Source organism: Vipera berus (genome assembly GCF_964194415.1).
Source record: "Vipera berus genome assembly, chromosome: 5".
NCBI classification, from domain to species: domain Eukaryota; kingdom Metazoa; phylum Chordata; class Lepidosauria; order Squamata; family Viperidae; genus Vipera; species Vipera berus.
In genome coordinates this window covers 31266198-31810669 of record NC_138207.1, presented here as the reverse complement: position 1 = coordinate 31810669, position 544472 = coordinate 31266198, and the positions used below count along the sequence as shown (strand labels likewise).

The 544472-nt window shown below is 38.4% G+C and overlaps 6 protein-coding genes across 9 annotated transcripts in view; 2 read left to right on the top strand and 4 right to left on the bottom strand.

Annotated features, from left to right (window-relative positions):
- The first annotated feature begins 2405 nt into the window (after window positions 1-2405).
- Window positions 2406-36459, top strand: AGFG1 (ArfGAP with FG repeats 1). 3 transcript variants are annotated; one of them, XM_081328642.1, is made up of 14 exons: window positions 2406-3221; window positions 6185-6278; window positions 7257-7372; window positions 8623-8785; window positions 9898-10051; window positions 15333-15452; window positions 15981-16055; window positions 20058-20258; window positions 25853-26033; window positions 27403-27482; window positions 29733-29825; window positions 31881-32036; window positions 33259-33350; window positions 33925-36459. In XM_081328642.1, the coding sequence occupies exons 1-14, from the start codon at window positions 3055-3057 to the stop codon at window positions 33982-33984; spliced, it is 1752 nt and encodes a 583-aa protein (XP_081184768.1). In that variant the 5' UTR covers window positions 2406-3054; the 3' UTR covers window positions 33985-36459. The 3 variants fall into 3 exon arrangements, with proteins under 3 accessions (XP_081184768.1, XP_081184769.1, XP_081184770.1); XM_081328643.1 differs by lacking the exon at window positions 20058-20258; XM_081328644.1 differs by lacking the exons at window positions 15981-16055; window positions 20058-20258.
- Window positions 36460-40050: 3591 nt separating this feature from the next.
- Window positions 40051-48446, bottom strand: SLC19A3 (solute carrier family 19 member 3). Its single transcript, XM_081328256.1, has 5 exons — window positions 48288-48446; window positions 44868-45687; window positions 43033-43225; window positions 42156-42297; window positions 40051-40651 (listed from the first exon to the last, which is right to left on the bottom strand). The coding sequence occupies exons 1-5, from the start codon at window positions 48435-48437 to the stop codon at window positions 40490-40492; spliced, it is 1467 nt and encodes a 488-aa protein (XP_081184382.1). The 5' UTR covers window positions 48438-48446; the 3' UTR covers window positions 40051-40489.
- Window positions 48447-85645: 37199 nt separating this feature from the next.
- On the top strand, window positions 85646-106444 carry DAW1 (dynein assembly factor with WD repeats 1; the record flags this gene model as incomplete). Its single annotated transcript, XM_081328286.1, has 13 exons — window positions 85646-85685; window positions 87748-87820; window positions 90007-90151; window positions 93808-93866; window positions 96413-96535; window positions 96790-96889; window positions 99625-99732; window positions 100476-100582; window positions 101206-101308; window positions 102110-102224; window positions 103104-103180; window positions 104364-104526; window positions 106037-106444. 13 exons carry the CDS (start codon window positions 85646-85648, stop codon window positions 106069-106071), a joined length of 1248 nt encoding a protein of 415 aa, XP_081184412.1. The 3' UTR covers window positions 106072-106444.
- Window positions 106445-109527: 3083 nt separating this feature from the next.
- On the bottom strand, window positions 109528-354172 carry SPHKAP (SPHK1 interactor, AKAP domain containing; the record flags this gene model as incomplete). The annotated part of the gene is made up of 12 exons (XM_081328536.1): window positions 109528-109671; window positions 110863-111047; window positions 111135-111184; window positions 118675-118761; window positions 120514-120687; window positions 130120-133840; window positions 134377-134626; window positions 136164-136298; window positions 139453-139512; window positions 162362-162472; window positions 169538-169625; window positions 354048-354172. 12 exons carry the CDS (start codon window positions 354170-354172, stop codon window positions 109528-109530), a joined length of 5130 nt encoding a protein of 1709 aa, XP_081184662.1.
- Window positions 354173-379883: 25711 nt separating this feature from the next.
- PID1 (phosphotyrosine interaction domain containing 1) lies at window positions 379884-463149 on the bottom strand. Its single transcript, XM_081330010.1, has 3 exons — window positions 462929-463149; window positions 432757-432903; window positions 379884-381624 (listed from the first exon to the last, which is right to left on the bottom strand). Exons 1-3 carry the CDS (start codon window positions 462956-462958, stop codon window positions 381148-381150), a joined length of 654 nt encoding a protein of 217 aa, XP_081186136.1. The 5' UTR covers window positions 462959-463149; the 3' UTR covers window positions 379884-381147.
- A 17922-nt stretch (window positions 463150-481071) lies between these two features.
- Window positions 481072-544472, bottom strand: part of DNER (delta/notch like EGF repeat containing) — a gene marked incomplete at both ends in the record, with an annotated part of 134172 nt that continues 70771 nt past the window's right edge. For both annotated transcript variants that reach the window (XM_081330008.1, XM_081330009.1), the window contains 10 exons: window positions 481072-481183; window positions 482554-482800; window positions 486635-486766; window positions 489730-489843; window positions 491020-491142; window positions 513413-513637; window positions 524193-524306; window positions 528972-529125; window positions 540448-540593; window positions 543494-543660. In XM_081330008.1, the coding sequence (XP_081186134.1) occupies window positions 481072-481183; window positions 482554-482800; window positions 486635-486766; window positions 489730-489843; window positions 491020-491142; window positions 513413-513637; window positions 524193-524306; window positions 528972-529125; window positions 540448-540593; window positions 543494-543660 (1534 nt within the window). The remainder of the gene's footprint in view (window positions 481184-482553; window positions 482801-486634; window positions 486767-489729; window positions 489844-491019; window positions 491143-513412; window positions 513638-524192; window positions 524307-528971; window positions 529126-540447; window positions 540594-543493; window positions 543661-544472) is intronic.

Below are 544472 nucleotides of genomic sequence, written 5' to 3'. Positions count from 1 at the left end.
TTTGCATGTAGAGAAGATTACAGCAAACAAGATGTAGTAGAGGATGAATGGACGGTATTTCAAGGTCAAAAGACAGTAATGGTCCTACCATGAGACTGCATGTAGAGACCACCGCATGTGAGATGGTGGCAGGAAGTGATAGAACATTCAGGGTTAAGAAGGAGGAAGTACGTCACAAATGGGAGGGGTTGGCTGAACAAATTAACATAAATGTAGTTTCCAAAACAACCACATGGTGGCAGCACAATATGCACTGCATATTACTTTATGGCTGATGTAACAGCACAGATTATATATTTCACTTCTTGATGGAGAGCTAAAATTAAATTTGTACCATCTTTATGATCACCAAATTGCATTTGTGGCTGGGTATGTTTCTTTACCCAGGTTCAACTTCATGTATTTGTGTCTCAGTAATTTGCAATATTCATCTAATTTCCATCAAAGTTTTTAATCTGTTAAATACATTTGCAAGGAGCATCTACTAGGAATTTCTCATGTGTAATCTCACTTGAACAAATAGTGATTGTACAATATCACATCTTCCAATTATGCATTCAAAGACACCCCCACACATATTTAGAACCAAAGAAGATCACTGATACGGCTTTAAAAACATTCACCTATGTTTGAATACCGGTATATTTCTATTTCAGTTTTTATTACAATGGAATCCATATGGAGTCTTCAAACCTCTTGAATTTCCTCCTTAAACGACCTGAATGCTGACATCAACATCTATTAGCTATAGAATAATCTCATACCAATTAGATGGGACTGAGGGACAAAAAGATAGATGCTGTGCTGTTACCAGCCTAATGATTCTACTACACCTGCTCTTTGTCAAGATATGGGAACTCTGCTGGAAGGAAATATGACTTTCTAAGTTCTCCTGAGACATGCTACGTATACATATTCACATACTGAAAATGAGATTTAATAGAAATTCACACATATTAGACTATGAATATATTTACAGAGATAAGAATATTGTATTTCAAGCAATTTAGAAAGTAATTATTTGATGTTCTGGATATATACTTTGTATGATAAAACATACAATATTCCTTGCTGTACACATTGCTTATAATTCTGAAACTTAAAGCCCCAGCACATTGAGAATGAGGCTGGACAATTTACAATCATTACATGTTTGGAAAGAATCACAACATAGTGATAAAACAGAGCTTTGCCTGTGAAAGACTACTTGTATGTTTAAAGGATTTTAATACATAGTAAAACAAAAATGAAACCAGCTAGCTAGTTTAATAATATCAGATAAAATGGTCTAACTAGGAAGGAATTCAAAGGATGTTTCAACTGCTATTTAATCAGCAACATATATACAACTCATCCTCCAGATCCAGATGTTTACTTGAGAATATATAAAATACAACTTTGCTTTTGCAGAAACCAGAAGTTAAAACTAAGGGTTGTTATGTATCCAGGTGCAGGTCACCTGTATAACAGCGGCCACTAGGGCCTGGACGGTTTGGCAGGAAACCTAGCTTCGGTGGGAAACCTAGGGCCAACCCCTTTGGCTAGCTACCTACCTGGCCGGGTATATAAGGCCAGGTAGCCCTTGTTTGCCAGTACGGAAACTCCCCCCCCAATAAAGAGCTGAACCCGTACTCCGGCTGGCGTCTCTTCCTTGCGTCGGACCCACTACATTACAGTTTAATTTTAGGTTAACAAAGTATGGGAAAAAGTTGAAGTGGCAGTACAGCCAAAATAAAGTTGTGTCTATGAGCCACAATCCAACCAAGCAATAATGGTCATAAAAATAATTATATCTATTGGCCTGCAATCTCACTGCTTCTGCAAATTGCTGGCCCCTGAGACGTTAATATAAATCCAAGCAATAGTACTAGTTGCTTAGCAGATTGTGCAAAGTCACTTTATGGCATTTCCATGTTTTTTTATAATTGTAAATCACTCAAAATCAGATGGGCAGTGTCTAAATTTGATTAATAAATTGCTGAAGCATTGTTCACTGGATAAATTACACATTGGATTCATGTAGTAGTATAGTAAATCATAAAAATAGGGATAAAGGTAAAATATCTCAGGAGGACACAAGCAAAATTGGGAAGGCCACTTTTTCCCCCCTGGATTTTTTAAGCAGGGGGTGTTTTGCAAGTCTTCTTGGTTTGTAGAGCAATACTTGCTTTCTGTACTTCGAAAGAAGCATGTCACAATATTCGCTAACGGATTAGTGGGAAGTCGAGTGGAGCAGCAGGGATTCAGAGGCTCATCCAGCGACAGGTCGACTTTTAGAAATCTCACTGTCGGAGCTCATCAGCTATGACAAATCAAAGTGACACAGATGCCTCCACGTACAAGAGCCTCAGGCTCCTGAAAATTATTTGTCGGGAAAAAACACAAGGACTCCAAGTAGTGCCAGAATGACCCTTTAATCCCATTCATTGAGATCACGCGATTGCAGGTTAATTCAAATTCAGGAAGTTCTTCGTGTGTTCTTGGAACACACGGTGTTCGTCACGGACTTTGGACCGTCAGTTCATCGGCCCGGCTCGGTACACCGATTCTTCCCCTTTCGCCGGCACATTTTCTTTTAAACCCCCTTTCCTTACGTCATAAGTCCCAACTTCAGCTTGCGTCTCGCCCCCTCCCCTGATTTGCAGGGTCACGCCAGGTAACCGGCTCCCGAGAGGAAAAGAGACGGCACGGGGAATCCTCCCGGGCGGAAGGGGGCGCTTTTCGCCTTATGTCAGAGCGTCCGCGGCGCTCCTCTCCTCGTTTCTGGAAGAAGTGTCGGGCAGGTTCCGCCTGGGCTCGTCATTCAGCCGCCCCGGGCCCGGCTCGAGTTCGCCGCTCCTGCTCCTCCTCCTCTTCCCCCTCGCCTCTTCTGTTCTCCCGTTGGGCTGTGCGAGTGGGAGCGACTCTCGCTCTTCTGTTGGCTGACCCCACCCCCTCGCCGCCGCCGCCGCCGCCACCGCTCGAACGGGACGGTGCCTGCCTCTCCTCTGCCGCCTTCCTCTTGGTTCTCGAGCGGACCGGGGATCGGCTCCCCACCCGCCCCCGGCGGAGACCATGGCGGCGAGCGCCAAGCGGAAGCAGGAGGAGAAGCACCTGAAGCTGCTGAGGGAGATGAGCAGCCTCCCGCCCAACCGCAAGTGCTTCGACTGCGACCAGCGCGGCCCCACCTATACCGACATGACGGTGGGCAGCTTCGTTTGTACTTCCTGCTCCGGCATCCTGTGAGTTGAGGAGAAGAAAGGGCCGACCGCTTGGCGGGAGGAAACGGTCGAGCGTTCTGAGTAGGCAGCGAGCGCAAGAGAGGAGGAGGGAGAAAGCCCGGTTAGGCGGGGAAGGGGTTTTGTGAGGAAACCCCCCCCCCCGTTGGGATAGAGCAGGGGGTCTTCAAACTTGGCCCTTTTATGACTTGTGGACTTCAACTCCCAGAATTCCTCAGCCAGCGTGTCTGGCTGAGGAATTCTGGGAGTTGAAGTCCACAAGTCATAAAAGGGCCAAGTTTGAAGACCCCTGGGATAGAGGACTTCGGCCTGCGTGAAGAGCGCAACAAAAGTGGAAGTGGGGATTTTTCCCCTCTCCCCGAAATATTAAGTCGTGGCGGGAAGAGAAGTAAGGCAATTACAGTATCTGCAGAAAGAAATGTATGAGATTGAGGATTTTGGACTGTTACTTTGGTCACCAGTAGGAATTTGCCTGATATTGTAGGCAGTTTGAAAGACACGGCCTACTGGAGAGACCACCAGAAAGCAAAAAGCTGATAAAGTGAAATTACCAGAGAAAAGTACAGGATTAGAGGTTGGGAAATAACCTAATGTGGCCATGTTCCACAAGTGTACGTAGCACTGCTTAAAATGAGAGTTTGTTCCTAGTGTATGTAATAAACTATGGATTGTAGCAATGCAAAATGAATGGTATTTACGGAGGCAAGTATGTGAAGTTAATGTGCTAATTTTCTGATGGGGAAGAATCAGTTACATTCTAAAGATATATAAAATGGAAGCAGAGAAACTTGTTGAATGCATTTTCAAAATGTAATAACTTGCTTATGCCTTTTTAAATATCTAACAGGGGTATCAAACTGCACATGATGCAAACGGGTTGCATCCTGTGGAGGCCGCGCCCACCCCAGCTCAGGCAATGCAAAAAAAGTTGTGATATGTGACAACACGTCACATGACGCAACAAGTTTGACACCCGTGATCTAACAGAACATATTTTGAGGAAGTAAAAACAATAATTAATTAAACATATTAAGGGTTACTTTAAGGGCTTATTCCAGGAAACAGTTTAAAGCTTTTGTTAATCTCTAAATTTGAGAGGTTAATATATTTTTATCACATGATCTACATAATTGCCAAACCGTGCACATAATTTTGAAAGAATATGAATTAGTTTTCATAGTCTGTGAAATTTAGATAGCTGTCCAGTATATGTAATCTTCAGTACTTTTACATTTTTTTCAATATATCATGTTACAATAGACAGATTTAGTTTGATCATCTATGACATTATTTACCAAAGTTACACCAAAACACAGAATAATTATGTTCCAGGTTTAGATGAAGATTTATTATCTGTACTGGTGTAAATTGATCAGAATCTTGTTTATATAAAATTGTTTATATATGGGGAAAAATGGGAGAATTGTGATTTCAAATTTATGAATTTTTCAAAGTGAACAATATGCTTTATTTTGCATTGAAAAAGTAATCAATTTTGTGAAGTTGGTATTATGAAATGATAGAATAATAGTGGATTATCTGTTAAAGCAAAGCTAAAATTTAGAAATATTTAGTACAACAATTGATAATTTTTAATTAGCAATAGTTAAGCTGTTAAGAATCCCACTAATTAATTCTGAATTGAATTTTACAAGCAATCCTTTACCAATTCAAACAAACATAGTTAAACTACTGCTGCCATGAAGTCACGAATACCTCCCAGTACAATATATTAATTTTATATAATGGTGGTGTTTCTCTTAGTGGTAGATCCTCAGATTGCATGTGCTGTCCTACTGTGATATTTGTTTATGAGTTTCATAATTGAGATTCATCTTCCCTTGTCAGATTCTATTAAAAATAATGATTAAAATTCCCAATATCTTCAGCCAGCATCATTAATAGTGGTAGTGGTGGGTGTTTTAGAGTTGAGAGATGTCAGGAGAGAATGAAGGCACCACATAAAGCTGACCCATTCTCAAATTTCTTTATTGAAATCACAATATTTGGGGGAAGGCATGAGCTTCCTGATTGGAATCCTCAAGCTATGTTAAGCAGAATATTGTAATGCTATGTACATGTAGTATCTTGTTGTTAGCTGCGCAGTCGTGTCTGACCCATCGCGACCCTATGGACAACGTTCCTCCAGGCCTTCCTGTCCTCTACCATCTTCTGGAGTCCATTTAAGCTCACACCTACTGCTTCAGTGACTCCATCCAGCCACCTCATTCTCTGACATGTAGTATCTACATGTAGAGAATTATGACATTTGTTTCTAGAACCTTTATATTTCTAGAATACTTTTTAATAGTTGTCTGTATGCTATATATACCAAAATCATTTTCAAACACAGGTTCATAGTGTCTTAGTGAAGGTTATGTCACTCACAATTAAATGAAATAAATTTATTAGTTTTTGGCATTTCTAGAATTTGTAATATATATTGCAAGATAGTAAAATTCATAATATTTCTACCAAAATTTAATGTTGGGTTTCTCCATAATCTAACTGATTTTTGAGTTCTCTGGCATTTTTATGTCTCTGATCCCATACCATTAGTCAAAATTTAACAGATGAACACTTTAAAAGAAAAGTTCAAATAAACTCTTAAGAAAGCAGACTAAAAGAATTCCATAGGAATTCTAAAAACCTGTATTATGCTTATATTTGTAAAAAAGCAAATATCTTAAAAGAGCTAATTAGTGGTTTCTGAACTAACATTTTAATTGATAGCTATAGCCAAGTTCTTAGAACTGTTAATTCATTTAGAAATATTAGGCCCAATTTTTCTACAATATTTGAATCAAAACTTATTTCAAAATTAAGAAACTTTTATATTTGTTATACCTCTTATGATTTATTAACTGTAATACTATTTTTATCACTAGTAACATTAAACTGTAGTTAAAAGTTCTTTCAACTTTTGAAAAATTTCTACAATCACTTTTTTAAAAAATATTTTATAGGAGAGGTTTAAATCCACCTCACAGAGTGAAGTCCATTTCAATGACCACATTCACACAGCAAGAAATAGAATTTCTTCAGAAGCATGGGAATGAAGTAAGTATTCAGTATGGAATACATAAGTAAATTGATGGAGAATACAATTTTAATGAGTGTATTATATTAGTCAAAAAGATAAGACAACTTCTGAAATAAGAACATGAAATTTTCTTGGGTTGTATGTACTGTAAGTACACTGGTACTTGTGAGCTGAAGTTGAACTCTAAATAACCCATGTAGTGTGAATCATTTGTTTAAGTTTCATTGATGCATTTCAGCTTTTTCTCTGCCCTCTTTATTATTCAGCATGCTGTTGGAATGAATTTTTCAGCATGGGTGGAACTTCCTAGAAATATGGGTGGTATTTCCTGAGATGTCTATTCCTGTTAATATTGCAACACAGTGCTGCTGAAGCGTTTATGGCTATGTTTTATGGGATATAGAAAACAAGAAATTGCTTAATCATCTTAAAATTATCAGAATGTGTAAGACTGAATTTAAAGCCTTTTTCTAGACATTAGCAAGATATCCCAATTACATGAATTCCAAGAAGCTTAGTCATAACTAGCTTAAGTTACATAGTTATGTTAACTAAAAATAATGGTAAGAAATGACTAATAAATCTGGAACTTTGAATCAACCATTATTTTTTAATTTGATCAGAGTTATCTTTTAGCAAATGTGAATATTTGGCATCCTGGAGGGAAAGGGAGGAGCAGGGAAAGGGGTGTGCACGCCCTTGCGTGCACATGCACAAATGGGCACACGCATGGCGGTGGTGCTAGTGCCCACGTGCTTACACAAATGGGCCATGTGCACCTGCAGCAGCGCTGGCACCAGCGCCTCTGCGCATGCGGAAACAGGGTTGCTAGTGCCTGTGGGACGGTGCAAGTGGGGAGTGTGCACACTCGCCAGCCATTCCTCTGGACAGGTGGCCATGGCGTGGTACCGGGCCATGCCCCACAGGTGGGGGACCCCTGCATTAAGTGATCAGATGGAAGTACATTTAATTTAATATTGTTTCTCTTTGAAAAGGTATGCAAACAGATTTGGCTAGGATTATTTGATGATAGATCATCAGCAATTCCAGACTTCCGGGATCCTCAAAAAGTCAAAGAATTTCTACAAGAAAAATATGAGAAAAAAAGATGGTTGGTACAAATGTTACTATAATAATATTATAAAATTTTTTATAATAAAAGAATTTGTATTATAACATATAGAACATTTCCTATTTCCAGTGGAATGCCTAAACATATACTTGTTTTATTTGTATCAATACTTACCTTGTTGGGGTATTACTGGAAAATTTCTTACCAAAGTCAAATTAAAAATCATTGAATCTCCTTTGTCGTACATATTATAGTACCCCTACTAATTTTTACAACTGTAAGTACTACAATTACTACTTTCTACTAGTAATCACCAATTAGCTTGCCTTTTTTTCCCCTAAGGTTAAAAGGCATTGTGAGCAAAAGTACTAAATATTAAACTAATTGACCAAATCCAATGTTTGACTTTTATTCATTTCTTGACCTAATTATTGTTCATTCTCCAGAACATGACAGTGTCCAGTTGAATTAATTTTCTGGTGCTGTTTCCCCAGATTACCTCTTAATAACCCCCACTCATTAATTATTATGGTGGAGTTTTCTCAGGCTTAGGCCAGAAAGGCTTTGTTTTGTTTTTATAAATTAACTAACGCCCCCACCCCCCATCATGTCTTATTTGATTGCTTCTGCTTTAAGGAGATTTAACACATAAAATAAAATTAGGTAAATATTTTTGACTTAACATTTAAAGAGAGTGTGTATTTGCATTTATGCTTTACAAATATTCACAATATGTGTTTTTTTTCTTTAAACAGTTATTGGTATAGTAAAATAGTAGAACTCTTGGCTGAAGCAATTCTTAGGGCTATTTTTAACAGGCTGAAAATTTTCTTTTCTAGTATTTTTTAGGCTGATACTTGTTGCTAATACCTATTTTTTCAGCTTTGTACAATAATGTATTTTGCTCAGCTTGTAATAGTATATCTTATTAGGTATTACAAATAAATACACATGGTTCCAGTTGTAGAAGTTGAACTTCAACCATTTAGATTATATTAACTCTATTTACGTTCACTATTTACCTTGCACATTTGTGATTTGTTTAAACCAGTTACATCTTAATAATTATTCAGTGCATTTAAATTATTTGCCAGTTTAATCTTTTAAATCTTTGATCTTACTGTTTTTCTTACATTACAGCTATTATATCAAAGTGGGTTTATAATTTCTTAAGCCATATTGTTAATTCCAGCTCTCGAAAGCCTAGAATAGGATTGTTGCATCATCCTTTATTAATGATGGATTTGGGAATGCTGTGGTAAATACAAATGTTTTAATTTGCATTTTAGGTATGTTCCTCCAGAACAAGCAAAAGTTGTGGCTTCTGTCCATGCATCTATATCTGGATCTTCTGCTAGTAGTACAAGCAGTACTCCAGAAGTTAAACCACTTAAATCTCTCTTGGGAGAGTCTGCACCAGCACTGCACTTAAATAAAGACACACCTACCCAAGTAAGTAATGTATTTTTAAAAAGTGTGTGAACCCATTACTAATTATTGTTTAAAATCTTTCTTCAGACCCATATTTTCAGTTTATACTATGTAGCTGTTCTGTATCATTTAATTTTGCCCTGATGGCTTTCAGGGAATCTATCTCCTCAACAATTCAATCCAATTCTACTTTATCTTTCTATTGAAAATGTTAATAGAACAAACTTGAGTTTTCCATAATGGCAATATCACTCATATTTTCTCTACTTCTTCATCCTTCAATAATCTGTTCCTTCGGGGGGGGGGGTGTCTTTTTGTCCACCTATATTTTGTTGAGTTTTTACATAAAAGTTGCTCCTTGTAGTTTTAGGAGATCTACCTTGCATTCTCCCAATATCTAAGCTTCTATAGTACTGACATTTTTTCAAGACTGAAAACCTGGCAGCTATGTGCCTTATTGTTTTCATCTTGTAATTAGAGTAAGGGAGAGGATACGAGCTTTGTATGGGTTAGTTGGAGAAACAAAAACTCTCCAGTTCTGCAGATGTTTGTTGAGAAAAAGATGTACAGAAACTTTTCAAGGACTTTCTGACTGCTGTGAAGAAGATAGTTCTCAAAACAATAAGAATGTGTTTACATGAACTGCGTGGACATCTGGGAGATTTGGCTGGGAATGTCATTGTTATATGCTTTGGTTAGATGTCTTGGGATTTTAGAGTTAGTTTTCCTTAATCTAGACATGTCATGTATTCAATAAACCTGTAAGATTTTCAGAAATGAAAGAAATCCTGGACTTTATTTGGATATTCGACCTGGAGGTTGTCACATATTTTCTCAACTTCCTAGTCTTTGATCTCAATTTTTTCACACATTTCTGTTTCCTTAATTAGAGTCCGGGAGTGAATTATATTGTGTGTCTCACACGTGTGTTTGAATTTTTCATGCTATTTTGTATTAGTCTACTGATGAAGTGCCAGATCTATAGCATATTACAATGTAGAAATTAAATTGTTTCATCTGGATGAAAAGTAAGTTCATTTATAAAACTGATATTTTCTATATTAGGAATGATACTCTGGTTTGCTCTAGTTACTCCACTCATGCTTGTTTAACCCACTGCAATTTGTTTATAGTCTCCTGTTACAATTCGGTCTCAAGGGCAGTCACAAGAAAAGAAACAGTTTGATCTTCTCAGTGATCTTGGTTCAGACATATTTGCTGCTCCTGCTCCACACACCACAGCTACTGCAAATTTTGCTAATTTTGCACACTTCAACAGTCATACAGGTAATTTTATTTACTATCTTGGGTTTGATCATGATAAATACTGAGATTGAGCTCACACTTTGTGTGTGTGTGTGTGTGTGTGTGTGTGTGAGAGAGAGAGAGAGAGAGAGAGAGAGAGAGAGAGAGAGAGAAACCTAAAAATAAAATAGGAAACAAAGCCATGAAAACCAAATTTGCTGGCTTCTATAATATTGGCAATGATTTGAGAAAGAAGAAGAGATAGTCAAATTTGTTTCAGTCGAGGCCAAATAAAACAACATTTAAAATTATGAGATTATGAATCCTCCTAGATATAATAATCTAAGTATACAAAATTTAAGCAAAATAGCTAAAAGATAAAATGTACAGTACATAATTATCATAGGAACAAAATGGACAAATTGTGAATAATTTATGATTAAAATTATTAAAACTACATATGGTAATGTATTACAATTAATCTATAAAACAATAGCTATATGCTATTAGGTAATTAATATGAAAATATTCAGTGTTATCTATAGAAATAATGAAAATAATGAACTATGCTAATAGGTTAAAATTAAGACTGCTAAACAAGGTTATTAGAAGTTTAAACCTAGTAGATAGAAATACAATCATGCAGTTTAATAAGGAAGTAGTTTATTAGTTTTACTTAACTCTTACCAGCAATCAGTTTCCTGCCAATTTTATGTTGGGCAAAATTACAATCAGAAATGATTACAAATGCAGAATTAATATGGCCAAGAAGCTGTGTCTGTATTGAGGTACGAAATTTTCAGTCTATAAAATGAGCAATACAGAAGTGCTTTTTAGATATTAAGAGTTACTAACTCACAAGGTCATACAAGATCCAAGAAACAAGCTCTCCTCTATCTATGACATGCTTCTGGTAAAGGTCTTTCTGTCTTCAAGAACTAGTAGCTAGCCAGGACAAATGCCAAGGGTTATTCTGTCCTTTGATTATTGGTAAAAGGAAGATTGGGACTCCTCTTTAAATCAGTTTGATGATTGTCTTTTATTGATCTAGATTACTCATAATCAAAGGGAAGCAGTTGGGAAGGATAGAACCCTAATAGTCGTAATAGTAGTCACACATTTAATATATTTGAGGATATTAACAATATTAACCAAGAATGCAATGGGAGGAAAAGCAATAAACAATAATGGGAGAACTCTCATGATTTGTACTCTGTAGCTTTATATGACTCATGTATAGGCATATATTTCTTTTAAAATAACTGAGGAAGAGCTCATGTTCTATAAAAGATCTGATGCCAGAGCTGTCAAAAAATCTTAATATTCAGCATGTCAAATGCTTATTTTTCTTTTTTTGATTCTGAAATTCTTTAAATCATCTGTAGGACTGGAATAAAGACTTCGTTGTATGTTTCTGTGTGTGTTGGAATGGGTGGGAGGACTCGTAACATGCTTTTTAAAAAGCATTTTCAGCACAGAGTTCTGATGTCTGAATCTCACAAGTGCTTGAATGGCAGGAGAAGATTTTCCCCCCTCTTTTTTAAGTTGGAGCTATTCAGCTATGGAGATAAATAAAATAATGTGGGCTTTTTAGCACCCTCCCATTCTTTTCTTAAAGCACTTTAATGTGCAAGTTAACCTTGAAGATATGGATAATTTTCTGTTGGTGGTACTGGATCCTTGTAAATCCTCTCTTCCATTTCCCCCATTCACAGGGAATCTGTTACTTGATTGGATAATGACTTGTCGGTGCCATTATACCTTTAAAAAAATTAGAGAAAGAAGATGTTTCCCATAGGCATTATCTATAGTTTGCAAACTGATCTAAGTCATTTTTGTAGTTAACTAATAATAGTTAATAATTATAATTATTAGGTAATTGATTGTTTTAACTTGTTGTAAGCTGTTCTATGAGATGGATAGTTATATAAATTAGATAACTAAATTAACACAAATGAATATTCTGTGCATGCTGTTTATTAGTTTCATTTTGCTTAAACGTTTTAACTTTTCTGTACTATTATGTAAAATAGTTTTTCTAAATCTGTTGCTGTATAGAAATGAAGGTCAGCCTTGAGTTATATATTTAAAAAGGATAAAAATGTAATAAACATAATATTCCTAACACTTACAAGAGTTCTGGAAGGCAGATCTTTACTTTGGCGATGAGGAGTTAACAGTACAGCTATCACTTACATAGTGATCATAGTTGGCACTAGCAGCTTGGTCATTAAATCAAGTGGTCTCTAAGTCAAACTGTGACTGTTCTATGGTCTTAGCTCTGCTTTGCTTAGTGGCTCAGTTGCAGATCCCAATTAGGGTTGTTAAGCGGAGACTGCCTTCTTCCTATTTTCTGATACCCTGTAACTATGAAAAGTAGTTTGATGGAAATGTAAAAAAGACTTTTTAGAGGCTGCTGCTAGAATTTGAAAGCCCCTGCAAAGAGTACCAAACTTGTTTTCCTCTCATTAATCTTTCCATTGGCATCTGTTTTTATTCAGACATGTGGTTGATAGGTTAATATGATGGGTTTTTAGCACTGTTTTTGATGGTAGATACTTATTAATGTGTTTTATGTTTTAATTTTTAAAGCTATTAATCTGCTTATATTTTAATTTTTAAATGTTACATTAACAATCTCATTTTTACAATTAAAGCAATATGTTAATACAATACACTACATTACATACTTATACTCTTAGATACTATATAGTAATTAGCTGACAGTAACTGTTCAGTAATGAGAGGCTGTTTTTCATCTAGATTGAACAATCCAGTAAACACTCAAGTTTATATAAACATTTACTTATGTAAATGATTGTAATATATCTTTATTAAGAAAGCATTTTGGTTTTCATTTATTTCATTATGTGATATATTAAAGGTAAATTTATTGTAGTCATAAGTAATATTTATTTATGCAGTGTTCCCAAATTTGAAAATGATTTACCTCTTAAAAACATTACTTTCTTCATGCAATTATATACATGGTTTGCTTTATTGTCATATGCCTTTAATGTTTTATATTGGTTATTAAAACAGTAAATTCTCAGAAATCAGTAGAATTATGCTTGGTAAGCTCAATAATATGTAAATTCTAGTGGTTTATCAGTTTCATGCATCTTGGAAAGAAGTATTATAGAATTTCTCATTTTTAATGCTTTTGGTCATATACATGGGGAATTGCAAAAGTTGCACACTGCTTTGGATTTTGCCAAAAAGTTTTGAAATTATAAAATTACTTTTTAGAGAAAAATTAAAATAAAAGTCATAAAAACACGAAGAGATAGTTTTCTATTACCTCCCTGACAGTGATACGACATGACAGAGCTCAGGAGGGAAACCATGTCCTCCTTTGCTAGACTACAACTCCTAAGGGCACAGGCTAACATGACCAATAGAAAGAGATTTTGGAAGTGGCAGTTCGGCAATATCTGTAAAACCATTTATTCTCACATCTCTATCATAATATACTTCAAATCAAAGTGCCTCAGCTAAAATATGTGGCTTGGATCTCACACATAATTCTGAACTATAAACTCTTTTTTTATGACCCTGTAATCCCTATACTACATACATACATACATACATACATACATATATCTGTGTGTGTGTGTGTGTGTGTGTGTGTGTGTGTGTGTGTGTAAATTTTTTTTGGGTTGCTAACAAAGAATAAAGGGAGACCAATATGATCATTTCAAACTTATTTGTTCTCATCAGTGAGCCATCTGACTGATGAGAACAAATTAGTTTGAAATGATCATATTGGTCTCCCTTTATTCTTTGTTAGCAACCCAAAAAAAATTTACACAAATATGAGCTGCCACTGCTGTGGCTACTGCCTGTAGATGGCCTTGGGCTAGGCTGAAACAGGAAATAAGATTTGTCCTGCGTCTGGGACTAAGCAAGTGTATTCTGAATGCTTAACAAAACATTTAACACACATCTTCCTTGCTTCTCAGCTAACACAGAGAGAGAAAGAGCCTGTGGCCTAGGGGTTAAAACAACTGCTTAAGATGCAGTCGGCCCAGGTTCGAATCTCAGAAGGGTATGGCTGACTGATGAGAACAAATAAGTTTGAAATGATCATATTGGTCTCCCTTTATTCTTTGTTAGCAACCCAAAAAAATTTACACAAATATGAGCTGCCACTGCAGCTCATACACACACACACACACGCACACACACACACACATATATATAAATTTTTAATTTTTAATTTTATTTTAATCCCATTTATATCCTGCCCTTCTCCGAAGACTCAGGGCAGCTTACAATTTAAGCACAAACCAATGTGCTTAGCAATAGCCTTCATTCTATGTATATGCCTGCTTATTAGGGCTTTTGCCCCCCCCCCCCCAAGCGGCATTATTACAAAGTCAGCTTATTGCCCCCAACAATCTGGGTCCTCATTTTACCTACCTCGGAAGGATGGAAGGCTGAGTCAACCTTGAGCCTGGTGGGATGCGAACCTGTACTAATTGCAGGCAGCTGGTGTTACTTAAGGAGGCATTAGCCCACTGCTCCACCAAGGCTCTCACACACACACGTGTGTGTGTGTGTTTGTGTGTGTATATAAGTCCTAGTGGTGCAGTGGTTAGAATGCAGTATTGCAGGCTAACTCTGCCCACAGCCTGGAGTTCAATCCTAACAGGGTCAAGGTTGGCTCAGCCTTCCATCCTTCTGAAGTCAGTAAAATGAGGTCCCAGATTGTTGAGGGCAATAGGCTGACTCTGTAAATCGCATAGAGAGGGCTGTAAAGCATTATGGAGCAGTATATTGTTACTGCTATTGCTGTTACTATATTCTGGGTAGGTGTCAGGAACAGCATCTGGCCAGGATGCACCTCTACCCTGAATGTTGAACTATAATGTTATTTTATTTTGGATAAGAACAATATGTGAATTCATCTTATATAATAGATTTATGGTTTGCAAAGCACACCTAATTCCATTTTAGTAAGCTAAAAAATAACACTATTATGGCTTAGCAATATGTATAATTTATTTTTCTTAAAATTAATTTGTGGGGTTTCAGAAAGAAAATTAGTAATAACCAGGGTATAGTATAATAATGGGATCACAGAATGGTATTTTCATTTCTGTTGTCATATTAGATCTAAAATATTTTATATATAAATAGAATTAAAAGAACAGCCATTTCCATATAGGGTAGGTTTGCAAAATATATATAAGAAAATGTTTGTCCTGTACATTGTATTTTCAAATAGTATAGTTATCCTAAAGTATAGTTATCGTGTTCTGTTCAGTTTATCTTTTGTTTTCATATCATTAACATATTTTTGTTCATTTGCACTTTACAGCGCAGAACTCTGCAAACGCAGGTTTTGCAAACTTTGATGCATTTGGACAGTCTAATGCTTCGAGTAATTTTGGTGGTTTCCCCACAGCAAGTCAGTCTGCTTTTCAGCACCAAAATACAGGTAGAAATGCTCTAATGTTGTTAATTCTCTTAATATAAACTAATCTGGACATTATAGTTGGAATATTTCTTAGATCTCCTTGTATCTACTTGTCTTAACGCACATAATCTGAAGCTCTGGGGAAACCTGAAAAATGGATGTTTCTTTTCTTTTGCTATATTTGGTGTGGGTTGTGTTCATGCATGAAGATTTTATATTATAGCTTTTGAATTACTCCTACACATGATGTAAATACTATTTATTGGAAAAATATTGGATCATATCTAAGTTAAAAATCTTTTTTTTTTCTGAACCAGGATACATTGGTTTGGCTAAAATACCTCATGTGTAAGGACTATTGTTTTCTTCCTCTTTATTTGTTTTATGCTGTGATAATTTTTCCTGGAATGTTAATTGGTATGTCTTGATCGGTGGTTGATCACTTTTCTGTTTCATTTTCCTTGTTTAAAAACGCTTAAGATTTCTTTTAAATTTTTTGTTTTTCCTTTCTGTTAACTTTAACCCCTCACACAATTTCTGGCTGTCCAGCGTTCAGAACGCTTTCATCTAGCTGCAGTTTTGGTGACTTTACTACTTCTGCTTTCCCTGGCCAGTCTATGCGCAGTAAGTTCCACCAAGGTGGGAAACTCAGCTCATTTAATTTATAGTGACATTTTATCTCATTTCCACTGTATCATGTTCAAGTTTTCTTACTTGTTCTTCTTCAAAAGATGCTACCTAATAATACATGCTTGCTATTAGTACATTGGCTTACTTGCACTTGAGAATGTATCCCACCAAATGTAGAGAGTAAAAGTCATAGTTACAATGGTTTTCTTTATGCAAATAAGTGGAAAATGTAATACAATTTTTAGCATTCACAGAAATCTCAAGCATTTCAGGTTATTGTATAATATAGTTCAATTTTAATATATCATTGGTTCCACATTCCAGCCTCCTGTCCTGGTTCCTATGCCTGTCTTTGGACCTTTATTGGCCCAGGCTTTTTGCAGCTGCTGCCAAATGCCAGATCAGCCTTTAATAATACTAGTTCCCATCCTCCACAATCTGATAATGGATGAGAGGACCAGCCTAGAATATATCACCAAAACATTCCTGCACACTATGGGAGGTGTTCCCCTCTTAGAAATGTTCCCACCAGTCATGACTCAGGGCAAGGGCAGTGGAGTTATCATAATTAACCAAGAGACTTGGTAGCTTTTAGCAGCACTGCTCTGCAGATAACAGGGTATGAAAACGGTTGATAATGATAGTTGACTCTAGAGATCAAATAGGATTTCTGCTACTGTTCATCAGCCCTGCTATGAACTGTTTGATGCTATGGTCAGGTTGCTAGTAGAATTTCCAAAATTTAGTACTTGGGTGGTGAGGGGCTTTAATTTGCCTTTCCCTGGGACAAGGTGAGATTGGCTTGGGAGTTCATAGTCACCACGCGTTTCCTGCAGATTACTGAAGGATCAGTTCATGGTAGCAGTTATGGTTATAGAACTGTTCTTTATCTCAGGCGCAGACAATATGATCTGTAGTTGAGAGATGTTATTGTCCGTTCTTGTGGGCAGATCACTCCCAGGTAGCCTTGGGAGTTATCTGTAGCTGGTCTGTACTACAGAATGGAAGAATCCATCTGATTGGTCTGTCCCAGGTGCCTGATGGATTCCTTTGGGTTTCAGAGGAATTTAGAGTCTTCTCTGAAGCTCTGTGCAGCTCAGCTGAGGCTTTATTCATTGCTTGGAACAGCCTTGTAACATATGTGCCTATAGGATTCTGCTGTGGATTCTGAAAAGTTCCTAGTTTTTAGAGTAACCCTGGCAGTTGAAATGGGAGAAGAGGATCCTGGGGAGAAACAGAAAACATTTATTAAGGATTACCTCATGATGATAAGAGCAGCTCTTTATTTTTCTGCTCTTTATCATGTCCACAAACAGGGCTGGTAGCCCTGTTCAAGGTGATCTGGTCCCTCCTGGGTAAAGGAGGTTCTGAGGAACATCTGCAAGGCTCTGAAGACTATTTAGTACATGTGTTGGATAAAGTCACTTGGATCCACTCTGAATTGGATCAGCTATTCGGGTCCTTTGGGATTGACTGTGATATGTTTTTGTGATATTTCTGATAAGATGAACAGGGGCCTTGAGGTGGGAAAGCAGCCACCTGAATATTAGATCTACAACCCTCATGGTTGGTCAAGAGTTCCTAGGAGATGATGTGTAGTTATATCCACAAAGTAGTGAATGCATCCTTTAGGGAGGAGATGATTATGACTGGAGAAGTTCCTGTGAAGGTAGTTGTGTTTCAGATCGGGATATAGTGCTGAAAACATTGATATATAAGTATACGACTTTTGGTGGGATCAGTAAGGAGGCAGCACATCCATCCTGGCCTTCCTTGATCTTTCAATGGTTTTCAACAGCACTGAACATAGTGTCCTTCTGGATTGACTTCAGAAAGTTAAGGTTAGGGGAAAGTTAGTTGTCTTTTTTTCTGGGACCAGTTCCAGTTGATGCTAGTGCGGGAAAAGATTCGGCCCTACACCCCTGCTTTGCAGCATCTACAGGGCTTTACACTCTCATCTCCTATTCAGCATTTATATGAAGCTGCTTGGTAAGGTCATCCATAGCCACAGGATTAATATCAATTAGATGAGGATACACAGCTATCTATCTGTGACCAGGGCTGGTCAAATGGTGCTATCAGTTTTCCCCAGTGTTTGGAGGCTAAGGGGGTATGGATGGGGATACATGTGCTTCAGATCAGCTATGGTAAGTGGCTGTGGTTTTGGGGATACCTGAAGCTGGAGGTTTTCTGTCTTTAGTTCTGAATGGAGTCCCACTCTCCCATACAGAACTGGCATGTACTTTGAAGGTTGTCTTGTACCCGTGGTTCTTGTTTGAAGAACAGGTGACTACTATGGCAAAAGGGACATTTGCACAACTCCATCCTATGCAGGACAGTTGGTTGGCTGAAAATCCTGCAGCATAGGTAGTGGTGGGTGCACCTTGGTTTGTACATGTAATATCATGAACTACACTGGTTTGGGGTTGTAATTTGTGATACTGATTATCGCTTACAAAGCCTTTCATAGCACAAGTCCAAGTTGGGATTGCCTATCACTGTCTATGTCTGCCAATCCCATGAGATCCAAGAGAGTGGACATACTTAGGTTTCCTCTATGAACTAGTGTCATCTGTCTCTGTCACAGCACCTGCCCATTGGAATAATATGACCCTTGAGTTTCAAATGAGCCCAATTGTGTTAGTGTTCTATAAAGTTTGAAAAACCTGTTTTTTTTCTCCAGCATTAGGCCAGGATGTTGGATGAACCAGTCTAGTAAATGTTTTTGATCTCTGTAAGTGTTTTATGCTGAGTTTTTCAATTTTTATTTTTATTGTTTACCTTCTTTTATGTTTCAATCCCATGTTAGTCACTCAGAATCACAGTTTCCTAATTGGGTGGCCTTATAAATTATGTAAATAAATTAAAAAGTGATATTCTGGGGTTTGAGAACCAATGTGATACAGTGTTAAAGACCTGAACAGGGTGGAAACATGCAAGTTCTAGCCTAGCCCTTCCTTAAGCATAGAAATTGGCTGGTAGCCTTTGGGACCAGTTACTCTCTCTCAGCCCTTCAGTGGGTAAATGAAAACATATCTAGCAACCTGCACTGGACTAGAGTAATAGATTTTTTACCCTGACCTTTAATGAAAAGGCTTCTATCCAGCAGTGAATTGTTTTTGGATGATGTTATTGTTGCTATTTATTCTAGTTTGTTATAATACAGAGTATTTGTTTTGATGTAGAACCCAGTCTGGCCTTTCAAATATCTTATAATTTCCTTACCCAATCCACAGCCAGCAAAATAATCACTAAATTACAACTTCCAGTGGCTCAAACCATTGTGACTAGTAGTGAAGATGTTAGGAGTTATAGTTTAGTAGCATCTGAATGTCACAGTTTTTCATCTCTTATTTTTGTGGAAGAAGACTGCGTGTACTAATCTCTTCAAAGGGAAAGAGAGCTGTGTAATCAAGCACCAAACATTAGCATTCACTTTTGCAGTTTAAAGTTTAAAACATTGAATATTTGATTGCCAGAAGTAGTCATGAGGATTTTGTTCCCTAATAATATAATTCACTCCTCTTTAGCTCTCCTGCTTTTAGTTCTTCATAGTAATATAGTATTAAAAATTATAAAGAAATTAGACCATGCTAAATTGATATGAAGTGATATATTTACTTCTTAATTTAATAGTTTTTTTAATAAATTAAAGACGTGCTGTTTATCGGAACTTATCAAATATTCTTTTATTAAAGGAATTTCAATTTAATTTAGTTGCAGAAAGAGATAAGAGCCTAAAACAAAACCATGTTTGTGTGAATTGTTGAGGCTAGTTTTGCTGCAACATGCATTTCCATCACTCTGATCTGAGGCTGATAAGGCTAGGGCTTCCAGATTTGGAATTTAAAATACCTGTTTTAACCAATCAAGATTTTGAAATAGAGAAACTTTATAAAAAGTGTGACCTATAAGTACATTAGAACACATGGTCACCAGATACATTTGAAGAGACTTTCAATGAGCTTGAAAACTTTTTAACTTATTTTGTTGCAGGTGGGAGCGCTGGATCAGTGAATGCTAACTTTGCACACTTTGATAACTTCCCCAAATCCTCCAGTGCTGATTTTGGAGCCTTCGGTGGTTCTCAGAGCAACATAACTGCAGCCAGTAAAGCTGTAGTGAATAAACCATGTCTCCAGTCAGCAGATAAATACGCAGCTCTTGCTAATTTAGATAATATCTTCACAGGGCAAGGTACTAATTCTTATTCTTTGACCTGTTCTCTTACACTATTTATCATGGCTATAGTTTGTTCTGTGATGTACATTAAATTCCATGAGATTTTTAGTAATTCCTATTATGAACAATCAATACCAATGTTGCCTATAAAACCTGAACCATGTTACTTGCAAGTTTGAGGCACTGGAATGTATGCAAACTTAGTTATTCTGGTGAAAATAAGGGTAATATAATAAAAATATTGATATGTACTGTTTTTTCTTTGATATAATGCATCAGAGTCTATTTCTGTTCTACCAGCTATTGAACAAGTTCTGTGTCTGAGGCACTAGATTTTTTACAGTATAGTTATCAAGAATTTCAGCACATGGTAATTGTAGCAATCATAGGGTTTTGTGCATAAATTCAGAAAAATCTTTATTCTGTTTGTTTTTAAATCATTTTACCATTTGTTCTCGATGAAATTGCTAAAAAAATACACCTCGTTATACAGGTACTTCTCACTTAATGACTGCCCCATTTAGTAACCATTCAAAGTTACAATGATGCTGAAAAAGTAAATTTATGAGTGTTGCAGCATCCCTGCAGTCATGTGTTTGAGATTTAGGCACTTCACAACCAGTGGCATTTATGACTGTTACATCATCCTGCGGTTGCATGATTTCACATATGAGTAGTTCTCTTCCAACTTTTGACCAATGGAGAAGCCAGCAGTGAAATTGTGAAAGGTAAAAAGTCAGTTACAATCAGTTTTCACACTTATGACTACTGCAGCATCCACACAGCCATGTGGTCAAATTAGGTGTTTGGCAACCGGCATGTATTTACAATGGTTGCAGCATCCCAGGGTCTTTGGATTGTCATTTGAAACCTTCTTAGGGACAAGCAAAGTCAATGGGGGAAGCCAGATTTGCTTAAAGACCGCATGATTCACTTAATAATTTCAGTGAGTCACTTAACCATGGCCAAAAAGTCATAAAATGAGTCACTTAACAACTGTCTTGCTTAACAATGGAAACGTATATCAAGGACTACCTATATGTGAAGGTGAGTGTATACATGCATATAGATGGACACATCGCTATAATAAGTTTCTCAGGGCAGTTCACAGGTTTTCTTATTTGCAGCCACCAACTGCAATCTTGCAAGTTTGATTGTTTAATTAGTTTTGTTGTTGCCCTATGTAGCTGTAAATCTATAAGCAAGATTATCTATTATCTAACCAAATTGGTTTTGATTTTTATATACCTAAATAGTCCTTATTTGAAACTTACAGTAGTTCCTTCTTCTGGAATTTTATCTTAACTTAAGCCAAGCAAGTTTATTTGTCAAATCAAGCATGTTTAAAATATTCTGGATAATCAAGAAAAACCATAGTTTTTTAATTGCTGGAAGAAAACTCTATAAATATATGGTACACAAAATTCACTTTATGGAACTAAAGAATCTTAAAGCACCTACCAGTCGTGTGTGTGTATATGTGTTGTTGTTGTTAGCTGTGAAGTCGTGTCTGACCCATCGCAACCCCATGGACAACGTTCCTCCAGGCCTTCCTGTCCTCTACCATCTTCTGGAGTCCATTTAAGCACACGCCTACTGCTGCAGTGACTCCATCCAGCCACCTCATTCTCTGTCGTCCCTTTCTTCTCTTGCCCTCAATCTTTCCCAGCATTAGGCTCTTCTCCAGTGAGTCCTTCCTTCTCATTAGGTGACCAAAGTATTTGAGTTTCAACTTTAGGATCTGGCCTTCTAAAAAGCAGTCAGGGTTGATCTCCTCTAGGACTGACCAGTTTGATCGCCTTGCAGTCCAGGGGACTCACAGGAGACTTCTCCAGCACCATAGTTCAAAGGCCTCAATTCTTTGGTGCTCAGCCTTTCTTATGGTCCAACTTTCACTGCCATACATTGCAACTGGGAAGACCATAGCCTTGACTATACGCACTTTTGTGGACAGGGTGATGTCTCTGCTTTTTAGTGTGCTGTCTAAATTTGCCATTGCTTTCCTCCCCAGGAGCAAGCGTCTTTTAATTTCTTGGCTACAGTCCCCATCTGCAGTGATCTTGGAGCCCAGGAAAATAAAATCTGTCACTACCTCCATTTCTTCCCCATCTATTTGCCAGGAATTGAGAGGGCCGGATGCCATGATCTTGGTTTTCTTAATGTTAAGTTTCAACCCAACTTTTGCACTCTCCTTCTTCACCCGCAACGAGAGGCTCTTTAGTTCTTCTTCACTTTCTGCCATTAGTGTGCTATCATCTGCATATCCTAGGTTGTTTATATTTCTCCCAGCAATCTTAATTCCAACTTTTGATTCATGTAGCCCTGCCTTTCTCATGATGTGCTCTGCATATAAGTTAAATAGGCAGGGCGACAGTATACAGCCTTGCCGGACTCATTCCCAATTTTGAACCAATCAGTGGTTCCGTGTCCAGTTCTCAGTGTTGCTTCTTGACCCGCATATAGGTTTCTCAAGAGACAAATAAGATGGTCTGGTACTCCCATCTCTTTAAGAACTTGCCACAGTTTGTTGTGATCCACACAAAGGCTTTAGCATAGTCAATGAAGTAGAAGTAGATGTTTTTCTGGAACTCCCTAGTTTTCTCCATGATCCAGTGTGTGTTGGCAATTTGATCTCTAGTTCCTCTGCCTCTTCGAAATCCTGCCTGTACTTCTGGTAGTTCTCAATCCACATACTGCTGGAGTCTAGCTTGTAGGATTTTAAGCATAACTTTACTAGCGTGTGAAATGAGTGCAGTAGTGCGATAGTTTGAACATTCTTTGGCACTGCCTTTCTTTGGAATTGGAATTTAAACTGATCTTTTCCAATCCTGTGGCCACTGTTGAGTTTTACAAATTTGCTGGCAAATTGAGTGTAGCACTTTTACTGCATCGTCTTTTAAGATTTTGAATAGCTCAGCTGGAATACTCTCACCTCCACTAGCTTTGTTGTTGCTCAGTTTTTCTAAGGCCCACTTCACCTCACATTCTAGGATGTCTGGCTCGAGGTCAGTGACCACCTCATCGTGGTTATCAGGGACGTTAAGCTCATTCTTGTATAGTTCTTCTGTGTAATTTTGCCACCTCTTCTTAATCTCTTCTGCCTCTGTTAGGTCCCTGCCATTTTGGTCCTTTATCATGCCTATTTTTGCGTTAAACGTTCCCTTCATCTCTCCAATTTTTTTGAAGAGATCTCTGGTCCTCCTTGTTCTATTGTTTCTTTCTATTTCTTTGCACTGTTCATTTAAGAAGGCATTCTTATCTCTTCTAGCTATTCTCTGGAATTCTGCATTCAGTTGGGTGTATCTTTCTTTTTCTCCTTTGCCTTTCGCTTTCCTCCTTTCCTCAGCTATTTGCAAAGCTTCCTCACACAGCCATTTTGCTTTCTTGCATTTCTTTTTCTTTGGGATAGTTTTAGTTGCTACTTGTACAATGTTGCGAACCTCTGTCCATAGTTCTTCAGGCACTCTGTCTATCAGATCTAATTCCTTAAATCTATTTGTCATCTCTACTGTGTATTTATCAGGGATATGATTTAGTTCATATCTGAGTGGCCTAGTGCTTTTCCCTACTTTCTTCAGTTTAAGCCTAAATTTTGCAACGAGAAGCTCATGGCTTGAGCCACAGTCAGCTCCTGGTCTTGTTTTTACTGACTGTATAGAGCAGACATGTCAAACACAAGGCCTGGGGGCCAGGTTCGGCCCGCAAAGTGGTTTCATGTGGCCCACAAAGCCATCCTGGAAACAGTGAGGGAACGGCCCCCACTGCCTTGGCCCTGGCCCAGAGACCCTCCTTCTACCAGAGACCCTCAGATCTGTCCCACTCCTGCCCAGGCCCCCATAGGCACCCTTGATGCCAACGATGTAGAGCTGGCCATGCCCACCCAGTAGGCCATACGTACTTTAGCCACGCCCACCCAGTAGGACATGCCCACCCAGTAGGCCATACCCACCCGGCCCCTTGAGGGCAACTGCAGTGCTGATGTGGCCCTCAATGAAATTGAGTTTGACACCCCTGGTATAGAGCGTTTCCATCTTTGGCTGCAGAGCACATAGTCAATCTGATTTCTGTGTTGACCGTCTGGTGATGTCCATGTGTAGAGCCGTCTCTTGGGTTGTTGGAAAAGAGTGTTTGCGACGACCATCGTATTCTCTTGACAAAATTCTGTCAGCCTGTGCCCTGCTACATTTTATACTCCAAGGCCAAACTTGCCTGTTATTCCGGTTATCTTTTGGCTTCCTACTTTAGCATTCCAGTCCCCCATAATGATAAGGACATCATTTTTTGGTGTTAGTTCTATAAGGTGCTGTAGGGCTTCATAGAACTGGTCAATTTCATCCTCTTCAGCACTGGTGGTTGGGGCATAGACTTGGACTACTGTGATATTGAATGGTTTGCCTTGGATTTGAACTGAGATCATTCTGTCATTTTTGGGATTGTATCCCAGTATTGCTTTTCTTGCTCTTTTATTGACTATGAAGGCTACTCCATTTCTTCCGAGGGATTCTTGCCCGCAGTAGTATACCTGATGGTCATCTGAATTAAATTCACCCATTCCTGTCCATTTTAGTTCGCGTCCTTTCAGCTTTGGCCCAGTCGCTTCATTCTTTCTGGCGCTAGTAGTACTAGCTCTCTGCTCTCCCCCAGTAGCATATTGGACGCCTTCCGACCTGAGGGGCTCATCTTCCAGTGTCATATCGCTTTGCCTTTTGGTACTGTCCATAGGTTTTTCGTGGCAAAGATACTGGAGTGGGTTGCCATTTCCTTCTCCAGTGGATCATATTTTGTCAGAACTCTCTGCTATGACCTGTCGGTCTTGGGTGGCCCTGCACGGCATACTCATAGCTTCATTGAATTACGCCAGCCCCTTTGCCACGACAAGGCAGTAATCCATGAAGGGGAGTGTGTGTGTGTATGATATAATAACCTTAAATATAATGCTGATCTATGCATTGAAAGAAAACAGTTTTATTTCTTCTAGAATCATATTAGTGGAGATGAAATGTTTTTCTTTGAAGTTTCCTGTTTCCAATGTGCAGTGATATTCTTTTCATTTTTTGTACCATCAAGTCAAAATCAGCACACAAATGGTTATCCACATGGTTTTCACATTGTGACGAACCATTCACGTGTAGCAGCTATTTGTTTGGCTCAGGCCATTTTTTCACACAGTTACATGGAATTTTTTTTATCCGTTGCTGGATTATAGAAATTATAGCTATGTTTTATATGTTCAGTTTAACTGCATCAATGAGAATTAAAACTAGTTATCTACATGAAAGCCATAAAATGTGTGCAGAGCCTACAATATTGTCTCATCTATTTAATCTTAAATATATGTTATTTGTAGTTGTGTGGCATTAATTTAGAATTTTCCTGATTGGGAACTCTTGTACAGCTTTTTTCCTTCTCAAAAAAGATGAATAAGTGGCTATGTATATAAAATATTTGAAAAATAAATCTCTTTCCTTCCCAAAAAGTCTTTTATTGAAAATATGATCTTGTGTTTGGTTTTTTTAAAAAAATGCTTATTCTCTAATACTTCTAGAGAATTGGCTAACTTGCATTGTGAAATATTGTGTGAATGTTTAATGCGGTACTTCTTTTCTTAGGTGGTAACGAGCAAGGAAATGGTTTTGCTGCCAGTACAGGACCAGCAGCTCCTGCTGTGTCAGCTCCAAGTCATACAAGTACATCTTCAGACAAGTATGCAGCTCTAGCAGAATTGGACAGTGTGTTCAGCTCCACGGCAACCACTAGTAACGCATATACTTCCACCAGTAATGTTAGCAGGTAGTCTTTCCTGATAAAAATTTAATGTAAATCATTTGTGTTTAAACAAACCAAACATGAAATGGCATCATTTTAATGTGCAATGTTGGTTTTTTAAAAAACTTGAAAAATCAGATACTTTTCCATGAGAGTCAACAAGAACAAACCATTATTAGAATAGATGCATAGCTCATTTCCATCTCAAGAATTATATTGTCTTTGCTCCCATATCTTATCCTGAAATGAGAAATATACTGTTGCCTGCGAAAATACAGGTAGTCCTCAACTTACAACTACAATTGAGCCTAGAATTATGGTCATAAGTCATGGTGTTCATTAAGCAAGGTATCCATACACTTTGCTTACCAATCACAATCCATGCTCTCCACATTGCAGTGATTAAGTGGAGTACAGGTTGGGGGAGGCCTTCAGAGACAGCATTGTAGCACCTTCTCAACCCTCATATGGCTTGCCCAGGGCCTCCCAGGACCTCCTGAGGCACTTGTTCTTCACTTTCTGTCCTGTGGTCTAAGAATTGTGGCTGCTCTCAGAATAGTGCCTACTTCTGGTATGGCACCACATGCTTCTGTGTACTGTAGGGAGGGCACGGTGGATTGTCCCCTTCTCTTTCTCAAATGTGATCTTCAGAAAAGGTAAGCAAAGTGCAACAACAGAGAGGAGGCCCCAGGGTGTGTTGGGACCCAGCCAGCTGGGAAATAGGCCCAAGGGATGGGATACAGGCCAGGATGAGGAGGAAGATAGGTGGGTGGGGCCGCTGTTGTGTCTGCAGATAATTGTAAGGGCAGGCAGATTGCCAAACATTCTAATTTTGTTCCCATTTTCACAGGGTTCTGCAGGGGCCATAACTTTGAGTACAGGTCATTAATCCCTTTATTGAGTACTGTTGTAATTTCGAATGGTTGCTGATTAAACAGGCATAAGTTGAGGACTACCTGTAGTAGCTCAAAAACCTGCCAAAAATACTGTCAAGTTGGAACAAACTAGAAACTAGACTTTTTCAAGATTAATCATTAACATTTCTAGTATCTTAAGTTTTATGAATGTTTATATTTGTAATCCTCTTTTAATTTTAATCTTATGCTCTCTTAATAGGAAAATACATGTCATCTTTATTGACATTCCTGTCAAATAAAACAAAACTTTTGTTCTGAATTTAATTTCTTACCGGTTTCTTTTATTTTCTATGCATGTTACTAGCTACCTGGAGGTCACAATTTTTAATTTTATTTAACATCATTTTGAAAATGATTGCAAATCAAATCAAATCAGATTCTCTCTAAAGCTCAGTTAAGCTGAATTTTAAGTTTCATGTACAATGATTAGCTGAAAATGTACAAATGTACAACTGATGAATATGAATTATTTCCAGTAATGCTTTTGGAACAGTTCCAGTTGGTGCTAATACACAGACGCAGCCTGCATCATCCAGTGTTCCTGCTCAATTTGGAGGTATTATATTATTATATAATCTTTCTAAACAATGTCTGAAGATTGCATGATTATATTTTAGATAGCATCCATCAATAGGTATAGAAATGCATTTAAGCTAAGACTACCTCTGAGACAATTTGTATCTCTTCATGATCTAAACCAGTGTGCTTTATATAAGAAACAAAATGGAGAGACTTCTGGTGGGAGAATGGCAGTTTATTGTTTCCAACACTCTTGGAGACAAGGTCATAGATTTATTTACTGCACAGCAGGAGGGCCTTCTTTTTTCTTCCAGATTGAAGGAGAAAACCACCAGAAGTTGGCCCATTTGTCCTCTGGATTGTCACTCCTTGAGAGTGAATTGTTTCTTTGATTGACTTGTGAGTTGAATAATAGGAGATAGGATCTTCATCAAGTTCACACTGCTGTGAAGCTGAATCACTAAATCAAGCTAATTTCTAAATCACTTTTGGGATTTATTAATTTTTGCAGTTACGGAGAGACTTAATTTTTGGAATAGATTTAGTACTTCATTTGGGTGACTATTACTGGCGCTACAGTTAGATTGAAACATTGGAAATTTATACTTTTCGGGCTTACAAAAAATTGGAAATTAAAGAGCTTAAAATACTCAAATAGAAAGAACTTTATTTTTGAAAGACTGAAAACAGAACAACAGAATTTGAATTTGAATTTATTAAATTTATATGCCGCCCTTCTCCCTAAGGACTCAGGGCGGCTCACAACAATAAAAAGTTATAAACATAAAATACACAATTTAAAAAAGAATTAAACAATGAAGTAAATACATAACAATATACCCAGTAAAACCAAATTTAAAACTACAGTCAGTCCAGGCCCGATTGTTGGAACATCGGGGTTATGCTTTCAATTTGAAATATAAGATTTATTGGAGTTACTTCATGGAAGCTAGAAATAGAATTTGAAATAATTTCAGGGAGAAGAAGAAAAGATACCAGAAGAAATCAGGAGTTAGAATTTTATTTATGGAATTTAAGCATGTTTGAGAGAAAGAAGGAAAAATATATAAACTTGGTTTTATATATGGTTATGGTTAAATGAAGGCCAGATCCTGAAGCTAAAACTCAAATACTTTGGCCATCTAATGAGAAGGAAGGACTCACTGGAGAAGAGCCTAATGCTGGGAAAGATTGAGGGCAAGAGAAGAAGGGGACGACAGAGAATGAGGTGGCTGGATGGAGTTACTGAAGCAGTAGGCGTGAGCTTAAATGGACTCCAGAAGATGGTAGAGGACAGGAAGGCCTGGAGGAACATTGTCCATAGGGTCGCAATGGGTCGGACACGACTTCGCAACTAACAAAAAAATGGTTAAATGATGAGTCCTTATATCTGGTGATGTTGAAATGGTTATCTGGATTGGATAGTGGGTTTTTTGGAAATATCTAATGGAGTAATGGATTAGTTTTTGATACCTAATAAAGGGTTTTTTTGGTAATGTTTAATTGATAAGTGGGCAATGGAAGAACGTAAACTAAATGAAAAGGGGGCTATATGTTATTAGGTATTTTTGTCAATTTTTATTGGATCTTTACTCATTAATAAGGAAGTTGTAGATTTAAAGATAAGTGTATAGAAAATGGATGAGGCATGGATGAAGAGGAATTTGGTTGTATTTTAAAAGACAGGGATGATTAATGAAGCTACTTTTGGACTTTGTGAGAGAAACTAAGAGAAATCTAATTTTGATTTTTAGAAATAATGAGACTATTGCTAATTTTAAACTAAGAGTCAGATGTATTTTTTATCTATATCTACGAAAGAAAGCCAGAAGCCAGATTCATTCTTTTTTCCTTTGTTTTGAACTTTTATTTTGCTTTCTGATTCTTTTTTATTTTGTTATTCCTCCTTGTTTACTTTTATTCATGTTTTTAAAATTTAATAAAAATTAAAAAAGAAAAAGAAAATGGGCAATTTGTAATGATGATTTAATCTTTGTAGACTAAGAGATGAACTTTTGTATTCTGCAGCTCCTGCAAGTAATGATTTGATTTCTTTCACAACTGATAACTATGAGATCCTAATTCAGATAAAATACAAAACTATAGTTAATTCCAATTTCTTTGTTGCACAGGTAACAGTCTTGGGTCTAAGTTGGTGTATTAAGCAGACTATGAATATATTACCTCATTGATTAAAAGATAACTTAGAACTGATTTGCCATGTTGTTTATATAAGCAATTCTGTAAAAACATATCCTTTTCTCAATGCCAGTGCTTCATTTTTCAGCAACACCATCCACAAATCCATTTGTGGCTGCACCTGTAGCTGCAGTAGCAGCACCAACAAATCCATTCCAAACCACCAGCCGAGGAGCAGCAGGTTAGGAAAAATATATCTATAGTTATGTTTGATAGCAATTTTAGTTGTTTTTAACAGGTACACATTTATAGCTTTGTGGTATTTGTTGAAGATGCCTATATATACATGTGGTAAATATAACTTTGTACTAAAGATGTACATGTGAAATTAGTTATGAAATCTCATGAGTGTTATTTTGGGTTGACCAGTTATGAATAAGCAATATGCATAGATTAACTAAATCCCTTTAATTGCTTTTTGAAGGTTAAATCTATTTAATAAGATGTTTGTAAATCAGGTACTTATGCTACTAAATGAGGACCCAGATTGTTGGGCACAATAAGCTGACTTTGTAATAATGCTGCTTGGGGCCCCCCTGAAAGCCCTAATAAGCAGGCATATACATAGAATGAAGGCTATTGCTAAGCACATTGATTGTGCTTAGATTGTAAGCCACCCTGAGTCTTCGGAGAAGGGCAGGATATAAATGGGATTAAAAAAAAATACTCTTGTAAAATACTTTGTTTTATTTTTTTTTACATATTTAACTGATATTCTTTGATTTTGGGGGGCACTTATGTGTTGTAAAGCTAATATAATCTCTACACTGAAGGAATTAACTTGTGCTGGTTAAAACATCTGTTTCAATGTTTTGGGAAATAACTTCAAAACAAATTCATGAAGTTTTGATAAAGTGATTATGTGTTATCAACTGCATAAATTGTTTATAAATAAATTGACAATATCTGGTCTCTCTGTGACTTCTCATAAGGCCTTTCAGGAGCAATTCACTCTCATATATTTCCTCAGGCTCACTTTGGTAGGTGGCCACATTTTATACAAATTTCAGGTGGCTAATTTTTTATTTGCTTGTGAAAGCTTACTGCAGTTACAAGTTCCTTTGCATGTACAACTTTTTCAACCTTCCTTCCATATCATGAAATGGAGTGGGCATGGATGGTGATTGACTTTAGATATGCATTAACACATTACTTATTGTAAATTTAACACCTCTGTCCTAAGCACGTGTTTTCAGAAATATGTGCCATTAATTTCATTGGGACTTGCTCTCAATTAATTGTGCTAAAGTTGCTACATTTTACCTCCATGGTCACATATGTAGAAAGTTTAAAATAAGTTTTGAAGCTTGTACTCCTAATACCTTTAGTGATACTAATGATGTCAAACCATTGTGGCTTGTCACAATGTGTTTGGTTTTGCTGTATTAGCAAGTACACTTAGTTATCTTCCCTGCTAATAATGGCTTGTGTAAGCTTTGTTGGTCTTCTATCTGTATCTTGTCTTTTTTATATTTGTGTGCCTATTTATTCCACAATAAGCGCTTTCATCATGTCTTTCTTGGCTAGCCATAACTATTGATTGATGGATGTATTGATAAAGTTATGCCAGATCTCTACAACATATTTTTTATATGGAAACACAGAACTGCAAAATTTAAAATTGTTCATATGCAATAATTAGATAATATCCTTTACATACTCAATCCAAAATTCAAGAAAGTGATTCATGAACAATTTTCTTTCATTTCTACCTTTCAAGAAAAAAAAGTGTTAGTTGCAGTTTTAAGAATGAATATTTATTGATATAGTCTGTTAAAGTGGAACATGGTTCTTGGTCAATGCTGTGATCCAAAGAGAATTTAGTTTGCAGCTGAAGCAGTTTGTTAGAATTTCTACAGAGTTCTAACTTTTATAAGGTAAATTATTGTCAAATTGCTTTTTCTTTAATGAGTTACATGATTTCATGATGCTCTAGAAATTTTCTCTGTTCTTTAATTATTCTCTATTAAAAACATCAAAAACTAGTGTTATGTAGCCTTCCTATTTCCCAAAAATGAAAATACCTTCAATGACGTAGTGGCAAATGATACATTAAGTTAAAGGAGCAGTCCAGACAAGTTTTGGTTATATGTCAATAAAATCTAGAAGTTTAATGGTTTTAAGGCTAGCCATGTGGCTGGCTGCTGCACAAAGAATTCTGTTCAAACGCTTTTTAGTATGACATATTAATAAAAGTTGAACACAAATAATTGACTGCTATTGTTTCTTCCATCAGCAACAACATTTGGCACAGCCTCCATGAGTATGCCTGCAGGATTTGGAACAACTGCCTCATACAGTCTTCCTACTAGTTTTAGTGGTAACTTCCAGCAGCCTGCATTCCCAGCTCAGGCAGCTTTTCCTCAGGCTGCTTTCACTCAGCAACCTAATGGTAAATGCTTGCATACTACATTTCGTTTCAAGAATACAGTGGTTATTTTAAAACAATTCATTTTCCAGGTTTATAATTTATAACAGTTTATTTAGTGATTGTTTGAAGTTACAACAGCACTAAAAAAGTGACTTACGACTGTTTTTCATACTTGCAACCATTGCAGCTTCCCCATGGTCATGTGATCAAAATTTAGATGCTTGGCAACTGACTCATATTTATGATGGTTGCAGTGTCCCGGGGTCATGTGATCACCTTTTCCCAATTTCTGACAAGCAAAGTGTTACTAACAACAGCGGTGATTCACTTAACAACTATGGCAGGAAAAGTTGTAAAATGGGGCAAAACTCACTTCAAAACTGTCTCACTTAGCAACAGAAAGTTTAAGCTCAATTGTCATAAAACAAGAACTACCTGTATGGAGACACCTGATCAAACTATATGCATAATATTTATTTTTATTTATTTAAGCACTTGTGAGCCACACAGTCATACCAGCTTTGGGATTGTACACAAAGCTTAAAAACATCAGCACTAAAGTATAATTAAATAAAAACTATAATAACAAAACCGTACTTTGGTCTTAAAAGTTTACCAAAATGCAAGTAGGGAAAATGTATTCAAAGGGGGGGGGGGCTATCACAAAAAAGACCTGTCAACTTGATTGAATTTAGGAGAGTTAGAACAGATGGCCAGAATCATATTTGGTCCAGCCGGTGGAGCTGAGGACTGCTCCCGACCTCCGATCATTCCGCCGGGGCCTGAAGACCTGGCTCTTCGAGCTCTCGGGCCCAGACTGAGGAGAAATTTTAATTTGGGGTTCTTTTTAATCGACTACAGGGTCAATTTAATATTTTTTAATTTGGTTCTTAATTTTTGTATTCTGGATTTTTAATTCCCTGTAAACCGCCCTGAGTCCTCAGGGAATAGGGCGGTATATAAATATAACTAAATAAATAACTAAATAAATAAATTATATTTTCAGTCATGTGAAAAACAAACAGTCACTTTTTTCAATGTTGTAACGAAATGAATGGTGCAAGTCGACTATGTAATTCCATTTTCAATTTACTTTTAATATATATTAATATATGGGATAACATTTTGATTGGAATAAAATATTTGATTCAGTGATTAAGGGACTGATTTTTGGGAATGGAGTATATGCATAATGTGATACTTGACATCTGGTCTAGAGGTAACTTGGAATTTTATTGCAAAGGTACTGGTTTTGCTGCGTTTGGACAAGGAAAATCAGTAGTAACCCCATTTGGGCAAGTTACAGCTGTTGGAGTCTCCAGTAATCCTTTTATGGTAAGTGAATACTATGGGTTAGATTTATGGGTCTTTTAATTCATATACATATCTTGCCCTTAAAAGGATACCAAAAACAAAATTACCAAAAAAAACACCCTCAAATCCTAAACATACAACTTTCTGTGGGATATTTTAGATTACTTATATTTAATCTTTTATTTAATTTTATTGTGTGTAATATGGTCCTCATTTGATTGAAATTGAAAAATTGCATCATCTAAAAACTGAATGTTAAATTATATAAATATGATTTTAAATTGTTAATGTAATAATTTAAAGAGACAATGTTCATCAATCTTGAGAGTAGAGAGAATAAGCACTGTAAAAAGTCATATATTGAGAAAAAATTGATTTTGATAGCTGTACAGAAATATAGTTCATATTTTGAAATTATACACACACACATACATACACACACGCACAGCAGGAATAAAAGCACTACCATTAAAACATTATTTGTTTGCTGAATTGCTCAAACTCTTACAACTATTCATATAATTTACATTTGAACTTTTTGTCACGATACATGTGTAATTATTTTTTGTGAGATTTCTCTCTTTTCTTCTTTTAGGCAGGAGCAGTAACGGGGCCTTTTCCAACAGGAAGCTCATCAACTAATCCTTTCTTATAGCCTTACAGACACTTAAAAGAACTCTATGTGATCACATAACATCTCTATGCCTCTTGCACTGTTGTCTTGTTTCACTGACCTTAGCTTTAAACACAAAATAAGTCTTTCAGGGGAAAAAAGTCTGCATTGTGTATTAAAACCAAGGAACACCAGGTGATGTACAAAACATGGGACTGTGGTAACATCCTTTCTTGTGCAATGGCAGGAGAATGTTAATAGTATCATGTATATTAAAATTGGCTAATAAGTTATTGCAGATATCATTCATTATGCTGCAGTATTGTACATATTTTTCTCTTAGGAATTAGTTATTTGTGCATATCAGTATTTGTAACTTTTAACACACTGTTATGTGAAAAATGTTACTGGGAGAAATAGATCAGCCAGTTTAAGGTGCTGTCATATATCTTGGAATGAATGGCCTATATCATTTAACATTGCTTGTTGAGATTTATGAATTCAGAACTGAAGTTTTATTCATTTCTTGAAGTGTTTTTTTTCCTTCCCTGAAGAGCTCTTCTATTTATACATGCCTAAATTCTATATAATGTGGAGGGATACTTGTCTGCATAATAAAGCTGATCATGTTTTGCTACAGATTGCAGGTGGAAAAAATAAATATTAAAAAAGTTTGTTGTTGTCAGCATTTGCACTAACCAATTTTGTTAATTTTCAAAATCATTGACAAAATTTTGAAATTGCATTATATCCTTGGCTGTTTCAGTAAGGTTGCAAACTGTTAACAGTACATCCTGTTAACAATAGGAATGTAACTACTGATCAGTCAGTAAAATATGAAAATGCCTTTATTTTGAAAACTGTCTAACAAATCTAATTTAAAATTAGTAGAGAATATTTTCATTTCATTTGTTGTTTAAATGTTTCTTCATTTCAACTTGCAGTAATTGCTGATTCTTATTAGTTAAAACAAGTTGGTAAGATTGATTTTGCAGCTTTATTGAAACCAAACAGCCAGCAAATACTTAATAAAACCAAACTTTAGCTTCGGTATGGATATGCATACTATGGATTTTGAATGAATATTGTGCTCCTTACCAGTAGAATTATTGTTCAGTAGTTATTTGCAAGGTAAATGCCATGGCAGTGTATTTAGCATTTATTGATGAAAGCTGATAGAGCAATGTTTCTATACATTTTAGATAATTTGTAACTCAAATATTTGATGTTTGTCAATAGAAATACAAATTTTATATGCAATTATGTTATGGTGACAAATATAAATCCACACGCAGTGTAATACTGTGGCATGCCATTACTTCATAAAGTTGAGTGACCTGAAAATTTGAACAAAGATGATTCATGTACCAGGGTGAATGAATACAGAAAAGATCTGAATTTCTCTCAAGTAGGTTGATTAATGGGGAGGGGAAGGTGTTCTCTTTGTGGAATTTAAACACATTGCTTCAGATTGTTATTGGCATTAATTTGGAATATAAAAATAGTACTTGATATCCTTGCTAGTGGACAAGACTATTTGGGATATTGAAATAGTACATCCCTACATATAATATACTTTGGGTAGAATGTAAAGTACTGTAAAGTAAAGGATTTATCAAAAAGTTTCCTCTAAGATATTTAATAGGAAAATGGAAATTGGGATAAAGAGAATGTTTGGTAAATTACTAGTTTCTGTCTGGAATTACCAGGTTAGTGGATTTCTGGATTTTCTGTAGCCTTTTTGAGCGAGATAGCTTAAAAACAAACACGATATTTTGTTTAGAAATTTGCTAACCTGTGGTGATGTTGAATTGGGTTACGGCCCCAAAAGGCCATTTTGTGTGTTCCAGTGTATACAACATTTGTCTCAGTTTCAGTGAGTGCATCTTGATGAAAAGATGAATGGAGTCAAGTTAAGAGCTTTCTAGTCATTTTAAATCATGAAAAAATATGTCATCTTCATGCATGCATACATACATTAATTGCAGGAATTTGGGTGAGAAAATCCTTGAAATTGCAATTAAAACTACACCTGTATACAGAATGTGGCATAAGAGTCAGCAAAGAGTCACAGTTTTTTTTAAAAAACTGAAGAGCATCAGCTTTTTAATGGAACAATAATTCTGTAGGAAAATGTTTTTAACTCATTCTTGGTACTGTGTTTCTACCCTCTTGACTGCTGTTTGTTGGGGTGCGGAATGGGAATATAATGCATTCACTTAGATGCCTTGAATTTTTAAGAGCAAGAATTTTCCTTCTTTGCTACTTTTCATTTCAAAGTTTTAAAAAATCATTGTATCAATGCTTAAGGATAAGGTGGAATTTTTACTGTTGAACTTAGTATAATCCTCATGTTGAATTTTTGTTTCAGATGATAAGACTTTTCTATGCTTTTTCTAGAAATTATTTTCATTTTCTGAGTAATATTTACATTGAACAACTGTTTTTTTTAAATTGAAATTCAATATGTGTGTATTATGAATAAAGCAGCCTTGCAGCATGTAACTGCAAGCACCAGTTGGCATAGTACTGTTCGATAGAGAGAATCCTGGAATTCATAGTGGCAGATGAATAAATGGAGATAACAGTACAATACTCATCCTCATTGAGCTCCCTAGTAAAACATGTCCAACCAATTGGAATCTAATGGATGCACATCTTAATGGGCACAAAGAATTTTTGCAAAAAAATTACTAATATAATTTTGGCTGTTGGATCAGATGAGTTTTTCGGAAATCCTATACTCTGTGCTGCTATATTTAGATAATATTTAAATATTGGAGGCAATATGTTCTGATATTCAAATTGGTGACTGGGCAATTGTATTAATTAAGTTTTAATTGGGCTTGGCTTTGCTACTGGAAACCTTGCATTTCCAGTACTGTGTGCCTATTTTTAAAAAATCAACTGTGTCTTATTGAAGATTTTACCTGAATAGCTACATTAAATACATTTCAATGTGATAAATTTGGGGTTGTTGTAAAAAAATATATCCAGAAATTTAGCTGAAAAAACCTTATTATCCATGGTTGAAGTGATTTAGTGAGAGTATCTTTTTTTCATACTTAGAAAATGATCTACACTATGGTGAAAACTCATTTTCAACATAGTGGAAGAATCTTTTTTCTATATAATTTGGAATTCATCTCCGAAATAGTGGCATGCGCTCACTATTCCCCATGTGTTATTTTAAATCCCTTAGTGGATTCTGTTGTTTTAAACATACTTTCAGATCCTACGTTTTCTCCAAATGCATACATTTTATTATTAGCTTTAGGTTTTATATAACCTTTATGAAATATTATGCAATGTATTATAAATTCTGTTGAGTTCAGTGGGGATTACTTATTTTAGGTTGAGGTTAATTCCCCAGTTTTGAAATACTTTTTCCAGATATAAAGATCTGCAAGGATTAAGTATCTATTTTGGCCCTTGCTTTCTATATTGCCAACATCATTTTCTATTTTATATCATTTTAAAATCTTTTTTTTATGCCACCTAGAGTCAGTTATATAAGCTGGTAGTTATATAAAATAAATCAAGTAAATAAATAATTCTTGCAAAGTAATTTGAAAAAGGAAAGTGAAAGTGCAGCCCTTATTTAGGATTCCATCTATTTTATCAGATCATTATGTATTAGGTTTGTATTTGAATCAGTCCATATGAGAACATACCGTGTTTTAAATGTTTTTATTATCATAAAATTAAAAATACTGATGTTTAATAAGAAAGCAGATTACAAATAGAAAATTCATTATACAATATTTACTATTTAATAGTGTTCATTGCATCATGTCCCAGGACAACAAACAATACAATAATCTATAAACTTTAATTTTCTCACCATCTTTTATAATGGATGACTTTTTCCCAGCACTTCAAAGATTTTTTCTTCCTGATGCTCATAATAAAATAATGCCATCATTTTATTTTATTTTAATTTATTTTGAGTATTTGTGTGCTCAAAGCAATTAGTAAATACAATTAAAACTACATAGTAGTAAAACAAACTACATTATTAAAAATCTAAACTATTTAAAATGTTTGAAACAAAATAATGAAAAACCATGTATAAACAAGCATGTTTTGAGCTCCCCCCTCCCTGCCACTTTAAATGAGAGGGAATTGTTTCATTTCTGGTGGCAGTTTATTCCAGAACAAGGAAATTATAAAAGCAGAATTTACTATGGATGAATTTACTATATCCATGGAGGAACAAAAAATGCTCAGTGATCTTGAGACTCGACAGGAAATTAGACTAAATAAGATATCCTGCAAACTTTGTCCTAAGCTCTCTTAAGGCTTTATATACATTTAAAAGCATCTTGAAGTAGGCTCAGAAATAACCAACAGCTGATAAAATTATTTCTGTGAGGGTATCTTTAGATTTTTCTATGCACGCATATCCTGCAATTCATAGAAAATATTCTACAGTTTGGTGCTTTTAAAAAATATATAAGAAAACTACATGGCCAATGAATGGCTGTGTAATCTGTTAAAGTGGCCTATTTATTACTCGAGAAGAATATGAAAAGAATAATGGGAACAAAAAATGGTCCGAAAATGATGACAGCTCTTGAGAATATCAGTTTGATCAATAGCAAACCTTCAGGGTGATGCCAAAGATGAAGCACAAAGTAGTCCAAAAGTGAATCCCTACATAAACTTTAATTCTAATTATTTTTCCTAGCATCCAATAGGTTGAGAAGGCTCAGTGAGACAATGTATATAAAGATTGGTTTTTGTCAGTTTCAACATGAGGGTTCTGTGGGCCCTGGGAGGCACTGCTTGCCATACAAGCTGCTTTATCCAGGGCCAACCACATGTTCAGATTATTCTCAGGGGTGACCCCATAAGCACAGTGCACTTATCCATCACTAAGAATTTAACAGAATTACAATGCTATTGTAAAACACTTAACTGAGCAAAAATAATAAAGGCGGGATACAAATAAATACATTTCCGTTTTTTTCTTAGCATAGTACATGCATACAAAATAATCCTGACTTTAAAAGACACATGCACATGTCTCCCCAAGGAGACAATTTATTCCACTGAAATGACTTTTTTACTACCATCTTTATTTAAAAGTTTTAAGGCTAAAGCTAATGGTAGGACTGAACATGGAACAAAATCTAAACACCATCACACTCTAGAACAGGGGTGTCAAACTCGTGATGAGATGTATCGCAACTTTTTTTGCTTTGCTCGAGCATGATGCAACCAGCTGCCAGTTTGACACCCCTGCTGTAAAGGTTCTGCAGTATTATCCCTGAAGTTCCCAACATAGCATTACCCACCAGGCCTTCCTTTCTTTCCTCAGCCATTGTCTGTGTGCCTATTCCTTACAAGGATATTGCTGCAATTCCTAGTGCAGCAAATCGCCCTAGCTGTGCGCTTCTGATTTTTGTTGCCTTCCCTCTCCTCAGTGCTCCTTGGTGTCTGCCTTCTGAAAAAGAGATGAGAATGGGTTGTCTATGGCACTGGCGTTGTGCTGACCTCCCCTGCCATGTGAGGAGCTGGCATCTTCCCTTTCAACTTGCTGTTGCCTTCCATCACCATCACTATTGACAGAGATGCAAATAACAAGCAATCCTTTCCACCCTGCATCTTGAACTTTCCTTTACTCTTCTCTAAGCACTTCATTTTTAGGGCAATCATGTTTTAGTTTTATCCAGATCAAAATAGCTTCTTTCATTCTATAGACCAAAAACTCCAAAATGAATTTTTCTGTTCAGATACGAACCATTCAAAGTAACTGCACATCCCTACTGAACAAAGTTCTCTGCAAAACTTAAAATGAAAAATTTACTTGAAACAATATAAAACAATGAAAACATAGATTCATCAGAAACCTAGACTGGACATCAATCCTCACAAGAGTGAGGACCAATAAAAATCCCGGAGGAAATGTAGCCCATAGTTGAGGACACAACACCAAGCTATACTTCATGCTCCATAAAATGTCCACAGCTGGAGGTATCTTCAAAATCCCTTGCCTCAGTCAGGTGTGTAATGAGGCAACATTTCAGATAGTGAAGTTTTTGTCCATTCAAGATCCATTCAGATTTAGCTACGGCTATATCTGTAGCTCTCCAATTCTCACTGAATAACAGATCTGAACAGCATGAGCCAAAATTGTCAATGGTGGGAGTTATAGTTCTTCTATAACTGGAGGACTATAAAAGTTACACCAAGAACTTAAACTGAAGCCAGAAACAATTAGCAGCAGCATGGATCTCCAAATGTAGGGAAAATACTTTCAATTTTCATTAAATGGTGGTATAAAGAACTATTTTAATGGCAATTACAAATGATTCACCAATCAATTATATGTAACCAACATTTCCTTTTCGTTTCAAATATAACTGGTTGGGCACTTTGAGAATTCTGATCTTTTAATACAGTTATGTCATAACCAAGGAATTTAAAATCACATGAGAATATACAAGTTAATTTTATGTGCAAATGTGACTTAAGTCACTGAGGAACTGATTTGTTCAAATAAAAAATCGCTCAATTTGGCTTCAAGGCAACTTTTAAGGTGCTACATTCTTGTGCTATGAGTCTCTGTATTCTGCCATTGTGCTTTCATTTGAAGATTTTCTGCAGGGTTTTCCTTTTCACATTTTGTTGAGATTATAATGTAAATGCTTCTGCTTAGAAAAATCCCAGCTATCACTGCAAAGTAGCTTCCATATATTAAGAACTGCAATAAAGCAGAGTAAGAATCAAGCTATTCTCCCCAGAAAAACCCCACTATTATATTTTAATATTTTTCAACCATTTTGCCTATTAGTATTATGTCTAGCATTTTTTAAATGTTAAAAGATGAAGCCCAGGAACCTTGGCTATAGTAATAACCTTAAGCAAATGTCTTTGCAAACCATGTGATTCCTGAACGTACATTGATGTGATTAGCTAAACTGGTATAAGTACAAACCTATTTATAAAATGAACATCAAGTGATATGCATTAGCAAGAAATGAAAGTTCAGATCTACATTTTAAAGGGTCAAAATCATTTAAAAATGGTATGAAAAGAGCATAGCATATTCCAAAGGCTACAGAAATGTCTTATACACAGGTTTGTGTTTGGACAAAACTATTTTACTATCCAAGCATACAACAAACATGCCTTCTGTTACAGTGCCTTCTTCAAATTATAAGCAATGCATTCCTTAAAATAGAAATTGTTACCTAAGAAACAGTGACCAACCCCAGGTCTAGGATTCCATATTTATTCCTTTTCCAGAACTCTACAAGACATCATCTTGCAATATTTAAGCAGCTCCTTACATTTACAGGCAGTTCTTAATTAAAGTCTACTCATTCAGCAACTGTATGAGGGAGACTTAAGACAGGCCCTTATTGTGTTGATTGTAACATCTCTGTGGTTTCATAATTGCAATCTGGGTGCTTGGCAACTGGTTTACAATTATGATATCACAGCATCCCACAATCATGTGATGTCATTTGCAACTTCACTGAGGCTTCTGACAAGCAAAATCAATGAGGAAAGTAGCAAGAGGTTGCAAATGACATTCATATGTTGTGCTTTATAACTATCAGTTAGCAACAGAGTTCCTGGTTCCAATTATAGGTAGTCCCCATGTTAAGAACGTGCCACTTACAAACAACTCATATTTGTGAATGGGCTGTCTACTACTGAAAATGGTGGATAGCATTCTCTTTCCTCAAGCTGAAGAACCACTGAAGCCACACTGTGTTCATGAACCCATGAAGCTGCATTTTTAATATACAGCCAATTTTCAGGGGTTTAATAGGCAGTCTGTCCGTAAGTATGAGTTCTGACTTACATACAAATTTGACTTAAAGGCAGACTTAGGAATGGATCTCATTTTTAACCCAGGTATGGCCTGTAGTTCCATCAGAATAATTAATTTTATTCTGCCTTCTCATATTTAGTTTTTGTTATGATTATTCAATCTTTGTGAGGATTTACAACTGAGTAATAATGCACTTGTTTTAGTAAGAAATTAAAAATTAATATGTTGACTGATAGGCTTGGTTTTTGTAGTAATATCAACATTCCAAAACACAAGTACAGTTCCTGGCTGCATAAGACTATCTGTCCCTATTTAGTTTTAAATTTTCAAGTCCATTCATTTCAGAAGGTAGTCTCTGAAATGATGTGAAAGTCTTCAGAAATACTAATTCGGTAACAGTGCCCATATTACCTGTCCAACTTACCTGAGTCCCAATATCCAGCCCCAGACCTTTTGAATCAACTACAATAACAGTCAGTATAGTTTGAATTAGCAATGCAACAAAGTTGTTGAAGCCAAACATCAAGGCATAGCGCTCCATGGTGAGATTGACAGCAATCTGGAATCTAAAATACAAACTTTGATTAGAATGTTGAACATGGTTTTGAGAGATGAAGTTTCAGTATAATTTGCCTGCATATGAGAATTTGGAAGAGTATAACTACATCATTTCTGCAAGATAATATTAACTTATTGAAATACTGCAAAAGACTGTTAAGCTGTGGCAAAATTTGGAGAATATAAATTAATTTTTTCAAATGCAATGTAAAATTATACCCACACACCCACACAGCACAATGCAATTATGAGTAATTGCCTAACCTATCCTGGCGCATTAAGATGCAATAGTGGAGGTGTACTAAGATTGCTAAGGATAAGTTGCTGAGATTGAGAAACACTACTTTGGACAATCCCTTTTTATTATAAAGTAGAACTATACACTTAAAAATAAAGGATGATAAAACTATTTTTGGCATAATACCTGGCTGCCTGACTTATTATTTAAAAAGTAATAAAAATCTAGCAAATTCAGTCCTCTTAGGTGTCATTTTAAGGGTCATTTAAGGGAAACTCCTCCATACCTAGTGCAGTATGCTGGCTGGGGAATTCTAGGCATTGAAGTCTGCAGATCTTAAAGTTGCCAAGGTTGAAAAACACTATGCTAGGGAAATAAATTCTCCATTTCTTCTGTAGCTTGTGCTCTTACATAAAATAAGCCACCAATAATATTCTATTCCCAACTCCAACTACATGTACTATAAATGGTAGCAAATTAACATTGGTAACTGAAAGTTACTTACGTGGCTATGGTTATAAGGAACATATAACATGCTTTGAACACTAAATAGCTAGCATAGCAGACCCAGATGTTCTTGATAAAATGCATCACAATAAGTGAAGTAGCATCCAGGGCTGAGAAGATTCCCAGTGCCAGTTCTCCAGTTAGATCCCAGTTCAGTTTCACATATCCCACAGCTAGTGATGTTATTGAACCTAGGAGTAGAGGGACTCATCTGTCACATTTTGAAGGACTGTAGCATGTACTGAAAACTGTTTATAAACAACTCCCTATTTATTTAAACATGTAAAGATACCCTGATTGCTTCTTTAATCAGACAACAGGAACATTCTATTTTTTGAAGAATTCCAAAGTAATAGTTCAATAAGGCTGAAGGGCTAATAAAAGTTTGATGGCCTAATCATTCACCCATTTAACTTCAATATAATGATTCTCTCATTAAAGTATTATTTACTTCTTTGTCATTTCTTGCAAAACTTAAAATATCAACAATACAACAACCAGTAATAAAATCAGTATATTACCGTATATTAATATCATTTATACAGTTAGCAAAAAATCTATCACTGGATGACTTGCTCCACAAAACTGAACTTTAGTCTAAATCTCTCTGGTTGAAATTTGAGCCTGCTAGTTTATTTAATTTAAGTTAATTTAAGTTAGCAATTCCTAGAATTGCTGGGAGATGTATTATTGTTATTATTCCCCAGACAAACAGTACAAATGGGAGTACAGCTATGTGATAATTATTCAGGTATATTATGATGGTTATCTGATTACCTGTTTATTAATTACAATCCCAGATTAAATATGCCCAAATTTTGCCAATCATTCCTTATAAGATACGAAGTCTCCAAACCTCACCCTTTCTCTGAAATATAATTTACTTGAAATCATTTTATGTAGTAATCAGAATAGGACACTGTGGTCCAGCCTACAATATGTAAACAAACCAAAAAGAGGTATTTCTGCTTTTGCTGATGCAACTAAGAATTTCAATATCCATTTCAACAGAAATGGATATTCAGCAATATCCATTTCAGACCACACCATTTCCTGTTTAGTGTATAATTCTACCCAGAGATTCTAAGAGATTCCTTATTATTTTTTTCCATCTTGTCTTATATTTGATTGTAATATCTGCTTTAAAGTTGAATCGGTTTTTGAGGTTGTAGAATACAAATTCCAGATAGAAAATAATCATTTATTTTTTATATATTTCATATTTCTTAACCATCCATTCAGGATTTTTAAGAATTTTCATTCTAATTTGTGCTTAACTTTAATGTTTTTCAACATGAGGTTATGTAGTTTTTGTTATATGAACAATTTTGTAATTTGGTCAAAATTTGAGGTGCATGATATCACATTTTGATCACATGAGAAAATTGTTCATATAACAAAAAGTAAACATTTTTTAAAAATCATTTTTTCATAAAAATGATGTTAGCAGCATCCCAGGGTCATATGACTGGCATTTGTGACCTTCCCAGGGGGCTTCCCACAAGGAAAGTAAATGGGGGAAGCTGAAATTGCTTAATATCAGAGTGACTCACTCAATGATCACAGTGAAAAAACGTAATAAAGTTGGAAGCGACTGACTTAACAACCACTCTGCTCAGCAACAGAAGTTATGTTCCGATTATGGTCATAACCTGAGAACTACTTGTATTGTAATATTCTACAATAAGCTCCACTGAAATAACAATTTATATAAATCAAAATATGCATACATATTTGAATACATGGGATTTTGCAATTAATTTATTGTTTAAATTGCTTGTACTTAACATTTATTGTTGGATAATATATAAGATAATTTTTAAGCTTACTTACTCAGAAATGTAGCTATGGCTTCAACAGCTCCATTATAAACTTCAGAACTATGAGAAGGTGCTTTATCATCCCACAGTACTTGCACATAATTCAAAACTTGGTTAAATCCTGCAGTAGCTAAAGCCCACCACATTGACCAGTAAAGAAGTTTTTTGGTGGCATAACATTCTTTCAGATCCACACACAACTGTATTAGGATTGAGAGAAAATGACTCAGGGTTTTAATTTTGGATGAGTCATGTTCAGGTAAATTCTGGGGGCTGACTGCTGATATTGTCATCTCTTTGTCCTGTTGATTGGTTTGTTGGTTGGAAATTTGTGTTGTAACTTTCTCTACTGATCCAATGAAATGTTCTGGGGAAGACTTTCTATGGAAGAACATGCTTTTTTGTGGCATGGGCAGAAAAAATGAAGATATAAATGCCATAGACACAGAAGCTAAAGTTATGACATTGAGATAAAAATAACGTACCTGGCCTAAAGAAACTAAAAGCTGTCCAAGCAGAGATCCCATGGTGGATGCCACCAGAGTGATACTTCTGCAGTAACCTGTCACTTTCTGGTAATAATCAGCACTGACAACACTATATATGTAAGCATAATAGGCAACCTCTGTGGCTGTTGCAAGTCCATACATAAACTCTGCCAGCTGCATGGCTGATATGCCAGATGCAAATAAAAGTAATAGCCAAGTAACAATTAAGCTAATCCCCTGTACAATAATTATAGGTTTATAACGTGCATAATCTGTAATCAGAAATACAGGGAAGAGCAGGGCCAGGTAGGAGTATGTCCAAACTGGAAAAATATGCTGAGTTACCTAGAAGACAAAGAGGAGAAATTCTATTAAGCAGAACTATAAAGCATGCATACAATTGTAGCAATCGCACTTAGACTTATACACCGCTTCATAGTGCTTAACAGCCCTCTCTAAGAGGTTTACAGAGTCAGTACATTGCCTCCAACAATCTGAGTCCTCATTTTACAGACCTTGGAAGGATGGAAGGCTGAGTCAACCTTGAGCTGGTGAGATTCGAACTGCCGAACTGCTGGCAGCCGGCAATAAGCAGAAGTAACCATTCTAACCACGGCATCACCAAGGCTCAGTACCTAGATCTATCAGAAAAGCAATGTTTTTATGGCTTCATGAAAGCCCAATAGAGTTGGGTCATGAAGTCCTCTGGAGGAACATTGTTCCACAGGGCAGGTTTAGCTACTACCTTGGAAAATCTTTTACAGTGGTGCTTAAAAGTGTGAAACACCTAATTTCTCTAGTTAGAGTCTAATCAGTGGCATAGCGTGGGTTGTCAGCACCCGGGTCAAGGTATCTTGCTGCGGCGTCTCAGGGGATTGGGAGTGGGAGGCACAGTTCTTCAGTGGTTCTCCTCCTATCTCCTGGGACGCTCGCAGTCGGTGTTGGCAGGGGGGCAGAGATCGGCCCCTAGGTCTCTCGTTTGTGGAGTTCCTCAGGGGTCGGTTCTCTCGCCTCTCCTGTTCAACATCTACATGAAACCGCTGGGTGAGATCATTCGTGGTTTTGGAGTTGGGTATCATCAATATGCTGATGATACCCAACTTTTCCTTTCGACCCCAAACCACCCCAGTGATGCCCTCGCTGTGATGTCCCGTTGCCTGGAGGCGGTTCGGGTCTGGATGGGGAGGAACAGACTTCAACTCAACCCTGACAAGACTGAGTGGCTGTACATCCCGGCATCCCGGGACATTCAAAATGTTCCATCTCTTTCTATGGGGGGTGAGCTCTTACCCCCCGTGGATAGGGCTCGCAACTTGGGAGTCCTCCTAGATTCACGGCTTACCCTGGAAGATCATATAGTGGCCGTGACTAGGGGGGCTTTTGCCCCGGTTCGCCTGGTGTGCCAGTTGCGGCCCTATCTGGACCGGGATGCCCTGTGTACGGTCACTCATGCGCTCGTGACCTCTCGCCTGGACTACTGTAATGCTCTCTACATGGGGCTTCCCTTGAAGACCACTCGGAGGCTCCAACTGGTACAGAATGCGGCTGCGAGAGTTGTCTTGGGAGTTTCCCGGTGCTCCCATGTTACACCCTTGCTCCGCGAGCTGCATTGGCTACCAGTTGTCTTCCGGGTGAGGTTCAAGGTCTTGGTTATGATCTTTAAGTCCTTACATGGCATGGGTCCGGGTTACCTCAGGGACCACCTGCTGCCGGCGTCAACTTCCCTCCGCCCAGTACGTGCCCACAGAGAGGGCCTCCTCAGGGTGCCACCGATCAGAGAATGCCGACTGGTGGCCCCCAGGGGGAGGGCCTTCTCTGTGGGCGCTCCGGCATTATGGAACCAACTGCCGGTGGAGCTCCGGATGACATCAGACCTCCGAACCTTCCGTCGCGGCCTGAAGACCCACTTGTTTGAATTAGCTGGTCTGGCCTGATGGGGGATTATGGGTTTTTTAAATTGGTGTTCTTAGTATTGTATTATTGTTTTTTAACTGGGCATTGGTTTAATTTCTTTTTAACTTTTGTATCGTTATTTATATATGCCCTGTGAACCGCCCTGAGTCCCTAGGGAGAAGGGCGGTATACAAATCAAATAAAAACTAAACTAAACTAAACTAAGTAATTTGCGCCCCCTAACCGCACCGCACGCCTGGCACCCCCCCCCCTCCACAGTGGGTGGCGACCCGGCGGCTCGGATTGGATTCGCACAGCCAGCACTGCAGTGAGAGAGAGTGAGTGAGCCAGGCAGGGGCAGAGAGCTGCGAGTGTGAGCGCGCCCCCCCAGATGTTGCGCCCGGTGCGGTCGGCCCCCCCTGCACCCCCCACGCTACGCCACTGAGTCTAATTTCCCCTTTAAATGAATTGATAATCCTAGAGATTTTGCTACACACCAATACATAGCTTTGGATCATGTTCTTCAATAACTAAACAAACTAGCATAAGTTTTTGATTCATTTGTTTAATTGGGTTCTTTTTATCTATGATTTATTTAGGACTTATATTTTAGGTAATATTTACGTGGCAATATTGAAAATTCAAAAAGGTTCACAAAACTTAAGCATTATTGTAATTCCATAAGATAACATTGCTTGGAAACTAGAGTAAGCCAAGTCATCCAGAAGTCAGATGATCAGGCAGAAACAACAAAAGAAATGTGGTCCTAGTGAGGCCTTCAGCCATGAAATATATGAAGTACATGAAGGTAGAGGACAATCAATACTCTGAGTTACACCTGGAAGAATACCAATAACCAGTGCAGTTTGTGGAGAAGTGGTAAAATTGATGAAATGTAAAATATCTGTAGCTATTTGTGCTGCTGAATCATGGATTTAACATGCATGCAATTCAACCAGTATCTAGGGGAGAAAAAAAATCAGAAAGGCCTCCACCAACTGCAGCTTATTTTTGCCCAATAAATTCCCTCACAGATAAAGTATATTCTCTACCTCATCAATAGTCAGATTCTTTTCAGGTCCAGTGAGGTAAGGTGTGAGGAAAGGTTCAGATGGCCTCATCATGGTAAAGAAGCCATAAATACAAAGGACCAGAGTTGGAAAAATCCACCCACTCTGATGTACTTTCTGCCAACAGTCCATGGCTCTTTCAGCTAAAATATTAAAGTGCACAAAAACAGAATAGATATTGATGTTATTTTTATTTTTTTAAAAAGCCTTTTGCTAATATATACAATGAGATGTTTTTCTTAGAGGATGAAGAATAGAAATTATAGAGGAACTATAATAAAAGTCATGGAAACAAAGACATAGCTCCATAGTAGAACCCATTTTAGCACTCATTTGACCTGCTTGTTAGACTATTATCAAGGCTCAGAAAGGGGGGGGGGAAACATTTCAGTGGGATGTCCCACAGGGTAACATCACAACTAATGAACAATTACACATTTCTTTGATTAATGTTTCCTTATTTCCCCAATCAAAATTGCTGTCCCCAATGCAGGGCAAGATAGTAAAGATTGTTTACAAAATTATAGTATGCCAAAAGTTTAGGGAGCTTCTATTTGTTAATTCACACTTGAAAACATTTCTTCTGAGCTTATTGTTTACAAAATAAACATTAATTTTTTAAAAAAGAAAATATGTTACAGTCAAACTTAAGTTCAGGCACAGGAAGTTACTTAATCAGCTGGATCAATTTGGGTAAGTCACTCAATCCAACTCACTTCACAGGGTGGTTTTGGGGAAAATGGAGAAGGAAGGTGTGTTGGATATATTCACTGTCTTGAGTTACTTATTAAAATAATAAATGTGGGGTACAAATAAATAGTTATCTCAGACTAGATAACGCTGGGACCCGTTGGGTCATATTTTAAGAAAAATATTTTCATTTTATTTATTTGTATCCTGCTTTATTATTTTTTACAAATAACTCAAGGCAGCAAACATATCTAATACTCTTTCTTCTCCACAACAACATTAAAGCTTTGGCTGACTATATTTTTCTTACCATAGAGCTAGATGGTTCCAGGATCATCTAACAAGAGTTTATATCAGAAATAGAAAAGTACTGTAGTGGAAAACAAACTTCAGTAATAAGTCAACATTTACTTACCTAAACAGATAAACAGAATGACAGAGGTGAGCAAAAAACATTCGAAGTGCCTTGATTCAGAAATGGTTGCGCTATGGTACACTGTTTCACCTTAAAAGTTTCACAGAGACAAGCAGGAGAGTTTTAGTAGTAAATAGGTAATAAAAATAAATATTACTTAAATTCTTTGTTAAACATTTTAAAAGATAGACTGTACACTTTTCTGGGGAGCAGGGATTCTAGATGCACATAGCTCAATGGGATTATATTCCAATATTTAAGCACAAGAGAAAGAAAAGATACCCAGAAGCATTAGAGTTAATGTATAGCATGGAGGTTAGGGAAATTTATAGTTTAAAAACCAGCATCAGCAAAAGAAGTTCACGAGGAGCCAATCATTCTCTCAGCCCAAGTATCCTCAGAACTGTTGTTGCAGAGAAATAGGAGTGCTGGGTACATTGGTTTAGCTTCAAATCATAAGCAGGATATAAGTAAAATATTTTTTTAAAAAAATATTTACCATGCTATGTGTTCCATTTCCTTAGGTTGCTGCAAAATGGTAAGCATGTTCTCTGCTTTCCTCAAATGAAAAAGCCTTTGGGTTTTCTCTTTAAATAATTACCCTTCTCATCAATAAATTTCTTAGGTTTTCAAGTTTCAATATCCAGCTTGAGGCAAGACTTTCTGTAGTTGTCTTCCTGACATTTCCAATTGTTGATTATTTGTCTTTTTTATTTAACAAATTTAAAGTTTGCTTTACATTGCTGCACTTCCCTTCAAGTTCGTCCTTGCATCATGGTGGTTATTCAAGTTTTTCACGTTTTAAAGCTGCCACCTCCTTGAAAATATGGTCCTGTTTATGTATCCTCCCCTTAAATAAAACAGAAACACTGCCAATGGTTTTCTAATTTAAGTTCACAACTTAATTAGATTAAGTTATTTAAGCTAACTAGTTAAGGACTTCCATCCTTTTAAGGAGACAATGCAGTCAGAGTACTGTCCTATGTGAAACAGGCCTCAAATCCATCATTATGGAGCAACCCATAGAAAAGGCAACTGTGAATTTGAATAGATTCACAGTAAAAATGGATTTGCTATTTGTCTTGTCAGAAAGTATCAGAGGCATGAGGCATGAGGTTTCATTGTAGGAGAAGGCAGCTGAATTATTTAATCTTCCAAATAACATTAATGCCATCATTTTTGTTATATGTTTCGTTTCATTTTGCTGTACAATGCAGAAATTTGAAGCATAATTTGAAGGGAAAGACTGGACTTTTTTTTGTCATTTCCAGCTGGCAATTATTTTTATACTCTCCATTCCAAAAATCCTGCAAAGAAACTATGTAAATGGTATTGGAACTCTATCTGTCTCATTGGTCAGTAGGATATGAAATGATGTCAAATTTAGTGTGGTAGGAGAAGTCAACAAATGGAAGATCAAAATAAAAAAATGGGCTAATCTCACTGGGAGGCAGTGGAGAAAAAAAATATAGAATAAATTCCCCACCAGTGCATCCATATGAGAGAGGCAGTTGAACAACGCCACCAGTTGTCCTGTGACCCAGAATGGAGCTACTATAAAGCGTTTTCAGAAGCAGAGAGACAGAACGTATCATTTTAGGACATTTTTCAAAAATTCCTCCGTCTTATTCCCTACCCCATCTATGAGGTCAAATCCATACAAAGGAAATTTTTAGCACATTACTCTCATGGGCTTATTTTTTCATGAAATTGCATGTAAACAACTTATACCTGTCATTACATTATACCTGCACTGCATTATACCTGCCAAAGGAAAGGCAAAACTAGCCCTTACACTCCAATAATTGTAATTATTTTAGTTAAAAATTAATGCAGGCAAATAAGCAATCTTCTTTATTGCACTTTCTGCCTTCAAAGACATTGGCCTCTAATTTTCAAGATAATAAAAACTATTGTACAAGTAACATTTAAGCTGTTTTAAAGTTCTTGTAAAAACAAAAACATGGGGAATGTTTTACTAGTTTTTATTCATCTATTTAATAAAAATAGATCATTTAGAGTATTGCAAAATATTTATGCCATCAAAAGACAAATTGCAAGCAAAGATATAGGAAAGATTATTGAATGTATTTCTTCATTCCTGAAATCATCAAAGGTGAAAATGAACAGTGAAATAAGAAATCAAATTATGCCATACTGGAAACATTACTTTACTCAAAGTATCAGACAAGTTACAGATTTGGTGAAATAATTCTTTGAAGGAGGTCACGTTTGAGCTTTAGAAAGAGTAACTAATTTGGCAAACACAATGTTGGGCTACAAACTAATTCTGTCCAAAACATGCAGAATGTTTGCAGAGCAATTAAAACACTCATGAAACATTCAACTCAATAGTAAGCTTAAATTCACTTACCTGTATATGACACCAAAAGAAGTCACATAGTACCATTGGAGTTTCTTGTATCTAGATCCAAAATCTAATGTTAAATGAAAGAACCATTGGGTTTTAGAAAGAGAATGGAGAATGGTGTACATTTAATTATACTTCATGTTATTCTTGTTGATCGTATAGAGGCACCTTTTGCTAGCTATATTAAATGCCAAGAATTAATTATGGAGGAATTTTAAAAAGTGAATTATGGTATTACATTTATTAACCTAAAGGGAACCAAGGTGTGTGTATGAACATCATTTCTCTCCAATGATCCCTAATTGGCCATGCTTCAATTGAATCTGTATAGTTCTCTTGGACTCTTGTGGCTTATAATTTGATGAAATGGGTAGCAAACAAGTCAAATAAATAAATAAATAAATAAATCGATGTAATTTAATTTACATTTTCAGTTCTTTCCAAATAAATATATATTTTTAAATTAGAATATAATATACAAACAAAATATTCATATTATTTTAACTCTTCAAATTATTTTAAGTTTAAGGATTTTAAATGCTTTAATTATGTAATATGTAATTAAAATGCAAATTATAATATCCCAGATTAACCATAGTTTTTCTGATATACGAAGTAAGGGAAGATAATGATGATAGAGAAAAATTAGTGGCAAGTTGTACCTGCAGAAAATCTTGCTTCCTAACTTTACTTCTCTCCCAATGTCTCTCTGTTTCACCCACCTTCATGTTGCTGATGACAATTCATTTTACACCATTGTGAAATGATTCATTCAGGTCACCAACCACATGTGCAGTCCATGAAGCTCCAGGTGGATTTTTAAAATGGCCTTTGTAAAAGACAAGAAAATTAAATTAGTAAGCATCAAGGAAGACTTGTAGTTGGCACATTAACTTTTACTTAGTAAAATCTACGTTAGGGAAGTGGAGGAGGGAGTGACAGATGCCTTGATCTCTGATCAAAGAACAGTTAATTGTTTTCATTACAAAGGACAAAGTTATGTTTATAATCATGCTCAGAGATATCCACAGTTGCTATATTTTAGGCTTCAAAGTCCATGTGATAAAGCAGCTGAATGTAATATTAACTAAATGTTAGTGGAAATGCTACAGAAGCTCTTTTTATGGCTAAGCTATTTTCTAGAAATTATTTACTTGATTTATTCAAACCACCAACAAATCGTGCGAAATCATATTCCACTACTGGTATGAGAAAAATATAGAAGTGGAGCATCATGTGGAAGAAAATTTCTGGTAACTATTTAACTAATTAAACAGGGTGTGTGGGAATTGGCAAGATATCTAAATGATCTGACCTTCCCAAAAAAAGAATAGCTTTCTTCAGAGCCAGATTTAACATTCTCCCCTCAGCATTCCTCCAGGACAGGTATAAGAGAACACCAATAGTAGAACAGGTATGTATATGTGCTGAAGGAGAAGTCGAAGATATTTCACAAGTTTTATTGTACTGTGAGTTATACCGAGTTTATAGGTCAGCATATATTCTCCCCTTGTTAGAGAGATTGCCAGGGAGAGCAGACAATTTTTATGTAGGCTTTCTCCTCCAGGACTCAAACCCTTCTACCATGCATGCAGTGGCAAAATTCTGTGTTGCTGCAATGTCCACAAGAAAAAAATTGGTTACAGAATTATAGCTGTCAACTTGTGCCAATTTTTTGGAGATATCTCTAATAATTTTTGGAACATTATATTTACTCACATATTTATCGGCTTTTCACTCACGTAAACTAGGGAGTGACCCTAACATTTTGAGAACACGTATTTTCTTAACAGGGATGTTATTATTTACTATTAATGTCAGTACTATTTTTTAATATATTGTAAAAAGTGACGTCTATTGCTGGTCTATGACTGCAATAGTTATATTCTATTCTAACTAAATCAAAATAGAAGCAATGCTGAAACTTTTCAGGAATTTCTGGAGCTTTGCTGACCACCTGTTAATTTATTGTCAGTGTCTAGAGAACTTTAGTTGCTATGGCACTGTCTCACTGAGGGATGGTGAGAAGGAGATGCTATGGCATTGAAGAGTAGAATGCAAAGCTATGAAATGATTTTGGGGACCAAACAAAAGGAAACATTAAAAGCAAGGTTTACAGTTAATTGAAATAGAAAGAAGATTGTTTGTTGTCTTTTGTTCTCTCTTGCTATTGTAAGAAAATGGCACACCATTTGAGCTGATGAAATTGCCTTGGAATTAGTAGCATAGGCCAAGGAATGACCTAGCAATCTGAAGCCAATAGGCTGTAAGCAGCATTTACTACAAAACTATGTTGTATATCACAAACACTGTGGGAAGTATTGGGGAGAGGACTAAACTTTGCAATTTTCTACAAGTAAACAACTACATCCATCAAAGGCCTGTTGGAGGAGTGGAAATTCTGTAAAACTCTTTCCCCAATTCCCAACCTTTCATCCAATTCAAAAGGATATCAGAGTCAGTGGTTCTGAGGGCTGCTGAAAAGTCTAACAGGACCAGAAGGCACACACTTGGTAACAAAGGAAATCAACCACTGTAACCTGTGCTGTGTCCAAACAAAAGGACAAGTGGTTTCTGGAAAGAGAACAAAAACTGCCCATGTCTAGTGGCAAGTTGACAAGGATGGAATGCCCAAAGTGATTATTTTCAGCAGGGATAAAGTTAAGAACTAGACCAGGTTAATTGAAGTCTTTCTTGCAATCATTTTAAACAAAGCATTTTTGTTTTGTTTTTAATTTCTGTTTTCCTTTGCATTCTCCCTGAAAACAGGCTTCAAGCTATCAAGATGAGTAGAAACGTATCCACAGGCTACTTTAGACCATAGAGTCTTTCCATTTTCTTCTGTTGCCATAAGATTGTCTCCCAATTCAGGATTTAAAAAGAAGTCATCTTAGCATTGAAAACTGTGGACACTGAGGCAGGAATTGAGAAAGAAGTGTTGCACTTTTCTTCCAGGTTGGTGCATACTTTTCAGGGTTAGTAAGAGTCCCTGAACTGGAATAGTATACAAAGATGAAGGAGGAAGATCAGACAGAAAAGGATAAGCAAGAGCAGGGGAAGAACAAAATAATCCAATAAGATTTCTGGTAGAAAGACCTGGAAGATAGGAAGTTGATGGGGGCCACCCAGAGTTTGGATGGATGGATGGATGGAAGGAAGGAAGGAAGGAAGGAAGGAAGGAAGGAAGGAAGGAAGGAAGGAAGGAAGGAAGGATATTTACTTTTTTCCTGACTTTAGTTACTCTTTCCTTATGCTTCCCTTGGGGCTGGAAATAGATGGAAGACATCATCTGTTTCTACACTCAGTGGGGAGTGGGAACAGATCCATACTGGCATTGACGAAGCAAAAAAAAATGGATCTGCCCTTGGGATATTTCCCAGTCAGGTTTTGGACAACTGCTAAGCTCTACTCAGAGAAGTTCATAAGGTCCTGATGGCAATACTTTTCTTTCTCAAAAAAATCCATTTAGGAAAAGGCAGCATCACTACAGAGTGATTTTTTTTGCACAACATTGCTTTTTATTTATTTATTTATTTATTTATTTATTTATAAAATAGCATTTTAAAAAAGCCTCAAAACTATATTTATAGTTTATGTATCTGCGAGATTCTAATGTTATATCTGTCATGTAATCTCCTACTTAGTTCCTGAATTTTAAAGGATATTATCTTTCATTTCTAAAGTTTCACATTTGCCAACCATATGTGCAATGTTAGATTCACAGTGCTGTACCAACTTACCTGGATCTGTTCCTCAGCAGCCTCATGAATAAGTAAAAGAAAGGTAGGGAGGGGGGAGGAGGGAGGGGGAAGGGGGGATTCTTAAAGGAAAACTGTATTTTAAAACTTTTCAATAAAAAAAAAAACAAAAAACAAAAAAAAAAAGAAACTTCAAAACTTACAACTTTCCAAAACTTTTTTTCCTTAAATTTTCTGAAGTTTTATGGATATTCTACATTCCATAATATTTCTCATATTGTTTTGCAAAACAGTTCAGCTGAAAGTAAAATAAAATTGGCAACTGCTAAACACATTTATTCTAAATTACCAATTTTTATACTACTTTCTGTATTAAAGTTAAATCTTATTTTAACTAGCATCCTGATGTTTGGATGATGGTAGTGATGATGGATGGACAGACAACAGAGAATTTATTTAAGCAACACAATAACATTGATTTTTTCATCATTTTAAAATATCCAATTATTTATTTGCATTACATATAGTACTTGATTTATTTATGTAACAGTAAGTGCTTACTAAATGAATTCCACCGGGTTGAAGGAATTGGATTCCATGTTCCTTCTGCAAACAGGAACAACAGTCAAAAGGCAGAATAACAGCATGTTTTTCTTGGCTTGAAGCCAAGAAAAATGAAGCATGCAATTAAACAAGGTAATTTCTTTATTGCCTGGAAGTCCTGCCTTCACTGCTTAGGGAGTTTTTGAAGACAAGGAAGCTGCATAAAGGAAGTAAAGTCGCAAGAATAGAGGCAGCTGAAAATTTATTCTCTTACTGCAGGAACAAGTGAGAAAAATATGAAATCTTTTGTGTGAGAGACAGATACTGAGCTCTCTTTCCATCAATATTTTTCTTTAAAATTAATTTGTGTCACATAAATTTCTGTTAAATGTAAGTTGTGGGATGTGGGTATACTAATTTTGTAGTGGAAAAAAACAGGAAGAGAAAATCCCACTTTATGCATTAGTCTTTTCTATAGTAATACTGTATATTTTAGAGTTGGGAAGGAGAACTAGTACGAATTAACAAGAACAAAACACTGAGTGTATTATTGTATATTTGTAATTATTTTATCTATTTTACTAGATGTAAGCAGAAGTGCAAGAAAATGCAATGATAAATGTGCACCAAGAAGAGCTACAATATTCAATATTCTAGAAGTTATTTTTTAGGTTACTTCCTTTAGATGGGTAAATAACAGTAAGGAATATCAACACCTGTGTTTTGTTACTCTCCCTGTTTTAAAATCAGAAAAGGTATAGAATAACTGCAATGCTTGGATAAAAAACAATCCCCTGAAAAAGTGAATGGAGAAGGCACTGCAATTCTACATTTAAAGACTCTTCTGAACCCAGATTTTAAATTCAGCTAATTGTGTATAAGATTATAAACATTGTGTAAGACCATTTCCAACCTAGTGTTGATCCAGATGTCCCTCTAATTATAGTGGACATTTCCCATAGTTCATAAGAAGCATCAGTTTGGCTATACTGGTTGTAAGGAATAGGAGTTATAATTCACTGCTCCTGGAGTGAGCCAGATTAGAGAAGTTGCATTTGTATATAAGGGATATGCTTCAAGGTAGGCAATGAAGTGACAACAACCATTTTTCTTAACAATTTGATTGTCAATTCTTCAATTATTTATTTGCGATATTAGTAACAGCCTCATCGCAAGTCTTCAAAGTGGCTGACAATCAGAGAATTAAAGCATCTTCTTTAAACCTGTTTAAAAGAGAATGGTAACTTAAGAAGATTCTGAGTAATTAAGATAGCATAAACATCCATTATGCTTGTTTTAGATCGGATTTTCTCTAAATCATATGTTCCAGATGTGTTAGCACTACTGCTCATTTGCTGAAAAGTTACAACTCATCGGTGGGTTGCCAGGTGGGGGTATATGCTTTTCATTATCAAACCCTGGGATGGTGGAGGGAAAAAGGGGTAAATTTTATGCTCAATGGGAGCATTTAGCTGGAGTCATTCTAATTCTACTTCATGAAGCTTCCCAGATTAGCATTCAGTAAAATGCTCCTATTGGTATTCTAAACTAAGAGCATTGGCACTGGCCAAATCCTTAATACTGTATTGTGAAGAAATCCAGAGTGAGCTGAGGCATATTCTGTATCAACTAACATATTTCAGGGCTAGAATTAATCTTTCCAGCTTGACTTACAGAAAGACACAGAAGGGTTGGAGAAAATTGGTTCTGTTCCAGATTACATCAACAACCAGAATCACGCAACAGTTTGTTCACAGTTTTCACTCTATTTTCTTTTCCACTGTTCTTTATGAGATGTGTTCTCGCAAATGGAAGTCGTCAAGGCAGAGACTTTTCCTGTCAGTCCTTTCTTCCTTGTATTTGCTCAGCTAAACAACGAACTTCTTCTTTTCCTTCCCACCCCCTCTTCTGCAGCTGTGATAGAAACTGACAAAGTGTTAATTACAAAAAAATTGGCAAAATGCATAGTTTATTGGAATGAGCCATCTCTCTCTTCCTACCCATTTTTCAGAAAAAGAACACTTCTCACCCCCCCTTTTTTTGCCGGGAAGAGGGAAATGGAGTGTTTAAGGCCAGATTTGTGTAAATTGTATCCAATCTATTTCACATCTATTGAAATCATTTATGTGACTGCCAAATAATTTTTCAAAAAGATATTCTTATTATGATACCCATAATGATGCATATCCTAAATGCCTTCATAGTTTTGTGAATGAGCCTAAATTAAACATCAGAAAGAATAATAATAAACATCACAGACATACAATTAAAAAATACTTTAGTTTTTTTTCCTTCCTTGATCTCCCAAAAACATTCTGTAGAGCAGTACTAGGATATGAGTAATTTCATTGAATATATTTTGAAAATGAATGATGTCTGGAACAAATCATGTTCATGTTTGATAAATGCTCTAAGTGCTTCTCTGTATGAAATTAGATGTGACATTAATAGCATGAATTAAATTAATGTCCTTGATTTAAGAGGAAATATAAATAACTTTCAGGAAGCCTTATCAGTCTGTATCTGTATGTGAGGAAGAAGAAAATATAGATATTTTAACCAGCTGCTACTTTCATTTAAAATAAAGTTCCATTAGTGCCATTAGGGATGTCTCTTAAAGTACAAGTAGCAGCTTCAGAGAACCAATATCTGCTGAGGCTCTTGGAAATAAGATTAAATATTTCCTCTTTATCTATTCTGTCTTTGTATGATCAGGCAGGCCCCAAAATGACTGGATAGGTCAATGACACACCTGGAGAAAAGTATGTTGTCTCTCTGATTATGTAAGGTAGGTTTTCCACAGGTATACAGACTAGCTGAAATTTCCATGTTGTTTAATAGATGCACCAGCAGATCAAAACTCTCTCCAAGAGAGTTATAGGCCAAGACATTACTTTTCTACCCCAGCCCATATGCTGTCAGGGTAAATTCTCAGAGATGTTCTGATGATGGTGAACCCAGATGGTAAAAACAGCTGTAAATCGATAGAAAAACTCTGATATCTAAGTCACAAGTTGCTGAATTAACCCAATTTCCTGGGTACCCACAACATACTAAACGTTAAAGTAAGCATACAATAAGGTTTGCACAATATTTTGAATAAGAAATTAGCCAACCAGATTAATATTGGTCTGTTCTGTAAATTCAGCCTCTCTTACTTGATCTGATGCCTAGGCAGGAGAACCTGCTAATTGAGGTGAGCCAAAGTCTTATACAGTAACTACTATTCCTTCTCTCTATTATCTGCACCTTCCACAGTAACAGCTGCAATACTATGTACTCTATCCATCACTCTGAGGGATCGCAAAATAAACCTTATCATTAGCAGGGAATGTTGCATGTGATATGGATATGACTATGGCAAGGATTTCCTCTTTTTGTTATTTAAATGTATAACTCAATTGATCCAAACCCTAGATCATTTTCTAGGCCTCTTGTATCTGAGTTCCTGCTCCAGAAGCAAACTTTATGGTTTATGGTCACTCTATGAGGGAGATGGGACGTCTCTAATTCAGAGTGGATTCTAGTCTTGTGTCTTAACCACTAAATCAAACATAATTGTGAATCAAATTTATACCAATTTGAAAAAGAATGATTTACTCCCTGTAGAGCAAAAAAAAGTGCTACAAAAATTTGAGGAGAATGAGTGATCAGTTATTGATTGACAACTTGATTTGAAGAATTAAAAAAAAAAAGAAAATGTGTTTATATTATGGAGATACTATAAAAAGGCATTCAGTTCTGGAGCACATAAATAGATTGATAAAAATCAGATATCAATTTTGGGGGGAATTAAAAGAAACATTTGGCAATTGGTGAATAAAACTGATAGCTAATGGAGAAGAGTTAGGAAAAGTTTAAATTAAATAAGGATCTAGCACCTTTACTCTTTATATTGTCAGTGGTCCTATTAATAATTTTGAAGAAGACAAACTGTGGGTATGAACTGGATAAAAAAGAACTAAAAAATTCCCATTTCTCTATAATGATTTAAAAGATTGAAAAAATAAAATAGTGGGACATGCAGATTGAGGATGACTTCTTATGGAAAAGAAATCCAAATTTATATCATTTGTGATTGGAGTCCTTAGAGCAATACCTACAGGACTCCCTGAATTTTTAGAAATTTTGAATTTATTGGATCTGAATACTCTGATTTTATAAAAAGTTGTCTTGCTTGGAACTGCTTATATTCTTAAGGCAGTACTTTCATAATCTTAGGTCCTTGGTTATGACTTGAATTATTTTCACGAGACTAATAGTAATAAAAATAATACTTTTTGCCTCTTTTGACATGTTTTGCTTGTCAAAAGGAGACCTTATGTCCGCGGGAGACCACCGTTCCTCAGATAGTCGGGTGTGAGTCTCTCTTTGTGAGATTTGGTTCTGGGGCGCAGTTGGGCTTGCTGCTCGTGTACATTTCGCCTAGTCGCGCAGCGGCAGCCCTGCCCGAGCTGCTCGATATCCTCTCGGGGGTTGGTGGTTGAATTCCCCAAACTTATAGTTTTGGGAGACTTCAATCTACCATCCCTGGGAGGCTCATCTGAGCTCGCTCGGGAGTTCATGGCTTCCATGACGGCCATGGACCTGACGCAGGTAATTTCTGAACCAACTCATGAGGGAGGCCACACCCTTGACCTGATTTTTTTATCTGGACGGTGGTTGGATGATCTTGGTGGGGGCTTTCCATTTATTATGCCCCTGTCATGGACCGATCATCACCTCCTGCGGCTGGTCTTCCATTTTGCCACCCCCCGCCGTGGGGGTACGGAGCCAATTAGATGGTACCGCCCCAGACGCCGAATGGATCCTGATAGATTCCAAGCGGCGCTGGGGTCCCCACCTGCCTCCATTACTCACAACTCGGCGGATGCCTTAGTGGAAGCCTGGGAAAGGGCATCCACTGAGGCACTTGACCGGGTTGTACCCTTGCGGCCCTTGACCCGGTACAGATCCCAGCGAGCTCCATGGTTCTCCGCGGAGCTCCGGGAGATGAAGCGTCGGAAACGGGGCCTAGAGAGCTGCTGGAGGTCCAGCCGATCTGAACCTGACCGATTGCGGTTAAGAACCTACATTAGGTCTTATCTCGCTGCGATGAGGGAGGCGAGGTGTAATTACTTCTCCACCCTCATCGCGTCCGCAGATAATCGCCCGGCTGCCTTGTTTAGGGTGACTCGCTCCCTTCTTAATCAGGAGGTGAGGGAGGATCCCTTGCAGGGTCGTGCCGAGGAGGTTAGTCAACATCTGTCGGATAAAATCGCTCGGATTCGGACCGGTTTGGACTCCAGCTGGGCAGAGTCTGGCGATCAGGACACGGGCGGTCCTGTCAATGTTATCTGGGAGGAGTTTGATTCTGTGACCCCTGATGAAGTGGACAGGATTATGGGGAAGCTGAGTTCCACCACATGTTTATTGGATCCGTGCCCTTCTTGGCTGGTTTATGCAGCTAGGGAGAGGACACGAGGCTGGCTCCAGGCGGTTATATCTGCTTCTTTGAGCGAGGGTTATTTCCCCACCGTCTTGAAGGAGGCGGTGGTGAGACCTCTCCTCAAGAAGCCTGCCTTGGACCCAGCTGTATTGAACAACTTTCGTCCAGTCTCCAACCTTCGCTTTCTTGCGAAGGTTGTTGAGAGTGTGGTGGCGCATCAGCTCCCTCTGGTCCTGGATGAAGCGGATTATCTGAACCCTTACCAATCGGGTTTCAGGCCCGGGCACAGCACGGAGACGGCATTGGTCGCTCTGGTGAATGATCTCTGGAGGGCTCGGGATAGGGGATATTCCTCTGTCCTAGTCCTATTAGACCTCTCGGCGGCTTTCGATACCATCGACCATGGTATCCTGCTGCGGCGTCTCAGGGGACTGGGAGTGGGAGGCACGGTTTTTCAGTGGTTCTCCTCCTATCTCCTGGGACGCTCGCAGTCGGTGTTGGCAGGGGGGCAGAGGTCGATCCCTAGGACTCTCGCTTGTGGAGTTCCTCAGGGGTCGGTCCTCTCGCCTCTCCTGTTCAACATCTATATGAAACCGCTGGGTGAGATCATTCGTGGTTTTGGAGTTGGGTATCATCAATATGCTGATGATACCCAACTTTTTATTTCGACCCCAAACCACCCCAGTGATGCCCTCGCTGTGATGTCCCGTTGCCTGGAGGCGGTTCGGGTCTGGATGGGGAGGAACAGACTTCAACTCAACCCTGACAAGACTGAGTGGCTGTACATTCCGGCTTCCCGGGACACCTGGGATGTTCCATCTCTTTCTATGGGGGGGTGAGCTTTTACCCCCTGTGGATAGGGCTCGCAACTTGGGAGTCCTCCTAGATTCACGACTCACTTTGGAGGATCATATAGTGGCCGTGACTAGGGGGGCTTTTGCCCAGGTTCGCCTGGTGCGCCAGTTGCGGCCCTATCTAGACCGGGAGGCCTTATGTACGGTCACTCACGCGCTCGTGACCTCTCGCCTAGACTACTGTAATGCTCTCTACATGGGGCTTCCCTTGAAGACTACTCGGAGGCTCCAACTGGTACAGAATGCGGCTGCGAGAGTTGTCTTGGGAGTTTCCCGGTACTCCCATGTTACACCTTTGCTCCGTGAGCTGCATTGGTTACCAGTTGTCTTCCGGGTAAGGTTCAAGGTTTTGGTTATGATCTTTAAGTCCCTACATGGCATGGGTCCGCGATACCTCGAGGACCACCTGCTGCCGGCGTCGACTCCCCTCCGCCCTGTGCGTGCCCACAGAGAGGGCCTCCTCAGGGTGCCTCCGGTCAAGGAATGTCGACTGGTGGCCCCCAGGGGGAGGGCCTTCTCTGTGGGTGCTCCGGCATTATGGAACCAACTGCCGGTTGAGCTCCGGACGGCATCAGACCTCCGATCCTTCCGTTGCGGGTTGAAGACCCATTTATTTGAACTAGCGGGTCTGGCCTGATGGGGGTATATGGGTTTTTATAGGCTTGTTATTTTTTATCATTCTTGTTTTAACTTGGGCATTGATTTAATTGTTTTTTAATTTTTGTATTGTTATTTATACATGCCCTGTGAACCGCCCTGAGTCCCTTTGGGAGAAGGGCGGTATAGAAATCTCAATAAATTAAATTAAATTAAATTAAATTAAATTAAATTAATCATGAAGCACCATTAGATAATACTATAAAAATTCCTTATCCTTAATGTTCAATCACTGTACTCTAGCCCCTAAGCTTTTAAACTTCTATACAAATTTTGTCAAACCCTGAATTCCACATATAAGAAGTACTTATAAGATCCTTAAAAATCCTTTCTCCCCACTGTAAGATAATGGTCTTGACATCTACTCTTAAGACAAAATTATTTATATTCTCTACAAGTGATATGTCCACTACTACACTTGAAAATGTATGGTGTCATCATAAAACAGATCTTGAGGCTTCCTTTTTAGTGTTGAAATCAATGATCAACAAACTTACAAGTACATCAAGAAAACAGAGTTTAATCATGTTTGTATAATCTGATTCCATGTTTTCACTGTAAAAATTGTCTACTAGTGCATATTAAGATATTTCATATCAGAAAGATGCAACTTGACATAAAACATATCTGTTCTACTTAGACAGTGGTGGCAAAATATAAATTTTATGAAGATCCCTATAAAAATGCTGTATAAGAAATCTGCTTTTGAAATCAACATCCTGGAATTATCAGGCAAAAGTGGCATGCATGAAAGACCAAAGCCCTGCAAACATCTTTCCCCCCCCCCTTCATTTTGTGTGATAAAACACAGACAATTGCATCTTGGCAGCAGTAAAGATATACAATGCAAAATTTATGAGTCATCTAACCTATCAAGCTCAAGTCTATAAATACTGTTCTGACATGCCTTTTGTAACCATTGAATTTTAAGTTTCTAAGGGTTTTATTTGGTGTGTCCCTATGTGTACCCAAACCTTTATCAATGCAAAGCCCTATACATGGTATAACCATTTAAATGATTGGCTTAATTTGCTTTTAGAGGTCTTTTGCTTCCCTGACCTTCTGAGACAGCTTCTTGTCCTCTTATCCACGTGGTGTAAGGCAGTGGTTCTCTAAGTATACTTAGTGACCCCCGCCCCAGATCCTTTCAGGGCTCTGCAAATTCAAATAAATTATTACATGACACACTAAAAATTCTACTTTAATTTATAACACAATAAACAAATATAATCTGCATGAATCAAAGCTCTTTGGAGATCCTCGATCGTTTTTAAGAATGCAAAGGGGTCTTGGAACCAAAATCTTTGAAAACATTGGTTAAGGAATAATTGTGGACCCAACATTTGACTTTAATCAGAGGTGAAACATCTAATTGTTTATGTAGATTTCCCAAAAGACTTTGTTTTGTTCCAGCTTTAATGTACATAGCCTTACTTCATCATTAAACCCCTTCTGGCAGACATCTATCTTTGCCCATTACATAAAAGAGCTTTCATCTTAGCCAGATATATGCTACTATCTGCAATTCCCAAAGTGGCAAAAATCTGAGTTCATTTTAACTAGGTACTAGGTTGAAATTAAAGCCATTTTCTTCTTTATTTTAATGACTCAAATCTGTTGCTTTTAAATGTATGATTATATACTAGGAAAAGATAGAAATTTTATGCCAACCCTCAAGATATTTGGCAAAAAATACTTCCACAGTGCTGAACTAGAAATCAGGAACTATTGTCTTGGCACAGCTGCTTATGTAAGGACGGATAATGCTGAAACTATTTATGATAATAAGGCAGGTGATCCAAAAGATTATTTGACTACATTTTGTAAGTGTACGGTTTCATTTCCTCAGGGGGAACAGGTGCCATTTACAGGTCTTGATGGAAAATGTTGGACTTCCATTCCCTTATTCATAATGAAAGAACTGCATGCTAGAGAAGGAAATGCAAGCCTGCCTTTTATTTTCTTCTTGTTTTTGCAACAGAAAGGTCTAGAACACAGGTCTGCAACCCACGGCTCCGGAGCCGCATGCGGCTCTTTCAGCCATCTCCTGCGGCTCCCAGTCCTCTGCCATGTGCAGTCCAAAAAAAAAAAGTGGGACTAAAAAAGTTCAACCAATCAATTTAAATATGCAGGGTAGGTGCATATCTCGCCTTGGCTCCACTCTTCAGTCAAACCCTGTTCTGCACATGCACGCATGTACGCACATGCACACACATTTTTTGCGGCTCCCAGTTTTTCCTTTTGTGAGGGAACCGGTTCCGAGTGGCTCTTTCACTGTTTCAGGTTGCTGACCCCTGGTCTAGAACAAGGGTCTCCAAACTTGGCAACTTTAAGACTTGTGGACTTCAACTCCCAGAATTCCTCAGCCAGCTTTGCTGGTCTAGAAAGTGTCACAATTATGTCATATCTGAAACTAAAGGGGATGCTGCAACAGTCATGTGAAAAACGGTCATAAGTCACTTTTTTCAATTCACTTTTTTTTTGCTATGGTAACTTTGGTCACTAAACAAATAGTTGTAAGTTGAGGGCTACCTGTACTTCTTAGCCTTCTGCTCTGTCAGTGCTCAGATGAGCATGGTGACAAGACTGCCTTTTTTCAGCTGTGCATGACTGAACAACTTCACCCTTTCCTTAATGACCCAATTTCTGTGATTAATGCATACGGATGTCTTTGTAAGAAACCCAGAAACTACAGTGGGTTCAGAGCTTGGAAGCTAGGATTGTTCCTCACTGAGAGTGTGTCACTGAGTAACACTGTCTTCCTGTTATCTTCTGAACTACATTCACTGTTTTTTTAAAAAGAAATCTTTATGAAGCAGATCCTAGAACTGTCCCATTCAGTCATCAGTTGTGAACACTGCTCATCTTCTACAAATAAGCACTGCCTAAAAAGAAAGCCAAGTTAGAAACAACTATGGCTAGGCCTACTCAGTTTGGCACAACTCTATTCAATTCCCTTCCCCGGGAATATGCACTTTAAGAGAAACTTGAAAATTTACTTATATAAGCAAGGATTCTGATCCAAATTCTTTACTTTGCTGATTTTTCATGATGCCCAGTCTAGCTTCAATGTACTTTTATTTGCATTACTTATAAATTTATTTTTTTATTAATATTTTACTGTAATGTCTCCTCGCCTATTCTCATTGTTGTATTGTAAACCTCTGTCAGATGACTTGCCAGGAACACGCAAGTAAAATTAACTAAAAAGTTAAATAAACAAGCAAGCACTGACTAAAAATTCATGAAAAAATCAAACTCTACATCTCTTAACTTTGAAATCCTTTTAAAAGGCATAACCACTAAAATATTTTAATAGATTTAATAATGAATCAGGGTGTTTCTCATGAATGTGTTGGCAGTTGCTCTTAAAGTATACCGTATATACTTGAGTATAAGCCGACTCGAGTATAAGCCGAGACCCCCAATTTCACCCCCAAAAACTGGGAAAAGTTGTTGACTCGAGTATAAGCCGATCCGCCGTTCTGCAAGCCTCCGCCGCCGGCGGAGGCTGGATCCGCACTCTGCAAGCCTCTGCCGCCAGCAGAGGCTCGATCCGCCATTTTGCAAGCCTGAATACACAGGAATACCCTGTGTGGCCGCGGCTCTCGGGGAAGCCCTGGCTGTCCGCTTCCTCGCTCCACGCTGCCATTCGGGGCCCACGCGTTCCCCGGGCAAATCGCGGCGCCCAGCAGGCGAAGAAACACGCCCGCTCCAGTCGCCCCCCCTTCCCTCAGGAGACGCGAAGCAAGTGACCGCCCGGAGCTTACCGAGGACTTGCGCGCGGCCGAGGCTTCGGTGCTTCCAGGATCGCGCGCACCTCTCCCAAGCCGCCGCCGTCCGGAGACCTGCCGAAGTTTGGGGAGGTTTGGGGAGGTGCGCGCGCACCTCCCCAAACCTCCCCAAACGTCGGCAGGTCTCCGTTCCTCCGTGCAGACCTGCCGACGTTTGGGGAGGTTTGGGCGCCTCCCCAAACCTCCCCAAACGTCGGCAGGTCTCCGTTCCTCCTGCCGACGTTTGGGGAGGTTTGGGCGCCTCCCCAAACCTCCCCAGGTCTCCGTTCCTCCGCGCAGACCTGCCGACGTTTGGGGAGGTTTGGGCGCCTCCCCAAACCTCCCCAAACGTCGGCAGGTCTCCGTTCCTCCTGCCGACGTTTGGGGAGGTTTGGGCGCCTCCCCAAACCTCCCCAGGTCTCCGTTCCTCCGCGCAGACCTGCCGACGTTTGGGGAGGTTTGGGCGCCTCCCCAAACCTCCCCAAACGTCGGCAGGTCTCCGTTCCTCCTGCCGACGTTTGGGGAGGTTTGGGCACCTCCCCAAACCTCCCCAGGTCTCCGTTCCTCCGCGCAGACCTGCCGACGTTTGGGGAGGTTTGGGGGCCTCCCCAAACCTCCCCAGGTCTCCGTTCCTCCTGCCGACGTTTGGGGAGGTTTGGGCGCCTCCCCAAACCTCCCCAGGTCTCCGTTCCTCCGCGCAGACCTGCCGACGTTTGGGGAGGTTTGGGCGCCTCCCCAAACCTCCCCAGGTCTCCGTTCCTCCTGCCGACGTTTGGGGAGGTTTGGGCGCCTCCCCAAACCTCCCCAGGTCTCCGTTCCTCCGCGCAGACCTGCCGACGTTTGGGGAGGTTTGGGCGCCTCCCCAAACCTCCCCAGGTCTCCGTTCCTCCTGCCGACGTTTGGGGAGGTTTGGGCGCCTCCCCAAACCTTCCCAGGTCTCCGTTCCTCCGCGCAGACCTGCCGACGTTTGGGGAGGTTTGGGCGCCTCCCCAAACCTCCCCAAACGTCGGCAGGTCTCCGTTCCTCCTGCCGACGTTTGGGGAGGTTTGGGCACCTCCCCAAACCTCCCCAGGTCTCCGTTCCTCCACGCAGACCTGCCGACGTTTGGGGAGGTTTGGGCGCCTCCCCAAACCTCCCCAGGTCTCCGTTCCTCCTGCCGACGTTTGGGGAGGTTTGGGCGCCTCCCCAAACCTCCCCAGGTCTCCGTTCCTCCGCACAGACCTGCCGACGTTTGGGGAGGTTTGGGCGCCTCCCCAAACCTCCCCAAACGTCGGCAGGTCTCCGTTCCTCCTGCCGACGTTTGGGGAGGTTTGGGCGCCTCCCCAAACCTCCCCAGGTCTCCGTTCCTCCGCGCAGACCTGCCGACGTTTGGGGAGGTTTGGGCGCCTCCCCAAACCTCCCCAAACGTCGGCAGGTCTCCGTTCCTCCTGCCGACGTTTGGGGAGGTTTGGGCGCCTCCCCAAACCTCCCCAGGTCTCCGTTCCTCCTGCCGACGTTTGGGGAGGTTTGGGCGCCTCCCCAAACCTCCCCAGGTCTCCGTTCCTCCGCACAGACCTGCCGACGTTTGGGGAGGTTTGGGCGCCTCCCCAAACCTCCCCAGGTCTCCGTTCCTCCTGCCGACGTTTGGGGAGGTTTGGGCGCCTCCCCAAACCTCCCCAGGTCTCCGTTCCTCCGCGCAGACCTGCCGACGTTTGGGGAGGTTTGGGCGCCTCCCCAAACGTCGGCAGGTCTGCGCGGAGGAACGGAGACCTGCCGAGGTTTGGGGAGGCGCCCAAACCTCCCCAAACGTCGGCAGGTCTGCGCGGAGGAACGGAGACCTGGGGAGGTTTGGGGAGGCGCCCAAACCTCCCCAAACGTCGGCAGGAGGAACGGAGACCTGGGGAGGTTTGGGGAGGCGCCCAAACTTCCCCAAACGTCGGCAGGTCTGCGCGGAGGAACGGAGACCTGGGGAGGTTTGGGGAGGCGCCCAAACCTCCCCAAACGTCGGCAGGTCTGCGCGGAGGAACGGAGACCTGGGGAGGTTTGGGGAGGTGCCCAAACCTCCCCAAACGTCGGCAGGAGGAACGGAGACCTGCCGACGTTTGGGGAGGTTTGGGGAGGCGCCCAAACCTCCCCAAACGTCGGCAGGAGGAACGGAGACCTGCCGACGTTTGGGGAGGTTTGGCTAGGCGCCCAAACCTCCCCAAACGTCGGCAGGTCTGCGCGGAGGAACGGAGACCTGGGGAGGTTTGGGGAGGTGCCCAAACCTCCCCAAACGTCGGCAGGAGGAACGGAGACCTGCCGACGTTTGGGGAGGTTTGGGGAGGCGCCCAAACCTCCCCAAACGTCGGCAGGTCTGCGCGGAGGAACGGAGACCTGGGGAGGTTTGGGGAGGCGCCCAAACCTCCCCAAACGTCGGCAGGAGGAACGGAGACCTGCCGACGTTTGGGGAGGTTTGGCTAGGCGCCCAAACCTCCCCAAACGTCGGCAGGAGGAACGGAGACCTGCCGACGTTTGGGGAGGTTTGGCTAGGCGCCCAAACCTCCCCAAACGTCGGCAGGTCTGCGCGGAGGAACGGAGACCTGGGGAGGTTTGGGGAGGTGCCCAAACCTCCCCAAACGTCGGCAGGAGGAACGGAGACCTGCCGACGTTTGGGGAGGTTTGGGGAGGCGCCCAAACCTCCCCAAACGTCGGCAGGTCTGCGCGGAGGAACGGAGACCTGGGGAGGTTTGGGGAGGCGCCCAAACCTCCCCAAACGTCGGCAGGAGGAACGGAGACCTGCCGACGTTTGGGGAGGTTTGGCTAGGCGCCCAAACCTCCCCAAACGTCGGCAGGTCTGCGCGGAGGAACGGAGACCTGGGGAGGTTTGGGGAGGCGCCCAAACCTCCCCAAACGTCGGCAGGAGGAACGGAGACCTGCCGACGTTTGGGGAGGTTTGGGGAGGCGCCCAAACCTCCCCAAACGTCGGCAGGTCTGCGCGGAGGAACGGAGACCTGGGGAGGTTTGGGGAGGCGCCCAAACCTCCCCAAACGTCGGCAGGAGGAACGGAGACCTGGGGAGGTTTGGGGAGGCGCCCAAACCTCCCCAAACGTCGGCAGGTCTGCACGGAGGAACGGAGACCTGGGGAGGTTTGGGGAGGTGCCCAAACCTCCCCAAACGTCGGCAGGAGGAACGGAGACCTGCCGACGTTTGGGGAGGTTTGGGGAGGCGCCCAAACCTCCCCAAACGTCGGCAGGTCTGCGCGGAGGAACGGAGACCTGGGAAGGTTTGGGGAGGCGCCCAAACCTCCCCAAACGTCGGCAGGAGAAACGGAGACCTGGGGAGGTTTGTGGAGGCGCCCAAACCTCCCCAAACGTCGGCAGGTCTGCGCGGAGGAACGGAGACCTGGGGAGGTTTGGGGAGGCGCCCAAACCTCCCCAAACGTCGGCAGGAGGAACGGAGACCTGGGGAGGTTTGGGGAGGCGCCCAAACCTCCCCAAACGTCGGCAGGTCTGCGCGGAGGAACGGAGACCTGGGGAGGTTTGGGGAGGCGCCCAAACCTCCCCAAACGTCGGCAGGAGGAACGGAGACCTGCCGACGTTTGGGGAGGTTTGGGGAGGCGCCCAAACCTCCCCAAACGTCGGCAGGTCTGCGCGGAGGAACGGAGACCTGGGGAGGCGCCCAAACCTCCCCAAACGTCGGCAGGTCTGCGCGGAGGAACGGAGACCTGGGGAGGTTTGGGGAGGTGCCCAAACCTCCCCAAACGTCGGCAGGAGGAACGGAGACCTGCCGACGTTTGGGGAGGTTTGGGGAGGCGCCCAAACCTCCCCAAACGTCGGCAGGTCTGCGCGGAGGAACGGACACCTGGGGAGGTTTGGGGAGGCGCCCAAACCTCCCCAAACGTCGGCAGGAGGAACGGAGACCTGCCGACGTTTGGGGAGGTTTGGGGAGGTGCGCGCGCACCTCCCCAAACCTCCCCAAACTTCGGCAGGTCTCGGACGGCGGTGGCTTGGGAGAGGTGCGCGCGATCCCGGAAGCACCAAAGCCTCGGCCGCGCACAAGTCCTCGGTAAGTTTTTTGTTGACTGGAGTATAAGCCGAAGTGGAATTTTTCAGCCCAAAAAGTGGGCTGAAAAATTCGGCTTATACTCAAGTATATACGGTAATTGGTATTTTGGTTTTTGCTATGTATAGCATGTTGCTATTTAAATTGTTTATTCTTATGAGCTACAGTGAAACAATATAAATTAATTAAATAAATGAATAAACTACTGATGATTTCTCCAGACATAAGACAGTCATCAATCAATATGATTGCAGTAGACTATCTGTGATCCCTGCCATTCTGCAATGACTTGATACAGGTAGTCCTCGACTTACGAAATTAAGGACCATTTGAAATTGTGATGGACCTCCGCAGGGCTACTTGCCACCCAGACTTGAAGTTTCAACACTTCTCCCTGCCTGCAATCATATGACCAAATTTTGGGTGCTTGGTAGCTGGTTTACAATTACAACTGTTTGCCGCATCCATGATCTAGCTACATATGGCCTACTGATTTCAATTAGATCACTGTTTCAGGAAAAAAATTGCAACTACGTATTATCCTCTAGGTTTAATTATTTTAAAGTAATCTTTTCTACTGCAACTGCTATCCTCCAGATGTTAGACTTCAAGTGTCATTAACTCTACAGTATAATGATAGGAATTTAAGTCTTATATATGGTGGGAGCAAGAATGGAAAAGCAGAGGTATTCTTTCTAGAAAGTCAAGGTATTTTGAAATATTTACTCACAAAACACAGGCATTACTAAATCAACTAAAGCAGGGGTGTCAAACTCAATTTCATTGAGGGCCGCATCAGCATTGCGGTTGCCCTCAAGGGGCCGTGTGGGTATGGCCAGGGTGGGCGTGACCTACTGGGTGGGTGTGGCTAGAGTGCATATGGCCTACTGGGTGGGCGTGGCCAGTTCGCATCAAGGGTGCCTATGGCGGCCTGGGCAGAAGTGGGACAGATCTGAGGGTCTCTGGCAGAAGGAGGGTCTCTGGGCCAGGGCCAAGGCAGTGGGGGCCATTCCCTCATTGTTTCCAGGATGGCTTCGCAGGCCACATGAAACCACCTCGCGGGCCGGATCCGGCCCCCGGGCCTTGTGTTTGACATGTCTGAACTAAAGCTATACTTTATAAAGCTTTATTATTATACATCAAATATGATCCAATCCAAGTTTTTCAGACTTACAATTTTCTGACATTTTCCCTCAATCTTCAAAAAGAACTCAAGGAAATCAATAATAAAATCTAGCTACTTCATATGAATAAACTGTATTTGAATCAGCAAAGCAATTTTAATCAAACCACTTCTTGGAATGATCTAGAGCAGGGCTCATCAACCTTTTTGCCACATGTGGAATTTTAGGGCCATGATGAGAACATTATGGCTTGCCTATTCACAAGGCCTGCTTGTTTAAAAAATGCTGTCATAATAGAATAGCCAGTCATAAAACGAAAATGCTAGGTAAGGGATGGAACTCGGTAAGCACCAAAGGAACAGCCTACAAGCACTGGCATCATGTTGGGGAGCCCAGTTTTAGACATGGTCATTGCCCACAAGAAAGAAAAAAACTTAAATACAAATGGAGCAAAAAACAAACTAATTCACACAGTCAAGAAATCTTTTTCAACCGAAATCTTTTAGAATAACTCTGCTATTCAATCATATTTCCTGCCTTTGAAACATAAAGGGTTTAACTTCAAAGGGTAAACAGTGGGGCACCTTTAGAAGACTTTGAAAAAATATTAAATTTGGACTATTGTGTGGATTCACATTGTTAATATTTAATCTCAGTGTCAACGCTGCTAACATCAGATGTTCTTGCTTTGACAACAAATGGAAATCTTTTCTCTTTCGCTTTTAGAGTTAAATGATGCTGGGAGGGGCGATGTGGATGAGAGTCCAGTTAGTCATAACAATATGACTATTGCGCCCAGAACTGATAAAGATTTGATGGGCTGGAAAGCTGGGGAGAAAGCCCCCACTTCAAGCTAATTGGGGAATGTGATTTGTGACTGCTAATTGGAGAAGGGAATTGTGCTATGCTACTTTGTGCCCAGGGGAGGGGAATTCAGTTTTTGGCTTTAACTATGTAGTACCAACACTTTGTTTCTCAAATAAAAGATTCTTTAAGGTAAACAATGCCTCAAAGTTCTTTTAAAGAATTTCATCTGTCGGAACCATGACACTCAGTTGCTTAATTGAAGCCTTGCAGATTTTTTAAATATTTAGAAAGATTTCTTTTAAATTATTGGCTTTTTACTGATGCTTTCTTTTTCAGCTATGTGAAATTCACTTTTTTCATTATAATCACCAGCTATAGAAAATCATTTGTTAGCACTGACTTTGATGTTTTAAATATTTCTGCCTACATTTCCTTTTCCTTTGCTTCCTTTGTATTATAACTGACATCTGAGTTCAACTCAGATAAAGATAAAGGTAAAGGTTCCCCCGCACATGTGTGCTAGTCGTTTCCGACTCTCTTTCAAAGCCGAAGAGCCAGCGCTTGTCCGAGGACATCTCCGTGGTCATGTGGCCGGCATGACTAGATGCCAAAGGCGCACGGAATGCTGTTACCTTCCCACCGTAGCGGTCCCTATTTTTCTACTTGCATTTTTTACGTGCTTTCGAACTGCTAGGTTGGCAGAAGCTGGGACCAGTAACAGGTGCTCACTCTGTTACAGTTCTTCTTTAACTACCCTAATTAAGACTAACAACTCTGACACTAAGCAAAGAAGTCACAAAATGGGAAATCACATGACTGCAACTCTGCTTTCCGACTAGAAAGGCACGACTAGGGGTAGTTGAGTTAGGATGGCAATTGGGATATGAGTGCCATATGACTGCATTGTTTAGTGAGGCAATCCCTGCACTAGTTAAGCATGGACTGTGGATCATTTAGCAAGTACCTCTTACAACTTCATTCAATGTGCAACAACCAAAACCACTGGAGAAGCTAGCAGGAATTTTGCAAGTCCTAGGTGATTTACAAAAAGGCTAGCAGGCAGTGCATGAGCACAGTGGGGCTTGTGGTGCACAAGGACACATGGGTAGCTGGGGAGGTACGACACAAATGCAGTGAGTCTTGGGAAGACTGTGCAAGGATATGTGAGTGGTGGGAGAGATGTGGGATGAACATAGTTTAAGGCAACTATTGCTGGGTGGGGAGGGTATACAAATGGTATGGAGGCATGGGGCAAGTAGGATAGGGTATGTAAGGGTGTGCAGCTAGCCGGCGAGTTACTACAAAAGTGCAGAAGGGCTGGGGGAGGGGATGCATATGAGGAAGATTTACCCAAGCAAGTTGTGACTTTCCCTGCTAATATCCTCATTGACTTTCCTTATGGGAAGCCCAAAGGGAAGGTCACAAATCACAATCACTTGATCACGGGACAAGTTATACAATTGTTGTAAGTGTGAGCCAACTGTTCTTTGCGACTGCTAGCACACACAATTTTAAAGACTGGTCATAACCACTGCTTGTTCTGCACTGTTGTAACTTCAAACAGTCACTGACCAAGTGGTCATTAACAAAGGATTACCTGTAGTCAATTTCACACCTTTGTTTTTTGTTTATATCCTAATCAATTCCCCACCCTTTGGAATGCTTGAGTGCCTGCTTATTATCTTATACACATCAAAACCAATGTGACTGAATCGCAACCTGGGCTGAGAGCCGTAGACATATTATACAAACAGCTAACTCTCCTGAAATCCCTTTCTCTTCAATCTCTCTGATCTACAGGGGACGGAGGGAAAGATCAGACAAAGGAAAGATTACTACCAAAATTGCTTGGATTTTTCCCCTCACACTCCTCTCAACAGCACAAATGAAGCTATGAGCTATGCCGTGCAGGGCCACCCAAGACGGACAGGTCATAGCTGAGAGTTCTGACAAAACGTGATCCACTGGAGAAGGAAATGGCAACCCACTCCAGTATCTTTGCCATGAAAACCCTATGGACAGTACCAAAAGGCAAAACGATATGACGCTGGAAGATGAGCCCCTCAGGTCGGAAGGCGTCCAATATGCTACTGGGGAAGAGCAGAGGGCTAGTACTAGTAGCGCCAGAAAGAATGAAGCGACTGGGCCAAAGCCGAAAGGACGCTCAGCTGTGGATATGTCTGGTGGTGAAAGGAAAGTCCGATGCTGTAAAGATTTTTTCTCCATAGGAACCTGGAATGTAAGATCCATGAATCAAGGAAAGCTGGACGTGGTCAAACAAGATATGACAAGACTGAACATCGACATCTTAGGTATCAGCGAACTAAAATGGACAGGAATGGGTGAATTTAATTCAGATGACCATCAGGTATACTACTGCGGGCAAGAATCCCTCAGAAGAAATGGAGTAGCCTTCATAGTCAATAAAAGAGTAGGAAAAGCAATACTGGGATACAATCCTCAAAATGACAGAATGATCTCAGTTCGAATCCAAGGCAAACCATTCAATATCACAGTAGTCCAAGTCTATGCCCCAACCACCAGTGCTGAAGAGGATGAAATTGACCAGTTCTATGAAGCCCTACAGCACCTTATAGAACTAACACCAAAAAATGATGTTCTTATCATCATGGGGGATTGGAATGCTAAAGTAGGAAGCCAAAAGATAACTGGAATAACAGGCAAGTTTGGCCTTGGAGTACAAAATGAAGCAGGGCACAGGCTGATAGAATTTTGTCAAGAGAATACGATGGTCATAGCAAACACTCTTTTCCAACAACCCAAGAGACGGCTCTACACATGGACATCACCAGACGGTCAACACAGAAATCAGATTGACTATATGCTCTGCAGCCAAAGATGGAGAAGCTCTATACAGTCAGTAAAAACAAGACCAGGAGCTGACTGTGGCTCAGATCATGAGCTTCTCCTTGCAAAGTTTAAGCTTAAACTGAAGAAAGTAGGGAAAAGCACTAGGCCAGTCAGGTATGAATTAAATCATATCCCTGTTGAATATACAGTAGAGGTGACAAATAGATTTAAGGAATTAGATCTGATAGACAGAGTGCCTGAAGAACTATGGACAGAGGTTCGCGACATTGTACAACAGGTAGCAACCAAAACCATCCCAAAGAAAAAGAAATGCAAGAAAGCAAAATGGCTGTCTGAGGAAGCTTTGCAAATAGCTGAGGAAAGGAGGGAAGCAAAAGGCAAGGGAGAAAAACATAGATATGCCCAATTGAATGCAGAATTCCAGAGAATAGCTAGAAGAGATAAGAATGCCTTCTTAAATGAACAGTGCAAAGAAATAGAAGAAAACAATAGAATAGGGAGGACCAGAGATCTTTTCAAGAAAATTGGAGAGATGAAGGGAACGTTTAATGCAAAAATGGGCATGATAAAGGACCAAAATGGCAGGGACCTAACAGAGGCAGAAGAGATTAAGAAGAGGTGGCAAAATTACACAGAAGAACTATACAAGAATGAGCTTAACGTCCCTGATAATCACAATGAGTTGGTCACTGACCTCGAGCCAGACATCCTAGAATGTGAAGTGAAGTGGGCCTTAGAAAAGCTGAGCAACAACAAAGCTAGTGGAGGTGACAGTATTCCAGCTGAGCTATTCAAAATCTTAAAAGACAGTGCAGTAAAAGTGCTACACTCAATTTGCCAACAAATTTGGAAAACTCAACAGTGGCCACAGGATTGGAAAAGATCAGTTTACATTCCAATTCCAAAGAAAGGCAGTGCCAAAGAATGTTCAAACTATCGCACCATTGCACTCATTTCTCATGCTAGTAAAGTCATGCTTAAAATCCTACAAGCTAGACTTCAGCAGTATGTGGATCGAGAACTACCAGAAGTACAGGCAGGATTTCGAAGAGGCAGAGGAACTAGAGATCAAATTGCCAACATACGCTGGATCATGGAGAAAGCTAGGGAGTTCCAGAAAAACATCTACTTCTGCTTCATTGACTATGCTAAAGCCTTTGATTGTGTGGATCATAACAAACTCTGGCAAGTTCTTAAGGAGATGGGAGTACCAGACCATCTTATTTGTCTCTTGAGAAACCTATATGCGGGTCAAGAAGCAACAGTGAGAACTGGACACGGAACCACTGATTGGTTCAAAATTGGGAAAGGAGTCCGGCAAGGCTGTATACTGTCACCCTGCCTATTTAACTTATATGCAGAGCACATCATGAGAAAGGCAGGGCTAGATGAATCAAAAGTTGGAATTAAGATTGCCGGAAGAAATATCAACAACCTAAGATACGCAGATGATACCACTCTAATGGCAGAAAGTGAAGAAGAACTAAAGAGCCTCTTGTTGCGGGTGAAGAAGGAGAGTGCAAAACTTGGGTTGAAACTTAACATTAAGAAAACCAAGATCATGGCATCTGGCCCTCTCAATTCCTGGCAAATAGATGGGGAAGAAATGGAGGTAGTGACAGATTTTATTTTCCTGGGCTCCAAGATCACTGCAGATGGGGACTGTAGCCAAGAAATTAAAAGACGCTTGCTCCTGGGGAGGAAAGCCATGGCAAATCTAGACAGCACACTAAAAAGCAGAGACATCACCCTGTCAACAAAAGTGCGTATAGTCAAGGCTATGGTCTTCCCAGTTGCAATGTATGGCAGTGAAAGTTGGACCATAAGAAAGGCTGAGCGCCAAAGAATTGAGGCCTTTGAACTATGGTGCTGGAGAAGACTCCTGCGAGTCCCTTGGACTGCAAGGCGATCAAACCGGTCAGTCCTAGAGGAGATAAACCCTGACTGCTCTTTAGAAGGCCAGATCCTGAAGCTAAAACTCAAATACTTTGGCCACCTAATGAGAAGGAAGGACTCACTGGAGAAGAGCCTAATGCTGGGAAAGATCGAGGGCAATAGAAGAAGGGGACGACAGAGAATGAGGTGGCTGGATGGAGTCACTGAAGCTGTAGGCGTGAGCTTAAATGGACTCCAGAAGATGGTAGAGGACAGGAAGGCCTGGAGGAACATTGTCCATAGGGTCGCGATGGGTCGGACACGACTTCGCAGCTAACAACAACAACAACACTATAAACTATTTGCATAGTCTTGCCTAGAGCTTCCAGTCCTTGATTATTGGTTCAACAGTATTGCTTTTGATGTATACAAGATAACTTTACTTTCTTGTAATCATTTTCTCTCCAATTTCTCTGTTCTGCAAGGGGAGGGGAAAAAACAAAGGTCAGGCACACTACAATACATACTGACTGTAATAGTGATCATGTCATTGAGAGATTCTGCAAAAGTCATAAGTGTTTATAAATGGGCCATAAAGTTATTTTTAAGGCATGTTTTAACTTTAAATAGCCACTGAACAAATGGTCTGTAAGTGAAAGCTAACTTTATATCGGTTTTCTGATCAGAGAAATAATCATAATGACAATTCTTGAGGATAGAAATACATATGTTCCTTTACCAGATTTGAATTTTCAGATTTCAATGTTATCATCAATGGAAGAGAAGCAAAACGTCTTCAAAGAAAAATAAGATAGTCCAGTTGGGACAACTATGACCTGGATGACTAAGAATCTCCACAGACATTTCAATGTTGTTTAATCACAATAACATAACTGGAATTTCCTGACTATAATACAGCAAACCATGAAAACAACAGTTAGGAAGGAGTTCCCCTCCAGTATGTGAAGAACTAGAATAAGAGATGAAGGAAGATGTAATTATGATAGGGAAAACAAACAAACAAACAAACCAAAACAATGCAGAGGTTAGACAAGCAACATTTCTGTATCTATCCCTTCCTCCTCCCCTGTTGCAAACACATAATGACTTTGTGCATAACAGAGGTCCCCAAGCCCTGGGGCGAGGCCCACTCAGAACCAGCAAGGGTGCTCACCCGTGCAGCTGTACTTGCCCAAATTGCAGCCCCATTTGCTTGTGAAAATGGAGTTGCATGTCACTGCGTTTTTTCTGTTTTCTCAGTAAAGCAAGGTATAGTTTGTATTTTTGCAAGCAGTCTTGTTATCTTATCATTGTAACCATGGTGAGTGTCTCATGTTCAGCCAGTTTTCTACTGTGTGCGCATGCCCAAAGCAAAAGTTACTTTCTTTTTCCTCTTCTTTGTGTTCTCTGGGAAGATAGACATGTAGCCAGGAGTCTTTTCTGTGTTTTTATAAGTTTCTTTGTAATTAAAAAGGTTAACAGTAGAAGATATGCTGCGGGTTTTCTTTGTTTATCATGCATCAAAAATGAACCACGATCCATTCCCTCTGAGTTTTTCTACTCTTCTGACATGGTAGCAGCATTTGGTTTGGTTTGTGTTTTTTTTTTTGATGCTGATAACTTAGTTAGTTCAGCTGATTTACTGCTGTCCTCAATTTACTGAAAATGCCGATGCCAAAGGAAGACAGAAAGGAGTCAGACAGAGAGGAGTCTGACGAAGAACAGATTTTACTTGCTTCTGCCACGCGTCTTGGAGAAGAAGATTTAAGGTCAGTTACACCGTCTTCTATTTTGACAAGTTCTAATGCAGCTGTCTCAGAAAGTTTTCACACTCACGGAGCTCATGCTGAATATGGGCAGGATGTAATGTTTTATTCTCCTTGTACCCCTGAGAAAAGTTTTTTTGAACAAATTGAGGTTTTTGAGCAAAGGCTACAACAGGCTAAAGCATATGCCTCAATGATTAAACAGCATGAGAGGGACTCTACTGTTATGCAAAGCCCAGAGTCGGCCATATTGCTTTCTTCTTCCAAGCCTTCTAAGCCACACCCACCAGTGGGTGTTATGTTAGACGAAGGGGAACAGAAAATACAAACAGCACACAAGGCTACAGTGATGCCTGAATCTAATGTTATAACACCATCTGCTGGTGAATTTGTTTTACAAGATAGAAATGACTTATTATGGAATGCAAGAGCAAATTAAGAGAATGCAAAATGCGTTTTCACAGATGTCTATTTATCAATCATTGCTCCAAGCTGATGATGCTAAAATTCCTATTAATACTGCTACTAGCCAGGTTCCTGTCCCAGATAGAGCAAAGCAACAGTCAGCCCAAGTGCAGTTACCACTGGGTTCTCAAATACAAAGGCCAGTGCCAACTGCAGGCCAACTTAATGTTGCAGCTCAAGCGCCAGCGCCTCCTGCTGGCCAGAGTGGAATTGCGGCTCAAATGCAGCCACAGCCAGCACCAGTACCAGCAGCAGTCCCAATGCATCTGCCCCAATTCTTGGCACAGGGACCACCGGTGCCTCCTGCAGGTCAAGTCCAGATGGCACAACCTGCACAGCCAGTACCTCAAATGCGTGTTCCTCAACAGGCATCTCCTATTGTACCACTGGCTGGTGATTCAAAATTGAAGCAGTCAGGACAAAATTACAGGGCATGGGTCAGTGAAGTTGGCCTTTTGCTAAAAGAGAAGGTACTCATGGCATAGTATTTAATCCTCCTAACCAGCCATGGACTCCTGATATATGGGACTTGAATAATAAAGCATGCACAACATTATTGATGTCAATGGACACTGAATTGCAGCTTACATTTTTTTTATTGAAAAGTTTTTCAATACATTTTATCTTTAACAAAACAACCCCTCCCCACCCACCCACCCCCTTCCCAACCCCACCCAACCCTCCCCCCTCCCCTTCCCCCCTCCCCGACTTCCCAGAGCTAAATACAAGGTATAAATGTAGAAACAAACATAAACTACTGTACCATATGCTAACAACAATGAACTATTAGGTCTATCGCACTTTAGCTCTTATAAAATGACTACAAGCAATATAAATATCACATCAATACTTATTCAAATGCTAAATGAAATTTTTTAGTCCCATATTTGTTCTGGATATAATCAATCCATTTTCTCCACTCCACAATATATCGTTGTTGCGAATGGTCTTTAGGATATATTAACACTTATTTGGGTGTTCAAGTTGTCAAAACTCAGAAGGGGTTCAGTCTCACACAAGAAGATAAGATTGAACAACTATTGCATCACTGCAACATGGAGGATGCTAAACCAGTGAGTATACCCATGCAAACCGATTTTCACAACTTGGCACATGAACCAAGTCCTGAGTTCGAAGATCAAACACTTTATCACTCAGTCATTGGGTCACTGCTATAGACCCGACATTGCACTTAGTGTTAATCTTCTATCACGACACATAGGCAAAGAAAAACAGTTTCATTGGACATGTGTTAAAAAATTATTGAGATACTTAAAGCACACTAAAAACATGAAGTTATTGTTAGAACCGACACATACTGACTATGCAGAGTTATGTTGTTATGCAGATTCTGATTGGGCGAGTGATAAGAAATCACGTAAAAGTACTTCTGGTTATATGTTGTTTTTAAATGGATGTCCTGTTTACTGGCATGTGCGTAAACAGAATTTTGTTTCTTGTTCATCTACTGAAGCTGAATATGCTTGTGTTTCAGATGCATGTAATTGTCTAACGTGGTTTGATGCTTTAGTCACAGATATCTGGACACAGCCGATTCGACCGATCACTGTGATGGAAGACAACGAATCTGTGGTTTATATATCTGAGAATCGTTTTACAGGTTCTCGGTCTAGACACATTGACATCCGTTATCAAAATATAAGACAAGTAGTTAAACAAGGTTTTGTAAAATTACAGTATGTGCCTACACATGATCAGATAGCTGATATGCTCAACAAGCCACTTCCTGCAGCCCAGCACGAGTATCTACGCAAGAAGATGTGTCTTATCTGAGTTTTGCTTTACTGACAAAAGAAGGGGATGTCACTGCGTTTTTTCTGTTTTCTCAGTAAAGCAAGGTATAGTTTGTATTTTTGCAAGCAGTCTTATTATTGTAACCATGGTGAGTGTCTCATGTTCAGCCAGTTTTCTACTGTGTGCGCATGCCCAAAGCAAAAGTTACTTTCTTTTTCCTCTTCTTTGTGTTCTCTGGGAAGATAGACATGTAGCCAGGAGTCTTTTCTGTGTTTTTATAAGTTTCTTTGTAATTAAAAAGGTTAACAGTAGAAGATATGCTTCGGGTTTTCTTTGTCTATCATGCATCAAAAATGAACCACGAGTTTTTTTACTCTTCTGACACTGCACACGTAAGCACAGCCACCTGCTACTTACATGGAATCATTCCCTCTCTCCTCCCACTGTTGCCATCACTGTGCTGCCACCGGTACACAAAGCCAGAAAGGTTGGGGACCACTAGTGTATAACGACTCTGAAATGACACTATGTGAAGATATTCTAAGGATATTCTAAGGAAAAGATAAATTACAAGAGACTATTGTTAAACAAAGACTACTAAAACAAATGTATTATGCTCTGGCTAACACTTATTCTTTCTAAGATTTTCATCTGTCCTCTGAGTATAGGACTGACGCTGGAGAAAACTGAATGGGTCTTTAAAGAGAATTACAAGGAGAAGTAAATAATTGGGTGAGTCACCTGTCAATATAACAAGTAATGAGTAATGTAAAACACAATGAGTAGAAAATAAGAAAGATTCTTTCCCCCCTTTTATTAAATTGAACCTTGGGCTATCCAAAGAGGATAAGCAAAGGGAGATTTAGAATTAGCAAATGGAAATACTTCTTTATATAACATCAGTTTAGCTAAAAAAATGGCTGCCACAAAATATGCCTAAACATAGATTACTTTTAAAAAAATACAATTGTGGGGTGGGCAGCAGAGAAACAAGCTTTCAGTTGTTTTGAATGTATGTTACTTCTACAAGCAAAGGTGGGATATTTTTAAATCTGGGTACTATGGGAACAGAGCCAGCTTGGTATAGTGGTTAAGCACCAGGAGATGGTGAGCCTTCATTCCATTTTAGGTATGGCGCAAGCTGGGTGACCCATTCAAGCCCTGAGAAGCAGACTAGAACATTGCAGGGATTAGACCAGGGGTGTCCAAACTTTTTTCAAAGAGGGCCAGATTGGATGAAGTGAACATGCTGGAGGGCCGAACATTTTTCCGAACATTCTTTGAACAATTACAATTAAATGCAAATGAATTATTTTATGCCAAGTTAATTGCAAATGGCATACTTTTCATTTTATAACATTAAGATCAACTGACAGCTGAGTTTTCACAATGTATTTTATGTGCAAAACAAGAGGCTTGACAGAACAGTGGAGCCTAAGGGGAGACATACAGGCGCCCTGCCCCTTCCGCTCTCATTCACTCACCTTTGCTTGGAAAAGTTTCTCGGTCTCATTCACTCATGTTTTGTTTGCAAAAGCTTCTCTCTCGCTCTCTCATTCCCTCACTCTTGCTCCAAAAAGCCTCTTTCATGCTCTCATTCACTCACACTGCTCAAAAAACATTTCTCTCTCGCTCTCATTCACTCACCAACTCAAAAGGCCAGCCGCAGCGCCTCCATTGACTTCCATGGGGACGCTTGGCAATTAAAACCACTCCCGCTACTGCTGCTAACTTTTTCACTTGCTGCTTGGTTCCGATTTAACCTGCAGAAACAAATCCCCGAGCCAGCCCCCATGGCAGCAGCGAGCCCCAAGGAGCGGGGCGGCCCAGTGTGCTCGCCGAGACGCTGGAGCGAGATTGCCCCAACAATCTGAACACGAGATCGGCATTTCTCAGCCCGCGCTGATCTCGCGCTCCTTACAATCTCCCTCCCTCTCTTTCTTTCAGTTTGCTTTCTACATTTGGGATGAAGACTCGAGGTTCGGCGTTTCTCCGCGCCCGCTGATCAGCGCGTGCGGAGAAATGCCCATTCCCTCTGCTGAGCCATCCCAGTTACTTCCCTGGAGCACCTCCATATCTCGCAAGGGCGCACAGGGAATCCGCGTTTCTCTGCGCTCACTGATCAGCGCGTGGGGAGAAACGCCCATTCCCTCTGCTGAGCCATCCCAGTTGCTTGCGTTGCAGAAGGCAAGTATTTGGGATGAAGACTTGAGATTCGGCGTTTCTCAGCCCGTGCTGATCTCGCCCTCCTTACAGTCTCCCTCTCTTTGTTTCAGCTTGCTTTCTGCATTTGGGACAAAGACTGAAGACTCGAGAGAGGGAGATTGTAAGGAGCGCGAGATCAGCACTTTCTGCATTTGGGACAAAGACTCGAGATTCGGCGTTTCTCAGCCCGCGCTGATCTCGCGCTCCTTACAATCTCCCTCTCTCGAGTCTTCAGTCTTTGTCCCAAATGCAGAAAGCAAGCTGAAACAAAGAGAGGGAGACTGTAAGGAGGGCGAGATCAGCACGGGCGGAGAAACGCCGAATCTCGTGTCTTCGTTCCAAATGATTGCCTTCCGCAATGCAAGCAACTGGGATGGCTCAACAGAGGGAATGGGCATTTCTCCGCACGCAGGAGAGGTTTGTTAGGGAGGCGGTGGTCCGGCGTTATTTACCTCCTTCCTGTGTGTGTGTCTGTGTGTCAGACCTGTGGGGAACAGCTGGTAGAGGTGGCCGTCTGGCGTTCCCCCCCTCCTGTGTGTGTGTGTCGGGCCCACAGAGAGATGCAAACACCAGACTGCCACCACCTCTACCAGCCGTTCCCCGCAGGTCCGAGACACACACACACACACACACACACACACACACACACACACACACAAAAACGAGAGGGGGGAAAATGCCGGACTGCTGCCTCCCTACCAGCCATTCCCCGCAGGTCCAACACACACACACACACACACACACACACACACACACACACATACAAATGAGAGGGGGGGAAATGCCAGACTGCCGCCTCCCTACCAGCCGTTCCCCGCAGGTCCGACACACACATACACAAACAAGAGGGGAGAAAATGCCGGACTGCCGCCTCCCTACCAGCTGTTCCCCGCGGGTCCAACACACACAGACACAGAGAGAGAGAGAGAGAGAAGGGGGAAAAGAAGGAAGGGATCTGACAGCACCCGAGACTCCATATGCTACTCAGAAACACCCTCTCACCGCCCGCCCTCCTGTGGCAGACAGTCTTCTGCTTGCCGCCCTCAATCAGAAGGGAGGGCCGTGGGAGGGCCGCATTTACACAGAGCAGGGAGGGCTGTTAGAGGGCCGTATTAAACCGTCCCCCGGGCCGCAAATGGTTCGCAGGCCGGACTTTGGACATGCCTGGATTAGACACTAGGTAGTCATGAGTTAACACTGACTTGAAGGCACATACACATGAAAAAAAAGTGGGGGGGACAGCATGTCTTGTAGCCTTTCCAATATGGATTTGGGTTGCTATTTATCACAATGGAAGTGTACCTGTTCCAAAGTCTCTTCCTCTCCAAATATGTCTTTGTTCTGGTATTGAATATTGGGTGATTTTGGGGCCAGGCATTATTGTAAATGCTTGACTTCCACAGAGGACAAGATCGACGATAAAATGAGAAAAGGGAGTAAAGAATACCATGTAGGAAATCCGAGCTTTTCAGCCTAGTCAATGTCTATTTGCTTTGTGAGTTGTCTGCAACTTGAAAAATGGGCTAATTAAACATCATCCAATCAAATCACGTTTGTGCGAGGCAGTCCCACTGCTAGACACGTTTAGTTGTGAGGAAGCCCCATTGAATTTGATCGGATAATTGCCGAGAAAACATGCGTAAAATCACACAGCATTCAATTACTGTCAGGAATTATACCAGTCTTCATCACCTTTTCCGGAGATGGGAGAAGCAGCAGCCTGGCGCGTCTGAAGGGCAGGAGAAGACTCGATTTGGCATTTTAAGTCCGCGTTTGCATTTCCAAACATTTCACTTTCAAACATTGCACTTCCCCTTTTCTCTCTTTCTGAACTTCCCTCTTAAAATCCGAAAGCTCACTACGACGTCGCGGAAAAACTGACGATTTTTATGCCACGCCTCCCGCTGTCATAGTAACAAGGTCGAGGCCCGAGGCAGAAAACCAAATCCCTCCTTTTCGGTTGGTACCCAGCTACGCCTGCGCACTGCACTTGAGCGTCGGTTTGTCTGGTTTCTATGACAACGACTCCAGTTCTAAGTTTTCGGCGGCCGGAGACAAGATGAGGCTGAAGCGGTTCTTGCTGCGATATTACCCGCCGGGTGCGGAAAGGTTCACGGCAGAGCTGGGAGGGAGGGAGGGAGAGAGGCAGTTGCGGATGCGAACTCCTGTGGGAAGAGGGCTCGGCGGGGAAGGACCGTGACGATGGGGAAAGAGAGAAAGCCTTGGGTGCAGGCAAACGGAGGCTGTGGGGAGACCGGCAGTATGGGAAAGGATAACGGGGAAACTTGCATAATTCCTAACCATAGATAGGTAGGTAGGTAGGTAGGTAGGTAGATAGATGATAGATAGATAGATTTGCATAATTCCTAACCATAGACAGACAGATAGATAGATATGATTATCCAAAATGGTAAACAGAATTGGTATGGAAGTACTGTTTTAGTTTTTTAAAAATTAGGCTGCTTTGTCTCCTAAAACTCAGTTTCATATGGCTGGAAATATTTAAGTGTTTTAAAAACTCATTTGAATGTTACATGCATTAAAATTGTTAATATTTTAAAGCAATTGTTGGAGCAAAGTACTAAAATAATTATGTTGGATGCTGTTCACTCTGTGCCCTATAGTATATATCACTTTCTCACTTTAAAGCAGTTTAAAAGTTTTCTGATGCATTAGATGATAGTTAATTTATAGCCAGTTAATTACTTCAGATGTACTAACAAATGATTCAAACAGTGCCAATTTAATTGGCTCAGAATATAATTTTTATGTTGGGAAGTCCACAGGTCAAATGCTTTTGCCATGAATGTAGTTTCATGCAAGTACTGTAATATAGTTTCAGAAATCAAACTCATAATCATAAAGACAGTATTTGCTGTATGTTGAAGGGAATGTCCATTTTTCTAGTATTCAAACTTTAGAACTTTGTTGTGGGTTTGTTCTGATAAAGGGCAGTCTCTGTTATACTATGTCAATTGTAATAAAGTCTAAGATTTTAAATATTATCTGCAAGGAATACAGCTAGTAAGAATATATAGTGCAGGGGTCCCCAACCTGTGGGCTGTGGCCATTTGGCCCACTATAGGGCCGCGTGAAGAGATGGCCAGTGCATGCGCACACATGCGTACACTCACCCACCCCCATACTTGCACTAGCGTCGTCCCAAGCATCCTGCTGGCACTAGCACCAGCCTGCCCCTAGCATCCCACTAGCACTAGTGCCTCCTCAAGCATCCCACTGGTGTTAGCGCCGCCCTGCCCCAAAGTGTCCCTCTGGCACTAGTGCCGCCCATAGCGTCCCACCAGCGCTAGCGCCGCCCCATTTGTTGCACTCTTGCACATGCGCATACAGTTGCACATGGATGTAGCAATGCCTGCCTCCCTTTCCGGGTCACCAAACCAAAAAGGTTGGAGACCTCTGATATAGTGCACCAGATATATTTATTTACAAAACATGCTTCCATGTAGGAAGAAGCATGGATGTAGCACTTTTCTACAACACCTTAAAGCAGTTATGTCTTTCCTGAGATTGCTTATGATTGCTTTGCAGCAGTACTTCTCAACTTGTTGTCCATAGACTGCTGGGGAAGTGCACGATATCATTACAGGGGGTCCACAAAGGCTTGAAGAAATATTATGATTTAAATCTTGAGTTAGGTCTTGGGTCTGAGGTTCTGTGATCACAAAAGGTATTTAAAGGGGGTCCATGGTGAAGAAAAGTTTGAGAAGCACTGCTTTACAGTATTTCAGGTAGGTATTATATCTGTGCTTCTGCATGCTTCAAAAAATTGTTTCAAGATTGAATCCAAAGTGCTGTCCAGCCTATTTATTACAGTATGTGCTCAAAACAGTGGAATTTTTTTTTAGCAATTCTCCATAATCTATAAAATCTATAAAATCCTTCTCACCTATGATTCAGAAATGGAGTATAAGTGGTAATGGGAAAGGGGATTGTACCTTGAGGAAACCAAGTTTATGTATATTCAACTAGTTGAAAGTTTTGGTGCCCTGGTTTATGCCCTGCACTATGACAGAAACAGCAATAGAAATGCTACTTGAAAACAGTAAGTTTTATCAAAAGAAAGGCCCATTTCTATAGTGCTTATGATTAGAAACTATCTCAACATGGAATTCATAATTGTACTGTTTTGCTTCTTCAAAGGCATTATTTTAGAATATATTCAAAGTGGGGAACTGAAAACCAAATCCATAGACTTACTAGATCTCAATACTGCGTGAGTATTATGTTTTATTATAACACTAGGGCTATTAAGTAATGCACACAGATATGCTGAGCAGAAAAATACTACTTTTTAATTGTAATGTTTGTGATGTTAATCTAGGTTTGTTTATTTAAGACAAAGATATGAATGCCTAATCCTGTCGTCTTTGGCATACCTGACATATACTGTAGCTATTAGTTTCTTTATGAATTTTTGTGGGCTTAAAACTCATAATATTATAGAATTGGAAAGGGCTATTTAGGACACCGAGTCCAACAATTCTGCAGAAATTCCAATTAACCATCTCTAGAAAATGACTGTCCAGTCTTTGCTTGAAACATCCAGCACAGTGGAAAATACCCTACTTCCTGTCATCAGGTTTTTTTTATGGTTTACCATGATTCAGATGATACCTGGCAAATCCTCTTTGTTTACATACTTTATTTCCAAGTGAGAAACTTATCCATCATATGTGAGACTCTGTATACACCTCCTTCATAAACTGTATATTGATATTTAGTGGTATTGTACATTTAACATTTCAAAAGACTTGAAGCTATTTTCACAGTGGTTGAATTAAAAAAAATAGATGGAATGTAAAAAAAAAATTTTTTAATCCCATTTATATCTCCTTATAACTCCTTATGATACATTCTGAGAAGCTCTACACCAAAAAGTATATTTTATTGTGAGGATGGGGATAGGGAGGAGACAAATAAACATGGTGGAGGAAATTAAAAGAAGATTAAAAGAAGATTAAATATATTGTAGTATAAATGTAATTTATACATTTAGTATAAATTAAAACTGTCAACTGACAAAAACATTATGCCATTGAAGTAATTAAATCCTTATTTGAAAAACTGATTTCAAAGTTCTATGTTTAAGAAGACAGTTTTACGATTAGTATAATTTCAAATGAATTGATCAGAAATAGAAAAGTTACCTAATGAGAAAACTCAAATTTTGTATTTATTGTGAGAAAAGCTGTTATATGCCAATCCTATGCATGTTTACTCAGAAGTAAGTTCCACCAAGTTCAATATTTCACTTCTTAAATTTGTATGTTGCCTTTCTACCATATGACTTGGAAGGTGACTTACAATATATAATACAGAAAAGATACAAAATAATAGAAAAGATACAAAATAATAGAAATAAAACCTACAGTAATGAAATAATTAACTAAAGATAGATGAAAGCAGGTATTTGCTCAAACAACCATCTCGTGGGACCAAAGCAGCTTATTTATGAAGCCAAAAACATGTATGAAAAAAATGTCCTAGAGGTAGATTGTCAAAAGGAACTAAATGGCCACCTTTGTCAATGAATTCCTGTACTAGGAACCCCACTACAAGAAACATCTTCTCTTTGAGATTTAAAACTTTATCAATCTGCAGGAGTAAAGCAGTATTTGTTTTCAGCAACCTCACTGAGAAATCTTGGATTTAATTCAGTAAAGCTTCTAGAAAAGTCTTATTTGAACTAAACGAGTCTTGCTCCTTTGTTAGTGTACAGACAATTACCGTGTTAGAGAAGACTGTTCCAAACAATTAGGTTTAAAAGGTTAGAGCAATTATTGAAAACCTGATTGATATAATTTAGCAATTCATACACCTAAGCTTCATACATATAAAATGTTATCATTATCTATGGTCCTAAGAAAGATTTAAAAACCTTATTAGCTTTAATAAAATTGCTGAGATGTATAAACCAGCAAGAAGGATTTTGTTTTACATAAAAGAATAGTAGATGGTGGTAAGGGAGACTTCCACAATATTTTTTTTAAAAAACCCTAAAAATAAGTTTTTAAGAATGTGCTATAGAATTCTTCCATCACTACCACCATATCATCATATGTGGAATATTTAAATTTAGAAATAAGTTTCACTGATCAGATTGCTAAATAGTTGAGTGAACACTATAAAATATTGCAATTATGCATAATTCATTTTTATATTTATTTTTGTAAACTGCTGCTGAAATATTCTGTATGTTAAAGAAGTATGTTTTACTCAACTTGAAATTTGAGTTTACTTTAATTTAACATTATTTACTGCAGCTTCCATCATTCCCAGAGAAACCAACACTGGCATGATGGATGTTGAGAATAGGAACAATTATCTAATTAAGATAACTGAATAACATTTTTGAATGTTTGTCAGAAGGTGAAAAATGTGTTTTAAAATGTACTTTAGAACTGATGTACAAGCCTTAGTAGAAGATATTAGAAAAGCAGAACCTCTCATCACACAGTCACAGAAAAATCAGGTTGTACATTTAATTCTACGATTGCAAGAGAAGCTTGGACAACAACTGGACCACAAGTTCTATCTTTTTAAGGTAAGAGTCATGAGGTATTTTTTTAGTCATGCAGTAAAGAATCTTTGTATTTTGAAATATTGTTTCCTATCTTTCTTTCTTGAGTGCTAATATAAGAAAACAAAATAAAAAGGAGAGGCAAACATCTGCACTCTACTTAAAAAGTGAAGCTGCATTGCAACACTTTGTTGCAAATCTTACTTGATACTTTAATTCCTACTTTTTTGCGGATGAGAAATATAGATATGTAATCTTTGATTCTTTCATTTTCATTCTGAAAAAAATCAAAATTTCAGCTACAATACTGTGATCCACTAAGGCACAGGTAAATAGTCTGAGGCTGGAAAGTCTTGGCTATGGCCAGTAGATGCTTCCCAAAGATTGTCTCTCTCCCTCTTTCCTCCCCGCTCTGTCTGTCTGTCTCTCTCTGTCTCTGTCTCTCTCTCTCTCTCTCTCTTTCTCTGAAATTTACATAGCCACCCATCTCACTGAGGCGACTTTGAGTGGTGTACAGCAATAGATGAAAAACATAAAACAATGAGTACAAATTTGAAAAATCCTAGTAATAAATATCTTTAAGAACCCAAAATACAATCAAAATGGAGGGAGAATAAGAAATGCTCCCTTCAACACTGGAACCATCTAGCCAAGTCTCCGGTTCCATGGGAGCTCCAGGCCTGGTCATATAACCATGTACTGATCACTTTATGGAATGTCAAGATGAGGATGGGATCAGTGTAATTTTGTGGGAGGGAAGTTACATAAGGTGGGCACCATAACAGAGAAAGCATGTTTCCTGGGATCCACCAAATCTAGATCCCTGGCCCTGGCCAATGATGCCTGCAGCATGCCTTTTGTTACTATGTCATTTTGGATGTAATAAAAGGAAATAAATGATTTGAGAATAAATTTATCAGTTGTTTTTCATTTTCATTAAATGTAAATAAAATGAAAAGAAATTTAGCTATTGTCCTGTTCTCACACTGAATGTTTCTCTGTTATATCATTCAAACACTATATGACTCTTGACAGGAAAAAATGTGTGTCCCTGCATTAAGGTGAAGAATGATTACAATATATTGGGCTTTTTTAGAATATAGATTCTTGGTTTTTTCAGGCAGCTAGCAGGAAAAGATTGATTAAACTTTTAATGAAACACTTTAGATGGCTAAATTATTGGGTTAGATGGCAACATCTAGGCAATCTTTAAAAAACTCCTGCTTAATATTTCAATAGGAAATCACCCTAAAATCCCAAATTATGAAATCCCAAGATTAAATTTCATTGAAAATCATGAAAAACAGACAATGGCGAACTATTTCTGTTTTTTGAAAAACTAAAGCAAACTATATAGAGAGCCATTATGATGCTAAGGTTAATGTACCAGCCTAAAAACTAGGAGACTGATTTCTAGGCTCCCAAAGCCAGTTGGATGGCATTGGGTCAGTCTCTCACCACAAACACACCTCACAAAGTTATTATTGTGAGGAAAATAGGAGGCAGGAGTATTAAATATGTTCTCTACCTTTTGTTGACCAAATATTTTAAAAGGGTGGAATAATAATAATACATATATCAAAGATTTCAGGGAATTTCTGTTTTATAAATGGTTTATTTTTATCCTTTTCTGAAATTGCAATATCTCATTGATAAAGCTAGATGACAGTGTTGAGCTATTTTAAATGGACTAATATTGGATTCCAGCTACAATAGTCTCTGAAGGGCATGCAGTTCCAAGATACCTCAACCGAAAGGAAGATTTTTAGTGGGAGACAATGTAATTTGAAAATAAGTTGTAGTACTTGCTATTCATGTGTTTGCTATGTTTAGCTAAGTGGTTAAGTGATGTACTATGATCCATAAAGCATTAACATCTAATGTGAACTAGAGATATAAATGTCCATAGATTTCTTTTATCCTAAAATGCTGTGAATTTGCTTAAACTGCGGTGACTGGATTATGCCATGAGATGTATGGCGCCAATCAATGCAAATTGTTGGCATCTGTTGTCAGCCAGAAATGTAGGTAAAACAAGAAGAAAAGTGAGTTAAAAATTACTGCAGTATATAAAAGTACATTTGTGCTAAGTGTGATTACAGAGTTTGTGCAAAGGAAAGGTGCATAAAAACAATTACTGTATATTATTTGTACTAGAGTAAGATATTTTAGGCAGTTGAATAGAAAAATTGACTATTGTAATATTCATCTAAATTAAAGATGCAAGGGGGGGAACCTTCACTAGTATCACCAATGCAATAGAAAAAAATCTATAGATCATCAATTAAGAGTTGGGTTTAGGCCTGTTCTACAAGGGCATTTATTGCCAAAGAATATGAATATTTATATAAAGCAGGACTATTATTTTTCATTCAGGAAGATTTTTGTTCCATCTAAAATCTTAGCTGATGGTCTTGGCTTTTCTTACATAGGCTGCAAAAATATAATATTTTTTAAGTCTTAATTTTACAATGAAATAGTAACAGAAAACCAGGATGCTGTGGCTTAAAAGGTTTTTCCCCTTGCTGATTCTCTCACAGATATATACCCTGGCCTAGTATGAAGTATGAACTCTGCTAAATTGTATGAATTGGCACTAATATTATAGAATACTCAGGGTGTTTGTAGAAAAGCATTAGTAACTGTTTGAGGAACCATGGTTTTCCCATTGGTTAAAAAAAAACAACAGATGTAATAAGTTGGATACAAAGTTTTTCAAAAACTTTCCTTAGATTTTGTTTGTTGAATGACAGGTAAAAATGCTTGACTCCTCTGTGTTCTGTTATTATTTATGCTGTATTTTTCAGAAGTTCTTCTATTAGTAATTATCATATCCTAACTTTTTCAATCTTTTAACTTAATTTAATTTTTAAACAATTTTTAAGCATTTTTCAGAAAGCTTTGAACATTGCCTTTCTTCTTTCTCGGCCTTTCTTCTTTTGATAAGATAATTCAAAATCAGGCAGTGAAGATAAAATTGTTATAAGTGACATAACCTTTCATCAGTTATGCAAATTTAAGTTTTATTTCTTTATTAAAAAAATCCCCAACCTCTAGGTTACTTATATGCATCTTGTTCCATGAGAGCAAGATACAGAATGTAGTTAATATGAAAAAAAAGTTCTGCTTAAAAGATGTCCTTCATATTGATAAAAATAGGGGCTCCCCCTTCCCATGGTTCAATAAGGAATGACATGCAAATATATTCCTTGGATACTAATTGTCAAGAACAGAGAAGTGCAAATAAGACTAGTTTTCTATTTTCACTTCATATCACCTTGTAACTGTCAATAACACTTCTTAATGGAGACATATGAAATGGCTGTGTCTTACTTAGCTGTTTCCTGGGTGATCTCCATGTGTTTGTGTGCATGTGTATGTGTGTGCTCAGCATAGTAGCAAGCTGCTGTAGCATACTTGATTGGCATTTGAGTGCTTCATACATAAAGCATGCTGCTATGGCATGGTAATTTAATTTAATCTAGCCAAATCCTCACTGAATTCAAGTGAATTGCATACTTAAATGACTGCCATTGAAATCAATAAGCATTCAAATCAGTAAAACGCTTAATTTTGTTTGAAACAAGCCATATTTCAAATATACATTTATGAAACTGGATTTACAAACGCAAAAATCTACAGAAATATGAAAACTGCACTGCTATTTTCTGTAATTTCAGGTACTTCGAGCACATATATTACCACTCACCAACGTTGCCTTTAACAAATCCGGTTCTTGGTAAGTTTGGATATGTAGTTAAATTAAAAGTAAGTAATTTAAATGGAATGGTATGCCTAAACTAAAATTGTATTTGGTATATTTAATAATACATGTTTTTCCATGCTATTGTTTTAACTAAAGAAAGCTTATTAATATGGTATGAAAGGCCAAAACTACAGCAGTAGCAACAACAGTAGAAAAAACCGTCAATTAAAATATTTCAGTAAAAAATAGATAGCAAAATGACATTGAATAAATATGATACTTTTTTCTTTTCCTTAGCCAATGTTATGCTTTTTCTACCCATTCCTTGAAATGCTGCTAGTTAATAATCTAACACAAATCTACCATTTTAAAAATGTCATTCACTGAGATAATATTTAAAACTATTAATGTTAACATTTGAAAAGCATGTCCCAATGCTGAATTTATTATTTTTTATTCTTTTAGTTCACTTATGCTATGGTGAACATTTTATTAATATTTATGTAATAGAAAATTGCCACCAAAATCCAGATTTTAGATTGCAAAGCTATTGAGGCTGCAAATAATTATTTATTCAGGACAAGTCCTACTAGACATATATAAAACTGCATCATTATTCAACAATTCAAAAATGTAAAGGACACAAAAGCCCTTGACATTTTTCACTTTCTTACTAATAATACTTCATAACTAGTACTGAATGTATCATGGTAGGAAATTCTTCCTAACCTCTCCTTATGAAGAAAAATGTGTCGGTTTTGAGAGGAAAAAAACCCCAAGTCAAAACTCCCGAAAAAAGAAGGAAGCAGATGTGTTGGGCCCAGATATTTTGTTATTTGTGTTCTCTGTACATGCTCAATAAATTGGGTGCTATTAATGTGGCTTAGAAATTGACAGAGCAAAATTCCTCTAAATTTAGGATTGTGTTGTATCTGTCCATAATCCTAATTTTCCTTCCATTCCTAAATTTTATGTGGAAAATGTATGATGCTGTAGGTGATTTTGGGAAGCATTATATATTCATTTCTTCAGTACTGATTGTTTTACACGTGATTCCTAAAAAGAAATAAAAGGAATTTTTATATTATTTTTTCCCATTTTTTAATAAATTTTATTTAACACTTAAGAGGTTGATCTTTCTCTACAGTAGAATTAAGAAATTGATCTTTCTCTAGATTTCTCTAGACACATACCTCTTGCTACCATTCTAGGAGATAGAGTTATAGAGTGCATTTATTTTTATCATTATTTTCTCCTCTCTATTTGCCAGTTGGCTTTAAGGCTTTAAGATGTCTATGTATTTATTTATTTTATTGGATTTATATACCGCCCTTCTCCCGAAGGACTCGGGGCGGTGTACAGGGCAATTAAAACACAATATACAAGGTTAAAAATAAATTAAATTAAATTAGCCCCAACAAGTAAACCACATTCTAAAAATTTTAAAATCCCAAACCCTCAGTCCAGGCCGGCAAGCTCAAATAACCAAGTTTTCAGGTCACAGCGAAAGGAGCAAAGGTCGGGAGCCATCCGGAGCTCAACAGGGAGCTGGTTCCAGAGGGCAGGCGTGCCCACAGAGAATGCTCTCCCCCTGGGGGCCGCCAGTCGGCATTCCCTGGCTGATGGCACCCTGAGGAGGCCCTCTCTGTGGGAGCGCACAGGATGATGGGAAGTTGACGCCGGCAGAAGGTGCTCCTGTAAGTAATCCGGACCCATGCCATTTAGGGCTTTATAGGTCATCACCAGCACCTTGAATCTCACCCGGAGGGCAACTGGAAGCCAATGCAGCTCGCGGAGCAGAGGTGTTATATGGGAGTATCGGGAGACCCCCATCACAACTCGCGCGGCCGCATTCTGCACCAGTTGGAGCCTCCGAGTGGTCCTCAAGGGCAGCCCCATGTAGAGAGCATTGCAGTAGTCTATCTGAGAGGTCACGAGCACATGAGTGACTGTACGTAGGGCATCTCGGTCCAAATAGGGCCGCACCAGGCGAACCTGGGCAAAAGCCCCCCTGGTCACAGCTCCTATCTGACCTTCTAAACTGAGCTGTGAATCAAGGAGGACGCCCAAGTTGCGAGCCCTATCTATGGGGGATAACACCTCACCCCCCATAGTTAAAGATGGAATAAACTGGGTAACCCGAGATGCCGGTATGTACAGCTACTCGGTCTTGTCGGGATTAAGACGAAGCCTGTTCCTCCCCATCCAGAGCCTCACCGCCTCCAGGCAACGGGACATCACAGCGAGGGCATCACTGGGTTGATGTTACAGGTAACAGCATCTCTCTGGAAGATAGGCAGCAGTAACAGCAAACTTTATACACTAAGGCAGGAAGATGGGCCAGGATATGTAAACTCAGAGGACTTCTGGGAAAGGAGTTTTGAGACATCCATACTTAGACCTTCTGGGCTCCGTCATTGTTAAAAGACAAATAGATGTCATGCCATCTTCTCAACAAACCTGGAATTATAAATGTTTAGATTTGTTGTAATCTTGGCCAGTACAATATTCCTTAAAGAAAAATATGAGAATGAGAGGAAAGATAGCCACTGAATTCATGATGAACTTGTTTGTTGTAGCTTTATCACTGGAAGTTATGACCGAACATGCAAACTTTGGGATACAGCAACAGGAGAAGAATTACGCTCTCTGGAAGGCCATAGAAATGTGGTATATGCAATTGCTTTCAATAATCCTTATGGGTATGTAACTTTTCAATATCCTTAATACACCATGGTCATTAATGTCTTGAAATCTAAAGTATGTTGCAAAATTAATTTGAAAGGGTTATTTTTATACCCCAGTCTTAATTTGCACTGAATTTTATTTTGGTTTCCTCCTCTATTTGATGCAATGCTGTTAATTGATAGGAGTCTTACAGGATTTGGCACCATATAAGTTAAATCAACAAATATATGGAGTTAGTAATTAAAACAATATTTTTCTATTTATTTAGTGACAAGATTGCTACTGGATCATTTGATAAAACCTGCAAATTATGGAGTGTAGACACAGGAAAATGCTATTATACTTTTAGAGGACATACTGCAGAAATTGTAAGTACAGGAGTTTAGGTTACACTTGTTCCAATCCCATTGGATGTGTTCCAAATGTGACATGACTTGCTGCAGCTGAGAACAGTTATTTCTAAGTTAGAATGCAACACATTTTAGACTTGAACATTTCATTTTCTAATAGGGAGTTATTTCATTTCCTACAAACCTCTTCAATCAGTGTTGTATACACTCTCTTCTCATTTAGTGACCGCAATTCATTCCAGCAATTGTTTTTAAGCAAAATGGTTGTTCAATTAACATATGACTGACAGAGAGGGGAAGAGAGAGAGAGAGACTGCAAAGATCATTGTTTGCTGCCATCTCATTCAAATGGAAGTTCTCTCATACAGTGTCCTGTGCCTGAGCCATTTTTCCCCCATTTTTGCTCCTTTGCAAAGTGGAGAGCTTGCTTAAACAAGCTGTCTCCTCTTGAGCTGCTTTTCTCTGCAGAACAGCATGTCCCCAAGTGCCATAAGTTAAGAAGCTCAGGACTTTAATTTCTTGATTAGAACCCTGCATTGGTTAGTGCTGCTTCTTGAAACTGACCAGAATTTAATCAGTTGCATACTGAAGCCTTTTGTTGACAGGTAACTAGAATTTGGTTGCAGGCATTGGTCAGAAAATGAATCTTTTATTACCACTTATATTTGTGAATGGTCACTAACTGAGTAATCATAATATGAGGAGTGACTATATTCACTACATCTTACCAAAATTAGATTAGTAATATTAACACATGTTGTTTTCTCACAAATAAATTGAAATAGAATTTATACATTTATTTGTTAATTAGGGATAATTTAAGGAATATCTTTGTATTTTTGTCTTAGTTGCAGTCTTATGCCAAATAGTAAAACTTTTCCTAATTTCAGGAAAGTAACAAAAATAATTAAGGGTCTTGTGGAATGGACTGTCACATAAGCTTTTATGGACCAAAGCCAATTTCATTAGATACATTCTTTTGGGTTGTAAATGTATATGTTCTTTATGTTCTTCATTTGTTAAGAAAAACCAAACTCATTCAGTGGTTACTTCCTTTCTTAAATAGTACTTCTTCAAAAGTGTATTTGATGATATTAACTGGTTTATACTTTTACATCAGTACATTGATTTTGACATATGTTTGGTACCATTGCACAGAGATCCCAATTAAGATATAGATAGGTACTAACTATTAAACTGTGGGTTTAATTATATTAATTAGAACTAAAACCAATTAGAATTCAATAGGATTTGTAGAAAGATGCTTGAAAAATCATGTTATTTATCACTTTAATGAGAAATACCCAGTGTTATGTCATAATCCATATTATATTCAGCATAATGTTTAAAAGGAATTCATGAACATGAAACAGCTCCATGTGTCTTAAAGGATTTTAGTCCTTCAAGCAATCGATAAACTTATATAGTCACACTCATATTCTATAAGCTGTTTTTTCTATCTTCTCCCAATTTATAAAAGAAGTACACACCTGGCAAATCCCTTTGTCTTGTTATCATAATTTTAGAATTCAGGTACTTATTGTGAACAACAGAACTACAGTTTTTGCAGGCTATGTCATGATTTATTTTTTTTCTGGAAACTTGGAAAGATGAAAGTAGATAGAGACTAGCCATACATTTGTATAGACCAGGGGTAGGCAACCTTGGCTCTTTTATGATTCGTGGACTTCAACTCCCACAATTCCTGAGCCAGCATGGAGTTGAAGTCCACGAGTCATAAAAGAGCCAAGGTTGCCTACCCCTGGTATAGACGTTAGCCAGTATGAGTTGAATCTGACTCCTGATGAGATTTCCAGGATACTTCAGATTGAATTCAGTCACTTCCTTATTAGATCTGGGCTTCTCCTGGGTTATTATAGCTGCCTAGGAAGTGGAGGATCCATTCTCTGATATTAATTCCTTTGGCTTAAAGGAAATGGTAGTGCATCGCCTCCTCAAGAAGCTAATTTAGGCACAGCAGTGTTCAATCATTATAGGCATTATAGGTTTCTAATATCTACAATGAAAAAAGGTGGTTGGACTGCAGTTCCTGAAAATACTTAATGAAGCTGATTATCTTCATCCATTTTAGTCTGGTTTCATGCTGAGTTTCAGAGACTGCATTACTTGATGATGACCTTTGGTGGAGCTGGGGTTAGCTGATGTATCCATCCTTGTGTTCATCTTTCAATGGTTTTGATACTGTTGAGCATGGTACTGTTTTGGACTGACTGCAGGATTTGGAAGTTGGGGACATTGTGTTATAATGGTTCTCCTTTCTCCGGGCCAGTTCTAGTTTGTGTTGGCAAGAGCAGGAAGTTATACCCTCAGCCCTTTGTCTGTGGAGTGCCTCTGAGCATGACATATTCCCCCCTCCTGTTTAATATGTACATGAAACAGCTGGAAGAGATCATCCATTAATTCAGAACCCATTATCATCAATATGCTGATTTTATCCAGTTGTACATCTTGATTCTGGGCTATCCAAATGATGCCATCAATGTCCAATGTCTGGATGCTGGGCAGGTCTGGATGGAGAGAAACAAGCTCAGCCTCAAGCCTTCCAAAATTGGATGACTGAGAATTTTTAGGCTCAGATCCATCTCCTTGTTGCCATTTATAATCCTGTGCAATCAATAAGGCATAGATCAGCAGGAATTGCATTCTGTCATGCTATCACCTGCCTGACAGCAAGGAAGTTAGGAAAGCTAAGGATTTCTAAAAAGATGTGCTTTCCCTTTTTTATCTTACAGGTTTGCTTGTCATTTAATCTTCAAAGCACACTAGTTGCAACTGGAAGCATGGACACTACAGCTAGACTATGGGACATACAGAATGGAGAAGAAGTAGTCAGATTAACAGTGAGTTGCAATTACTTATAGTTCTAGCAGGCATATGATGCTTTCTTATGTTTTAAATGAAATAAAAGTTATTGAAAGAATACAGGTAGCTGTTGCCTTATATCCATTTGTTCAGTAAATATTCAAAGTTAAAGCAGCACTGAAAAACTGGTCCATGACGTTTTGGCCATTTTAGCTCCCTGCAGTTATGTGAGGTAGTTAGGTACTCAGGCACCCAGCTTGTGATTACAATATCTCAGAGAACTGTGGTCACATGATCGCCATTTACAACCTTCCCTGCCATCTTTCTGGGCAAAGTCAATGGGGAAGCAGGCAGGGAGACTCCAAGTCATTTCCACCACTTTTGCTTCTGAGGAGCCCAGTACATAACCCCCATCTGCTTGTATTTTGTAGTACGTGCCCACTCCTTTTTTAGAATTATTCATGTTAATTGGAGATAATCCAGTTCACCAAATGAGATCCACAACCTATCTTAAATCAAAATTGCCCAGTCCACTTCCACTTCATATTTTGTCTGCTTACCATGTTTTTTGTATTGTTTGTCCCATGCATACACTTCAGTCAAACTTCATGAACTATAACCTAATATGTCATAACAAGCCAGTGACTTATTTTTTCACTCAGGTTCCAATACTACCAATTTTCTTTACTTTTACCTCATTTCATGTCTGAAAAAATATTTGTTTGTACTACTGTACATATAAATAATTCTATGAAATCCTCTTTTTTATTAAAAAATGTAGGGACATTCTGCAGAGATAATTGCATTATCGTTTAACACCACAGGAGACAAAATCATCACAGGTTCTTTCGACCATACAGTTGCAGTATGGGATGTTAGCACGGGCAGGTACTATTTTATATTTTTTATGTTATGCTTTACAAAAATCCTGTTTTGTATAGGCTAGGATTATGTAGTTCATAATGTGGCCTCTATACATTTTTACTTAATGCAGTAGAGTGAATGAATGAGCTATTTTTTCTTTTAAGGCAGATTTCCACACTTGCAGATTACTGTTTGCAGTTGACTGACTGCATTGCAGCATAGTATGATGTAAAAACAGTGATCCATGCTTTGATTTGGTTTCCCATTTTTCCAGTGTGTATAGATGCATGATAAAAATAACTGAAAAGGGCAAAAACAAACCAAAGATTGCCCAAATAATCTAGGATTATCTGGTAATTTTTAAGGCAGTCAGTTTAACAAGCATAAATTGATGTCCAAATGCTTCCATAAACTGCAAAATCTTTTGTATCTATAACACTGTTGTGCTTTGGTTACATGTTTTCTGTATTTGAAGCAAATAAAACTTTTTGAATCTTTGAAACTTTGTGATACTTATTAAATAAACATATCAAGGGCAGCACTACTGTATCTGTAGCATTTTTCTAACTTTTTTCCCAAGGAAGTCTGTGATTAATATATTTAACTACCATTAAATATAACTTGAAATTTATTTTCTTTCCCATCAGGAGAATGCATACTTTAATAGGCCATCGTGCAGAAATAAGCAGCGCACAGTTCAACTGGGATTGTACTCTGATCATCACTGGATCTATGGACAAAACATGCATGGTACAATAGTGTATTGCCGATTATGATAAGGTTTTATATGGAAAGGTTTTATTATTCAACTAAAATATTTGATCCAGCAAAAAGATTTAGTTAGTCATGTCTTCTTTGGATTTGTTTGACCCTTTTTAGTTTCTTTTCAGGGATTCTGAAATGTAGATCCAAGCAATGGAATATTGCTTCCTGTATAGAATTTTATAGAAATCATAGTTCAGAAGCAGCATATAAGCTGTTAGACACTAATAAGACAATCGGAAATATGAGCCAGGTGCCCTAGAACTTTGGAGAATAGTACATTTCAGCCAAAGATACGGGATATAGATATTAAAGATACAGTATCTATACAGTACTGGCAGACTAGACAGTCACCTTTTTGTTCAGCCATTTAGTAACGTGATTGTCACACTTTTGGATCAAAGATTAAACTTTAAAAATACCACACTGTGATTTCTGAGCACATGTCAACTGCGTAAGAACAGCAACAAGACTAATACACTACATATCAACCTGGCTTGAAAAGAAACATAACAATATATTGAAATCTGGTGAACTAAATCTATCCCTAACAATTCTGTAAAAGAGCACCTTGCATTAAAAATGATTTCAGTAACTGTCTAATTTACATTGCTGTTTTGTCATAAAAACTATCTTTTACTCTGCTTTATACTAGCTGTATATCCTTTTAAAGAAAAAGATTAAAGGCTAGCTATACTTGCAATGAAAGTCCAGTTTAATATAAAAAGATGTTTTGATTGCCTGAAATTATTTGTATGGGTTGTTTAATGCTTTCTCTCCACATTGCAGCTTTGGAATGCTTTGACAGGCAAGCGGGTAGCAACTTTAACAGGCCATGATGATGAAGTATTAGATGTTTGTTTTGATTATACTGGCCAACGTATTGCAAGTGCCTCAGCTGATGGTAGGTGAAATTACTTAATGGTCTGGTCAAAGAGCTGGAAGAGGATTTCTAAATAAAATGATTTTTCACTCCTGTTATACATTCTGTCAGAAGGTATTCCTAGAAGTAGCAAAAACTCTAAAAAAATTCTTTTGCATCTTAATGATTAAAATTTTTGGCCTGCAAGTAGAGATCACTAAAAAATTTTCATTAGAGATATTTTGGTAAGGTATTTTGTTGAAGGCAGCTTGATTTTTATGTAGGCTCAATCATATAAAAAAAAACCCCTCTATAACAATACCATTAACCGTTAGGTTTAGTTTAGTGTTGGGGTATTCGTATGGTCATGTCATTTTCAATTATTATATTATCTAATATCTCCAAAGGAATGTATTTCTCATAAATATAACATTTAAATACATATGTTATCATACATATGTTATCATCTGCAAAAGTTTAGAAACTTCCAAGTCACTTATAATCACACTTTAAAGCAATCATAGACTTTTTATTTGTTTGCATTGCCACTTGTTTCTTTCAGTGATTAGAGAGCACCAAGTGACTCTCTTGAGTCTAGACTATGCCTGTTACTTAGATGAAGTAAGTTCCCCTAGACCAGGGGTGTCAAACTGCCGACCCGCGGGCCAGACATGTTATCCCAAAACCGCGCCCATCCCATTGCCGGCAACGGAGAAAAAGCTAATACATTGCGCGATGTCATGTGACGTCGCGAGTTTGACATGTCTGCCCTAGACTGAATGATATTATTTGCAAATAAACATGTTTAGGAAAGTAGTCATATCCAGTATATAATTTATACTTTTATCAGAATTTTATTTGAATTGATTTATATTTAACAAAATGTAATTAAGCTATTTAGATTCTTCTTTTTTACTAAAGGATCAGCAAGAGTATATGATTCAGAAACAAAAAAATGTATTGCAAAACTTGAAGGCCATTCAGGAGAAATTTCAAAGGTAAAATGTTTCCCTGGTTCAAATTCTTCAATACTGCTGTTCTAACTCAAACTTTGTCAGTTCTGCTTATTTTTCATAAAAATATTTTTCTGTTTGAATGTGACCAAGAAAGGTTTTTTTCTTTGTATTTGTATTCTAAATATAGTTTTATTTCTTTGTGTCTCTTAACTGTAGTATGAGGCAATGGCTCTCATGCACTCTAATTGTCTAGTTATTAAAATATCAGGTCAGGTGGGTATAATACAATAGAAATCAATTTGCACATTTCATTGAGATAGAGCATCCTATGAGGTAAAAGGTAATATATAAGTTGTCATCATCGTCACCATCATCATCCTCCATTTAGAAAGTAATGCAGCAGCTTGCAGGTACAGTTAACTGCCTTTCTACCAACCTTTAGAATTTTTAATTATTCTTGAGCCTTCCAGTGTATGCTATCAAACTGATCATGCTTTTAAATTCCTTCCTTCTTGGATATACATTAATAGATATGCTTAAGCTATATATTCAAAACAAAGAGACATTGTCTAAAGCAGTGTTACTAATAATGTCACCATTATCAGTCATCCCTAGTATTTGGCTAACCCAATCACATTTTTTTGTACTGCCTCATCCTGTTTTCATTCATCCATGTCACCTACAGACTGTTTACTATTAACTGTTTATTGTATAGCTGTTTCTACAGATCATATAAATTCAGAATGTTGCACATTTTTTTCTAAAACTAATATCTGCCTCTTTCATTTTTACCACTTACTGGGTCTGATATGTAACTATCTTCAACCTATGAATTGCTACTTTGATATGCAACCATAACAATCTAGGTAACACTAACTGATGTTTTCTAACATACATTTTAATCCATTAATTCATAATTAAGTCTACAATTTAATTAATCTTAAATTAGTTCATAATTATTTCTACATTTTTTACTTTTCTAATTTTGCAAAATAAATATAAGTACCATTCTGAGAAGAAAGAGAGTATTTCTGGTGAAATTGCCATGGAAAACTTCATTCTGTTTCAGTGCCCTAAATCAACTTTTTGCTTAAAGAGAATTACTAGACTAAAGCCACCCCACCTGGCTGCATACATAAAATAGGAGTAGAAATGATGACAAACTATAATAAAGTGTTCTACTTTCCTATGTTTTTAAAAAATATCATTTTATCATTTTTTAAAGATCTGTTTCAATCCCCAAGGAAGTCGTATTCTTACAGCCAGTTCAGATAAGACAGCTCGTCTCTGGGACCCTAAGGTGGGACAGTGCATTCAAATATTGGAAGGCCACACTGATGAGATATTTTCCTGTGCTTTCAATTACAAAGGGAATATAATTATTACAGGTAACTAATCCATTGACTGAAATGGAATTGTTATATTTCAACTGAATTTTTTATCAGGTAGTGTTGAATAAAAATAAAGCAATGTGAAATAAAGAGTTTCCCAGTTTTTCTTACCTTACTTCAGAAACATATTGGATTAAATTAGTTGGGGTTTGGAGGGGATTGATCTATTTACATTTCTCATCTATGTGATGATGGAATAAAACAACTTTCAAACTTCAATATTTGCTTATGCTTCTGTCCTAAAAAGGTTAAGCAAAAGTAGCTGAAATGTTACTACTGTACATTGATAAACATTGCAAGAAGAGAAGACTAGGGAAGGCAATATTTTTCCAGTCACATTTGCCTTTTTCCCCCCGTGATCTGAATTAGAACAGACATTAAGCCATAGTTTAGTTGATGCATCATATAATAATCATATATGGATTACAATGTTGAGTGCTGGCCTATTCAACACTGTAATCCAGTGGTGGGATTCAGCCACTTCGTACCACTTCGGCAGAACTGGTAACTAATTTTTTGTTGCCCAGGCCCAGAATGGACTTCCAGAAGCAGCATCCACACAGAGAAGCGGTTGTTCACATATTTGAATCCCACCACTGCTGTAATCCATATATGAGGAATTGTAATTATCTCATTTTATGGTTTAACAGTTATATTACATATAAAATAAGATATACAGTTGAAATTATAATTGTGGGAAGTTGTATCTTATGAATGTCTGCCTTTTGGCTTACAGTTAAAAAGCCATAGTATATAAAGCTGCTTTATATTGCTCTAGACCAGACATGTCAAACACAAGGCCTGGGGGCCAGATCTGGCCCGCGAAGTGGTTTCATGCGGCCCGTGAAGCCATCCTGGAAACAGTGAGGGAACGGCCCCCACTGCCTTGGCCCTGGCCCAGAGACCCTCCTCCTGCCAGAGACCCTCAGATCTGTCCCACTCCTGCCCAGGCCCCCATAGGCACACTTGATGCAAATGATGTAGAGCTGGCCATGCCCACCCAGTAGGCCAATCCCACCCAGGCCACACCCACCTGGCCCCCTGAAGGCAATTGCAATGCTGATGCGGCCCTCAATGAAATTGAGTTTGACACCCCTGCTCTAGACCATTAGTTTGTGTAGCACTATAACATATTCTCAGACTAAAACAGAGTTGCCAAGATTTCAAGTACAGATTTTTTTTATCCTTTCAGAGAGCTTTTACTGAAGATATTTGGGCTGAAAATAATGATTTCTTCTATAATTAAAGAATAACACAATGGCTTTCAAGGTATAAAGCCAGCAAGATTAATTTTCAAAAAAGGGTAATTACTGTGGTGAATTACTTGAGACTAAGAGCAAAACAATTACTGATTACCAGCAAAACAAGAACAGATAATGATTGTGATAAAATAAACATAATTCTTTAGTGATCCAGCAAATAAATGAATCCTTAGACTATTGTTTAGATCTTATGGATTTAATCAAAAGATTTAACACTTAATATTATATTCTTCTCTATTTTTTAGGAAGCAAAGATAATACATGTAGGATATGGCGCTAATTGGGACAAAGCCTGACCCACTTCTCTAAGAACGTCAATTCAGTGTTTTTATATAGACAATAACCTTTAAAAATCTGCTTTTTGCATCTGTCTTTTTTATTCTTTATGTAACAGAATTATTTCTTGGACTTATTGTAATAACTAAGCTGGCTAGCTATGTAAAATGTGTTATTGAGAGAATGATAAGAAGTATATTTTTTCCTCTAAAGATGGTTAGTTGGAGTGAGAAGGCTTCATCATACTATTAGTTGTTACTCTTGCATTCATTTACATACCTTGCCTTACAAGGTTTAATTTTTATTTAATAAAACATTTCAATATGCATAATGTAAATATTGTAGTATTGATTGGTATATTCTATTCATATTTTATATTTGGGAGTTAATTTATATTGTATAACACTCTTGATTTTTTAAAAAAGTGTAGTTTATATTTGTGGTTTGCCCCATTCTGAAAGATTTAAACAGGTATTTAAACAGAAGTTTCTAACATTAAATAAATACAGTCTAACAATTATTAAGGTTTATTCCATGCAAATGAGAAAATAATGATACTAACAACTGCATAATTTAGTTAATGAATAAACTACACATTTCACATATGGTTAACTAAGTAATCCTTTAGTATTAAAGGTTTTTTATTTTGCATTATGAGAATAATTTTCTGTTAATTATTCATATGTTTATTGGAGGTCCATGTTCTGAAATAAAAACGATTAACATTGATTTTGGCATTCAGTTGTGAGAGTCGTAGTGTTGAAATAGCATAACCCTTATGTCTTTTCATTTAATGTGAACTGCCTTTCTTCTTAAGAACTTGTTGTTGGTTTTACAGAGCCTTTTAACATGATTTCCTACTAATTTGGGTTTCTATACAAAAAATGCCTGCCCCAAAGTTCATGCAATGTTGTTTATGCTGGCTCTGGTATAATTCTTGTATAAACCAGAATTTGTTGATGTTATTATTTATGATCCATCATTTCCTAGTCATTTCTGTTTTTAATAGTGTTAAAGAACTGCTGCTGTCAGCTAAGCATCACTGTGTTCCAAAATATCCAGATACTGGCATGAAGCTTAGTTGTAAATGTGTGTGAATCTTTGCTTTTTATTTATCATATTGCTCTGAAAATATCAGGTTATTGGCTTATCTGAACTTCCTTCTACATCCACACCATGTATAGTTTCCTTTTTTAATGAAGAAAGGTAAAAAACTCAGATGAAATCTCCAATACAGCAAAGGACCACTATTTTCTATCTTTTAAAACATAGCACCTTTCCAGATGTGGAAGGTGAAACCTCATTTGTTTCTGTAATACATACCTTCAGAAAGTACAAAGGTTTATAAAACCAAAAATTAAATGAAACTAGTAAGCTGCTACTAAAATGTATCTATTTGCAAGCAAAAACTCCACATATCAGAAGTGAAGGAAATATCTGCATAGATATAAGCTCAGAATGTATGGTTATATTAATTTTATCTTATATCTTATATTAGGGCTAAGGATCAATTACCTAATAGGCTATTAGGTTTCTTGATGGTAATGATGCATACAAAACATATCTCCCCCACTAAATAGTTGTACAACAATGCTTTATTTCATCTGTATCACATACAAGGGATATTCAGAATCAGATTTAAGAAAGATAAAGGCAGATTGTTAACACAAATTTATGTCAAGTCAGGCTTCAGTACTAAAATGTAATATACAGAGAAATGTCATCACATTGTTACATTGTTATATTATTTGTGCTTGTAAACATTCTACCACTGCAAAATTTGTATAATTCACAACTAATTTGCCATTGGTCAAAAATAAATATATTTCAACAATATATTGATCTCTAATGATCTATTATTTTATTGATTTCTGAGTGCAAACACTTATTGATAAACTTTTTAGGAAATGGCACTTTTCCAAAGCAGACCAAGGTGCTAGTCCAAAGTTCTTCTATGAACAATGGTATTCTTTACTTTTCTACAGGTACTGTAGAATGATTATTTTCCATAAAGCCACTTAAATTGATAAAAATGCTGGCAATATCTTTACTGTATATGTAAGAAAGGGCAGGCATGATTGGGAAATGATGGTAATTATGGCTCTATATACTGTATTAAAAATTGCTTCTAAAATAGTGCAAAATAATGTTATTTTTGGATACATTCTAAAATGTAATTTTGTAGAGAAAAGTCCTCCTTTTTGTGAAAGAAATGTTCAATATAGTAGCGCCACAATGAAAACAACTACGTAGCAATGGATATTGGCAATTTGCACTGGAGCTATTTACCAGGTAGCAAGCTGAAGATTTTTTTTACTGCAATCTAATTTACTTTCTTGAATATATATTAAAATCAGATTCTTTAGCTCTTACAAAGAATGTTTGAGTAGGATGAGAACTATTTTTCTGAGTAGCAAAGTACCAGCTTTTGACAAGTACATTTTTCTGTAAGAAAAATCTTATGTACTATACTTCAAATATTTACAGTAAAACAATACATTAGCTTAAAGATGTTAGAAATAAACTGTTGTTAGTAGTATGAAATATATTTCATCAGTACAATTTTCCTATTAAGGCATAATGAAAAGCCATTATTTTCCAGTTGACCTAATTGAACTTATTTTACTTTTAGAGTTAAATGACTGTATTAAATTCCTGACTGAACCCACTGCTAGCTTACTCAGAGTACATGCTTCTATTATTTATTCATCGATTGTAAATAGATTTATAAAGCATATGCATCATTGTTAAAAACGTGGAAGGGAACTGGAAAATGCTAATATTTCAGGCAGTTTTCTAGAACTCCCTGTGAGACTCAATGCTACTAAAGGACACAGTGCAGGATTACACTCACTGAACATGAGTTTTAAGAACTCATTTAAAAACTTGTTGGGCTTAATTCTTTCAGCAGAACGGACACCCTTGTGGAATGAGTTTCAGGCTTTTCAGTGCAGTGTGAACATAGACCCTAATTTGGGGATAAGATTGAAAGCAAAACAATATAGAATTCATTTAAGGACATCTGATATGTACTCATTTGTCACTGTATAATCATTTAGGCATTTGAACTATAAAAACAAAGTTTTTTGTATTTTTTGTTACTGTGATACCAGTTAATACTGTACATAGCTGGCAAATTATGGAAAATGTCTTTTTCATTTAGATTTTGTAAAACGTCAGTCATTTAAATGCATGTCCTATTCTTTTCAAGAGGAATGCATTCAAAATTACAAAGTCCTTCATGTAGCAATATTTTACACTGGCTCTTCACTTCTCTCTGCCCTGCCCTCCCTCCTCACTTCCCTTCTTTGCACTGCTTTGGAACAGGGTCATGATGAATCAGCAGAATTTATAATTTTCAGCTCTATTTATGTTGAGATTTTGAATAAAACAGAGCCACTCACAGATCACTGCCGCTTAAAATAGATTAAAAATGCAAATAGAATCTTTAAGAAGGTTTTTATCCTAGCTCAAGAAGCCAGTCAAAGAGGCTCAGAGTTGGCTCTTTACTTTCTTCATGGAGCTTGCAAAATTGTACCACAGCATGAAAGATATCACCCACTTTCCAGCACTTCTGGTGCACAAACTGCACAACATCTAAAAACTGGAAGAAGAAAAAAATTAGACAAGGTTTTTTTTCCTTTTTTCTTTTAAGCTAGGAGATCTAAACTAGTACACGTTTATTCACAGTTTAATTAGTGAAAACAGCTGTGACAAATGTGCATGTTTGAACTGGCCTAAGTTGATGGTCATTGATTGATAATCACCATTTACATCCACTCTGTTGATTCATATTTTGCTACTGATCAGTCAGCTAATGATTAATGACAAATCAAATAATCCACATACATTTACTAAAGAATTAAGAGACCCTTGGTAGAAATGAGGACACTATTTAAAAACAAATTGTAAAAATAAAAGCTATGTACTATTTTCTGTAGAGCTGACTCTGATAAAAAGGTATCAACTGGGTTGTAGGTTTCTAAAATAGCTAAAATGTCTTTGTCAGTGGAAATTAAAACATCCAATACTGGATCTCTATTTCAATCACAGAGCAGCACAAAATCCTAGAGAAGTATGTTTTATTCTAATATGCATCAATATGCATTCTGACATTTGTTTTCTTTACACTTCAGACTGGGGCAAAATCTACTAGCCACATTGCTATACTACACTAAGGTAAAGGTAAAGGTTCCCCCGCACATTCGTGCTAGTCGTTTCCGACTCTAGGGGCCGGTGCTCATCTCTGTTTCAAAGCCGAAGAGTCAGCACTTGTCCGAGGACATATATCCTGCTCCCTCTTACCTAATGCCCTTTGGCAGCTTGGAGCAACTCACTTAAGCATCAGCAGCATTATCTTTGTAAGGCAGGATATATGTAAAACTTATAACCCATCATGACTTAGCTCTTGAATATTTATGGAGCTATGACTCATGTCAAGATCTTGTTTGTCCCATGTATTCTTCTGGAAAGGATTAATGAGAGCTGCCACCTGATGTGAAGCCTATGGAGTAGGAACTGAACAATATACCCTCTTTGTAATTGCCCCCATGCTGAACATGCTGAATTTCTCAGACACAGACTGCTCTTAGTCCCCCTTGCCTTTCCCAGATTGTTAAAGACTAAGCTGTTCCACTGAATGGTACATAGGATATCCTTTTGGGTACATTATTAGCTAGATGTGTGTTTGCATATTTTATTTAATATATTTTCTTGCTTATATATTGTGTTGGCTACCATAGAAAGGGGTGGTGGCATATTAAACAATGGAATCTATCCAACCATTCACAAATACCTTTTCAATTCTGTGTTCCTGAGATTTCTTAAAATAGATTATGGGTATCCCAAGCTCAGATGCAGCAATCCATTGAAGTGTAGCACGCAATTGTGCATCAGGATATTCTGGTTCCAGGTCCATGTTTATCACCAAGAGATCTTTCTGTTTATTAGTAGTTTCAACAGTCAACCCCGACGTGCATTCTAAAGAGTGAAAGTATGATTTTTATTTCATGAGACAGATGCTTATGAAGTAAATTCCCCTGTCTTATTTTATAATGTATGACTTACCCTCTATCTTTTCTGGTAGTTTCTCACAGAAAACACCTTCTGTTAAATCACTTAAGAAACAAATAAACAAAAATGTTTACAAGGAACTTTGGCTCAAATACTACACATTCATTCTTTCAAGAATCTGATTACTTCAGATACATCATAATAAAACCGTTACTTTTCTTGAACTACACTAACAGAAGCCTATTGGTAGAGCAGTGATAGGAATGAGAGATGCTTTTTTTGTGTGTGTTTTGCACCTAGCCTTCATAATTCCTTGCCATGCGAGGCATATCTAGACTCCCTTCAGTTACTTTTTTTCTACCAAATAAAGGCATGCTGATTCAGATTAATCTTAGGTAGGGATTTTAAATATTTAAAGAAATGCCCAGCAAATCTAGAGCAAAACTCAATGTAGCCTCAAATTCATGAGTCAGCACCAGGGGGATAGCACATGGTCAAGGCTTACCTGGTTTTTGAACCTCGGTGATGAATTCCTTTCCATGCCTTTGTCTAAGAAATGGGTATTATGGATTTGAATGCTGATTGTTAAGGCACACTGGATTTTTAAGATAATTAATTTCTGCAATTCTACTAAAAATGTTCATTGCATTAAACTTTATTAACTGAATACAAAAAATAAATATAAATGTCCCACTTTTGCATTCAGAAAGATGTATAGAAGTTTCTGATTTGTCTTCATTCATTTGCAGGTTTGGATTTTAATTCCATTGAATGATATTGGACTTGAACATGTCTGTCCTTTAGAATTGCACACTAAATATATATAGGATATGGTTATTGGAATGAAGAGTTTCCAGGATTGAGATACTAGATGAACCCTTGTATAAAACAACAGAGTCTAGTTTTATTTTTTATTTTTTTCTGTGAGGATAATAACTTATTGAACGACCAGGAAAAGGGTAATTAGGCAAAAGAATTTAATAATCATTGTGGTAGGCATTCTTTGATAAATGGTTCCATTTTCCAGGTATAGATTATATAAGCATATTTCATATACCTGTTCAGAGCTTTAATACTTTTAGAGAAATGTAATAGAAATGAACCCAAACAAGAAAATGTGTTAAAAATGTGTGCACCATGTTAATTATCTTTTCATTTTGAAAATAACAGCTTCTCTTCATCTTAAATTAATTGACTCTGTTCTGAACAAGCCTAATTTGTTGCTAAGAGATATCCTCAATAAGATGAGTGCAATGCATTATGTTAATATTCATAGTGTTTGAAATGCAGAGGAGGGCTAATAGCTGCTCTCAGAATGGACAGACTTGACCAAAGCAATATAAAGTGGAATTACTTCCCAATATTTGGAAATCACACTTGTTAATGCAATGAACAAAGTGGTGGTTGCTTTTCTTCCAACCAGACCATAGTCCAATTTATATTCAATTTGCAGTCAAGTTTCACACTTGTGCTGAGTTTGTCAAGTCAGATATCCACCACCCTATTCCAAGGCATTTGATTTTCCTAAATGAGGAACTGGCAATTCTCTCTGCTAATTTTCATTGTTATTTTCAGCTATTTTTTTCTAGTAAGTTAAAGTTAATTTAAATTTCTCCAAGTCTAAGCTCAGCTATTCACTCAGTTTTGTGTCATCTACAAATTAGATAAGCTTACCTCCACTTTTTCATGCACAAAATAATCCATAGGGGCAGTTATGAATTCATGATTATAAGGCTGAATATGAGACACAGCAGACTTTCAGCCTACACTTTGGAAGACAACAGGTAGTCAGCCACCTGAGTCACTCAGTACAGGTGACTGCTGGTTCAGATAGCAAGCAGTCAAAGTCAGGTAAAGGTGAGTAGTGGAATAGGCATGACTCTTCAAGAAGAAGCCTTTCGCAGGGTTAATTAACCATTAGGAAAAATCTGAAACTCTGGCTGTTACAGAGCATGCTTCAAAACTGCTTGTTTTGTTAGAAAGAACTCTCCATTATTGGACCTGCGTTCCTCTGGTTCCTTTTCCTGATTTCTTTTGACTTTTTCCCTTGCAAATGGAACTTCAACTTATAGCCCCCGGTTTGGATATTATAGATCCGTTTGTCTCTAGGACTACAGTGGACATGCTCTTTTTGAAATTACTTAAACCTCAGCTGCGGTAAGAGTTTCATGTGTGATATTTTTTTCTCTGCATATCTTTTGCTATTTACATCTCATTTCTAATATTGCTTGCTAACTGATTTAAGTTTAAGCTAATAAAACTAGTGGAAAAGTGCTAATGCTTCCTGCTTCTTTGCCATCTGCCTAGTGCAGGATTTGGGGCTGATCTGGTATCACTCTTCAAAATAAACAAAAATGTGTTGCTAGATAAAAGCATTTATATTAATTACTATAGACAGCTCCAGCGGAAACAAAAGTAGCTATGTACCCTTTTTTTTTTTTGCCACGCCTCCTGGAAGATGGCCGCTCGCAGCTGATCGCGGAGATCAAAGGATGCGAGTTTGGCATGGAGCCCTGCAGGGGGCTGCTGTTCCCTAGCCCGGATGAGTGACAGGACCCTCCGAGGCTTCGGTGGAGCCCGTAACGAGCGCCAGCAATAACAACGGGGCGGTATTGGAAAGGACGGCGAAGCGGCAAGGAGGCAAGGCTCCCGGACTCGAAGGGGCCAAGCGGAACGGCTCGATCAGGCTGACGGTCGAATTACAACGGCCGACAGCAACCGGCGGCACCCCACGGCAGCCTGTAAAGCGGCCGATGATGGTCGGGCTGCAACGTGCAGTTTGCAGCCTTTTCTGGCTCGCTCAGACCGGCAGAGAGCATATACTAGCCGGCAGCTGCCGATGGGATCTTGCGGCGGCCTCCAAATCAGCTGTTAAGCGGCCTGCTTGGATGCGAGTAACCGGCGGCACCCCGCGGCAGCCTGTAAAGCGGCCGATGATGGGCGGGCTGCAACGCGCAGTTTGCAGCCTTTTCTGGCTCGTTCAGACCGGCAGAGAGCATATACTAGCCGGCAGCTGCCGGTGGGATCTTGCGGCGGCCTCCAAATCAGCTGTTAAGCGGCCTGCTTGGATGTGCGGCATGTGGAAGCCTGCAACGGACCTACAACGACCTGATCGATCTCCCTTCGACAGACAAACGGTCCGGTCCTGCAGCCACCTGCGGAGGAGCTGTAACGACCTGGGGCTGCCTAGAAAGGTAGCCTGGATGGCGAGGCTCCAGAATTGGTGGCTGCTGCCCCCCATCTGCCCATCTATAAGATCATCGAGCTCCCCCCCCCACGGAGGTCTGTGGGATGATGGCCACCGTCTGTAGGCTAGAGCGCCATTTAAAACCCTCCTGTATCTGGTCTGGAGGGCGGAATTCACCAGGGACCACCTGAAGCTTTATTTGGAGGTGGGATGTGCCGAAAGGCCCCCGAGATAGCAGTTATCCTCTCGGGATCATACTTTAAATCCAGATAATCCCTCCTTCATTTTTTCACCGGAGACTGACTACAGCCCCTCGGTCGCGATGACATCTTAGGCATGGAGATAGATGAACTACCATCGCTCATCACCGGAGCTACGAAGTTATCCACCAACAGACTATGCTAGCATTCACCGGACTCTCTCCTCCTGCGACCTACCCAGAGCTGGATGGTGACCCCCTGAGATCCTGATCACTGTGAGAGGGTGACCATGTTCTCAGGAGCCACTACTTCAGCTCTGTGGTCTTGATATGCAGTTGTTCCAACCAGCTCGTCCTTTACTCCTATTTCCACCTCTGATGGCTTACACCAGAAGTGAGCTACTTGCCCTGAGAGCTTCCCCCCTCTCTCAGAGATGGCCATCAGACCTACGCCGCCGTTTCCTTAATGACGGGTCCTGGGACCCCGAGAGGTGGCATGGCGCCAAGAAGAGGCTCTTGGGTTTTCTTTTAAAATTTTTTGAAGGGTTAGAGAGGGGGGAGGGTCAAGCCCAGCAGAATGAGGGGAAGATCCCACCGGACCTGTCTCAGCCTAGGTTGGCCAATGGTCGCGGCAATATGAGGGCCGAGGAGAGTCTTGTAAACCAGGGGGATGGGACAGGGATACCGATCCCCACAGTAATTGGGAATGGCAGCAGATGGAGGAGCAGAGGGCCATATCGTATTCTGAGATCACGCCCACGCTATCTTCTTGCTGTGGCGCGCGCTGACCCTCTGGCTCTCGCCTGCTGCCCTGGGGAAGAGGGAGGACTGACTCCTGAGCTCAGGCTGATCTATTTTAATGCCAGGTCTGTTGTGAATAAAGCTCCCCTCATCCATGACTTGATCGAGGAGGAAGACGCAGACCTGGCATGCATCACGGAAACCTGGCTGGGCCCAGAGGGAGGGGTCCCTCTGACTGATTTATCCCCTCCAGGTTTCCGTGTGCTACATCAACCTCGAGCTCAGGGTAGGGGAGGTGGCGTGGCGGTCGTTATCAGAGAGACCCTCCATCCGCAGGAGGCCACTGCCCCTCAGATAGACGGATGTGAATCCCTCCTCTTAAGATGGGGTCCTGGTGGTCAGTTGGGCCTACTTCTGGTATACCTCTCTCCAAGCTGCACAGCAACGGTTCTACCCAAGCTACCTGACGCCATCTCAGGATTGGCGGTCGAATTTCCAAAACTTATGGTACTGGGAGACTTTAATCTACCTTCCCTGGGCAGTGCATCAGAAGTGGCCCGAGAGTTCATGGCCTCCATGACGGCCGTGGACCTGATTCAAATTACTCAGGACCCAACTCACGAGGGAGGAAACATGCCGGATCTTATTTTTGTCTCTGGGCAGTGGCTAAATGGACTGGGTGGGGTTACTCCAACATCACAACCCCTTTCATGGACAGACCACTACCTCCTGCGGTTGGGCCTCCGTCACGTCACCCCCCGATGTCAGGAGGCGGAACCGACCAGGTGGTTCCGCCCCAGGCGCCTGATGGACCCAGATAAATTCCAGATGGCGCTTGGACCGATTCCCACCTCCCTCTCCCACAACCCGGTCGAGTCCTTAGTTAATGCCTGGCAACAGGCTGCTTCGGAGGCGCTCGACCGTGTTGTCCCTTTGCGGCCTCTGACCCGGCGCAAGTCCCGACTCGCTCCTTGGTTCTCCAAGGACCTGCGGGAGATGAAGCGCCAGAGAAGGGGCCTAGAGAGCATTTGGAGAGCCAGTCGGTCTGAGTCTGACCGAACACAGTTAAGATCCTTTTCTAGATCCTATCTTGTGGCAATGAGGGTGGCAAAGCGCGCCTACTTCACCACCCTCATTGCGTCCGCAGATAATCGCCCGGCCGCCCTATTTAGAGTGGTCCGCTCCCTTTTAAGTCAAGAGACAGGAGAGGACCCCCTACATAGACGGGCTGAGGAATTTAGTAAATATCTGGTGGACAAAATTGCTCAGATTCGGGTTGGTCTGGACTCTGACTGGGCAGTATCTAACGAGAGGAAAACGATGAAGTTGGCCGAGTACATTTGGGAAGAGTTCGATCCTGTGACTCCGGATGAAGTGGACAAGATCATGGGGAAACTAAGTGCCGCCACATGTTTGTTGGACCCGTGTCCCTCCTGGCTAGTCTATGCATCTCGGGAGGTTACACGAGGCTGGCTCCTAGCAGTTATCAATGCCTCACTGAGTGAAGGGTACTTCCCTGCTGCCTTGAAAGAGGCGGTGGTAAGGCCCCTCCTCAAGAAACCGGCACTGGACCCAGCTGTTTTAAACAACCTCCGTCCTGTCTCCAACCTTCGCTTCCTTGCGAAGGTCGTTGAGAGCGTGGTGGCACGACAGCTCCCTTTGAACCTGGAGGAAGCTGAATATCTAGATCCGTACCAATCGGGTTTCAGACCAGGGCACAGCACGGAGACGGCATTGGTCGCGCTGGTGAATGATCTCTGGCGGGCCCGAGATAGAGGTTATTCCTCTGTCCTGGTCCTATTAGACCTATCAGCGGCTTTTGATACCATCGACCATGGTATCTTGCTGCGTCGTCTTGAGGGGCTGGGAGTGGGAGGCACCGTTCTGCGGTGGTTCTCCTCCTACCTCTCGGACCGTTCGCAGACGGTGTTGGCAGGAGGGCAGAGGTCAAGCCCTAGGCCTCTTAATTGTGGAGTGCCTCAGGGTTCGGTGCTCTCGCCCCTCCTGTTCAACATCTATATGAAGCCGCTGGGAGAGATCATCCGTAGCTTCGGGGTGAAATATCATCAATATGCTGATGATACCCAGCTATTCATCTCCACCCCGAACCAACCCAGTGATGCCCTTGATGTGGTGTCCCGTTGTCTGGAAGCGGTACAGATTTGGATGGGAGAAAACAGGCTTCGACTCAACCCGGCCAAGACTGAGTGGCTGTGCATACCGTCATCTCGTTTAGTCCAAGAGGTTCCATCTCTGACTATAGGAGGAGAGATGTTACCTCCCATTGATAGAGCACGCAATCTGGGCGTCCTCCTAGATTCACGACTCAGTTTTGAAGATCACATTGGAGCTGTGGCTAGGGGGGCATTTGCACAGATTCGTCTTATATACCAATTGCGCCCCTTTTTGGACCGAGATGCCCTACGTACAATCACCCACGCACTCGTTACCTCCCGTATTGATTACTGTAATGCTCTCTACATGGGTCTGCCCTTGAAGACCACCCGGAGGCTTCAGCTGGTGCAGAATGCAGCTGCACGGGTTGTGATGGGAGCTCCCCGATACTCCCATATTACACCCCTCCTGCGTGAGCTGCATTGGCTACCAGTTGCCCTCCGGGTGAGATTTAAGGTGCTGGTACTTACCTTTAAAGCCCTACATGGCTTAGGTCCGGGATACTTGCAGGACCATCTGCTGCCGGGAACAAATTCCCATTGTCCAGTACGCTCACACAGAGAAGGCCTCCTCAGGGTACCGTCAGCTAGGCAATGTCGGCTGGCGACCCCCAGGGGGAGGGCCTTCTCTGTGGGAGCGCCAACCCTATGGAATCAGCTCCCCCCTGAGCTTCGGATGGCCCAAAACCTCCAATCCTTTCGCCGCGGCCTCAAAACACACCTGTTCCACCAGGCTGACCTAGACTGACAGGCATTTTAATTAATTTATATTTAGTATTTTTAATTCATTTTTTAAATTCTCTAATTTTTTATTGCACTGATGTTCTCAATTTCATTTTATCTTGATTTATGTACTTATTATATGTTTTGTTGCTAGCCGCCCTGAGTCCTTCGGGAGATAGGGCGGGATATAAATCCCATCAATAAAATAAAATAAAATAAATAAATAAATACTATGATAATGCTTGGGAGGGAAAATATACATGGATTGTAGACATGAATTTGTATATGCCAATGTATTTAATATATAGGTCAGAAAGTTAATTTGCATTTTAATGCATTGTAATATTTATGTGAAAGAGCTGGATATTTTTATTAAACAGTAATTATCAAACTTATAATAAGCAACTATAAGGTTACATTGTCACTTGCAAGAAACAGCAACTGGAAAGCATCAAGATAAACTATGAAGCTTTGGAAAAGTTTGTCACATTGTACACACTGAAAGAATTTTGGTTGAAATGAAATGGTGTTTCTGTAGGATGACACCCCCCCTCCCAAAAAACTACTTACTTAAATGCAGGAGAAGATGGTATGTTTTCCTGATAAATTTCCAGATCCATAATGCCAAGACTGCTAGAGGTACTGCTGTTGCCATTGCTGAGAATGCAAAAATGTTAATATTAATGCTAGTCTGCTCCAATATGTATTTGAACACAATGTTAACCCAAAGTGACTGGCAGAACTGCTACTTTTCTATTTGTTAGAATGAGGGCATGCAGTTCTTGTTTGCTCACCAAACCATTATTAACAGAACAAAAAATAAGTGGAGAAAGCAAGTGAACTGTTACAGTGGGTATATAGCTAGTGATATTAAGTACTACTAAAGAGAACTAAATTTATAGTATGTGTTTCAAAACTCATACTATAAATTTAGTTCTTTCTTTAGTAGTACTTAATATCACTAGCTATATACCCACTGAAGATGAACTTTTCAGCCCAGGATAGCAAATCATCCTTTATAAAAGGAGATTAATGCTTGCATATGAGTCAAGTGATATTAGTAGCAAATTGTGTGAGAAGCACCATTTAAAATGCTTTGAAGGTGCTGACAGGAGATATGAACACTTGATAATATTGGATTAATGATGATTGGTTTATACATGTTCCAATTATTTCGTGTTGCAATGACCAAGTAATTAGCAGGTTTATACCAAATCTACTTTAAGTCTGCTCACATTATAATTCTTTTGAGTATCCTTCCAGAAACTCAGAAACCTCTTATAAAATAAGAAGCACTACTTGGCAGCCAGATATATCAATCTGCAGCTCCAAATACTTGATTGTTTTGGCACTACTGAGCCACATAATGTGAAAACTGAAAACAATAATAGTCCCTTCATACAAATTCTCAATTTTGTTGGACAAATGATCTAATAGTGCAATGGTAAATTATTTTTATGAAGAGAAAAGTGTTAAAACAGTTGTGAATTTATTTACTTTGCTATGCTATCTGTGTCAGCATAGGCTTAGATGTAAACACTTAGAAAATGTGAGTGAGCAGAATAAAATATCTGTAAAAAGAATAAGAGCCTTGGTGGAGCAGTGGGCTAATGCCTCCTCAAGTAACACCAGCTGCCTGCAATTAGTGCAGGTTCGCATCCCACCAGGCTCAAGGTTGACTCAGCCTTCCATCCTTCCGAGGTAGGTAAAATGAGGACCCAGACTGTTGGGGGCAATAAGCTGACTTTGTAATAATGCCGCTTGGGGGGGTGAAAGCCCTAATAAGCAGGCATATACATAGAATGAAGGCTATTGCTAAGCACACTGGTTTGTGCTTTAAATTGTAAGCCGCCCTGAGTCTTCGGAGAAGGGCAGGATATAAATGGGATTAAATGGGATTAAAAAAAGAATAGACCGTTCAAATTATTTCTATAGACAGGGCATTCAAGCCTAATACAGCTATGTAGGTCTACACATATTCTGAAACTTTGCTGTTGATAGGTACAGTCATGTAATAAGACTGAAGTGCTTCACAGAAAAAGGCACCTTACAATCGATATTTTCCTCCAGATTTTTCTACTCAGATGTCTACCCTAATGGTAAATGAGAAATTGGTGCAGCAGAGCAATGTGCAAGTCACTCAAGTATTAATGCAATATATGTGTCAGAAATATGGAATGAAAAAAATGAGCTTGATTGACTAATTAGCTTGTCCTTTAGTATTTTTCTTATGGGAATGGAAAACAATTGCCTTGGATGAGATTACAATTTATTTGCATGATTTCCAAAGCTGTAATGAGGTCTCCTGGAACTCAGTATGAAAATTAAACCTCTTTTTGCAGAATTCATTTTGAGAAAACCACAAGCCAAACATTGATGCAGTTTATAGCTTGAAGAGGACAAGGTTACCTCATAGATCTCTCGCTGAGTTGCAAATAGCTGCTTGTATCATCAGGATTGTTTGCCAGCTGGCACCAGCTGCTACATGTGCTTTCTTCACTGCTGCTAAGAGGGACTAGAAACTCTTCCACTGCTGTACTGTCCACAGAGGCTTCAGATTCAGGGCAACTACACACTGTCAAACTGATTGACAAAAAATGTTCTTGATGAAATAAGACTATCCTGTAATTCTTACAACTGAAATAATTCCAACTCTCAACACTCTTGTAGTAACATTAGACCCTAATTATACTGCCCTTTCTGAAGGGCAGATATTTTACTAGAAGAACTAAAATGGTATTCTCTCTTGTAAGGATTGCAGACTAGAGTTGGTACTACTTTACCCCCTATTCTTCCATTTCCTTCTGCTCCTTGAGAAATCAATAATCTTTTCCATTGTTGTTGAGCAAAATTAAAGTACAGTTTGCTTCAAGAATGGAGGGGTCATAAAAAGATGGAGGGGTCATAAGAGAAAGGGATGCAAGACAGATAGAAGGGAAGGTATTAGGAACGGAGGATAGAGGAAATAATTCTGGAGAGACTACAGATAAGTATGAAGGCAGAGACAAAGAAACAAAAGAGATCCGCACAATGAGAAGCACAAGACCCAGATATAAGTAAAATAAAGGAAGAAGAATGTAGGATTTTGTCATTGAACATTAATGGTTTAAACTTGCCAATGAAAAGATGGAAAATCTTCAATAAACTTATTCATCAAAAATTAGATATAATAGCATTTCAGGAACTTCATATAAAAGAACAACAAAAATACCTGTTAGACCAGCCAAAATTAGGAAATATATTTGTATCACTAGACCAACAAAAAAGAGGGGGGTGGTATTATACGTGAATGAGAAACGTAGCTAAACAAATCTATAAAGATAGAGAAGGTAGAATTTTGATGGTAGAGGTAGAAATAAATCATAGGAAAGTTGTGATAGTAGAAATATATGCCATGAATGGAAACCAAGAACAGTTTTTTAAAACATTACATAACAAGATACGTGATATAGATTATGACGAGATCTCTGTGTTAGGAGACTTCAATGCTATTATTGGTAATAATTTGGATTACAAGGGTAACAAGACCAGGAAAAGGAAAAGAAGAATACTACCAACATCCTTCTTTAAATTGGCCAAGGACCTAAACATTCAGGACATATGGAGAGAAGGAACCGTGACGCAAGACAATTCACATATTACTCAAATAGGCACAGCTCGTGGTCTAGGATCGACATGGTGTGGATGTCAAGGGAAATTAACTTTGAAGTTGAAGATGTGTGTATAGAGACAAGCACCTGGGCAGACCACAATCCCGTAAAATTTAGCTGGAAAGGGTCCAAAAAATCATCTAGATGGACTATACAAAGGTCAATATTAAAAGAAGATGACTTCAGACTAAAGATGGAGAGTGAACTGGACTTCTTCTTCAAAGAAAATAAAAAAGAAGACTCTGTCCAAAATCTTTGGGACACAGCTAAGGCAGTTATGAGAGGAGTAGCTATAGCATATATGGCAAAAAAGAATGAGGAGAAAAAACAACAACAGAAAATGCTAGAAGGGGAATACAAAAGATTATAAACAATACTCCAACAAGAACCACAAAAAAAGAATGTAAAACAACAAATGGACTTAATTAAACACAAACGTAACATCTTAGAAAAAGTAAATTTAGCACAACAGATAAGACGTATAAAACAGAATTTCTTAGAAAATACAAATAAACCTGGTCAATGGCTTGCACATAAATTGAAAAAACAAAAGGAGAAAAGTTGGATTAGTAGATTACGAGACGACAAAGGGAGTATACATTATAAAGAAGAGGAGAAAAAAATTATAGCCCAGGAATTCTATGAGAAATTATATAAGGAAGATAACCAGGAAATGGAGGAGAAAGTGGAGGAATGTTTCAAAAAAGCAACACTACCAAAAGTTACAGATGAAATTAAAAATATGTTGAATGAAGAAATTAGGATGACAGAGGTGATTACGGCCATTAACTAACAAAAAAAATAATAAAGCATCAGGTCCTGATGGCCTTCCGATAGAAATCTATAAGGAACAACAAAATATTTTAGGACAACCTTAACTGGAGGTGTTTAATGCGGTCCTGGATGAAGCAAAAATCCCAAAGTCATGGTCAGAGGCAAATATTGTTCTGATCCCAAAAGACAATACGGATCATACATCAATCCAAAACTATAGACCAATATCTTTACTTAACTCTGATTATAAGATATTTACAACAATTATATCTGAGCAATTAAAAAGGTTTTTAAATGACTTTATACATGTGGATCAGAATGGATTTCTAGCCAAAAAACAAACTAAACATAACATTAGGATAATATTGGATACTTTAGAATACTACAAAATACATAGTGGACAACAAATGGCGTTACTATTTTTAGATGCTCAGAAGGCTTTTGATAATGTTAAGTGGTCATTTATACGACAACAACTCAGGTATATGGATATGGGTAAAAAATTTATAATAAGGGCAATATACACTAATCAGGAAGCTAAAATAATAATAAATGGGGAAGCAACCAGGAAATTTCAAATACAGAAAGGAACACAACAAGGATGCCCTTTATTTCCATTACTATTTATTCTGACGTTAGAGGTTCTAACGAGGATAATTAGAAATGAACCGCATATAAAAGGATTGGAAATTAAAAAAGAAATATTTAAACTCCAAGCATTCACGGCTGATATGGTCTTTATTATGGAGGAAGCACAACAATCGGGACTGAAATTGTTGGAAGAACTAGATAAACATGGAGAAGCCGCTGGGCTGAAAATAAATAAGGATAAAACTAAAATGATTGTTAAAAATATGACGAATAAACAGAAAGAAAACTTGGCTAGGATTATGAACATACAAATAGTTAAGAAGATAAAATACCTGGGAATCACTATTACGGCCAGATGCACCTCAATCAAAGAAGACAGTTACAACAAAATAGTGAAACAAATAAAAGATGACCTGGAAAGATGGGGAAACCTGAGCCTTTCATTGCTAGGGAGAATTGCTGTCATAAAAATGAATGTACTACCTAAAATTCTATTTCTGTTCCAAAATATTCCTATAAAACTAGATCAAATTTTTTTGGGGAACCTGAACAAACTGACACTAAATTTTGTATGACAAGGGAAAAAACCAAGGATTAAAAAGAAACTCTTGCAGGATGCTAAAGAAAATGGGGGGTTTGGACTACCAGACTGGGAAACATATTATCATGCAGCGGAGTTAACCTGGATTAGAGAGTAGATAATCTTAAGGAATAAAAGACTATTAATTTTAGAAGGCCATGATTTGCAATTAGGCTGGCACGCATTCCTATGGAATGATAAGGGCTATATCAACATTTCCAAAGCCATCGAATTAGACAAGTGCTACTCAAAATTTGGAATAAAATTAGAAAACAAAATTATATTAAAAGTACCAGTCTGGTTGTCCACCCTGGAAGCGATAGTTTACCCAAATTTGTTCAATTTGGAGAATAGCACTACATATAAAGATATTATGAATGATGTGGGAGAATTGAAACTGAGACAGGAATTAGAGCAACAAGGGATGAAATTGGAATGGAGGGCTTACAGATACAAACACGATATGGGGAATAAATATTCAAGAAACTGCATTGGATAAAATCTTATTGGGGGCAGATGAGAAACAAATAAGAAAATTGTATAAATTGTTATTGGGGTATAAAATGATTGAAGAACAAGTCAAAGAAATGATGTTGATATGGGCTAAGAATGTTGGACAGGGGATAGAAATAAAAAAATAACGCTGGCCACAGCTTACAAAGAAAATCTTTATAAGATGTTTTACCGGTGGCATTTTCCTCCAACACAGCTAGCTAAAATGTATAAATATCCCCCAATTGCTGGAAATGTTCCCAAGAATTAGGCACCTATTTTCATGTATGGTGGACCTGTAATAAATCGCAAAGGTATTGGCAAAAGATACGGACATGGCTAGAGGAAATATTAGGACGGAGAGCAGAATGTAGATCAGAATTTTTCCTGCTTGGCATAACAAAAGAGAAACCTAGCAAAGAAGAGTTATATTTAATAATACATATCATCACAGCAGCGAGAATGACGTTCGCCCAAAAATGGAAAGATAGTGAAACCCCTGATGAGAGTGAGGTGATAAAGAAAATATGAGCTTGCACAGAAATAGACAAGTTAACTTTGGAAATAAAAAATAAAGATCAGTCAGAGTATTATAAAATTTGGAACAAGTTTTACCTATGGTGGGAACAGAAAGGAAGGACTTAATAGAGATATACAAGAGGTTGAACTTAAATAATATTAGAATAAGGTGGATGATAAGTTCAATATTGTATAATTGTATATAAATGATATATATATATATATAATGTATATAACATACAAAAAATGATGTAAGACAAGAAGGTATGTTAGACCGATTACACCATGTCCAAAGTTTTTAAATATTTTAAATAAAAAAATTGTATTAAAAAAAAGAATGGAAAAATGGGAGAAAGAACAGATTAGGAAAAGAATGTAATTAAGAGTTTTTTTTTTTTTTTTTTTTTTTTTTTTTTTTTTTTTTTTTTTTATTGAAAAGTTTTAAAATACAATTTTCCTTTGAAAAACCCCCCTTCCCCCTCCCTCCTCCCCTCCCTACCTCCCCCCTATCTCCCCCCCTCCCCCTCTCCCTCCTCCCTCCCCTGCCTCCCACCCCTCTACTTCCCCTCCTCCCCCCCTCCCCCCCCCCGACTTCCCAGAGCAAAATACAAGGTATATATCTAAAAAGCAATCATAAACAATCATATACTAACAATTATAAACTCTAAAATCCATCACTCTCTAGCTTATATAGAGTAAACCAATCCTTAACAATACTAAATATGTATAAAGAACTAAAATAAAAGAAAACTAGCATCATTCCCATCTATGTTCTTCCACAATTCACTATTACCTAGACATATTCTCACTTACACATCACAAGCACCTATCCCTATTAACCTCTCTAGCCAAAATAGGCTATAATAGATGGTTCTTACACAAATTAACCCGCATTAACCCACAAAATTTTCTTCCTCTTCCTCTGTAGTAAATTGTCCATTAATTCCAAATTGAACATTCTGTTACCATAGATATCATCCCAAAACTCTTAAAAACACAGCTACCACTTGACTATAAGTATATTGTGGAAGTTCCATAGATTTCTACTGGTCTTATTTTTTAATCTTTTTTGAGCGTTTTAAGGCAGCACGCGTCACCCTCTGTTCTCTAGGATCATCCAAAAGAGTTGCAGCTTGATCTCCTCCTGTACCCTTCTCGTCTATCTGTCCATCTTCATCCTCTTGATGTTCTCCTTCTCCAGATCCCTCTGCAGCTTCCAGAAGTGTTGATGGGGTTGCTTTTAAAACATTGTTGTAAAAATCATGCGCTTGCTTCACAGTACCCAAACAGTACCTTTTGCCATCATACATGAAGCTCAACCCAGCTGGGATCTCCCATCTGAACCTTATATCTCTTTGCTTGAGCTCTTGCACAAGAAATATAAAGTCCTTCCTTCTCTTTAAAATCTTTGGAGGAATTTCTTTTAGAACCAAAACTTCTTGACCAGCAATCACAACTTTAGTATCATAGGCAGCTTGTATAACTTCATCTCTAATTTCCCTTTTTACAAAATAAACCACCACATCTCTAGGCAACTTTCTCTGCTTAGCAATCCAGGAATTCACACGAAACACTTTGTCCATGCCTTGTTTTATTTCAGATGCTGGATGGTTCAATACCCCCTCAAAAGCCTCAGAAACCAGCTGCTTTAAATCTTCCTTAATATTCTCTTTTAGGCCTCTAATTCTAACAGCAAACTGCATCTGGTAAAATTGAGCCAAACTCTGTTCGCTATCCATTTTGTCTTTTAAATCTTCAATTTCCAATACTTTTGCTTCTAATATAGCATTCTTTTGAGTCAAGTCTTCCACTTGATCATCCAGCACCTCCACACATTTAGCTACTTTATGCACTGAGGACAAAATGTCTACCTTCATCTCTCTAAGTTTCTGCTCCATCCTTTCTTCCATTCTCTGCTCCAATTTCTCCAATTTCTCCTCCATCTGTGCAAATTTAACACCCATTGACTCCAAAATTAACTGGGTATGTTTTTCAAGATCCTTCGATGTCAATACATCAGGAGAATGCAACGCCTGCAGTAATGATTGTTGTTGCACCGGAGAATTTCCAGCACTCCGAAAAGTTCTAGGGGGAGGTTTAGCCGCCATCTTTTACTTACAATTGTGACGCACTTTCACTTTAAGTTTTAAGCATAGTCCATCAAGCTTGAGAGTAAAATAAAATAATCCTCTTCATCTCTTCACCTTTTCCTCTTGTACCGCTCTGCCTGCTCCTTTAAATCATAGTCCTTTCTTCAGGCAGGGATGGTTCGCAGACGCCTGGCTCTGCTCCAGGAAGTTCGGAGCAGAGACGACGGCCAGCTGGGAGCAACCCAGGCTTCGGGGGAGTTCGATCCTTCAGCCGCCCAAGCTCAAAGCTCAGGCGGCCTCGGAGAACTCTACCCCTACCTGGGGCCTCACCCCCTCCTCTTCTCCCGAGGAGGGGGCTTCAATTTCGCCCGAACAGCTGATCGGCGCTGTTTCGGGCGAAAAAACAAACAGCTGAGCCGCGGGCAGCCAGGGGAGGCTGTCTTCGGCGCCGCGCCGCCAGCGGAAGTCCAATGTAATTAAGAGTTTTAAGCAATGTGATCTTTCTTGCTAGATCAATTCATCTCCTTATCCACTATCTGATATGAGGTGAGTGGTGATCAGACAATGGAACTATTCAGTGGCAATGTGACAGCTTCTGAAAATTCTCTTTATGGCTGCTTTCCTGGCTGTTTATTTGGATTAATTTTAAGTACCATGCAAGACCTTATTTGTTAAGGCATTAATAAAGCTGTTCATCTCTTTTAGGTTAAATCTGTATTTTATATGAATTTTAGATACATTAGTAACTCCTGTTTATTTTGTTTGCTGTTCTTGGTTTTACTGTTGTTCATAAAAATATAAAGGAAAGTTATATATAAATATTTTACTTAATTTAAAAACATTTCCTTAAAAGGAATAATCTCATGTGCAGGCATGGCAATTCTCATAATCTGTCCTTCTTCCATTAAAAAAAAAAGATGACCTGGAAAGATGGGGAAACCTGAGCCTTTCATTGCTAGGGAGAATTGCTGTCATAAAAATGAATGTACTACCTAAAATTCTATTTCTGTTCCAAAATATTCCTATAAAACTAGATCAAATTTTTTTGGGGAACCTGAACAAACTGACACTAAATTTTGTATGACAAGGGAAAAAACCAAGGATTAAAAAGAAACTCTTGCAGGATGCTAAAGAAAATGGGGGGTTTGGACTACCAGACTGGGAAACATATTATCATGCAGCGGAGTTAACCTGGATTAGAGAGTAGATAATCTTAAGGAATAAAAGACTATTAATTTTAGAAGGCCATGATTTGCAATTAGGCTGGCACGCATTCCTATGGAATGATAAGGGCTATATCAACATTTCCAAAGCCATCGAATTAGACAAGTGCTACTCAAAATTTGGAATAAAATTAGAAAACAAAATTATATTAAAAGTACCAGTCTGGTTGTCCACCCTGGAAGCGATAGTTTACCCAAATTTGTTCAATTTGGAGAATAGCACTACATATAAAGATATTATGAATGATGTGGGAGAATTGAAACTGAGACAGGAATTAGAGCAACAAGGGATGAAATTGGAATGGAGGGCTTACAGATACAAACACGATATGGGGAATAAATATTCAAGAAACTGCATTGGATAAAATCTTATTGGGGGCAGATGAGAAACAAATAAGAAAATTGTATAAATTGTTATTGGGGTATAAAATGATTGAAGAACAAGTCAAAGAAATGATGTTGATATGGGCTAAGAATGTTGGACAGGGGATAGAAATAAAAAAATAACGCTGGCCACAGCTTACAAAGAAAATCTTTATAAGATGTTTTACCGGTGGCATTTTCCTCCAACACAGCTAGCTAAAATGTATAAATATCCCCCAATTGCTGGAAATGTTCCCAAGAATTAGGCACCTATTTTCATGTATGGTGGACCTGTAATAAATCGCAAAGGTATTGGCAAAAGATACGGACATGGCTAGAGGAAATATTAGGACGGAGAGCAGAATGTAGATCAGAATTTTTCCTGCTTGGCATAACAAAAGAGAAACCTAGCAAAGAAGAGTTATATTTAATAATACATATCATCACAGCAGCGAGAATGACGTTCGCCCAAAAATGGAAAGATAGTGAAACCCCTGATGAGAGTGAGGTGATAAAGAAAATATGAGCTTGCACAGAAATAGACAAGTTAACTTTGGAAATAAAAAATAAAGATCAGTCAGAGTATTATAAAATTTGGAACAAGTTTTACCTATGGTGGGAACAGAAAGGAAGGACTTAATAGAGATATACAAGAGGTTGAACTTAAATAATATTAGAATAAGGTGGATGATAAGTTCAATATTGTATAATTGTATATAAATGATATATATATATATATAATGTATATAACATACAAAAAATGATGTAAGACAAGAAGGTATGTTAGACCGATTACACCATGTCCAAAGTTTTTAAATATTTTAAATAAAAAAATTGTATTAAAAAAAAGAATGGAAAAATGGGAGAAAGAACAGATTAGGAAAAGAATGTAATTAAGAGTTTTAAGCAATGTGATCTTTCTTGCTAGATCAATTCATCTCCTTATCCACTATCTGATATGAGGTGAGTGGTGATCAGACAATGGAACTATTCAGTGGCAATGTGACAGCTTCTGAAAATTCTCTTTATGGCTGCTTTCCTGGCTGTTTATTTGGATTAATTTTAAGTACCATGCAAGACCTTATTTGTTAAGGCATTAATAAAGCTGTTCATCTCTTTTAGGTTAAATCTGTATTTTATATGAATTTTAGATACATTAGTAACTCCTGTTTATTTTGTTTGCTGTTCTTGGTTTTACTGTTGTTCATAAAAATATAAAGGAAAGTTATATATAAATATTTTACTTAATTTAAAAACATTTCCTTAAAAGGAATAATCTCATGTGCAGGCATGGCAATTCTCATAATCTGTCCTTCTTCCATTAAAAAAAAGATGTTTTCAGGATCAATTAAGGGCCCTATTGTGGAAATTGACCAATTACAATAATTGGGGAAGACTGGTAAAGTGTCCAGGTTTTCTGTGGGATGATAAATTTCTTCATGATTGAAACAATTCGAGCCTTCAATTCTAGCTCATATGACACCAGGACACTGCAATTGTCAGAAATACATGCCAATTGCCAGGTGCCCAAATTTTGATCACATGACCATGATGCTGCCGCAATGGTTGTAAGTGTGAAAACCAATCATAACTCACTTTTTTCAGCTTCATTGTAAGTTCAAAAAAATCACTGAATCATGGTAAGTCAAGGACTATCTGTAACAAGACCTGAGTATGCAGCAGCATGTTTGCCTGCCATAAAGTCTCACATTCTTTTGGGGAACAAAACTTACCCATGGCTTTTTGAGGAAATTAGCTGTTGTCCTGAATCAGCATCTATGGGTTTTCTTTTGAGTAGATCTCTTTTTTCCCCAGAGGTAACATTAACTCCATGTAAAGGCTCTGAGGCATTATCAAAGTCTTGTCTTTGATCTGTTTCAATCTGGATTAAAGGCACTTCCCTGAGACAAGAAGAGCTCCTGTGTTTTATAGAAAACAATCCAGGGAATGAGGCCTGCTGTTCTTTCTCATCTAAATACCTTCTGTCTCCAAATGGTTTAGAATCATTTTGCATCCCTGATGGGATATAATTGCTTTCTGTGACATGATCTTTCTTTGTGGAATCTTGGTGGATGGCTATTAAAGTTTTCCCACTTTCAACAATATTTGCAGCAAGTCTATGTGCATATTGTTGAACATGTGGGGGAGAGTCATAAGGATGCTGGTCAGGCTGTGCAACCTCTCCACTATCTTGAATTATTTTGTTCTTGCACATCAGAGCTTTAATGGAGTTTGCCCAGGTCTCATGAATGAGCATGTCAGTTACCTGATCAGTCCTACATCTTTGGTACAGGTAAGAATCTGATTTACAGAGTCCTGAAGAAGATGCTGTGTTGACTGGATAGACATTTAAGGAATCTCGATGGCCACTACGAGAAAAGCCATCTAATGAATTTGCCTTAATGGGCATATTTACTGTTAGCCTAGATGTTGAGGATCTGTTGTCAGGGACTGAAGATTGTCTGAAACAAAAAGATGATCGTTGAGAAGGAAGTAATAAACTGCTGCTCCATTCCTTGGCATTCTTAGTAGAATATACTTTTTCTTTATGTTCTTTTTCAATTTCCTTTAACATATACCTATAAAACTCTTCAGTTATACTTTCGGTGCTTGACTGTTTGGATGGGCAACTTGGCTTTACATTGAGGTGGCCATTCTTTTTGGTGACTTGTTGCAGTGCAGATGTTATAATATTATTTGCATTTTTCCCAGCATAGTAGTCAAGTAATAAATCAAACTCTCGGCCTTCAGTTTCCATCTGGTTGACCATAAACCTTGAAAACTCATCTGTAATGCTTTCACAACTAGACTGCTTGGAGACTGAACTAGTCCTGCTTATTGGCTGTCCTAAAGAATTTATGAGAGCCAAAGTATTTACAGACCCTTTAGAATCCAAGTTCTCCTCAGGAATGCTTTCACAGCTGGATGCATTGACTCTATTCCATCGGTCACAATGGAGCCTATTTTGAGGATGGTTTGGATTCTGCCATACATTATCAGCCACAGAAAACTCAGCTAAATTCATAATTTTAGCAGCTGCTTCATTTGCAATGTTATTGCTCAAATCAAGGGTGTCATCAAGGTTAATTGAGTCATCCACTACTCTATTCATAAGCCATTCTTTTAATTCAGGGTGTTCATCAGTTTTTCTTTTGATCTCGCTAAGTCTAGGTGGTCTATGTTTTCTCACAGTTGAGCCACTGGATTGGGTTTCCTTTTTCCTTTTCATAGGTCGACATGGCAAAGCCTGGGGCATCAAATAATCACTTCCTCTTTTCCATGCACAGAACCAAGGCTGCTTGCCATTTGAATTATCAAGGCAAATGGCAGCAATTTCTGTTGCCATGGAAACCACTGTTTCTGCCAATTCTTCTGCAAAATCTGTTATGCAGTATTTATCTGCTGGATGCATTAAATATACCAGAGGTCGGGTAGACAGCATACCTTGATTACCCAAAAAAGGTACACTAAGCTGTCTTTCATTGTGCCACACTGCACCATGTGTGGGCTCTTCATGTTTTTCTGTTATTATGGAGACACTGGAAGTTAGAAATTCTTGAAGGCCATGTTTGCCTTCACTGCCTGATGTCAGTTTTTCTCTGCCACTAAACGGATAGAGTTCTGCCTTCAGGTGATTGCTATTTGGAGTTATGGGTCTGCAGCATTCTTTTGTAATTTTTTTCAAATACCTTTTCTTGGAAGATGTTTTCCTGGAGGGTGAACTCTGAGCATTGACAGTAGATAGAGATTCCAAGGAATTTGGCACAATTTCCTCTTTGATATTGTTCACCAAATTTGTCATGAGTAGATCATCCTTGTCATGGAAATTACTGGTGAGCTTATTATTGTAGCAGCTTGAGGACTGAGGCAATACATTTTTTGTCTCTTTTGGTTGGCACTCCATTACCTGTTTGTTAAACGTATCTGGAATGAAAGTACTTGAACACTCATTAAGCTGTGTAATGTCATTCATTTTCTTGCAAGTGAAGTAAAATACATTAAATAGAAGCTGATTTGCAGTTGCAGTGAAAACATCTTGTGTGCTTTCTAAATATGCACCTATGTTCTTTTCTGAACGTTGTTTCTTTCTAACTTCCTCCACAGAATGCCTCAGAATAATATTGGACAAATTCTGAGCAAGTTCATCAACAATGACTTCATCCAGAAAGGCAGTTGAGGGCTTTGTTGCAGCCTGAACAATTTTTCCATTTACAGACTCCATAAATTCTCCTATAGTTCTGTATGCATGAGGTCTGGTTAATACTAGAGATGCCTCTTTGAACAAGACTTGTGCAATACTATTGTTCAGATTCTCCATAGTGCTTCCAATGGCTATGCTACAATGGAGTGTAACAGCTGCTGATGTCTCAGCTGCAGATAAGAGTCCACTTGAAGTTACAGGATAGATATCTTTTTTTCCACCAAGTCCATGAGCAGCAACTACATTTGCCATTTGAGCCATGTGTGAAAGGGCAGGTGGAAATGAGTAATCCATAAAGTTACAATTACTGTTGGTACTTTGGGAAGTTTTTCCCTTGACTTCATGATTATCCACAGTCATTGCAGAGCTCATGGATTCCTGTTCGCTGAGCTTTTCTGCAGCATGTGGACTTGAAATGGTACCAATGACAGTAGCTGCACAAGCCAAAGCTACTTCCAAAGTACTCTGAGTACTTTTACTGAGACTATTGTCTTGGAAAAAATCTGTACCAGAAGAACGTTCAACTTCAGAACAAGGATGTAAGCTTGGAAAGTTAGACCCAGGCCACTCAGACTTATCAGAACCATCTGGACTCTGAACAATAACAATTTTTGGAAGTACATTCCATGACCGGCAAACCATTTCATTCTGTGTTGCACATGCTGTTGAAGTTAAGGGGTTGCTGACAGAGATGCTGAGGGCAGTTTCTTTGGTAAAAGTTGACTGAGACAATCTAATGAATGCATCTTGCAGGACAGACTCTGCCAAATTTGTAGCGAACTGACCTGTAGGAGCTTGATCATTTTGAATGAGAGGATGAGGTGTTTTTTCAACTCTACAATTTAACATGTCCAAATGACTTTTTTGTCCTGCAGCTAGATCATCCAATAAAATCACATCCTCCTTAGTTGTTAGGGTCAAACATACATTTTCTGATAGATTGTTATCACTTTTGCAAAGGTCTTTCTGAACAACACTAGAGAGTGGCTTACATTTTCCAGTTGTATTATACTTTCCAACTTTCCAATTAAGCTGCTTAATGGCTTCATCTACAGTTTGTAAAACACTGTCTTCAGCTTCACTATTATATTCTTCTTCAGATGACTCTGAAGTTCTAGTAGAAGCCGTGCTATCATGGCTAAGGCAACTACCTTTCAGAAAAAAGGGCACTTGGGCCTTTTTGCAATGCAAGTCTTCACAATCTTCTTCTCTATACTTTTTGAATTCAGCTGTAAGATTCAGATTTTCATCACCTGGAAAAGAAAAGCAATACATTAACTTGCAAAAGCAGTCAGTCCCTTGACTAGTGGGCATTTCCAAGTATGATGAAAAGGAAAGAAAATCACACTCAGAATGATCAAATATCTCTCTCATGGATGATATTTTGAATGATATTTAATGACATGCAGGTTATTAAAAATCTCTTTCCATGTTTCATAAAATCATAGAACAAATCATTCCAGAATTCTCACTCAAGGCACAAATTACCAGATTCAAATTGTCATATCCTGGGCCCTTTATGCGAAGACTCTAATTTTGTCTTTCTTTTCTCTAATTTTGAGAAAGGTGATAGCAAGAAGAGAATGATCAGGAGCTAGGAGGACACTCAACTATTGCACTCATAGCTGCACTGTTGAACGGTGTGAAAGACTTGGGGGGATAGATAATCCTGAAGAAGGTCTATGCATGCTAAAAGTGCCTATCAACTGGATTGCACATGATTAATCAATCATCTGCTCCTAAGTAAGACAGACGGTTATGAATCCGCATTCAGGCCCCCAGATTTTACCCTGTTTATATTCATCATCCTCATCTTCAAAGTGTTCTGATGCTGTGAGAAAATCTTCTTCTATTGAAGACACAGAGCAGTTAGTATCATCTTCTGGCTTCAAGCTGCCAGCCTCTACATGCAGCTGCTTTTCCTGCATGAGCTCCAGGCCGATCAGAAACTTGTTTATTTCAAAGATGATGCAGCTTGTGTTCTTCCTTCTGTTTCCTCTTGCACACTGAAGAAGACATACATCTGCCAGCCAAGAACACTAGGGGACAGAGGGGGAAGAAGGAAACAACACATGGAAATTATGCAAATATGAGATAAAAATAAGGAATATTTTATACATTTTTTTCAGATTCCCAAGTTATTTCTTGTGTAAAAATATCGCATTCATAACATTTACAAGATATGATGTATATTCTGCTTGAAGGGCTACAATCCTAAACTCAGGGGTATGCTCCACTGAACATATGCATCACATATGTTTTTAGTGTTGTATTTATATTGTTTTTAACTAGGGCAATTTGTTTAATCTTATTTTAATGTTTGTATTCGCTATTTTATTCTGCCCTGTGAACCGCCCTGAGTCCTCAGGGAGAAGGGCGGTATATAAATGTTATTAAATTAAATTAAATTAAATAAAGAGCCAGTATGTTCAAGTTATATATGCTTGCATGACTTTGTTAAACTTGATATCAGATTCTGTTCTTTACTGTATTCTCAGATTCATTTCCTGCTTCAGGGTCAAAAGATATGTAATTTGAAAGGGGACAGCTCAAATACATCTGCCCAGAATAGGAGCCTGATTCTAAGTATAGTTAGCCCTGATACAGTCCCAGAATAATAACAGAGCCATTTTGTTCTCATCCAGTTAAACCTCTCTTTTGATAGTATATATATAGATGCCAATGGATGAGTACCTGTGATTATAAATATTTTGAAAATGTTTACAGTGGATTAGTTTGAACACTTAAAGAAGTGAATGGTCTGGAGACATTGCCAACCATGGCTACAAATTGGCTATTTTCTGTACATGAGTGGTGGTACCAGGTATTTGTTGTTATAAATAGTTATAATTAGATTGAGTCTAATGCTTTAGTTCACAAAAAGAAACTTGCACTCACAATGGAATCCCTTCTGCTCATGAAAAAATCTTTTATGTGAGAACAAATCTCATTCCATGAATGTAATCTTCTGTTTATATAATTAAAATTTTTAATATGATAAAAAATCTGTTTTATTAAAAATTGCCTAGATAAGAATTCTTGAAATATATAGATTCATATATATAGTAGCAACAATCAGGTTTAGAGTAATGTTCATTCAGGGCAACTCCCATTGTGTTTAACCATAATTTTAAAAATATGCATAGTGGCTTCATGTAATCCAGTGCCTCCAGATGTATTTTAGTATTAGGATCACAATATTGTAGTGGAGTCATATACAAATTGATTTTCTGTGTTGCATTCAAGGGAATTGCATATAATTTAAATCCTAAGACAGTGGTTTGAATAAACTGATCAGCTATTGCTCATACATATATGCTAACTACCCAACCTACACATTTGGTACCATGTATAATTCTATATATATTTGTTCAGTACTATGTTCCCTTGGGATAAATGAGACATACTCCCATGTACATGGATATAGGACTATAGCATCCTTATTTTATTCATTTGTATACAACATTCATCTGGCTACTAGCTGGCTAGTGTACACCTCTGTATGTTTCTGCAATTATTTCTGAAATATTGATCGGGGCGTGAAGGCATTTCTAAAGGTTAATTTGAAGTTCATACCTGGGGCACTTCAAAATCAGCCTGAAGATTTTCTGAAGTTAATCCACTCAGGAAAATAATTTCATTGTCGTTTGGTGGCTGTACATTCATTGAGGCAATAAACTTTGGAAGATTTGGAGAGATATTGACCAATTTCTGAAATACAAGAATCAGGATCTTGAGGCAGATTGTATTGTGTTTGTTAACATAGCCTTGCTATCAAATATAAAATAATTCTGATTACTGACATCCTCAAAAATGATCTGAGAATGAACTTCTCATTGATAGTAAACGGAGGTGAATTTTAAAATGGAGATGTTATGAGATCACACAATTTCAGCCATCCATTTTAACGTTTTTTATTTACATGCCTAATAAGGGCTATATGACTGATTTCTAGTGTTAGAAAAAGATTGAGAATTGTTGGATTAGAATCAGGCACAACTTTTAGAAATTCCCCTAGTTAACTATGTTAACTAGACCAGTGCCCCTCCCCCAACCTTTTGGGCTCCAGGGACTGATTTCGTGGAGAGAGGTCTTTCCACGGACTGGAGGGGGCGTGGTTTCATGTGCTGCCTGCATCCCACAGATGGGGCTTCATTATTTGTCCGAAACAGTTTTTGGCATACTGTGGACTGGTGCTGGTTCAAGGAGGGGAGCTTAATTTGCTTCCTTCAGTCTATTTTAAGCATAAGAAAAACTGATAATTTTGAGCTCAGCCAACTTCAGACTTGTAGATAGAATGTAATAAAATGCCCAAACCATCAGAGATCAGCACAAAAGGACTCAACATGAAAGAATTTTGAAGTATTTGTTTTGAGCACCAGGCCTGAATGATACTGAGAAACTTTCCACAGAATTATCACAGATTAGTCCAAGTTTTTTTTTTTTTTTTAAAAATCAGCTGTTGAACTGGAATGTGATCATAGAATTTTTTTTCATTCCCTTGTTATACAGTTTGGAACCAGAAACCTTTGCTGTTCTACATTTGCACTGGAGATCAAGATCTAACTTCTTCCATGACTTTGAAAATGTGCTTAAATCCAACATACTAAATATTAAGTGTAGACAAAAAAAAAATAAAAAATCATTTCAGTCAAATAGACTTTACCAAGATAATGAAAATGTTTTCTACACAAGCGTCTAGAAGGGAACCTAGGGTGTTTAGTAATTAAAATGATTAGATTAGGGAAGAACAAGTGACAAAACAACTAGAATATTTAATCAGTTTAGATTAAAAAATTAGAAGGGAAAAATATTTTTCAGGTTTTTAAAAGTATGCAGACAAAAAGGCAGCTTAAAATTAATTGTCATAAATTTATTAGGAAAAACCTCAGCACAGAAGGTATTGATAGAATAATTTTACTTGATGTTTGCCAAGGAATTTCTGAGCAATTATCCAGTATGCATTATCTCTACAAGAACAGTTTGGATAAAACCTGTTTTCTAAATGTGAGAATGATGTTGCCGTGAGCCTTTCTGTGCATGTGCTTTACCCAGACTGAGAAATGATTTTTTGAATTGAAGTTTCCACACTCTAAATTCAAAGATCCTTACAAAACTAATTTAATTCTGAAATTATTGGGAATGGAATGAGATGACTGCTGATCTAAAAAAGAACTTATTTAAATAGTCCAATGAGAAACTGGCAAAGCAGTGGAATAAGATCTTCAAAATAGAGATTACTGGCAATTCTCTGCTCCAATGTCTAGAAATGAATTGAGACATTTTAGAAAAATATTTATTATAAGAGACTTAACAATCATAAATAAGACGACAAAATGTCTGGATAATAGATGTTGCAACGTCTGTAAAGAGCAGAACAGAAGAGAAAGAACTGGAGAAAAATCACAAGATACAAAGGTCTACAAATAAAAGCAGAACATCTGTGGTAAAAAAAGAAAAGAAAGATAGTACCAATAGTAATCGGCACCTTGAGTGCAATCCCAAAACATCTGGAGCACCACTTGAGCACTGAAGAAAATCCCCATTAGGCAATTAGGGCGTTCTCTGTGGGCGCGCCTGCTCTGTGGAACGATCTGCCTGTGGAACTCTGGACTGCCCCCGACCTTCTTTCGTTTCGCCGGGACCTAAAAACTTGGTTACTTGATTTATCTGGCCTGGACTGAGGGGTTTTAATTTTTAAACTTTAAAATTTTTAAACTTTGGGCTACTAATGGTTATTTAATCTTATTTTAATTCTATTTTAACTCTTATTTTGTCTTTTAACTTTGCCCTGTAAACCACCCTGAGTCCTTCGGGAATAGGGCGGTATATAAAACTAAATAAATAAATAAATAAATAAATAAATAAATAAATAAATAAATAAATAAATAAATAAATTGAATAGATTACACCCTGTGACAATGCCTTTAATATTATTAAATAATAACATCTGCCTATCCCAGGTCTTTGGGAAGAACTTGGTAGGTGAATAAAAGTGACAAATCCAGTCTAAATATTGGGTTGACTGTGCAAGCAACATAATTATAATAATATAAAATAATACCAGAAGGGAATCCATGGAATAATAGTAGTAATAGTAGCATAACCCACATTTGCAAGAATAGTGTCTAATCTGGACAAGGGGGTTGAAACTATTTTCTTCTTTGTCAACAATTTTATTAATTAGTTTATCACTGAATGTCAGTTGCCTTATGGCTGTGCAATTTTTTTAATCCCATTTATATCCCACCCTTCTCCGAAGACTCAGGGTGGCTTACAATCTAAGAAGCACAAATCAATGTGCTTAGCAATAGCCTTCATTCTATGTATATGCCTGCTTATTAGGGCTTTCGCCCCCCCCCCCAGCAGCATTTTTACAAAGTCAGCTTATTGCCCCCAACAATCTGGGTCCTCATTTTACCTACCTCGGAAGGATGGAAGGCTGAGTCAACCTTGAGCCTGGTGGGACTCGAACCTGCACTAATTGCAGGCAGCTGGTGTTACTTAAGGAGGCAGCCCACTGCTCCACCAAGGCTCGGTGGATAGGATATTTCTAGAAATGTGTGTTTCTGTGTGGAGACTGCTGAAATTTCTATAATCCAGATGTGAGAAACAGTCATAGTGTTTAAGCATTGAATTTCACAATTAATTGGATTCATGTTCAATTTTCCATCTAAGAAGCTCAAAGCAACATACCTAAGCAGGTTTCTTAAGTCTTCTCTGCACCACAAACATTCTGTGAGATAAATTGGATGCAGAAGAGTGACTGACCGAAATCACACCATGACCTGCAAGGCTGCATGGAAATACTGTTGGATCTATTCCTACATGAATCCTACTGCATGTATACTAGAAGAACACTTGCCTGTTTCATGAATTCACTGTTGTAATCAGCCTTGCCTGCATCCAGATTCACAAAGCACACCTGTAATGAGAGTATGAAAGACAAATGAAAAAAAGAGAGGGGGAATAGATTATAACAGATCCCAGGAAAAAAAAATCTATAAACCTATTTGGAGACAAAAAATAAACTCATTTTTCTTAAAGTCCTTTTGCAGAATTACAGCTGTTACCACAAAAAAATGTCCAAAAGTAAGTAGCCTGTTACTTAGAAGGACTTTATTAAATTAATCTGGAACATAAGAAATTGATTTATGTTTTGTCCTTCCTAATCAGACTAGCTAGGATTCTTCAGTGACCCAGGCTGAATTTTTTTAATACTACATACAGTATTATTCAATGTTTCCCACAAAGATGCTTGATTTTGAACAGTAAAAGATAAATGATGACTTTCCCCTGGCACCCAAGAAGCCATTCATACACAAGGAAGACAAGTATCTGTATATTTATATATTTGGAGGTGGGGTATGAGAATGCTTTCTTGAGAATTTCTTAGTAGAAATCTTCCTTTCCAAAGACACAAACTATTGTGCAGTTGAAACAATGGGACTATCTATCAATAATAAGTTTCTTATTTGGATTATGTACTACACAAACTAGCTGAGAACTGAAATTTTGCTATACCTAGTTATTTCTTTGATGCAAGTAAAAAATTACAAGACACTTATAAATGTTCCTCTGTATATAGTATAATCAAGGAGCAATACTTTCAGAGTACCAAATACCCCAAAGTTCATTGAGCTACATATATTCTCTCTTATCAGCAGTACTATTATACAACCATAAGAAGCTCTGTTTGAAATTTCAATGAATGCCAAATGTAGAAGAATACTAGGTACACAGTAAGGAGTCAGTGGGAATTAGCTAGCAGAGGCAGATTAGAGTATAAAAACTTTCAGCAATCCCAGACAATACAGCCAATAGTAAAGCAGGCTGAGAACTGTAGCCTTACATTTTTTTCTAAAATTAAAAAGAGAAATAAAACTGGATCTTAACACAACCAAACTTCGTCCAATATTCTGTCCATGACACTTTATCAATTTATCAATTCCAGGATTGACACAGATAGTGAGAAATTATTTGGATTAAAGACTAATTTCCATGACTTGTGCTATTTTTTGGTGTTTTCTTTAGATGGTTTTCAATTGATTTGATTTGAGTTGATTCTTATATATGTTTCCCTATAAGCTCCAAGACTGGAATGGGATGCACCATCCAACTTATTCTCAGCAATCCCAATTATAAAGTCCTAATCACTATCTGGAAATGCGATCAGTTTCAATCTTTAAATCCTGGATATATAGACAAGATACATATATTCTCAGTCTGACCTATCTTCCTTCCCCTACAAGGAAAAACATATTATATTATTGGTAGAGCTAGGAGCTTAAGCCTGTCAAACTCATTGGCTGAGGATGAGGTAAGGAAAACATTACAAGGACAAGGAGAAAAATAAATATTACTAGAGCTTGACTGTCTTAGCATATATAGCCTATGCGTGAATATAAAGAGAATTAAAGCAAAGACTCTAAATGGTACTTTATAGAGGTCAAAGAGATTTTATCCTTTCTTGCCCATCACTACCCTGTACTATACATAGGTGAGCACAGATAGATCAAACAATCTTATAATTTTTGGGGCAACTTGCACTTTCTTGAAATCATCACAAAAAAAGACTCCATTCTTTATGATATCAATCAGTTCTGTTGAGATTGCCCACAATCTGGTTTCTGAATATGCTAGCACTGGGGACTGTATTCTAAATATATTCATTTGAACTATGTTCCAAGTCAATTTTGTCAGATGAAACTAAAGAAAAAAACAGTATTGCAATCAGATGTACATGACAAAAAATCTTGTGTTAATCATAATATACAAACTGATCAAATACAAGTAATGAAGCCAGATTAGCAGTATAGGACTGTGAGGAATCTGAAAACAATTTCAGCAAATGCTGTTCTATAACATGATGATAATGTTCTCTGATATTTATAAAAAAACAGACAATTATATCCAGTGCTTTTTTTGTAAAAGAAAAAGGTGCTGGAACTCACACAGGTCATACAACCTGCCTTGCCTACCCTACAAGGTTCCATCCAAAAAAGGTGCCAGAACTCCATTCTGGGCGTTCTATGAGAAAAAAAGCCCTGATTATATCTCTTTTAAACAAATCACAACTTTTTTGTTGTTGATTTGGGACTGAAATTAAAGTCAGAAAGAAAGCTTGCTGGCTGTAGAACAAATATCAGCAATGTGTCATAGCACAATTCAGTTTAAGGTCTTATATTTATCTGGTTTTCATTTATGCCTATGTACATTAATATGCATTGATTCCATGTAAAAAAAAATACAGTGGCTGTGGCAACCAGATACACAATATATTGACAAATTGAACCCAGAAAGGAAAACTCAAGAAAAGATAATATATTATTTTACTTTAAAATGTTGTCTTTGCATTGTTCTAGACATATATTTAAATAAATGAATCTTAAAATAAGTCGTTTGGATGGTGATTGCCACTTCAACCATGTAAATTTATGCTTGGCTACATTACAGAAAATATTTGCCATAAAGATACACTATAAAGCAATCCTATTTACAGAATATTTTAAGTTTGGTAATAACTTGTGCATAACGATGTCTTTTGTGAGTTTTTTAAAATGCTCAGCTTATTACTGTTTTTCCTGGAAAATACATAATAATAGTAATAATAATAACAACAATAACAATAATAATAGAGTTGGAAAGGATCTTGGAGGTCTTCTAGTCCAACCCCTGCTCAGGCAGACAAATGGCTGTCCAGTCTCTTCTTAAAAACTTTCCGTGTTGGAGCATTCACCACTTCTGGAGGCAGGCTGTTCCACTGGTTAATTGTTCTGTCAGGAAATTTCTCCTTAGTTCTATGTTGCTTCTCTCTTTGATTAGTTTTCATCCATTGCTTCATATATGTATTCATATATGTATTACATATATGTAATAATAGTCAAGAAAATTCTGCCACAAAGAATGGCTTATTAATACAATTGCCATTGAATAACAACATGGAAATATTGAGATGCATTGAATTGAAGGCTTCCTAGCAGAATAGTCAGCTCAAAAAGAAAAACATCCCCCAACTCCTATTTAGAGCCTCCAGTACAATTCTACTCATAGATGTGGAAAGCACAGTCTATCTTATAGGGAACCTTGACTGGAGCAGCTGGAGCAGCTGACGTGATTCAGCTTGCAAATTATCTATTCTACAGTGATAAAGATTATTCAAGAGTTGGCATTAAGAGAATAAAGCTGTAGAACAATCTTAAGGCTGCCTTAGCCTATAAGGAGCCACCTTCCTTACCCCATCATTTGCTGTTTCCTTCTTGGATTTTGCTAGGAATGTTCTCTTGTGTGTAAACCTCTTGTACTATCAGCATTAATAAAATCTGTTTTGCCAAAATCTGAAAAATAGTGCATATGGTTGTGTGTTACAAGTTCCTCTTTGGAGCATACATCTGATGGCATCCACCATTTCTCTTTACTATCAGTGAAACTGAAACTGACAGTGAAAAATCATTTGAAATTGAAATCATCCAGTATTCTCACATTTATGACCACTATCATAAATATCTTCCAAGTGAAAATTATATACTTTACAAAAAGCATTAATAATGAGACAGGCTTAAAGCAGACATGACATTAGGCAAGGATGATTTAGTAAAGGTAGTTGAGTTTTTTATAGTTCAGTTTTGTTATTTCCAATATCATATCATTTGTATATTACTTTCCTAGTCTGATGGATACTCAGATTTTTCACACGTTAATAATTTTTCTTTCATGATTGCAAATATAACTGTCTGCTCTGGGTGTCAAGATCAGTATAAAGCATTAGACCCACATGTTAAGGGTAGCTTATACAGGCGTAACCTTGTAAATTACTTGTCCTGTTCATATGGATTTTTTTCACCCCGTATTTTGGAGGATATAGAAAGAATATATTTTGTTCAACTGTCTAGACTGGTTCCATAGTTACAGTAGAAGTAGAATGACTCTTTGAATGAAGAGTATATTCATATACAGTAAGACAGTGGTTCTCAACCTGTGGTCCATGGACCCCTGAGGAGCTGCAATGTTATCACAAGGGGTCTGTGAAGGCTGGAAGAAATGTTATTAATTAAGCCTTAAGTCTTGGTGGCCTTGGTCATTGTCTGTAGCCAAAAAGGTATTTAAAGGGAGTACATGGTGAAGAAAAAGTTGAGAACCACTGCATATAAGACATCAGTCTACCTTTTCTGTATTTCAATATCAATCATGTGCTTTTTTTCCTCATACAGTTTTCCCCACTATAAGCATGTTTCTTCTTGATTAAAAAAAATCATTTTTGACTGAAGGAAAGTGATTTTTTGGAGGAGGTGGGACACATAATAGAAAATTAGGAGGATTTTGTTCCAACCATAACGTTTCTACTCAACTGGTCTAATCTGAATCTAACACATTAATCTACCACAACTTCTTTTTAATAGTCAATCTATTTGCAAAGTCAAACTACAAGTTTGGTATTGGTCTATGGTCTTGTATTGGTCTATGCCACATTGCTTTCCATTGCACCAGCCCAGTTTACATGCTTTATTTATCAAATCATATTCACATTTCAGGTTTTTTGGTCAGATTGGAAATAAATTAAGATGCATTATGGAGGGGATTGTTATGCCTTCATAATTTCATATAATTTTTCCCCACAGTATTATGATGGGTCATGAGGAGCTCAAAATCTTGGCTCCCTTGAGTGCTTTTAGCATTTGGATGAACATCTTTTGCAAACACTAGAGTCAGCTAAAGGCTAGGAATGAAAATATTGTTCTATATTATATTTCTTTGGTGAGAAGCAAAACACAGCTCTAGAATTCATAAAGTTAAGGGCAAAAGGCCAACTTTTCTCAAATTTAGCTTCAGCTTTTCATTTCTGAAATGAAACTCTATGCCTTGTTTTTAATACTGTAAGAGGCATCCTAATGCAAAAAAAAAAAAAATGATATCCTCAGCAAAGTAGTTATCTGCTCTCCCAGTCTATTGACCAGCTCCAATTCTTCTGAGGGGCATCAAAATGCTGAGCAGGCACCTGTCATATAAAATAAATTGCATTTATGCTTTGTCAAAATTACTAAGAAAAGCAAAAGCACCAGTCTGCTGCCTTACCACCCTTTGACAGCACTTGGCTATGTCAGTCACTGATGATTGATACCAAACTTCTGTTTGTCAGACAAAACAATTTTCTGGCAGATTTCCAGCTGAACTTTCAAATATCTCTTCTTCATTTCTCAGTAAATTCAGAAAAAAGCCTTTTTATGTTACCCTGGAGATGAATTCAGATTCCATTCCACCTCGTAAAGATGATGACCCTCCAGTCTAGCTTAATAAAGAACACATCATTTGGCTGTTTTCTGACAAGATATTTCATTACCGGGCTAGATAATATAATCAGTGCCCAGGACAGTGGATTTTGACATCACAAAGAAAACAAACAAGTTCTGACAACAGCAGAACCTAACAGTTCAATCCTGTTGATATAGATTCTCTACTATTGGCAAGAACATTCAATGAGGAATTGCAGTGGTCCAGTATGTGGGGGGTACCGCAGGACTCTACTCTTTGTCCACTCCTTTTCAACATCTAATTGAAACTGCTGGCTGAGGTCATCTCCTAGTTTGGAGTTCGGTATCATCAAGAGGCTGATGATAATAATTATATATATATTTTTCTAAGTGTACATCCTTATTGGACCCGTGCCCCTCCTGGCTGGTTTATGCGGCTCGGGATGGGACACGAGGCTGGATCCATGCAGTGGTAACTGCTTCATTGAAAGAGGGCAGTTTCCCCGCAGCCTTGAAAGAAGCGGTGGTGAGACCCCTCCTCAAAAAGCCTTCCCTGGACCCAGCTGTTTTAAACAACTTTCGCCCGGTCTCCAACCTTCGCTTTCTTGCGAAGGTTGTTGAGAGCGTAGTGGCGCATCAGCTTCCTCTGTTCCTTGAGGATACTGATTATCTAGACCCGTACCAATCGGGTTTCAGGCCCGGACACAGCACGGAGACGGCATTGATCGCTCTGATGAATGATCTCTGGCGGGCTCGGGACAGGGGTCATTCCTCTGTCCTGGTCCTATTAGACCTCTCTGCGGCTTTTGATACCATCGACCATGGTATCTTACTGCGGCGTCTCAGGAGATTGGGAGTGGGAGGCACTGTTCTTCAGTGGTTCTCCTCCTACCTTCTGGAACGTTCACAGTGGGTGTTGGCGGGTGGCCAGAGATCGACCCCGAGGCCTCTCATTTATGGAGTTCCTCAGGGGTCGGTCCTCTCACCTCTCCTGTTTAACATGTATATGAAACCGCTAGGTGAGATCATCCGTGGTTTTGGAGTGGGTTATCATCAGTATGCTGATGACACCCAGCTTTTCATCTCGACCCCAAACCACATCAGTGATGCCCTCGACGTGATGTCCCGTTGCCTGGAAGCGGTCCGGGAATGGATGGGGAGGAACAGGCTTCAACTCAACCTGGACAAGACTGAATGGCTGTACATACCGGCATGTCAGGATATTCAAATTATTCCATCTCTTAATATCGGGGGCGAGTTATTACCCCCCGTAGATAAGGCTCGCAATCTGGGTGTCCTCTTAGATTCACAGCTCTCCTTAGAAGATCATATAGGAGCTGTGACTAGAGGGGCCTTCGCCCAGGTTCGTCTGGTGCGCCAGTTGCGACCCTATCTGGACCTGGATGTCTTGCGTACAGTCACCCATGCACTTGTGACCTCTCGTCTTGACTACTGCAACGCTCTTTACATGGGGCTGCCCTTGAGAACCACTCGGAAGCTTCAACTGGTACAGAGTGCAGCTGCACGAGTGCTTTTGGGGGTCTCCCGATACTCCCATATTACACCTCTGCTCCGTGAGCTGCACTGGCTTCCAGTTGCCTTCCGGGTGAAATTCAAGGTGCTAGTGATGACATACAAAGCCCTACATGGCGTGGGTCCGGATTACCTACGGGAACACCTACTGCCAGCATCAACATACCTCTGTCCTGTGCGCTCCCACAGAGAGGGCCTCCTCAGGGTGCCACCGGTCAGAGAATGTCGGCTGGTGACCCCCAGGGGGAGAGCATTCTCGGTGGGTGCGCCAATCCTTTGGAACCGCTTACCAGCTGAAATCCGGATGGCCCCCGACCTTCGCTCCTTCCGGCGTGATCTAAAAACTTATCTATTCCAACAAGCCGGCCTGGCCTGATGGATTTGGGTTTTAAAATTTTCTCACTTTATTGCTTTATTGTATTCTTACTTTATTGCTCTGTACACCGCCCTGAGTCCTCCGGGAGAAGGGCGGTATATAAAACAAACAAATAAATAAATAATAAATAAATATCTTCCAACTACAGAGCATCTAAGTGAAACTGTCATAGTTCTGTCATAGTATCCGAAAGTTGTCCTGTTTGGATGGGGAGGAACTGTCTCCAACTCAATCCTACCAAGGCTGAGTAACTGTGGGTATTTGGCCAGCCAGATCTAGGATACTGCATCTTTGAGCATGGATGCATAGCACTTCTCCTTTCGAGACTGGTATACAATCTGGGCGTCTTCCTATATTGCAGCTCTTGCTTGAACAGCAGATGTCAGATATGGCCAAGAAGGCCTTTTATTCTGCTTATAAACTGCCTGGAATCACTTTTTGTGACAGTGACAGCTATATACATTTGTTAAATAAATAAGCAAAAAAATAAATAAAATTATATTACTACATATAAGACTGTATGTGAAAATGTAATGGCTTCTCATTTATTTATCTATTCCGGAACAATTTTATCAGAATGACCTCTGTGGTTATCTGACCTGTTTGCTATTATGAATTATTAGACTATAGTGAATTAATAACATTATATGAGTCACTATTGAATTGTGCAGCCTTTAAACTCTAAATTATGAACAAATACAAATAAATAGCACTATATGGACAGTCCCAATAATAATTCCCAAAGAGTATGCATGTTTCTTATGATAGTATTTGACAGAATTTTATTCTGTCAGATATTTGAGAGTTATTGGTCAGTTTAAATAAGTAATAGAATTATATTTCTTATTGCCAAAATCATGTCTTTTTTAAAAGAACATTATTGTAAGCATTTGGGTATGACTGTATTGACTGGTTTAATTATTTAAAATTCTAAAGATTTACCCTTGGATTTCCTGTGACTTAAAATACTATCCTGCTGTTTACTATGCACAATTTTATGATACTTCCAGCTGTGACAATTAAATGTAATGAGTCACTGTAACAATAAACACATGCCAGCGCACGCACATACAAACCGATATTCATAGTTGGATGGATGGAAGGAGTATTTACTTAGTATTTGGGGAAAAAACCTAAATGTTTTCCCCTCTTTGTAATATGAAGTGCGTGTATGTTTGTGTGTATGTATTTAGAGCCCCAATTCCAAAGCTTTTCTTTTGTTTCAGCTACTGAAGCAGTGAGTAAATATCACAAGATGGCTAAATAAAATTATGGATTTTTTTATAAGCTCATCTGTATTTAGTTTCATCACCTTCAATTTTCTTATACTATTCAGCTTAGTAATATTTGCATACCCCTACAGGGTCTTGCAAACATACACAATGTTGTCACTAGTTATTTAAAAATCTGAAAAAGGAGTCAACAATTGCTGTCATTGTCTTTGAAACTGGATTTTTTTTTCCTTAAAGAGACTTTTAATCCTCATCTAGTGTCTATTCTCCGTTTTCCTCAACACATAAAAAGAATGTAAGGTTTTTCTATTGTTGTTAGCTACTAAATTTTTGATAAGAAGCCATCTGAAAGTTAGATTTCTTGGTACTAGTGTTATCATAAGATAGTATGACTGACAAATATGTTGTTGTTGTTAGCTGCGAAGCCGTGTCCGACCCATCGCAACCCTATGGACAACATTCCTCCAGGCCTTCCTGTCTTCTACCATCTTCTGGAGTCCATTTAAGCTCACGCCTACTGCTTCAGTGACTCCATCCAGCCACCTCATTCTCTGTCGTCCCCTTCTTCTCTTGCCCTCGATCTTTCCCAGCATTAGGCTCTTCTCCAGTGAGTCCTTCCTTCTCATTAGGTGGCCAAAGTATTTGAGTTTTAGCTTCAGGATCTGGCCTTCTAAAGAGCAGTCAGGATTGATCTCCTCTAGGACTGACCGGTTTGATCGCCTTGCAGTCCAAGGAACTCGTAGGAGTCTTCTCCAGCACCATAGTTCAAAGGCCTCAATTCTTTGGCGCTCAGCCTTTTTTATGGTCCAACTTTCACTGCCATACATTGCAACTGGGAAGACCATAGCCTTGACTATACGCACTTTTGTTGACAGGGTGATGTCTCTGCTTTTTAGTGTGCTGTCTAGATTTGCCATGGCTTTCCTTCCCAGGAGCAAGCGTCTTTTAATTTCTTGGCTACAGTCCCCATCTGCAGTGATCTTGGAGCCCAGGAAAACAAAATCTGTCACTACCTCCATTTCTTCCCCATCTATTTGCCAGGAATTGAGAGGGCCAGATGCCATGATCTTGGTTTTCTTAATGTTAAGTTTCAACCCAAGTTTTGCACTCTCCTTCTTCACCCGCAACAAGAGGCTCTTTAGTTCCTCTTCACTTTCTGCCATTAGAGTGGTATCATCTGTGTATCTTAGGTTGTTGATATTTCTTCCGGCAATCTTAATTCCAACTTTTGATTCATCTAGCCCTGCCTTTCTCATGATGTGCTCTGCATATAAGTTAAATAGGCAGGGCGACAGTATACAGCCTTGCCGGACTCCTTTCCCAATTTTGAACCAATCATTGGTTCCGTGTCCAGTTCTCACTGTTGCTTCTTGACCCGCATATAGGTTTCTCAAGAGACAAATAAGATGGTCTGGTACTCCCATCTCTTTAAGCTTGCCACAGTTTGTTATGATCCACACAATCAAAGGCTTTAGCATAGTCAATGAAGCAGAAGTAGATGTTTTTCTGGAACTCCCTAGCTTTCTCCATGATCCAGCGTATGTTAGCAATTTGATCTCTAGTTCCTCTGCCTCTTCGAAATCCTGCCTGTACTTCTGGTAGTTCTCGATCCACATACTGCTGAAGTCTAGCTTGTAGGATTTTAAGCATGACTTTACTAGCATGAGAAATGAGTGCAATGGTGCGATAGTTTGAACATTCTTTGGCACTGCCTTTCTTTGGAATTGGAATGTAAACTGATCTTTTCCAATCCTGTGGCCACTGTTGAGTTTTCCAAATTTGCTGGCAAATTGAGTGTAGCACTTTTACTGCACTGTCTTTTAAGATTTTGAATAGCTCAGCTGGAATACTGTCACCTCCACTAGCTTTGTTGTTGCTCAGCTTTTCTAAGGCCCACTTCACATTCTAGGATGTCTGGCTCGAGGTCAGTGACCACCTCATTGTGATTATCTGGGATGTTAAGCTCATTCTTGTATAGTTCTTCTGTGTAATTTTGCCACCTCTTCTTAATCTCTTCTGCCTCTGTTAGGTCCCTGCCATTTTGGTCCTTTATCATGCCCATTTTTGCATGGAATGTTCCCTTCATCTCTCCAATTTTCTTGAAAAGATCTCTGGTCCTCCCTATTCTATTGTTTTCTTCTATTTCTTTGCACTGTTCATTTAAGAAGGCATTCTTATCTCTTCTAGCTATTCTCTGGAATTCTGCATTCAATTGGACATATCTATGTTTTTCTCCCTTGCCTTTCGCTTTCCTCCTTTCCTCAGCTATTTGCAAAGCTTCCTCAGACAGCCATTTTGCTTTCTTGCATTTCTTTTTCTTTGGGATGGTTTTGGTTGCTACCTGTTGTACAATGTCGTGAACCTCTGTCCATAGTTCTTCAGGCACTCTGTCTATCAGATCTAATTCCTTAAATCTATTTGTCACCTCTACTGTATATTCAACAGGGATATGATTTAGTTCATACCTGAGTGGCCTAGTGCTTTTCCCTACTTTCTTCAGTTTAAGCCTAAACTTTGCAAGGAGAAGCTCATGGTCTGAGCCACAGTCAGCTCCTGGTCTTGTTTTTACCGACTGTATAGAGCTTCTCCATCTTTGGCTGCAGAGCATATAGTCAATCTGATTTCTGTGTTGACCATCTGGTGATGTCCATGTGTAGAGCCGTCTCTTGGGTTGTTGGAAAAGAGTGTTTGCTATGACCATCGTATTCTCTTGACAAAATTCTATCAGCTTGTGCCCTGCTTCATTTTGTACTCCAAGGCCAAACTTGCCTGTTATTCCAGTTATCTTTTGGCTTCCTACTTTAGCATTCCAATCCCCCATGATGATAAGGACATCATTTTTGGGTGTTAGTTCTATAAGGTGCTGTAGGGCTTCATAGAACCGGTCAATTTCATCCTCTTCAACACTGGTGGTTGGGGCATAGACTTGGACTACTGTGATATTGAATGGTTTCCCTTGGATTCGAACTGAGATCATTCTGTCATTTTGAGGATTGTATCCCAGTATTGATTTTCCTACTCTTTTATTGACTATGAAGGCTACTCCGTTTCTTCTGAGGGATTCTTGCCCGCAGTAGTATACCTGATGGTCATCTGAATTAAATTCACCCATTCCTGTCCATTTTAGTTCGCTGATACCTAAGATGTCGATGTTCAGTCTTGTCATCTCTTGTTTGACCACGTCCAGCTTTCCTTGATTCATGGATCTTACATTCCAGGTTCCTATGGAGAAAAAATCTTTACAGCATCGGACTTTCCTTTCACCACCAGACACATCCACAGCTGAGCGTCCTTTCGGCTTTGGCCCAGTCGCTTCATTCTTTCTGGCGCTACTAGTACTAGCCCTCTGCTCTTCCCCAGTAGCATATTGGACGCCTTCCGACCTGAGGGGCTCATCTTCCAGCGTCATATCGTTTTGCCTTTTGGTACTGTCCATAGGGTTTTCATGGCAAAGATACTGGAGTGGGTTGCCATTTCCTTCTCCAGTGGATCACGTTTTGTCAGAACTCTCAGCTATGACCTGTCCGTCTTGGGTGGCCCTGCATGACATAGCTCATAGCTTCATTGAATTACGCAAGCCCCTTCGCCACGACAAGGCAGTAATCCATGACAAATATACCCACTATCAAAAAATAATACTACTGAAGAATCCCAGGTTACTTTAACTGGGTAGCACCTTTCAGACTATTTTTTAAATTGTCATTTAAAGCTCAGTGGGTTAGGACACTGAGCTTGTCGATCAGAAGGTCGGCAGTTTGGCGGGTCGAATCCTGAGTGCCGCGTAGCAGAGTGAGCGCCTGCTACTCGTCCTAGCTTCTGCCAACCTAGCAGTTCGAAAGCACGTAAAAATGCAAGTAGAAAAATAGGGACCACTACGGTGGGAAGGTAACAGCGTTCCGTGCGCCTTTGGCGTCTAGTCATGCCGGCCACATGACCACGGAGACATCCTCGGATGAGCGCTGGCTCTTCGGCTTTGAAACGGAGATGAGCACCGGCCCCTAGAGTTGGAAACGACTAGCACGCATGTGCGGGGGAACCTTTACCTTTACTTTTACCTTTATTTACAGGTCAAGCCAGAGAGCCAACTTGATCTAGTGGCTAAGGTATCAGGTTACATAAAAGCAGCCTTATTCATGTTAGCTGGTCAGTCAATTCCTGTCACAACCATGGATCAACACTCAGCTGCTCTGGAAAAAAATATGGATCCTGCACTTGCGGGAAAATGCTATGAAGAAAAAAAATACAGCTTAGTTCACCCAAGCACATAACTAATTTTAATTTTTGTATTTATATCTTTTAACTTTTTTATTGTTGTGAGCCGCCCTGAGTCCTCAGGGAGAAGGGCGGCATATAAATTTAATAAACCTTAACCTTTAATAAACCTTAATAAGCTACCTACCATACCAGACAATGACACTACACTTTCTCAGGACTGGGTGGCAGACACATATTGCATGTAAATAAGCATCCAACCTGAAGCAGTTTCTCAGAAGCAACAAAAGTAGTACTGTGATGCTGATAGGGGAACTAGACCTGGCAACAAATCAGGATGTCTTCTTTGCCCACATTTACCCCAACATCACCATCACAGGCCCTATAATTTTGTAACATTAGTAGTACTTTCATATGCTCTCCTTCCAATGTGACAAATGTCATCATTTGCCAGCACTGCTCCTCTGGATTCTACATAGAACAGAGAAGCTGGATTTTGTGCAAAAGAATAAATGGACATAATTTCAACATTAAGACTCAGAATAAGGATAAAGTAATAGCAGAGCATTTTAACCTCTTTGGATGCTGTTTTACAGATCTCACAGTAGCAAACTATCTAGCTCATTTAAACAAGAAAGTGTTGAACTTACATACATTAAAAGGATTTAGCCAAACTCAGAAAACCTTAATAAATACAATGTTTTAACACAGTACAATTGCTATTTAATAAGATATTCAAAAACTGTCTCATCTGTACCCTGTATTTACTTAACACCCCCCCATCTTTTCCCACTGTCATCCCAAATTATATCCTGCATCAATCTAGCTTCTCTATTAATCTGATCATGGGACACGATGGCTCAGTGGGTTAGGACGCTGAGCTTGTCGATCAGAAGGTCGGTAGTTTGGCGGGTCGAATCCCGAGTGCCGCGTAACAGAGTGAGCGCCTGTTACTCGTTCCAGCTTCTGTCAACCTAGCAGTTCGAAAGCACGTAAAAATGCAAGTAGAAAAATAGGGACCACTACGGTGGGAAGGTAACAGCGTTCCGTGCACCTTTGGCGTCTAGTCATGCCAGCCACATGACCACGGAGACGTCCTCGGATAAGCGCTGGCTCTTCGGCTTTGAAACGGAGATGAGCACTGGCCCCTAGAGTTGAAAACGACGCATGTGCAGGGGAACCTTTACCTTTACCTTATTAATCTGATCAACTGAGTTGCAGCTCTCAAAAGCTTTTGCTTTTAAAAAACCAAGTTGAAAAAATGCTACTGGGCTCTTGATTTTTGACTATCATAAATCAAAATGATTCTCCTCCAATAATTCATGCTAATTTTATACTTTTTGCACTGAAATATTGAAGATTAATATATAAAATTTTACCACAAATATATTGCCATACATTCCTGAAATATTTTTCCTAAACCACTTCTTCTAGTGTGCCTTTTTTTGTTGTTCTCCATTTATTTTGGGGTGGGGAGGCAGCTGCCTTTGAGTCAGTCTTGAATCTTGATTGCCTGGACAATTCCCTAGCGTTTTCTTGGCAAGGTTTTTCAGAAGTGGTTTGCCATTGCTCCTTCCTTACCCAGCTAGGATCAAGCCTAAGACGAGACTGGAACTCACAGTCTCCTAGTTTCTAGGCTGATGCCTTAACCACTATACCAAACTGGCTCTTTTTTGTTCTCTATTATACTGACTTTAATTTCAGTGCTTTGTCAATACAGTGTTTCTTTCAATATTTTAAAATATATTTTTTCTTTTGATGTTTGCTCTCCTTTTTCTAGGCAGCTAAAATCTGTTTGTTTGTTTTTACTTCTAAATAATGAGGACTGTTCAGGAACAGAAGCCTACAGAATGAAATCAAGCCTATTATTCGTGTGATGCATCAGAAAAATGTATCTAAAGGATAGAATGGATCATACTGCTTTGGACTCCAAATGGAAGACCATTACCTTCCATTTTATTAGATCAACACAAAACTCTTTTATCTTGTAAACTAGGACAATAAACTGAAGGCTGGAGAAGAATTTTTCTCTTTGCAGTTATTAAGTTTACTTTGAAGATTGTTGCTACAGTTTTATTCCTGTCCATAGGAATTTTAAAAATTGTATTCTATTTGCATTCTGAAATCATATAGTGCAAACCCTGGTACTCTCACTCCTGCAATTTAGTATCCTAGAACATGGAAGAACAAATATGTATGGATTGTGCCATTAAACTAAAGAAGGAAAAAAAGGTTAAAAAGTGTTGAAATACCTATGCTTACAGCATCTGCCTGTAGAATTGTCTGCCCTTGTTAGTTAAAGTAGAGACACTGTTGTGACAATAATTCTTATTTTGTCACTTCCTGCCTATTTTTAACACATATGATATTAAAAATCTGTAAAAATAGCACCATTTTCTTTGAGACTTCTGTGGCCATCTTATGTGAACTGTGAATCATCAGCACTTGTCAACTTGTTCACTTCAACTGGAGTCATCAATTCAATTAATGTGACAATTTAAATATACCCTCATGAAATCCTAAATGCCACTGTATAATTCTAGGGAAGAGAGGTTTAGCTGAACATTAATACATACTTGTTATTAGCCTAAGCCTTGACTTTAATGTACACAGCATAAATTTGACATTTATTACTATTGTTTATTAAATGGCGAGGGTCCGGGATATTTGAGGGAACACCTGCTGCCAGCATCAAGCTCCCTTCGTGCAGTGCGCTCCCACAGGGAGGGTCTTCTCAGGGTGCTGCCAGTTAAAGATTGCTGGCGGGTAACACCCAGGGATACGGCCTTCTCAGTGGGCGCGCCTGCCCTTTGGAACCAGCTGCCCGCGGAGCTTAGGACTGCCCCGACCTCCGTTCATTCCGCCGGGACCTGAAGACCTGGCTCTTCGAGCTCTCTGGCCCAGGCTGAGAATTTTTTAATTTTTAATTTTAACTGGGTTTTTATTTTTTCTCAGGGTTTTATTTAATCTTTTTTAATTTGTTTTAACTTTTGTATTGATTTTCTTTTAAATACCCTGTAAACCGCCCTGAGTCCTTCGGGAAAGGGCGGTATATAAATCTAAATAAATAAATAAATAAATTTATCTTAACATCTACTTTGAGGGTTCAGTATGGATCATAAGTCTGTGAAGGAGGGGGAGAACTAGAATTTTTTTTTCTTGTTATGAAAAAATACCTTTGACAAACGGTCCCATTAACTCAGTTCTGTCAGTGGTCCTCTACGTTTCTTAGGCAGTTGTTTTCTTTCTTACCTGGACTGAAGAGAGACCACCCACATACATCAGCAGATGTTCAATCAGTGAGGAATAATTTTATACCTGCTGGGAATTCTGTACAGCGTCAGGCTAGAGAAAACTGTTTTGCAATCGGTAGACCTGAATTTATTTATAGGAACAGTGAGGTGCAAAACAAGATATGAAATATTATTGCCTTGTATGAATACCATATGTGAACATTTCACACAGTATTCTTGACATGGCTGTACAAATTACTTTTTCTACTGGATTAAGGTTAAAATAATTTGTTTTCTGAATACTGTTTTGTTAGACATGGTTTTGTTTTTACAGTATTCTTTTCTAAACACCTACATTTTAAAAAGTGCAAAATGTCAATATGTCAGAAATGTTAGACTGAAGTACCTGCTAAATTAGAACATTTTCCTGTAGTTCTTCAGCTACTGTGAAACACAGCTATAATATACCAAATGTAAGACAGCAATGATAATCATTTCATTGCAAATTGATGCCCATCATTTATTGAGCAATCTAGTGAAGCCTTCATCAATTCGCCACAGGTGTCGGACATAAGCCTGCTAGTCGGAGTGCTAGTGCTAGTTTGAAGGGAATTGGTTGACTTTGACTATTTTGTGGTTCCACCAATTCTTGTTTGCAAGCAAATGGTAGATCTTCAAGATATTTCAGTGTACCATTACTACTACTTTGTCATTAGTTTTGGTCAGTCTGTGCAATCTTCTTGCAGTAGCTAATTGGGTGGTCCATTGTTTCTTCAGCTTCTTTGCAGAGGCAACATTTGCTATATTTTTTTTATTTTATTTTAATCCCATTTATATCCCGCCCTTCTCCGAAGACTCAGGGTGGCTTACAATCTAAGCACAAATCAACGTGCTTAGCAATACTGCTGTCTTCTCAATTCTGCCTTGATGGTACTTCCAAATTGAGTTTGGATTTTAAGATCTTCTTCACCCTTATGATGTATTCATTTCTAACTTTCTTCTTGACTTCAGTGTGCTTGATGTTGTCAGTTTGAAGAATGCCCAGGTATTTGTAATGATCATATTCATTCAGATTATTGATGTTATTTCCATAAGGCATATTGATTCCTTCAATTTTCATTATTTTTCCTCTGTCAATGATGAAAATGGCACATTTGTTTAGTCCAAACTCCCCTGCAGTAGCTTGACTGTGTGTACAGACAGTGTTGAGTAGCAATTCTATTTCAGATTTTTCCCCCCAATCAGCTTAGATCATTCATGTAAAGGAAGTGGGATAACCTGGCAGATGTTTTTGATATTTGATACTCAATATTGCCGACAGAGGAATCAGTGCAATAACAAGTAGCAGTGATTATTATTATTTCAACATATATATGGCAGGGGTCCTCAACCTTGGCAACTCTAAGACTTGTAGACTTCAAAGCTGCCTGAGGAATTCTGGGAGTTAAAGTCCACAGTCTTAAAGTTGCCAAGGTTGAGGATCCCTGATATATGGCCACCTATCTCATTTAAACAATTTTGGATATTCACAACAGATAAAAGCAATCCCTTACTTCAGGATACAGTTGGGGCTGTTGGATGGAGCTGAGCCAGATGCCCTTCTAAATAAGTTGAGAACGCCCTTATTTTTATTCACTTTCCTACCTAAATAACATAGTAAGAATGTCATTAGCCCATCTTCCCAGCTACAGTATATGTTGGGGATAAGTTATATCACCATTATACTTCTTATTCCACACAGCTGCCATGAAACATAATGCCCAAACGTTGAAGCAAACTACACTGAGATTCCTTAATAGACAATAGCTGAATCACCAGAGGCGTTGATCATCAGCATTTGGATTTGAGGCAAGGTAGACACCTGTCACAGTCTTAACTTGGGTGAAACTTGGTTAGCAAGATTTTAAAAATAGCATATAGTTTTGCTGAAAATTAATTCACTTAATAAGAAGTAGTTACAAAAAGGAGGGAGAGAGAAATCTGGAACTTTAAGAAACAAAAAAAAATTGATAACTGCAATATGAAATTTCAGAAACACTGGTCATCTTCATGCATTTAGGTCAGGAACAATTAGGAATTTTAAGAACATCTGCTGGATGCTCTTAAAAGAAAGCTGCCAGGGGGAGAATTTACTATTAACAGAATGAATGCTCAGTGGCAAGGCCAATCGCAAACTACTCATTTAACATAAGGCACTCTAGATACTCTCACTTATATTAATGGGACCTTTAAGGGGTCCCAAGGCATTTCCGTAAATAACTATGCTAAAGCCATGTCTTGCTTGGCAGCATGCCAGCTTTCTATTTAATTCCTTTTTGTTTCAAAGTTGGCCTACCAAATCTGTGCTGTAAAAATGCACATAATCATACTGTGACAGAAAAAAAGAATGTTCTGTATTTCTTTGGTGCCATCTAATAGTGATCAAAATTTCTGCAGCACAGATTAGTAAAGAAAATGAAAATATATTTTAAAATTATTGTTTCCCCCCAAAAAAACAATCTTGAAGCTTAAACCTTTAAAGTAAAAATGCAAATGAAAGATACAAACTAAGAAGGAACTGAAATAAAACCTTATATTTTATACTTATCAACAGTCATTGGTTTACCAATTAATTCACTACTATAATATGAACAATGCATGAAATTATTATGGCATCACAGAATCTCTGCCATAATAACACATATTGCTGCATCCTTTGATAGAAAGTATTGCCTCTTCCAAGAACAGATAGACATTTCTGACAACCATTCCCTGACCTCTAGAATAATACCACTTTTCCAATTAGTATAGTATATTAATGTATATTAGCATATTTGTGGAAAAATCTTTAAATGTTAAAGATGTTACTGTAATTTTGAATTAGTATCAAATTTGGAATTTGACTATTTATCAGGAACTGGCTATGTACAGTATTGTGAAATTTTACTGCTCACCAGGTATAAAATTGTATAGGGCAGGGGTAGGCAACCTTGGCTCTTTTATGATTCGTGGACTTCAGTTCCCAGAATTCCTGAGCCAGCCATAAAAGAGCCAAGGTTGCCTACCCCTGGTATAGGGACATGCACACCCAAACACATGTAGCTTTGATGCACCATTCAGGACTATGGTACTAATAGCCTTCAGAGTTATAAAGATTATTTACTCTTGGAGTAAAGGGGAAAAAACCCACAGTAAATTAAAGTTTTAAAAGCAAAATTATCTATACTTGAAGGCAATTAACTATACTTCAGGTGTTTTCCATAATTAATTCAAGTTTAGATTCAAGAAGGCAAAAACAATCAGGAAAAAAACATTAATCTAAAGTGAGGCATAAAACATAGAAAAACCTCTAGCAATGAATTTTACAGGTCTTATTCGTCAATTCAAGAAGGTGTTTTTTAAAAAAACTGATTTTCAACATTACTTAGAAAATAACTTGGGCAGCATAAATGAAGGAATTCTCCCTCACCTCTATTTCTAGATTGTTATATTTCTCCCTTTGGGTTAGGCTCATTAAAATGCAGAACCTAGAAAAATAAAAACATTTCTACCTGCAGCAATATAACTTTCTCTTTGAAACACTTAACATTCAGATGCTAGCTGACAAAAATACTGTACAAAATAACCTATTCAGCAGAAGGCAGAGAATTAGTCACTTTAAGTAGCTCTTCTATTTCCAGTAATGATTCTGAAATTGTCATACTCACTCAGTTGCCCAACACTTGTCCATTCTAAAACCTACATCCTCTTATGAAGAGGAGCATCGCTTCTCTTTAGGCCTTGAGGAACTACCTGAAGTAGCAAAAAATGCTTCTCTTCAGCTGAAGGCTCAGTTGAGGTGCCTTTCAACTGATTGTACCTTCAGCTCAGTTGGTGTTCCAAAGGCTGGGCACCGGCAAGCTGTGCTAAAGGACTTCAGCTGAAGCAAAGCAGCCAGGAATGATGGAGCTGCATGCTTCAATGAGTTAATTATAAGCATCGAGATTGATGCCTTTTTCAAGTCAAAATGCTGCCACAAATTACATTACTCCTTCAAGAGAAGTGAAGGTAGTTCTGCTAAGCAGAGCTATCTCAGTCAGACCTCAGTTTTCTGCTTCACCCTAACCCAAAATTATTTGAAGCATGGCTTACTAAACATGCCATAATGGATTGGTTGATACATAGTTACTTCCAAAATTACTGGATATAATCACTAGAATGTATGGCACAAAATTGCAAATTAAAATGTCACAGAAAAGGGGAATCATTGAATACATAGGAAATTGTGATATTAATTGCATTGACTTAAATTCCTTTAACTTAAATATAAATCAAAACAGATTAAATTTAGCTTTCATCTTAACTTTATCTTTTTGTTTCTACACCATCATGCAATCTTAAAAATGTTCCAGTAAATTTATAAATATATTACAAGTTGTTCTCCATATAAATACTTGGCATGGTCATACAGAACCTTTTCTGCATATTTTATAGCATTTAGAAATAATTATGAATCTTTTGTTGTAATGAAAGCTGACTACTTTTTGGTTCTAATGTAATTAATTGTCACTTCTGATAAATCCTTAACAAAAATATGCCAATAAATATTTATGTTATACTTGCCATCTGCTTCCTTTGGTACCATATGTTAAGAATTAGCAGGGCACTTCTTGTTTATACCTGAAATAATTCTGGCCACACTGAGATTTTTGATCCAAGATAGCACCAAATCATAACATTACACAGGCAAAAGTGTATTAAATTCTCCCTGGCAATCCATTTCAAAAAAATCACAGACATATCATGTTTGTAAAATGATGATCCCCACCGAAGCACCCAGCAACCAAATGGCCTGCTGGATACCATTACTTATAGCTTTTCTAAATACCCAGTTATTATAGTATCACTCAAAGGTGGACAATCACTAAAATTATTTTCATTTTTAATGATACTTAGAGAGGTTTGAGATTTTTATTTATATGGATATTTCTTTAAAGTGTCAAAATATTTTCTGAGGATAAATTTATATATCAGTTGGAATTTTTACAGAGTTTCCAGAAACAATTCCATTATATAGATTAAATGAAATTATTCAGAATGCTCTGTGTAACTGTATCTGACTACCTCTTTCTAAAGATGCTATTTTAGCTGCTGCAGTTGCATGTCTTTTTACATGCAAAATGACGCTGTGCATATGGGTAACAGAGGTCAACTGTTTGTCTTCATAATTTTATTAAAACTGAGTAATGATCAAGTAGGAGCCATACTCAAAAGAGAGTAAGAATAGGGATCCACCTACATTGGTTCCATCCATTCTACAATGTCTAAAATAGAGAGAACAAATAGACTTTCAGCTGCAAAATGATTGGGATAAAAACATGATGTGAAAGAACAATGTATTTATATTTCTTGTATAAGTAAACTTGGGATTTATTTTTAATGCCATAGAATGCTCAACTGACTTATTTTATGCGCAGTTTCAGCATGACACATCCGGCCCGCAGGCCAGCAGTTTGACATGACTGGTTAAGACCAATCATCATCTTTCATGCCAACTTAGCTCACAGGGTTATTGCAATAACAAAATAAGGAAGGAAACCCTAGTGTGTTATTTTGAGCTCCCAGAAGAAAAATGTAATGAATATATAAAATAAGGAAATTATATACTAATTCCATAATTTATGCTATGTACTATAGCATCAGGTTGGGAAAATCAGATAGGGAGGTTTTACATAAGTTAATTATCCTGACTCCCCCTTTTAGGCAGCAAATAATTAACAGACAGGCATAAAGCAGATGGACCAGTACTGTGATCAAATCGCAGCAATGGACATGTGCAAAGCTGAAGCAGAGAACATTTATCTTGGAAGTAATCCGTATTATTAACTATCATTAGGACCCTATGAATCTAATCATTTAAAGCAAAGCATTAGCTTTCTATTTGCAAAACTGTGAAGTTCTGAGAAACTATCCTCAGGAAATAGCCATGGCTATTTTATTGCTATAGCACTAACCTCCTGAAACTATTTTTTTCTTTTTCCTTGGTGATATGTAATTAAGGTGTTTTAAAATTAAGCACTAAGCAACAGATGAGCACTAAAAATATATATAATTACTAATAATAACTTAGGTTTCAAACGGAGGGAGAGGACACAGCCAAAAGATGCAAAGCTAATTTTAAAAAGTATAAATCTTGACCAATACAGCTTGAAATTACGGGTACTGTGATCCCATGCATGTGAAAGAGTTCAGATTGGAGATGACTGTTCTAAAATATTTAAAACTGATACTGATGGCAATTCAGAGTTATTTTAAGAACAGAATTAATAAATGTAATATTTCAGTTTAGATGCATACTCTGTTCCTTAATTAGAAAAGACTTCAAAATGCATTTATAAATTTGCTTAGCAATCTCCTAAACCAATGATCTTTTTTTGTTTCTATACTTTGTATTTTAAGGGCTCTCTTTGTTTATCTTAGCAAGCAAGTCCATCTATCCTGTAGATTCTACGGTATCATTAAATATCCCTCTCAGTCACACCATACTTATCTACATTGTGTCAAGTAAGACCTTTTCTTGGTTGCTTTGGTTAAGTCTATACCTTTCTGTTTCTTTATTCTCCTGTCCCCACCCCAATAAAATCCATGCCTCATTTCTAAGAACATAAATTAAAATATTAAATGAAATGACAGTAATTGTTTGTCCTATCTTCTTTGGCATGCATAGTTCTTTCATCCTGAATCCTATGTTCTCGCTCTCCCTACAGGGAAAAACAACTGCCAGATCATAGGCGCCACTTCCAACAAAAAAACCCCACTCATAATTATATCATTGAATAACTTTCATTTCAGTTCAGTTCAGTTCAGTTATAATCAGTAATTCCATTAGGCATTACTTTCCTTTAATTTATATGCAATTTTATTGTGACAAATGCTCTTTCACAGCTATGACTCTACATATCCTCCTCTACAAAGGACTTACAGAAGTGCAATTCTTATCCATCTTATCCTCCATGATGCCAATTTGACATGGTGTCTTCTGATTTTGGAGCCAATAGTCTGTTGATTCTAGCAGGCTGTTACTGCAAAGAACCTGTTGGGGAAAAAAATCATAGTCCTTCTCAAAATGAAATCATGAGCCTGAATACAGCATTATATACAATGCAGAATAAGAGCGTTGCAAGGGACCTTGGAGGTCTTCTAGTTCAACCCTTTGCTCAAACAGGAGACCCTATGTCATTCTGGACAAATAGCTATTCCATTTTTTCTTTAAAACCTCCAGTAATGGAGACCCACAACTTCTAGAGGCAAGCCGTTCCACTGATAAATTGTTTTCAGTGTCAGGAAATTTCTCCTTAGTTCTAGGTTGCACTGGTTAAAGAAGGTTTTCAAAATAATTTTATTTTCACCCATGCCATTTAAAGGTGCTACAACAAATCAACTGCAGTAAATTTTAAAAAATCAATTAAACAAATTATGATTTTGTACAGGAGAGATCAATAGATAGTATGTGCATGTGTTGTGGTTACTTTATCCACAATTTACATCTATTCAAGAAAAACTAGTTAAGGTTTATTCTAGTATGCTAGAATGGAGAATATCACAATCATTCTAATTTCATACTGTAATCTGGAGTTAAAATTTACTTACTCATTTCAATGTAAATGCAATGGAAAGCTCTAGATTAAAGTAATCCAAGTATATGAACTACAAAACTAATAATTAATTTATGGCTTAATTAAATCATTGTCAATTATCTGGATTGGACTAGAAATAAAATCTTTTTTCCAACTTCTTTATCCCAATCTTGGAGGATGCTCCAACTCATCTTTAATCATAGCCAATGAAGAAATTTTTGTATTCTTAAACTCCAAACTCTTTTCCTGCCTTGACATTCTTAGTATTGTAGTCTCTGAAGGGGCTAGTGGTTGATGAACAATGCCTTAAAGCAAAACCTTTTCCAATTATTGGAATGCCACTAAATAATCTTTTAAAAATGCAGCCTGGTATATTACTTACTTTCTTACGAAAGAGACATTATCGTTTTACATAAAAATGATTTTGCCTCCTTTCATTGAGAGGCCTTATTTTTCAAATGCTAATGCTAGTTTGAAATTATAAGTAGTCACATTACATTTGTTTGCAAATAAAATCTTGTAGGAAAATGTGTTTATGATTCCAAATGATGAGAAGGGAAGTGCCCAGCATCCCCCCATTTCAACAGGATGCAAATTGTCGTGATCAAAACTATGCATCATAGTAGTACATTAAAGATACTAGAAAGAAAGAGAAAAATTATGATGAAAAATAAACTACAACTGTTTTATAATAATAACTATAAACTGATGAAAAATGAATATTGTGTAAGGCATGCAGACTAAACCACATTATGATACTTTTTTTTCTCCCTTTAGGGGCCATGCTAGTTAATGGGCCAGAACTTTTAAAATCACATTTACAGCCCTTGCATAAATCCCAAGTAATATGTGAAATATAGCAGCCTCATAATACAGTACTATTATTGTTTTACTATTATCATGATTAAGCTTATATATAACTGGGTTGCAAAACTTCAGATTATTACTAGATAGCAATAAAAAGACCTGAAATACTAATTCTTTTGCAGAAAAGACAGTGATTACTGTTTCAGATTTCCTTCGACTATTATGGCTACTGGGTTTGCAGGAATAGGACCTTTTGGGGGGGGAAAAACAACAACGATAAGGCATGAGGCAGAAGTGCCAGGTCTGACATGCAGAAATCTGGATGAGCACTAGATGGCAGGAAAGAGATATTAAAAGTTCCATTCTATGGTAGGTCTAGTTTATTGAGAAACTGAATTAGTAAATGTGCCATTATACTGTCTGCCAAAAAGATGTAGGATAATTGGACATAAATAAAAAATTGGATCAATAACAAAAAGTTATTGATCTCACAAAAAGTTAGTGGATCTCCTCATTGGATTCCAGAGAGCTGTGTTACTTCCACTGCATTCCATTCCTCATTTTATTTGGGTTTTTTTCTTCCCAAATATCAATCTGAGGCCTACGCCAAATACGTAAGCAAAATCTATCGGATGCTTTTGGGGGTACTCCAAGAATAAAACTCTGTAAAATTCTTGATGACACTAGAATATTTCTAATATTTCTACTGCTGGGGCATAAATAGTATCATCTTTGAGACAAGGTATCTATAATATAGAAGAGCGACTCATATTTTTAATCAGAAATTGAATAGCATGAGATAAATTGACTAGAAAGGCCTTCTGAAAATACCAAGTTTATTAACTAATGAAATCAAGTAATCAGTGCCAATGCAAAATCTAAAATTGATTTAGAACAGTTGTTCAAAAAGAAATTAAATGTAAATCTATATTTAGAGACACATGTATACGGTGAAAAGCAAAGTATTTTCTGAAATATATTTTCTAATTTTATCTATTGTAGAACTTTACCTAAGAGCCTACCTTTTTTTTAACCTGAAAACAATTTCTCCTTCTTAAATAACGTGAGAATTCAGATAATTATATCTGTTTCAGTAACGAGATATAATCAAGCCTTTTGGCTGTACAAGTAGTACTTTCATTGCCCCGTGTTCCAGTGGAAACATATACAGTACATCAGGAAATTGTAAAATAAATGTTAGATTCCTGTTTTATTCAAACTAATAATTTAACTGCTTCAGAATTAACTATTACATTTAACTGTGTTTTAAAAACCTAGCTTGTTGCAGCACTGTAAGCATGGTTTCTTGGTTTGTAAAGAGCAGGAATTGCTGCTAATAGAATGCTTCTGAAGATGCTTGTTCAATCTGGTAACTTAAATAGGATCATAACTTGTCAGCATTTATTTTTATGGTGTAAAACACTATTTCCATGTCGATGACCTATTGGCAGTTTCTTTTCCAGTGTTGGCTGGAAACTTTGAGAATTGAATATAAATATCAGAGGGAAAAAGCCTCCAATATTTAGAAACAGCCTATGGAAATGGTTATCAGTTAAGGAATAGCAGATAATGTTATGCATGACCACTCTGTATGGTAAGGTACTAAAAGGACTATCAGTTGAATTTTAGGGAAGTTGGACTCTCCATAAGTCTATTTGTCTTAATTCAGGTAAATGAAATTTCTGTAAAACAAGCACTCACATAGAAGAAATGAGGAAAATAAAAGTAGTTAGTTATTCATACGTGGAAATGAAATTTTGCTATTAGCTATCTGAGGCTATAGTAGGAGAGAAAAAAAAATTAAGCTTCATTGTAATGTAATAGTTTCTGGTGAGAATAAAAGGATTTATTTCCAAAGATCCTAAGGTAACATTTCATGCTATTAAAATATGCTAATTTTTATCATACAAATTATCATACAGAATTAAAAAAGAAAAAGAAAATAGCACACAGATGAATAGAAAAATGGAAGTAAGTTCTTATGGATTTATTTTAAATCTGCAGGTACAAAACTGAAGGCTAGGTAGATTTTCCTTCCCTTTGTATGAAATTTTCAGTGATACATATCTTCATAATACATCTGTAATGGTAAAAGCATGGTTGATCATAATATACTAATAATTTGGACCACATATCTCACATGGTCAATGTTATGCTGTAAAAATGAAAGCAGTTCACTGATGTGGCCTAAAGTTATAAGCTTTAAAATATGTATTAAGAAAAAAAATCAAAAGTGGGTCAATCCCTTTTTTTCTTAACTTTTTAAAAACTTCTATAATATTGAATAGAATAGAATAGAATAGAATAGAATAGAATAGAATAGAATAGAATAGAATAGAATAGAATAGAATAGAATAGAATAGAATAAAGGTCTTCTAGTCCAACCCCCTGCTGTATGAATAAATTAAATCCCATGTCTTGAACTTTTGAGGAAAAGTAGAGTATAAATCTAAGAAAGAACAGAATAGGACATAACAGCAGGAAACATTGTTCTTCTTGCGGGGTGCTATGTACGTTATAATCTCTGTGCAAATTATTAATGAATTAATTGTTTAGATTTTATACAGAAGGACTATATCTTGAATATGTACCGTAGATTTGTTCTTGATAACATGACTACACAGTTACATCCTGTTCTGAAAGGTCTCAGATAATGAAGTATTTTTCAAAAGAACCCATTGTGGTAGACCAATTATTTTGGAATACAAAAATCCAGATGAAGTATTTTTTTCAGACCAAACAATTTAATTCTTCCCTATTCTAACTTCAATCTTTGCAACATTTGAATTAAATTATCAAAACCTGAGCTGTTTTGACTCAAACTAGCTTATCATTTAAGAAGCATTGGCTTTCAGTTTTCTTGCTCTCACAATGTGATTTTTAAAACTCCTCTGGTTGATTGTATTTTAATTTATTTTACATGTCAAATAAAGTTATATCATGTTTATTATTTTACTGGCTCCATCTTCTTCACTGTTTTAGCCCTGGCTATTCTACGATGTAACTCATGATCCCCAATCTAATATATGATATATTATATTTGGTGACTAATATATGATCCCCACAACACCCAAGGACATCTTGAACTAAAAAAATTCTGTGATTAAAATACCATTTTCTTCATCTTCTCAGCAAACCTACAAACCTATAAGTCATATTCCACATATACAAAGCTGAAACTTCATGATTGTTCAGCGACAATAAAATAAAAAAATGTCTTAATTCTAATTGACATACTTTGAACAGAAATTTCTAAATAGTCTAATCTAACCCTATTATGGCCTGTATTTCCAATTGTAAATCAGAGAATTGAAACAGTGCACAGACTACAAATTCAGATCAACCACTTCATACATTAAGATACTTAAATGACTAATGTATAATTGGATACATCCCTACAGAGGTTCTCTTTACACATGAGATAACAGCTTATTCTTGCCTTATCATCTTAATTGCAGTGCTTAATTACAGCTCATCAAAAAGAGATGGCAAAGAACATGCAAAACAAGATGAGACTTTGGGGGCTCATGCATTTTCTAAAATGGAGTCAGTGAAATAATATTTAGCATCTCATATGCTATGAGTTTTTGTTCATCTTAGGAATAACTGAACAAACATAAAACAAATTGAAGGGAATGCTTACGTTATTTTTTTCTTATGCCAGCCACCGGAAACAATAAAGTTTCATTTTAAAAAAATCAATTAAGTTAGCATAATATGTCTCTGATGGCTTATGAACAGAGTTCAGTGATGTTTTCCATATTAACTCATCTTATAATAAGTGTCTTGAATTATTTGAGATTATTGTCAATATGGAAGTGAATCATAGTTTGGTGGAGTAAAATATGCCTTACAGATTGCACAGTCAGTAAAAAAAAAATCTGCAGTAAAAACCTAGGCCAGGAGTTGGAAATCTTTTGCCCTGACAGCCAAATATGATGGCAGATCGGGCCAGGTTTACATAACTATGACAGTGTGGTATAGACAACCTCCCTCTTTATAAGTATACATACACAATCTTCTTTCTGTCTCTCCCACCCTTCTCTCTCATTTATTATCCTCTTTATACTCCCCATGCACTCAAATCATGTGCCATGCACTCAACTACCAGTCAATGGGAGAAATTCAGATAAAAAAAGATGTGCAGAAATGCTTCTCCCTATGAGTCTTCATTTTCAGCAGTACTGCATTCTGATGAATCTACAAAACTGGGAATCAGTTTTGTAATTCTGTTGACCACAAATCTAGGTATCAATATATTTGATAGGAATTTGGAAGCATTTGCAATGTTCTAAAACCAAGGATCTTCATCGGGCAAAATTTTGCTTACTTATAAGGTTTCCATAGTGAAACAAGAGTTATATGTAACATACTGCATAAACAAGAATCTTAGCTATTTTTCTCTTTGCAAGATATCTATGGATCCTTAAAAAATAATACAACCATTTTTCAGGGATAGTCAAAGGTCTATTTTGGAAAGCTTAAAAATTTCGTCAGAATCCTGGTATAATCATTAACAAGCAAATGTACTAGTGTTCACCTTTAAATTGTTTTTAATTGGTTTCTCCTATCAGCATAAGCAACAGAAGAAACTAAGCTTTCTTTATTTATGATTTTCTTATTATTTTATTCAAATTAGGATCCCCTCAATACACAAGCAAGCCAGGGATCTTGCTTTGATAAAATAGTTAACCATTATGGTCAAAGGTGCATGTCAAGTTGATTAGCTTTTCTTGTTAGCATAAGAAGATATATGAGATATTGTGGGCAAAATACACCCAAACATGATCCTTGATAAATCAAAGTGATAAGAAAATCTGAACTTGGGTATTCAGTATTTATTACTCCTCAGATTAATATTAATATTAATATTAATATTAATCTCTCTTCCTGAGAGATTTTGCAGACACTTTTAAAACTAATTGCCATATCAGCCATTGTGTAAAAGGAACCCATTATCACATAATCTTTGCAGGTAATTTCAGTACTTGATATATTTAGGTCTGGACTGGAATATTCCATCCTATCATTTTAAAATTTTAAAATAATAATACATTTTTCTTCTTTTAATGTTTGGCAGTGATTCCTGGATGGATGAACCCTGTGCTCACACCTAAGTCTTTCTGGGATAAATTAGGGTCCTGATTTCATTTTGGAGAGTTTTAGTTTAATAGTTCCTGAATCAGATAACATTCAAAATTCATTTCTTAATACTATATTTAGATCCAACTCTTTCTGTCCTTCCTTATTTTCAGTCCATAATTCTGGTTGTGTGAGATTTTTACCCACTGTACCCATTTGTACCCATCTGAGTCAGTGGTGGGATTCAAATATGTGAACAACTGGTTCTCTGTGTGGATGCCGCTTCTGGAAGTCCATTCTGGGCCTGGGCAACAAAAAATTAACTACTGGTTCTGCTGAACTGTTGCGAACCGTCTGAATCCCATCACTGGTCTGAGTCAATCATTGTTATAAGCCACTGTTTTTATAGGCTAAGAAGCATCATACTATATAATCAGGTTTGTCCATAAAAACTGAACAAATACATTTTTAGAATATGTAACCATTTTCAGCAAATAGTCAGTTGATTGCATCCAGATATTAATATTTTCCTCATTTAGTTGTTTAGCTTATGTGCATTTCAAATACTATTGAAATAATAGGTAAACAGCACAGCTAAATTGCTGACTAAAACAACTTCAAAAAGGAATTACCTTCTTACATGCTGTGACCGGACTTCTGACACTATTATCTGTGTCACCATGGTGCAAAATTTCATACATCAAGGGACATTCAAAGTTGCTGAAGAGAGAAGAAGGGGAAAAAATTCAGTGACTTTGGCACAAATGAATCAAACATGATCTCATAATCCTTCATACCTCTTCCCCCTCTAGTTCCTGCAATTTTTCCTTGCTCAAAACATCATACTGTTAGTTATGGGATTAGTTACGTATATATTGTCAATGCTACAAACATTGACATGTTTTTGCACTGACAATATATGAGACAGCCTTTTGTTTAAACTGCTTCCTTTGAATCTTGAAGAGAGGGAAATTTTCAAAGCGACTATCTTGAGAAGATAAGATTAGCCACACAGATGGGGAAGTGTAATTGCATATATAAACCTAGTTGGTGAACATGATTTGTGACGTGTAGTTGGGGGAGGGAGATTGTGCAGGGTGTGATGTATCAAGGGGAGGAGAGGTCAGATTCTGGCATCCCTCCATGAGTGCCCATGTTTCATTTCATTACTAAGACTTTTTAGATAAATAATATGCCTGCAATTTGTTTGAATTGTCTCATTTATCAGAACCATGACATATATTTTTTTCAGTATTGGAGCCCTGTTCTGAAATAATGGCCTGACTGCCTTTTATAAAAATCAGAATACAGAACTACATTGGATATAGCATCTGTCCACCTTCAACAATACAATAAAATATTCTCTTCTCTATCAAGGAAGCAATTTGAGGCTTCCAAATTATATAGCAGTTACATCCATTCATTATGCCAGCAGGCAAGAAATTGCACACTAAATCTTATACTAAGTAATCTGCTTCATATCCAAGGAAAGAGGTGAATTATAGCTATTCAAAGCAAAGGATACAATGGGGTTGATTAAATTTAGGAAGCAAAGCAGGCTGCCATATCTATAAGCACAGACATGGAACAGTTAATCGGTTTGAAGAATGAGACTCATAGAAATTATCTGAGAATTTTATCAGTCAATCCATCATCAGACAAAACTCATACCAGTCTTAAATACTACTGTTACTCAATTAATGTAATGGGAAGTCATGAGGCAAAGACCTTTACATAAATTCAGCTTTGACACAAGGACTGACTCTTAAGGCTGTATAAATGTATGTACCAAAAATTGCCATCCTGATTCCCAAAAGAGAAAGAATTTAATGTTTTCTTCTAGTCAGTAGGCAGGACTTTAGCCTTCCTACTCTTTTGTGAAGGAAATATCTTCCATTGGGTCATATGACTATGTGCATATAAAATAACTTTCCTCCATATTTTGTTGTAATAACACTTGTAACAGACCAAATTCTCAAACAAAACATGGAACCAGAACAGAATATGATAGCATAACACAGTGAAGTAATTCATATCTTAAACCCTGGGTTGGCTGCTTAAACTCTTTCTTAAGGAACTCCCACACTTAGATGGTGGTAACTGTCAAGGCCATTTTCTAATTATCACAGTGGTAAGGCTAACTCATTCTCCATCATCAGAGAAAGAGTTAACAGAAGCTAAAAAAGTTCACTAGTGTCTCATTTTTTTTTAATTGCTCCTGTCCAGTCTCCAGGCAGTGATCTCCCTCTGATGGCTATTTGATCTCAATCTGGATATGTCCTGATGATTTATGTGGACTTTGTCGTAGCACTGTTAGTTCACATCAGTTGATTAGACCCGATCTGACAGTTCTTTCAAGGCCAGTAATGTGTGTATTAAATCCAGATGATTGAACAGCAGTGCTGCCTCACAACAAAACCCTGTGCTATTGTGTTTTGAAAATATTCTCATCAATTTGGCTAGTTGGCCTTTATGGTAGTCAGATCCTTGACTGATTTTTTTTAACTGACATTTCTCATGCCAAGTTAGTTGGGATCATGCAAAGACTGGATTTCCTTTCTTGGCATTATTACAAATAAGATAATTCTGCTGGTAATCTGATACTGATGCTGGCAATCTGATACTGAAGCAGAAAAGCAATCAGCATAGCAATCTGGAGTGGAAATGGACCCACTGGACAGAGTCCAATGCTGTAACCCTTTAATGTATAAAGCCAGCTTCATAAAGACTGACCTTTTTGAAGCTAGTAATGCTTCCACACTTTTTTTGAAGCTGGAAGTACATTTCTGGGATAAGAACATCTGTCACAGTCAATGCTTATATACGAAATATGGAGTTAGCATGCTGTTTGATACAATCATTACAAACTCATGATAGTAAAATATTAGGTTAAAGCTATTTTCCAGAAATAGGGCATTCTGATAAGAAATTTGTCAAATAGCCTTAAATATGGAAACTCTGTGTTATCACATGGCTCACAAGAGCCATCACCACTTTAGTAATATTCTGGATGCTATTTATAACTATATATACTATGACATAAATCTAGACTACTGCAGCACACTTTATATGGGGCTCTTTTTAAGGACCATTTGAAAGTTGCAATTGGTTCAAAACCAGTGGCCCAGGTCCTCATGGATATTTGCCAGTGGACACACATTATATCTGTTTCACAGGCTGTACACAGGTTGTCAATTGGATTCTGGCACAGTTTAAAGTACCGTATATACTTGAGTATAAGCCGACTCGAGTATAAGCCGAGACCCCCAATTTCACCCCCAAAAACTGGAAAAAGTTGTTGATTCGAGTATAAGCCGATCCGCCGTTCTGCAAGCCTCTGCCGCCAGCAGAGGCTCGATCTGCCATTTTGCAAGCCTGAATACACAGGAATACCCTGTGTGGCCGCGGCTCTCGGGGAAGCCCTGGCTGTCAGCTTCCTCGCTCCACGCTGCCATTCGGGGCCCGCGCGTTCCCCGGGCAAATCGCGGCGCCCAGCAGGCGAGGAAACACGCCCGCTCCAGTCGCCCCCCCTTCCCTCAGGAGACGCGAAGCAAGTGACCGCCCGGAGCTTACCGAGGACTTGCTTCGGTGCTTCCAGGATCGCGCGCACCTCTCCCAAGCCGCCGCCGTCCGGAGACCTGCCGAAGTTTGGGGAGGTTTGGGGAGGTGCGCGCGGAACGGAGACCCGGCGACGTTTGGGGAGGTTTGGGGAGGCGCCCAAACCTCCCCAAACGTCGTCAGGTGTCCGTTCCTCCGCGCCCTGCCTGCCTGCTTCTTTCCGCTGTGGAAAGAAGCAGGCAGGCAGGGCGCGGAGGAACGGAGACCCGGCGACGTTTGGGGAGGTTTGGGGAGGCGCCCAAACCTCCCCAAACGTCGTCAGGTGTCCGTTCCTCTGCGCCCTGCCTGCCTGCTTCTTTCCGCTGTGGAAAGAAGCAGGCAGGCAGGGCGCAGAGGAACGGAGACCCGGCGACGTTTGGGGAGGTTTGGGGAGGCGCCCAAACCTCCCCAAACGTCGGCAGGTGTCCGTTCCTCCGCGCCCTGCCTGCCTGCTTCTTTCCGCTGTGGAAAGAAGCAGGCAGGCAGGGCGCGGAGGAACGGAGACCCGGCGACGTTTGGGGAGGTTTGGGGAGGCGCCCAAACGTCGGCAGGTGTCCGTTCCTCCGCGCCCTGCCTGCCTGCTTCTTTCCGCTGTGGAAAGAAGCAGGCAGGCAGGGCGCAGAAGAACGGAGACCCGGCGACGTTTGGGGAGGTTTGGGGAGGCGCCCAAACCTCCCCAAACGTCGGCAGGTGTCCGTTCCTCCGCGCCCTGCCTGCCTGCTTCTTTCCGCTGTGGAAAGAAGCAGGCAGGCAGGGCGCAGAGGAACGGAGACCCGGCGACGTTTGGGGAGGTTTGGGGAGGCGCCCAAACCTCCCCAAACGTCGGCAGGTCTCCGTTCCTCCGCGCCCTGCCTGCCTGCTTCTTTCCGCTGTGGAAAGAAGCAGGCAGGCAGGGCGCGGAGGAACGGAGACCCGGCGACGTTTGGGGAGGTTTGGGGAGGCGCCCAAACCTCCCCAAACGTCGGCAGGTCTCCGTTCCTCCGCGCCCTGCCTGCCTGCTTCTTTCCGCTGTGGAAAGAAGCAGGCAGGCAGGGCGCAGAGGAACGGAGACCCGGCGACGTTTGGGGAGGTTTGGGGAGGCGCCCAAACCTCCCCAAACGTCGGCAGGTCTCCGTTCCTCCGCGCCCTGCCTGCCTGCTTCTTTCCGCTGCGGAAAGAAGCAGGCAGGCAGGGCGCGGAGGTCCGGAGACCTGCCGACGTTTGGGGAGGTTTGGGGAGGTGCGCGCGCACCTCCCCAAACCTCCCCAAACTTCGGCAGGTCTCCGGACGGCGGTGGCTTGGGAGAGGTGCGCGCGATCCCGGAAGCACCAAAGCCTCGGCCGCGCACAAGTCCTCGGTAAGTTTTTTTTGTTGACTGGAGTATAAGCCGAAGTGGAATTTTTCAGCCCAAAAAGTGGGCTGAAAAATTCGGCTTATACTCAAGTATATACGGTATTGGTTTTAACCTATAAAGCTCTATATTACTTGTCTCCAGGTTACCTGCAGAACCTCATCTGCCCCTGGAATTGGTCTGAACATTTTGCTAGGAGAAGCATTATTTCCCCCCCCCCCCCATTTCAGGAAGGCAGTGTTTTCTTTGATTGGTCTGCTTTTCTACAATAACCTCCCATTGTAAAGTCTTTTGTCCCTGATATTATGTAACTTTTAGGAACAAGTTGAAAAAAAATAAAAAAGGATATGATAGCCGCCTAGAGTAGCCACAGGGTGAGATAAGCAGTAAATAAATTTAATAATAATAACAAAAATGCCAAATCCAGTCTAAACATGTGGCTGACTGTGCAAAGAACCATCATTATAATAATATTAAGATGGACAAACAATAGAATTCCCATCCTACGTTTGAAGTAAGAGCAGGCTGGAACATTGTGAAATTGAAAATGTCTGGCTGGCTATACTAAGCATCTCTCCATATTGTCTTATAAGCAAACTATTTTTAAATTGCAATAAGTTGTACATAATAAGACTCAAGAAATATTAAGTAAGCACAAAACAAAACATTTACTACTTAGAGTAGATCGCAAATGGAAATACCAGTATTTAAAAAGCTAATATTTTAGCTTAGAGCTCTAATACAGTTCAAGCAAAATGCTGATGAGATACAGCTCCTTCTAAAGTATAGGAAGCAACCTTCAACTTTATGGACCTTTTTTTTCAGTTGTTTGCCCTTTGAGAACTGTGACATGTAGGAGTGAAATATTTACGGTAAGTCTGTTGTTGTTTTTTAAAAAAGTGGAAGTGGGAAGGTATTAAAAAATAAAACAGGAGTATTAAAACTTATTAAAGGCTTAATTTATATATTATATATTTTTTCAGATATTAAATTATACCACTGTGTTTGGCAAGTTTGTTTCTGACTTTCAGCACTATTGTAAGGGATTCTGCAAGCTTTCAAAGTGGACTGAAGATGGCACACCATTTGCAGGCCATCCACCTCTGCTCATATAAAGCATATTTGAAAATAAGAACTTGTCTCTGTTCTCAAAAATATAGTGTTTATGAGGTTTGGACTGGAAAAACCAGCTTAGAAAACCAAATTCATTTTCCAAGATAATGCATTAATAAAACCATAACGCCATGTGTTTAAGTTAGATAAATGATGCTAAACTCCAGATTATTTACTAATGAGTTGTATGGCAAGCAATGAAACCCTAAATAGGTTCGTAAAAGCAGAATCATTCCCTGTATATTACTTAACCTTACAACTATTTAAAAGAGCAAAATTACTGAAATTTTAATCCAGATCTTCTCATTTTACATGCATTCTTTCAAATATAGAGTATTGACTAAGCAACAAACATAAACAAAATATGTTTGGGTGACATATATACCCCAGTAATTGCATTTGTAATTTTAAAGTTAGAATTGTTTAGCATTATTTGTTCACTTCTAACCATGTGTATTCTTCAGCAAAAGCACAGATGGTTAGTCAAAGTGACAGATAAAAATACCTCTAGCAAATGTCTTTGGGATTTGTTATAGATGAAAACCTCAGGCAAACTGTAAATGCTCTCTGTGACCTAATTCCACATGCTATATAGATCACACATTAGGATAATCTATGTCTCAGGATTATGGCTATAAAGGATATACCGTACTTAATGAAGAAGAATCTGTTTCTAGTACTACACGTTGTCACTTTATCAGCCAAATTTTAAATAAACATCAGCTTTGTGTTTAAAAAATATAGTATCCCATTGCCTGTACTCAATGCACATTATGTTATTTTGAACAGGGATTTCATATGTACCACAACTGAATAGTTGTAGGAATCCCAATATTAAACTAGATATCATCTTGGAATAAATATCAAATGGAGAACATTGAATGGAAAAAAGAACCATAATTCTATAACTTTATACAGATGTTTTCTTTCCTTGCTTTACACTTTCTGAAAAATCTTATTCTATTAAATGTGGGAACTCATCCAAATGACCTACTTTGCCATAAGGTGAGGTTTATCAACCTGGAATGTTGTTGTGGCCAAGTAACTTACTAAGCATAATAATCATAACTGCACATTAAAATATGTCTCCTTTCTAAAGAAACAGAAATTCTAGCACTTCATCCTTGACTTTGTCTTTAATATAAAACCATTTATTTTAAGAGAGTTTTCATTCATTCATTCAATTAGTGTGGCCACCTATCTCAAACAAGAGACTCTTGCTGGTATTCAGGAATAAAATCCAAAACAAAATTTACAAAACCTTTGGCATCATAACATGTTGCCAATTTTAAAAGAGAACAATCATTTTACAGGAAAAGCATAGTCAAAACTGCTACACATTTAATAGCACGTTGGGCTATTTCTCACATCCATTGTATGTCTTTTGCACCTTATTAGTAACTATGCTGTAGACCTGGATTCATGTAAGCAGCCATCAAAGTCATTTCATATGGCTTTATGCAAAAGACCAGGGCACAAAGAGATTTTTCTCTGTTCCCACAACTACTGCTTGAGGTAAAAATATAAAAATAAAAGTCAGAAAACACTCTCCCCTCACCCACTCACCCCAGTAAGAGAACAAATAACTCATCCAACTCTGGGCTCTGGTTTCACCTTTGTTTCAGCTTCACCCAATATACAATTTCATTTTATGGTTTCTACACTATATTTCCAAAATATTCCTTGAAATACATTCTTTCATGGCACAGCTTGCATTTGAATCTGGATATTTCTCTGCAAGTCTGTCAGGGATACCTCTCAAGTAATGACCTGCATATGTGAATCAGATCTAGCATTATGGAATGTTGACTTTATCCAGTGTGAACTCAAAGTTAATATTTGTTAACAGCAATGATAGGGGAGAGAGGAAAAAAAATAAAACCAATATTTCTCTTTGGAATATTAGAATCTCCAAAAACAATGTTGGATCTGCCAAGAACAATGAAGAGAAGGTACCTCCTTCAGATTAGTATTATAAGCATTGTATCAGATCTCTTTTGTTATTATAATTCAGTTAGCACTGCAAAGTATAAAAAATAGAAAACAGGGTACTTATCTCTAATTTCATTTCTTTAGAATATAAGAGATTTCACTTTATAAGCAATAGTATGATATTCAAAAATGCTATAAGGGAAGCACCTGGATTATCATGGCAACTATTCCCTATCTACATATGTCTGTCTGCTTATCATAGAGTAAGTTGTAGTGTGGCTTATGAAGTTGTGGCTTATGAAAAGCCTTCTGCTTTTAGTTATGCTTGATCCCCAGATTTGTAGGAAAGCTGAACACCACAGAAAAATTAACAAATATGATTTTAAAATTAATGTCCATTTATTCCACAAATAAGACCCCTCCCCATCAAATATGTTTAGATGACTTCCCAAAGTCAAATATTGGACTATAATTTGCAATCATCTCCAAATAATATTGACAATGGACATGTTAGTCACAGATTGTGGTAACTCACATTAATTTCTCTGGGATAATATACAGGTGAAACTCGAAAAATTAGAATATTGTGCAAAAGTTCATTTATTTCAGTAATGCAACTTAAAAGGGGAAACTAATATATGAGATAGACTCATTACATGCAAAGCAAGATAGTTAAAGCTGTGATTTGTCATAATTGTGATGATTATGGCGTACAGCTCATGAAAACCCCAAATCCGCAATCTCAGAAAATTAGAATATTACATGCAATCAATAAAACAAGGAGTGTACATAGAACAATATCGAATCTCTGAAAAGTATAAGCATGCATATGTACTCAGTACTTGGTTTGGGCCCCTTTTGCAGCAATTACTGCCTCAATGCGGTGTGGCATGGAAGCTATCAGCCTGTGGCACTGCTGAGGTGTTATGGAAGATCAGGATGCTTCAATAGCGGCCTTCAGCTCTTCTGCATTGTTCAGTCTCATGTTTCTCATCTTTCTCTTGTCAATGCCCCATAGATTCTCTATGGGGTTCAGGTGAGGTGAGTTTGCTGGCCAATCAAGCACAGTAATCCCATGGTCACTGAACCAGGTTTTGGTGCTTTTGGCAGTGTGGGCAGGTGCCAAGTCCTGCTGGAAAATGAAGTCAGCATCCCATAAAGCTTGTCTGCAGAAGGAAGCATGAAGTGCTCCAAAATCTCCTGGTAGATGGCTGCATTGACTCTGGACTTAATGAAGCACAGTGGACCATCACCAGCAGATGACATGGCTCCCCAAATCAACACAGACTGTGGAAACTTCACACTGGACTTCAAGCATCTTGCAGTGTGTGCCTCTCCATTCTTCCTCCAGACTCTGGGTCCTTGGTTTCCAAATGAGATGCAAAAGTTGTTCTCATCAGAAAAGAGGACTTTGGACCACTGAGCAACAGACCAGGTCTGTTTTTCTTTAGCCCAGGTAAGACACTTCTGATGTTTTTTGTTGTTCAGGAGTGGCTTGACAAGAGGAATATGACATTTGAAGCCCATGTCCAGGATCCGTCTGTGTGTGGTGGCTCTTGATGCATTGACTCCAGCCTCAGTCCACTCCTTGTGAAAGTCCCCAACACTTTTGAATGGCCTTTTCCTGACAATCCTCTCCAGGATTGTATAGTATGTTGAAGTTATATAAGAACATCACAAATCAGAATTTCTTTCACAAAAACCATGCTAATTTTTCTCGAGCAAAATTGACTTTTCTATATACTTAATGCATTCTTTCTTTTAGTGCTGCTTTCCATCAATTTTCCACGAATGCACCTGTCATGTTCTGGACCCACAGAAACAGCGATTATATCACTTACTTTCCCAATCTGTAACTGTGAACTTTACATCAGTATTTCTCAATCTTGGCATTTTAAATTTGTAGACTTCAATTCCCAGATTTTACCTGCCAGCATGGTGAGATCCACACATCTTAAAATGTCTAAAGTTAAAAACACTGGTCTGCATACATCTTTCACATATGTTCAACCATTGTACCTTTTAGTATGGATTAACTTTTGGATGGATGCCATTTTGATTTGGTTAATGTTTATAAGCACTAAAATATATATGCTATTATTTCTGTTGACACAGTTCCTCTACCCCCATTTAGACAAAAAAAACACCAAACCCATAGGTTTCAAGTGTGGGTATCTGGCTAACATATTTCATAATACAGAAGCAAATAATATATTTAAGCTCTCTGCAATCACTCTATTATAGTTAAAGTGGCTGGAGGTTATTTCAAAATGTAACTGACACTAAGACCGACAGCAATAGAACCACTTGCCTTAATTGCATTCTGATGAATCAAGTGTTCCTAGTCTTATAAGCCTTTGTTCCTTGGACTAGCTGCAGTTTGTTCCAAATTATTGTTAAATTTTATGCATAGAAATGACAACAGGTTTGGGAGTGCAGACAGCAGCAGCACAATACATAAAGCTCCTAGTATTTAAATTTTTTATCTTCCCTGCCTGGGCTATAAAGTGTTAGGGTTAATTAGTTAAGATTTTTAAATTTGGGGGTTCAAATTTGGGAAGAGTTGAAAGAAACAGACAGTCCCTGCGAATAAACATTGCTGCATTATCATTATTGGCTTAGTTGAAAGCCACAGCTGTTGTTTTCACATCTGGGATTTAATATTCTTCTCCAGAAACAAATTAATGTATACAGTTTTATTATTGGTTTGGTGCAGTATGCAAGTAATCTATAAAAACTAGACTCTGGCATATCTCACTACTTCATCCGTTATAATAAGATAGAATATAAATGCTGAGGGAGAAAACTGATGAATGCTACAGCTCAAACGCATGGGCAGAACATTATTGTCAGATTCTACAGATATAAAGCAATAATTTTGTTGAATCCATTATCTCCCTTATGCCAGCAGAAGCTGCTCTGTGTATCTGTCAACTTGTTCATTATTATCTACTCTGAGCGGCAGTGACTCTTCAACCTGTCACTGATGCTTTCCATGCCCTGATGTCTGACAGGATTTAGCTGGAGGGGAACATGGACCTTCCTGAATGCAAAGCTTATGGTTTCTACTGAGTATTATTCATCACCCACTATCACATATGTGGACTTCAATTCCCAGAATTCCCCAGCCAGCCATCAAATCCATATATCTTAAGGTTGCTAAGGTTGAGAAACACTATTTTGACCTAAATAGTTTCCTCTAGAACTGCAGTTATGTTTGGACAAACTACAGTAGTGCATTACATCACAGGTGCCATGACAAATCCTGAAACCCTAAAAACTGTTTGATTTGAGCCATAACAAAGGAGCCAGTCCAGATAAAGCCCTGGCTAGGAAACTTTATGTTTTCATGAAAAGCGATTTGTTTCTCTTCCAGCTCTCTTTTTCTCTCACACACAAACAATTGTTGAACTTTACAGCTTTCTCGAATTGCTGATGCTTGCATGATTGAGTTACCGGATCAATTTCTTATGCATTGCTAAACTAATAGAAGAAAAAATAACATTTTTTGCCGAATAGATTTAGGTAACTAGCATCACATTAGAATTATAGAGGAAATAAATGGCTTTTTTAGCACTAGAAACCATCCAGCCCTTTTACAGAGCTTTTTCAAGAAGATGCAATAAAATAGAAATGAGTCTCCTAGCAAATGTAAGTGATTATTCTACTGATACATAACAAAAACAGCAATGCCAAGGAAGTAGCAACTTTTTAATCATTATTTCAAAAATAAAAAATTGTAGATGAAAATGCAACTGTGTTGCAAGAACAGAAGCAAAGCAGAAGAGCAAACTTACTTCAGTGCAACCACATAAACTGCCTTCTACATCAGCAAGAACTTTTCATATAATGATATGACTTAATTTATAAACAACTTCAACTTTGAGAAGATGTTGTTAAAAAGGACATTTAATTAAATAAATGAACAAAACTGGTTTGTTCAAAGCACTTCCAATCTTCTGGTAGGAAATATTTACATTTATTTAATAATTATTTTTAAAAGCAGTGCACTAAATTGTATGATATATCATTTTTTCTTGTATATAATTTAATCAACTCAGTGGGATACAGAACAAATTTGTTTTACATATTAGATTGACATAACCTATATGGGTGATTTTAGTGCCCTGGTTTAAATGACAATGGGAAAAATTAAAGAGAATAGAATAGAATAGAATAGAATAGAATAGAATAGAATAGAATAGAATAGAATAGAATAGAATAGAATAGAATAGAATAGAATAGAATAGAATAGAATAGAATAGAATAGAATAGAATAGAATAGAATACTTTATTTGGCCAAGTGTGATTAGACACTCAAGGAATTTGTCTCTGGTGCAGAAGCTCTCAGTGCATATGTAAAGCAACAGAGTAATCATCATAATCGTCATTATACAATGACAGGGGATAGTAAAGAAGATAAGAAGAAAATACTAATACTATCGCCATACAACTTGGAGATATATATGAGGGGAAAATATCCCTGTGTATAGTTGTTTGGGCATGCAATACCCTATAGCATTGTTCAGAGGAGAGAAGTTGAAACAGTTTATGTCCAGGCTGTGATGAGTCTGTAGATATTTCTCAACCCTTGTTCTGACCTATGCAATATACAGATCTTCTATAGAAGGCAGGCTGGTTGCAATAATTCTTTCTGTAGTCCTAACTATTCATTAAATCTGTACCTGTCCTATTTGATAACTGTACCAAACCAGACAGTTATGGAAGTGCAAATAACAGAGTCAATAATTCCTCTGTAAAACTGTGTCAACAGCTCAGTCTGAACTTCCTGAGTGGAAGTTGAGCCTTTTTAATGATGATGATGATGGAATGGGTAATGACAATGGGGAGGAGAAATAAGGAGTGGACTGGCCTAAGCAGTTCCACTGGAAAGTTGAGCTATGGGATAAATGTGACTGCTTAGACTTCTGAAAGCAAAATATATTAAGATTGTTATGATCATTTTTAGAATAACATCTTTAAATATTTGAAGATGAAGAGTTACAGAGAAAAGATATATAATATAGAATATTTAATTTCTATATGTTCCTCTATTTAAATTGTAAAAAAAGAACAAGAAAGAGAGAGAGATACGGTAATACATTTATGCATGAGGTTTAAAAGTGAGAAATGTACACATTTGTATCATTTTGTTCTGTGATAAAAAAAATTGAGCTCTTGCAGAAAATCTTAAGAATAAATGACTTATAATATCTTAAAATGAGGAGATTTAAATATTAATGTAAAACCTATAGACTCAAAAGAGAAAAAAGCAGTAGGTAAAAGATATCTACATGTTAAATCTTTTAAAGGATTATGCTTCAAGTGGAACATGGGGAACTGTGCTTCATCCTATCCACTATATGCAATATCTTCATTGTCAATTCTGTAGCTTGTTGCTGTACATATTGTCATGAATTTGGTCTTCTTTATATTTCATTTTAGATTCAGTTTTTCAATGTGCTCTTTGACTTTCATTAGAAGAATGAAAATACATTTCACCTATGACGTTATCATTATTATCTTGGTGCAGCTTATTTATATTTCTTCCTCAAACTTTAAAACCATGCTCCTCTTCTTCCAGTTCAGCTACTGTGACTATATATTAAGCATATGGGTTGAATAAATAAAGTATACAATCTTGCACTGCTTTTTTGCCAATCTGGAGCCAGTCTGTTTTGCCATGTTTCATCCAGACTCTGGTTTTCTATACAGATTTGGAATAAAACAATGACATGTTCTGGGATTCTTATTTTCCTAAGAACATTCCACAGTTTGACATGGTTGACTCAGTTAAAAGCCTTTCTTTAATTAATGATGCAGATACTAACTTATGTTTAGTACTCTGTCTCTTCTTTCTCAAGAACATCTTGAGATCTGGAATCTTCAAGTAGGTTCTAATATGCCTTGGATGATCCCACCCATGATTTGCCAGCATGTGAAATTAAGGATATTGTGTAATAGTTTGCATTATATTCTATTAAGTGTCTTTTTTTAAAAATTCCATTTATACCCCGCCCTTCTCCGAAGACTCAGGGCGGCTTACAAGCTTAGCAGTAGCCTTCATTCTATGTATATGCCTGCTTATTAGGGCTTTTGGGGCGGAATGTAGACTGCCCTCTTCCAATCTGTGGGTTCTGGAGGGGTTTCTCCAAATTTTATGGCATAGATTAGATAAAACCATTAATGATTCTTCCTAGGTTGCCCACCATATTTCTATAGATATTCTCTCAAATTCTGTATGCTACATCTGGTCACTTCTAGACTTAGTCAAATAGAAAGATGTCTGAATCTTTGAAAACTAAGAAAACTGAGGGGAGGAGGAGATAGGAAAAGTTCATAGAGACTAAATTCAGTGGAAGAGTTGCAGCCGGTAGCTAATTTTTTGCTGCCCAGGCCCAGAATGGACTTCCAGAAGCGGCATCCACACAGAGAACCGGTTGTTCACATATTTGAATCCCACCACTGAAGACACTATTCATAAGAAAAATATACACATGCAAGAAAAATTAAGCAAAAATGTAATTCAGCTTGTCATATTCTACACAAAATGCTAGGACTAGAACTCCTTTCCCATCCTCTTGACTCACCTTATTATCACAGTATTACATTTAAGAGTGCTGGAGTATTAATTGCTATTGAATTACCAAGTTCAGTCCCAAGTCAGCAACATGCCCAAATCAGACCCGAGAGCAAAGTCCCAGTACTATAGGTTGTTGAACTTTTAGAAAGGGGTACAATGCTAAGGCTAAGCTCAGTGAAGTGGGCAAGATTCTCCAATTCTCTAACATCTCCAGATGGGTACTGATGTTTCTATCCAGTGCCTTGATCCTTTAGCTGCAGTGAATATGCTCAGAATGTTCTTGGATTTTGGAGTCATGTCAACCATAAAAAATAATAATTGGGATGCTCAAAGTTCTATTATATTTTATACTTCCTTGCCCTATAAAGCAACTGTTGCAAACTTCAATTCAACAAACTTTTGGAGTAGCTGCCTTGAGACTCATTTATTAAATCTTATCTTGTATTCAGATCTAGATTATGCATTTCCATAGATCTATGCTTGACCAATAATTTATTCAGAAGAGCTCTTTTTATAGTCTCAGTCTTGCATCTAATAGTTACTTGCCTATGTTTCAGATATAAGCAGACAAGGAAACAGCTCATGTTTAACCTCTATTGTCTATAAAATAATACTGTGCTTTGATTTACCTCTTCTAGTCCCTTGTAATCTCCTCAAATTCATAAATTTTATCAAAATTTGTTCTCATAGTTCACATTATGGCAAAGGGATTTAACAGTACAAAATAATTATATCTGATCTATTAGATGTCCTGCAAAAGTAGCCATTTACCCAAACTAGCAACATGAGGTTGTGATTAAATGACTTAAGTAATAATACTTTAACAATTGAATTTTTTTTCAACCTCATAGGGAAATGTTAGTTCTTTGTATCATGCTGGGCAGTTATAAATCTGTTGATTAACTTCATGTACTCTAGTTAAGTGTCACTCAAGAGGCACTTAAGAACAACATGTGGCTCTGTGAATTTCCCTTGTGCAAAGAAGTTAGCAATCAGTGTTTTAATATTTGATTTTGCTTACACTAAGAATGAATATGATTATATTTCTACATTTACCAATCCTGGCCCACATCTACTTCTAGCAATGTTTGCACATAATTCAGCAATATCATATAAATTGCATTGTTTCATCTGTAATATGTTACCCTGAGTTTACACATATGAAAAACACCACTAATTTCACTGCACCAATGCAATTGTGGCACTTTTAATGAAAAGATGCTAACAACTTTCTACTTTTTTTTAAAAAAAGGGATGCATTCATGCTGAAGTGGACAATCTTTAGGGGAGTTTAATTGCATTAAATTTACTTTTAGGATTTACTTGATGATTTTCAGGATCTTTCTGTATGATCAGTTAAAATGCTCATACAGATTGGTGTCAGGAATCAATTTTGTGTTCTAGGTTTATGTACATAAAATTAATGATTTTTTTTCACATGCAAGAGTTTTACTCTTCATTATATAAGATCCAAGCAAAAGCAAGGTTAAAGTCTCATTGATATTAATAGATTATTTTGCACTTAATTCTATTTATTTTTAATAGTCATACCATAATAAAGATTTCTTGGCAGCTCATTAGAAGGGCACAGATTTTCACAAATGCATTTAAGCAAAATGCATTTTTTCCTTTTCTATGGTTATGTTGTTTGGACATATTTGCCAAGAGAGGAGGACAAGGAGGAAGTAGCTAGCCTTTCTTTCATAACATAAACAAATGTAAGTATGGTTCACTTGAATTTGGAACAAGCAGGGGAATGAAAATACTTTAATCAGAAGCTACATCTAAGCAACTGAAAAATATTAGAAGCCTGATCCGTCTCAATTTTATTATGTCATTGCTTATTAAAATCCACTACTCAGGCCATCAGTATTTTGAAATGGACAATCTCCAATTATTTCCTAGAAATTGAGACACATAGCCATGTAAAATTTTCTTATTTTCAAAATGCACATCTTGCAGAGAGTCCTAAAGATCTTAATAGTATATCTTCTAAAGTACAATTCGGGCATTCAATAATTCTAAGAATGGACAGGATCAGCTTTGCTTGTTCCATCCTTGACCTTCCTGGGTTGATAAAAAAATGAAGAGGAACTGAACTTTGTTCAAATATGATTATATTTCTATTGGAAACCACAGAAAATCAAGTTTTCTAATAGAATGAATTATTGTAGCAACAGTTAAATAAGAACAATTATGTTGTCTTCATCTCTGTGGAGATGAAGTGAAGTGGAAAGAAAAATCAGATGTCCTCAGCTTCTTTTCATGTTTGCAGTTACTGAAAGTATAAAGGAAGGTTATATTCTTGGGCACTTGATCTTTAGTTTAGAAGATAATCTTAAGCATTGTTATTGAGAAATATTAAAATGTTACATGTCATTTTATTTTTATGCACAGTGCACATGCTAAAACTATGAGGAACAAGATAGATATATACATTAAAATAAGTATAGGCATAAAACAGGCAAACATCTACAGTGGGTAATTGATTGTAGCTGAAGTTCAAAATATCTAGAGGGCACCAGTTTGTCTGCCACTGCAAAATATTTCATACTAGAATAAGGATTTATATTATAACCATAAAAAAATTAATAGCATCTCTCAAATCATGAAGCACAGCCTTTGCATGATTCTTCTGGGCATTTCATGATTTATCAGTTCTATGTCTTTATGAACATTGATGCTAAAGCTAATTTTAATCTTCTTTAATGAGCTATATTTATTAAAGGAAATCTGAATGATTATTCATTACTACAATCTGTTAATTGCTTTGTTGTGCTTTATTATTTTACCAAATCTAAAAAGGAAATCACATTGAAAAGTATATAATAAACATATTTAATGTGTTCCCTAATTAGTTTTTTCTAATAAGACAACAGGGCTCAATTTTGCACCCTCTGCTGTTCAAACATGATGATTGTTTTCTAGCACATAGATGGTTAAAGACATCTATGCTTGCACTGTGTTTTCTGGCTTATGTATGAATGAGACAGATGCTGTCCATTAAGACTGAACTAGCTTGAAGATGTCTGGATATTTATTTTTAACTATTCCACTAAGACACCATTAATGGTCTATAATTATTTTTTAATATTTACTTGATGAACTGCATCTGCTCAAGGGAATAAAGTGAAAACTCATTAGCTAAAGGATCTGATCATAAAGTTATTATTGCTTTTTGAAGCAATCCATGTTATTTAGGTCAGGGAGCAATGGATGTAGGGCAGCCATAAAATATACACGTTTGTAGCATGCAACAAAAGCATGATAACATTAAACACAAAGAATGTCATGGTTCATGATTTTTTTAATAACATATTCTGTAATCTTGACATTAAGCATTTAATCTACTTCCTTCATTTTTCATGAGCCATATGAAACTCCAAGTAAGCTTTAGGCACTGGGGAAAACATTTTCTGCTGTGGCTTCTGTTACTGCAAACTTAACACAACTGAATTTAAACAAATACAGTGCTTTATATTAAAACAGACACTATGTATATCTCTCGTACACATATGTATAATGAAATGATGGTCATGATAAAGCAAGTCCATTCTGGAAATTCCAAATCTTCAATTTTCACTAGCTTGTATTTTAGACTTGCAACCCATAAGAAAAATCTGATAAGCCATGCTAAAGAAAAAAGAAACACATTCTCCGTCCTGCCTGCTTAAATTTACAGTGGATACATATTTACATATATGTTTTTTGTAACACAGCATTTTCTCTCATTAGAATATTCTGAAATTATATGATCCGGGGGAAAAGACAACCCCCATTCCCAAATACAACCTTGCTGGAAGATTATTTTTTTTTGGCCACAAAGCCATTAACAGAATCCTCTGATGGCATTTGGGCAAAGCAAGAATCATTTTTCAAACTGCTCTTTTAAGGGGTCGGGGCTGCTACATGCCCGCACCATGCACGACATGTACCATCATCCTGTAGCTTTGCTTCACTTTAGCCGATCCGCACGTCTCAATTTCCACCTGCCCTGCAGCCAAGAGTCACGTTTACACCAGTCCCGTGAAAAGCCAACCTCCCCTCCCCCCACTTCCTTTCTTTCCACCTGCCCTTTCATTTAAGCCAACGTGATCGGTTATTAATGGACCCTGCTTATGATGGGAAGCAGTTCATTTGGTGTCGCGGGAGGAGGTGCGTTCGGGCCAACCCGAAAGCGATGCTTTCTCAGTCTAGAGGGGAAAAGATTCTTAAGAATTCGATTCTATAGTTTAGCCTCGTTGTAGGGCCGTCCTCGATTTGCTGGGACGAGGGACGAAGAAAAAAAAGGTTGGTATCTATAAGCGGTCGTTTTAAATCAAGTAGATAATAGGATCCGCCTCCCCCCCCCCCCCCACACACACACCACCACCACCACCACCATCCAACTTAAGCTGACTACAGCGATGTGGACAAGACACTCACAGCTCGTGGGGCTGTCCCGCGAGAAGTCGCCGCCTTTTTTGCTAGTATTCAGGCACATCGGGACAAACCGCTCCTTTGGTTCAAAGGACGGGGCAAGCGAGGCTCCTCAGCCCTTCGGCTAGGGAGCTTTTTAAAATAATAATAATAATAATAATAATAATAATAATAATAATAATAATAATAATAATAATAATAATAATAATAATAATAATAATAATAATAATAATAATAATAATAATAATAATAATAATAATAAAATGAAAACAATCCCCTCGGCCAAGCTTCTCGCGGGAGGAACGGTCACCTGCCTTGGAGCCCGGCGTCCCGTCCACGGAAGCCTTCGCGGCGCCCAGTCCTGCGGTGGGGATAAAGGAGAATCCCGCGAAGGAAAACGCTGCAAAGAGAAGGACGGGGCGGGACGGGGGGAAAAGACGAGCGAAGCCCCAGACCTTACCTCGGAGAGACCTTGAGGCTCGAATCCGCGGCCGTCGTCATTTTCTGCGGCGAATGAGAGCTGGGAGGAAGGACGGGAGAAAAAAATGGAAAAGAGAGGCAAGCCGGGGCGCCGCGAAGTCTCCTGGCATCGCACCTTCGCCAGCTTTAGTACGCCTCTTTCTTCCAGCCCTGCCCTTCGCTGCTCCTCCTCCTCCTCCGACCCAACCTGGAGGAGGAACCTTTCAAGCGCCTTTCGTTGCTGGCCCCATAAGCCTCTCTCTCTCTCCCTTCCTCTCCCACTCCTCCTCTCCCCCTGTGTTTGTGTGTTGGCACTGACTCTACTATTGGCGAGGGCAAGAATCGCGAACCCGTTTGGGATCGCAAAGTTTAAAAAGGTTCGGGAAAGCTAGTTGGGTTCTCAGAGCGCCAATCGTGATTTCTCCTGATCCTGATCTTCAGGAGGTTGTGGTGTTGATAAAATGAAAGGGGGAAAGAACGCTACTATTACCTTCTTGGAGAAAATTGGTACATAAATGTGATCAACAAATACAGATGAGGGTGCAATACCAAAACTTTTCATTTTGGACCTTTCTCCGGAAAACATTCTCCCAAAACATGGTCTCTTTGCAATAGATTTCTGGCAATGTTGTAGTTTCTCCAAATACCGTTAAGTGTATTTGATTTCACTGAATTCAGTTAGTTTTACAGCGGTCCTTTGGTGGGGATTCCTTCCAAAAAATATTATAAACATAAACTGACATTGGATTTTCTGTCCTAATAAGTGTGCCTATGTAGGGTTGGGAAACTGAAGCCATGCTTACACGTTGTATTTCCAAATAAATATGAATAAGGCCAAGCTACTATAAGATGTTTTCATGTACAGTAGGCAAAATTTGTGTTTTATAAAGGAGACAGCCAGTTTGGTCTAGTGGTTAAGACACCAGGCTAGAAATCAGGAGACTCTGAGCTCTAGTTCTGCCTTAGGCATGAAATCAACTGGGTGACCTTGGACAGGTCATTCCTCTCAGCCCTAGGAAGCTGGCAATGGCAAACCATTATGGCTTCAAGATGAGAAACACAAAAATCAAGCAAAAGGCCAAATAGTTGTTCATATTAGCATAAAATATGTTCATTTACCGGTACTATAATAGAATTGTTTGAACGTATAATTCTTCAGTGTTCCTTTATAAATCTATTAAATACAATATATGCTATTTCTTGTGCAATATGAATGCTGCCTAACCATAGTGCAAAAAGACACATAGTAGCTGCAAGAAACCCTTTATAGTGTCTGGGGGGGACAAGTGTCAATAATTACAGTCCTGATGCAAATTTCTTTTCTACTTGCATTGAGATCTCACATTTATCATGACATCACATAACAAATTTCATCATTTGTGCAAAATTAGCTTGCTGCAGATGCCCCTCAACTTCACAAAGTCAATGGGACATTTTTTTCTATAATTTCTGTTGGGATCAAGACATGATTGCATCTTCTAAAACAGGGTGTATTTATTATATTGTCATATGAAAGTGTAGGGTTTTTTTTAATACCCTGTGGAGAACTGCCAATATTTTGAAACTTGTTTTCTTCCAAAAGCTATGCTGCAGCTGGATTCCCATTCTTGCCACTTAATTACTAGTTTCTCAACAGCAGTGGATGTTTCTGAAAGCTTGAAAATTCAGATCGTGACAGAACTATTACGAAAAGCAGTTTTAGTCTCAAATCCATAATCAGTTCACTGTGACCGAAACCAACAACACATAGAACAGATGTAAGATTGTAATGACACATCTAAGACCCTGTGGTATTTTCATGGATGAACCTACAATAGCTTTTCTACTTTTAGGAATGAAGACCTGCCGTGTGTTTTATAAAGCAGCATTTCCAGTAATAACCGTGAGCTAGATCATATAATAACATTTCCTTCTTGGCAACATGATACATGTTCTACCTCCAACATCAAAAGACGTCATGCGTGGATACAACCTTTAATAAAGTATGTGGCCTTAAAAGCCAGACCCTTGGAAATCAAGACTATAAAATGAATCTGCTTTGGAGCCTTTTATGTATGAGGCACTAATGACATAGTGTGAGCTTAATGCATGAAGCTAATAAATACAATCCAAAAATTGCTATATTTAAAATTAAAAATTAATCACATGGCACTTCTATGCATAGATTTATAAGTGTAGATGAAGTACAAGAAATATCATATTTTCCAGCGATAGTAAATTGGTTTGTGGCTCCAATTGCTCTTGTGTTTGTTTTCAGTATGTTGACTGAATGTGAACATGCATTTGCTAAGGAACAAAATCTGTAAATAGTTATGTAATTGCCTGAAAATTCTATATGCATATACATATACATTTTGGAAATAGATTTTAAAAAGCCAAACTCCTTCCTACAAATATTTTTCCCTTAGGAAACTTTGGGGAACAGCATGTAACATGTTCACTTGCATTTTAAAAAACATTCCAGGTTCCAGGGGTAGTGAATGTTTTTCTCCCTTCTATTTTTATTGTTCTCCTTTCTGTAGCAACCTGTGCTTTAGTGGGGTTTAAAAGATGTGTGGCTTCCTTTAGGAAGAAGGTGGTTTTCACACTCGTGCAATCAGGCTTTAAAATTATTCCCACCAATTATGTCACTAGATTTAAGCATATGTGACTTCAGTTGGAAGATACAGTCATGCCAAAGAGACAAAACAGAATATTGGAGAAATACCACTAGGAGAAAGCATTGCAAAGTGATTCCTAATCCTTCTGAGTGACCAAATAATACATTCATAGAGATTGGTCCTAATTTTGTACTACTCTAGGTTTATGTATATAATACTGTAGGTGTTGGAATATCACATCTATTAATTGATGATTTTTTCACATGCACGAACTATGTTTTATTCTTTATTATAACCATATTAAGTGCCATATGAAGAACACTAAGCTCTATAGTAATAGGATTATTACTATATATACTGATACTTTATTACATACTGATATTATATATATTATATACTGATATTATATATACTGATATTAGTATGATTATTAAACTTGCCCTTAATTCTATTTAATTACTTTGTATAGACACCACATAACACAGGTTTCTTGACAGCTTACATTTTTTTGGTGGAGCATGTTTTCATCTCATTTCTCTGTCTTTTCTTTAGTTCACAGAGTATTTCTTTACCTCCTGCTGTCATGAAACCTGTTATCACCATCTGTAATACTGCTGATACACTACCAGAGTTCTGCATTTTTAGCCTGCTTCACATGATTCCATCCAACAGTGTTATGGATTGCTCATATTTTGGGAGACAAATCCACAGGAAGCACAAATATATGTCCACTGTTTCCTTTTTTATTCTGAATTATTTCTCAAAAAAATATCTCAGAATCAATAAGTCTCCCATAAGCAGTGTATAATAGTTGGCATTTCTCTTCCCCATACATTGCAGAAATCTACATTATGGGGGAGAGAAGTAAGGCAAATATTTTACTTCCTGTACAAAGCACAATAAGTTGATGATCAGGCAGTCATAGTTTATAAAAAAAGGGGTGCCCTCTTTTAAACTGTGAAGAACTTAGTACCAATGTAGCTCTCCCAAACTTTTTTTCTTACTGGCTGGGAATTCTGGGTCATTAAACATAGCTACAATAGTAAATGTATCTTGCCAAGATAAGATGAATTCTTGTCAAGGTCTCTGCGTTTCAGCATCCTGTTTTCTACATCAATAAACACTATACCTTGAGAAAGGGCTTCCCTTGCTAAGTTGTTATATACCGATATACAGTGATTAGTAACTCTTGTAGACCTATTTTCCAACTCCAGCATTAATTATTAAATGTGACTCAATATTCATGATTACATTTAGACTCTGTAAGTCACTAGCTACAAAATAGCTGTATCTCTAGCTATTGATTATAATCACTCTAGGTTTAGAAGTAGTCCTCCAGTGTGATTGGGCAGCAATACCTGCATATAAGAAAACAGGAAGACTTGAAAACATACCAAAAATTGATCTATTCCAGAATTTTATAACTTAGAATCCTAACTATTTGCAGATTCCAGTATTTCTCAAAACACTTTCTAATATAGTGCTTTTTAAGACTGTTTATTAAAAAATCCTGTTAATCTTTCAGAAAATGGGATATTGACATGCTACAAAGTAAAGTGCCAGTCACAAGCATCAGCAAGATTTCCACATAGATCCACTGATTGCCTAACAAAGTGAGAGGCATTTACAGTCCACTAGAGAAGAAAAAGACAGGTAAATCAAGGCTGGAGAGGGCATCAATGGTTTTGCAAATTAATGTTGTATGGGAGCACTCATATAATTCTGTCAGCATTCCAAATATGGCTCTTGGTTTAAAAGGTTGGAGTCACAGTCTATGAGAAGCTTCCAAGCAGAACATAAAGACAACAGGGCCCTTCTGATAACGTGCCCATATAGTTATTAATAAGAGTATTCCTCTGATAATTTATATCCTTCATGGCTAATGGCATCAATAATATTCACACATGTTTTTAAACTTTCTTAAGCCCTCTGGGGGATTTAAGCCATCTTTATATTTTGTGGTTGAGAATTCCAAAATTTATCTAGATGTTCTGTGAAGAAATGCTTTGTTCAAAAACAAATTGTAGTTTCTGAGAGGAATCTGATTTTAAACAGTAATAAAACAAGACTATAGAGGGACTTTTGTTTTCATCCAGCAAACCATTTAATTTTAATTATTGACTTGAAAAAACAGTTTGGTTTCCTAACCATACAGGTTAAAAGGTTGTAATTCCTTTACTTTCCTTATTTAAAAAAAAAACGTAGGAGAAGAGCAGGCAAAGCTGAGAAAGGGTGGAGTAAAATGCATCATCAGTTCAGGGTCCTTGCAGTGCCACAAGAGATCCAAGTTCAGCCCTCCTTGAATTCTGTTGGCCCTTATCTAGTGACAGTTTAGTGCTGATTGTCAGTTAACTAGATTCTTCTGTATGGGCTTCAATAAATCTAATTATGCTGCAGTCTTATGAATGATCCTGATTCTTTGCACTTGACAATAAATCTCATCAACAATAAATCTCATCAACCTAATCAACCATCTATCTGATCTATTTCTTCTGCAAACTAATCCTTTTGATATCTCTTGGTTTTTGTCCAGCTTCTATTTAATCATTTCTTCGGAGTGTTATTACCTAAATATGCCTGAAAAGAGTGATATGTAAAGCAGGTGAGGAACAGATTATCTATTTTGCAGGACTAGCTCACACTCTGAGTTATTTTTATCTAGAGTGGAACTATCTGAAATGTGAAAACTTGATCTTTGCTTTTGTGCCATGGAGACAAACTAATTAATTATAATATTTACCTCTACTTCATAATTTTGTTTCATATTATCTTGTATGAATATTAGATAACTATGTTCAGGACAATGTCTTAAAACAAGAATGGAATGCCTTCATGCTGGTATAAATTATTTTGCTTTATTAGGATCCAGATATGCCTTTGATATGTTGTGAATATACAAAGGAGTGGCACAAAGGTTGGTTTCACAAATCACCATTATGTCACATTGTGATTTGTTTGCTTTTGGTGCAATAGGTTGTCAAACTCAGCTTTGTTGTTTGCAAACCACGGTTGAGGGATTATGGTATACAAACCCAGAAAATGTGGATTAATCAGTAAATCATGTTTGACAAACCACAATTTAACATGTTGGGTGAACAAATCATAATGAGAACCTCTACTGTAGATTGTACCAGTTCTGTGTCTTGTCTTTCTTACAAACTAACGTCTTACCTCCACACATAGGGAAGTGAAGCAATTGTGTATATGGTAGTTTATCATCTTTTATTAGCATCCTACATTAAAGAAGAAATAAATCATACAACTTTCATGTCATTGGCCCTTATATATGGCCCTCCTAGATACATCTTGCAATTACAGAACATGTGGTGGCAAAGTGATGATTTTTGGAAGGTTGTGGTTTGGGGGTTCTTTTTTCCAATTTAATCTGTAAAAATGCCACTGCCAGAACCTTCTAGACTACATGTGTAGTGACAAAGTGATAATTTTTGGAAGATTGTGATTTAGGGTAGATTTTTTTTGCAATTTAATCCATAAAAATAAGACCAATTTTTAATCTGTAAAAGATTAAGTCATTGGGAAGACATTTATTGAGATAGAAAATCAGGCAGACAGATACCCCAAATTAAATATCCCCTGCTAAAGCAGGAAATCCTATACCATTTCAGAGAAATGGCTGTCCAGTCTCTTCTTAAAAACTTCCAGTGTTGGAGCATTCACAGCTTTTGGAGCCAGGTTGTTCCACTGATTAATTGTTCCAACTGTCAGGAAATTTCTCCTTAGTTCTAGGCTGCTTCTCTCTTTGATTAGTTTCCATCCATTGCTTCTTGCCCTGCCCTCAGGTGCTTTGGAGAATAGCTTGACTTCCTCTTCTTTGTAGCAACCCCTGAAATATTGGAACACTGCTATCATGTCATCCCTTGTTGTTCTCTTCATTAAACTAGACATACCCAATTCCAGAACTGTTCTTCATATGTTTTAGCCTCTTCTCTGTACTCTTTCTAGAGTTTCAACATCTTTTTTACATCATGGTGACCAAAAGTGGATGCAGTATTCCAAGTGTAGCCTTACCAAAATGTTATAAAGTGGTAGTCACACTTCATGTGATCTTGATTCTATCCCTCTGTTAATGCAGCCTAGGACTATGTTGGGTTTTTTTTGGCAGCTGCACACACTGCTGGCTCATATTTAAGTGATAGTCCATTAGGACTCTGAGATCCCTCTCATAGTTACTACTACTAAGCAAGGTACCACCTATACCAGGGATGTCAAACTGCTGTCCTGTGGGCCAGTTTCATCATACTGAAGCCATGCCTACTCCATTGCCGGCAATGCAAAAAGAGTCACGACACATCATGTGATGTGGCGAGTTTGACACCCATGATCTACTGTACCTGTGCATTTGATTTTTCTTGCCTAAATGTAGAACCCTACTTTTTTCACCATTGAATTTCATTTTGTTAGATAATGCCCAATGTTCAAGTCTGTCAAGATCCTTCTGTATCTTAAGCCTCTTTTCCTGCCAGCTTGGTGTCATCTGCAAATTTGATGAGTTCCCCATCTATCCCCTCATCCAAATTAATTTTCCTCATTGGTGAGGATGTTGAAGAGCACTGGGCCCAGAACAGAGCCTTGGGGCACCCCACCACACACTTCCTTCCATGTAGATGCAGTTCCATTGAGGACCACATGCTGAGTATAGCCGGTCAGCAAGCTATGAATCCATCTGGTTGTGATGCTGTCTAACCCACATTTTTCTGTCTTATCAAGTAGTAGGTTGTGGTCTCCTTTATCAAATGCCTTACTGAAGTCCAAGTAAATTACATCCACAGCATTCCTTTGGTCCACTAATTTTATCACCTGGTCAAAGAATGCAATAAAATTTGTCTGGCATGATCTGTTTTTGGCAAACGCATGTTGGCTTTTGGTAATGACTTGTTTGCCTTTAGATGTTCACTGACTCGTTGCTTAATTATCTTTTCCAGAATCTTCCCAGGTATTAAGATCAGGCTGATAGGTCTGTAGTTTCCTGGATCTATTCTTTTTTCCTTTTTTGAAGATGGGAACTACATCAGCTCTTTTCCATTTCTTTGGTAGTTCCAGGACCTTTGAAAAATATAGTTCAGTGGTTCTGAGATCACATCTGCCAATTCCTTCAGAACTTTGGGTTGTAATCCATCTGGTCTTGGTGATTTGAATTCATCTAGGATGGACAGGTGCTCACTTACATTTTCTTGCCTATCTTAACTTGTGTTTCTAATCTGTTTTTTTAGGTACTGTTTTTGATAGGTTGTACATTTCTTGTGCTGAAAAAAAGGGTTTTAATAGTTGAAATGTAGTTTTTATTCACATATATCTGGCAATATGTTTCACTGAAATCAGTTGTTTCGAGGTAAACCTGTATAGCATCTGATTGCACAATATAAATTCTTTTCTAATCTGTGGCTCTGGTTTGTTGGTTTTGATTGACAGTGTGAATATGGTCTATATAACACTCAGCTAGCATGCTTTAGAATCAAATTATAGGAAAGTAATATGGTAATACAAATTCACAATTCTTTGTTGTATTATCCATGCTCCACTATTTTGTTTCTTCTGTCTCTATTTCTTTTCCTCTAGCAATACAAATACTCCAAAATAGTAAATGGATTTTGATGTAATTGTAACCACCTATGTAACTGAACCAGAATTCTGTCTTATGAGATCCTACAAGTTTAGATTTAATCTAACTTCTTTACTGAATTGACAGAAGTAGGTGGTACCTTGCTCGATAGTAGTAACTGTGAGAGGGATCTCGGAGTCCTAGTGGACAATCACTTAAATATGAGCCAGCAGTGTGCTGCAGCTGCCAAAAAAGCCAACACAGTGCTAGGCTGCATTAACAGAGGAATAGAATCAAAATCACGTGAAGTACTAATACCACTTTACAATGCCTTGGTAAGGCCACACCTGGAATACTGCATCCAGTTTTGGTCACCACGATGTAAAAAAGATGTCGAGACTCTAGAAAGAGTACAGAGAAGAGCAACAAAGATGATTGGGGGACTGGAGGCTAAAACATATAGGGAACGGTTGCTGGAATTGGGTATGTGTAGTTTAATGAAGAGAAGGGTGAGGGGTGACATGATAGCAGTGTTCCAATATCTCAGGGGCCGCCACAAAGAAGAGGGAGCCAAGCTATTCTCCAAAGCACCTGAAAGCAGGTCAAGAAGCAATGGATGGAAACTAGTTAAGGAGAGAAGCAACCTAGAACTAAGGAGAAACTTCCTGACAGTTAGAACAACTAACCAGTGGAACAACCTGCCTCCAGAAGTGGTGAATGCTCCAACACTGGAAGTTTTTAAGAAGAGACTGGACAGCCATTTGTCTGAAATGGTATAGGGTTTCCTGCCTTAGCAGGGGGTTGGACTAGATGACCTCCAAAGTCCCTTCCAACTTATTATTATTATTATTATTATTATTATTATTATTATTATTATTATTATTATTATTAAGTATGTACAGAAACATCAATATATTTCTCAACCCACAACCACAACTGAGCGCCAAATTTCCACTGCTAAGTAAGACAGTTAAGTGTTTGCCCCATTTTACAACCTTTCTTGTCACATTTGTTAAGTGAATCACTGCAGTTATTAAGTTAATTATAGTAACATAGTCGTTAAGTGAATCTGGCTTACCCCATTGACTTTGCTTGTCAGAGGGTTGCAAAAGGTGACCACATGACCCTGGGACACTGCAACTGTGATAAATATGTGCCAGTTGCCAAGCTTCCAAATTTTGATCATGTGACCATGGGGATGCTGCAACAGTTGTAAGTGTGAAAAACAGTCATAAGTCACTTTTTTCATTGTCATTGTAACTTGAAATGATCAGTAAACGAATGGTTGTAAATTGAGGACTACCTGTGATCAATAATCTAAAGGCTTCAGGCAGAGGGCCACAACTTTAGATGGCCTGACGATTGCTGACCAATTTTTCAGTCTGACAAAGAGTCTAGTGCTATTTGCTGCTTTTCTTAATTATATATGCTATGGCTCAGTTTCCTTAATGCCTACTGATATTAAACAGTTAATATCAAACTAATTTCATACATTATGTACAAAGTCATGTTTCACTCTGTTGAATGTTGATTTTATACAGTAATTGTATTACCAACCAGATTGTTTCTACACTGTATTTTTTTATACTGTTGACAAATTGTTTATCCAAGATTGGCTGGAAAGGTAATTCTGAGTTTTAACACAACAGTTCATTCAGTGCTTTATTATCTTTATGGGAAGAGCCTTCTGTAATGCTTCAATGAATCCTAAACCAGCAACAATCATTTCCAACATTAATTTAATTTCCAGTTTAAGGGCGTTACTTTTTGATTCTGTTTTGTTGTTTCACAATTGGTAGGATCTTAAATATTTCTTAAATAGAGTTTCTGAATTACCCCTTTTATTCTATTTGGGGAGGACAAAGAAGCAATTCGTCTTTTAAAATAACCCTCAAATGTCAGCTAGCCAAAATATAGCAACAAAATGGATCTAAGCTAAGGATCACTAGAAGAATCAAATTATTCTAGTGTTTTGCCCTTTACACAGAGTCCAATCAATTTTCAGTAGGAACATCTGGTATAACCTTGATATAATGAGGATTAGAGCCAGATTAGTCCTCTTTTATTACATATCTGAGTGTGAAAATTTGCCTCATCATGGAGTTACATCACTGCCTATTGAGATGAGGCAGGGCAGATGGCTACCAAGAAGAGAGCCTTTTCAACAACGTAGCTATTTCAGCTATGAAGTATTTTCTAACCATTTTGGTGCTGGCTGACAACTTTTCTTTATTTATTTTTTGTATTTCCAAAACTGTTTTTAGGTCTTTCCCTCATACACTTTTTTTTCTGCTGCCACTCTGGTTTTATTGTGTGTTTATGATAGCTTTTATCTTCAAATTTAATTTGCCAAATTTATTGAGATGTATGAGGTGGCTGCAATTTGCCTCAATGGGACAGACGCACCACAAAGACAATACAGTTCATCTTGTACAGCAGTGAATATACTATCACTCCAATAGTCTCTTCCAGCTTGTCTAATAACTAGAAAATTCCTCTGCACAGGTGTTGCCCTGTGGTGTGCAAACACTTTCAGCAGTTGAGAGTACCCAAGGATTTATTTTGTTCTGCACAAACCTTTAATTTTACTGTTATCCCTCCAAGTTTTCACCCAAAGAACTCCAGAAACTGAACGGTTTATTTGTTTTCTCTACTTGTTTTTAAAGAATAACATATAATTTTTTCTATAAGAATCAACAAGAAAGCTGTTGCAAAGAAGCTAAACTGTTTTAACTTGATTTGATTGCTATCATATCAACACAATATTAAAAATAATAAAATCACAGAATACATGAGTTGAAGGGGATAATGTAATTTAGTCCCATTCCTGATCTTAATGACTTTATTGGCCCTGACTATAGCCAATAAAAGGCCATCTGACCTCTGTTTAAAAATCTTTAAGGAGAGATAATCCACTTTTCTTTAATGTAGACTATTTTAGTACTTAACGTATAATAAGAAAATTCAGTGATGGTCTACTAGTACACTTAGATTCTTCTTACAAGTCAAGCTTCTCCAACTCTGTACTAGTGTGTCTTATCCAGATGCAAGGTCTTACTTACACTTCTCACAGCTGAACATTGTGTTGCATATGGTTCAATATTCAACATCACCTTTAATGTAATTTCAATTTGTCCTTTAAAACAGGCTTTATAAACTGTGGATCTCAAATACTATTGGATCACTGAAAATTGATAAAGAAGTGACTTCTTTATGCACACTTTCTGAGCAGATTTAGCAGGCTGATGCAAAAATATGCTGAATGCCAAACAATGAGATTCATCACCAGAGCTCTGTATAAAGCTTGACTCGGAGTTTTGTTTTGTTTTTTTGCTTTTTAAAAGGCAAACATTCCACTTGCCTTTCAAATAAAAGTCATCATGCTTGGAGAGTCCACAATTTGTATGTAAAGCTGACCATCACTCTGTAGAGGGAATTACAACAGAGGGAAAGGAGAAAACTGTAAGAAAGTGGAAGGAAGGAGATTAAGCTGTTATTATTATCTCAGTGCGCCTATGCTTAGACTTAGAGGGGGAAAAAGAGTGTAGAATGAGAAAATTGACTTACAGCCTGCAACATTATTTTAACAGCAGTTTAAGAGAAGCTGGTTGAAAACCAAGAAACACCCTGTCTCTTTTCCCCGGATTTTGGTGAATAAAAGTAGTTGTCTTCAAAATGAAACCCAGATTTCAGAATTATGCAAATATAAACCAGGTTATTCTTCCCATTAAAAACCTGAGTTAAAATTTATTGTGTTTTATATTTTTATGTTTGATTATTTCCAATAATGTTATTAAATGGAAAGAAATAATTATTAAAATAATTAATTCATTACTTACCAATGAAACATTTTTATTTGTGGGGGTTTGTTGCCCAGTTTTATCATTTTGAAAGATGATAGTACCACAGAGTTTCAGAATCTGTGCTTTGAGGTACTAGTTACAAGTTTCACTGAGGGCCGCATCAGCATTGCGGTTGCCCTCAGGGGGCCGGGTGGGTATGGCCAGGGTGGGCATGGCCTACTGGGTGGTCGTGGCTAGAGTGCGTATGGCCTACTGGGTGGGCATGGCCAGCTCTACATCATTCGCATCAAGGGTGCCTATGGGGGCCTGGGCAGGAGTGGGACAGATCTGAGGGTCTCTGGCAGAAGGAGGGTCTCTGGGCCAGGGCCAAGGCAGTGGGGGCCGTTCCCTCACTTTTTCCAGGATGGCTTTGCGGGCCACATGAAACCACTTCATGGGCTGGATCCGGCCCCCGGGCCTTGTGTTTGACATGTCTGTCCTAGATCATTTATAAAGAAGATGAATAACAATGAGTATAGAGCCAGCTGGCTGTGGGGTGTCCATTAGTAAAGGATGGTTGAGAAAAAAGACTTTGTGGAAACAAAAAGTCTTTAAATTGTATGTATAAATATAATTTTTCTTCAGGTTGACACCATTGTTATGCTATGGTATATGGAAATACTTGCTGAAAGAATTGTTTTTTTGTAGCAAAAAGGTCAATCACGCAGCTATAATAATTCATTTTATTTTCAACTAGCTTAAAAATAAAGAAGTTGGTTCAGATATATCCAGAGCTTCTATTTTAGATGATCTCTTTCAAAACAAGGTTAGAAATAAGGAGATAAATAAGGAGATATAGAAAATGCAAACTATTAAGGATGTTTTTATCCATTACAGATAAAAGGTAGAAGCAAAATTCATGTTTTTGTCACTCACAGCTTGACTTTTTGAAATAGTTGATTTCATATGGTTGTCCTTTAAGACTCTGAGAAACCACACTGAAAATTGGCAATCCTTGTTTCTTTAATAGTAGTATCCCCTGATTTTTATGAAATGCATATTGTACAGAAGACTTGTTTAAGCTAGAAAGCCTAGTGTAGAAATCAGTGAAAAATAATTGATCATAGCTGGAGGCTAATTTTAACCCATTTTAATCAAATCATATAAAGTACTTCTGCAGTATTTCCTGGGTCTACTATGAAGAATCAATATATATTTAGGAACTACATAAAATGAAAGAATTTAAAAAACAAATGCAAAGTACAAATCTATATGAATGAAACAAGTATGCTTCCAATATAGAACTGTCTTATAGTTTCACTGTGCTGTAATTCCCAGAGCTGAGGACAGTCTTGAGTTTTTATATTTGTTTGTAGACTTAAAATCATTTTTTTATTATTTTGAGAAGCTATGCTTGGAATTTCAGCATTAGGATTGGTGCTTTTAAATCTGTTTATAAATTATGTTAGCTGGAGGGGGCTGATTTGCAGACAGCACTAAATTATTCAGCCTGGAAAAAGAAAAAGAAAAAAATATTTCAAATCATGAAAAAAATATTTCAAATGAGGTCAATGGACATTAAAATAGCACAAGCTGTACAAAGAGATGGACAGCGGAAAGAAGAAGAACTTCACTTATAAATTGATGGGATCTTCATAGGGAAGATTTAGTAGTAGCTCAAAGAGAATGCTGATTACTGTGTGGCAGCTGCAAAACAGTTCAGTTCTTTTTATACTCATTTTCTATTTATTATGAAACCCTTTTATTTTTGAAAAATAAAAGTATTTTGCCCTTGTACAAAATATAGCATGCTTGTCCTCTTATGTACAGTTTGGGTTGTGGAAATTTAGAAAACATATAGATCAGGAAAAGGGCAATTGAGGCAATCAGAAAATTGGAGCTATTACCTGAAGAGAAATTGCAGTATTTGGAACTATTTTCTTTAGTGAAAGGCATATAAAAGGATGAGTGAGATAAATGGAAAGTAAGAAGTTTTTCTTCTGGTAAAAGAAAATAATGTTACTTTTCTTCTAAGAGTAGAATTTGGATAACTGAGTGATTCAAAGGAGATTCAAGAGAGGCAAAAGGAGATATTCTGAAGGTGATTTGATGACAGCCACTAAACAACACAACAGCTTAAGAAAATTCACTGAATTGATCCAAGGATGATAACATTATCAATAGCCACAAGGTATTGTTGTTTTCATAATATTTCCAAGTTGCTAGAAGTGGAATATAGCTTTCATTGTTCTCTCATTGGCCACTGTGACCATGTATATCTAGGCTTCTGTCAAGTGCTGATCTAAGTCTTTTTCCATTACAACTGTCTTTATTTCTTTCCATTGACAAAATATTACTAGATAAAGCAAGACATAAAGAAGGTAGGAACTATCATCTATGGCAGACATTTGACCTGAAAGAGATTTGCTGGCAGAATGAGACAGTCATTTTTACTGTGTCCCTCTTTTCCTTTGCAGCATCCTGCAAGTGTCCCACCACCCCAATCATTTCCAAAGAATAGAGAGAACCTTTGCCTTTTTATTGGAGGAGGTATAGGGAAAATAGGAGACAGAGTTCTCAAAATTACTTTGGTCTGTGTTTTGATAATGCAGTCACTGCTGGATCTGTTAGCTGGGAGCCATCACTAAAATAAAGAAGCAGTTGTGAACAATTTCAGATAAATGTGTTTAAATTTGAATTTCTTTGGAAATATATACAAGAAATGGTTCCAACTGAAAGGGAGGCAGAGTTGTTTTGTATGTACTGCAAATTCCTGTCAATACTGTCATCTGTCACTATGTATGGAAATCCTGTTGAAAATAAGATTAAAGTAATATTAAAAAGGAGTAAGAAACAAAACTACTGTAGGTAGATGGTGGAAATATTTTTTTCTCCAAATCAATTCAAGGAAAACATTTTCCCTGTTAATTGGAAAGACAATCAGTTTAAACTTCATAGCTATTTATCTGTAGAGTCCTAGGCCGTCTGAAATTCATTAGTTCCTCTGCATAGGGGTTCTTAAATGGTGGGTTTCTCCATTGGGAGATTGAAAGCAATTTTTAATGGGATGGCAAGCAAAGTACATAGAGAGGAATATGCTGGTGATACAAGGTGAATTTGTGGGCTCTTTTTTTAAAATGAAAACATGTATTTAGAAAGTTGAATATTTTTTTTATCATTTGAAGCTTCATATAAACTCCGTAAGCTCCACCTTATGAATCTGGAAGACTTGCATTAACAGGGGTAATTGTTAGACAGCTGTTTTATATTGTTCATATGTTCCCAACATTTACTGATGGGGGTGGGGAATATTACTGTATTATATAAAATCAACAGTAATGGCTGTAATGGTAGCAATGAGATACAGAAAATTGCTTCAAGTGATTTCCCAGATTTTTGCAGCTCAGTTTGTCCAACTCCATGGGACTTGACTTCCCTTGCTACCTACCTCTACCCCCATTTGGGTGAATCAAGCAATTTTTTATTAACAGAAGGCTGCCCATGGAACTATAGCACTTAGCCCTTACTGGTAAGTACATAATTACAGTTCTATGCATTTCCTCAGGAATTTTTGATTTAAATAGAAATAAAGACTTCATTCATTCATTCATTCATTCATTCATTCATTCATTCATTCATTCATTCATTCATTCATTTCTCTTCTCCCTTTCCAGAGGAAGAAAAAATAATTACTGGATGGAAATCTAAATTATGGTTTAAACCTACCATGTTTGTTTGTTTTAAGGGAAGAATTTTGTTTTGTTTTTGGTGCCTTCAGTGTTGATGCCTGGAAACTGTCTAGACCAGGGGTAGGCATCCTTGGCTCTTTTATGACTTGTGGACTTCAACTCTTTTATGACTTGTGGACTTCAGCTGACTCAGGAATTCTGGGAGTTGATGTCCACGAGTCATAAAAGAGCCAAGGTTGCCTACCCCTGGTCTAGACTAACTCTGGTGTTTTTCTTTGCAAGTTTTTTTACAAGTGGTTTACTATTGCCTTCTTCCTAGGGCTGAAAGACTGACCCAAAGTCACCCAGCTGTCTTTGTGCCTACGGAAGGACTAGAACTCACAACCTTCCAGTTTCTAGTCTGATGCCTTAACCACTATACCAAATGGGAATTACTTTAGGCTTGTTTAGTGAAAGCTTGTTTAGCATGGAGAATGGAATGTAAAACTATGTCCTGGATGTTCAAGCTGTCTTTATTTCATTAACCAGATTGGCTGCCTGGAAGTTTTTATTATGGGAATAATAATATAATGGTACTTCTAATCTTACCTTGTAATACTTGGTGAGTCTGTTCTATTCTGTGGTGTATGGCCTATAGATGTCTGTAAGATTCTATCATGTGCCACCTTGTTAATCTTCCTATTTAAAATAAAGGTGAACTTATCAATGTAGATTATCTGAATTGCAGTATCTCCAGTAAAAACAGGCATGTATTTACATCTCCCAAGCTCCCAGCAATCGCAACAATTTAAATAATTGATTGGAGGCAGTTTTAGGATGGATGAAGATAAAAGCTGGATCTTAATTCAGACAGAAACAAAATACTCTGGTTATTGAAATCTGGTGATAGCAGTTAAACAAATTTCCATGGGATACAAGTTCCCCATGACTTGAATTCCAGTTCATCTATGGAACAAAAGATTGGACTAGGCAATTTTAAGATATTAAAATTCAAACACTTCTGGAAGGTCTCAAGTAAGAGAAGGTGCGATAATGGGATTCAGTTCATATTGTACTGAATTTCAGTATTCTCATTTAAGATGCAAATTCATAGGTTGGGAGTTGTTGATTTGTTATTGTGTGAATTCAAGAAACTGGAATCTCCCTCCATCCTTTTTAATTGGCCAGACAATGTGTTGAGAGCAGGTTATTATAGAATAACAGTTTATTATAGAATAACAGCTCCAGCAGACTCATACAATTTTGTCAACTGAAATCCATTTAATTAATACCCATAATTTTAGAATTAAATGCCACCCTAGCAAATGTAATCTGGAAAGGCATTTTAATGACTTTTTGTATTCCCAAAGGGATATTCCTCATTAGGTTGTTAAATGAAATATTATGTATGGAACAGTGAAAGGATTTGCCGTCTGCAGTACCAGGGCCATACATGACCCTCCCCAAAATATGGGTGCTGCTACTGAGCTGGAATTTCAAACTGAAAGAAATTTAATCAAATCTAATTTTTTCCCTGGTCTTACCTTGCTTACTTCTATGTCAATGAACTGCACAACACTCAAAATCTAAATACAGTCATAAACCATTGTGCCCTTATGGAGAAATAATGTTCTATGTTGTAATATATTGTCTTTTCTTTGTAGCCAGAGTGACCTACTGATTCTTCTAGACTGAGCTGTAAATTGGGCAAGATTATAAATATTTTGCCGTATTTTTTTAATTGAACTCAGATTAAAAGTAATGAATGCTTTGTTAAAGTTTAGTAATGAATACCTAATGTCTTAAATGGATGTTTTGAAACTAAAATCAGGTGCTACCTCTTAGAATGGTACAAATTTTACTTCAGTAAAATTCAAATCTGTGAAATGCTGTGATGGCCCAGGTCTAATGAGTGGGGAATAAATAGCAGCTTCAGCATTCCTCTACATCAGGGTTCTCCAACCTTGGCAACTTTATGATTTGTGGACTCCCAGAATTCCTCAGCCAGCTTGAAGTCCACAAATTGTAAATTTGCCAAGGTTGGAAACCCCTGCTCTACACGACAGAAGGGGTTTTGCATGTATGCAGCACCAGCAGTATCCATCCCTTGTGGATGGGCTGAAGAGAGCAAAGGATGAAAGCAGTATCACGACATGTGCATGGTGCCTCATCTAGATGAATTGCTTCCTACATGAAGAGCCCATGCCTACAGCCCTGGGGGCAATAATTTACCCATCCCTAAATTTCTCACTCTTTATAACAATATTTCTCAAATGCTGGAACTGCTGAATGGTCAGATTGCTGAAATGCAATACTATATTTAGTATAACTTTAAAAAAATGTCAAATCATAGACAGAATCAACAGTTCAGTAAATACCACCTAGCATAAATTCAGTATTGCTAGAAACGTCTATGCACTCATTCCTTATCCAACACAGGTATCAAAGAAATAATGGCAGCAACAACAAATGAAAGCTAAGAATAAGTTAGCTCACAGGAGTTTTAGATACCACCTCTTTTTCCTTCCCATTCCTTCTGAGTGTCTAATAAAGACTTGAGAAATTCAGACTCAAATCTTCAGTGAACAATGAAGCATACAATCTGGCAGTCTTTAGCACTTAGATAAATCTACTAAGACATGTTTACAAAGATAAAAGAAAATCAGGTACATTACCCTTTGTTCTTAAGAAAATAGATGAGATTGACATGTAATAAAAGGAATAATAACAGCAGCAACAATAACTATAACAATAAATTGATATCATGGTTTGGCTTGTTTCATTGATCTCTGATAATGAGCTAATGTATCATACAGTCATAAATCTAATACAGAAAAAGGATGAGTTATGTTGAAATATATTGAATGGATAAATGGAAGGACAATTTTTTTCTTAGTGGGCTTTATTTTGCTTTGGTCTACCAAATCTCTCCTCTGTATTGTATCTATGCTGTTCATTTGAATGTAATTTCAAATTTGTTTATGTGCTACCAATCTGATGTCAGGGACAGATTGAACCAGTGAGGCCCAAGTGAGTATCTTTCTTCCTAAATTTTCTTTATATTTCTTTATATTTAAGCTCCAGTTATACTCATTTACAGGGTCACAAATGAATCAATACACAAATTTTGCTGGTCCTGGAAAAGCTCAGAACAATAGATTTTGGAGAAAAATTGAGTAACTGCTGCAAAGCTTCATTTGAGCATTTTACCTTAATTAAAATCTTAACTGAAGTAGTGCTCTGTGATCTTTCTACATGAACAAGATCAGATCAGCTTTAAGATGGAAAAAAAAGCACATTGGTGACAATATAAAGCTATACATTCAAAGAGGATGATTGCACCTGCTTTTTATTTAGCATGGCAGGGATGTAAGTGCTCAAAATCAACTCACTTTTTACATGACTAGTATTTGCTTCAGTGACGACTGACTCAAAGACACACGGATGCATGGACATGGATACACGCATACACACAAGAAAACCCAATTCACCTTTTCACATATGAGCATAATATCTAAAAGAAACTTCTCTTTTAAGTAGTGTTTTCATAATTTAAATTTCAAGTCATCTCATTTGCCATTTTGGAGAAGGCAGGTTTTGGAAAACAGCTTATTATTTATAGACGTTTGTTTCAGTAGCACAGTGAAGATTTATTCCAGTAATTATTTTGTTGCCTAAGGAAGGTGATACCATGTAATACCTAATATTTTTGCAACAGCGGGATACTGTAATATATAATTCAGACTTTATTCAGAGACCTACAAATATTAATTAAGACTTTGATGAAACTTACGATAGCTGATCATTTTTCATCCTATGGATTTCTTACTCTTGGAAGCAGAATGTAAATTACTGCTTCAGGTTGTGTTGTTATAGCTGTTGGCCTCAGAAAAATCCTAGAGCAGTTTATTTGTACCATTCTGCACTCACAGACTGAAATTTCTTCTTGCATTGTATTGCTTTCCAAAATATAGGCAAGACTAGACAAAAATTAAATTTGATTTTTTTAAGATGTATATTTAATTCAATCCAAATGTCATTACATTCAGTTAATTATGACTCTGCATGAATTTAATCATTCACCCTTTGTGGCATATTAAAAATTACACTTTAACAGCAGTGTTAACTCTGAAATCACATCCAATAGCTACATATGGCCCTGGGCAAAAGTTGTGAAACCTTCAGTGTCTCACAAGCCACATGTATAACTCTGGAGCAGAAGCTCTGAGACATTAAGGGTATGACTGATATGTTTCACCCTTACTACTCTTTTATCACTGTTAATGACTTTTTAAGCTACTTTTTTCCAGTTCTTCATCTTCCCCACATCCCCAGTATGGTTGAGAAAAGTTTAATAAATAAGTATTAGGTGGGTGAATTTGTGAGCTATCTGCAAAATTTCTCAACAATTCAATAACTAGCATGTTACTTTGAAAACAAAAACAAAAAACTCTAACTGAATTTACACATTTACTTTATAAAGAGCAAAACCTATTATTGGTTACTCAATGTTCTGAGAGAGTTATGAATAATTTTTAATAATTATAGATGTGTTATCATAATAATTTTAGTTTTGTTATAAGGGAGTTAAAAAGTGGAAGGTTTGTTAATGTTTTAATAGATATTTAGCATATGTTTGCATAAGATTGTTATATATAATACCCTGTATTCTGCTTTGGGAAGTCTGGTGGGGGAGGGAAGGGGGAGGGATGATGGGGAGGGGGGTTTATTATTAAATTTTGTAAAACCTTTCAATAAAAAAATGTTCTGAGAGAGATAGTTGAGTCCTAGTAATTAGCTCCCCTTCATGGATTACTGCCTTGTCGTGGCGAAGGGGCTTGTGTAATTCAATGAAGGTATGAGCTATGCCGTGCAGGGCCAACCAAGACGGACAGGTCATAGCAGAGAGTTCTGACAAAACGTGATCCACTGGAGAAGGAAATGGCAACCCACTCCAGTATCTTTGCCATGAAAACCCTATGGACAGTACCAAAAGGCAAAACGATATGACGCTGGAAGATGAGCCCCTCAGGTCGGAAGGCGTCCAATATGCTACTGGGGAAGAGCAGAGGGCTAGTACTAGTAGCGCAAGAAAGAATGAAGCGACTGGGCCAAAGCCGAAAGGACGCTCAGCTGTGGATGTCTCTGGTGGTGAAAGGAAAGTCCGATGTTGTAAAGATTTTTTCTCCATAGGAACCTGGAATGTAAGATCCATGAATCAAGGAAAGCTGGAGGTGGTCAAACAAGAGATGACAAGACTGAACATCGACATCTTAGGTATCAGCGAACTAAAATGGACAGGAATGGGTGAATTTAATTCAGATGACCATCAGGTATACTACTGTGGGCAAGAATCCCTCAGAAGAAATGGAGTAGCCTTCATAGTCAATAAAAGAGTAGGAAAAGCAATACTGGGATACAATCCTCAAAATGACAGAATGATCTCAGTTCGAATCCAAGGCAAACCATTCAATATCACAGTAGTCCAAGTCTATGCCCCAACCACCAGTGCTGAAGAGGATGAAATTGACCGGTTCTATGAAGCCCTAAAGCTGTTGTGATTCAGGGTCAGCCTGTGGGTTCGGCAGTTGGGTCGGACGACTCAGAGGAGGAGGAGGAGGGGGGTGTTGAAGAGCTTGATGAGAGCCCCCAGCCAGGCCCCTCTCATCTGGTCACGACGCAGACCCAGCTGTGTGAGCCTGACAGCGTGGATGAAGATGACCCACAGCTGGCCCTGTTCAAGGACGCCCGACGCAGGAGGCAGTCAATCAGGAGTAAACAGAGGAAGGCAAGGAAGGAGGCAGAGAGAAGCCACGCCATGAACTGTATTTAAGGGGGAATGCGTGGGAGGGCTGGTTTGCTGAAGGCAACCGCTTGTAAAGCTCCTGTTTCTTGGTTTGTGTCTTGTTCTATTTGTTTTTGTAGCAATAAATTTGGCAGGTGTAATTCCAGCCTCTTGCCTTCTTGTAAAAGGGGTTGTCCCTGCCTTTTCTGCAGGGCTGGTAGCAGGCTGGTACAGAACAACAGCACCTTATAGAACTAACACCAAAAAATGATGTTCTTATCATCATGGGGGATTGGAATGCTAAAGTAGGAAGCCAAAAGATAACCGGAATAACAGGCAAGTTTGGCCTTGGAGTACAAAATGAAGCAGGGCACAGGCTGATAGAATTTTGTTAAGAGAATATGATGGTCATAGCAAACACTCTTTTCCAACAACCCAAGAGACGGCTCTACACATGGACATCACCAGACGGTCAACACAGAAATCAGCCAAAGATCGAGAAGCTCTATACAGTCAGTAAAAACAAGACCAGGAGCTGACTGTGGCTCAGACCATGAGCTTCTCATTGCAAAGTTTAGGCTTAAACTGAAGAAAGTAGGGAAAAGCACTAGGCCACTCAGGTATGAATTAAATCATATCCCTGTTGAATATACAGTAGAGGTGACAAATAGATTTAAGGAATTAGATCTGATAGATAGAGTGCCTGAAGAACTATGGATGGAGTTTCACAACATTGTACAAGAGGTAGCAACTAAAACCATCCCAAAGAAAAAGAAATGCAAGAAAGCAAAATGCTGAGGAAGCTTTGCAAATAACTGAGGACAGGAGGGAAGCGAAACGCAAGAGAGAAAAAGAAAGATACACCCAACTGAATGCAGAATTCCAGAGAATAGCTAGAAGAGATAAGAATGAACTGTGCAAAGAAATAGAAGAAAACAATAGAATAGGGAGGACCAGAGATCTTTTCAAGAAAATTGGAGAGATGAAGGGAACATTTAATGCAAAAATGGGCATGATAAAGGACCAAAATGGCAGGGACCTAACAGATGCAGAAGAGATTAAGAAGAGATGGCAAAATTACACAGAAGAACTATACAAGAATGAGCTTAACGTCCCTGATAATCACAATGAGGTGGTCACTGACCTCGAGCCAGACATCCTAGAATGTGAAGTGAAGTGGGCCTTAGAAAAGCTGAGCAACAACAAAGCTAGTGGAGGTGACAGTATTCCAGCTGAGCTATTCAAAATCTTAAAAGACGATGTAGTAAAAGTGCTACACTCAATTTGCCAGCAAATTTGGAAAACTCAACAATGGCCACAGGATTGGAAAAGATCCATTTACATTCCAATTCCAAAGAAAGGCAGTGCCAAAGAATGTTCAAACTATCGCACCATTGCACTCATTTCTCATGCTAGTAAAGTTATGCTTAAAATCCTACAAGCTAGACTCCAGCAGTATGTGGATCGAGAACTACCAGAAGTACAGGCAGGATTTTGAAGAGGCAGAGAAACTAGAGATCAAATTGCCAACATATGCTGGATCATGGAGAAAGCTAGAGAGTTCCAGAAAAACATCTACTTCTGCTTCATTGACTATGCTAAAGCCTTTGATTGTGTGGATCATAACAAACTGTGGCAAGTTCTTAAAGAGATGGTCGTACCAGACCATCTTATTTGTCTCTTGAGAAACCTATACGTGGGCCAAGAAGCAACAGTGAGAACTGGACACAGAACCACTGATTGGTTCAAAATTGGGAAAGGAGTCCGGCAAGGCTGTATACTGTCGCCCTGCCTATTTAACTTATATGCAGAGCACATCATGAGAAAGGCAGGGCTAGATGAATCAAATGTTGGAATTAAGATTGCCGGAAGAAATATCAACAACCTAAGATATGCAGATGATACCACTCTAATGGCAGAAAGTGAAGAAGAACTAAAGAGCCTCGTGTTGCGGGTGAAGAAGGAGAGTACAAAACCTGGGTTGAAACTTAACATTAAGAAAACCAAGATCATGGCATCCGGCCCTCTCAATTCCTGGCAAATAGATGGGGAAGAAATAGAGGTAGTGACAGATTTTGTTTTCCTGGGCTCCAAGATCACTGCAGATGAGGACTGTAGCCAAGAAATTAAAAGACACTTGCTCCTCAGGAGGAAAGCCATGACAAATCACACTAAAAAGCAGAGACATCACCCTGTAAACAAAAGTGCCATATTTTGAGATTTAAAATTCTAGAAAAAGTATACTCTGAAATGACCAGTATGAGCAGTCTGAAAGGCAATATCTACATAAAATGGCCTATTATACCCACTACAATATTTTTTCATTTATTTTATTTAGTGATTTTTTTAAAAAAATTCTATTTTCTGTAAAACCAGAGTACAAATATAGTATTTCAATCCTATGTGTTGAACACAGTGTTATTTTAATATCTTTATCTTCAGCACTGTATGATGATCAATCAGCAGGAATTCAAGAACATGATCTTTTTAACTGAAGTGTCTCTTCAAAACCTTTAGCTAAGAAAAGACTCCAAGCCTATATATACATCAAGTGAAGTATTGCATAAAATTCTATGCATGGAATTTATAAAAGATTCTTCCTTGCTAATAGAACAAAAGTATATATAAGCAATCTTAATGTGCATCATAAAATAGTTGTCAGCTTTCTTTCACATGAAAATAGTTGCTCACTCTTCCCCCTCCTACGTCCATTTTCTTCCAAATGCTACATGGTGAAAAATGAAAAGTGCTCAACAACGCAATCTCTCAGCTCCAAAGCATTTATAGAACTAATATCCTTGGGCTAAATTCACTTGGTTATGCATGTCAGGCATCATTTGTCTGATGGCTAAAATATCAGGTTGTATCCATTAAACAGCTATTGAAGCATTTGCAGCATACTAGCAATCTGGAGTAGCTAACTTAAATGTATGACTAGGCGACGCAGGGTGTGTTGGGTTTTTGTGTGTGTGTTTTTAGCACTTTGGAATGAAAACCCAGTAAATAAAGAAACAAAGCATGCAAATCTGATATATACTGTGACAGAGTAGAGCAGGTAGACACCATCTGCCATTCTGCCATGTGATCTGCCAGATAAACAAACTGTACTTGCAACAGATAACTGGGGGAAGAGGAGGAAGAAAACAGATTAGTTGCCCCACCTTCTCCCTTACAGTCTCCCATCAGAGATAAAAGGAAGCTGAAATATGCCAAGGAGCTGGCAGGAAGAAGTGTCGTTCATGGACAGTTTATTCCATGCTATCTCTAAATAGATATCTCTAAGATATCTATGTATGTCTAGTTTAATGAAGAGAAGGATGAGGGGGAACATGATAGTAGTGCTCCAATATCTCAGGGGCTGCCACAAAAAAGAGGGAGTCAAGCTATTCTCCAAATCATCTGAAGGCAGGACAAGAAGCAACGGATGAAACTAATCAAGGAGAGAAGCAACCTAGAACTAAGGACAAACTTCCTGACAGTTAGAACAATTAACCAGTGGAACAATCTGCCTCCAGAAGTAGTGAAGGCTCCAACACTGGAAGTTTTTAAGAAGAGACTGGACAGCCATTTGTCCGAAATGGTATAGGGTTTCCTGCCTGAGCAGGGGGTTGGACTAGATGACCTCCAAGGTATCTTCCAACTTTATTATTATTATTATTAACGTGAACTACTAACAGTCAAGGCCAATTGACAGTAGATAAGAATCAACAGAATGCAAGGAGGGATGGATTTAAATCTCTTATGGCTGTGAAGGGACTCCAAATTGATTAGATGCTTGTCCCCTTGCCTGGGCTCAACCCTGGTAATGTCCTATGTCAGAAAGAATTTCAATCATACTTGTAAGTTGAAACATCACATTATGACCATTTTACAAGTTGTAAAGCAAATCACCATGATCGCTAAGTGAATCAGATGCTCCTTAAGTGAATCACATGGTCATTAGGTGAATTCATTTAGCAAAAAAGTCACATGACCACAGGATGCTGCAACTAATCACAAATATGAGCCAGTTGCCAAACATACAAAATGCAATCATGTAAGCATGGGTGGGTTTGTGTGCAACAATCGTAATTTTGATGATGGAACATCAGTAAACATAAAAAGTATAATAAAAAATAAACATTATAGTAAAGAAAAAAGTAAAATATGTACAAAGAAATGACTTCTCCCTTTATCAAAACAATTTAAAACATTTTCATTAATTGATATTATAACAAAAAATTCCTTCTTCCCATATCTCATCTCTTACGTATAAATATTCTTAGTATCTCATCATTCAATCATAATCAGAAAACATCCATTAAGAATGACCAGAAACAACATATATATGCTAATCTTGATCAAATAAACCAACTTTGTGTTTTTCCCTTTGCTTTTAACAATCTTAATTTTTAATCCCTTTAATTTAAATAGTGTCCAAAACTTGATTTCTTTTCTTTTCTCTTTGTTTCTTTGTCATTTTGTCTCTTTGTCTCTTCTCTTCTCATCTTGTCTCTTTAAAAAGTCCTTCAAAAACTTAGTATGGATTTACACATGAAAATCCAAAATAAGAAAATTATCCAAGTTAGTCTTCTGATTTATTATTTGCATATTCCTTTTAATAATGAAGACATCAGCCAGTTTATTGTATATATGTACATCATTCTTGTAGCCTATCATTTTTAAGTGCACATTTGAATCAGCCTCTATCTCAGTCTTGTCCAGTAGAGCTCGTCTACAACCTCTTTTAAATCATGTTTTATAGTAAAAGACAATCTTAAAAGTAAGTTTAGAGTGCACTGTTCCAAAATATCTTGAATTCATCCAAAGATACAATATTTTCCTTTATCTTTTTATTAATTGGTTTCTTCTTTAATTATGACATTTAGTTCTTAGTGGTTCCCTCTAACAGTCCAACTTTCAAAGTTCCATTTTATGGTATTTCTAATCAACATCAACAGTTCTCTGTTCCTCCACAGTCATCAGCGTTGCTTTCAGCATTATTTCTCTGGAAGTCAGAATGAGAAGAGAAGCCAAAGCTCTACTAACCATGAAATTTGCCAGCTAAGTTTTAATCAAGGTCCTTCCCCCCACTTTTTTTGGCATCAATTGTACTGGCTGCAATCACAGAATAGTTTCTCAGAAAAAATTCTGTTGGGACTATGGTTTCCATGACTATGAAATTCTGTAACTGTTTTCTAAGGAAGTATTGTAAGTTGAATCAAGGATATTGCAGCTAAGTGTCAAGAGATTCAAACAGCTCCTCAAATTCTGTGTTAAGCAGAAACCTGTTTAACGTAAAAGGAGAAACAAGTCATGATTGTGAGATGTTTTTCAGTTTGTTAATGGTAATGTTCCAAGATAATTTGCTTTAAATTTGCCTTTGAGAATTGCTGATTCTATCAGTCACTCTTTGAATAAGCTATTTAATGGGTCTCAACTGTTTTTCTCAAATTCAGATGTGAAATTATCTCTTAAAGGAAAAGTCTTTCTTTATTACAATTTACTATTGTGCAACATACCACTGTAAACTATGTGAATAGTTCAAGATATCCATTTATGAAATAGAAACAAGTGAACAATGGGAAGAATGGAAAACAATTGAAAGAAATAACAATAAGTAAATTGAAGAATCCATAAAGTGATTTTTTAAAAATACCTCCCTTACATTAAGCATATTTGCATCTATATAATATTACCATTGGGAAAGATAAGACCAACTTTGTTTGTTTAATGTTAGATAGATAGATAGATAGATAGATAGATAGATAGATAGATAGATAGATAGATAGACAGACAGACAGACAGACAGACAGACAGACAGACGAGAGAGAGAGAAGGTTACCACTGTAACTGTAGTCATGTTATTGCTGGTCATCCTCTTCTTCTTTTTCCATCCTACCACCTTTCCCAGCATTGCAACCTTTTCCAGAGCTGGATCTTTGCATAATATGTTTAAGTAGGATAATTTGAACCTGGTCATTTACACCACTGCGAGAATTCTGAGTTGATTTGTTCGATAATCCATTAGTTTGTTTTCTTGGCTACCCGCAGTATTCCCAAGAGTCTTCCCCAACACTCCTCCAATCCTGCTTATTTAAAGTCAAATTTCCACAGAATTCCACAGGGAATAACACAGGCTCAGCCAATCTCAATGTATACATGGTTGTACTTTGATAATAAAGGTTCATTCATTCATGGCTTGCACAGTTCTGATCTTTTGTAGTTATAGATACATCTGGTATTTGCCAGTTTTAAGGCTGTTTGTTCTATCTGTTGTGATTAGTTTGGTCTTCTTTATATTTAATTTTAGTCCTGTTTTTTTCACTATGTTCTTTGACTTTTGTTACAAATGCTTACAGATTCTTTACATTTTTAATTATCAGGGTAATGTCATCAACATAGCACAGGCTAATTTAAAACCATGTTCATCTCATTCCACTCCAGCTTCCCTTATTATATATTCTGTATATAGGGTGAATAAATAAGGGGTGAATACACAACCTTGACTCACTCCTCTTTTTCCATGTGGCTTAATGCTGATTTTTTAAAAAATTAATTTATCTGTCAGTCTTTAATAAGATCTGAAGAGAAATTGAGTGTTCTTGGCACCATTTTGTGATGTTATTGAAAGTCCAAGTATCATTATGAGTATCAAGAAAGATTTCCACGGAGTCTCATTTTTCTGGAAACAAGATGCTAGAGTACAGAATCTTGGAAACTAGGTAAATACATCGCCATCCTTATCTATTAATGAATACCAACAAGGCAAAGATTTAGTGAGGTGTTTGAACTTCTTTCTCACAAATTCTCCGTCCAGTGTATGGACAGACACTTGTTTAAGAGATAAATACCATAAAGGCTGAAATATGCATCTGTTTCTTGCCTGTAATGTTTTGAAAACTTCTCTTTTCTTTCACTAATTTTGATAATTCCCTCACAGTGAGTTTAGAATGTTAAAAATCAATACTGCAATTCTGTATTGTCTTCAATGGAACTTATTCTCAAGTAAGTATGTATAGCTTTTAGTTTTAAGAGACAGTGCCACTGGTTTCAGTCCATGGACCAAAATAAGCCTGCAATTTTGATTGAAGAAATAGCACCGAAGAAGGTAGTATAACTGTAGTATAACTTCCTGATACTGTAGAAATTATCCATCAAAAGGTTGCTTAACAGATATAACTGAATGATCTTATACAGGTAGTCCCTGACTTATGATCACAATTGAGGTCAATATTTCTGTTGCTAAGTTAAACATTTGTTAAGTGAGCTTTGCCCCATGTTATGACCTTTCATAAAATTAAAAGACGCTTGCTCCTGGGGAGGAAAGCCATGGCAAATCTAGACAGCACACTAAAAAGCAGAGACATCACCCTGTCAACAAAAGTGCGTATAGTCAAGGCTATGGTCTTCCCAGTTGCAATGTATGGCAGTGAAAGTTGGACCATAAGAAAGGCTGAGCGCCAAAGAATTGAGGCCTTTGAACTATGGTGCTGGAGAAGACTCCTGCGAGTCCCTTGGACCGCAAGGCGATCAAACCGGTCAGTCCTAGAGGAGATCAATCCTGACTGCTCTTTAGAAGGCCAGATCCTGAAGCTAAAACTCAAATACTTTGGCCACCTAATGAGAAGGAAGGACTCACTGGAGAAGAGCCTAATGCTGGGAAAGATCGAGGGCAATAGAAGAAGGGGACGACAGAGAATGAGGTGGCTGGATGGAGTCACTGAAGCAGTAGGCGTGAGCTTAAATGGACTCCAGAAGATGGTAGAAGACAGGAAGGCCTGGAGGAATGTTGTCCATAGGGTCGCGATGGGTCGGACACGACTTCGCAGCTAACAACATGACCTTTCTTGCCTCAGTTGTTAAATTAATCACTGCGGTTGATAAATTAGTAACCTTATTGTTAAGTGAATCTGGCTTCCCCATTGACTTTGCTTGTCAGAAGGTCACAAAAGGTGATCACATGATCTTGGGACACAGCAATGGTCATAAATATGAACCAGTTGCCAAGCATCTGAATTTTGATCACATGTTCATGGGGATGCTAAAAAGGTTGTAACTGTGAAAAACGGTCATATGTCACTTTTTTCATTGCCCTTGTAACTTTGAACAGTCACTAAATGAACAGTTGTAAGTCAAGGATTACCTGTAAATTGCTAATGTAAAATGGTCACAGCGTGCATGATTGGGAAAAGACTAAATCCCATCTTCACCTGACAGGTCATATTCAGTTTTTTTTAAAAAAAAATCCATAGGGATTATAATAAGATCACTTACCAACTCATACATCTTGACTGTTGTTATGCTAAATTTTTAGAAGAATAATTTGATGCTAGGAATATTATCTTTTAGGTTTCACCAAAGATCCCATCCACCACTGCAATTGTTGACTATTTGTAAATAATCAGTGTGTATGGCCTGAGTTAGTAGCCATAATCTTATAGGGATGAGCTCCAATAGGAGTGGGGTTATCGCAAAATGAGGGTGGACAGAGTCATCTTCCTTCCTGTTGTGACTCAGGGCCAGCCTGTGGGTCCGACAGCCGGCTCCGATGTATCGGATGACTCAGATGAGGGGGAGGAGGGAGACGAACCGGCTGATGATGGTTTGGAGGCTTTGCAGAGCCCTCAGCCGGGGACCTCTTCTCAGCTGCGTGAGCCCGATAGTGCGGAGGATGATGACCCACAGCTGGCCCTGTTCAAGGACGCCCGACGCAGGAGGCAGTCGAGCAGGAACAAACAAAGAAAGGCTGTGGGACTCCTCGGGAGGAGGCTCAGGGAGACCACGCCCTGAGCTCTCAATAAAAGGAGTGTTTGGGGAGGGGCTGGTTGCTGAAAGCAACTCTTCCGCTTGAGGAGTCAAGCTCTAGTGTTTTTGTTATGTTAATTGTGTAATAAATCTTGGCAGACGCCTTTTAGCCTTTGGACGCTCTCCAGTCTCTTCTATCTGAATAGGGGTTTGCCTTACTACAAGGCCAGAAGAGGGCTGGTTCAGAACACTTCCTTCCTTCCTTCCTTCCTTCCTTCCTTCCTTCCTTCCTTCCTTCCTTCCTTCCTTCCTTCCTTCCTTCCCTCCCTCCCTCCCTCCTTAGCTAGCAGGGAATAAATTAAGTAATGAAATAATTATTTCTGTCTCGCTTTCATTTTCTCTCTCCCCCCCCATCTCTGCAAAATATGCTTTTTTTACCCCCTGCCTGCTACTGTATATGTATATCTCTGGTGACTTACTGCTAAGGTAACTTGAATCCTGAATATTCACAGAAATCTCTGAAACGTCTCACCAATCAGACATGGAGTGCCAATGTTTTATAATGATTTAGCAAATATTTATTCCCAGAGAACATTTCCTTGCTTTAGTTCTAGTTTGTGCAAAATTCATCACAAGTTGGGTCCTTGAAAATATCAATTAACAGTTTGCTTCTGTTCACCCCAAAGTAGAGCTCTTCTTGGTTATCTTCTTGATCTCACTCCCATTTTTAAAATCAACACATTCTCGATTATATCACCATCTGCTGACAGACTCCTCAGAGACCTTAATTCTGCATGGCTGACTCTGCATAAACTCGTTTAATTAAAAGGGAATGAAGAGTTGGAATGATAGCTTGAAACTCTCCAGATGACATTACCCTGCAGTCTGCTATGTATTAGCCTATATTTATTACTAAAGATAGAAGGAGGCTGCTACAGATAAAGAGATAAAGATATCTCAGGGGCTGCCTCAAAGAAGAGGGAGTCAGGCTATTCTCCAAAGCACCTGAAAGCAGGACAAGAAGCAATGGATGGAAACTAATCAAGGAGAGAAGCAACCTAGAACTAAGGAGAAACTTCCTGACAATTAGAACAATTAACCAGTGGAACAACCTGCCTCCAGAAGTGGTGAATGCTCCAACACTGTAAGTTTTAAAGAAGAGACTGGACAGTCATTTGTCTGAAATGGTATAGGGTTTTCTGCCTGAGCAGGGGGTTGGACTAAATGACCTCCAAAGTCCCTTCCAACTTTAGAATTATGATTATATGATTATAAAGAAATAGAAATAAATGGAAGGATTCCTTTACCGTATTTTCCGGCGTATAAGACTACTTTTTAACCCATGAAAATCTTCTCAAAAGTCAGGGGTCATCTTATACGCCGGGTGCTGAAAATTTAGGGACAGGGCTGGCTGGAAAACCTGGAGTGGATCTCCCATTTAGTCTGCGCAGGGAAAGCGGGACCAATTGGAGAAGAAGCTGCAGTCTGTGATTTTTTACAGGCTGGGGTCTGGGCGTCTTTCCTTCTAAAGTTGAAGAGCAGCTGTAGTATATCCCAACTTGAAAGGCAGGTGGGGAAGGCAGCAGCCAGAGCAGCGGCTTAGCTCTAAGGACACATTTGACTCAGGAACTGGGCAGGCTGGCTGGAAAACCTGGAGTGGATCTCCCATTTGGTCTTTTTTTTAAAAATCCCATTTATATCCTGCCCTTCTCCGAAGACTCAGGGTGGCTTACAATTTAAAGCACAAATCAATGTGCTTAGCAATAGCCTTCATTCTGTGTATATGCCTGTTTATTAGGGCTTTCACCCCCCCCCCAAGCAGCATTATTACAAAGTCATCTTATTGCCCCCAACAATCTGGGTCCTCATTTTACCTACCTTGGAAGGATGGAAAGCTGAGTCAACCTTGAGCCTGGTGGGATGTGAACCTGCACTAATTGCAGGCAGCTGGTGTTACTTAAGGCTCTGCGCAGGGAAATCTTTAGAGTGAATTAGGAAAAGTGAAAAAGTGAATTAGGAAAATAGGGAACGGTTGCTGGAATTGGGTATGTGTAGTTTAATGAAGAGAAGGGTGAGGGGTGACATGATAGCAGTGATCCAATATCTCAGGGGCTGCCACAAAGCAGAGGGAGCCAAGCTATTCTCCAAAGCACCTGAAAGCAGGACAAGAAGCAATGGATGGAAACTAGTCAAGGAGAGAAGCAACCTAGAACTAAGGAGAAACCTCCTGACAGTTAGAACAATTAACCAGTGGAACAACCTGCCTCCAGAAGTGGTGAATGCTCCAACACTGGAAGTTTTTAAGAAGAGACTGGACAGCCATTTGTCCGAAATGGTATAGGGTTTCCTGCCTTAGCAGGGGGTTGGACTAGATGACCTCCAAGGTCCCCTCCGACTTATTATTATTATTATTATTATTATTATTATTATTATTATTATTATTATTATAGTTTAATCCACTTGCACTGTTTTATGTTTACATGTTTGATGACAAACAGCCTTATGTTTATAAGTGACAGTTTTCCTACTAAGCACCTGCATGTCATAAGCATTTGAATTAAAATTACCATATTAAAATCAAATCTGATGTTTTTTTATTTTTATTTGGTGTGCGTTGGAAGAGGGGTAGTCTTATACGGCGAGTATAGCCCAAACCCTATAATTTAACAGGAAATGTAGGGGGTTGTCTTATACGCCCAGTCATCTTATACGCTGGAAAATACGGTACTTCAGTAGTATGTTACTGTGCAGGTAGCACTCTTTGTACAATTACAGAAGTTTCAGGAAATACAATATACATGATAACCTGAGTAATTTAGTTGCTAATCATAAAATGCCATATTCTTTTTTTAAGCTTTTTTAGCTCTATATATATTCTTCTAATAGATTTCCATGTTTACATTTTCTCTTTTTAGAAATTAAACAAAAAAATTTAAATTCCACTTAAGCCAAGCTAGATGCCTAGTGACTACAAGGACATATCTACATAGTTTTCAGGCAATAATATGAAAATGATTCACCACTGATGAAACAGTCTGGAAAACAGTGGTTTTCCAGTGTATCCTATAGATGTGGTGCCCCTTGGAGAAATGCCACCTACGTTTTATCAGTTTTTCCCTACTTAGTTTATGAGATCCTACAAAGTCAGCAAGGTGATGTCCCCTGCTGAGGCTTTTATGCATACATTGATATGTATACATAAATTATATGTATACCTTGTAACGATATATATTTCTATTTGTTTCCTTCATATACTTATTTACTTCTGTTACGCTTCTTTTCATATCTGGAATATTGACAGTCCAAATAATGACTTTGCCCAAATTTTGTCTTATACGTTTTCCTACTGTTTTCTTCTTTTGCATAATACATGCAGAGGTAATTTATGTAAGGTATATTTATGTTATGGTGCTGTTATTCAGCAGAACATATCTACTTTTTCTTTAGCCATACTAGATGTGACTAACTTAAATTGCATGCATTTCAATGAAATTAATGGCCTGGATTGATTGCAAGGTAATTTTGTTTGTTTCACTAGGCATTTTGGTCTAAAAATAGAGATGTGCAGACTTAGAAGTATATTCCAGTTATTCAGCATAAAGACATATTTACTGAAGCATATTCTATGGATTCCTGTCTGGACAGGAGACTGAACTACATGATATCCCAGTTTTCATTCTATGATTCTGTAATCCAGCCACAGTGAAGTACTTTGTTCCCCTATTTCTTCAGCAAAGAGCTTAATAGACGTTAAATGTCTCTCTGTCAAAGCATAGCTGGTCACAATGAATTTAGTGGGACTTACACAAATAAATGTATAAACCATTTCAGTTATAAGTAATGAGGAAAGATCTAGTGATGGGACTGTATTTCCTTCAAGTCAGGATAAATAGGCACTTATCTTTATAGAATAAATTAAACTTTTCCCCCTTGTTTTAATGACAGAATTTTTTTACTCATTTTGAGATGAGGCAAATTAATTTATCCCTGTGTCAGCAAACTAGGACAGGCAGAATTTGTGTTGGATTGTACTTTTAAAACACTCTTTTAAACTTCCATAACATTTTTCCACTCTTCCTTTTTCTTAAGGCTCTTCTTTTAAATTCAAAACAGATAATTAAAAAAACTTTCTTTTAATTGGATTGTGCCTGTGATTTATTATTAATATTTTGGCAGCAAGGCTGCCTTTTCAGACAATAACCCTGTTTTTTCACTTGTATAATAACTAGCTGCCCAGAATAGCCTCAGGATGAGAAGGGCAGCACAGTAGGTAGGTAAGTAAGTAAGTGAGAAGAGGAGAGGAGAGGAAGAGAGAAGAAAGAAAGAAAGAAAGAAAGAAAGAAAGAAAGAAAGAAAGAAAGAAAGAAAGAAAGAAAGAAAGAAAGAAAGAAAGAAAGAAAGAAAGAAAGAGAAAGAAAGAAAGAAAGAAAGAAAGAAAGAAAGAAAGAAAGAAAGAAAGAAAGAAAGAAAGAAAGAAAGAAAAAGAAAGGAAGAAAGAAAGGAAGGAAGGAAGGAAGGAAGGAAGGAAGGAAGGAAGGACAGATAGATAGACAGTGGCTCAGTTTTCCTGAGCACATCTGGCAATCTTCCTTAATATCACATGAACACTATCAGGACATTATTATGATTGTGTTTTATTTGATAAAATAAACAGGAAGGAATATCTGATGATAGAAGGTTGACATTAGAAATATTTTTTGCCAGTTTCTTTTCCAAGCAAGAATGTTGAAAACATAATTTTCCCCATAACTGTACACAGATTACCCCAAAAATTTTTTATTATTTATTTATTTATTTAGTAAATTTATATGCTGTCCATCTCACTGTCAAGTGACTGAGGGCAAAAAATAGTGTTCACTTAAAAGTAGACTGCAATATTTATTACCATTTACCAATTGTAATTGATTAATCCAAATGTCTACAAAACAAATCTGATTAAAAATGATTCCATAATTTACATAGCTAGATGCTAAGCTTGTCAGCTGGAAAGCTGACAATTCATGTTCAAACCCTTAGCACCGCGTTACATGGTGAACTCCTGTTACTTGCCCAGCTTCTGTCTAACTAGCAGTTTGAAATCATGCAAATGTGAACAGATTAAGATATACCATTTCAATAGGAAGGTATGTTGTTGTTGTTGTTAGTTGCGAAGTCGTGTCCGACCCATCGCGACCCTATGGACAATGTTCCTCCAGGCTTTCCTGTCCTCTACCATCTTCTGGAGTCCATTTAAGCTCATGCCTACTGCTTCAGTGACTCCATCCAGCCACCTCATTCTCTGTCGTCCCCTTCTTCTCTTGCCCTCAATCTTTCCCAGCATTAGGCTCTTCTCCAGTGAGTCCTTCCTTCTCATTAGGTGGCCAAAGGAAGGTATATGACCACAGAAATGTCTTCAGACAATTCTGGTTCCATCCACTAAGACACAGAGATGAGCATGCCTCCTAGAGTTGGACACACTGGGTAGGGGAAAACTTACCTTTTTTTACATAGTTATAATATGACGCGGTGGCTCAGTGGGTTAGGACGCTGAGCTTGTCGATCAGAAGGTTGGCAGTTTGGCGGGTCGAATCCCGAGTGCCGCGTAGCAGAGTGAGCGCCTGTTACTCGTCTCAGCTTCTGCCAACCTAGCAGTTCGAAAGCATGTAAAAATGCAAGTAGAAGAATAGGGACCACTACGGTGGGAAGGTAACAGCGTTCCGTGCGCCTTTGGCGTCTAGTCATGCCAGCCACATGACCACGGAGACGTCCTCGGACAAGCGCTGGCTCTTCGGCTTTGAAACGGAGATGAGCACCGGCCCCTAGAGTCGGAAACGACTAGCATGCATGTGCGGGGGAACCTTTACCTTACCTTTACTAATATGACTTTTGAAACATAAATACATTTTAATCATTGATACTCTGAATATCTAGCACCTGGATAATGGAAGGCTTCATTGGCATGAATGTGCATATTCAGGGATTGGATTTATTGAAGTTTGAGTGAAAAATTCTCCTTTCAAAATTACTATTCAATAAAAAGAGATGATAAGATAGAACCAGTTAAGGACAGTTCAGTAAAACTCAGGCATTACTCAGAGCAAAATGAGCGTTTGACTAAACTTAATCTGGTTCCTTCTGAAACTTCAGGAATGATTAGGAGGATGAATCCCCCCGAAAACTGATGATTTCTTCACAGCCTTTCTGTGATTTAGTTTTTGAACTATCAAATCAAAGCATTTATGAGAAGGATGAAGAAGGAATTTATCAAAAACAATACTTATGACTTGTGTGTGTGTGTGTGTGTGTGTGTGTGTGTGTTTGTGTGTGTGCATGATTATCTTAAACATCCCTGATAGGTGAAGCGCAACTGAAGGCTACCAGAAAGTGATGTGAGACTTTAATCTAATTGGGATGTATTTGACTTCTGATTGTTTAATTTCTTAACCTGAAAAATCAACTGTGTTTGTAACATGAAACAATTAGCCTTTTAGTTAGCTAACATTTACAAATGCTGTCATTATTACTACTTTAGGATTCAGTGCATCATGTGAACCCAGAAAATTGGGATAACACAATAAACCATTGTTTGGTTAACTATATGTATCATATCAAAACAGCTGTGGAATTCTGCAGAATCTTCTGAATTTCACCTGTTTTCTCTCTAATTTATTGAAGGACAACATTAATTTAAATTCAGTTTATTGCAAACATGTCATTTAATGAAAAAACTGTAACGTTTTCCAATGATTCAGTAATTCTTTCCTATCCTTTTGAATGTGATATCCATCATCTTTACGAGATAAGCACAAATATTTAATTAGAGCTTGTACAGTCAGAGGCAAGGATGCTTAGCAAAGAGTTGGGAATTTTAGACTTGAATTGGCAGAGATGCTGTTTGGGGCAAGATCACAGTTATTATGAATCTGACATATTCTTTCATCCAAAGTAAACAAATCTTGTAGATTAACCAATAGATCCATTTCTCTGGTGGTAAAAGTGTCTTGTAATTAAAATCTATTTAGCATTTACTACTATGTCATCCTACTCTTTGCAATTTTTTTCTATTTGCAACACTTCCTTTCCTTCACATCTCATATTAGAAATGGCTCGCCATTCTTCTTTATATTTATCTAAAGCATATACTAGTCCTTTCTGAACTTTTCTATTTAGCGAGGTTGAAATAGGTATTAACCCAAGTTTATCAACTTAGCTTGCCTTACTAAAGAAAGTTGCAATTATATTAGATCTTCGGCTATTGACTTTATACTACTGAATCCACCATTGCTAGCACAGTAATACCTGCTCTACTAAAGGGAAGATAGTTTAGGCCACGGGTGTCAAACTCGCTGTGTCACATGACGTGTCGTGATGTGTTGTGACTTTTTTTGCATTGCCGGATGTGGGGTGGGCACAGCCTCTGCATGATGCAACCGGCCTGCGGGCTGGCAGTTTGACACCCCTGATTTAGGCAATTCCTTTAGTGAATTTCTTTTTGGTTTAGTGTGTGTTAATTTGATTTTAAATTTCATTTACTTTTACTTCCAAATCACTCTCTGACATTAATGTAAATGCATATAAGTATGCTTTATGGGTTTTTTGATACTTGATTTTATGGGAATCATATAAGTCAATGTGGTGGCTTTGATTATTTATTTAATATCAGTCTTAACAAGTGTGAATGGGCAAACTGTCTACATACTTTTTTTAGTGGGACCATTACATAATAATCACTGCTAACCACTGATTAGCAATATGATTGCTATTTAAACAAGAATTATAATGTAACACTGATATGTGACCATATATCAGTAAAGTATTGCTGATGTGAGACCACGTAGATAATTGGTGGAGGAATAACCATATCTTTATTGCTTAGAAAATTTAAAACAGGAAGTGTCCTAGAATGGAGGTGAGTGGAATCAACCCAGACACATGCTGAGAATGAATAAAATATGACTGACAGGAAGATTCTGTACTACTCTGTGGTGAAACTAGAGGCAGGATTTACTAAAGAGGTCAATAGTGACTCCCAAAGGCTGATGGGACTATCCATTATTGTTGTAATTATTTTTATTACAAATTACAGTAGTAGCACTATTAATTAAAGTAATATTTTTAAAAATTATATTCATATAATAAAAGTTTAGGAGCTGATGAGCATTCTGAAACTTAAGGAAAGGGTCGATGAGCTGAAGAATTTGGGGACTCTAAATTAAAACAAAAATTCTGATGATAAATAAACGTAAAGGATCAGACCCCCAGGTCTGATTCCAAATATTAATTGTCAGATTTTCACTTCTGCCTTGCTTTCTTTTCAACTTAATTTTTTAAATCTTTTCAACTTAATTTTTTAAAACTTTTAACTTTAATTCCATCTTAGGTCCCCAGTATGCCTTTCTTGTTGTTGTTGTTTTCTTAGTAGCTTTCTCTATAATACCAACTGGCTGCACCAGCTGAAAACACTTGGGACTGTAGGACACCTGGAATCTACTTTCTGAAGAGGAACAACTAAGAAAGTTTGAGCTAGTGTTACAAAGCCACCAGCAATTCTTCTTATTCTATTACTTTATATATAAATTGTTTAATTTCAGCTGGAAGCCATTTTACTGGTAAATTAGCCTGTGTGCATTTGCGCTTTCTAAAAATTACATTCTCAGGGAGGGAAGTCAAGAGGTTAATGTATTTAACAGAATATTATGCATGGCTACTGGGTTGTACTGTATGTTTACTTTGGCTGATTGCAGTTAGAAGTTGAAGCCCTCTGATTCTGCCTGTGAGCGTTCATGAGAATTGGAATCTGACCTGCTCAATGATTAGTGAAGAAGGTTTTACAGCTTTAACAGAAAGATTTATTTACCCAAAATACTTTATAGGGAATAGGTAAACTGTAATTCTTAGCTAACCACATCCTAGAGTTAACAGAACTCTGTCCAGCAGTATGACTCTCAGACATTTCAAGAATGCAGAATGATTTCATTTCCAGTTTATCAACAGCCACTCAGAAGTGCATATGACTAAGTATAGTTCCTCTCTTCCTCACTAGTAGTCATCAGGACAATAGCCATGCTTGCTTTTGAACTCGACAGATTGTTCCCTATAGCCTACTCAATGATCCAGACCTAAAAAGGCAGAATTGAAATGAATTTTAGATTTTCCTAGTAAATAAATCAAAAGTGATAAGGCAGTGAATAATGGTTAAGTATTTATAATGTGTTACCCAGCGTATATTTTTAGCACCAGCGTGGACTTTTGCAAAAGAAAAATTATATCAGAATAACCATGCTTAGGATTTTATTGTGCTATTCTGTCATTCTGTCTAAAATGAAAAGAAAGCCCATCTGTGGAACCTGTGAGATTAACACAACTACCAGTAGAAATACTATGGGAAATACTTGTCTGGGAGTTCCCATGTCAGCCTAGGATAAGTGTAATCCTAACTGTATGGCATTGATCCAAAAGAAAACATGTAGAATTTTCAAATCTCCATTGTAAAAAATCTCCAGCGTAAAAATTTTAGATTACTTAGATATTTATGTTCTCCGAGTGACCAGCACTAACACCTCTATCCTGCTAATTTATGAAAAAGAGGCTGACGATCAAACTGAGATCAAAACTAGCAGAATAATGGGCACTAATGTATAAGAACTGTTAGGAACTCTTACTATAAATTTGGGCCTTTCTTATTTTTGGATGTCCAGGAAAAAAGAAAGATGGGTGAGCATAGAATGGAAATACTGTAGATAAGAAAATGCTATATTTTCACTATTTTCCTATTTGTCCACTTCAATGATCCATTGGAGTGTGTTTGGTTTTTCTTATTCACTGTTGCTTTCTCCAAACTGGGCCCCTTCATCTCCCATCATTTCCTTAACATGGACAAACTGTGTGGAAAGCTATAGGTTAGGTCACGGGTAGGCAACCTCGGCTCTTTTATGACTCATGGACTTCAACTCCCAGAATTCCTGAGTCAGCTATGCTGGCTCAGGAATTCTGGGAGTTGAAGTCCATGAGTCATAAAAGAGCCGAGGTTGCCTACCCCTGGGTTAGGTAATAATGTAAAGTGGATGGTGCATACTGATATTAGCAGGGTTGAATTATTCATGGTTTTTTTCCTCCTCAAATTTGGGAGCAGCTTTTTTTCTAAGATGTTAAAGCTTATGCTAGGTCGTAGACTGTCGTTTTTAGTTATTTTCATTTTAAAAAATTGCAGGCAAGCCTGGTATCAGATTTTGACAGTTATGGTTGAAGAAGTTTCTATGAATCACAAGGATTTTAGCAGCATTCAGAGACCTAAGTTTTTCCCACTCCTACCATAATGTAAGCTGTCATTGGTGACAGTCTAAGACAAAACCTTTTGTTTATACCAACTGTTTTAGCTCTAGTTTGCTTTAAATGTAGCACAATTATCCTATAAGCTAAGTACTATAAGGTTTTCATGGTGTGCATAGCTGCTATTCATACCTGAAAGAACAAATTTACCAAAAAATATTTATGATCTTGCTTTGTAGATATAGCCCAATTAGACCATCATGCTTCCCAAAATATGTTTTCTCACATATCAATGCACCTTCAAGACAATCATGCTTCAAGAAGGGAAGATGTCATTATGAAGGACAGACATCCACACAAGTTCAAAATAAATCATTCTTAACCATAAACCCTCCCCCTGAGTAGACTAAGTATTCAGGCTTCCTCTACTCCTTAGTCAGTTACAGCAGACGCTGAACAAGCTTAACTTTCTGGGGTCAAATTCTGGAAAACATCAATTTCACTCAAGTGAAATTTTACCAAAACCTCTACTCAAAGGTTCATCTACTTGTTCATTTTCCAAGTTTGATTCTAACTAAGAATTTCTATGACTAATTCTTGCCTTGGCTGGGGGAGGTGACAGACTTTCAAACCAGACACTGAGTTATAGTTAGCTACTTTTTTATTTCTAAGTTAATTTGGCCTGTGAGAAGTTAGCAACTATGATTATAAATAAATAGTAGTTTGGAGGCTATTACTTTAGCATTCCTCTTTTTTAATTTAAAGGAATTTTAAATCAAATTTGAAGTCATATGGGGCAGGGAACCTGGCTGATGCCAAAGGAAGCACTATCAAGTGATATTATGTTTTAAGGATTTTTAATTATTATTTTGTGTTTTAATATAGTAGTGTATTTATTTAGCTTTGTGAGGCCCAAGAAAATACAATTAATGGGCAGTAATTTCAACCCTGACCCAATGATGATTATTGATATTCAGTTGTTCACACTTACATTTATTTATGTTCAGAGTTGGAAGGTTGGACGCTTTCTGGATTTTAAAAGCCAGTGCCTTGTTTACCAACTGCCTTCAGATAGTGAACGTTTGCAAATGCAATGGTAATAAGCAGTAATTAGAAATTCATTTTCCAACCAATGGGCCCACTTATTACAACAAAAGTCTTCCACGTGAAACTGATGAATTCCTGGTCAATTTCAGATGGCAGCAGTGGGTGAGCAGGATAGCTCTAATCAATTAAGGTCACTAAACTGAGCTTGTTTAATTTGTCCTTAGTGCTTTTTAAGCAAGTGCTGCTGCAATGGAGAAAAGCAGCTCAGGAAGAAAGAGCTTGTTTAGACAATTTGTCTGCCCAGTGAGGAAAAACAAAACAAAACAAAAATAGGATAAACATAGATACTGTAGGAAAGAATCTTATTTGAATGAATGACAACGAACAATGATATTTGCAGTCTCTCGGTCTGTCTGTCTGTCTGTCTGTCTCTCTCTCTCTCTCTCTCTCTCTCTCTCACACACACACACACACACAGAGAGAGAGACATGTTCACTTAGCAATATTTCACTTAATAACCAAGTTATTGAAACCAATTGCAGTCATCAACTGAGGACTAACTGCACTAAGCAACATAAAATGAAACTATTTATCCTGTTATTATAAATTAATACTACTGTATATATTTATGAATCTTGATTACAGAACCTCGGAGTGAAAATATGGTTTTGTCATTTTTTTAAAAAAAATCCCCTAAATTAGAAAAAAAACAGATCCAGAATGCAAAGATATAAACTAGATTATTTACTATGTCTTCATTATCATCTTATGATCAGTTGGATCTCTACAAACCAGATTTCTTAGATTTAATAAATTCCTTCCTTTTAACAGGTTCAGTTTCACAGCTCTTTTGTTCCTTTTTGCAATCTGTGAGATATACTGTCACAGTGCCAATCAAAGTTGTTGAAAAAGTATACAGCGAGAAAATAATTATGGAAATAAAATATTTTATTCCAGTTTCATCCATGGCTGATATTTAAACAAAATGATTTAAATGTGTATAAATAAAAATATCCTGTGGTAATATATAAGTCTTTTTACAATAATGTGACACTAACATTAGGTTCATGGCAGGCAATAAAATCAAGATCTGCTCAAAAAAATAAATTCTGCTGGAGAAATCTACTGCTGTCCTAAAAGAACTCAATTTTCTGAAGACTTATTTCAGGTTTCCATCTTTCTTTCTCTTTTTTTAAAATAGCCAAGGGCGGGGAAAAACCCCTTGCCCAATTTGTTTTTCCCCTATTCAAGGCTGTTCTCCAGATTTTCAGATGGTGGTACTTTTTAATATTTGCCTAGCTATAGTTGTGGTTTCTCATTTATTTATTTATTTATTTATTTATTTATTTATTTATTTATTTATTTATTTATTGTTGTGGTTTCTCATTTCTCATGCTAGTAAAGGTATGCTTAAAATTCTACAAGCTAGACTCCAGCAGTATGTGGATCGAGAACTACCAGAAGTACAGGCAGGATTTCGAAGAGGCAGAGGAACTAGAGATCAAATTGCTAACATACACTGGATCATGGAGAAAGCTAGAGAGTTCCAGAAAAACATCTACTTCTGCTTCATTGACTATGCTAAAGCCTTTGATTGTGTGGATCATAACAAACTCTGGTAAGTCCTTAAAGAGATGGGCATACCAGACCATCTTATTTGTCTCTTGAGAAATCTATATGCGGGCCAAGAAGCAACAGTGAGAACTGGACACGGAACCACTGATTGGTTCAAAATTGGGAAAGGAGTCCGGCAAGGCTGTATACTGTCACCTTGCCTATTTAACTTATATGCAGAGCACATCATGAGAAAGGCAGGGCTAGATGAATCAAAAGTTGGAATTAAGATTGCCGGAAGAAACATCAACAACCTAAGATATGCAGATGATACCACTCTAATGGCAGAAAGTGAAGAAGAACTAAAGAGCCTCTTGTTGCGGGTGAAGAAGGAGAGTGCAAAACTTGGGTTGAAACTAAACATTAAGAAAACCAAGATCATGGCATCCGGCCCTCTCAATTCCTGGCAAATAGATGGGGAAGAAATGGAGGTAGTGACAGATTTTATTTTCCTGGGCTCCAAGATCACTGCAGATGGGGACTGTAGCCAAGAAATTAAAAGACGCTTGCTCCTTGGGAGGAAAGCCATGGCAAATCTAGACAGCACACTAAAAAGCAGAGACACCACCCTGTCAACAAAAGTGCGTATAGTCAAGGCTATGGTCTTCCCAGTTGCAATGTATGGCAGTGAAAGCTGGACCATAAGAAAGGCTGAGCGCCAAAGAATTGAAGCCTTTGAACTATGGTGCTGGAGAAGACTCCTGCGAGTTCCTTGGACTGCAAGGCGATCAAACCGGTCAGTCCTAGAGGAGATCAACCCTGACTGCTCCTTAGAAGGCCAGATCCTGAAGCTAAAACTCAAATACTTTGGCCACCTAATGAGAAGGAAGGACTCACTGGAGAAGAGCCTAATGCTGGGAAAGATTGAGGGCAAGAGAAGAAGGGGACGACAGAGAATGAGGTGGCTGGATGGAGTCATTGAAGCAGTAGGCGTGAGCTTAGATGGACTCCAGAAGATGGTAGAGGACAGGAAGGCCTGGAGGAACATTGTCCATAGGGTCGCGATGGGTCGGACACGACTTCGCAACTAACAACAACAAAATAGTTGTGGTTGGACTTAGAATCTTAGAATGTCACTAATCCTCACTAACAGAGATGAAATGATAGAAGGTGCTGAAGCCACAGGAACCCTGGGGGGAAGTGATCATGCAATATTGGAATTCAACATTCTGGAAGCACAAGCAATAGAACACAGTCAAACTAGAGTCTTAGACTTTAAGAGAGTTAATTTCAATAAACTTAGAGAGAGCTTGGGAAGGATTCCACGGATGAGAATCCTAAAGGGGAAAACAACTCAAGAAGCTTGGGCAATTTTGAAAAGTGAGATAATAAAAGCCCAGTCTAGCACAATACCAACAAGGAAGAAAAATAACAGCTCTCAAAAGAAACCAGCATGGTTGCATAAAAACTCTCTGATAAATTGAAAGATAAAAAGGACAAGTATAAAAAGTGGAAAGATGGGCACATAACTAAGGCAGAATATCAGCAAATAGCCCGTGCCTGCAAAGATGAAGCAAGGAAAGCTAAGGCTCGAAAACAACTAAGGCTTGCAACCAAAGTCAAAAATAACAAAAAAAAGCTTTTTCAACATGTAAAAAACAAGAAAAAAGTTAAGGAAATGATTGGTCCATTACTGGGGGAAAGTGGCAAGAAGGTGACAAGCAACAGAAAGAAAGCAGAACTATTTAAATTGTTTTTTGCATCTGTCTTTACACAAAGGGGAAAAACAGTCCAACCTATCAAAAACAGTACCATAAAAAACAGATTAGAAACACAAGTTAAGATAGGCAAGAAAATGGTAAGTGAGCACCTGTCCAGTCTGGACGAGTTCAAATCACCAGGACCAGATGGATTACACCCCAAGGTTCTCAAGGAACTGGCAGATGTGATCTCAGAACCACTGAACTATATTTTTCAAAGATCCTGGAACTACCAGAGAAATGGAAAAGAGATGATGTAGTTCCTGTTGTATATGTAGATTAGCAGGGGAGTGGTCTTCCACCGGCGGGAAATCCACGACCCTGGGTTGGGTGTTGTTTCTTTGGTGGGAGATTCCGGACACGGGGTTGGCTAGCATCCAGCGGCTGCTGGACATATATATTTAGCTACCAGACCGGGCTCCCCAGTTCTCCCCACGTGTATCAATAAACTGCACTGTTACAACTACCTCGCTGTGTGTGTGAGTCGTCGATCCGAACTCAACAGTGGCGACGAAGGTGGGATCGTCGGCGGAACAGCGAAGGAACCGGCGGCAGCAAGCAACACGCGAAGCGGGAAATTTGAATCGCCGTCAGCCGAAAAGCAGCCGATCGCTGCAACACAAAAGCGAACATGGCACAAGTGGGGTCTCTGAAGGAATTCGACCCTAACTACCCTGAAGACTGGGAGGAGTACGTCGGCCAGGTCGAGGGATTCATGCTAGTGAATGGCATAACGGACGACCGGAAAAAGGCGGCAGCACTCCTTACTATCAGCGGCACTCCGGTTTACCGGGTCGCTGTAGGACTGTGTCAACCGGCACCGGTGGCAAGCGTGTCGTACGCCGATCTACTGGCCAAGCTGAAAGTTCACTTCACCCCCAAGAGATCGGAACTTTTTGAATATTCGAAAAAAGGAACCAGAAGCCGGGCGAGTCGATAGCCCAATTTGTGGCCGCCGTAAGGGAAGCCGCCCTGCGCTGCAAATATGACAATCTGGAGATCCGGATCCGAGATAGGGTGGTCCTGGGCTTGCGAGAGGAACAACTACAAAATAGGATAATCGCAAAGCCCACAGGAAACTTGCAGGAGGTCCTGGACGAGCTACTCACTTATGAGTCTACAGGGAGACGCGACCCCCCCACAACAGCAATGGCACCACAGCAGAAATCAACCTGGAAAGCCATGTGGACGGTGGGGAGGAGGACTACTCGTGGGAATCGGACATAGACGAGATCGCCCGGAAGGTCGGAAAGATGCCGGCAAGGACAAACCGCCCAGAAGGCACAGACCGTTCCAGAAGGCAACAACCACCACTACAACAAAGATTCCAGAGGGAGAACTCAACCCGACCAAGAGACCCCGACGCAAAGTGTGGTAGCTGCGGCGGCAGTCACCCCTGAACAACCTGCAGATTCCGCAACGCAAAATGCCGGAACTGCGGGAAAACTGGACACATTCAATCAATCTGCCGCGGCAGACCCCGTGACAACCAACTGCACGATATCGACGCGTGGGCCACAGGTAAGGTAACCCCCCGGAATAGTGGCAGAGAGACCCCCAGGCCAAAGGCACGATCCTCCAACTGCGGGAAGGGGGTGGGGGTCAACCACATACTGAGCCCTAAATTAAAAATTGAAGTCCTACTACAGGGTATCCCCTGAAGAATGGAGGTGGACTCAGGGGCATCAGTATCCATCATCTCGGGCAGTACCTTGGCACACATAGAAGCCAGGAGTGGGCACAGGATCCCCCTCAAACAAACATGAATCCAATTAGCCGACTTTCAAAGATCACCCATAAAAATTAAGGGGAAGGTCACCATCCATGTCAGCTATAAGGGCTTCAAGGGCCCCTTAGATCTCCTGGTCACCGAGGGCCAGAGAACCAGCCTAGTAGGTCTCAACTGGTTCAAGGCCCTAGGCATTTGGGTGGGGGGAATTAACGCCGTACATCGCTGAACCCTCAAAACCGTCTGCGATAATTTCGCAGACATATTTGATGGCTCATTAGGACAATACAAAGGCCCCCCATTAACTTTAACCTTGATCCAGCGATAAAACCCATCAGGCTTAAGGCCTGAAGGGTGCCCTTCGCACTTAAACAAAAAATCGAGGCGGAGTTAGAAAAGTTAGTAGGCCAGGGCGTGCTGGAACCAGTAGAAGGGGGCCCCTGGGAGACACCAATCGTCACTCCCCTTAAACCTAATGGGGATGTGAGGATTTGTGCCGATTACAAAGCCACCCTAAACTTAGCAATGAAAAAACATGCTTACCCGGTCCCGACGGTGAAGCAGGTCCTCGTGACGATCCAGGACGGCGCCATCTTTGCCAAGCTCGACTTGGCGCAGGCGTATTTGCAACTCACTGTTTCCAAGGAAGCTGCTGAGGCTCAAACGATAGTTACCCACAAGGGGGCGTTCCGAGTCCACAGACTGCAATTTGGAATTGCTGCAGCTCCAGGCATCTTCCAAGAAGTGATGGAGAGGACATTAAAGGGCATACCTGGAGTATGCCCCTACTTTGATGATGTCCTAATTGCTGGAAAAACTGAAGAGATCCTAGCTGACAGACTTGAAAAGGTATTGGGGAAATTTAGAGATGCAGGACTTAAATTGAAAAAGGAAAAGTGTTTCATTGGGGTAAAATCCACTGAATTTCTAGGATACAGGATTGATGCTCAAGGCATACATCCAACTGAGGGAAAAATCAAAGCAATCAAATTAGCCCCTGAACCAAAAAATAAAGCAGAACTCCAAGCATTTTTAGGCCTCATAAATTTTTACCACACATTCCTGTCACACAAAGCAGCCTTAGCTGAACCCCTACACAGACTACTGGACAAAAAGACCCCTTGGCAGTGGCAGGAAAAACACAAACAGAGTTTCCAAACACTGAAGGACATTCTATCCAGCAAATCCACAGTTACACATTTCATTGAAGGCAAACCAATTTACCTAGCTTGTGACGCATCACCTTATGGAGTGGGGGCTGTAATAAGCCACATGGATGACCACGGGGAGCAAAGACCAATTGCATATTATTCCAGAACCCTAACCAAGGCAGAGAGGAATTATGCACAAATTGACAGGGAGGCACTGGCCATAGTGGCTGGTGTAAAGAAGTTCCATGACTACCTTTATGGCAGGAACTTCACAATATTCACAGATCATAAACCACTATTAGGCCTGTTTACCACTGACAAACAGACACCCCAAATCATGTCCCCAAGGATGCTCAGATGGTCAATCTTTTTAGCGGCATACACATTCACCATCAAGCATAGACCAGGGAAGGAGATGGGTCACGCTGACGCACTGAGCAGATTACCCCTATCAGACACAGGTACAGACCCAGCTCCAGCGGGCCAAATTTTATCACTTCAGGAACTGCCGGAGTGCCCCTTGACGGCTCGGGACATCGCCAAGGCCACTAGCAAGGACCAAATACTCAGCAGAATAACAGCATGGGTCCAGGGGGGTGGCCCAATGACAACCCAGACCCCAAATTCACACCATACTACAGAAGGAAGGATGAAATGTCTTCGCATCACGGGTGTCTACTGTGGGGAAACAGGGTGGTAGTACCAGAGGAACAGAGGGACACAGTCATCACTGAACTACACGAGGGGCACCCAGGGATTGTTCACATGAAAGCTCTAGCCAGAAGCCACTTATGGTGGCCAGGGCTAGACAAGGCAATTGAGGACAGGGTAGCAGGGTGTTACCAATGCCAGAAGTCTAGACCGGAACAGTCACACAACCCAGTACACAGGTGGGAGGCGGCTTGCAACCCTTGGTCCCGCATACACATAGATTTTGCAGGGCCCTTCCAAGGCCAGACCTTCTTAGTAGTGGTAGACAGTTATTCCCGGTGGTTGGAGGTAGTGCCTGTAAAAAGCATGACATCCGCCAAGACAATACAGGTCCTGCGGGGACTCTTTGCCACCCATGGGTTACCTGACGTACTGGTCTCTGACAATGGCCCTCAATTCACATCTAATGAATTTCAGGATTTCCTCAAGGCCAACTGGATTAGACACGCAACGTCGGCCCCCTTCCATCCCTCCTCCAACGGATTGACCGAGAGGAACGTAAGGACTACCAAGGAAGCATTAAAGAGAATCATTCTGGGGGACTGGCACCAGAGACTAGCCCAGTTCTTGTTGGCTCAACACACAACACCACACCACAATCAACAGGCCCACAAGTAACACAGCAAACAGCGGAATCCCATCCAGCAACGGCCCCTCAACTGGCAGCAAGGCCTGACAGGGAAGCGGGCTACAGGGCAGACGTTCCACCGGGGAGATACCCTGCCAGGGCCCATAGGCCACCTACTTACCTAAAGGACTATGTTAGATAATAACTCTTATCTGGGGGGGAAGGGGTGTTGTCTATGTAGATTAGCAGGGGAGTGGCCTTCCACCGGCGGGAAATCCACAACCCTGGGTTGGGTGTTGTTTTTTTGGCGGGAGATTCCGGACACGGGGTTGGCTAGCGTCCAGCAGCTGCTGGACATATATATTTAGCTACCGGACCGGGCTCCCCAGTTCTCCCCACATGTATCAATAAACTGCACTGTTACAACTACCTCGCTGTGTGTGTGAGTCGTCGATCCGAACTCAACAGTTCCCATCTTCAAAAAAGGGGAAAAAATAGATCCAAGAAACCACAGACCTATTTCCTCAAGGCCAACTGGATTAGACACGCAACGTCGGCCCCCTTCCATCCCTCCTCCAACGGATTGACCGAGAGGAACGTAAGGACTACCAAGGAAGCATTAAAGAGAATCATTCTGGGGGACTGGCACCAGAGACTAGCCCAGTTCTTGTTGGCTCAACACACAACACCACACCACAATCAACAGGCCCACAAGTAACACAGCAAACAGCGGAATCCCATCCAGCAACGGCCCCTCAACTGGCAGCAAGGCCTGACAGGGAAGCGGGCTACAGGGCAGACGTTCCACCGGGGAGATACCCTGCCAGGGCCCATAGGCCACCTACTTACCTAAAGGACTATGTTAGATAATAACTCTTATCTGGGGGGGAAGGGGTGTTGTCTATGTAGATTAGCAGGGGAGTGGCCTTCCACCGGCGGGAAATCCACAACCCTGGGTTGGGTGTTGTTTTTTTGGCGGGAGATTCCGGACACGGGGTTGGCTAGCGTCCAGCAGCTGCTGGACATATATATTTAGCTACCGGACCGGGCTCCCCAGTTCTCCCCACATGTATCAATAAACTGCACTGTTACAACTACCTCGCTGTGTGTGTGAGTCGTCGATCCGAACTCAACAGTTCCCATCTTCAAAAAAGGGAAAAAAATAGATCCAAGAAACCACAGACCTATTTCCTCAAGGCCAACTGGATTAGACACGCAACGTCGGCCCCCTTCCATCCCTCCTCCAACGGATTGACCGAGAGGAACGTAAGGACTACCAAGGAAGCATTAAAGAGAATCATTCTGGGGGACTGGCACCAGAGACTAGCCCAGTTCTTGTTGGCTCAACACACAACACCACACCACAATCAACAGGCCCACAAGTAACACAGCAAACAGCGGAATCCCATCCAGCAACGGCCCCTCAACTGGCAGCAAGGCCTGACAGGGAAGCGGGCTACAGGGCAGACGTTCCACCGGGGAGATACCCTGCCAGGGCCCATAGGCCACCTACTTACCTAAAGGACTATGTTAGATAATAACTCTTATCTGGGGGGGAAGGGGTGTTGTCTATGTAGATTAGCAGGGGAGTGGCCTTCCACCGGCGGGAAATCCACAACCCTGGGTTGGGTGTTGTTTTTTTGGCGGGAGATTCCGGACACGGGGTTGGCTAGCGTCCAGCAGCTGCTGGACATATATATTTAGCTACCGGACCGGGCTCCCCAGTTCTCCCCACATGTATCAATAAACTGCACTGTTACAACTACCTCGCTGTGTGTGTGAGTCGTCGATCCGAACTCAACAGTTCCCATCTTCAAAAAAGGGAAAAAAATAGATCCAAGAAACCACAGACCTATCAGCCTGACCTCAATACCTGGGAAGATTCTGGAACAGATAATCAAACAACAAATCAGTGAACACCTAGAGGCAAACAAAGTCATTACTAAAAGCCAACATGGGTTTGCCAAAAACAGATCATGCCAGACAAATCTTATTGCATTCTTTCACCAAGTAACAAAATTAGTAGACCAGAGGAATGCTGTGGATATAATTTACTTGGACTTCAGTAAGGCATTTGATAAAGTAGATCACAACCTACTACTTGATAAGATAGAAAAATGTGGGTTAGACAGCATCACCACCAGATAGATTCGTAGCTGGCTGACCGGCCGTACTCAGCATGTGATCCTTAATGGAACTGCATCTACAAGGATGGAAGTGTGTAGTGGGGTGCCCCATGGCTCTGTTCTAGGCCCAGTGCTCTTCAACATCTTCATCAATGATTTGGACAAGGGGATAGATGGGGAACTCATCAAATTTGCAGACGACACCAAGCTGGCAGGAATAGCCAATACTCCAGAAGATAGGTTTAAGATACAGGAGGATTTGGACAGACTTGAACACTGGGCGCTATCTAACAAAATGAAATTCAGTGGTGAAAAAAGTAAGGTTCTACATTTAGGCAGGAAAAACCAAATGCACAGGTATAGTATAGGGGGTACTTTGCTTAATAGTAGTGACTATGAGAGGGATCTTGGAGTCCTAGTGGACAATCACTTCAATATGAGCCAGCAGTGTGCTGCAGCTGCCAAAAAAGCCAACACAGTGCTAGGCTGCATTAACAAATCAAGATCACGTGAAGTATTAATACCACTTTATAACACTTTGGTAAGGCCAGACTTGGAATACTGCATTCAGTTTTGGTCACCACAATGTAAAAAAGATGTTGAGACTCTAGAAAGAGTACAAAGAAGAGCAACAAAGTTGATTAGGGGACTGGAGGCTATAAGGAGGCTAAAACATATAGGGAACGGTTGCTGGAATTGGGTATGTGTAGTTTAACAAAGAGAAGGGTGAGGGTTGACATGATAGCAGCGTTCCAATATCTCAGGGGCTACCACAGAGAAGAGGGAGTCAAGCTATTCTCCAAAGCTCCTGAAAGCAGGGCAAGAAGCAACGGATGGAAACTAGTCAAGGAGAGAAGCAACCTAGAACTAAGGAGAAACTTCCTGACAGTTAGAACAATTAACCAGTGGAACAACCTGCCTCCAGAAGTGGTGAATGCTCCAACACTGGAAGTTTTTAAGAAGAGACTGGACAGTCATTTGTCTGAAATGGTATAGGGTTTCCTGCCTGAGCAGGGGGTTGGACTAGATGACCTCCAATGTCCCTTCAACTTGATGATGATGATGATGATGATTATTCCAGAATGAAATCTTCTATATGGCTATGTCACTGAGCCCTAACTAAACAACCTTACCCTACCACAACAAATGCATGCCGGTAGAGTCATTTCTCCTGAAATGGGCACTTATAGTAATTAATTCATTAAATGAAGTAAACAAGCTACCATACAAAAAACCTTTTCCTCTCAGCACAATGATAGTGTGGGATTCCCTGAAAAGGAAAACTGAATAAATGTGAACTAAACAAATGATCCTCCTTGAAATCTATTTTGAAGTCATATCAGGAGTCAAGAAGGCTTCTGATCCAGCAGATTTATACTGTACATTTTCATGGCACCAAATATCCAATTAAAGACCAATTGAAATTTGTTCACATTAACCTTTCCAACCTGTATAGCAGGGGTCTTCAAACTTGGCCCTTTTATGACTTGTGGACTTCAGCTCCCAGAATTCCTCAGCCAGCATGCATGGCTGAGGAATTCTGGGAGTTGAAGTCCACAAGTTGTAAAAGGGCCAAGTTTGAAAACCTCTGCTGTATAGCCTCCAAATGTATGGGCTCAAGTTTGTAGAGTTTTCAAAATATTTGGAATTGCCTTCCAAAGCAAAGCTACCATCAGATGCCCCCACTGATTTTTAGATACTGCCTTTTTTTAGCTACAAATACAGTATTTCAGCTTTTTTTACCTACTAATTATATTGGAAGATTAAAATAAAAACCTCTCCAAAATGGATTGCTTCTCTCTATTTTGAAGGAAAGAAACAGAATTCAATACCACAAGAATAGATACAAATATTTTCTGAAATAAAGCATTTAATGCCTAATCATATTTGCATGAAATGTTCCTTGCTAGCATTAAATACCATACAGGTTAGTTTTGTCATATTTTGACTAATATGCTACAAGCACACCACTGTCTAGTATAACTGCCAGGTGTGCTCATGATATTCTATTCAAGAAAATGTTCAACGTATTTTATCCTAGAGATTGCACTACAATTAATATATTGCTGATGATGATATGCCTCCAGATGATACAGTCTAGTGATATACTCAGAATGCAAATGCTGAACTGATTTGTTGTAATCTATGCTTCTATAACTGTAGAAATAATGTTAATTGTTAAGGCAATATTGTATCTTTGTGATATTAAAATCCAGTCAAGTAAACCTTATGTTAAAGGGGAGTTAAAGCACATTATGAATTTGGTTAATTGCATATTATGCATAATTTTTATTTAAATATGATTATTATAACTATAATCCTGTATTTAGCTCTGGGAAGTGGGGGGGAAGTGGGCGGGTTTGGGGTGGGGGGGGATTTGGGGATATATTGTAAAATCTTGTTTTTGTAAAACTTTAATAAAAAAAGAATGCAAATGCTGAACTGATTTGTTGTAATCTATGCTTCTATAACTGTAGAAATAATGTTAATTGTTAAGGCAATATTGTATCTTTGTGATATTAAAATCCAGTCAAGTAAACCTTTAATCAATTGGAGGTGTAAATAAGACATTCATCTAGAATGTGCAGCAGTTTTGGCATCAAAATATTATGTGGGGAAAAATGGGTAGTTGATAAATAGAATCAAGTAATACATAGAACTAAAAAAAATATTTCTTTCTCTTGGATAATATCTTTTGATTTCTGACTAAAGAATAAAATTGCACTGAAAAGTTCTACTAGAATTTTATATTCATTCTTTGCTTGTCATCCTCACTTATTACCTCCCATTGAGTTTTGAATTTTAATTGCTTTTTTCTTATTAATTAGGCTGGTATACCACTGATCTTATCATCCCCCACAAATGTAACATCCAGTTTCAGACCTTTCAGATTTTAAATGTCAACTAAAAATAATACTTCAGTTTAACCATTTTCCGCTGCTACTTATTAAAACAAACTTCACTTTGGAAACTAAGTAAAAGAGCTAAAGCTACTTTTAGAATTATTCAACAGTTTGTGCTTATTTGAATGCTGTTTGAATGCTGTTTTTTTCCTTCAAAATACAAAAAAAACAATCCATTTTGCAGAGGTTTTTATTTTAATCTTCCAATATAATGAGTAGGACTTTTAATCAGTCACCTTTGCAGTACTGTTACATGCTATACTCCCCGATAATAGACTATGATATTTTAAATTGTTTATTTGAATAGATAGGAGAGCAGATAAGTCTGAGATCCCATATATTTGTGAACAATGTGGGAAATTAACATTGGGTTGGATAAGTGGTTCTGACTGTTTGAGTCCTAGTTTCTAATATCTCTTTGCTTATATCAGTAAATAGTTCTATATTTATGTTTCTACCATCTCCTCCTCCAGAATCTCTATTTCTCAATACAGGTAGTTCTTGACTTACAAACATTTGTTTAGTGACTGTTCAAAGTTACAACAGCACTAAAACAAGTGACTTATGACCACTTTTCAGACTTACAACCATTGCAGCATCCCCATAGTCACATGATCAAAATTTGGATGATTGGCAACTGGTTCAGATGTATGGGTCATGTGCTCACCTCTTGTGATCTTCTGACAAGCAAAGTCAATGAGAAAGCCTGATTCACTTAACAACCAGGTTACTAATTTAATAACTGCAGTGATCCACTTAACAACTATGGCAAGAAAGATCTTAAAATGGGACAAAGCTCACTTAACAGCTGTCTTGCTTAGCAACAGAAATTTTGGGCTCAGTAGTGATTGTAATTCGAGGACCACCTATAGTTTTCAATCTCTGGGAGCTTCAAATTTTTGGAGTAGGACATATGATTGAAGAAGGTTGACAGCTGTTTATGATACAGCTGCTTTTTTTGTTCATTCTGGCTATCTAAATTTTTTAGATTTAAAATTTGCTTCATTGTCGTTAGAGACATTCCCATAATAATGTGTTGCCCCATCCATTTTAAGGTTTGTCCCCTCCCCCCATGCATATTTCAACCCCTACCACATATGATCCCCAACAAACTACTCTTGAAGCAATTCAGGTCTAAGTGAGAAAAAAAAAAGTTTATCTGTTCTGAGTAATCTACCTTTGTGTTCTTCCCCTGGGTTTTTATTTCACTCCTAACATCATCTATCATTGCCACTTGAGCTAAGCCTGCTTCCATTAAATAATACAGCACTCTGAATTTAGGTCTCCAAGGTACCAAGTCAAAATGAACAATGAATGTTACAGATCATTAGGCTTCAAGCCTCTGAAACCTGGAACTCCCCCAACATGCATTGTGGAAAACAATTTTTCTTTGTGATATCTATTCTTCCCTATTCTTTTTAGTTTTTTTGCTCAAATGCATTTTCCCTTCTCAGTTCACATATATGCAAGTGTAGCTAAGGAATAAAGCTTGAGAGGAAGGGTAAAGCTACTGCAGCTATCCCCAAATTTATTTACTATATATTTAGATAGGTATATATCATGTGTGCATTAGTTCATATACATGGTTGAGAATGCAGTTTTCTGTGCCAGGTCATGGACTCTTTCTTTTTTATCTTATCATATTCCTGTTTTGGGTCAAAGAATGACACCACTATATTAAATATTGTTTAGAGGTTCCATTGTGAGTTTGCTCCAGTGGCCTAGAAACCAGGAGGCTGGGGTTCTAGTCCTGCCATAGGCATGAAAACCAGCTGGAGTAACCTTAGTCCAGTCACTCTCTCTCAGCCTAACCCACCTCACAGGAGGAGGAAAGAATACCATATATCTTGAGTTATTTATAAAAACAATAAAAGTAAGATATAAATAAATACATAAATAAAATAAATGTATAGAAACAAGTGAGAAGAGTTTATTTAAGTTTAGCAGTGGTTTTGTATTTCAGGTTACTTCCAGGATTCTACAAAGATTTATCCAGTATGAAATCTTTAAAAAATCTTTCAAAGAGGACTAAATTGATTATAATATTATAACACAAATAATTGTGAGATAATTTCTTTTCTTACCAAATGACAACTAAAAGTAAGATATCTGCTGGCAAACAAACAAAAAGAGAAAGGGATAAGCACTTCAGAGTAATGGCATCATTAAGAATCCCCTATATAGAACCATAAACTACTGTATGTGCCAAAAAAATTTCTTAGGCATTGTCAAGAAATTGCATAGGCCCAGCTGGACTGCAATCTTTATATAGCTATCTTCAACCTATAGCTAAATCTATATATAGTCAGCCTGGCAGAGTGGAGAATAAAATATATTTAAAATGTTCTATAAACTCTAACTTGGTTTCATGGTGCAGTTGGCCAAAAGCAGACCATCAGAGAATGATGAAGTACATGTTCATAAATATTAAACTTTGTACAGAAATAAGTTTTTTAACTGTACTAGACATCATCAAATTCTGTAGCACAAATGTTTTTCATCTTGCAGCTCTGATATTAGCTTTACTCATTGTCCCTTATGTTATACGTATATCTCTGGAAGAAGAACAAACCTTCAGGGTACTGAGTCTAAATTCTGATGGGGACAAAGTGGTATTCTTGCTATCAGATCATGTTGCCCAGATCTTCAGTCAGTGGTGGGATTCAACCGGTTCGCACCACTTTGGCAGAATTGGTAGCTAATTTTTTGTTGCCCAGGCCTAAAATGGACTTCCGGAAGTGGCATCCACACAGAGAACCGATTGTTCACATATTCGAATCCCACCACTGTCTTCACTGTATGGCTTTGTTTACCATGTGAGCCTTGAATGCCATTGTGACCGTAATGGGGACTCCCTCATTTAATATGGCCAACAGTGTATAAACTTGCAGAATTAGCAACTCCCGGTTTGTTGGTTACAAATCAATTACCACACTGCAAAGGAAAATGGTATTTCAGAAGCTTCATAAACTTCTAAACAGCAATGCTATTGAGAAAAAAAGATGCCTTATAACTGTGCATTCTTTAAAAATTTCCAAGGATAAGAAAGATTATAGCAGCTAAGGAACTTGCACTATAAAAAATTCTATAAAGCATCAATCCTTGTTTTTGGACAAAGTATCTGCTCTCCCATTTAGTTTCAAGAATTTTGTTTTGTTTTTTTCTAATTTCTGAAAGCTGACAAAGTAGTCTAGTTAAATGAGTCAAGCAAAAGAATCGAACAATGCAACCCGAAATTATCCATATAGGATTTTGATCTAAGACATTTCTAGTGATTCTTCTCCTCTTTGTTATAACAGTAAAACAAAACAAGTGCTTGGTTTTATTTTGAAGTTTGCCTTTCTTTAGAGTCATTTTTTTCTGGCCTATATCCTTCCTGTAACTGACAACAACAGATATAAAGAAATACAACAGTGCAAAAAGCAACTAGCCATGCATTTCACTGCTCAGGATTTCTAGGCAGCATTGTTTTCTAAAACCAAGTAGCCTTTAAAAATCATCAGTGTCTAGATTCATCTTGGTTTTTCAGCCTTTATGCCATCATTTCTCAACTTCAGTTCTTTTCTTACCATTATTTGTTTAAAACAAATGATATTTTCCTTCTTAATCTTCTCAGTCTAGAATTTTAGAATATCACATTGCTTTTCCTTTCAAAACTAGTTCTATAGGTCAGAAATAAAGAATAATTAAACTATTTATCTTAAAAAGATTATTTGGAAATTTTAGCGATATGTCATACCGGTATTTTATTATTCACAAGATGCTAGCACAATAATGTAAATGGATAAATTGATGTAATGAAGCATTTGATCATAAATAGTATGAAAGTATGACTTATACAGGATTTCCATTTTGTAATTTGCTGATTGAATGTTCTGTGCAAAGTGTTATGAAAGAAGCTCATAATTGGTACCAAAATATTGCTAATTCAAGTAATCTTTTATCGTTCTTGGTTATACTGTTATTTTTGTGAAATATGTTGATGACGTACGATCCTCAGAATTTTTTCTCACTTAAAATTTATGGGAAAATAGCTCTATTATATCTAATTATGCTATTATGTAATTTGGACCTGAACATTTGAACATTCATCCTTGAGTAAAGTTTGTTACTTTAAGAAAGTAAGAATTAAGATACTTTTCTTCATTTTATAATAATCCACATTTCCCATAGATTAAAATAAGGATATGTTTTATATATTCTTGCCAGTGTCAGACATTGCTACCTAAGTCACATTCTTTATTTTGCATTGATGAAGGCTCATCACTTCCCTATTTCTTTATATGGACAATTGTATAGTTATAATTTGACTAGTCATAAATTCCAAAACCAAGATTAAGATTGTTTGCTTAGTTAAATATTTATTGGAAAAGTATAATGGTCTGGTAGCCAAGATTATAGTTATTAATATTCTTTAGCAGGAACCTGTGTAATGGCAAGCTGTGTAAGATATTCTCATTCATTTCCATAGATTTTCTTTTAGGTGATGAACAATAAAAAATATGATTCCAGCAATTTCTGGTTTAAACTTTTTTTAAAGTCTGTCTCCCTCATTCAAACATAGGCCAAAAAATTGGAATAGTCTAGCTTTATACATAAATGATGTATATATTTCTCATGTTCACTGCGGAGGAGTAATTACATTTTAGTTAGTGGATACTAAATGAGCTATTAATTAACCAGGGACTTAACACAAAAGTCCTCCTTGCCTGAAAAACTGTTATTCAATTTCAATTTGAAATTATACCTTGTTCATTATGCCAGCCTGAGTGCCTAACCAAAAATCAAATTATATGCTTCACCAAGCCTGATAATTTTTGAGTTCTTTTCTTCAATAAGTATAAAGTTATATAAGTGAATGGGGATAATACAGTTCTTTGCAGAATTAGGTCTGCTAATTGGACTCAGGTAAGATGTCTCAGATAAGACTAGATGGCATCTGATTGTCCCCAAGATAAAGAAAGGCCACCTAGTGCTAAAGACATATTCTTGAAAGGATTGTCCCTTTGAAAGTCCCTTAACATTATCCACCTGTTTTCATTATAACACACTGTGGAAAAACTTACCTGTACTATTTCTTACGTATTACTTCCAGGGAAGCTTTCAGTAGCTTCACTGCTTCAGTATCTAACTTAGTAATGACCTGAATGAAAGAAACTGTACCTTTTTGGGAGTTCACCCGGTAACTGCTTGGGCATGGTTTTGAGTCCAAAACAAAACATGTGAGACAAAACATGTTTCTGAGTTCAGGGGTGATAGAGGCAGTGACAGGATATAAATATTACATATAGCACAGCAATACCACTTATATACCACTTCATTGTGTTTTACGGGCCTCTCTAAGCAGTTTACATATTGCCTACAACAAGCTGGATCTTCATTTTACCAACCTTGGAAGGATGAAAGGCTGAGTCAGTCTTCAGCTGGTCAGAACTGAACTTCTGGCAGTGAGCACTGAGTTAGCCTGCAATGCTGCATTCTAACCACTGTGCCACCATGGCTCATATATATCGAATATTGAGGCAAAAGATATGTCTTCTTTTCTGAAATCTCAACAGCTTTCTTCATATTGATGACCATGCACAACAAATCTTCTGTTGATTCTGCAAATGGGCTTAAGTAGTTATTAATAACATGGGGGAATAAGAATAAACCCCAATAAATACCTCGCTCTAATTTCAGTGTGCGAACAGGTTTTTTCCAGTATTATCATCTGAAATTCACTTTTGAGGAGTAACTGAGCCTTCTAACGTGTACAGTACACCCCAAGCATATTCCTATCAACCCATCCAGAAGAATATCTAGGTTGATATTAACACTGCTTGGAGGTCTAGTAGAACTAATGTAACTATACTATCTGTGTCATAATCCTGATTTATATCATCAATCAGAACAGGAAGAGCTCTCACTTCTGTATCCTAAACTCAGGCCTAAAGCCAAATTGAATTGGGTTTGGGTAATCCATCTTCAAGAACCCTTACTTCCTTCACATGTCTTCCCTTCAGATTTAATTCCCTTCAGAACATGAATACCACCAGTGGGGGAAAAATGCATAATAAAAGTTCAGTAACTTCCTTAACTAGCTCATAATTAAATAAATATAAAAGTATAACATTCAAACTTTAGAAATGAAGACATTTCTAAAATAAAAACTGGTAGTAAAAAAAAAGTTTTATCTGTCCCACAATAGAACACTCTCCCATATTCAGCAACATTTTTATCAACCACTCTTGTATTTTTTGTGAACAAAATTGATGAGTTTTTTGTCAACAGTATGACTGCTTTAGAATTGTCAGCTGTCACAAAATAACATGAAAACTGAAAAAGAATGCCCTTTTCAAATGTCATTTCCCACATTGTTCTTAGTACCTTCTCTTGATAGAGTTATCAAAAGTTCTGATACTGAATTATATAAGATTTTTTCTTTATATTGCAACCTTCCTATATAAATGCATAATATGCCCTATGTTCCATGTCATTGTGACCAGATTCATTGTATGCCTCCTGTTCTTAAGTAGTTTTTTTAATCTATCAATTCATAGGCCAATTGAAGAGACGTGTGTGTGTGTGTGTGTGTGTGTGTGTGTGTGTGTGTGTGTACAGATCTCAAAGTTTTAAAATGCTGTATGAAGTATTTTGTCCTTGGTTAAAATTACTTCTGTGCATTTTGGCAATTTCTACAGACAATGGTGTTATTCATAGTGCTGTTATATTATTATGGGTCTCGGTCTTGCCCATTCCACATTTACAAGGAGAAATTATAAGTTTGAATGGTTATGGAAGTAGTAATAACTAGATTCAATTTTGCTATCAATTCCAAATATATAATCATCACAATGGCAAATATTTGCAAGCCAGCATGGATGGTTCTATTTAATTGAAATTTTAATAAAAGATGCATTATTGAGAAATTGAATGTATTTTTCATTGGCTGTACTTCTAACAGTATATTCTAAATGCTTAGAATTAGCTCCCCAATGAATTATTTCTTGTAGCTGGGAAAAAAATTAATAAATGTGCATGAATAGGTCATTGCATTGTAGACTCTTATTTCCCATGTAAATTCAATAATGTTGGTACTAGGATTGGGTTAACTGATTCTGCTATAATTACCCTTTTGCCAGATAATTCATGTTAACTTTATAAACAAGAATAAAAATTCTCTATTAGTGCAAGTTTTCATAGCTTTATACACATATATTATTGAATTGCATAACTGGAATATACTTCAGCTTATATATACTTTATCAGCTTGTAAGTATTTTTAAATTTTAGACATTGATTGATTGGACATTATGTCCAGAAAATTCTCCAAAGCTGTGCATTAACTTCATCAACTGACTTACTGTCCTTTGTGGTTTTTTGATAGTCAATACTATATCATCTGTATAACATTTAAGCATAAGAATTTTAAAATCTGCTATTTGTTTGTAACCCTGAACCTTTTCTACCAATATTTCTAAAACAATGATAAATTATAGGAGGGACAATTGACATCCTTGCCTTGTGCCTTATTTGAAAATATGGAGAGACTGCCACTGGCTGTGATTTTAGGTTTTTTTCCATATCCAAAACAGTTAGTGCAATTTTCTTCCTTTTTTTGTTGACATGTTTATTTTTATTTGTTTGTTTATTAAAAAAAATATGACCATCCAACTCACTCACAGTCACTCCAGGCAACTTCCAGAGCTTCTATTATAGTATTAAAAATGCTATTATTCTCAGTTTTAGTCTTTGGAATGTAGCCTCTTTAGTTGATATCTGGCACACATTTCTTTAGTTGGTCAACTAGTATTATTATAAAAAATTGATACTTCCATAAACAAGCTTTTTAATTTGATCAAAAGATATAAACTTACCAATTTATTGTTGAGCAATTAAACTCCACGTGTAAGGATGGCTTGCCAATGAACTATAATAATTTGGAATATAAACAAATTCCAACATGGATTTCTTCAAAAACAGAGATTAGCCAAACCTTGCTTTTCCTTAGTGTACACAACAACATGCTCTGATCTTCTGTCGGAATATTTATTTGTATTTTAATCATTTAGGGTAAAACATACATTAAACTATGAGAAGTATTATTGGATTCATGAATCTACAAACAGTTGGGAAGAAAAATGGATGATCTACATGCAATTAAACCTGGATACAAAAAAGTAAGGGATGAATCTAATGAAATTCTACCCCAACTTGGTAATTCCAACCTGAATATTATTGGAATTTTGAAGAAATGTCAAAATTCAATGACATATCTGGCTGTTACATGAGAACCTTATCTAGATTTAATCTGTTCAAAATCTCATGCGGTTTTATAATCTTATGAAATTTTGTCTTTTTTCATTAAATTTTTTTTGAGAGAATTTAATTTGAAAGAATCACAGATTTCAGATGTGAGGAAAATTGATGCCTTACGTTCTGGTGCTATGTTGCTGACTTCTGGATTAAGGTTTCCAAAAATTTGCTTGAAGATTGCAGAATCAAAAATTTCTGATAAGCATCCAAGTAGATACATATGTTTAGGGAAAGTAAGATATCAGAGAAAAAGAAATATTTTTGTTCTACACCTCTAAGGTAGTAGTTCCTAGAAAATTTCTTCAACTGAAGGAAAAATGCTTCTTTCATATAACTCTGTGTCCTATGGCTGAAATACTATTGCTATATATCCAAATAGAATAGTTGCAGGGACATATAGAATACACCATACAGAGTTTTTGCTATAGATGATATTTCAAATCAAATAATTCTTGTTATTCCATATGTCAAGCTTTAAGTTGATGCCTGTGCCAGAGCTTTCAAGATGCTCACTAATGTGTGAAATAAATGAAATGAAAATGAAAATGAAAAACATAAATAAATTAATAGGATATTTAGTATCTTTTCTGACAGAAAGAGACCTTTTAATTACTGTGTGTTTTAGAGATCACTTAGAGTTCTCATTTTTAATTTCTAAACATATTTTGTATACTTCCAGCTCAAAACACAGGACCAATTAGTTTTGTCTGTATCTATGAATAATTGTCTAGCAAATTAATGCTCTGCATGTTTACTAAAAAATAATCCAACATGGCATTTGTTTCCTCTGGAAAATATAAAAATTCAGCTATGTCTATTTTATAATACTGCCAAAATATGGAAGTTCCCCTTCTCTCTCTCTCATCTCTCCCTCTTTGTATTTGTACCAAATTTTCCATTACTTTCTCCCCAAAACATGACTGTAATCAGAGAGATTCAAAATACAGATTTTTTTTAAAAAAATAATAATATTGTGCTGAAATAAAATTGCTGATCTGAGCAAACCTTAATGATCCATTAAGATGCAAAGCTACTGCTGGGTGTTGAAAATATGACATTTTAAAATTGTTTCAGCTTGATCAGCAAAAGTTCAAAAGAGAATAAAAGTGTGCAACCTTTGCTATTCCTTTGTTATCCTTATCAGGGCATACTTTCTGATATCACTGAATAGAACTCAGTTAAAGTAACAAAGAATTCTAATCAACTGAAGTAGCAAACTATATCTGGAAACAATTTATTTCCATGAGTTCTATATATTTTGTGTACTGAGATGCATTCCTACATTGTTGTCCCCAGTGGACGATTACCTCTGCATTCAATCAGCTGTCTCCAGCTTTGAAAGTCTTCTAATTCAAGACTATACTTCAGGAGGAAAAACAAATATTTGTATGTAGGATTTGCCCAAACAATTAACATTTTGACATGAGCCCTTATTTACAGAGCGTATGATTACTTATTTGAGATGGTTTACAATCATCTCAAAGCTTATCATAATTTTGAAAATTCATGTATCAGGAATATTTTAATTATAATATTACTGTAATACAATTTGGAAGGTCTAGTTCACGGGTCGGCAACCCGCGGCTCCAAAGCCGCATAAGGCACTTTGAGCCGTCTCTTGCGGCTCCCAGTCACCCGGTGCGCGCGCACCTCTTCGAACGGGCAGTGGTGCGCACGCACCTCTCCAAACCTGAACGGGCAGTGGCGCCGCTCGTTGGGAAAGCTGCCGCAGCCCGTTTGCACAGTTGCCGCGTTCGTCCATGTTTGACGAGCGCGGCAGGTCTCCCAACGAGCGGCGGCGGTTTGGAGAGTGTGCGCGCACCTCTCCAAACCACCGCCGTCCTGTTCGGAGGTCTGCCGCGCTCGTCAAACATGAATGAACACGGCACGTCTCCAAACGGGATGGCGGCGGTTTGGAGAGGTGCGCGTGCACTCTCCAAACCGCCGCCGTCCCGTTTGCACAGCTGCCGTGTTTGTCCATGTTTGACGAGTACGGCAGGTCTCCGAACGGGACGGCGGCGGTTGGAGAGGTGCGCACGCACTCTCCAAACTGCTACCGTCCTCTTTGCACAGCTGCTCAGCCAATCTCATTGTACACATGTTGTACTTTGACAATAAAATTGAAATTGAAATAGAAATATTATTTCTTTCTTAATAATGAAGATATTTAATTTCTTCTCTATATGCCACAGCCCATAAATGGAGATTCACATTGGTCACGGCATTAACTTGTCAAATGGTTTACTTTAACTAGACCAGGGGTCAGCAACCCAAAACAGCAAAAGAGCCACTCGGAACCGGTTCTGTCATACACACAAAAAAGTGGGAGCCGCAAAATGTGCGCGTGCATGTGGGCACGCATGCGCATGCGCAAAACAAGCAAAAAATACACCACCCCCTACGCCCGCACCACATCCTGAGCTGCACGCACCTGTCGCTGCCCAGTGCCGCCAGCTTACATGGGGGGAGAGACGGACTTGCAGGCGACGGGCACTGGGTTGCGGCGGCGCCTTCAGCCCGGGCACCACCGGTGCCACCCGAGCGCCCTCCCCGTCTCCCGGGACCTCTAAACCTCTGCGTTTGATGAATGCAGCAGCTCTTCAAATGTGGAGGCGGAGGTTTGGGGAGCTGCGCAGCTCTCTAAACCTCCGCCGTCCCGTTTGCAGAGCTGCTACATTCCTCCGCGTTTGAAAGAAACACAAACGAATGCAGCAGCTGTGCAAAGAGGACGGTAGCAGTTTGGAGAGTGCGTGCGCACCTCTCCAAACCGCCGCTGTCCCGTTTGCACAGCTGCCGTGTTTGTCCATGTTTGACGAGCGCGGCAGGTCTCCGAACGGGACAGCGGCGGTTTGGAGAGGTGCGCGCGCACTCTCCAAACCACCCCCGTCCCGTTTGCACAGCTGCCGCGTTCGTCCATGTTTGACGAGCGCGGCAGGTCTCTGAATGGGACGGCGGCGGTTTGGAGAGGTGCGCACGCACTCTCCAAACTGCTACCGTCTTCTTTGCACAGCTGCTGCGTTCGTTCGTGTTTCTTTCAAACGCGGAGGAATGCAGCAGCTCTGCAAACGGGGCGGTGGTGGTTTAGAGAGCTGCGCAGCTCCCCAAACCTCCGCCTCCACATTTGAAGAGCTGCTGCATTCATCAAACGCAGAGGTTTGGAGGTCCCGGGAGAGGGGGAGGGCGCTCGGGTGGCTCCGGCGGTGCCCGGGCTGAAGGCACCGCCGCAACACAGTGCCCGTCGCCTGCAAGTCCATCTCCCCCCCCCCCCGCGTAAGCTATCAGATAGGAGGTCTTTTTTAAAAAAATGTTTTTAAAAGAATGAATTATGATTTTTTAAAAAAATGTCCAAATATTTGAATATAATTATATTTTTAAATAAAATCTGTTCATTTTTTCAGAAGTGAGGCCAGTGTTCTTGAAAGTGAAAAATATTACTGCCACGTGTCAAAAATTAAGAATTCAACACCTTGATATACACTTAATTACACATTCTGAAATATCCATAATCATCTGGCACAATGCAACAAAGGGAAACAGATGCTGTTAATTGTTCAACAAATGATATAATTGCACAGATATGGGAAAAGCTAATAATATTAAAAATGAATGAGTTTGAATCCATCCAAACAATTATGCTTCTTAGCTTCCCATACTTATTGTATAATATTGTGCACAAAATAGTAACAGAAAAAAGTAAAAGCTCCACAGCTATAATGATTTTCTTCCTGGGCAAAATGAAATTATGATCAGACTAAATAATTTACTGTTAACTTTGGAAATGCAAGAAATTAAAATGGTTATACTGAAGGAGGACAGAATAATAACCTTATTTAAGTGGTTCTAGATTTAAAAATGTTAGATGCAAGCTTTGTATATTTTCTTTGAATTTAATGGCTTTTATTTTTGAGGTATATTTTATCCGAGGAATATAGAATGAAGAATATTTATAAACTCAAATTTAGGGAAAGTATTTATAGATAATTGTTTTTTTAGTATAAAGTCCATATCCGCTTATTCCATCTTATTTTATTTTTAATATAGTCCAAGGTCATTGGCATTTGAAAAAGTACTGCTATTTTTTAAATATAGTGACATATTTTCACAACCTGACCTAAGCTACAATAGACAACTTGATTGCAACAAAGAGATCCAGAAACTCTCGCTTTTTACTACAATTTAATGCTCATCCAGATTGCTGCTATCCAGATCTTATAGGTTTATACTAAGGCACCCATCAGGTGTGTGGGGATCATATGGCACTGAGATGACAAGTTCAGGAATTGAATCTTAGGAATCTGTTTAGATCTCAATGTACATTTTAAACTGCTGGCTTTTCATCTGCATTATGTGTAAGTGCATTTATCTGTCTATGAGAAATTGACAGTGGCCTGTACTCATGGTAGAAAAACTAGAAGCTAGTCAGGCAGTTCAGCCCTATATGAAAGTTGTTATACCAAGTTAACTTAAATGTGCTAATAAGAGGGATATAGAACCAATTGTTTCCAATCAAATATAACAGCACAATACACATACAGCATGTCTCATGACCATAATTAAAGGTTAGGTACAGATATCCTAGGTTAGACATGGCATCACTTGTGAGATAATTCAATATTTCTGGAATGCCTGCTTAATACACACACACACACAAACACACACACACACACACACACACACACACAGATATAAAAGTGTATATAAAGAGTTAAAAGGGCAAGCTGCCCAGGTTCGAATCCCAGAGGGGTAAGATTAGCTGATGAGAGCTAAAGAGCTTGAAATAACTATACTAGTCTCCCTTTAACTCTTTGTCAGCCACAAAATTTTGAATTTACAGTGTTCACAGTAGTGATGTCTGCCTGCAAAAGATGCTCCTAGACTGGAGCGAAATGCAGAACAGACTGCTTTATATTTGGTATAAGTATATATATCTGCTTGGGCAGGAAACCCTATACCATTTCAGACAAATGGCTGTCCAGTCTCTTCTTAAAAACTTCCAGTGTTGGAGGATTCACCACTTCTGGAAGCAAGTTGTTCCACTGGTTAATTGTTCTAACTGTCAGGAAGTTTCTCCTTAGTTATATATATATGTGTGTGTGTATACATATAAAGGTAAGGTGGCTCAGTGGGTTAGGATGCTGAGCTTGTTGATCAGAAGATTGGCAGTTTGGCGGGTCAAATCCCGAGTGCTGCGTAACAGAGTGAGCGCCTGTTACTCGTCCCAGCTTCTTCCAACCTAGCAGTTCGAAAGCACGTAAAAATGCAAGTAGAAAAATAGGGACCACTACGGTGGGAAGGTAACAGCGTTCCGTGTGCCTTTGGCATTTTGTCATGCCGGCCACATGACCACGGAGACGTCTTCGGACAAGTGCTGGCTCTTCGGCTTTGAAACGGAGATGAGCACCGGCCCCTAGAGTCGGAAACGACTAGCACGCATGTGCGGGGGAACATTTACCTTTACCTATACATATAAAAGTCTGTGGAAGGCTCCAAAACAGTTTTTGTTTGGGTTATTTTCATCTATAGTTATTTTATTAAAATGAAAATGAACAAGAAGTTAAAATTAAAAACATTCATAGAATATTTACTTATTGAATAATATAAAATAACATTAAACTCTTACACATTAATATTAATATTTTTCATGAAACCCCTCCATATTTTAACAAACAAAAATAATGAGCAGTAACATTGTTTTAATTTTTTGCAAATATCTTCAATATCTGGCAAATAATATTGATTTCATAACTGTGACATTGTGAGGGATTTAAGGTAGTCAAGGGGTTCTTGGACAACACTGGCTTAAAGGATTATTATTATTATTTTGGCATACTTATAGTAACTTATAACAAAGTTACTTTTAAAATTTGTTTGATAAAAATTCTAGAATATAGATTCATTTTCTGTGTCTCAGTCATACTCTTTGAGAGTATAGATAGTCAAGCAAAAAAAATATATCCATATCTCTTACTTTCCTTAATTTGTCTCCATACAACTTAATTTCCAGTCCCTTGATCATCATCCTTATTGCCCTTTTCTGTATTTGTTTCAGATTTTCAGGGCAGCTGTGTTAGTTTTGCAGTGAAAACAAGTCTTAACTCCAGTAAAAATAAAATTCATAATTTTATTATCATTTATGGATCACTCCACTACATGCATGGTGTATTGAAGATAGCAAGAACTGGACTATTTTCCAATTATCTGCTGAAATGGACTTGATCCAAAAGGTTTTGCAGCTGTATGTTTCAGAGTTGCTGATATGTCACAATATTCTTTCAGTAAACATCAAAACATCATTTTTCTGCTTTACATGAGGCAATACTCATGCAATCCTAGACATCAAAGGAAATGTATGGGATTTGACAAGCCAAATCAGAATAGCCACAATTTGGTCTATTAATTACAATATTTGCATGCATGTTTAATCTCCTAGAACGAAAATTCACTGGTTTGGCTCACCCAGCCGGTTAAAAGGGAATCTCTGTGATGCTGTAACTTTTGGACTTTACGAATATATTATCAAATTGTAATCATCCTATCTTCTATGCATATCCTCTCTAGTATCCATTCCCACATTCTATAGCTGGCATTTACCTACATAAATTGATTTGTTCAGTTTGATTTTTCTAATATAGTTAAAGCAAGATATTAAATGAAAGACGAAGTTGTTAATGAACCAAGACAACACACTGTACACCAGGCACTAAGGCTGCTATTGTAAAAAACCAATAAAATGTTTACAAAAAAATAATAAAATAAAATTTATTTGTCTTCCTTCAGATAAACCACACGGAGTGAAGACAGGTCACAGACTTCTCTTACAAGGTACTGCAAGAACAGAAGAATTTCATTTTGAAAGCAAACCCACATTTAAGAAAGGATCTCAGTAGATGGGCAGTTGTGTTGAATAAGCTAATTTCATTTACTGAGAAGCAGTTGTAGTTCCATCAGGTTTTGATTGTAGCCCTCTTCAGATCTTATGCTGAAAATAAATCTTTGAGCAAAAATTGGACAGTAAAGCCTAAACATGACAATTTAAATAAATAAAAAGTATATAAATTGCAATAAAACAATCTGGTCAATTGGCAAGAATTTTAATTCTAATGGAATGTTGGGAAGAATGTATGCAAAGAAATAGAACATTTTCTGTCAGCAGGAAAACACACAAGAATTTGACAGAATAGGGCCAAATTTGGTGTACATGGGGGATGTCAGCCAAATAAAAATTGAGTTAAAAAATGAGCCGTATCCAGCCAAGGACTGCAGAAAAAATCTTTTAGAATTTCCCATGGCATCCCTATGTAAGATGCAATTGAATCAGAATGTTGGTGACATTCTAAGCCTCCTCCCTTCCTCCTGCCTGTCACTTGACTCAGAAAAAAAGCTGCTGTTGGAAAGAAGATGAGAAGCCAAATTCTACATGCAACCCTGATGTTTTATTTTTATTTTTTTATTTTTATTCCATTTATATCCCGCCCTTCTCCGAAGACTCAGGGCGGCTTACAAGCTTAGCAGTAGCCTTCATTCTATGTATATGCCTGCTTATTAGGGCTTTCACACACACACCCCAAGTGGCATTATTACAAAGTCAGCTTATTGCCCCCAACAATCTGGGTCCTCATTTTACCTACCTTGGAAGGATGGAAGGCTGAGTCAACCTTGAGCCTGGTGGGATGCGAACCTGCACTAATTGCAGGCAGCTGGTGTTACTTAAGGAGGCATTAGCCCACTGCTCCACCAAGGCTTAATTTGTTCTTAATTTTTATCTCATGAAGCAGGAGATAGGCCATCTATGTTTTGAAGTGCCTGGAGACATTATGCTAATCTCTTTTTCATTAGTTTGAATTTGCATGGATTATTTGAGTTCTCTGTCTGTACTGATAAATAAGGCTTTAATTAATGCCCCTTTTTTAAAAAAGGAAGCATTTCAAAAGGCAATTTAGTAAATCCAAAGACCACCACGAACCAAACATCTCTGAAGCCAAATTATCCCCCTTTTTAAGATTTATTGACTGAATGTATTGTCTGAGTATATTATGGCAGATATACTAATTCTGAGAAATCTGTCTATGCTCTATTAGCTTAAATCCATTTTATTCCAATACCAGATTGTGTTACTGATCATGAAATAAGACGGTTCTATAAATACATAAATATTTAAATGTGGTTGTGTGGAAGTATGAGTTGTATGCTCATATAAAGAAATAGGGTTTTTTATTTACCTAAAATGAAAGGTTTCAAAAGAAGAAATTAGCGAAATGTTATATGACAACATTTATGCCATATTTAGTATGTAAAGTATTGCCTTCATCTCATCTACAGGGGAAAAAAAGAAAAAAAATTCAAGAGCAAGCAAATTGACTCCTATCTCATTACAGTCACAAATAAATATTAAACACATCAAAGCATTAGATTTTATGCCAATTTATTTTTACATCTGTATATTAAATATGGCCATCTATTATCCAAATGTAATTCTAGAGGCTAACAGCACATTAAAAACAGTAAGAAAAAAGTATATTATTAGCAAAAGAAAAAAGTTTACAGTGGTCACTGAAGATAAACACAAACAAAACAACCAACAAAAACTTCTCAATGGGGCCACCTAACCTCCTGATACCCAGGCCCTGGAGCACTTCCAACTATTCAGTATTTTGAGGAAAGCTGGCAGGGTCAAAGCCAATCTAATCTTAGGCAGGTATTTGAGAGGAAAGGCACTGCAATGGTAAAATTATTTATTCATGTAATAAATTTATATACTCTCATCTCACAGAAATCTGGGTGGCTCAGATTCCCTTAAATTATATATATAAATATTTTATTTCAGGGGACCCAGAGCATGACCTTCCCATTAGACCTAGCAGGGTGGGTAGACAGTCCCCCAAATAAGCAGTCCCTTGTCATGGAAGCCTTGTGACAATCATATTGTCTTCAGCTTTGCGCTCCATCACTGGAGGTTTTTAAGAAGAGACTAGACAGTCACTTGTCTGGAATGGTATAGGTTCTCCTGCTTGAGCAGGGGGCTGGACTAGAAGACCTCCAAGGTCCCTTCCAGCTGTATTCTATTCTATTCTATTCTATTCTATTCTATTCTATTCTATTCTATTCTATTCTATTCTATTCTATTCTATTCTATTCTATTCTATTCTATTCTATTCTATTCTATTCTATTCTATTCTATTCTCAGCAATGTGAATTTCATCCAGAAGCACACTGGTAGCTGATGCACCTTATAAGATCTAACATAGTGGTATTGTGCTGTTCCCAAAATCACCCATGCCACTGAATTCTGAACCAGCTGCAGCTTCCAGATGGTCCATGTAAACTGCATTGCAGGAATCCATTCAAGAGGTGCAAAGGATAAACAGGATATCCTTACAAGACAAAGGGCAGAACTTTACAAAGAGACAAGAAGGAAAAGATAAAGTCAGGTAGATGTAGAAAGTGCACAAACATTTCAAACACCTCCCTAATTCACATAGTTATGAAAGAGAATGAAGAAGAGCACAATCATACTTGTAAGGTTATATTATAGACAATCTTTAAAAAAGCCATTTTAGTCATATACTATGTGGAGTTTCTTCTTGGTTTGGTCTGGTCTGCTTTGAAGGGCTAACAGGAGATGGTTAAGGCAGGAATCGTTGCGATCCAGGAAAAGGCACAATTAGTGCACTAGATGCAAAAGCCCTCCTAGTCACAGCTGCTATCTGGTCTTCAGATAAGAGCTGTGGGTTCAGGAGGATTCCTAACCTGTGTACTAGATTTTTGGGGGATGTTGAAGGAAAAGTCTTCATCATGGTTCAATCCAAGCCAGGAATAAACAACATGATGACTGCTTTAGAAAGAAGGTTGCAGTTTATTGAAGAGGAGAGCCAGACAGAAAGATGGCTTTGGAAGAAAAGAGAGAGAGCACATGTAGGGAGTGGGTTTTTATACCTTCTTAAGCCTTTTATTTGGAGTTGTTCCTGTGGCATGAACTTTGACCTGAGTCTGCATGTGCCTTTATGGTGTTCTGATGGTGGTGGGTTAATCCTATTATCTCACAAAGGTCAATCTTGCTTCCCTGTGGCTGTGGCTAATGACTCTTAGATTTTTGGTGTGAGGGATTGTTGATTCTAGGGATCTTTCTTCCTAATCCCAGTTTCCTGACTCCAGTCTTTCTGACAAGATTATCACATCTGCAATTCTGCAGACTTGGTTTTTGTTTGGAACAGAGAGACTTGGGGGCGGGGTTGGTTTCTGCTTTTAAAATCCTTTAGGGAAATATATTCTGCCTTTTAAATATTTCCAAAAAATATTTCTTTCTCTGGGAGGGGGCTGACTTCCCACAAATCCCCTCTTTGTGCCATAATAGTGTGGGCGACACACTTTTACTGGCACAAGATTAAAATTGATCTAATCAGGGAGACTTCAAACTGTTAATGCAAAAAAAGGAGGCACTAATAGAGTTCAACCATAAAGGTCTAAAGCCAGGGCAAAAATTCTGTTAGATGGAAAAGAAATGTATAGTATCCAATATTGTGTGCCAATTCTTTTTAAATGTTGGATGTCACTTGGAGCTTCCAGTCAGGTTTTAAAGCACATGCCTCTCAAAATTCTTCACAGCCATGGACTTCATCAGTACATAACCACTGGCTGCCCATTTTCAAGGGTTGTTTCCTGCCTTAGCTCTTAGTTCAGTGCATCCAGGTTTGTAATGTCCAATTGAGGTTAGCCAGTATGCAAGCCAGGCTATTACATTTTCTTAAATTGCACATAGTGAGCCCTAGGACTACCAGTCTGAGTCCACCGGTGCAAGATATTCAGGGCTTAGGTTTGGAGATCTCTTTTCTGCTACTTCCCTAGTCAGGGCATATGAATTGCAAAACACCTGAAGGGGCCTGGTTCCCTCCCCCTTGGAATTTGCAGGAAATTGTACATGCAAACTTTTAATGACAGAGGGCAAGAATCAGGCTGGAGATTTACTGAAGGTAGGCGAAAGAGATAGACTCAGTGTGATTATGAATGGTGTGTGTGCGTGTGTATGTGTGCAGCTACTAATACAAAACAGGCAATACAAACATTCTGGATAAATTTTCTTCCCACCAGACAGAAATCCAAGGTGTTCAGCACTTGGTATGCCAACTATTCCCAAATGCCATCTCTCCATAAATACATTCAACTGGCTTATTACAATACAAATGGGGCAAGAAAGAAAACCTTACAATGAGTTTCCACCCTCCCCCATTAGTCTTCCTAATTTTCTTCTGAGGCTTCATGTGGGGACCAATGGCTCCAGGGCTCCTTCCTTCCTCTGCAGCTTTCACAGGGATCTAGGGGAATGGTAGGACTTGGGAAGATCTGATCCACTCAGGTTGCATGGTGGCTTTTAGTGGATGGCTGGATTCAAAACCCAATTCCATGGCTCAAATGGATGGAGGCAGTGTCTGGGTCAGTGTGGTCTCCTTCCAAAAGGTTGTTGAGTCATCTATGCAGAGCTGTTGGCCAGACAAACAGAGTGAGGATATTTTACTTTTGGTGGCTTAATTTAAGCAGAATTTCTAGCAGAATTTTAAAATTCTTTTCTCTTTGGATTAGAAACAATTAACAGTCACATTTACCTCACACCCAAAGACTTTGACACACATATATACACAAAGACAAGGAAAAGAGAACAGAAAAGGGAAACAGAAGTCTTAGTTTTACACATCCTAGTCATTCCCACCATAAATCTCAGTTAACACCTTCAGAACCAAAGGCAGAAAAATACTGGATCCAGAGGGACCTAAAACCCACAGGCACTCAAGCTTGGCAAAGTTCAAATGAAGCCTTTCCTCTTTGAGACACCCATAACCTTCAGAAAATGTTTTTTTACCCAAGTTCTAGGCCATTTAAAAGTATCCCTAAGATTCTAACACAGCTAGATTTCAGAGATGAGGGTGAGGTTTTTTGCTGATTATATAGTGTATCATTGTTTTCAAATTCGGTATAGGTTGTTCAAGAGAATAGGTTCAGCTAGTTCTTAAAGAAGACAGGCAACCCTAATATACAAAGTAAGTGTTAAATCATCAGATCCTGGAAAATATTCAGCAGTTTAAAACCAGTCTTTGTACTATACTCTCAATGAGTATTCAGAGATTTGATACTGGATGCTTTCTCAAAATCTAGAGACAGAAGGAGGCTTTTGTTAATACTATTGTAAATCCATATGTTAATATGGATTAATAATATGGCAATTCACACACACACACACACAATTACTTTTGTAGAAAGTAATGGTTGATAAGAGTTAAATATATTGCTGAATGTCATAATTATTTAATATAGAATAGAATAGAATTCTTTATTGACCAAATGTGGATGGACACACAAGGAATTTGTCCCCGGTGCAGAAGCTTTCAATACTTCAATAAAAAAATATGCTATGAGACAATGACTAGTATAATATGCTTATCCTACTGATCTGTAAAGATAACATATTAGAATCAATATGACTGATAACAGACTGGTTGATAATTGCCAATAAAAGATAGCAAGGTATGTGGAAAATACTCTTTGAAAGTGTCTGGAAAATATCAGATATTTCAGTGGCTGCCAAGCCAAGCCAATATCTATGAGATCCCAAAAGAAATAAAGAATGCCAGAGAATAAACCTGAAAATGCCATGGCAATTTGCTGAATAGTATAGGAAGCAATATTTTGTTCTCTGGTAAGCATGCCTGAAACATCTCAGTCTTTGCTGAATGCTGCATTACATCAGAAGAAACCTAATGCATTCAAAGACAGAAGCAAGGTCTTCAAGGAACATTTTCAAGATAGAAAACAGATGCCTTTCCTCCCATATCATTTTTCTGTAAACACAATAATAAATTCAGAGATGGACTGGAATCACATCAGCCCAGGCAGACATTTGAGCATTCTCAAAGATTATTAAGGAAATTATCACAAGCTGAAAACATAACCAAGAAACAGATGCTATCACTAATTGCTCATTCGAACTTTGCCTATAGGACTATTCCTTTAGGGTTAGATGTCCACAATTTATTGAGAATCTCAGTATCAGTTTAATTTACAGGAAAGAAAAACACAGTTACAAGTGGAGCTACCAGCAATGTACATTAGCACAGGAAATATCAGTTTGAATGTTAGAGTTACAGTTGCTGCTTTATTTTAAAATTTACACATTAGCAAATCAAATCATCCTCATCATCCACCGTTTACCGGTGGAGCTCCAGATGGCTCCCGACCTTCGCTCCTTCCGACGTGACCTAAAAACATATTTATTTGAACAAGCCGGCCTGGTCTGATGGGTTTAGGGGTATTTTAACATTTTGTATTAATCTATTTAAATGGGCTATTGTATTTAATATTTCCTTTAATTTTTATATATTGTATTTTATTGTATTGCCCTGTACACCGCCCTGAGTCCTTCGGGAGAAGGGCGGTATAAAAATTAAATAATAATAATAATAATTATTATTATTATTATTATTATTATTATTATTATTATTATTATTATTATTATGGACTTTATTCTTAGATGTTAGAGGAGTTGATACTACTTCTTAATTTGGGAAAGGGAAATGAATTAAGGGATCTTCAAAAGTAAAGTTCACAAATATGCTATAGTATATGGAGCTGTATAAATGATGGCGAGCTGAATGATGAGCATCATTCATTCATTCACATGGTTGAATTATGATATGTCAATAATATAAAATTGTTATTATATTTTATCTTGCTGCTTGTTAACACCTTAGAGTTATAATAGGTGTGGCACAATAAAAGCTCTAAAATAGACAAATAAAAGTTTATTTAATGGGTATAAATATCCCTACTGTAAACTTATTTGGGATATCTAAAAAAAAAAAGAAATTGCCATTTGCAAATAATTTGGTTTCAAATAAGGATGCTTGGAATAAATAGGGAAAACAACCAAATTATCTCAAGAACCACTACCTGCAAAATGTTTTAAGGAGAGACAAAACAATGGAAATCAATTCTGCTCCAAAAAAAACCTATTGTATTAATTTGTGAAATCTTGATTTTCTTCCCAAACTTGTGTCATTTTTAAAGAGGTTCTATTATGGATGAAAGGATGTATTTAGAGAATTTGCTTTTTTGCTGACATACGAAGTATAGAATAATGCTATGACTTGAATGAAACAAAACACAAAATAAGAAAAATATTATTTAAAACTATACTGTCTTACAAAAATTCCTAGTTTGATTCAAACATTAAAAATCCATGAAAAAACCATTCAAATGATTTCTGACTATATTTCAGACTCATCTATCCATCTGAAATAAATAAAAATATCTAAATAAAATTCATTTTGCTAGGTTTGTTAGGTTTGATTCAGCTTGATAGGATAGAATGATGGGATGCAAAAGAATATAATAAATGGACCATTAATTTCATTAATGATGTTAATCTGTGTTAATCCATAGGAATGGACTATAGTTTCATGAGATAAAATACTGCTTTTCCCAGTAGACTTTATGGAACTTGTGTCTGACAAAACTGTCAAGTTGAGTCATTCATTAATCCTAGGCAATCTATCATTAGCTCATCATAATTTCACAGCAACGTCTTATTATATGCAATCTGCAATCCCATATACTTCAAATATCTCAAATAATTAGGCCAGTACTTCAAAATAATATAGTGAAGATAAGAATGTATTAATTGTTAATAACTTGCAAGCATTTGCCTTTGATATACTCAGTGCTATAAATATTTTAGTCAATATCCAGTGGAATGTTGGAAGCTCTTTCATATTGTTCATTTATTCTTATCAATAGTGTCTTCTTAGATTGAAAATTACTCTCTAGATTCGTAAGCAGAAATCTTTCACATAATCTGTTGCTCATCCCCCTTAAACTTAGACGTACTGTAGATTGACCTGAAATTATTCTATTCAATGTTTCTGCATTCCTTCTTCACCAAAGGTTATAGTAACCTTCAAGTTTTCTAAAATTTTGTTAGACTCCTGCAGCCACGGAAGAAGTGATGGAGGAGAAAAAGTCTTAATGGCTGATGTGAGAATAAGCTGGTTTCGCAAACCAGATGAATCAGGTTCTGGAAACATCAGAAAGTGAAAAATGGCTAACAAATGGAAGAAATTCTTTGATTCAGAAGGATGCAGAAAAGGGAAATAAACCTGAAAATTACAGGCCAATCACTTGACTTCCAACAACAAACAAATTACTTATAGGCATTATAGATTTGCTACCTGTAGAAGAGAAAGGGTACTGAAAAAATTCAAGAGAAACTAAAGATGACTGATAAACTGGTTTTGAAAAATTCAAAGAAAAGACAAAAAAAAAATTGCTCATGGCCTGGATTGATTATAAGAAAGCTTTTGATTCTGTTCCACACAGTTGGACTGAGAAATGCTTAGACATTTTTGGAATTAGCAGAGACTTCCATGAAGCTATGGCAAACTAAGCTGATGGCCTGTGGAGAAGAACTTGGTGAAGTTGAAATCAAATGAGGAATCTTCCAAGGAGACTCTGTTATTTGTACTTTCAGTGGCGACGCTAGCAAGCATTTTGAACAAAACAAACTGTGACTATGAATTGGCTAAAAAAGAATTTGCTCTACATGGATGATTTAAAACTGTTTGGAAAAACAAAAGCTGAATTGAGCTCACTGCTGAAAAGCACTGAGGAGTTTAGCAGAAACATTGAAGTACAATTTGGCATTGACAAATGTGCAACAATTGCTCTTAAGGCAGGAAAATTTGTTGAAGATGATTGTTTCAAATGGGATATTGAAGAGTTGATAAAAGCAGTAACAGAAGAGAAACAACTAGAAAAAAATAACAAAATACCGTGATCTGCAAATTGAAGTTGAGTGATTGTGGGGGAAGAAATCAATGGTTGTACCAATAGTGATAGGACTCCTTGGAACAATAACTAGAGGGTTGCCTAGATACATGGAAATTTTGAATTTATCATACCTGAATATTCTGACTTTGAAAAAAAAACATCTTACTCGGAACTGCTTATATACTCAGATGTTACCTTAACTGCTCTTAGGTCCTTGGTTAGGACTTGAACTGTTAAGTTTTTACCAGTTCCAGACCATAAATCTAATAATAATAATAATAATAATAATAATAATAATAATAATAATAATAATAATAATAATAATAATAATAATAGAAGAAGAAGAAGAAGAAGAAGAAGAAGAAGAAGAAGAAGAAGAAGAAGAAGAAGAAGAAGAAGAAGAAGAAGAAGAAGAAGAAGAAGAAGAAGAAGAAGAAGAAGAAATTCTACATGAATTTCAAAGGGTTCTTTTTGAGGAATAGAATGTTTTCCTAAAAATATAATTTGAGCTTTAAAAGGTTTCAGACATGAGTAAAAGCAGAGCAAGAAATTGTCACAGTCTGCAATTTTAATATCTGATTCACCTGTTTGTTATATTTTATAAATTTTGGCATTTATGACAATTGGTTGTGGGAAATGCAGGGAGCAGTTTGGTGGAGCAGTGGGATAATGCCTCCTTAAGTAACACCAGCTGCCTGCAATTAGTGCAGGTTCGCATCCCACCAGGCTCAAGGTTGACTCAGCCTTCCATCCTTCCGAGGTAGGTAAAATGAGGACCCAGATTGTTGGGGGCAATTAAGCTGACTTTGTAATAATGCCGCTTGGGAGGGGTGCGAAAGCCCTAATAAGCAGGCATATACATAGAAAGAAGGCTACTGCTAAGCTTGTAAGCCGCCCTGAGTCTTCGGAGAAGGGCGGGATATAAATGGAATTTAAAAAAAAATCAGAATAGACAGAGTTAAATAGAAAAAGCATATATATATATATGTATGTTAAATATTTGTCAAGTCATTTGAATATGCCTTGCTAATTAACTCTTTCTTTTCTGTTTGGCCTAACTCAAGGCTATCCACATATCCACAGGATATAGTCACAACTTATGACAGCTCATTATTTGTGTAAATTATTCAAATTGCTAATAAAGAATTTTAGGGAGGCTGAAATGATCATTTCTAACTTCTTATGTTCTCATCAGTCAGTCATACCCTTTTTATCTGAGATTCGAACCTGATTTTATATTAGGCAGTTGCTTTAACTTCCTGAGCCACAGGTTCTTTCTCTATTAGTTTTTCACGGGTGTTTGTATGTAGATCTTTGGTCATTCGGGTATTTTCCCACGTAGAATTGGAGGCATCAGGGCAACGTTTCGATGAAATCTCATCCGTCATCCTCAGGCTGGTGACTTGAGCTTCGTTCTTCTGGGAGAAGTGTGTGATAGTGGCTGTTTTTTCTTCTTTTTTAAACTGCCAGAGGGGGTGTGTTCTGTGGGTGGAGGCTTGGCTGTGTTCTGATGAGGTGGAGGTGTGCTCTGATTGGGTGGGGGCTTAGCTGTGTTCTGATTGGGTGGGAGTGTGTTTTGAATGGGGGCTGTGTTCTGATTGGGTGGGGATGTGTTTTGAGTGGATGGGCTGGTCTCAGCTGCCAGCTTTAGACCTGAACTGGTGAGTTCTGCTGCTTTTGTTCAGCTACGTGTTTGTGGTGGTGCCATGTTTTTATAGTGGGTGTCAGTTTGCTTATTGTGTGGTTTGGAGGGGTTTAAAGTGGCTAATGTTGCAGCTGTTCGAATCTCAGATAAAAAGGGTATGACTAACTGATGAGAACATAAGAAGTTTGAAATTATCATATTAGCCTCCCTAAAAAATTCTTTATTAGCAATTTGAATAATTTACACAAATAATGAGCTGTCATAAGTTGTGACTATAACCTGTGGATAGCCTTGAGTTAGGCCAAACAGGAAAGAAAGATTTAATTAGCAAGGCATATTCAAATGACTTGACAAAGATTTAACATATATATATATATATGTATATATAGTTTATTTCAGCAATAAAAACTGATCCAGTGGGAAAGTTGAATTACCTTAAAAACATTTTCCCATCAGTAAAATAAAAGAAAATTACTTTACCCATATTTGGAATGCTATTATATGAATATTTAAAAATTTGTAGCTACCAGCTTAAAACCAGTACCCCCATATATTCATTAATTTTGCTATTATTGTGGCTGATATAATTTAAGGAAATGAGATTAAAAGACCAAGGACATAACTCTTGAAACAGTAACAATAAGCTCCCAAAGATAGCTCATCTGTAACCAATCTCAAGTCCTACCTCACCGTCATGACATGGTAAGTATTGGCTATTTCTTCTCCATATCACAGTCCTAGCTAGGGATAGCAAGGATCAAATCTGAGATTTCTTCATGCACAACATAATCTCTATTACTGAACTGTAGCCATTCCCCTGTGGCAATGTTCCTGAAGATAGATATTCATTTCATTATATAGGCAATATACCAAGCTGACCATAGACCAAATGGCTACCTGTGTTGAATATCTTATATTTCACTGCACATATATCGCTTTCCATGATTTTAATGCACAAATTACATAGAAATGACTGTCCTTCTCAAAGAACATAATGCTAAGCATAATTTTCATGAACAACCTCCCTCTATGCCTGAATTGTTTTCAATCGATGTGCGCTACCTGCTCTAACATATCTCGGTGAAACATGGACCCTAACCTCACAGTCAAAACCAAAGCTACGAGTGGCACAAAAAGCCGTGGAAAGATACATGCTCGGCATTACAAGACAAGATAAAAAGACCTGCATATAGATTAGAGAAAAATAATGAAAGTATTCAGTATCAAGAGAGTAAAAGAATTGAAATGGAAATGGGCTGGTCACATAGCAAGAAGAACTGATGGTAGGTAAACTAAAGCATAGAATGGATCCCACTTGAAAAAAAAGAGTCGATGAAAGAGCTGAAAACAAGATGGAGTGATAACATTGGCAAGTATTATGGGCCCAATTGGCAAAAAAAAAGCTCAGGACTGAATTAGTTGCAAACATGCAGAAGAGGTCTTCATCCTGCAGTGGATAGACAATGGCTAAAATGATGGTGATGATTACAATATAACTATAAAAAGTCTTTTACCAGGACAAGACCATCTTAATCCAGCATTTTGTTTCATATAATGACCAACCAGATACCTCTGAGATTCTCAATGCCATTGTTCCCTGCAACTCATATTAAGAGAGTGCTAAATCAACTTGTATTTGGTACTAAGACTCAAGGCTATAGTTCTTGGACAACCTATACTTATCAGGCTCAAACAACCAGACTCCCATGTGAACAATTCCAGACTGATCCCCTACTTGACCTTTCCTCCTAATTGTCCATTCCCAACAATTCTGCAAGAATCTATTCAATTCTCTTTTAAAGCTATGCATCACATTTTATGGTATGTAGTATAGGACTTTCCTCATGTTTGTTGTAAATTTCATTTTGTCACCTTCATTTAGACAAACTTTCATCCTGATGTTTTAAGAAAGAAATGTCTACCAAATCAATAGGACATTCCGTTATACACTCTAGTCATTCCACCCTCCTTTCCATTTTTTTTCTATTTTCAATGTTGCTTAGCTTTTTCTCAAAGGGCACAAATGTCAGTCCCTTTATCTTTTTGGCTGCTATCTTCTGCACTTTCCAACTTATCAACTCTATCATCAACTTTTCAAATATTTATTTGCTAACTGCATAATATGCCATATGCTGACATATCAAGGGCACTACAGAATTGACAGTTTTATTTTCATTCAATTCCTTAATGATCTCTAGCATGGAATTTATCTTTTTTTTTCACAGTTGCTGCACACTTTGTCAATATCTTCATTTTTGTTATTTCTTATCACCCACAGATCTTTTTCCTAATTACACTCAGACTGCTCATCAGTGTACTTGGGAAGTTAAATGTTTTGTCTTTTCCCGGTGTGTATCAGGTTATACTTATTAAATTGAAGAGTATTTATCATTGAGTTTCTTCTCAATAACTTTGTTTTAATAATTGGATTTCAATAGTTCAATACTGTTTAGAAAAGTTGTCAACTTACCACTCATCTCTAACTCAAAAATATTGGTCTCCACACAAATCCTTGAGTATTCCACAGGTTATTTTCTCTTCTTGAGATAATTGTTCAAAAGGAATCATTAGAAATAGCACTTTTCCAGTCAGCCTCAGAATTTTTAATTTAAGATTTTTCAGGAAAATGATGACTAATAATTTATGACAGATGGGAAATGTTTTCCATGTATGTAAAGAGATCAGGAACGCTAAATATTGGTTTCCCTTCCTACCAAATTGTATGCACTAACAGCATTCCAGGGTTTTTCATGGAAAGATCACATAAACAAGAAACATTACCATTCTCCTAAGGGAGAAACACTGAAAAATGCTTCCATCAGGAGGCAGGTAACACATTCCAGGGAGTAAGCAAATAGGGCGGTGGATTTCCAGGAAGCAGGTAGCACATTCCAGGGAGTAAGCAACAACTTATTTCAGATAGTTTGTGTGAAAGAAAGAGGGAGAAGACAGTCCTTCCCTAATAGTTCCCAGAGTATAGGTGTCATGTGGCTAGTAATTTGCTTTAATTTCTCTCTTACATCATGGCAGATAGTATGGACATCAGGTAGTCAGGGTTATAGAAGACAGATGGTGGTATGGGAACAACTAGTAGTACCATCCCAAAGCAGAAGTCAGGATCAGGCTATCAGGACCTACAGAACTGTTGAAACAAGGGGTTTGACACTTCCAGCTTTCTCTCTATTGCCTTAGCTTAGCCTACTGGGTTTCTGCTATTAAGTTTCTCACTATAGTGCTTCTTATTTTTTTTATACTGCTACTCATTGCCTGAGGAACCACAATGTAATTAAATAATTGCAAAGAAGTTAATTCACCAGAAAGTAAAAGTATCAGGAAAAAAAATCCTTAAGTAAGTTATTCTCCCCTCATTCTGAAGTGTCAGATTAATGAGAATAATCCACTCCCATCATTATTTTTGTTTTTATTGATTATACTTGGTGTGTTCTTTTTGATTTGATTTTGTTTTATAAGTTTTAATCTGCACTGTAGATTCTTTAGTGTTGTCTTATATTGTGTAACTGAGAATTACATTTTGTTAATTGTAGAAAGACATAAATGCAATAAACAAACAAGCAAAACAAATCTTACCTGAAATAGAGGTATAAAAACAAAGTCATTATTCCTTAATACATATTTTGCAAGATGGAAATAAACAACTCATGAACACCATAACAGCTAAATGTTAAATATTATATGCAGCTGTTTATTATAGTTCCTAATTTATGGCCAGTTCTACAGCCTTAATACAGAGTTCTTCATTGATCTTTACAATGTTGTACTGGATTGTTTGTTCAAGATTAAAATCATGTATCAAACAAATGCAGCTTCTAAAAATCTGCAATTGTAATAGAACAATAATAAATATGATGGAAGGCTACACTTTTATAGCATTATATTTGATGCTATTGAATGTCTAAGATAATTTTCAAAACAGAGATGGTTATAACATATTGCACGACTTTTTTCTGATGTAGCAATGCTGCTAGAAGTCAAATATTTCAAGAAGAATAATATTTTGGAATGCATCATGGATTATTATTAAATTTACCTGAACACTTAGGTTGGAAACCTTAAAGAAGTATTCAGCCAACCCCTTGTAACTATCAACCTGCATGATTAGAAATTAAATTTTCTTGTACAAGATTTTCCATTAAATGTGTTAAGTGTTTCAACTCATATTTTTCTTTAATCAAATACATTACAATGAATCATTTATTATAAGTTAAAAATATAACTAATTGCATGAAAGCAAAAATTCATACAGTGTAAACTTTTCCTCATATTCCCTTCTAAAGGTTGAAATGCAATGCTTATATTTTTGAAAGGATGAAAAGAACAATACTGTATACACAGTCCAGCTTTTGTCCTCAGTGAGGGATGGGGAAAAATACCTGGCTGTTTGAGCACATCATCAGAGAATATGGAATGCAAACCTTTTGAAAGGATTCCATTAAAAATAAAAAATAATCATAAAAGTGTTAATTGAAATGCAGTGAGTCAATCCACAGGAAGACTACCTTGACATATGTCACTGAAATTTTAGATAAGAAAACTGCTGAAGGTTTATCTCAAAAATTGAAGGTCTTATTCAGTTTGTTTCTCCCCCCCCCCTGTGCAATATATAAAATCAACATAGTGATATTTAGTTCACAAACTGCTTCTGCATAAGATCATTCCAAAGGCAGCCAAAAGCGCAGTTATAGTGCGGAATGTACATCATATTTAGTTAAATGCCAAATCTTGAGTTGACTCAGCTACTTTAGAAAATGCTGAGGGTAGTGATTGATATATTAATTCTCTAATAATAGAGAATGTTTTGCCATATGCTTCCAATCACAATTCTCTGTAGTAAAGATGGTGAATCAATTTTACTCTATCCACTTCTTCTAAAGTTGTCTTTTCCATTTAGTGCTCTTCAGAACCCATTCAAGCTGCTGGTAATCCTAGGAGCTTCAATCTCTGCTCTCCCTCACCTCCCCTGCAACAAAGCAAGAGTTCTGGTCTTCTTTTAGCAATCTTATCAGTGGTGTAGCGTGGGGGGTGCAGGGGGGGCCGGCCGCACCGGGCGCAACATCGGGGGGGCGCATTAGATGCATTTTACTTTAATTACATCAGTATTTTCATAACAAACAATACATGTGCTTAGGGGGTAAGGGTTTCTTTAACTAATCTAGTGGAAGAGACTCGAGTGCTAAAATCCACGGGTTAGGGGGCGCAAATTACTTGCCTTGCCCCGGGTGCTGACAACCCACGCTACGCCACTAAATCTTATGGAATGTTTTCATTAGATTTTTCCACCTTTCCATGTTTGCCATCTTTCTGCTTCTCCTACATATGATATTGAAAGCTTTACATTACAAAACTAATTGCATTTCCTTTTATGGGATCAAAGCATACTGAAATACTCAATTTAATAGCTTTTCAAACATACCATCAGGGCTGCCATCTAGTAGTCATGTAGATTTCCAAACCCAGATTTGGTAGCCTTTACAGATTAAGCTGTGACTTGATTTTAATCATGTGAATTATTCCATTTATTATCTTTCACCTAAGATGTTATTTACACTGTTGATTTAGTTCACTGAAATCAGTTTGAGTCCAAATCAGTACATTGATTAAAATTGGAATAGTCAGATTGATCTGAATCATTGATCTGATTCGATAAAAAGTATTTGCATGCAAGGTCCATCAAATCACCAAATTGATTTGATTCAGTTCCATGCATCAAATTAATTCTGCAATTTGTTTTGAATTGATTAAATCAGCTTCAAAGCGATGTTTGAATCAAAGCTTCATGGAAACCTATTAAGAACAGTTCAGAGTGATTATTAATTTATTATGTCTACAATGCAGTTTAAACATAATTTTCTAACTTCTCCTGTATTCTCATTAACCTTTTAGATTTACTCTGCAGTCTGTACATTTTAAGGGTAAGCATTAAGGCTCAGTATTAAACTAATTGATAATCACAGGTTGAATTCTTCTCCCTTATAAATCAGTGAAAACGGAAGATATTTCTGCTACAAACATATGAATTTACTGCATATGAAGAAAGTAATTATTACTTTTATTCTCAGCAAATAAAAAGAGTATTTTTTAGATATGGAAGTGCAGATTAAATATATTGGGAAAAACATAAAAAAGTAGGTTGGGTGCAGTAAAAGTAGGATACAAGGAATTTATGTAGTAAAAGTAGGATACTTAAGGAATTTGCCCTTCATGGATCACTACCTTGTCATGGAGAAGGGGCTTGAGTAGCTGAAAGAAACTATGAGCTAAGCCGTACAAGGCCACTCAAGATGGACAGGTCGTAGTGAAGAATTTTAACAAAACATAATCCACTGGAGAAAGAAATGGCAACCCACTCCAGTATTCTTGCCAAGAAAATCCCATGGACAGTACCAGAAGGCTAAAATATGTGACCCTGGAAAGTGGTTGGAAAGTGTCCATGCTACTGGGGCAGAGTGGAAGATAATTACAAGTAGTGGCAGAAAGAATGAAGTGACTGGGACAAAGCTGAAAGGATGTTCAGCTCTGGATATATCTGTGGGTGAAAGGAAAGTCTGATGCTGTGAAGAACAATATTGTATAGGAACCTGGAATGTAAGATCCAGACTGAAGACAAAAGGAGAAGGGGGAGGCAGAGGATGAGATGTTTAGATAGTGTTATTGATGCAGTGGGCATGAGTTTGGGCAGAATCAGGGAGAAGTGGAAGATAGAGGGGCTGGTATGTCATTACATCTTTTGTTGTGTTGAACTTGTAATATAACTTTCAAAATGGGAAGAACGAAGAAACTACATTGTACTAGCAATCTTTGCATTTGCATGCACCATGGACATCTGCAGAAGAGAAAAATGTTAATACTAGCATAATGACATAATTACTCAAAGGTCTCTATTGATGTATTTACATCAGACAATCAACCTCTCATATTTGTGGTATGCAATACTAATTGATTTACGAACAAGGGAAAGCTTCAGAGGCAAACAACTGCTATTTTGTTGGTCAAGTCTAGCAAATGTTTTCTCATGCATCAGGTGATAATATTTTCCAAATCACCTCATCACTAGGCCAAAATGTCTTAAAACTGCAAAGTTCTAAATCATTGTTTGTCCCTTGCCTTTCTTGGAACAAGTACTTGGCAGTTCCATTGTATTAATCCAATAAGAATGAGAAATCCAAAGGTCTACAAGGAAAAACAATACAGGGTAGTTTCAGTTGAATGTTGAGATTCTATTGATATTCATTTTAACATTTAATTTAGTTTTTCGTGTATTATATAATGTATCTAATAATATCTGTGAACTTTAAAAATATTTCAACTAGTCTAAATTCAATTTTCTCAGTTCTCTCTAGCAAGGACATGAAAAGAAATTAATATACATAATTCAGGCAATATGACAGGAGACATATGTTATAGACTTAATAGTAAGAGAATGTCTAACTTATCAGACGTCTGGATTTTTTACTTCATTGTTTGTACTTTTTGAGATATGCCCAGTGATTAATAACTTCTGTTAAAATATGATCCCATGAGACAATTATATACTGTAATAAATCATGAGAACTGAATGATAAATTCTCTCTATAAAAAGCCTTAAAACTGTTCAGTGCAAAGTTTTAATCACGATATTTTCAGTTTTCAGAACATTGTAAAGAAGGAACATTTCACTCTTCCTTTTAATCAGTTACAGTATATTCTTAAAGTTGTTGATATTGGAATCTATTTCAGCTCACTTTCCTAAGATAGTAAAGGAAAACTAACAATTTTGGTCTGAGTAAATGCTTGTATTAAAACTTCATTTTGTAGATATAGAAACAGAATATCATGGCTGAAATCACCTGAAATAATTATTTTTCTCACACTTTCTGTTTTTCAGGATTCCATAACCATTTAACTTTTCCAATATCTTCTCAAGGCTAGAGTTAGATTATCTACAACCACTAAATATGCAATGCAGGCCACCAAATAAGCCCCTCTTTCCTATCCTTACTACCTCTCAGTAAGCATGATTGTTTAGTCAGCCTTACATTTCTACCTGCACTGTAGCTTTCTTGTTTAGAGCTAGAAAATTAGGGAGTGCCTATTTTACATTCTACAATATTCTACAATATCAGGCAAGACATTCCCAAATGCTGAGATCTGTGGCCTGCTGCATCTTACCATAGTACAGTGAGAGTCAGTGGTTAATAGGAACACTGCATATATTGAGAAATTCCTCACAATACTCAGAAATGAAATTCACTGCCATGAAAGATGACGCTGGCTACCAATTTGACTGGCTTTGAAAAAAGGTTGTTGGACCAATACATGAAAGTCTTGGAGATTGATAGCTATTAGATGGCCTGGAGGTTAGATCCAATAAAGCACAGCTTATGTTCTGATGAGATTTCCTGTCTCTGAATTTGGACCAGTTTAATAGATTTTGATTCTCAGAAGAAAATAGTTTCCATGAAACTTTCAACCGATTGTGGCTTTAAACTTATTACAACCCCATCACTACAGATTAGACCAGTGGTTCTCAACCTGTGGTCCGCAGACCCCTGTGGGACATGATATAATCACAGGGGGTCCACAAAGGCTTGAAGAAATGTTATTATTTAAATCTTGAGTTTGTGGTCCATGGTCACAAAAGGTATTTAAAGGGGGTCTGTGATGAAAAAAAGGTTGAGAACCACGGGATTAGACCATTGCTTTAGATCACTCCTATTGCTGGTCTGGTTCAACTCATTGAACTACAATCTTATACCTTTTGGAGACCAGGAATGCTAAATGTTAGCCAATTTTGTTGACCTAAAATGGTGTATGTGGAGAGTGGATGGTCATGGAGAAAGGTATGTATGGTGTAGGCCTTTTTTTCTGTATTCAAGATTTTTAAATTTGATATTTACATCAAATATTTTTGTGTGTAGCACCATTTTTGCCAATCTCATCAGGTATCTGGGTAGAAAAAGATTGACAAGAAACAATAAGAAATAATTCAGATGAAAAAAGACTGAAAGGTAAACTTGCATTTCTTTTATTGAATATTCAAGTTTACCTGCTTTTTGTCCTGCTTTTCCTAGTTAACTCTTTTGATTTTTGCTGACTTTTAATAAATAAATTAAGCTATATTTTTTTCTAGCTGAACTAACTGTGTATGTGCTTGATCTGATCTGATCTGGATATAGGGATTGTCTGGAAATATGCTGGAAGCAAAATAAATTGGAAATTACCCACAATAATTTGTCAATTACTAAGTTAAAAATAAACTGGTTTATTAAATTAAAGTTAAGAATGGACAACATTAGTGAAGTTAGTTTGGGAAAATTAATTTATTTTAAAAATAGATTATATTGTTTTTTAAAAATGGCTGTTTTGGGGACATGTTCATCTTCTGTTTTAACTACTCCAATTTCCACTTGTTGCACTAATGTGTGACCCCAAAGGGTTTCACAAAACCTACATATAAACTTTGACATGTAAGGATATACAATCATGAGAGTTTTTATATCTCAATCCTTCCAACCTACATAGTCTTTCCTAAATTGCAATGTAACATTCCACAGTACAACAGTAGATATTTATAAAATCATGAGAATAGAGTCAGATAAGGGGAAAGACTACATTATAACCTTTCTTAAATATGTTGAACGTATAAATCCTAAATCATAATTTGGAAGTAAGAAATTTGGTTGATATAAATCAGCACATTCCCATATGAAATAGGTTTAGAGTTAAAACATTAATAACAGACAATTTCAGACAATTTCATGTAATCATCAATTGTGGTCACTAGACAAGGACTGCCAGTTGTTTTATGTACATTGGAAATACATTCTAGACCAAGCTCTCTGTGTCAGGCCTTTTTCTTATATTATAATCAGGCATACAAGCCAATGCTAGCTGGCATGTTATTTCTTAGTTTATTCTGCCACTATGTGGACCAAGGAAGAAATGTGTGGCAAGCTGAATAAGGTCACACTAACTAATATTTTCTATGTAACAGTACAGTACAGAAGGAAATGGATTTGAAAGCTGTAAGAATCCATAAAATTCATTCTATTATTGTAGTTGGTTTCATGGTCTGGTTTTATTGTATGCCATTCAGATATGGATGGCATACATTTGTTATCTGGGTGGCTATATAAATTTGATAAAGAAATAAAAATAAAACTGTGTAACATGCTGTTAACTTTGAAAAAATACATCATCAGATGTTTTGTTTCATATTTATTCTATTGTAGTATTTTTCCTCTCTTGCATCTCTGGAATCCTTTTACTTTGCAAAGAATTTTTCCTGTTTTCCTGATTCAGCTGAAATATTGAATAGCACTGAATGAGTGATATTTATGATTGGCCCTTGAAGTCACAGCCACCACAGCCCCCTACCACATAGTCATATGATATGATTTGCAACATTTCTTTCTAGCTTCCCACAAGCAAAATGAGAAGTCAATTGGGAAGACAGCAGGAAGTCAGAGGTTGTGGTTACATGAGGTTCATGCTTAATGACATACAGAGATTCACTAAATGATAACCTTTTACCCTGATAGTTCTGTTTCTGTCAAGCTTCCCACGGATGAACTCTTCAAAGAACCCTGAGGCATTGTTTACCTTAAAAGTCTTTATTAGAGCAATATAACATTGGCAATACTTGGTTAAAGCCAAAATCTGGATTCCCCTCCCCTGAGCATAATAATATTAGAGCATAGTTCCCTCCTTTAGTTGCCGTCATAAATCACATTCTCCAATTAGTTTGAAAGGTGAGTTCTCCCTCCTTAACTTAACCCACCAGTTCTTATCACCTCTTATTACATACAACCTTGAAAATGCTCTGCTGCTATGTTATTATGTCTAACCAATCCCCCATGCATATTCTTCCTTTCCCCTCCCATCTTCATCTAACTTTAACTCTAAAAGTGATACACAAGTAGAAATATAAAATAGCTGTTTCTTCATCTATCAAAGCAAGAACATCCAATGTTAGCAGCGTTGACAGTTTCATTTCTTGTTCTCCAGTTATTCTTAAAAATATCAATCACTGTCTTTGTGTCAGCCACAAACTACAGTTAACTGATTTATCATACAACAAAGTCATTCTCTCTACAGGTAGTCATCACTTACCAATGGTAATTAGGACTATAATTTCTGTCACTAAGCAATACAGACATAAAGTACAGCATCACCTGATTGTGTCACTTAGTGATGGCAGCTCATTTCACCTAAGTCAGGGGTCCCCAACCCCCGGGCCATGGCCCTGTTTGAAACTGAGTCACAGGAGACACGTGGCAAGTGTACGTGCAGGAAGCTGCACCCATGCAAGCAGAAGGTGCTTGCACTTGTGCATGAAACTCCACTTGTGTGAATTGAGGGTGTTTGCACTCAGGCATGAAGCTCCATTCATTTGGACCTTTGCGCGTGAGCACAGGAGCCTGCCACTCGCTTGAGTGGAGGGCATGCACATTCACGCTGCTCACCTAAATGGAGCTGTGTGCATGCACCTGCCACTCACATGCCAAGCTGGAAAAGTGGGGGACTGCTGACCTAAGTGAGTCTTGGCAATTTACAACATCATAGTGAAACCGTATAAACACATGTATAAAAGCATAGATTAAAAATAGAAATAGGAACAAGTTAAAACTGGCAAATAAAAATCAAAGTTAAAGGCTTAGAAGTCTAAAAGGTTAACAAGGCACCAGATCTGTCTTCAAACCACCAACCTTCACCAAGGCTGCATCATATGTAAAATGTGCCATTGGTAGTCATACTTTTATTATATGGACCACACCAAGGATTTTTGTCAAAAAGAAGAGAAAGGTTTTTTCTGCCAAGTAAGGGGTGTGCACAAGTTATTACTTCTCAAAAGTCAATTGGCAGCTACAATAGAGCAATTTTTTATGTGTGGTAAATCCATCACCCCACACTGTCTTAACTTCTTTTGTTCTTACATGTGGACATCCCTATGTAAAGTCATTACGTGGTCAGCCATGTAATTTAGATGCAAATTGAAGTGGATCATTAAATAATTTGTGTATTTTTTTTTCTAAAGGCAGGCTCACACAAATGTTGTTCTCACAAAGTCACCACCAAAACCATTGCAAAGGGACTCAAAAGGTAATGAGATATCCATTTGTTTTATTTATCTGTTATCAGCTTGCAGACAGTTATTGCTTGGGGAAGTAAAGATAGAAAAAAACATACACACAAAAATAGAAAAACTTCTATTCCTTTAATCCTGCCCTAAGAACAGAACGAATTTTCCTCAAGCGCTTGCACTGTAACAATATAGCCACTAGGGGGCAGTGAAATGTAGCAGATGCAGTCTAGTCAATTCTAGTGATTTATACCTGGATCTTCGTTAAGTTCAGTGAATACAATCAAAGTTTTGTTCTGGCAAGTCATGGAAGTTTCTGATTGCTTTCAAATTCAAGGTAAATCACACCTTATTATTACACAATAATTTAATCAATCTTCACAATACCTTCACAAACAGGAAAAAACAGATAAACAGCGTAAAAACTGCAACAGATGGGAAAGGACAGGGTCGTGAACTTTAAAAGATTGGGGGCTATGGCAGATGTTGGAAGCTCCGGCATGAATTAAATTCTGTCAGAACATGATGAGTTCTCCTAGGACTCTAATTATTACATGAGATATTCTTTGACTAAGGAACACAGGATTCAGCATTTCAGGGCTAAAAGCAAAACATAGAAGAATGCCTTGGTGGATTCAATTTGAGCCTTTTTTACAGATGTGTCTGGATGTGTTACCTTACCCAAGAAGTGAGCAATTGAACAGAAGGTACTTGCACTTGTCTTTGTCTTTGTATATTTTTCATCATAATCAAGCTGAAATATTTACTGTCCAAAGCTCTAAAATGTACAAACAGCACTTTCCCAGAATTGAACTTATCTTTCCAATCTGGTCATCAAGAAGTGATCTGCTGAAAAGGTCTCTCTTTCATGAACTTCACAAGGTATGCAGGAGATAGCAGAACTTTTCTTATAATAGGTCCCAGCCCTATGAAATATTGTTTCCCTATGTGCATGGATAGCTGCCCACTTGATATAAATCCCACAAAGTGAAGGCTGTTTATTTCCATATGCCATCTATTTACCTAACTGATTCATCTTTTATATCTGGAGCTTTATCATTGCTTTCTATACTTACATTTTGGGTTAGCTACTGATTCAGTACAGTGCCCATACCGATTTTTCCCTAATTATATTTTCGTTTTTGTTTTCCTTTTGCTTGATACTACACATTACCTATTGAAGGAAAAAGGAGAAAGGGACAGTGGAGGATAAGATGGTTAGATTTTTTTTTTAAATTCCATTTATATCCCGCCCTTCTCCGAAGACTCAGGGCGGCTTACAAGCTTAGCAGTAGCCTTCATTCTATGTATATGCCTGCTTATTAGGGCTTTCACACACACACACACCCCAAGCGGCATTATTACAAAGTCAGCTTAATTGCCCCCAACAATCTGGGTCCTCATTTTACCTACCTCGGAAGGATGGAAGGCTGAGTCAACCTTGAGCCTGGTGGGATGCGAACCTGCACTAATTGCAGGCAGCTGGTGTTACTTAAGGAGGCATTAGCCCACTGCTCCAGATAATGTCATTGATGCAGTGGGAATGGATTTGGGCAGACTCTAGGACAGATATCTGTCCTAGATCTGGCCCGCAAAGTGGTTTTATGCGGCCTGCGAAGCCATCCTGGAAACAGTGAGGAAACGGCCCCCACTGCTTTGGCCCTGGCCCAGAGACCCTCCTTCTGCCAGAGACCCACAGATCTGTCCTACTCCTGCCCAGGCCCCCATAGGCACCCTTGATGCGAATGATGTAGAGCTGGCCATGCCCACCCAGTAGGCCATACGCACTTTAGCCATGCCCACCCAGGCCATACCCACCCGGCCCCCTGAGGACAACCGCAATGCTGATGCGGCCCTCAATGAAATTGAGTTTGACACCCCTGCTCTAGGAGATAGTGGAGGACAGGGATCCGAGTATGCTGTGGTCCATGGGGTTGTGCAGAGTCAGGCATAATGTAGCAATTGAACAACAACAAAATATGCCACTTAAGGTCCTTTGAGGTTGGAGTGGGTTATAAGCACTGTAAAATAAATAAATCAATATATTCTCTATGCATTAAGATATTTTATTGTTCCCCTCGGATGAATCTGCCATTCTCCAAAGAAGCTAGTTATTTTTCAAAATTCTGTTTTCTGGATATTAATATACATATCATAGCCAAAAAAGTCAGAAAATACCATAACAACTAAATGCCTTCACTGTACATTTCTCCTAAACTACCACCAAAACACAAATAAACATAAGTTTCTGCCCTTTTCAAAATTAACTGTTCAAAGCATCTGACATATGATACTCTTGGCCAAGAAAAAATTGATTGATTATATGCCATCACGTCTCTTACCAACCACATAGACAGACTTCTCCAGAATGTCCTATCCCCAGTCTGGCCCTTTAGGCCATCTAATATTGTATCCATTGCCACTGTAATTGAATCCATACACTTTGCTGCTAGTCAGCTCCTTCTATTTCCTTCCACTCTTCCCAGCATTATAAACTTCTCCAGAAAAATAACCCTTCAGATAATGTGTCCAAAATGTTATAATTTGAGTCTAGTCATTTGTGCCTCAAGTGAGAACCTCAAATTAATTTGTTCTATGATTTATTTCTTTTCTTGGCTGTCCAAGTTATGCTTAGAAGTCTTTTCCAACATCAAACTTCAGAAGTATCAATACAATTTCTATGTTGCTCCATCAAAGTCCATTTTTCATTTTCACACAGTTCTCAAGAAAAAAATGCTTGTGTGATTCTAATCTTGTAGGTATGCACACATCACAACCTCTCAATATCTTTTCCAAGAAAAAAAAATCAATACCTTCACCGTTGGTTCTATATCTTCACTGTCAATTCAGCTAACTTTAATATCAGCGTATTTTCACCAAAGGGACGCGGTGGCTCAGTGGGTTAGGACGCTGAGCTTGTCGATCAGAAGGTCGGCAGTTTGGCGGGTCGAATCCCGAGTGCCGTGTAACAGAGTGAGCGCCTGTTACTCGTCCCAGCTTCTGCCAACCTAGCAGTTCGAAAGCACGTAAAAATGCAAGTAGAAAAATAGGGACCACTACGGTGGGAAGGTAACAGCGCTCCGTGTGCCTTTGGCATCTAGTCATGCCGGCCACATGACCACGGAGACATCCTCGGACAAGCGCTGGCTCTTCGGCTTTGAAACGGAGATGAGCACCGGCCCCTAGAGTCAGAAATGACTGGCACGCATGTGCGGGGGAACCTTTACCTTTACCTTACCTTATTTTCACCAATGACTGTAAGAGAGTGACATCACATGTGTTTTGACATCATCATGCAAATTAAATGATTTGCATCAACTGTTGCTCAAGTTACAAAATGTATTGAGTGTCCTTGTGGTTTTTACTAAACTTTTCAAATTTAATTGCAATATTTAATATGTACTAGTGACCAGGCTTTAATGGTTTAGAGGTGATTATAGTCAATATACAATTGGAAGTGAGCAATAGTATAAATTATTTAAAAGATTACAAAACAATCTCTTGCAGAGATCATGACCACTAACTCTAACTTGAGAATTGCAAACTAGAGGATCATAAAAAATCAGTTTTGATTTTTGAATCTGAGTGATAACATCTGGTGTCATATTTCAGAGAAACATCAAACCCTCTGGACAGTTTTAAACACTGAGTATTTATACTTTTGTAAATATATTCACACACGTATATATTCATAACTTGCTTATTTCCTAGATTTGCAGAACATTTTGAACCAAAATTTAATCATATGGCCAAGATTCCCAAAATACATCCATAATACAGCCATGGCATGAAAACCAGGTATCACAATGCTTTTTATGTTGTGTGGCCAGGTTTTCACTGACCAGTTAATTGTGCATTGCCTAATTAAATCTATTGTGTTTCAGAAATGGTTCCACTGAACGTGCAATGGTGGATGTGCTTCCTACCCTTTCAAGAAGAGTAAAATTAAGACTGTAAGAATTAAGATTATACAGTTTACAGGATGAAATTAAACAGAAATGAGGGCTGATTTCTTCAATTAAGAGGCAAAAGTCAAATGCACTGGTTATAGTGTGATGGGATCTGACTTGGTAAAAGCAGTTGCAAAAACAATATTGGTTGATTGCAAACCTGACAATGAATCAGCAGAGTAATACAGCTGCAAAGAAAGTAAATGCAAAAGTGAATTTCAAAATCATAGAGAGTAATTGTTATCTCTAATTTGCTTTGATCGCTTCAAATACTATATTCAGTTCACAGCACCATATTTTTACAAGGATTCACGGCAACTGGAACAGATTCAGAGAATAACAACAAAAATGGTAAATGGTATTAAAATAGATTCTTTGATACTGAATAGATTATAAACTAGTGCATCTAAGCAGTTCTTTCTTTTTGCATCTAACAATTGCTCAAAACAGCATGAGTTAATAAAATATCATTCCTACAGTCTGATTTCAAGGAAGAACATTTTAATTGTTGCTATTGGAAGAAACATATCAACATACTGCATATTAAGTCTTCTAGAAAAATATATTCTTTAGCCAATTTTCCATGTTTAAGGCAAAGATATTATTACCATTTATGTATACATTTTCAGTGTATCTTCAGGACTTTGTTTACAAGAACATTGTGATCTGCTATTTTTCCATTTTCAAAGCATCTCTCAGATGAAGTGAATGCTACTTTTGTATTATCCTCAGACTGCATAAATACTATTTCATTAACCTCTCATTGATAATATTTTTATTGTTTTGGTTTAGTTTATTACTGGCTTACCTTTCTATCAAATTTCAACAGGAAGGAAATGATTTATTCAGCAATTTCAAAGAGAACAGCAGTCATTAGAGAAATCCATTTATTGCATTTATTTATTTAAAAATCACATTCTTGCTTTATATGCCAAGCAATACAAAATAAATGGTGTTTTGCAATTTCCAGACATGTAGCTTGCTGGGTGTGGGTTCACAGTTGTACATATTACTGGCGCAATGCACATTTCTTTTGGCTATATTCTGATGCTGACTGGTATGGACCTCTAATAAGACTTTCAATCTGCAAACACTTATATGAATGTTTGCTTCAAATATCAAGGTCTGGTGGGAATGCAAACGATAAAACTTCATATTTTGTTGATTTTCATGTGATCAGTGCCACGTCTGAATTTTCAGTACATGAAAGTACATTAAATAAGTAGAAATAGAAATAGAAACATAATTCAGAAAAAAACCCCAACATTCTGCCTATGCCAGTTTTTTTATTAAGAAGAAAATAAAAAAGTTTGATTAACTTTCTTTAGGGTTTCTGGTATTCATCCAGTTTTCCCTTTAGATTTATTGGTCTTTTCAAGACTCAGAACAGTATAATGCTACAAAGATTACATTCTTATTTTTTGTTATAACAAATATGTGTTGCAGACTCCTAGAGTGAGATACATAACTCTGGTCTGCTGAAAAGTCATGCCAGGTTTTGCACTGCATACCAAAGGATTTGAAAGAGGAAGAGGCCAGGTGCCATTTGGGAAAAATTCAAGAGTTTTAAAATTGAAATGTACTTCTTTAGCACATTTAGCACATACAAGGAGAGCATCCATTTTCTCTCTTGAAATTCCCAAGCCCACTCCAGATGTACAATGCTCTCAAACACTAGGACCTAGAGGTAGCCATCATTTAATTGTCCTGCTAGTGAGTGTTCAAAGTTATGACAGTGGAGAAAAAGTAACTTTATGCCCCGTCCTTGCACTTACAACTGTCATAGAGTCCTTATGGTCAGATGATTGGGATTTGGGCATTTGCAACCAGTGGGCATTTATGACTGTCACAGTAAGCTATGGTCACATGATCATCATTTGTGGTGATGTTCTTAATTCTTGTACTAGAGTAGGTCACCGTTTAATTGTCATGCCAATTATGACCTGTTCTTACTTATCAACAGCCCAACAAGTATATCAAAACATGCATGCTTTGTTGCATAATTTAAAAACACATGACTGGTTGCACAACATATTCTTTTAAATTAATATATTCTGTGAGTCCTTCCTTATGGTTTGTAAACCATGCTTTACATCACAGGTGTCAAACTCGCCACGTCATGTGACGTGCCACAATGTATCACGAATCTTTTTGCATTGCCAGCAATGAGGTAGGTACGGCTTCTGTATGATGAAACTGGCCCACGGGCCAGCAGTTTGACACCCCTGCTTTACATCATGCTACCTAGATTATTCTCCATTATTATTTAGTCAATGATCCATTCTTACAAAATGTGGTATATTTGGATGGGTGAACAAGTTTTTCTAAGCTTCACAGCTTAGAAGCTTCATCTTCTTCTCAGTGCCGCTTCATCTCAATGAGAGGGGTGGCATATAAACTTAATAAATAAATAAAATAAAATAAATAAATAAGGGACAGTTGAAGAATATATGATATAGGTTTAAATAAGTACGTCTAAGTTTATTAGGATAGAGAATGCTATTTTTGTGTTTGTGTTCTTTTTTAATTAATGGTTTTCCATTCAATTAAATGTGTTGCCAAGGGCATAATGGATTATCTGCCCGTGTATCTACTGAGTCATCAACAGAAACTCTTCTCCAGATGGTTGTGATATATAATTCTGGTGAAAAAGTCTTTAGTACTGGTATTTCACTTATAGAAAACTTTTCCCAGGAAGAAACAATTTTGTTTAAATTTGTCAGTTCATTTAATTCAAACTTAGCAGTCTGATAAATCAATTTTACTACATTTCAACTTTGATGTTGTACTACCTTTTCAAGACATTTTCTTGCATGATAATAATGCATAGAAATGACTTGATGTTTGTTTATTTATGTATTTATTTATCATTAATGATAAATTGGACTTGGGTGGGTCCAAATTCTATCTATTCCAAGATAATTCAACAGATAATATAGAAAATGAAAAGTAGTCAGCGGTGGGATTCAGTATGTGAACAACCAATTCTTTGTGTGGATGCTGCTTCCAGAAGTCCATTCTGGGCCTGGGCAACAAAAAATTAGCTACCGGTTCTGCCGAACTAGTGCGAAATGGCTGAATCCCATCACTGAAACTAGATCTGCACAGATCTGAAAGTCAAAAATGGCTAAAAAGAGGCAAATATGACTACTTTTTTTTTTAAAAAAAATAGCAAGACATTGGAGTATTCAGTATAAGATGAGATTAAATGTATGATTCTGGACTCTAATAATGTACTCTTTTCAGATAAAGCCAGAGGAATGTGGGATATAAAATATTTCGATTCACCAAGGAGAGTCCAAACTAAATAACCTTTCTAAATTTAAGCAACCTTCTTCTTTATTATATATTCTGCTGTGCTTTTGTAATATAAATGCAGAATTGCTAAGATCCCATAATGGTATTTTAATGTATTTATTTATATGCCTATTGTCTAGATACGTCTCAGTTTTGATACCCATCTTTGAGTCAACAGATGCATAGACAGAAAGAGCTCATAAAATTATGGAAAATATATAGTAAATCTTCTTTTACCTAAAAACTTAAAGGAAGAAATTATGAAAGGGTGGGTTTTTTTGTTCCTGGGCATGCCATTATTTTCAATGTATCTATTAGTCCATAGTAGCAGTAATAGTGTTAGGTACATATACTACGAGTCTTCTGTCCTTTTGAGGATTAAGTCTCAAACACATCTATGACTATGACAGAAAAAAAATAAGAGAAGGATGAGAAAATAAATCGATTAGAAGACTGTTTAAATCTAAAACATGAACAAACTGAAAACAAGCTGAGTCACTTGAATTTGGCATAAATCTATTGAGGACAGCCCAGAGTGTAGAATTCCAGCATGGCAACACTGAGAAATCATATGGCTTAACCCACATTCCCAGGATAGTTAGCAAAGTGCTCCAGAATTCTGGCTTGGTAACACTCGGAGCATTTGGCTGATTTTAAGACAGACAAACTCACTAAGAACCCAGGCATCATGACGTAATAAATGTGGATCTTCCAAAATGCAACTGTAACCTTCAGCAATTCTAAAATTAGAGAACTGAAAATATGGTTAATTTTCAGCTGATTTTTTTTTAGTTCCACAATCTGTGCCATACAAAGTTAGCAAAACAATGAGATGAGATGTTTTTCCTATCTCGGTTAAGTGCAATGCTGAAAACAGGTAGTTTCTTCAGCAATTGTTTCTGTGTTTCAAGTTGCAATATGTAATAATATCTTGAAAACAATTTTATTTCTCTGTGCTTATTTAAAAAGCCCTGTAAAATCAGTAGAGCAATTGTAGCAATATGGACGAATCCATTCACTACAACAATGAAAGAGAGAAACACAAAACAACATCTATAAAAAAATGTAATAGGTCACTGTGCCTGATCTTAGCTAAAAGATTATGAAATAGTATAATGTTTTAGCAATAGAACACTGCAAGTCAAAGCTATAAGAATGTCAAAGAAAATCTAAGCGAGAATTATTTTCTTTTTTCTCAAATGTAGAGAAGTATGATGGCATGTATAGTTGGCAAGAAGAAGCATATCATGCAGAGTCTAAATTCTAAAATTATTATTTGGTATTTAAAAAGATATGAAAGTTACTGTAGCCTCAATGAATCTTAAACACTTCTGAATACAATTTTGAATACTATAATTACAGTTAGAATAATGTGGTGAAGAAACTAGTAATAGTTAAAAAATTTCCTTAGATGGAAAATCTGCCATTTCCCCTTTTGGGAATGTGGGGACATCTGGTCATTCAAGACAGAAATCTTGTATCTTCCTATTTATTCTAAAGGATCTTTCTTTGGAGTAGAGTGAAAGTCTTATAGTGTTAGCCCAGGAATCAACTCCACAAAAGTTGGAACTACTTTTATTCTGCAGGTGTTTGCTTACTGTCTGCAAATGGCTCTCTGATACTGAGATATAATTAAGAAATTCAGCAAAGAAATATTGCCCAAAGCTGCACATAGAGATTTACAATACCACAAAACTATTTATAGAACAATGACAAGATTCCTCTTAAAGTTCCACTTAAAATATCTGTTCTGTCTCATAGTTATACTAGATTCCTTATGCAAAAAGCCTAGTTATTTTGCATACCATGAAAGAACTCATAAAAAAATTAAAATGGCACTTGCATGACCTTTTTTGTGGTATGTGGATTTTGACAAGCCCATCAATCAACTTTCAGCCTCTACCATTCCTCTTCCTCATGAAGGGCAAAAGGTTGGCAATAGAATCACAACAAGTTGGTCCTCAATACAGTCATGCCATCTACACCAAAGGTCTACATTTGGCTTGTACCAAGTTTGGTTTGCAGTAATTAAAAGAATAATAGAGTTGGAAGGGACCTTGGACGTCTTGTAGCCCAACCCCCCTTCTCAAGCCAGAGACCCATTCAGACAAACGATGTCCAATCTCTTCTTTAAAACCTTCAATAATAGACATAATGATAACTGGCCTCAGCAAAGTCTATCTCAATGATTTAAAAAAAACAGAGAACAATGGGAGGAAATCACAATAGTAAAGGAGAAATGAAACTGTTTCAAATATCTCAACAATAGTAACTGATTTTGCATTTGGACCCGGCTGTTTTAAATAACTATCGTCCAGTCTCCAACCTTCGCTTTTTGGCGAAGGTTGTTGAGAGTGTGGTGGCGCATCAGCTTCCTCTGTTCCTGGAGGAAACTGATTATCTGGACCCGTACCAATCGGGTTTCAGACCCGGACACAGCACGGAGACGGCATTGGTCGCGCTGGTGAATGATCTCTGGAGGGCTAGGGACAGGGGTTGCTCCTCTCTCCTGGTCCTATTAGATCTCTCAGCGGCTTTCGATACCATCGACCATGGTATCCTGCTGCGGCGTCTCAGGGGGTTGGGAGTGGGAGGCACCGTTTTACGGTGGTTCTCCTCCTATCTCCTGGGCCGCTTGCAGTCGGTGTTGACGGGAGGGCAGAGATCCGCCCCGAGGCCTCTCATTTGTGGAGTTCCTCAGGGGTCGGTTCTCTCGCCCCTCCTGTTCAACATCTATATGAAGCCGCTGGGTGAGATCATTCGTAGTTTTGGGGTGGGGTATCATCAGTACGCTGATGATACCCAACTTTTTCTTTCTACCCCGAACCAACCCAGCGATGCCCTCGCCGTGATGTCCCGGTGCCTGGAGGCGGTCCAGGTCTGGATGGGGAGAAACAGGCTTTGTCTCAATCCCGCCAAGACTGAGTGGCTGTGCATATCGGCATCTCGGGTCAACCAGACTATTCCATCTCTAACGATGGGGGGTGAGGTGTTACCCCCCGTTGATAGGGCTCGCAACTTGGGCGTCCTCCTGGATTCACGACTCAATTTTGAAGACCACATAGGAGCCGTGACCAGGGGGGCTTTTGCCCAGGTTCGCCTGGTGCGCCAGTTGCGTCCCTATCTGGACCGAGATGCCCTACACACAGTTACTCATGCGCTTGTGACCTCCCGTTTGGACTACTGTAACGCTCTCTACATGGGGCTGCCCTTGAGGACCACTCGGAGGCTTCAACTGGTGCAGAATGCGGCCGCGCGAGTTGTAATGGGGGTCTCCCGATACTCCCATGTAACACCTCTACTCCGCGAGCTGCATTGGCTTCCGGTTGCCCTCCGGGTGAAATTCAAGGTGCTGGTCATTACCTATAAAGCCCTACATGGCTTGGGTCTGGGGTATTTGAGGGAACACCTGCTGCCAGCATCAAATGCCCTTCGTCCAGTGCGCTCCCACAGGGAGGGTCTGCTCAGGGTCCCACCGGTAAGAGATTGCCGGCGGGTAACACCCAGGGATAGGGCCTTCTCAGTGGGGGCGCCTGCCCTCTGGAACCAGCTGCCAGTGGAGCTGAGGACTGCCCCCGACCTCCGTTCATTCCGCCGGGGCCTGAAGACCTGGCTCTTCGAGCTCTCTGGCCCAGGCTGAGGAGTAATTTATTTTAATTGGGGTTTTAATTGCACAGGGTTAAGTTTAATCTTTTTTAAATTGGTTTTAACTTTTGTATGTTGGTTTTTAATTCCCTGTAAACCGCCCTGAGTCCTCAGGGAAAGGGCGGTATATAAATGTAATAAAATAAATAAATAAATAAATAAATTATTCTCCTAATCTGGTCACTAGTCAGGTATAATGGGAGTTCTTTTATTAAACATTAGAAAGGCACCAGATTGATTTTTCTTGTAGAAAAACAGCTTTCCACCCATCTAGTATCCTCCAGATGTGTTGAATTACAGTTGGCTGTTCCAGAGAATAACATGAATAATAATCCTGCACTAATAAGAACAACAATAAATCTGTTTCCTTAGGCCCACTTAAAAGCCAATGTCTGGCAATGTGACAATGAGACATTGTAAAGAAGAATTTGAGCAGAGTAGATAAGACTTAAGCAAAAGAACAAACATAGCAGGACACAAATGAGTGCTTCTAGCATGCTTTGGAAAGATTTTTTTTTCAAAATAAAAATCTTATTTTTAGTAAGACATTCCTTTTACAGTGGCTTTGAGCATTAAATTTAATCCAGAGACACTCTATCTTCATACAGAATGTAGCCCCAAGTATATACTTGTTAACATCCTCAGAAACCTTTTCCCAAAACTATTTCTTTCTTTCCTTTTTATATGAAGGATTTCAAGGGTGATGAATATTTAGTGAGTGTTTTCGAAGCAATAACATTTTTTCTGTATTTCATCATTTATCAGCATCTTTTTAGCCAATGTCCATCCACTGCAGAATGGAAGCCTCTTCCACATGTTTCCAACCTATCCTGTCCTGAGCTTTCTTTTGCCAACTGGGCCCAATTTCTGTATTTATGAATGCGTATATTTGTTTTTTTCTTGTCTGCAATTAAATGTATAAGGCTGCATAACTCTAACCATGGTGCTTGATAATTCAAAAAGCAATGTCTTTTCACCTTTTCATTTCTAAATAGAAACAGAAGTAATAATTTTAATGCAGAGAGATTTTTTTAAACAAGCTCTGCTAGTAGTTTCTTGTCATAACTCCAGGTTTTCTAAATTGCTGTACAGACACTGTAAAACCTCTTACCATCACCTCCCCTCTTTCACACATAGAGAGAGCCCTGAATGCTTTTGTAGTGATGGGATATTTTTGGAATCAAAGTAGCCTTACCTTGATGTTGTTTCAAGGTGTGTAGTTTTTAGATCTTATGGGTGCTTGTTTTTCATGACCCAATAAGTTTCTTAAAACCCCAGCAGCTTTCCTGATCCACAGAGCAATTAAACCACTGGTGTATTGATATGTATGATTGAACATCAAATTACCTGGATTAATTGCTAAAAGCATTCCACACATTATGAGTTATTCATAATGGTGAATAATTAGGGTTAGAAATATCTTCAAAATATTATTTCTGTTTGATAAACAACTGAGCTGTTCTCAAAACAGGGTAGAAACCAACTAGGGGTTCATAAAAGCCCTATCAAAGTGGAACACAGGGTTTGTAAGAGCCAAATTATTCTCTAGGTAGACTTAAAACACAAGCAGGTGAAACATTCTTGCATTCCTTCCAACAGTCCCTTAAAAATACATTTTGCTCATCCATTTTGCTCATCCATTTCCTTACTTTGAGTTGGATAGCCTTGAAATGCCTTGGCATAGCTTTTACAAAACTTTCACATCTCAAAAAAGAAATTATACTTTTTACCCGGCTTATTCAAATAATGCAGTGTGATAAAAATTCTGCCTTACTATATCCTTCTTTTCTATGGCATTTATCAAAATTGGATTGTAAAAGAATCCTAATACAGACTGTGGTAGAAATAAATCAAAATTTTCTGGTCCCATTTAAATTTCACAACAGTGTGAATGAGAGAATCAGCAAAGATCTGGTTAATATCCACCTTTCCATAATCTAAAATGTGCCCTCTTCAAAAAAAAAAGGGCAAAACTTTGGAAAAAATGGCCACTGAATCATTTAAATTAATAGCAGTTATGTTTTTCAATAGATCTCACATTAGGAAATTTACAGCAAAAGCATGCATTAGAAAACTTACTAGCAACAATCTTTTTAATCTGCATGTAAATGTAAATTAGGAAAGAGGCAAAAGTTTACAAGTCTTCTATGGAAGGCAGACTGGTTACAGTTGTTCTTTCTGCAGTCCAACTATCTGTTGGAGTCTGTTCTGTTTGATTGCTGAATCAAACCAGACTGTTATAGAAGTACAAATGACAAACTCAATAATTCCTCTATAAAACTATCAACAGCCCCTGGGGCAGCCTGGACTTCCATTCTTTGTTGTGCCTTTTTAATGATGGTTAAAATGTTAGGTGTCCACTTCAAGTCCTGGGAGATTATAGAATCCAAAAACTCGAACGACTCTACTGTTGATATTGTGCTGTTGAATATAGTAAGTGGTGATATAATAGGAGGCTCTTCCTAAAATCCTCATCTCTACAGTTTTAAGCATATTCAGATCCAATTGTTCCACAGCATGCATTTTAGTAATGTGCATGATTGTCCTACATATCCATCTGGCACATAGCTACATACAGTGAAGTCTACTACTGTCTGCTGCAATTTCCATTGTATGATTAGCAATAGCACTAGCACTAGCACTTAGACTTACCGGTATATACCACTTCATAGTGTTTTACAGCCTTTCTAAGCAATTTACAGAGTCAGCATATTGCCCCAACATCCTGGGTACTCATTTTACTGACCTAGGAAGATGGAAGGCGTAGTCAACCTTGAGCTGGTGAGAATTGAACTGCTGGCAGTTGTCAGAATTAGCATTCTAACCACGACACCACCATGGCTGTTACAAAATGCAATCCAGTCAAAGCTAGCTTCATCCCATACCCTCGTGCAACACCTCTGTCATTTCAATCTCTCACAGGAGCAGCTGTTCAAAATTTGCCTATCTTATCTTCTATCAACTTTTGAGCAACAGAGCTTCCACCACTTGGAAGGAAAACAAAGGAAAAGGAGAAAAACAGCATGTTTTATATTTAGCATAAAAGGCTCAGAGCACTGACAATTGAAGAACCAGATATGAGTTTGGGAATAAACTGTGCAATGCTTGGAATATATATGATTCAGAGAAAGTAGGATTTTGTTGTTGTTGTTGCTGTTAAGTGTCTTGAGAGGATAAGAAAGTACAAGACAAGAGAATACAGAGAATTGCAAAGAACATACTGTAGGCAATAGGACAAGGAACTGTTAAGATAAAAGAGGCAAAGAAAACAAAACAAAACGATGGATTTGTTTTTTTAAAAAAACTGTTTTGTAAGTGGGTGAAAAGGGCTAAATAAGGATCCTTCTGGTTCAGATCATCTGCTTCATCCAGTACAAGCAGTTTCAAGACACCAGGCAGGTGCTACTGCAGATAAGGCGGGTCTCCTGGTCCCTGCCAGCTAACATTCCTTAGTTGATGGGATCCAGAACATGTTCATCCTTCTGGATCAGATTGGATGGGTAGAAACAGTTGAGAAAAGACAATCACTCAGGTTCCCAAGCCATGAAAGGTTTTAAAGGTGGCAACCAGTACCTTGAACCACATCCTGAATTTAAGGCAACCAATGTGGCCCCAGAACAGTGGTTTTACATGTGCCAAACCACCAAAATCATTTACAGCCTGTGCAGCTACATTTTGTATCAGCTGAAGCTTCCCAATGCTCTTCCAGGATGGCACCACATAAGATGTGTTGCAGTAGTCCAAACTGGAGATCACAAGGGCATGAGCAATAGTGAGCAGAACTTCCCTGTCCAGGAATGGGTGCAATTGGTACATAATTCAAAGGTACAAATGCCCCCTTAGCCATGGCTACTGCTCTACTGTTAACCTTCCCTAAAATGGGAAGGTTAGAAGCTGGATGAAAGCTGTCCAGATTAGTTGGGTTCAGTAATGGCCCCTTGAAGGGGGGGCATACTGCTGCTTCCTTAAGAGAGCAATGAGATCAGTCCCTCACTCAAAGAGGAGTTAAACACTGCCCAGACTTCATCACACATCCTCTCCCAGGCAGCCAGGAGTGTCCTGGATTTAGCACAGCAGTGACCAGACTAAAGCTACTGGCCACTGACCACTTCCTGGGGTTCAATGGGCTCAAATTCTTTCCAGATAACCATGCAAGATTCAGCTCCCATAACCTCTTCAGGCCTTGTATCAAGGAATTCAATGCAGACCAAATCTCAATGTTTTTATCCACCAGATGCTGAGAATATTCCTCACAATGACCTTGAAGATAGACCAAGAATTACCCCCTCCTAGGTGGATCCATGTTATCTGAAATAAAGCTGTTGGGCACCTATCTACAGATATTATAAGGGCATAGAAATAATTACATAATTACATTTTGCTCCCTTGTTGCTGCAATGTAGATTCTAATTGCAGCTTGAGCTTGTGTTCAATTGCTTCATTCTTTGAACAAGGTCCTGGAGACAGTGGAGGACAGGAGGGCCTGATGTGCTGTGGTCAATGGGGTCACGAAGAATCAGACATGACTTAGTGACTGAACAACAACAACAGTGGTGGTCTAGACATCTCTTAGCTCTCTTGAGTTTCCTTATCTCTTCCATAATACCACAGAGATCCTGGAACCAGGGCATGGAGAATTGACTCAGGCTCAACCTAGTCTGAAACTGAGCTGCTCTCCCTTTCCAGGCAGTTATCAAGGTTTTGGACAGACCATGTGGCATATTGTGTTCTTGTCATCATGATTTTGTGGGGAAGGGAGGATTTGAACTTGGGTCCTCTACATTATAATTACTATATAGCACTGGTTCTCTTCACATTCATTTTTAAATTGATAGATAATATTAGATAGATGCATACTGAAGCTGCAGAAAATCTGGAAGATCCTCAATTAGCGACAAAGATATACAGAAAACAGAAACTATATGCTGTCGTCTTAATTTTTGCAACCAGATAGCATGCTTATTTACATAGCATTATTTCCAACCAAAGGGACGCGGTGGCTCAGTGGGTTAGGATGCTGAGCTTGTCGATCAGAAGGTCGGCAGTTTGGCGGGTCGAATCCCGAGTGCCGCGTAGCAGAGTGAGCGCCTGTTACTCGTCCCAGCTTCTGCCAACCTAGCAGTTCGAAAGTACGTAAAAATGCAAGTAGAAAAATAGGGACCACTCCGGTGGGAAGGTAACAGCGTTCCGTGCGCCTTTGGCGTCCAGTCATGCCGGCCACATGACCACGGAGACGTCCTCGGACAAGCGCTGGCTCTTCGGCTTTGAAACGGAGATGAGCACCGGCCCCTAGAGTCGGAAACGACTAGCACGCATGTGCGGGGGAACCTTTACCTTTACCTTATTTCCAACCAATGGCAGTATTTCTAATGGGAAGAAAACACGTGCTATATTATTTATTTTATTATTAAAAGTTCTGGCTCCTCTTATATCACCCATTACATTGTTATGAAAATGATCACACAGGAATCATACAAAGTTTATACTAGTTTTCCATTTTGTATATTTTTTTCCACTCTGTTGCTGGTCAGTATGGTAAAGACAGTTCCATAGAACATCAGTATTTAGATAGTCTAGAAAAGAAACAGAACAATAATAAAAGGTTTAAAACAATGTTTTACTCATTCCTGCTCTACAATTCCTCTAATTATATCTTCCAATGTAACTCTGGTTCCATATCAATGCATCACCAAGATTAAAGACAACAGTCGCTGCCCCCTGCTGAAATTGCTTTTGCTTTTCATCTAACACCATACGTGAGCAACCTTGACTGAAGGATACTCTAAATAGGTAACTCAGTCAAACACTATTTATAACTGAGCTGAATATCAAGACTTAGTAATCTTACTTAATACAAGGCAGTTTCTTTACTATCCTGACTGGAAATGGAAATTTACATCCAAATATAATTAGGAGAAATCCATCACATCCAACATAGTTTTACAATACAACTTTAGCATCTCTTAATCATTTAACCTCAGAAAACACTGTTTAAGAACCGATATAATTGCCATTGCAAAATATTTGGAAGACTGTCACATAAATTATGGAACAGATTTATTTCTTGTTGTACAAGCAAGTAGGTTCTTGCATAGTGGATACAAAATATAACAAAGGAGATTGTGATTGGAAAACAAAAGGAAAAATTCAGCCACTGCTTGACAAAGGAACTGATTGCTTGGGAAGGCGGTAAATGTGCTGTCCATAGAGTTTGCTTGTTTGTTTAATTTGTTGCTGCCCATCTCACTTTGAAGCAACTCTTCAATATGATGTGAAAGAAAGTTACCAAATGAGGATTTTATTACAAAGGAGATGGCACTAGATTTCTTGTATGGTTTCTTCCAAGTCTAATATTCAACTATTTTAATGATTCTAAAATGTCCCTTGTAGATCTGACATTGCTTGCCATAGGTGATGAATGGGCTGTGTTGAGATAGAATGCTATTTTAATTTATTTCTTGTTGTTTTTTTCCTTAAGGAAAGTAAATGTTACCGTTTATGATTTTGCAGCTCTCAAACTAAATAGCTAATGATACAGAATACATCAGCTGTCTGGTTAGTTTTACGTAGTGCAATTACAACCTAGTGTAGAAAGCACAGAATCCTTGGGGAGATAGGTGACCACATAGCTCCTGCCTATCCAGTCAGGGTGTGGAGGTTCAGATGTCTGAGAGATGGACAAAACTCCATAGATTCTAATTTCTCTTTTCCCGTGAACGGGAGACAAAACAGAGAGGGAGAGAGGCCCTATCTGTCAGGACCAGTCCGAGAACAATATAAAACAATCCACTTTAGTTTAGCAAAGTTTAATTATTTGATCATACAGAATATTGCCAGATTAAAATTATGCTACTATCACCCTGGGATATTCTAGGGAGTGGCTATCCTATTCTCTTCCTCTGTCTCTGATCTAATTCCAGGTGATATTATCTCTTGTCTCTCTCTTCCCTCCCCCCCAAATCTTTGGAATGTGTTCCTTCTTTCCTGGGAAACTGCCGCTTCACTGTGGTCCACCACATCATCTGAAATGAGAGCCAGATGAGGTTGAGATGCTAAGGTTTTGGGGCATTATTGGGAGAGTGCCTGGGAGGGCGGGAGGATTGATTTCACAGAACATTTATAGTCTGGAATCTAGTGGTTGTAGTGAGACTGGATGGTTGGAAAGTTTTTTTTTCTTTTCATGGGGGAAATGGATATTTTTGGTGAACAGGGGATGAGATAGGTTGGGCAAAATCAGATCTATGATGTTAGACTGGAGAAGTTATGGAAAAGGGTTCAGATTAGGCATTCTAGGGCATTCTGTTCTACTGACCTGTCAACCACATTCTGCAAACCAGATGGAACCTCATGGGGCTGATGGTTAATGCCAGACCTATCTGCAATAAGAGCATTTTCATTTACATTTTAGTGCCAGATGAGGCAGCAGGACTGGCATTTATAACTGGATCCTGGTTGAGCGATATTGGTATATATCTAACATCTGCCTATCCCCCAGGTCTTTGAAAAGGACTTGATAGGTGGATAAAAATGCTAAATCCAGCCTAAACATCTGGCTGAGAGTGGGGCAGAGAAATAATATAGAAAGAGAGAACAGTGAGAGAACATCCAGTGAATAAAACTGAGGAGATGGTTGTGTGAGGCAATTAGGAATATGTGTGTAGTCTATCAGAGGCATATTACTCAGGCTTTACCAATACTGGTTGTATCATTGGTCTTGGTGTCCATTTTCAGATCTACAGGCTGCTGTACATGATGGAAGACAATACATTTTACACACATGATTGTGCTAATTGCTATCTTCAAAGATGCCAATTTATTTTAAGTTCATAGAACATTCAGTCATGTTAAATACATAATTTCAATTCATGAATATCTAGTACCAATGCATTGTGTTTTGGATTTATTAAATATCTATACTGCTATCAAACCATTTTTTACTGAGTTAAAAACAGGGGTATGCTTATTAGAAATAGTTTGATTATATTAACACCAGTTTCATAAACTATCTATTTCTAAAGCCATTGTTCACCTGCCAAAAGTCCGTATCTAGTGTAATTGTCAGGGTCATATGAATTAACATACCTAAGTAAATATTGATTGCAATCCCAAGAGTAGCCAACATAAAAAATACACAAGGCAGTTCTCAAACCAACCAATTATTAGGGATATAACTTTAATAAATTTAATATACTGAACAATCACTGTCATGTATCCATGACTATTAAACAAAATTATATTGTTGATCATCTCAGTACACTAATCTGGTAAGAAGCTTTTTCTTTCATAAATTGGTTGTACTGTAAAGAGATCCTTGCAACTCAAATCCACTTGATTGTAGTTTATCTACTGTAGTTCGCACAGCCAGTTTATATAAATATAACACAAATTAATAAAAAGAAAAAGCAGAGAAGAAAGAAAAATAAAAGACAGGAAAAAGTGAAGACGAAAGTGAAGAAAGAAAGAAAAAGAAAAAGAAAGGTTTCTAATTTGCTTTGCAGTATTTAAGTACTATTACTGTACAAAATTCACTCTTACTCTATGATTCCAAAAGAAAGCATACTCTTTTCTATTATCCATTATCCATTATCTATTATCCATCCCAAATCATAAATGCATTTTTTTCCATTTTATTGAAAAAGTCTATAAGGGGTTTTCAGTCAGTCATAAAGGTAGATATTGGTGTATCTCTAAGTTAATTTAACCATCTTTTCAAATTTCGTCATATTCACCAATCAGTCCTCTGTTGTAGGTATTATTGAACTTTTCTACCTTTAGGTATATAATAGTCTTGCTGTAGTATTATATATAAAAACAAAGTTTCGTGACATTTTTTCTAAAAGCTTATGAATTACCTCCAAATAAAGTCTTTGGTTTCAATTGTATTTTAACCTTTTAAAATACATTTATTTTTTTCTGAATTAATGTATGTGTACATTTTTTTCTTCAAAATTGACCTATAGCGGGAAAGAAAACCATGAACCAGGACTTTAATCCTAAAGACAGTCCTTAGTAGAGACCATCCCAGATTCCCTGCTCATCTGAAACACTATAACATCCAAAATATATGGTTAAATTGTAAAAGCAGTATTGTATTCCTTATCAATATAGATTTGAGAGTGTGTGTGTGTGCGTGTGCGCATGCGCGCACATGCAAATTTAGATAGTTTTTATAGACCTTAGGTGTACTGGAATGTAATTATTGCCTTTAGCAAAAAGAAGAGGAGAATAAATAATTAAAGTTAGTCTTAGAATTGTTTTGTTTTCAATAATCTTTTGTTCAACATGGTTCCAAACAGCTGTTTATACAGTCCTAAACATAAATGAGTATTATAAAAAAGTCATATTATATAAAATAACATACTCCTTTATAATGCTGGACCAGATTTAAATCAGCTGTTTTAATTATCATGTAGTATAGAACTAGATTCAGTGGCCAGAAAAAATAATCCCAAAGGGAGAAAATAACCTGCTTTTTCAGGATTTTTTTTTCCTAATCAGCCTTGAACTACAGAATGGCTGGATTATTATGGATAGATTTAAATGCAGAAACAATATTACCTAATTTAGTCAAAGTTAAGACCACCAGCATCCAAGAGAACCAGGCACACTACCAAATCCCAATTGAACACCATGGTAAAGACTTGGACCTAATAAATTGTTTAACTAGCAGTAGTTGTTTGATCAGAAGACAGAACGGGACAGGAAGAAAACTGTTTTACAGTTAGTTTGATCTATGATCTGAACCAACATTTGTGGATTAAGCCAGAGATTCAGAATATGATGCCTAAATTTTAATCATGGATGGATCTTGCCCATGTACATTTATCCTATCAATAGTAGCTTTTTAAATGTTATTATTTATATCATCATAAACATAGAAACATTATACCATTAAACATTCAGGTTATAGTAGGGCTTTTCAACCAGTGGCACGGGTACCACCTGTGGTACCTTGGCATCTGGCAGGTGGTACACGACCATCCTAGAAAAGTGGTAGCGGGGGAGGGGAATGAACTGAACTGGTGGCAGCACCGCACAAGCCTGAGCGAGAGATGGCTGGAGCTGCAGGGCTGTCAGTGCTCAGTGGAAGTGTTGGGATCAGTGCCAGGCTCCAGCTGGAGCTCGGCGCTGACCCTGGTGCTTTTGAGCCCAGAAGAAGCACCGATCAGCTGGAATGTTGCAGCATCTCCAGGGTCTTGTGATTTACATTCAGATGCTTGGCAACTGATTCATATTTATGACAGTCACAGTATCCCAGGGTCATGTGAAGTGACCAAAACCTGCTGCAACCCCCCAGCAGATGAGGGGAATAAAAACCAAACACCCCCCCATCCCACCCCCTGCTGCCAATCCTCAACAGAAATGCTCATAACAATGAAAACTTCAGACAGGAGGAAGAGTGCCGCCGGGCGGGCAGGCAGGTGTCTTGCTCGACTGTGGCTTGGGGGCACTTTTTTCAGTGCATTGTAAGTTCAAACAGTCACTAAGTGAACTGTTGTAAGTCGAGGACTACCTCTACTTCATCACTTTTTTTTGGTTATCAAGTTTTTGACACCTTGCTAGGCGACTGGTGGTACTCAGATATCCTAAAAGTGGTACAATGGGTGAAAAGGTTAAAAAGCCCTGGGTTATAGGATTAATAATTATCAAGTGGATAAAAGAGGCAAGGAAATGTTATATAACATAGAGTAGAATATAAAATATTCTTTATGTCTCCTTGATAATATTAGAACCAAGAATTCAAAGTCATGCTTTCTGACAAAGAATAATTCTTTCTTCTGTCTTTTTAAAATTCTCATTAAGCACAAATTATTCTGAATATCGTAACTACATCCAAATCTGACTTAGAGGGTATATAGTTCTTCTGCCTTTATTAAAGGTATTTAAAAAGTAATATACATAAGTAGACATTGATGGTGACAGCTGATAAATTCATTTTTCATGCCAGAGGAAATAGTGAATGTAGAAAATGAAATTTTCATATATATATATATATATATATATATATATATATATGTATATATATATATATATATATATATATATATATATATATATATATATATATATATATATATATATATATATATATATATATATATATATATACATATATATATATATATACATACATACATACTTACATACATACATACATACATACATACATACATACATACATACATACATATATATATATATATATATATATATATATATATATATATATATATATATAATATTTTATTAGTTTTCCAACATTTACAATAATATCTTTAAGAAGCAACGTGGTATCCGAGTTACAATATTTCCATTTCAAACAAATATGTATTATTACAGATCTCCACATTATTATAACCAATACTTCCTCTCTCTTTTTTCTTCGATATATACTATCTCTTATCTTGATATTTCTTATTGCTATTCATCAAACATTTAATAGTTTATTTTATTTTATTTTATTTTTGAATATATATCCATCAATCTTTTAGTATATTTCATATTTTAACATTCCATCTTAAGAACATCAAACACCTTATCTATTTTTTTCTAGCTTAATTTTACATTGGTATTAAAATTAAAACATTTAAGATTTCTCAATTTAATATCACTAAAAAATCTATTTTTCCTTTATACAATTCTCTTCAATATCTAGTAGTGTAATCCAGTTCTCATTTATCTCATTTCCATATCTATAACAATTATACAATATTTAAAATAGTAGTCATTAAAATACATATCACAAGGAGGAGAGAAAAAAGGAAAAAACAGAAAAGAAAAAAAACAGAAAAAAGGAAAGAAACAAGAAAAAGAGGAGGGCAATAAGATATTCTTATTTCTCATTTATAGTTTCCACATATTAAAAATTAACCAAAATTTGTTCCATTTTAACATTCAATACATCCTTCATGTCTCTGCATCCAAATATATTAGTTATATTCTATCATTTTTAGCATGTATACATCTTAACCCATATTGTTTAGAAAAACTCAATATTTCAATGTTAATTTGTATTTTATTTTTTATTATTATTTTATTAGTTAATCAATATTTTTATCTACTCATCAAAACATTCTCGTAGTCTCAGTACCATCCTGTCTATTTTAATATTATCTATTTGGCCTCCTAAAAATGTTCATATTTCTTCAATCGTATTCTTGCTTTCTTCCTTTGCCATGCCATGTTATGCTTCTTTGCCTCAGGGTCATCAAAGCATTCTTGTATTACTATTTCATATTGAAGTGGATCTCCAGACTCCACCATTGAAGAATTAACGAATCTACCAACAACACCAAATCTTATTATTTTCACCTCTTGGTACAATTGTCCTGGTTCAAATAAACTTCATTCCATATTTTCTCCATCACCATCTTCAAAAACCTCTATTTGTTGACTATTTAATTCTGTCAGTGTATTTGATTGTTCAAATTCTTCTATTAAGTTCTGTCCCAGTAAAATATTAGTTGTAGTCACAGTTTAAATTTGAGTTTGTTTCATCGAAATACTTTCTAATTCTTTCCCAAAAGCTCTTATTTCATTGCCAGCTGTAGAAAGGAGCTGATAAGTTTGGTAAGATATTTCCCACAGAGCATGGATTTGTTTTTGAAACTCTTCCCTTGTAAGCTTTCATATCTGATGTTCAACGTTACTCTTTATCTTATTTAAGAGTTCTTTTCTTTTGTTATTTCTTCCTTAAACGTTCTTTGTTTTAAAAAAAACCACTCCTGAATTTGTTCGCCGCCTTCCGAAGGGAGGGTTAAAATCTCCCTCCCTCTTCACAGGGGGGAAAGTACTTAGCAGCTTAATTAGGTGAAAAGAAGAAGATTAAGGTACAAGAGAGGAATCTTACCCTCGTCTCTTCCATGCTGCTTTGATGTTGCCTAATGGTAGCTTTGACTTCGGCTGTCTGCAGCCTAGGAGGTGACCATATCCTATGGTCAGTCTTTCGTCTGCCAGTACAAAGGGAATGCAGGCACTAACGAGGGGGTTGCTGCCCCCCAACATTTCTGCAAAAGCCCCTTCTGTCTGGACACCCCTCCAGGGCGACTCTTCGGTCCTTTTAGGACCCCCCAATGATACGAATCTGGACGTGGAAGACAGGAGCCGTCCTCCAGGTGTCCATTTATGGCTATCAGCAAACCGGAAGTCAGAAAATGAAATTTTCATTTATCCGCTCTTTTGCTATACAAATCAGAGAGATTATGGAAATATGTATTTCATCCATTCAACTACACTCAAAACCAGCTCTCATTTGTGGCATCATTAGTAATATTTTCCAGCAGTATTTTTTTTCTTTCTTTTAAACAAGTGTGAATGTTGTAAAACAATCATCATGAGATCATCTTAACTTCAGCTTTGTTTAATTAATTTTTCTGTAAAAACATATTGTTTCTTTAAAATTTACTCTTGCATTTTTATGGTTGTTTCCAGAAACTATCTACTGTATATATACATATGTTCACCAGCAGGGTAAACGGCAGCATGCAATGTTGTCTCCCCTGCTGTAGAGAATATTGAGGTAGATGGACCAACAATTATAATAAAAATCAATGTATCTGTCTAGAAAATCTGTCCATAAAAATTGGGTTCTGCACCAAGGTATAAAACTTTGGGGAGGGAGAACCACACTTAGCTTTTGAATTGTGTATTTGGTGCCAACAATTCAGGATAGCAACATACCAGGTTTCCCTGAAAATAAGACATACCCAGAAAATAACCCCTAGCCTGATTTAATAGGGTGCATCTAATAGAAGCCCTGCCCAAAAAATAACCCTGAGCTGAGCATGGCCAGCACAGGAGGCAGAAAGCGTGCAGGGGTCAATGGTGTCTAGCAACCATCACAGCCACAGCTCACACAACACAAGTAAGTGTCATGCCTCCGTCGGAGCCTGAATCTGCAGAGGAAAATGAGTTGGAATGGGACTCTATGGAGGTCAAGGGAGAGGTGTCTGTGGCTTCAGAGGAATGTGGGGAATGTGGGGAAGAGCAGGCTGAGGCAGGCCAGGGCCCTTCAGGAGTGGGACAGGCTGAACAGGAGAGACAGAGTTCAGGCAATGAACAAGGGCCACCCCCACCTGATCCTAAAGCACAGAGAGTGGAGAGAAGGAGGGCACATCCTTACCTGCACTACACCAAGGGGCCAGCAGGCTGTGGTAGCAGTCAGACACTGTTGGCCCCCACATGCTCGCCGCCTCTTGTGCACATGCCAGGAGGTGGGATGCCCGGCCGGGCTGATCACCTTGATACCATGTTTTCCCCAAAATAAGCCCTAATGCATCTTTTGGTGAATATATATATATATATGTATATATATATAATATTGAGAAAAAATTAGTGCTGTAACTTTTGGAAATATCAAGACTGTGGTCTATTAGTGTCTATATGCACATCTATTCCCAATATGACAAAGTCCATTTATGTAGCTATTATTTTAATCCCTCCATATTACTCAGAGCTACTATCAGGAGATCGACAGCTATATAAATAATTCAATGAAATAAAGTTTCAATTTACACTAAAAATCTTATCCTTTTGAAATCCATAGAGCTAATAAAGATGGAGATAGGTTTATAGGGATAGGAGGTATATAAATAAAATTGATGGTCTGCAGGACACTCATAGTGCTATGTTTCTCATTTAAATATTTTACGACCTAGCACATCATGAAAACATGCCCATTACTTCTCTCCTATTGGTTAGATTATTATATTGTGGTTTTAGAACTATTCCTTTCTGTAAATACAGGAAGTACTTTGATAAAAAAATATCCATATATTTTAGATGTTTCTAATTTATTTGTTTACTATATGTGCAAATGCTTTTCTTAGGGGAAAAGACCAGGAACAGAAAATATGAAATAAATTTTCTTTGATTGTACGGAACTGTCCAGGAATAACAAAACTATGCCAAGGAAGACCATTTTTCTGCTTCTGCCTTCTCCTTGAATGAGCTGAGTCCATAACAGCAGAGTTTTTAATCTAAATTGTATGTCAAATAATGAAAATAAAAATGTCTAAAGAATTTCTTTTTTACCTTAGACTGGTTTCTGTTAAGGTAGTTATACTTTTACCTATGTAGCTTACTAACTTACCAGCTGGGGACTCTCAGGGGAGTTTGTGAACTACCCCTGTGGAAAATCTTGTATTGTACTTGAATTTCACATATTTAAACTTAGCTTTGAACTTTCCATTGCTCTTTCTTTAGTTGTTTTATCTCCACCGGAATTTTCATATAGAATGCACTTTCATCTTTTCCCAAGTGCTTTTATTTTCTTTGTTTGAGACAACAATATGGAAGTGTCACTAGCAATGTTTTTAAAAGTTCATGAAGCTCCTATACTCAAAGACTAAACTTACTCTTAACAAAGTCAGGGCAAAGAAGGAAATAAGGTAAAGGTAAAGGTAAAGGTTCCCCCGCACATGCGTGCTAGTCGTTTCCGACTCTAGGGGCCGGTGCTCATCTCCGTTTCAAAGCCGAAGAGCCAGCGTTTCTCCGAGGACGTCTCCGTGGTCATGTGGCCGGCATGACTAGCACGGAACGCTGTTACCTTCCCACCGTAGTGGTCCCTATTTTTCTACTTGCATTTTTACGTGCTTTCGAACTGCTAGGTGGGCAGAAGCTGGGACGAGTAACAGGCGCTCACTCTGCTACGCGGCACTCGGGATTCGATCCACCAAACTGCCGACCTTCTGATCGACAAGCTCAGTGTCCTAACCCACTGAGCCACCGTGTCCCTGAAGGAAATAAATAACTATACAAATAATGCTCTTGAAAAAAGAAAACAGATATATTCATTTCTTCCACATGTCTTTTCCATATAAACATATTCACGTGTTTACTATAGAAGAAAGCATTTCAGATTTTGCTTGCACATAATTTGGCATATAATAATGCCAAACAAATTTAAAAGAATTGAAACCTGGCTATATGAATTATTACTGTATCATCAAGGCCAAACAGAAATACATCAAGATGTATAGATGTAATCTAATTAAGTAATATTACAGAATCAATAGAGATTAGGTTTGTAAATAAATTCACCACATACAGTATGTATTTTTTGGGGGGGAAATAGTTTTGGTCATGACATGAGCAGCAGCACTGAATTGAGACTGCTCTTCTCTGTCTTCCTCTGGTCAAAAATCTGCATATCTCCTTTTATCTATAATACTTCTGAAAAAAGATATGCTTCATAAAGTTATGTACAAAATGAGAAGCGGGTAGTTGCATTAAAGAAATACACATAACAAAAATTATATCAAAGAAACTTGCACAAAGACTTCTTCAAGAATTGAACAACTGAATAAGTTAAGAGCAGCTAAGATGAAAATAGCTTGAGGAATAAATATAGCAATTCCATTTTGCTTGGTTCGGTTTCTGAACAAGGTTTGCTGTTTAGTTAATCTGGGGTAAATCCAGAATTAGTAAGCAATGGAAAAATTCTGGTGGTAGTGCTCAACATGCACAGCTGGGCAACAGCTAGAATGAATAGCAGACACTGTCCAGCATTGTACAATCCTTTGTATTAGCACACATCTTGAAAAGTAAAGTCTTAAGTAAGACATTGCAAAATCTTTTAGGCAAACAGAAATTCCTCTCTGCAGTTTAATTTTGTTTTTGTTTTTTGTTTTTTGGAAAAAGAAATGAGCAAAAGTCCTTGCAAGAGGAAGAGACCTGGTTGCAGAAGAACATGCCATTCATTTATTTAGTTCTGTATCTTTAGTTGTATGGAATAACCCAAAACATCGCACATACTTTTTGAGTCTTAAAAATATTGAATATCTATATATCTTTATATGTCCATACATCACTAAGGCAAACTTAAAACAGTATCAGAAGAAATAAAAATGTTTAAAAGAAGAAGACAATTATTTGTCAATTATTTACAAAATCTAATACATTTATAAAACAGGTAAAGCAGAATATGACCTCTTCCAAAAAGCAAAGCTTTGACTACAAATAGTCCTCAACTTACCACAGTGTGTTTAGTGACCTTCCAAAGTTACAATGGCACTGGAAAAAGGGTCTTATAACCAGTTTTCACACTTACGACCGTTGTAGCATCCCCATCATCATGTGAGCAAAATTCAGATACTTGGCTATTGATTCAAATTTATGACAGTTGCAATGTCCTGGGATCATGTGATCACTTTTTGTGACCTTCTGACAAGCAAAGTCAATGGGGAAGCCAGATTTACTTAACAGCAGTTTGACTAATTTAACAGCTTCAATGATTCACGGAGGCAAGAAAAGTCATAAAATGGGACAAACTCACTTAATAAATATTTCACTTAGCAAAACCAATTTTGGACTCAATTGTGATCATAAGTCGAGGACTTCCTGTAGTAGTACACATGGGAAAAGAGGGACCAAATGGTTAATATGGCCGAGCAGCATTGTAAGGTAAGCTCCCAAGTCAGACTAAGTTTTTGTTGGCTAAATAACATTCACAAAGGGCATAGTTTAGGCAACAATAAATTAAAAGTTGGACATGGATTTCATGCTCATCTAAACAGATGGATATCTATCTTTATTATAATTTAAGCATTACTCTTGGTATTTTTCGTTATGTTTGGTTTTGTTTTAGTTCTGAATGTTTTAACAGATAATGCCATAAAAATCCTGAACAAGGAAGTTGTACAACTATTATTTCCAATGTTCTAGGAATTTCAGCTTGTTTTAGTAAATTAAACATACTTCTACCGCATAATTTATGAATGCTTTAAATTTATAGCGGATGAGAGGATGATATTCTGTGGCTTAGTTTCCTGGGATTTATTTGTTTACATAGCAAAAGAACTGTTTCTCTGCTGTAACAGCAACACAAGTTGTAAACTATAAGAACTATAAAGATACCAAAACTAAACACCACATCAGGGAACAAAGGTCTTTTAAAAAAACTAATGAAGTGAATAATTTTGGAATTTGATGAAAACTCCAATATCAAGTTTGATTTCTTCAAACTTCTATATCTAAAATCAGTTGAGTAGAAGATCTGGTACATTAAAATGACATAAACACTCAGGCTTCTCAAATCTGAAACAGAGACAAATGAGTCCTTAGCAAGGGATCAAATAATAAACTTTTTTAGAAAACTACAAAGCAAACTTTGTTTTTCTTCCTAACTCTGCTAATAAAATATTTAATCTATACATTAAAAATAATTCCAGGCACTCTCAGTGGCATTATTTTAACATTCTCCAATTTCATTTGTAATTTTGATTAAAATTAATTTGAAAAGATGAGGTCAGTCTTCATTTTACAGCAGACTAAAAGTCCAGTTCTTTCTTTCTTTCTTTCTTTCTTTCTTTCTTTCTTTCTTTCTTTCTTTCTTTCTTTCTTTCTTTCTTTCTTTCTTTCTTTCTTCCTTCCTTCCTTCCTTCCTTCCTTCCTTTCCTTTTTGCTTTGTTAAAGACTTTCAGAATATCCATAAGGGTTTATTTTGCATGCATTTTCTACTTTCCATTTATTCATCTTCAGCTAGCTCATCAACATAGTGAGGCATTTAATTCCAGGGTTTGCAACATATAAACCCATTTTTTCTAAAATTCCATGCAATTTTATCCTTCTAAGATACAGAGTCATTTTTAATTAAATGAAATAAATCTTTAAAATTCCAGTGTGTGTATTCCTCCATTCTAATCGCCTTTGAGGAGACATATGTTAAAATATAGATTAAAGGAGCTGTGTATCTTATACATAAACTCAAGGCTGTCTGTGTTTTTTATCATATTTAACATCCAGCTGCACAGTTGTGTGTTGAGGAATGAAGATATTAATCCACCTATTTTGCAGAAGAGTGAATACAGCCTTGCTTCAGGCAAACATGTCAGAAGATGGATGTTGGGAGCCACATGACTGTGCCTTTGCTCTCTTTACTTTCCAAAAATTGAAGCTCTCTGTCCTCAAAAAGAGCAAAGGTTTTAATGTGAGCATTCCTGTAATAATAACCAGTTCCTTTTTACAACAGAGGTTTCTGCTTATAGACTATAATTAAACAGCACAGCAATGTCCTCAATATTTCAGAATTGTACACAAATATGGAAAATTTAGAGTGGAATTGGTTAACTTCAGCTTTGTTGGAATGTGACTAGAATACTGTGAGTTGTAATCCCAATCTGAAGTCATTAGGTTGGAAAAAATTAGTTTACTGAAATTTAAAATTTTGTTGAGTTATATTTCCTGGATGTGGCTTAAATTCACAACTTGACAAAATTCAGTTCTAAAATGGATTGATTTGATCCTTTCTAGCAGGGGTCCCCAAACTGGGATCACAGACCGACACCAGTCACAGACTGCCAGAAACTGGACCACACACGTGAGCAAAGCCCCATCTGCACACATGCAGGATCCAGGCAGTGCTTGAAACCATGCCCCCCCCACACACACACAGCATGGTCCATAGAAAAATTGCCCTCCCGAAACCGCTCCCTGACAGTCAAATGATTGTGGGGGGGGGCACTGCTTTTTAGGAATAGTTGGGTAAGGGTAACTTTCTATATTTTTGTAAAAACATATGCAAACCTAAAATTGAATCTACATGGACCTTTGATTACGTATGATCCATGCTTTGGATCCATTATAAACAAATAAATCAAATCATTATCTTTGCAATCTGAAACAGTGTCACTAATTTACTTAGTGTCTGGTGGAAATTAGATAAAAAAAATCTGTGAGTTTGAATAATTTGAAAATGATTCCCAGAGCTCAACCCACAGAGATTAAAGTCAATGTCATTCAGATAAGCTAAACTTCAACGTCCAGAATATTTGTTGGAGAAGCCTGAGGCTGACATTACTGTCCTATAGATGCTATTACTTTATTTTTAAATCCATGTAAATTGTTGCAATTCTACATTGGTCATTGTCACTATATTTTTCAACAATAGATCATCCTGATCCTACCAAATTTGCAACTAATAGAATCTCAAAGTGAAAAAAAGAAAGTTACTTGTATAGACACCAGTATTTTTAGAATCTGGGTCATGTAATTTCAGAAACTTAACTCTCTGGATAATTTTTTATTTGATAAAATCATTTTATTTTGTAACGCAAAATGTTACAGATGCACAGCATTTTGGAATTTGACATTCCAGTGCATTGGGTTAGTGCTAGATTTAGACCTTATCTCCAGATTCCACTAACTGCTTTTAAAGAATATGACTGCATAATATTGCTAACCCAACACAGATTTAGTTTAAATTAATGATGATCTTTCAGTTTTAAAGTAGTGTTCTGTCCTCCTGAAACAAGCCTTGCTGTATGAATAATGCATAATACTTCATTGATGACGTTGATGAAGTGGTCAAGGGCTGGGATTTATCTTATTCATACTAGCCATTTGAAACTCCTCCTGGCATAGTTTTCTTTTCTTTTCTTGTTGCTGGGCACTACCCTCCATAGCCATTTTGGCCTGAGCTGCAAGAGATTGGCTTGGCTTCTACAGACTCATCTACCCATAAAGTTCCTGACTGGAGCATTGCACATTCAGACATTATGCAGTCTCTTTATATGGAGAGGTGCAGAACATGATTTTAAAAATATAGTTACTGGATTTTTGAAAGAATGCTAGATCTGTCTTTTATTAGAGGACTGACACTCTAATCAACTGAAAAAGAAAAGAGAGATTGATTCTGCCAGCTGCTTGTCACTGGCTAAGTTTCAAAGACATGCATTTCAGGTTTTCTGCTGCTTCTGACAATGGGAACCTTATGTAGCCATGCTTTCTATTACTTTCTTACCTGGGGCAGTGAGGAGGCGGGGAGGGGGGAAGCAGTTGCAGTGTCTCCATGGTCAGTTGTAAGCGTGGGAGATTGCCAAAACCCAAATGTTTATCACATGACCACCGAGGCTCTGCAATGGCTATAAAACGTCAGGAACAGATCATAGGTCCTTTGCTCAGCACCATTGTACTTTTGAACAATTGCTGAACAAACAGATGTTAAACAAGCACTATCTGCAATTATGCATATCAGCAATGGTTCAGTTTGTGGGAGGATTTTTTTAAAAATAAACTATCTGCAAACATGGTGCAAATATACATATACATAAAATTAGAAAAAAAGACAAATGATTTAAAGCTTCCTTAAAAGACCATTGAAATCAGAAAGGGTAAATATAAAGTACTGTGTGTGTGTGTGTGTGTGTGTGTGTGTGTGTGTGTGTGTGTGTGTGTTAAAAAAACACATATTATATAATTTGGTTGGGCTTTTTTTGAACAATGGATAAAAGGATTTAACAGTCATCTTCTCCCTTCACTTTTATTAGGAAAATCCAGGTGCAGATATCAGCTTTTTCCAGTGCCAAATTGCCTGCACTGTTTAATAAAGAATTTGAGACTAGTCAAAGACATCAGAAGCAAATGCATCAGCATAAGATATTCAGAATCTAATTAATTCTGCCTTTCTCACAGTTGTGATAAAGATTTATTTCTTGTGCTTCAGCTTAGAGGCCATAATATCAGTACACTTAATTTTGGTTGGAATGCTGAAGTTCTCCAAATTAAAGACTAATATTAATGTACACATACACAAACAATTCAATCATTTCTTGTAATGATTTTCATTTGTGATCAAAAATAACTTTAAATTTATTCAAGCTCTTTTAGTATAACAAATTTACTGGGTTTCAATAATCAAATAAAGAAAAGGGGAAAGGTTTTACTGCAAGAACCTGTGAGAAAGTATGAAGTAGCAACAATGTATAAGGAAAAAACTGTATTATGAATGGAACTAAGTATGCTTAGCTTGAAGAAGAGTGGGCTTAGGGTGACATGATAGCTATTTTCTAATATACCTGAAGGGAATATACTGTCACAGGGAAGAAGGAATCGATTTAGTCTCCATAACCTCAGTGGGCAGGACAAGAAGCAATGAGCTGAAGCTCATCAGAGAGAGCTGTAACCTGGAACTAAGGATAAATTTCCTGACACTGAGAACAATTAGTCCTGGAGTTGAGGGTGTTCCATCACTGGAGGTTTTCAAGAAAAGAGCGGGCAGCCATTTGTCTGGGATGGGATAAGGAATCCTGCCTTGGGCAGAGGGTTAGATTAGAAGACCTCAAAGGTCCTTTCCATGGCTATGATTCTAGATAAACAAAAAATCAGGAAGAAACATTGAATTTGTACTATTTGGTCTGCTCTCACACATCACAAGCATCAAACAAGTGACTACACATTTATAGCTATTTTAGCTATTTACAGTGGAGAGACATCACTGCAAAGTGATAATAGTCAGCAGAATTAGCAAGCTACATTAGCCTGAAATTAAAAGAAGCAGCTATTCTAGATATTAGCTTTTTAGTGCTAAATTTGAAATTTGAAAGGCCTTATAAAAAGCCCCATACGATTTTAAATTTGATCCAACCTCCTCACTTTTATTGTGATACGATATAACCTGAGTGGTTAGCATATAACAAACTGGAAATATCTGTGTGGACATATTCAAAATAAGTTTATGCCATGAAAATAAAAAACTTGAAAAGCTTTACCTTTAACTTACAATTTATGCTTGAAAACCACAAAAGCGTATATGATATCCAAGCCACAGGTATCTCTGCTTTCAGACAGTTCATGCATATGCAATTGACTAGCCTATGTCACAGAAGTGGATGGGGGAGATGGAATCTATTATCTCCTACTTGTGACCTTCCGATATTTTTCCATTGCTTCTTCTGCTTTTTTTTTTGCCTTACTCTACAATATTTGTGCAAAAGGGGAAAAATTTCCAAACACGGCAAAGGTTGTAAGGTCCCAGAGATTTGTAGAAACATAGCTAGAACTGTTTAACATAATTCAGAAAGGGTACTCTCCGAATGGGTGGAAGGGTGCATCCCATAATATTGCAAATCCATCAAATCACTTTCTAACATTATCTTTTATGGAGGCATGTCCTGATCTCATTTCTTCTTCACCCCCAATCCATCAAGTGGAAGCAGTTTCATGTTTATATTCTCTGCGTTCCTTCTTTTCTGTCTAGAATTCCTTTCTGGGACCTTCTCACTGCTGCCAGAAACCTGAATCCTTGGATAAACTAAGGATCGGAAGAGATTTAAAATATGTGGAAAAACAGCATCTTCAGACTGAATCATGCCTATGCTGCTGTGGGATAGGCTTAGCTTGATTGTATTTCTACATCCCCATACAATTATATTTCCCAGGATTATGTGGGAGTTAATTAGAACATATTGCTAAAAGATGAAATAATGTAAAACCAATATAAAGAAACTAATGATAAAATAAAATAGAAGCAACTGTGACAATAGCAATAAATACAACATTGCATGTACAAGGTAATACTCAAAAGTAGGATTTCAGAACTCATGCTAAGATTCCAAATCTCTCTGCCATTCATTATGATGACCCTAACTTCTGCTTGAAGTAAGGGATGACTCTATTTTTTTCCAGACTGGCTTGGAATTATAGTAGGAAAGTTTATGAACAGCAGAAGGGCCCTGTTCTCAGGTTGCACAAGATCCAAAGCCTTACTTCATCAATGATAAGTACAGTATACAAACTACAAGGATAAAATTTAGCAGTCAGAAACTAAAAAGGTTTAACTTACATAGATAAAACAGTTGGGAGGCTTCCCAAACCTCTACTTAGAGCAGAGGTTCTTAACCTCAGGTTCAGAGACCTTTGAAGGTCCATGAATAGATTTCAAGAGGTCCATGAAATGAGGTCAACGATGAAATGTGAATGTCAATTTCAGGAACCTTGACCACTACTGAATGAAAGTGCTGAGTGACCTATTTCTGAGTCAGCACTAAACAAAAAACAAATCTGGATAAAAGTTAAGGTCCCTATTCTCATTCCCAATTCCGCCTCTGTAAAATGTATTTCAATTCATACACAATTTCAATGTGTATGCCTCATGGCGTGGGCCTGAATTGTATGTCAGTACTTATAAGCAAGGTAATTGCTTTTCTCTTCTGGATCTGTTGCCATCCTCTTTCATCATATTATTAACCAGTGAGGAAGACACCCATTAGGCTAGGTAGTGTATTTGGCACCGACAGCGGATTGCTTCTTCTTTCTGTCACTGAGAGTCAGTTTGATATCATGGTTAAGACATGAAGTTAGAAATCAGGAAACTGTAAATTTAGGCAGAAAGCCAGCCATGTGACTTTGGGCTAGTTATTCTATCTCAGCCCTAGGAAGAAGGAACTGGCAAGCCACTTGCAAAATATACTGCCAAGAAAAGTGCAGGAGACAAGTCTTCTGGGGTCAAAAGTGACTTGAAGGCACAAACAGAACTAGCAGAGTGGTAGATAAAGAGGGAATGCAGAGGAAATTCCTAACTCTCTATCCACATCCCATTGTGATCAAGAGGTTTTGAGTTGCTAAGAATCAGTACAAATGAAATCACACTTTCATGAATAAAGACATGATAATATTATTATTGTGCACTGGGGTCAGGATTTCAGATGCATATGCAGAGGAAGTCTCTTCTTTGTAACAAAGACAGAAAATTTATGGGGAAAAATCTCAGAAGTAGCAACATATAATATCATTAGTGGTAACCCATGATAGACAATAATTTAGCATATTCATATTCTTACAAGAAACATTGGGATTTTGTTGAAATTGGGGACCCATCCATAATATAATTTGGTGGAGAAGAATGCAAATGGGAACATACAACCCACCCGATTAATTTCAAAAGGCCAGTTGTGCCCAGCTCTACTTGTTATGCCTCTGTCATTTTCAATCTTAATGGATTTGAATGGGTCATTTGACCCAAGAAATTACATAAAGCTGCCACATGGATCCTTAGATGTGATATAGAAAGCTAGAAATGAAAATTTAATTGTTCTAATTTGATCACAATATCTCTAGAAGTCTAACTAAAGATGCTACTGACAGGCACAGTACTATAAAAAGAAATGTTTCCAGTTTCTTTAATCAGGACTTTTGTTTGCAAGCTCAACTATTAAATACTGTTAAAAATGTACTTATTCCTGCAATATAATTTTATGTCACAGCTGGACATTTCATTCCAGAGTGGCTAAGGCAATATTAATGAATTGTGTAACCTAATTGCCTTTAAGATAAAGTCAGCTGAACTAAATACCAGAAGAGTTGGTAATGATGTGACTGACATTTATATCTCTTTTTGAACATGTTGATAATTTATCAAGTTTCTTTATTTCCTCCATAAATCATCAGCCTGGTTACATTTGCTGGACCTTAGATTACTTTGGGGGTTTTAATAACTTACTCCAAGCCTCCACACTTGGAGTAAGAAAATAAAAGCATGTGCTCATATTAAAAAAAATGAATCATTTTAACCCAACTTCTGCTCTATTTTCAAAGTGCTAAATTTGGTTATGTTGAAATGCAGGATCCAGAATATCATGAACCAATCTCTGCTTCTGCCTGAGACTTTCCCTGATTGTATATATCTGTTGGTGAAGTCTAGGATGTAGTAGTTTGCACCTGAAAACAAAAAATAAAGATCTCATGCTTGCCAAAGTAACATGCCCACTCAAAGATTTACAAAGAGTCTAGAAAAGGCAGTGCATCCCATCCTAAAGCATGATTCAAGTGAGCAGACAACTTCCCCTAAGTCTTCTTAAGTTTCTGGACCAGGTCAATTTTATTTGCAGTGTCTCAACAAATGGTTTGAATTGGGGGGCAAATATGATTTGATTTAGTGGTAAAACAGGCCCAACAGCATCAAACCAAGACCAAGATGCTATGAAGCTGGCTCCTCAACATGCAGAGGAATTTCAGAAAAGAGTGCAGTAAATATAGACCATAAATATTAGCTTGCTATTCAGAGCAGAAATACAAGTTCCTTACAACCATTTGTTAGGCAATGTAGCTGTCAGGCTCATAGTCAGATAAGCATCGTAAGTGGTATCTGCTACTTTATTGTTTTGGCATTCTAAGAGAAAATCATCTTTTATTAGCTCTTTTATATGCTCTTTAACCTAGTTCCCTAAACCACTTCTTTTTTTAAAGAGTAGACGGTCTTAGTTTCCTTCACTCTGAAAGTTGAAGAATTCCCTGACTGGCATCAAGATGTGGGTCCAGTCATGAAAAAGTGCAATTTTTCAGGGCATTCAGATTCCATTAGTATATAGATACTAAAAGTTCCAATTCATAGATTTCAAGAAAAAGAAGCATTCATCTATTGGGCTCAACTCTGATTTAAGCATGTCCAGGTTGATAGGATCTATGTTTTCATTTGGTAGGCCTGGACCAAATATTTATTATTTACATATTTATTTATGAAATCTATATTACTGCCAATCTCACAAAACATGATCATGGATGGCATAACAACAAAGGAATTAAGACTGTAACAAATCAGCCTTGCAATTTCCTAGAAAATTATTTCCCAGAAAAGAAAGGCTTCTGATTTTCTATTTTTTGCCTGACATCTTGAGAATTCCTTTGGAAACTATGGGGGAATTGTGAAGCACTCTACATTAAAATTATCATGCTAATTTTAATGTAGAGTGCTTCACAATTCCCCCATCACTCTGCAGCTTTCTTGGCTGCCCATATTTTCCAATCTGAGGAAGCCCTGCCAAAATTTGTCTCATGAGGACTTTCCTTGGGGTTTAAGTCACATGTGGGAATCTGAAAAGGAGTGAGAAACTATGATTCTAGGAAAAGCAGAATACTTTCAGACATCGATTCATACCTCAGAACTAAGTGCAAACCTTGGACCTAGGAAAATGTGTTCTAAATTATCTACTATTTTGAAATAAAATGCAAAATAATTTTTATTTTCCAATTGGTTGGAAAATACAATAACCCAGATGATTGTACATGAAACTAATATATCCATCTAAGTCTGGGAGTGAAATCCAGACTGCTCCAAAAAGAGATATACTGAAAATTAATTGCTTGAATTAGCCTAATAATGTTGACTATCATTCAGGATGCAATCAAAGAAACATTGTTTTAATTTTATCTTTTCATTAGTCTATTGGTTCTGAGGTAAAAAAACAACAACAAGGATTTAACTTTACTTTCATTATTCACTGCTATAGTTCATGGTCTTTCCTAAAATATGTTCCTGGTCTTACTTCATTATTTCATTATATTTTCACTGATTCCTTCCTTTGGTTGGTAAAATGTCCTTTAACAGCTTATTTCAAAATCAGCATAATTTACAGCTTTCAGAACTGGATTGCAAAATCTAGATAATAACCTCCAGATCTCACTAAAGTGTTTATGTCTTTCTATTTCCATCTAGTTATCCAGAGTTTAGCAGCCAAAATCTGATAGCCCTACCATGAATTGTCATACGTAATTGCTTAAATCACCTTAAACTCATAACAATCTCTATGTATATTATGGTAAATATTGTTCTAGAAATTGTTAAAGCTATGCTACATATGTATCAAAGGCATTTTGGAGGAAACTATCATACCAGACAGATATTTGGACAACTTGACCTCAGAACACTATTCCAGCTCTTCATTAACAAAGTAACTATTAACCAGTGGGCTGATCAATCAATCAATCAATCAATCACGTATCAAATTGGAGTCTTCTAGCCTAGTTGCCAAAATAAACTGGCTATGGAAACTAAGATTTCCTCCATAAACGATCACATTGTGCATTTGTACAATAACTTGCCCACTGACTCCAGTAATTAATTGATTTTTACAAAAAACATCCCCATGATTAATGTTTCCTTTCATCCAACACTTCCCTCCTCCTTCCCTGTGGGTATGTGTGTGTGGGTATGCATACCGCATACAGCAGCAGTTCCAACAGTAATTCCTCAGTAGTTCAAACTAAAGACTCTAAGAAACCAGCCAAGATGTCAGCCACAAACACAGATGCCATTCCTAGAAAAATACCTCCAGGTCTGGCAGCTGTACAGCAGACTAGAGTTCCCTCTGTGTGGCCACAGTTGTTGTTGGCTTCTCTTTGCCAGGGAGGAGGTAGAAAAGAAAGAACAGAAAAGAGAGCAGCATCCAGAGCGTTGGCAAGGGCTCTCAGCAACACATATAGGACTGCTCTAAATTCTTTTTAATCCAGCTTCAACCTTACATGACCTCTCTTTTGAAATGCAAGACCTGAGTTGTACGTCTAAACTCCCTGATGGGAAGATTTTGAGTTGCAGAGAATATTTCTACATGTTTTATTCATGCTTTAAAACAAGTTCAATGACTAAATCTTGTGCATTGATTTTGCTAAATTTAAAGTAGGTGATTTGTAGCTGTTTGAATGTTATGAACTACAACTTCTAGTACTCATGCAGCATAGCTGAGGGGGAGAGATGCCAAGTATAGTAGTTCAGCAATATCTGAAAAGCCACAGAATCCCCACCCAAGTATTAAACTTATTCGGCATCACTACCATTTGCTCCATGCAAAAAAAAAAAAGACAGAGGAAGTGAAAATTAGATTTTGTTATACAGTACTTGATAGGAAAAAGCAAATGGGTAGCAGATTCTTTTCTTTCTTTCTTTCTTTCTTTTTTTGCATCCACATTTACTATTAAAACAAGCATCTTCCCTATAAGGCTATTCTTGACATGATTCAAATAAGGCATCATTCATATGTATTCTATTTTTTGTGAATGTTATTATGTTAAACATATTTTAAAAATGTACTATTTTTCTTTGTTCAGTTTGACAACTATTACATATTCTTTCATTAATTTCCAGCAATTGCCAAGCCTCTTCTCTAGACAAGAATAGTGATTTCTCTGCAAGTACATTGCATTTGAAAGAGCACTTACTGCTTTTTGGTAATGAAATAAATGTCATTTTTGTGATTCGCATCCTAGAAACAGCCTAGAAAAGTTATATAAAGATCTTTTGATAAGAATGGAGAGGGAGAACAATGGTCTTTCTCTGTTACCCCTCAAGCCAATCCTTTATAGCTTTCAATAAGGCAGCCTCTTGACTTCAAATCCCAGCTGCCTGCCACACATCCTGATAGGAGAGTATTCTTTAGAGGTGTTGAATTAAAAATAATGAAAATTCATTGTAAGCAAGATTAAAGAGCACCCAGATAGGGAAAGCTGGACAATATTCTGGATATCATATTCTCGCTCATCAAAAGCAACAAAAAAGGAATTGTGGTCAGAGACCAAGACAAATAGATACCTTCCTTCAGTTGATGTTTATTTCTTAAAGTGTTGTAAGTATTGAATAATAAATATATTTCTATTACTAAGAAAATTTGTCAATTACACTTCTTGAACACTTTTTGAAAAAGACTAAAAATATTACCTGTTTGAAAATAATCACATCAATTATCTGTAATATTAACAGCATCAATATTTATGTAACACCTTCACCTTGAATAACCTAGTAAGCTTTGTAAAAAGATGACCAATTCTAAATATTCAGAAAGTATACTCTAGCATTTAACGATGCAAAGTGCCCATGCCTTTTCCAGTTGCACCCCCTTCAAATTGTTCAAACTATCTTACAAATTAGGGCAATATAATTGAGAACACATGAAAGAGCCTGAGTAGTCTTCAAACCATTGTTCCACAGCAACCGTGCTTTTCTTACAGGTAAGTGTGCTACTACAACCCACTTTCTGCTGATGAGCATTCTGATTTACTGACAACTTAAATCTTTAGTGTCCCACTTCCGCTTTTGACATAAAGCTGCTGTTTGATGACATGGTGTCTAAGTAATGCCACTATCCCAAAAGATCTACTGAAGAATGAAAAAAAAAATTCACAGAAAATTGGAGTGCTTGAGGAATGGATAGAACTGTTTAGGAGATCTTGTTTCAGTAACTGTTTTCTGGAAGGTTTTCTTTTGATGTTTTCCCCTACATTCTCTCACTGTGAGTCCCATATCATTGCTGTTTTTGCTGTTTAGTTTGCAGGTGGGTCCAGGAAGACTTTGCTGCATGTTTTTCAACCTCCTCCGGCAAGAATGGTGCTACCTTTCTTCAAGTTGTCTGGAAGAATCATTGCAAATCTACATGTTGGGGAAGGAATGCTCATATACGCTTCTTGAGTAAGATTTTGCTTTTTTTTTAACATTATATATCTTGGTTTGATTCAGACAGTCATAATGATATTGTTAATTTCAAGACATTGGATATTGAGAATTTTAATATTGATACCAAAAATTCTTTTAAAGAAGTAGCTCAACATTTCCTGCCCTCTTTTAACCTATTTAAATATATTTTCATCCAACTGTTTTAGATTGAGGGGATGAGGGGATAGATGGGGAACTCACCAAATTTGCAGACAATATCAAGCTGGCAGGAATAGCCAACACTCCAGAAGATAGGCTTAAGATACAGAAGGATCTTGACAGACTTGAACACTGGGCGCTATCTAACAAAATGAAATTCAATGGGGAAAAAAGTAAGGTTCTACATTTAGGCAAGAAAAACCAAATTCACAGGTATAGTATAGGTCAGGCATGTCAAACTCACGACGTCACATGACGTTGCGCGACGTATCGGAACGTTTTCCCATTGCCGAAAATGGGATGGGCACGGTTTCTCCGTGACGCTCCGGCCCACGGGCCAGCAGTTTGACACCCCTGGTATAGGTGGTATCTTGCTCAATATTAGTAATTGTGAGAGGGATCTTGGAGTCCTAGTGGACAATCACTTAAATATGAGCCAGCAGTGTGATACAGCTGCCAAAAAAGCCAACACAGTGCTAGGCTGCATTAACAGAGGGATAGAATCAAGATCACGTGAAGTATTAATACCACTTTACAATGCCTTGGTAAGGCCACACTTGAAATACTGCATCCAGTTTTGGTCATCACGATGTAAAAAAGATGTTGAGACTCTAGAAAGAGTACAGAGAAGAGCAACAAAGATGATTAGGGGGCTGGAGGCTAAAACATATAGGGAACGGTTGCTGGAATTGGGTATGTGTAGTTTAATGAAGAGAAGGGTGAGGGGTGACATGATAGCAGTGTTCCAATATCTCAGGGGCTACCACAAAGAAGAGGGAGTCAAGCTATTCTCAAAAGTACCTGAAGGCAGAACAAGAAGGAATGTATGGAAACAAACCAAAGAGAGAAGCAACCTAGAACTAAGGAGAAATTTTCTGACAGTTAGAACAATTAACCAGTGGAACAACCTGCTTCCAGAAGCTGTGAATGCTCCATCACTGGAAATTGTTAAGAAGAAACTGGACAGCCATTTGTCTGAAATGACATAGGGTTTTCTGCCTGAGCAGGGAATTGGACTAGATGACCTCCAAGGTCCCTTCCAACTTTATTTTTATTATTATTAAGAACCTAACTATAAAGCAGATCATATTTTTACCTTAGCTTTGTCCTGGATGGAACTCTGCCTGACAAATATAGACTCTTGCAATCAATAACTCTGTAGAGACAGGGACAAGATTAGGATGGTTAACTCACAAAGGCAGAGATAAATGGTAACTGATAGTTTTAAAGTGTTTTCTCAAGCTCCCTAGTTAGGCATCTGATGAAGTCATGAAATAATGTTTCCTAGAGGCTTAGTAAATCAGATTCAAAGCACTCCCTGACCCATCTCAATCTGTGATGATGCATGGTATGTAAAAATGTTACACAGAAGATAGTGGTTAAAAGTGAGCAGCTTGAGTCTAGGTGCCATTATAAAATTTTCTACTTGACTGAAAATGGAGGAAAAATAGCAATTGGTAATTTTTTCCAATTGTATGTTCAGAAACAGACAATTGATTGGCTCTAACTGGTGGCCCCAACTGAGGCTCTTGCAGCATTTGTGAATCATTATATGTATTTTATCAGTTCTTCATAGATATAGATTGTTACAGGGATTGAAGCTATTTGGAGAAATATAATACTGAAGATGTGCAGATAGAAGGAACCAACTTCCTGAAGCAGTAGTACCATCTTCTCATGTTTATGTGGAAGTCTGAGAACAGATACTTCTTGAATGAAATGAGAGAGGAGAGGTGCCATGTTTGTAGAGGGTGCAAAGTATTTCTTCCAAATAATTTTCAAAGCTTACACAACTCTAATATACAACTTTATTGGACAGGGCACCCATCTCACCAAAGGTGACTCTAGAAAGCTTACAATCATTGAATCAAAATGGCATATAAAACATCAAAACAATAAACATAGTTCTGACATTTAAAATCCGTTAAAATTAAATTGACCAAGAGAGAGAGGAAGAGAGCTAGGTGTGCATTGGGAGGAGATGGGGGAAAATTCATTAGCCACCTCCAGAATGCCACATCCCCATTGGGGCTCCAAACCACTTGGCAGAGACATGCTTTCAAGTCATTTCCAAAGCTCAAAAGGGAGGGTGCAGATCTTACCTCAGGGGAGGGGGGGTCATGATTTCTCAGAGGGTGGGAATTGTCTCTTCTTCTGGACCCCATCAGCTGAAATTCCTTGACTGATGAGGTCTGTAGCATGCTCCTTCTGCTGGCACAGTGGGGTGAGACAGTTGCTCAGAGTTATTATTAATTATTACTAGCATAACAAACAAGGTAAGTCCATGGACATAACCAGTATGCATGTAAAAGAGGGAGAGAAAGAGAAAGAGATGCTTCATGTAATTTTTCCTAGAATCTTCCCATGTTTGGTCTTTTTTCAGGAGGACTTTTGTGTAACCTCATTCATTTGTGCTGCATGGATTTCCCTCCTCCCCCCCCCCGTGCCTCTTTTTTTTGTCTCTGCTGTCTAAAAGGGTGATTTGCATTGGCACTTTACAATAATTGGTTTCTAAATAATATCAGGAGCACCTCAAAGAAATAACCTAAGGCTATAATTTGGTGCAGGATTTGTAGAGCCATTTATAAATTGCTTCTACATCAATTCCCTGACAAGCATGCAAAAGGAAGCCATCCCTATTTCATACACCAGAAGTATCTAAGCTCTGCTTCAGTTGTGGATAAAACAAGGTGCATCCTCCTCCTTGTTTATAGCCCTGAAGGCCAACAATGTGGAATTTATCAGATAATTGTATGACATAAAAAAGTATCTACTGATGTTTTTTTATTCCCTGTTGGGAAAAGTCAGTTATAATTGCTGTCTTCCACTTTTAACAGATAGTCTAGGTAGGTACTGGGAGAAAAGCTCATTTTTATAATGCATATTTTATACATTTAAATAAAAACATTACTATAGCAATGAATCTTCAAGATAAGATGGATTGCCCTTACCTATCATATTTATCTTGAGTGAACTAAGGGGAGGGAAAGAAATAATTCTGCATTTAGGTAAAGGTAAAGGTTCCCCCGCACATGTGTGCTAGTTGTTTCCAACTCTAGGGGCCGGTGCTCATCTCCATTTCAAAGCCGAAGAGCCAGCGCTTGTCCGAGGACGTCTCGGTGGTCATGTGGCCAGCATGACTAGACGCCAAAGGTGCACAGAACGCTGTTACCTTCCCACCGGAGTGTTCCCTATTTTTCTACTTGCATTTTTATGTGCTTTCGAACTGCAAGGTTGGCAGAAGCTGGGACGAGTAACAGGCACTCGCTCTGTTACGCGGCACTCAGGATTCGACCCGCCAAACTGCCGACCTTCTGATCGACAAGCTCAGCATCCTAACCCACTGAGCCACCGCATCCCTTAATTCTGCATTTACTATATATTAATATGATTGGTGGTCAGTCTGTAGACCATGAATAATCAACCACTTTCCAGAACTGATCTAGGAGAGATTGTATGTAATATTCCTGCACAGGAACAGAGATAACTTATTTTTCATCTTTTCAGTCTTCAGTATTTGGTTTCTGTCTATTATGTGGGACTGTTAACTTGAGATCAAAATGAAAAGAAAAGGAAGGGGTCAGTTGGAAATATAATATTGCAAATATAATATACCCTGTATTATTTTATATCATCTGACTCTCATTACCATTATTCACATCTGATAGCTGATTCAACTTAACAGACTACTGATTTAGTTCAAATCAGATTCTTAGTTTTAAATGATAAAAATGTGTGCAGAATCAAGTCACTAAACTGATTCAAATGCACTGAGCCCAGTTTAGTCCTCATAGTAATTCCTTATGTACATATGTTATTATTCTCTAGTTTAATAGATAGCTAGAGTTTTAAATTATTCTTTATTTATGCCAGGACAAGACACTATATGTGTGCAATGATATCTGGAAATGTCCTTGGGAGACAAGGAAAGAGCTGTAGCCAGGGGGATAGCGGGACTTCCTCAGAAGAAATGTGGGCATAGCAAATGTCTTAGAAGGAAACTACCCTAATTTCTTGGGCATAAAGGCAACAAGACTGATATCAGCCTTTGCTAAGTAATACAGAGGAAGGACAACCAGATGAACTAATTCTACTTTATTGTAAAGTTAAATAACACAATCTTACAAAACTGAAAGTACATTTCTCTTCCATTTCCTTTATTTTTATATTTTTAAATTGATATCTTCACAGTATTAACTTTGGTTGCAGAGCATCGTTTCTTTATCCTGTAGTGTCTATGGGAACATATTTAGAGGATTTCAGATTGGGGAAATACTCTAATATCTTCCTTCCTTCCTTCCTTCCTTCCTTCCTTCCTTCCTTCCTTCCTTCCTTCCTTCCTTCCTTCCTTCCTTCCTTCATCTTTTTTGTAGTGGCTAATAAAATAGAATCATTTGTTAACCTAAGAAGCAGCACATTCCTGCTGAATAGTTATCTAATTTCAAGTTTCTTGTTGGTTTTTTCCCCTTTATTTCTTTCCCCAAATTTCAAAAACTGCACATCTAAAACATGCCATTTCTCTAGACCAGGATGGTGTTTTCTCTCACCAGGGATCTCCTCCTTTGAAAATAAAGATGAAATAGACACCTGCAGATTTCTCTGCAAAAGCTTAGCTCTCACTGGTAGAGCTTCAAAACACACCCATGGAAAAACTGAGACAGAAGAATATTATTCAACAGCAAAAATGAGAAGAGAGACAAATTCCAGACTGTTATGTTCCAGATGTAAGAAGGGTTTAGGGAGAAAATGTATTACATTTTTTCATTTGGAAATGCCTTGTTTTTCTTTTTCCAATTTCCTTAGCTTGTTTGTCCTTACTAAATATTTTCTTGGTGATGGTTAGAATGTTGTGTAATGTGGCTTGGCGTAAGAATGAGATTCAAAGCAGACTTAAAAATCTCATCTCATATGGTCTGATATGTAGTAGGTCATAATGTTCCAAGCCATACAGTAGCACATTCACTTTAGGGAAGAATTAAGTTTGCTACAGAACCTTTAATTCAATAAATTCAATAAAGACTGCAAGCGATAGACCCTGAAATAGTATCCTACACATACTTGTCCTGGTCCCAACCCTTTTATTTCCCTTATTTCCTCTTATTTAAAAAAGAAAAAAACAGTAATTTGTCTCCTAAACTTTTCATTCAACCTTGGAAGATCACATTCAGGAGGGAGTATTGGTTCTCTGAATCTCATTTGAGGCAACGCATCAGATCAGACTGCTTCCATATTAACCTGCACTAAATAAACCATTTCTGAAAGCTCTAAATCAGACTTCAAAATAGTTTGGGTGATCTTTGCATATCCTATCCCTATACACTCCATATTTTTGCTAATTATCACTAGGTATTATTCTATCAGAGCAAGAGAGGTCAAGAGAGATAGAGAATCTTAGGAAGAAAGTGCCAACCAGAAAGGCCTTCGAAGGGCCATGTTGATAGCAATAGGGACAGGTTTTCCTCAGATGTTTCCTTGCTGGTACCAACAGTATGGAAGATATATTCATCAGTTGCATAATTTTTGCCCTTTCTCATGATCCATCTAGAAAATGGCTGATTCACGGTTTCCCCCTGTCCCCTCTGTGTATGCTTCCTTTTTCAGCTTTAGCAATCAGATAAGATAAGGCAAGGCAAGGCAAGGCAAGGCAAGGCAAGGCAAGGCAAGGCAAGGCAAGGCAAGGCAAGGCAAGGCAAGGCAAGGCAAGGCAAGGCAAGGCAAGGCAAGGCAAGGCAAGACAAGATAAGATATCAATGGCACACATCAACGGCACACATCAAAAATGAAATTTAGTTGCCCGCTCTCAAAGTGAAACACATACATGACACACACCTAAACATATTATATACAATCTATGTATAGACCCACCCACCCTATATATACATAAATAAATATTAAATACTGTCCATCTTGAATATATAACCATCTCCACAGGTGAATCATTTATGCACAGAGAAGTGTGGCTGTGCCACAATGATCGACAATGATCCCTTTAGTTTTCCAAGTATTTAAAACTAGGCTGTTTTCCTTACATTTACATTCCTTACAATTAAATTCTAATAACAGTGCAGGGAGTCAGAAGACTAATTAAAATATTGTAGAATGAAAGGTAAGCATTCATACACAACAATTGGTTACCTCATAATTATTTAAATGCAAAAATACCACAGTTTATCAATAGGAATTCATGGGTCATTTGTATCATTTTCTTCCCAGCAGTGTAGAAGTCATGGCCACTACCTTATTTATGAATATTTATTTTTTTAACTTTCCAGTCTACCCTACAATCTTGATATTTTTTGGTAGTAGCCTGTCCAAGTATCAGTGAGATCCAACCCTACTCAGTTTCTTGAGATCAGCCAAGCTTGGTTATGTGGTGTTTTATTTTAGACTATAATTCCCAATGTAGAAGAGGGCATCCTGACTTTACTGCTGTGGCTGGAATTTATCATCCAACACATCTGGGGGACATAAGGTTAGAGGTGGATGATCTAAACATTATTTAAGAGCAGAATCTAAACAGATTCTTCATTTTGTGTGGGGACAAAGGGATGCAAGGACAAATTACTTAATTAGAAATGAAGTGTTGGAGCCTGCTGCTGTCTGAAGACAATAGAACTGAAATTGGATATATAGTCTTTTTTAAGAAGTGGGGAGGATTGCTTTCAATCTAATTTAAAACCTCCCATTTAAAAGCCATTTAAAAAACCGTTATATTTCAATTAATTCAAGATGGAATATCAGATGTTCACATCTTTGAGAAGCTCAGATCACATATACTGAGGAGATATTTCTATTTCATGTTTCAATTTGTAAATCTGGAATTTGGTTCTCAAAAATATTTAGCACCCGCAACTAAGAATCATTTGAATATTCAAGCTTATTTTTACCCAGTGTTAAGAATCTGGTTCCAAGAAACCACAGGGCTACTTGTGAATTCCCACAGTCTTTCTGAACCATATGATCCTCATTTTGTTACCATAATGGAAATTAAATAACTCTGAAAGTCTATTTTTCATTATTTATACATGGTTAAATTGAGCTTTTAAATGAACACAGAATAACAGTGTTGGAAGGGACCTTGGAGGTCTTCTAGTCCAACCCCCCTGCTCAAGCAGGAGACCTTATACCATTTCAGACAAACGGCTGTCCAATCTATTTTTAAAAGCCTCCAGTGATGGAGAACCCACAAGTCCACTGGTTTATTGTTCTCACTGTCAGGAAATTTCTCCTCAGTTCTGGGTTGCTTCTCTCCTTGGTTAGCTTCTAACCATTGCTTCTTGTCTTGTCTTCTGTGCTTTGGGAAATAGGTTGAGCCCCTCTTCTTTGTGGCAGACTCTCAAACACTGCTATCATGTCACCCCTATTCCTTCTTTTCACTAAACTAGATATACCCAATTCCTGCAACTGTTTTTCATATACTTTAGCTTCCACCACCACCCCGCCCCTCCTAATCATCTCTGTTGCTCTTTTTTACACCCTTTCCAGAGTCTAAACATCTTTTTTTACATTGTGGTAACCAAAACTGATGTACTATTCCAAGTGTGGTCTTACCAAGGCCTTATGAAGTGGTACTAACACTTCACACGATCTTGATTCTATCCCTCTGATAAAGCAACCTAGAATTGCATTGGCTTTTTGGTGGCTGAAGCACACTGCTGGCTCATATTTAAGTGATTAATACTAGGACTCCAAGATCTCTCTTCCAGTTACTGTTATTTGAGCCAGGTTTCACCTAACCCAGGGGTGTCAAACTCAATTTCATTGAGGGCCGCATCAGCATTGCGGTTGCCCTCAAGGGGCCGGGTGGGTGTGGCCAGGGGGGCGTGGCCTACTGGGTGGGCATGGCTAAAGTGCATATGGCCTACTGGGTGGGCGTGGCCAGCTCTACATCATTCGCATCAAGGGTGCCTATGGGGGCCTGGGCAGGAGTGGGACAGATCTGAGGGTCTCTGGCAGGAGGAGGGTCTCTGGGCCAAGGCAGTGGGGGCCGTTCCCTCACTGTTTCCAGGATGGCTTCGCGGGCCGCATGAAACCACTTCGCGGGCTGGATCTGGCTCCCGGGCCTTGTGTTTGACATGTCTGACCTAACCTGTACCTGTACATTTGGTTTTTCTTGCCTAAGTGTAAAACCTTACTTTTCTCTACATTGAATTTCACTTTGTTAGATAGGGGGCAGTGTTCAAGTCTGTCGAGATCCATATGAATCTTAAGCCTATTTTATGCGGTGTTGGCTATTCCTGCCTGCTTAGTGTCATCTGCAAATTTGATGAGTTCCCCATCTATTCCTTCATCTAAATCCTTTATTAAGATATTGAAAAATACTGTGCTTAAGACAGAACCTTAGGGTACCCCATGCTTACTTCCCTCCATGTAGATGTTCCATGAAGGATTGCACATTGAATGTGGTTTGTCAGCTAGTTATAAATCCATCTCGTGGTGATGCCATCTATCCTACATTTTTTTAGTTTACCAAGAAGTAGGTTGTAGCATACTTTGTCAAATGCCTTACTGAAATCCAAGTATACTATGTCCGCATCATTTCACTAGTCCACTAATTTAGTCACCTTGTCAAAGAATGAAATATGATTTGTTTGGCATGATCTGTTTTTGATAAACTCATGTTGGCTGCTGGTTATAATTTTGCTTGCTTCTAGGTGTTTGCAGATCTGTTGCTTGATTACTTTTTCCAAGATCTCCCCAGATATTGATGTAAGACTCATTGGTCTGGAGTTTCCTGAACCTGTTTTTTTTTTTCATTTTTGAAGAAGGGAACTACATCAGCTCTTTTCTAGTCCTCTGGAAGTTCCCCAATGCTCCAGGATCTTTGAACGATATGATTCAGTAGTTCCAAGATCATGTCTGCCAGGTCCTTCAGAACTCTGGGATGTAATCCATAGATCCTGGTGATTTGAACTCACCTAGACTGGACAGGTGTTCTCTTACCAATCTTGTTTGTTTTAATTTGAATTCCTAGTTTATTTTTTACAGTTTTGTTTTTGGTAGGTTGGGCTATTTTGTGTGTGTGTGTGTTTGTGTGAAGACAGATGCAAAGAAAGAAAGAAAGAAAGAAAGAAAGAAAGAAAGAAAGAAAGAAAGAAAGAAAGAAAGAAAGAAAGAAAGAAAGAAAGAAAGAATGAATCAAGCAGCTCTGCTTTCTCTCTGTTATTTGTCACTTCCCTGCCATCTTGTTCCTTTGATGTTTTTATGATTGTTTATATGTTGAAAGAAACTTTTATTATTTTTGACATTTGTTGCAAGTCTTAGTTCATTCTTAGCCTTAGGTTTCCTGACTTCATCTTTGCAGATTTGGGCTATATGCTGGTATTCTGCCTTAGTTAGCTGTCTGTCTTTCCATTTTTTGTACTTACCCTTTTTGTCTTTCAGTTTATCAGTTCTTTATGCAACCCTGCTGATTTCTTCTTGGATTTTTTTTCTCTCCAGTGGTATTGTGCTGGACTGGGCTTTTATAATCATAGTTTTGAGAGGTTCCCAAGCTTCCTGAGTTGTCTTCCCCTTTAAGATTTTCATCCATGGAATCCTTACCAAGCTCTCTTTAAGTCTGTTGATATCAGCTCTTTTAAAGTCTAAGACAGTGATTTGATTACATTTTATTGCTTGTATCTGCATTATATTAATTCTAATGTGACTTGGTCACTCTCCCTCAAAGTTCCTGCAACTTCAACCACCTCTATCATTTTTTTCTCTGTTAGTAACAATTAGGTCCATTATAGATGTCATTCTAGATCTCACCTAAACTTTGTCAGCTAGGTTGGTCAGGAACCTGTTCAATCTCCCACTTGATGCAGAGTTTGTCTCCCAGTTGATGTCAGGGTAGTTAAACTCCTCCATTACTACTGTTGTGTGTTTCCTACATACATTTGTTAACTGATTAGCAAAAAATGCATCTATATCTTCTGCTTGGTTGGATGGCCTACACTTATGGCAATGTCATTCTTATTTTCTTTTTATATTAACCCATATGCATTCTAGGAAACTTTCGTCCTTGGTTTATGCATTTTGTATAGAGATTTAGTGATCTCATACATATAATGCAAGTGCACTTCCTCTTTTGTTAGAGCTGTTTCTTTTGAACAGTTTATATGCTTCTATCAGTACATTCCAGACATGAGTTTTACCCCACCAAGTTTCAGTAATGGCAACTAGATCATACCTGCCCTTGTATACTAGTACTTCAAGTTCAACCTGTTTATTCCCCAAGCTTCGTGCATTAGTGTAAAGGCATCTGAGTCCTTTATGGCTGACCCTGGATATGCTTCCTACATCTCCTACCTTGTATCTGAGTTTTTCTCCATTTCTATCACTCTCTACCTCCTTATTGGATTGGATGTTATGGGGGTTATACTTGAGATTAGTTCCTAAAGATCCTAAAGATTGGTCACCCTCCCCTGAAACAATTACTTGAAACACTGAAACAATTACTTTCATATTAGAACCATGATTTATTCTGGACAAAACCCAAGATAAGAGATGAGAGAAGATACTGAACTGTTGACTTTTTCATCAAAAACTTGAATAAACCAACATTTGTGTTCAAAATGAATTATTTTGACCCCAAATGTTTGTGCAGCTGCAGTAATTACACAATTGGCAACCAGCCACTACTCTAAGAAGAATTCATTGAGGAACATCTTGGAATATTTTCTACTGAAATGAGGACCTCTACAACACATATCAAGTAAGATGCAGAACCCCCAGGTATATAAGATTGCTTAGACTTCAGTATATAACCACCAGGACAGTTCATTGTTAAAAACAACAACAACTCATTATTCCCTTATGTGAAGAGCAGAGAGCTCTGACAGTGTGGGAAATAATACTTTCTGCAGCTGTAAGATTGTCCCCAAGGGCTTTTTCAATCTGTGTGGCTGAATGTTTTTTAACAATATGTGATGGTAGAGGCTAGTCCACCAGCAACAAAAACCTGATTTGGCACTTTGCAAAGCACAATCTGTGTGTAAGGGTGAACTTGCTAACTCTGTTCACAACTGCTGCCCTTATTGCCCTCCACAGGATTGCTACTCAGGGAGGTGCCATGTAGACAATCTTGACTAAGCTCTAAGAACCATAGTGCCTGTGAGCTTGGCCAAAAAAATAATAATTCAGTCTTATATTGTATGTGATCTTTGCAACATATTGGCCATTTATGGCTGCTTCCTTACATTTCGCAGAGCACTTCAGTGCAATCTTACCATGTGTCCATCCATTTGCTGCTGCATATTATGGGATGCATAAGTCAGTTACATAGGTCCTCTTCATGCTCAGAATACATCCAACCCAGAAAATGAGCATCTGCAAGGCCCATGACAATGGAAAAAATTGTTTACCACAAATTGACCTCAAATAGCTGGAAAGCATCAAAAAGGCCACAATACAATACTTGGAGAGTACAGGCTTCTGACATTAAATATTACATATTGTTTTTGTAGTAACCTGATTATTAAATGTAATTGAAGAATTAAATAATATTTTGTGGGAATTATTGTAGTTATCATACTTTATAATTTAATATGAAATATGTGTTCCTAATTTTGTCCAATTTTCTGAACTTGGATTGAAAAGTACATGCTTTTCCTATTTGACTACAGTGTTTTTTGGCTCAATCCCATGTTCATTGCAAGGCTGTCCAAAGATCATAAGATGTTTTAGATCTTCTTTTACCAAAAGGAGAGACAAAGATCCAACTTTTGAAAGAGAGGTCCAATTTCTTAAATCCCACTTATAGCTGCCAAATAGATTTCCACATCTTTTGCTTTTCCTTAGGACCCATAGCTTTCCATTCCTCCAAAACACAATCAGAGTATGGCATGAATAATTATATTCTTATTTCACTGCAACCAGTAATAGGCAAATCATGCAAATAAAAGGTACATGAAAAGAAAAATAAGAAAGAAAAATCCAACTACTACTCCTCTGATAGGGTTTTGCAAGCTAGTATTTCTGCCCTCAGATCTCTGCATACTTAGGAAAATAAACTAATGGACAAAAGTCCCAAACAATATTTAAATTGGATCAGAAAGTATTACTGATACTTCTATCATTATATCCACTTCCCAGTGGATATAATAGCAATTGACTATTAAAAATGTATGTATTGATTTTAGTCTAGTTTTACTACCTGGAAAATATGCATGCATATACCCGATGTGCATTTTCATATCATCACACTCACCATGTTAAACAATGAAACATCTGCAAAAAAACCCCCCAAGGATGGCGCCCGACCTTCGCTCCTTCCATCGCGATCTGAAGACTCATTTGTTCGAACAAGCCGGCCTGGCCTGATGGGGGATGGGTTGGGATTTTATTGTTGTTGTAAATATTTTTATCTATTGTTTTAGCCTGGGCAGTTGTTTAATTCTCTTTTAACTTTTGTATCTTTGTATTTTTATATGTTTGCCCTGTTCACCGCCCTGAGTCCTTCGGGAGAAGGGCAGTATACAATTAAAATTATTATTATTATTATTATTATTATTATTATTATTATTATTATTATTATTATTATTATTATTATTATTATTATTATATGTATTTTATTTATGCCTGTCTGTCTATCAAATTTATAGATCTGCACATCTCACAAACAAGTGACTCTGTGCAGCGCACAGCAGTTATAGGCTCCTAAAACTGGTCAGTCAGTTAATATCTAATACCGACATTAGACTTACTGCCAAACTATGAAGAAATAAATCTGTTGCAGAATTAGCTGAATTACAAAACAGAATTCTATAAGATGGGTAGGCACTTTTCCTTTACAAGCCCTTTCTGTTCTATACATGCAAAAGTAACGTCAGGCACAAAAGATCAGGTTCACCCATGAAGGTTTAATTGAGCTGATTTATTGCTATATGAACAGGAATTTGGCACCTGGTTAGAGTTAGATAAGTTAGATAAGGGTCAATAGCACTTGGGGGGGGGTTACTTGTTTCATTTGTGGCTACATAGGGATTCTAGGCTGAACCCTCTTTTTACTCCATCCTCAGATTCTGCTAATTTTTTCTCCTACAGACAGAAAAGAAAGCTTTCATGTAAGATGTATCTAAGCAAGAATAATGGACCTCTTATAATATGCTATTTCAGTTGTATGACTTCTATAAAGATAACTGAATGTCCAGTACATTGTATCTATATTTGGAATTTTTCCTCCATATCTGATTTTTTTTAATATAGGTAGTCCTCAACCTACAAGAAGTCACTTACTGACTATTCAAAATTATGACAGATCCCCCCAAAAGGTATTTATTACCCAGTTTCAAAGTAATTGCTACTACAGCATCTCCTCAGTCATTTGCCCTTACAACTGACCACAGAGACACTAAAGTGTGCCCCCTGTCTATTCCCTCCTGAGACACCCCATGGTCCATTTAATGACCACATGTTTGTTTAACAATTGCTTTGGGGAGAACAAGGATGGGTGATCTTTAAATGATGTGGTTCATTTAACAGTCATCCCAACTTCTGACCATAAAGGCTACATTACAGTCATAATTCGAGGACTATCTGTAACACCCTATACAAATATATTCGGGAGTAGGACTACTGAGATCAAAAGACTAATTCAGACATAAATAAATATGTAAGATTTTACCCTAGAAGTTCTTGTTAGAAGGAAAATCACTTTAAATCTTTTCAAATAAATTGTGGTTTGTCTTTATTATGCATAAAAATTAATGGTCTTTTTAAAGGTGTTTTTTTGGCATATTTATTTAGCCACATTGTTTATTCCTCTGCAGGAAAAAAAAGGAAAATAATAAACTGGGACTATTGCTTTAGCCTTTAAAAATTATTTAAATCTCTTTGCAGCAACTGAAGAACTGATTGCAACACAATAATTATCCTATTAAAATTCCTATTGAGTTTATCATATTTCTGGTAATGGCTCACATGGATTTGGATTCTTTCATTTCCTTACACTGAATAACATACTTTCTTTCACAATTTTGGCAGCACCAAGTACTAATGTTTAGAAAATATTTTCTCTACAGATGTCCAAAACGGCTACCATCTCATCTTCCAAATAACATCAAATGTGTTTGGATCTAGCATATTGTATCATTACTCTATTGTTGCTGTTGTTATAGTTGCTAAAGTTTATCTGAATTATGGTGGTCTTGTTGATTACTAAGGTTTTTTCTTGGCCTAGAGATGAAATGATACAAACTGTAATGTGTAAAGCCATCTTCTTAAAGCAAAGTTCTGAGGCAACAAAATAGAAACTTCTAAAGTGGCCAGAATTTAAAATTAACCAGTACAAAATACATTCAAGTGATGATTGAAAAATGCAAATTGAGCATCCTCAGCTTTTTCAAGCATGAAATTCGGGTGGGGAAAAAACACCTTCATGCATTTTTTTTAAATTATAACACAGCACAAATCAAATAATCTGAAATATTGGTCACAGTCAAAAGACGTTATACATGGAAAAGGAATGGAATGGAATGGAATGGAAAGGAAAGGAAAGGAAAGGAAAGGAAAGGAAAGGAAAGGAAAGGAAAGGAAAGGAAAGGAAAGGAAAGGAAAGGAAAGGAAAGGAAAGGAAAGGAAAGGAAAGGAAAGGAAGGGAAGGGAAGGGAAGGAAAGGAAAGGAAAGGAAAGGAAAGGAAAGGAAAGGAAAGGAAAGGAAAGGAAAGGAAGGGAAGGGAAGGGAAGGGAAGGGAAGGGAAGGGAAGGGAAGGGAAGGGAAAGGAAAGGAAAGGAAAGGAAAGGAAGGGAAGGGAAGGGAAGGGAAGGGAAGGGAAAGGAAAGGAAAGGAAAGGAAGGGAAGGGAAGGGAAAGGAAAGGAAAGGAAAGGAAAGGAAAGGAAAGGAAAGGAAAGGAAAGGAAAGGAAAAGTCCACTTATTTATTTTCATATTTGGCTTACACACTCCTAGCAAACATATGTAGACCCTTGATTTTTGAAACATCAAAACCCCAAGCAAAGGCAAATCTGGTGTTTCCAGAGTAGACAAAGAAGAGCAAAGATATTATGACAAATTGAAATAAACTGGAATAGATCAGTTCACATCACAGGAACACCAAATCTTCCATTGCAAATGAATGAGCTGGTGTGTGGTCTAGTGGTTGAGGCACCAGGCTAGAAACCAGGAGGCTGTGAGTTCCAATCCTGCCTTAGGCATGGGAGCTAGCTGGGTGTCTTCGGGCCGGCCACTCTCTCTCAGCCCAAGCCACCTCATAAGGTTGTCATTGTGAAGAAAACAGGAAGTTGAAGAAGTATTCACCACCTTGAGTTATTTATAAAAAAAAGTAAGGATAAAAATAAAATAATAAAAATCATAAAAGAACTGGAGTAGCTATCATTATTAACAAAAAATGGTCAATATCAGTCAATACTGTCCAAAATTACAGAATGATCTCAGGCAAGCTAGTCAATAGCATTATGATTCAAGTGTGTGACCACCTACTGACATAGAGAAGTTGAATATCTGTAGTTCTATGACAACGTGAAGCCCCTTGTCAATACAATGCTGCAAAAGACATCATACTAATTATTAGAGACTGAAATACTAAAGGTGAAAGTAAAATAGCATCTGGAATAACAAGAAAATCTGGCTTTGGTGCATAAAACTAGACCAGAAACAGTCTGCTAAAGAAAATGTGCAATGTTTACAGTCAATGCCTTCTTCCAACACCTTAAAGAGGTCTCTACTTATTGACAGAACTAAGTGGACAACACTGAAATTAAGCTAGGTATATATTCTGCAAGCAAAAATGGAGAAGTTTCATTCCATCAGCAAAAACCAAATTTGTTGCTGACTGGCTCAGATCATGAAGCCTTTCTTATAAAATTACAATTTAAAGACATTTTATAGACTCATCACACTAACAAGATATCACTTCAGCAATATTTCATTATGCAACAAAGGTAAAGGATAGATTTAAAAGGTTAGAGACAATAAATCAAATGCCTGAAGAATTCCGGGATAAAGTTTTAGCAGCGTTAAAAAGTGAATCAAACACAGCTCATTTCACTGAATGGATTGAAAACCTGATTGCACTTGCCAACTATGAGTGGAGATATTTGTAGACATATTTGCATTAGAAATATAAGGAAGTATGGAACTCATTTGTACAGCATACAGTAAATTAAAATATATGATGGATGCATAAATGCATTAGAAATATATACATGTATACAAGTTATCAACAACAACAACAACAATAATAACAACAACAACAACAACAACAACAACAACAACAAAGTTGGAAGGGACCTTGGAAGTTGTCTAGTCCAACCCCCTGTTCATATGATCTTGATTCTATCCCTCTGTTAATGCAGCCTAGCACTGTGTTGGCTTTCTTGGCAGCTGCAGCACACTGCTGGCTCATATTTAAGTGATTGTCCACTAGGACTCCGAGATCCTTCTCACAGTTACTACTATTGAGCAAGTTACCATCTATACTATACTATAACTATACTATTGTTCTGGAATAGGAAGACTTTGAGATGCACTATTTACAAGAATTAAGTTGATTTACACAACCCAGAAGGCATATATTAATGTTAATGATCATTTGACTATACCATGTGATACAATGGCTTTCTAAAAATATCTTTATAGCATTATTAAGCAAAGGGGCTGAAACATTCTTTAAATTTACAAACAAGGTAACATTCAGAAGCAGCTCAGCCAGATGGTGCCTGAGCCACTTGAATATAAAAAGTAAGTCCAGTAGGTAATTAAAAATTCAGAAATAACTGGAAAACAGCAACTTCCAGGAACTTGATTATCCTCTAGATAACTCTATATTCTCTTCTAAAGAAGAATCTTTAAAATTGGGGATATTATATCTGGAGTGCAAAAATCCAGATAGTACCAAAGAGATAAGAATAATCCATTTGCCACCATCTACTTGTTATATGGATTTTTGCAACCCAGATTTTATGATCTTAGACAGCAACTTCTGTGAAGTCCAAAATCTTTGGGTTGATTTTGCAAAGAGTGGAATCATTAAATATATTTTTAATTGTAATCCTGTGGGGAAAGTTTGGAACTTGACTCAGATCTTAGTTAATGAAGATCAGCAAGAATAGGCATAGACAAACCTACAGACTCCTTATTATTATACCTTTTGTACAATATATTCTAGTAGTAAACTTGCTTGGTCCATAACTATAAGCTTCTAATATTAAAAATTCAGAGGATGTGAACATTTTTTAAAAAACAAAATAAATAAGAGTTTTATTATAAGTACTTTACATTTTCAGTGTTAATCATGGTTTTATGTTCTTTCAGAAAATATATTGACATAATCCAATAGGTGTAAGTTGTAAAAGTCATGCTTACTTTGCTAGAATTACTAGCAATATCTCACTTTAAATTTTACTTGCAAATGTGAGAAAAAGACCAGCCATTTTTCTCCTAGCTACTAATTGTTTCAGCCTTTTAATAGTAGTAGAAATACTTTGTTCATCAATCCTTTCTCATAAAAAGAATTGATACTTTCCTCCAAAGCTCTGCTTCCTTTGCTTTGCATTTTAATTTCCTTATCCATCCGTTACAGAATTTCTGATTTACTTCATTTCTTTTTCCTCAGAAGCATTAAGGAACTTTGATCTATCCCCCTACTCCTAGAAATAACTCCAGATTTAATAGGTGGTTTTGAATCATTCATTCCACTGTTTACAGAAAGAATAGCAAAAATGTACTTCAGCATTCATAAGTAACAACTTTTAGTATAAAAAACATTGGTTTCCTATACTGTAATTCAGCACTAAATCCAGTAACACATCCTTCGTCTTATTTTGAGGTTTCTTCTACTTTGATTAAAATGGGATTTCACCTTTAAAATCCTCGATCAAAATTTAGGAAGAACCATGTGACAGTTCTTTTTATTTGTGCTTGAAAAAGAAGATTTTAATCTATATTAGAAGTATTGAAGCAAGTAAGATAACAAAACCCATCAGTTGCTACAAAAAGCTTCTACCCTGAAGCATTTTGTTTTCTGTGCGACTTATCTATGAAATACTCTGGACCTTGACAATCATTGAGAAGAGACCTTAACCTGACAATCCCCTGAAGATGTAAAGCAGCATAGCATTTCCTTATCTTGCTCTGCATTTACCTTTATCACCCAAGCTCTACATATCTAAATTTCTTATCGAAGCATGGGAGGGCATGATGGTGCAGAGGCTTAATGATGCTGGAATGATCCCAGCCAGAAATGGTCTGTGTCCTGGCAATCTGAGCTTGGCTGTGTGAAATGAAGTGAGCTCCAGTTGTTTGATCCCCAGCTCCTGCCCATCCAACAGTTCGAAAGCATGCAATATTGTGAGTAGATCAATGGGTACTAATTTAGTGGGGAAAATCTGGCTGTGTTTGTGTGTGCTGAGAGCATAAGGCAGTGCTGGACCTGCCTGGAAATGAGGTATCATGATAAGAGGCAAAGTGAGGTGAGAGCGATGGAGGAGCCCAAAAGAGCCAGCAACCTGAGCGCTCCTAGTCAGCTGGTGTAAAGCTAGTTGTTCCCCAATGGATAAGTGGATAAACACTGAACAGAATGAACTAGCATTCTAGTTTATCAGGACTGCATTGTATGTCTAGCATGTGTAGATTTGCCTGACACTGTATGCCATATGCTAAAATAAATCAATAAATCAGTAAATTAGTAAATCAATAAATCAGTAAGTCAATAAATCCTAGTATGAAGAACATGGAACTTCTGCAATCTGGGGAAATTGACAGAATGCAATATAATTAATTATTGGATCCACAGACCACTGAAATACAGGTCTTGTTACAAATCCATAATGATTCTTTCTGGATATATTTCTCAATACTGTAAAGCGATCATTAGTTCCACTTGGGAGATTCCTCTTGGGATTTGTTAGCAACAGGTTCATGGAAAACACTACTTGTTTTAAGTACCATTTAAGAATATTCAGAGACTTGTTTCAAATAGCAAGCATTATTCAAGTTGATTGTGATATATAATGACATTTTTATTAGAAGACTTTATGTGATGTCTTTTGTCTAATAAAATGGCTTTCTTCATAACCATAAAATGGACACCAGTTTTTCACTGTTGATCCATGAAGTCAAGTAAAACTAGCAAGACAGTGTCTACTATAATTAAACATTGATTTACCACGAGATCAGTCTGGAAAGAACCTGCTATGGAAAGAATTTATTTATTTTATTTATTTAATTGGTTTTCTATACCGCCCTATTCTCGAAGGACTTAGGGCGGTTTACAGGGCAATATTTAAAAGACAATATAAATTAAGATAAAAATAGAATTAAAAAGAATTAAATTAATAATAGCCCAACAATAAAACAATGTTAAAATTTAAAACTAAAACCCCCCCTCAGTCCAGGCTGGACAGATCGAAAAGCCAGGTTTTCAGGTCCCGGCGAAACAAGCGCAGGTCGGGGGCAGTCCAGAGTTCCACAGGTAAATCATTCCAAAGGGCAGGCGTGCCCACAGAGAATGCCCTCCCTCTGGGGATCACCCGCCGGCATTCCCTGACCGGCGGAACCCTAAGGAGGCCCTCCCTATGGGAGTGCACAGGATGATGGGAAGTTGATGCCGGCAGCAGGTGTTCCCATAAATAACCCAGACCCAAGCCATTTAGGGCTTTATAGGTCATCACCAGCACCTTGAATCTCACACGGAGGGCAACTGGAAGCCAATGCAGCTCGCGGAGAAGAGGTGTTACACGGGAGTATCGGGAGACTCCCATCACAACTCGCGTGGCCGCATTCTGCACCAGCTGAAGCCTCTGTGTGGTCCTCAAGGGCAGCCCCATATAGAGAGCGTTGCAGTAGTCTAAACGGGAGGTCACGCACGCATGAGTGACTGTGCGTAGGGCATCTCAGTCCAAATAGGGACGCAACTGGCGCACCAGGCAAACCTGGGCAAAAGCCCCCCTGGTCACGGCTCCTATATGATCTTCCAAACTGAGCCGTGAATCCAGGAGAACACCCAAGTTGTGAGCCCTATCAACGGGGGGTAACACCTTACCCCCCATAGTTAACCATGGACAAAACTGGTTCTCCTGAGATGCCGGTATGCACAGCGTTGCAGTAGTCTAAACGGGAGGTCACGCACGCATGAGTGACTGTGCGTAGGGCATCTCAGTCCAAATAGGGACGCAACTGGCGCACCAGGCAAACCTGGGCAAAAGCCCCCCTGGTCACGGCTCCTATATGATCTTCCAAACTGAGCCGTGAATCCAGGAGAACACCCAAGTTGTGAGCCCTATCAACGGGGGGTAACACCTTACCCCCCATAGTTAACCATGGACAAAACTGGTTCTCCTGAGATGCCGGTATGCACAGCCACTCAGTCTTGGCAGGATTGAGTCGAAGCCTGTTTCTCCCCATCCAAACCCAGACCGCCTCCAGGTAACAGGACATCACGGCGAGGGCATCACTGGGTTGGTTTGGGGTGGAAAGAAAAAGCTGGGTATTATCAGCATACTGATGATACCCCACACCGAAACCACGAATGAGCTCACCCAGCGGCTTCATATAGATGTTGAACAAGAGGGGAGAGAGAACCGACCCCTGAGAGACTCCACAAACGAGAGGCCTTGGGGCGGACCTCTGCCCTCCCGTCAACACCGACTGCGAGCGGCCCAGGAGGTAGGAGGAGAACCACTGTAAAACAGTGCCCCCCACTCCCAACCCCCTGAAATGCCGCAGTAGGATACCATGGTCGATGGTATCAAAAGCCGCTGAGAGATCTAACAGGACTAGGACTGAGGAACATCCCCTGTCCCGAGCCTGCCAGAGATAATTCACCAGCGTGACCAATGCCGTCTCCGTGCTGTACCCGGGCCTGAAACCCGATTGGTACAGGTCTAGATAATCAGTTTCCTCCAGGAACAAAGGAAGCTGATGCGCCACCACACTCTCAACAACCTTTGCTAAAAAGCGAAGGTTGGAGACCGGACGATAGTTATTTAAAATAGCCGGGTCCAGAGCAGGCTTCTTGAGAAGGGGCCTCACCACCGCCTCTTTCAAGGCAGTAGGGAAGGTACCCTCTCTCAAAGAAGCAGTTATTACTGCCTGGAACCAGCCTCGTGTCTCCTCCCGAGCTGAATACACCAGCCAGGAGGGGCACGGATCCAATAAACACATAGTGGAGCTCAGTCTCCTCATGGTCCTGTCCACCTCATCCGGGGACACAGGATTGAATTCATTCCAAATGACATTCTCAAGACTGCTCGTTTCCTCCCCGTCAGTCTCTGCCCAGTCAGAGTCCAGACCGGCCCGAATCTGAGCGATTTTATCTGCAAGATGATGGCTAAACTCCTCAGCCCATCCCTGCAAGGGCTCCTCCCTCACCTCCCGATTAAAGAGGGAGCGAGTCACCCTAAACAGGGCGGCTGGGCGATTATCTGCGGAGGCGATGAGGGCAGAGAAGTAATTAGACTTCGCCATCCTCATCGCCGCGAGGTAAGACCTCGTAGCGGCTCTCAACCACAATTGGTCAGATTCAGATCGGCTGGACCTCCAACAGCTCTCCAGACCCCCTCTCCGACGCTTCATCTCCCAGAGCTCCACAGAAAACCACGGAGCCCACCGGGATCTGCGCCGGATCAGGGGTCGCAAGGGTACAACACGGTCGAGCGCCTCAGTGGCAGCCCTCTCCCAGGCCTCCACCAAGACGTCGGCCAAGCTGTGGGTGAGGGAGGTAGGTATAGACGCAAGCGCCATCTGGAACCGATCCGGATCCATTAGGCGCCTGGGGCAGAACCACCTGGTCGGTTCCACAGCCCAGCAGCGAGGAGTGGCAAGGTGGAAGACCAACCGCAGGAGGTGATGATCGGACCATGACAGGGGGACAACATTTGGCAAGCCCCCTCCCAGATCATCAAACCACTGTCCAGATAGAAAGACTAGGTCGAGAGTGTGACCCCCCTCATGAGTCGGACCCTGAATTATTTGGGTCAGGTCCATGGCCGTCATGGAGGCCATGAACTCCCGAGCTAACTCTGACGATCCCCCCAGGGAAGGAAGGTTAAAGTCGCCCAAAACTATAAGTTTGGGAAACTCAACCTACTATTATTTTTAAGGCTTTTTGTTGGCTAGTTTATCAGAGGAGTTTCTTGCAATGGAAGAGAAGCTGGCACATTCAGTATTCATAATTAATGCCTTCGCACCATCTCTGCTTGTATGGCTGCCAGGGGTTCAAACTGATTACTTTAAAAAGTAATTTGTGCCTCTTGACACAACATCAGATTCAGGGCCCAAATCTTTCATTCCTAGCTACTTTAGGGTTTTCCATGGACTTGTAATGTCAGAGTTATATGTCTGGTGTACTTATACAAGTCAGGAAAGTAAAAAATAATGGCTAAGGATTTGAAATTAGGAAGTAAATAGATAAAAGAAGAAAACAAAATAAGAATAAACAATTAAAAGGATCAGAAATCAGAAGGAATGTAGTAGTCACATCAACTTCAATAAACAAGAAAAAAGTTCGAGTTATTACACATTGCAAAAAAAAGTCAGAAAATCATATTCCTAACCCTGTTATTATGATGAAAAGTCATTTTCTCCTAGAATGCTAAATTTCCCATTTTCTAATTTCCCATTTTCTCAAGGTTGGTGTTAAAATTATGCAAAGTGTGAGTTACTTGTTTCATGTGGCAGATCCTGATGGATAGTCATAGATGTTGGTGGTGAACCCTAGATTTTTTTTTAATCTCCTTTCCTTCATTCTAGCCCTGCAGTTGAAAAGAATGCTGACCCACTGAAACCAACAAATTACTTTTGTTTCTGTGTGAAGAAATCCATGTTATCCTCCAGACAGCTAATACTTGGGTCATCCCTGGGTGCTCTGCAGTCCTTTGCGGGGGGGGGGGGGGAAATATCATAACCAGAACCCTCAATCATTTTAACAGAATACTATCTGCCTATTTACCTTTTATATTGCAAAAGAAACTTTGGGGGAAGTAGTTTCGTTACACTCACAACACTAAGCAATAAATTAAAGAATTTCCAGTTTGAAATCCAAACATGAAGGAATGAAAGATTATACAGTATTTTAAAAAATCCCATTCATCTTGCAACCTTTACTTATTGCTCTGTTAATGATATTTCTGTGGAATCCTTTCTGTCTGTAAAATATTCAACACTATTCTTAAACAGCCAATGATTAGCCACCAAAACAAAACAAAACCATGCCTAACAGATTGCTCAAAATATAAAAATCATTGTGAAGAAAGTCCTGCTAAGGATTTATCCTCTCCTCTGTTTCATAAACATTAGCTATTGGGAAGGGGTGGCTTGTGAAGCAATATCTCTGACATGGATCCTTAACTAGACCATCCATCAGTGCCAGAAGATGAGCTTACCAAATAGAAAGGAGGGGTAAGAAATTCAAAATATAAAGCCTTTTGTGTTCTCTGTTGTTATCAGCAATGGATTAAGTAAGCCTATGATCTTGTAAAGTTACTTAATTAGCTCAAGCTGTTTCAGATGTTTTAATTCTTGCAGACTAACTAAGATTTTGCTGAAAATTTCAAAAAGCAAGCAGCAAAATAATCTATCACTTTGCCTAATCAGTGGAAAGACACAACCAAATCTCACTTCAGCTTAAGTACTGTATGAATGATAGAGCGGTCAAAACTTTCAGTTTAGCTGTATAGTCAACAAGTTTTCTCTAATTTGTTCTATCTTTAACCAGGAATATAACTATTTCTATTGCCGACATATGAAAGATTTCTAACATCCCTAATAAGGGCAAATTGAGCATATCTGTTGTTTCTTGCAGCTTCCATTTCTGACCTCCTTGTTCTTTCTTCTCTCTTCTGATACGTGGTTAGCGAGAGAGGACAAGAATTTGTTGGGTGTCTGAATCTTGGCTTAGATTCCCAGAAGATATCAGGATAAGGGAAATTCCCCCATTATCACAAATACCAAATGTCTATAATAAACTCCCACAAGGGTATCACTTTTGTTTATCTTTCCTTTTGTTCTTTCCCAGATACACTGAACAGGATTTCCATGTTTCCTGAATTTCTGTGCAAGAATATGTTTTGCATACAAGGCAATGCCCCAGTCCTCTGTGTTGATCTATTTCTTTTGCACAAATTATAACCTTCCAGGGCTGTTTGCCTACCATGAGTACCATCCCACCAACTTATAATGCCACCTATCACATTACATTTGGCTTCCTAAGTTGGCATCACTAACGTTTATTTTATATATTATGCATTATGTTGTAGAAATAGTTGAGGTTCTGAGTACCTCCTACTGGTGTCTCTGTTTAGTATCTTCCAATAATCTGAATCCTTATCCTGGCCTCCTGCTTCTCTCTTTGTACTCTGCTTTCTTGGCTGCATATTTGGTTCTGGGCTTTTGCCACCTTCCCACTTTTGTTCCAGTTTAACGCCCTCCTAATGAGACTGGCCACTCGCCTGCCAAACAATTCCTTTCCAGATTTTACAAGATGTATCTCATCTCTAGCCTTGAATTTTTTTTTTGTGAAGATGTACTTCATGCAATGACTTGAATGAAACGTACTTTAGAACAAACATTTTTCTAATAGCAGCCTAACCAAGCTAAACATTTTTCACACCAGCTTGAAAGTACTTGACCATAGAAAAGTAGTCAAAAATTCTGCAGGGATAACTGAAACTCGCTTATAAATCTGGGTAGTTCTTTGGACCTCAGCCTTTTATGTCAACTTTTCAAAATACTGAAGCTTACCAGATATGTCCACTTGCTACTAGTTGCATGTAAGGGTTTTGAAAATCTTTAAGCAGTTAAAAATCCTGGCAGTCAAAATATATTTTGTATACATAGCTTGGGTGATCATCAAGAGTTATTAGTTATTAAGCAAGCAAATGAGGCCAGTTTTAAATCACATTTTTCAGCCACATGATATTCATTAAACCTGAATCCTCAGGACAGCAAAACTACAATTACTTCATGCATACACTCATTGAATGCCATTTCCTGCTTTGAAGAAAATCATGCCAAATATTTTGTACATTCCAGTTAGCATTGTTGAGGAGCATTGCTCAGTGATGCCAGTGATTTAACATTTGGAAGTAAATAAAACTATTTCTAACAAATCTGCAAATAGTGGTCATTCCTAGATTATATCTATAGCTTTAATGAATTACATAAAGCAATTAAGATTAATTCTACTGTGTGTTCAGTTTCCAAGATCTGCCTTTTTTCTCACTAACTTAGTCAAACAAATTTCTGTGGAGGAGAAGAAAAGCAGCGAACCAATTGTCAATATGGCACGGCATATCTGATTTGAAAAGTGCAATAAGATATTCCAGGACACTGCTATCAGCTCAGGAACTGCTATATCTCCAAAGTTGTCAAATTTGGCAGAAAAGTGGCAACTGGAGAAATGTCTATGGACATTCTCAATCATTCAGATCATAGTTGTCTCAAAGGTGCTTTTCCCAAAAGCAACTGGACTGTTTTTCCTTGAGGAGACAAAGAAGACATTTCACTTCTCATCAAAGAAGCATCATCAGTTATGATTGGATGGTGGGGGGGATGGGAGGATAGGTTCAGACAGATTGGAAGGAGAATACGATCCTTCCATCCCCCTCACCATCCTGTCAGAACCTATTCTTTCATCCCTCCACCATCCAGTCACAACTGATGAAGCTTCTTTGATGAGAAGCAAAACATTTTCTTCTTCCTTAAGAAAAAACAGCCCAGTTGCCTTTTGAAAAATCACCTTTGTGTCAGCTGGAGTGGAAATAAATATGTCAGTTCCGAACTGGTGTGTATTTCCCTCTTTCCAAAGGCAAGACAGGATAATGCAAACATATTATGATTTAGAAAACAAAGACTCAAGATTTAGAATAGAAGTTGTTAGTTCTGGGGTAGCATTTTTGAGGTTAAGATCTGTGACTTATAAGCATTCAGAATGAGTCATATCCAAATTAAATTAAGTCAGGTAATTATAGTAACTAAAATTTGCATGTGCTTTGTGTTAATGATAGAAGAAGAATCTTGGATTGGTGAAAGACTCTCTTCTGATTTCCATACATGCGGTCTTTGTGGCACCATCAGAGTCAGACAATGGTCCGTCCTCAAAACTATTTAAGCTTCAAACTTCTGGCTTCTTTTTATCAAAGAGACTTTAAAGATTACCTGGCATAGTTTTTTTTAAGTAAATAAGGTCCATTTAGGTCAAGCTGAAGCCCCTGCTTAACTAAACCATCTATGGGAAATCCAGCTACTGCTTCAAAAAAAATCTGCAATTGACTCCATTGTTCGCTGCTTTCATTGTTTTTTTCCCCCTTAACATTCAGGCCAAATCTGAATGAATCTGAACTTCATTCAGTTCAGAATCTGAATTAAGACATAGTTCTTTACCAAGAACTCTGACACAACTCTGCACATTTCTTCTATATAAATTTCTTCAGGAATTTGAAGAATACTATTATTTCTCTGTTTAGTCTTCATTTCTCATGGCCAAACATATCCAGTTCCCTCTGTCTCTGATTGTAGGATTTTATTTCCATTCCTCTGACCCTTCCAAGGAAAGAAGGAAGGAAGGAAGGAAGGAAGGAAGGAAGGAAGGAAGGAAGGAAGGAAGGAAGGAAGGAAGGAAGGAAGGAAGGAAGGAAGGAAGGAAGGAAGGAAGGGCAGGTTTATTGTTTTTCTTAAAATTTGGCCTAGAAAGGTTGATATGGCAAAATTCTTCTCAACTGTGTCTGGTCTTCTTTTTGTTTTGTTTTTTATTTGAATGTCCATCTTTTTATTGTTCTTAGCTTTTCACAGCTCTACTGGTGAAGTTATAAAACAAATGGCCATGTAGGATACAAGCAAGCTTCATAGCACCATTTAGGATAGGCCAAATTAGAAAATGCTACTTTTAATGTGCAGCAGAAAAAATATTCCTTTCCAGGGAGGTATTTGCAGGTAGAGGATGACATTAAGCTTTCCTGCCCTTGAGAAATGTTCCATTGCCTGCACTCTTGCTAGGGTGAGCTGATTGTGAAGATCAGCCCTAATAATGAGAAATTGACGGAGGAGAAATATTGCTTTTTGCAAGAAACTACAGGATGTGCATTTATTCCCAGACCTTTAGATATATGTAAGAGATATGGAGAAAGGAAATTAAGCATCAGTGTGCAATCCTCTGGAATGTATTCTCCAGATTAAGTACTTGTCTACCAGTGGCTGGATGGAGTCACTGAAGCAGTAGGCGTGAGCTTAAATGGACTCCAGAAGATGGTAGAGGACAGGAAAGCCTGGAGGAACATTGTCCATAGGGTCGCAATGGGTCGGACACGACTTTGCAACTAACAACAACAACAACCAGTGATAGCACAGAAGTTTGTAAACCATATTAGCTGATGGCTTTAAAGCAATACTTTGATTTTTTTTTATCCCCTGTTCAGCCATGTACAATTCTTAGAGACCACCTGGACAAGTCTCTGCAGTTTTCTTGGCAAGGTTTTTCAGAAGTGGTTTATCATTGCTTCCTTCCTAGAACTGAGAGAAAACAACTGGCCCAAGGTCACTCAGCTGATTTTGTGCTTAAACTCACATTCCCATAGTTTCTAGCCTGATGGCTTAACTATTTTTCCAAACTGGCTCTCATAACACTGAAAAAATACCGTCTAGAAATAGTTATTATACCTGATCTAATAAAAGTGATTTCAGACTCATATGATGATTATTTTTTAGTCTTTAATCTTAACCGTATACAGCTGACAAATACTTTGTTATTCTTTAATTTGGCATATCAGTTCTAGGCCTGAGGGTGCATCTATAGCAAAGTATAGACCTCTTTTCCAAAACTTTATTTTAATTCCTTGACAATTAGGTAAGCAAGTATATCCTATCTGGGCCATAAATAAGTCACATCTCAGAATAGGTAAGAAGACTAATTTACTTTCAGTTCCATTCCCTTATTAAAATGTTATGCAGAAAAAAAGCAGAAATGCTTTAGTTTTTTTTTTTAAAAATGAAGCAAAATTAAAACATAGTTATTTACAGTTTTCAGGAAACTTACACTGGTGAGATCTCATCATTCTTTGACAATTAAAACAGTTTTACCAAACAGGATTGATAAGGGAGTGGGTACTAAGAAGAGAAAAATCAATTGCCTTGTTAATATTACCTTGGATGGCTTGAAAGAATATATTTCGAGTGATTTTATGGAACCAGCTTAGTATTGGATGAAGAACAGAGGAAGGTAGCCTGACAATTGGATTCATGGTCTGCTTGTTTAAAGAAAAAATGGGAGGGGATCATGCTCAGCAAATTCCCATCTCCTCCAGGGTTGGGCCAACTCAAAGTACAAGGGAGCACAAGGGAGCGAAACTCTGCTTCTGTGAGAGTTGAATTTAATTTCCTTGTAAGTCTCACATGTTATTCTCAAAGGGCAGCCATAACACTAGTTTTTCAATGCTTCACCTGAAGGCAAGACTGTTGGACCATTCACCCTCACCTTTGTATGAACAGAGAGCTTGCTTTTGGCTTGATACTTTTGCTGGAATTATAAAACAAACAATTTATTGTTGGCAAAATCCTTGTCAAGGGGTTCAGGAAAAAGCAACTCATCAAAAATTAAAATGCTGAACCACAGATCTGGGAGATTGTTGCCTCTAGCTCTCTCAGGCCAGACACTAACTTGATTGATTCTTGTTGCTTGTGATAATGATAGCAGTTGAAAGCCTGCAGCCAAATGCTTAAAGATGTTTAGGCCATAAGTTTTAAGTGACTGATTCAGGCTGATAAGCTTTCTCGGTCATATTGTAGGGGGGAAAAATCACAGAAACATGATGAAGAACTTCATAGACCTCCAAATATCAAATAAATATCAAATATACACTTGTTAAGTGAATACTTTGCTCATTTTTATATATTCCTTTCACTTCAACTATATGTAAATGGTTCATACTTAGATTTGAGCCAGGAATCTGTGCAGACTGAAATGCATGAAAAGATTTTCTATAAATATTCTGCCAGAAACCCAGAAACTCAGCAACAAGGTCCAATTGAATGATTTTCATGTCTTCATTAATTGTGTCCTGCGACCTTTGATTTTATTCTCCCACATGTGCATTTGCCATCAGTGATAAAATAATAGGTAGTACAAGCAATTGTGCAGGATGCTACCCGTAGAACATGGCTATATCATTTGAGAAAATTTTCCCACATTTTCTCTGTTATTGGTGCATGCTCATCTGCTGTCAGACTGTATCACAGCTGATGTGATTAAGATGGAAAATGTCTAATAACCAATGGAACATGCATATCTCCATGGCATATAAAGGGCACCCAGAACTCATTGCCATACAGTGCTACTGGGCAGACCATCATGTATTGATGGGAAATCTGAAGAAGTTATATTCTTATTTATTTAAATATAAATAGGACAGCCAGTGCAATCTATAATTTTGCTTTATTTCCATCCTGAATCACAGGTGAAATTCATAGTCAAGCCAATGTGAATTCCCTTTCAGTCCTTCTGATTGTTTGGTTCTGTTCTCTGTTGTATGAGCTATCCATACCACCAAGTAAATAACTGAATGAAGGAGAATTACCAAGAATAATAAATGACAAAATACTCAGAAAAAGCTCTTACATATCTGAGCTATTCAGAATAATACATGTTCATGAGGAAAAATATTTGGGCTGTTCTGAGGACATCCAAATTAAATTCTTACCATCATTAACCTACTGATTCTCCCAAGCTTCATCTTTACATTTTCTGAACTACCTTAAACTTTCAGACAGTAGTAAACATGCCTTGCTCAACCGACATTATGTTGAACAAGAATCTACTCTGCTCTAAATTATAGAAAGTCATATATCTTGCTTTTCTCTATAACATAAGTCCACAGCTATGGTTCAAGATTGTAAGTGGCCGTCCAATATTTTTTTACTATTTCTAATGATATACCGTAACATAAAAATAATTAGCTACATGGGAAATAATCATATGGTTTGTATTTAATTTAATTATAATTAAAACAATTAAATGATTTGATATACTTACTGAAATTTTATCTTAAGAGTACAGCATCTGCTATATTACTCAAGAGCAAGTTCAGCTCTTAATCCCATAAATTTATATTCTTGATCTAAATGAACAAATAGCATCTTTAACATTATTGACTAATTGTGTTAAAAACTATCTGACATCAGTTTAGGTTGAAACAGCCAGTACAAGAGAATAAGCTGGAGCATCAGTAGTAAAATGTAGAAAGTTTTTGTTCAATATTGATCAGTATATTTTTAGATTTTATCAAAAGGATTTTAAATTTCCTGGGTGTATCTTTCTTGTTGCTAATCATTTGGAATCTTGAGTTATTCAGCCATATTACAAAGAATGAATTAATGAATTCAGTATAATTATTTCTAGAGATTACATCTCATTTCCCTTAAGCAGAAATGGCAAGTTGTTAGCAGGATTGATACTGTATGATAAAATGTGAAAGTTATAATATTGAGGCTACAGTTTGTTAACATTTCAGACATTTTAGATAGATGTTTAAATAAGAGCTATTAGAGCTATGAAAAGAATTCTAATTAAAGCCTTGATTCTAAGCTGATTTAAGAGAATGATTCCTTTGAACTGAAGCTTTGAACTCACTTGTCAGTTTAGCTCAATTCCTTGGAGCTTCAATTGATTTGATCATTCAGTAGACTTTTTATCATATTGAATCTGTCAACTCCTCGTCTTCGCCGGATCAACAAGCTCACAGGAAAAACCACGACGAAGCACGGATGACTGGAAAGAGTACCTTTAATAGCAGGACCTCTATACCTTAACAAAGTCAGCGTTGGGAACCACTCGTCCCAACGCTTCTTTTAAATGTAACCATCAATTGAGAAATAGCCCCACCCGTCAGCCCCACCCGTTAGCCCCCACCCTCTCCTACGCAGACCAGCATCCGCCCGAACTACGTAAAACCCCGCCCCTCTATCCCAACGCCCCACGCCCTGCGGCCGCCCCTGTCGCCGAAGACCACACAACGCGAAGGAAGGTGTAAGCCCAACATCCCCCTCCCTCACCCCCTGGGATCCCTAACGTGCTCCCCTCCACCAACCCAGTAATTCGTGTTACACCCGTTCCAGCCCGCCGTACATCTGTTACGTCTGGTGCGGCTCTCCCGTGCGCCACAAGCCCCGTTCGGGCAGAGGCAGGTCCTTTGCCACGCGCTCCCGGCCGCCAATCAGCTGTGCGAGCAGGCGCGGCCGTGGTGTCAACGCCCGGGGTCTCCGTCTCTGTCTCGGCTCCAGCGCGGGCGCCCGGGGTTTTCCTCGGCCGCGGAGCAGCTGGCAGGCGCGGAGCCTCCACCGGCCGCTGAGCAGCTGACGGGCGTGGCTGCGAGCTGCGGGCGGCGTCTCGATCCCTCTCCCGCGGAACAGCTGGCAGGCGTCGAGTCTCCGCCGGCCGCTGAGCAGCTGACGGGCGTGGCTGCGAGCTGCGGGCGGCGTCTGGAACCCTCTCCCGCGGAATAGCTGGCAGGCGCGGAGTCTCCGCTGGCCGCTGAGCAGCTGACGGGCGTGGCTGCGAGCTGCGGGCGGCGTCTGGAACCCTCTCCCGGTGAGTATGTCGAGCCCGAGGGGCTCGACAGTCGGCCCCTCCTACCAAGGCTCCTCCTGAAAGGCAAGGTGTAGAGGTCATACAAACACCAAGGAGAGCAGCAGTCTCCCCCCGACCCGTTCCCGAGGGTTTACCAGGGTGCCTCTGGTGGAACGCCTTAATCAATCTGGGAGCCTGAACGTTCGATTCCGCCACCCAGGATGCCTCAGTAAGCGGATACCCTTTCCAAAGCACTAGATATTGCAGTCTCCCTCTCCGCCTCCTGGAATCTAGAACCTCTTGTATCTCGTATTGTCCGTCACCCACGGGCCCTGGCCCTACTGGCTCCCCCCGGACAGGAACAGGGGCTGGTTTTAGCAAGCTGCCGTGAAACATGGGATGTACCTTGCCCAGAAATTTAGGCAGCCGGAGCCGCACCGTGACCGGGTTGATGACGTGGGTGACCTGAAAGGGACCTATATACTTAGGGCCGAGCTTCTTGCTAGGTATCTGTAACCTTAAGTATTTTGTAGACAAGTACACCCAGTCCCCAACCCATGGGGTGTAAAACGGTTGGCGCTTCTTATCCGCTTGGGCTTTTACAATACTGGCTTGCTTGTTCAGAGCCTGTTTGGTTGCCGCCCATGCTTTTCTGACTTGTAGCATCCATTCCTGGGGTTGACAAGGGGAAGCCGATCCCTGGTCGCACTCGGGAACAGGAGGGAAGTCGTAGCCAGACACCACTGTGTACGGTGGGAGACCAGTACTACTGTGCACAGCGTTGTTGTGGGCGATTTCTGCAAACGCCAACAGGTCAGCCCAGTCTGCCTGCTGGTACGAGACATAACTGCGTAGGTATTGCTCCACCGCCGCGTTGGCCCGTTCTGCCGCACCGTTTGTGCAGGGATGATACCCCGAGCTTAGTCCCTGGGATGACCCGATGAACTGGAGGAATTCACGCCAGAACCTGGCGGTAAACTGTACCCCTCGGTCCGAGATAACACGTCTAGGCGCCCCGTGTAAACGGTACACGTGGGTTATAAAGAGCCAGGCCAGACGCCGGGCCGAGGGTAAGCCCCTTAACGGAACAAAATGGGCCTGTTTGGAAAACAGATCAACTATGGTCCAGATAACAGTGTACCCCCGGCTCTCTGGTAGGTCTACGATGAAATCCATCCCGATGTCCTGCCACGGCCGGCAGGGGTCCGCCACCGTCTGTAACAGCCCTGCTGGTTTCCCGGGCTGGTTTTTGGCCATAGCACAAGTGCGGCAACGCTGGACATACTCTTTGACCTGCCGCCTCATCCCGGGCCACCAGAACTGACGTCTAGCAAGGTGCAGAGTTTTCAGGAACCCGAGGTGTCCGGCCTGCTTGGCATCATGACACCTATAAAGCACAGTGTCTCGCAGGGTTTCTGGCACATACATCTTACTCCCATACCAGGCCAGGTCGTCCCGTCGTGTTAGGAGCCGCGAGTGCTGCTGTAGCCAGCCATCTCCCTCCAGGGCTTTTTTCAGCTGCTGTACCAGATCATCCGCAACCCTGTTCTGTACGGCCTGTACCATCTCTGGGCCAAGAGGAGGGATAAGAGCTTGCACCACCTCCTCCCGCTGGTTGTCATACTGCGGAAGCCGCGAGAGGGCATCCGCCAGGAAATTCTTCCCCCCTGGGACGTATTTCAGGGCAAACCTAAACCGCCTGAAATACAGGGCCCACCGTACATGCTGTTGTGACTCAGGGCCAGCCTGTGGGTCCGACAGCCGGCTCCGATGTATCGGAGGACTCAGATGTGGGGGAGGAGGGTAACGAACCGGCTGATGATGATGATTTGGAGGCTTTGCAGAGCCCTCAGCCGGGGACCTCTTCTCAGCTGTGTGAGCCCGAGAGTGCGGAGGATGATGACCCACAGCTGGCCCTGTTCAAGGACGCCCGACGCAGGAGGCAGACGAGCAGGGACAAACAAAGAAAGACTATGGGACTCCTCGGGAGGAGGCACAGGGAGACCACGCCCTGAGCTCTCTATAAAAGAAGTGTTTGGGGAGGGGCTGGTTGCTGAAAGCAACCTTTTCCGCTTGAGAAGACAAGCTCTTGTGTTTTTGTTAACTGCGTAATTAAATCTTGGCAGAAGCCTTTTAGCCTTGGACGCTTTCCAGACTCTTCTTTTGATTAGGGGTGCGAGAAGAGGGCTGGTTCAGAACAGTTTGCTTTCAGCCACCCACCCCTTAATACTACGATGGAGCAGCTTCTTGCCGAGAATGCCCAGCTCAACCAGCAACTCACCTTGCTGGCCACTCAGGTGGCACAACTGCAGGCTCAGGTACATGCTGCCCCCCCACCCAGGAGGAAATGTCAGATAGCTATGCCGGATAAATTTGCTGGTAAACCAGAACTGTTTCCTGCCTTCCTGGGACAATGCCAGCTTTATATCAGCGTGAGAGCAGCTGATTTCCCCACTGACCGAGATAAGGTGGGATTCGTGTTGAGCCTTCTGTCGGGAGATGCAGCTCGTTGGGGCACGCCTCTGTTGGCACAGCCTAGCCCTTTGTTGGATAACTTTGGGGGGTTTTGTGACCATATGCGCCTCATGTACGAGGACCCGATTAAGGCGCAGACCGCCACCCGACGTCTGAAAGCTTTGAGGCAGGGTCAGCGCCCCCTACAGGCCTATATCAGCGATTTCCGGCTGCTTAGCCAGGATTCCGCCTGGAATGAGGCTGCGCTCGTGGATGCCTTTCAGGATGGCTTGTCAGAGGAGATGTTGGATGAGCTGGCCCGCGTGGACATTCCCTCAGACCTGAATGGGCTGATCCATCTTTGTCTGCGGATCGATGCCCGGCTGCAGCAGCGTAAGAGTCGCCGTGCCACCCCACAGACCCCTGCCGCCCCTGTTGTGCGTGAGCCCCCAGTCCAGAGGGAGGAGCCAATGGAGCTGGGTGCCGCCAGGTCCCGTCTATCGGTGACGGAAATGGACAGACGACGATCGGAGGGGTTGTGTTTTTACTGTGGGGACCCTGGACATTTGGCTGCTTCTTGCCCGAAGAAGCGTCAGCGGGCGTCAGTGACCAAGCCTGCCCCGAGAAAGTCCCCTGCTTTGCTATCGGGAAACGGCCCGAGCCCGATCTAGACGGTGTGAAAGATCGGGCGACCCACAACGATCACGCCGAGCGACGCCGTTCCGACGGTGCCTGTGAACCTCCACGGCATTTGATTTTGGAGGCACGACTGATCCTTCCTGGCAAGCCAGAGGGGATTCCGGTCCATGCCTTAATTGACTCTGGGGCTACCACTAACTTTATGGATTCGGCCTTTGTGGCCAAATGGGCTGTTCCCCAGTGTCCGGTGGATCCGCCCATGCTTGTGGAGACCATCGATGGTCGAGTGCTCCTGTCCGGGCCTATCACGGCCGCCACGCAATCCGTGTGTATGGCCATCAGTACCCATGTGGAGGCCATTCAGTTTTACGTCACTTCGGATCTGCACTTCCCCGTGGTCTTGGGACTGGCGTGTCTCCGGGCGCATGATCCACAGATCTATTGGTCTCAGAACTTGGTCACCTTCCCAAGTTTGCAGTGCGTGGACCACACCCGCCATATCTGTGCCGGCCAGGTGGAGGGTTCCTCAGGGGTTTCCTTGCCTCCCGTACTGTCCGACTTTGCTGACGTGTTCAGCGAGTCAGAGGCGGACCAATTACCCCCGCACAGGCCCTACGACTGCTCCATTGACCTAGTCCCTGATGCGCCTCTCCCAGTGGGGCGTTTGTACTCCATGTCGGAGCCCGAGTTGGCTGCATTGCGGGACTTCCTGACAAAGAACTTGGCTCGTGGTTTCATCCGGCCCTCGTCCTCGCCAGTGTCTGCGCCCGTGCTGTTCGTCAAAAAGAAGTCGGGCGAGTTACGACTTTGCTGTGACTACCGGAAACTCAATGCCATCACGGTGCGTAACCGCTACCCGCTGCCCCTCATCCCCGAGCTCTTGGACCGACTCCGGGAGGCTAAGATCTTCACGAAACTGGACCTGCGTGGAGCTTACAACCTCGTCAGGGTTCGGCCGGGTGATGAGTGGAAGACGGCGTTTGGTACTCGCTATGGACATTTCAAGTACACGGTGATGCCGTTTGGCCTGACCAACGCCCCCGCTGTGTTTCAGCATTTTATGAACGACATCTTTCGGGATCTGTTGGACCAGTTTGTTGTGATTTACCTGGACGACATCCTGATTTACTCCCCGTCGCGTGAAGCGCATCATCAGCATCTCCGTCAGGTCCTGCAGCGCCTCCGGAAACATCGGCTGTTTGCCAAGTTGGAGAAGTGCCAGTTCTACCAGGCGACCATTGATTTCTTGGGCCACCGCATTTCTCCTGAGGGCATCGCCATGGATCCAAGTAAAGTTGAGTCGTTGCAGAGTTGGCAACCCCCGCGTCGCGTGAAGGATGTTCAGCGACTTCTTGGATTTGCCAACTACTATCGGACATTCATCCCTGGCTTTGCTGCCTTGACAGCCCCCCTCACCCGGCTCCTGCAGAAGAAGACTCGGTTCCAGTGGAACGCCCCCGAACAACAGGCGTTCCAAGCTTTGAAGGACGCCTTCATGAAGGAGCCCATCTTGAAGCATCCTGACCCGCAACGGCCGTTTGTCGTGGAGGCGGACGCCTCCGACATTGCCATTGGGGCCGTGTTACTCCAGGCAGCGACGCCCAACGGTACCCTTTTCCCTTGCGCGTATCACTCTCGGAAATTGAATCCCTCGGAGCGCAACTATACCATCTGGGAGAAGGAGCTACTGGCCATCAAGGCGGCGTTCGAGGCTTGGAGGCATCATCTGGAGGGGGCGCGGCATCAGATCGAGGTCCGGACGGACCACAAGAATCTGGAAAGCCTGCAGACCGCTCGGAATTTGAACCAACGCCAGATCCGGTGGTCCCTCTTCTTTGCGAGGTTTGACTTCCGGGTGCGGTACATACCAAGCGGGCACAACCAGAGAGCGGATGCTCTGTCCAGGAAGCCCGAGTACACCCGAGTGGAAGACAAGCTTCCGCCCAGGACAGTGATCCCCGTCGAGTCTTTTGCTGCGGTACGGGAGCCGGTGGATATACGGGCTCGGATCCGGGAGGCGCAGCAGCAGGAGGCGTGGGTGGCTCAGCGGAAGGAAGAGGTGGGGCCAGATTCGCCTTGGTCGGTCACGGATGGACTCCTGTATTATCGTGACCGGCTCTATGTTCCAGGAGGGCCACTCAGGGGACTCGTCCTCAGCCAATGTCATGATAACCCGGCTGCGGGGCATTTTGGCCTGTTCAAGACTCTGAACCTGGTCTCCCGTACCTTCTGGTGGCCCCGAGTCCGACACGATGTCCAGTCTTATGTCACCTCCTGCGTCCCATGCAGGCAGGCCAAGTCAGCGACAGGGGCCCCGCCTGGTTTACTGCAGCCTTTGCCAACGCCCAAGAGACCCTGGGGGGCTGTGTCCATGGACTTTCTGACGGATCTACCCCCATCCTCCGGTTTCACGACAGTGTTTGTGGTGGTGGACATGTTGACCAAGATGGCGCACTTCATCCCCTGTCGCGGCTTACCGTCAGCTCGCGCCACTAGTCGCATGTTCATCCAACAGGTGTTCCGGCTGCACGGCCTTCCCGATAGAGTCGTCTCCGATAGGGGGGCCCAGTTTACAGCCCGCTTCTGGCAGGAGTTGATGCGGGCGTTGGACATTAAGGTTTGCCTCTCGTCCGCGCATCATCCTCAGACCGACGGGGGTACCGAGAAGGTCATCGGCATCTTAGAGCAGTATCTGCGCTGCTACGTTAACCTGCAGCAGGACAATTGGGTGGACTACTTGGCCATAGCCGAGTTTGCCTTTAACAACTCGCAGCACACCTCCACGCAGATGACACCGTTCTTGGCCAACGTGGGTTATCACCCCCGGTTTTTCCCCCTTTCTCCCGTGGACTCACCGGAGCCGGCAGCGAACGAATTCATGGCGGAGTTACAGGCAATCCATCGGTTGGTGCGACGGCAGCTGGAGAAGGCCAAGGCCGACTACAAGAGGTTCGCCGATCGGTCGAGAAGGGATACGCCTCCACTATCGGTGGGGGATCGGGTCTGGCTGTCCACCAGGAAACTGCCATCCACTCGGCCGGCGAGGAAGCTGGACCACCGTTACCTTGGACCGTTCCCAGTCGAGGCCGTCATCAACCCGGTCGCCTATCGTTTAACTCTGCCACGTTCCCTGCGCGTGCACCCCGTCTTCCATCGGTCCTTGCTGGTCCCCGAACGACCGGCCTGTCCACTTCGCCAGGCGGAACCTCCACCATCAGGAACTCGTGATGGAGACAGCACCCCCGAGTACGAGGTCGCCAGCATCAGGGATTCCCGCTGGCTGAAAGGTCGCTTCCAGTACCTGATCGAGTGGAAAGGGTACGGGCCGGAGGACTTCACATGGGAAGACGCGACCGCCGTTCATGCCCCTGCGTTGGTGACTGCTTTTCACGAACAGTTCCCATCCCGACCGCATCCGGATCGGCAGACCCGGGGGAAGGGCCCTGCGGTGCGGGATAGTGTTGTGACTCAGGGCCAGCCTGTGGGTCCGACAGCCGGCTCCGATGTATCGGAGGACTCAGATGTGGGGGAGGAGGGTAACGAACCGGCTGATGATGATGATTTGGAGGCTTTGCAGAGCCCTCAGCCGGGGACCTCTTCTCAGCTGTGTGAGCCCGAGAGTGCGGAGGATGATGACCCACAGCTGGCCCTGTTCAAGGACGCCCGACGCAGGAGGCAGACGAGCAGGGACAAACAAAGAAAGACTATGGGACTCCTCGGGAGGAGGCACAGGGAGACCACGCCCTGAGCTCTCTATAAAAGAAGTGTTTGGGGAGGGGCTGGTTGCTGAAAGCAACCTTTTCCGCTTGAGAAGACAAGCTCTTGTGTTTTTGTTAACTGCGTAATTAAATCTTGGCAGAAGCCTTTTAGCCTTGGACGCTTTCCAGACTCTTCTTTTGATTAGGGGTGCGAGAAGAGGGCTGGTTCAGAACACATGCTTAGGGGCCAACTTACGTGGGGATTGCAGGGCTTCTAAATTCCTATGGTCCGTCCATACTTCGAAGGGCTTTTCTGCCCCCTCTAGAAGATGCCGCCACGTCTCCAACGCCCACCGAACGGCGTAGGCCTCCTTTTCCCAGATAGCCCAGGCGCGTTCGGTGGTTGATAGCTTTTTGGACGCGTAAGCACAAGGTTGCAACGCGCCTTTACTGTTGTGCTGCAAAAGGACAGCTCCGACTGCCACGTCGCTAGCATCTACTTGCACAACGTATGGCGCTGCTGGGTCAGGGTGCAGGAGTATGGGCTCTCGGGTGAACAAACCTTTTAGGGACTCGAAGGCCCGTTGACAGTCTACGGTCCACGTTACACGCAACCCTGGCCGTGGTTTCACCGCCAACTTCTTGGTTTTTAGCAAGTCTGTTAATGGAAGAGCCACTGCAGCAAATGATGGTATAAATTGGCGGTAAAAATTGGCAAACCCCAGGAAGCTCTGCAGCTGTCGTCTGGTCCCCGGGGCTTGCCACTGCAGTATAGCCTCCACTTTCTTTGGATCCATTGCAATCCCGGCCGCCGAGACCCGATAGCCTAAGTAGTCCAGTCGAGACGCGTGAAATTCACATTTTGACAATTTCACGTACAATCGTGCTTCTAGGAGTTTCCGCAGAACTTGGCGCACAAGGGCAACGTGTTGGTCCATAGTCTCCGTATATATAAGGATGTCGTCAAGATACACGAGCACCCCCCTGTATAAATGCTCATGCAAAACTTGATTTATTAGTTGCATGAACACGGCGGGGGCCCCCTGGAGTCCGAATGGCATTACGCGAAATTGGTAGCTGCCCAATGGGCAGTTAAACGCTGTTTTCCACTCGTCTCCTCTCTTGATACGCACCCGATAATAGGCTTCGCGTAAGTCCAGGCGGGTAAACACCCTCCCCTTAGCCAGGTGGGACAGCATGTCTTTCATTAGGGGCAGCGGATACAAATGTTCAACACACACTGCGTTGACCCCCCGGTAGTCCACACAAAGACGCAGGCCCCCGTCTTTCTTCTCCCTGAAAAGAACTGGTGCTGCCATCCACGAGCGAGCTGGTTGTATGAACCCCCGTGCGAGGTTCTTGTCGATGTAATTTCGGAGTTCTGTCATCTCCCGTGGGGTCATGGCATACATCCGGGGCTTAGGAAGTTTGACCCCCGGCTCCAGCTCGATCGCGCAGTCCGTCGGTCGATGGGGAGGCAGGAGGTCGCATTCCTGCTCACTGAACACCTCGAGGAATTCGGCATACTCTGGCGGTACGTGTACATCTGCCCCAGCCCTGCACCTCTCCTCCGGCTTCCCTGGCGGGCCAGACGGCCCTGGCTGCTCATGATCAGGGGGCTGTGGCCCAACCCCTAGGCGGAGGTGTCGACAACCCCCCTCCCACCAGATGGTCGGGCCCCACCTGTCCAGCCACGTTAGCCCCAGAATCACCTCCTCCGTCATGGAGGGCACCACGATGAACCGTAACCGTTCCCAGTGCTCCCCCATATCCAGCCGCACGAGTTCTGTGACATGGGTGATAGGTACCCCCCCCAGAAGAGACCCATCCACCTGCTGGAACCGTATTGGATTCCTTAGCCGTATCACCCTAACACCCAGTTTAGCCACCACCTTCCGGCTGATTAGACACCTTGTGCTGCCCGAATCAATTAAAGCCTTAACCTCCACCACCTCCCCCGTGGCGGGGTTTGTTAACGTAACCGGGACTGCAAATGGGCTAACCGAGGCACTTACCATGGGGTCCTCCTCTGGTCTCTCCCCATGCCCGTACAACTCCACGTCCACATCGATGCCACTGTCCCCTTCCGTCTGGCCGTTTCCTCCTGGTGTTGACTCCACAGCCTGCCGGGAAGCCCGGGAACGCTCTGCAAAGCGCCCGGGGGTTGTGCTCCTTGCCGGGGTTGCTGCCGCGACCACCCGGGATGCAGGTATTGGGCAGGCGGCCACGCGGTGCCCTGGCTGATCGCACCTGAAGCAACGCAGAACGGACCGTGGGGGCTGGACGGTAGGTCCCAGCGACGAAGACGACGGCTTCTGCACCTGGCCCTGCGCCCTTGGCGGGACCTGACGGGAGTCTCCTACGGGCCGCACACGACGTTGACAACCCCGTAAGGCCACATCCAGTTCAACCGCGACCCGCAGCCAGTCTTGGAGCCTAGAAGGGATTCCCCGGACGATACAAGCCCGTAGGAGGTAATCATCCAGACCGGCCCGGAATTGGTGAACCAGCATCCTCTCTGGCCAGGAACTGAGCCTGCCGGCCACTTCACGGAAGTCCTGCACATAGACTGTCGCTGGACGGCCGTTCTGCCGCAGGCCAACGATCTCAGCCTCCGCTCGATGCGTGCGCGTCACATCCTCGAAGCGTATATGCAGAGCTTCGAGGAAAAGGCCGACGTCCCCCAATTCACGGGCACGGTCGCCGTAGAGGTTCGCCACCCAAGCCGCTGCCTCCCCTTGCAATGCCGTAGTGACAGCCATCACCATCCCCCACTGGGATGTATATAAAGGACCATACTGGTCCAGATGGTGGATGGCTTGTCCAAGAAACAGGGCCAAACGATCAGGGTTGCCATCAAAGGTTACGGGCAGCGGTGGTGGGCCCCAACCCGCAGGCCCTCCCCAAGGACCTGCCGGGCCTCCCAGTCTCTGTGCAGCCCCTGGTTGTTGCCACCCCAGCACTCCTGCGGGTACAGCACCCCCCGGTCTTGTTCCACCAGGTCCTGGGGGCCCCAAGTCAGGAGGAGCCGCCGGTCCCGGCGGTGGAAGGCCTGGGACCTGCGGGGTACCAGGAGCCTGCGGGGCCCGGAAGCGGGGACTCGCCAAGCGGAACCGGGTTTGGCTTCTGCGCTCCTGGTCGGCCCTGGATTGTGTCCATCTACCGGTCTCCAGGTCGATGTCACTAGGGGTCCACGGCCGAGGTTCTCCAAAATGGTCCCTCAGGACGTCCATCGTGTAACTGCCAGGAGCCGTGGTGTAGCTCCACTCCTCTCCTCCTTCGTCGGTGGCACGACGCTCTCTCCACTCCCAGAGGGACCCCTTCCCGCTAGATGGTTGGTTTTGTCCAGCCACTGGCTGACTCAAAACAGGGCTGAGCCACCACTCCCCAGGCTTCTCCTGGACAGCCGGTTCCGAGGCCTCAGCTCCCTTTGGCGCTGGTCCAAGGTCCCGGACCTTAGGCCGAACCACAGGTGGGGCCTCCGCCAATTCCCCCACCTCAAGGGGCACAGCAACCCCAGCTGGCTCCTCCCCTCCTGCCACAGGCACCCCACCCTGGGTCCCCTCAGCCATGGAGGCAGGCAAAAATCAAAGCCCAACAGAAGGAGCGCTGTGCTAATTGAACGCTGACTTACTGTCATCTCCTCGTCTTCGCCGGATCAACAAGCTCACAGGAAAAACCACGACGAAGCACGGATGACTGGAAAGAGTACCTTTAATAGCAGGACCTCTATACCTTAACAAAGTCAGCGTTGGGAACCACTCGTCCCAACGCTTCTTTTAAATGTAACCATCAATTGAGAAATAGCCCCACCCGTCAGCCCCACCCGTTAGCCCCCACCCTCTCCTACGCAGACCAGCATCCGCCCGAACTACGTAAAACCCCGCCCCTCTATCCCAACGCCCCACGCCCTGCGGCCGCCCCTGTCGCCGAAGACCACACAACGCGAAGGAAGGTGTAAGCCCAACATCCCCCTCCCTCACCCCCTGGGATCCCTAACGTGCTCCCCTCCACCAACCCAGTAATTCGTGTTACACCCGTTCCAGCCCGCCGTACATCTGTTACGTCTGGTGCGGCTCTCCCGTGCGCCACAAGCCCCGTTCGGGCAGAGGCAGGTCCTTTGCCACGCGCTCCCGGCCGCCGATCAGCTGTGCGAGCAGGCGCGGCCGTGGTGTCAACGCCCGGGGTCTCCGTCTCTGTCTCGGCTCCAGCGCGGGCGCCCGGGGTTTTCCTCGGCCGCGGAGCAGCTGGCAGGCACGGAGCCTCCACCGGCCGCTGAGCAGCTGACGGGCGTGGCTGCGAGCTGCGGGCGGCGTCTCGATCCCTCTCCCGTGGAACAGCTGGCAGGCGTGGAGTCTCCGCCGGCCGCTGAGCAGCTGACAGGCGTGGCTGCGAGCTGCGGGCGGCGTCTGGAACCCTCTCCCGCGGAACAGCTGGCAGGCGCGGAGTCTCCGCCGGCCGCTGAGCAGCTGACGGGCGTGGCTGCGAGCTGCGGGCGGCGTCTGGAACCCTCTCCCGGTGAGTATGTCGAGCCCGAGGGGCTCGACAGAATCAATTTATCAGCTCAAATTGACTACTTGGACTGGATCTTAGGTGTTTTAGTCACCCCATTACCTGTCTAATTTTATTTCTGTTTTAGCTATTATCATAATTAGAAGAGCAAATTAGAAATTTGTTTTTAATTTTTACTATCTGTTTGTTGACAAAAACAAATCAGCCCTTTTTCTAAGGAACTGTAAAATGCTGAAATACATGGAGATATCAACTTCTTTAGAGCCTTAATGAAAAAGCAAGCCTAGTTTCTTTGATTAATTATTAGTCCATATATGTCAATGAAGGTAATTGAACTTCACTGCTTCATAATACTTAGGATAAAAATTTGAGTTTGTAGAGAAAAGAGTTTCTTTAAATTATTAGCTATTAATAGGGAACACTATTAACTTTACATATCTCTGTAGGATATGTAAAGGGCTAGATGGATGTGGCTGGGTAAGCATGACTTCGTAGGTGTAGCTGGGTGTGTGTGGTTGAGTGGGCATGGCCAGCTCAACATGGCTGGCTCATCGCTCACATTAAGGAGCACCTGTGGAGGGGCAGGCCAGGTTGGGAGGGGGAATCCAGAGGTCTCCAGTGGACGAAGGTGAGATCAAGGCAAGCATCAAAACCTCATCCACTAGAGGAGCCTCGCTGTCCCCCAGATGTGATGCCGAAAGGGAGGCTGGTCCTCCCCCTGGGTGGTGGACAGAACCTGGCCTGTGAGATGAAAGACAGGCATACGGGGGTGAGGCCAGACAAGGTAAGGCCAGGTGTGGTGAGGCAAGGTCTGGCAAAGCAGGACTGGGTGAGGAAAGGCTGGGCGGGTGTGATGAGGTGAGGCAAGGCAAGGCGAGGCAAGGCGAGCTGAGGCCAGATATGACAAACAGAGGCCAGGCATGATGGAAGGCCTGAAGCAGCATGAGATCACTTCCCTGAAGCCTTTCGTCCATTTGCAAGCTTTTGGCACAGAGAAGCCTTTGGGGTGCAGACTTGTGCTCCTTCAGACTCACCGAGACTGCCTGATGCTCTAAAAGTGGATCAGGTGTCTTGTGCATGCAGCCTCGGTCAGCAAAGCTGAGCAGGGTGTGCTTGTCCCAGTCAGCCTCTGCTCTGACCACTCCCCTTTTGGAACATCACCCTTGTTGCAAATAGGCCATGGCTTGTAGTGGGCAGCAGCCCACAGGTTGGGGACCCTTGCCCTTGCATAACATACTTTGGTTAAGGAGAACATTTCTCAGTTCAACTAATTGAACTACCTCTGTTTATCCTGTAAGTTATCAATTAATTAGTTATTTGTAAACTTACAAATATAGGTGTTTACACTAATTTCATTAGTATGTTTTGACTATGTAAGCAAATTATGTAAGCAAATACTCCTCATTTCCTTTCCATTGTGATCCTGGTGAGAGATGAGTGTATATTAGGATATTAAGTAATGTTAGCAAAAAATTGAAGATATGAAAGTGAAATTTTGTTGTAGAAGGCTACTGAGAACTTCAGAAACACTGTAGACGTGCCTGAGCAAGCAGTACTATGGTCAAAAAGAGAATGTTCCAATTCTACAAAATTTGCTATGTTTCATGCTCTAAAAATGTCTAATGAACTTGATAAGTTTGTCCTATTCTGAACCAAATAAGACTAACAAAAACAAAAAGATATAAATATCATTGTGCACTTATATTTTACCTATGCTAAATAATGAGAATAATGACCAAGTTTTCCCTTTTTATGCTGTAGCATTAGGAACAAGATGGGATAAGGTACTTTTACCTCTAACTGGACATAAGGTCGAGCAATCCGTGCATAGTTTTTTTTTACATATATTCAAAAAGTTCAAGATTTTCAGATGTTTTAATACACTGGTTAAATAGCAGCATAGTTTAAATTCTCATTATAATATGCAATATTGTTTCCATGTGTATGGTGTGATGCCAAACATGTCAATTGTTTTCCATATTATGTTAAACCCAGGAGACCAGTTCTTTGGTCCTTTTATAAAGGAAGCAGTAATTTGTGATCCCCTAGAACAGAACCTCCTGTGTGGGACAACATAACTTGTAAAGCTTAATTATTTGTAAACTTAATATCTCTGTATTCTCTTAAAAATACCTTAACTGAAAGTAAAATTAAAACAAGCATGTCAAGGGATAAAGAATAAATAGAAGAGCCTATAATTCTCCATGTACGTTTTTAGCACATTAATGAATAAAGCTGGGGTTCAGTATATGTTTATTTATTTATTTATTTATTTAAATTCCATTTATATCCCGCCCTTCTCCGAAGACTCAGGGCGGCTTACAAGCTTAGCAGTTGCCACAAATAGTTTTGTAATTGCGTCAAACACAAAAGAAACTCACTAGAATCTAATATAAAAAGATCTAACATTTGTTCTGATGATGGATTAGATGCCTAAAATGAACACTCAACATCTGTCACGTTGAATAACATCATCATAAACTAAATAATATATGCAGATAACTAGTATGCAGATTGATGCAATACTAACTTCATTATAAACAATTTTGTTATTGGCTTATATAGGCTTTTTCTTTTGTCCCTTCTAGTCAGAACTGATTCTTGGAGACTGCCTAGACAGGTCGCTGCATTTTTTCTTGGAAACATTTCAGAAGTAGTTTGCCACTGCCTCCTTTCTTGGGTTAAGAGAATGTGCCTAGCCTAAGGTCACTCAGTTAGCTTTCTGCCCAAGGTATTAATAAACTCACAATCTGCCAGTTTCTAGACCAGTATCTTAATCGTTACACCTACATTATACATATATATATCTATATTTGGTCCCCACTATGTAAAAAAGATATTGAGACTCTAGAAAGAGTACAGAGAAGAGAACAATGATGATTAAGGGACTGGAGGCTAAAACATATAACGAATGGTTGCTGGAATTGGGTATGTCTAGTTCAGGGGTAGGCAATCTTGGTTCTTTTATGAGTCATGGACTTCAGTTCCCAGAATTCCTGAGCCAGTCATGCTGGCTCAGGAATTCTGGGAATTGAAGTCCACGAATTATAAAAGAGCCAAGGATGCCTATCCCTGGTCTAGTTTAATGAAGAGAAAGATTAGGGGGGACATGATAGCAGTGTTCCAATATCTTAGGGGATGCCACATAGAAGAGGGAGTCAAGCTATTCTCAAAAGCACCTGAAGGCAAGACAAGAAGCAACAGATGAAAACTAACCAAAGAGAGAAGCAACCTAGAACTAAGGAGAAACTTCCTGACAGTTAGAACAATCAATCAGTGGAACAACCTGCCTCCAGAAGCTGTGACTGCTCCAACACTTTTTAAGAAGAGACGGGACAGCCATTTGTCTGAAATGGTATAGGGCAGTGGTGGCAAACCTATGGCACATGGGCCAGAGGCGGCACTCAGAGCCCTCTTTGTGGCACGCGTGCTATGCCCCGGAGATGGCAGCCGTCCCTCTTCAACCAGCCGCTCCAGGGCCCATGTGGCCAGATGCATCCCGGCATGGCTGGTTTCCCTTCACCCCCATCCTGTCCCTCCTGGCCTCGCATATTCTCCTTTTCCCAAGCACGACCCACTGCATCACCTCCTCAGCTGTTGGCCAGGTGTCCAGCTCAGAGGCAGCTTCTCTGAACTGCTGCCAGCGGGCTGTGGAGCCTCAGAGTGCACCAGTCAAGGAGCCGGCAGGCTGTGGCTGCTGATGGACACCGTCAGCCCCCATGCACTCACTGGCCTCTATGTGCAGTGGTCGATGGTGTCAGGCAGCAACTACCCTGGCCCCTGCCTCACCTTGCCATGCGGCAATTGCATCCCCACCTTGCCTCGCCTCACCCCGCAGAACAAGCCTCCTGCCCACCACTCCACCTGCCAGAGACCCCCTGGATCTCCCCCAGCCCTGCCCAGCCTCCACAGGCATCCCTCCTCATGAGCAACATTGAGGTGACCACATCCACCTTGGCCACACCCACTCAGTCTACCATGACCACCACAGCCACGCCCACCCAGAGGGCCACATCCCACCTGGCACTCGCCGATAAATAAGTGGGTTTTGGGTTGCACTCTGTCTCTAAAAGGTTCGCCATCACTGGTATAGGGTTTCCTGCGTGAGCAGGGGGTTGGACTAGATGACCTCCAAGGTCCCTTCCAACATTATTATTATTGTTGTTGTTGTTATTAACTCTCTATATATTGTTTCTATGGTCTTCCCAGTTGCAATGTATGGCTGTGAAAGTTGGACCATAAGAAAGGCTGAGCACCAAAGAATTGAAGCCTTTGAACTATGGTGCTGGAGAAGACTCCTACCAGTCCCTTGGACTGCAAGGCGATCAAACTGGTCAGTCCTAGAGGAGATCAACACTGACTGCTCTTTAGAAGGCCAGATTATGAAGTTGAAACTCAAATACTTTGGCCACCTAATGAGAAGGAAGGACTCACTGGAGAAGAGCTTAATACTGGGAAAGGTTGAAGGCAAGAGAAGAAGGGGATGACAGAGAATGAGGTGGCTGGATGAAGTCACTGAAGCAGTAGGCCTGAGCCTAAATGGACTCCAGAAGATGGTAGAGGACATGAAGGCCTGGAGGAACGTTGTCCATGGGGTTGTGATGGGTCGGACACGACTTCGCAACTAACAACAACAATATATTGTTTCTAATTTTTATTTTAATAAATTTTTATTTTTTATTGATTTAGCTACATACATTTTTTTCTTTTTACAATCCTGTAATCCCTTGATTTCGGGTAGAGTCAGGGCAGCTGAAAGGAGGCTTAGGCTTAAAGTCAAAATCCATCTGTGGGAAGGCACCAAGTTATGACAAGAATAAGATTTTCTACATGACTCATTCTGATAATGGCTTTGAAATTTCAGAACTTTCTCCTGAAAAGATTGTCAAGTAATCAAAGTGTTTAGAAAAAAGAAACCAACATTTTTACTATAGTGAGACTTCAAAGTAATTAGTCTATATAATGTATTGCATAAGTTGATATTGTTTATTATGCTGTTTTTAAAGCTAGTTTTTCAGTTCTACAAAATGGAGATGAATATAGTAAACCACAAGCATAGCTCTGCTTTATTATAGTCCACTAACTCAGGGGTCTGCAACCTAGACAACATTAAGACTTGTGGACTTCAGTTCCAAGAATTCCTCAGCCAGCATAGCAGAGTCAATATAAAGATGCTATTAGGGATACAAATTCACAAAATCTATTCTTTCTTGTAAAACATTATGATAGACTGCATAAAAATATAACCTTTATAATTATTCTGTAATTATGTTTAATATAATTTAATTACCGTATGTTTAATTTATATACTTTAATATAATTTAATTTAATTTAGAATTTCTTATAGTTTCTTAGTTAATTATGGCTTCTTTGGGAGTTAAACTTTTTAAAACTCAATATGCCCAAATACCATTTGTCTATCTTTGGAATAGAATTAATTACTTATCTTGGTCACCACGATGTAAAAAAGATGTTGAGACTTTAGAAAGAGTACAGAGAAGAGCAACAAAGATGATTAGGGGACTGGAGGCTAAAACATATAAGGAACGGTTGCTCGAATTGGGTATGAAGAGAAGTGTGAAGGGTGACATGATAGCAGTGTTCCAATATCTCGGGGGCTGCCACCCAGAAGAGGGAATCAAGCTATTCTCCAAAGTGCCTAAAGGCAAGTCAAGAAGCAAGGGATGGAAACTAATCAAGGAGAGAAGCAACCTAGAACTAAGCAGAAACTTCCTGACAGTTAGAATAATTAAAATGGTATAGGGTTTCCTGCCTGAGCAGGGGGTTGGACTAGATGACCTCCAGGTCCCTTCCAACTGTGTGGTTGTTGTTATTTCCTTGCATTGGCAATTTTTTTTTCTTCTTAAATCCAATCATCCTCAAAATATTGAAGTAATTTTGGCTAAGCTCTTGATCAAAAAGCCTAAGATGATACACAAGACACTGACATATGAAACATTTTATTTCCAGTGATTTAAAATAGAGGCTGATAAGCATTTGGGGAAGGGGAAAAATACATAAAGCATCATTAAATCATCTTTACTTTAAATTACATTTCTTTTCCTCAGCCTACAGAACTGTAATCAATTACAGTGACATAAATTTGAAAGCTATTATTTTCAAAATGGACCCAAATATTGTTGAAATCCACTTCCTTTATAAAAAGTAATTATTGAATTTCACCCAAGTCTCATGACTTCTTGGAATACTGATTTGTTTGGATGCTGTTTCAAGTGCCAAGATCTTGTTGGGGAAGTGGATGTATCTTTCTAAGATATCTGAAGTGTATCATGATAACCTGTTTGAGGCAGGCAAGTAGATTGTATCTAGGCCAAAAGTGTAATTATTTATGTCTTTTCCAGGAAATAGAAAGGTTATATTTTTTTGTCATAATCCTGACAAGGATCCATTTTTGCTGTGTCTAGATAAGAATGAAGATGTCAAGCCTGTGTTTTTCAATAGGAACATTTTAGGCACAAATTGCAGACATAGTATCAAGAGTAAAACACCTCATTAGTCCAGATCATGTTATTTGTTTGCTTCAGAGGGGGAAAAAACCTAGAAGTGAAATCATACAACACACTTAACCTGATAACTTATTTAACCCAAATATAGGACTCACATAATATATTAAAACATAATCATTACCCTGCTAGATAATGGGAAAATGTTTGTGTGTGTGTGTGTGGTGGGGGGGAGACAGAGAACAAAGTGTGGAAATAAGAATACAGAAAAAATATTTAGGGAATAGATGAATTCAGCTGACTGAACAAATTTCATCTATACAACAGAATAGGAATGAGGCTGTGCATTTTATTCCTATTATCAGTTGTTTATCATTTTTGTTATATTGTTTCTGTTATTAATATTGTAATATTAACATTATACACTATGGAGTCAAGTGCCTTAGAGATTTTATAAATATATAAATGCACTGATGTATGCTTTCTGTCAACCCTTAACATTCAGCTTTAAATGATTTGGAAACATCTTGTCATATCCTTCAACATGTTTAAAAGGATTCCATATGATGATGAATGACATTTCTTTCCAGTAAGACCAGGAATTTAAACCAAAGAACTGACAATTGCGTAGCAACTGTAGAAGACCGTAAAATAGCTAACCATTATGAATCTTCAGATTAATCTGGAGGAATTCCTCCAAGCAAGACTAGTAAATATATTTTTGTTCTTTTATCATTAATATTTAAACATGCAAGCAGAAAGGAACTGATTGAAAAAACTATTTTCATTCGTCACTAGAGAAAATAATATAAAGAATAAAATCATAGGAAAGGCTGTATATAGACATCAATGGATTAGAAAAATATATGAAATACTGAGAAGTGCATTCTTGCGGAAGAACAATCTAGCTTTAGACAGAGTCAATCTACTATGAACAATTGCTGTGTCTTGAACCATTGTATTACTAAATTATGTCAGTAAAGAGAGTCAACAGTTTCCTGCCTTTATAGACCTTAGTGCAACATTTGAAACCCTTAACAAATAAATATTGTAGAAAAAATTGATTGTCCTAAATATGGAACCCATATTGTTGCAGTGATCAAAATTCTTTCTACAAATACCTTTTTGGGGTGCAGTTTGGAAAGAATGAAGCTATAATGAGCAAGATCAATACAAAGGAGTAAGAGAAAGGTGAATATTGCATTCTATTCAATTTATATATTAATGACAGGGCAGGGCTGATGAGGGATCCTGAAGTACACATGGATAAGGTGCTCAACACACATTACAACCACTTGCTATTTGCTGGCATTTTTTATTCAATTGCCATAATCACATATTGGGTTGTGTAGGTTGTTCAGAAGTCTTGGCTCCTATTATCACAATTATTCCCTGATCATTAATAAATGAAAGTCAATGATCATGTTTTCTTTTTTAAAAATGACATCACAGCTATAAGTGGTTATTACATAGCCAATATAACAAGTTAACATTTTCTTTTATTTAGCAGGAGGCTTCCCTGATACTGAATATGGGCTCCCTCATTATTAGATGAGCTCACTCCAAGCCAAGGCACATATGAATTTATTTCTAAAATTAACAAATCACTGTTATCTAGATTCTTTAGCCCCAATTATTAAGGTATGTAAAATAAAAGTTACCCCTCTGCTCTTAAATGGAATTCATATGTATCATTACTAAAGCAAATACAATTCCAGCATCTGAGAAGTAATTTGATTGTAGGTAAATTTAGAGCCAAATTGGGAAATTTATCCCCTTTGTTCTTTGCCTAAACTTAGGCATCCAGTACAATGCTGTGGAAACTGATTTTCAAAATTGAATGTAATAGAACAGAATAGAATCGGGAGAAGGGCGGTATAGAAATATTATTAAATAAATAAATAAATAAAATGGTTAAGCTTCTTAGAGGTATTAACTTAAGCAAGGTTTGAAGGATAGAAAACAGCACATATAATTATTTGAATGTGAACTGGTTTTAGAAGAGAGGTATCGGTATCTCAGACCATACGTAAGGTTAATAGCCTATTGGGTTCCTTAAATGACATTCTACATGTGCTGTCAGAACATATATATTATATATACATGAACTTTTTTTCTGAACACAGTACAGTTGAGAACTGAATATGTGGATCTGATTGGCATAAATTATGAGGGTGACACAGAAATATGATTGCATTTCCTTTTAGTCTCCCTTTTACTTTATTTGTAGCATATGTTCTTACTATTGTTCTGTTTGCATTCCGATACGGCCTATGGCTAATCAATAAAATATTAGTAATACTAGTGCTGAGCATACATTATAACATATGCAGAAAATGCCCCTCATTTGGACTAGATGACCTCCAAGGTCCCTTCCAACTTATTATTATTATTATTATTATTATTATTATTATTATTATTATTATTATTATTATTATTATTATTATTATTATTATTATTAATTCTGTCTAATTTTATTTCTATCTTTATTATGGACTTTGTTTCCATTAACAACACATAGTCAAAATCTATTCAAAAGTTGGCTATAATAATATTTTAATATAACAATATTCTAAATCATAGTACTAATATTCTAAACTAATATTAATATTCTAAAAGTATATACCAACAAAAGGAAACAAAAGAAAATAGAAAACTGAAATAGATCACACAAAATTATTTTGTCATTCAATCATACAATTTTAACACATAATCATTATTTCAAAATATCTTTTAAAAATAAATTAAACAATATCAAAATTGAATAAAACATAATACTTAAGTATCTAATCAATGTACCTTCATTAAACAATACATGCCAAATTTAAAAAGCAGAACAACCATCCTAGTCAAACATAAACATTATTTACTGCATTTATTTATTAGAAAACTGATAATTCCTTCTTTTACTTGAATCAGATTGAAAATTATGTATGAAAATAGGAAGCTGTAAAAGAATAAGGAAAGTTTGAATCATCTGGTTTGTGTTAGTAATGTGAACCTATTAGCAATCAGAAACAAAATTAAATAACAAAATTAGGTTTGTAAAGCATTAAACAATTTTCTGAATCTATAGTTTTAAATATTTATGTTGTAGAACAGTGGATTTACTTGTTAATTTTTATAATATGCAAACCATATAGTGAATGATGAATTACCAGAAACTAGATTAGAAAACTGTAGCCCTGAAACTTTGGATAAACAATTGCATCATACTTCAGGAGAAAAATGCATCTTCATATGTTCTACTGAATACTCTTTGGATTGATATGTATTATTTCATTAGAGCTGTAATATTTTATAATTCAGTTTGAGTTCTTTTAAGCTTGCTGACATCACTGGTTGTAACTTACATCTTGTCTTCTACCTTATCTTCTCTCGGCATCCTTGATTTTTGTCAAGTATCATAACGTCCTCCAATGACACCCCGCAATCAACTACCATATTTTCCAGGTACCAGGTATGTACAGCATGCAACTAAAAGCTAATATATTAAAAGGGCATACTTCCATGAAACTAATTATAAATGAAATGTTTATTGACTGCCAAATATAGGTCTTTCCGATTAGACCATAAGCCAAGTACAGCAATATGGCCCAGCAATTTTAAAAAGTTAATATATAATGTATTCAGTAGTCACTCCAATAAAATAGTATTGTCACAATATAAACAAAGGAAATAGAGATTGCATGTACCTATGGATTTATGCCTTGAGCAACAAATTAATTTACTCTTCAAAAATTACCAAAGTGCCACAATTCAGACTCCTAGACTTCAAAACTAAATTATTTCCAAATGATGAGATTCTAATTTTGAAGAAATAAAAAAACCAGATAATTTTTAAAAATGTAAGTGAAAAGGGAATTGTACAATTTTTTTTAATAATAGATCCACTTGTAACCCTAATTCATAGGTCATCCTCCTGTATTTCAAGAAATTTAGATCAGATGGTCAATAGAAAGATGTATTATTTCTGCAATTCATTGTCTTCAGAATGGTTGTTCCTTCTGAATTCCAGAACTTCATGGGTTACAAAGCCCATGAAAAAAAATTTGAGGGGGAAAAAAATTAAGTCAATTCAAATAATTTAGCATTTCCATTTTTGGCATCAAATATTGATATCAACATTAACATAAAAAGAAAAATATTTACAAAAAGATTCTGAACATTACCTTCTCCTAAACAAGGAAGATATACTATCAGGTTTAGCCACAAAAAATCACAGGAACATCCAATTTGAGTCTAATCCTTTATTTGCTTACCCTAATGGACAGAAACTAAAGCTATAAACTTCTGACCTGCTAGATATATCCTGGGAGATTCTAGGATGTGGCTTCGTTGAACCTCTTTACTCCTCTCTCCCATCTAGTTTGGGACTGAACATAGAGTCTTAATCTCACCGTCTCTGGGAAAACTATGATAAATTAGTGGTCCTGTTTGCTCAATAGATAGAAGACCTGATTTTACTTTCAACATATGAACAAGTTGCTTATAGAACATAAGTAGCTGAAATATGGTCATTCTTTATATATATACATGTATAAAAATGCCTACCCACACATACACTCATATATATTCACACACAATTTTCTTCTCTTTTTTTTTGTTTAACTAATTTACAAATTAGTAATACATTCATAACTGCTCAGGCTATAATGCACTTGCTCCTTGTCAATTTCCCCACCTTTCTCCAAATGTCTCATTTGAAAAGGACTCATTTTGGGGATGAAAAAGAGTATAGGAGTTTCAAACACTGGGATGCAAGCAACTCTGCAGTGCCCGCTGGCCAGATCACATAGAACCCAAATCCCATCTATGCTTGTTCTGTTCAGTCTTTATGTGTGTAGCTGGTCACTTTTCTTTTCCTTTTGCTGGTGTAAACTTCCAAACTATAGGCTTGGTTTGAGAAAATACAGAATGGAGGAAAGAATTGGCAATGAAGTCTAATGTTCTTGGACATTTCTCATATAAGTTGACAACAGCTTGAGAAGATAAGGAGAAAACTGAAGCTAATAAGAAAGCAAGGAACAGTAAACCATAATTAAACCACACACATTTGAAAATCGAAGAAGTACCCTAGTGAATAAATTTTGAAGCACAAATGCTTCCATACTAAAGTACATTTGAAAGAAAATAAGCTGTGGCCATGCCAAAAGATTGTTATTCTAAAACTTTGGGGAATGTGATATATTATGGTGACTGGACAAAATCTGGAATCAACAACTAACCATGAAATCAGAGCTGCAGCTCAACTTTGTGTTTAAAATATGTTGACTGAAGTATATTATGAATTATTGTATAGAATTTGCAAAAGGTTATGAAAAATTGTAATTTATGGTGATTTTTCCCCTTAATTTTATAAAATTGTAAGCAAAGAAATAAAAGCGGCTTTTAAGTAGCCACATCATGATTGTACTTAACATTATCCCCAACAGAATTAGATCATCTAAAAAACCTGAAGAGCTATTAACAATTACACTTTTACATTGGGAAATTAGTGAAAGTGCTTATGTTAATATTTATCAAAGTTTACCTTTTTTCTCATATCCATTTGGAGCCTTGCTGTTTTACATCTATCTAGAATGTTTTTTGTAGAAGAGACAGTCAATGAACTTTTGTGAAAGTAAGACGGCTTTATAAATGTGGCTGGCATTTTTGTAAGAAATATTTATTAAAGAAATATGAGAGAAACTATCTGAGTGTAACAGGAACAGGCCTTTTTAAGTGTTTCATAGATATTATGCATGTCCATCAGCCTTATTTAAATGTAATGTACTATTCTAATTCTGAAGAAGTTAATTCGTAGACAAGCAAATTTGTTTTGTAATCCAGTGGAACATTTTACTGAGTATATCTGCTCACACTTGGAATTATACCATTCACTTAAGTTAAAACATGTAAGATCCATTTAAACATTAAACAAAAGTTATTCTAAATTCAGGTGTTTTTACTTCAAAACAAATCTCTATTTGGTATTACTTTTTGAAAACAAATACACATGCTAGAAACTTGGGCGAAACTGTGAATGGTTTTATCTGTCTTTGTATTATTCTAGGAACATGGGCTTTGGTCTGCTTTTTGGACTGTTTTAGCTCCTGTTTTCCATTTTTGGATTGTATTGAAATACTTACATAAATTTTTAAACTGCTATGAAAATGTATGTTGGTGTAGTAATTCAAATAAATACAATAAATGTGCAAACGGGAAATATCTCCTGTATCCAGATATATACTGCTCAAAAAAATAAAGGGAACACAAGATAAGACATCCTACTATTAAATACAGTACATTATGTTGTTTAAGTGTTCCCTTTATTTTTTTGAGCAGTATAGTTTAAGATATTTCAGGTAAATATGTAGCATTTTTACATCTGTTGAGCTCAAATGAACACAGAAACATTTGATTCAGTTGAAGTACATAAGAACAAAGTTATTAAAATTTATATAGATCACTGTTTCCTTTTTAAATATATACAGTACTTGAGGTAACAAGAGATGTACTTCATTCCAATATTAGTTAACCCAGTAGTGTTAACCCAATTCTCTCTGTAGGATTGTAACTTCCATCACCCAGACATCATTATTATGAATAATAATTTTTAGGTCACCCAATTCCAAGGAACTCTGGCCATGGTTTCTCAGACAAAGATGGGACATTAAGTAAAAACAGATCTGTGTACAGTTTATAGACTGTAATATTATATTCAAAGTAGAATAAATAATGCCATTTCTGAGAGGAAAGATAAAGATTAGATTATAGCCAGGGAGCAGTTACAGTTGTTTTTTTCTGAGTGGCTTAGCTGAAACATTTTTTTAAAAAAAATATCAAAAAATTAGAACTAGTATACAGCTTCAGTAATAAGAATTGTATCATTTATAGATATGACTTTGGGTGAAAACATCTGTGAAATAATAATGCAAGTAGCCTTGGGGCCTGGACACTTCTGATTTCAAAAACAGGAAGATTATAAAGCTGATACCGTTTAACTTTTTTTTTCTTGTACTGATTTTGAAATGTACAATGAAATTCAGATTCATTGGAAACAGATCTAACAATTCTGGCTAAGATAGCTTTTACATGTTTGCTGTTTTGCAGCATAGTCCTTGGCTATTAATCCTGTTCACATTGTGGTTTATACATGCTATGCCATTTCATGAACAAATACAGATAACTTTATAACTTGGAGGATTGCTTACATAACTCTGCACACTGCTTGGATACAGCAGAAGACTTTAATAATGCTCATATGCCATTGTATTACTTATAATAGGTAAAGAGTGGGACACACCATTAGAGATAAGGGAATCAAAATGTTGCTGAATTACTGTTTTCAGGAACTGTAACCATAGCCCATATTGGCTGGAGAAAGAGCTAAAAGTTCTCAATATCACAGTTAAATTCCACATTCATTATCATCATTAGGTCCTGCCCAGGGCATTCCAGTGGCTTTGATCATTTGTAGCATCTTCGGTATTATTCCAAGGGACATCAATAACCTTAAGAACTTCCTTAAGTGTTTGGCTCCAGGTTTTCCAAGGCCAGCCCCATTTCCTCTTTCCTCCAGGAGGTATCCAATGTAGTGAAATTTTTGGATGCTGATCTTTAGGCATACATACATAAAATATGGCCAACAAGCCACATTCAACATTCATTCACAGTTCCCAACAGATGCCCCAAATCAGATCTTTGTAATACCTCTTCGTAGTGATGTAGTCACAATATGAGATGTGGAGGATTCCTCTCAGGCAATGTTGTTGGAAAATATTTAACCATTTAATCATCTTGGTTGTACACTTATAGGTTTCACAAGCATATATTGCAGTTGGTATAACAACAGTCTTGAAGAGTTTGTGGTAATACTTGGCTGCCGTAGACCAAATTGGGTGTATGCTTGGAACACAGCTACTGCCATTTGAATCCAGTAATGTCCTTATCAGTATCTCTATCAATAGATACAATGCTGCCAAGATAAGTAAATTGTTGGACTTGTTCTATAGTCCGACTGTGGACTGTAAGAGGCATATTATCCTGAGCACCTCCAACTTGCTGACACTTAGTCTTCTCAAAATCTATAAGTAGGCCAATTTTGTTGGCCTCATTATCTAAACTGGTGGTCATTTCTTGCAAGAACCCCTTTGTTTCATCAAGCAGTGTGAGGTCATCCGCAAAATCTATCCATAATACTATGCATAATAAAGTTCTTGGAGAGGAGAAACAAGAATGGTGATAGTATAAAAATCCCACATTACTAATACCAAAAACAAAGGACATATTTGAGTATCATTTTCAAGTTAGTACTTGAATCAAAAGGATTAGATAATTTCACCCGTGGCCTGATTTGATGAGATTTTAGAATATCTTAATAACAATGCATGAAGGCTGATGGAAACACTTTCAATAAGTAGAGTAACCATTTTTAACAAGTTAATTATTACTAAGACAGCAGTGCTTTCTTTATTTATTTTGCTTTTTTGTGCATTTTATATGAATCCTTCTTCTTTATGCATTATAAATAAACCCTAATCTCTTTTAATAGTGACCTGATTTAGAGTAAACTTTATTCAAGAAGAATTGATTTGTCATATAGGAGTCCTAAATGTCTATAATTTCAAAAGAGGAAAGCTGCTGTTCTTCTTTTGAATGATCCAAGGACAGGGAAGATGAAGAGGACAAAATATTTTTCTCATTCCTATCCCATCAATCAATCTCTAAGCCAGGGTAGCAGTTTATTTTTTGCACTATCTGTGTGCCTTAGAAGCTTGGAACAAAGGAACTTTTCATGGGTATGTGTGTTTTAGTTCTCTCTTACAAGAAGCCAAACGTTGGAGGAAGACTGTGTCCTCCAAGCCAAGGCAGCTTACAAATAAATAATTTCTATGTTTTCCATTACAAATCCAAAATTCACTCTAGGAGAGAGAAGGGCAAATGTGACGTTCTTATAACTCTCAGCAACAATGAATATAAAGCCTATACAACTGAACTCTTAGGGGAAACTACTGAAGTTGAGTTTTACAGCTATAAATTTCTAATCTCCAGTTTAGAAAAAAGCATAGAACTTTTCAATTCACAGAGATTGGAATACCTAGTTGCTAGAAAGGGTGGAGAAGCAAAGATGGAAAAGCCCTTCAGAAAAATCAAAATGCCTACATACATCAGAACAAAAGTACAATTTAGTATTAAGTAAAATACAATTTAGTACTGAAGCCATAATTCAAGGTTTAATGCCAGGTATTATATATCATTATGCAGATTGTAGTTAATGCCAGAATTGGTAGATTAGGAGTGTACATGTAAAATCATGAAGTCTGAAATTATTAATTTTTAATTCCACCTTTTTTTATTAAAGTATGAATGCCTTTAAGCTGCAGAATACTTTACATACATTGGAAAGCAATAAGCATATTTATTAAAGGTGCAATTCCTCCTCAGTATGTTTGCATGATAAATCTATATGCTCTAATAGTCACTGCATACACAGACAGACAGACAGACAGACAGACACACACACACACACACACACACACACACACACACACACACAGACGTGCATATTCAGACACAATGAAAAAGTTTCCATAGCTATCTGCTCTGATTTGCTTTCTTTTAAGGCTTCTGTAAGGTGCCCAGTGCTCCTAACATTACCACAACTTATGAACAAGTCTGTATGAAGTGCAGCATTACCTATATATTAGTAATCAGCACTTTGTCTCAAAAATGTTAAAAATGTTTATGAACCCTTACATCTGTGAACTGAAAATATTTCAGGAAATATTAACAGGAAGTTAATATTTCAGGAAATATTAGCAGAATATTAACAAACTTTCTGCCACTAAACCTGATCTTAAAGAATCTTATACTTATCATTATCAGATGCTAACGATTAATATGCAAGTTTAAACTGAACGCTGGAGCACAAGTAAATAAGCTGATGTAGATTCTGTTCATGGCAAGACTATTGCAAAACTAAAGTTTGTGCCTGAAGCAAGGTAGACTCTGCCTTACAGCCCAACTAATATATATTCAGGATGTTCATCCTTAGACAGTGGTCTGATTTAATGGACATGATATAAAATAGGAAATTTACATTCAGGTGTCCCACCATTCACTTGGCATCCCTGCAATTCATCTTTTAAACAATGGCACTAAGGGGGAAATATGTGACTGAAAGTACATTTTAAAAGCTTAAATGAATAAAAGAAAATATAACATATGATTATAACTTGTAAATGTTAAGCGTATGTCAATACTCAAACCATGAAATGTGGATTAATTGTTAGGCTGTCAAACTGCAGGTAGAAATTTCAGCCCGGGAAGTGGTAAAAAGAGAGCAGATGATCCTCAAATTGTATTCTCTTTGTCTGTAGAAGATGTACTACATGCTAACAACAAACTCTGAAAGATCTCATTGTTAAATCTGCTCAGTGAATTTCAACAAGGAGATTGAAATAATTTACAAACCATAAGACAAGAACTTGAATTCCAAAGCTTAAAATAAGTTTGAAACATCAAATGGACAAATGACTAAACAAGAAATTTTATCACATTAAAACAAAAACAAAATCCAGCAGCAGATTTCAATGTTATGTAATTATAATAAAGAAGCATGTTTTCAGGAAATTTTCTGAATTGCTTTTAAAAAACAATGAAAAAGGTGATTAGAGAAATTTTGGAAATTCATCATTCCCAAATTGAATGGTTGTTCATTTATTTTATATATATGTTTATGTTCCCAGGGCCATTTTTTCTGTTGCTTAACCATCAAAAAAACTGAAATTCAGCCATCATCAGATTCTAATTCTTGAGACATTTCTTCAGACGAGCTATTCCTGTGGATCCGGCCATCACTTTTCATGCTATGAAAAGTTTTCTTAAAGGCCTCCATCATAGCATGAGCTAACTTCTTGGCCTCTAGCTTGCTCTCACATTCTACAGCATGACAGTCCATCTGATAGGACAAATCATCATTGATTTCCCGATATACCCAAGCAAAAATATTTGGGCTCACATGGTGATCAGCAGTGCAGTAAGCAATACGAGCAACCTGAAAGGTATCCATGTGGATAGTGGCCTCTCCTTTGAGGTCCAGATGATGAAGCCAAACCTGGAAAGGGCGGATTTCTAGGAGGGCATTAGCTGGGAAGATGTCCTCTCTAGCAAGGGTGTGCTTCTTCCACAATTCAATTACTGGCTTTTCTGTGCAACCGGACAAAAACTGCATCCCTTTTGTAGAAACTTTTCCCAAGTATGTAACCTGGTACAAGAGAAAAAGAAAAAAGTTAGTCATCCAAATGCTAACATTATAATGCCCAGTAATTGTTCCACCAAATTCATCATTATTACTGAAAATTTCTGCAGAACTTAATCACCTCTAAAAGTCAATATTCCTTCAAAATGCTACACATTCAGGAGTCAAATACCACATCACAATTTTACAAAAAGAAAAGAAAACAGAGAAACTACTACTAGCTTTGCAGTTCTCAAATGTGCAGGTAGTCCTCAACTCATTACAACAATTGGAACCTGAATTTTTATCACTAATTGATGGAATCGTAATACAAAATACAGCACTATGTGCAGTCCTGGATGCTATCATTAACTGAATCTGAGTCATTAGGTGTGGCAACTTCTTCCCCCTTTCCCACAGCCAAAATCAGTGGGGATGTCAGCAAGAAGTTGCAAGCAGATCTGCAGGCAGGTTAAGTGGCTGCTGCTGGATTGGGGAGGGTACAAGGAGTTACAGTACCCAAGAGGCACAAAGTAGTGCAGGGAGGGCACGTGAGGGTGAGTGAGGGGATGAGGGAGAGTCAGGAAAGGATGCATGTGGATGTGAAGGGTGCACAAAAATGAAGCATAGGTTGGGGGGATGCACAAGGAACAAGAGTATATGAGAGGTGCAGCATGGGTCAGGTGCAAGAAGATGTGAAGGGTGCACAAAAATGCAGCATGGATTGGGGAGGCTGCAAAAGAAGGCAAGGGTGTATGAGACGTGCCACGCAGGTCAAGAAGGGTAGATGAGCCACTGGTCAGGTGTGCAAGTGTTCATGAAAAGCGTTGTGTGGACTGGGGAGAATATGTGATGGTGCAGAGTGGCTGGAAGGGACGCAGTGGCTCAGTGGGTTAGGACGCTGAGCTTGTCAGTCAGAAGGTCGGCAGTTTGGCAGGTCGAATCCCGAGTGCCGCGTAACAGAGTGAGCCCCTGTTACTCGTCCCAACTTCTGCCAACCTAGCAGTTTGAAAGCACCTAAAAAAAATGCAAGTAGAAAAATAGGGACCACTACAGTGGGAAGGTAACAGCATTCCATGTTCCTTTGATAATATCAATCAGCTGTACACTTCGGTTCTCTACAACTGCGATATCTGGTGTTTTGTGTTCCAAATGGCAATCTGTCTGTATTCAGAAGTCCCACAAGATCTTCACTCTCTCATTCTTGACAACTTTTTCCACCCTATGTTCCCATGACTTTTCGGACACAGGCAAATCATATTTTTTACACAATGCCCAATGGATTAGTTTAGCAACTCGGTCATGTCTAGCTTTGTAATCAGTTTGCATGATTGAAACGACAGTTTCAAGTTTGTCGTTGCAAAGTTGGCAAATTGGATTGTCAGAAGATTTTTGTATCTTCACTTTCATGGCATTAGTTTGTAGCGCTTGTTCTTGAGCAGCCAGTATTAAGCCTTTTGTTTCTTTCTTGATGGTTCCCATCTTAAGCCATGCCCATGTCAAGTTGTTATCACATTTTCATTCAATGTTTTTCAAATGCTGTCCATGCAAAGCTTTGGTTTCCTGTCTATTTAATCTGTCATCCAGCCGTTTTTCCTTATATTCTGCCTTTGTTTCTGTTATTTTTATAATGCTCTCTGTTTTCACAGCCTGAAGCAATTTTTCTGTACTTTGATTTACATAGTCATTCAAACTTCATTTTTCTTCCTCTACAGTTTGGTGGATTTGCAGTAGCCCTGTGCCCCCTATTCTTCTTGGCAGGTACAACCTGTCAATGTCACTTCGTGGATGTAGAGCGTGGTGCATATTCAAAAGTTTATGCGTTTTCTGGTCTAAGTGTTCCAATTCAGCCAAAGTCCAGTTGATATTATTATTATTATTATTATTATTTATCATCACCATCATCACTATGCATTTTTAGGATGGTGGGTGGGAGGCAACTTGGAAATTGCAATGTTTAAAACCATTAGCCACCATTATTTCATATGAGGAAAGCAAGATAACTTTATTTCATATGGAAAAAATGAAAAAAAGAATTCTCAAGTTGTTGAGGCTACAGCAACTCCCAGAATTCCTCAGCTATCATACAGGTGGTCCTCTCTTGCCTTGTTTAATCATCATTCAAAGTTTTGATGGTTGGAAAAAAAACAACTTTGTGACCCAATACTTCCATTTATAGGGATTGCGGCATCCAATGGTCATGTGATCAGCATTTGTGAGTTTACCAACGAGCTTCCAACAAGCACAATTAGTGGAAATTGTGGAAGTAAAATGCATGTTGCAGTCATATGATATCTCGTATAACAATTACAATTATTTGCTTAACAATGAAAATGGAAAGTAACACTGTAAAGCCTAGCATGGTCACTGATTTTTCAGTTAGTGACTGCAGTGCTTAGCCATTGGAACTAGTTGCTAGTGCCAGGTGTGGTTGTTAAGCAAGGATTATCTGTAGTTTTTAATTCTAGAAATTTATTGCAATATGTGCAATTTATGCACAGTAGGAACTAAGCACAGCTGCATATCATCTTCAGATACTGCTATGTCACAGAATTTAGCTACCTTCAAAGATATTCATAGTCTTGATCTTCTGCAGGAAACACATATCTAACAACTTTCAGCTGTTTCCTCCAAACAGTCTCACAATCTAAGATGCCATACATGTTAAGGTTTACTAAAGAAAAAAAGAAGCAGCATAGGCTTAACAGATATTATGATGATCAATGCTATCTTTCATAAAATAAAAGGGAATCTGTCCAGTTTGCTTTATGCATTGTTTATTGTTTGCTTTTAGAAAAATTAGTTTGAAATAGTTTTGATCAGATTTCAGGACAAAAGTGCTACAAGAAGAGGATGAAGAATAGTCCTTTCTACATTATATGCAAATAAGTGGGGTTTTAAGTCCATCTACTTTCTTTGGAAAAAGGAAGCAATACAGGTGGTCCTCAACTTATGACTATTCATTTAACTGAAGTTACAATGGCACTGAAAAAAGTGATTCATGAACAGTCCTCATATGACCCTGTGGTCACATAATCAAAATGTAGACTCTTGACAACTGGCCTGTATTTATGATGACAGCAGCATCACACCTATCACCATTTGCAACCATCCCAAGGCCTTATGACAAGCCAAGTCATAAGTCATTTTGGGGGAATCCAAATTTACTTAACAGCTGTGCAAACAGCTTAATGACTGGGATGATTTGCATAGTGATTGCGATGAAAAAGCTCATAAAATTGATTGAGACTCACTTAATAACAACATCACTTAGCAACAGAACTTCCAGTCCCAATTGTACTCCTAAGTTGAGGACTACCTATGCACCAATGAAAATAAGGCATGAATAATTATCCAATAGTGGCACCATCAAACTATATTAGACATCAACTTGTATGAATCTCAGCCAGTTTGCAGTCTGAACATTGTATATTATTATTTACATTGGTAAAGCCTGGTTGAGAATGTACAACTGACAAATTATGCATTAAGCTTAGAATGTGGTCAAAAGTCCAATGATTAATATAGTCAAAGAAGTTATCTTGCATGCCCAGAAACATTAAACTACATCTGATTTATTCATTTATTTTTTAAAAAAACCCTTTTTATATTGCCTGTTTATTATTATTTAAATTCATGATTTGGGCAGATAGCAATATCAAAAGAAATTTAAAAACCAGAAAGAATAGAAAAACAAGACACAAAAACAGCAGCCAGGGTAAAAACACCTTTATCAATCAAAATCAAAATCGGCATAACCATTGTATGCCTAAGCCACACCTTCTGACCCTCAGGCCTGATTTCCGATTTCCAGGCAATACACAACTATATATTTAATTTAATTTAATTTATTAATATTTCTATACCGCCCTTCTCCCGAAGGACTCAGGGCGGTGTACAGGGCAAGAATAAAAACACAGAATTACAAAAGTTAAAAGGTAATTAAATACATGCCCACTAAAAAACAATTAATACATAGTAAAAACCCCAATAAAATGACAGCAAAAACCCCACCAATCCCCCCTCAGGCCAGGCCGGCTTGTTCGAACAAGTATGTTTTTAGATCGCAGCGAAAGGAGCGAAGATCGGGCGCTGTCCGGAGCTCAACTGGTAACTGGTTCCATAGTTCCGGGGCGCCCACAGAGAAGGATCTCCCCCTGGGGGCCACCAATCTACATTCTCTGACCGGTGGCACCCTGAGGAGGCCCTCTCTGTGGGAACGCACAGGGCGGAGGGAAGTTGATGCTGGCAGCAGGTGTTCCCTAAGGTACTCCGGACCCCTGCCATGTAGGGCTTTAAACACCATTACTAGTACCTTGAATCTCACCCGGAAGACAACTGGTAACCAATGCAGCTCACGGAGCAGAGGTGTAACATGGGAGTATCGGGAGACTCCCAACACAACTCTCGCGGCTGCATTCTGTACCAGTTGGAGCCTCCGGGTGGTCCTCAAGGGAAGCCCCATGTAGAGAGCGTTGCAGTAGTCTAGACGAGAGGTCACGAGCGCATGAGTGACCGTGCATAAATCATCCCGGCTTAGATAGGGCCGCAACTGGCGCACCAGGAGAACCTGGGCGAAAGCCCCCCTAGTCACAGCCACTATGTGATCTTCCAAGGTGAGCCGTGAATCTAGGAGGACTCCCAAGTTGCGAGCCCTATCTACGGGGGGGGGGGGGGTAATAGTTCACCCCCCATAGAAAGAGATGGAATATCCGAGTAGACCCAGGATGAAGGTATGCAAAGCCACTCAGTCTTGTCGGGGTTGAGTTGAAGTCTGTTCCTCCCCATCCAGACCCGAACCGCCTCCAGGCAACGGGACATCACGTTGAGGGCATCGCTGGGGTGGTTTGGGGTCGAAAGAAAAAGCTGGGTATCATCAGCGTACTGATGATACCCAACTCCAAAGCCACGAATGATCTCACCCAGCGGTTTCATATAGATGTTGAACAGGAGAGGCGAGAGGACCGACCCCTGAGGAACTCCACAAACGAGAGACCTCGCGGTCGACCTCTGCCCTCCTGTCAACACCGACTGTGAACGTCCCTGGAGATAGGAGGAGAACCACTGTAAGACCGTGCCTCCCACTCCCAATCCCCTGAGACGCCGCAGCAGGATACCATGGTCGATGGTATCGAAAGCCGCTGAGAGGTCTAATAGGACTAGAACAGAGGAATGTCCCCTGTCCCGAGCCCTCCAGAGATCATTCACCAGCACGACCAATGCCGTCTCCGTGCTGTACCCGGGCCTGAAACCCGATTGGTACGGGTCTAGATAATCTGCTTCATCCAGGACCAGAGGGAGCTGATGCGCCACCACACTCTCAACAACCTTCGCAAGGAAGCGAAGGTTGGAGACCGGACGAAAGTTGTTCAATACAGCTGGGTCCAAGGCAGGCTTCTTGAGGAGAGGCCTCACCACCGCCTCTTTCAAGATGGCAGGGAAGCTACCCTCACTCAAAGAAGCCGATATAACTGCCTGGAACCAGCTACGTGTCCTCTCCCGGGCTGCATAGACCAGCCAGGAAGGGCACAGGTCCAATAAACATGTGGTGGAGCTCAGCCTCCCCATAATCCTGTCCACTTCCTCTGGAGTCACAGAATCAAATTCCTCCCAGGTAATATCGACAAGACCGCCCGTGTCCTGATCGTCAGACTCTGCCCAGTCAGAGTCCAGACCGGTCCGAATCCGAGCGATTTTGTCCGACAGATGTTGGTTAAACTCCTCGGCACGACCCTGCAAGGGTTCCTCCCTCACCTCTTGATTAAGGAGGGAGCGAGTCACCCTAAACAGGGCGGCCGGGCGATTATCTGCGGACGCGATAAGTGTAGCGAAGTGATTAGACCTCGCCACCCTTATCGCAGCGAGATAAGACCTAATATAGGCTCTTAGTCGCAATCGGTCGGATTCGGATCGGCTGGATCTCCAACCGCTCTCTAGGCCCCGTCTCCGACGCTTCATCTCCCGGAGCTCTATGGGATTTGCACCGGGTCAGGGGCCGCAAGGGTACAACTCGGTCAAGAGCCTCAGTGGCTGCCCTTTCCCAGGCTTCCACTAAGGCATCTGCCGAGCTGTGAGTGAGGGAGGCAGGTGGGGACCCCAGCGCTGCCTGGAACCTCTCGGGATCCATTAAGCGTCTGGGGCGGTACCATCTAATTGGTTCCACACACCCACGGCGGGGGGTAGCAAAACGGAAGACCAGCCGCAGGAGATGATGATCGGTCCATGACAGGGGCATAACAATTGGGGAGCCCCCACCAAGATCATCTAACCACCGTCCAGATAAGAAAACTAGGTCAAGGGTGTGGCCTCCCTCATGAGTCGGTCCCGAAATTACTTGCGTCAGGTCCATGGCCGTCATATATAAATCAGTGACATTACTGGAACTGTACGCCTCGACTGCAGTATGGAAGACAATTTCTTCGGTGGCCTAGGATTTAGAATTTATTTTGAGAAGCTAAAAAGCTCTGCAATAACCTTTTATTAAATACAGAGATCCTTTTTAAATTTACATTTAAATTAAAATGTATGTTTGTTGGAAGCACATTGATTATAGCAAGAGTCAGAACGACTCTCCAACCCAACCATCACACCCAGAACAGCCTCCATTTTTTATTTTTAATTGCATTAGATCTCACACAATAATGCCAAACTCATGAGATTTCATAATTATAAGATTTTGGGGACACCAGGCCAACATGAAAGTTTTTGCAAGGTATCCAGTCCCAGAAAAGCTTGCTAAACTCTGGACATTGTTTTAAACTCTAATGCTATTTTATTGATTAATTTGTTTGTGATAGGCTCTTTTCAATACTTTTGAAAAAGTGGCTGGGCTTAACTAGGGGCCTCGAGTGGAGACGTGCTAAGAGGCCCCTGATAAAATTTTTAGCCGGTTATTTTAAAAGGTTAGGGAGGGGGAGGGAGGGGAGGGTAGGGAGGGAATCTTTAACCGGCACTCAGTCTGGACCTGTTAGAGGTCCTGACGGGACGGGGTCGGGGGGGGGGTGGCTGCTGGTTCTGGGAATGTGGGGGTGGGGCTTCAAATCCCCACGGCGATAGGGAATGGCAGCAGGTGTTTGCGCGGAGGGTCATATCAACACCTGGGATCGCGCCCCCGCTATCTCCGAGCGGTGGCGCGCTCCGACCCTCCGGTTAGCACCCTCTTCCCCGGGGATGAGGGTGATCAGGCCCCTGAGCTCAGGTTGGTCTATTTTAACGCTAGATCCGTAGTTAACAAAGCTCCCCTCATCCATGATCTGATCGAGGAGGAAGGTGCGGATCTAGCGTGCATCACGGAAACTTGGTTGGGTTCGGAGGGAGGGGTGCCTCTCACCGAGTTATGCCCGCCAGGTTTCTGGGTGCTGCACCAGCCACGGGCTCAGGGCAGGGGTGGTGGGGTGGCAGTGGTTATTCGGGAGACTTTGTGTCCCCGGGAGGCCACCATTGTCCAGATGGCCGGGAGCGAATCCCTCCTCTTGAGATGTGGTTCTCGGGTTCAGTTGGGTTTGTTGCTTACATACCTGGCGCCCAGCTGTGTGGCAACAGCCCTGCCTGAGCTGCTCGACACCCTCTCAGGGTTGGCGGTGGAGTTCCCCAGGCTTATAGTCCTGGGTGACTTCAACCTGCCGTCACTGGGAGGGTCGTCGGAGTTAGCTCGGGAGTTCATGGCTTCCATGACAGCCATGGGCCTGACCCAGGTTATTGAGGGCCCGACTCATGTGGGGGATCATACTCTCGACCTGGTATTCCTGTCTGGACAGTGGTTGGATGATCTGGGAGGGGGCTCCCCGTCCATCACCCCTCTGTCATGGTCAGATCACCACCTCCTGAGGCTGGTTTTCCGTCATGCCACCCCCCGCCGCTGGGCGGCGGAACCGACCAGGTGCTTCCGCCCCAGGCGCCTAATGGACCCGGATCGATTCCAGAGGGCGCTTGGGCCTATACCTATCACCCTTACCCACAGCCCAGTCGATGCTCTGGTGGAGGCCTGGGAAACGGCTGCCACCAGGGCACTTGACGGCGTTGTACCCATGCGACCTCTGACCCGGCGCAGATCCCGTTGGGCCCCATGGTTCTCTGTGGAGCTCTGGGAGATGAAGCGTCGGAGACGAGGTCTAGAGAGCGGTTGGAGATCCAGCCGATCCGAATCCGACCGATTGCAGTTAAGAACCTTTATAAGGTCTTATCTTGCGGCGATAAGGACGGCGAAGTCTAACTACTTTGCCGCCCTTATCGCGTCCGCAGATAATCGCCCGGCCGCCCTGTTTAGGGTGACTCGCTCCCTCCTTAACCAGGAGGTGAGAGAGGATCCCTTGCAGGGACAAGCCGAGGAGTTTAGTCATCATCTGGCGGACAAAATCGCTCGGATCCGGACCGGCCTGGACTCTGACTGGGCAGAGTCTGATGTGGAGGAATCAGGCGGTCTTGAGCACGTTATCTGGACTGAGTTCGACCCTGTTTCCCCTGATGATGTGGACAGGATCATGGGGAGACTGAGCACCACCACCTGTTTGTTGGATCCGTGCCCCTCCTGGCTAGCTTATGCGGCTCGGGAGGGAACACGAGGCTGGTTCCATGCAGTAATAACTGCTTCTCTGAAGGAGGGTGTCTTCCCTGCCGCCTTGAAGGAGGCGGTGGTGAGACCCCTTCTCAAGAAGCCTGCTTTGGACCCGGCTGCTTTAGACAACTACCGTCCAGTCTCCAACCTTCGCTTTCTGGCGAAGGTTGTTGAGAGTGTGGTGGCACATCAGCTCCCTCTGTTCCTGGAGGAAACTGATTATCTGGACCCGTACCAATCGGGTTTCAGGCCCGGACACAGCACGGAGACGGCATTGGTCGCGCTGGTGAATGATCTCTGGAGGGCAAGGGACAGGGGTTGCTCCTGTGTCCTGGTCCTATTAGATCTCTCAGCGGCTTTCGATACCATCGACCATGGTATCCTGCTGCGGCGTCTCAGGGGGTTGGGAGTGGGAGGCACCGTTTTACGGTGGTTCTCCTCCTACCTCCAGGGCCGCTCGCAGTCGGTGTTGACGGGAGGGCAGAGATCCGCCCCGAGGCCTCTCATTTGTGGAGTCCCTCAGGGGTCGGTTCTCTCGCCTCTCCTGTTCAACATCTATATGAAGCCGCTGGGCGAGATCATTCGTGGCTTCGGGGTGGGGTATCACCAGTACGCTGATGATACCCAACTTTTTCTTTCCACCCCGAACCAACCCAGCGATGCCCTCTCTGTGATGTCCCGGTGCCTGGAGGCGGTTCAGGTCTGGATGGGGAGAAACAGGCTTCGTCTCAATCCCGCCAAGACTGAGTGGCTGTGCATATCGGCATCTCGGGTTAACCAAGTTATTCCACCTCTAACGATGGGGGGTGAGGTGTTACCCCCCGTTGATAGGGCTCGCAACTTGGGCGTCCTCCTGGACTCACGGCTCAATTTTGAAGATCACATAGGAGCCGTGACCAGGGGGGCTTTTGCACAGGTTCGCCTGGTGCGCCAGTTGCGTCCCTATCTGGACCGAGACGCCCTACACACAGTTACTCATGTGCTTGTGACCTCCCGTTTGGACTACTGTAACGCTCTCTACATGGGGCTGCCCTTGAAGACCACTCGGAGGCTTCAACTGGTGCAGAATGCGGCCGCGCGAGTTGTAATGGGGGTCTCCCGATACTCCCATGTAACACCTCTACTCCGCGAGCTGCATTGGCTTCCGGTTGCCCTCCGGGTGAAATTCAAGGTGCTGGTTATCACCTATAAAGCCCTACATGGCCTGGGTCCGGGGTATTTGAGGGAACACCTGCTGCCGTCATCAAACGCCCTTCGCCCAGTGCGCTCCCACAGGGAGGGTCTGCTCAGGGTCCCGCCGGTAAGAGATTGCCGGCGGGTGACACCCAGGGATAGGGCCTTCTCAGTGGGGGCGCCTGCCCTCTGGAACCAGCTGCCGGTGGAGCTGAGGACTGCTCCCGACCTCCGATCATTCCGCCGGGGCCTGAAGACCTGGCTCTTCGAGCTCTCGGGCCCAGACTGAGGAGAAATTTTAATTTAGGGTTCTTTTTAATCGACTACAGGGTCAATTTAATATTTTTTAATTTGGTTCTTAATTTTTGTATTTTGGATTTTTAATTCCCTGTAAACCGCCCTGAGTCCTCAGGGAATAGGGCGGTATATAAATATAACTAAATAAATAAATAAATAAATAAATAAAATAGAGAAGGAAAAAACTTTTAAATAAATGAAATCACAAAGTCTATCAATCATTGCCTTCCTGTTTATACCCAAAGTTCTTATTTATCTCTTTTCCAAACAATGCACAGCAAGGAGCTTTTAGACACAGTTGTTATGTATAGAAAAAGATTGGTTAAATTATATAAATGTTTATTTTGGGCATTTCAGGAGTCCTATTTCATCAAATAAGTCAGATGCAAAAGCAGGCATTTTTTATTCTTAACTTTCAATATTTTACTTTAATATATTTTACCAGGATTTTAAATGTATGGATATATATTTAAGGATCATGGCTGTATCAGTTTACTTTTTATTTTTACTAGTTAATTTCTTACAGGTTTGGATTTTTAATGGATTTTAGACATGATAATTTCTTAACCTATTATAAGAATAATGCATGGTTGGCTTTCTGATAGTGCTCAAGAAGATAGGACTTGCCCTATAATCACAGTGAAAAAAACTTTTAAAGAGAGAACAAAAGATGCAATTTTTTAAAGCAAGCTCTTATTCATTCCACAGCTTTAAATGTTGGTTGCCTTTGCGGGCTAATTAGCTGAACTATCATTAAAGAAAATACTGGTTGCCTTAAATCAGGAAATGCATCTAAGCAGTTGTGAAGGGATGTACTTATTACATTACACAAATGCAGTTGCCTCATAAGAGTTTAAACAAAATGCCTGAGCAATCATACTTGGAGCCAAGTCTTTTCAACAACATGATTCTAGAATACTATTTGAAGGCCAAAAAATGTTAATTTATGGGTTATGCTCTGCAGAGTTGCAGTGACATGTGGAAAATTTATCCATCTGCAGACTGGCTTGGTTCATATTGCTGTTTCAGTCCAGACCATAAACTCCAATTGACTTTATTTATGTAACTTCTCAAGTTATCTCCAGATTTGATGACACATTCAGTCTTAACTCAGGGACAGGGAACACTTTGGAGATTCCACCGCCTTCCAGACAAATTTCAGAAGTTCCAGGTTAATATATATTTCTAAAGTTAATCATCCCAAAAGACAAGGGTCCTGCAAACACTCCTATTTCAGAGAGAACACAGTTTGTCCATTGCTATCACAATGCTTCTTTTAGTGATATATTCCCAACAGTCTCTCTGAAGTACCAACAAACTTACAAAAAACAAAAGCAAATCAAAACAAATTATCTTCAAAGTTGCTAGCTTATAACAATAATATTATTTTTAAAAAGATTCACTCTAGTAAGCCCATCTAAATAATTTCATGGTTCAGGCTGCAATGAAATCAAACAGCTTTTTTAAAAGTTAGAAAAATCTCATTTTAAATCTTCACTAACTTGTAATCTCCAGGTAAACTGGACTAAAATCATAATGCATTGCAGAGCAACAACATACTGACATAGATTGGCATAAACTGAAGTCCAATGTGCAACAAGAAGGCTGCCCCTAAGCTGGACTTGGAGAGCATGTTTTGGCACAGGGAGAAAAGGGAATAAAAATAACTGGACCAAATGAATACGAGTCACTTGATTGAGCTGGTTGGCAATAGAAATTGAACAAATAAATAAAAATATAAACAAACAAACAAATCAATTAAATATATATAGCTTTATGTTCATGATACTGGATAAATATGTACGAGTGCATTTTTAATTCATCTAATTTTACATCATGTACTACCAGGCCGTTTGGAATACAACTATCCCTCAGATTATGTATTTTTCTAAATTTTGTTAACAAAATTTTTAATTTAATTGAGAATGCAACCAATAGAGAAAACTAAATATAATAATGTGTATCAGAAAAATTACACATGAAAATGTAAATGAATATTCATATTGTTTTAAAAACATACAGTACTGTAATTTAGAAAATTAACTAAGTGGATTAATGCATGCAAAATTAAAATAGACTATATGCAGATTAACTCATTGATACTTACTTAGACTATATAAAAATTGGAAGCAAAATGTGGTTTCTTATTATCACTGACACATCTGCCAGCCAATCTTAGTGGGTGAAAAATTAATGTAAACATTCATATAGATAATTTTAAATAGATTAAAGTTGATGAAGTCATCCTCCACTGTTAAATATACTCTGTTAAATATACTATGTCAATCAAAATTAAACAAGTTCTAAAAACAAAGCAAGTCAATTTGGTTGAAAAAAATAGAAAATGTTTTAGGACAGGGCTTTTCAACCAGTGGTATGGGTACCACCTGTGGTACATTAGCACCTGTCAGGTGGTATCCTAGAAAAGTGGTAGCAGGGGAGGGGAATGAGCTGAACTGGTGGCAGCACCGCACAAGCCTGAGCGAGAGATGGCTGGAGCTGCAGGGCTGTCAGGGCTCAGTGGAAGTGCCAGGATCAGCACTTCTTTGGGGCTGTCAGGGCTCAACAGAAGTGCCGGGATCAGCACCAGGCTCCAGCTGGAGCTTGGCACTGATCCTGGTGCTTCTGCTGAGCCCAGAAGAAGCATCAATCAGCTGGAATGTTGCAGCATCTCCAGGGTCTTGTGATTTACATTCAGATGCTTGGCAACTGATTCATATTTATGACAGTCACAGTGTCCCAGGGTCATGTGAAGTGACCAAAACCTGCTGCAACCCCCCAGCAGATGGGGGGAATAAAAACCAAACACCCCCGCCCCACCCCCGCTGCCAATCCTCAACAGAAATGCTCACAACAATGAAAACCTCGGACAGGAGGAAGAGTGCTGCTGGGCGGGCAGGCAGGCATCTTGCTCGGCTGTTGCTTGGGGGGCACTTTTTTCAGTGCCACTGTAACTTCGAACAGTCACTAAGTGAACTGTTGTAAGTCAAGGACTACCTGTACTTTATCACTTTTTTCCCTTTTTTTGGTCATCATATTTTTGACACCTTGCTAGGCGACTGGTGGTACTTGGATATTGCCATATCCTAAAAGTGGTACAGTGGGTGAAAAGGTTGAAAAGCCCTGTTTTAGGAGGTCCATTTTATTTCTAGATGACAAAAATATTACATTTAATACATGTAACTAGTTTTAATTTTCCTTTCATTGTTACTTACAACAACGGAGATACAAGAACCCATGATGTAGGCCAATTTTTTAATTTAATTTAGTTAATTTCCACTTTGCTTCATTTATATTCCATCCAAAGTCACTGAGCAATTCTAAGTCAAAATTCAAATAAACAAATTACAAGATCCCACATAGCATACAAATCAAAGTTGGCATTCATTCTGGTTAGTGTCTATCACAGTCATAACCCTTGAAAGTGAAATATAACTTGCTCCCACTTGTAGTTTGGGCAGAATTCCTTTAGTATTCCATAACCCAAATGTCTGCCAATAACTCTGGTGATTAGGACTGTTACATTGTAACAATTGCTCTTAATTTGATTGTTCTGTGTGTGCATCTACTGCAGCACACACATTTACTACTCTGGATTGAAGATGTCCATGGCAAAAGTGCACTTGGACACAAGAACAAAAATATTTCATTTATTTAGTTATTTATTTAAAAAAATTCTGACCTTTTCATTGAAAAGACTACTCTAGTTGGCGTATACATTCTCATTTTTTGCTTATCAAATGCAGCCAGCACATAATTTGATGTTTCAACGGGATTCTTAATATGCAAAGACACTAACCATTGTGGCTGACACTAACAGACTTTGAAATGGCTTGTGATCTATTAAAATGTGCACTTCCTACAAATAAAATTTATATAAAATGTTTTATAGATGGCACTTGCCACCAGCAAGAGTAGCAAAAATGTTTAAAACATGCCAGATAAATGTTGGAAATGTACTTATTACCATGTTATTACCATGTTTGGTAGACATGTGACAAGGTATAGAGTTATTGGAAAAAGATACATGCTTGGCTAGAAAAGATGTTTAAACCTGAACTTTTTTTATTAGGTATAATGCCAGAAAAGACTGATAAAGTATATATTTGATTTTGCATGTTACAATAATGTCAAGAATTATATTTGTGCAACATTGGAAAAATTAAGCAATACCATCAGATAAAGAAATAATTAAAAAATAGAATGTGCAGAGATGGATAGACTGACTATGAGACTGAAAGAAAAAGAAGAAACAGAATATTACCAAACTTGGGACTTATTTTATCGATGGCTAGAGGAAAAAATAAAGGATTAGGAACTAAATATGTATGTAAACTCAGACAGCACATTTGTTGAATAAATACTACTGAATGTATGGGAGGGGAAACCAATAATTTTTTAAATAAAATAAAATAAAATAAAATAAAATAAAATGTGGGAAAATGAATCAGGATAAATCAAGATTATAATCTATGGTTTATATTTTTCTCATTTGCTTTATACATTTACTTTTTTGTTGTGTTTTAATTGATTTTATGATTGTTCAGTGCTCATAATCATGTGTTTGAGATGCGTGGCTATGAAAAATGAATGAATGAATGAATGAATGAATATTGGGGCTTTTTTAAAAAAAAAGATCAGCTGGGAAAATACTTTATTGTTCAGTCCAGCTCAGACCATTATTCAACTCTGCTTAAATTGTTCAATGAGGTTAAGAAACTATGTATGAGAATTTCCTGCTTTAATGTGTAAAAGAGAATAAACTATCAAAGATCAGCAAGTAAATGTCCAAAACAAAAGGTCTGCCCAAGAAAACAATGTTTTTATCTCTTCAACATTTCCAAATATAGATGAAATGCTATGGAACTCAGGTCACCCATTACAGTAACATTCCCATACTCTCAGTCAAAATCTTCTCTTTCAAATGTAAACACTGTCTAATCTACCAGCATGATTTCAGCCTTTATTTCTACCCAATTAAAAAAATTGTGGAGATTATTAACAAAGTAAGAGATGAAAAACTCATTTTTATATGACTGTCAACGCTGCTATGTTCTTGCTTTGACAACAGAGAGAAATGCAGCCATTTTTCTTCTATTTCTTTTAGAGTTACAGTAAGTGATGCTGAGAGGGGGAATGTGGATGAGAATCCAGCTAGTCATAACAATAATAACTCAGCCATGAGAACCCAAGGTCATTGGGCACTAAGTTGATAGTTTTGGTGAGCCGGAGACCTGGGGACAAAGCCTACACTTCAAACTAATTGGAAAATGTGATTTATGGCTGTTTTTTGGAGGAGGGAATTGTGCTTTGTTACATTGTACCCAAGGGAGGGGAATTTAGTTTTTGGTTTCAACTATGTAGTGCTGATACTATGTTTCTCGAATAAAAGATTCTTTAAGGTAAACAATACCTCAAAGTTCTTTTGAAGAGTTTCATCTGTCGGAACCATGACAATGACAATCTGAGCTACAAACAGATTTACTGAATGATTCTACAGATGGCTCAATAGTGGACATTTCAGGAAATACAAAAACAAATATTTAAAAACATTGAGACAATGGAAAATTAGAATCTTTAATTATAAGCACATACACACAGAGATACAAATCCTTCACATCTATTACAAAAGAACACATTTTAATATACATTAGAAAAACATCAGTAGGGATGTTAGAATAATTGAATGTGTGCTAGATGAATGTACAAATATTATAACATTTTTAAAGTCCCATGAAATGGGTTGCTTAACCCATTATCTAAATAAAAAGATAATGCCATTGATTTCAAATGGTAAGAACATCAGGACAGCAACTTTTCAGATGAATATTTTGGGCAGCACCCCAACATTTTATATGAATCAGTAGATTGCTTGCAATTTCCATTTCCATTCAGTTTTCCCAAAACCAGAAATCAGACAAAACATTAAATTAATTACACTAAACAGCTCAGGCACCATCAAAGCTGACACCAGTGAGAGTATAGAACAACTGAAAGAAGTAGTGCAAGATCGGAAGATGTGGAGAGATCTGACTCATAGAATCGCCAAGAGTTGGACATGACTAAATGAATAAACACTCTTAAACAGCTCAGAATTCTAAAAAAAATTCATTAATAAAAATTCATAGTTACAAAACTACTCAATATTACCATTACAGTGCAACTTGGATAAGGTTTGTAGGTCAGTTACTGATATTAGTAGAGCCTGTATTCAAAACTTATTGCATTAGTTGAAACATTGCTAAAATAATAGTACAATGTAAGAAGAGATGCATATAACATTGAGACAGAATATGAAACATTTCTATGTACAATGGATCTATTGAATCGTAAATGTTTAATTTTAACAAAAGAATATAGTAAGTTCAGACCTATAATATAAACGTGCATTTAACATGTATACTGTTTTTGTAGTAATATAAATAACTAAGAATTAACAATCTTCCCATGAATTATTCCTAACTGCATTTCTATCCAAACAGATTGCTTGAGTTTTATATGGCAGCAACTGGTGGAACTTGACTAAGTTTGGAAGCTAAGTAAAACCAAGTCTGTCTGTCAATTTAGTCATTCAATATATATTCTGCCCATCTAGCATATAGATGCTAGTACTATTAGTTGTGTAATTTGAATGGGAATTATCAGGAATGTAAAATAGAAAGGGAGATCAAAAAATCATCCCAAAAAAGGACAAGAGTAAATCTCACCCATGCTGCTGCCAAAACTACATGGCAATATTGTGCAGATTGTCATAATCAGAGGGTCAATATCACCCAAAGGCATCTTTGCCATTAGATTTGCTTGACATAGTAAACCTGATCAGAACCTTAGACATATGAAATGGCACATGAAAATCCCTTAAGAGTTATAATGTACATAATGGAATATTATGAAATATTACTCAAAAGGCGTTTGACAATGTTTCCTGGAAATTTAAGACTCAACAGATAACTATATAAAATTACTGAACCAAATAAGATTGGATTTGAAAAAATGGAAAAACTTAAAATTGTTGATATAAGGAAGAATTGCTACAGTGAAAATGAATATATTACCAAAAATATTGTTTCTATTTCAAATGATATCTATAAAATTAGAGATAATATTTTTAAGATTTAAATCACTAATTTTGAAATTTATTTGGCAAGGAAAGAAAGCTAGAATTAAATTGAAAATGCTACAAGAAGCTAAGGAAAATAGAAGTTTTGGCTTGCCAGAGTGGGTTTTATATTATCAAGCATCTGTACTAACATGGGTAAAAGAATGGATAACTCTTAGAAATAAAAGGTTGTTATGTTTGGAGGGACATGATTTACAACTTGGTATACGAAAAAAATTCATAAGTATTTTCAAAACCAGTATATAAGAAATGCATTACATCCTAACATGGGAAAAAATGAAATGTAAAATATACTTGAAAATTCCAGGATGGCTTTCAACAATGGAAGCATTTGTACATTCAAATTTAGTTAATTTCGGGAAAGTATTAAGCCTGTCTAATAATGAGGTTAGCTAATTGTTCTCTATCTCAAGTAAATTTACGAACAGATTGTTTCTTCTACTAAAGAGTGCTAGTGTCTAGGGATCCATTAAAAAACGGAAAGGACCAGCATGCAGTTTTTGGAATTACAAAGTTAGCAGTTTTCCTTCAATGACAGAACAGTGACTGTTAGAATAAGTTTAAGAGGCTTCATTAATGCCCAGCTAGTAGAGTTTATTACAGAATATCTCCAGTGACTTCTTTAGAAAGAAAACTAAATATGAATAACTGCATCTTTCATTACTTAGAAAACTGAAATACGCATAACAGTACCAAAGGGTCTCATTTAGCAGGGCTTGTTATTGGAAATTAGGAGTAGATGACTTTAAGAAGACAAAATACTTTAGTTTCCTCAAATGGACTCTTATTTTTTTTATTTTAGTTCATATTGCAGATATGTAATAAATCCTCTGGCAAGTGTAATAGTAATTCACAATACTTTGAGATTCCAAACTTTATTTTTGAAATTGGCTGAGATAGGTAGAAAAAATGTAAAAAATTCTGATGCCCAACACAAAATTTGCTTCATGTAAAAGCAAATTTGTTACGGATATTTCATGTAACATATTCACTACAACAGCCATATTTACACAGTGAAGCTAAAACAATGTTACACTTAAAATCATTTTGGCAGATTAACACTTTTCCCTTTTACCCTTTTGGAACAAAATAATAGCAAAATCAACTATCTATTTAAAAAATAGAAATCAAGGAAACTTGGAGACAGTCAATTCTCCAGTCAATGATCAAGATAGGATAGGACTGGATAAAAAAGAAATTTTCTCCAATTTACAAGCAAACAATATTTCTCATTTCTTGTCCCTTGACAGCATGGTGCTTCTTCAATATTAGAAGAAAATAATTACTTTTCTATATTTTATCTAAGTTAGACAGTAACTCAATTCTGACAATTCTATACATTTCTAGAAAATTGAACATAAATAGTTTGATATCTATCAGTTCAGTGAACGCAAATCCATTTATGCAGAATGGCACTTCCATTTATATGTAAATGAAATATAAGTAAGCATAAGTATGAAGCATATGTAAGTCTTCAAAGAGATTTTTATTGCTATCTTTGTGGTCTTTAAATACTTATGTTTTAACATTATGAATATTAAATGTATCAATCTTTGCTTTTTCCTAATAGGGATATTAGCAAAAATTGATAATCTAAAGCAGGGGTGTCAAACTGCCAGCCCGCGGGCTGGACACGTCACGAGGAAACCACACACAACCCATTGCTGGCAATGGGGAAAAAGTTCCGATACAACATTGCACAACATCACGTGAAGTTGCGAGTTTGACATATCTGATCTAAAGTATTCATTTATTTAAAACATATATGTAGCTGCCTATCTTAAGAACAATTTTGGCATGACCTGGAAGAAGCTGATTAAAAATAATTAGACCTTGTTTGAGTTTATTAAGGAAATATAAATGTTCAATATAAATATAAATGTTCAATAAATGTTCATTTTAATTGGGGTTTTTAATAGTACAGGGTTGATTTAATATTTTTTTAAATTGGGTTTTAACTTTTGTATGGTTGATTTTTAACTCCCTGTAAACCGCCCTGAGTCCTCAGGGAAAGGGCGGTATATAAATGCAATAAAATAAATAAATAAATAAATAAATAAACCGATTATCCAAATATGTAAACAGCCATACTTGACCATACTTTCTGACATTATTATAAATTAAAGTAAGTCTACCAAAATCATATGATAAAAATTATAAAATAGCTATAGATTGTGATAGATCAATGTGTTTTCAGTTTCTTCAGCTGAGTTGCTTGAAATATATAAAATAAAATAGTACATAAGCTTCTTTTGTTTCAGAACCAATTAGAATTTTATTTTTGGACAATTTTATTTTTTTTTTTAAAAATAATCTCACAACTACCTTTGAAAAGTATTCAAAAACTTCAAGGATCCCAAACTGCCTACAGGTAGTCAGCAAATTACAACCATTTGTTCAGTAACCATTCGAAGTTACAATGGCACTGAAAAAAGTTACTTATGACCATTTTTCACACTTACAACCATTGCAGCATCCCAATGGCCCAAATTTGGATGCTTGACAACTGGCATGTACTTATGATGGTTGCAGTGTCTCAGGATCATGTGATCTCTTTTTGCAAAATTCTGCCAAGCAAACTCAATAGGGAAGCCAGATTCACTTAACAACTGTTTTACTAATTAACAATTCCAGAGATTCACTTAGCAACCATGGCAAGAAAGGTTGTAAAATGTGGCAAACTCATCACTATCTGCAACTGTGCATTTGATATCCTAGATTGAAAATCAGAGCAACTTTGGCAGACTGTTCTTTCACATAACACATGGGGGAAAAATATTGGGGTGCTATGTGGCAAGAAAGAAGTCAAGCCAACAAATAAATTTGCTTATTTTCCATTTATAAGTTAAAGCGATAACATTTGCATAAAACTATCTATCTAAAGAGGATGGAATGGTATTTCATTCACTTTGCGTCTGAACCATTCTGGTATCATGCACTACTTAAGACAGGGGTCTGCAACCTTGACAATTTTAAGACTTGTGGACTTCAGCTCCCATAATTCCTCAGCCAGCATAGCTGGCTGTGGAATTCTAGGAACTAAAGTCCAAAGTCTTAAAGTTGTCAAGGTTGCAGAGGCCTGACAAGAACATTGTTGATCATAACGTATTATTCATTTAGCTTTGTAAGATAACTTTCTTGACTCTTAAAGTAATGAAATTAATTTGAGGATAGCACAAACATGAGTGTGTCTAACAGATGAGAACTTGGCTATAGACTTCAGTGATGCAATTGCCGAAATAGCTGGAACACCTCCAATGCCATATTATAATCCTGTATGTTTCAGGTATTAACTTTTCGAATCAACACAGAATAAGTAGCATAGTTAGCATTTCAGAGTTAAAACATTTCTATGGCTGAAATAAAGAGGTTTTAAAGATTTTCAGGAAGCAAGAGTTACAGCTTCCTAATATCAAGCAAGTCAGTATAGCATTGAAAGATACAGAGCCTTTGAAACCAAAAGGACTTGGTATTTGCAGGGGGGGGGGAAATAGAACCTGCTCCAAAGCTCATTTTCAATAGAATCCCTGCAAACCTAATTTGCATTTTTCTATCATGTAACTGAAATTGTTTTACAAATGGAATTATAAATTATGCATATAATATAATATGCATATAATATGATTAAAAGGACTGTTTTACACGCACCAGAAGGTGTGTATAACATGTATGCCTTGTTTATAAAAGAGAATAACCTTTATTTTCTCTCTCTCAACTGTAACTAATCCAGAAAAGTTGGTTTTTCTATTTTTCTCCTACCTTCTTTTCATTCCTGATATTCTTTAAATAGGTGAAGGTACAGGTTTCCCTCTCCAGTTGTATCCTTCTATAGGGATTGGTGCTCATCTCCATTTCTTAGCCAAGGGAGCCAGTGTTCTCCAAAAACAATTCCGTGGTCATATATACCCAACATGTCTATATGCCAAGGTGCATGGAATGCTATTACCTTCCCACCAAAGCAGTACTAATTTATCTACCTGCATTTGCTTGCCTTCAAATTGCTAGGAGCTGGGGCAAGTAACGGGAGCTCACCCTGTCACCCAGCACTCGGTCTTGAACCTGGGCTGTCAGCTTTCCAACTGACAAGCTCAATGTGTTGAACCACTGCGCCCCCTCCATTCTTTAAATAACTGGCTAAATAATAGTATGAAATATAAGAGTAGCATTATCGAACCTAACCAACCTCACCAATATAATTTTCCATCAAGTTGTCTTCTCCAAAGTCTACAGGGAATTAAAGTCATATTTAATTTTCCATGCATCATAATCTTGTTTATGAGTTTCACTAATGCATAATTACAAGGTTAATGTAATTATTTTAATTGTTTTTAAAATTTTAATTTGCTGTATTGTTTTAAAAAACCTTGTGAACCGCCCTGAGTCCTACGGGAGAAGGGCAGTATATAAGTCTAATAAAATAAATAAATAAATAAATAAATAAATAAATAAATAAATAAATAAATAAATAAATAAATATATTCTGCTTCCAACTTTATTATTATTATTAAGCATTATGTGAAGAAACAGAAAGTTCTTGCACAAATGATAAGGCATAGCTCACATATAACAATAAACAATAAGGGTTCTGATACTAAAGACTTACAGTATTCCTCCTCTTGCTATTTCATAATTTATGAGCAAGAACATTTTTTTAATACACAGGCTCAGTTTAGACATCAAGCCAAGCCATGGCTGTCTAACAATGATCTAGTGTTATGTCTGAATAGGTTTTTTTCTTCTCTTAATGTACTATAAATATTCAAATAAAAAATTGATGGACAAAGAAAGCAGATAATTAGTTCTAAATCAAAGCTGACCTGTATTTTTGGCCTATAAATCATGATGTTTTTTAGAGATAGTTGGAGGTTAAATAAATATTTAGTTGATACTCTTGGATTCAAAAGCTCCTCTTTGCCTTACATGCAGCATTGTTTGCAATTGTTCAAGTTGACAGCAAACAGAGATCCTAAATTCAGATCAAATATTGACCTCTATCCTACTTTGGAAGGCTACCACAAGTCATACCTTCTCTAAAACAATGAGAACAGATGAGGGAAATTACTTTTCATTCCTCTTTATGCAAATACCGAACCATGTTTTCACTTTATATCTGATTCATCAATGTGGTTATATTCATTCTCAAAACAATGGCATTCTTGGAGTGAATTTTCAAGTAACATTCTGTATATTACATGTGGTTTTTAAAAATGCTCTTTGAATTCCTGGAACAGCATACTTAAAACCTTTAATCAACCTTGAACATTGGGCGCTATCTAACAGAATGAAATTCAATGGTGAAAAAAGTAAGGTTCGACATTCAGGCAAGAAAAACTAAATCCACAGGTATAGTATAGGTGACACTTTGCTCAATAGCAGCAACTGTGAGAGGGATCTCAGAGTCCTAGTGGACAATCACTTAAATATGAGCCAGCAGTGTGCTGCAGCTTCAAAAAAGCCAACACAGTGCTAGGCTGCATTAACAGAGGGATAGAATCAAGATCATGTGAAGTGTTAATACTACTTTACAATGCCTTGATACTGCATCCAGTTTTGGTCACCACAATGTAAAAAAGATGTTGAGACTCTAGAAAGAGTTCAGAGAAGAGCAACAAAGACTAGGGGACTAGAAGCTAAAACATATAAAGAATGGTTGTAGGAATTGGGTATGTCTAGTTTAATGAAGAGAAGGCAAGGGGTGACATGATGGCAGTGATCCAATATCTCAGGGGCTGCCACCAAGAAGACGGAGTCAAACTATTCTCCAAAGCACCTGAAGGCAGGACAAGAAGCAATGGATGGAAACTAACCAAAGAGAGAAGCAACCTAAAACTAAAGAGAAATTTCCTGACAGTTAGAACAATTAATCAGTGGAATAAACTGCCTCCAGAAATTGTGAATGCTCCAACACTGGAAGTTTTTAAGAAAAGACTGGACAGCCATTTGTCTGAAATGGTATAGGGTTTCCTGCCTGAGCAGGGGGTTGGACTAGATGACCTCCAAGGTCCCTTCCAACCTTATATTATTATTATTATTATTATTATTATTATTATTATTATTATTATTATTATTATTATTATTATTATTATTTATTAGTATTAGTATTAGTATTAGTATTAAATGTTCATATATGAAAGACAGTAATATAGGGAATCTGGCAAGTAAAAGTACTCTGCTACTGTTTTGGCCCCGACCCCCGAGCCTGTCCTACCTAAGGAAGAGGACTCTGAGGATGATGGGGAGCAACTGGCAAGGCCTCCCTCTCTGGGACCCTCCCCTCTGGCAAGGCCTCCGTCTCCATCTGAAGGCCGACAGGAGCAGCCTGTGATTAGCCAGGCTGGGAGTGAGCCAGAGCAGCTGCAGCAGATTGAGAGTAGCGGAGATGAATCATGGCTAGATGCCCGAGAACGGCGCAGAGCCAAGCATTTACAGCAGCGTAGGAAGAGTAGGAGGGTAAGGGATTAGCTGAGTCACTGAGCCATACCCCACAAGGTACAAAAGGGGGTGTGGCTGCTCTCAGGACTTTGTGATGAACAATAATTTAATCAACTTCTGGTCACATCTTTGGAATTCTGTCGGATTTACTACCTGTTTGAAACCCTGGCCTGAATTCTTGACAACGCTTCTCTACTTTTGTTTCTGGACTGTTTGCTTGTTTGCTTGGACTCATTTTGAGTAATTGTTTGGAAGTTATCTCATTGCAGCGGACGCTTGAGGTAACGAGCCTATTTTGGCTGACTGTTTGTATTTTGCTGCCAAGGCCTTATCAATTACTAAAGCCTGAGGAATTAACCCTTGCTAGTCGTGCCTGCTTGTCTGTCTGTTTGTACCCCGGGGGGAGAACAGAACAGCTACTTTGAATAACATAAGGAAGTATTGCCCACTTTCATTTTACAAAAGAAGCATGTATTTGCTTCAATGAAAAATATATCTGGACCTTCCGTCTCAAATGCATTTTAATATCCATAAAATATAGACTCTAGTTGCAAGATCTAATTTCTCTACCAAAAATCCATTTGGTTGATAAATACTAGTTATTTATATATTACTACATTTGTACGCTGGCTGATTCTGATACATTCCATATCATAACGGCAAAGACAGCATATTGTATGAAGCATTCCATAAAAGCTACACAGCACCCATCTCCATTTGGAAGAGTCAATAACATGCTTCCCAAACTCAAATAAATGATAATATCGATACATAAATAAGGAAATTTATATTATGAAAAATTGAAGTTAGCAAAGCAGTAACAATGCCACATTTATACCAGTCATCAAAGCAGCTAATCTGTAATGAACACTCCAACCGTATGATTATTTATACTAGATTACTCATAGATCTACTATATAATTTCTCTCAAACTTCATCTCAAAGTCACATCTTCTTCCTTGAAACTGATTTCTTACATTTCTGAGCAGCTACATATTTATTATGCACTTGTTTTTAATGAAGTTCATTCTTTTTCTTTCTGCTATCTAAATTATCAAACAGCCAGACCAATAATGCCCATTTGTCTTCAGAATCTTTCTCAGAACCTAATTCCATGTGTATGACAAATAGTTCATTTTTACTGATTATCATAATATTAAAAGCTACATTAATCTACCCTTAAAATTCTCTGGAATGCATCACATTAAAATAACAAATGGCCCCATGACACGTAAGAGTCTATTACTGGAAACCATGAATAGAATAGAAATAGAAATAGAAATAGAATAGAATAGAATAGAATAGAATAGAATAGAATAGAATAGAATAGAATAGAATAGAATAGAGCAGAGCAGAGCAGAGCAGAACAGAACAGAACAGAACAGAATAGAATACTTTATTGTCACTTTGAATGTACATTAATTGGCATACATTCATACAAATCATTTCATAGGCAACAAAAAAAAATCCCACTGAATTTCAAACATAATTCAAATGGGATTAAATCAGTTTTGTAACTGAAAATAAAGTGAAGAGAAATGGTTACTAATAAAACTGACAAAAATCAACAGTGAAAAGTATTTGTTTCCTTTTTCTTATTGGCATGGGCCAAAAATCACAGAGGTTATTATAGACAAAAGACAAAACGGTTTGCAGTTAATACTCTGAAAATGAGACTAAAAACTAAAAAGTAAAAAGTAAACTAAAAAGAAAAAAAGAAAGCAAATACAATTAAACAATCCAGATAATAGCGTCACTCCTTGCCCTAGAAATATAGAATACACTGAGAAGCTGTATAACAAAGAATTTAATCAAAATGAAGTAGAATTCCATTTCCAATTCCATTTGGGGGGTGGTTTCAGGGATGGTAGAATCCACAGCAAAACAATAAATAAAAGTGGGCAAAAATGATTAACATGACACTGTAACTGAAAAATATAAAGGCTAAAAAAAATCAAAATAGTGATAGAATAAAACAGCAATTTTTCCACTACTATATTTTCTTTGTAAGATAGAACAGTGTCCTCAGAAAGCATTACCAAAGAGCAATCCCCAAAGTATAGTAGATAACTATGTTTGGTATAATACTGAGATTTTTTAAAAAAATATTTTCTTCTGTGTTTCTTTTTCCCCAAACCCCTTCCACAGACACACTTCTTTCAGACTGCATGCATGGGAGGTTCAAACAATTGCTTTCCTTGGCAAGATTTCCTGCTGTGCTACTAAAATGTCATGCATTTCTAATGTATGTGTGTGCACACTTCTCTGGCTCTTTCAATGCAATTTACTATCTTGCTGCCTTTATGCTTCGTTGCATTCTGATTATTTAAAATTAAGTGGGGAAAGACATTTGGCATTGCTAACCTACATTGGAATACATAAAGTAAAGATAAGGGTTCTCACTTCATTATTTATCAATTAACATTATCTAGTCTTGTTTAAGAAAGCCAATTTGGCATAAGGGTAAAGGTTCTGAGCCTGAAACCAGGAGACTGTGAGTTCTAATTCTGCCAGCTGGGTGATCTTGGCCTAGTCACTCTCTCAGCCCTAGGAAGAAACAATGGCAAACCACTTATGAAAAACCTTGCCAAGAATAGTGCAAGAACTTATTCATATAGTTGTAAGAGTTAAAACTGACTTGAAGGCAGTTTTCCTATACTTCTTGATATATAAACACTTGAGCTTGGCTTTTCAACCTTTTTCATCAAAGGAAGAAGAAATTCAAAGAAATAAGAAATTAATAATTTCTCAAGTACCAGCCATGGAAATAAAACTGCTATTGTAAAGCCCAGAAGATAACTTCTTTCAAGAAATGTAGGACAGTAGCACATATTCCTTAAGGTAAAGGTAAAGGTTCCCCTGCACATGCGTGCTAGTCGTTTCCGACTCTAGGGGCCGGTGCTCATCTCCGTTTCAAAGCCGAAGAGCCAGCGCTTGTCCGAGGACGTCTCCGTGGTCATGTGGCCGGCATGACTAGACGCCAAAGGTGCACGGAACGCTGTTACCTTCCCACCGGAGTGGTCCCTATTTTTAATTAAATAAATAAAAAACCTCAAGAACCCAAAATTCTTGAAGTGGAAAAAATGTCAAAATCAAATTTTATTTCACCCAATTGAAAACAGTTGAGAATTTGTCTGGAACAAAATAAGCAGAGCTTGCAATGGGACCACTGAGATGCATCTTTATTTTCACTGGCCTTAGAACAACTGACAGCCCTGAAACATCTTAATAAAACTTAACTCATATCAAAATGTCTATGGAGGTTCTCAATCATCCAGGTTATGGTTGCCCCAAAGGTGCTTCTTTAAAAGGCAACTGGATTTTCTTGGTTTTTTTCCCTTGAAAACATTCTCTTCTCACTCAAGAGGTTTCTTCAGTTCTAACTGAATTGTGTGGAATGGAAGGATTTGTATTCTTTGCAGTCATCCAGTCTTTAGCACTCTGAAGGTCAGTTGTTAGCTCTCTGAGAGTTGACAGAAATCCCAAGAAGGTACCATATCCATTTGCACTTTCAGTCAGGTGACACTAAGAATACAGATAAATTCTCAAGTGGCCTCAATGACTCTCAGAGTCTAATGACCGATCTTCAAAATGCTAAAAACTAGTTGACCACAAAGAATATAAATCCTTCCATTCCCCATCATACAATTAGAACTGAAGAAGGATTTTTTTCAAGGAAAAAAACCCAAGAAAGTCCATTTGCCTTTTGTAAAAGCACTTTTTGATTAACAATTGTCAGAATTATTATAGTCTTTGGATAGAACTTGCGTTTTCTATTCTTTCAAGACTTTGCATTATAATGTTGCAACTTAAAACGTTCAGTAACTTATTTAAAAGCTGCAATAAGCTCTAAACTGCATTTTTAAGGCCTACTGTATACAGTGGGACTGTGCAAAACATTCAAAACAGTGTTTTACAAAGGGAACTGGGACAAGAAAACACATGTCTCCTTGAAGTAGGTGAAGCAGCTATATCCTCCTGAAATCTGGAACTGCCTCAGTTTTTTAAGAATGGGGTACTTAATTCAAACTAATGCACTTTGGAAAGCATCTTTCTGACCACTTTGTACATCTTTACAACACACCATTTAAGGCATGTTTTAGTTCACAGTCATATTGCCATGTTACAAAAAATGAAAATGGAGTCAAGCAGAACATTTGAATAAAATGATACATATGCTATTCATACCTTTTTTTAAAGTAAATTATGATGTTGAATACTCCTACAGATGAATCTTAAACTCAGTGTTCCTTTCTGAAATCCTAGTCTAGATTAATTCCTTGTATCTTTTTATTTCTTAATTATATAACATCCTTTGCCCCTTCATGGATTACTGCCTTGGCGTGGTGAAGGGGCTTGCGTAATTCAATGAAGCTATGAGCTATGCCATGCAGGGCCACCCAAGATGGACAGGTCATAGCAGAGTTCGGACAAAACGTGATCCACTGGAGAAGGAAATTGCAACCCACTCCAGTATCTTTGCCATGAAAACCCTATGGACAGTACCAAAAGGCAAAATGATATCACGCTGGAAGATGAGCCCCTCAGGTCAGAAGGCGTCCAACATGCTACTGGGGAAGAGCAGAGGGCTAGTACTAGTAGCGCCAGAAAGAATGAAGCGACTGGGCCAAAGCCGAAAGGATGCTCAGCTGTGAATATATCTGGTGGTGAAAGGAAAGTCTGATGCTGTAAAGATTTTTTCTCCATAGGAACCTGGAATGTAAGATCCATGAATCAAGGAAAGCTGGACGTGGTCAAACAAGAGATGACAAGACTGAACATCGACATCTTAGGAATCAGCAAACTAAAATGGACAGGAATGGGTGAATTTAATTCAGATGACCATCAGGTATACTACTGCGGGCAAGAATCCCTCAGAAGAAATGGAGTAGCCTTCATAGTCAATAAAAGAGTAGGAAAAGCAATACTGGGATACAATCCCCAAAATGACAGAATGATCTCAGTTCGAATCCAAGGCAAACCATTCAATATCACAGTAGTCCAAGTCTATGCCCCAACCACTGGTGCTGAAGAGGATGAAATTGACTGGTTCTATGAAGCCCTTCAGCACCTTATAGAACTAACACCAAAAAATGATGTCCTTATCATCATGGGGGATTGGAATGCTAAAGTAGGAAGCCAAAAGATAACTGGAATAACAGGCAAGTTTGGCCTTGGAGTACAAAAGGAAGCAGGGCACAGGCTGATAGAATTTTGTCAAGAGAATACGATGGTCATAGCAAACACTCTTTTAAATTCCAACAACCCAAGAGATGGTTCTACACATGGACATCACCAGACGGTCAACACAGAAATCAGATTGACTATGCTCTGCAGCCAAAGATGGAGAAGCTCTATACAGTCAGTAAAAACAAGACCAGGAGCTGACTGTGGCTCAGACCATGAGCTTCTCATTGCAAAGTTTAGGCTTAAACTGAAGAAAGTAGGGAAAAGCACTAGGCCATTCAGGTATGAATTAAATCATATCCCTGTTGAATATACAGTAGAGGTGACAAATAGATTTAAGGAATTAGATCTGATAGAGTGCCTGAAGAACTATGCATGGAGTTTCACAACATTGTACAAGAGGTAGCAACTAAAACCATCCCAAAGAAAAAGAAATGCAAGAAAGCAAAATGCTGAGGAAGCTTTGCAAATAGCTGAGGAAAGGAGGGAAGCGAAAGGCAAGGGAGAAAAAGAAAGATATGCCCAATTAAATGCAGAATTCCAGAGAATAGCTAGAAGAGATAAGAATGCCTTCTTAAATGAACAGTGCAAAGAAATAGAAGAAAACAATAGAATAGGGAGGACCAGAGATCTCTTCAAGAAAATTGGAGAGATGAAGGGAACGTTTCATGCAAAAATGGGCATGATAAAGGACCAAAATAGCAGGGACCTAACAGAGGCAGAAGAGATTAAGAAGAGGTGGCAAAATTACACAGAAGAACTATACAAGAATGATCTTAACGTCCCTGATAACCATGATGAGGTGGTCACAGACCTCGAGCCAGACATCCTAGAATGTGAAGTGAAGTGGGCCTTAGAAAAGCTGAGCAACAACAAAGCTAGTGGAGGTGACAGTATTCCAGCTGAGCTATTCAAAATCTTAAAAGATGATGCAGTAAAAGTGCTACACTCAATTTGCCAGCAAATTTGGAAAACTCAACAGTGGCCACAGGATTGGAAAAGATCAGTTTACATTCCAATTCCAAAGAAAGGCAGTGCCAAAGAATGTTCAAACTATCGCACCATTGCACTCGTTTCACATGCTAGTAAAGTTATGCTTAAAATCCTACAAGCTAGACTCCAGCAGTATGTGGATCGAGAACTACCAGAAGTACAGGCAGGATTTCGAAGAGGCAGAGGAACTAGAGATCAAATTGCCAACATACGCTGGATCATGGAGAAAGCTAGAGAGTTCCAGAAAAACATCTACTTCTGCTTCATTGACTATGCTAAAGCCTTTGATTGTGTGGATCATAACAAACTGTGGCAAGTTCTTAAAGAGATGGGCGTACCAGACCATCTTATTTGTCTCTTGAGAAACCTATATGTGGGCCAAGAAGCAACAGTGAGAACTGGACACGGAACCACTGATTGGTTCAAAATTGGGAAAGGAGTCCGGCAAGGCTGTATACTGTCACCCTGCCTATTTAACTTATATGCAGAGCACATCATGAGAAAGGCAGGGCTAGATGAATCAAATGTTGGAATTAAGATTGCCGGAAGAAATATCAACAACCTAAGATATGCAGATGATACCACTCTAATGGCAGAAAGTGAAGAGGAACTAAAGAGCCTCTTGTTGCGGGTGAAGAAGGAGAGTGCAAAGGTTGGCTTGAAACTTAACATTAAGAAAACCAAGATCATGGCATCTGGCCCTCTCAATTCCTGGCAAACAGATGGGGAAGAAATGGAGGTAGTGACAGATTTTATTTTCCTGGGCTCCAAGATCACTGCAGATGGGGACTGTAGCTAAGAAATTAAAAGATGCTTGCACCTGGGGAGGAAAGCAATGGCAAATCTAGACAGCACATTAAAAAGCAGAGACATCACCCTGTCCACAAAAGTGCATATAGTCAAGGCTATGGTCTTCCCAGTTGCAATGTATGGCAGTGAAAGTTGGACCATAAGAAAGGCTGAGCACAAAAGAATTGAGGACTTTGAACTATGGTGCTGGAGAAGACTCCTGTGAGTCCCTTGGACTGCAAGGCGATCAAACCGGTCAGTCCTAGAGGAGATCAACCCTGACTGCTTTTTAGAAGGCCAGATCATGTAGTTGAAACTCAAATACTTTGGCCACCTAATGAGAAAGAAGGACGCACTGGAGAAGAGCCTAATTCTGGGAAAGATTGAGGGCAAGAGAAGAAGGGAACGACAGAGAATGAGGTGGCTGGATGGAGTCACTGAAGCAGTAGGCATGAGCTTAAATGGACTCCAGAAGATGGTAGAGGACAGGAAGGCCTGGAGGAACATTGTCCATGGGGTCGCGATGGGTTGGACACGACTTTGCAGCTAACAACAACAACAACAATATCCTTTGCTCTACAATAATACAATAATATCCATAAAAATAATATCCTTTGCTCTACAATTATATAATATCCTTTGGCTCCACAATCAAGGTTATTTAACTAAAGAGACCACAGTAAGCAATCAATTTAGTTACATTGTTTTCTCTTGTTTGCTATGTTCTTACTTATGGCTGATATTATAACTGTGGACATGTTTTATATTTGTTTCTATGTGAGTCATGTTTGAGACTATTCATACTTCATAGAGACTGGTGCCTCTAAAATCATACCAGGACACAAAGAGGCACAAAGAATTCATTTTGTTTGCTAAAGCATTAACTTGTGCCTTTTTGACTATTCTCTATCTGTACATCTGTAAATTAACACAATATTAAACATATATTTAGATTCTTGTAACCTTCTTGTAGAAGAGGCATCTAGGTGACCTCATGGATGATCACTTAAGTATAAGCCAGCAGTGTGCTGCCGCTGCCAAAAAAAGCCAATACAGTCCTAGCTGCATCAACAGAGGAAAAGCATCAAGATCATGAGAAGTTATAGTACCATTCTATATTACACTAGTGAGGCAACAATTAAAATACTGTGTCCAGTTCTGGTCATTATGATACAAAAAAAAATTCTGAAGGCCCTAGAAAGGGTGCAGTTTCATCACTGGAGGTATTCAAGAAAAGAATGGATAACCATTTGTCCAGGATGGTATAAGGACTTCTGCTTTGGGGAGGGGTTTGGCTAGAAGACCTTCAAGGTCTCTTCTGGCCCTATGATTCTATGAAGTGTGACCCTAATGAACGCTCATGACCTGGAAAATGGAAAAATACAGAACACAGCATAAACTTCCCAGCACATTTTTTTTTAATTCTAGAGGAAGGGTGATAAACTTTTAAACTGGTTTCTCTTTTCTAAAGGAGGTCCTTTGGGAAGTAGCCTTGATAAATACAGTCCTTTGGGAATGCAGTTTCATGGTATAGGCAAAATTGTAAATAAATAAAATTGTGATATTTTGAAACAAAACAATCTATATCTATGCAAAGCCTCATAAAACAAACTGACAGATACCCTGGTATACTGAAAGAAATGCTATTCTATTGTTAGAACTACGCTTATAAAGATTCTTTTTAAAATAAAATTACTTTTTCTGTTATCAAAACTATGTCTCTAGGACTTTACTCAACTCTCAGCATAATTTTGAAAGCTCCATGCAAAAGGTAAATTCAGATTAGTGTAAGAGCAATCTGTCCCTTCCCTATCTCTTAACAAATGCATGTGTAAGAGAATTCATGGATGTATCTACACAGCTTTTGGCTCCAGCCACATATAGTACTTGATCCCATACAGGATATTTTTTTGCCCATTTTCAGTTATTGCACATGCTTGCCAATCTACAGTCACTAAACATATCCATATACAGTAGCAGATCAACTGAACATAATACAGAAAAGAATGTCCAAGTAAACGTGCTGTAATTCAAATACAGAAAGCAGAAAACTCTACCACAAGCAGTATAGTATACTACACATTGAAAATACCTTCCAGAAGTATATGATTCGTATACATTATAGGTAAAGGTAAAGGTTCCCCCGCACATGCATGCTAGTCGTTTCCGACTCTAGGGGCCGGTGCTCATCTCCGTTTCAAAGCCGAAGAGCCAGCGCTTGTCCGAGGACGTCTCCGTGGTCATGTGGCCGGCATGACTAGACACCAAAGGCGCACGGAACGCTGTTACCTTCCCACCGGAGTGGTCCCTATTTTTCTACTTGCATTTTTACGTGCTTTCGAACTGCTAGGTTGGCAGAAGCTGGGACGAGTAACAGGCGTTCACTCTGTTACGCGGCACTCGGGATTCGACCCACCAAACTGCCGACCTTCTGATCGACAAGCTCAGCGTCCTAACCCACTGAGCCACCGCGTCCCTTATATACATTATATACATATTCATATACATTCATATACATTCATATATGTTCATATACATTAGAGATGGGACAATAAAAAAACAGAAGCCTCATGTATGCTTTGGTGGGTAATTCTATATAGTGCAATATAGTATTGATAAAACAGAGTTCCGTATTTCCACCTATACTGAAATAAACAAAATCATTCTCAATACAATAAGAACATTGATTGACTAGGGATGGTCTTGCACATGATCAATATTTCCTAATACATGAATCTTTTATGAAAGCCCAATTAATGTAGTGGGGTAGAAAGCCCAATTAATGCAGTGCCATACATGTTTATTGTCTTATTCATGTATAACACAGCATTTTGCACGCAAATCAAACACATCTTCTTTCTTTTTCTATTCTCATTTACTATTTCCTCCCTGCAACTGGACTGTTGCTTCTTTGGTCCTTGCCTCTACTGAATTCTTGCCTCTGTTTTAAATCTGGCAACTATACTCACTTTCAGTACAGGAAAATAAGCAAGCAGAAATCTTGGCACACAACGAGGATAGGATTCAGAGCAAGCTGTGGATGAATTTTTTGCATGCAATCTGCTAAGCAGCCTTTCTATCCCTTCCAGATCTTTTCTTGCTGCTTATGAACATGTCACAATGCAACACTGAAAATAGACCAATAAATAAGAGAATTGAATCCCAAAGAAATTGGAACATTTCTCTCATTCAAAAATACAATTGATAAGGATCCTAAATAAGCCAGCCTACTCTATTTCCTAACTGATTTTTTACATTAATGTAAAGAAAAAATACCACTCCACCCTCCCATTCCTACTTTTAACTCTATACGTTTTTCTGATGTGGAGATATTCATTAAGTCAAATGATACAGTGAATGTTTTATGAGACAGACATAACAGATTAAAATTAAAAGCAGGTTCCTTATCTGGATGCAGAAGAATAATGACAAGGGAAGAGATCTGCCCAGAGAGACTGGAGATTATAAGTTAAAGAGGGGCTGAAACAAAGAAAGTTAGAGCAGTTTGTAAGAAGAGACCACCTTTGGCTAGCAAGTATCCCCAGTGAATGCTTAATGCACATCGGTTATTTCCTTGTGTTACAGCATTGTGACTGGTATTGATGCCGAATTAAGATACCATGTTATAACCCAAATATAATTCCTGCTCCCCATTCCCTAAAATCTTGTGGCTATCAATAGAAAATGAATGGTGTTAATTCAGCAATTCTGCCAATATACTGTTCTCTGCCTAGTAAGTACTCTTTTAACTGCTGCTTTCTTTGAATTTGTGCTTGTTGTCAGAAAATACCCGGAAGTAACAGTAAAATTACTGGCTTTCAGCCAAACAATTAAATGCATACAAATTCTATCACCTAAATTCTTTTTTTCAGTTACGATAGAATTAAGAATCAGAATTATTTTAAACTAAAATAACATATTTATCCTGTTTGTTTATAGTAGGAATAATATATTTATTAAAAAGAAGAGCAAACCTGAATTTAAACTAACACCTCTTCCAAAGATAGAGTAGAAAGAATACCAGTTATTAATCTATCTATCTATCTATCTATCTATCTATCTATCTATCTATCTATCTATCTATCTATCTATCTATCTATCTATCTATCTCCATCCTAGAGTTGCCAATTCTAGCTGAAATCAAACCCTTCCCACAAATGTGTGCATGTGGACACATCTATATGTACATGAATGTATGTATGAGTGTAAACAGAATACACTTTCCTGAAAACTGGAATTTTTGGAAGCGATAATGGAAATAGTGTCTGGGAACTTCTTTCCAAGTTAAAATGGCCCATTGTCCTTCATTTTTTAAATAATAAACATAAAAAAATGTTCAAGTATCTCAGATCAATATATTTTTCTGTAGCCTCTGGTATAAAATATACTGCTCAAAAAATAAAGGGAACACAAGATAAGACATCCTACTATTAAATACAGTACATTGTGTTGTTTAAGTGTTCCCTTTATTTTTTTGAGCGGTATAGATCTTTATACCAGAGTCATGGGAAAACAAATCAAAACAAAAACATGGAAAAGAAGAAACGTGTTTAATCCCTTCTGTTTACCTCTGCAATAGAGACTTACTGTAATTAAAAACTTGCAGTTCTGAACCACTTGTGAAGGCAGATCTGGGGAAATAATTATCTTTGAATTTCATTCCCAATATTCCATTTGACAGGAGAAATGCAGGACAGTGTTCTAAAGTGTAGATCCTAAAAGTCCAAAATTTCTGATGCTAAGCAAGACAGTTGTTAGGTTTTGGCCCATTTTATGACCTTTCTTGCCACAACTGTTGTGAATCACTGCAGTTGTTAAGTTACTAAGAGGTCGCAAAAGATAATCATATCATTCCAAGACGCTGCAACCCCCTCCCCATAAAGTTGAATCGGTAGGCAAGCAGCCAAATTTTGATTACGTGACCATGGGAATGATGCAATGGTGGTAAGTGTGAAAAAGGTCACTTTTTTGGTACCATTATAACTTCAAAACAGAGGGCTGTAAGTCAAAGACTACTTGTAATAGGTGTTAAAAAATTGTTTTTATATCAAACAGAAATGGAAATCCACATGATAACAGTTTCACTTTCCAGTTTGCATTCCAGTTGTAGTGAATGGATCTTATGTATAAAAATTTTTTATGTTGCTGTAGGCAGCGCTTGCTCAGTATTATAAGGAATATTTAACTTTTTTATCAGAATATTCAAACACACCAACAACTGGAAAAGGTCCCAAATGATCATTTTATTAATTCTAAAGTTAGCAGGTTTATAGTAAGTTACTAGCCTCTTACAACCAGATATGCCAAGAGCAAGAGCCATAAGGTTGCAGCAGATCTTATGCTGAATATTAAACAGTGACAGCTAAGCATGAATATACATTAGTAGATCACAAATATAGAAAGAACTGCAAGATATCAACATATGGAGACATGGATAACCGTCATGGCATAACCACTAGATCCACAGTTCTAGACAGGAAACATAATAGGCATGATAGGTGACTTGAGCCAAGGTTCTATAATAATAATAATAATAATAATAATAATAATAATAATAATAATAATAATAATAATAATAATAATAATAATAATAATAATAGAGTTGGAAGGGACCTTGGAGGTCTTCTAGTCCAACCCCCTGCTCAGGTAGGAAACACTATACCATTTCAGACAAATGATTATTCTAATACATGGCTTTTCAACCAGTGCTACGGGTACCACCTATGGTACATTGGCATCTGGCAGGTGGTACCTGACCATCCTAGAAAAGTGGTAGCGGGGGAAGGGAATGAGCTGAACCAGTGGTAGCACCACACAAGCCTGAGCGAGAGATGGCTGGAGCTGCAGGGCTGTCAGGGCTCAGTGGAAGGGCCAGGATCAGCGCTTCTTTGGGGCTGTCAGGACTCAGTAGAAGCGCCAGGATCAGCACCAGGCTCCAGCTGGAGCTCGGCGCTGATCCTGGTGCTTCTGCTGAGCCCAGAGGAAGCGCTGATCAGCTGGAATGTTGCAGCATATCCAGGGTCTTGTGATTTACATTCAAATGCTTGGCAACTGATTCATATTTCTGACGGTCACGGTGTCCCAGGGTCATCTGAAGTGACCAAAACCTGCTGCAACCCCCCAGCAGATGGGGGGAATAAAACCCAAACAGTGGGAGGCACTGTTTTATGGTGGTTCTCCTCCTACTTCTCGGGCCACTTGCAGTTTGTATTGGCAGGGGGACAGAGATCTACCCCGAGGCCCCTCACTTGTGGGGTGCCTCAGGGGTCGGTTCTCTCCCCCCTCCTGTTTAACATCTATATGAAGCCACTGGGTGAGATCATCCGTGGCTTTGGGGTGAGGTATCACCAATATGCAGATGATACCCAGTTGTTTATCTCCACCCCGAGCCAACCCAGTGATGCCTTTGACATGATGTCCCAGTGCCTGGAGGCAGTGCGGGTCTGGATGGGAAGGAACAGGCTCAGGCTTAACCCCTCCAAGACCGAGTGGCTGTGGACAATGGCATCTCATATTGTCCAAGAAGTTCCATCTCTTTTGATGGGGGGGAGGTATTGCCCCCCTCAGAAAGGGCTTGCAACTTGGGTGTCCTCCTGGATTCACGGCTTAATTTGGAAGATCATCTAACGGCCGTGACCAGGGGAACCTTCACACAGGTTCGCCTAGTGTGCCAGTTGTGCCCCTTTTTGGACCGAGATGCCCTATGCACGGTTACCCACGCCCTCGTCACTTCTCGCCTGGATTACTGCAATGCTCTTTACATGGGGCTGCCCTTGAAGAGCACCTGGAGGCTTCAACTGGTGCAAAATGCGGCCGCGCAGGTGCTTATGGGAGTATCTCGGTACTCCCATGTTACACCACTCCTGCGTGAGCTGCATTGGTTTCCGGTTACCCTCTGAGTGTGATTCAAGGTGCTGGTAATAACCTTTAAAGCCCTACATGGCTTAGGCCTGGGTTACTTGCGAGACCACCTGCTGCCATTGTCAACCTCCCATCACCCGGTTCGCTCCCACAGAGTCGGCCTTCTCAGGGTGCCGTCGGCCAGACAATGCCAGCTGGCAACCCCCAGGGGGAGAGCCTTCTCTGTGGGCGCACCGACCCTCTGGAATGAACTACCCCCAGAGCTGCGGACGGCCCCTGACCTTCTGTCCTTCCGCCGTGACCTGAAGACCTGGTTGTTCCAACAAGCGGGCCTGGACTGACTACGGTTTTTAATTAGGCTTTTTACTGGGTTAAATTGTCTTGTATTTATTGCATGTATTGTTTAATTCTTTTTTAAAAATTTTACTTTATGTTTTTTTTTTAAATTTTTATGGTTGTGAGCCGCCCTGAGTCCTCAGGGAGAAGGGCGGCATATAAATTTAATCAAATCAAATCAAATCCCCCACCCCACCCCCGCTGCCAATCCTCAACCGAAATGCTCACAGCAATGAAAACCTCGGACAGGAGGAAGAGCGCCGCCGGGCGGGCAGGTGTCTTGCTTGGCTGTAGCTTGGGGGCACTTTTTCCAGTTCCATTGTAACTTCGAACAGTCACTAAGTGAACTGTTGTAAGTCAAGGACTACCTGTACTTCATCACTTTTTTCCTTTTTTGGGGGGTCATCAAGTTTTTGACACCTTGCTAGGTGACTGGTGGTAGTCAGATGTTGCCATATCCTAAAAGTGGTACAATGGATGAAAAGGTTGAAAATCCTTGTTCTAATAGACTGTCCTGCACTTACGCAAGAGAAAGAGAAAGAAAGAGACAAGGAGGCACTACATTCTTGAATCATGCCTTCTTTCAAGGTTTAAATTGTATTACCAATTAGTTACTAATTAAGCACAGCCTAGCACTATAATAAAATTCCATTATTAAGGGTGCTACATAAGAGATACAACAAAGGACATTTCTATAGACATAAACATATATATGGAACTACACATTCAACCAGGATCCTTATTCCAAATCTCCACAGGATCAATTACTATGGCTTAAAACTTAGTGATTTATGGCTATTTTCTGATCTAAAGAATCATTTCCAAAAGCTGTTTCTTTTCATCCACTGTAGTTATTATCTTCACGAATTCAGTTTCATTAAATTATTGTACACCATGAGAAGTAGCTTTCAAAAAGGTAAGGAATTACACATAATTTCTTCCTGTGTTATTTTCCCTACTACATCCTCTTGTGGTCAGAAATAAATTCAGCTTTTGGCTGTGCTTCCTTATACTGTATGAATGATTTCTCTGTCTTGTCAACATTCAACCCACAAATTATCAATAGAGAGCAGTAATTTAAATGAAGATAAATGCAGTTTCTGCTTACTAATTAAATAATAAAGTTGTTAAAAAACCGAGATAGTCCTTTAAACTGGCTGAAGCCTGTTAGTCCAAATCACTTCTTTGTATTTATCATCAGTTTTGCATTCAATACATATTAATTCACACACCCCATTCATTCTTGGATTTTCCCTTCTTACTTTACATTTCTCAGCAACCTGTTCTCAGTAAGTTCAGATTATTTCTTCCACATAACACAATGGGTAAAAGCACACACTTAGTGTATACGTAGCCATTTTCACTTTTTTTAAAAAAAGAAACAATTCACTGTTTTTTGCAACAGACTTTATACTATATAGTTTTTATGTAGCAGCAGAAGCTGGTAAATTACAGGTGCTTTTGCTTTTGCATTTCTAATAGAATTTGTACATTTTAAAATTTAAGATTTCTCGCCCATTTTTCCACTATTAGCGTTTACTTGCTCAAATTATTTCTAATTTATACATAATTTGCAATTATTTACTTCATTTTCTGTTCTGTCAAACACAACTATTGTGAAGGCCAGATAATCATTTTTTGTGTTTGATACAGTGATTTTCAGATTGATACTACTCATTGCAGCATCCTTTTATCAAATATTTGCTTCGAGTTCTCAGCCAGCAAAATCTGAAAACAAAAGTGCACTCCCATTAGCATCTTTGACAAATATGTCTTTAACATTACCAAAAACATTATTTTTTATCTTACCTTATTATCTTTTATCTTGCCTTATTTTTCAGTAATAAAACCTTTCACTAAGCATTCTATATATACTATTCACATATCTATCATACAACAGTATTCCTCAAACAACTGTCCAAGTACTTCTTAATACAAAAGCACCTGTAATTTACCAGCTTCTGCTGCTACATAAAAACTGGTCCTGGATTTCAGAGCTGACATTCTCCAGAGATGCTCTAAGCAAAATATATTCTGGTTCCTATAAAATTTATTCTCATGAATTTAGTCAAGAAACCTTCTCACAGAGGAACTCTAAATACTGTTGCCTGATATATTCCAGGTCTAACAAGAGTCAAGACATTTTTAGTTACAGACAAGCAACATTATTAGACAAGCCACGTGGTTGTATTATATTCAGAACCAAGGGTGAGAACAGCTCCATTTTATTTCTTGCATTAAACAACCTACAAAACCTATAACCAGCCTTAGATTAGCTTCTGAACTTAATAGGAATGACCGTCTCCCTATTTCATCATTTTTATTCTTAATTCCATTTTCTATGTGAAGGTTCCTTGTTTGGTAGTTTTTTTATCCATTTCCAAAACATGTTTTTATTTCAGCAAAATTAGTCAGTATATTCTTAGCATTTATTATAATTTGAACCATTCCTTGCCCTGGTTTGATTGCATAGTTTACAACTATCTTTCATTCTCTGTATGTATTAAATGTTTTTTGTTCTTATTTTTGGCTTTATCTTAATGTTTTGGCTTTATCTTAATTTTTTCCTCATTCATAAGCCTTTCACATTTTATCATTAAACTAAGCATTCTTTTCATATTTTCTATTAGCATTACCCTACATAGTTCTGTGAAAGTTCATAGCATCATTTTTTTCATTGTTTTTCACCTTTCCTCACATCTAATTTACATTTTGTCTATTGCCAGATCTATTATCTAATACTTTTCCAAAAGAGAACTCATATTTTCTTTTCCTCTACTTTTTTTTTTGCAGTTGCTCAAGGTTTGTGACCTTTTTATTTATTGCGGTTGGTTTATTTATTTACTTTCATATATAGTTAATACTACTACTACACAAAGTATTTACACATTAACATTCTAAAATGCTGCATGCACTTTACAATTTACAAATAATTTTTGTATCAAATCTGTGTTTATCATAGTAATATCATAACCTTGAAAATAGATTACTATAACGTGCCACTTAAAATGTTTAAAATTACAGTTTGGGGAAAATTAGTTTATTAAGATGGAAGAGACCAAGTAGAGTGCAACATTTCCCCTCATTAAGAAGAACTAAAGTTCTCATTATGTTCAAGTGTTCTTGCATGTGCATAAACATCTAAATGAATGCATTTCATAAGAGATTCTAGTTTCAAAACCTGACAAAAATTTCTAGCAGTGGTTGTAGTGGCTTCTAACCCTTTCATTTATTCAGACCACTGCAATGAGTGCTTTGGAAAACAACCTTTTCAACATAGCTATGGCTGCAGAATTCAAGATTATATATTAAGAGGAATATAAAATACAGCTATTTTTTATAATTTATTAAGTCCACTCAGAAAATTGGAGTTGACACATTTGCTGCAGTAGATGCATTGGGGTTAAATGATGATGATGATGACGATGATGATTGATGATGATGATGATGATGATGATAATGATAATGACAACTCTCCCATAATTCAGGAGTAGTCTGTAGGCCACAGATTGGGAACCACAAACCTTCTCTTTAATGGATCCTATTAATAGTACACTTAAGTTGAAATAAAGAACTGAAGGAAATATTATTATGTAGTAATACATACCCAACTATTGTGTGTTAGGACTTATTTCTAGTTCTGGTTCAAATGTCATACAATTGTAGCCATAAGCATTAGCTAATTATACCCCATAATCCATCAAACTTTTCTTTGAACAATAAGCACATATGAAATATTGCTTAAAAATAAGTTGATTCCAACTAGTTATTTGACCTTTTCATTGAACAAATACTAAAACAGCTGAAGTCTGGCCTAGCTTTTTGCTAACAAAAATGTTTAGTGTGCAGTTTAAACTAGTTGGCAACGTATGCTGCAAACAACTGCTTTTTCTACAGCCATTTAGCTGTAAAGATTTAGATCTTGCCCTTAGAATACTAGGGAGCTTAAGGCTCCAATGAGTTGCTCAAGATTTGGATAGTTTCCCTTACTTGTGTTTGCCATTATAAACTGGATACGTTTTTACCTCCATCTGCTTAACAGATGCTCAGATCAGCTTTCTGGAAGATAAGATTTCATATAAAAATATCTTCAAAACATTTAGCAGGCATCTAAACTATTAAATGCTTGGGAAGTCTGTAAGTGGAGAAAAAGCACATAATCAGTCTGTCTAGAGGAAATAATGGAAAACTAGAGTATGTCTGGAACTTTTCACTGCATTCTTTCCAATATCCTTTATATTATCCATAACCAGACTACAGAAATGTTTGTAGGCTGAAAAAAATGTGCTTAGGAAAACACACCATAACTTCAGAGCATTTGCAACCATATAGTCTATCACGTTCATTCAAGAATTGGACTTTTTTGAAGGCAGCAAAGAAACTGAATTTTCAGTCATTTCCCACACTGAGAACTAAAACTATGTCATTACTACAAGGAGCTTAGGTAATCCTTTTGCTCTCTATATTCTCCTGTCCCAATTTGTCTTCCATCATCTCGACAGAAGATTCATTGTCATTTCTGTGATAATTTTAAAGTTAATACTGTAATGTAATTTCCATTGAATTTTTCTTTCAGGTCTCATGCAATCTAATTGAACAACAGTGTTAGTGAAATCCTCATGAATAGAATGTGATTCTCTTACCAATATAAGGAGTGTGCTTTCTTTCACCAAAATTTCACCTCTTTACTGATCTGTATTTTCCCCAACTTCCCACATTTCAATTACATTTCAAAGGAACTGAAAGAAATTTTCTCCCTGAGGTTCTGCAGACTGGGTTTTGTGGCTATCCAGGGAGTCTTCAGAATAAGAAAAATAATGCAAAATACAATACAGCATCACAGTAGCAATTCTCCCATTGCTACCAATAAAGAGAATTTGAAAAATTGTTTGAAAAATTGTAAGGCAGATTCAGATTTATTAGGGTTAACTAATTTACTTATGGATATAAAAAGTATAGATTATATAGGAAGTATAGCACAGCTTTGCCTAAGATCTTTCATGTAGAGTAGAGTAAGAATAGAATAGAATAGAATAGAATAGAATAGAATAGAATAGAATAGAATAGAATAGAATAGAATAGAATAGAATAGAATAGAATAGAATAGAATTTAAGATTTTTCAGACATGAAATTGGAGTTTAAAAGCCCCAATCTTCTCAAAATACAAAACCAACAGGCTGAAAAAATGTAACCATATGCAGTTCAGGGAGCTATGGGGTTCCTATGGACTATGCAGAAATGTGTGGCTTCTGCAGATGTGTGCAATGGTATAGGTAGCCATGGTCTAGCATGACATGCTACACAATCATATTTGCAGCAAGTCATTACTATGTTAAATGTGGAGAAGAACAGTACAAAAATGCTGCAATAATAAATAAATCCTCTAATAAAGCTTGAACATTTTGTTGGAACAATGATACATTATGTTAAGACTAAATAGAACTCTTCTTAATCTCTATTAAAACTTAGCACAATGTAAGTTTTTAGTAGTCTATAGTTTCACCCAGAGTAAGTTTTATGTTTATAGTTTGCAATAAATGTCACTCTATAACAAAGATAATTATTATTTAAGCTTTTCAACAGGTTTTTGGAAAGCTAAAACATACAAATCACAGAATAACAAAAAAGATACAGATAAAGCACAAGTAAAAACTTTTTAGTGATGCCATGTTCTTTTCTCTTTTATTTGTTTCAACTGCTAATCTAAATATTTGTACTGTACAGTGAACAATGAAGTTTATTGCTAGTATCTATTTAACTGGCTACATATCTCTTTTCTTAGAAACCATATTGCATATCTATGGATTTCACTTCTGTGTGATGTATAGTATAAAAGAATGATTCACACACACACACACACACACACACACACACACACACACACGTGTGTGTGTGTGTGTTAAATGTTTAAGTATTTAGAATGCACTTGCTTAAGTCCCAAACACGGGACAAATCTTATTTCCTGTTTCAGCCTAATCCAAGGCCATCTACAGGCAGTAGCCACAGCAGTAGCAGCTCATATTTGTGTAAATTTTTTGGCTTGCTAACAAAGAATAAAGGGAGACAGATATGATCATTTCAAACTTATTTGTTCTCATCAGTCAGCCATACCCTTCTGAGATGGCTGACTGATGAGAACAAATAAGTTTGAAATGATCTTATCTGTCTCCCTTTATTCTTTGTTAGCAAGCCAAAAAATTTACATACATATATATATATATATATATATATATATATATATATATATATATATATATATATATATATATATATATATATATATATATATATATACACACACACACACACACATATACATACAAATATACATGCACATATACATTACCAGTTTTGCCATTGTTGCATCTTTGAAAGATCAGAAGTTGTTTTTTTCCTGATTCTTGTTTAATTAACTTTTCCTTCCTTCCTTCTCTTTGAACTTTTTTTCTTTTTTCCTTATTATTTTTATTAGACTTGTATTTTACTCATGAAAAATGTTAATATTGTTAAATATAAAGTAAAAACAGGAATTGGAACAGGGACACATTAAAGGAGAAATAAAAATAGACATTGTACAGCTGCTGTGTAGTTTAATACACTTCAATTGTATGTTTCCAAAAAGATTTCCAAAATATTTCAAGAAAAAAAAATTAGAATTATTGAAGTAGAACATCTACTTTATTGCAAAATAACCTGGCTCGTTATTTCTTTGAATGATTATAAACTTTTCTTTTACACATAAACACAGATATAAAAAAATATTACAATTCTGCAGGAGGCTTTCTTGCCTAAAACTTTATTTTGGGGAAAACATTTTAGAAAATACTTTAGAAAAAGTTCTGACAGTACTTATACTGGGGGGGGGGAATGAATAGAAGAAATGTTATTAAATTTTATATAAAATTGGAAACTTTTAGAACATACAATCAGGAGCATTTAAGACTTCTTGTTTCTCTTATACAAGATCAGCCTTTAGTTCTTTGATTTAGCCACAAAAGAGAGGGGAAAATAAAAACATGCACTGTATTCAGTGTTTTTGGCTCCTGGCATACCAAAAGGGAAACCACAGAATATGATATGACAAGAAGCCTAAATACTAAATGGTATTAATAAATAAATGAATGTCTGAATGACTGAACAAATGAAAAAGAGATATGTAATGTGATTGAGAAGCTAGGAGAAAGGAGAAGGTTGCAATAATTGCCTGGTTGGGCTCTTGCAACATACTCTTGCTGCCCTTTGAAGACCATCCAGACATTACAACTCATTCAAAATATAGCAACTCACACAGTATTGGGCACTCTTTAGTTTGCCCATGTTCTCTCACTGCTGCATAAGCTGCATTGGCACCCAGCTTCTTTCTGGGCACAACTCAAGGTACTGATTACTACCTTTAAAGCCTTCATATTTAGTGATGGTATGTTTCCTTCATTTAGGAGAGGGGAAGAGGGCTACTGTTTTTGTTGCTTGTGTTTTTACTATTGTTAGCCACCTAGACTTAAGGGTCACAAGTATGAATCCTATATATAAAAAAGGGGTAATCTTCAAACATCACGAATACGAAGTTGGATACAAAGAAACAGGATATGGGAAATGTTTACAAGAAATGTAAAGGATTATGCTACAGAGAATCGTATGGAGGTATCACTTCTGTTAATGGGAAATAGCAGAAAAGGCGCTTAGTGGAAGGATGAAGTGACAGATGCTGTGGATGACAAAAAATAAAATTAAAACAGAGAGAAAATATTTAGAGCGATTTTTGTGGAAATAAAGCACTGTTAAAAGTTTCTTGGACTGTAAAGGGGATGGAGGAGAGAGACATGTACCTTCAGACTTGCAAGATTTTGAGGGGTCCTTGGTGCTCTCTGAGCTTGGTTGTTTTCTTCCAAACATTTCATTTCCCAAACTAAGTATCATCAGTGCTAAGGAATGCGGTTTGCCCTCAGTTTATATTCTACTGGCTTGCCCTGTCATGTTGGTGAGGGTGGTCTTAGAGGTTCTTTGGTTGGGCTGTTTCCTATTTGTTTGTTTGTTTGTTTGGCAGTTTCTTGATAGGGGTATTGTATACTTGATTGTTGGTGTCATTTGATGTCATAGTCCTTTTCACAGGACCAATTGTGAATAATTAAACAGTGAATAATTGCTAATTTATAGATAAATGGCAAATAACTAGAGCAAGTAGTGTGCACTTGGTGGAATGTTTGCTAATGGTGCAAAATTGGATGGAAATAGTTTAAATCTGCTAATACTGGTACAAAGGTCCTGAGAAACAAGTGTTCTGTTGAAAATTACAAAAGTCTGTTGACATGAGTGTAAATAAATGCACATATATGCAAACTTCTACCCAACATGATATATAAGTGAGTTTAGATATGTTAGGAGAAACATAAAAGCAATTTGAATGCAATATAAATGAGATTTGTTTTAAATTTATTCTGTACATTTGCCACCCACTTCTACATTGGGACGCGGTGGCTCAGTGGGTTAGGACGCTGAGCTTGTCGATCGGAAGGTCGGCAGTTTGGCGGGTCGAATCCCGAGTGCTGCGTAACAGAGTGAGCGCCTGTTACTCGTCCCAGCTTCTGCCAACCTAGCAGTTCGAAAGCACGTAAAAATGCAAGTAGAAAAATAGGGACCACTCCGGTGGGAAGGTAACAGCGTTCCGTGCGCCTTTGGCGTCTAGTCATGCCGGCCACATGACCACGGAGATGTCCTCGGACAAGCGCTGGCTCTTCGGCTTTGAAACGGATATGAGCACCGGCCCCTAGAGTCGGAAACGACTAGCACGCATGTGCGGGGGAACCTTTACCTTTACCTTTACCTCTACAGAAAACTTTTACCGTAACATCTTTGTAAGATATGTGTGTGGCAAAAACAGAGGTGGTATCAATAATAAATGGGTGCTGAATGATTGAATACAGAAACGTCTGTGACTTTGAGAAAGTTTGGTCATTCAAAGAGAACAAATAAGGATCCAACTGCAAAACAAATATTTAAAGTAAAAGCAAATGGGTGAAAAAGAATATCACTTGGATTAAATGGAGTTTTTGAAATCCTCAAAATGAGTGTTTTAAAGGCACCGTATGAAGATCAAAATGCATGGAGAGGTTCAGTGAATGGTACTGATATAAATTAGATTTAGCTGTTCCTTTCTCTTATCTTGTGTTTCATTTATTTGGCTTACTATTTTTACTCCTTTTCTGCCCTTTGCACAAATGTATTGCATTTACCCTGAACAGCAACAGCATGAGGGAAACATATATATGCGTGGATGCAAGTTCCAACAAAATATATAAATAAATAAATAGAAATTCTCTAAAAGGAGAAGTGTAATGCAGAACAACCTAACATATTATGCTGAGTCAAATACTACATGGAACAGCAAATGTTGTGGTTTTATATTTCCTATTTCTTATCCATGAGACTTATAATATCATAATGTAGTGAAAGAAAGAACAGCCTATACAATTAAATTGAAAAAGCCTGCAATTCAAAACTGCACAAAGCAAGAATTATTTTATTTGAAGGCAGGCAAGGAAGTAAAATACAGAACAGAGAACTAGCTTAACTATTTTAAGAATATCCTAAAGGAAGTGTTCTGTCACAAACAGATGCATTCACCAAATCTTCATTAGGATAATGGAACTCAGAAATCCCCAGTCGGCATTAGGTTAATCCATATTAACCAATTCTTACAACTTCTCTGATGGTGTTATGAGAATGGATCACACTTCTTTGCCTCTTTTTCTCTATTCTAATCCATTTATGCGATTAATAGTTGTGTTAGCTCCACGTAGGAGGAGGACACCCAGGTTCAAATCTCAAATGACTATGAAGTTTACTTGTGATTTTGGACTACTCACAATTCATTTATTTATTAGATCCCAAATCCATAGCAAAAAAGTACAAAAGATGGATACCTAAATGCAAATATTATTTGACAAGGATAAAACCTAAACCATATATATTCTTCATAGACTTTGTAGAAATTCCACAAATTGTTTCTGCAATATATTGTTTTTTCTACAAAATAAAATTAAACAGCTGTCAAGAGTATTTTGCTGTTATATGAGTTACAAATCCTGAATGTTAAGCAAAAAAAGTGAGGGCAAGATTATTATAAATAATAATATATCATATATAAATTACCTATTATTTGATAATGCATATTATTGTGAAGAATCCTATGCCTAGCAGTATCACTATACTTTATTCCAGGATTGAAGCACAGCAGGAAGGAGAGGGAAATAAGGAAGAGGGAGGGGGGAAAGAAAGAGAGAAATGCAAAATGTTAATTAGAATTACAAACATGCTAAAGTCATGGCTCAGGAAAACAGGATATCAGAAAAGTGAGGCAAAGGGGAGAGGGCTACTGACTGAGTCTCTAAAACTATAATTCAAGGAACAGTGCTGCATAAGAATGGGTCCCTGTACTGAACCATTTTTCCAGTCATAATGAAATATTCTAAATAAATTTGACATCAATTCTTTCATAAAAATACTCTGAGAAAAAATATAGACATTTGTTGGCTTTATGAAGGCTTACTATGGATCCATATAAGTCATTTCATTTCATAAGTCTGTTTCTTAGTTCAAGGTATTGACAACTCTGATCAGTTCTTTAATAAGTTCTTAAATTTGTTATCAGCCAAACTGATTCTTAATGCTTCCTAAAAAATTAAGAATATCAAAATACATTTTCTTATAAATAATATGATTAAAGGCACTGATTTCTGAATACTGTTGGGAAAAAGATGAATAACATATATAACTATTTCACAAGGGAGCAATATTTTTCAAGCTTCATGGAACAAGTATAGTCATCCTAATACAGTTTATGTTGTCAAATTTTAGAAAGAAAGAATGGTCCATCTAGCAAAGCCAATTGAAGTTGATTTGCAGTGTCGACATTAATCATCACAGTAAGTAAACTAGCTGTTGGATAGGCTAGTAACCATGGCAACCCAGTCCAGATATTACTCATACAAATTACACAAGTTACATTTTTGTGGTCCCATCTAGAGCCGTTTCCAACTCCAGGGGCCTGCGCTCATCTCCGTTTCAAAGCTGAAGAGCCAGCACTTGTCCAAGGACGTCTCCGTGGTCATGTGGCCAGCATGACTAGACACCAAAGGCACACGGAACGCTGTTACCTTCTCACCGTAGTGGTCCCTATTTTTCTACTTGCATTTTTAAGTGCTTTCGAACTTCTAGGATGGCAGAAGCTGGATATATATATATATATATATATATATATATATATATATATATATATATATATATATATATATATATACATACATACATACACATACACACATACACACAGTATATACATATACACAGTATATATATATACACAGTATATATATACACAGTATATATATATATATATATATATATATATATATATATATATATATATATATATATACAGTATATATATACACAGTATATATATATATATATATACAGTATATATATATATATATATACAGTATATATATATATATATATATATATATATATATATATATATATATATATATATATATGATCCAAATTACCAATCTACAAACATCTGATTATAGATGAAATGTTTTACTGAATAATTAATAAACTATTTATTTTCTATTATACAAAATTATTATAATTTTTATTACATGTTAAAAAAAGAAAACCTGGCAGGGAAAAATGATTTGAATTTTTATTTACCACAATAATTTACAGTTCACAGCTTCATGTTATCATGTTCATCCTATTATTTTCGGTAAAATAACTTCAGCTAAATTAGAGATTTTCACATAAATGTTGCTCCTTTTATCTTCTTCAGAATATGAGTATTATGATGATTTACACATTAAAGACCATACACAAATAGATAAAATTATTAATTAACTTTGTATGCTGCCAAATCCTTGTGGACTTGCAGTGATAAACAGCATACTAACATATCATAAAATATCCACAGTAAAAGAAAACAGCATAATACAGGTCCATAAACAAAACCACAAAACAGAAAATGCACAATAAATAAGTAATCATTCAAATGCTTGTGAATGCAACCTTAAGTGTTAGAGGTAAATGACTACCACCTCAGTAAATGTATTATGGGAGAACTTTTAAGACTCTTTCAAAGCAGAAGTGAAACCATGTAACATTGTGACCCTTTATACATGGGGTGCTTCCAAAAACTGAAAGTTACTATCAAACTACATCAGCAAAGAACTAAACTCAATTTCTCTCCAAACCTCTTCTTCCTCTTGCCTTAACACCACATCCTCTATTTACTTTCACCATCCTATCTTTTCCTTTCATATTCTAGCAAGTACCCATTTTTGTATAATCAACTGTTGCTATCATCAAAATAAATTATTTTTGTGTTCAGATTACTAAATGTAAAAGGATAAACTTACCCATCTATGTTCAGTAGGTGCTGCCACTTGAGGCAGCAAACCCAGACTTGGCCTGTCCAAAGAATTCTATGATATGAAAATTGTGCCAGAATTTGCTAAGAAATACATTAAATATAATAAACAGAAGAAAATTATATAAGACTGAGGATATATCCTGTGGATGTTTAAAAGCCCTTCCTTCCTTCCTTCCTTCCTTTCTTCCTTCCTTCTATATATATTTGTTAAATAGTTTAGATTTCATTTTTTGAGACTTTATTTGTATGGAATGTCTATTCGATTCTTATTTTTATTTGTTTAAGAATGTTTTGAGACAAGTCTCCCATAATCTGGTGTTCATCAGACATTTTGTTCTTCAGTTCCTTCAGTCAACAACCGTGCTGACTGAAGGATGATGGGAGTTGGGCTACAACATCAGTTGGAAACTAAGTCATTGTATGCTATTTAAGGGACCAACATATTCAAAATTGCAGCTGCCTAATGTGTCAATGAAAGGCAGTCTGGTGTAGTGGTTAAGGCATCAGACTAGAAACTGGGAGGCCATGGATTCTAGTCCTGCCTTAGGCACAAACAAGCTGGGTTACTTTAGGATAGTCACTCTCTCTCTCAGCCCTAGGAAGAAGGCAATGGCAAATCATTTTCAAAAAATGTTCCAAGAAAACTGCAGCAACTTGAACAGACAATTGCCAGGAGTCAAAAAACTGACTTCAAGGCAAAAAAAATATCAGTAATAAAATTTTAATTTGACCAAACAGAATTCTAAACAAAGAATGAGCAATATGTATATATGGAATATGTTTTTAACAAGTCCAGAAAATATGGAATGGAGTCTAACGAAATATTTTCCTAAAATGTTTTTCCCTTGGATATTAATAACATGCCAGTTTTATCAATTGATGCTCATATATTGTGAAAGCATAAATGTTTGGAGTCATCTTTTCATTTATCTTTTATTCAAGTGGAACATTGCCAGAGAAGATATGTTGCTTCAGTTATTACATACCTTGCATCCAGCATGTGTCCGAGTCTTCATTAATGGAGTTGTGGTGCACAACTCAATGGCTTCTGGCTCATGGAAGATTACAGTGGGAAGTGGTTCCTTCCGAAGAGTTAAGACATTTAGCTTAGTCTTCAACATGGTCTGAAAATGCTAAATGAAATAAAAACAAAGATAGTATGGAGGATTTTTTGGGGTTTTATAGAATTTACGTGCTTGAATAAAATAAAAATATATGAAGGTCAATATTTCTACCTGACTTGTTCTAATGATCTGTGCAGCGAAATGGAAACATTGCTGGAAGGAATGAAAATTGCTTAAGTTCATGTAAACAAGCAAGAGAGGAAGATAATGTCATCTATGTTTTCTTTTTTCCTTCTTTAAAATTATAAATGATACAGATGAAAGAAAGAAAAGAATGTAAGCATTGGTATCTAATAATCTCCAATTCATTTCTCAAAATCATTGTAAAAAGCCAACTCTGCTGAATGGCAATGAAATCCCCCAGTAGTTCCCTGTGTAATATAACTTGTTATTAAAACAAAGCCTGTATTTTGCCTCAAAAGGGCAGGAAGAAAAAATCTAGAATTTAAATCTTGGGATGTAAATCTATAAAAGGCTTTTTGTATACTCTGAGGGGCAAATATTTTCTGTATCTTATGGCCTCATTTTTAAAATGTATGTGGTCAAGGATTACGCGAAGACAGCAGGCTCAGCTACTCAGGTTTATTGAGGTACACACACTAGGCAAAACAATGGGGTTTTGACTTCCTTTTATAGTCCGCTGTCAGTTGGCTCCGCCAATCCGGGACCTGCCGCTTCCCGCTCGTCGGATGGGCCAATCGGCTGCATCGGTTTAATGACAGCTTGGGTCCGCGTGTGGAGCTGTCAACGTTGCGCCTGCGTAGTAGCTCCCGGCAATTTGACAGCTTGTCAAATTGCCGCGTGTTTTACTGTCAGCGGTGATTTACCTCACGTAGCGTTTTAACAATTAATCATAACTTGATATAACTATAACGTAACAGTTGATAACATTAACAGATGAATACATCACACCCCTTACCCCTCCCCCGAACTGGTGCTGTTCTTCTCTCCTTGTTGTTGCGTGTTACCCCGCCATTCGTAGTCTCGTAAATATGTTGGTGGATGTCTTCTCCGGCAGGAGCGTCGCGGGGTTCCGCCGTTCTCTTGTACCCCTTCCCCCAGTCTTGGTTGGTTGATTGTGGGGAGGTGACGGGTCTCGGGTTCATTTTGCAGGGCCGGTGTATTGGCTGGGGTAGGTGGAGGAATGTTTTGGGGTTGCCGGTTCCTTAATTGGTCTATGTGTCTGCGAATCTGTCCGTTGTGTTGTGTGTGTATTACGTATGAGAGTGGCCCCGTTCGGTCGATGATGGTGCCTTGCACCCACTTTGGTCCAATTGTGTAGTTACGGGCCCATATGTTTTGACCTATGGAAAATGTTCTCGGGGGCAGGGGTTGTTCCGTTTCGATGTTGCCTCTGTCAGGATGCATTCTATCCAGGCGAGTGATAAGCCGCCGTCCCCATCGCAGTTCTGCCGGCGATTTTCCCGTGGTGGTGCATGGAGTGGTGTGCTGGGCGAGAAGGTATTGGGAGAGTCGACGATGCCAGTTGCCTTGTACTATTTTTCTGAGGGCGTCCTTGGTGGATCTCACCATGACTTCAGCCATCCCGTTGGAGGAGGGGTGGAAGGGAGCCGATGTAATATGTTTAATAGAGTTGCCCCTCGTGAATATCTGAAATTCGCGAGAGGTAAATTGGGGTCCATTGTCGGTAACAAGGGTGTCAGGGAGGCCGTGTGTAGCGAAAAGCCCCCGCAGAACTTGGATTGTGGTGGCAGTGGTGATGCTATGGACTGGGGCTACTTCTAACCATTTTGAAAAACTATCTACTGCAATTAAGAATGTTTGTCCCTGGAATGGTCCTGCGAAGTCCAAATGGACCCTGGACCAAGGGTTTTTGGTCGACTCCCATCTGTGTGGTGTGTTCGGAGTTGGAGCTGATCTCATTAATTGGCACGGGTAACAGCCGGCAACGTACTTTTCTATGTTGCTATCTATGTCAGGCCACCACACATAACTCCTCGCTAGGGCTTTCATTTTTACGATCCCGGGGTGACCCTCGTGTAGTGTCAGTAAAGTTTTTTCCCTGTGTTTCTGGGGTACTACCACCCTATTTCCCCAAAGGAGGCACCCTAGATGGGCTGACAGCTCGTGTCGCCTAGTGAAGAATGGTTTAAAATCCTCCCCCGGGCAAGTGGCTGGCCATCCTGTGGAGACCCATTGATATACTTGGCTGCAAATTCTGTCTGTGGATGTAGCAGAGGAGATGTCCTTCGCTGTTATGGGGGTATCCGGAAGCTCCGTGATTGCCAAAATACGCCCTGCAGGAGCCGGGTCTGGGTCCGAATTCGGCAGGGGCAGCCTGCTGAGGCCGTCTGCGTGTCCTAATTCTTGCCCTGGCTTGTGGATTAATTGGAACGAATAGGCTGACAAGAAGGTCAACCAACGAAGTATTCTAGGTGAGAGTATTTGCGGGGTTAGTTTGTTCCACGTGAATATTCCCAGAAGGGGCTTGTGGTCGGTGTAAATAGTAAAATTTCTACCGTATAGGTAGTCGTGGAATTTTTTGACGCCGGCAATGATGGCCAGGGCTTCCCTATCGATTTGGGCGTAATTTCTCTCTGCTTTCGTAAGGGTCCTTGAATAGAACGCTATAGGTTTTTGTTCCCCTGAGCCCAGGAGATGACTTAGTACTGCTCCTATCCCGTACGGAGATGCATCGCAGGCGATGCAGAGGGGAAGGTCTTCTCTAAATAAGGTGACTGTAGAACTGTGGCACAGGGCGTTTTTGAGTTTGTTAAAACTGGCATCGTGTTCTGATGTCCAGAGCCAAGGGCGTCCCTTGTCTAACAGGCGGTGTAATGGTTCTGCTAGGGTAGCTTTGTGGGGTAAGAACGCGTGATAAAAGTTCAAGAGTCCTAAGAACGCTTGTAACTCTTGCTTATTTTTCGGTGTGGGGGCGGCTTTGATAGCTTTGATTTTTGCATCTGTTGGGTGAACCCCGTGGGCGTCTATTTTATAGCCTAAGAACTCCGTTGAGGGAACACCTATTTGGCATTTCTGTTTGTGTAGTTTAAGACCTGCTGTTCTGAATCTGGTCAGAACAGCTGACAGGCGTTCCGCTAAATTTTCCTTATTTTCTCCGGCGATGAGGACATCGTCGAAATAGGGGCATACCCCAGGAATCCCTTTTAATGTTTTTTCCATTACTTCTTGGAAGATTCCAGGGGCTGCTGAGATGCCAAACTGAAGGCGTTTGACTTTAAAAGCCCCGCGGTGAGTTACAATCGTTTGCGCATCTGCGGTTTCAGGAGTTACTGGAAGCTGTAAATATGCCTGCGCCAAGTCAAGCTTGGCAAAGATGGCGCCGGACCGGACAGAAGAGAGGACGTCTTTCACCGCGGGGACCGGGTAAGCATGTGCGTTGAGTGCCCGGTTTAGAGTAGCTTTATAATCGGCACATAATCTAATTTGGCCGTTAGGTTTTATAGGTGTCACTATAGGGGTTTCCCAGGTCCCTCCGTCGGTGGGTTCTAGGACTCCTATTTTGACAAGGCGGCCCAGTTCGTCCTCGATCTTCTGTTTGAGGGCGAACGGGACCCTTCGTGCCCGTATCCTTATGGGTGGCACCTCCGGCTTCAGTTTAAGGGTGATCGGGGGCCCTGTGTAAGTCCCTAAAGAGCCGTCAAAGACGTCTGCAAATTGTTTGCAGACGTCTTCAAGGCTTGCGGCCTGTACTTTGTTGATGCCTGTTAGTTTTATGCCTAGTGCCTGGAACCAGTCCAGTCCGATTAGGTTGGACCTGTTCTCTTGGGTCACTAGGACGTTAAGGGGTCCTCGGAATTTTTTAAATTCCACGAGGATTTTCGCTCGGCCCTTCAGGGGTATTGGGGACTTCTGGTAGTCCGCCAGGATCACCTGGGGTGGTTTTAAAGGGATTTGTCTCCGGCTTTTTTGGCAAATTTCTCTGAAGGTTTCCCCAGAAATTATGGTGACTGCTGAGCCGGAGTCTACCTCCAGTTCACACGGTACCCCTTGTAACCTGGCTTTAATTTTTACCTTAGGGGTTAAACTGTGGCTCCCCCCCTCCTTCCTTTTTGTTAATGACCTGTACTAGGTGTCTGGGGGGCTTGGCCTTTGGCTTGGGCCGGGGTGTCATACCTGGGGACGTTGCCTCGACCTCATGGAGCTCTCCGCGGTTGCGGCTTCTGCATGCTGTTTTGATGTGGCCCGATTTTCCACAGTTGTGGCACCTGGCGTTCCTGAACCTGCAGGAGGATCTGATGTGGTTTCCTCCGCAGCTTGCACAAGCGACTCGGGGTTCCCGGTTGTTGTTTTTGGGTCTCGCCCCTTCTCTGTTTTCGGCTTTCCGTGTTTGGAGCTTTTCGAATCCGCGGTGGATGGCGTCCACGTCGGTGAGGTCTTCTAGTTCCCCCTGGTCTCTGGGGATTATTTCCCCTTGGTTCACGGCCCCGGTTTGGCCGTTTTCGACCTTGGCGAAATCTTCGGAGTGGGTGTTTTCGTATGCCTGAATCTCTCTAGTGACTTCAGCTAGATTCAGGGTTGGTTTCGCCATTATTTTTCTCTGGAGGTGCTCGTCTCGGAGACCGATGACCAGCTGGTCCCTTATCCGGTCCTCCAGGTACGGAAAGTGACACCATCTGGCGGCTTGTCTTACTCCCGCTACGAAGTCGGCTGCCGTTTCCCCTGGTCTTTGGCGTCGCTTCGCGAACTGGACCCTCCAGTAGATCTCGGAATGCGTCGGCATATAGTGTTTGCTGAGCTTTTCGGTGAGCTCAGCATAGGTTACCTGCGCGACCGGTTCCGGGCTGCACAGACCGACGGCTACGTCGTACACCGCGGTCCCGCTCAGGTATAAGAGAGCTGCTGCCTTAGCCCGGTCATCGGTTATTTTGCTAACCAGCAGGAACCCCTCAACTTGGCCTAGGTGTGATTCCCAGCGCTCGGGGAATCGCGTGTCGAATTCTCGTATCTGCCCGAAAGCTGCCATGCTGTCTCGGTTTTCCCCTCGGCTTGCTTGAGGTGGAAGTTACAACTTCCCAGTGACCAGCTCTGAGCCTCCAGAAGGGTGCCTTCCTAAGCTCAGTGACTTCAGCTTAGCAAGCCGATCCCACCTTCATCGCCAGTAAAATGTATGTGGTCAAGGATTACGCGAAGACAGCAGGCTCAGCTACTCAGGTTTATTGAGGTACACACACTAGGCAAAACAATGGGGTTTTGACTTCCTTTTATAGTCCGCTGTCAGTTGGCTCCGCCAATCCGGGACCTGCCGCTTCCCGCTCGTCGGATGGGCCAATCGGCTGCGTCGGTTTAATGACAGCTCGGGTCCGCGTGTGGAGCTGTCAACGTTGCGCCTGCGTAGTAGCTCCCGGCAATTTGACAGCTTGTCAAATTGCCGCGTGTTTTACTGTCAGCGGTGATTTACCTCACATAGCGTTTTAACAATTAATCATAACTTGATATAACTATAACGTAACAGTTGATAACATTAACAGATGAATACATCACAATTTTTGTCCCTAAAAAATGAATGGATTGAGTCATGTCTAAAAGCTTGTGCTAAGTAAACAAATACATACTAAGAGGTCAAGTATATGAAGTGTTGAGATTTATAGCTGAACCTGATATGAAAACTAATAAGAATTGTGATCCAAACATGTCTCTTTTCAAGCAAGTTATTATATTCATCGATAAGTTTGAAAAGCTCAGGACTGAAGTGATATAATGGATTAGTTTCTTTCACAGCAAGACACAGTTGAAAAAAGACAGGTGCCACCAAGTATAAACTTTCCCTCACTTACTGAGGAAAATGATGAATATACTACCATCCAACAACATGTTTTCCTGCTTATTTTGTGCTTTTTTTGTATACTGAAGTAATATTTATGTTCTGGCTCACTACTGTCTAACTAAAAATATTCCACAAAAATACCACTTTTTCTATAGTTGCTTTTTATCTTTTCATCTGCCATAAACATTAACTTTGTGAAATGCAATGACCTGCCTGGATTTATCTCATCCCATGCCTGAGGACGACTTACTGCCAGAAACAGACAAGCCATTATACTTAAATCTCTGGAAATGCATTTTCTATGTACACTTTTGGGAAATAAATATTGAAATAATTTTCAGTGATATAGAAGAGAAAGTATGGAGAAGAATTTCACACAAAACAGCTGTTGGCAGAATATAGTAAATAAGTTATAACACTGAAATGCTTTTGAAAGTTTAGTTATGTCTAAGCCCAATCTATCCATTTACCTCAAAAATCAAGGAAAGGTGAGCTCAATAGCACGTATACACCACTACTTTTATCCTATAAGTTTAGCCGCTGAATATATAGAAGCAGGTGTCCACAGAAAGTCCATCCCACACTGCTCAAATATCTAAACAAAAGTATATTCCAGGAAAATGTTTAACTAAAACTGTTTCCCAACAATGTACATCTTTTTATTTTAAGATTAATTTACAGAGTTGTTTTCTGTAGTAGCCATGAATCGTATGGCCTTTAGAAAATGCCAAGCCAATAGCAACTTTATATATTTTTCTCACCTATAAGTATTACATTGGACTAGTTTTAAAAGTCTGATAACATCAATGAACAAACTTGCATTTCATTCAGCATAACCTAAAATTAAGATCTAATACTGGAGAACTGAGGAGACAACTTGATGTCTCCAGTTACTGGCTTCTTCAAATGCAGTGAATGTAAACTGACTCCAGAATGTCTCATGTTTGGCATTGGAACAAAGCAGTATTTCTGAGTTGATCAAATTATTTCAACAGTACCATAATATATGGGATATGCTTCTAACTCAATTCAACTGCAGAATGGATATCCAGACAGTATGCAATATACTTATCTGGAAGTCATTCAAATCTTGAAATAGTCCAGGAACTAGAAGCACAGACTCAGTTTACACAGGATAACTATATAGATTGTAAAATCAAAGATGCCTCTAGTTTTCTTGTTTATACATAATTGATCTTACATTTCAAAGAATGGATATCAGTATACCCACATACTGACAAGAGTTACAAAACTCTAAAATATCCAAGTATTTCCTTAATAATTAGGGCTTGAATATAGAGTTACAATTGCAGCCCCATTTCATGATTAAGCCAACCACATGAGGGTTTTGCTGAAATGACCAATTTCCTGGAATATGCCTCTCCTGTTGCTCATTGATTCTGGCAGGCAGGTTCCTGGTATAGAAGAGAATAGCTCTGTTCTGGAAAAGTTCCAAGTTGCTTTAATGAAATTTGCAGTTTGTAGTCTTAAAAGTTTATAATCATTTATAGTTAATAAACTTCAAAGCAGATAATTTTGCTATGTATCTGAAATGCTGTTTTTATGAGCAAAAGCTATTAAAGCCTTTAAAAAATTATCAGATTTTTAATGATTATTTTTCTTGCAATTTCATTATATTAAGTTATGTAGATGTTAATAATTATTCCTTCTAGTTTGAGAGAAAAAGCTATAAAATACACACACACATATATGACCTACAGCTACTTACTCTACACAGATTGAGTAAAAGCTGTGTGTGTGAGGGTAGGTAACATCTTCAGCCGAGTTTATAACCAATATACAGATTTACTTTGAGAGCTGTATGCAACGAAATTTCATTTTGATGTATGCCAATTGGTGTACATTCAAAGTGACAATAAAGTTATCATCATCATTAATGGATTGTCAGAAATTGCTTATTCAGCAATTGTTATATATTGTTCCACATATTCATAAACAAATGATTAACATTCTTGACATAAATTTGTACTTTGCAACAACTCTATTATAATCATGTTTTACTATCTTGGTTGGTCCATTAAAAATTATTTTGTTTCTTATAAACTAGCTTTAAAAACAAAACTGCAAATTATGCATTGTGAGAAAATGGGTAATATGAGGAAGTACATAGAGTCTCATTGCTGAGTACATCATCTTCTGAGAAGCTCTTCTGTTTAAACCATCCTTTCCTGATCTTTGATATTTTTATTTTATTTATTTATCTATCATATGGTCATGGCAAGTAACTTTGGACAGAATGCAAAGAAACAAAAATCATATACACAGAACTTCCTAGAGGCATCTTGACTGTACAAGTCTTCCAACTTCCTTCAGTCAAGCTAGCTGTGAATTCAACATATATAGAGTTTCAAGTTTCAAGGACAGGAAGGCCTGGAGGAATGTTGTCCATAGGGTCGCAATGGGTCGGACACGAATTCGCAGTTAACAACAACAAAGAGTTTCAACACATAAGTAGTGGACCAGATTCCAGAGGTTTTGGCAGCACATGTATACAGCTAGGATGGTGCAGTGATTAGAATGCAGTATTGCAGGCTAACTCTGCCACAGTCATGAGTTCGATAGTGACCAGCTCAAGGTTGAATCAGTCTTCCAGCCCTCCCAGGTCAGTAAAATGAGGACCCAAATTGTTGGGGGCCATATGCTAATGCTGTAAACCAGTCAGAGAATGCTGCAAAGGACTATGGAGCAGTATATAAGTCTAAGTGCTATTGCTATTATACAATCTGGTATTAAAAACACGTATTAACTTTATTTTTTATATTTGGGGCAAGAGGCACATAATACTTGAGTGAAAATTTACATCATGTCAAGAGTTAAACATCTATTTGTTTTGTTTTCTTTTGGTTATAATATGCTTTGTTTGTCACTTTAGTATTCTGGTCTTTTATATTTTCTTTTAATAAGCTTGTATTTAATTCTAGTCTCCAGAGTCATCTGGGAGTTAGGCAGCATATAAATAAAATAAATAAATACTAGACAGTCATAAGAGCTAAATATCTCTTAATACTACAAATCTTGATATTTGTTCTAATTTTGCCATCACCTCTCCCACTTTTTATGCCTATCCTTTTCTCTTTTTTTGCTTGCTAGGCTTGGGTCTTGATAACCAGAAATGGTAGGAATTTCAAGTTTTGAAATATAAAAATTCAAAAATTAAAAGATAATGTTGTGATTATCTTTCCACTGACAAAAAACAATAGGTCAGAGTTAATATCTATTACTAAATGATGCTAATTCCAAATTCAATTAGTTCTTTTGAAATGATGTTCTTTGGCTATTAAAAAAAAGAAAATCTACCATATTACACACTATCCTGGAAGGAAACATAATATATCTGATAAATAAAATTGATGTAAAAGTATCTGTAATAAGGCTATGCAAAGCATTTAACTAGTGTTTTACACTGCACTGAAGCATGAATGAAACACCCTTTCCATTTCAAATCATGGCTAAATGAACTGCTGTGCACATGTATATGTACATGTGTGCATATACAAACACACAACAAAGAAATGCTTTCAAAACAGCTGTAAAAACCTTGCAAAAGTTCTAATTGCATTAATATTCTAAGGATAGGTATTTCACTTGTTTTCTAACAAGTTGTGCAACATCAAAGTCAAGTGCTCTCTCTGCACAATCCTAATGATTGGTTGATTTAGACAAAGGGCAGATTCAAATCTCATCACTGTATCTAGGAACTGGTTCAAAACCGTATGAATGATACCAAGCCTGCAACTACACACTTAAATAATCTTAAATAATATCTTAAATAATATCACAAAGTATACGTGACATCACAAAATATATGTATATGCAGAGGTATAATTTCCTAATACCACTCTCTGGGAGTGCCTCTACAAATAGAATGGAATATTTGTAACACTGACTCCAATCATGAACTCTTTGTCTAGCAGAATTCTGCAACCCACAGAATTGCTAATCTATCAAGTAGGATTTGTCAGTTTCTCCCCTGCAAATGGTCATCTACCAGAGCAACTATCCATCCACCGTAAAATCAGTCCAGTATCATCCAAGAATATATGCAATTACACAGGTTATCACATTTTAAAGTACTTTGCCCTCAAAGTATATACCTACAATTGGATAGCAGCCAGTGGTTCCATGCAGAGTTTCTTAGGAATGGGCAGACTATTACTTCTTAAACTTTACAATATCACTTTATCTGCCAAAAATGTGTTCATGCTGGATCCACCTAGCTGACCCTTTTGACTAACTTCAATTAAGATCAGATGAATGGGGATTAGGAGAACATTTGATGGGAAATATCCTTAGGCTCAAAAAGTCAAGGTGATATTATATAATTAGACAAAACAGCACAAAGGATACTTCAGTATGGGCTGTGTCAGAAACAACATTCAAATCAGTGTGAAAACAAATCCTCAATATGCCTCATGAAGGCATATTGTCAGTTTGAAGGCTGCTAACAGTTAAAAAGTAGTTAATGAACAATGTAAGAAAGAGAGAAGTTAATGTCCTTTAAAAGTCTCTGCCTGGTTGCAAACAAGAAGGTTACTCCTGTCATCTCCCAGTACTCAATATTGCAAAAACTGCTGCCCTGCAAACGTATTATTATTATTATTATTATTATTATTATTATTATTATTATTATTATTATTATTATTATTATTATTATTATTATTATTATTATTATTACTATTACTATGGGTTGCTGGCACTGCTTCTGCAGAGCCATCCTCAGTTCAACCTACCTCCCCGAAAAGGCTTATTTTTCTAATTTTTAATAGTCAAGTACAAAAAATCAACAGAAAAAAGGTTATAATGAAGGGAAAAAAATAATCCTAGATATAAAATGGTGATTTTGATCAACTAAATATGACAAAGAACAGAAAAAATAAAAAAGATTTTAAAAATCTATATATCCATGGGTATTGATGTAAAATTAATTCAGTCCTCGGGCTTATTATATCTGCCTCATACAGAAAAATATTTCATCTTCTGATTCTTAGAACTAAGAAACATTTCAAAAATAGATAACTTACTCATATCTATACTTTAAAAAGGATAAGTTTATTTTCACTGATGTAAAATCCAATTTCAGCATATCCAGAAGGAAAAGCATGTTCCAGGTCCCCCCTTTTAAAAAGTGCCATCATTCTCCCAAAGATTACATTAGCTAAACCCTGAAAGTCGTTGAAGTCATGGCTATGTCATTAAGCATATGGGTCAGAATGTGTGGCTGAGCATGTGAAATTATTACTTTGATGCTAGTTTAAGAAGGTTATCTTGGCTGCAAATTATATATTTATTATTATGTAATTGCTTATGCTGTTACTATTTTTGGACATCCAAAGTCATAATTTTGAGATCAGCAGCTAAATCTTTCTCTCTGTCTGTCTGTCTCAGTCCCTCTGTGTCTGTCTGTCTTGTCTGTCTGTCTCTCTCTCTCTGTCTCTCTGTCTCTCTCTCTCTCTCTCTCTCTCTCTCTCTGTGTGTGTGTGTGTGTGTGTGTGTGTGTGTGTGTATTCAAAAAGCAACATCATGAACTCCTTCCTTAAAACAAACATTAGAAATCAATTGATTTAAAGTATCCACTGGGACCAAGCATTGCAACAAAACATCTTTATAAAGTAAGACTACTGAGTTTCAGATCATAGACTTCACAGATAAATTAACAGTGGGATCTTTGAGATTACAGTGCAATGTTAAATTACAAAAGTGTATAATTTTCTCTTGGGATATAATTAAAAAGAGGCACAGCAGAGCTTAGCTATTCTATTTTCTCTAACTTCTGCTTCAGGAACTGCCAAAATCTCTCATGCTTCCTTTTCCTCTATTCCCTTGTTTCATAAAGTGTGAAAAGAAAACGGTGTAAATATTTATTCTTCTCATATTTGTACTGAATACAAGAAAAGTAAAAAGAAATGATATGGTCCAATTCCAGCTCAAGTTAGTTTATAAAGATATTGATTGACTTCAAGAGAGTCAAATGAAAAACTTTAGAAGCATTAAATCCTCCTTCATCAGAAGCCAGTTTCCATATCTTTTATTCATTGAGTTATATACTGTCTACTGCCTCCAAAATACAGAAGTCTTATATAAATAAGTACCATGTTGTTGTTGTTAGCTGCGAAGTCGTGTCCGACCCATCGCGACCCTATGGACAGTGTTCCTCCAGGCCTTCCTGTCCTCTACCATCTTCTGGAGTCCATTTAAGCTCACGCCTACTGCTTCAGTGACTCCATCCAGCCACCTCATTCTCTGTCGTCCTCTTCTTCTATTGCCCTCAATCTTTCCCAGCATTAGGCTCTTCTCCAGTGAGTCCTTCCTTCTCATTAGGTGGCCAAAGTATTTGAGTTTTAGCTTCAGGATCTGGCCTTCTAAAGAGCAGTCAGGGTTGATCTCCTCTTGGACTGACCGGTTTTATCGCCTTGCAATCCAAGGGACTCGCAGGAGTCTTTTCCAGCACCATAGTTCAAAGGCCTCAATTCTTTGGCGCTCAGCCTTTTTTATGGTCCAGCTTTCACTGCCATACACATTGCAACTGGGAAGACAAAGTACCATATATCCTATCAATTATCCACCAACATATATTCATGATGAATAGGGATCCAGTGCCCAAACCTAAACTAAGCCAAGACACATTCCTTATTTGAACTTTAAATATTCAATTTAATCACAAATATTAGTTTCATCAAAAAGCAGTCTTTCTACAATTCTTAGTACTAATGTTTCTGATGTGACTTAAATAGAAGTAGTCACTTGACAGTATTTTTGTCAATTTCAAAATAAAGTGAGTTGCCACCTTGTCAGATTTATTGAAAAAGTTTTTTTAAGTTAAACTTTAATTTGCTTCAAGAGAGTCTTGTGAAGAGGAGCAGATAAGTTAAAATAAGTGCCAAAAAGATTAAACTAATATTTTTATTCTAGAAATTACTATTTACATTATATAGATAATCATCACAAAGCTGATTTTAAAAGTTGACAAAAATTATTTAAGAATGGACAACAATATTATGAACTTCCTGTCTTTTACAGAAAATTGGAATTAGAGAAAGAAGACACTAGATGCAGTCAGGATGCTAGAGCTTCCTATATTTCTTGTTTCAAGCACATTTATCATAATTTTCATTTACTCTTTATGAAAGTAGTCCTTCCAATTTAGTAGAAGCAGTTAGAAATTTATAAACATACACACAGAGAAAGAGAGAGACTGAAATATTATTTTCAATTCAATATATTTCAGATACACTTTCAGAAGAGACATTATAGCAGGGGTGGCGAACCCTGTGAGCATGCGCACCATCACCCCAGAAGGAGGCGGGGCCAGGTTCCTCCCCTCCACCTCTCCTCATGCATCTGCGCTCTTTTTCTCTCACTCGGAGCAGCATGAGTCCAGGAAAGCCTGTAGAGAGATTTTGCAGGGGGGGCATGGCCAATCCAGGCAGCAGAGGCCTTTTCCAAGCCTCTGGAGCTCGGATCGGGCCACTGGGGTGCTGCAAAATCGCCCCATGGCCATGGATTCAAGCTCCAGAAGGAAGGGCAATACGTGCGGGGGGGAGGCAGCAGGAGAAAGGGTATCTGTGTGGCGGGGGAACGGCGGGGGAGAAAGGGGATCTGTGCGGTGGGAGGAAAGGAGGCAGGAGAAAGGGGATCTGTGCAGCAGGTGGGGGAACGGCAGAGGGAGAAAGGAGAGTGTGCGGCGGGTGGGTGGGAACAGCGGTGGGAGAAAGGGGTTCTGTGCAGTGGGTGGGTGGGTGCAAACAGCGGCAGGAGAAAGGGGATCTGTGTGGCGGGTGGGGGGGAATGGCAGAGGGGGAAAGGAGAGTGTGCGGCGGGTGGGGGGGAATGGCAGCAGGAGAACTGTGTGGCGGGGAAATGGATTGTTTTGGTGTGGTGCGGATCTTTACCTCCTCTCAGCCTCAGCCCTGGCAGCGCGTTTGCCTCCCGCTGAAACACGGCCCACCTTGCCCGGAGGCCACCACGCAGATGGCCACCAGGTGGCGGCAAGGCCCAGCTTCCCCTTGTCATTGTGGCCATCCGGGCTCTGTGACCCACTGCCTCCCCTCCCTCCGCAGCTTGTGTGTCCCAGTTAATGGCCAGTTTCGTTGTGGTGCAGATCTTTGCCTCTGGCTGTGGCGGCTCTAGGCAAGGTGGGCAGCGCTTCGGCGGGAGGCGAGAACACCGCCAGGGCTGAGGCCGAAAAGAGGCATGGATCTCCAGCTGCAACCCCATCCTTACGAGCTGTGGAAGTAGGGGGGGCGCTGGACCACAGAGCCTGGACAGCCAGCAGCAATGAGGAGAAGCCAGGCTGTCTCCTTGCCACCACCCATCGCCATCTGGGTTCTGGGCATGGGCGGCTGTCCTGCCCTGCTGGGCACCCCTCCACAACCTCGGTCAGGAAGCCTCCACAACCTCGGTCAGGAAGCCTCGGTCAGGACGGATGGGGTTCTGTCCTCCGCGCAGAGCAAGGCTGCAGGTCAAAGACCATGTGTTGAAAAGAAGATTAGAGTCAAGGAAGTGGTTGGATTTATCTGCTACATGCATGCCTTACTGGGAGGGAAAAATCTGTGCCTCCAAAGGGAAAAAAAAGAAAGAAAAAAAAGCTCCAACTTGGCGGAAGGCAGGAAGGAGAAGCGAATGTGCCGTAGCAAGCTTGCTTCATGAAAGGTGGCTTGTTCTGTTCCGCCCTCCCAGAGTACAAACAGACAAGAGTAGCAAGAGTTAATTCTACAGACTTTAGTTAATTGCCTTCTGATAAGGCCTTGGCAGCAAAATAGGCTCGTTACCTCAAACTTCAGCTGGAATGAGATAACATCCAAGTAAACAGTCCAGTAGCAGATGTACAGAAGCGTTGCCAAGAATGCAGACCAGGGTTTCAAACATGAAGCAGAGTTCCAAAGATGTGACCAGAAGTTGTTTAAACTATTGTTCATCACAAAGTTCTGAGAGCAGCCACACCCCCTTTATACCTTATGGGGTGTGGCTCAATGACTCAGCTACTCCCTGGCCCTCCTACCCCCCCTAGGTTGCTGCAGACACTTGGCCCTGCATCCTTCTCGAGGGTCTAGCCATGACTCATCTTCGCTAGACTGCTAAAGCTGTTCGAGCACCCTCCCAACCTGGCTGCTCCCCGGCTGTTCCTCTCGGCCTCCAGATGAAGACAGAGGCCTTGCCAGAGAGGAGAGCCCCGGAGAGGGAGGCCTTGCCAGTTCCTCCCCATCATCCTCAGAGTCCTCTTCCTTGGTTAGGACAGGCACGGGGGTCGGGGCCACAACACTAACAAGGTTTGTCGGTGACACTATTTCCATACCATTGTTAACAAAACTGCAATGACTGGTTCTGTGATTTGATTATTAAGATTAAACAACCTCCCTAATTCTCTTTCATATGAAAAAAGTATCCCACACTTATAAGAGCTGAGATTAGCATATACAGCTCGCCTCAACTAATTTATCTTCACATCAGTCTTAGATCATTCACGAGGGTTTGAAGCTGCAGGGTAATTTGAATCTAGATCTCCCAGGCCTAATCTAATGCTAACCACTATCTCACATGTATTATTCAGCAGACTTCTTCAGCCAACCTCTTTCCTTCATTATTATCTGATATCAGAAGGATGCTTCATTTAAACAGTCTGAAAATACATACATTTTCACCTTGCCTCACTTTTATTTGCCTAACCCAGTTCCTTACTCTGATGGTAATCGGTACCAGCTCAAACTATGTGTTTGCAACCCATGGAAGACAGTAAAACAGTATAGGATGCAACAGATTAAGAAAGAATGCAACCATTGAGCATTTTCCTATTCCATATTGAAAAATATTTTCATAACTATTTGTTTTATGCACTGTAAGAATGCTTTTCAACATAACTACAGAGTGAACACTGTTATATTACACTGAGACAAAATCCATCATGCCATGCAACTACAAAGAACATCTTAAGCTTTTTTTAAAAAAATAAATAAAGGCAGATCTATTATGTTCAGTTTCAATCCTCTCTCTTGACATCTGGTACCTATTACATATTTTTATTAAGAAAGTGCAACATACAGAGAATAAACACTACCTCCCTTCAGCGTCCATACTAAACTGCCAGTCTTGGTGCACTGGAGTCACAGACATTCCTTAGCAATTTTCATTTGCTGATTATAAGGTATTCTTTCAATGCACTATAATAAGTATTCAGGCTATCCTCTGAATAAAACTTCATACATTAAAAGCTAGGTAAGAATATTTGAAAGTTAGACATCATTTACTCGAAATAAATTTATTAACTGAAAGTTATTATCTGAAATTACACTCATTGGATATTTCTCCTAGCAGTTAATGAGTTCAATAAGCAAAATGAAAAATGAATCCCAGAAGTCACAATCATTATCACAACTGTTACAGAAGTGTGTATTTTTAACGTGTAGTTGTTAATGTGCAGTTTTTCAGAATATTTAACATTATAGCTTAAATGGAAGATACTTTCTACAATAGATGGTGCTTGAACTGATTTGTATTAACAAAATCTTGAAAGTTACTCTAATGGCCATCCTGAGGACAGATGAAAACCGAGGCAAATGGCAAAATGAAAACCACAACACTGATTCTTTTGTACATACATAATGAGTTGTATGCATATTTATAAAGCATGGGCTTTTCATCATGATACTAATATCAACAGAAACTGAAGACAGCTCTGGGGCAGAATCACTTAGTCAATGAAGTTCAGTTTTTCCTTTGAAAGAGACATTATCTCTTGATCGCAATGAGAACATATCAGGATAAGCCAACTTACACATCCCCAGGTAGTGTGTATAGATATTAGCCAAATATGCAAATAAAACATTCTCAGCAGTAGTCCTACACTAACTTCTCAATATTTATGTCTCAGACCACAGAAATAAAATTTACATATTTTTTCTCATGTTTCTATACCTTCTAGAAAAATTTTGGCATGGAATATTTTAACATCTCTGCAATCTCCACTTTTAAAAAAGCTGCACTTATTGCATTTTTTCTAACATGCAGGATTCAGAAGCACTAGCTTCTGGGATATATAATGGCTAAATTAGGCAGCATCATTGTGGAATTGTTATTCCAGTGATTCTAGTATCATTGTTATTCTGATTTTAGCTAAGACGCACTGTGCACTCAGGGCCAGTTCAAGGTGAAGCATCTAATTTCAAAGAAAGCTGAGCCAACTTATTTTAATGACTGCATTTTTCCAATAATATTGATAGCATTGTTGAATAGTGATAGTATCACTTTATAATGAATTTATAATACCACATTTGGAATATTGCACCCAGTTTTGGTTGCCTCAATATAAAAAAGACTTTAGAAAGAGTGCAGAGAAAAACAACAAAGATGATTAGAGGGCTGGAGGCTAAAACATATAAGGAACGGTTGCTGAAATAGGATATGTCTAGATTAATGAAGAGAAGGGCGAGGGGTGATATGATAGCAGGGTTCCAATATCTCAGGGGTTGCCACAAAGAAGAGAGATCAATCTATTCTCCAAAGCACATAACAGCAGAACAAGAAGCAATGAATGGAAACTAATCAAGGAGAGAATCAACCTACAACTAAGGAGAAATTTCCTGACAGAATAATTAATCAGTGGAACGATTTCCCTTCAGAAGTTGTGGGTGCTCCAACACTGGAGGTTATTAAAAAGAAATTGGACAACCATTTGTCTGAAATGGTTTAGGGTTTCCTGCTTGACCAGGGGGTTGGACTAGAAGACCTCCAAGATCCCTTCCAATTCTGTTATTCTGAATTGATAATTTTAGAAGTTCTATTGCATCACTTTTGAGGCTGCTAAATTCTTCATTTGAATATATAATCGCTATGGGTTTCTTTTTAAAAAATAATAGTTAAGAAATTTTACAGTGAAAAAAATGAAGCAATCTGTAAGAATTCTTTTTCTGAAACATTCTCTATTTCCCTTGAAAAAAGATATCTGTATTTCGTGACGTGAAGAGGCTAATTGCTGAACTGGAAGTAATATTTTTGTAGTGCAATGAATAAATTGAAGCTTGTATAATGATAACACAAATTGTGGATAACTACATTTACTTCATTGAGGTTGATTTTACTCAACCGTAACTAAAATTAACATTTGAATCATAAATATATGCAAGGCCAAAGCTTATCCCCACATAACCACAACCACATTCATAATTCAGTTGATACCATTTTAATTTAGTCATAATTGCTCTGAAACTCCAGGTTTATTCAACATTAGTTATTCCAATGCCAAACCACACATATGCAGTTTATCTTGGAAAGAGTCACATCTTCCAACAGCCTCAAATAATAACAAAGAAACAAATGGTTCAGTCATTATTCTACAAACAAATAGAATAAACCTCACAGCAGCAAAGTAGAGGATTCCATGACTAACTTTGTCTATTAAAAATTTTATTCAAACACCTACCAGTTTGATAGTTATAAGTGATATTTGATGTTGTATTCCTATCAGAGATCACTATATTCTTTATGCAGTTTAATAACCACTTGACCCAATGTTCAAAATTATACATCTTACAAGCATGATTTATACAATTTATTGTGACTTATTCCCAAGTACTGGCAGAATTGCAGTCCTATGTACATTGTTTGCATTTCTCAGCCTTTAGTTATTTTTATCCTTGAATTTCATAAGATTCTTAGTTTTACTGGTTTTCTGTTGATCATTATTCCATTCAGTAAACTATATTGCAAGTTTATGCAACAAAAATCTTCTCATCTTTTGTGGGGAATAAATTTGCTATCATCTCATACACAAAAACATGTGTTTTATTACAGGGCTGTTTTTAAACAGGGTTAAAAATATAAATTCTCCAGATTCAGCTCTGTCAACAAAGCAATTTTGAATTTGAACAATACTCCAAACCATTAGGAGTAGTAACATGGAAATCTCTGTAAAACAAAATTTCAATCCAACAATTTGATAAGAAAAAAAGAATATTATCATCCCATCTGTCTGAATGGATTGTCTGATTAGCTAGATTCATACTTCACATTAAGACATACTAGTTACTGGTTAGTGAAATGCTATAATATGTGAGTCCAGCCATTGTAATTTCTAATCTATGTTATAACTAGAAATCTCTAAACTGTAGAACTGGACAATATAAATATCCGTATGTCAGCATTAGAATGAGATCAAAACTCAAAAACCAAAACAAAATGTTTCATAATTGGTACAATTCAGTGAAATCGCAATATTCATGACAGTCCTGAATCTGGAGAATTTACATTTTTAACCATGTTTAAAAACGGCTCTGTAATAAAAGATATGTTTTTGTGTATGAGATGTCCAACAAAATAGATTATTCTCTCGAACTTTCTATGAATCACTTGTTTTTAATGGATGTTTTGCTGATATGCTACAATCAACATTATCTGTCTTGCAACTGTAACTGGACCTTTCAGCTGGATTTTACATCAGGGTACACAATAGAAACAGCACTGATCACACATGTAAATAAACTCTAGTAGAAGGGAGGTAGAGGTGGTGCAGTGCTGCTCATCCTGCTTGTTGCCTCATTGGTATCTAGTACCATGGAAAATGATATCCTTCTGTTCATCCCCATAGGTTAGGAATACATTGCAGTGATTCTTCTTCATCTGGTGCCAGTTCCAGTTGGTATTGGTAGGTGGGGAGAGATCCTATCAAACAGCACTTCTTTACAGAATTGTAAGCTATCGTGCGATAAGCTTACTACAATATTTTAATGAAGCTGCCCCTGAAGACCATTCAGAAGCCATAATGGCCCAAAATGTGATTAGGAGTAGTGATTTGTGCTTGTTTCATCATGTGACAACACTGTTTTGCTGCTGCACTGGTTACCAGTATGTTTCTAGGTGCAATTTACATTGCTGATGATTCTTCTAAAGCCCTTCAAGTCTTAAAACATAGTGACCCATAACATGATCTTTCTCTTGTCATTTTTGCCTAAAGAGATCTAGATGAGTGACCCATCCTAGGTTCCAGATGAAAAGCACTGTTTTAGTGACAGCATTCATCCTAAGGCCTATATGATTCCAATGTTAACTGTATATTCTAAATGTTGCTTTCGGAAACTGTCAAACTGAGTATGGTTTATTATTGCTATTTGCTAGCTAACTTTTTACACACAGTCATTGAATGACCACTCATTTAGCCACCGTTCAAAATGATGACAGCACTGAACAAGTGGGACTTGCTTTTATAGCTGTAGCTGTTGGAGCATCCCCACAGTCACATGATTGTTATTTCATGCTTGGCAACCAACTCACAATTACAATGTCACAGCATCTCATGGCACCATGGGTGACCTTCATTGACAGCTTTCAACAAGCAAAGTCAATGAGAAAGTCATCAGGCTGTCACAAATGACAATCTTATGACTGTAGGTCATTATGACCACACAGAATTCACTTAACAATGGCAACTGGAATTGCACAATTCCTAGCATAAGTGTAGACCCATGATGTTGTGTTTTATCATTGTTAAGTAAGAACTACTTGTAAAGCTTAGAAGCAGAGAACTGAAAACACAATTTGAAAAATCTCGTTTATCACTTTTCAAATGCAGACATCAAAATGACCCATTTCACAGTCATAGAACAATTATTATAAATGACTTTATCCATTTGTGTGAAGTTAGAATTCAAACTAGATACTGAAAAGAAAGATCAAGGATAATTTTGTGGACAATAGAAGAACCTTTTAAGTTATATGTGACATCAGTTTTAAATAGGCTTATATGTGCCTTTTATGAAGTAAGTTTTATGTATAAAAGCTCTTGCCATTACAAATTTGCTACTTTTTAAAGTAGCGCTCTATTATGATTTGCTGTATGAGACTAAAATGATTCTGGAATGGAAAATAATTGTAGTCTTTTGAAAGCTGGTTCTTTAAAAGACTAAGCTTATATTGAGACTGGCTGCAAATCAACATTCAGCATGGCAATAAAGAGACTTGTTTTGCACCATATGTAAGACAAATTATTCTTTCACTTGAAACAACATTGGAATAATCATAAAAATAAATGTTAACTAAAAAAAGCATATTCCATCATTTTAGCATGCTCTCTTTTGGACAGATGAATGAAGAAATAAACAAATATTTAATTATCAGTCCAGTGCAAACCACATCTACTTACCAGCAAATTTGTGAGTCTAGATAAACACAGCCTAATAAAGCCTACAGAATTTTAATTAGCTGCTTTCAATAAAACTATTGATTTGAATAATTAAAGGAGGTATGTGGTTTCTAAAAAGGTAGTATATTGTAATGAATTTTCAGGATGTAATCCACAACAGTCTTTTTACAAAAAAAAAAACCCTTACTTTTATTTCTCTTAGTTATACCAAGCTTCCCCCAGAATTAACATTTTTTTCAGAGCAGCTCATTTTCTGCAAAGTATAAACAACTTAGAAAATGGGAGCTGCCCTGACCTAAGTAGTGCCAGATGAGTTTTTCTGAATCTCCAGATCTGTTTTGTTTTCAGACATCTTGTTTGATATTAACTCAAATAGCAAGAAGTCTATAAAATTAACTTCTTTATAAGATTCAAAGCATTGAATAAGACCCTCTAATTCAATTAGCCCTAGCAGAAATTGGAAGAAAATAGCCAAGGATAGCAAAACAAGGTAAGTTTACAAGGAAGTCCAAATGATGAAGCATATCAGTTCCAATAATAAAGTGACAAATAACTAAATGGATTGGTGACCCGAGATTCTACAAGATAAGGAAGGTCTTCAGAGCTCAAAACATAAGACCAAAAATAACCCCCACAAATAAACAAAAAATCCCAATAACAATAATTATAAGGCAATAGAACATACGTTGTATAGTGTCATGAGAATACTGTATGTGTTCCATGAAATGACTCCTGGACCTGAATATCAATCTGCTCCCTTGACATTAAGGCAGGTAAGATGGAAGAGCTAAAGAGAAGGTAAGTTTATGGACAAGACTTAGAAGATAAAATGTCTTCCCTCTCAATTATCACAAAAACTAAAGGACATCCTTAATTCACGCACATATAGTCCTGGATTTGTATGGTTACAGTACTATGTGAGAACAGGAAAGATGTTGTTTCTGTAAGAAGAACCCAAAACAGCAAAACTCTTTGAATCTGAATATTGCATACTTAATAGAATTGTTAGGCAATTTTGTGATTTTTTTAACCAACTGGTCCAAGAACAGATGTCACTATTTTTTAAGTATAATTACATCACAGATTTGCATACCTACAGTTTTATTTTTATTTTTTATTATGAATTCCCATTATAAAATTTTCCATTTTTGTAACAGATACATATTAAGTCAAGCCATCCACTGTGACTTAAAGATATTTTTTTTTTGCTGTGACTACTTTCTAAAGTATCAATATGGCTACTGGATTAGAATGTCTCACCAAAAATAAAGGTGGGGAGAATCATTCCCCATAAGAAGCTCATAAATGTTACATGAAGGCTTCTAATCAGCCACCCTGGGAAATTAGACAGCATTTAGTCTACCTAATTAGCACTCAAGCACTCATGTTTTAGGAGACTTTTGAAGGAAAAGAAAATAAATGCTGCTATTGGTTACATATATTCATTAATGGTACAGACCAATCACAAGCAAGTTTACGCAGGGGTTAGGTCAATAATACAGTGACCATAATAGTAGTGGATAAACTTGCGGGTAATTTTGGGTGTGTAAAAATTACATGATATATTTTGTATATCAGGTTTAACCAATTATTTTAATCCAAATAGCCTTTCAGAATAATACATTATAAGGCAGTATTTTCATTCAACTAAGGAACAGCTTATTTTAGTTTTCCAATATCAAGGATCACTGAAGGGAAGAAAAATCTTGCATTCACTTGCTTAGAAAAACCAATGTGGTTGCTTGATTTAAAAAAAAACTCTAGAAAATAAGATTAGTGCTTTATGATCATAAGATACATATTATATTAAAAATAGCTAAACAGAACACTAAGTTAGTATAGTTTTTATAAATTCTACTATAGAGAAGGCATATATTCCAAGTATAACACTGCAGTTCTGTAAAAAACTATTTGTCCTTTTCAGATTTTCTGAATGTTATAAAACTTTATGTGCCTCCTTTAGGTATTACAAACAAATAACCCTGAAATTGGTGTTCATTTAATGTATCTAATCTACTAATATTACAAAGTCATCTAACACAATGTTTCTGTGACAGTGTGATCACCCCCCATTCAATCAATTCAATTAAAGACATAACTAGGACAATTGTATAAGTTCCTAATTTAAACAAATCAGATCTGTATTCTGTAAACTTTGATTTCCCTCTTCATAAGAGTATTCTTACCATATAGTCTAACAGTAAATACCATTCTTAGAAGAAATCTGCAAAAAAATTCTGTAAAAAATAAATAAAGGTATCCTTTAAAAGATGCCTTTCAGTCTAGAAAAGAGTTACAAAACAGTTTTCAAAGCACCGGAGTCTCCACCAATGAAAATCAGAGATACAGAGATACAGTCTTGGAAAAGTAAAAGATTTGAGATGATTGTTGATCTTTTCATCCAAACAGTGACTGTTCTGTGAAAAACACTCTAGAAGTATGCAATAATCCAGGAAGTTATAAAGAACCTCAAAACACAATTCAGGGATCTGTGGCTTTCTCACCTTGTCTAAAGTCAACATTCATGAAAAAGAAAAGCAAAAAAGCACTGGGTAAGTATGTGCATTTCATGCCCAGGTCCAAATCTAATTATGGCCAAGATAGGGGAAATTATCATTTCCTTATAGAAGCTCCAGTGCTTTAACAGCTGGTTTTATCATAATATCAACCCTGAATGAATTTCTAATTTCAGTGGTGCTTTTCGTTTATAAATCTACTACATTGCTACACTAGAAGGAAGGAAAGCTATGATCCAGCCTATGGATTTGCTTGTTTTTCCCCTTTGGACTGCAAATTCACTGTATGAAACTTTTCAGTTCACCAAAACAATATTAAATTGTATTAGTTGTCCTGATTATTTATTATTGTTGTTTTTAATTGAACTCAGTAAATTAGAAATAGAAACATATTATTTAAATAAATAAAATCTAGAGGCTTAATTAGTGGATCATAACAGAAAATCAAATAAAATTGAAATGTAAATGGATCTTTTTCCTGCTGGCTCATAGCCAAACTCTTTTTAGCTGTGTCTATTTCTAAAAGAATACATATATCACTGGTACATTGGGAAACCAAGAAAATAATGGTCACTCCCCATATCAATGTCTAATCTAATTTTTATGAATATAATTTTAATATCTTCGTATACACAATGAATGGCAGAAAACTGTTTTATAAATGCCCTTTTGACAGACTTCTCAAATAATACTGTACTAATGATTTTGCTTTGGATGAGTAAATCTGAGGATTAGCATGAAGTTAATTGACCTCAAATTTTTGCCACAGCTGAATAGATCTGATAACTAACACTAGAATAAGTTTGAAGCCAATTAAGACTGCTTTGCAGTAAATAATTAGAGGGAGTGCAAACTATACGTCCCATTCTGAGATTACTGAGCTATAGTTTATTTATAAGCAAATACAATGCAGCATTTAAAAAAAGATAGAAAAGAGATTCAAGAAACAGACACAATTGAACGGAAGAAAAAAAAGCAGCATAAGTTTGCTGAAGTCTTCCTTGTCACCCCGAAAACATCAGATTCTATGCAGCTGTTATCAACTAGTAAAACTCCAGGCTCTGATAGCTTTTAAGTGCAACGGTGTAAGCTATTTGCCAGTTTGTTAGATTCTACATTTTGGATGTGTATTATGAATCTTTTAAGGATGCTAAATTGCCATCATTTTATGAATCATAATAAGGTTAGTTTTCAAACCAGGTAAAGATTTTACATTTTGTGCATTTCATTTTGATTATTTTTTTAAAGTAAGTGATCATTATATCTGGTGATCAGTACATTGAAATTTATTATTTTCAGCCCTATTCTAGAATTAAAATGAATTGAATGACTTCAGGCTCTTTCTGAATTACAATGTGGCACTCAATAGGCTGTTCACTTTTCCCTTATAATTTATCCTTTGGTCATTACTATAAGACAATCTTTAGATATTAAATACATTATATTAACAGAATGCAAGTAAAATTATTTTTATATGCTGGAAATATATTTGCAGCACCTCACATCTCTGCCTAATTTTATAAAAGTACTATAATATTTCATAAAGTATTTTGGTTGTAAAATTAATCGGGATAAATTTTGTTTACTTCCCTTAGGTCCCAATGTATTCTTATTTAATAAGATGGATTTCATGATTTCTACTTGTTATATTAAATACCTGGAACTTTACATATGCCAAAATATTTCTAAATATTTGGAAAGAAATATGTTGAAACTTTTAGAAAAGATTGAAGGAATATTAACAGTTGTAAGCTTGTAGGGTAAAATAAAATGTTATTAAATTGTCTATTATCCCCAATTTGATTTGCAAAAATATAAATTGGCTTATTTTTTACAACAATCAGTATAAGGAATGACAATATAGTGGAATACAGGTAGTTGCTGATTTACGATCACAATTAAGCCCAAAATTTCTGTTGCTAAGTGAAACATTTGTTAAGTGAATTTTGCCCCATTTTATGACCTTCCTTGACACAGTTGTTAGGTGAATCACTGCAATTGTTAAGTTATGGATGTTAAGTTATGGATGTTTAGTGAATCTGGCTTCCCCTTTGACTTTGCTTGTCCAAATTTTGCAAAAGCTGATCACATGATTCTGGGACACTGCAACTGTCATAAATACATATCAAATGCCTAGTGTCTGAATTCTGATCCTGGGCAAGATGCAATGGTCGTAGGTGTGAAAAACAGTCATAAGTCACTTTTTTCAGTGTTGTTGTAACTTTGAACAGTCACTAAATGAACTGTTGTAAGTCAAGGATTATGTGTATAACATTTGTATAGCTACCCATCTTTCAAACAACTCTGAGCAATTCCCAATCAAAAATCATTTTTAAAACTATAGAGCACAACCATTAAAACATAAAACATTAAAATCAACACAAGCCCTGGTGCCAATCAGTACTAACATGCCATTGTCTAACCCCAAATATCCTTCATTTTGTACAATTTAAGGTGGTATATATAAAGTACCCATTCCCTATTTTCCCCACAGCCACCATCCTGTGAGGTGGGCTGGGGTGAAAAAAAAGGAGTTGGTCCAAAGTTACCCTGACAGCTTTCAACTGAATCAGAAGCATTACAATTCTAATAGTTTGAACATAAGTCTATGGGAGGGTGGTACAAATCACTGCAGAAGCATAGCATGCAAAGCTATACAAAGCATAGCATGTATCCAGTTATTCTAGTCTGGAAGCCCAAATGTGTTTTTATTTTTTATTTTAATTCCATTTATATCCCGCCCTTCTCCGAAGACTCAGGGCGGCTTACAAGCTTAGCAGTAGCCTTCATTCTATGTATATGCCTGCTTATTAGGGCTTTCGCCCCCCCCCAAGCGGCATTATTACAAAGTCAGCTTATTGCCCCCAACAATCTGGGTCCTCATTTTACCTACCTCGGAAGGATGGAAGGCTGAGTCAACCTTGAGCCTGGTGGGATGCGAACCTGCACTAATTGCAGGCAACTGGTGTTACTTAAGGAGGCATTAGCCCACTGCTCCACCAAGGCTCTTTTTTAGCTTTAGATGGATTGAAGAACTTTGAAACATTCAAAGTAAATTGGAAGGATGATCCAATTTTGAAAGCAAAATTGAATATTTCTCCAAATCATAAATTACAAGCCAATCTCACTCTTTCAAAAATATTGTTTTTTCACATAAAGGATTTCACAAAAAGGATTTTTTTTGTCCCTGTCCCTACTATCCCAGTTTTCAAGTGCACTAAATTACTGTTTTTCTTACCTATTCCTGCACTGCTGAAGTAACTTTTAACTCATTAAACAAAATAACAGAGTATTCATAATCAAAAGCATTAAAAGTTTTATAAGGAGGCCTTTTTGCAGAAAGTGTGTACTGTATCTCTCTCTGGTAAAATAGACAAGTTTTAGTTGTATCTCTTCGCTAAAGCAATTGTATTGAACAGAGCCTTCAAGGAACAAGTATAGCCACATAAAAAACCCAGCTGTTTTAAGGCAGAGAAGATCCATATGTGTCACTTTATCAAGGGAGAGGGATGAGTTGATCCCTAGAAAAATATTGAGAGTAATGCAGCATGTATGAGAGCAATTCGGAAATAAACCTCCGTTTGGTTATCAATGACAGACACTTGTAGTACTGAACTTTTAATATACACATTAGAAAACTACATTACATTAGTTTTTGACATAATCACCACTCAAATTGAGGCACTTGTCATAACGTCTTACATGGTTTGAAATTCCTGAGTAGTAGTCACTTGGCGCCAAATCTGGGATATGGGGGTGCGGTGATCAAAAACATCCCAATGTTTTGAACTGCTTCAAAAGTTCTTGGGTGTGTCTAGCAGTGTGTGGGCGAGCATTACTGTGAACCAACACCACACCTGAAGTCAGCATGCCCAGATGCTTGTTATAGATGGCTAGTCTGAGTTTTTGTAATGTTTCACAGTAGACTCCTGAACTGATGGTCGAACCACGCTCCATGAACTTCACTAACAACACTTTTGGCATCTTCACATTTGGTGGGATTTTCTATGGCACCACTTCTGGTGTGGTGTTGGTTCACGATAATGCTTGCCCGCACACCGCTAGATGCACCCAAGAATTTTTGAAGCAGTTCCATTGGGATGTTTTTGATCATCGATTATGTCAAAAAGTAATGTAATGTAGTTTTCTAATGTGTGTAATAAAAGTTCTGTATCTGCTAGTGTCTGTCATTGATAACCAAACAGGTTTATTTCCGAATTGCCCTCATAGTATTCTCGGCTGTCAATGCCCTACAGTTTAAGTTAATGGCCTGTTTTTATGGACTGTGTATTTCAAGGATAAGAAGGATCTACAAATTTGGTTGCTGTGCACCAGTTTAGTATAGTGGTTAAGATGAAGAGACCATGAGTTCTAGTCCTGTCTTAGGCATGAAGGCGCCTGGTGACTTTGGTCCAGTGACTCTCTCTTAGCCCAACCCACCTCACAGGTTTGTTGTTGTGGGGAAAATAAGAAGTGGAAGGAGTATTATGTATCATCGCCACCTTGAGTTACTTATAAAGTAATACAGATAGGATAAAACTCTAATAATAAGTAAATAATAATTTTTAAAAATATAAGATGAAATATATTTGCAAGAGCAAGGCCAAAATATATACCAAAGCCCCTAAATAAAACCAAACATAATATCTATCTCACATAAGAACTTTTATGAGTCATTTCTGCTTGATTATTAAGACTGCTAAAAAAACTTGTTATTTTAGAGTTGTTCTTTTTTGCTACCAAGAGACTATCAGCAACAACTTTGTGACGCATTCAGAACTGTACTTTGCACACAGAGATATGGGAAAAGACAAGTGAGTATGGGGAAAGTTGTCTTTTAGTCAGTACGTGCAAATACAGATATCCTGAAATGTCCCTTAAGAACTCTGGAGGGAAGAGTGCCTCAAAAAAAGCAAACAATGCTGGTTTTAAAAAGATACCATCAAAGCTAACTGAGGTTTTGAACTTTGAAATGTTTGAACCATGGATATATCCAGGGGATCCAATAATACAGTAAGTTGTAACAGCTTATCGAAGTTAGCAAGACATATTTATATTCACATTTTACTGCTGCCAAGGAAAACCCAGTTTGAAATGGCTTGTGGACTTCAGGCTGAAGAGTTGAAGTAAAAGTATCATTTTAACAGTGTGTTTCATAACAGTAGAAAATGCATTACTTTGGTCAGCATTTGCACAACTATTGCTAATGTCTTCAGTGTGCCAACACTTTTATATAACAGTCAGAAAGCAATCCTGCTAAAATGGCAGTATGCACTGCAGAAGGGACTGAAGCTAACCTTAGTATAGCCAAATAAACAGTATATCAAAAGTTCGTGTGTGAAGAAGCCAGAATCATCTGCTTGCCAAAGGTCCTGTGCTTTGGAGCCTACACATTACTTTAACTAAAGCATGATGTGACCAAATAACTTGAGCAGGCTTAATTATTATGTCTTGGAGCAATCATCCCAGAAGACAAAGCACACTACCGAACTGTAACTGCTACCGGAAAAATATCGGAGTGATACAAAAGTCTTTATTCCCAAATATCTTCGAAGAATAGTCAAGATCATTTTAGATTGTGCTGGATGAATCAAGGCCAAAATATATAGCAACTTTCACAAATGTGTCCCCATATTGTTTAAGGCAAAACACTCCAGAAATGCAGCACTCGTCATACACCTGATCACGCAGAAGAATTTAAGAATATGAATCTCCCAGATCCTACCCATACAGAGGTTACTCAGCATTCCCTAGCCTTTGTCTTCTTTCTTGTTGTTCTGCAATTGTGTGTGTTTTTTTTTTCTCTCTCCAGGCATTCAAAACAGCCTTCCCAACTATTTTGCCTTTGCCACTTTAGAATTTCTTCAAGGCTTACTTGGGGATTTAATGCTGCGCTGGCCTGCCAAAAAAAGTTGGTTTCTGTGAATTTATCTGGCAGCCTTTATAGCTGACCATCTGGAGAATATTTTAAACTGAAAAAGAGAAATTCAGAGGGAGAGACCTGCAACAAAAACAGTCAGCTCTTCTCCCCCCCCCACCCCGCCGCTCCAAGTCAAGAGATTCCTGATTCGTTTTTGGCCAAGGACTTCTCTATAAAAGCACCGCACTCTGCCAGCGCCGTCTGGGGAGCGACTGGAGCCGAGTACAGCAAATCTACCCGTCTCTAGTCCTGAACAGAGCTCACCAACTCACCGTCAATGAAACTCTTGACTAGACGCTCTTCGGGGTTTTAGCTTTCCACATGCACTGGCCGTCGTTAGACGCGCATACACGAAAGTGTTTCGAAATGGGATGGAAGCAATTGAGATGGAAGTCTCTAGAACCACACTGAAGGGACACTGCCCCTTATCGTGACCCGCAAGTCATCCGAGGGGGCGGCGGATGGTCGAGATCCCTCCGTCCATGGAGAGCGCAAGGCACCGGCAAAGGGGAAAGTTGCAAAGCGCGGAATCCTACCATCAAGACCAGGCAAAGGACTGGCGCCGAGTCGTTGCTGCCGTTTGTCCCTTTCTCTAGTCAGGGGCCACGCAAAATATTGCATTGCAGTCACATGACAACAGCATCGCCCACCCAGCCAAACCCACCCTCTCGTCCAACGGCCTCCTTTGCTTCTTCCGTTACCTGCAATCTCTCCGTTGCCGGCTGCCACATATTTCTCCCGCTGGGACCTGGCGGGGCGGAGCGGCGGGACAGGGTTGCTAACGAGCTGGCTGTGGAGCGGCTGCGGCGGGTCTCCAGCCAGGCTCGTTCACATCTGCTCGGCGTGTGTCAGTTCGGGGCCAGCCGCCAGAGGACAACGGGGGGGGGGGAGGGATCGAACGCCGCCCAGCCGAGGAGGGGAAAGGAGGCGTGTGCGTCGGAGACGAGAAGCCCCGGTTGAACTTGGGCTGCGCGCAGCAAGAGCTCGGCGCCAGCTCCTCACCGCGGCGAGATGCGCCGTCCTATTGCCTTAGCTCCCCCCTCCGCCCCTCAGCACCGCAGCAGCAGCGAGCGACGGGGATAGCGGACGCTAAATCCCACCCCCCACGAAGCCCCGCCCAAGCCACGCCTCTCCTCTAAGTTCCGCCTCTTCTCGGTCTCCCTCCTCCTCTCCCCCCCCACCCCAACCGAGCGGCGTGCTCCCTCCGGTCAGGAGCTTTCCCGTCCAACTGCTGCCCCCCTCCCCCCGCTGCAATATATGCCTCGCCGCTACGGGTGGTGGTGGTGGTGGTGGTGGTGGTGGTGTGCGGCGGGGTTGCCGCTGCTCTGCTATCCGGCCTAGGGTCAAGGATTCGCCGGGGGTGGTTCGGCGGCGCGATTTCAGAAGCCAAAGCGAAGTACCATCTGCAGTTAGGCGGCGTCGGGAATCAACCTCTTTTCCTTTCTGTTAAAATGTGACGATTCCAACAAAGAGTTCCTCGCTAGGGTTTGTTTGGTTTTTTTCCCCCCTTTGGACTCGGGATTTGTGACCCAGCCTTTTTAGTTTCTGATAGAATAGATCATCATAGAGAAGGAAGTCTGTGTGCTCAGTAAGAGCAAACACAGACTTGATGGCATGTGTTCGATGGCATTACAAGCAAGACACTTGGGCACAGCAGCGCCTGCATTGTCTGCGTTGCATGAGAAAAGTACCTCTTCCTTCCCCTGTGCTTACCACTTTCTACTGAGGGACCATCCAGAGCATCCTGTCTTATTGCATTGCAGTGTGGTTTGGAAGCATCACTGTCTCGGACAGGAAGGTGGTGCACAGAGTGGTGAGGACGGCAGAAAAGATTATTGGTAGTTCACTTTCTTCTGTTCAGGGCATGGCATATAAGCTGTGCTTGAGCAGGGTCCGCAATATTGCCTGGGATGCTACACATCCTCTTCGTGACCTCTTTTCCTTGTTACCTTCTTTGGAGGAGGCTTTGTGGTACCCAAAGCAGATTTAGTCATAGTTTTGTTCCATATAGCACCAGCCTTGTAAACTTTCAAGTTTCCTCTTTCTGCTGTGTATTCTAAATGGACAGTGTTTAATATATAAGTATGGGTGTAGGTATATATGTATGTATATAGCATATGTGTGTGATTTATGGGTATGGTTAGGTATATACTTTCGTTTGAGAGCAGGCAACAGAATTTCATTTTTAATGGGCCCACAGTAAAAAAAATGACAATAAAGTTTATCTTATCTTATATCTTACCTTTGTAATCATTATCATCATCAAGGAAGTGTGGGATTGGATTTCAACAAACTTCCCTTGTTTGTCGTGTTTTGTTTGTTATATTTGTGTGCTGTTGGGGTAGACTTTATACTTGTTTTTTCAAAAGTAAACTTTCCCTACTGTGAGTTGTCAATATGGCTTTATTAAGCACTTCCAAATCCAGTATGAGTTGAAAGGGAAGGACAAGTTTAGATCACAGCTTTGCTTTGAGATTAATTATCCTTAATTCTTTAGCATTGTGACATCCAACGTTTTATAAAAGATTTTATTGACCACTATGCTATTAACTTGACTACCTTCCTGTTTAGGAATTGGTTCAGCAGCAGAATGTATGTTTATAAATTTGATTGGTAAATAAATAGAAACTTTAAATGTTCAGTCACATTTAAAACATTTATCTGGCATGGATCAGCAATTGCCAGCAGTGAAGGGAATACTGAATTGATAGGCTGAGATCTTTTTATTTACACTTTTCATCAGCAGGAGAGGGCTATGCTTTTCCCTTTATCACAGTTAGTCTGATCTTGGTTTAATTAGTCTTACACCAGACTTTCACATTTCAGAAAATAATGATTTTTTTCTTCATTTCCATCACAAGTCAAACAAATATGTAAGTTTTAATTTTTTTGTCTACCTCACCTTATTGGTGAAGTGAAGTGAAGTGAAGTGAAGAGAACAGTCCAATTTTGGTCATTGATACGTCCCTGAGGCAAAATCTGCGTAGAAATACAATGCATTGGCTATTCATATCCAACAGTGTCCTCAGAATGTCACCAGTCTGACACCTCACACCTTTTAATTAGGAGTATCAAGATGTTATGTTGAAATTGTACTGAAGTATTATTTTAAGAATATAAACAGAATCAAATTAATTTAGGAAAATATTTTAATTCCATATTTTTTCTGCATGTCCTGTAGCATGCATAATGTTTCCACTAAGGAATTTGCCAGTTAAGCTCATAACAAGACCTGAGACTATAAAATACATTTGTATCTAGAAATCAGGTCTCAGCAGTGTTCCAAGTCTAGCATCATTTATATCTGCCATTTCATCGGCAACATTATACGATGAAGGAGAAGGAAAAGACTTTCTGATACTCCTTTGCAAAAAAACCTTTGTCTCCTCCATTATGCAATCTATGTTGATTGGACAGAGTAAAGAGACATCTGCTGGTGAGCAATGCATCTCATCTCCTTATTTGATGGAACTTACTAAAAATGCATTTTCTACCTAGGTCACCCATGGAAACAAGCAACAATATGGCAAGGGCAACATAGTTTGAAATTAACCATGCAACTGTTATGTTGTTAGAGGTAGTTTGGTTTTAGATTTTGTTCACAATAAAATTCTAGAAAAGCACATTGTGTAGACTATGAACTCATTTTTTGCAGAATAAGTTCTTAAAATCTGCAGAGAAATAATGGCTGTCATTTCAGAAAAACTATCTTTTGGACAGTGCAATAATCAAACACTTGTATCTCATTTTCATTTTTGGAAGAAACCTATTGGAAATTGATATCTTGGGGTGGAGGACCATAATAACAACTAGGGCTTTTTTTCTCATAGAACGCTCAGAACGGAGTTCCGGCACCTTTTTTGGATGGAACCTTGTAGGGTAGGCAAGGCGGGGTTGTATGACGTGTGAGTTCCAGTACCTTTTTCTTTTACAAAAAAAAAAACACACACACACTGATAACAACAATAATACTCTGGAGCAAAGTGAACACATTCTGGCTTTCATAGTGCTCATTAAATAGTTTTCCAAACAGTTGAAAAACAATCTCAGGATACCGGACAAAGTAGTTTTATTCATAGGTTTAAACCTACATACGTTATTTAGTGTAATTATTTAATTTTGATTAATAAGATGTGTATCTGGTCAGTCATGGTTTAGCGTGCTGTGTAGGATGGTATCAGTACTGCAGAATATCATTTTCAATAAGTTAACAGCTGTTTGCAGAACTGGAAGCAGCAGATATTTGTAAAAGTCAATCTTATTGCTTAAAGCACTGGAAGAAGTCCAGGAAACCCCATTAGGCTTTTGTAGCGGAAAGAGAAGCTGTTTCTCCAAATGCCTAAATGCTTGTACAGGGACTGCAGGATGCTGCCTTTCCCATTTTCACTAAGAAAACAGACTAAATTATTAACACACACCAATCTTCCTTGATGCTCTTCTAAATCTGTAGATCAACTTTCAGAATCACACTGTGGAATAGCCATGGCTAACAATTGCGGCGACTGGAACCAACTAATCCATATTGAGAAATTTCAAATTATGTGAAGTGGAACCTTTTTTAAAATGTATATTATGCCTACTATTACACAACATTTTAATGGTTTTTACATGGTAATTATTCATAATCACCATTAAAATTTCAAGGCATGAATTATCACACTTCTTTAATTATAAAATGATGGTGAATAGATAGTTGATTTTGTTCTTGTTATCTCTAAACAAGGCTGAGGAAGGCTTATCTGAAATCTTGGAGAAGTCTGCCTATGAATGGCCAGATTTAGAAGTAATGATATATCATGATTTGTTTAGCTAATTTCTGGCTTGCATGTATCCATTAGTCCTATCTGGCTAGCAAACTGTGGTCCTTTTCTATTAACAAAGCTATGGTGTGAAACTGTGGCTCAGAGTTGGCTAGCAAATAATATTGAACCAGATGGATAATAATTCTTTATGTCTTCAAGTCAGTTTTCGATTCCTGGCGATTGCCTGGACTAGTTCCTACAGTTTTCTTGGCAAGGTTTTAGGTAAGTGATTTGCCATTGCCTCTTTCTTAGCCTCCTTCCTAGGGCTGAGAGAGTGTGGCTGGGCCAAGATCAAGAACCCACAGTGTCTCAGTTTCTAGCCTTTTGTTTTAACCACTTACCAAATTGGTTCCCAAATGGATAATATATTGATATTATATTTGTCCACTGCCAAACAAAGGCTTGTTTTCCACAACTAGTACTGCAAAGAAATCATAAGGCACTACTACTGGCAATTTTCATGAGATTTGTTACTTTAAATCAGGTCCCCAACCTAAGGGCCATGGCCCACTACTGGTCTGTGGCCTATTTGCAATCAGGCCACATAATTGGCTGGCTGGTGTGCACACATGCACACAGCCCCACTCATGCAAGCATCGCAGGCACTCGGGGCCCCACTCGTGCAAGAATCAAGGGCACTCAGAGGGGATTAACCAACTGATTACAGAAGAAGAAATTTTTACAGCTATTAAGGAACTGAAGGTGGATAAAGCACCAGGCACTGATGGCTTGACTGCGGCCTATTATAAAAACTTACAATTAGAGATGATAAAACCGTTAAAGGAACTGTTCCAGACAATCCAGAGGGGGGGAAAGGTGCCCCCGTCTTGGAGAACAGCTTTTATCTCTTTGATTCCGAAGGAAGACCAGGATGCTACTTTAGTTAAAAATTACAGACCGATATCGCTTTTAAATACAGATTATAAGATATTTGCTAAGGTTTTGGCTAATAGACTGATGAGGGTTCTGCAACAGGTGATTCATGGGGACCAAACGGGGTTTATTAGTGGAAGACAAATGAAAACCAATGTGAGACATATAGTTGATGTGTTAGAGTTTTTGGAAAGGCACAACCAGATCTCTGCTGCGCTAATCTTTTTAGATGCTGAAAAGGCTTTTGATCAATTGAACTGGCAATTTTTGTTGAAAGTTTTAGACAAAATGGATTTTGGGGAAAAATTTTTACAACCGATTAGGGCATTATACCAAAAACAAACTGCCCGAATTATAGTTAACAATAGTTTGACAACAGTATGTAATATTGAGAAGGGCACAAGGCAAGGCTGTCCGCTATCGCCCTTGTTATTTATATTAACATTAGAGATACTATTGGTTAAGATTCGGAATTCGGAAAAAATTAAGGGGATACAAGTTGGAGATCAGGATTACAGATTGAGAGCATTTGCAGATGATCTGGTTGTTACAGTGACCCAGCCAGAGAACTCTGTTGTGGACCTGATGGAGATAATAACACAATATGGGAAGGTTTCTGGATTTAAAGTAAATATACAGAAAACTAAAATTTTGGCTAGAAATATGACAGTTTTGCAGAAGGCTCTCTTAGAAGGATTAACTGGATTTGAGATTGTTAAAAGGGTTAAATATTTGGGGGTGATTTTGTCGCCCTCTAATACAAAGCTATATAAAAATAATTATGAAAAGTTATGGGGGAAAATTCAAAAAGAACTGGAGAGTTGGGAAAAATTGCAATTGTCTTTGTTGGGACGGATCGCAGCAGTGAAAATGAATGTCCTGCCCAAATTTTTATTCTTATTTCAAATGATACCGATTCTTAAGAAAGACTCTAACTTGGAGGAATGGCAACGTGGTATCAATAAATTTGTGTGGGCAGGGAAAAAGCCACGAGTTAAACTTAAGATTATGCAGGATACTCGTGAGAGAGGTGGCCTTAAAATGCCTAATTTTAAATTATATTATGAAGCTGCTGCACTAGTAGGAATAAGTGATTGGATTAATTTGACACAATCGAGGTTATTAAATCTTGAGGGCCATGATCTGTTGTTTGGCTGGCATGCATATTTGTTGTATGATAAGAAGGTAGATACTGTGTTTAGGATGCATATTTTAAGACAGGCATTGCTGAGAGTTTGGAAGAAGTATAGACATAAGTTAAGCAGCAAGATACCATTGTGGGCAATCCCAAAACACGCAATAGAAAATATACATGCTGGTTTCAAACATGATGAGACTACTTACAAGGAAATTTTAAGTTTGGAAAGGAATATTTGGTGCTTGAAATCATATAGTTTCTTGCGAGAAGAGAAGGTTGTTCAGACTTGGTTTCAATATATTCAGTTACAGGCCAGGTGGAAAGAAGACCAAAAAAATGGATTTGCAACGACTGATGAAAATTTGATAAAGCAAATTAGAAATCAAGGACCAGCACATATTAAACGGATATATCTTGCATTGATAGAGATCGATTCAGAAACAGAGCTTGTTAAGGATTGTATGATAAAATGGGCCCAAAACATTCAGGAAGTTATTACAATGGACACGTGGGAAAAGATCTGGGTGAGGAATGTAAAATTCACTCAAGCTCAAAGTTTAAGAGAGAACTTTTACAAAATGTTTTATAGATGGCATCTAGATCCTAAAAAGCTTGCAAGTATGTATCCGAATTATCAGCCTAAATGTTGGAGGTGTGGTGATGAAGAGGCAACATATTTTCACATATGGTGGACATGTAAAAAGGTCAAGGCTTTTTGGATAAAAGTCTGGTGGAATATGCAGAAGATTTTTAAACGGAGGATAAAGTTTTGTCCGCAATTTTTTTTGTTGGGAATAATTGTTGACGCTACAGTTGTGGACTCTAAGTTGATGCTGAATTTAGTTACGGCAGCAAGACTTTTGATAGGTCAATATTGGAAGAAAGAGGAACTGCCGACTATACAAGAGTGGATTTTAAAGGTTTCCGACTTGGCAGAGATGGCGAAGATTTCGGCCTATTTGAAAGATTACTCGCAAGAACATTATATTATGGAATGGAGAAAATGGATTGAGTTTATCCAGAATAAGTATAGGGTCAAGAAGTTTTATCTAGCATTTGAATAAGTCTTCTTTCGTTTTCTTTTTTCTTTTTTTATTTTGTCTTCTATATATATTTAATAATGCTAAGTTTTGTTTGATCCTATATAAGTTAGAGAGTGATGGATTTTAGAATTTATAGTTGTTAGTATATGGTTGTTTATGATTGCCTTTTTATATATATATACCTTGTATTTAGCTCTGGGAAGTCCGGGGGGGGAGGGGGGTTAGGGGGAGGTGGGGGGGGAGGAGGGAGGGGGGGAGGGGGGGGAAGGGGGGAGGTAGGGAGGGGAGGTAGGGAGGGGGAAGGGGGTTTTTTAAAGGAAAACTGTATTTTTAAAACTTTTCAATAAAAAAAAAAAAAAAAAAGAATCAAGGGCACTCGTGGCTCCACTCACATGAGTGTCATGGGCACACAGGGCCCCACTTGCACAAACGCTGGGCCAGCAGGCCCATTTACATGAGTGCTCAGGGCCTCACTCATATGAGTGTCACAGGTGCTCTCAACCTCACTTGCGCAAGCAACAGGTGCTCATGTGCGCATACACACACGCACACATGCCTGCCCCTCCCACAAAACCATCCACTCTTTCCCCCCTCCCACCTCCGGGCCACCAACCCAGAAAGGTTGGGAAATTCTGTTTTAAACAATGGATTCATGGTCTTACAATCCTACTTAAAGCATCTCTGCAGTAGCTGTTTACCATGAAAGTGTGCAGAGTATGCAATTTATGTAGTTAGTATGCAATGCTATTATAAGGAAGAAAGTATCTCAACAGGATAACTGAAAGTATAAAAGAAGAAGGGTGAACTGTAAGCCAAATACACCAATGGTCAAAGAAAATAATAGTGATTCTCAAACCAAAGGTTGAATCCTATGGATAAAGGAATCTTGGGTATATAATATAAAAGATGTCAGTGGTAAAAGGGAAAAGAAGTAACAGTTAAAATGCATGAAAAATGGATGGATTGTATAAGAAACCCATCTTATTAAGGTTAATATTTTTATAAATTCAGCTCAAAACATTTCTCTCTCAATGCCTTTGCTTTCAACCTTTGTCTGGCTTCACATATCATTATAATCCAAGACACAGTCAACCAACCACTTTATGGCATCATACAATGTGTGAACCCAGTCTCCAATACAGCCATGTGCTGAATTAGAGACTATAAAACAACCTCAAAGCCAACAGGAAATAATTTAGACTGCAATTGCAGTGATTGGCGGGGGGGGGGGGGGGAGAACCTCCTAGGATCCCGGTATGGTTTTGTTTTTAATTATTGCCAGAGCAATTACTGTCCTGTTGCTTCAAACTAATTTGTAGATATTAAGAGTTTATAATAATAGCCACAAAAAACAGCATCTGTTACTGGTTTGAATACCTGCACCATTTGTTACTTTCATCCAATTAGAAACAAGTTTCATAGTTAATTGCACTATTTCACATTTCATCCAAAATTTTCCAACAATTGCTTGTATAATGTTAGTATATTGCATGTCACCTTGCTAGTGGAATATGGACAATAAAATAGTGCCAAGCAAAGTGATTTCTAGCTTAGAAGTCCTAACTTGTATTATTGGGATAACCCTGAATCTTGCCTTTGAACCAAAATAGGCAAAAACTGACGGGTATATTGTCTTTACTATTGTCAGGGAGTGCTGCATATGGTATTAAAGTTAACAACAACATGTAAAAAATTTTTTCATTCTGACCAAAAAAGCATTATGTGACAATCTCAATTGAGCAAACTCATGATGTGAGACAGAGACAGGTCAATATTTATGGCTGCATATAGTGATGAAGAAGATTGCAATTTGCAATGTAAAAGGAGTAAAGTTCATGAATTAACAAATATAAAAATATAAAATAAAGAAAAACTGAGTATGCTGTTATTTTCATCCCATTAACAGAAGGATGAAAGTGACCCAATCTTGTGGATGTGTGGACAATGGAAGAAACAATACTGAAAATTGGGGGGGGGGGGGAATCAGGAACAGAAAGCATGACTTTCTGTAAAATGTTAGAAGACAGATATACCAGAAGATGAATATAAAATGGATGAAAGGAAAGAGTATGTGGAAACTGCTTGGAACAGAATGGAAAGAATGTGTATTTTTCTCTCTAACATAACGTAGTCAGAGTAAATGAAAGAATTATAGACAAATTAGTTTGTTAATGCCATCTGTACCTTTGTCTGTCTATTTATTTGGAAAATAAAATGTAAATTTTAGCCTTTTTCCTAATAAATACTACTAATCTATGCTCGGCAAAACATATCCTTGGGCTGACAATTTGCAGTCCTGGTTATTGCTAGAGAAAATATGTTAATAGAAGAAAGAAAAAAATATGAGGGTGCTTTGTTGATTTGAGAAAGCAGACCGTAAAGTGAATAGATTTCATTTATTTATTATTTCAGTTTTTATAGCCCAACTCAGTCTGAAGATTCTAGGTCATATAAAACAGAGTAAAAATAGAAAAAGAAACAAAGACAAAGCGTGCTATTAATAAATCCCCCCCCCCGATGACCGCCATAGACAATCAGTTCTCATTAAAAGAACAATAGAAGTTTTTGTGGCTTTATGAAATGCCTAGAAGGATGGGGATTTATGACCCTTTATGCCAAGGAATTCCAAAATTATGGGACTACAGCAAAGAGTGAAGATTGTAAGTAGGTCTTCTCACAATGTACTTACTGGATGGATAGATGGGCAACCTTGGCAAAGTGATGCTCGATGTCAGCCTGTGCTTCTCTGTGTAGGACTTTGTAGGTAATAGTAAGCATTTGGACCCGGATCCATAAACTGGGTAGTAGCACCCAATGCACCTTTAGTACTCTACAGCAATGGGATTGATAGATAGACTATAGACAGACTATAGATAACCTTTATTGTCATTTTTTACTGTGGGCACAATGGCACACATTAAAAAGGAAATTTAGTTGCTTGCTCTCAAAGTGCACACCTACATAACACACATTTAAATATACTATATAGAACATATGTATAACCTACACCCTTACATATAAGTAACATATAAATATTAATCACTGTCCTGATTAGCTGCATTCTGGCTTAACTGCTGCATACTAGATTAGCCAGAGTTTCTGGGTGTTCTCCAAATGTTGTCTTCATTAAGTACATTTGGAGCAGGGGTGTCAAACTGCCGGCCCATGGGCCGGATGCGTCATGTGAAAGCTGCGCCCACCCCATTGCCGGCAATGGCAAAACTGTCCCAATACATTGCATGATGTCACGTGATGTTGTGAGTTTGACATATCTGATTTAGAGCAATCAAACTAAGGGATGATTGAAGAATGAATTATGTCACTAAGGAACATTGTAACTGATGCATTAGTCAGAGCTGGGCAGACCATCTTGGCTACCACCATAACCCTGCTATTTAAGTAGTAGTCATGTATCCAAGAGGTTTTCCAACTCAGAGATCCATTGGAGAGGATTAAATATCAAAATCAATATCTGAAGAAAGAGTTCATGATTGAGCGAAAGAGGAAAACCAAAATAATTGTGTTAAATTGAATTGATGAAAATTTCACAATGAGACACAGAAGTTTAAGAAAAAACAATACAATACACAAAGCACATATGGATGCATTAGAATCAAGGATGGTTTGAAAGGACAGAAACATATCAGAAGCATTATTGTAAACCATTCTTAGCTGTTTTCCTTTCCTTATCTTATGCCTTTAATTTCTTTATCTTACTATTTCATATTCTGAGCTCTAAACAGCATTGCTTGCTCTGAAATGGATTGGTGTAATGGCTGTGTATGCAAATACAATCTACAGTTCATTCATTGGAATAAAGTTCTAGAGCGATTCTTAATCCTCCCAATGCCACACAACATATTTTCACTGCATTTCTGCTCAAAATTAGTTTTCCAAAGACCAAACTGAAATTATTATTTCTTATGGGAGAACAGACCAGACTGTAATGGCCATTGTTTATGTGTCTTCCAAATCATGACATGAATTTAAAATAAATCAGTCTTCTAAAGAGATTCAACTGCAAAGGTCAAAAAAAGAAAAGGCTCCTCAGGTTTTCCTACCAGATTATTTGGCTACTGCATTGCTAGCTTTTTACACTAATATAATGCAGGTGCTGTATCTGTCACACATTATAGATCAATTTCATACCAACATTTCCCAGTCATCTCTCATGAATACATTTTTTCTAACTGTGCATTACTATATTTAAATCTATGCAGAATCTTTAAAATTGAAAATTTGCACAGGTATGGAAGACACATTGCAGATGAGATATGAAACTAAGCAGATGTGCATATCACCAAGTTCTTAGAAAACAGCTTTCTGGTTTTGGTTTCAGAAGATAATTATCGGAGCCCTAGTGCTTGTTTTACTACTTTCATTATAGGTTGGTTACTATGGCAACCAGGCATCTCTCAATGACCTGTCTAGGTATCAGAAGAATTTATATTTGCACTATTCAACCAGGTGTTTGTAGTATTCAAGAACACCATAGAGTTCAACCACTTTTTCTTTCACCTTCTGAACTAGTTTCAAAGCTGGCTACTGTGTTAATGCAAATAAAGCGACTAAGGCTTAAATTCTATGAAACTTGGAAACAAGTCCATTGAAGACAACAAGATGTCTCTACAAGTAGATGCATATGATCAGGCTTACATATTTTAGACCTTAACAATGATAAAACCTGTATCCATGTGTAATATATATTTATGTATGTATGTATGTATGTATGTATGTATGTATATGTGTGTATGGGTATGTATACGTATATATTTGTGTGTGTGTGTGTGTGTGTGTGTGTAAATAAAAGCCTTAGGAAGGAAACTCTGCTTTCTTCATATAACCAAATTTCACTTTCTTGTGAGATATAATATCATTCCAAGAAGGCTGTGATGAAAGACTCTAATTTGGGGGGCTGGGCCACAGAATTTTTAGAAACAGCATAGTCCCCATGATTAGAGGGGCCATTGCTTAGAAGGCAAAAATGATAAGTCTAAAAAAACATGAGTTTCAAATTACAAGCCACTCCTGTGATTGCATAATTATATCTTTCATTTGGAATATTTCTAATCCTCTCATTCCATACTGCCAGCATACAAGTTTCATTCAAGCCAATCATTCATTTTCTTTCAGCATCTCTCATCAACCTTCCTTATTCCTCACTCACTCTCATTCCCTCATGCAGAGTATATGTATTCATGTACATCCTTTCCACTTTTTACTCTGCTTTGATTTGTTTCACAGGTCTCCTTAGCTCTCCCATGGCCCTCCACTCTTTTCCTACATCAGTCCACTTTCTCAAACCTTAGTCCTAGATGTTTTCTTGCTTTCTTTTGTGATGCTCTCAACTCATCTCTAGACATTTTTCAGCAGTGCAAATTGTTTTCCAGAAAGCCATGTTGCCACTAATTTGGCAAACATTAATCTCTACTGTGCTTCACTGAGATATATGTGGCAAGCTACCCTGTTTCCCATAAATATGATTATGTTAATTATTTAATCACAATCTTATCCTCTTTTATTTGAATATAAGCCCACTGAATCCAATTCAGTGATTGGTTTAATTACTATTATTTAATTATTGTATGATTATTTGATATGCTGCCTCCATCACCAGAGCTAATTTCACCCAGAGAAAGCAATTTTGTTGCTCCAGAATACTTTGAACAGAGCTATATAATTATTAATTGTTAATAAGGTAGATCCTTAGCTGGTAGGCACTATCCATCTCTGAACTCAATCATAACTGAAAAATATTTTTTCGTAATAATTGAGATTTCAATAGCTGACACCTTTACCAATTTGAAGCAGAAAATTAAATGAAGTTTCCTTTAAATCATTGCAATACGTTTTAAAACTTAGTGGCCAATGAAATCTTATTGTAAGCAAAGTGGCTGCAACAGCTGAAAGGCATTTCTGACTAAAAGATAATCTGCATCTCATAACAGCTAACTCACTACAGAGTTTAAATTTTGCACTTACTAAAAGAATAAGAACCTTTTCAAACCATTGGGTGTACATCATCCAGATGCAGGTACCAAATAATGTAATAATGTTCTTTGCTAAAAAATTAATATATTTGATGATGGAAACAAAACCGGCAAGCATTGCAATTCATCATCCAGGTTTTGTGAGGACTTGTGCAGCAGAGATACTATTCTACTGAAATATATTCGCTAATCTTTTATAATTTCTTCATTACTGCTAATATCAATAAATTAAATTTAAAGTGCATATTGGGAAAGCTGAAAAGAATGTCAACCTGTAGTCTTCCTGACAATTAGAATTGTATTTTAATCAAATTATAAGTTTCTAATAAAGCATTTTACTTGCTCTTTACTTTTCATGACATAGAGTCCACAAGGTATAGCTAATTTTGCATGTACAGTTTAAATATTTTCCATTCAAATATTAAAATGTATAAATAAAGGTGCTAAAGATAGAGGATGCTGCACCATATGAGTAAAACAACTTTGGGAGAAATGCTTCTGTTATATGATTAGTGCTTATTGGCTGCATCTCACATATAACAGAAGGGAATTTGAAAAGCTGTCATGTGGTATGAATATTAGAAGCGCGCAGATGGCAGTGTCAACAGGCAAATAGATTTTACTACATTTGGTAACTCATTTTCCTAGAGTTATGCTCAATCTCTTCTGTGGATAGATTTACACATTGCATGAAGCCTTAATGTGTTTAACTGAAGCTTGTTGAATCTGCAGAGTTGTTCACATATCCTACTCTAAGTGTAAAAGTAGGTGAAGGAGCTGAGAAACAATAGCATTTCTTAGCCACCCTTCCTCTTGGGGCAAGGGATAAAATTATATTCTGAAACCAAGCAAGAAGGCCTCCCCCAAATTGCATATGGTGTCCTTGAGAAAGACCTTCAGAAAACAAGAACTATATGTGTGATTTGGAGAATTGAGGAGGAGTCCTTCTCACAAGATTTTAGAAGGCTTCAGAACCTCTGTGTTGGCCCCAGCATCGCCCTTACCCCAAAGGAGAGCCACTGTGAAGGGTGGCCAAAAGGGAAGAGATGGGGGAACAAAGTAGGTGACAGAAGCTAAAGCACCCCTGTGGTCATAAGTGTGGGCGGGCTGCCAAGCAACTGAATTTTAATCACATAACCACAGTGACACTGCAGCAGCTGTAACTTCAGGCACAAGGCTTAAGTACTATTTGCTCAGTGCCATCATAACATTGAATGGTTGTTGAATGAATGATCTTTAAGCAAAGACTACCTTTATTGCATTAAGAAATTAATGGGTCCTTCCTCAAATTAGAGACTTTTGGATGGGGGAATAAATTGGGGAAGCTGAAGAAAGAAGTCATTATACTGTATATTCAGGGTTGTTGTATTTATATTGCTTTGTTCTATCTCATCTCTTTTTCCAGTATACTTTAAGACTAATTTTTCAATTATGTATTTTTAGCTACCTCCCTTATATATTCTTACTATACACAAATCAGTCAGAACTTATTTTTAACTGCTAGTTTTGAAAATATTTCTAAATAATATTGATTTGTGTGTACGTATTCTTCATGTCAGACTTGGTTGTACCAGGGCAGCCAATCATATTTCAGAGACATGCTTTGGATAGTCAGGACTCAACTATGAGCTCTAGCATAGAGAGGCTTGCTTCTTCTTTCTCTAGAACTTTTTCTTGGAACCCTATCAAAAATAAATCTAAATTGAGTAAAGTTAGCTTTACATTAATGAGTCTTTGGAGCTAAATTTAATCCCTTGTGGGTGTTCCCATAACATTTTATGTTATATATATATATATATATATATATATATATATATATATATATATATATATATATATATATATATATATATATATATATATATATATATATATATATATATATATATATATATATATATATATATATATATATATATATATATATATATATATATATATATATATATATATATATATCTCAGAAGGGTATGGCTGACTGATGAGAACAAATAAGTTTGAAATGATCATATCTGTCTCCCTTTATTCTTTGTTAGGAAGCCAAAAAAAAATTACACAAATATGAGCTGCCACTGCTGTGGCTACTGCCTGTAGATGGCCTTGGGTTAGGCTGAAAACAGGAAATAAGATTTGTCCTGTGTCGGCTTGGGGATAAAGTAATAAATGAAAATTATATTTAAAATTATAAATTATACTTAATTAAAAAGCAAAGATTCCTTGCAAGGAAAGGAATTAAGAATTAAAATCTCTTCTCTACTGAACATGGATCATGAGATATTTATTTATGTTCCAAACCCCATATTCAGTTCTATAAACCATTTGTAAATTATAAACCATAAAAATCATGGTATTTTGTGTATATTAAAATCTAACAACAAACAAAAATATTGCACAAACAAAACATGGGAAAATTACTTTGATATTCTCAGAAATTTAAATTTTACTTACTAATAAAGTAAGCCAATGCCTCCTGCGTAGCCATTGATATACATATATACATTGCATGATTTGAGCCACACAAATCACAGCCATGAACATACTGAGTGGCAGTTTTCTTCACCTCCACAATAGAATAATAATGATACAGAAATGACATTTGGAATTGTTATGCAGCTTCTAGGAATGATATATTGGTATAATTATGTCCTAAAACTGTTCCATCTGATCCAGGCTGCCTACTTCAGTTGGCAGTTGTCTACTTAGGATTCCAGCAGATGTCTCTGACCATGACTCTCTGCAATTATTTTACTAAAAATACAATATATTTGTATTCAACTTATAGTACCACTTCAGCTCTAACTGAGAAATAAGGTGAGGATGCTAGTGACACAACATCCCATGGGTTATCCTGTATTAATCAATACATAGAGATGAGAACCTTTGATTATTTATATTCAATTATTATCTCTCTCCTTCCTGCTGGCCTTACCTCCCCTCCCTACTGCTCTTGATCTTCCTATGAGATGTAAACTTTTGTCTTTTCCCACTGTTCTATCCCTAATGCAATACCCTCCAAGTGCTTTCAACTCATCTTATCTATAAAATTAAACATACCAAAGAGGTACTGCTTTCTATAGCAACCACTACATTCTGGGCATCTGGTCCATTCATCCTGACTACTTTAGATACCCAAAAATAATGGGTAGATGACAGCTACTCTCTTCCTGCCTTAATAAAATGTAACTACCTTGGGCATACTTAATTATTATATTTTAAATATTTTGAAGCACAGAAAAAACACAATTCAGCAGGAAATATGTATGTAGAAAGAAAGAGAAGAAAAATATAACAGAAAATGAAAGTTGTGCATCTGAAGGTCTTGTTTTGACTTGAAGGAAAACAGTCCCTATCACATGATTATATTGTGTTCAACATCCACACTTCTGGTGGGACAATATTGGAAGAAGGATAGTTTGCCCACTATAGAAGAATGGGTGTTTAAAGTTTCGAATCTTGCAGAAATGTCTAAGATTTCTGCTTATTTGAAAGATCATTCACAGGAAAGATATATTTCAGTTTGGAGGAGATGGATAAATTATATTCAGAACAAATATGGCACTAAAAAGTTCCATTTAGCTTATGAGTAGATTTTAGTGGGATATTGTTATTGGCACGTTGTTTGTAGTTATATTAAAGGGGAGTTAAAGCACATTATGAATTTGGTTAATTGTATATTATGCATAATTTTTATTTAGAATATGATTATTGTAACTATAATCCTGTATTTAGCTCTGGGAAGTGGGGGGGGGAAAGTGGGCGGGTTTGGGGTGGGAGGGATTTGGGGATATATTGTAAAATTTTGTTTTTGTAAAACTCTTTAATAAAAAAAAACATCCACACTTGTGCTAAATGGCAGTTTCTCATATTACAAACAATATGAGCCAACGCCACACTATACAAACCAAAAATATATTACATATGAAAATGTTCAAAATATATAAATAAAATAGTACTGGTTCTGAAGACATCGTGACTGGTCTACATTATAATTATAAGGCATATGGCTTACATTCAAGGGCACTCACTAATCGTAACAGTAAAACAAAATGAGCTGCCACTTGAATTGGTCACATTTATTCAATATTCTTTGAAATGAGCAAAAATCTTGAAACAGATAAGCAGTCAAATAGAGCCACAAAAATCCCACATGTGTAAATTAAGATGCACTATGAGAATTACACAATATTGTAAACAAAAGTAATACTTTACGTTAACATTTGAGAGACAAGCTGTTCAAATTATATTTTTTGTTTGCTTGCACTATTAAAAAAACTGGACTTTTTAAAGAAAATATAATTCCAATACAAAGATCTAATCCTCAGCATTAAGAAATCAACCAAAATTAATTTCAAAGCAACAGGAACAACCCCTTTTTTGCCTTAATAGGCACTTCAATGATAGGTTATTTTTACAAAGCTTACCTTGAATACCATTACAAAAATGACAAACACCAACTCAAGGCCAAATTATAGCAGGTTTCAGGAACATAATACAGAAAGATTATCCATGCACAAAAGAGGGAGAAAGCTAATTCATTCAGTTTAAGAATAATAATTTTTACTAAATTCCTTTTCACAAACACAAACATTTCGGACTTCATTTTTCAATAATGAATATATCAAGTTTTACATTTTTCTAAGTCTACTAAGAATGCTGCCACTGTTACATTAAGGAGAAATTTTCATTGCTTAACATATCATACTCTGCCTGTACTCATCTGAGATTGGTAAAAGCAACAACACACTACTGTTAAGATGAGAGTTTCTAATGCTGAAGTACAGTAAAAGAGAAAGAATAAATTTCACAAATTCAGTTTAAAATATTCCCTTCAAACAAAAAGCTGCAGAAAAACCTGTTCTTAAATAATCTACAGTAAATTCTGGAGCAGCTAAACATTTTAATTTTCATACACTTGCTTCATCTTAAAAATATTGAATTAATTCAGTAGCTCATCCTTTTGAAAAATAATCCCCTCCCCCAAAACAACTGTTAAATAGATTACAAATCTTTTGTTTTAATCAGTGTAACCAAAGGCTTGTCATCAGGGCTGTAATCTTCATAAGCAATTGGGGTTGCATCATACATTGCAGGGCGAGATTTCTTTCCAAATCTAAAATTCAAAAAAAGTAAGTGGAGACAGAAGTCATAGTGGAGTAACACTATGGTAAAAACATCTATCCTCCTGGCACTGATCTAGAAGATCATTATTTTCAACACTTAAAACTTCTAATTCTAAAACTCTACTTCATTATCAAACTTTTATGGTGTAATTCCATATAAGTTAAAGTGCTTATATTGAAATTGTGAAAGCTTATGTGATAAATTATGCAATATAGTTAATCCTAAATTGTACTGTTGCTAGCTACAAATGTGGGTGAGATTCTAAAAATCACACTTTGAAAAAAAAACCACCTCCATTTATATATATAATAACTATGAAAATACGAATCCCAGGCATATCTGTACAGTAGTATAAAGTCCTCAAACTCAGAGTGAGTGTTTGGGGTGGGGAGTTTTTTTATAAATCTTGTTGACTCAGTGCTCTAGCCATGGATTGCATAACGGGGCCACCTGTCCTAGCTAACTGTAATTGCTTTAGTTGTCCCGCATCTCCTTGCATCTCCCCACACCAAACACTCACTCTGATGACGCTGGCAGTGGACCAGCTAAAGCTAAGGTTATTTTAGGTTGTAAATAGTTGTTTTTATTGTTTTTATTATTTTAACAGTAAACAGCTGTTTTGTATTCATCCCGGAATTCAAGGATAGCCAGTTTTGCTTAGTAGTTAAGGCACTAAGCAAAGGTTAAGCAACCATAAATTCTAGTTCTACCTTAGGCAAGTGGAATGTGGGGGCTCATGTGGTTAGAACTGACAATCAGCAAACCTGTATTCAAGACTCAAGTGCTGCTATGTGATGGGATAAGCTCCTGTCATTTGCTCCAGATCCTGCCCACCTAGCAGCTTGAAAGTGAGTAATCTCAAGTAGAGTCAACCAAGCTGGGAACAGACTGATTTCATTAGGGTCTTTCAGGTTTATAACCTAGGCTTGTATATTAAAGATATATAGGAATAAAATGTTACTCTATAGTGATTTAATGATTATATTTTTTATTTAACTACTGCTTGGCCACATGAATATGTTTGTGCCTGAATATGTATACATTAGAAAAATAATATTTTGTTCCTGAGTGTGTATACATTAGGAAAATAATATTAACCAGTCACAAATGACTTGCCTATCGTGTAATGTGGCTACAAAATTGCAGAAGACAAATTACATATTAAAAAGCTTGTATAAGCCAAAGGCAGATAGACAGAACTCAAGACTACAGACAGTAGTATAGGCTTATTTGCTAACGTATTTATTTTTTCATCCTTCAAAATGTTTGCATGCAGAAGCACTCTGTCACGGAGGCTGTTTCTTACAGCATGAATTGGTTTCCCTGTCAAAAAGGGGATTCTGTTTCCCCCAAGCATACCTGGCATGTCGGATAGAAGCAATCGCACTACTGAAATCACTGTCAATGCTCCTGCAGTTGTAGAATTCTTCATAAGCCGGCCTAGATGAACCTTGGTATTCAATACGACTGATGCGACAGATCCCCACAATAAGAATGATCAACATCAGGACAAACGCTACACACAGGGCTCCAATAATGATATACAGAGAATGCCGAGGCATATTTGTCAGACTCTCAGCCACATGCCCTGATTTCCACTGTAGATCTAGAAGGGTGAAAAGGAACAATTGTGGCATTAACAGCACTCCCACTTCCTTGTGGCACAAAAAGCACATCCCACTTTATTCTCTGCTCCTTCTTTTGAAGGCCTTCTAATCTGCATACAGGTCTACAAAACTAGCAAGAACTACAGCTAGACCTTAACTTATGACCACAATTAGGATCAGAATTGCTAAGCAATTGCTAAGTGAATCACAACCAATTTTATGACCTCTTTTGCCACAATTGCTAAGCAAATCACTGCAGTTGTTAAGTGAAGCCCAGTCATTAAGTTAATCGAGCTTCCCCCATTGACTTTGCTTGTTGGAAACTGGCTAAGAATGTCGCATATGGAGATCTCATGATCCTGGGATGCTGCAACCATTGTAAATACATACTGGTTGCCAAGTGCCTGAACTAGGAACACCTGTCCGTGAGGATGCTACAATACCCATTACAGGACTGGTTGTAAGTCATATTTTCAGTGCCATTGTAACTCTGAATGGTTGCTAAAGTCAAGGACTATTTGTATTACAAACTGCATATTCTTTTGCCTCCTCTGCCACTGAAACACCGACTTTGTCCACATTTACTTGGATATTCCTAAATAAAATGGACAATTCCTCACATCATGATTTCAGTATCACTGAAACAGCTTCTAGACCACTTCTTCTCCTGTACACATTTACTTGTATGGTTTCTCCACACAAGTCTAAAAGTGACCTTTGGCCCAAGTTATTGGATTTAGTATCCATTCAGACTACTTTCCAATTAATACTGTATTTGCATTTCTTGTTCTTTCTTATCTGTCAGGAATGAATCTGATAGGTGGAAGAGTAGCTCAAATAAAGTAATGTTCCCTTTTGGGCTACATCTCACCGTTATTTGTTATCTATATTAAACCTGTGAAGTTTTTAAAATATTGGATTAAACTAAGGTTTTGAACTGTTTGCTATCAGAGAAGATCAGCTTCAATAGGCAATAAAGGCATATGGTCCCAGCAATCTATCCCTTTATTAGAAATTGCATAATATTGTCATTACAATACATAATACTGAAGCGCTGCTTAGAATGCATTTTTCAAGGATTATTTTATGACTCAGGATATTAAATCCAGCTGTCAGTCAGCCTATTGTCTATCGCTGAAATAAATTGTCATTCACCCTTGGATAGTTTCCAGGCTGATAACAAAAGACACATTAGAAATGAAAAAAACAACCTTAATTACGCCCCAGGATGCTAACAAAACCTAATATAAATACTACACCACTACAAATATAATTTTTCTGAGCCTTCCCATATTAATCACACTATGGAGGAATTAATGGCCTTTTACCTGTTATATCTATGTGAGTTAGGAAAAAACCTATGTAGAATATTGGTTTATTTTTTGGTTCAAACATACTCAAAAATAAATAATACCATGAAAACTGAGGATGTGAAGATGAACGACTACTGCATGTCATTTCTTAGAACACAGCAGCTTGGAAGAATGAATTTTATGAACAAGAGTTATTTCCTCAAGCTTTTCATACCACTACCCAGTAGTAAACGTGGATTGAGGATGAAGTACTGTATCTCTAGGACTTAATTCATTTGTTCTATTTATCAACAGGGTAAAATGGGAAAAGATGAGCTATTTCTATTCAGTTAATCTGAACATTCAGGTATTCATTATAAAATCTACAGCCAGCAGCACAATTCTTATCTCTTTTTATTTACACTAACTTTTATGTTCTCCCTTCTCTTGAAAACTAGACATCACTCCAAAATGGTAGAAAGCATTGTTGTAAAGGAGACATGCATAAGATAATGTCCAAATGCACCATACATGATCTGTGGAAATTTTAATACCAGTGTTGGTTTTCAAGCAATAATTAATAGAAAATACCAGAGCAGTGAACTAGAAGTAATATAAAACTAACCCACGTAGTACTTATGTGACAAGAAAAACAGAACAGCAGAAAGATCATGACTTCTTTTGTTAAGAAGTCTTAAAATTATGGCCTAGTTGAAAATCATGGTCAATGGTAAAATAAGTGATTCCCTTAAGTAACACCAGCTGCCTGCAATTAGTGCAGGTTCAAGTCCCACCAGGCTCAAGGTTGACTCAGCCTTCCATCCGTCCGAGGTAGGTAAAATGAGGACCCAGATTGTTGGGAGCAATAAGCTGACTTTGTAATAATGCCGCTTGGGGGGGGCGAAAGCCCTAATAAGCAGGCATATACATATAATGAAGGCTATTGCTAAGCACATTGATTTGTGCTTTAAATTGTAAGCCGCCCTGAGTCTTCGGAGAAGGGCGGGATATAAATGGGATTAAAATATATATATATACAATGGAGATAAAATGAATGCTTTATATATCATATAGTACTCCCATTGGCTAAACATAAATCTAAATTTGTAAGTATGGCTATTGTAAATACTAATTCTTTTTTTCTTCCTAGCGTACTTTTAATTTCTTTTGGGCACGTAATCCTTTGCTACAGTTTAACAAAAAACATTATTTTTGGAATGATTCGTATACAAATCCTAACATACTTGATTTTGGACTGCAATTAATGCTAGGTAGTAAATGTGGCCCCTACAGTCCCCTCAAAGCCCTTTCCCTTTCATCCTTCCAGAGAGCACTTGAAACCTGGCTCTTTATGGGGACAAGCCAAGGCCAGGGAAGGAAGATTGAATGACTTGGATGTCTGCTGGTGAGGTAGATCTGGCTGGAGGAGCTGGAAAAGGTGAGCCCTTTTCATCACTGGAGGGAGGGGTCCCTTGGGACATGCTGGGATGAGGAGCAGGGATGCATTTTTCCTTGCAATATATGGCTCTCTTTGTTCCCCCTCCCCTCAGCAAAGTGGCAGGTCAGTCAAGAAAAAGGAGGAAGGATTTCTGAGGGCAACAGTTATAGAACCAGGACTCAAGGCTAACTTGCAGAATGCCAGGACCCATGCCCCATACCCAATTTTACCCAACTGAAGGTTACAAACAAATAGGTATTAGAATTTTAATAGTATATAGATCTGAGGATATGTGCCATAATTGTGTGATGAAAATTACAAATGGATTCACTTCTTTATATAAGTAATAAGCAAACTAGAAAAGATTCTATTTTTTTAGTTTAATATCATCTCATAAAAAGTTATGTGGTTCTTTTAAATTTCAGCAGGAGTGGGTGCTTTTCAACACATATTAAAATGTCTACGCAATTTACAGGACAATTTTGCTTTGTTAATTGATTAACTGATTTAATTGAAGTCACTTGCAAACTACCTATAGTTTATATACCAACACTACGTCTGCCATTTATAATATCCTATGAAATAAATAAAATTAAAAAACAATCCATAAAATCAGAGACAACTCTAAAAGGGTATCACTTTATAGTTTTTACATATGCATGGAATAAAAAAACCAATCTCAGCTATTAAAAATCTGGGCAGACAATAACATATGCATTCCCAGGATATTTCTAACAGTGGTTCCTGGAAGCTTAACATAGATTAGATTAGACAGACTATTCTAACATTGTCTTGATCCACACATGCTTTCTTGTAAGTATTTGCTACTTACTATTATTTTAAAACAAAACTGCATTAAATGTCTGGGACTATAATTTTGTAGGAAAGCCTTTTCCAAATCTTCAGGAATTTCAACTATATTCAGACATGAAGTCTGTAAAGAACTAGTTGTAGTATTATGGAAGACATACTGTGCAGAGTTTCTTGCTATGACATTACATACTCCTGCTAACTCTATTTGATTAAATACTAAAATAAATATGTTGCATACAAACAATACTTCTGTGGTTCAATGTACTATTAGTAGTAATAAATACACTTACGTATTTCACAGTTTGCACCAACCCATCCACGTGGACAATGACAACTATATCCATTAGATTGGTCTATGCACAGTCCTCCATGGCGACAAGGGTTACTCTCACAGTCATTTATGTTGATGTCACATTCTTCCCCTTAAAACAGGTAAGAAAGACAGTTTTCTATTGCAACTGTAGAAGCAAAATAGTATACACGATCTCCTTCTATAGGTATATCTTTCTATATCATTTCAATTTGTATATCTATTTCTTGTTGGAAGCAATTTCACCTGTATTCTTCTTTTTGTCAGCTATCACTTTCATTTCATATTATTAGCTTCTAAAACATCAGCCCAAGATATCCCCAGGGTTGCGTAAGAGATTAAAACAATAACAATGACAAGAAAGCCAAAAATCTGCAAAGCAATCAAACTTCTACAACAACAACTTTATTGATTAGCCCTTGGACCATATCAAAGTGCAAATTTCCAGCACAAATTGTTACTAAAATTTGATACAAGCAATTTAAAATGGAATTAGAATAAAATACGATTTAAAATGAAATGGTAATAAAATACAATCTAAAATGAAATTGTAATTATGTACAATAATTTAAGATATAAATAAAATATGATAAAATTATATTTCGGAGTTGCTTTTGCAATCTACCCCAATCAGCCCCACATATGCAGATCTCAAGTGGACCATTTTGTTTAGGTACTATGCTACATTAAATGTTATTTTCAAGTTCTGGCCAGACATAAGGTAAGTTGTTTTGATATGGGGATCCCAATGGGTCATTCATTTGGTATATAGACCAAGATACCTGTCTCTCACCCTCTTATACAGGCAACAGTCAAATAGAATGTGAGCCAGGTCTTCTACTTCTGCTGCTCCACAAATGCAGAGACGTTCATTATAGGGTATAGCATGAAATCTCCCATATCTGACCATTGTGTCAAGCTGTTTGAATCTCGCTCGTGTAAATATCTCCCTGAGATATTTTGGGAGTTGTGACTTTTTTCCCAAATTGGTGTTGTTCAGTTGTATTGGTTGCATTTCCTATAACGTCTAGTTATAGGATTAGTTAGGTTTAGTAAGTTTCAAGGATGGTGTTTTAAAGGACCAGAACAGATGTGGCAGTAGAAATCTTGTGGTTGGATTCCTTATATTTTTGATACAGGTAGTCCTCAACTTACAACTGAAACTGGGGCCAGAATTTCTGATGTTAAGTTGTAAGTCACTTTCTTCAGTGACATTGTAACTTTGAGCAGTCACTAAACAAATGCTTGTAAATTGAAGACTACCTGTACTTTGAAACATGTGCCAAAGTACTATCCTTTCCCGCCCCCCCAAAAAACCTTACCCAAATCTGAATCAACCCAGAATTGTGAAAAGGTTCTCTTGAAGCAGGCATGTCAAACTCACATCACGTGACATCACGCAACATATTGCGACTTTTTCCCCATTGCTGGCAATGGGGTGGGCGCGGTTTTAGTATGACGCATCTGGCCTGCAGGCCGGCAGTTTGACATGCCGGTCTTGAAGCAGTAAATATGCCAATCAGTCAGAAAGAGATTAAAGAATCAGTTAGCATAAATAAAAAGAAGGATACAGTTGTAAATGGCAACCTTAATTGAGTTCCCTTTATTTTTCGGACCATAAGACGCACTTTTCCCCAAAAAAAGTGGGGGGAAAAACGAGGTGCGTCTTATGGTCCGAAGGTAAGCGAAAACTCTTGTCTCCCATTCAGTCAATGCCGTCCATCAGCTCCATTGGAGAGATGTGATTGAATGAAGATGTGGAATTCTCTGCCCCTCCCCGCGCGCACCCATTTTCTTCCTTTTACTTCGCCGCTAAAGAAATAGTTTTTGCTAAACTAAACCTCATAGGCCAAATCCCAATAATTCTCCGGTTTCGTATTGCTGGCGACTTGCCCCAGCAAAGTCGTGAGGAGTTGTCCCTGCAGGTTTCTCGGCGAAGTTTCTCGGAAGTGATTTCCCATTTGCAAGAGTAATAATTGTTTGAAATTGCTTTGGCATCTTAGAAAACCTATTCAGGGAAAAGAAACTATTGATACCTTAAATTTTGGCCAGCAGCTGAAGTGCGTTCAAAACCCCTGCAAGAAAGCAGCTTCTCATCCTGGCGGGGTGGGGGAAGGGCGGCAAATAAGTTCTTTGTTTCTAATGCATCTTTTCTTCCTTCCCCCCTGAGCACTTCGCCCCCCCCCACATTCCTCGCCTCTCCTCCTTCCTCGGCTCTCAACGCAGCCCTGCTGCGTATACACGTGCACCAAGACATGCAACCCACTGGGTGGAGGGTGGGGGTGGGGAAGCCAGTACGCTGAGCTGCTGACCAGCCAATAGAAATGCAGGTTCCTGACGCGGCGAGGGCAGGGTGCGTAGAGAAAGAATCGTGAGGGTTGTTCTCATGCCGCGGGAGAAGTGTGCGTTTGAGGAGAGCTACCGGTAATTCACACGTTTGCGGGCTCCCAGCAGAAAAGAGCAGGACGGATTCTTTCTTTCTTTCTTTCTTCCTTTCACTCTCTCTCTCTCTCTCTCTCTCTCTCTCCCTTCCTTCCTTCCTTCCTTCCTTTCACTCTCTCTTTCTCTCTTCCTTCCTTCCTTTCTTCCTTCCTTCCTTTCACTCTCTCTCTCAAAAAATGTGGCATTAGCAATGCCTTAGATGGAACTGAAGATAATGTCATATATGAAGATAGTGAAGAAAGCGATATAGGTGATTGTGAGCAACAGAGCTTCCTAAATTCTGACACTAGTGAGGATGAGTTTTTAGGGTTTCCAGGAAACTAGAAAAGTGCTTGAGCCTCTAAGTCTTTCCTCATTTGTTAATGGAAATGAGGATGGTTCTTAACACCACTGTTGAGTTTACGCTGTTAAACATTACAGTATTTTGCTTTATTATAATAAATATTTTAGTATACTGGTACTATTTGGTTCAGAATATATTTTTTTTCTTGTTTTCCTGCTCTAAAAACTGGGTGCGTCTTATGGTCAGGTGCGTCTTATGGTCCGAGAAATACGGTAATACATTTTACATTTACTTTACTCCTGCATTTTTATAATTATCTCTGCATATTGTGCAATTTTCAAAAAACGTACCTGTAAATCCAGGTGCACAGATACAAGTAGTGTTAAGCCCTTCACTGTCACAAGTCCCACCATTCTGACAGCTGATGTTTACACAAGGATCTTTGTATAATTCACAGTGTTTTCCTGAGAATAATAGATGAAAAATTATTTAGTATTTCCTTGCTCTTTTTGATCAACATTCAAAAGTCTTTGTTTTTCCCTTTATTTTTTGTGTCAAACATAATATATGCACATAGGCTGCTTAAGTAGATGTATGTTGTTGTTAGTTGCAAAGTCATATCCAACCTAATGAGACCCCATGGACAACATTTCTCCAGGCCTTCCTGTCCTCTACTATCTTCTGGAGTCCATTTAGGGTCGCGCCTACTGCTTCAGTGACTCCATCCAGCCACCTCATTCTCTGTCATCCCCTTCTTTTCTTGCCCTCCTTCTTTCCCAGCATTAGGCTCTTCTCCAGTGAGTCCTTCCTTCTCATTAGGTGGCCAAAGTATTTGAGTTTCAACTTCAGGATCTGGCCTTCTAAAGAGCAGTCAGGGTTGATCTCCTCTAGGACTGACCAGTTTGATCACCTTGCAGTCCAAGGGACTCGCAGGAGTCTTTCCAGCACCATAGTTCAAAGACCTCAATTCTCTGGTGCTCAGCCTTTCTTATGGTCCAACTTTCACTGCCATATATTGCAACTGGGAAGACCACAGCCTTGACTATACGGACTTTTGTTGACAGAGTGATGTTTCTGCTTTTTAGTGTGCTGTCTAGATTTGCCATGGCTTACCTCTCCAGGAGCAAGCATATTTTAATTTCTTGGCTGCAGTCCCCATCTGTGGTGATCTTGGAGCCCAGGAAAATAAAATCTGTCACTACCTCCATTTCTTCCCCATCTATTTGCCAGGAATTGAGAGAGCCAAATGCCATGATCTTGGTTTTCTTAATGTTCAGTTTCAAAAGCAGATGTATACTGAATGACAAACTGCTTCTATTTGCACATTTAATTGCTACTCTCCATTTCATATAATTTTCTTTTTAGGTCAAAGAACAATCTTTCATCCTAATCAGAAAAATTCATTAATTGTGTTCCAAAGTCGAGGCAATTATCAATTTACAATTGTTAATTTAGGCCACTAGTATAATAGTCTAAGGGGAAAATGCTGTTCCATCCAAATTTGTTTAGCACTAGAGTCTGAAATATCCACAAAAAGATTTATCTGGCAAATGGTGAAATTTAAATTATGCACATATATTTATTACGCGGGTTTACAGTAATCTATAAATTTATTTCTACTAAAATATAATATTGCTCACCTTCATACTCAGGAAGACATACACAGTCATAGCTATTGACAAGGTCTCGGCAGGTAGCTCCATTCTGACAAGGGGCTGAAAGACACTCATTATATTCCTCCTCACAGTAAAGACCATGATAACCTAAAAGCAGAACAGAAAGAAGAAGAAAAAAAATATATGGTACAAATGTGTTTGCCAGAAAATGGTAGAGTTCTTCTCATAAATGAGATGAAAATTCTATTTATGAAAATGCCCAGATATAGCTTTAAAATACTTCTGAATGGACATTAAAAGTTTTGGACCTTAAATAGATATTCTTGATTATTTTATATGTTAAATAGCCATAAATACATTTATCCCTTGAAGAAAAACCTCACAAGCTTTATTAGAAATCAGAGACTATTCAGTTTCTTGTGAAATAATATTTTTGCAGAAATCATTCTTTCATTGCAATTGGCATAATGTGAAGTATGCAGAAATCATAGCAGCATCGCTTTATATTGAAATTAGTTCTCATATCAACATATAATTCAATAGAGAATGTTTAAATGTACATAAAGATTTATAGTCAAGTATTCTCATCCTTAAGGCAGATAAGGGCAGGGAACTATGAATGTAAAGTTTCCATTGTACCATTGTACAATAGGTCAATGGTCAATAGAACAAGCAGGAAAATTTAACAGTTCAGAAAGTGTTACTAATGTGTTTTACCAAATTTCAGTTAGCATATAATATGCACAGCTCAATAAACTATGCTGATTGCACATTCATAGACTGAGTTCATATATCACATTAAACCACATTGTGGTTTTTCTGCCTATGGGTTAACATGCTTTATGAAGCTAGGCACTGTAATTAATGAAACATGATTTGTGGCAAGCATTGTGTGAACCCAGACAATCATGATTTATTCAAGAAATCATAGCTAAGGAAGCTTCACTAGCATGATGTCTGAAGTAGGTCAAATTATTTTTTTAATACTAGAAACTATTTTTATTTTCCACCACATATTGGCTATGTTTACACATCACCCAAAGCATGTGAACTCAGCTGTGGTTTGTGAGATAAGTATAATTTATCCAGAGTAATAGAGTGAAGGTAATAATTGCTTAACCTAATATCATTCATAAGATATGTTTTTATTCCTATCAACACTGACCTAATATTCTCTCTTCATATATTGGAGCAACACTGACTAACCATTATAGTAGCACAATCGTATCTTTATTAGTTTAGTTCAGGATTTTCTTGCTAGTTCTGTTTGTGCAGCTGACATTACAGATGAATTGTGGCTGTCATTGCACTTAATTAGATTTCAGTTCCTGGTCATTGTGTATATTTAAATGAGTAGATCTTTCATTTTTCCACACATATCATTCATGCAAGATATTTTGCAACTAAAATGTGAAACCACCACTATCAATAAATACAGTGGTATAATGTATTTTTCTTCAGTAAACATGGACTGAATTAAAATGACCCCCCCAATGCAATTGTACACAGATGTGCATAAATATCACCAATCCACTCCATTCTCCCAATTACACCTAAAAATAGATACACAATCCTATAAATTCTATTCCTCAAAGCAATTTCTTTATATTAGAATATTCCCTAGAGAAACTGGGAGAGAAATTAGTAGCTCCTATAATAAAAGTAGACTGTCTGGGTACCAATATAAATATGATAAGGATGGAGGAGGAAGAGAAGTCGAATATATTAGATTTCTTTTTTTTTGTACTCTTGTCCTCTTAACACAGACTTGACATAAAACCTTTTTGTATAATTAATTCAATATTAATTAGACTGTCCTGTTACAATAGATATAAAATCTTTATACTTATTATTCTCTACCACTAACATCTTATCTGAAGAAAAAAAATAATTGGCAGCCCTTTTAAGCCACCTGAACCCTCAATCTATGAGTGGAATGTTGGACTATGGGTATGCATTGCAGAACAGAATAATTTATACTTTTCATGATCATTATCTTATTAATTTCAAGTGAAATTCTGGAGAGCAAGAGAAATCTTGGGGAGAAAAGTAAATGGAGTTCCTTGTCTTAAAAATCAGCAAACATCCAAGTATTTATTTTTATAGTACAGATACAGTATAAATCTAGTAATATGATGGTGATTGGGGCAGAAGGCACTTCCAGCCTTATATATACAAATATATACAAAGCTGCACTCTGGGCCCTTTAATAGAAACTATGTAATTCTGGAGAAGAGGAAGCAGAGAATAACTATTTAATTCTATCTTGATTTCCTATTTATGGATTAAACACTACAAAATATTCTTAATGTAAAAGGTAAATGTTCCCCCGCACAGGTGTGCTAGTCGTTTCCGACTCTAGGGGCCGGGGCTCATCTCCGTTTCAAAGCCGAAGAGCCAGTGCTTGTCCGAGGACGTCTCCATGGTCATATGGCCGGCATGACTAGACGCCAAAGGCGCACGGAACGCTGTTACCTTCCCACCGGAGTGGTCCCTAACCCACTGAGCCAACGCGTCCCTTATATTCTTAATGTTGTTCATATTATATCTAGCTGAATTATTTTGATTGGATCAAGATTTTGCTCTTAGAAAACTGCTACTTATTTAACAAATACTAATTTTGAATACAAGCAAGTCGGTTTTATAGGGCAATTGGACATAGATCACATGTTACATCAATAGAAATGCCTTTTTCTCTCCACCAGAGGGCGGCTTCACCCTATCTCATTTTTTTTTTCAAGAAAGAAGGTCACAAAAGTATATTCCTCTGCCACAAACAAACTGAATCCTGATCTTTTGAACCCAATTGCAAAACCAATATGAAATGTAACCACAGATGAAATGCAAAGGACGTTTTTCCTCCATAAAACTTTAAAGTACTGGTGTTGTTTTTAAGAAGAGTTTTAACAGAGATCTTGCAAGAGATTTTTAAAAATTCAGAGCTGTCCTAACCCTTTCCTTTGTACAATAATGTTCGCATAGACCTCTGCTTTCAATTACAACAGTACAATTCTGCCTTTGGGAGGAAAAACAGAAGTATTTGCACACATGACAGAAAGGACCCAAAATTTCTCCTCACCTTCAAGCACAGATTTATATAAAAGAGCTTAGAGACCCTGAAGAAATGAAAGAACAGGCTGTTCACAGAATATGCATGTCCCTGATCACACACAGCATGCCTTTGACTGATTGTATGGCTAGAACTATAAGTTCATTCACATTTTGCTGTTCTTTTTTTACTGGGTACACAATAACTATTGCAGGAAAACTTGGTTGACAACAAGATGGCAACAGAGCGGCTAAGGTGTGTTTGTTTAATCACTCTAGCTGTTTGAAGAGAAGGACTAGGGGAACATGCTAATTGTCTCCAGGACTCCAGGACTCACTGGAGAAGAGCCTAATGCTGGGAAAGATTGAGGGCAAGAGAAGAAGGGGATGACAGAAAACGAGGTGGCTGGATGGAGTCACTGAAGCAGTAGGCGTGAGCTTAAATGGACTCCAGAAGATGGTAGAAGACAGGAAGGCCTGGAGGAATGTTGTCCATAGGGTCGCGATGGGACGGACATGACTTCGCAGCTAACAACAGCTAACAACTTGAGGGCTGTCAAAGAGAAGAGGGGATTGACTTAAATTGAGGACAAGAAGTAATGAGTGGAAGCTTGTTAAAGAGAAAGCCAAACTAGAAGTAGAGAACAATTAATCATTGGAATAGCTTGTCTTCTAGAGTTGTGGATGCTCCCTGGAGGTTTTCAAAACTAGACTGGACAATCATTTGACCAGGATGGTATAAGACCTTCTGCCTTGAGCAAGGGGTTGGACAAGAAGACCTCTAACTTATCGTTTAGCCCTATTATTATACCTTCTATCTTTGACTCTAGAAGTGTAGCAAATAGGTGTTCGTAATTTTCCCAAATGGTGCTACAATTATCTGAGTGTCTATTAAAGTGAACCATTGTAATGTTGAAACAACTAAAAAAGCAATTAGTGAAGAAAGCTGAGCTCGGGGTAGACAGTTGGAAAAACTAAAGAGCTGTACTTGAGAAGGCAGGCAAGATCTGAAGAGGCTGTAGCTTGTTGGGAGAACATAGAATGAAGTTGCCCCACACAGAAGAAAGAAAGAAAGAAAGAGGTTTGGGGCTGAGAACTGCAGGTCCTATGCAAGGAAGCAGGGGTTCTAACAAGCTATTGAAGAATTTAGAAGTGGATTGGAGTTTTGCAACTGAGAATAGCTGCCATGTGGAAGTATAAAGTGGAATTCACTCTGCATAATTGTCTGCTGCTTCATTTCCTGGGAAAAGGGAGCTGATTTGCAATTTGCTAAGGGGACAAAGATAGAAGGCAAGATAATATTAGCTGTGGACGGAAAGATATATGGCAGGAGATAGCCATTCCAAGGATAGAGAGTTTGAAAAAACATAAACTCTAAGTTCAGTATGCATCCAAATACATTTTCAATAAATGTAGCACCATCCATCACAAAACTGTGGACAAGAAGCTGACTTGGTGTGCAATATGGAAACCTGAAGGAGAGCTAATCCTAAGATCCATGTAGCTTGGTTTTACACATCTTGAACCCTAAAGTAGGGAAGGTGAACTGGAGAACATGTTGCAATTTGGATTCATGGCTCCTTTCAGAAGTGTCGTAGAGACTATGGGCAGAAGGGCCTTGCCCAGCTTGACTAGAACGCAAGTTATGATTTTACCTAGAAGATGTGCCAAATTCATCTCTCACCTGGATCAGTTTACAAGCAATGCCCTACAGACCACCCAGAAACTTCTGTTGGTACGAAGTCCAATAGTTTTGTATTTACTGTACAGGGTACTTTCATTGCCATTATTGCCATATAATATTGTGGAGGTAATATGGTTCAGGGGGTGGGTGTCTACCAGAACACCTTTCCCAAATAAATTCTGCCCATTCAGTCAAAGTGAACAGAGAATGCCTAATGAGGATTCTCAAATGCCACAAAGTGCAATAGTAAATATATGGAATAGGGTGCTCTGCTCACTCCTTTGAAACAGCCTCCTCTGTGAGGCATATATATTTTCCAATTTTCATTTCCATTTTTAGATGGAAATTAGTTAAATTAGTTAAAACTGTTGTGGAAGGCAGTTAGTGGCTAATTAATTATGATTTTTCAACACAGTTCAATACGTTAATGTTTTGATGATTGTGATAATTAGGGATAATTGGATTTATCCTGTTAGGATTTTGCTTTGGTGGTTTTGTTGTTGTTCTTATGTACCCAACTTAAGAGCCTTTTTAGATTGAAGAAATATATAAAATGACTAAATAAAATAAAAATGGAAGTATTTTAACACTCCCTTCTGTCCCTTTTAAGAAATCATTGAATTGTAACTGTAGGAAAATATATATCACAGTTTATTGCTGTGGTCTCATCATGCTGTGTCAATTCAAAAATAACTCTCATTGAATCCAATGGGACCTACTCCACATGTAACAGTACAATCAATATAAGTGCAATTATTTCATTTCTTTCTAGCATTACTGAAATTCTGCTATGCTTAGTAGCCAAAATCATTGAAAAGCAAATCTTTTCCAGCTTTGGAAAATAAATATGTTGTGGAAGGAAAGACCAGAAAAAGCTTTTAGTCACAATATTTAATTTCTAAACTGCTGGTTCATCAGTGAATATTCATTAGTATGGTTCTTTATGGGGTTTTTTAAGCAGCAGCTTCAAACTGTCATTGTACGTGTGTAAGTAGATGTATGCATACATATACAGTATGTATATGAAAATCCTTCAGTGAAATCATGGTAAATAATAGCCAAGTAGTTACATCCTAACACAATTCTATACATTCTATTGTCTTCTTCCTATCAAGGCTTTCTTTTACATGACATGCAACAAATATTTTGCCTGCTACACACATTACAGATTTGTCAATATGTCTTACATCTTCAAAAAAGCTTCTGAATCATTTTTCATAACTTCCCTTTAGCAAGCATTAAATAATCTTGCATTGTCAGGCAATCCATCTGTCAAGCAACATTAGTGACCAAATTGGGCTTGAAGCTTAGTTAACATCTTTTCCATGCAGCAGGTAACAAATTTGTTTCAATTTACATACCAGCTTTTTCATACTACCCACTTTGCAATATGTGATTTAAAAAACCCTCAAAAGACATATCCATTTTAGTAACTTTTGTATAGGTCCTTCTATTTGTAGAAGTGTGACGTAGACATGGATATTACAAATGACATAAATGTGTAATAACAAACTATTACATAGTTATTCTGTTATCTATTATTATCTATTATCTATCTATATCTATATATCTATATCTATATCCAGTGCTTTTTTTCTAAAAAAAGGTGCTGGAACTCTCATCTCATTAAATCTTTTATTTATATAATTTTATTTATATATTTATTTATATAATTTAAAATTATATATTCAATTCTTAATGCATCTTTCAGGCATTCACCAAATAAAGTAGAATTTGTTGTGAGCATCTCCTTAAATACAAACAGCTCATAAGCCAGACCTACCTATATTAGCAACCACATTATTGACGGCTTGTACATACCATTTTAAAGATATGATCACATTGGTTCAAGTGAATGAGATGCTCCTATAACCCAAAATGCATGCTATTAATTCATCTCTGCCAAAATAGTTATTTTTATCAGACTTAGTTCATGATGAACTTAGAACACTAAGTTCTGTTTTATCAAATTAATAGGGGTGAAAAATTGTGGGATAGCTTCCCCATGTTTATATACTGCAGGTGGGTACAGTAAAGATGGATTTTTTTTTGTCTACTTGGAAAATGATGTGTTGCGCTTTAATAGAGGAGGAGACAACTTTTGCATATATAATATGATATATATTGAGTTCCTTTTGGAAGGACTAGCAGTGGGAAATAACAGATGTCTAATACAAGTGCATATGCTGCCTTCAACATATATGTGCTTAATTGATGGAGTCATGTTACTGACAAGATAATGAATTGCAAAGAAATTGTTATTAACACATTTTGTTTCTATTTCTTTACAACTGCTGATAAAAAATGGCCTGGCTATGTTCAAATTATACACACAAGAGAACAGGCTTAGGTGAGAGGGAAAGTGTTACAATTCAATCTATTTATGAATATGAATGAATATGTCCATAATTGGCCAGTGTATTTTAACAATGATAGAGAACTGTGCTATGAGGAGCTTACAATTTACATTTCTTATTCTTGGGGAATTAATGACAGAAAGAAAATGGATTGAAAAAAGTAGATGCAAAAGTAACATTAGATAAATATGAGAAAATATAGTTGCATATCCTTAAGTAATTTATGAAAAATGCTTAAGATTACCACTTCAGAGAGATGTACAAAATCTTCAAGAATCCAGATAACCACTAAAATAGTAGCCATGAGACACAGTTCCAGGCTGAGGGAATAAAGGAGACTATCTTTTAGAAAGCTAACTTTCACGCTCAGGGGCCATTGAGGACCACCTCCTGAGCTTGGAGCTAAGTAGGGTCAAATCTAGTTAGTGCTTGGATGGCTGACTGTCAGGAAATCTCAGAGATGTAGGTTAGATTGGGAAGTTGGGGGTGGGGGGGGATGTAAGGACACCATAAAGGAGACAATGCAAACCAGTTATATACTGTTGCAAAAAATAAAGGCTACCCAGATATCTCCATGAAATGAACAAGAGAGGACTTTAACTGAAGAAAAGTTTACCCTTGCTAATCCTGCATGTTCTAAAGTTAGATCGGGCCAATGTAATCATGCCCTGGTGCAAACTAACAGCCAGCACCAGCCTGCAACCCACCTAAATTCAGGGATCTGGCGACGGACAGGCACGGCCAATGTCATAATTCACAGAACCTTTAATGGGCCTCCCCCTCCCCCCAGGCCCTCTTCCTTCACACCTGCTGCTAAGCTGTGGTTCAGGCGGTCTTGCCTGCCTCCTCTGAACTTTGGTCACAGCCGACACCGCAGCAGCAGCTGCCTCTCCGGAAGGAGAACAAAGAAAGACCCTATTGGCTTTCGAAAGCCAATAGAGGGAGTAGCATAGCTTGTGCAAAAGTTGAAAAAAATCGGTCAAAAAAAGGTGCTGGAATGCCGTTCTGAGCGTTCTATGAGAAAAAAAGCCCTGTCTATATCTATCTATCTATTCGTTATATGTTATATAACTATTAATATTATATAGTTTATATTTCTGTTCACACCTGTGACAGCTGAAACCAAAGATATCATAAGTTTGATATTCCACCAGTATGATGACAGTATCAGTCACGGTGCATATGATGGATGGTTCAGATTATCCTACTTTTTCCCCAAAAATCCATTTCCCAAATGCTTTTTGAGCAATCATAGCTTCTGCAAGCAAAGGAATAAAATATGTAATGGCATGCTATTAGGGAAAGGTGCATCTTCTTTCTGTAAGCAAGGAAAATTAGTGTGTGTGTGTGGGGGGGGGGTTAATTAACACAATGAGTTTAAAGGGATTATAAAAAGGATTATAAAATTGATGATATCCAGTACTGATAAATCTGATTGTGAAACAAAGGCAAAGCTTCAAGGAGACAATAGGAGCTCCCCCATCTCTGATATTCTTTAATGGTGGATTAGCAAGAAAAAAATCTGTTTTTAAAATGCCATCAAAAGTATAATCAATATCTGAACCTGTAATGTATTTGCAGAGAAAAAAATATTAACATGAATCTACAGCTTCAGCAATATTGGCCATTACAGCCATTTTTAAATCTCTTTATTCTGCAAATAAGATACTGTATGTAGTTTGTGCTCCATTCTAATCACAGTGTTTTGTTTCTTATGCATCTACTCAGCATTAAACTTGCAGAAAAAAATAATATAAGGATTGTAGCTCTGCATGACAGCATTTTTTAAAAAAAAATATTTGATTTTTACTTCTGAAAAAAAAGGTCAAATATTCTCATTGGTTTCCATTTCTGAGATGCCATTTACTTTTGCCTTCAAATAACAGAAATAGTGCTTCTGCTTCTTACAGCTCAAAATCAAGCCATCTGTGTATGTAACAGTGAGCAGGTACCGTATAGGTCTTCATATCACTAGATGAAAATTATCTTTAGGCTATGATACGGTTGACAGTTCTGTTATACATGAAGGGTTGTTCACAGATCAAAAGGTTTTTCAAAATACCCAAAGTCTTTGAAAATACAAAAAGCTTAGAAGTTTCTCCTCTGCTTTCAAAACATAACAATACAGTATGAATTTTCTCTCAGTATTTGCTGATGGGCTCTCCATCACTGTAATCTAACTGTTTATTATACCTGTGCACTTGTTGGCTCTTAAGGGGAAAGGAGATGGATAAGCAGGCTAACTATAGTTAAATACTATCTAAATGTTTTACACTATTTTGATTCTTCCATGTCCAAAAGCTTAGGAAATTCAGAATAATAGTAATTTTTTGTCCCATAACAAATATCTTCAAAAATGCCACTGTTCACAAGCAGATATACACAAAAACAGATTCTTTTTCATGCCTATATTGTGAATATAACTAACATGCCATTTTAATAGAAATGCAAAGTAATCTTAGTTCTAATCTAGTAGAATCATGGAAGATACTGCATATCCATATATTCAGGTGAGAACTATTAAAAAAATCAAATCACAATAGCTTTTTATAATTATTTTAATTCATGACATATCAAATAGGCCCTAATGACAAGGCTTGGCTGCTGTGTTAATACAGATAGATGGACAAAGTGCGGACAGAATTGTTCCTCCTTTCCTGGACTTTTTCAGCATTTGGAAGATATTGGCCTCTGCTGTGTGATTCATAAAACAAGGCTAAGCTCTTAGGTTGCTTATTGTGTCTTTAGAACTGCTTGTATTGCTCAACTATAATTTCTTTAAATTTAAGATTGGTGGTATCTAGCCATTTACTATCAGAACATGATAGTCTGGCTGGATCTTACCTAGTGCTTAGGACCAAGGTAAGAAGAACTTCTGCCTTTCCAGATGTTGCTGAACTATACCTCTCGATATTCATAATTATTACTCATACAATCCAGGGGGTTTGTAAATTCATTATTAATCAGAGGAACACAGTGATCAGCAAATATTTTTGTCTTAAAACCTCATATACATTCCTGTGCATAAATTACTGTCTCAAAGAGGCACTTTAAAAGATAGACAATGAGCATGGGTGCTTTATTTTTACAGGTGGTGAGGCACAGTAATTCAATAGTCTGAAAGAAAAATAATTAAAAATAATTCAGCTGGAAAGTAATTTATAGGGGGCTTACAGGGGTTCTCGAATAGCTTAGACCTTGCTCTAGTCACTCTTCTTCAACATGGCAACCTTCATGTCTCGATTAATGTTGGCTAAGGGATTATAACCATTTATATTCAACACATTTGGAGGATACCAGAAGACTGCCTCAATACATTAGTTTATTTAAATCCAATATCACTTAACTTACTTTATAAGGCCAGTTCAAACACAGTAAAATCTTGCACTGTTCTCAAAATATATTTCAATAAATAGGTTTTATCCCCCTACTATATTTGCTTTCAATGATCCAAGATTAAAAGTACAATGAATCACTAAAGCTATGAGAGTGCATGTGAAACATTTGGTTAGAACTCTTTTGGGTTTTTTGCACTTTGTAAAGCCTGAAAGGAAAATGGAAAGTCCAATGTCAATTCAGAAAATAGGGTTTTCGTGTTATGCAAAATAACTAGAAAGCTTTAAACTACAACTTCTGACTCAATATACAGCAGGAAAAAACATTCCTACTGCAAACTACGTGTATCAGTTTAATTGTTACTAAACAATGATTTATTGCTAAGATTACTTTACCTTCAATGTACTTCTTTGTGAAATAAGTTCAGCTGTAAAATACCTAACCTATAAATATAAAATTGGAAACTGCTCATGAGCTTACATTGACATACATGTTAGTGTATATTAATGTAATATTTGTTATTCACTTGACACCACATCCTTAGAAAAATAATCTAATGGTATTTTTACCCAATAAGTTATAAGAGACTAGTTTGCACATAAAACTAAGTCATAATGAATGGGCTCACACATCATGCTATGTTAAAAACAAACAAATGAAATGACAGCATAGCATTATTCACAAAACATCACAATTCTCTGGTGTTTTGAGTTATGCTATATGGATAAGAGATAGTTGAGAGCTATAGCAGTAAAACATCTAAATTTAACATTGTTTGGTCAAAAGCATACACTGCAGTGGTTTCCCAAAAGGCCCCTTATTCAAAGTTCAAAGTGTGTATGGGATGAGTGAGTGTATGTGTTGCCATCTTATGAGGGGAATAAAAAGAAAGATGGCAAAATAAAATGTAATCCTTCTCTCCCTTCTCTATTATGCCTATGGAAAAATTATGTATTTAGTGAAATATCAAAAACTCTGCTGGGCTGTTGAGCAATCAACCGGTCCCAACACCAGTTTTCATATAGCATGTTTCTAAATAGTAGCTATTCATTGGTTTGTTGACATTCTTATCCCTGCAAGCAGAGTTCTTATAGGCTAGATAAGGAAGTATGTTGTCTCCCTCTCATTTGTGGGGGAAGATGTTTTAAGTCATGAAAACACTGAAAACAAGATTCACATTTAAGAGACTTCTGGTTTGCTGCCACAGCCACTGCAAATATCTGGAAGGCGAGCTCCATCTTCCACGTCCAATTCTGCATCACTGGGGGACCCTGGAAGGGGTTGAAAGTTGCCCTGTAGGGGCGACCAGCAAGGAGGGGATCCCTGGTTGATTGCAGGAGGGCGGTAGCCCTTCTGCTCAATCCGGGGCAGCCCTCCAAGCTGGTGGATGGAAGACTAGCCATAGGAATATGGCTCATCACTAGGCTGCTGACAGCCGGTCAAATTTACCATCAGGCACCTACAAAGCAGCATGAATGAGACTGGGTGAGATTTACCTCTCTTCAATCCTACTTATTTTTTCCACCTGTATAAGCTGCCCAAAATATTTTTTTCCCTGTAAGAGAAGGAAGGGAGATTCTATCCCACCCTCTAAAAACAGCGGCAACTGACTATCCAGGGGAGTTTAAAATAATGCAAAAATAACCTGATTCTAACTGGAGCTTTATCATTCTAAATTCTGTGGACTAGAAGATTTTTTATTCTTATTGAAGATTTGGGTTTCTACCTACAAAAAAGAAGTAAAATTGCAAAAAAGATTATAAAAATTTCGGACTTAAAAAAACAAACCCTAAATGATATGGGTGACATCTTGTGGCTAAACCTGACATTGCAGTTTGTTACTGTCTAAAAGAGACCTGGCTCGATGCCCAGACTATAGATAAGACTTTTGCAACCTTGACAGATATCAGCTGAGAGAAGCACAGCTGTGTTCTATACTCAGTGACAAAATTATTTTCATTCTCTGATTGTAAAGCTTTTAATTTAACACTTTACTAAGAGAACATGGATGAAGATCAGGAACAGATTCTGTTTAAGTTGAAAGCAATTTATGAAACTATTCTTACAGCTACTGATAAAACAAGAAGCTACAGTAAAGAACAAGATGTCAGCCCAGATATACGAACCCAAACTTTGATTACAACTAAAAGAATCAACTACACAGAATATAATAGAAGAAGTGGAACAATTAAATACTACGATAGAAGATTCAATTGGTCAACAAACACAGTTAATGGAAAACCCAGAAAAGAGATGACAACATGAAAAAAAGGAAAAGTTTTTCTATATAAACCAGAAGAAACCTATATAAACAAGAAGAAGAACAGACTGAAGGGAAGATAAATATTTCGGGATAACTACGCTGAGATGGAAAAGTAATAGTCCTTCCAAAAAAAGTGGCAACCAGATGGCCTTTTCTACTTCTACTTCAAACAATATATATAACACAGGAGATCTATTGGATGACTTAAAAGTATGGACATGGAAGGCAAGTTGGCAAAGAAAGAAAGCTAGAATAAGGCTGAAGAAAATTGGGGTTTTGACTTATTAGTGAGAATTAAAATAGAACATACTCAAACAGCCAAGATGAGTACTTTGAATACTAGATTTTGTTATGAGCTGAGATAAAGAAAACTTTGATCTTTTAAAACTTGGAAGTATAAATATTAAAAGTTAAACTTGAATATTGATTTGCTTATAAAGGTTGAATGTAAAAGTAATTAAGATATATATAAGCTAAAATCTATTGATAAATAATAATAATAATAATTATTATTATTATTATTATTATTATTATTATTATTATTATTATTATTATTATTATTATTATTATTATTAATTCAATTTCTATACCGCCCTTCTCCTGAAGGACTCAGGGCGGTTAACAGGGCATATATAAATAACAATATAAAAATTAAAAAGAAATTAAACAAATGCCCAATTAAAATACAATAACAATAAAAACAGTAAAAAACCCATTAAAAAACCCTAATATTCCCCATCAGGCCAGACCAGCTAGTTCAAATAAGTGGGTCTTCAGCCCGCGCCGGAAGGAGCGAAGGTCCGATGCCATCCGGAGCTCAACCGGCAGTTGGTTCCATAACGCTGGAGCGCCCACAGAGAAGGCCCTCCCCCTGGGGGCCACCAGTCGACATTCCCTGACCGGAGGCACCCTGAGGAAGCCCTCTCTGTGGGCACGCACAGGGCGGAGGGGAGTTGACGCCAGCAGCAGGTGGTCCTCGAGGTATCCCGGACCCATGCCATGTAAGGACTTAAAGATCATAACCAAAACCTTGTACCTCACCCGGAAGACAACTGGTAACCAATGTAGCTCACGGAGCAAAGGTGTAACATGGGAGTACCGGGAAACTCCCAAGACAACTCTCACGGCCGCATTCTGTACCAGTTGGAGCCTCCGAGTGGTCTTCAAGGGAAGCCCCATGTAAAGAGCATTGCAGTAGTCCAGGCGAGAGGTCACGAGCGCATGAGTGACCATACACAGGGCATCCCGGTCCAGATAGGGCCGCAACTGGCACACCAGGCGAACCTGGGCGAAAGCCCCCCTAGTCACGGCCACTATATGGTCTTCCAAAGTAAGTCGTGAATCTAGGAGGACTCCCAAGTTGCGAGCCCTATCCACGGGGGGTAAGGACTCACCCCCCATAAGAAGAGATGGAATATTTTGAATGTCCCGGGATGCCGGAATGCACAGCCACTCAGTCTTGTCAGGGTTGAGTTGAAGTCTGTTCCTCCCCATCCAGGCCCGAACCGCCTCCAGGCAACGGGACATCACATCGAGGGCATCACTGGGGTGGTTTGGGGTCGAAATGAAAAGTTGGGTATCATCGGCATATTGATGATACCCAACTCCAAAACCACGAATGATCTCACCCAGCGGTTTCATGTAGATGTTGAACAGGAGAGGCGAGAGGACCGACCCCTGAGGAACTCCACAAGCGAGAGTCCTAGGGGTCGACCTCTGTCCTCCTGCCAACACTGACTGCGAGCGTCCCAGGAGATAGGAGGAGAACCACTGAAGAACTGTGCCTCCCACTCCCAATCCCCTGAGACGCCGCAGCAGGATACCATGGTCGATGGTATTGAAAGCCGCCGAGAGGTCTAATAGGACAAGGACAGAGGAATGTCCTCTGTCCCGAGCCCTCCAGAGATCATTCACCAGAGCGACCAATGCCGTCTCCATGCTGTACCCAGGCCTGAAACCCGATTGGAACGGGTCTAGATAATCCACTTCATCCAGGACCAGGGGAAGCTGATGCGCCACCACACTCTCAACAACCTTCGCAAGAAAGCGAAGGTTGGAGACCGGACGAAAGTTGTTCAAAACAGCTGGGTCCAGAACAGGCTTCTTGAGGAGAGGTCTTACCACCGCCTCCTTCAAGACGGCGGGGAAATTACCCTCACTCAAGGAAGCAGATATAACTGCCTGGAACCAGCCTCGTGTCCTCTCCCGGGCTGCATAAACCAGCCAAGAAGGGCACGGGTCCAATAAACATGTGGTGGAGCTCAGCCTCCCCATAATCCTGTCCACTTCCTCAGGGGTTACAGAATCAAACTCCTCCCAGATAACATCGACAAGACCGCCCGTGTCCTGATCGTCAGACTCTGCCCAGTTGGAGTCCAGACCGGTCCGAATCCGAGCGATTTTATCCAGCAGATGTTGTCCAAACTCCTTGGCATGACCCTGCAAGGGTTCCTCCCTCACCTCCTGATTAAGGAGGGAGCGGGTCACCCTAAACAGGGCGGCCGGGCGATTATCTGCGGACGCGATGAGGGCAGAGAAGTAATTACACCTCGCCGTCCTCATCGCTGCGAGATAAGACCTAATAAAGGTTCTTAGTCGCAACTGGTCGGATTCGGACCTCCAACAGCTCTCTAGGCCCCGTTTCCGACGCTTCATCTCCCGGAGCTCCGAGGAGAACCATGGAGCTCGTTGGGATCTGCACCGGGTCAGGGGCCGCAAGGGTACAACTCGGTCAAGTGCCTCAGTGGCCGCCCTTTCCCAGGCTTCCACTAGGGCATCCGCCGAGTTGTGAGCAACGGAGGCAGGTGGGGACCCCAGCGCCGCCTGGAATCTATCAGGATCCATTAAGCGTCTGGGGCGGTACCATCTAATTGGCTCCGTATCCCCACGGCGGGGGGTGGCAAAACGGAAGACCAGCCGCATGAGGTGATGATCGGTCCATGACAGGGGCATAATAAATGGAGAGCCCCCACCAAGATCATCAAACCACCATCCAGATAAGAAAACCAGGTCAAGGGTGTGGCCTCCCTCATGAGTTGGTTCAGAAATTACTTGCGTCAGGTCCATGGCCGTCATGGAAGCCATGAACTCCCGAGCTAGCTCAGATGAACCTCCCAGGGATGGTAGATTGAAGTCACCCAAAACTATAAGTTTGGGGAACTCAATCACCAACCCCGAGAGGATATCGAGCAGCTCGGGCAGGGCTGCCGCTGCGTGACTAGGCGAAAAGTACACCAGCAGCAAGCCCAACTGCGCCCCCGGACCAAATCTCAAAAAGAGAGACTCACACCCGACTATCTGAGGAACAGTGGTCTCCCGCGGACACAAGGTCTCCCTGATAGCTACCGCCACACCCCCACCCCTACCTTGAGCTCATGGCCGGTGTAGCACCCAGAAACCTGGTGGGCAGAGGTCAACCAAAGGGACCCCACCCTCTGGGCCCAACCAAGTCTCCGTGATGCAAGCCAGGTCCGCATGCTCACCCTCAACTAAATCCCTAACAAGGGGAGCTTTGTTAACCACGGACCTGGCATTCAGGTACACCAGCCGGAGCTCAGGAGGCTGCACATCCGTAACGATACGGCCCTCTGTTTATGCACCTGCTGCCATTCCCCAACGTCGTGGGAATCGGTAGTCCCACGACCCGCTCCAGAGCCCCGGAGACAACCACACCCTGTTCTCCCCCCGCGCGGCCAGACCCAGGCCTGGCCTGAGCCATGGTTGATTGACCACCCCCCATAGCCAAACAACCCCCACCCCCTCCCACCCCTCTCCCTAACCCCATAAAAAATTTTGCTAAAAAATTAACCAGGGGCCTCCTATTAAATTTATGTTAAAGGCCCCTGCCCCTGCCCAGCCATCTCTCAGGGTCCCAACAATCGGGCCCTTCATCAAGATTGGAGGTATTTAAAAAGGCGGGTCGCACCGAGGACTTCCGCTGGCGGCGCGGCGCCGAAGACAGCCTCCCCTGGCTGCCCGCGGCTCAGCTGTTTGTTTTTTCGCCCGAAACAGCGCCGATCAGCTGTTCGGGCGAAATTGAAGCCCCCTCCTCGGGAGAAGAGGAGGGGGTGAGGCCCCAGGTAGGGGTAGAGTTCTCCGAGGCCGCCTGAGCTTCGAGCTTGGGCGGCTGAAGGATCGAACTCCCCCGAAGCCTGGGTTGCTCCCAGCTGGCCGTCGTCTCTGCTCCGAACTTCCTGGAGCAGAGCCAGGCGTCTGCGAACCATCCCTGCCTGAAGAAAGGACTATGATTTAAAGGAGCAGGCAGAGCGGTACAAGAGGAAAAGGTGAAGAGATGAAGAGGATTATTTTATTTTACTCTCAAGCTTGATGGACTATGCTTAAAACTTAAAGTGAAAGTGCGTCACAATTGTAAGTAAAAGATGGCGGCTAAACCTCCCCCTAGAACTTTTCGGAGTGCTGGAAATTCTCCGGTGCAACAACAATCATTACTGCAGGCGTTGCATTCTCCTGATGTATTGACATCGAAGGATCTTGAAAAACATACCCAGTTAATTTTGGAGTCAATGGGTGTTAAATTTGCACAGATGGAGGAGAAATTGGAGAAATTGGAGCAGAGAATGGAAGAAAGGATGGAGCAGAAACTTAGAGAGATGAAGGTAGACATTTTGTCCTCAGTGCATAAAGTAGCTAAATGTGTGGAGGTGCTGGATGATCAAGTGGAAGACTTGACTCAAAAGAATGCTATATTAGAAGCAAAAGTATTGGAAATTGAAGATTTAAAAGACAAAATGGATAGCGAACAGAGTTTGGCTCAATTTTACCAGATGCAGTTTGCTGTTAGAATTAGAGGCCTAAAAGAGAATATTAAGGAAGATTTAAAGCAGCTGGTTTCTGAGGCTTTTGAGGGGGTATTGAACCATCCAGCATCTGAAATAAAACAAGGCATGGACAAAGTGTTTCGTGTGAATTCCTGGATTGCTAAGCAGAGAAAGTTGCCTAGAGATGTGGTGGTTTATTTTGTAAAAAGGGAAATTAGAGATGAAGTTATACAAGCTGCCTATGATACTAAAGTTGTGATTGCTGGTCAAGAAGTTTTGGTTCTAAAAGAAATTCCTCCAAAGATTTTAAAGAGAAGGAAGGACTTTATATTTCTTGTGCAAGAGCTCAAGCAAAGAGATATAAGGTTCAGATGGGAGATCCCAGCTGGGTTGAGCTTCATGTATGATGGCAAAAGGTACTGTTTGGGTACTGTGAAGCAAGCGCATGATTTTTACAACAATGTTTTAAAAGCAACCCCATCAACACTTCTGGAAGCTGCAGAGGGATCTGGAGAAGGAGAACATCAAGAGGATGAAGATGGACAGATAGACGAGAAGGGTACAGGAGGAGATCAAGCTGCAACTCTTTTGGATGATCCTAGAGAACAGAGGGTGACGCGTGCTGCCTTAAAACGCTCAAAAAAGATTAAAAAATAAGACCAGTAGAAATCTATGGAACTTCCACAATATACTTATAGTCAAGTGGTAGCTGTGTTTTTAAGAGTTTTGGGATGATATCTATGGTAACAGAATGTTCAATTTGGAATTAATGGACAATTTACTACAGAGGAAGAGGAAGAAAATTTTGTGGGTTAATGCGGGTTAATTTGTGTAAGAACTATCTATTATAGCCTATTTTGGCTAGAGAGGTTAATAGGGATTGGTGCTTGTGATGTGTAAGTGAGAATATGTCTAGGTAATAGTGAATTGTGGAAGAACATAGATGGGAATGATGCTAGTTTTCTTTTATTTTAGTTCTTTATACATATTTAGTATTGTTAAGGATTGGTTTACTCTATATAAGCTAGAGAGTGATGGATTTTAGAGTTTATAATTGTTAGTATATGATTGTTTATGATTGCTTTTTAGATATATACCTTGTATTTTGCTCTGGGAAGTCGGGGGGGGGGAGGGGGGGAGGAGGGGAAGTAGAGGGGTGGGAGGCAGGGGAGGGAGGAGGGAGAGGGGGAGGGGGGGAGATAGGGGGGAGGTAGGGAGGGGAGGAGGGAGGGGGAAGGGGGGTTTTTCAAAGGAAAATTGTATTTTAAAACTTTTCAATAAAAAAAAAAAAAAAAAAAAAAGGCGGGTCGCACCCAGGAGAGGGGGCACCCCTGAGGGCGAACAAGTCTGTGCTGGTGTATCGCCGCATATAGGTCCAGCAAGTCCAGGATAGGCAGTCCCATAATTGGTCATATCCATAGGAGGATCGAGGCACAGGGATAAATATCTGGATCCACACCCAACTTCACTGCCACTCAGTTGGGTGCCCCCAGAGGCAGGCCACCCCCCGCCCTCTCACGACGGGTTGCAACTCTGTTCCTGGGGGTGGTCCAAGATATACTCTGGGTAGGCATACCCCATAGAGCTCCCACCTCTATGGGGCTGCAGATGTAAAGCCAAGCCACTCTGTAATGTAATAAATATGTTTTATTTAGCTGTTAGAATAAATTTTTTTAGCTTAAATATGAGAGTAGACATCAAGAGAAAAAGAGAGGAAGTATTTAATGTTGAAATAAGTGAAAATTTTGGTTACTAAATTTAAGACATTTGGAAATTAATAGAAAATAAGAACGTTATACTGTAGTAATTAGTAAATGTAAGATGGTGAGAAATAGAATATATTTAAATAGATAAGAAGTGTATTTTGAATATTAGATTTTGTGATGAATTGCGAAAAAGGGAATTGTGGTCACTTAAAACTTGGAAATTACAAATATTAAATGTTAAACTTACCGGTAAATATTAATGGGAAACTAAAAATTGGGAAAAACTAATTAGGGGATTGATTGTCTATAAAGATTGGGTGTTAAAATAACCAGGATATGTATAAACTAAAAATTATTGATAAAGTTATTTCTATATAATTTATAAAATAAGAATTGTATTAGTTTAAACATGAGACAGGAAAAAAGAGGAAATACTCAATGTAGTAGTTTGAGACTTGTACTACTCAGCCGCCACGTTGCTTTTTAAATATTTAAATGCAAAATTAGAAAATCAATAAAACTTTTTTTAAAAAAAGATTCACATTTAAAAACTTTAAAAAATATCAATGAAATTCTTCAATATTTGAAGGCCTGTAAGCAGGGCTTTTTTCTCATAGAACGCTCAGAACGGAGTTCCGGCACCTTTTTTGGATGGAACCTTGTAGGGTAGGCAAGGCGGGTTATATGACATGTGTGAGTTCCGGCACCTTTTTCTTTTACAAAAAAAGCACTGCCTGTAAGAATGTATAGTACTTTTCCCTAAGAGATGAACAAAAGAGGATGAATTAGCCTCATAATTCTTTTATATATTCTGAAATAAGGACACCTCTGAAATTTCAGTGGTAATCTTTCACCAAAGACTTTTTTGCCATATGAACAAACTTAACAATAAATTTTTAAAAAGGAAACAAAATATGCAAAATTTTGAAACGCTTTGCCTTAAGAAGCAAAGGTAAGGTAAATAGCAATATTCTAAACTGAACTTAAAACATAATTAGGGATATTTTAATAGTAAGTGAGAAATGGTACCAGTTCATGGTCCCTGATAACAGCCTATTTTGAAGTAACTGAAATGTCCAGATTATTTCCAAAGACAATCCTACATTACAGCTCATTACAATACTTAACAATTAGACATCACATAATGGACAGGATGAATATAAAGCTCTTCCAGATGGGCCCATTGATGATTATTATGAACATTTCATCACTATAATCAGCCCATTTTAAATTTCTCTTTTGTTTGGTTTTTCTGAGTGACATAATAGGGAGAAAAAGATCAGTAATTCAGCAAAAAATGTAGATAACATACAATGATGCAAACACATTATTGGTAGCAAGTATCCAACAATGTTCTATAGTTAAACATTGTTTAAAATGCTTTCCTCTACCTATCTGCTCATTTTTCCCATCTGGAATAGAAGAAGGCTTTCCCTTGGTATGTAGTATGTAACAGTCTGCAAACATATATTTTACTCTATTTCACTAGTTCACATCACTATTCTGAGAAAGAAAAAGAGCCTCATGAAACAATTGGCAGCTTGCTTGCAGATAATGTCCAAACAATTACTTTGTAGGGGTAGTAATTCCTTTACACATTAATCTGCTTTAACTGTCCTTATGAATCAAGCTATAACAGCTTTTATTGTAAATTACAGTGTCAAGTGCCTTACAAGGGAGCAAACCTCACACAGACTTTTATGAGTTTAATGTCAAGAACTAGGGGTGAAAGACAGAATCTTGAGGGTTGAAATAGAACCCTCCAGTTAGTGAGCTCATTAAAGCAAGGCCTCTTCTAAAGCTTCTGAATTTCTTTCTCCCAGTCTGCTGGCACAAGCAGTGGCGTAGCGGGGGGGGTGCAGGGGGGGCCGGCTGCACCGGGTGCAACATCTGGGGGGGCGCGCTCGCACTGAGCTGCTCAGGGAGCCCCAAGGGCTGCACAGAGTTGGCTTGGCTCTGCTCTCGAGCTGCTCTTTCTTGCAAAGCGAAACGAGTCCGGCAGGTGAGATGGGCGGCCACATAAACTGAATAAAATAAATAGAAGCGCCCAACTCTCCGCCCAGGCTCAGGCCAACCGCAAGCGCCCCGCAGGCACCCCGGCAGGCTTGGCCGAGCGAAGACAGACCCGCCGGCCGGCTGGCCTAGCTTCGTGTGCATGCGTGGCTTTATTTAGCGGGGCTCACGTGCAAGCTTGAATGCAGCGGCTCTTGCAGGTCAGAGCCCCGCCCAGCCGCCCTCGAGAGGGACCCGGAAGCATCCCGCATGCGCGCGACTCTTCTTGGAAAGTCTACGCCGCTGTGGGGCGCGTCTTTTCGGCGGTGCTGTGACGTCACTTGCCTTGCCCCGGGTGCTGACAACCCACGCTACGCCACTGGGCACAAGGGGCTATGAGTCTATTTCTTTTATAAACCAGCAATGATTTCTTCTGTTAATTGTTTGAGTCCAGATATACAGTACTCCTCCTTTTCTCAATTTCAGCACAATATTTATAGAATTTCTGGTTGCAGTTCTGAACAAAGCCAATGAATAGGAACATTTTGATGTTTCTAAATTTCAAATCTAATTCTGTCTTTAAAGGGACGTGTCTAAGTGTACAGAATGCTCATGGCCTTGCTTGCAATAATCTGTTTAGAAAACTGAATGCAGAGGCTGACATCGGAAGAGAAATTGAGAAAGGTAGGACAAATTAAGGGGGATGCTGAGTAAATGCTAAAGAGAATGCTACAAGATGAGAGGAATTTTATGTCTGAATGTAGCCTAAGTTATCAGAAATTAGATAAAAGGCTAAATAAAGTTAGCTTGCACTAAAATTCAATGAGGTTCAACTAGTTATATCAGGATCCAACTATCATGCTAAATTACTTGTTCATAAAACCTACAGGTCCATGGATTTTATGTAAGGCAAAGATAATACAAAATGTGATTAAATTTTCTGTGAACATAATTTAATGTACATCTGTGATCACTTGATTCAGGTGTTTTTAACTCCTTTGACAAATAAAGCTTGCCTACAGTTATAAATAAATCTTTCAGACAAAGAATATACCATACTGAGAGTAATTTGCATGTCCAAGTGCTCAATCTATTTCTTTCATTAAACCCAGACTGAATAAATGTTATCGAAGTTAATAGACAATAACAGCTTGTCAGCACGCATATATTAAAACAGGAAAATAAAAATATTTTTAATTAGATATTGCTAACAGCAAAGAAGATATGAAAGAAAATGACAAGGACTTACATACCCGGAATACAGAGACATTTATAACTTGTTCCAACACTGCGACAACTGCCATGAGCACAAGGATTCAGAGCACAGAAGTCAATTAGGTGGGCACAGGTAGGTCCTGTAAAACCTGGACTGCAGCTGCAAGAATAGGAGAATCGATCTGGATAACAGGTCCCATTGTTCTGACAAGGAAATGAAGCACAATAATCGACTTTGTCTGCACAAGTTGGTCCCAGGAATCCTAAAAAGATACAAATGGACCTGATTTGTAGGCTGTCTCCAAATTCCAAGCAATTATTTGTCAGGTGCAAATAATCAGGAACAGCAGTTGAATTCAAAGCACTAAATGTTTATTCTTGCCATCTATACACAAGAACCTGAGCAACTAACAGCCCAAGCTAAATTAGTGTTAGATAAGAGTCAATAGAATTCGGGGGGGGGGATTCAGAACTCTTGTGGCTGTGCAATGATGCCAAACTAATTACAAGTTTAACCCCACTCTCCAGCTAAACCTGCTCATCTCCTACGTCATTTGTCTTACAGATATTTAAGCAGAATGTTCTGAATAAAATTATCTTAAAACACAAACTGATACACATTGAGATACTAATATTTGGCACTATGGATTGATATTATATTGCTGAACACCCAAAATATTTTGTACCTCTGGTAAAGAAAGATTTTTTTGGAAATATGTCATACCATATTGTTCTATGGTCATGAGAAATACATACATGAAAGCAACAATCAGTTAAATTCATACCATTCCACTGTTTCTTAATGTTATAAAATAAGTTTACCATTTCATATCAAGACGAGCTAAGAGTAGTTGACACAAGTTATAGTAGAAATGGTAACGAAGAATTTTTTCATTTAAACCAGATGCTAGTTGTTTGAAATAATGAGATGGTCAAACAGTAATAAGTAAAAATAAATTGTAATATTCAGCTGCCTTAACAGGTTATAAATTCGTAGTTACTACATCATCTAAATGGAATATCCTTTACATATTTAATTCCTGCAGGGAATTCTGGGAAATTTTTGGACCTGGTTTGATTAAGCACCAGAGGATTTTAGAAGTTAGGGAAATATGAAGTGGATGATTAGCCATCTTGATATGGGAAAATAGATTAAAAGGACTGGAGTGACATGAAGAATAACATGCACATAGGTAGAACACATCCCCACCATCTCTATATAAAATTATATAGGAGTATTATAAATTATAGGGAAATCCTCAAGTTATCCTTTATAGCAGCATACGTCTGCTACCACAAACAACGTTCTGCAAAGAATCAAAACCAGTGATAGTCCCAGATATATTTCTTCCTTCTAACTCCCTTTTAATCTATTAATTGTTCCATACAGTGCCTCAACCATATTTATTATGGTTTGTACCATCAGTTGTATGATAGGCCGAAAACAATTTTAAAACATAAGTTAGGTTCAAAGCTTCAGTCTCAGTCAGCTGGAAAGTGACACAGAATGATGAAAGTCAAAAAAGAAAGCTGAATGAAATCCAGCTATTCTCCTCAATATGTTATACAGTTGAAAAAAGTACTCAGCAGGAATTACAGAAATCTGTAAGCAGGAGTTGCTTAATATGAAACATGGATTATTTATCATACTATTTTTAGTATCCATCTGTATCTTCTCTAATTTAATTGCTTCAAAATTTTACTTTCCACTTTTCCTCTGGCTCAAAATAGTGGCTTATAACCTAATGATCTTAGGTTTATGATATACATTTTTCATGCTCTAAGAATGCTCTTGTTTATTATTGTTTCTGGTCATGAATTTTATGTTCCAATTAAGCAATTGCCCCAAACATGAAAATCTCAGTAGAACTTAGGTTTTTTTTCTGGATAACACAATAAAAACTCTCTTTTTATGACCCTGTAACCCCTTAATTCAGGGTAGAGTTGGGATGCACATTTACTAGCCAGATGTGTTTCCTGACAACACGCAGAGTTCACAGCAGATATTCTTTCTTTGTGCCCTGGGAGAGAAACATCTGCCACAACCTAGGATTCAACTCTTAACCTTCCAAGGGGAGATGAGCATTTTCACCACTAGCCACCATGCTGTTTTTTTGGATAACATAAGTGGATGAAAGAGTCAAAAGATCTAAAATTCATACTGGTAGAGAGGGAAAGTACTATGTTTGACCCGTATATCTTGATTAAAAGAAGAAAAAAAGAGGGGCCTGATTAATCTGATCAGTGAATATGTTATTTTCATGCAAACTCACATGCTTCATTTTTTCTAGAAAACACGTACATTGTTAATGACTCTGAAGATGACTACTAGCTGTCAAATAACCTACTAGGCATTCCATTTTGGTACAGCAAATAACTGGCAACAAATACAATTCTCTAATATTTTAAGTGACATTTACATGAAGAGCTTCAAGTCCAAATACATGCCAGAAAGTTTTGTTTTAGGGGAGTTGTCTTCCTTTCTTGTTTGTTCTGTGTTAGTCAATGGTATTTCTGACCCCCTCTATAGTTTCTGTTGATGTGTATTTTTATATATGATTATATTGCAGGAATTGGGGGTCCCCTGAAATATTTCATGCTTATACTGTAAGATGCTTAGAATCCATGGAAATGGGCAGGATATAAGCACTGTAAATAAAATGCACAAATTCATATATATATTCTGAGTATCAGTCATCCAGTTCAACTTTGGCTAAGTACAAAGATATTTAATGTCTAAATATCATATCATATTGCCTATCAGATCTAGGATAAAAATCCCAGTTCATTATGAGAACTCATCCATCCTTTTTTTCATATATTTTAGACACAGATTTTGATAGGATGCTTTAAGAAAACCAGTTAGTTTAGGTTCAGTTTTAGTGTCTCACTATTCGTTGTTACTGTTTATATATTTCTTGGGAAGAGCCAAAAAATATCTAAAATTCTCTATTTGAGTTACTGGGGTTGTTCCATTCATAAGCTGTAGCACAATTGGTAAATGGGTTACTGATTATAGTATAGAGGTTCAGTTAGTGATCGGATTCAGCCAGTTTGCACCAGTTCTGCTGAACTGGTAGCTAATTTTTTGTTGCCCAGGCCCAGAATGAGCTTCTGGAAGCGGCATCCACACAGAGAACCGGTTGTTCACATATTTGAATCCCACCACTGGGTTCAGTCTAAAGACAGGTAGAACACTAGTGTTACAGTATGCTATTGCAAATATACTTTGTCAGCATTCAGCAGTTTTCCTCAACAAGACCTTTTTAGATATGCTGGATTTAAACTTCCAGAATTCTCAGCCTACAGAATCCTAATATAAAATTGTTATTTAGTAGATGTATCTATATTTAGGAGTAAATCAATTTATATAAAAGCTATTTCAAACCAGATGCAAGCTACAACAAATAAAAATCAATATACAACATTTTCTGAAACATTGATAGCTCTATAAACAACAGTCAATGGAAGAATTTTAATAGATACACTTATACAGTCCCTTTTAGCCATGAGAACACTCACTCATTATTTATTGCAGCACACTACCTAAATAACTGCTTACACAGCAACACATAAAAACATGTATGTATGTGCACATATACTTCAGGGTGGGACACTTTTATATAACAATAATAGTAAAGTTGGAAGGGACCTTGGAGGTCATCTAGTCCAACCGCCTGCTCAGGCAGGAAACCCTATACCATTTCGGACAAATGGCTGTCCAACTTCCAGTGTTGGAGCATTCACATCAAATGCCAAATTAGCTCCCATGATATTCCCATAGCTACATGATAACAAGAGCTATGCTGTATTTGCCTCTGCCTAACGACTTTTTGTCTGTAGATGAAACCAGTGGTGGAATTTAAATAATTAAACAATCGGTTCTCTCTGAAATCACAGAACCCTTTAAGAGGTGCATGCACAAAAACCAAGCTAGGGAGGTGGGAACTGCCCCACGGGTCCCGCACCTGCTTACTTCAGGGCCCCCGCATCCAGACCACTCGCTGCTCGGTGATCTCCCCCTGGCCGATTCAATAACCCAGCTGCCCACCCGCCTCTTCCCTTTCACTCTCCTCCTGAGCTGGATGGCCATGCTATGGAGGATGGACCTTAAACAGTCTCCCTCCACTGTTTTGGAGCCAGGGGGAGTGACAGCGAAAGGCTCTACCACCACTGCGCATCAGCCATATCTGCTGCTGGAGGGGCTTTCTTCAGTTCCTGCCACCCCTGCCACCCCTGCTTCACCCCGCAGATTACCTGCCTGGCGGCAGCCACCAGCTCCTTCTCCTCCAATTCTTCCATTGCTTGCGCCGTGACTGGGAGGCATAAGCCTCCCCTGCCAGCTCCTCGGCCATCCCGGGTATCCCTCTGTCACCATGCACCTGCTTGTGGGCTGCCTTCTTCCCAGCCAAGAAAGGGAGATAGGGAGAAAGGTGCCTTACAGTAGCTTCCTTTTCCTCCCCAGGTCTCCTTAAGTCTTCCTTCCTTCCTTCCTTCCTTCCTTCCTTCCTTCCTTCCTTCCTTCCTTCCTTCCTTCCTGTAGGGAAATTATTGCAGGCTGCAGAAGCGCAGCTGAAACAATTGTTTTTCAGTCTCCTGAAACAAGCCATGATAAACCACCTGTTCAGCACAAGGTGAATCAGCTAATTGTTGGCTATTAAGATACAGCTGTCATAACCAAGCCAGGGGAGTATCTTGGAGGTTCAGAGCCAATGGGAAGTGGGATTCTTTGTTATACATGAGCTCAATCCAATGAGTGTTTGTCCTTGTGAATAAAAGAGAGCTTTGGACATTGCTCTGGGCTCTCATCCCGAGGCAGGAAAGACTCTGTCTTTTTTCCATGAGAGACCACCACATGTGGTGACCCCGACGTGATTCTTTGAGACCCTCAGACTTACGCCTGGCATAGGCATAGTGCACTTCATCGGATCTTGCAGGACGGGACCGAATATTCAGTAAGTATGGGGAATGATTTTTCAGCGTCACAAACACTCCATGCGAAGGAGTTACGCCAGATCTTAAAGAATACGTTTCCTGCTTTTTCTCAAGTAGGTTTAGAAGACATAGAAAACTTACTCAGGGTTATTTCAGCTCAATGTCCCTGGTATCCTGAACAAGGTTCTTTAGAAGTTCAGGATTGGAAAAGGATAGGGAAAATTTTACATGAGGAACCAAGAGCCTCAATTAATCATTTACTTCTTTGGGAGAAAATTTTGGAAGCTTTAATAGCACATTCTAATCCTTTGTTCCTTTCACCAGAACTTTCTGCCCCACTACCTCATGTGTTAACTCCAATGCCTCGTTTAGTAACCCCAAAGGCTGCGGAGGACATTAAGTTAATATCCAAGTCATATACATCATTACCTGAAATTAACAATTTGGAGGGTTCCAAAAAAGTTGATGAAGCAAGTACAAAGAGTTTAAAGTGTCAAGGGGCAGTTGGGGTAGTTAGAGCAGGATTTGATGAAGCCCAAGGGAAAGGGTTATTGTCACCGGAGGAATTAGTAGAAGGTTTGGAGGCTTTTCCTGTAACAGTGGATATAGATGGTCAAGGAAATAGGCAATATCGTTGGCAGCCATTGCCTTTTTCTATTTTGAGAGAAATTAGGAAAAGTATAACTGAGACAGGATTGCATTCCTCCTTTGTGCAAGGAACCATAGAAGGGATATCTACAGGATATAATATGGTTCCACAAGATTGGAAGGATTTGTGGAGAATGCTTTTAACACCAGCACAGTATGTAGTTTGGGATTCTGAATATCAGCGTAATGCTATTGTAGCTGGAAATAACTCTGGAGGGGCTTACACTCCAGATCAACTTTATGGTTCTGGTCGATTTACCACTGTTTTACAACAAGTAGGAGGAATTCCTGATGCTGCTTATCCTGTAATTGGCCGTTGTGTGATAAGCGCATATAAAAAAGTACCTCAGTCAGGCAAACCCACTAAGTCTTTTACTAATGTCCGACAGGGGCCAACTGAGCCTTATCCAGAATTCATTGATAAATTGAAAGAGGCTATTGAGAAACAAATTGATAATGCAGAAGCAGTTCAAGAACTTTTGTTGAAATTGGCTTATGAAGCTGCAAACGCAGACTGTAAAAAAGCTCTAACTAATATAGTGAGTCAACCAACTTATGGAATAGCAGATATGTTAAGAGCATGTTCCTCTGTGGGAACAGGGGTGTGGAATATGAGTGCTTTAGCTAACGCTTTGCAAAAAGGAAAATTTGGTCAACAAACGGGTAATTGTTTCAACTGTGGGAAACCTGGTCATTTTAAGGCACAATGTCGAGCTCCAGGAGGAGGGAATAGTGTTGGAAGCAGACAGGGAAATAATAAATCTGGAGTTCGCCCGAAACAACCTTGTCCTAGATGCAAGAAGGGATTTCATTGGGCAAACCAATGTAGAAATGTTAAGACTTCGGGAAACTGGGATGCGGGCTAGCAGCTAGCCCAGGAAGTAAAGCTGCTTGTTGCCAAAATGAACAAAGTTATAAGGGCAACACTATTTGTGAAAAATTGTCTGTTCAGAACGTTCCCACAGCCACCAAGGGTAGTGCAGGTATAGATTTGATTAATCAGCAAGATATTAATTTGGATTTTCCTGACGTTGTGACTTGTATGCCAACTCAACTTTGGGGACCATTGCCTAAAGGAACAGTAGGTTTAGTCCTTCCTCGTTCCTCAGCAGCGAAAAAAGGGTTTCACATAATTCCTGGAGTAATTGATTCGGACTATTTAGGACAAATTATGATTCAAATAATGGTGAAAGTTCCTCAATTAGCAAGTAAAGGGGACTCCGTGGCTCAATTAATACTACTTCCTTATGTAACACCTGGGGGAAATTCTGAGCGGATTCGAGGAACTGGAGGGTTTGGCTCTACAGATACTGTGGATCCTCAAATCTTAGCTATTATAAAAAATTTACAAAAGGAGAAACCTAGGCAAATTTGTTTTATTAATGGGAGGCCTTTTTCTGGAATTTTAGATTCTGGAGCTGATGTGTCAGTCATAGCTTCATCTGACTGGCCCCCGGAGTGGCCAGCCATTTCTGCACCGTCTGTGTGGGGTGTGGGTGGCTCTCAAGCTGCTTGCCAAAGTCAACGTTGGTTGCAAGTGACAACGGAAAGAGGAAACAGAACAGCCAAATTAAGACCAGTGATTTTGCCAATTCATGTTAATTTGTGGGGAAGAGATTTGTTAGAACAGTTTGATGCAGTTATAAAATTACAAGATTAAAATGAACATCACAAAAACAGCTTTACCACTAGAATGGGACAAAACACAAACAGTATGGGTTGAACAATGGCCTCTTCCAAGGGAAAAATTGGAAGCTCTTCATCACTTAGTAGCAGAGCAATTATCAGCAGGTCATATTGAACCCACAACAAGTCCATTTAACACTCCTATCTTCGTTATAAAAAAGAAATCAGGCAAATGGACGTTACTCAATATCCTCCTTTTGCTCCTTGGAAATATTTACATGTTTCTATTGATACGTGTTCTGGGTATATTTTTGTTTCTCCTCAAAGAGGAGAAAAAGTAAAACATGTGATCAATCATTGTATTAGAAGTTTTTCAATAATGGGAAAACCTGTACAAATTAAAACAGACAATGGACCTGCATATTGCAGTGTGGCTTTTGCAGAATTTTGTGATAAATGGGATATTTTGCATAAGTTTGGTATTCCTTACAATTCTCAGGGTCAAGCAATAGTAGAAAGAGCAAATAGGACATTAAAGGAGGCTCTTGACAAACATAAAAACAAAAAAGGAGGAAATGTGACTAATTTACCAGTGTTGCAGGAATGGTTATCTTTAACTTTATTTACTTTAAATCATTTAAATATTTCAAAATTAGATTCAGTTTTGGACTCCACAGCTGTGGACCGACATTTTGGTCAACAGTTAGAGGTGCAAAAGGCTAAAGTTTGGTATAGAACTCCACCTGATCCCATTTGGCATGGTCCTGTGCCTTTGTTAACATGGGGGCGAGGATATGCTGCTGTGCTTGCTCCAACAGGTCCAGTCTGGATTCCAGCCAGGTGTGTAAGACCATATCATGAACCCATGGTATCAAGGGATATTCGATCCTATTCCGGATTTCCGAAAGAATCAAAGGATAACAATCAAAATGCCAAAGGAAATTCCACCTCAGAATGAACAATCTGTATCGCATAAGGAGAAAACTCTTGGAAATGATGTGGAGAAGGAAATTAAAATTGAAATGTTTGTTAATTTTATATGTATAATATTTGGGATTTGTTTGGGTATATTGTGTAATGAAGTAAATGTTTATTCAGTTCAATTGGAAAAAAAAAGAAAAGAACCGGAGCAAGGAGCCTGGAGAAATAATATATATGTGTTGCACCTTCAATCTACATAATGAATGAGTTCCCATTTGGTCGTTTAAGAAATAGAAGAAACGTGAACTTTGATCAAAGTCCAATAAGCTGAAGGATTGGAATGCAAATGGCAAGAGGACTTATACCACCATCAGAAGTTGCCATGAATTATAGAGATTTACATTTGTTTGAATCATTGGATTGTAGCTATGTTTAACCAAACTATCAAGACTTTAAATTGTTAGAACAAAAAGTTTCAGACATTAGAGATGTATTGTGGAATCACATGGCTTTAGATATTATGTTAGCCACAAAAAGAGGGGTGTGTGCTTTAATTTATAGTCACTGTTGTGTTTATATTTTTGATTTTCATGTTAATATTGCTCATACAATTGATGTTATGGGAAAAAAGAAAAATTCTTTAGTTTATACTGGCTCTGCAGTGACAAGTCCTTGGGATTGGTTATGGTCTTGGCTACCTGATTTTGGATGGGTGCGACAAATTGTCCCCATCATAATTGGAGTTATATGTTTGCTGATTGGTTTGTGCTATTGTATACAATGCTTACCAAACTTATGATTTATGACCACCCTGGAAAGAGGTGTTATACGCCTACAAAGTAACTTTAAGATCTGTATGGCAGTTAAACAAAAAAGGAGGAGATGTAGGGAAATTATTGCAGGCTGCAGAAGCGCAGCTGAAACAATTGTTTTTCAGTCTCCTGAAACAAGCCATGATAAACCACCTGTTCAGCACAAGGTGAATCAGCTAATTGTTGGCTATTAAGATACAGCTGTCATAACCAAGCCAGGGGAGTATCTTGGAGGTTCAGAGCCAATGGGAAGTGGGATTCTTTGTTATACATGAGCTCAATCCAATGAGTGTTTGTCCTTGTGAATAAAAGAGAGCTTTGGACATTGCTCTGGGCTCTCATCCCGAGGCAGGAAAGACTCTGTCTTTTTTCCATGAGAGACCACCACACTTCCTTCCTTCCTTCCTTCCTTCCTTCTGCTGGTCTACACTTTCTTGCTGCCCTGCATTGGCCAGCCTCTCCTTTCTCCGTTCTGGAAATGGCAGCCCTGTTTTCTGCCACTTTCCTCCCAGTAGAAGGGAAGAAAGGAAGGATGCTTCGTACGGAAGAATGCTAAGTTCTGGGAAAACTTCTCCAGCTGGAGCTGGGTGAGAAAAGCCAGACTTCCCTTCCCTGATGGCTCAGCAAAGCCCTTGAGAAGTGGATCTACTTCCTGTATGGTTGGCTTCAGCACCCACTTTGGACGGCAAACAGAAGAGCTTTGCTCTTTTCCTCGAAGCCCTTTGAAATTGCCCCCATCCCTTCGCTTTTCTGCCTTAAAATCCAGAACAGAAAAAAAATCATACCGGTAGCTACCTTATCCTCAGATGATCAGGAGGAAAACATGTCTGCTCTGGATTTTAAGGCAGAAAATGAGGGGGGAAGGGACGATTTCAAAGGGCCTCCTGGAGAAAAAGAGCAAAGCTCTTCTGTTTGCCATCTGAAGTGGGTGCGGAGGCCAACCCTGCAGGAAGTGGATCCACTTCTCAAGGGCTTTGCAGAACCATCGGGGGAGGGGAGCCTGGCCTTTCTCGCCCAGCTTCAGCTGGCGTAGTTTTCCCAGAGCTTAGCATCCTTCCGTATGAAGCGTCCTTCCTTTCCTCTCTTCTGTCAGCAGGAAAGCGGCAGAAAACAAGGCTGCCATTTCCAGAACGGGGAAGGAAGACAGCCGATACAGGGCGGCAAACTGCAAAAAAGTGTGCAAAAAAGTGCGGTGGCGGCAAAGGAGGGCTGGTGGAGAGATACCAGGGTGGCAGAAGGAGGCAGCAGGGGCGGCTTGCGCAGATTAATCATAACTGGTTCACTGAACCCAATATAAAATTAGGTATTGGTTCTGCCAAACTGGTGTGAACCGGCTGAATCCACCACTGTGGAGTGATTATTATTCTCACAATGTTCCCACTTGGTAATTGACAGTATCTTTTTTTGTGCAGGGAGAAGGAATGCCTTTCTCCATACTGAAGGCGACATAAAGATTTTTGCCAAATGATCCACGAGCTGGGGCATCAGCAAGACGACAAGAATTCCTTATAATTGGATAGAGGATTCTGATCTGTATTCACACATATGCGTATACAGTATGTGAGCCAGGGTGGCGCAGTGGTCAGAATGCAGTACTGCAGGCTACTTCTGCTGATTGTTGGCTGCCTGGAGTTTAGCAGTTCAATTCTTACTGGCTCAAGGTTGTCTCAGCCTTCCAAAGTCGGTAAAATGAGGACCCAGATTGTTGGGGGCAATATGCTGATTCTGTAAACCACTTAGAGAGGGCTGTAAAGCACTGTGAATGGTATACAGTACAAGCCTAAGTGCTATTGCTTTATCTACTTATCTTGGCAAGAGAGAAACATCCTTATAAAAATATGTACTTTCTTAAGTATTACTGAAACTTACTGCTTACCTGCTGAACATTGACAATTGAATCCACTGGTACTGGAATAGCAAGTCCCTCCATTCTGACAAGGCTGCTGAGTGCAATAGTCAATCTCTGACTGACACATTCTCCCAGTATATCCTTCAGCATAATAAAATCATTTTAAAAAACATATGGGAAAGAAAATACATTGTATTAATAGATGGGTCACTTGCATATTATAACAGCATCCAAAACAGTGTTCCTATATTAGAGAGTTTGTTGTAATCACAAAGAATTGACCATACTTCCATTCAAATTCAAATTAAGTCAATATGTAACTATGATATGTAGTGCATATTGCATGTGACAATTGCTAATGTAAAAAATATTATACGTTAGTAGATTATATATCTAATCTTAAACTGAAGCACTTACCTTGATACTAAAGTCTGTACAAATATAATTCCTAATCAGTGAAAACGTAAATAACACTGAATAATAATGGCAATGGTATAGAAAGTGCTAACTAATTAAATTTCCTAACATATATGTTGCCACTTCATTTTCATAGTTCTTTACTTTGAAATCAAGTATAATTTACCCTAAGGTCTAGTTCTATGTATATTACCTTTCTTTCAAATAATCAAACACAATCTACAACATGCTTCAACACTGACGCTGGGTGAAAAGTGATACTTGCAGGGCTTTTTTTCTCATAGAACGCTCAGAACGGCATTCTGGCACCTTTTTTTAACTTACAACCATTCATTTAGTGACCATTCAAAGTTACAATAGCACTGAAAAAGTGACTTATGACTGTTTTTCACACTTATGACCATTGAAATAGCCCTATGATTACTTGATCAAAATTCAGATGCTTGGCAACTGACTCATATTTATGACGTTGCAGTGTCCTGAGTCATGTGATCATCTTTTGCGACCTTCTGACAAGCACAGTCAATGGGGAAGCCAGACTGATTTAACAACCATGTTACTAACTTAACACCTGCAGTGATTCACTTAATAAATGTGGCAAGAAAGGTTGTAAAATGGGGCAAAACTCACTTAACAAATGTTTCACTTAGCAACAGAAATTTTGGGTTTAGTTGTGGTCGTAAATGAAGGACTACTTGTAAATGAGTCCAAACAGCTGTATCTTTAGCTCTTTGTTTGTTAATTACAGGTCTATGTAAGCAGGATGTCTTAATTTTCCTAAAATCACTGTGCTGGAAAGCCTTCTCTGCAGCTATGAACTGTATAAAAATACCTTAACATGTTCTTTTAAACTTCCTATAGGCTCCGATGGAAACCTTTTTATATATAAGCCTCTTAGCGACACACAGGATTTTTTTTTAGTCTGCATCACAACTGGGGAGAAAAGGGATAAATCTTCTGTGTACTTCCTGATAAAGTTAACTGTACATTTTAGTTAAGAATCTCATCTCTTTCTCTCTCTCGCTCACTCACCCATAATGTCTTCAATTTTGAAAATGCTATTATAGAAATGGCTAGTTTATAATGTTACAGAAAAGTAAAAAGTTGAGGTTCAATGTTAATGCTTCCTTCTACTCCTGCAACAGAGGAAGTCAGAAGTCAGTGCCTCTTCTTTTTCCCTTCTCCCCCTCACTTTTCTCTTTTTCTCTCACCCTTCGCTCGCAAAAGCCCCCCCACTCACTCACACTTTGCTCACAAAAGCCTGCAGTCACACTCCTTCGTCTCTTTGAAAGGCACCTCATTCAGTCTCTCCCCCACTCACTCTGTCTCTTTCAAAGGCCTCTTGCTCACTCGCTCACTTACTGCCCCATTGCTCCCAAAAGCTATTTGCTCGTTCACACACTCACTCACTGCCCCGTTGCTTCTAAATGCTTCCAAATGCTTCCAAATGCCATTTGCTCATTCACTCACTCACTGCACAGTTGCTTCTAAATGCTTCCAAACGCCACTTGCTCGCTCACTTACTGCGTTTGGAAGCGACGGGGCAGTAAATGAATGAGTGCCGCGGCCAGAGGCCATCAGCTGTTTGGCACTGGAGACGCCGAGTGGTCCGATGCAGCACTCCGTGGCTGGGGCGTCTTCAGCTGGTGTCAGGGACGGTGCCGGAAGCTGTCAGCTGTTCAGTGCTGGAGACCACTGCCACAAGGAACACAGCTCTGGGTCGGGGTTTGGAGCAACTCCGGGTGGGGGCTCAGCATGGGCTGTGGCGTGGCAACTGCAGGGAGGGGAATCCCCACGGTGGCTGTGGGGAGGAGAATCCCTGTGGCCTGTGGCTCCAAGCCGCAGGGGCGGGGGTGCAAGCGGGGGTGCAAAGGACAGGTGGCGATGCCGTAGCAAGAGGGGGTTATTACAGACACCAACATAGTTCCCAGTGACAGCACCTCTGAGTTCCGGCACCTTTTTTTTTTTTTTAGAAAAAAAGCCCTGGATACTTGTAATATATAATGAGGTTAAGTTTTCAAGTAGTGAGAACATCCAGGCTTGGAAATGTTGCTTAGAATAGTAGTTGTCTTTTGTTTCTTTTAAAGCCAGATTTCTAATCCAAGCCTGGCTGATAACAAACCTAGTACCATCAGCATTCCAATTAAAGATATAATTTCTTTATAACAATGTTTGCAGTACAGCTAACAGTTCTTTTCCATTTTTAAGACTCATACAATGTGTTGGCCAAACTGTTACTTCTTCTTGCTAAGTTAATATGGTTTTTCACTTGCTTTGACCTTGACAGTACATGTTATTCACGTAATTCTACTTTACAATTAATTGCAGGACATTTTTTTAATCAAACAGGCTTTCTAGCTAATATAATTTCTGGCATTATTAAATTCTGTGCATATGTGACTATTTGTGTGTGTGTGTATGTGTGTATTTTTCTATTTCTTGATAAGAATATTTCTAAATGTTGTATTTGTACTGAATACAAGAAATATGTATACATTAAAAGATAACATCTTCCTGTTTGCAGTACTTAAACAGAATTCAGATTTGAAAAATTTATGTTGTATAAAAAAAGAAGAGGGTACTGTACTATACAATTTTCAACTTAAGCAGACCAATTTATTCCAATTTATCCATCAAATATATAAAAACGCAATTCAATACTTCTAGCATAACAGAAGAATTGGTGTATTATGGGAAAAGACATGGGAGTTTCTTCAATTATTTTCATATAGGGATATAAAATTGTCAACCTCGGTATGTTGATGGACTTCAAAATTCATCATTCCTACCAAGTTATTATACTGGCCAGAGTGTCAGAAATTCTATAGCACTGAAAGTCACAGTTTGCTATATAACTCAATTTTGCTATATGTGGGCAAATCTGAAGTCTCTTTCTCTCCCTTTAAAAAGAAAAGAGGAGAGACTGAGACAGACATGAACTGAATAGATCATCGGTTTTACAGTATCTATGCAGTTCCACCTGACCCCATTTTCTTGCCTGCTATTCTCATTCTGTTATGTAGGCTAATGCAGATGTAATACACATTCAAGCTTTTGTAAGGAAACTGTGCTTCTGGAACTACTTATTTTCCCAAGAAACTAGGAATTAATTGAAACTGCTAAACAACATGCATCAGTGATATGTACTGTATCTGTTACTTTCTATTTCCAGTAATTACAATGTTGTATGTGATTTAATTATAAACCTTCCCCCCCAAATAGAAGCAAACAATGTACAATTGCCATTAAACACATAATAAACATAATCAGAATCAATATAAAATATAGAATACACCCTAAGATGTGTTGTGTAATGTCTCATCCATCAAATTAATGACAGCTTATACAATCCTACTATTTGGCTCTGCAGGCCATGTTTTGTGCAGCTCCATCAAACACTCTTGCAGTTTTTCTAACACTTAAACTGAAACATATTAAAACACTCTGGAGAGGCTGGAATCTATTGCCTGAAATCACCCTTCCAGCTACTCAAAACATCTGCATGCCCCATCCAGCGCTGTATTACGGTATATTGCATAGATGTAAATTATTGTAGTTGATACTTGCTATGGATAGAGGAACTACGCGAACTTGTACAAATGAAGTGCTTTTATTACTTTTTTCACAAAAACTTTTAGTTGAATGGCACATCCAGACCTGTCACAGAAATATACTATCGCATGAAACAGTGCACAAATTACACCAAGACTAACATATAGTCTTCCTATCAAGCTTGGATGAGGCCTGCAAGTACCCCCACTCTTAAGATTACTACCAAGTGACTAATTTAATGTCAGTTTCCCTTTTGTATTATATTAAATGGATAGAATGTCTACCTATCTACAGAAAATAAGCAGAATGTGATTGACAAATAATTAAGGTATAACAGGAGAATGTGTGCAGAACCCACTGGTTCCTATAATTACAGCATGTATCAAACATTTGCAATTCTAGCAGGAACGGACTCCAAGAGAATCCATGACGCCTTCTTGAGTGGAAGTGTCTCCCTTGTGCCAGAGAGCCTCTGTATAAACAGTAATGCTTGAAAAAGCATCTTTGAGACTGACTTGCCAGGATTCAATATGTCATGTGCACATACACAACGTAATCAGTTTCTGAGATTAGTTTTAGCTGGAGTTGGCCCCTAGGTTAAAAATGTGGACAAGTTGGGTTTTGACAGAATTTTGTGTGTTTTGTATGTATGTATATGTACACACACACACACACACACACACACACATTTGTCTTTTTTTTTTGTATCAGGGATCCTCATATAAACGTATATCTAGTTCTTCTGTTAGCTTCCTTATCCCTTCAGTATCAAGAGATGCTCTGCTCTCCTAAGCAAAGCAGAGGCACTATACAAATGATACATGATTCAAAACGTACCAGGAAGACAAGTACAGGAGAAATTTTTTCCAACATGTTTTTCTGCCATATCCATGCAAGTTCCATTATTCTGACAAGGGTTGCTTTGACAGGCATTAAATTCTTCACAGAAAACACCCAGGTATTCATTGTCACAGTCACAGAAAAATGTTGCCTAGAACAAAAAAATCCATACTACTTTACAATGAAATCTCCAAGCTTCTTTTTAAAGCACGTTCCTGATTATGTAAAATATTCTTAAAGCAAAGCATAATTATGGCAAACAACAAAATAAGATTAAGGAACAAGACCAAGAAGGGTAAGGACAAGAAATAAAGGACACACATTTTTGCAAGAAAAGACAGTTGTTTACATATACAGTAAGCACCCCTTTGAGAGTCAGAAATTTTTTATCCCTCCTCTGACTGGAACATTTGTCTCAATTTGCTTTTTTAAAATCTGAATTTGCAACCACACAGCACAAGTATTATTGTAGATATAGTGTAAACATTTAGGTAGCATACAATAGTTTATGTTACATATTTAATCAGTACAGTTTTAACAAAGTGACATGCATTTTTTCTTTGTAAATGTCTGAATGCATCTGGATATCACTTGAACACGTGTGAATATATATGCTGAATTCATTTATGTATACATGCGTAGTAAACAGTATCATCTTTCTATCTATCTATCATCTATCTATCTATCTATCATCTATCTATCTATCTATCTATCTATCTATCTATCTATATCTATCTATCCATCCATCCATCCATCCATCCATCATCTATCTTCGATCTAATTCCATACACTTATATCCATAGAGCTTTATGATTAATAGATTTCATACATGCGGAGAGTCCCACTGGAGTAGCTTTGGAAAGAGCATGTTTGAAAAATAAGTAGATGCTTAAATTGAACAGAGGGGTGGCTATTTGTACTCCCAGATATTGCACCTTTCTTGAAAATTTGTAGAATCCTGGTAATAATTACAGCATATAGCTACTGTAATCCAAACTAATGAAACTGTGAATGCCTTCATTATATGCACTGACAGGCTGACTAGTTGTAAAAGCTAGCAAATTCTACTACTACAAAATCATTTCATTTTTCTTATTCATTTTTGTCCCTTCAAGTCAACTGGAGAAGTCCTTGGCAAGGTTTTTTTGGCAAGATTTCAGAAATGGTTTGCCCTTTTCTGCTTCCCAGGGCTGAGACACAATGACTGACTGGTATTGATATAATAACACAATCCAACAGAACGGAGTCCATTACCTCAGAAAATCTGATTGCATCGTTCCTTGTTCTTTTTCCTCCCCCTCCAAAGAAAAGTATACATCAGGTGCATATGCATTTTTAAAAGCATGCATGAAGGATAAACATTATGAAATCATGAATATTTTAGCAAGTTATAAATACAGACTTTTTTCCCAGCATGTTTTTAAAAAACAAAAATGATAGAAAACAGTAATCAAAAAGTAATGTAGATCTCTAAACAACTATTAACAGGACTAATCCTGAATTTAACCTCTTAAAATTGTACTGTAACTTTTGCACATTTACATAGGGTTATCATCTATCAGGATCTTCACCACATAATTTTTCAAAGATTCCACTATAAGAAATTATTATTTTTATATCATAGAGTGGGATTTTTTTTAATTTGAATTCTAACCAGAGGCCAAGGAATTATCATTGTGGTATGTTGGAATTTTCTTGCAAAAAAATGGGTTTTTGAAAACTTGTGGTGGAAGGTACAATACATTAAAAACATCCAAATATTGATCAATACCTTTAGTATGGCTCCAATAGCTCCATCTACTATTACTATTATAGTTGACTTTTATTCCAGAATCTTTCAACTCGTTTGTAAATCATAATATTTTGTTATGGTTTTGTTATTTGTTTTTCAAATACTATTTCATGGTATTTCTATATCTATTAACCACATTTTTCTTTCTGTAATTATAAATCATCATTATCATCATATGGTGTGTTCTATTACTTTTTATTTTACAGTCCCACAGGATCTTGACCTCTTCATTTCCAGTAGTTTTTGTTAATAGTAAACACAAATGTTCTACGTAAATATACTCTGTTTTTTCTTTAAATCATATAAATAATTATTATTTTTCTTAAGATATCATTATTATCCCAATAATACAAATAAAATATGTAGTGTATGTGGGGTTCATACATAAAAACACCAAGTAATTATAGCCTAGAACAGGAACTAATTCCATTCCTTTATACTCAAAGGTAAGAATTGATGGTACATAAATGTTATAAATGTTCACAAAGTAGCTTAGACTGATACTAAACTATTGTTTATCCACTGTCTAATTATTTTAACTGCACTGCATCATGGTCAGTGACTAAGTAAACATTAGTTCATCTTCTGGTCTTATATGCTTAGAATGAAAGCTTATCCTAAATAAGAATAAACAGGGCTTTTTTGTCACTTGAGTCCATTACCTCAGAAAATCTGATTGCATCGTTCCTTGTTCTTTTTCCTCCCCCTCCAAAGAAAAGTATACATCAGGTGCATATGCATTTTTAAAAGCATGCATGAAGGATAAACATTATGAAATCATGAATATTTTAGCAAGTTATAAATACAGACTTTTTCCCCAGCATGTTTTTAAAAAACAAAAATGATAGAAAACAGTAATCAAAAAGTAATGTAGATCTCTAAACAACTATTAACGGGACTAATCCTGAATTTAGAACACTCAGAACGGAGTTCCGGCACCTTTTTTGGATGGAACCTTGTAGGGTAGGCAAGGCGGGTTGTATGACATGTGTGAGTTCCGGCACCTTTTACAAAAAAAGCACTGAGAATAAATATACCCCAAAGGACTTATTTGTGACTAAACTATATTTTGCTACTGTTTCTTTGCTACTTTTATTATGTGGCATAGAAATAGGAGTCCGGCAAGGCTGTATACTGTCGCCCTGCCTATTTAACTTATATGCAGAGCACATCATGAGAAAGGCAGGGCAAGATGAATCAAAAGTTGGAATTAAGATTGCCGGAAGAAATATCAACAACCTAAGATACGCAGATGATACCACTCTAATGGCAGAAAGTGAAGAAGAACTAAAGAGCCTCTTGTTGCGGGTGAAGAAGGAGAGTGCAAAACTTGGGTTGAAACTTAACATTAAGAAAACCAAGATCATGGCAACTGGCCCTCTCAATTCCTGGCAAATAGATGGGGAAGAAATGGAGGTAGTGACAGATTTTGTTTTCCTGGGCTCCAAGATCACTGCAGATGGGGACTGTAGCCAAGAAATTAAAAGACGCTTGCTCCTGGGGAGGAAAGCCATGGCAAATCTAGACAGCACACTAAAAAGCAGAGACATCACCCTGTCAACAAAAGTGCATATAGTCAAGGCTATGGTCTTCCCAGTTGCAATGTATGGCAGTGAAAGTTGGACCATAAGAAAGGCTGAGCACCAAAGAATTGAGGCCTTTGAACTATGGTGCTGGAGAAGACTCCTGCGAGTCCCTTGGACTGCAAGGCGATCAAACCGGTCAGTCCTAGAGGAGATCAATCCTGACTGCTCTTTAGAAGGCCAGATCCTGAAGCTAAAACTCAAATACTTTGGCCACCTAATGAGAAGGAAGGACTCACTGGAGAAGAGCCTAATGCTGGGAAAGATCGAGGGCAATAGAAGAAGGGGACGACAGAGAATGAGGCGGCTGGATGGAGTCACTGAAGCAGTAGGCGTGAGCTTAAATGGACTCCAGAAGATGGTAGAAGACAGGAAGGCCTGGAGGAATGTTGTCCATAGGGTCGCGATGGGTCGGACACGACTTCGCAGCTAACAACAACAACATAGAAATACATCAATTAAAGTGCCATAAATATCAGAGAACAGCAATGAAGAAATTAAAGTTCAATAATTTATTCTGGCTTGCAGTTCTATAGTTATACTAGTAGCAGTAAGGGGAGGCTGATGACTATGCTAAAAGATAATATACAGTATAATAACCATTTGTTTTAAAATCAAAAGAACAATTTATTCTTGAGAAAATATTGGCAATGAAAAATGTCTCAGTGCTTGAAGATAAGAAGTGCAGATAGATAATAGCACTGGGATTTTGACAAGTTGTTATGCAAAGATGATTAGATCTCATTAGCTGTTATTAAGTATTCCACGGCCATTTTTCTTTTATCATGGAGTTACATTTTTGGCTACATGTACTCATTTATCTGAATAACACAGAATTAAAATTGCTAGAAATTGTCATAATCATTATTTAAATCTTTACAAGCAGTTTCTAACAATAACTAAATATTGCTTCTAAAGCTATTTAACTTGCTATTATTTGTCTGTTTAGAAATAATGAGAAGATGCCTAGAAAAGGAGAGAGCTAAAAATCTCTTGAAATGCACCTAATTCAAGGCAAACCTTTTGGATAAGCCTTCAACAAAGTAGCTCCTCAGAAGACCCACAATTAATTTCTATTAATGCAAATGATTACCCTCTTTTATTTGTCCAAACAAAGTGCAGATGCTTCAGAAGCTATTAATCTTTTACTGCTTAGGAAATGTTTTGCTTAATATTTGCATTCTGTTCCTTCCAGGAATAGCAGACAAAAGAAATTGTCCAACACTGCTCTATATTATTTTTATTTATTTGCAACTATAAAAAAAGGAGTCCCTCCACTTGTCGTCGCCGACTATAGGGGGCAGTGCTCATTTCCGTTTCAAGGCCATTGAACCAGTGCTATCTAAAGACATTTCTGCAGTCATGTGGCCAGCATGATATCACAGAGTGGTGTTATCTTCCCACAGAAATTGTATCTATTTATCTACTCACATTTGCATGCTTTCGAACAACAGGTTTTAGAAAAGTTTAAATAAAATTACAACAATCCATATCAGTTCAATACATCTCTTCTAATATTAACAGCATTAAATTACAAGCAATAAATTTGCTTTGTTCCATGTTCATTTACATCAGACAAGGAAAAGATTTTTTTAATACTAAAGTAGACTGATTCAGTTGGATAAACAAATTTCCAATGAATCTAGATCTAGGTTCCTGATATAGTTTACATTATAATAATAGGTCAAATATTCTGGCTTTCCATCCAATAGGCTGTTGTATTGTTTGAAAGCAAAGTTCTGTGAAAACTTGTTTCAGGGAATGGGATGTAAAGGACTGTAAATAATACGACATTCTTTGTGCCTCTTTAAAAAATTGATATCACTTAACTAACTTAAGCTATCCATCTTGTCTAAAATCTTTAAAGAAACACGCAGTCCCTCAATAGTGTATGATAACTTATGTCATTCAACAGTTCACGGTGTAGCAATAATTGTGAGAATGGTTTTAGAAACAAATTCACCCATCTATTACTGTTAAATTGATCATGGAGGTATTTTTTTGCCAAATAAGTGTTGTGCATGAAGACTAGTCTCCTATAATACAAAATTATTGTTTTACCCTAATTGATCGAAGGCCCACATCTAATCTCAACATTGCTGCTGTATACATGAGGGGATGCTAAGATTGATCTCATTAATTTATTTAGGAACACTTCTAATTCTTCTAGTTTACTGAAATCAGAAATCTGGAGGCTTTTAAAAAGGGATTGAACAAACATTTATCTAAAATGGTATAGGGTCTCCTGTTTAAGCAGTTGGAAGGGACCTTGGAGATTTTCTAGTCCAGTCCCCTGTTTAAGCAGGAGACCCTATACCATTTTAAATTAGAAGAATTAGAAGTGTTCCAAAATAAATTAATGAAATCAGTCTTAGCATTTCCTCATGTATACAGCAGCAATGTTGAGATTAGATGTTGGTCTTCCATCAATAAGGGTAAAACAATAATCTTACATTATAGGAAACTAGTCCTTCACACACCACATTAATTAGGGTATCCGGTTTACTGAAACACTGTCGTGGAAAATAGAGCATCAACAAAAACAATGGCCATGCTGTTCCTCTGTTCTAATTTATGTTGTATCTGCACAACGAATTTGTTTAAAATATATGTTGCATATAGCTTACACTCTATTTACACTCTATTTTGGAGTGAAAGTTAGCAGGATTTGTGGAATCTCCTTTTTTAATATTGGAATTACTGCACTATTTTTCCAAGGGATTTGCCCAGGACCATTGATATAAATAAACAAGGGAGCATGCATAGGAGGGAATGCCTTTAAAAATTTTTGTGATAACATATAGTCTCCTGGGACATTGACAACTATCTGTTGTGAAATTATTCTCTTAATTTCTGTAGCAGTTACTTGGGGACATCTTAATGACAATTGTAATAAATTGTACCCATTAAGTATTATTTTAATATCCTCAAATTTCTTTTTAAAATAAGCTATCCAAACCTCAGGTGAAATATGTGTTTCTATTACTACATTTATTTTTCTTTGCCCTTGGGAAACTAGTTTATAAAATTTTATAGCATTATTTTGTAAACATGACAGCCTTAATTCTCACCACTGGCTTTTATAGTAATCTTATTTGTTCCTACTTTTTAGTGCTTGATATTTTCAGAGTTTATCTGTCATTGCCTGTACCCTGTCTAATGATTTATCTTCCTTTGTTTATCTTAATAGTCTAGCCAGTTTCTTTTGTCTTCACATATACATTTGTGGTTAAACCACAAGATTCTGGTTTCAGTCATTACCAACCACATCCTTGTAAATGACATTTGGATTTTCTGGTTTTTGAATAAGTGTAACCATGTGCTGTAGTGCTGTTGGACTGTACAGCATTGATCTTTCAGCTTCTGCCAAGGGGAATGTCCACTTTAATTGTTTCTGATTCTTTGTTATGCTTTCTATATTATGACTCTCTTGTGCTACATTATTTTCACATATACACATAAGTCCAAGACAAGTGATAATTTAACAGTCTCTAGTGTATTTATAATATTAAACAGTACACTAATGGGATCAATGTGTGAATATTTATGAATATATAATCAACAACAACTCTATCTCCATGGCTGATTGATATACAGTATAAGAACCCACAGATTGATCCCATTGTGATCCATGTAAACTGACATTTGTAATTGGTACATTAATTTAAGTACTTCTAGTGTGAACTTTAGAGGGACGCGGTGGCTCAGTGGGTTAGGACGCTGAGCTTGTTGATCAGAAGGTCGGCAGTTTGGCGGGTCGAATCCCGAGTGCCGTGTAGCAGAGTGAGCGCCTGTTACTCGTCCCAGCTTCTGCCAACCTAGCAGTTCGAAAGCATGTAAAAATGCAAGTAGAAAAATAGGGACCACTACGGTGGGAAGGTAACAGCGTTCCGTGTGCCTTTGGCGTCTAGTCATGCCGGCCACATGACCACGGAGAGGTCCTCGGACAAGCGCTGGCTCTTCGGCTTTGAAACGGAGATGAGCACCGGCCCCTAGAGTCGGAAACGACTAGCACGCGTGTGCGGGGGAACCTTTACCTTTACCTTTAGTGTGAACTTATTCTGTGTGTTATCATGAGACATATGACCCAAAAGGAAAATGACATCCATTTTTTTAAAAAAAGTTTTTATCCTTTAAGTGCAATAGTTTCAAACATGGGCTGATTCTAACATTAAAATTCCCACAAATAATTAATGTATAGTTGTGGGCTGATGTACCTAAGCTAAACTTGTAATCAGCTAAAAAACTCTCAAGTTATCCCAATTGTCCTGTTGTCAGAATGACACATAAATGTTAACACATATTAACATTCTCCCTTTATACTTCAGCCTCAATATTTGAATTTCATTTATATCATAATATCCCTGATTAATTTCTTCTCTTCTGAAATCAAGATGATCTGTGATTATGCTCATTAGGCCTCCTTTAGCATACCCAACATTGCTCTACATTACTCATGCCAGTCGTTTGAAACATTCACCTTTCCATTTTTATGTTCTCTAATGCTTCCTGTAAAACTGTCCGATACTGAAGAAATCCAGCAATTCAAGATCCTGAAAAGAAACTGTCAGATTAAAAGCTTTGTCAAGTTCAAGCCCTTATGATAATGTTACTTATTCTAGGGTCCACTAGGTGTGCAGAGAAAGTATGTAACTTCCTAATGGAGAAAGTTGCCTTAATATTCAGTTCAACTGATATCTTACTGTTAAAAATAACCATAATGAAAGCTGGAGTGTTCAGGCATCTCATTAGCCAAAATGCTTAATTATGCTAACCTTTATTTCTCGGGAATCTCATGTTATATTACATGCACATCTGCTACATCAGTGTTGCAAACACAAGCAAAATGGTTTTCCAAAAAGTGGGAATCAATCTAATGAGTAGTATATTAAGAGATATTTATAACAAGGCATAGGGTAATGTTCAAGATTAAATATATTTCTTGCAACTTTTAAAAGCATTCTTGTAAGTGGTTCCATTTTCTTTTAGACGTTACAAACCAAGCAGTATAATACACATGTGATTTCCTTCATAATGCAATTTTGATTAAAGAAAGTAATTTAGCTCTTCTTTGCTTTACTATTTTCAACTCTTTATTAACTCAGAATGCCCAATTATTTATATTGAATGATTAATTTGTATGACAAAATATATGACTATGTATTCAAAAAACCTTGAGCTGCATTAGCATTATCCTTGTCCTGGCACTTTTGTTTAAACTTTTATGCCTATTTATCGCAAAATGTCTTCTAAATTATCCTTTTTGATAATGTGCTTTACACACTAAAACATATGTGTTATAAGCAGAGACATTTATGAACGACCTAAGGAAAACTTCAAAGACCACGCCATTAAAGAATTATCTAAAAAGAACTGGAAAAAAGGAATCCTAATACTAATAGCTAATTTAGATAGGATATTCAATATTGCTAACTGATTATGAGTAGGAAAATTACCGAGGCATTGTGGGCCTGTCTCATTGTAGGTGAAAAAAGAGTGTCATAAAACATTCATGTCTAATTAAGCTGATTAAACTACTATTCATTCTAGCTTTGAATCAAATTTTCTTGGCTTAAATTCCAATTGGCCATTTAAGGAATATAAAAAAAATAAACTTTTGCAGAAAAAAATACAAAAGTACAAAACTCAAAAGGATAGCCTCATTTTAGTAAACATTCAGCAGAAGCTTTTGCTAGTGAAAGAGTAGATCATCTGTAAACACATATGCTTATTTGCAAGCTCAACCTGTTGATTCAAAACAGTTGCATGGAATTTCCAAGTGCATATTTATAACAGCTTTTGCTAACAATACCTTGGCTGATCTATTTTTAGGATGTAAATTTGGTAGAACAGGCTTTAGGAGACATTTGACATATATATTTCCAAGAGCACAGATATCTGCTAGAGACAAAACAGTGTACGCAAGTCCAGAAGAACGCACACTGTCACTTTCCCTTAAAACATTCTCCTGACAAATTATCAATTGATTTTTGAATTCAGGTTATCTTAGATCAATAATTAGACTGCTATCTAGGGAAACATATATGAAAAACATAGCATCCTATATATTCACATAACCTCTTACTTTTTATTATAAATATTAATTTCAGAAAAACAAGACGCACTAAAAGATAAAATAAGAGGCACTACCTTGACATGGTTATGTTGTATTTTGAGGAAGATGAGAGCTATGTCAGAGGTTCAACCATACTGGACAGGCTTCACCAGAGGAATCAGACAAAGAGTGTCTCTCCCATAAAAAGTATGGTCAGATATAAATTACAGAAACCCATTCTGGCTCAGTTATTGCCTGGGTCAATAAGGATTGCACTAGGACGGTGTTTGAGTTACTGGACATCTAATGAAAAATGGGCTACAAAACTCAGGACTGTTGGCTGAGCAACCAGGGCCAGCAGCTGCAGAAACTACTGGAAGGAAGGGGATTTTACTTGTGGCAAGTGTGCAGAGATTGAAGACAAAAAAATAATGATCTGTTATTACAGATCAAGTCCAACAAGAACAGGATATTTGAAACAAATGCTGTTCTCTGGAGAGAACAACATCCAGAATCACAAATAACAGAACAGAGGCTAGCAGATCAACACTGATTTATAATATGAAATAAAGTATTCACAGAAGGGGAACTGGAAGAATAGCAAAGGTCCATACAATGAATCTGGCACTATCTTCTGCACTTACTACTCAACTGTTGCAGATTTCATAGATTTGGAGCTCCTCTATATATGTTGACATTAAAAGCTAAGCAATTGCTAAATATCTCATTTCAAAATTGATGAGGTCATTGAAAGAACCTCAAAAACTGTATTCTCTTTCTGTGTTAGGAATTCTACCTGAAGCAAACTAACTCACAATTAAGAAAAGCTCAGACTTTACTACACTCTTTCCCAATTCAATGCCTCAAGCTGTCTGGGAGATTAAATGTATTTGGCTGAAACATGCCAAACAATAATTGCAACACGTCACACATAAAACACCTTCCAAGAATCAAAATAGCAAGGTTTGATTATTCACCATCTTTTATGCATCTGGTGAATAAGCTATGAAAGGACAAAACCTTTTTTTTCAGCAAGCTTTCAATAAAAATAGGAAACAGGAAGAGTTTTAGGCCCAAAATTATAGTCTTGAATATGAAGTGCAAGAAAAGAGAACACTCATAAACAATACTAAAACTATAGAAATAGAGAATTACAGTTCTTAATCATGTGGTACACGTCCTAAAGTAGAGAGATTCATTATTCTTCTTGAACACATAATTATTTCTTTTGTTGACTGTTTTTTGGCAAATCAAATGCTACAATTTCTCCTGGCAAACGCTTTCATTTTCTAAGGGTATAGACAGTTTCCACATCAGTATGGATAATATCGTATAAGGCAAATACTTAATTCTTTCTGCTTCATGGAATATAATGTTATTAAATAATAATTAGCAATGTAATCCAAATAGAAATGGGAGGGCTGCAAAGCAACAACTAATCAGCCACTTCCAAAGCTCATGCAAATCAGAAGGGAAAATATTGGAAAGCAGTTGAGAGAAATTTCATGCAACAACTTGGGATGCAGAATTTACTAAGGTGAGAGCTGATTCACCAAGAGCCCTGCTCTAAAGAATAGTGGGTAGAGCCAGGACAAATATTATATCTGATTTGATTTATATTTATACTTTAATACAACTTTTGGACATCTCTGGTACCATATTGGTGTTTTCAGGAATCTGAATTGGATGCCAGAATATCTCTAAAAAGCTGCAGAGCGCTAATCAAATGCTGGCTTTGAAGATAGAGCAAAGCTCTTCTAATGAGCCACCTCCCACAGAGGAGATATGCAGCTTTTCAGCTCATCATCCAATGTCTCATGAATGTGTCATATTTCTTACCAACTACCAATTTTCTCCATACACCTACTCTTAACACTTGTCCTTCACTGGTTTTTCCCAAATCATGCTTCTTCTCTAGCAATTGATCCTTGCAATTTTTTGTTTTGTCTCAATCAGCCTTAGATGAACAAGTCAAGAATGGGATATTGATAACCCTCCACCCTTTCTCCACATTCCTTCTGCTATTACTATCTTTTTTCTTACCTCAGATGCTCTTGTAATACATTTGCCTTTCCCAGAACATTGAAAGCCATCAGACTGGATTCCTCCAGGCAAACACATGCTGACTTTTACTATGACTGTCAAGCGTAATGGCACAATGCATTTGGAAACAGAATCATTCACAAAACCTGGAAAAAAGAACAAATATATTACTGTTAAAAATATGCCTTAAAAGGGAATTTAAAATGGCAGAGATAGGAATGCAGTTAATACTTCTCACCTAAATCCCATTTAAACTGCTACTGGTCATAGATAGGGGTATATGAAAATCAGCCGTATTATAAAGGGGTTTTTTTAAAAAAAATTTGTTTATATTGCCTCTGTAGTTCACAACAGCTTTAGGACAAGAGGGTCATCCAAAGTTGGAATCCTTGTGTATGTGTATGTGTCTCTATGTGTATCTGTGCTAATTTCTCTAAAAGCAGAGATGAAATGTGGTACAGATGCACTTACAATTAATCCAAATGAACCATATCAAAGCAAAAATAAATTCCTTATGAGAAGTTGAAAAGCAGAGAAATACTATTTCTTTGTAAAATTCTTTGTAAAATTTCATTTATCTATGAAAACTAATTATACCATCTGGAAAAAGTGGGTCTCTGGCTTTATGTGGTTCAGATTGTTTTCTTACTTCCTATGCATCCCTCAGCAGCACTAGGCAGACTATAAGCTAAGCAAGTTCAGGTTTGGTAAGTTATGGAAAGGGATATTACAAGAATACAAGAAATGCAGGATAGAGTGAGAAACTGGGAAACATCCTGGAATAAGGAAATGGCTAACCACCCAGTACAGAAATAACAGATACATCCACAGAGTCACTAAGAACTTGTCTGAACTCAAAGGAAACTCAACTTTTAAATACTCTACAGTCAGATGCTTCTGAAAAATAAACAGAGATTCAAAGCAGCTTGAGATAAAGGACAAAGATATATAATTCATTTGCACATCACTGGACATAAAATGTACAGTGATGTGCAAATGCCCTTATAATTTAAATAGTTCCAGCATCCATATCTATACCCACTTTGATCATATATCAAGGTCAGAGCATTAGAACATTTACAAATGACTGCATTACAATGTTGTTTTACTTAATTTTGATGCTCTCTCTCTTAACCTCTTATGTCAGCAAGCAAATGTTTAGAGAAATTCATTATTAGTAAATTGAGTTGATTAATGTATAATTACCATACAGGAGGATACTCAGAAACCAAATGAAGACACCATCATCCTTATGCAAAATTTATTTTAAGAATAATCATGAAATAGAACACTTTGAAGAAGTAAGTAGAGGCAGCCATGAATTTGTAGTCATTACTATCTGAAGTACCGTAGTTAGCAAGATAGCCCTTTCTAATAACAGAATTACTTAAGACCATTGTTATCTAATAACATTTCCTAAAAAATACTTTTGAACTCCATGCTAAATAAAATGACAAGAAGTAAATAGTGTAAGTCCTATTTTAAGAATGAGTGTTGTACTCTAATGACTGGAAAATCTCTAAGACCTTGAAATAATGGTGGATTTTTTGATCCATCAACCAAACATTTCTCAATTATGTATGCAAAACACTTTCTATCATATACTTATGATGAAATGGGAGAGGTTTTAAAATGTATAATTGCAGTGCATTAATATTTAAGGTGGAGAAGATATCTTGGGTAAGAAGTAAAAAAAATCAAGGGGGTATAAAAATCCAATAAATACAAATACAAATACAAATTATCCTTCATAGTAGAGAGAATAAATTAAATATTATTATTCCAAAACTGGCAGGACCCAATGAGAATGATCTTTTCTTTATTGGTTTCCTGAGACTAATTGTTATAAGTTTTTCCTAAAAATTATGCTACAACAATAAATAGCAACCTCAATAGTTTATTCCTTCTAGTTAGTAAGGATCTAAAGTGGAGGCAGATGGACTAACTTTCAAACTTACATTCCAACTCAGAACTAAGAGAAGAGGATGCTTTATACTGAAATGTCTGCCATTTTAACACTACAGTTTGAAATTGGTAAGAATTCAGTATATCAATTACTGCAGCAGCATAACTCTAAAAATGAACAAAGATATTATGATGCTACTGAGCATGCTAAAAAAGCAAAAATACTGCTAATAAGAACTATATTTACTTCCCTGTCTCAATTATTTAATGCATATAAACACAACAAAACAAATGCCATTTTCTGTTCCTCACATCTTTTGTTACCCTCATCTGAAGTCATAAAACCTCATGTCTTTAATCCAGGGTTTCATAAATGTATTGGATTTTCATTTACCATAATCTCATAACCAGTATAATAATGTATGTCTACCACATCTAAAGAATATCAGACTGAGAACCCAACTAACCTATCCACAGCATTTGGCATCACTGAATATAACTGAGATACGTATCAGGTAATGTTTTCAATCATAACAAACAGCCAAGGTTTTAGAAAACATGCAATTTTTATGTAAATTATTTCTGTTATAGAGAAGAATGAGATTATGAAGACAGAAAATTACATCAACTGATCTCTTTTTCTCATGAAGCAATAGACTGAGGTGAAGAAACTTAATATTGCTTTCTGAACTTTAATCCTAATGTCATTTTCATCAAAGAAGATGAAATATTCTTATAGTAAAAGAGCTAGTGAAAATCTGAAGATCCTGGACCCTGTTGTTTTAAAGTAGTTTCCTGATCTCTTGTTCTTTGAAGCCTCCTAGAAATCAATGCAATGCCCAAAGAATCAAGACCATATGTTGCTGATGGTTGTTATCAGCATTTTACATTTTCCTAGATAATCTTTAAAGGAAGCCTTATAGACATATTCCATTACAAGAAACAAATCATATCTCACAGTAGTTTTATCTATAGTGCATTACTGTAATAAAAAGACAAATTATCAGATTTTCGATTCCTATTCTTATTATGATTTGCTACAGCAACTCTGATTTAATATAAAATATACACTTATGATTTGTTCAATACATTAGAAAAATATTTTATGAGTATAAAAATCAACAGCTTTAGTAAACCTCACCAATGAAATAGTTGTTTCCCAATTCCAGTATCTCCTCTGCTAGGACAAGTCCACCCATTGTTTGGAGAAGAGTAATGCTTGTGGCATCTATAAGTGAGCATTCTTTAAACCTTTCTGTGGTCACCTTCCATAGTAGGATAAGGGAAGCAGTGGCATCGTGCCTTATACTAAAGACAAAAATAAAAATATTAAGCAGATCATGATGAAATCAAGTGTTTTAAACATTTTCTATAAGAATGTATCATCACTCATGACATTAAAAACATATTTCTATAACTTAATTGGTACAAAATTTCTCATTAATTCCAACGCTTATGAAAGATGTCAAAAGTGAGGACATGTTAATTCTACAATATTAGACTTACCAGAAAATATTCTTGTGCTGTTGTTATCAAATTTTATCAACAGCAATTTTAAAGCCCAGTTGGCAATTCTTTAGCATGTGTTGGCTTTCATTCACATTGAGTTCTTCTCAACCTAGAATTTTGTAATGTATTAATGTAGTATATGTGTGGATGCAAGCAACGTGGTCTTTTGTAATTGAAAGATGTAAATGTACAGGTTTCCTAAATGCCATCAAAAAATTTTTATATGGCACCACAGCTGGTTTATGCTATAATCTTTCAAGTTCAAATTTCAGATCTTGATTTTTGTGATCTTCACTAATTCTTTGTCTTCTATTCTACTATTCCTTTTATCAGTTTTTATTAGGAAATTCCTCAATATTTTCATCTGCTCATTTTATACTCCTATTCAATGTTATGTTCCCATTAATTTTTCATTATTGGCATATCATAATTTTTAAAGATGTTTCAATGAGTAATCAGAGTGACTATGTTATGTCATCATTTATAAACAGTTTGTTTGACTTTGAATGAGTTGAGTGTATGATCTACTGTTTCTTTTGCTTCTTTAAACAATCTGCACTTTGAATCATTTTATTTTTCAACTCTGGCCTTGATTGCATTTGTTCAAACAA

Bases quoted from the DNA above. Each gene is read 5' to 3' on its own strand.
- SLC19A3 (XM_081328256.1), bottom strand. From the start codon at position 48,437: ATGGACTGTTGGCAGAAAGTACATCAGAGTGGGTGGATTTTTCCAACT. The intron at 43,226-44,867 runs GTAAGTAAGCTT...CTCTACTCCTAG, and splicing joins AGCCATAGCTACATTTCTGA to GTTCAATAACATCACTAGCT. The intron at 40,652-42,155 runs GTAAGTTGGACA...GCTTTATTGCAG, and splicing joins GGCTGGATATTGGGACTCAG to TTCTTAATATATGGAAGCTA.
- AGFG1 (XM_081328642.1), top strand. From the start codon at position 3,055: ATGGCGGCGAGCGCCAAGCGGAAGCAGGAGGAGAAGCACCTGAAGCTG. The intron at 20,259-25,852 runs GTACTAATTCTT...TTCTTTTCTTAG, and splicing joins TAATATCTTCACAGGGCAAG to GTGGTAACGAGCAAGGAAAT. The intron at 29,826-31,880 runs GTTAGGAAAAAT...TTCTTCCATCAG, and splicing joins CACCAGCCGAGGAGCAGCAG to CAACAACATTTGGCACAGCC.
- PID1 (XM_081330010.1), bottom strand. From the start codon at position 462,958: ATGTGGCAGCCGGCAACGGAGAGATTGCAG. The intron at 432,904-462,928 runs GTAACGGAAGAA...TATTTCATTTAG, and splicing joins CGGCAACGGAGAGATTGCAG to CATTTTCAGACCATGTTGAA. The intron at 381,625-432,756 runs GTATGTAATAAC...CTCTTGTACCAG, and splicing joins GGACACATGCTGGATGCAAG to GTTACATACTTGGGAAAAGT.